This window comes from Patiria miniata, unplaced genomic scaffold, assembly GCF_015706575.1.
Source record: "Patiria miniata isolate m_02_andy unplaced genomic scaffold, ASM1570657v1 HiC_scaffold_5, whole genome shotgun sequence".
Classification (NCBI taxonomy): Eukaryota; Metazoa; Echinodermata; class Asteroidea; order Valvatida; family Asterinidae; genus Patiria; species Patiria miniata.
In genome coordinates, this window is record NW_024037072.1 from 29,181,235 (window position 1) to 29,745,135 (window position 563,901).

General features: G+C 39.2%; 27 protein-coding genes, 2 long non-coding RNA genes and 1 other non-coding gene across 69 annotated transcripts; 16 read left to right on the forward strand and 14 right to left on the reverse strand.

Moving 5' to 3' along the window:
- The first annotated feature begins 1,317 nt into the window (after positions 1-1,317).
- Positions 1,318-2,449, forward strand: LOC119741076 (dynein light chain 2, cytoplasmic-like). The gene is made up of 2 exons (XM_038216730.1): positions 1,318-1,611; positions 1,826-2,449. Exon 2 carries the CDS (start codon positions 1,852-1,854, stop codon positions 2,122-2,124), a length of 273 nt encoding a protein of 90 aa, XP_038072658.1. The 5' UTR covers positions 1,318-1,611; positions 1,826-1,851; the 3' UTR covers positions 2,125-2,449.
- Positions 2,450-4,628: 2,179 nt separating this feature from the next.
- Positions 4,629-5,546, forward strand: LOC119741077 (dynein light chain 2, cytoplasmic-like). Its single transcript, XM_038216731.1, has one exon. The coding sequence runs from the start codon at positions 4,655-4,657 to the stop codon at positions 4,925-4,927; it is 273 nt and encodes a 90-aa protein (XP_038072659.1). The 5' UTR covers positions 4,629-4,654; the 3' UTR covers positions 4,928-5,546.
- Positions 5,547-11,669: 6,123 nt separating this feature from the next.
- Positions 11,670-68,641, forward strand: LOC119741079 (kinesin light chain-like). Of its 9 annotated transcripts, none has more exons than XM_038216733.1 (17): positions 11,670-12,046; positions 20,982-21,254; positions 25,731-25,961; positions 26,460-26,529; positions 31,528-31,762; positions 33,139-33,226; positions 33,723-33,824; positions 34,422-34,505; positions 34,943-35,182; positions 35,831-35,898; positions 37,149-37,263; positions 37,995-38,213; positions 49,065-49,180; positions 50,238-50,279; positions 60,600-60,651; positions 61,473-61,548; positions 61,997-68,641. In XM_038216733.1, exons 1-17 carry the CDS (start codon positions 12,044-12,046, stop codon positions 62,056-62,058), a joined length of 2,076 nt encoding a protein of 691 aa, XP_038072661.1. In that variant the 5' UTR covers positions 11,670-12,043; the 3' UTR covers positions 62,059-68,641. The 9 variants fall into 9 exon arrangements, with proteins under 9 accessions (XP_038072661.1, XP_038072667.1, XP_038072660.1 ...); XM_038216732.1 differs by having other exon boundaries at positions 11,671-12,046; positions 37,992-38,213; XM_038216734.1 differs by having other exon boundaries at positions 11,671-12,046; positions 37,992-38,186.
- A 1,883-nt stretch (positions 68,642-70,524) lies between these two features.
- LOC119741233 (muscle M-line assembly protein unc-89-like) lies at positions 70,525-102,538 on the forward strand. The gene is made up of 9 exons (XM_038216976.1): positions 70,525-70,663; positions 93,926-94,080; positions 94,562-94,638; positions 96,223-96,360; positions 97,606-97,683; positions 98,019-98,112; positions 98,622-98,704; positions 99,590-99,756; positions 100,850-102,538. Exons 1-9 carry the CDS (start codon positions 70,567-70,569, stop codon positions 102,154-102,156), a joined length of 2,196 nt encoding a protein of 731 aa, XP_038072904.1. The 5' UTR covers positions 70,525-70,566; the 3' UTR covers positions 102,157-102,538.
- A 2,920-nt stretch (positions 102,539-105,458) lies between these two features.
- On the forward strand, positions 105,459-116,494 carry LOC119740248 (cyclic AMP-dependent transcription factor ATF-3-like). The gene is made up of 4 exons (XM_038215497.1): positions 105,459-106,484; positions 113,362-113,712; positions 114,552-114,659; positions 115,836-116,494. Exons 2-4 carry the CDS (start codon positions 113,386-113,388, stop codon positions 116,001-116,003), a joined length of 603 nt encoding a protein of 200 aa, XP_038071425.1. The 5' UTR covers positions 105,459-106,484; positions 113,362-113,385; the 3' UTR covers positions 116,004-116,494.
- Positions 116,495-118,352: 1,858 nt separating this feature from the next.
- On the forward strand, positions 118,353-123,133 carry LOC119740283 (placenta-specific gene 8 protein-like). The gene is made up of 5 exons (XM_038215547.1): positions 118,353-118,635; positions 120,679-120,790; positions 120,971-121,034; positions 121,485-121,627; positions 122,182-123,133. Exons 2-5 carry the CDS (start codon positions 120,698-120,700, stop codon positions 122,278-122,280), a joined length of 399 nt encoding a protein of 132 aa, XP_038071475.1. The 5' UTR covers positions 118,353-118,635; positions 120,679-120,697; the 3' UTR covers positions 122,281-123,133.
- Positions 123,134-125,193: 2,060 nt separating this feature from the next.
- Positions 125,194-130,085, forward strand: LOC119741004 (placenta-specific gene 8 protein-like). The gene is made up of 5 exons (XM_038216559.1): positions 125,194-125,434; positions 127,827-127,941; positions 128,288-128,351; positions 129,181-129,320; positions 129,889-130,085. The coding sequence occupies exons 2-5, from the start codon at positions 127,846-127,848 to the stop codon at positions 129,985-129,987; spliced, it is 399 nt and encodes a 132-aa protein (XP_038072487.1). The 5' UTR covers positions 125,194-125,434; positions 127,827-127,845; the 3' UTR covers positions 129,988-130,085.
- A 2,108-nt stretch (positions 130,086-132,193) lies between these two features.
- Positions 132,194-136,906, reverse strand: LOC119741003. The gene is made up of 6 exons (XM_038216558.1): positions 136,195-136,906; positions 135,202-135,312; positions 134,082-134,231; positions 133,251-133,340; positions 132,836-132,970; positions 132,194-132,623 (listed from the first exon to the last, which is right to left on the reverse strand). The coding sequence occupies exons 1-6, from the start codon at positions 136,528-136,530 to the stop codon at positions 132,537-132,539; spliced, it is 909 nt and encodes a 302-aa protein (XP_038072486.1). The 5' UTR covers positions 136,531-136,906; the 3' UTR covers positions 132,194-132,536.
- Positions 136,907-139,197: 2,291 nt separating this feature from the next.
- Positions 139,198-184,909, forward strand: LOC119741027 (E3 ubiquitin-protein ligase HECTD1-like). 3 transcript variants are annotated; one of them, XM_038216597.1, is made up of 44 exons: positions 139,198-139,522; positions 143,433-143,600; positions 149,109-149,343; positions 152,046-152,273; positions 152,854-153,120; positions 153,638-153,696; positions 154,579-154,793; positions 155,480-155,553; positions 156,003-156,101; positions 156,424-156,547; positions 157,982-158,171; positions 158,900-159,035; positions 159,329-159,505; positions 160,061-160,289; positions 160,735-160,910; positions 161,170-161,334; positions 161,780-161,917; positions 162,053-162,199; positions 162,554-162,645; positions 163,083-163,194; positions 163,514-163,648; positions 164,431-164,570; positions 165,085-165,228; positions 165,893-166,072; positions 166,399-166,571; positions 166,794-166,976; positions 167,107-167,310; positions 167,670-167,891; positions 169,109-169,351; positions 170,404-170,690; positions 171,084-171,240; positions 171,916-172,004; positions 172,527-172,657; positions 173,029-173,089; positions 174,859-175,041; positions 176,509-176,707; positions 177,307-177,389; positions 177,923-178,050; positions 178,514-178,715; positions 180,500-180,637; positions 181,060-181,679; positions 182,081-182,253; positions 183,104-183,254; positions 183,720-184,909. In XM_038216597.1, exons 2-44 carry the CDS (start codon positions 143,461-143,463, stop codon positions 184,000-184,002), a joined length of 7,512 nt encoding a protein of 2,503 aa, XP_038072525.1. In that variant the 5' UTR covers positions 139,198-139,522; positions 143,433-143,460; the 3' UTR covers positions 184,003-184,909. The 3 variants fall into 3 exon arrangements, with proteins under 3 accessions (XP_038072525.1, XP_038072526.1, XP_038072527.1); XM_038216598.1 differs by having other exon boundaries at positions 166,803-166,976; XM_038216599.1 differs by lacking the exons at positions 139,198-139,522; positions 143,433-143,600; positions 149,109-149,343; ... (5 more) ...; positions 156,003-156,101; positions 156,424-156,547 and adding an exon at positions 156,756-156,811.
- Positions 184,910-185,737: 828 nt separating this feature from the next.
- On the reverse strand, positions 185,738-192,532 carry LOC119741029 (enolase-phosphatase E1-like). 6 transcript variants are annotated; one of them, XM_038216620.1, is made up of 7 exons: positions 192,459-192,532; positions 190,509-190,658; positions 189,879-189,980; positions 189,086-189,291; positions 188,316-188,448; positions 187,803-187,926; positions 185,738-187,222 (listed from the first exon to the last, which is right to left on the reverse strand). In XM_038216620.1, the coding sequence occupies exons 2-7, from the start codon at positions 190,632-190,634 to the stop codon at positions 187,059-187,061; spliced, it is 855 nt and encodes a 284-aa protein (XP_038072548.1). In that variant the 5' UTR covers positions 190,635-190,658; positions 192,459-192,532; the 3' UTR covers positions 185,738-187,058. The 6 variants fall into 6 exon arrangements, with proteins under 6 accessions (XP_038072548.1, XP_038072545.1, XP_038072543.1 ...); XM_038216617.1 differs by lacking the exon at positions 192,459-192,532 and adding an exon at positions 191,762-191,885; XM_038216615.1 differs by lacking the exon at positions 192,459-192,532 and adding an exon at positions 191,624-191,755.
- On the forward strand, positions 192,196-231,441 carry LOC119741028 (ribosome-binding protein 1-like). Of its 15 annotated transcripts, none has more exons than XM_038216603.1 (24): positions 192,196-192,327; positions 194,279-195,142; positions 199,888-200,033; positions 200,531-200,600; positions 200,868-201,025; positions 201,604-201,755; positions 201,861-202,011; positions 202,645-202,869; positions 204,423-204,527; positions 205,107-205,258; positions 205,783-205,894; positions 208,029-208,124; positions 208,276-208,308; positions 210,801-210,893; positions 211,384-211,464; positions 212,126-212,221; positions 212,460-212,552; positions 213,337-213,396; positions 214,209-214,424; positions 215,623-216,534; positions 219,480-219,647; positions 222,993-223,067; positions 224,073-224,125; positions 228,226-231,441. In XM_038216603.1, the coding sequence occupies exons 2-23, from the start codon at positions 194,305-194,307 to the stop codon at positions 224,118-224,120; spliced, it is 4,080 nt and encodes a 1,359-aa protein (XP_038072531.1). In that variant the 5' UTR covers positions 192,196-192,327; positions 194,279-194,304; the 3' UTR covers positions 224,121-224,125; positions 228,226-231,441. The 15 variants fall into 15 exon arrangements, with proteins under 15 accessions (XP_038072531.1, XP_038072530.1, XP_038072532.1 ...); XM_038216602.1 differs by having other exon boundaries at positions 224,073-224,121; XM_038216604.1 differs by having other exon boundaries at positions 222,996-223,067; positions 224,073-224,121.
- Positions 231,442-232,498: 1,057 nt separating this feature from the next.
- LOC119741456 lies at positions 232,499-261,577 on the forward strand. The gene is made up of 13 exons (XM_038217211.1): positions 232,499-233,205; positions 234,631-234,758; positions 239,112-239,203; positions 244,707-244,905; positions 245,488-245,646; positions 247,303-247,386; positions 247,844-247,978; positions 249,050-249,248; positions 252,201-253,034; positions 253,931-254,172; positions 254,830-254,976; positions 255,894-256,052; positions 258,749-261,577. Exons 1-13 carry the CDS (start codon positions 233,112-233,114, stop codon positions 259,271-259,273), a joined length of 2,997 nt encoding a protein of 998 aa, XP_038073139.1. The 5' UTR covers positions 232,499-233,111; the 3' UTR covers positions 259,274-261,577.
- Positions 261,578-264,182: 2,605 nt separating this feature from the next.
- LOC119741455 (titin homolog) lies at positions 264,183-300,911 on the reverse strand. Of its 2 annotated transcripts, XM_038217209.1 has the most exons (12): positions 300,762-300,911; positions 284,492-284,628; positions 280,244-280,271; positions 279,576-279,695; positions 278,857-279,071; positions 278,483-278,587; positions 277,905-277,970; positions 277,487-277,579; positions 276,368-276,493; positions 275,804-275,949; positions 269,541-275,075; positions 264,183-268,841 (listed from the first exon to the last, which is right to left on the reverse strand). In XM_038217209.1, exons 2-12 carry the CDS (start codon positions 284,543-284,545, stop codon positions 268,754-268,756), a joined length of 6,576 nt encoding a protein of 2,191 aa, XP_038073137.1. In that variant the 5' UTR covers positions 284,546-284,628; positions 300,762-300,911; the 3' UTR covers positions 264,183-268,753. The 2 variants fall into 2 exon arrangements, with proteins under 2 accessions (XP_038073137.1, XP_038073138.1); XM_038217210.1 differs by lacking the exons at positions 284,492-284,628; positions 300,762-300,911 and adding an exon at positions 284,380-284,442.
- A 2,838-nt stretch (positions 300,912-303,749) lies between these two features.
- On the forward strand, positions 303,750-312,000 carry LOC119741120 (multifunctional methyltransferase subunit TRM112-like protein). Its single transcript, XM_038216808.1, has 4 exons — positions 303,750-303,969; positions 307,413-307,514; positions 308,152-308,244; positions 309,790-312,000. Exons 1-4 carry the CDS (start codon positions 303,871-303,873, stop codon positions 309,889-309,891), a joined length of 396 nt encoding a protein of 131 aa, XP_038072736.1. The 5' UTR covers positions 303,750-303,870; the 3' UTR covers positions 309,892-312,000.
- Positions 312,001-313,128: 1,128 nt separating this feature from the next.
- Positions 313,129-319,506, reverse strand: LOC119741119 (activating transcription factor 3-like). The gene is made up of 3 exons (XM_038216807.1): positions 318,806-319,506; positions 316,915-317,022; positions 313,129-315,223 (listed from the first exon to the last, which is right to left on the reverse strand). The coding sequence occupies exons 1-3, from the start codon at positions 319,055-319,057 to the stop codon at positions 314,762-314,764; spliced, it is 822 nt and encodes a 273-aa protein (XP_038072735.1). The 5' UTR covers positions 319,058-319,506; the 3' UTR covers positions 313,129-314,761.
- Positions 319,507-327,041: 7,535 nt separating this feature from the next.
- On the reverse strand, positions 327,042-332,657 carry LOC119741451 (cyclic AMP-dependent transcription factor ATF-3-like). Of its 3 annotated transcripts, none has more exons than XM_038217203.1 (5): positions 332,592-332,657; positions 331,206-331,551; positions 329,737-329,909; positions 328,965-329,072; positions 327,042-328,208 (listed from the first exon to the last, which is right to left on the reverse strand). In XM_038217203.1, exons 2-5 carry the CDS (start codon positions 331,438-331,440, stop codon positions 328,068-328,070), a joined length of 657 nt encoding a protein of 218 aa, XP_038073131.1. In that variant the 5' UTR covers positions 331,441-331,551; positions 332,592-332,657; the 3' UTR covers positions 327,042-328,067. The 3 variants fall into 3 exon arrangements, with proteins under 3 accessions (XP_038073131.1, XP_038073132.1, XP_038073133.1); XM_038217204.1 differs by having other exon boundaries at positions 332,520-332,627; XM_038217205.1 differs by lacking the exon at positions 332,592-332,657 and adding an exon at positions 331,641-331,729.
- Positions 332,658-335,211: 2,554 nt separating this feature from the next.
- On the reverse strand, positions 335,212-342,375 carry LOC119741506 (cyclic AMP-dependent transcription factor ATF-3-like). 2 transcript variants are annotated; one of them, XM_038217284.1, is made up of 4 exons: positions 341,918-342,375; positions 337,937-338,237; positions 337,359-337,466; positions 335,212-336,756 (listed from the first exon to the last, which is right to left on the reverse strand). In XM_038217284.1, the coding sequence occupies exons 2-4, from the start codon at positions 338,201-338,203 to the stop codon at positions 336,577-336,579; spliced, it is 555 nt and encodes a 184-aa protein (XP_038073212.1). In that variant the 5' UTR covers positions 338,204-338,237; positions 341,918-342,375; the 3' UTR covers positions 335,212-336,576. The 2 variants fall into 2 exon arrangements, with proteins under 2 accessions (XP_038073212.1, XP_038073213.1); XM_038217285.1 differs by lacking the exon at positions 341,918-342,375 and adding an exon at positions 339,319-339,814.
- A 7,953-nt stretch (positions 342,376-350,328) lies between these two features.
- Positions 350,329-356,809, reverse strand: LOC119740819 (fos-related antigen 2-like). Of its 3 annotated transcripts, none has more exons than XM_038216256.1 (4): positions 356,436-356,809; positions 355,268-355,582; positions 353,155-353,262; positions 350,329-352,769 (listed from the first exon to the last, which is right to left on the reverse strand). In XM_038216256.1, the coding sequence occupies exons 1-4, from the start codon at positions 356,541-356,543 to the stop codon at positions 352,425-352,427; spliced, it is 876 nt and encodes a 291-aa protein (XP_038072184.1). In that variant the 5' UTR covers positions 356,544-356,809; the 3' UTR covers positions 350,329-352,424. The 3 variants fall into 3 exon arrangements, with proteins under 3 accessions (XP_038072184.1, XP_038072186.1, XP_038072185.1); XM_038216258.1 differs by lacking the exon at positions 356,436-356,809 and adding an exon at positions 355,992-356,276; XM_038216257.1 differs by lacking the exon at positions 356,436-356,809 and adding an exon at positions 355,757-355,983.
- A 2,256-nt stretch (positions 356,810-359,065) lies between these two features.
- On the forward strand, positions 359,066-364,991 carry LOC119740821. Its single transcript, XR_005272700.1, has 3 exons — positions 359,066-359,409; positions 362,427-362,569; positions 362,815-364,991. It is a non-coding gene; the product is annotated as an uncharacterized LOC119740821 (long non-coding RNA).
- A 17,430-nt stretch (positions 364,992-382,421) lies between these two features.
- Positions 382,422-385,120, forward strand: LOC119741566 (octopamine receptor-like). Its single transcript, XM_038217370.1, has one exon. It carries the CDS (start codon positions 383,039-383,041, stop codon positions 384,500-384,502), a length of 1,464 nt encoding a protein of 487 aa, XP_038073298.1. The 5' UTR covers positions 382,422-383,038; the 3' UTR covers positions 384,503-385,120.
- A 2,511-nt stretch (positions 385,121-387,631) lies between these two features.
- Positions 387,632-402,447, forward strand: LOC119741238 (NAD-dependent protein deacetylase sirtuin-2-like). 2 transcript variants are annotated; one of them, XM_038216981.1, is made up of 13 exons: positions 387,632-387,753; positions 389,947-390,060; positions 390,422-390,562; positions 391,890-391,931; positions 392,606-392,712; positions 393,328-393,453; positions 393,925-394,051; positions 394,862-394,977; positions 396,093-396,169; positions 397,548-397,599; positions 398,622-398,692; positions 400,051-400,117; positions 400,529-402,447. In XM_038216981.1, exons 1-13 carry the CDS (start codon positions 387,690-387,692, stop codon positions 400,685-400,687), a joined length of 1,263 nt encoding a protein of 420 aa, XP_038072909.1. In that variant the 5' UTR covers positions 387,632-387,689; the 3' UTR covers positions 400,688-402,447. The 2 variants fall into 2 exon arrangements, with proteins under 2 accessions (XP_038072909.1, XP_038072910.1); XM_038216982.1 differs by lacking the exon at positions 391,890-391,931.
- Trnaa-ggc lies at positions 393,703-393,775 on the forward strand. The gene has a single exon. It is a non-coding gene; the product is annotated as a tRNA-Ala (tRNA).
- A 2,481-nt stretch (positions 402,448-404,928) lies between the features above and the next one.
- LOC119741356 lies at positions 404,929-411,343 on the reverse strand. The gene is made up of 6 exons (XM_038217106.1): positions 411,085-411,343; positions 410,359-410,715; positions 409,770-409,921; positions 409,323-409,466; positions 408,233-408,439; positions 404,929-405,642 (listed from the first exon to the last, which is right to left on the reverse strand). The coding sequence occupies exons 1-6, from the start codon at positions 411,314-411,316 to the stop codon at positions 405,091-405,093; spliced, it is 1,644 nt and encodes a 547-aa protein (XP_038073034.1). The 5' UTR covers positions 411,317-411,343; the 3' UTR covers positions 404,929-405,090.
- An 18,767-nt stretch (positions 411,344-430,110) lies between these two features.
- Positions 430,111-482,186, forward strand: LOC119740397 (voltage-dependent calcium channel type A subunit alpha-1-like). 4 transcript variants are annotated; one of them, XM_038215683.1, is made up of 39 exons: positions 430,112-430,474; positions 435,943-436,048; positions 437,474-437,613; positions 441,287-441,414; positions 442,047-442,214; positions 443,646-443,851; positions 447,745-447,848; positions 448,241-448,413; positions 449,141-449,326; positions 451,244-451,356; positions 451,733-451,842; positions 453,139-453,270; positions 453,760-453,838; positions 454,610-454,727; positions 455,231-455,399; positions 456,476-456,552; positions 457,262-457,468; positions 458,645-458,732; positions 459,458-459,587; positions 460,061-460,233; positions 460,407-460,521; positions 460,970-461,130; positions 462,107-462,247; positions 462,988-463,189; positions 463,709-463,873; positions 464,736-464,846; positions 468,445-468,528; positions 469,551-469,553; positions 470,272-470,388; positions 470,950-471,015; positions 471,745-471,839; positions 472,525-472,693; positions 472,968-473,095; positions 474,685-474,781; positions 474,978-475,083; positions 476,181-476,285; positions 476,784-476,893; positions 478,529-478,642; positions 480,280-482,185. In XM_038215683.1, exons 1-39 carry the CDS (start codon positions 430,380-430,382, stop codon positions 480,292-480,294), a joined length of 4,806 nt encoding a protein of 1,601 aa, XP_038071611.1. In that variant the 5' UTR covers positions 430,112-430,379; the 3' UTR covers positions 480,295-482,185. The 4 variants fall into 4 exon arrangements, with proteins under 4 accessions (XP_038071613.1, XP_038071611.1, XP_038071612.1 ...); XM_038215684.1 differs by lacking the exon at positions 464,736-464,846 and adding an exon at positions 465,957-466,067; XM_038215685.1 differs by lacking the exon at positions 478,529-478,642 and having other exon boundaries at positions 430,111-430,474; positions 480,280-482,186.
- Positions 482,187-503,288: 21,102 nt separating this feature from the next.
- LOC119740385 (cationic amino acid transporter 4-like) lies at positions 503,289-505,490 on the reverse strand. The gene is made up of 3 exons (XM_038215660.1): positions 505,173-505,490; positions 504,084-504,192; positions 503,289-503,387 (listed from the first exon to the last, which is right to left on the reverse strand). The coding sequence occupies exons 1-3, from the start codon at positions 505,299-505,301 to the stop codon at positions 503,308-503,310; spliced, it is 318 nt and encodes a 105-aa protein (XP_038071588.1). The 5' UTR covers positions 505,302-505,490; the 3' UTR covers positions 503,289-503,307.
- A 274-nt stretch (positions 505,491-505,764) lies between these two features.
- On the reverse strand, positions 505,765-506,928 carry LOC119741357 (cationic amino acid transporter 4-like). The gene is made up of 2 exons (XM_038217107.1): positions 505,893-506,928; positions 505,765-505,782 (listed from the first exon to the last, which is right to left on the reverse strand). The coding sequence occupies exons 1-2, from the start codon at positions 506,856-506,858 to the stop codon at positions 505,765-505,767; spliced, it is 984 nt and encodes a 327-aa protein (XP_038073035.1). The 5' UTR covers positions 506,859-506,928.
- A 14,187-nt stretch (positions 506,929-521,115) lies between these two features.
- LOC119740671 lies at positions 521,116-523,066 on the reverse strand. The gene is made up of 3 exons (XR_005272695.1): positions 522,949-523,066; positions 521,874-521,982; positions 521,116-521,202 (listed from the first exon to the last, which is right to left on the reverse strand). It is a non-coding gene; the product is annotated as an uncharacterized LOC119740671 (long non-coding RNA).
- A 295-nt stretch (positions 523,067-523,361) lies between these two features.
- Positions 523,362-524,408, reverse strand: LOC119741358 (high affinity cationic amino acid transporter 1-like). Its single transcript, XM_038217108.1, has one exon. The coding sequence runs from the start codon at positions 524,406-524,408 to the stop codon at positions 523,362-523,364; it is 1,047 nt and encodes a 348-aa protein (XP_038073036.1).
- Positions 524,409-544,527: 20,119 nt separating this feature from the next.
- Positions 544,528-547,024, reverse strand: LOC119741908 (high affinity cationic amino acid transporter 1-like). The gene is made up of 3 exons (XM_038217853.1): positions 546,366-547,024; positions 545,287-545,395; positions 544,528-544,614 (listed from the first exon to the last, which is right to left on the reverse strand). Exons 1-3 carry the CDS (start codon positions 547,011-547,013, stop codon positions 544,535-544,537), a joined length of 837 nt encoding a protein of 278 aa, XP_038073781.1. The 5' UTR covers positions 547,014-547,024; the 3' UTR covers positions 544,528-544,534.
- A 9,868-nt stretch (positions 547,025-556,892) lies between these two features.
- Positions 556,893-560,410, reverse strand: LOC119741359 (cationic amino acid transporter 4-like). Its single transcript, XM_038217110.1, has 3 exons — positions 558,725-560,410; positions 557,646-557,754; positions 556,893-556,972 (listed from the first exon to the last, which is right to left on the reverse strand). Exons 1-3 carry the CDS (start codon positions 560,408-560,410, stop codon positions 556,893-556,895), a joined length of 1,875 nt encoding a protein of 624 aa, XP_038073038.1.
- Between the last annotated feature and the right edge of the window lie 3,491 nt (positions 560,411-563,901).

The following is a 563,901-nucleotide window of genomic DNA, read 5'->3' on the forward strand; positions in this document are numbered from 1 at the left end:
AACCATGTGGACAAATTTTGAGCGTCGAATGATATGCATTTCGACCCTTCGAGAATTTGAAACGGAGCCATGAGCAACTGACGGGAGTTGAAAATTTACAAAGCAGATAAGTTTTAAAGATTTTGCTACGTTATTTTGCTTTTTCAACCAAAAAAGGCCGCCGCATTTATATGAATGGGCATAAAAGCAGAGTGATGAATGACTCAGTCTTAACCATTATGGAGATCAATGGTCTTAACGGCCGTTTCAAACCTTGCAGGGTCGTCGTCGTGATGACTTGCAGGTCACAGGTCACGCGAAATCTAACTAAGTGAATATGTTAATCATTATGCATATTTTTAAATTACAGTGTATTGCTAATGGCGACCAATTTCAAGACAAGGATATTGGATCCGTGAGGATATTGAAATATATTGAAATGGAAAACAAATATATTTATGCTTAATAAAGTTGGTTTGTAAATTATGATTACTAAAATTATACACTGCCACAATTATGCCAACATTTTGACGTGGCTATATGAATTAAGGCAAATTGTAACCCATAGAATTTCGCAGAATAAAAGTACAACACATTTCACTGATTAAGAATCGAGATATATGCTGTGGATTCAGTTCTTGTGTACCTCCCCCCCCCCCCCGGAAATTTAAGTCGAAGTGGACCTCAAATTGTTCTTTTTTTTTAATTAGAGTCAAACAAACTAGAAACGCAATTTTTTTTAGATCCCGGATGGGATTGGGTGGGAGGAGTTTGAACTCTCCCCACATGCTTTAAGAAGAAAACAAAGAGTAAGGAATGATATATAGAAAAAGAAAGGTACAAAACTGTCTGTAAGGCACCGAAACACGGCCGTATACACTACATTATATAAATCAATGTACTTTTCATGAACAGCGCCCCGTCGATGCGTCAAAATAATAATGTCCTCATCTTAATTTCTCCACACACTAAAGATCTTCAGCTGTATCAGCGGGTACATTGACTTGTATACAACTTCTCAGGTGCAGCAACTATGCTTTTGTAAGTCGGTCGCTTTCGCCTAATATGCGGTTCTTATTAATTAGTGAACGTTTTTGAAAAATATTGATTTAAAAATAGGATAAAATGCCTTCGTGTGGTTGCAAGGGGTGAGCCAAACTAGACCAATCATGTTGAACAAAAATAAGATAAAGTTACCGTAAACACTCTACCGAAGCCTCCAATCAGTGTGTCGGAATACCAATAATCCACTCAATGCGCGGGAATTATTGATAAAAGGTATTGTGAAGAATTACAGTTGCCTACGGCAAGTTATGTGTAGGCCTATTATTGTATACCTTGCGAGCATCAATAGCACAACGCTTGTGAAAAGCCCAGACTTCTGTTGGGAAGCTGAGGTATGCGAGGTCGTTCCTGAGTAGCAACAAGTTACCGTAGATTGTTACCAAAGTTTAGCACCTCAACAGTTGAACTTACCATTGAACCTGTCCATTGACGCTTATTAGTGCGTAGTAAATGCAAGGTTATCTGCTATCAGCTGGGTAGACGTGATATTCCATTTCTTTGCCGATACCAAACACGACAAGTTGCTTCCAATACCGATTCGTCAGGAGAACAATTCATCGGAAAAAAGTAAGTGCATGCTGTAGACTGGTATGTGACATCTCTCGACGAACGCTGATGAATTGACCAATATTGCTAAAATATAGATGATTTAATTTGTTTAGACAACACCACGACTGACATCATAAGCAATCATTGTACAGCATTACTTTTATTTTCACTCGTTAAATCGTAAACATATACAGGTAGGTTTCTTATGAAATGTTATATTTTGTATTTTCAGGTCATCTGAACTAATATTCAGTCACTATGGCCGACTCCAGCAAAGCTGTTATCAAGAACGCAGACATGTCTGAAGACATGCAGCAGGACGCAACTAACTGCGCCGTGCAGGCCTTGGAAAAGTTCAACGTCGAAAAAGATATTGCAGCTTACGTCAAGAAGGAGTTTGACAAGAAATACAACCCAACCTGGCATTGCATTGTGGGTAGGAACTTCGGCAGCTACGTCACTCATGAGACCAAGCACTTCATTTACTTCTACTTGGGACAGACGGCTATACTGCTGTTCAAATCTGGCTAGTGATTGAACATGACTGTCACATGACTGTCACATGGACACTATTATACTCTTGGACTCTTACTCGGGTAGAGGGATGTACACCTTGCGTTAACGGATGCGTTTCATCCTTTGATGGGCTGCGGTTTCCAGACACTTTTGGTCACAGAGTATCTGCTATATGACAAAGATAATTAAATAATATTAGATCTGTTTAATATAGAATTTAACGACAAATAGACTCCATTAATTAATTGTACTACTAAACAACATAACATATTGTACTACGTGACAGTAACAGCTCAGTATTGTTTCTTGTGGGCATTCATAAATTGTAATGTACGAGTTTAACTAGACTTACGAACAAAATCATCTTTTGACTCCATCCCACCACAGCTCTGGCATTGGTTAAAAACAATCTGACCTGAATGAAATGATAAGGAATATTACTCTCACACAACTGGAAAAGTGTCAAAGATTTTTTAAAATACCCGATTTGGACGAACTTCGACAAAATGAGCAGTCTAAGTTGGATTTATAGTGACATTTTAATTCTTGTACACTTCTGTAAGTTTAGTACATTAAAGTTGTAAACTTTAAATCTTATTAAGTTTATGTCAAAGCGTTTCCATCCTAATAAACCATAATTATTAATAAATAAACAAAGAGCACGCACAGTTACACATTTTGTTATTCTGCTTATAATTAAACTATAAAATCAAAAAGTCTTTACGACGAACAACCGGTTGTTTTACATTTTGATAGTTTACGATCATTCAGCAAAAATCATTCGGTGATGTAAACCATACAGTAAAAATACAGACCTGTTGCTCCTCGGCGGACCACAGCATATTTTTACTTTTTGTTGCCCCTGGCCCATCTTTGTGTTTGTAATTTTTTCCCCAAATCCTTGTTCTTTCTCGCATATTCCCAATTTATCATTTTCGAGGGTGGGCGGGGAAACATTTGCCCACCCGCCCTGCAGACGCCCATTTTGTTAAATGTGTATTGAACAACTAATGGAAAATAATTGACTTGTGGCCTACACCGATATTTATTTATTTTTTTTCCTCTCTTTTTTTCTTGTCCGGGGGAAGCGGGGGGCATACTTTAGTGCAACTGCCTGCGTCTGTCATGCATATGAAGAACTAAGCACTTCTCTCGTAGTATTCATTATCCCCTAATAGTTCCATTTCTGTATGGTGCTGTAGTTCAGGTTCAACTATCAGGCTTGAAACCGGGTCACAGTTAAGTCACGATTATTCTCTTAGCATACAGGGACGCAACTCACTTACACAGGTTTCCAAGTCATTTCTGACAGTGTCACTGCATTCAGTATTGTGAATGGCGAGTGGGAGCAAGGTACCGTAGAAATGGCAGTCAGTCCACCAATCAGCGATTCCCAAATATATCTTTCTGCCTATCACAGCTTGTGACCTAAATATGATGTGTACTTTGTGAAATGACCTTCACATATATCAGTTTGCGTATGACAACAGCCAAAATTCCTTCCAACAAAAACTGTTTGTTCGGCGCACGGCCTATCCATGTATTGTGCAGCTCCACTCCTTTCTATTGTATACGTGCATTTCCAGCCAGGCACGACCAACTCAGTCTTGTGAACTAAATCTCAATAATTTACCGACAACCACGTCAACTATTGTCCAATAAGAAGTTCTGTTTACAATTCAACAACCAATCGCACCTGAGATTAGTTTTTGCTCACAGATGCATGACTACTGAATACAGACACGTCCCGGTCTGAATTCCAAAGTTTGCTGATTTCTTTTGGACGACTGCGTTGAAGAGTACACTTGCAAGAACAGCTGTGGACGAATCGGTAGATTTGGAAAGTTCAACTAAGTGAGGTAAGATAAATTCCACCTAAACCTTATTAGTGCAGTCCCTAAATGATGGGCGATGTTTTCAGTAACAGGGTCCTACTTGGCTTCCATTTGTATATATGCAGAGAAACATGATCATCAAACAGTGTTCAAGTTTGCTTGACGTGACTCTCTCTTCTGCGAGTAAACAAACTTACTCATGCTCTATGATGATGCGAAACTGGAACCGATAAAATGCCATTCATCCGGTGCTATAGTTGTGCTGCTTATGTAACTCAGCAGAATTGAGCAAAGTTGCTTTCAAAGATTAAGTCGTATCGAAATATTCCATGTGCCCTAAGGATCGTCGGTAATGTTGACAATGCCTGGTGATTGATAACACAAGAAATTTGTATTTTAATTAATGGATGTTATAATGAACGGATAAATAAATATAAATTATTACTTTCCCTCATGGGTAACGACGGTCGGACACATTATGCTTTCGTTTTGTCTTAGTAGGCCTACTTCTGGTGAGGTGGCTTTATATGAACCTTACAGGTGCAGGTGTTTTTCTAAACAACCATGAAGCAAGGAAAAACCGTGTAAAGGCAATCCTAAATCATTCACTTCCGCAACTCAACCATCCAGGTTAGATAAGATAATCAGCAATTTCCTGCTTTCTATCTTTTTTTTTCTCTCCAGTTTGTGTCAATCATCACTCGACAAAAATGGCTTCTGAAAAGAAGGCTGTCATTAAGAACGCGGACATGTCTGAGGACATGCAGCAAGATGGCATCGAGTGCGCTAAGCAAGCCATGGAGAAATTCAACATCGAAAAGGACATCGCTGCTTACGTAAAGAAGGAGTTTGACAAAAAATACAACCCAACCTGGCATTGCATTGTGGGTAGAAACTTCGGCAGCTACGTCACTCATGAGACTAAGCACTTCATCTATTTTTATCTGGATCAGGTCGCCATACTGCTCTTCAAGTCTGGCTAATGTGATGCACCACCGAAACGTTGACTTCAGCACAAACATTGACTTATAAACCCACCTCACCTCGGATCACTTTCATCAACGTTCAGAGTGATGTCATGCATCCTCAGTTTCAACCAGACACAACTCAATGCTGCCCTCGTCTCCCCTTTCCATGAGTTCACGATGCCATTTTTTTATATTGTGATAAGCATGTAACTATCACATTCGCATCAGAGACATAGAAAATGATCGTACAAATTAATGCTGAATTCAGCACTTCGGGTATAGACCAATACAAGCATGTTATCACTGTACAGTCAAGGAGGCCCCCTTCAATGGCGATACCATGGGTCGGTTGCTTTGTACTATAGCAGGCACAATGCCCCAATTAAAGGCGTGTAGTTACTCGGTCCGCAAATAATGGGGAATTTGTAAAGTAATTATTATGTGGATATGAATTCATGTGAGTGGTTATACAATAGATTTACGTTATAAGGGAACAGAAATCTGACAGTTGTACAATACTGATCTTTAGCTTTTCGTGTGTCCGGTTACGATTGTTATCATTAGGCCAAAAAAAAAGTCTCCGGTTTCTGGTATGGAGTTTGCCCAAAAAGTGGTGCGGCGACGCGCTTTTTTTTTTTTTTTTTACCAGATTTTTTTGCTTCAAATGTCGGCTGATGACTGCAAATGGTGCGCGACTAATCTTAGTGCAAATATATGGGAGTCCAGAGAGGCCACATAAAGCTTATTCTCGACCATAACCCTATCTAAAAATACGTTAGATTCCAGCAGCAGCAGGATTCCAGTCAAACCAGTGAGTTTGGCGGTTTTGAGACATCATCTTTCATTGAAAAAAAAAACGTTTTCATTTTGCCGACGCATACCAGAAACCAGAGACTGGGGGTTTTTTGGCCTTATTTCTCAAACATCTACATGTAAATGTTTTTATGGACTGATTCACTATTCTTACAGTATTCCTTGAAGTATTCAGCAAATCGTCTGGCCTGCACATTTTGCCGAAATAGGGTACGATGGGTTCTTGTAGGCACGTGTTCTTATAGCTCCATGCTTTTGTAGATATATAGGCATACTTATTGATGTAGAGGATGCTCAAGAAACGTCTTGGTTTTAACTGTGCAATATTTTGTTAATCAAGACGAGGACTTTTAGAAATCATGAAACCGTCTACTTCATTTCGTGGTGAATAAGATAAATAAAACTGCCAAATAAAATTATTGTAAATGAAATTGGCTGATATTTTAAAAATGTGCAACTCTTAACTCTATCTGATATACTGACAAATCCAATAGGTGAACATAGCAAAACAGTTGGTGGACTACCGGAAAAGGTCATGTGCAGTATAAAGTAGCTTGGTGAATTGAAAAAAATGAACAAGACTTGTGAGTGCTCACCTCTAATATGTTTTTCGATAAAACAGACTTAAGTTTCACTTAATGTTATGAGATAACTCATAGCATGCATAAAAATAATGTGTCCTCGTATGATTTTTGTTGGCAAAACAGGCTATCTTCAAGACAGCTATATCTGTATCTGTAGCATACCGCAAGCAAACTCCACTATGGGATATACGGTTGCAGGCGCGTATGTGTTGACTTAGTTTCGCTGTCTGGCACAAAAACCAAAGACACATGCATATCCTAACTCAAAGATAGATCGTGTTGCCATTAAAAACTTCAGTAAAATTTCAGAAAGAGAGATAGATTGTCTTCGAAACCATGCATCCTAGTGTCATTCATTCAGTAACGAAAAGAGCGCCGAGTTGGGCTATTTTGCCATCCGAGGGCCGCAGTATCAATGTCCATTATTACAGGTGCATTTCAAAGAAACGGAAAAAGTTGTTTCAACTTGGACCAAACCATTGGCCTTCGGGATTTGGCACACACAAAGAGAGGGCGCTATTTGGTTTGAGTATCATCAAAAACAAATAGCACCTTCCTACCGTACCGTAGCAACCATATCACACAAGGCTTATTCACAATTTTAGGACTGCTGAATGTAGGCTGATTTGACCATGGGTCTGAATATTCACGAAAGAGGCCTCGTTCGCACATTGGATTATATAATAACACCAATGGGACCAGAAATAGACTGGTTCCCGGTCCCTCTATTGTCCATCAGACTTCGAATGTAGGGACATGCAGGTGGCGGGCAATGAAGGGGTCCGCTCATAAGCCCGACGCCTCATAAGTCCAATGAGGCGTCGGACTTAGGAGGCGTCGGACTTAGGAGGCATAACATTTATTTATTCCGCCTCATAGGTCCGACGCCTCATAAGTCCGACGCCTCATAGCTCCGACGCCTCATAAGTCCGAAACAGCGTTTGTCCATTGTTGGACTTATGAGGCGTCAGACTTAATGAGGCTTCGGACCTATGAGGCGGATTATGCCTCTTAAGTCCGACGCCTCATAAGTCCGAAATTTCGGACTTATGAGGCGTCGGACCTATGAAGCGTCGGACTTATACGGCCCGCAATGAATCCTAAATACATTAGAAGGTTTTCCTTATAATGTATGCAATTATATGCAGGACTACCCTAGGTCTGATTCCCACCCCTGCAGTTTGTGTGGCGATGAGATTCGATTTTCGCTGAATTCAAAAGTGTCTCTGGCAACTATGAATAAAGAAAGAGACACTGCTCTTCAGTATGGCAATTTTGCCTGCTGGTTATGGTAAGAGTAAGTTTTACAGCTTACAGAGATGTAAGCATTATTTTCAAAAATCGTACACCCGCGGTACATACAGCGCATGCGCACAGGTGATCCAACCAATGACTGGAACTATATAGCTGGCTACCTGCGGTCCCCATAATTGTTATGGGGGTGAGGACCAGTCTAGATCAGAAAAGACCCAGTTTGAAAATATTTGCGGAAAGGGGGGGTGGTAATTAAGAGAAAACAAATGACTATAATACCTCGATACAAAAACCTTTTTGAAAAATCGCCGAACTTAACAAAGGCCCCTTGCGGGACTCGAACCCGCAATATTCGGTTATATCCAGTATGATATTAGAACACCGACGCCTTCTCCATTAGGCGCGATACGGAGCATTGCCAAATGACAATGGTTCGAAGGAAGTCCGATCCGGAAGGTTAAGTTAATTTCATTCATTGTTAATGTTTCTGGTAGTATCCTTGGGTATTAATGTGACGTATTCAGTCAAAAACAGACTGGCAAGCGGTCAAGAACAACATTTTTGTTTTGCCTAACTCTCTTCAATTAACCTATTTGAGATATGGCAGACACAAATATAAGGGCGCTGTTTGGTTTGGGTTATCTCTATTTTATTCCCCCCCCCCCCAAAAAAAATGAAACCAGACAACAGTTTACTGGCACCCGAACTTAATACTGGACAGAGAACAGTTTTACGACCAATCTGGGTCAGCCTCGTTCCCAGGTTGTTGAGCAGTATACGCTCCCCCACTATAGTCCTGTTCTCCCCCTCCCCCCCCCCCCTCTCTCTCTCTCTCTCTCACTCACTCTCGATCCCAGCTGCATATCCAAATGTTTTACATACGTAAATAAGGTAATAGGCTGGTGCCTGCCTGTGCTTTGCAAACATGATTTTCTTTTTCAAAGTTAAAATGTTACAATCTTCTACAGCCAATATGCAGTGTCACAATTCATATTAATATGAGCAAATTGGAAAGGAAAGGAAAGGATAATTTTTGAGATGTGGACGTAATAATTACAATGATCGTGAAAACACGTAATACACGTTGGAAATAACAGAACCGCAAGTACATTACCGTGCTAATTGCGGTATCGAATCAGGATACAGGAAGCAAGTTCCCATCCCAGGGCATATACTATTGGAAACGAGGTTGAAAATAAAGTAAGCCATGGGAACGAGGATCTAACCCGGTCGCTTCCTCAGCTCCGAATGTACAGCGGCTTTGAAACGTTTCTGCGGTGTTTTCAAACCTAATAACTTGTGATCAACAACATATAGAAGGGTCTGGACGATCGCAACCGGCCCCTCGAAGCGCCGCCCAATTCCAACGGAGGAAGCGACATGTCGTAAAACTGTTCTCTTCATATCCACTAAAGTTCGAGTCTAGTTGTCTTGTTTCCATTTAGGAAAGAATGTTGCATCCCGACGCAAATTGGTTTTTTTTTCAAAATAGGCATTCATTATCTCAATGAAGGTCAGTCTTGCAAAAATGTTGAAAAGACATAAATGTGGGACTGTGAAACATTTCCAATTTTGTTGCAATTTAATTTGAAAAATGCACTCGTCTCTTCATAGATTTTGAACAATCACAGACGTTGCGTCTTTCTTCAATCTTTTGTTTTTTATATCACCTAGATGTCTCAAAATCTCCATCAATCTTTTGTAAATACCCAGACAAATAGCGCCCTCTACGTATACCATATCTCAAATAACTTAATGACGACTACAGCCATCCTTCCAACAAAAACTGTTTGTTTGGTCATACTTTTTTTGTAATTTGGTTTACGGACTGAGTCTCTCCTTGGCCAAATTAGAGTCACAAAGGGAAACCAGTTACACCATTTTTGCCATGAAGTATCACAAACATAATTAAAAGGGTTATTAAAAGGTAAGCTGGTAGCGTTTGACTATTACAAGTATTTCATTTTATTTTTCTGTATCAGGGTTATGTTTGTTTATTTATTTATTATTTATGTTCGTTTATTTATTTATATATCGCGGGTTTTTTTCTTCATTTATTTATGTTTTAAATTAACTTGTTTGACTATTCTACTTTTCCGGTTGCATATCACTTATTATTATTTATTGTGTTATTGTTGATGTTGTTGTTGTTGCTTTTCTTGTTATTGGCTGGATTTTTTTAATGGAGTTTTTCTCGCCTGTAAACTGCCACAAGTATTTCATTTTATTTGTCACTTTCAGGGTTATATGTTTCTTTATTTATTTATTACTTATCTTTTAAATTATTTTGTTTACTGTTCCACTTTTCCGGTTGCTTATTTTTTGTTATTATTCATTTTGTTGTTGCGTTGTTTTGTTTCGGTTTGTTTTGTTTTGTTTTCCCCCATCTGCATGTTGTCATGTTTATATGCCAGCTATTCTTGCCTTTGAAAACTTGTAATTTTTGTCAATGTTTTTAACTCATAATCTTTTTAATCTAATGATCTTTTTAAAATTATTTTTAATGCAAGTCTTATTTTTTCATTACAATTTTGTATCTATGTTTTAATGTATTTTGTATGTTACCATTCAAGTTAGGATTGACAGGCTTTCGAGTCACAGTGTTTTATTATACTTGTGTCAATCCTGGCCAACTGGGATTGGGTTGTTTTTGTTTATTTTTGTTTATTTTGTGGATTGCTTGTTGTATTCTTGTAATTTGGCCGAATAAATAATAATAGATAATAATAAAAAGTGACCAAGTCAACAGAAAGTTGAGAATACGCCCTCTATTGGTCGGTTGAATTCATTCGACAGATACCACTTGTGATTCGATCCCAAATTCCAAATCGAACAACAGTAGAATCGATATTATTATCTATGCGTGAAATGTGGCATTGTACGATGATAAGTCTGTAACCAGTTTCGTATTATACATTATTAATCTCAAATAGTTAAACAAATAAGCAACACTTATAAAGACATAAGATCAATTGTTTTTCATGCATTTTGTTCCTTTCTAAAATAATTTACTGCTGAAAATCCAAAGAAGAATTTTAAAAACGTAACCTGCTGGTGAAGTTTTTCGGCTACTTTTTCGGAAAAACAATGAAAACCATGCACAACCTTTTGATCACGAAACATGATTTTTTTCAATATAGCAGTCCTCATTTCCAAAAATCAGTCAATTGTCTGGTCGTTGGAATCGTCTCCATGATCTCTGCTAAATCAGTCAATTGTCTGGTCGTTGGAATCGTCTCCATGATCTCTGCTAATATGACAGTAAGCCAGGCGAAATAATTTCACGAGGTGTTAATTAGGCCTGGCCACCAGTGCGATCTGGTGTGCGATCAGTGCGATGAACGGTAAGATTAAATAATTAATAAGGTACATGTAGAGGTAAAATGCAAATAAATATCCTATATGCCTTTAAAACAGCAACATTTTATAGGAGTAGTCATGACATTTAAATCAATCCCGAAATAACTGCTTACAACTTACTGCATGTGCTCTGCTCCCGTAAATTTATTTTCGATTTTATTATAATTAAGATTTGTTGGCATGTTATTTGTTTAAGTGAAAGAGATTTTTGGTCTTAAAATTAAAAGCTAGCGATATTCGAGATAAAACTCGATAGTCGATACGTGTATCATGTATGTTTATATTTTTTTAATTGTCGGGGAGGGGTGGAAACTGACCAAAATCATTGCACGGTCACCACATGATGGCATCGGAAAGACACATCCTTTTACACCCCAACATTTGATACAAAAGTTTCTTCTCACTTAAAGAATCATGCAAATGGGGAATGAGATGGGATTTTTTTTTTCATTTTCCAAGTTTTCGCCACCCCGAATATGAAAATAAAATTACATTTTTAGTTCAACGCCAAACCACAAACATTTCCAATTTTCAACATTTCACATGACTTAAAATGTTCAAAAGCCTTCAAGTGATCTCCCCCCCCCCCCCCCCCCCCGATGAGATTGAGGTTGCCCCCCCCCCCCCCCCCCCTACCCCCCACCACCACCCCACCCCCAACCAAGTTTTCATGAACTACTATCCTCGGGAATCCAAATACTTCGACTTAAAAAATCGAAATGTCGGTATCGTTAAAATTCGCCATCTTACAGTACGCATCGCACGTCAATATGATAATGTACACACGTATTGCTACTTAACTTCGTCATAAAAAAAAAATGTGGCACCATTTTCCTAGTATTCGTGTTTAATTTCAGGAAGTATATTCATGGGAATTAACCGGAATTGACAGCAGTACTTTTCTATAATTTTTCAAAGATTGTTCGGGGTGTTCTTCCTATTTTGAAAGGTTCAGAATCATCATTCACACTCACACAGTCGATCGTCCGACCACGACTAGACTACGTTCGCGCATCCGTGACGTGACCATCAACCGCCCTGCCTAGCCTGGGCGCGAGCGGCGAATGGACTGTTGCCGGCTTGTCAGGTACGAAACGGTACACAATGGAGTCCTCTAACCATGGTATTGTACATGTAACAAGGCATATTTTGAGCCTCAAATTCACATCATTCGTTTAACGCAGTGGCTATTGTTACGGCGGGTGTCGGACGCTTCGCCCCATTTCCACGTCGCCCCATGTCACTTCGCCCCTAACCACTTCGCCCCATCCCCACTTCACCCCATCTCCACTTCGCCCAATCCCCGTTTCGCCCCATCCCCGCTTCGCCCCATCCCCGCTTCGCCCCATCCCCACTTCGCCCCATCCCCACTTCGCCCCATCCCCACTTCTTCCCATGGATGTAGATTGGTTCCTCCAACTCCAAGAGTGAAATTAGGATGTCAAAGGTATTGTCGTTCTCAGATAAGTGGGAGACGGGTTGGTATAGCCGGGTTGGGAACAAAGTTGGATCTTTTACTTCAAGCTTTTTTTCTCGGTAGGGGAGAGTGAAAGCTTGAGAGGTTGGTTATGAATTGTTCGTTTGGCATGTTTGGTGGGCTAATTCTTTCCGTTGGTTAGCAATTAGTGAATCTGTTGGAATTGTTTTTTAAGCCAATAAAATAATAATGATTTTTTTTTTTTACATGTAACGGCTGGGGCGAAGTGGGGATGGGGCGAAGCGGGGATGGGGCGAAGTGGGGATGGGGCGAAGTGGGAATGGGGCGAAGTGGGAATGGGGCGAAGTGGGAATGGGGTGAAGTGGGGATGGGGCGATGTGGGAATGGGGCGAAGTGGTTAGGGGCGAAGTGACATGGGGCGACGTGGAAATGGGGCGAAGTGTCCGACATTCGTTACGGCAGCCGTAACGCATTTCCCATTTTCTATCGTTACGGTAGACTGCAACTTTTATAAAAACATGACAAGAAAATATAAAATTAGAAGGAAAAAAGTGAATTTGAACGTTATGAAATTCGGACTTTATTTCCCTTTTAAAAAAAATCCTCCAAAGCCTCAGGTTAGAAAAGGAAAAAAAAATTCGAGTGCAAAACTGAGATTTGAACCCGCAACCTCGCGGTGCAAAATCCTACCCTCTATCGAACGAGCTGTCGCACTGCTCGCTAAAACGTGGGGAAACAAATAATTATATACCTGCGTGCGTATCAAAAAAGTATTGTAGAGGGCACTAAACAACGACTGCCGTAACGATAGCCACTTCGTTCGTTTAAATGTTAGCATTAAGACCTTGAACTTAAACTTACAATCAATTGAATGACTTAAGATTACTACAATACTAGTGATTGCCGGCGGCAATCCCTATCAACTGAGGGCACTGTACTCTCTAAGAATGATAGGGCTGAATTATAGGCGATCGTGAGTGTAGGGCCCGGTTCCTATAAAGGAACAAAATCCACTTTTAATTATTGGAGTAATTGCAGAATACCTGTTGGCGGCTACGCGGATATAGAGTGGGAGTCCCCTTGAATATGCTTGAGAACGAAGCAACACAAAACTCAAAAGGAATGGGAGTTGCTGAACCAAACCAACCACCCTGTTGGTGGCTATGCAGATACGGATCAGGAATGTAGTGGAGCATGACGCATAGTACATACGGTGACTGCTCTTTGTTCCGACACCCCTATGTTCTGACACCCCTATGTTCTGACACCCCTATGTTCCGACAACCCGCACATAAGACTGTGTACTCCCGGTTAGGGTTAGGGTTAGGGTTAGGAATAGGAATATGTGCAGTCGGAACATACGGGTGTCACCTTACATACATGTACACGTAGCGCTGAGAAGGTTTATTGAGGGCAATCAACCGTGACTCCGTAGCCAGCTACGAGGTGGATAGATTGAGTGGCGGGGTATTCTGCAATTGTGCCAAATTATTGCATCAACCAAACTAGTTGGCGACATTCTCAATAAACAGGTATAGATAGAGGGCAGGGTTTTGATTTTTTGAGAGAAATTTTGGGGTAAAATGGCGATCACCGCGCGATGTACCGTGAGCACGCACGGCGCGCTGAATCGCAAGGCACAAACCGTGCAGAAAAATCGTGATTTCTGCCCCAAGAATCTGTTCAAATTGCAAAAGGGGTGTCATTAGAATTGAGAAAAGTCTGCTATTGATTGTAAAGGTGATTTTTGAGCAATAAAAAACATTTTGACTCTAATTTGATCAAAACAAAACAGGGGCCCTACACTTCGCTGAATTATAAGAGCTATTAAATTACCACCAACGGTTGTGTAGCGCCTGTGGCCTAGTGGATAAGCAACAGATCTCATGAGCAGGATGATCCAGGTGCGACCTGCCGGCAAAATTTTTAAGGTTTTTTTTCCCCATCCCCCCAAAATAAGAATATTCTTCTTTTATTATTTTAACATGTCTCAAACATTTTTTTTGCAGAGTATACATGTACGTTTTCTTTTTCAGATTTGTGGCTCTGGAGGATTTTTTTAAAGGGAAATAAAGTCCGAAATTGTAAAATGGTCTGATTCCCATCAAGTGAATACGAAGTTACAATGATAATGTTGGCATGGAACCAGTCTAAAATTTGTCACCGGAAAATGTCTTAAGGACAAAAAAACAGTAACTGCGCATGTTCAGTGCATATCCGGCAAGCTAACGTTTACTAAAGGTTTGCCGTCTCCGGCTAAATATCCACTGCCATAATAATATTAATAAACCTTTCATTTCATCTTATTTTCCTGTATAGGCCTAGTCCGAGTAACTTGGACCCAACTTATTGCCTTTTTAACATGCGGACATGGTCTGGCGATAGTAGGGTCCAAGCTAAACCGCATCAGTCGGTCGACACAATATTGTCCTTGACCCAAAAACCTAACATTGCCCAACAAAAACATCAGAGTTCATCAATGATTAAGATGGTTGTACTGAAGTTTACTTACATTGTACGATCCGGATTAAAAGTGAAATTTCCCGTTCAATGCCAAGAGCTCCCCTCGCGATCGTGAACATGTTAAATTTCCGACTCGTGTTAATGCTTGAACGATGCGATGTGGTCATCATGCCCGGCGTACATTCGATGGTCTCCGTATTCCCGAGTGTGATTCCGTTACCGAGCGCGATGCATCGATTATGATAATGAGAAGACTGGAGCACGTTTGTAAACACAAGTGCATTTCGAACAGTAAAAGGGAGTCGGGAACTGGTTTCGGCCTATAAAAGCTGCCGTAGTTGCTGACTCCCTATTATCATTCAAATCGACCGTGACCTGCGTCGATAAACAAGTCCGCGTGCAGATCGTATACCCAGCATGTGTGGGGCCGCACATGGAGTTTGTTTATCGACAGCAGGTCACTGTCGTGTCCCCTGCGCATCGCGTACATATTTGTATGTACGTGCATATCGTGCAATACGTTGGATCACAGCCATAAACGTTATTGAATGATCGCTGTGATCTGTGCTATTATGGTTGAATTTTCACGGATTAATTTGCAACCCAAAAAAATAACTGTGAGTATCATTGATGCCCCATTACTTAGTCTTTGACATGTGGACATGCCAGTAGGTGCTTTCAAAGGTATTTTTTTGTCAAGTATTTTGCGTGATTTTTGGCTACTTTTGTGGCAAACTTTGGAAATTGCAATATTAAGAATTTGTCCTTGGGACAAATGGGATGCTAGTACGACAGGCTAACATCCCAAATGTCAAAAAAAAAGGGGTTCTAGCGCCCCAGTTAGTGGGACTGTTTCCTGTAATACATTGGGGGCCTATGTTGCATTTTGATTTATGTAACAGGTTTTTTGATGTACCGGTATTAGTGTTTTAATGAAATTGTGTTGCTAATGGAATATGATTATCCATATTTCTAAGAAGCAAACATAAAGAATCATATTGACATTTGCACTGCATCATGGGAATGGATGACAAACAACAAGCAATGTAGTTTATATTACAAACTTATGGGGGTATGAGACCAGTCAAACTTTAAAATATTTGTTCTTCATTATTTTTCCAGATTAAGTGATCATCGATAAACGTATAAAGTGTAAATGCATCATTTTGTAATCAATTCAGTTCTTCAACTTAAGCAATAAAAATAAGAAATAATTTTACATTAATTTCAGGATACCATTCATCAGGCCTTGTGTGATTGGTCAGTGTCGGGATGTGAGCTTGGCATCTTGATTCTGATTGATTGGTCATCATGAGAAGGCTCAAGATATTAAGTAATGAAACTGGTCTCTTAGTCTTAAATTAAAAAAAAGGGATTTCCCGAATTTGTTCTTCATTCTAATAAAAGGCTTTAAAAAGTTTTTTCACAATTTGTTACCATTGCAAGAATGTGTGAATTCTGTGAAAAAAAATAATCTTTAAATTCTTGATATGAAATGAGGAGGAATCAAATAAAACTTTTAATCGGTACTCGGCCCTGTAGATTTGTGCACAAATTGCCTGGTTCGTTGTCATCCAATCCCAAGATGCATTGCAAATATCAAAAAGTTTATTATACATGTACCGGTACTGTATGTACGACTAACTAGCATGTCTATTACATGTACACGTGCATGCTCTTTTGGGTGTGGCACAGAATGTCATGAATGTTGCAACTCATTATTATTATTATTATTATTTCTACAAAATATCCCAAAATTTGGAGTATAATATTTTTTGTTGGTTTCTAGCTCATGTCAAAGTTGGCATATGTATTGCAAAATGTGATACATTGTATCCCTATACATAGTATGTACACATTTCAGGGGAAAAAAATCCTGATTTAAGTCCACTAGTACACTGCAGGGACAAAACATTCCCCCTTTAAACATGTTAAATCCACCAGTACACTGGATAAGGGTATCACATTTTGCAACAAACATGCCAACTTTTAGATGAGCTAGAAACCAAACAAAAAATATTATACTCCCAATTATTTGACATACCGGTACGTGCTCCACGAGTAGGGTCTGTGGTAGCTGACCCGTAAGCCTACTGACCCGGGTGAGCCCCGAGAATGACGTCAGAGCTAATTGAATAGCACCGGGCTATAAACCTGAGTCAATTCGAGTGAGCTACTTGGATGTACCCAATGAGAAATTCATTCCACATTAAAGAATTAGAAAACAAAATTTCCAAAAAATATAAGTAGTATCATGAGTAGATTGAAGTAGATTCTTCCTTCAAGCATTCTGTGTACTCTATACTGTTCATTAGTTCTCTCTTACCTCTTTTATTGTAACATTATTTGGGCCAACACTTACAAGTCAAATCTTGTTAAATTGATCAAATTGTATAAACTACAGAAGAGGGCGATTCGTACAGTATGTACAATGTACATGTACATGTAAGGTGCACTTTAATGAACACACCACTCCTTTATTCATGTTATTTAGGAAACACAAGATTTTGTCTTTTACGAATTCATATTCAACAAGATGTTTAAATAGTTTGTAAATAACCAACTTCCTGAATCGTTACTAAACCTTTGCCATTAAATAATAGATCCATACATTACTACAAAATGTATAATACTACCGGTAGGTTCTCAACTTCTCATCCAAATGTACAGGACTCGAGTCAGAACAAGCCCTCAACAAACCATTTCTCTGGACCAAAAAACTAGAACTATACATGTACATGTAACTATTCACCCTCTTTACTACATGTATGTACATGTAGTAATACATTCAAATATACATGTACACTAAAAGCATTCCTACTTAACTCTCAGAATACCTGATTTATTATAAAGTTGGCTTTAATAGCCACTATTGATATGTTGTTTATTGTCTTGTTTACTTTGTTTAACTGTTATATATTTAATTTTTGTTTTATATAAATTCTATAATTAGTGTTGTTTGTCTTGTTTTGTCTTGTATTGTTGGGCACATCCACGTCCACCACAATCGTCGGCTTTTTAGGATGGGCACATCCACTACAAGCGTCGGCTTTTAAAGATGATGCCTCCACAGAGTGGAAATAAATGTTTTATTGAATTGAATTAAACATTATTTCATGTGTAACGGAGACACCAAATTTGGTGTCCCCGTTACACGTGAAATCACTGTCTTTTTGTCATAGATCTGCATGATTTCATAAAGTAATTGGTATGATTGCATACCGTACTAAAAGAAATCCAGAAATTTTGAATGAAATACAATGTACTTGAGATACATATCTGGTACATGTACATAAAAATTACTGGTTTCACTTGTTTACATTAGGGGACACCAACCTCTCAATTTATGGAAATAATCACTATTTTGTGCAATACATATATACGTCCATCTGCAAGTGTCTGAATTTTATAGAATAATAAGTGTCAATTATTAGCGTACTAAATTGATAGAATTCAGAAAGTTTCAAAGGAAGCTAACAGATACGGTACATGTATGGGACGAAAAGATATTTTGCTGCATACTGTAACCAGTAATTGACATTTGGGGGATACCATGTTGTATCCCCCAGCAGTGGTTGTTTTAAGTGAGTTTTTATCGTCATAGCAACATGAACTTATGGCATAAATTGTGTGTTGTGGATACTGCATTTACCCTTCTAAGAATGTAACACAAATAAATTACATCAGTAACTTACTAGGGCTGTGTCCAATAGACCAAATATCCAAATACTCAATCCATGGGATCTTCGAATAGCATTTTACCAAAGTAAAATATTCAAAAAATGGGAGTCGCCTCGAGTAGATAACGAAAAACATCGATAACTTGTATAAGTTGAGGGGTTTTATTGTTCAGCGGATGCCATATTTTTATGGACAGCAACTTCACACGCATGATATGAGAATGTCCGTAATAAATAGTAGCCCTAATTTGCATCTTTAAATATCAGCTAATCAGTGGAATATTGAAATCCTCAAATATTCGCTCAAATCCAAGATCCAATAATTAATTACTATATTAAAATTGCACAGCACTGTACATGTACCGGTACACATGTAACTTACATGTAGAATTCTATAATTAAATATCTGTAATTTTAGAATAACAAATTTATGAACTTTGGGTATGACAGTTAAGATATTTTAATGTGTGTTATTCCTTTCTTTATTATTATTAATGCTTTTATTTTCCAATTTATTTTCATTCATGTATTCATCTATTTGTTTTTATTAAAGGCGATTAAAACCTTATGTCATTTGGATTACACTTTTCATTTCTTCAGTTCGACATTGCACATGTACTTGTAAATGAATCAACAGAAATACACTGTTCAGTAAAAACATTTTTTTTGTAAAAATATAATTTGGAACAAGTACATGTGTTTCTCTTTAACAAATACTCATTTAATAATTTTGAAACCATTGATATTTTGAACACCACAGTAGCCCTCTAGAGGCCCCACTGATTACAACAAAATGACATCATCTTATGTTGTAGAGTCTGACAGACATTCACAATCCGCATACTTACACAGTCAGACACTGAGTAATATTTTAAGCAAAAAGGCCACAAGGCAGAGCCACCGACGAATCAGAAAATAGGTGACGTCATGTGAGGGCAAGAGAATTTTTTTTCTTCCTGCCCGGCCCAGAGGGTTAAAATCAGCACTGAGGCAGGCACACAGTAGAGCAGTGGTGATCTTATGCATGCATCGTTGTAGACGAAACGCTAAGTGATGAGGATGATGATGATGTGATGCTCAACCTAAATGCAAGGGAGTGGTGAGGCAGATGGGTTGATCTACGGTGCATGAAAATTGGACTATAGTGTGTGCTTATGTGTAGTGTGTGTGTGTCGCTGCTAAACAGGTAGGCTAGGTGGTTGTTGGTATAAATACAGGAAGAATAACGCATCAAAATGTTAACAGCTGTGGCTTGAGTGGCACAAATCTACATGCATAATGTACACTATCCATGTTGCAGTTTTTTGTTGGGAGTGTCCGTTACATGTTAAAGTGTATACCTGTATACATGTACATGTAATGTTCTGTGAAAATTATTTCAAAACAAGTTTTTTGTAGCAGATGTACATGTACAATGTACCACTAGGCCATCAGCCTCGGTCCAAAATTTTGGCCAATGGTATCAAATGAGGGGAATAATCGTCATAGCGATTTTTGGCAAGGTATACACCTCCAGAGTTGGAAAATATGTGATTTTGGGTGGTTTTTTGGGGGGTGTTATCACCCTTTTTTTCAAAATGTCCATCAAAATGCTTGTTACCACTCTGGGGGCGGTATACCTTGCGCATGCGCACTATAATCATTTATGCCCTGATTTGATACTGACCAAACCCCCAGGCTGATGGCCTACACGTAAAATAGGCCTACTGTACATTGTATGCATCACTTGTTTGTGCAATTCAGCCGCAAGGCTGCAAGACATTGGATTTTTTTTAATAAACCAGAATAATAATAATAGTAATGTATACATGTATGCATAAACATGTACATGTATCATGTATGCAAGACCTCGGCCTACGTGATGTACAAACATGTACATGTACATGTACATGTATGGTACCTGTACACTGTATTAGACAATCCTGTATATGTACAGGTACCGGTATAGACATGTTTGAGCAGGCAATGAATTACTTTTTCAGGGCATTTTGTCTCATTCTTGATTAAACAAGCGCGGTCAGATCTCAGAAGCTGCGGGCCAACGAATTCGTGATCATGCATGAGTCACATGATTGTGTAATTGTGTAATTCTGGATGGAGTAGCGTTTTGATTAAAAAAAAATCAGGTTTTTTTTTACTCAAGTGGCTCAATGATGACCTTTGAACCCAGTTTGGTCATGTGACATGTTGGGGCTGAGCTACCGATATTTTTGACAAAGTTTGGTTGAAATCGGTCAAAATATGTAGGAGCAATAGACAATGTCAACGCTTGTTACTAACTAACGGACTCATGGAGAGACGTTGATTTGTTGAGCTGCTATCTCGCAGCTAAAAAAAAAAAGTTTGTAACTTTGTATTCAGTGAGCAGATCGTTGCATGGATGCACGCACATGTTCGAGTGCATAATTTTGAACATCAAACATACATTTCCTCGCATTAACGTTTGAATTGCTTGATTTTCTCATCCCTGTTGACAGACTGAGATAAAAGCCATCCCCTCTGCCACCATGTCGTCATCCTCATCAGGCCAGACCCAGGCCCTGAACCAAGAAGCCATCAGTAGTGGTACAAAGGAAGTAATCAAGGGATTAGAACAACTCAAAAATGAACACAATGACATCCTGAATAGCCTGTATCAGTCCCTCAAGGTAGTCAAGAAGGACCATGGAGACTCCAATCTTGTGGAAGAGAAGACAGGAATTATTGAGAAGTCACTGGAGAGCTTGGAGCTGGGTCTTGGAGAGGCAAAGGTTGGTGTCTTCAATTGCATTTCCTCCTAAACAAACCCTAAATACTTCAGTAAACGATTTCATTTACATGTAGATTGTTGAATAGTGAACTGCTATGCATTTTTTAATGTTGTTTAAAAGAAATACAGTATTGTAATCTGTAAAAAAAACTTAACACAACATTAAAATTTTGTTTGTGATGGGATTCATTGGAAGTCCGCTTAAGTCTCTTAAACCATCACAAATTGGCATTATTTAAACTGATGCAGGATTTGAGGCATTGTGTCCAGTTCAAGTTTTGTACAAAGAATGTGCAATCTTTCCCATTGTTCAACAACCTACATGTATGTAAGCGATACATTGTAAAAAAAAAAAAAAAAAACTCACAATATGTCAGTCTGTTGCCCATGGATTTGCCCTCGGCCATAATGTCCTTTAAATTGTGAAAAGAAATTAAAAAATGAAAGTGATAGTGGGGTGCTGTGGTCCAATGGTTACGGTGTTCGACTTGTGTGCCGTGATACTGGTACATGTATGGGTTCGAATCCTGATGGGGAACATGGTGCTTGTGCACTTGGGCAAGGTACTTTACATCCAGGTGTAGTAAATGGGTACCTGAAACATGTAGGAAGAAATTCCTTCAATGCTTGAGTGTTGTAATGGCAGCCGTGCTAAAGCCAGGGTAATACTAGAGCACCAGGAGCATCACTTTGTGATGGATATGAGCGCCATACAAGAAGCCAATATTATTACTATAGAAAATTAATAAACATGTACACTATGTTTTGATTAAGGTTTCAATAGTTCAATTAACCTCTCCGCTTTCCCCTTGTTCCCTTAAAACCATTGATTTTTTTTATGGTACAAATTTCAAAGGACAAATACTTGTACAATGTATGTACCGGTACACACCCAACTTCTAATTTCTCTATAAATAACATGTCGACCCAGTACTGTACAGTACATGTTCATGTATGATTTTCATTGCAAAAAAAGCCAATTGACTGTTGCACCATTTCAGAATGTTTATATGACGGTGAAATGAGTCACAATCCAAGTACACTTGAGAGTGAGGGATGACAAACTACTTGCATGTACTTGTGATTCAACACTTTGTGAAAAAAAAACAAGTTTGAAGTCTCAAGAGTAGTGCATGTACATACATACACATGTGTAGGTATACATGTACAATGTACATACATGTACATGTACATGTACAGTATGCAATCGTATGTCAAGTCAGGATCATATGAAATGTCACATTGTCAGAAGACAAAATATGTTTTCTGTTGTATTTTATTTTTAGCTAATGATTATGTAAATATCAGTGTATATTCCCTCCCCCCCCCCCCAAAAAAGAGATGATACGGTACATGTTCGGATGCTTGCTATGCATTTAAGTACATGTACACATACATGTACATGTATGCATTTCCCACTGTCCAGATAATACCGGTAGATGTATGTACATTTGTACGTCATCTGGCCAGTGTGTCGAGATTTTCATAACTGGCGATTAATAATGGAAATCACAATGCAACATTGTGTTGGTTGTCATATTATTGATCATGTTGATTAGACCCAGGTCTTTGTTGACCTACAAATTACAATGCATGTACAATATAATACATGTACATGTACATGTGCATGTACTACCATACATCCATGACATTGTACGTGTTATGGAAGGTATACAAATTATTCATGGATACTGTACAGTATGTACGTGTACATTTACTGTACAGTAAAATGCGTCTTATTGCGTAAAATTATGCGTACAATTTTTCCAAGCATTGCTTTTTTCATTTATCAAAAACCTGTATGTATACATACTGTACAATGTTATACATGTACGTACATGTACCAGTATTCCAACCTGGCAGTTGAACTGTGTGAAGAATACATTGAGATTTATTTATTTATTTCTTATTTCAACTGGGTGGCCCATTCAGTGGAATCCACTGGTCTCCCATATGAGTCCCAGCATACATAAAAAGGCAATAAACATAACAAACAATCAAAAAAGTCATCAAACATACCCCGGTACATGTACATGTATGAAATATCAAACATATGAAATAAGGACCCTCCTAAGGCAATTACCAGAAGCATTAATATGAATTTACATAAAAGATCGTGTTCAAATTTGCATTTTCAAAGATACATAATGTTGCAGGTGTTTGTAAATAAATACCGGTACTGTACAAGCACAAATGTACATGTATGTGCATTCTATCAGTAGAATAGGCCTGCAGCTAGCATTCTAACATGTCTAAAGCCAAAAACCTCAAACGTCCCATTAAAAGGAAGTACATGTATAAGTAGGACAAGCACAATGGTGGACCAATTTGGGAAAAGAATGTCAAGACAAGTGTTCTGAAGGTGAATGTAATTGTACAATGTAATTACTGTGATGAAGAGCAAAATTCAATTAATCATTGTCTCCTACTGTAACTGACCAACTTTCCTTCTTTTCAATCAATTTCAATTCTTTCAAAATTGAAAAACATCTCTCTCTTTTTTTTTTTTAGTTAATTGTTTGGGGTTTTTTTTTTCGTTTTGAGATTCAGTGTAGGATGTTACCAGGGATCCAAACTGAACAATCTCTGGAGACATACACATGAAGCCATATGGAGACACGGGCAATTTTATTCAATTATCGTACATGTATGTACAGTACATGTATCATACTCTGTACATGTACGGTTCATGTACATCCACCTCTGTACAATAAGCAGTCACTTTTACCATGTCCTCAATATTTACATAAACATCAATGTAATGCATGTACATGTACATGTATGTTAGTGTACATGTAGGCCTATAATTATGTCATTGTACATGTATGTGTACATGTTCCATAAATATAGGTTTTCCCACTTTTATCACGCGAATTCCCTATATCGATACTTTAAGTTCGTCCCCGAACATCGCCAAGCTCAATTCTCAATTTGAATTTCAAAAAGCCACCACTAGATTTCATTTAAGGTTCAGTATAATTCAAATTGTTAGCATTCCGATTCGTCCAAATCTTTGAAATTCGTCTCGTGAAGCAATCGGCGTTGAATTGAAAAAGCAAATTCGTTTTTTGTCATTCGTTTTAATGTTCTTGTCGTTACATTTCGTCTCTGGTGACTTAAAACGTTACGATTAAAAATGTGCCTAATCTTTGGACTTGTTTGTGCATTAATTAAATTTCAATTTTTAACAAATATTTCCTTATCAATGAAAGTATAGCTGTAAATTTTGAGTTTTCTTTGACAATAAACATTAAAATCAGAAATTGAACTTTCACAATATGCTCTTTGCTTAGCATATGGAAATTAAGCATTAAGATCAAACTCCTTCGTAATGTTGCTCTTTGATATACATATGTATATGAATAAAACAACAGAAATAAGGTTTGTCTATCAAAGAACAGCATTAAGAAGGTCTTTGAACTTAATGCTTAGTGCCCATGTCATTTCAGTGCAAATTGTGAAATGTCAATTTTTACTCGAATGTTAATTGTGAAACACAGAAATAAAAATTCATGTCTTACAGCTAACTACTTTTATATAAGGAAATATACATGTATGTTGACTTATCATTGTTTTAATTCGCATAATTCTTCAAATAAGTCTAAACATTGGGCGCATCGTATACGATTTAAGTCACCAGGGACGAAATGTAATGACAACAACATGAAAACGATTGACAAAAAACGAATTTGCTTTGTCAATTCAATGCCGATGGCTTCATGAGACGAACTTCAAAGATTTTGGACGAATCGGAATGCTAACAATTTGAATTATACTGAACCTTAAATGAAATCTAGTGGTGGCTTTCTGAAATTCAAATTGAGAAGTGAGCTTGGCGATGTTCGGGGACGAAATTAAAGTATCAATATAAGGAATTTGTGTGATAAAAGTGTTAAAATAGTTGGGAAAACCTATACTAGGAAGTAGGATGTACTGGTACATGTACATTGTGTACAATAACATGTATAACATGTTGATGTTTAACTTGCTCTAAAAAAATTGGCACAAACATGCTTTAACTCCACATAATTGCATGACTGATATTGCCACTTACATGAAGATGACTTTTGCGCGTGTATGTCCATGTACATGTACATGTACATTATAATCAGGCAAGCAATTATTCCTTGGATCTGCTGCTGTCCTCGTGTTTTACTTCTCATGAATTCATTACAAATTGATTTGTACAAAGTCTTGTGTGGTTTGGAGTTTCCTCATTTTTTTCTAAATTCCCAGTTGCCTGATTATTATGTGTATACATACATCTAGGTATGACATGTATGAATACTATTAAAATGTTTAACTTTAAGATTAAATTCTTAGAATAAATTTGTTAAAATCATTACAAATAAAAAGTTATCAATATTAGGTTTTGTCTTTGACTGACGTATAAACACTGCATACTCAGTGTGTTACCTCCCTTAATCATGTTAATAATGAAAGTTGTACAATTTTATTGTATTTTCTTTTGTTTCAGGTGATGATGGCTCTAGGCCACCACCTGAACATGGTGGAAGCTGAGAAACAGAAGTTACGAGCCCAGGTCAGACGATTGGTGCAAGAGAATGCATGGCTGAGAGATGAGCTAGCGGCTACACAGCAGAAACTACAGACTAGTGAACAGAACTTGGCAGAGCTAGAGGAGAAATATAAACATTTGGAGTATATGAATTCCATCAAGAAGTATGATGAGGATCGGACACCAGATGTGAGTGATTGACATTGCCTATACATGTACACATGTAGATGATTGTTCTTTTACCCCTAACCGCCCTGAATCCTTCAAAATCCTCTTTGCCAAAGTGAAGGAATTTGGAGGATTTAGGTTACATGTCACAAGTGTGTTACTGATTTTGTAGGATGCACTTTGTCAAATTCTTGGGCAGGACTTTGTGTTGTTTTTGCTCAGTCATGCATACATACATGTACAATGTACAGGCCTATATTATGCTAGAAATCCTCCATGCTGCTCCAGGAATTCACTGGCCAAGCCTCAACATACCGGTATTGACTGCAGGAGTTTGCAGGATTCAGGCAGTGGTCACCCCTCCACAGACCATATTAAAGAAAAAATGGATGATCACATGAATGACCACCATTTTGACCCCTGGGCCATCATACCGTAGGCACTTCACCAATTTGTCACAATCTTGTTATAGTATAATTGGCTGTGTATTGCAAAGTGTGAGTTTTTTTCTTTGAACAGACTGAAGAAACTGCAGAGCCGTTAGATTTGGGCTTCCCAGAAGACGACGAAGATCAACAACAACCAGAAGGTGAGAATTAGACATCTCATGCACCGGTACCCAAAAGAAATCTCTAGAGCTGGTTTCCTTTGTATTTTGATTGTGTAACCTGATCTACATGTACATGTACACATGCATACGTACATGTACATGTATGCATTATCTTGTCACCTTTTTCCTTCCAAATCTGCAAAACGTCACAAAAATCTGCCATGGCATGTTGATCATGCAGAGAAGAAGATCCTGACACAAACCAGCAAATAATTAAATTCTAAACAAATGTAAAACTCCCTACCTGTATACATGTATCTATGTATAAATGTATTTAAGAGACAGAGAGATGAATCTTTGGCTCAACAATTGGAAAGTACACGTCATATGAGAGTTAATAAACATGTAGGCATAACCAAAAGCTTTCAAATAATAAATTGAAAATGCAGGCTTGTCAAAATATACCATGTACATGTACATGTAGCTCATTAACTGAAGATTGAAGCAAAAGATGGGAAGTGCTGATTTTACATATACATGTAATTCACTTGAGCTTGGAAACTGAAACAAACTGGCGGACATGAGAGTGCAATCCTTTGAGATGTCTGCGCTTTATTCTGCTGATTGTTAGCACTACCCTGTTATCATGTCGGTTTGCACCCTCTCTGTATACGCACTGAGATCCATTTTATTCATTAGGGTGGCATTTAGGTGCGTTGCTGTGAGTCATGGATATTGTAATGTACAGACTTGTATGCTAGCCGTCGCCTCTCCAGTAACATTAGCATTTGGAGACACTGTCTTGAAAGCGAGTCCTGTTTATGAGTCTGGCAAAGGAGAGGCCCACATGGATGTGGGTGGCAGCAATATCAAATCAAATGAAGCTGAAAAAAAATATATATTTTCTAAGTACTAGAGCAATGTACATGTACATGTATACATATGCATGTATACATGTGCATGTACAGTGTATGTGTTGTGCATGTACATGTGTGTGAGTACAGTGTATGTTGTTCGTATTTTGTCGTGTCATACAATGAAAGAATGAACATTTGAGCACTATGTGTTCATATAGGCTACTTGTTGCTTTCTTTTCTCTTAAAGTTATAAACAACCTTCATCCTCTAGCAAGCTTTTGGTCCAAAGGTTTTCTTTCGTAGTGTGAAAGTGCATCCATGGGCATTAATGTTTTGCCCTTCACCGATGTATAAACTCTGTATACTCAGTGTGTTATCTCTCGAGTGAAAGTTGGAAAAAATAACTCGAGTGGGACTCACTTTCTAGCGCAGACGTCTTACTACTCGACCACCGAGCTTGCAAGATCAGTTGGCTGGTTTGAATCTGATGCACTTGTACATTTAGCAGTGGGTACTGTAATTAAACTATTCGTAAGATGGAATTTGCGATGGGGTGATGTAAAGCAATATTAGGTTTTGCCCTTCACTAACGTATAAACACTGTATTATTTATACTCAGTGTGTTACCTCCCGAGTGAAAGTTGGAAAAAATCACTCGAGTGGGACTCAAACCCAGACCTCCTGCTTTCTAGTGCAGACGTCTTACCACGCGACCATCAAGCTTGCGGGATCGGTTGGCTGGTTCGAATCTGATGTCATTTACTGCAATTAAACTATTCATAAGATGGAATTTGCCGCGGGGTGATGTAAATCAATATTAGGTTTTGCCCTTCATTTGATTTGATTTGATTTGAAATTGACAAATTTGCAGAATCAAAAGGGGACACATTTCCATTTTGTCAGTTTGCTTTAGTTTATGTAAAGGATCATACAGTATGTTGACAATTGTTGACCGGAGCATAGTGAACTTGGCATTCCTTCTGCATAATGTGCAAAGTCCCTACAATCGACAATACTAAAAATTGTGTCTAAACTTGATTGACAACCACTCTGACGCGCCCAGGGTCCATTGTAAAGCCCTTAAAAGGATATGTGCTTCCAGGCACTGGCTGCAAACATTGATACAAGGTTGGATGGGGTCTCTGCATCTGCTCCATAATTGATTGAATTGCCTGTACCTGTACAATGCTGTAATGACAATGTCTGCTTTGAGACAGGTGTTACATGTACACTACCGGTACCAGTACAGTACCGGTACCAGTACATCACAAACATTTTAACAACTCAGTCTCCATACATGCCATATTTTGAAATGAATCTCATCGTACCCCTCTAATATGCCCCTGACATGAATTTTAATTAAACATGTACATTTGTGCTGAAGTACGGGTAGTAGAAGTTCATTGCATGCTATCCATTTTAAGTACTTTATAAATGGCCACTGTACAGACACAGGTACCAGTAAGATGTCAAGTTAAGCAGCTGAATAACTTTCTTTTAAAGGGAATATACATCATTTGCTTTTGCTGTAATTTTCAGAAATGGATGGAATTGGGGGTTGGAAATATAAAGCAAATATAGTTACACTGACTTTTTGGAGGTTTTGGGTTCGAAAATGCTATAAAAACCAAGAAAAACGATCATTTTCCTGTAGTCTGGTTCCCTGACTCCATATAAGAAGAAACAGAGCAGTTTACATACATTGGGGAATTGTAAGGTCAGGGAACCAGTCAAGCTGGCTCTTACCCGTTCATAGGTTTGTAATCGATTGCAAACAAGTGCAATGGTCAATTGGGTCCAGTATTTGAAAAAAAAGCCAGTTGTTTCCAACGCTGATCGGCCGATCAGCGTTGGAAATTGATACAAAAATACCACTTTTCTTGAAAATGACAGTATACCAGGTGCCATAATTTTACAGGATGCTTTATACTGTCATTTACCAACATCCTATTAAGGTATTTCGCAAAAACTTGGTAGTTTTATTTTTAGATGTTTGCAAATGTTGTATATTCCCTTTAAACACAGACAAAATGTATTTGTTCCATCATATTTCCAGGCTGTATAGAATCATTTTATGTTGTTTGTTTTTTTAAATACAAATGAGTTCCTTAGTATATTCTCATTGTAAGTGTAGAAGACAAAGTGTATTTTTTTCCCAGAAATGTTGCATGTTTATGCCTTATTTGTTCATGAACATACATGTACATCATGGAGGACTTGTGCACGGTAGCATGACTTACCTACCGGTACATGTACCGATAATGATTAAGGCATTCCCTATAAAGTCGGCATCATGTACATTTGTATTCGGAAGTCAAAACTAAATATCATGAAGAGGCAAGGACTTGATGACAGTTTACAGAACAATCTAATTTTTGCTGAAACATCATATCATTCCACGTACATGTACATTTGTAGGCATACATGTACATGTACATTGTACAAAATGTAGTTTGCTGACTGCATAGTTAATCACTGTGAACACAAGAGCCACTGAAATGGAGACTAATCCCATTAACTTGTGCACAGCGAACATTGTCAAGTATCCTGTGGCAAGTCATGGGCCTCTCAATGGAATTCAATTTACACTTGACTGGATGACATGTTGTGATGCATGGAGATATTAACCATCATTGATCTTATGGCGTCAGACATGAGGCCAGTGATTCAGCGTACTACCGGTAACTACCGGGTACGTGTATTATGTGAACAGGAAAAATTGAAACAGCCAGTGCTCTGGATTGGCAAGCCAAGGTTTTGGAGTTCAATGCACATTCTTCGGGGCTGTTATGTACCGGTACATTGTACAATGTAGATGTACCGGTACATGTACCGGTACATGTACATTGTACATGTACATGTACATGTACATGTACACGAGTACATGCATGGTACATTTACTTATTCAAATGTCATGAATATTGAGGAAATTGACCTACATGTACATGTACATTAACATGTACATGAAAGGGTGAAAGATGCCCTGTTTATGCATTTCTTTAGTAGCCCTGTCATGCCCGTTGGACACAATTAAATGTGTCATGATCAGGTCAGGTACAACATGGAGCATGCTTGCTCCCATATTCCCTTCTCCATCATGGGTACAAGCAAGGTACATGTAGGCTGAACTTGAGTGGTTGTGTTATAAATTATAAGCTTATAGCCACCTTCTAAAACATCAAGATTGCGTCGACTCGCCTCCGGGTGACGTCTAAACACACTAATCCGTTGTGCCTTTTGTGCTGGCATTTACTAACTTACGGAGACATGAACACAATAGGGAACAAAAGATTGTATACGTCTCCAGAAGAACATTTCTATAGATGAATACGTCTCCACAAGAATTTCACGAAATAGATATATGGATTTTACTCAAAAACTAGGAATTTCCAAGGTAGGTTGATCAGTCGCAAATGGAAGAGTTTTAGAAAAGGGATATTTAGTCCAAATTTCAGCCCAGGAAATTAATTGTGGTTAAAATAAGAGCATTTTGAAACTTCAATTTCACACTCGAAAACTTTACTACACGAGAACAAAGAAATGTCTCCACAGGAATACAAATTCCAGAATACATGTACACACACACACACACACAAAGTTCATGAAGTCTGCGGAGGCGGACCATGTGTTGATCTTGAAGTGACCATTGTGCACGGTCTATTGTTCGACAATTTACAATGTACCGTGTACGCTCCAGTGCACACCTCGGAGTATTGAAATATATGAGGTTTCGGCAAAAATATCTTACAAATACTGTTGAAATGACTCTTGCGATTCATTATTTGTGGAATTTGGCCATACATATCAGAAGTTAGCTGGAAAATTGTGCCTTTTGCGAAAATCAAAAGTGGTTAAAGGAGTGGCTGAAAGATGTACATAATACATGTATCGGTATGTATGCATGGCTAAATATTTGGGTTAGATTTGGAAGATTCATGTATGTACATGTACAATGTATTTCAACAGTAAATCATACATTTTTCATCAGTGAAAACGTCTCTTAAAGAAAAGCAATAACAAAGATTTATTAGATTCAGCAGCCCAAGGATTATATATGTGGTCTTTTGTTTAATTACATTTTTCTTCAGAACAGTATCCACGTTGTCAAGCTTTATGTAGCCTTAAGAAGTCTATTTAATATTTTCTTGATTTAAACATGTCTCCCTGTTACCTTATTCAGATCAATACCCACAGCAGCAAGCAAGCCCAGGTGCTGCAGCAGCAGCTGCAGGTGGCTATGAGATCCCAGCCAGACTGCGCACTCTACATAACCTAGTCATCCAGTATGCATCACAAGGACGGTATGAGGTGGCTGTACCACTCTGTAAACAAGCCTTGGAAGATCTAGAGAAGACATCAGGACATGATCATCCTGATGTAGCCACCATGCTTAACATATTGGCACTAGTCTACAGGTAGGCCATAGAGTTACTGTCATCATCCTGATGTAGCCACCATGCTTAACATATTGGCACTAGTCTACAGGTAGGCCATAGAGTTTCTGTCATCATCCTGATGTAGCCACCATGCTTAACATATTGGCACTAGTCTACAGGTAGGCCATAGAGTTACTGTCATCATCCTGATGTAGCCACCATGCTAAACATATTGGCACTAGTCTACAGGTACATGTAGGCCATAGAGTTACTGTCATCATCCTGATGTAGCCACCATGCTTAACATATTGGCACTAGTCTACAGGTAGGCCATAGAGTTACTGTCATCATCCTGATGTAGCCACCATGCTTAACATATTGGCACTAGTCTACAGGTACATGTAGGCCATAGAGTTTCTGTCATCATCCTGATGTAGCCACCATGCTTAACATATTGGCACTAGTCTACAGGTACATGTAGGCCATAGAGTTACTGTCATCATCCTGATGTAGCCACCATGCTTAACATATTGGCACTAGTCTACAGGTAGGCCATAGAGTTACTGTCATCATCCTGATGTAGCCACCATGCTTAACATATTGGCACTAGTCTACAGGTACATGTAGGCCATAGAGTTACTGTCATCATCCTGATGTAGCCACCATGCTTAACATATTGGCACTAGTCTACAGGTAGGTCATAGAGTTTCTGTCATCATCCTGATGTAGCCACCATGCTTAACATATTGGCACTAGTCTACAGGTACATTGTACATGTAGGCCAAAGAGTTACTGTCATCATCCTGATGTAGCCACCATGCTTAACATATTGGCACTAGTCTACAGGTAGGCCATAGAGTTACTGTCATCATCCTGATGTAGCCACCATGCTTAACATACTGGCACTAGTCTACATGTAGGCCATAGACTTTCTGTCAGGGCTATACATGTGCTGAAACTACTCCTGTCATGTGACAGAATAAACATCAAAAGAGTCCGTGCACTAACACTAGGTGGCGCTTTTTTACCACTTCTGACAGTTCCAGTGTGCGCACTGGATCATGCAGGTATTTGCCTGGGCTCAATATGCAAGACATGATTTTGTTCTTAATCTGCACAACCAGTTGCTTCTGCACATGAGTGTTAGGTGCTGATGGAAATACAGTAGAATGTCCAATCCAGTGGTCTCCCTCAACTTTCTCTCTCTCTCTCTGTAAACTTGTATGTTGTTGGAACTAATATGCTGTTGGAACCTGGAAATGAAAGTGTTGTCAAGTAGGTTAGTAAGAAATGCAACACACAGATCTCTCATCCTTTATCATGTCTATAGTAACATGCAAAAAGCCAAAATCAAGAGTACCGGTAGTTAACATATCAAAAGACAAACAAAACAATATTTTGTTCTTCTGTGACAGAGATCAGAATAAGTACAAGGAGGCTGGCAATCTATTACATGATGCCCTTGCCATCAGAGAAAAGACCCTCGGACCAGATCATCCTGCTGTAAGTACATCCTTTCTAGTTTATACACTTCATTGAATCATATTGTACAACTCTTTGCCCATGTTTAGATCAAAATTGTGACCCAACTAAAACAAAAGAGTTGGAAGTTGTCAAAGCTACCGTACTATTTAGTAATTTAGCATCTTGCAAATAGATTCAATCAGCACAGACAATTAACATTGTCACTCAGTCATGCCAACTGGTATATAGTATTAGTATTCAAGTGTGAGTACAAGTACTGCATGTTCAACAGTGTGTCTGTCACATAAGTTTTGTGTGCTTACGTGTATGAAGATGTCATCTGAATAATTCATAGCATAATGAACATTGCAATATGCTGTCCTTAGTGCATATAAAAAAACAAATAAGTGTAAACATCCTGAAGACTAATTTCATGAGTGTCAGTCTCATTTTGATGTTTTCGAAGGGTAGACCAATATATCGTGGTTGAATTAAAGAGATTCATGTACCGGTATGTTTAATTGGTTTATGGCAGGTTGCAGCTACATTAAACAACCTGGCTGTTCTCTATGGCAAGAGAGCCAAGTACAAGGAAGCTGAACCACTCTGTAAGAGAGCTCTGGAAATCAGAGAAAAGGTCAGTTAAATTATCAAACTAAATCAAGAAAGCTATAAAATGGGCATTGTTTCATTACATTCTTCAAACTATGGAGTAAGTAGTCTTTTGGTTCGTTTTTTTGGTCTTTTTTTTAAGAAATGTGCATTTTTGCCTGGCACCGTTCACATTTTAGTTTGAAATTGAGGATTGAATGTTTTCATGTCAATGAATATATATGTGTAATAATAATTGTAACAATTGTATAAATCAGAGATGGACAGTTAATATTTTCCCATTAAGTTAATGGGAAAAATTAGCATTTTAAAGTCTATTGCCCCTAAACAACCGGAATGACAATTACAATGTACGGTATAGAAAGTCAGTAGGGACTTATTTAAGTAAGCAGATGAAATCAAAAGAGTAAACTATCCCCAAGAAAGCCAATCACATGCCCTGGCAGCACTGTCTTGGAGTATCTGTTGCAAGCTTAATTTGAGCAAAGTCAAGTCACAGACGTTCTCTAAGGGAATTCTGCAACTTGGTATTCAGTTAGTCTCCCCATCTCTTTGCCCTTGGGAATCCCGTTCTCATGCACGGTCGATCTTTATTGCCTTGTTTTTTTCCTCTGTGGTCTAGGTGTTGGGAACAGGTCATCCAGATGTTGCTAAGCAACTGAATAATCTTGCCTTGCTGTGCCAGAATCAAGGCAAATATGAGGAGGTAGGTTTCCCTACGGATGACGAGATTGAGGCTAAATGTCACAGGGTTAGCTTTGCATGATTAATGTTTTCTGTAGTTTTTGAAATAAACTATGGAAAGATGACTTTCGCCTGAAAATATTGAAACCTGAAAAGGCAGAATGTGTAAGCTTTAGAAGTGGGCAGGGTTTATTCAAACTAAAGTATGTATGCTGTGATAAGACAAAACACGAACTTTGTTCCATGAGGATTCATGCAGAATTTGCTACACAAAAAACTCATAAGTTAAATTTGTAACTTGTACATGAGGTAGAATAGACTAGTGAACCATGCAAACAAGTTGACTGAAACCATTCAATTTGAGTTCACATTTAAATTAGTTACTGGTGTGAACTTAATGGGTTTTGATTAAATAAAAATTTAACTTTCAGTAAATATTATGGTCATTTTTTTCTTTAGGTTGAATGGTACTACAAGCGTGCCCTTGAAATCTACGAAACCAAACTTGGACCCGATGACCCCAATGTGGCCAAGACCAAGAACAACCTAGCCTCTGCCTACCTGAAACAAGGCAAATACAAGGCTGCGGAAACCCTGTACAAACAGGTTCTGACTAGGGCACATGAGAGAGAGTTTGGAGGGACTGATGATAAGGATATCAAGCCGATATGGATGCAAGCCGAAGAGAGACAAGAGAAGGTAAGATGCAGCCTAGGTTAACCTGAGGGCATGTTACCCCCCCCCCCCCCTCCCCTTCCCTGTATTTGAAACACATGAGAGAGACTTTGGAGTGACAGACGATAAAGTTACCGGTACCAAGTCGATATGGATCCAAGCTGAAGAGAGACAAGAGAAGCTTAGATGTAAGTGGTGAACAAAATATACCCGAGTGGTGAAGGTGCTTGGGTGTTTTCCCACCACCTGCAAACCCCTGCCTTTGCCCCTCCCTGTGCCCCTGTCCCTGCCCCACCCCTGCCCCTGCCCCACCCCTGCCCCTGTCATACCCCCTCCATCAGGAGTGCTTGAAGAGAGACTTTGGAGGGAAAGACAATAAAGATACCAAACCGATATGCATGCATGCTGAAGAGAGACATGATAAGGTTAGATTCTAGGGGTGAGCAGAGTACTTGAGAGGTTGAAGGGGGCTTGTTACCTTGCCCAAACCCCCTGTGCCACCCCATCCATTATATAAATGTGGTTTTTACTTTCACACCTACTCATGTTTATCACTGTTCCAACAGAGACATCCTGTTTTTTTTCACCAGTTATTTGTCATATCGTTGTAATTGTCACTGTGTGATTTGAAGTGACTGTATCTTTTTTTTTTATTCTGCAATATGTTCACAGGGTAAATTCAAAGACAATGCTCCTTACGGTGAATATGGTGGATGGCATAAAGCAGCCAAAGTTGACAGGTACATTGTATATGCTCTCTCTCTCTGTATATGTCTTGATGTCTTATAGGTCTCCTCAAATGATTTCATTCCCTATAGACCAGCCACGTGCATCGGCATTTTGAGCGTCAACTTGCATAACGCGCATCGGCTGCATAGTATTTTGAACACGTTTCAAGCAACAATGAAATACGTTATCTATGAAATATGTTATCTATAAGGGTACAGAACATCTCATGGCGTGAGCACAAGACCAAAGAACAGATTTACGGAGATATTCCACCTATCTCTGCTATTGTTGCTCAACGTAGAGTACAGATTGCTGGCCACTGCTATCGTGCTGAAGACCAGGTCATATCCGATGTAATATGTTGGAGACTTCCATGCCCTAATAGAGGACAAAGACCTTTCAACTACATTGATGTGATTGGCAGAGACACGCAACATGAAATTGAGGACCTTCCATACGTATTGAGGGATAAAGACACCTGGCATAGCATTGCCACTGCTAGATTCCATCTTATAATAGATGATGATGATGATGATGAAACTCTAGCATATTACTAAGGGAATAAATGTGTGCTCCGGAGGTTTTTATCACTCTGTTTAATACCACTTAGAGTCTGGGTGCTGATAATTACCCGAGCCGGAGGCGAGGGTAATTATCAGCACCCAGACTCTAAGTGGTATTAAACAGAGTGATAAATACCGACGGAGTACATATTTATTCCCATTCATAAATACCTTTTCGGTAAAAAAAATCATATAATTCGTTCAAAACATCCCGATTTTGTTCAACAAATTCACTTTATGCTTTTTGAAACATCCCTCCTGCAAAATAATGGAGTGTTCAGCTGGCGAGTAAGATGAAAACAACCCTTTTATGGAGATTGACGCGCGCGTATCATGTTCTACGCGATGTCGCGCAGAACGCACCTGGCGCGTTGCGTTTTGAATTTAGAACTTTAAAATTCTAACTCCCTGGTAGTGTTGCGCATGCCTACGTGAGGATTGTGAACGTTCAACCAATGAAACGATAAGAGGCACTGGATTTTTAGGAGTCCACATTTTATTGTGACACTGGAAAAGTGTTTAAGACCAGCTAGCCATGTCTTTATCATCCGTTTAATACCGGCCACGTGACGGGCTCTCGACCAATAGGAATGGCTAAACTGTCTGAGGTATTTATGAATGGTACATCAAAAAACAGGTGGCCCTTATAATGTTACCAGTACTGATTGTAGACAATATTTGTGTTTTTCATATTACAGTAGTAGCCCAACAGTGACAACAACCCTGAAGAACCTTGGAGCCCTCTATAGACGACAAGGCAAATATGAGGCAGCTGAAATCTTGGAGGAATGCGCCATGAGGTCACGAAAGAATGTGAGTTGTGTGACTGTCCGGTGCATCGATTTATAAACAGACTGACATTACCAATACCAATAGTTTTGTTGCAAAGAGTAGAAATTTGTCAGGAAGATGAGGCAAGATTAGAAGTGAGAATTTGCTCACTTCATGGGTACCAAATTACTCATCACTTTTGAAATCTTTGAATATCATGCTACCGACTTAACTATCACCAATAACCTCCCTTGTGCTTTGAACAATGGCTGTTACTTTGCACTGTTGGAAAGATCTACGTGTAGATTTGATGATTGTCTTGTACATGTACAAGTACCTACCGGTAGTTGGCTTTGTTTGCTGTAGGGAAAAATTGGGTCACATTTACATGTATCCTCATCATAATGCACATTCCCAGAATATCCCAGATAGGGGACCTGAAAGCATAAAACATTACCAAGAGCATCTTGGCAGTGTTGTGGTCAAGGCACTTGTCACTGATCACAAGTCATCCAGTCCCAAGTCAACTCACAAACTATTCCAATGAATTATGACATAGGCATTTCTTTGTTAAGTTCATCCCCAATATCCTCTGACTGCACTGGTGACTTCCTTGTAACTTGACTTTTGATTACAATTGGTCAGTCACAAGTACCTCAACTAGAACACTGCAACTGGGTATTGCACAGTATGAGAGCAGTGATGGTCTTTGTCCATAGGCTGAGTTGATCAGTGCAACTAACAATTCTTCTAATTGTTGTTATGTCCAGCAGACAATGGATGCCGTCAAAGAATCTCGGGTCCGAGAACTCCTCAATAAAGACCTGTCCACGGACGTCCCACGTCATGAAGCAAGCTTACGTTCAGAACGTAAGCATGATCACAGACGCAGCAGTAGCGGTCCCGGCTCTAGGAGAGAGAGTTCTGATAGCGTGTCCTATGAGAAACATGACGGGACGGAGGAAGTGAGTATTGGTGCCATGTGGAGTGGGGTAAGTACTGCAGTATTCGTTTGACCACACACTGGCAACTACTCTTCTGTCACAAAGCACAATCAAAATCAAATTGACTCGGTTGGTTTCTTACCCAAACTATCCGTGTGGTTGCAAAGCTTCCAACTTTCAAAGCTGTTTGAAATTCTCATTTGGGCAATAAAAGGTGTTTGGGTTCTTGAAAGGTGGGTGTTTTCCGGTTAGTGTTTGAGCTGAGTTTTGCTGTTGGTTGAGCATGATTGGAGTTACCGCAAAATATTGGGTTATTGAGCAGCTGTCTTCAAGTTTTTATTTGTTTTATATTCTAGTTCTAATAGTTTTGTTATCCGCAATATAATTTAAAGTAACTCAAATAAGCTAATACTCTAATAAGCTAATTTTTAATTTAATTCACTAATATAAGAGTCTTTGCTAATTCATCAAGCTAAGGCACTTAAAAGTGTTCAATATCCTTAACTTACACTGTGTGAACAGTGATGAGAAAAGGACTAATCATAGTCATTCTAATAATCAAATTACAAACATTGTTATACAAGTACGTAAATGTATCGTGACTGTTGTCATGACGAGACAAGTTTCATGCAGTCATTGAATTCAAATTTGTCTCCTCATGAAAGCTGTGATGATATTTCCATTTAATATGAACATGGACACTTTTGTGTTTGAGTAGTACATGATTGTTGTGTTGATATGCACTCTAAATTATACAAACAAAAGATTAGTACAATTATTCAAGATTAAAGACTATGATCTAATGAAATAGACTCAACTACCTACATGTAAGATAGAAACTATACCCAAATAATTACGTGTATCTGGGCACTTTAGTTTAAAACTTTGATAAATAATTCCATATCTAAACAAACCAATTATTAACAGCTTTGCTTGCTAAAAGGGTTTCTGCTACTTGTTAGTTTCATTCAAAATCAAAATTCTGTATATAAAAGCTTGCTTTCTTTTTGATGTGTTGGTGTGCTGTTCAGGTTGGCATGTGTAGAGTGTGCGCTTAATTTGTTTTAATACATGTAGACCTGTCACTTTCTCAAATCACATTCATGTTGTCATTGCATTTTGTTGCTACCTCACATAGGAGTACATCATTTTGGTTTTGTCAAGGAAGCACATTTAAACTCATGTAAAGAAACTTGCTGAGGTTAACACATTTTATGGTGTGTGTAGTGTACCGGTACATGTAATCCAAATTTATGTGGAAAAAATATTGAGAAATTATGCCACCTTACAATGAATTACTGGTACATGTACATGTACCCAGTACATGTACCACTAAATTTGAATATGTGCATACCCAATACGTGTACATGATTCTGTTCACCTACATGTACATGCATAACTAACAAACGCTGCTAACACAAGCACTTCTCACATCCATGCACTGCTTACATGTACATGTATAAATCATTTCTAGTAATCTTCCAGTGGCTTCTCTATCATTAACAACCATTCAGGGCCAATCCATGAGTAAATAGTCCACACATGTCTTTCTCATACCTGTACACGTAGTTGTATGGCCCTTCCAGTTGGTAACAATTGACCCGTCAATTTCTTTTGTCCTCTGAGGCATGTACATATTTGTTGTTTCTGTATTTCCAGCGCCTTCCTTATTAGAACACATTTGAAGATTCTCCATCTCCAGGTTCTGTGGGGATGCCCAAAATATCTGGAATGTGTTCTTCAGTTTTACATGTATTTAAAAAACAATGATCCTGACCTCTCAGCATCTATATTGATAAGAACATGTTTCAGAACAGAATTTTAACAAGAAATGAGTTAATTTCAACAACAAAAATTACAAACTGTACATGTGCATAGTACATATGTAAATGTGTACAGTACTTACCGGTAGTCTTGAACAAAGTACAGAAATGTACTTTTTAATTGTACATCACAGCTGAAACAACAGCTTGAAAATATTATTTTTTTTCCCTGTTTCCTAATTCTTGACTCAGAAAAAGAGTATCAAACCTATTTCATTGTGTTATACCCTGCCTGTTCTGTTTTTTTTTTTTTTTTCATTTATTGACAATCATCGCATGCAGCTCTAACATTATCCACCATGCGCTCATGTCTTGTATAACATCATTCATTTAACATGTACTTATACATGTACATGCGCCTAGCTACAGCACTTAACAGTTGCCAGATACAGTAACAGTTGCCAAATTTATGTTTGGAAAAATCATCACTTGTCATTTGGATCTTACTGAAATGTAAAATAGCATTGATATTTAGAATTTAATACAGTAATTTTTCACAAAGAGATTTTGTTATTTTCTTTGTAAAGGAAAGCTTTGCTGGAGATCTACACTGTGCATCTTAGAATAGAATGTATCATTTTTGGATTTTGAATTGAATTTATTCTTGTTTGATTCTGCAATGCCATCAAATTTTGATCTACGTGTAACCGTGAGAAATGTTTGACAGACTAATTAACAGTGTAAATGGTTGGATTATGTCTTTTTTTCAATAAGGTTTTATTTAATGATCTGTACCTTATAGAAAATGTCATTATTCAAATCAAACCTTGATCGGTCCGTGAGCAGTAGAGTAAACAATAATTCTGGAAAACCCACCTTGAGAGAGCTACATTTGGGCTCAAATGATTATAAATGATAATTATTTTGTAGGTTTATGTCCAATCAATTTACAAAAAAAAATTGTTTGAAAAATAAGTTTGTTCTCCAACCGATTGCTTGTTCATGTAATGCCATTGCCATGATTGCTGGTCAAACATTGCTGCAGTACATTTACCACTTACATTTTATTGAGTGTTCTTGTTTATTATCAGAATATCCCCTAATAAATGTATTTTATTATAAATTGTTCATGTACATGTACATGCAATATATATTTTTTACATCCCAACAATTTACTTTGGCAGAAGTCACACATCTTTGCAGTCACACCTCATAAATAGTATAATAGAAGAGGATTTATTTGGTAACAAATTTGGGTCATTCCATGCCAACTCAACAAATGGTGCACACCATCACCTCTTGGATTTTTTTCTTTTTTGGTGTACTGAAAGATACTTAGGAGAAATGCAAATTCTGAAAATTTGGGGTCTCTACGACTTTTCGTTCTTGCGCAACAGCATTTTGAAATTTGAGGTGGGCGGGGCCAAAAGTGCGTCGCGTCACGAAATTCAATGTTTAAAGGGCCATATATTTAAAACTATACCCCCCAGACATTTCAAACTTGGTAATCTGGGCTATTTTTTGCTGTAGATTTCAAATATTTAAACAGAAAGAAAGTAGCTTGTTTCATTTTTAAGTTAGAGGGGCCCCAAAATGGCCCAAAACTCATCTGGACCAATGTTCGGGGGGGTGTAAGTCAAAAATTGAAAATATTTTTTTCACCAAATTTTTTGCCTGTAATAGCCCCCAATTGAAACTACTTTCATGTAAAATCTTACACTTATATTAACTTCATTGAATGAGATATAGCCCTTGCAAAAAGCAAATTGTTTATTTTTACGATAACTTGACCCCCCCAAAAACCAACGTCAGACATTCCGCACCAAATTTTGCTTCACATATGTTTGAGGTTGGTCCTTAGTGAAGTCCTCTGAAAAGTTTCATGTTGGTGTCTAAATGTCTTCAGTGGATAGCTGGGCATTATAATGAGTCTATCTTACGATGCTGGTTCCTTAACATACAAGTACACATGTATAGAATAACAGCAGTCGGTACATAAAGAATAAGTTGGGTATGAAACTTAGCTTACATTTGTACATGTAGACTTTTGATCAGTTGATATAATTGTTTACAGTTTCACAGGTGAAATTATGCATTCCTTGTGATGTAGTTTTGATGAAGTTGAATGAGTTGCATGATGGTTGGCTCACTAAGTTTGTATTGCCTTCCACCGCTATGTAGAAGTTCTGGTGTTGGTACGCAACACAACACATCAACAAATGGAATGTTACATTTATCCTCTCTTTGTGGCCAATAGAGAGTATTTGTTGATTCCGTCCTGTACATGAAGCAGACATACACATCCTCATGAAGTTGTGATACATCTTCTACAATAGCGATGTGCCAAACATCATCATAGACCACACAAACATATTTTCCTGGGTTGAGGTCAGCTGCTACAATTGGTGCATGATGAGTTTCCTGCATGAACTAGGTTTCCCCTTATCCATAATGAAAACTAAAATCAATCAGGTTAAAACCATAGACCCTCTACTCAAACTGAATCACTTCTCTTTGGTTCAGGTTAGTGCTATACTATGCTGTGCAAGTGAGAACTGGTTAATTACTACATACATTACATGCATGCTGTGTGATGAGCACATGGAAAGAATAAGACTCTCAAGTCATTTAACCTAATTTGCATATAATGCACACGTAGGTCTACAAGCAACTGTTTATTGAGCAGGAAATGGGTAGTCTTGACCCAAGTATTTCAACAGTCGGGGGATTTTGTTGTGCTGGTTCCGTAAAATACAAGTACATGTACATGTACATGTATGTTACGGAACCTGCAGCATCATAAGATATAGACTCTTTAAAAAGCCCAGCTATCCACTGAAGACATTTAGACACCAACATGAAACTTTTCAGAGGACTTCACTAAGGACCAACCTCAAACATATGTGAAGCAAAATTTGGTGCGGAATGTCTGACGTTGGTTTTTGGGGGGGTCAAGTTATCGTAAAAATAAACAATTTGCTTTTTGCAAGGGCTATATCTCATTCAATGAAGTTAATATAAGTGTAAGATTTTACATGAAAGTAGTTTCAATTGGGGGCTATTACAGGCAAAAAATTTGGTGAAAAAAATATTTTCAATTTTTGACTTACACCCCCCCGAACATTGGTCCAGATGAGTTTTGGGCCATTTTGGGGCCCCTCTAACTTAAAAATGAAACAAGCTACTTTCTTTCTGTTTAAATATTTGAAATCTACAGCAAAAAATAGCCCAGATTACCAAGTTTGAAATGTCTGGGGGGTATAGTTTTAAATATATGGCCCTTTAAACATTGAATTTCGTGACGCGACGCACTTTTGGCCCCGCCCACCTCAAATTTCAAAATGCTGTTGCGCAAGAACGAAAAGTCGTAGAGACCCCAAATTTTCAGAATTTGCATTTCTCCTAAGTATCTTTCAGTACACCAAAAAAGAAAAAAATCCAAGAGGTGATGGTGTGCACCATTTGTTGAGTTGGCATGGAATGACCCACTTGACATGTTGCTTGTGTCGCATTGACCTTCCTGTTGAAACTATAAAAAAAAAACTAACAGAACAAAGAGTATTTCTGGCGATCTTTTAACATTCACAACAAGCACAATCTTGTACATATGTATGTTAATCAAACAACTTAACTCAACAACATTAATAATCATGTGTATTCTGCAGTCATGCGCCACAGAGTCTAACTCCTCAGATTATTTTCATTTTTAATAATCCCACTTTCCAAACATGCATCTTCTGTGATAGGCCTAAACCTTTCAAATCACAAAACAATCTAACATTGCTGACTCAAGCCCTCACTTTCTCAGTGTCATGTTCACTTTGTTGAATGAAGAATTTCACAGGAATCTACATTTAATTTTCTTATGAACTGCAAATATTTTTTGTGTAGTTTTTAAGGAGTTTGAATAGACCTGTGTAGTTTTTTGTTGTAACTGTCATTTCAAATGAAGGATGGAAAGAAACAAATCTTTCGTTCAATGTTCTGCAAAAGTTGAAACTCTTTTTAAACACCATTTTTTTTCTTCTAACGACCATTCATTTCAACCAAAAATACTGTATAACAAATATTTTGTTTTCAGGTAATAATCCCTTCACCAACTTTATTTTATTTTTCAGTATTATTTTATAAACTTGTATGCATCAAAGCATCTTTCATCCTGTCTAGTGTTGTTTCTGTTAATTTTGTTAGTTTCTGGATAGTGTGTTCTTTATCTTTGTGTTTATTTGTGAGAAGCCAATATCTGCTGTCTACAATTCAAATTGCCTGTGTGTCCTGTCTGCAATGATATATTGTAGTTGTTGAGCCTCGTACATATATCCCGTACATATGTATCAAGCAATTGGCTGATACTTCCGGTATGTATTTCATCCGAGGCATCATCAGCAGGAAGACAGCGTCTAAACCACCCATCAAACACAGCCTTCATTTTGCGTCCCTCTGTATCCCGGCTGGTTTTTTTATTTTGGTTCCGAATATTTGAGTATTGTTTTTTGTATTGCAGATGACTGGAACTTCTAGTATTTATTTGTTCCATTTCTTTTATTAATTTCCCTTGCTTCCCTTTTCCATTGTCCTGAGATTCATGTTGTGCCATCTTTCATTATTTCCCCCCCCCCCCCCCCCAGCGGCGATTCTACAAGACTTTCTATTATTAAACATGAGTCGTATGAGTGAGTTATTATAATGTATGCACGCTGGATCAATATCAGTGCATAATGTGTTCTGTTAGGCTGTGCCTGCTGAACTTGTCATGCAACCTGAATGTAACGGCAGAATTATTCAAATGACTTCAAGGGCCTTCCATCATTTCCATAGAAGACAATAATGATCAAATGTTGACATTCTGTCATATTCAATGATTTACACAAAAATGCCTGTTCCTGGGTGTATTCTTGAATAGATTGTGAAAGTCAACATATTTTCTATTTAAATTCAAAGGATATTCAAAGTCATTGTCATTTTAGCAAAAGAGATGAAATACATGTAAGAGATGCATCTCATCTACAGCATCTAATGTTACGGAAGAATTTTAATAATTCTGTCACATTTTGTTAGTTGGATAATGCCAGACATGCATGCTACTGATAAAGGAGAGAAATATACTGAGCTATGACAATTTGTTCGTTTAAATTTGGTTTAAAACATAAGATTTGAATGAAGGATGTGACCTTGCATTTAATTTTGTGAAGGTTTAGCAATGATTGGCATGATTGACTTGATAAATGATCAATGATTGACATAATAAATACATTTTAGCACTGACAGTCATTGAAGAAGAGAAAACTTAACCTCCCTTTATCTTCCCATGTACAAATGTAGCACACTCACCCCAGTAATTCAGTGTTGGTGTAAAAGTACCCGGTACCGGTACCTTGCCGGAAAAAAAATACTGGAGACTAAACAGCAAAATCAAATATTTTATTACAGGCCTACATGTACATAGTACACCAGTACATGTTCTTGAAAGTGTTCAGAGCAGCATTATATGTAGGGGCATGAGGCATGCAAGGCTGTTTTTGGTCATATGCACATACAGGATCCTTTGTTGATGTGTTTATTGTACGTATGCACTTGGACATGTACAATGCACTTGATAGTTGAAATGAGTGGCATTTTGCGTGACATGGCATTTTGCATGATACATAATGTGAAAGATTGAGAAAAGTGATAACAATTAAGTTTGCGCCATTATCAAAGTTTTCACTTGATCCAGCATTTTTCTGGAATTTCAGAATCACATTTTTAAATCCAAAGAGAGGTGTTAATGCATGGCCAGATTTAGCTAGCAAGAAGCATGTTCAAGTTTCACACTTTAATAGAGAGTTTGTCGGTAAGCATGAAGATAGAGTGATCATATCATTGGTAAATGTCCCGCAACCAATGTCCGTTCTTCTTTGTGTTATTTAACATGGTTAAGGTGTTTTCAGTATTAACAAGTACATGTACATGTATGTTTATTCTGAACATGCACAAGGAACATCATGGTACATGTGTATAGGGTTCAAATTCTTGTTGGCCTTTTTTTTTTGCAGACTTTGCAGAAAATCCTTTGTTTTTGTTCAGATGTTTTTGTTCTTCTTCCTCCTTGATCTTCTATCCCAAATTCTACGTTCTTTGTATGTACCAGTACATGTTTCATTTTCTTTGCCACTTTGGACAATAAACAGATTTCAATCTTGATGAAATTTGGCATACCGTACATGTACACTAGGACCCCCATAGTAAAGTCGTGCATGGACAAAAAAAAAGTCACATCACGATGACGTCATAAGTCATGTACATGTACATGTATGTCATCTTAAGGGTGCATTTTTCAATGGCCTACCGGTACATACATGTACACATGGACATGTATCTAGAGAACTACATTGTGCAATGTACAAGGCCCATTGGGTTGAAAAAAACATAGTCAGGGAAGTGTTATAAATGAAATTTGAGGTGACATCATGATGACATCATCATACATGTCATATGATATGGATTTTTTGAAGTTTTGAAGATTATCACCATATGTCATGAACGATCATGCTACATTCAAAATTCTTTTGTATTAGGTTTGGTAGGTCATAAATAAATGCACAAAATTTCGAAAAATGTGTGATGTCATCAATCGTGACATCATCAAAAATGTGATTTGTTTTTTGAAAAACATTAAGGGAAGGTCCGATTGTTATGAAACTTGGTGGGTCGGTACATGTACAATGTAGATATTGATAATAGTATGCAAAATCCAAAGTGTCCGAAAATCCGAAAATGTTGACATACATATGTAATGATGACGTCAATCAATTTTTTTTTTTTTTAATTTCATATATTTTCTAATTGCAAAATTTGACATGAAATGCAATCATTTGACTTCAACATCGGCATAATAATAAGACCCTAAACTATTGGTCCTAAACAAGTGAAATCATGATGACATCATAATTGGACATGTGAGGTAATCTGAAAGTTTTGATTTTTCTTCACTGTGTTTTTAATAATTTAGAAATGAAAGAAATGAGATAAAGCCTTGACATGAAAATCTTCCTTAATATCAAATATCCTCAATAAACAGCCATTGTTTGCCCACTGCATATGGTTACTGAGTTCAGTCTTCTACAAAAGGGTTTTCTTCATATACATGTAGTTTAGTTGGGAATGCTTAAATTTAAATATGGAATGGTTGTGAGAATTATTCAATCAAAGAAATTTACTTCTTTTGTGGAATGACACACATTTTATGTTACTTGAATTTTCAAAGCTTTTTGAAGGTCTGTGGACATACATGTACATGGATGCACCTACAAAATGTACATGTACAAGTAGCATTAGTGTTTGCTTTATGCAGCACGTTTCCTAAAAGCTTTTTGACGAAATTGTTTTCCTTTTTCCATGATGTGATACATGTAAGTATGTACAAATGTATGTATACATGTAGCTCTCTGGTTCATGTCCATAATCATCAAGTCATCTTGTACTTTAGATCTGTTCCAACTTGTAACATGTGAACACAAAATATTCCAAGTATCGAGGAAGGACTAGGGCAGAAAAACATTGCTTGTTCATTTCCATCTTGATGTGCATTCATATGTGTTGTTTACAATGTTGGAATGATGATCCCATTGCTGTGATTGCTGTCTTCCTGAAATCATTTTGACAACTGTTGTATTTAAAGGTACAACTTACTGTACATGTACATACTTTTTGAAATGAGCCTCAACGAAGCCTTGGTATGGGTGTATTTGTATTGGACACGGCATCGTAAGATGGTTCATTTAAGCATTTCATATTTTTTTGTTTGAATAAGGAAAATTGATGTGCAATGAGGGCAAATCCTCCCTTCAGTCACTTTTCTTTCTTCATCCAAAAGTTGACTTCAAAAAGTCAGTTTTGCTTTGTAATTTATGTACATTGTAGCCTTTTTTTTTCAATAAGAAGGTAACCGTGGAGTCTGTTGCTTTTCTGCTCTTTAACCCTAACCATTCCAACTCCATCAAAATCCATCCCCCCATTTTGGTGGATTTTGGAGGACTTGGTCCAGAAGGCCTTGGTCCAGAAGGACTTGGTCCAGAGTATGATGGAGTATGATGGAATTGGGCCTAATGGCCTGAAGCAGTGCTAGGGGTATCCAATTGATTTTGCCTTGCTTCCTGTACTGCTATTGTGATACTACTAGTGAAAGCCATGTGTAGGATTGAATGGCAATTCCATTATGTCACAGTGATTGATGGATTTTGATGGACTTGGTCCAGTTCCTAGTAAAAGACGCTAGGGAGTTAGGGTAATAATCACATTGTCTATCAATCTTCGGTCGTACATGTAAGCCAGGTTATCTGGCAGCATCACAACAAGTAATCACACCTCCAATCTGGTTGGATTCACTCTTCCTGCAATTTTGTTCTACATACATGTATCTGCGAATGTTTAGCTAATTTGAACATGTACCAGTACATTGGCTTGAAAGGAGACCTACATGTTCGTGTACTGTAAATGACAACCGATGTACATGTATTGGCCCAAGATCAATTAAAGGATCTAAAGTCAAGTAAATATTGTTTTTTATTTATGGAGTTCAAAGTATACATTTTTTTTGTCAGAAGTTCATGTTTGCCATTCGCATACAAACCAAGAAACCAAGATTTGCAATGTTGTATGTGTTTCAAAGATTTCATTTTTCAAAAGAGTTTTACTGTTTAAACAGAAATAGAGTTTTTAACTTCAATGAAAATAGTCCAATGCATGTACATTGAAAAGGGGGCATCAAAATGCATCAAAGAGTTGCATGCATGGATTACAAGAAGCCTGAATGCATCAGAAGAAAATGCATAAAATGTAAACCCTGCAAGTTTCTTTATCATTCAGATTTCATTGTCTGTCAGATTTTGTTAAATACTTCTCTCCGTTTCTTTTACAGCGTGCACTGCATGTCAATGGTATGCTTCAAATTGCACCCATGCTAAACCATATCACTCTTCTTATTTCACTTGATTTGAATCATATCCACAATATCTCCCATTCTGCTCTCAGTTTTACCTCAAATAACCAACTCAGTCTGACCTCTCATTCTTTCCTTTAGTTTTTGGATGGAATGTGTCTTGTATTTCTTTATCCTTGTTGATTTGTTAAATTCCCCCCCTCCAAATAACTTCAGAGCGAGAATGGGCTGAAACGTAGCGGTTCGCTATCCAAGCTGAGGGCATCTGTCCGTCGCAGTAGCACCAGACTCCTGAACAAATTGAAGGGTCGTGAATCGGACGATGAAGGCGGGTGCGTATCGACTGATGATCATTCTCAACCTATTAACCCAAGTTATTATAGGCATAGTTTCCCACCAGTCAAAGCATTGCTTAAGACTTACAATCTGTTTGGGATGGGAGAAATGTAGAATGCAACCCACTAGCACTGATTTGCTGGGGGAAATTGAACTTAACAAACGGAAATACGTATTCATGTTAGTAACTGCAAAAAATAAATTGGCAGTAGATTTGACTCTAAGCAATCAGCCAGCCTGGCCTGTGGGATTTGGTACATTACATGACTGGCTACTGGCCAGTTTGTATTTGTGAAGTCCCAAATCATTGACACTGAGACAATGGCAACACTCAAAGGGGCAGTTGGGCATCTGAAGACTTCATTGTATGCTTATTGAACATGCATACATGTACCATAACTTCCCACTGCCAGGACAAAGTGTTAACAACCTTGCAAACAATTCCTGCGCAAAATTGAAATCAATGTAATTCTGTATAGGAAACCTAAATAGTGCAGTGACTTGTGTATTTGAACGGAATGTAGTATGCATCGCATAAACAAGACTTTCTTGTGTGCTTTCTCCAGTAGATAGAAAATTAACAATTGTGCTTCAGAAGCTAAGTCACAGTGTAGCTCTAAATATCCCCAAATGTGTCCTTTTCAGCTGCTGACTGTAAACATTTGATTAGCTATGCAATTGTTCGTAAATTGCCTGTTTTTTTTAAAACGGCAAAAGATATCTCATTAATCTTTTTTACTCATTTTGAGACAACTTTTATGATGTTTAAGATTAAGTATGCTGCAGCCACTTACATGTATGGTGGTATATTGTCACAAGTTTGCATTTTCTCCTAGCAAATTATTTTTTGTCCCGGTTATATTTTTCTGGCATGACGCCATCTTTGTACAGTGTGCATTCCCTAAGTGAACCTTAATGCAGCCTTTATTTATTTGATAAAATAATGAAATCACAGTCATGTGGTAATCCTACATTATAGTAGAACTGAAAAGTTGAAATACATTTTACTGAGCTATTTCATGCTTGTCTTAACTTTTGTTGCACGACCCAAAGGTCCGACATTTTTGATGATTTTGTGGATATGGTGAAATCGGGGTGAGTGCTTTGATGTGACGGACATTGTAACCAATGAATGACAGTCGTGATTGTCCTTGATTGTGGAGTCAGTCATTTGAAATTATGTAACATTCACAGAAATGGTATTGCAGAACATGGAAGAAACTAAGAGCCAAAACTGTATTTTTCATCTCTCTGATATCACTTCTTTCCAAACAAGATGTTTGGGATTCCCTCCTGTTAAAGAAGCGTTTGTAGGTTTCCAATACCGGTAGTACATTTTTCTTGGTTGAAAAATCGTTCTGGCAACTTCTGGGTGTCTTACAATGTAGGAATGGTTTATCATAAGGTATACATACATGCTTGGGAGGTGTTAAACACTATGTTTCAGACTGGTTGGAGTGTGGATGCTGATAATTACCCCAGCCAAATTATCAGCATCCACACTCCAACCAGTCTTAAACATAGTGTTTAATACCAACCAGGCACATATTTGTTCTTATAAATACCTTTTTGGTCAAAAAATCTAAAGTTTTCGGTCTGAAAGTCATACATGTCAAAAGTTAAAAATTGCCACGATTTTGATCAATAAGTTTACTTCATGTTTTCAAAATACCCCTCTAGCTAAATAATGGAGTGTCCAGCTCGCAAGTAAGACGTAAACATCTCCTTTTGTGTAGATTGGCATGCATGCCACACGCAATGCGCGATGTCATGCAGGTGCAACTGTGACAAGTGCGTTGTGAATTTAGGACCGTGGTAGTATTGCCCATGCCAGGATTGTGAACGTTCAACCAATAACAAGATCAAAGGCACTGGATTTCAGAGGACTCCAAATTTCATATGACACTGGAAAAATGTTTAAGAACAGCCAGCCATGTCTTTATCATCCCTTTAAGACCGGCCATGTGACCGGCTCTCGACCAATCGGAATAGGTCAACTGTCTTAAGCCCTGTCCGCACTGGACTTTTTTTGGTCAAACTAACCGAGACTATGGGTACTTTTCCCATTTTAAGTCCAGTGCGGACAGCCTAGGACGTTTTCCTCTCAGTTACTTTTCCTGAGTCCAGCGGTTACTTTTACTGGCCAACTGCTGCCCAGGAAAACTTCCCACGCGCCCAGGAAAACTGACCGAGTCGCTTTTCCCGAGACGATTAGTCCAGTGCGGACAGTGCGAGTCGGTAAAAGCGGCTCAGGAAAGCGTACATCCGGCCCAAGCGCCCTGTTATGCATACAGAGACCGCACGAACCTGCACGTGCAGTGGCCGAACATTTTGTAGAAACACGCTGCGGTGTATTATCAAGTCCGAGCGGTAAAATCTCGTTAAAATATATATTTCAACGGACAAATACATACACAGAGAAGAGAGATCACATTCTGAGAATTAATTTGCGGAAATTCTCTTTCTCCACCGATGTATTGTTATTTTCTACGATCCAAATTCGTCCTGATACGCTACTGTAGTCATGCACGGAACATCATGGTCCGGTACCGTACGTAGGCCGTAGTCACTGGTTCCTGGCCCACATCATAGCTTCGATTCTGTAAGCATGCGATGGGAACCAACGAATACTGATGGCACTGCTGCCGCACGGAACATCGTACAGCGGCATGGCTTCGACGACGTGCATCACAAATGCGTCAGAATTATATGCCCTTTCGTCAAGATTTAGCGTGTCAAGATGAAATAATATCGTGTAAACGATTATGTTATGCATGCAAATGGCGTGTGTAATATTACTGAGCGTATCGGTGGCTGAAAATGTGATCGGCAATTTGTTTTCTGCGTACGGTGAGTCATTATACTGACACTGTGACAGCTCGGTTACTTCTCCCACGCGGTCGGGGTAAAATTTCCCGTGTCGAAAGTCCAAGTGCGGACAGTGGTCACATTTGACCATTTTTCATTTTACCATCGTCTCGGTAAAACCTTCAAAAAAAAAAGTCCAGTGCGGACACGGCTTTAGGTATTTATGAGTAAGAGATAAATAGTTTCAACTTTCAAGAAGTTCAGAAATTAGTCTTTTTATCCTTCCCTCTAATACCAAATTGGCTACATTTTGTATATTTACCTGAATTTATGAGTTTTCTTAAAAGGAGTCATTTAGGCATTTACAGTAAAGGGTTTTTGTTTAAATCTTGCTCAGCTTTCCTGAGACTTGTTGGCTTTCTTCCATGTTCTGTCTCTCTGCTACATGTACATGTACCTTTATATGTACTAGTTTGTGATCAGTGCTACATGTACATGTTTCCCTTGTCATTTCAAACATTTGCAGAAGATCATTTCACAGCACATATCAATCTTTATAGGATTTTTCAGGCCTCAACCAGACCAATTACACATATCGCATCGTGTGTATACACATGTACATACATGTTTGACATATTCTTGTTTTAGTTTTGAAATTTGTTCCATTGTTTTAGATTTAGAACCATTGTGTAAATGTGTTTCTACATGTATATCACACTCATCTGTCCATATTTGTTATAGATATTTTTTTGTAATGGCACAGTGCACTTTTCAGCATTCCAGAGTTATCCTTTTTCGTTGTTGTTTTTTTATTTATTCATTTATAATTAACATGTGTTTTTCATTTGTTTACATTCAGTGAATTCCAGTTGTCCTGTTATCAATTTTGCCTGCCCCAGTTTAGTACTTCAGGTTCTCAGATCTTCAGTTACCATTTTTTTTCTATTTTATTTAAAGAATAATCCAAGTAAGGTAAACAACATAATGTTCCTACCAAGATTCATCCAGAAGCCTTGATGTCACAGTTACTGAGTTTTAAACTGTTTATAAAGGCATGCGATTGTGTACAGTTTGTACATTGACTCTCCTGTGTGAAGTGTTGCTTATGGTGCAAGCAAACCATGATGTTACCAGCAGAACATTTATTCTACATTTTTATTTGATTGTTAATATAAAATGAGGCAAGATGTAAGGACCCAAAATGTAGATATTTGATGAAAAGATTTTTTTTTTCAAGCATCACCTTTTTTTTGTTTGGGGTAGGCTAACCAGAAGCGTAAAGAGCTCTGTGAATCCATTGTTATTGCTGTATGGTACCTACATGTGTACATGTATCTATGGATGTCTCATAGCATACATAACAGTAACTTACATGTAGGTTAATTGTTGTTGAAAGTTTAAATTTAAGTTTCTATTAAACTACCGGTCATTTATCGCAAATCAGCCCAGCAACATAGGTGGAAGCATTTCCAGACATCTTTCAAAAGTCGTACTTGACATCAATAACGAAATAGAAATAGTATAATTTTTGAGTCATGCTCGCATTTTTCTTGGATTTCTTCATTCCCAGTCGCACCGTTTCTTTTCCTAAGGATATTGTTGCATACTATGGCCTAGATGTACATGTACATACATATTTATGTACATTTACAACTAATGCTTTGTTCCACTGTAGAAGTATGAGATTGACGCATCAATTCAAGTCTAAGTTAAGCTTGGTAAATTAGAGGATACGATAATTTGCTTAATTGGTTCCAATTTGATTAAATTAGATGTGAAATTCCACTAGACAATAGGGCTATTAGCTTAAACATGTTACCGTCCAGAAATATCTTTAGCCGGAGTACTGAAACAGAGTCTTAACTAGCCTGTGGGCATTTTCACTAGCCCGCATGTTTTTTGGCTATTATAAGAGTGTCTCATAAACAACAATGTGCATACATGTACATGTAAAACATGTATTCTGAGGCAAATCTTGTCAGTGTTTTTAATAAACAGATCTAATAATTTAACCCTAAACAGTTAATATCATTAGGCACAAATTGATACAGGTTTGTTTTTCAATTTTAATGATTTATTTCTTACTGTCCTTTCATCTTTGCCGTATATCCCAATAATTTTTGACTCGCCAGCCAGGCTATTTAAGGAATAGTTTGACTAGCCCACTGCTGTTTAGACTAGCATTTGGCTATCGGGCTACCACTAAAGTCAAACCCTGCCAGTAGACATTTCTAAACTGATACATCGTGTTTACTTGATTGTTTAAAGTAAGAATTATACAAGAACATTCTTTGCATTATTACTGAAAGGTACATGAAATAATGAGATATTTCGAATCTCTTCGATCACGTAGTGAAATATTGAGTCTCTTGGTCAGATAGTGAAATATTGAAGTTGGTTGATAACACAGTAAAATATTGAATTTCTTAGGTTATATAGTGACATATTAAATCTCTTCATGCATATTGAATTTCTTGGATCCTATTATACAAATATTGAATGCTTCGAGTGGTGTAAAATTAGCCGAGGTGATCCATGGACATTCGCCTCGGGAGAATAGAATGCTCCATGGCTCACCAATGGAGGCTTAAAGTTTACTTCACCACAAGATGAAGCATTCAATACTTTTTTTTGTTACACTTCGCCCACAGATTCTACTTGATTTTAATATTTCAAGTTATTTACATCTGAACACAATTAAAATAAACTTCAATTTCAATACAAAATTGGTGGGAAATGTATTTCTCTCTTCCAAACCACCCGTTCACGAAATGTTTGAACCCAACTCTGTGGTGGCCTCTCTTGAGAACAATACGCGCAACGTTCAACGCACATACCAGCATGCATTTGCACACAAATACCGCGCCATGGGTATAGTACTTTGGTTACTAATGGTATAGTACTTTGGTTGCTACGGGTATAGAACATTTGGCCATGCACTGAAAGATAGCAGAAATAGAAAGTACCATGTGACTCGCTCTCGGCCAATCAAGACACAGAATCTGCGGGTGAGGTGTTATAAAGTGAAATATTGAATCACTTGGATCATATAGTGAAATATTGAATCTCTTTGGTCGTATGATGAAATATTGAATCTCTTTGGGCGTATGATGAAATATTGAATCTCTTGGTTCATATATATAGTAAAATATTGAATCTCTTTGTCAATATAGTTAAATGTTGAATCCTTGGATAAACTGTGCAATATGGAAACCCCCGATTCATATAGGAAAACGTTGAAACTCTGGGATCATCTAAACTGAGGTGTGATGCAGACTGCTGCCCAGATAACCCCCTGGATTGACTCCTACATTCCAACTATCTTGGTTTCTTATATGTGCATGGTTTGTTCTAACCCAATGCCTGTGTTGCATGAAATCGTGAAAGTGTATGTGCTTGGCATTCTGCATAATTAACCAAATGCTGCCCAATCCCACCCCCCCCCCCCCCCCCTTATGTAGATCCCATTGATTATTTCAAATTATTTTTTACTTGTTCATTTAATACTTCGGTCTCTTTAGGTTTGGATTTAAACCCTTATCTTCTTTTTGACAAGCTGGGGTTGGGGTAGATCGTCCCTACACGTGTAGTAATCAACAGCTATGTGATATCATTTTAGAGTGAGAAAGCAATGTTATCAGTTCAGTTAATGGTATACAAAATGTAAATGGTAATCCTCAAAAGTTATAAGGTTGTCATTAGATGTATGGGCTACACAAGCTAACAATCTAAGGACATGAAGGACACATATGTCTGGTATTGTGGGAAAGTCATTAGGACATTGATAATGTTGCACATTCTAGAACAGCCAGATCATTTCATTCAAAATGTGGGAAGTACATGTACATGTATATTTCCTAACAGTATGTTTCCTAAGGATCACGTCAATTTCTGGCACATCTCCGAAAATCAGAAAGTTAGGTCCTCGGTAACAAAACAGTAAAATGTTTACATGTAATTAAGTCTTTGAAGCACCAACTTTTTTTTCTTCATACAACAGTGCTCAGAAAACATATGTGGAATTCCTGATCATTGTTCACAATTATACGTCATATCAAGGATATTTCCCAAGTTTGCAATACATGAGATACAATTCACAGCTGAAAATGTCAACCCAGAATTTTTTTAAATTTCAGACAAGGAATTTAAGGAAACCATTTTGTTTATCAATTATCGCTCTCTGAATTTTAACGTGTGAGCATGGTCTATTGTTGGTTCATTTGTTCATTACACGTTTATTCAAAATGGGAGTAATGTAGGGCATATTAGTGAAAACAAGAGACAAATAGTGTTTTTACTTGGTAAAACGTACTCTTCCTTTAAGTTAAAGCACAATCCAGTCATTGGCGATAAAGTAAAATGTTTATAAATATTGAAAAAATCAAATCAGGATTAAGGTCTTGAGCCCAGTACCCCACTGCATGATTTCATGTGGCATGCCAATGTCTTGCTAGCAGCACCCATCAAACCTTACGTGACATCAGCACCATCCATACACTATATCTAGACTTCTCAAAACCCCAATCTTAAAGAAAACTTTAACAACCCAAAAAATATATATATTATAAAATGAGTGCAATGGTCAAGGACAGAAAATAGTGGATTCTTGGTTTTTGTATAGTCTGAGGCAAATTTAACCTTTAAAGTAGGGCTGTCCATTTTCAAATAATGTATTATTCGATTCCACGAAAGATGAGTGTTTTGCAGTCAGTATTTTATTACTGTAAAGGGGCTTTAACCTAAAAGGATGTGAACGATGAACTGCCGTGGACAAAAACAGTTACTATTGACAAAAAGTGGCACCTGACAATAAAGCACCACAACTTTATGATAAAATAACTTCAGAGTCGTGTGTGTATGTTTGTAGCTTTTTTGTTTTTGAATATTCAAACCAGCGAAAAGCTATTGAATATTCGTTTGATGATCAAATATTTGAGTATTCGGTATGTTTGGGACAGCCCTACTTTGAAATTGAAGATTGAGGATCAGGATATAGAAAATCACTGTCTAAGAGGCAATATTGACATGTTAAAACAAACTTTTTACCTCATGGTCAGCTGTCTTTTAAGTTTTTTACATAGCTCTCAATTTTATTAAAATCTCATCGACTGCAGAAGTAGATACAGCAACAGGACTCCTGGCAAACCTCCGAAATTATTCAACTGATTTATAACTGTTAAAGATTTTCACAAAGCGAGGGTCTCTCTCTATTTGTTCTTAGCTGAAGCTGATTAGTTTTCCTAGGGAAGCAAAATTATCATACCGGTACATGTACTTTGATATCCTAAATGTTTCTTTTTTTGTCTCTTGTCCTACTTGTTCATCCCATTTCACGTAATCCCTGGCCCAGTTTGCGTAGAAGTAACTGCATAGAGGTTTCTAGAAGTCTCTCCGTTCCTATAGAGGTACTAGTATCACCCTGTGTGTCACTTCTAGTATTACCCTATGTGTCACATAGTGCCTGATCCTCTGTGCTGCAAGCTGGCCATCATTTTTGATACCTCTGGAATGTACTGACAAAAAGTGCACTGAGGGGGATGTTGCTAAAACACAGAAATTGCTCATATTCATCATCACAAAAATTGTAAAACTTTGTTATGTGTTCTATATTGACTGAGTTGTGTTGGGAAAATTGTTAAGGAATAGTTGGAAAAATTAGCACATTAGTTGGGTGCCCTTATATTGGAGTATAAAAAAAGAGTACTCAACACTTCTATGGGCACATGTGAGTGTTCAAAGGGGTTTACCCCCAACATCATACTCCCTCTCCACCCCTCCCCCCCCCCCAAAAAAAAATTATTAATCTCAAAACTGAGAAGTATGTGAATTTTGGAAATTCGCCAAAATTCCCCCCCCCCCCAAAAAAAAAAAAAAAAATGATCCTTAGCAATTAGAAATTATTAAGGTAGCTTTTTAACTGCATATATTCCCTAAAAGCAGTGCTTTGTTTGTTTTGTTGTGGATTAGAAAGATTAAAACACAGAAAGCTTAATGACATCCCAATTTGTTGGTTAAGTGCTTTACGGAATAGCACTTCTTTTGGCAAGTTACCCCGGTATGAAACTGATGAATGAGAATGTGCAAATATTCTACAAAGAGCAACTTAATTATTCGTGAGCAATTTCTGCAATTAGCCATTATCCTTCACCATATGATTAATGTGTTTACAATGGTTTTGTGAATGCATGTGTATTTTTTTTCCATACTCAGTGTATTCATCATATTGTAAATGTTTCATCAACTTGTACAATTTACTTATTTGTTTTGAGTTGATACAAAACATTTGTAAACGTGAATTTAAAAATGTAATATTGGAACAAGTCAAACTTCAGCATTAAAATGTCCAACTTGTAATTTGGACAACAAACATAATCGCTTAAAAAAAATTCAAAAATGAAAGATGAATCATTTAACAAGAAAGCACAACTGATAGATAAAAATGTTATATCAAGGTGACTTAGTTATGTGATTTTCTGATTAAGATTCCATTTGATTAGCAATACTAGAAGTAAATTGGATCATTCGTGATTTAATGGCTTCAATCAGGCAGAAATCCCCACCTCTCAATACTAAGTTTAGTTCAGTTTTTGTTCACAGGAGCATGGTTTTTGACATTAGTAATGTGATTGATTGGAGGTTTTATACGATGGATTGTTAATGTATGATTTATCTGTCAGGATGTAATCAGCAGAAGTGCCCCATTTTATAAGTTTACACCTTCTGATGTGTCTATCTTTATCCTCCAAACCTGAGGTTGTTCGAGGATGTATGTGTGGGAAATATTTAACAGCTGTAGCATTTCACACAGACAAAAATATAGTTGGAAAGAAAAAAATAGCTCAGTTACTTAAGTGGTGAATCATGGACTAACTAGGAATTCAGAATGATTGCATCATGTGTCTTAAAGCATGAATTGAAATTTGAAAACAGCCTACAAAACTATTTATAAGATTGTTCTAGAAAAGGAATTTTTAAAAAATTAGTCTGGCTGATTTTATGTACTGGTAGTTCAAGTTTTGACTCTTATTTGGAGTATTCCAATGATATGCATTCTTATGTTGTTCGATTTTGTATCTCTTAAATGTAATGCATTAATTTTTCTGCCCATATTTGTTCTCCCCTTAAACAATGTTATTTTTAAAGGGACTATACAGCATTTGCAAATAAAACTACCAAATTATCACGAAATACCTTACTGGACTGTTAGTGAATGACAGTCTCAAGCATCCTGTAAAGTCATGGCACCTCATGTGCTGTAATTTTCAAGAAAAGTGGTAATTTTGTATCAATTTGCAACACTGGTTGGCCAAAAACTGGCTTTTTCAAATACTGCTCCCAATTGATCATATTTTGTTAGTCCGCATTTTCTTTCCAATCGATTGCATACGTGAACGGGTGCAAGCCAGCTAGACCAATTCCCTGACCTTACAATTCCCCAATGTCTATAAATTGCTTCAACTCATTTTAAGTGGGGTCAGAGAACCAGACTACAAGAACATGATTGTTTTTCTTGGCTTTTCCAGCATCTACGAACCAAAACGCCAAACAAGTCAGTGTAACAATATTTGCTATAAAATACTAACCTCCCAAATCCATCTATTCTGAAAATTACAGCAAAAGCAAATGATGTATATTCCCTTTAAGGGAAAAGATCACTGTATTGCAATGCATGTCGATATATTTTTTGAGTTGATGTTTCATTGCAATGTGTATAATTTTGATATATTTTCAAGTACATTATATGTTCATGTGTTAACATTTCTTTGAATTTAATTCTTACTTTTTTGGCATTTTAATTATTTTATTCACAATACATGGGATGACAGATCATTGCAAACAGCCTTTCCTCAACATATTGCCATGGGAAGCTTAACAAATGAAATATAATCACTCTTGTCTCTTAATTCTGCATATTGCTTATGGTCATAATCCAGTTTAACTTCAGCTTTTTGTAGGCAATCAACTTTGGCAGCTTAAACTCTGTTACTTTTCTGGCCATACATTTTTCCTTGTTAAGCAAATGAACTTCAAAAGTTCTTTTACCCGGTATACCAGAAAACATATTTTTTATAACAACTTTTCACACTCTTTATTGATATTTGCCAAATGAAAGTAGTTTTTTCTAAATGCACGGAAATGTGCAATGAGGGCCCTTTCATTGGGCTGTTGAGACAATTTGTTAAGCTCAGAAAACAAAATTATCAAGCAACAGTCACGAGCCAGACTGTTATAGCATGCATTCCCCTGAATTGTTCTGTTGTGATTAGATGAAATCACTAAGCAATCTGCTTAGCAGCTTTCCATGACTTGATGCCAGGCCTCCTGTTGCGCCAGTAGCCAATATGAGGAAATGATAAATTGATAAGCATACATGTAGCCAATAATTCATTGTGTAAGGACTAGTTTGAAGAGCAAAAACCCAACATTGAATTTACATCACCCAATGCAAAAATTCCATCTTACAAATAAGTGATCAAGACAAGTTGTTTTTCAGTGATATTAATTGTCTTGCATGTCTATAATATTATTGTAACCACTAACGATTGATCTCATTTTGTGTCTAATTGTAATTGTCTTGTTCCCTGCCTTCCTTTCCTTGCCTTACAGCATGAAACGAGCTAGCTCCATGTCAGTCCTCACCAGTCGGGCAAATGATGATGTAAGTAGAACCCAGAACCGCCCAAAACATTAAGACGCCAATAGATATGCCTACTAAGCACTCACAAAGTTACATCTCTCACTACAGTGAAAGCTGGGTAATATGTCACAGTGAGTATGTATGGGAATACATTTTCGTCTTCACATCTGCCCAGCAGTTTCTCTGACAATAAATATACAAATATTTGATAAAAGTATGTTATGCTGGAAAAATTTGAGGAAAATAATTCAAATGTTTGAAGTATGATTCTTTTGAAGGTCATGGAATTTAATGTACATGTAACTTATATTTTGGTGTGGTGTTTAGGTCCAAAGTCTTTATGGGTACTGTTATTTAATATTTTCCAATTTTCCATTAGCTAGAATTGCTTAACGAAACATAAAATGTACAAATGTCATCCAGAAGGAAGGTTTCATTTATCATCAGTTGAACCTTAATAAAGCTTGGTTAGTGTAAACAGATGGTAATGAAATGCCCCCTCTCCCCCCCCCCCCCCCTTCAATAAAAAAAAATTTTTTTTTAGTCCTTTGGAATATACAGCTACCATAGTGGGTAGTTTTAACAGCAGGTCCTGCACAGAGAGAAGCTTTTAATGGTACAATATATAAGCATCTTTAACTTCAAAATTACCCCTTTTTGCCCTCTGTGGCTAAACAATTACTGCGAAGTGTCTTGCTCAGGAACACAAGCATGCAGAAGCCATGATTTGAATAGCGCAGCCTTGGGTGCATGAGGATCTTATGTTAACACTCTTTGATCTCAGCACTTGTCTCTCCCTTGTTTTAAATGAGTTGCTTGTCTTTCTGTTTGAATCCACTCAGGCCAGCTCTCCAATACAACTCAGCCAGCGTGGGCGAGTGGGAAGCCATGATAATCTCTCCAGTCGACGGCAGACAGGTAACTACTGATGACCAACCAACACTCCTCCAACTTCTGTAATATAAACAAACCCTTCCCCGCTATGTCATTGTGTCGATGGTCACCACATTTCTCCTGTGTATTTTTCCAAAAAAAGATGTAAATGTCAAGTGTTCTATTTGCATTGAAGTGTAAAGTGCAGTCTTATGAATTGTACAGAATAGAAATGAATCGTCCTGGTGGTAATGTTCAATGGAAACATGGTATGGTTGCATTGAGCACTTCAAAGAATCCAGTTTTAAATAAACATCATGAACAATAAAAAGCAAACTGCTACCCAGAATACATGTATGTAGGATGATGATGGCTTCACTTTCATCAAGTTAGCAACAGCGACTCAGAAGAGACAGTCCACTTTTCTTCCATATTTGTGTTTTTCTGTTGAATGCTTTTGTTTTTGTTTTGCCATTTTGTTTTTGTTTTGTAGATTTACTAAGTATTGAAATAAAAGGAGTAGAGGAACAAGGAGAAGAGCCTCCAGTAATATGACAGGTTGAGGGCATTCAATTATATTTGGCTCCATGTTGCAAATAAAGAAGGGAATATTCTGGGGTCTTATTGGGACTAAAAGTCTGGCTTTAAAAAAAACAACTTGCAGCCAAATATAGGCTAACTTTTATAGCCGTTATTTTTAAGCATCATCTGAAAACGAGTAGTTGTCATAGATTGATGCTTAAATACCTGCTTAAAAATCTGTGCTTGCCGGAACAAGAAAAAAAAGCTTGTTTGCACACTTACATACTAATTTAAATGCTCGCTGAAAATTAGTACCGTTTCTAACATTCAGTAAGTAAACAAAACTGCTTTGTAGCACTGATCATGTCTTCTCAGAGACAAGTCAGACAATGCAGTTGCTGAGAAACAATTTTAAAAACCTGATTTTGGCTTTAAGAAATTACTCAAGTTTTTCACATACCTTGGGGTTTGCATGAATGCATGGTTGACTCATAAGTCTTTCATATGTGGAAAGGCTTGATGAGTTTTTTTGGCCAAAGAATATTCCCTACTAACACTCTCTTCAACTTTACATGTGCACATTAGGGGACATTATTCATGATTCATACTTACATTGTACATGTAGAATGTGGTGATTGACTTAGTTATGCTTTCTCTTCACGGACAAATCAAAGTGCATCTTCACCCAATTGACTAATATTTCGTAATGCTTTGCTGAAAGACTGTTACAGAAGAAGCTTTCCTTTACAAATGGTGGCTTGTTGAAAACCAATCAAACAGCAATCAGTAACATGGTACCATGGCTTCTCCATGTTCTTTAACGTGTATTACACAACACACGGGACCTAGGGCTTTACATCTCATCCAAAGGAAGAATCAATAATGGTACACTGCCTTGCTCAAGAGCACAAGCACCATGTTCCAACGGTCAGGATTCGAACCCATGTACCACGGCACACAAGTCGAACACTGTAACATTGGACCACAGCACCCCACATGTATGTATAACATATATATTTGAAGCTATACAACTTGTTTCGGCCTATAAACGTTTTACTCTAAGAAATGTTCAAATGATCTACATTTGTACCCATGAATCAAAACATCAACCCTCAATATTGGGTCAATATTGGTCAAGTGACCCATTGGTGTGTTAAAAGTATACCAGGGGAAGTGGAAGGAAACTTTGACCTTTTTTGACCTTTTAAACAGCAGGAGGATTTAAGGATTATTTGGGAAGGAGAGTATAACCAATGCAACTACATGTATATACTCCACACACGCCAAACTTTCACTGATCATCAATGCACTCGAGATATTTATAATGAATAAGTGACAACCAACTCAACGCATCAAATGCTCAACCTTCTTCACTTTCATGCCAACTCCACCCTGACCCCACCATTAACTTGGGGCATATTATCACCAAATGAAGGCCAATAGGCCATGGAGTCTTTACACTCCATTTTAAGGCAACCTGTTTGCAATCTGTCAACCAAACTTGTTTGATGTCATCTTGGACTCATACATTGTACCATGTTTTCCATTGCATTGCCATTGAGGTCATCCTCAACATCATGTATATATAGTAAGAAATCCCATCCAAAAAATGGTGTAGTCATGTGAATTGTGGGCTTTACATTTTGGGGCTTTTTAGAGGGAATCGCAGGGTTTTTCCACGCTTGAAATACTAAATGCATTGCTTCGTTAACGTTTAGCTTGATAACTGTAAAAGGAATTGAAATTACATGTATAACTAAGGTTAGTCCAACAAACGTGTGTGTGTAAATAATGCCTAATTGACTTCAAAACTAAACAGACAAATAAATATATTATCATGTTACAAAATTTAGAAAAGAATTGAAGAAGGTCTTCATCTATTTTAGTTCCACTTTTCTTTTTTCACTGTATCTTCTTGACATTATTTGAGGAAAAGTCAAAATGCACAGATTGGGAAAATGAAATTTATTTCAGGATAAAGTAATGTATTAACAGATTTTCACGTTTGTGTGGAAAGGGATTTTTGCCAGTTTTGCTGAGAACCAGTGAAGGTACGGTATAATACCCAATGTTTAAAAAGATGGTTTTGTGGGAAAATATGTGAAAATCCTGATATAAAATTAAAGTTCTTCTTTGACTTAATCTTTAAAAAAAAAAAGTGAAAAAAGGCTAAGGACAAGTAGCCATTCAGCACTACATAATTTTTGTTTTCTTTGTCAAATTGTAGTACCAGTAATTTTGTCGCCGTACAAATTTCACCAAAGAACAAGCTTAATGTTTTTTCCCAGATGATGTATTTATAACCATGCACCGTAAGATAAACAATTTTTGGTTTTTTTGGTTTGTTTTTTTGTTATTTCTGTCGGTAATACAAATATTTTTCATTCGGTAGTGGTTTAAAACCAATTGATATTTTGTCAGAATTAACCATTAATTTAATTAACTTGGAAATGAACATCAGAATTGTTTTTTCTCTGAGATCTGAGTCTGGTACCTGTAAGCGTGTTATGCTAAATCCCATTCATTTCAGTGAGAGAGACTGGCACATCAGTACCCAACTGGTGAATTCTTGTATAATTGTAATAGTTTAAAAGTATATATATAAACACTATATAGTTAGCTGTAAATGTGTAAGTAATGTATGCTGGAGTTGCGTACATAAATTCTGTGCAACCGTTATTTTTGCATTTGCATATTGGTAGATTCAAACAGTGAGCACATTCTTTGATGAGGATTTGTTATGCTAGAGACCTAACTCACTTGGTGTTTGTCAGGTACATGTAACTGTCTGAATCTCCAAAAATCCAACGCTGTACGAAACCGCAAACCAACTGCATTTTCTAACTGCTTATACAAAACTACTGACTTCAAGAAGCATTCAGTTGCTGGAACATACATTCCAAAATCTGTTAAAATAAAGCAGGGATGTGTTCCACACTGCAAATATTGGCAATGTTTTCAAGAGTGGAAGGTACTAGTTTTTGGTGCTGGGGATTGGGGGGTTGTAAGGGTTTGATTCTTGCTAAAGAATGCACAAATTGCATCAAAAGGATGTTGACAATCATTTCTTACAAACTATCCTGGTTTAGCTAAGGTTTGGTGGCAATCTCATCAAATCAAGTACATTCACCTGCAAAGAGTGGCCAAGTTGAAGAAGTCTTGAAAGGGCATGTATGTGGAATGGATGTGTGGCTTTATGACCACCTGTCTATAGTGTGGTACATGTAATCTGTTTGTTGTAGCCACCTGTTCATTCATCATTTGACTAGAACAATAATTCATTAGTAATTTCTCAGAGTGTGGATTTGACAAAATGTGATATCAACTAACTAAATAAAATTTGATGGTGGCTCTTTACTGCAATATAAACGATTTGGGATAACAGTGATTATTGTTCTTCAAGTTTGTCATATGTCTTTAGAAAATTGAAGCTGTGAATGACTAAAATGCAATTTGTGTTGATCCATCATTGCAAGGTAATGGTGCATCCCTAAAAGTGGACAGAAAATGTGATGGTTCCTGGATTTGTCTATGAACAGAGTATGTCCAGTTCAGGTTTGGTAGAACTGAATGCACTAGTGTCTGTGATCAGAAGTTGACCAACCATTTCTGGAATATTATATGAGCTGTCAATCAAAATGTTTGTGTCCAAACTGTCCATGCTTTATATATTGTACATAAAGCTGTGCCTTTAATTGTGGATGATTTGTAGGTAATTGAGACTTAGGATTAATTATCAAGGTTTCCTGTTAGGTGTTACAAAATGATAAGTGTCCTGTCTCAATCGTTGGACCAGTTAACTCCTCATAAACATCTGGTTGAAACAAGTACATGTACATGTTTGAGTGTTGGCTTATTTAGGACTTGATGGTACGGAACCTCTTCTGGGAAGACTTGAACTGAATAACATCAGTAATTAAATTTAAAATGAACTTTTTATGTATTTCATTAAAAGTCCTTATATTACTCAGATGTTACTCTTCAATGCTGTCACACATATTGCATGAAAACAGGTTGCTCGTAGAAACCTTTTGATTTAGTATTCAATGCTAGAACAACGTAAATTGGAATATGAAATGGAACTGTATTGTAACCTTCAAATATCTTCAAAACTTTTCAAAGTGATAAACTGAGATATGTATTTGCATATGTCGGGGTTTATCCTAAGAAATGCTGGAGAAAAATGGCTTGCAAAACAAATTCCTTTGAAAGGCTTTTTGTTGATACTGTTCAGTTTTAGAGCGAGCTTATCAAAAAAACCCAGAAGAACATCAGCAATGTTTTTGAGACCATTTGAAAAAAAACTTAAAATTCTGCAACCCTCAAATTCAATGCTTTTGTATATGACTGTGACAGTATAGCAATAGAATTCCGTTCATTGTGTTGATTTTTGAACGAACCTTGAGCAATACTTGTAAGTGTAATGTCATTCATTATTATGATGTTTGACTTTACAGTAGACGTTAAATGTTTATTTCATTGAATCAAACTACCTGTGTATTTTTGAGTTATGGTGTTGGAACTCCCTACCTTAACTCGTGTACCCTACGTGTATCAAATGCAATATAATCCTGGTAGATAACATCATAGCTGTTTAGACAGGTGAAGTAGACATGTCATTCAGTTGTAGGTTTTACAGTCCTTGTACAAAATTTGCATGCTACATCTGTAGGCAAACCTGCCTATAGTGGCCACCTTCTTAAAAGGTCACCTAGCCGGAATTGATGTTTCCAGCGATTAAATAGTGCAAAGTGTGGATGGTGTATCCCTACTGTAGTCATTTATGTGGCCTCTGTATGCAGGTTTGACTTTTTTATTCAGTGTTTTTGAAACAATAACAAAAGCAACGATACACCATTGGTTAATAACTCTGCATGTTTTGATGAAAAGAGTAGACTGCTCAATTATAAAAAATATATCTGTGGGGTTGCCACTTTTAAAAACAAGTTCTGCACTTGTAACATAAACAACATCAAATACTGACAATCCAAGATTGTGAAGAGTGAGGCCCAGTCAAGATGAAAAATTGTTGGAAGGATGATAAGACTTGAACAATGGTGTATTGTAAGGGTGGATCCATTGTGCAGGAGGGACACTAAAAACATTTGGAGGTATGTCTAGCCCCCATCCAGCACATTGGGTTCACCCTGAGCTATTTGGTTTAGACTAAAAACTTAATACCACTTGAGCAATAATTTCATATTGGCAGGATTTTTTTTTTAGTGAAAATGTTCAAATGATGTTGCTATTTTGTTGCAGTTGTCTTAGTTCTGGTTTCTGGACCACACTATTAATTTAAGATTATTGGCATGAATTTGTCACTTTTGTGTCATAAGATATTTTTCAAATTGAATCCCATTTCTGAGTTTAAAAATGTGTTCGCCTCTGTGCAGTAAAAAAAAAAGTCTTCTTTTTTAAACTGAACCAACAAAAAGATTTTAAAATGCTCATAAATATGTTGCATGATTGCTAAACTGTTTTAAGTTCTTATAATGAATTAAGAAACAATATTGAAATAAGTAATACGAAACTCAACATCGCATTTTGTTATTGCACGTTATGAGTGTTACATAACAGGTAATAAACTTCAATGATTTTGTTCTTTGACTTGGACAGACTACATTTGAACACTGTTTCTCTGGTACTTAATGGATTGCAATATTGGTGACGAAACGAGTGACGTAAAGATGTAAACTCAAACATGTACATGTACTTGAGGTACTTAAGTGGGCATATGCTTGGTTTGGATGTGCTTAAAGGGGCTGAGCCTTTAAAATTCCCAAAACAACACATTCCGAGGTACCAAATCGGTATAGTAATGGTAGTGCTCAAAATGTAGTTTTAACTAGCGCTAAGTGTATAATCAATTTGTACCGTGTCACTATTGGAAAAAAAATATGGCATGGGATATTGCTAATAATGCTTAACAATTGAAGTAAATATGCACTTAGAAAAACATGTAGAAGTTAGCATTAGTGTGAAAAAGAGACAAATTGGATAAATATCTTAATATCAGAAATCAGATTTATATCTTTAGACATAACATCCCCTGGCATACCAAAATGTCACGAGGTTTTATTTGAAAGTAAAAACCAAAATGAACAGGAATGTCCACTTGACATAGTATTCATGATTGTATTTACAGCATTATTAAGTTCCATCCACAAAGACTACTGTATATCGTCTTATTAATGAGTTACTTCAAACTAACCAGTTATTTTAGAAAGATCTTTGGAGAAGACAATGTTTTTCTGTTCAGGCAGATGCTAACAAGTCAATGTAATTGACTCTGTATAAATTAGTGATGTAGATTCCAAGCCCAATTGAAGCTAAGATGTGAACTTTACTATTGCATAGTCACTTAATATTAAAGAAGCGTTAATTATCAAATGCAGAGTAAATATTGTAGTTGGAAAAGTCCATAAAATGCTGCTGCTTTAAGTAATGGACGCTCAGATAATGGAATTCATCAATTTACAATTTCATGGGTCTAGAAGTTGATGGAAAAGCTTAAGACCAAAGATGTAATGGTTGGGAGTTGTCTTTATCAGTGGGCAGTGTGACAGTGTTATTATTTCAATGTGGAATTAAAATAAACGTGTACATGTATAAGGGGTATAAGTTCCATTGTGTGTAATTTTTTATGTTCGGAGTTCCATTGATTAAATTTTAAATGTTAGTGTGGCCAACGCCAACAGCACCCCGCCTACTAAAGGTTTAACACCCTCCCCCCCCCCTCCCTCTTTGCGTTTTTAAATTCTGATGGTAAAGCTGAGTTGATAACTGGTACCCAGCCTGGTTATCAGTGCCGTGTGACTTCAGTACAGATTCATCTACAATCTTTCCCAATGCACCCCCCCCCATCCCTTTCAGCTGCTGACTAATGTTACACTAGCAAAATGAGACCAAATGATGAATGGAATGCTTGATAAATTTGTTCTTGAATTTCTTTAGAATGCAGGAGAAATCTCTTTCAAAATTTCCGGGGGGGGGGGCATTCCCACAGATCCCCCGGCAGGAGGTTAGACTCAATTTGCCCCCCCCCCCCAAAAAAAGTGTTTTATATCAACCCCCCTGTTTCCTGGAAGCCTGATCAGCTCTTGTATCAGGAAACTGGCTGCAATGATGCCGTGACCATTTTATGTAAATTAGACGAAAATGGTAAAGTCCATTGACCTGTGTGGTTAGACACTAACTAACCAACCAACCAACACACACACACATGCAAGTGTGTATAATTTGCCATCGGGGACCCCCTATTGTCCCTCTTCTGTTTGTACTTTTTAGGAAGACCTAAGACCTCCCATATGTCTTGTACACCGTCCGAATCCAAATTGGGGACCTCTCGGAAATTAGGGACCCTATTTGTCCTCTATTGTGCAACGTCCCCTATTGAATGCAGAAGCAAACTCACAAACTAACGCCGGTGAAAACATACCCTCCTTGGCGGAGGTAATTAGCGATGCTTGATCACTGGCGCCGCAGAACGTAACAGAGCAGTGAAATTCGTGAACCCGCCAAAAACATGGCCTTATGTGTTTCTCAGTAAATATGCCGCTCAGTATGATTGAAATGTTAAATTACAACGGAAGAAGAAATTCTAAATTTCATGTCAGTGAAAAAGATCGCCGTCATCGTTACCAAAACGTCAATACTGGTTACTGGCAAAGCTGACCTTCAAGTCTGGAAGAAATTGTTCGAAAACTTCTGCAAATCTATGTATTTATATCAATTTCCAGGAATTTCTCCAAGTTGTTATTTCACGAGTAGTTGAACAATTATATCATCAATTATTCCGAAATTCAACTGTTGTTACAGACGCTAGTGTTACACCTTGACCTATCTGCAAGAAAAATTTCGACGAGGATTTTCCGACCAAATCCATGGCATGGTTTTCAGCGCCGTATTTAGGCGCTACGGTTGACCGATTCAGTCGGCCCGGCAACACAGTGACGAAGGCGTGGATCTCGGCATCGACCAATAAGCCGGCAAAAAGGGTGATATACCAATTAATAACTCGTGAAGGATGCTTTTCTCCAAATTTTTACTACACACCATATATGGATAGGAACATTTTTAATATTCGTGAGGCTTGGAAAGTTGACATATTGCAAACGCCATGTGTTACAACTTTCAAAACTGCACGTAGCCTGGCCTTTTTTTTCAATTTCAACGAAAAGTACTTAAACGGAGAGGCTGGATAGTGTTTAATCAAAATTTCGGGAACAAATCCTCTGATTGTCTTAAATCACAGAATGGCCATTCTTAAGTTTCGCTAATTGCGGTAATTGTGATACCAAGTTCATGAAAATAGGACATAACTTCGTCATGAAATGTCCATTTTCCAACACAGGTATGCCTAAATGTTAACTTTTCCCACGGTCTAACTGAACATTTCACGCGCAGCGTGCACGTCACTGTGCGGTAGTGGACGAATGGTGGCGCTATTTAATATAGCTGCCGTGATAAGATTTAGATCCCAGACTTCCAGAGATGTTATTGCACGTGAAATTGAATCGGTGGCAGACTAAACTTGGACAGATGAAAGACAAGATGGCAGCTTCCATGTGGAACGACACTCGAGTTTCGCCACCGCCCATTGCAAGTTGTTCTTACGATTGTTACGAAATTGAGGAAGGTAGTACACAAGATACATGTTTTATTACACGCTGTAGATCATATTTACGGCTCTACTATAGCTCTACTGAGTGAAGCGTTGAACTTATAGCTCTACTGAGCTGAGTGGAGCGTTGAACTACTCCTACTCTAGCCTAGCTGGAGTTACCCACCCCTGAGTTTTATCATTGGGTTGTCATCTAGGGCTGGAGCGCATTTTTCTCAAAACTTGTAGTATTTGCAAAAAAAAATTGGAAAATGTTCAATTTTGACCCCGTTACACACTAATTGCAACTGCAACTCACCCCAAACTTGCCTGGAATAACCATTACACAGGTCCTTGAAGTAAAAAACGATCCACGATGAAGATTCAGCCTACAATTGCAGTGAAAACAGGAGGAATAACCGCTAACTTGACAACCTTGCTGGATTGGCCAGGACCGCCATTGGTTTGTGCACAAAAAAAATTGTGTACAATGAATGGCGGTCGATTAACAGGCACAGAGAGCGATCGCTGTCAACTACTCGTTTTTGCCGGCTGCGCTGGCTGTTGGCGCCTGACGTCACGCGGAAGCGTAACACCCGATGACTGTTTCATGCACTAGTATAAGGTTAACCACTCGCATCACAGCTTTGGTACTGGAACCGCAACCAATAGTGCATGAAACAGTCATCGGGTAATACGCTTCCGCGTGACGTCAGGCGCCAACAGCCAGCGCAGCCGGCAAAACGAGTAGTTGACAGCGATCGCTCTCTGTGCCTGTTAATCGACCGCCATTCATTGTACACAATTTTTTTTGTGCACAAACCAATAGCGGTCCTGGCCAATCCAGCAAGGTTGTCAAGTTAGCGGTTATTCCTCCTGTTTTCACTGCAATTGTAGGCTGAATCTTCATCGTGGATCGTTTTTTACTTCAAGGACCTGTGTAATGGTTATTCCAGGCAAGTTTGGGGTGAGTTGCAGTTGCAATTAGTGTGTAACGGGGACAAAATTGAACATTTTCCAATTTTTTTTTGCAAATACTACAAGTTTTGAGAAAAATGCGCTCCAGCCCTAGATGACAACCCAATGATAAAACTCAGGGCTGGGTAACTCCAGCTAACTCTAGCCCTAGCTTGAGTGACTCCAGCTGACATGCTCATATTCATTCACATGTAGCGCTGGAGGAAGGCCTGTGCGTTTCCATGTGGTAGCAAGAGACCCTAAAAAAATGGCCTCTCCAAAAATTGTTCATTTTCACCTCTAATATCCCACCCCAGAGTTCACTCACATACCTCATAATTTCAGCAGTCATTTACGAAGCCTAATGATCGATTTGAAACAAGACCAACAAAAAAAAAGTGAAAAATCTTGACGATTTCGGTGGCTTGTCCGTAAAAATACGCCTGTTCCAACGGCTGTATTCCATTTAGTAGTAAGGGAGGCGGGGGTGCTGGACTTTGTCATAGGTCTGTGGGTAGTACAGGGCCATTAATGAGAAGTCAGGGTACCAGACTTTGTCATAGGTCTGTGGGTAGTACAGGGCCAATGGGAAATCCCCCGATCTCAAGAAAAAAAAAAATAAAAAAAATAAATCTAACGGAGAGAGAGTGAGAGAAAGAAAAAAATTAGCTCCTCTACCTGTAAAAGGTGAGGAGCTGTTTTTTAATATAAAAATGGAGAGTAATATGTTTAGACCGACGAGTATTTGAAAAATTAATAAAAAATAATATCGGTTTTTATTAAATATATCAATGAGTGAAAACCTGGAGCTATCTAATAAAACAGATAAGTGCGATCATCATATAATCATCGAGAATGGTTTTTTAGTTTGTGAAACGTGCGGTGAAATAGTTTCGCGTTACTTTGATTTTTCGGCAGAAAATGCGCAAGAAGATCGTATCAATTGGTCAACTTTAAAGAGAAACAAAAGCAAAACTGTGGAGAAACTTATTTTGTCGGTGTGCCCAGAGCAAGGCTCAGAAGATGTTCAAGAAACAATCAATAAATATAACGAGCTCGTTAATTACAAAACATTGAGGGGAAATGGTTGCGTCAAACGGTCGTTAATAGCGGCGTGTTATCATCACGTCGTTGGATTAGACAAAGAACGAGTTAGAGATTTATTTAAAGTGACTCAAAATCAATTTAATAAGGCACTAAAGAGATACGATGACCACTACAATAAAGGCGGGGCCGAGGGCGTAGCCCTAAGAGGTGAAATAGAGGTATAACTCGGTGGATCGCTTTCATAATGTTTATTTACCGAGAATTTGAACTTGTAAGTTTTTCGATAAGAGATTTTTTTTCTTTTGCCAGCCGTTCGTCTACCCGTTTTTTAACTTCTTTTTCAAAGTCTGTATCGTTTTTAATTTTTTGAAGCTTTGTGCTGGTCTTTGTTCTGATTTTTTGCTTAAGCTCGTTAAATTTTGCGAGCTCTCTCGTAATCAGTAAGAACTCTTCGTGCGATATATCTCCGTCGTTGATGGCTTGAGACACGTATTCTTCAATAGTGTTAAGTTTGGAGTCCGCTAATATTTTAATCTGGTCGTGCTTTTTTAGCTTGGTGGATAATCGCCTAGACGCGATTCTAAGCAGAATATCTACACCAAAAGCGCCTATAAACGTTCCTTCTAGCACCAATCCAACGGGGGCTGATATAACACCCAAGAGAGCGGGAATACCGACAGCCCCCGCTATAGCCCCCAATCCTTCTAATCCTATCTCTACGTAATTAATAGTGTCGATCACTCTCTTTATTTTTTTATAAGTGTGCTCTCGGTGGTCTCTCTCTTTTAAGATTAAAGATCGAATCTCTTCAATCTTTTTTAGTCTGTATACTTTTGTTTCTTCGTTACTATTTAATCGGAGTACATCTCCAGAAATATCGGGGTATAACGCCTTACCATCTACACTCATGTTTTTAATATAAAAAGATTTTAAAATTAAAAGATCTCCAACTCTATCATGATACTCACACCCTTGTTGTTGATGATCTGTCCTTTTTCACCTATGATTGAAAATGTCAGTTTGTCGATTATACCGTTTTTAAGTTTTTTGAAATCCTCGACTCTATCAGGCTCGGGTTCGCGCGTACCCACGGGTACGATTTTTAAGATGTCAGACGGACGACCATCAAAAAAGTTTTCACTCGTACTTAATTGCGGGCAGCGAATAAACAAAAATTTAAACGGATGAATGTCGTAAGACCCCACATATACCACATTGGGTATCAGTCTTCCTTTGGGTAAATTGAGTAATCGAGAGACTTCTCTGTTTAAGCGCAATTTGAGATTGACGTCGGTTACCACCAACGTCACCTTTTTAGATTCTCTAAATATTTGAAAACTTACCCCGGGTATATAATTTAAAATGAAATCGAACCAATCGACGTCGTACCACCCAGGTGGGATGGTGACTGAACCGGTGACTCCGGCTGGTAACGGCGCTAAAAGACTCGGAGAAATAAAATCTAAATTATCACCAGACACGACAAGACTCCCACGTATTGTTATCCCAGCATGTCTAATTACTCTCGCTCTAGGTTCGCTTATTATACCTTGGATATATTCTAGCGCTATCTTTTTACCTTCATTGATGAAGTCTATTCTTTCAAATAAAGTTGTTATTAAAAATATAATCGTATTGCGTTGTACGTCGGTTAGTGTTCTTTCTTGACTTTTAACGTGTAATTTTATTTGTCTTTCAGATATTTGTTTTTTTTCTTTTTCGATCGATTCTAAAGCAGAGTCTAGTCTATCTTCTTCATACGCTTCTATAAGATCGTTTATAACTCTATTGAAAGTATTTTCGTCTCTAATTAAAAAGTCGTAGGGGTACTCGGGTACCAATTGCGCAATAAAATCTCTATCTGTTCTTACTTCTAGATCTGGGTTAACCCGTTCGTAACTTCTACTAGTATCACCAAGTCTTTCAGCGGGTCTCCCATCTATTTGCGTATACCAATCAATCTCCGTGGCGCTGGAAATATTAAAATATCCGGGGTTAAACATTACTCTTTTTACGCGTACAGATTTTTGACCGTTTAAATTATCTACAACGTCTTCTAATTTAAACGTCTGCTCATTTTGAAACAAGTGAAACGAATGCATTTATTTTAAAGTCTTTTTATATTAAAACTGAAACAAAACAATGGCTGCTTTTATGTCGTTAAAAAAGCAGATACAATCGATAGCTGATCAGGTAACGCAACAAGTAAATCAAAATGTAGCCAAACGACAAGCTATCACCCCAGCGCTTGTACTAGACAGTCCGTATCTCACTGGCGAATTCGAGATTACGGTCAACGCGTCTAACACGTTTTTAACCCCGTTTCCCGACTTAATCTCGGACTATAAAATATCTCGCCTCAATACCAACGATGCTGTACTTCGTTGGAAAATAGACCCCATGTCTTTTTATCAAAATCAGTTAAACTTTGCGATCTATTGCGCTACAACGGGCTGTGGTGTTGGAATCGATATTTTAAACTCGAACAACCGTTACGTTAAAGCCTTATTTAATTTTCATCTATACTTTACGGTGAGAAGGATATTAAACGACATGGCCGTAGCAATACCGGGAGAAGACTCGTTTGACGCTCTCAGCAACACCTATGATCGTGGAGCATTTACCAACATCTGTCGGACGTTTGCCATCGATCAAAATAAGTCTTTTAAACAGACGAGAGATCAAAAGACTTATGGCTTAGGTCGGCTTTTTCTTTGGAACGAAAAAACAAAATCGTTTTTACTCTTGCCGTTAGACTATGATAAAAACACGACCACACTCGACGATTTTATCAACCCCACGGGTGATAAAAATTGGGGTTTAGACGATCAAAAAAAACACGATGCTTTTTTTAAGCATTGGAAGGGTTATCTCGAACAAGACGACATCGTCAAAATGGCTTGGTTAGATTTTATACCCGACACGAGTTCGTTCACCTCCGCGGGAATCATAAAGATCAACGAATCGATCAGATCTTACGTGTACGCTTTACTCGGTGCGCAGGCTCAAACAAGAACGAGTGTCTTAACACCAGGCACTGGATTAGACGCTCAGAGACAATTTAACGTCATCGTTGAAGATATCATCAATGCAGTAGACGATATGGAAACGAGTATCGATCAATTTCAAGACTCGCTGCAGTATGCCAGAACGCCTTTAAATTTTGTCGTGAAACCTGGGTTGTATTTAATTCCATCGGATATGAACTTGAGGATTGGAACGCATGAAGGTTATAACAACAATCTTCAAATCGCTACCCAGAGTATGAAAACTGGTTTGGTGCCAGATTTAAACTCACAACCTCAGCCGGACGACTCTTTTGATGACACCGATGACGTCGCGCCACCAACACCCCTAGAGCCTATGACCGATGTTGTATCACCAGCACCAACACCAACACCAACACCAACACCAACACTAACACCAACACCAGCACTCACACCAGCACCAACACTAACACCAGCACCAACAGTTTTAACCCAACCCACGAAACTACAAACTCACCAAGACGAAAAATTATCGTTGACGGTAGGAATATTAGCTATCGTTGGCATGGGTATTTTAGCTTATGAGGCAACGCGATAAGTCACACTCTAATCTCACAACACAAAAAAAAAGCCTTACCAGCACAAAGTTGGTAAGGCTTATTTTTTTGTTTAAACTTGATTACAACTACCATCGTTTTTGCAGGTACGCAAACACCAAGGCTCCCACACCCAAAAACAAAGCCCACACGTGTTCGGCCAACCACGATACGGACTTACTCAGCGCGTTAAATAGCCAACTCAGTATGCTACCTATGATGCCCGGCAGAGCACCCAACGCGCTCACTCCGAGTTTTTGAAGAGCAGATGCAAAATTAGCGAGTTGTTTTGAAATCCACTCTTTAATACCGCCTTTTGGTGGTGTTGGTGTTGGTGTTGGTGTTGGCGATGGTGCGGGTGGGGCACCCGCGCCTCTCACGCTAGCGACGATGCTACTCACTATCGTGCTGATGGCTAAACTCAAAGCGGCTAAAATACTCACTACGGTCACACCTTGTTCTCTAAACAGAGTTCTAATCTTTTCTGCCAGAGTCGTGTCGTCGCCTAAAATTTTATTAATCGTTTCTTTGATTCTAGCGATCTGACTTTTGAGCCCTCGTTCGTTGGTTTTTGCGGCTTCTAATCTGGCGGATCTTTCAACGTTCAAGTCGCTCAATTTATCGTTTAACTCTCGTCGACCCTCTTCGCTGTGAGATTCGTCGAGTTCTTGTCTCGTGGCTGCAATCTCTTGGTCTAGTTCTGTGAGACGCGATAAATTAAGTTCTAGATTACCTCTCAACGTCTGAAGAGTTTTGTCTAAACCCTGGAGTTCTCTGTAATTTAACCCTTCCGTTTTAGCGTCGGTGTCGCGTTGTAAATCGTCTATAATCTCGGTTATCTCATCTGTGGCTCTGGGTAGTTCTGTCATGGGGATATTCTCAGTTTGTACTTGTTCGAGCGGGTTACGTTTATAATCTTTAAAACCCAATCCTTTTCTAATGAAATCTCTACCTGGAAGATCTAACGCTTTTGCATTACTCTCTATACTCTTTAGACTCAAGAATTTTGTGGGGTTTCTTTTATCCGTTAACCTTACTAAGGCTTTATCAGTTGCTTGGAAAAATAAACCGTCTTTATTACCGACAAAATTTTCGTATCGCGGAGCTAATGGTCCGTCACCTCTGTTAAATTTTTTGTAAAACTCATCGACGCGATCACTTGTGACCATGCTTCTTCCTTGATCTAAAACGTCATCTATGTCGGTAGTGAGGATTGGTGGTGCAGGAGTATCAAAAGTATCCTCCCAATCCAGATTGGTCTCTGCTACATCATCATCATCGTCGTAATCATCTTCATCGTAATCGTAATCATCAACGGGGTCAAAGTCAAATCCTCCCTCAGCCATTTATTTAATAAACCTATTTAAATTATGCCGTTTTCATTATACTGCCCGGTAGTATACCCTGGGCCACCAACCAATTTTGCGTGGCCAGAGCTCCACTTATAATACCCGTCAATTTACCCGCATCTTCTACGCTCAGTTTGCTCAAATCCGGCGCTTTCATTTTGAGTAGTTTATTTCCTACCATGGCGTATCCCATCACCAGACCCGATATGACGGCTCCGTGATAAATCGTATTAGCTATTCCGTTGGTGTCAAAGTTACTCATCGTTTTTAATATAACAATTTTTAAATTGCTGGTTTAGCTACAGACCTAAAAGGTCTGATCTATTCCATGTCTAGCGTTTTGGGGGCGATGGGTGTAGTGGGTTGCGTGACTACCGGCACTGGCTGTACTACCGGCGCAGTTGTCTTTCTTGTTAGTACCAGCAGCCCCACTCCTATTATGGACGCTATTGCACCCCACATGGCCCAAGAGTTGTAGTCTGGTGAGCTCGTATTATCATCTGATGTTACGTTCATTTTTGCTAATTTTAATTTCATCTGTCTATTGTGCTCGGCTAAAGCTTTACCCTGCTGTATTCGTTTAGGATTTTTAGTCTTGGTCACTCTCGTTACCGTCGGTGACGACGTTGTTTTTATCGGTTGGGGCGTCTCTGTCTCTGCTGGTTGAGCTGTGATCGGTGCTTGTTGATCTTCCATTTATTATATTAGGTTTATTAAATTTCAAATGTTTTGTTGTGATTATCGTAGCAACTAGGGGTGATATTAAAGTTCCGTACTTGTAACAAACGTCGCTCAACATACCAGCCATACTCGCGCTTATAATAGGATCGGAACTCAAGTCGTTGGTGAGTTCTTCTTCAGAATCTATAGTGACGTTATATCCTAAAACTTGTACGGGTGTAACCACAGCTAACACTCTCGAAAATAGACTTAAAGTGTATTTACCAACAGTTTGAACAATTTCATTTCCAAATTTAGTTTCGTACAGATGATATAATTTGTCGAGTTCTTTGCTGTCAAGAGCTTCGATTTGTTTAACGGTGTATTCCTTTCCCAAGTACTTTCTAGAGTTTCCGGCTGCTATGACACCGCACAAACGATCTTTATGTTCTGCGTTGTGATCTTGTTCGTTCGTTAAAGTCAGTTTTAGGTCCTCCATTTAATTAGAAACGAATTTAATTTTGTTGTGGCTGTTGCAACTTTGTTACAAAGGCAAAGGTACTCGTAGGTGTAAAACGATAGATTAAGCGATATGACGATAATAGCCAAAAACTGCAAATACTCGAATATTGCTATCATTTACTAACAGCAAAATGTATTTTGTTGACGTTTGTTGATTAGCAAATTGTAATGGTTGTGTAGCTTGTTGAATAGGTTGCTGTAAACAACTCAATAGTTAGCTGTCAACAATTCAATAGTTAGTTGTAAACAATTCAATAGTTAGTTGTAATCAACTCAATAGTTAGCTGTAATCAACTCAATAGTTAGTTGTAAACAACTCAATAGTTAGTTGTCAACAACTCAATAGTTAGTTGTCAACAACTCAATAGTTAAGTTATTAACCTACTCAAGTAGCTCGTAACTAACTGGAGGTTCGGTGTATACGACCAATTTACTATATTTCACATCTCTCAAACGTCGTTTTATATAATCTCGTTCTTCAATGGGTACGACGTCATTTTCGTCTAACGCTTGATCAAACGATGTTTTATCTTTACAGTAAAATAACGCTAACCATGCCGTGTTTTCTCTATAATCTTTTAAAACGCTGTTGTACTTTTGGGTCAGTAACCAACAGCTGTGATTTACGTGTCTTCCGCTAAACGCCATCTTGCTTAGCGCGCACGTCTTTTTACGATATTTAATCTCTTGATCCGAAGAGCAATCGTCCACGATAAACAGCGTGGCAACACCTTCGAATATTTTACTGTAAAAATCGATCGCTTCGTTGAGCGTCATCTTGTACAATTCCGGATCGCAGAGGTATACCTCGGGATCTGCTTGAATCCACTTTCTTTCGATGTACGTTTTGTTTTTAAATATGGTAGGGCAAATGATGACTATAACTTCAAATACGTTTTTATAGTCTGACTCTAACAGATCCAAAATCCATTTGGTTTTACCCGAATTTGTTTTGCCGACGATTAAAGCGCAATGCGGTTGTGTCATTTTAACTTAACAGAGATTTAAAATTTCCGTCTTCCAAGCTCAATTGAGCATCCATGACCAAAAAGACGTACATCGTGAGGTCACCTTGACTTTCGGCTTCTCTGTTAAATTGAACGTTGATGCCTCCTCCGTCTCCGAGTTTCCTACCGGATCCGTGAGCGGAATTGTCGTCGTTACTTCTAAAATCGAGCCACAGACCGTACTTGTTTTTTAGATAGTCTCCGAGGTCACAACCCGTCAAATTTAAGTCTTTAGCTACTCCGCGCCCGCTTTCGGTATCGCTGTCTCCAAAGAACTTGCTAATTTCATTCCAGTGTTGATATTGAAACATGCCTTGACTGTAGAGTTGATTGGGTTTACCTTCTACAGTCACCGATGTTTTGGTTAGTTTTGGATTATAAAATCGCTGCGGGCTTTTCTCCGTGGGATCTTTAAACAAAAACAAAATACCCTTGAGACTCCTGATGGGTTGATTGACGCTGACATTCCAAAGTGTGTCCGATTTGTTGACAGATCTAACTTCTAGCGAGTGGATTTTATCAAACAGATATTGCATTAACCCCTTGTGTTTATTTCTGATGGTGATGGCTAGGTCTCTGTTGGTCACCACTTCGTATTCGAGAGACAAGTCTGAGATACTGTACATCGCCGCCGTATCTGAACTGTTGACTACTTTATCGTGATCGTTAAACTTTATCTCATACGTCAGAGGTTGTTTTAAACCGCTGGGGTAAAAAGGGTGATGCGAAGTCAGTATGTCAATGTCTAGGGGAATACAATATCTGTTACCATAGCCATCCGCGATAGCCTGATCTTTACCGTTGTTGGCGCCCGCGTTAGCATCATTTGCCCCCGTTCTTAGTTTAGACACGTTTTCTTTTTCTATGCCCGAGTACGCCATGTTTCGAGTTGCCGAGCTGTTGATCCAATTGTCTTTAAAGTTGTGATACACGTCGGCGTTACGATAACTTATAATTTCGTGACCTTGAAGCCTGACGCTGATTTCACTGACTAAATTTCTGGCCAAATTGCTAAAAATGGTTCTATTGTCGTCGCTTCCACCGTCGAGTTCTAAACTAAAAGCTAATTTACAAGTGCCGGGTACGATCACGTCGTCTACGCCCAATTGAGGAAACTTAACTCTCAGCGTTTGCCCCGCCGATATACTACTAGGATTGTGGGTAATGACCACCTCTTTTCTCTCACCCTTGATAGATCTGGGTATTTTTAATAGCCTGCTGGGATTGAGCTTTTTTCCGTACGCATTCATTTTATTTATACGAGTTTTAAATTTAAAGATATCTGTAAGCCAAGAAGCCCACCAATAGCGTTCCTCCCGCGATAAACGCCAGTTCTTTTTCTATTTGTTGGTCGCTAGGCTCGTAAAAATCTTCGAGTTTGGGTTCGCGGGGTAACTCGACGTTTTCTCCGGTCATTTCGTTGTAGTAACGCAACGCTTGGTCTACGTTGGAAAATGTTTCTTTAGAGGCATTTTGTTTTCTGATACGTTCGTTGAGAAAATCGAGTCGTTTTGTTCGTTCTCGTTGCCACTGATATTTGGCGGCCGAGAGTTGTTCTGTCGCTAAATCGTGTCTCTTACGCTCTTCGCTGCCATCATCCCTTAGACTTGAAAATAAAAAGTTTGAACCCGAAAAAGCTAAGGCGTTTATGATCGCACCTCCAACCATCATAGCAACAGCTGACGCCATCTATTTAATGTATAAAGCCTTTTAAAATTATTATTATAGTAAATGATGGATAAACTTCAAAAACTGTATTATAGCCCGAGCGGTTATTGGAGAGGTGAAAGCGCCGTCGACCATTTACACGATAAAACAAAAATCGATAAAAAGGTAATCAGAGATTGGCTTAAAAAACAAGCGATCTGGCAAATTTATCTACCGGGTCCCGCGTATGTACCCAGGCCTACGAGTACTTCGCGAGAGTTTGAAACACCAAACGACTTTCACCAAATGGATGTGCTATACCTACCCTGGGATAAAGTAAAACGCAAGACTTATAAATACGCTTTGACGGTTGTCGACGTTGCAAGTCGATACCACGAAGCAGAACCTTTGGTTTCTAAAACGGCGGATTCTACCCAGGATGCTATCGTCAAGATTTACGCGAGATCGCCTTTGAGTTACCCTAAAACGTTGAGAGTAGATGCCGGTACCGAATTTAAAGGTGCATTTAAAAAATGGATGGCTTCAAAAAACGTCGAGATTATCGTAGGTAAACCAGGAAACCACCGATCGCAGGGTATCGTAGAAAGATTTAACCGAACGCTAGCCGAGAGACTGTTTGGTCATCAGTACGCTCAAGAAATGTTAAATCCCGAGAGTAGAAACACGCAATGGGTCGAGCGATTACCCAGCGTGATCAAAGCTATAAACGATGAAACGACGAGATTAATAGCTAAAGCGCCGTCAGAGGCGGTTAAACTAGAACAGGTCTGGCAATCGCCGGCTAACCCCGTTAAAACAAAAGAGCAACAATTACCGCAAGACGCAATGGTTAGATATTTATATTACCCGGGTGAGCAAGAGGGTGGAACCTCGAGAAGAGCCACGGATCCCATTTGGAGCATAGACATCTTTAACGTGGAAAAAAGAACGAGTCAATTTAAAATGATTAACGGTAAAAAAGTCACGACGGGTCCTACTCTTTATTACCTTCAAAACGGTCCAAAAAGGAGTTTTGTGAGACAAGAGCTTCAAGTCGTACCTGAGGACACGCAATTACCGCCTAATTAATATCTAGATTACGGTGACCATAAGCGAGCGTGTGTATTCCATCCGGTAAAATGTACCTCTTGGTATCCAACGGACTCAACGACAGTTTATTTTGAGATATGGTGTAAAGGATGTGATTTTCCGATCTAATGTGAGTCATCGTTTCTGTTTTAGATTTATTTTTAAAGATGCAGTCGTAGTAGTGCCGGTGTTTTAATTTTTTGTCAGTGACCGATTTTGTGACCCCCTTGGCTTTTTTAAGAGTGATGTCATCCGCTAAAATCGAATACATTTTAGGTCTTACGCAAACGGCTTCTTGAATGACCTTACCTCCAAACTCGTCTTTAAATTTACCGATCACTTTCTTATTGGTTGGATTGTACAAAGGATGATCTGTTGGGTAATTTGAAAAGTCGTAGTGTTGCCCGTGAGATTGTATGTCTTCGTATATGTCATCCGTGTAAACGACAATCAACAGACTGTCCGTATCAGTATACATCAACCTGATTTGATCTCCGTACTTGTCTTTCAATCGGTTGTAATAAAAATCGTACATCAGCGTCTTTGAGAGATCTAAGATACTCACTCCGCAGTAAATGGGTTTGTTTAACACGGTTGTCGTTTTATATGTTTCAACAAACGACAGGTCACATTCTGGAAACGGCGTTGTCGTTTTATACCTCGGTTTTTGAATTATTTTTTTGTATTTTTCTTGATCGCTCTCGTTATTATCTCTCAGTAGGTAACCATCTATTCGATTTCTAACGTTTTCCATCGTCTTACCAAACACGCTGTTATTCATCAGTTTAAAAAAGTCTTTCTCAAAATCAGAGGTTGCTTTGGTTCGGAGTTGCGTGTTTTTATCGATGTAAGATTTCATCCAAGGCGCTTGTTTAAATTTTAACACGCGATGCACCTTTTTAAATTTCAAACCTAGATTGAGGTATGACTGCAACGTAACGTAGTGCAACACGTATTTTTGTTTTGGATTAAGCGTACACGTTAATTTTTGTACGTCGCTACTAGGTTCGGTATCTAATAATTCGTTTTGATAATCAGACATCCACTCTTGGGGTATGATGATGTTTTCTGGTGCTAGGGGAAAATCGTTATGCTTGGTGTGTAGATCGTTCGGGTAATCGAGGTCTACTTCAAAGCAATAACCGGTGTTTGACGTTTTCTTCAGCGTTAATATTCTTTCTTCGGTAAACGGTTTCGAGGGTGTCCATTTAAAATCGCTGTACGGTAGATATTGACTCATAGCCCAACCGTACAGATTGTTGGCATCCAGATAAGCGATATAACTAGAGGGTTTGTTTGAATCGTAGTCATCGAGATATTGATTATTGGCTTTGTGATGTCTCATTCCACCCACGCTCGATATGCCTCCTCGTTTTGCCTTTTCAAAAAATAAATGTTTGTCTACGTCTTGCAATAGTTCGAGTTTAACTTCCGAGTGTTTTAATAGAGCATCCCACGACAATCCGGGTGCGGTAAAATAATTGGCTGGATCTAGCCCGTAGTTTGTAATACACGTTCTTCTAAAGTTTTCAAATACGCCTGCAAGTAATAACGTATCGGTGGTCACGTACAAGTCGTGATATTCTCCTAGATTTTGTATATTAAACTCGTTCCACACGCGTTGAGCTCTGTCGTAGTCTTGTTGCGATATATGTTCGTCTTTTAGTCTGCTGTAAAACTTGCCGATGGGTGGTAGGCTGGTCTCTTGAAACTTATCAAACGAGTTCATATATTCGTAGGGATAAATTCCTTTTTGTAATAGCAAGTCAGGATGTTTAAAATGCTTTTTGAGTAGCTGAAACGACTCTTTTGGACAAGCTTTCACTAATTTATCCAACGATGATGCCATAAAACTAAACGAGTCTAAAAATCGTAGATTTCCTATCGAAAACGAAATATACTTTTCTGAATTTTTAGCGATCACTTGTATTTCTGTTTGGCTATCGTATTCTGAAATACTCTGCATGATTAAATGTGCGTCGTAATTTTGTAAATTGTGAAAAAAGACTGGTATCGGTGTACAACCGGGTTTAATTTGTAGTTTGAGGTTACAATAAGCGTGTGATGCACCCCTATATTTACCAGTGACGTGACAGTGATCTCTCACCTTTCTAAATTTATTAATGTTCTTGTTACAGTCGAGACATTTAGACTCGGTAAATCCCTTACTATTTTTGTACTGATATTCTTTCTTTTGTTTTATCGTTTTGGGTTCTCTGGGGTTCTGGCACTGACAGTTGCTCGAATAATTGGTATAAATTGGTTTTTCGCAAATCCAACACGTGTTTGTTTTATCGTGATGGTCTTTAGCTCGCTCGTTAAATTTCATGGTTTGGGGTTTTTCAAATAGGCAATTAATATCGCTTTGTAATTGTAACAACGTCGTTATAAATCTAGTTGAAGCGTCTTTGCCTCTATAAGTCTCTTGATATACATTTTTACCGTCACATCGGACGACAACTAGCGAATAACCGCTAGCTTTGTGAACGTTAATCTTTTTTGTGTTTGTCTCTTTATCTGTGGATGTTGTTGTTTGTAATATGGATTCAAAGTCGGCATAAATGACAAATGGTGCTTTTTGTTTGTGCCTATAGTTTTTAAATTCTAATATCGGTACGTCTCTCTCTTCACTTGGTTGCCCGTCTATGTATTTTGGTTTACCCAGAGGAAATACAATCTTTGATGGATGTGTATCTATACCCTTACAATCGGCGATATGTTTGTCTAATTTGTTTTGATTGGTAAAATGACAAAGACATCTTCGACAAAAATATTTCTTACATTTATGTTTCGTAACGTCGTATATCAACCTCGTAAAATCTTTTATCCAACAATAGTGATGCTTGTCACCTTTAGAAATCAAAAGCAGATCGATCTCTTTTGCCCCGTAGTTTTTAGACACATATAATGGATATATCTCACCCTCATAACCGTATACGTTTATCGATAAATTATTTTGTCTTTCTATCTTGGGTATCTGATCGACCGGTGTTGGAAAGTCAACACCTTTAAAACTGAGTCCGTCGTCTTTGGTGTATACAACAGGTTCTTCTTTATGAATTTTATAATTAGGATTATTTCTTATTTGATTTTGTACTTTATCCGTATACAACTCAAGAGCAGCTCTCAAACACCATCTCAAACACTCATCGTCTTTGTTTTTGATGTTGATCATCGCCTTCTTAATTTTAAGATATTCGGGTAGGTCTATGTAGGAACTACCTCTCGCTGGATTATATCTGTTGATGTTGATGTATAACGCCATTATCTTTTTTAAAACCCAACCCGATCCTTGATTCGTATACCTTTCATCCTTTTTGAATAGCTCTTCGATCTCTTCTTTTAAAGCCTGTTTTATTTGACTTTGATTTAAAACGGCTTTTTGCTTGCTATAATGAATAGCTTCGATCGTTTCGATCGTACCATCCGGTTTGGTTTTTTCGTATTTTATTTTGATTGTGAGCTCCATTTTTAAACCTCTCAGCTCTCTCAATTCAGACTTGATTTTATTGACTATTTGTTCCTTGTGCGAATCAAAAAACTTGATTAAATCGTGGTTATAAAGTCTGGGGTTTAATTCCCAGTTTCTGTAGTAATTTCTAAACCTTCTCGTTTCTCTAAAAGCTGACTCTGTAAAGTATTCGGGTTGTCTATATGTTTTAATCGCCGAGATTAAATCTTTTTTCAAAACTCGTCCTTTATAACCCGTCGGTACGTATTCTAGATTGTGTTCGTCTACAATCTGTTTGAGCTCATGTAGTGTCTTTTTCCTCAAGTTTTTAAATTTACTTTCATAATGTTTTATCCCCTCGATGTAAACTTTACGAGTAAGAGAAACATTTTCATTGTGCGGTATATTATACCGCTGTACGTAATCACGCAGCGTGGCTTTGTTCCATTTAGAATATCCTTTGACGGTTGGTCTAAACATATTACTCTCCATTTTATTATAGGAAATATAATATTTTTTCTTCATTTTTTTTGAGGTTAGACTTTTAGATTTATAAATAATTAGACTCCCCTCATTTTAGCGACGACAGATTTTTCTCTCTCACTCTCTCTCCGTTAGATTTATTTTTTTTATTTTTTTTTTTCTTGAGATCGGGGGATTTCCCATTGGCCCTGTACTACCCACAGACCTATGACAAAGTCTGGTACCCTGACTTCTCATTAATGGCCCTGTACTACCCACAGACCTATGACAAAGTCCAGCACCCCCGCCTCCCTTACTACTCATTTTGTTTTGCTAATTATATTAATGTATGCATCACGTGATGATGACATCAAAAAATCGGCGCGCGCGATGTATGTGGGTACCACACCGCTTTCAGGCGCCGCAAGTGAGTTCAATTTTCGTCTGGTGCGTTGTCGCGGAAAGCAAGACAACGAGAATGCTCTCCACGGCAACGCACCAAACGAAAATTGAACTCACTTGCGGCGCCTGAAAGCGGTGTGGTACCCAAATACATCGTGCGCGCCGATTTTTTTTATGTCATCACGTGATGCATACATTAATATAATTAGCAAAACAAAATGGAAGACAGCCGTTGGAACAGGCGTATTTTTACGGACAAGCCACCGAAATCGTCAAGATTTTTCACTTTTTTTTTGTTGGTCTTGTTTCAAATCGATCATTAGGCTTCGTAAATAACTGCTGAATGTATGAGGTATGTGGGTGAACTCTGGGGTGGGATATTAGAGGTGAAAATGAACAATTTTTGGGAGAGGCCATTTTTTTAGGGTCTCTTGCTACCACATGGAAACGCACAGGCCTTCCTCCAGCGCTACATGTGAATGAATATGAGCATGTCAGCTGGAGTCACTCAAGCTACTCTAGCCCCATTATGTGGCCTATTTACTGGACTGCCTCCTTAAACATAGGCCACACATCCACATGTACAAAAACGTGTCGCACTTTGCCAAATTTTGATTTTCACATTTAGGCTTAGTTTGTAGGATTTTTTGGCTTTAGAAGCATATTCACCCTCTTTATACTTATAGGCTAGTCAGAAAGTGCTGCCTTTTTCAAATGTCTAATTTTTGTGAAATTTCATGTTGAAATTTTGATACGCAAACGTGTAAAAATGAATCTGGAAATTTCACGAAAAATATACATCTGAAAAAGGCAGCACTTTCTGATTAGCCTATAATAAAAAAAAGAGGGTGAGTATGCTTCTAAAGCAAAAAAACCTACAAACTAAGCCTAAATGCGAAAATCAAAATTTGGCAAAGTGCGACACGTTTTTGTACATGTGGATGTGTGGCCTATGTTTACGGAGGCAGTCCAGTAAATAGGCCACATTTTGGGGGCTACTCCTACTCTAGCTCTACTGAGTGGAGCTTTGAATTACGGGTACCCCTCCATACAAACACTCCACCGATTTGCCATACTTTGGTGACGGCGTCACAGTAGCATAGTCACAAACCCAAAAAAACGGTAAAGAGAATACAAATGAGAGAGACAGTTACCCTGGATTGATCTACACATTCATGACATTCCATCAGACCCCTTACATTGTTCCCAAACAGCGAAAATTTTGAAGAAAAACAGCAAAATAGTCTGAAAACTTACAGCTCAATGTGTTCGCCGTGAGGCTCAATCCTTGCACCGGTTTGCCGAATGAGGGCGTCTGACGTGACGTCACCGTCGTTGCTCGATCGAAGAAAAACAAGTCGCGCTTTATCAACGACTGTTTCGTGTAATAATACGTGCTTCGATCCGCGCCGTACGACAGTATGGGCTTTGAACACACGCAAGGTGGAGACGGCTGAAACGTATTTAAATAACAATGGGATTTTCATTTGTCAGTATTAGCATGGAGGAAGGAATTAGTAGTTCTTTGATACAAGTTTCATGTGGGTATCTGTCGTCATTAATTTGTTTTTAATTTAGAACCTGTACGCTTCAGCCGTCTCCACCTTGCGTGTGTTCAAAGCCCATACTGTCGTACGGCGCGGATCGGCATGCTGTTGTGTATTTTTGAACCTAGCGAAATCGATCCGACATACATAATTCCGTACGGATGTTGAGTACTCACCTAGAAATCTAAATTTGCCCGTCCGATTGTTCAGGCTGTGTAATTTCGACGAAATTTGCCATCAATAAAGACCCATACGAACGTGTAGAAATTAGATTTTAACCCGACAAGCGACCCTGACAAATGACCCCGGACGAGTCGCTTGGACAGATTGACGGCTGTTTCATGTCGCAACCCCGAAAAAAAAACCATCTCGTGTACGTGAACGTGTGCGCACACGCACGAGGGCGCACGTGCGCCCGCGTGCGGTGCGGTGAGAGAGGAAAGGACTTGAAACTTGTCTAAAACGATGTCTCTTTTAGCTGCGACAGTAAACAGCCGTCGAATCATACGAAACAGGACGGTACAATAAAACATAATGCGCATGCGTCAGTTGGGAGAAAATGGCAGCTAGCAGGGCTAGCTTCATGAACCTTCATGAACCGGGGCCAGAATTTTCCTCAAATTTCGTCAAATACAAGTTTTGACGTACAAACAGATTTCAAGACAGCTTCATATGTGAGTACTTATTACATGGGCAAAGTAACGTCCAGTGTGTGTAACGGAGGGAGTCAGAGGGACAATTTCGCCAGGTTCGAAAAATACACAACAGCGTGGCGTAGTTTACAAGCCACGTTCACGGGTCTAACTCACGTTATGTGCACCAAACAAACATCGGTGGATTCTGTCGGTTGTTCGGCAAAAATGATGAAAAATATGCCCTTTCCGCACTGAGCCAACCTGACACTTGAAACGTGCACGCGCGCAGAATGATCGCAGTCATTTTCGGTTTGATCGCTCGGAGAGCGCCGCGGGGGTACGGTACGAGCTGAACGATAATATGCGCATGCGTACAAGTGCAAGTACGTACCCCCCACAGCGTGCTCCGAGCGATCGAACCGAAAATGACTGCGATCATTCTGCGCGCATGCACGTTTCAAGTGTCAGGTTGGCTCAGTGCGGAAAGGGCATATTTTTCATCATTTTTGACGAAAAACCGACAGAATCCACCGATGTTTGTTTGGTGCACATAACGTGAGTATGTCATGAGGTATTGTACGGAGTTTACGGGCAAACTGTGCAGCGGTTCTGTGGGAAATAGCTTGGTTGTGATGGACGTTTTTGTACTTAGTTGGTGTTTTGTAGAGGCAAACAGTTTTGCGGGGTAAGCTGCCTATGAGGCTCCACTACGTGGAGCCTCATAGTTCTAGGAGTAGCGTTGAACTACGCGGTACCCTCCGTACAAACGCTCCACCGATTTGGCATACTTTGGTGACAGGTACACGGTCGTCATGGCGGTATGCATTTTGTGCATACCCTCGCGAGGACAAAAGGCCCCAAAAAACTCATAAAGAGAATACAAATGAGAAAGACAGTAACCCTGGATAGATCCACACATTCATGACATTCCATTAGTCCCATAAATGTGACTGAAATACTGGACTACCTCCGTATTATAAGTCACAAAGCCACGTACAGCCTGTGCGCGGAGCGTCCCGTTGCTAGGGGGAGCCGAAAATTAATTAAAGATCGAAATTATTTTGTGAGTAGAAAATCAACCCAGCTATATAGTATGACTGCTAAATAGCACAAAATCGTTAAATTCGGTACCTTCAGAGGTCTAGTTATCCAAAAATCATGGTAATTCGGCAAAGACGGTTTTTGACAAGCATGGCGTCTCCAGACTGTTTCCCGGCCACCCTAATAATAGTCAAGAGGCTAAAGGGGTCAAGGAACCAGACGAAAGCTTTAATCATCTACTGAGTGTGCGTCAATTTTGGCAAAGCGCACCGTGGCTGTTACCTGTCATTCCAAAATCTTTGGCGCTCTGTAAAGTGCCCGGATGCAATACGCGACCGCGGATGAAGAGCGCACACAAGAGGGCGCGCTTCACTGCAGCGTGCTATGACATTCCATAAGACCCCTTAAATTGTTCCAAAACAAACGGTAATTTTGAAAAAAGAACAAAATAGTCTGAACTTACCGCTCACAATAAAATGTGTCTGCCGAGTTGTACAGTCCATCTCACTGATATGACTGATGCATAATTCATCGCGCGTGCGTGTGACGTCACTATTGAAGAAAAACAAGTTGCGCTTACTCAACGACTGTTTCATGTAGTCATATGTGCCCCGCGCCGTCTGACAGTGTGGGTTTTTGGCACGGGACACATATCAGTACACGAAACAGTCATTGATTTAATAAGCGCGACTTGTTTTTATTCAATAGTGACGTCACACACGCGCGCGATGAATTATGCATCAGTCATGTCAGTGAAATGGACTGTACAACTCGGCAGACACATTTAATTGTGAGCGGTAAGTTCAGACTATTTTGTTCTTTTTTCAAAATTACCGGTTGTTTGGAACAATTTAAGGGGTCTTATGGAATGTCATGAATGTGTGGATCTATCCAGGGTTTACTGTCTTTCTCATTTGTATTCTCTTTACCAGTTTTTTGGGGGCCTTTTGTCCTCACGAGGGTATGCACAAAATGCAGACAGTGTACATGTCACCAAAGTATGCTAAATCGATGGAGCATTAGTACGAAGGGCACCGTAGTTCAACGCTCTACTCAGTAGAGCTAGCGCTACTAGTGAGGTTTGCAGTAACACCATTTGGAAAAATCTCTTTTGCGAAGAAGTGTGGTTCTGAACAGAACCTGTTGGTTGTGAAGCTCGGCGTTCCCATCAGTATGCTGTGTCCCCTTAAGATAATCAAAGCATACTGATTGGAGCATCAAGTTTCACAACCAGCCAGTTCTTTTCAGAACCACACTTCATCTCATTAGAAAGAGATTATTCCACATGGTGTTGCCACAAACCTCACCAATATGCAGAACATACATGTAGTTTAGAGCGAACTGTCTGATGTGTGAACTTTAATACCACATATGTGTAATTTACTCAAATGTCAAATAACAATGTAAGACATTGAATACAAAGATAAAATAAAACAAAACACAATCCAAATTTACTGTTCTCATAAATACAACTGCAATGCAACAGTCTGTTCTTTTGTTGGCATTTAAATTGTACATTGTGGAGTGCTATGGTCTCGTGGTTAAGGGCACTGATTCATGGTCTGTGGGTAAAGCTGCAGGTTGTGGGTTCGAGTCCTGGCGGGGTCATGGTGCGTGTGCCCTTGGGCATGGCACTTTGTCACTCATTGCTTCTCTCCACCCAGGAGTAAATGGGTACCTGTGAGGGCAGTGATGGTTATTGTGATTGAATTAGCTTCCTTGCGCCTAACAGGCAGCATCGAGCTGTAAACTCCCCAGGGAGCTGAGATGGTATATGGAATGTTTAATTGGCCCTGGGGCAATTCCACGGTAACGGAAGGACGTTTTCACTCATTAAACAAAATTTCAAATGTGTGTATCACAGACACTGTTCATAGTTACAGCAAACAAATGTCACAATTGTATTGCTATAATGCTACCTTCAATTTCCACACTTTTGGGGGGCATGAATGCCTCCCGTTTATGAATTATGAATATTAATGAGGTCGATAACGGAAGGACGGTAAAACGGACAAGGGTTTTCCAACTTACTCGCATTTTGCGTAAACTCTGTGAATTTTATGGGGCAATTATATTTTAAAGGTAGGAAATGGAATCCCTGAAGCAATATCTATACTATACCGCCTTTCATTTGACTTTAAGCGTTTCGGTAATATAATTACAACGTTTTAAGCAGATTATAATTTGGTAACGGAAGGACGGTAACGGAAGGACAAAAGGTTTACTCAATTATGGCATGAACAAAATGTGAATTTACACTAATTATACAAGTGAAACAAATTGCTGAAATGTGTAACTGAATGTGAAATCAACAATATGCAGACCTGGCATAAATAATTATACCCAAGAAACTATTGAGATAAAGATAGAAGCCTGCTAATTAATGATAACAAAAGAAAAACGAAAACAACCCAAAACACATAATTCACAAACACAGGACTACTACAGAAATAGACTTCAAACCCATCACCTCAATCCTTAAAAGTTTAAATACACAGTATTTGAACTCTTTGAGTATATTGGTTACATGTTCACCAACAACTTTTAATAATAATACGGGTAGGTTCAAAGGTTTACCTAAAGGGTGCAGGGGGTGGGGGGGGGGGGGGGGGCGACCAGCCTACATGTACATTTACATGTAAGGTAAAAACATCTACCGGTAGAACTGATGGCTTCAGTTAGGTGTTGCTTTTAATTGAACTCTAAAATCAATGTTTGAAATCAAATTACAATGATTTAGAGTAGTAACAATTAATTTATAAACATCCAAACTGAAATTGTTAACTTCGGCATAATTTGTCAAAGATTGCACCTCACATGTCTTACACATGTAAATTGAATGAAAGTGCCCCAAAGTAGCGGTACTTTCTGCCATCTCATTTTGGACTTAATTTGCTTCTGGAATGGCTTCACAGAATTCGTATCTTTCTCTATTGTCCATGAATGCTGATGGCAGCAACTTTATGATTTGATTTTCTGCAACAACTCCATATATGTACAAGTACTGGTACATCGGCATATATGTACATGTAGATTGAACATGTTGTACATGCCTGTGCCTTCCTTTGTAATAAACACCTTGCCCTGCTTATCCCGCTTTTGTGAAGGTGGGTCACATGAATGTCCTTTCAATGCTCATTATACATGCATGTATTTGCAGTGATTTTCAATTTTCAAACATGAGCGCAAATGTCGTAACATTTGATAAAAATACAATTTGTCCTTCCGTTACCGTCCTTCCGTTACCAATTTGGTAACGGAAGGACGTGATTTAATTAATTGTAATTAAAAAACGAGAAGTACAGAAGTGTCAGTTATAATGTCATATTGAAGGCCTACCTAAACTTGCTTTGCACAATAACTTTCAATGCATTCATACTGCAAGTTTTAAAAATAAATTAGAAATATGTATTTTTTCGGTAACGGAAGGACATTTTCGAAGGCTGAAATATTAGAAGTCACTGAAGCGAAACAAATTACGCAAAATGTTGAAAACAAGTTTTAGTCGGTTTTTCAAGACCAATACTTTCTCATGACAGAAACTGATGGCATTAGTACATATTTTCGTGTGTCTATTGGTAGAATACTTTCATATCACTATTAATCACATTTTTAGGATTAAAACAGGATTATTACATAATCCTATTTTTTGGTACCGAAATGTATAAAAAATAAAATTCCGACTTCAAATCTTGAAAATATAGACTTTTAGCTTTCATTTGATGCCAAATTTGTTTAAGTCACATGTATTTGAATTTTTTGGTGTCATGTCCACTTTGGTGTGGAATTGCCCCCAATGATTAGGGGTAATAATAATGTAAAGCGCTTTGATCTTAGTTAAAAGCGCTATATAAGAACCTGTTATTATTATTAATTGACGTAATTTCCCTTGATTGTAGTTGATGTCTACAATTTGAAATTGGCCCTTCAAGTAATACAGACCTCACATACAACAGGACTGGGTCTATCCAGTGAGCAGTACACACTGAGCCGATTGCTGTATAAAGCAAATAATCAACAACGACATTGGAGGTGGTACCAGATGCTGAAAAAGGTAATGAGCTCTATAAGCATGTTATGTATGTGGCTTAAATTGTCAAGTAACTGAGCTGACATGAGTAAGTGACTGAGTCGCTGACAGATTGAGTCACTCAGTACAAATAATGATCTAAACTGAGACTGTCTGATCTAGATCGATAGCCAAGTCTAGTCTTGTTTTCAACTAATGTGCAAAATCCTGCTTAATCATTGCATGACAGGTTGAATCTTTGCACATGTTTGGGAGAAATGGTTCTGAGGCATCCTGTCCACAGAACCATTGGTTTGGCAACAAATTCTGTACATGGAGCCAGTACAGTTCAAGATAAAGGGCTGTTTATAACCATGTACATATATACACCAAAAGCAAATGTTGTACATTCCCTTTAATTACATGTAATTCATTGAATTCTGGAAAAGAGGGCTTGAATCTGTTGTTCAATGTGTTCTAAGGAAACTGTAATTTACTATGATGTTATTTTCTTCAACTTTTTTAGATCCAAAAGGGTCTGAGAAGACTTCAAGCAAACAACCCAGTTAAATTCATGGAAGATGCCATTGGTTGTTGCCAAATGTAAGTTCAGTAAAGCATTTTTGGCTTCATGACTGACTGATTCTGATGAATTCACCAAGATCTTAACACAAGACCATTAAAGCTGTGGGCTCTGCTGAACGCAGAAGAGTTTACACTTTACAATTCATCTTTAGATTCTGTTGAGTTCGCCTGATCATCACCTGGAGAAAACCAGAGAGATGTAGGTCAATGCTATACACATATTGAGTGGCTGAGAGTGAAATGGGAAGAATATTATCGCTCAGTAAAATCTGGACTTTTCCATTTCACGAGGCTAAGCCGAGTGAACTGGAAAAGTCCAGATTTTACTGAGCGATAATATTCCTCCTATTTCACAGTTTAAAGCCACTCGATATTTGTTCTATATAACTGACTTATAGATCTTTGTCATTTGATATATTTGAACTTTTTTTTCATTACAAAATTGTTGGGAAATGTATTTCTCTCTTCCAAACCACCCCTTCATGAAAATGTTTGAACCCGAAGCTGTAGCGCTGGCTCTTTGGAACAATACGCACTGGCGCAATACTGAATGCGCACACCAGCATGCATTTACACACAAATACCGCGTCTTGGAACAAGAATGATCCTAATTGTTCAATAGTATTTCCCATTCCCCATGGGCAAATGGGACTTTTTGAGCCTAGGCGTGAATGGGAGCAATAATGAATGTCACGTGATGTGAGCTCCACCAATCAACATGATCAAATGACAAGGATCTGTATGTTGGTTATATAAAAAGTAATGTTGATTGTCTTTGAAATATTGGCCATATTATAAATAGGCCTTCTTTCAAACTAATCCCTACATGTATGCATTGTTGAATCTGTAACTTTCTAACAGTCCTTAAAGTGCATTGAATAATTTAAGTGTCCATACAATACTTTTTAAAATTCAATGATTTGCTTTGTCTCCATCCATCTGGACACAAAACAAGCAAGTTTTCATTTCAGTTAGATCAAGAAAGCAACTTCATAAAAAATTACTGAGCATACTTAATATTTAGGAAAATTTTCAGTGTATAAAATGACAATAAATAGCTTGGTCCTTGAATCTGGAGGGCGGTAACGTACATGTAAAGCAACATGACAGGGAAGGATGTTTCAGTGTAGGAAGAAGGGGGTGGGGGATGGGGGTAATTTTCAAGACTACATGTAGGTACTTCTTATTAACTGACACTTCCACAATACGAAATTAAATTGGCAACTGAAAATTTGTAAGGGGCAAGCAAGCAGCATGTTGCCCCTGGTACAATTCTTGACCATAAGCAGGAGACTGGCAAACAAGCAGCATGTTGCCCCTGGTACAATTCTTGACCATAAGCAGGAGACTGGCAAGCAAGCAGCATGTTGCCCCTGGTACAATTCTTGACCATAAGCAGGAGACTGGCAAGCAAGCAGCATGTTGCCCCTGGTACAATTCTTGACCATAAGCAGGAGACTGGCAAGCAAGCAGCATGTTGCCCCTGGTTCAATTCCACTGACATCTGCCAACAGTGAAATGAACTACAAGCAGCACAACACTAACTTTACTACAACACATTCTAGCTTCATTGTTTTCTTCTCTTTACTCCACACATTGCAGTAATCGTAACCAGACAGGCTGTGGGTCTATCACAATCCACCTACCAGCTTGTCAAATGCTGGAGTATATCTTAGTGAAGTTGATGGTCCAGGCAAAGCTGTGTGCGTACATCCTCAATATGGCTGAAAAAGTCTATGTGTATCCTTTTTACAACTCCTAAACTTTGCCTTCATCTTACATGTATGTCATCCCCAAGCTATATGTACAGGTAGGTTGTTCTGTACAGGATAATAATTGATCGGAACAAAATCAGATGCATTCCCTTTAAAACGTCATCAAATTTCGTAGTTTAGTTGAGCATTTGATAGACTTGAAATAAGAATGGCCTGAGATCAACAGTTGCAATGTGTGTTCTTCTGTAAACTTTGTTGTAAGGGATTTTATGAGACTCACTTTGGACATGTACGAAAGCCGATTGAGGGCGGTGTCTTGAAACTATTGACGTGTATGTAGTATTGTTTACAGTTAAAGGTAAAGCACATCATTTGCAGCTATCCAAAAAGTAACTGACCGAATTACTGTTGAAAGCTTACTTGGTTTAAAGATAGTCATGGCACTAAACTCCCTGTGAAATTATTCTTTCTGGCATGCTGTCATTTTGAAGGAAAAAAAATAAAGGAAGGTCATTTCCAAAGATGTTTCTTAAGATACATTTTTGGAAATTTTTGTTAGTAGTTCGTTTTTAATTTGGCGAAGCTGTGAATGGGTGTGCGCAAGCATTGACACGACGCACACACGTGCGCAGTTGGTACCGGTATACATTGTACAATGTAATTCATCGGTTCAGTGCATGACAGCGCGTAGCTGCAATCCGCTGAATGAGAACGTGTCCCAGATGCGGATTCCGGGCACAATTCAAAACATGACTCAGCAACTTTTGAATTGAAATTGCGAACCTAGAATAGTGTTTTCTCAGAATAGCATTCACTGAGCTAAAACTTCTTCAGGTTACATGTAGTTGTTAAGCACCCTTCTTTAGATTTTGAGCACTTTTGTTGCTTCAAATGAACATACAAACGTAATGCTCAAATTACAAATGATGTATTCTACCTTTAAGCTGAGCATAAGACCAGTTTCATTTAAATACATACAAAACTGGAAATTGTATTGTGTGTCCTCTGCAAACATTTGTGTAGTAGGAACACACCCAAGCATCAATGGACAATGTAAAATGTCATTATTTCACTTTAATGTTCACACTTTCATCTCTCGAGGATGGTGTATTTAGACCATATATTGGAGATCTCTTCAACGTACTCGCGTGAAACAAATTATGAAACACACACCGTACGAAGGACATACTTTTACCAATAAAGATGAGGCAATGATGAAATGTCTAGTTTATTGGCAACACAGTATTATTGACTTAATAGAATGACACAGATTTGTTGTTCAGAACATAACATCGGGACAGTTCCTGGCACACAACACAATCTATGCAAGTATTGTAAGCCGAATCTGGTAAGTTGATCAATAATCTAAGAATTGTATGAAATTGGACAACTAAGGTTGCATAATTAAGGTTAAGGTTTATTGTACTGAAACTTAAACAGAACATTTTGACAAAACAGGCATACTTCCAGTTGTTGGAGTGAGACCTGTCATTCACTTCCATATCCTCTTACATGTACATGTGTCTATGTGTTTTTGCATCTGTTGTGCCCACTGTTCTTAAATGTCGAAACCAATTCAAGATCTACTTTTGCTAAATTGTGACGAATGTAAGATTGTTTTGACTCTAATCTTACCCTCTGCATCAGTCTTGGATCAATCTTAGTTCACCTGTTGCCTTTCAGGGTCATGATGCGTGCAATGCTCAGGGACATCCTACCCTGGTATTCAACTCTTAGGCCCTGGGCAGACAGGCTCAAAGCAACATCCATGCAGTGGGTGAGTACATGTAGTGATGAACCATCCACCAATTTGGATCTACTCTGAAGGGTACTTTTGATATTTGTTGAGACACTCCATGGATTGTGATGTTCTTAAGCTTGTTGGTAACAGAAAATTGGGGGATTTGTTTACACCTCTTAAACCAGTTTTTGTTGTTAGTTGTAGCCATTAGGAAAATCTATTATTTCTAGTGCCCCTAACTTGAATCATATTTTTTTTCCAGTTGACTCTATTGACTTCATATGTGTAATGGAAGTCTTGGTATGAATGATTTTGTTTGGCATGTGCAGCCTTTTTTGGGGTACAAAATAAGTTTAAACCGCTGATTGTTCTATTGTTCATCCTGTGTTACTTGAATTAGGACCATTTTCTTCTAGTGGTGAAATCCCCCTTTACCAATACCTCATCCAATCCAATTTCATTGCCTGGTCTTCATCAGATAACTTCTTGCCCTTTAGATTTAATCGTTTCATTTAATAACCAAAGAATTTGTGTTTGTTTTCAAGATGTCAGCTGGTGAGGTCCTTCCACAGAGTCTGTATGATTGGCTGAGACCAGACTACGACCCTTACAAATATGCTAATGCAATGTAAGTACATTGTATGGTAGGCTAGTAGTAGAAATACAGGCTGAGTCAAAAAAAGCGGAACCCAAACCCAAAAAAATATCTTTCATATTGAAAAAATTTGTAGCGCATATACCGGTAATAATGACTGGAAAGCCAATTTCATAAACTACTTTCAGATGAAAAAAATTATGAAATTGCTCAATCTGTTCAAAGAATATCACCATTTAAATGCAATGACCCTAAAACCTGTTTTGTCCTAAACAAGCAGTTTAGTGTGTATTCTGATTGTTTGGAACAACAAAGAAAATGACACATAATACTTGTTTCAACAACTGTCATCAACTGTAGTACACAATATCATTATTAACAACCCTGGTTAGGCAAACAAAATGATTTATAAAATCAACTTTTTTTAAAAAGAGGAGCCTTCAAAAGGACTTTGTTGAATATTTTGTACTTTGAAACTTTTTTTCGCTGGTGATGTTTGAAGACAATTGTGACGATGATTCTTGAAATCGCACTTTTGGACGAAAGAGGTTTTAGGGTCATTGTGTTTAAGTGGTGATTTTCTGTGAACAAATTGAGCAATTTCAGTAATTTTCATCTAAAAAACTTATGAAATTGGCTTTCCAGTCATTGTTATGTTTGGTGCTACATCTTTTTTTTTAATATGAAATATAATTGGGGTTTGGGTTCCGCTTTTTTTGACACACCCTATATATGCAAGAATGCAAACAACTAAATACCAGAAAAGGCATACATGTTGTGACTGTTTCCACAGTGTTGCAAACGAAGAATTTAACCTTTTTTGGGCTCTTTAAAGGAAAAATTAAAGCAATGTGAAATTAACATTAGACTAGTAATATGTTTGGTTTTTTACTTTTTCTTTTCCACTTAATTTTATAGAGACCAGACTTCCAAGAAGACAAGCTCCAGCCTGCTAGACAACATGTTTCCTGCAGCTAACCTAGCAACACCTGAAGCAGCCATATCAGCATCATCCATAGACCGAGATCTCCATGGCAAAGATGTTGCCATGGCACCAAGTCTAGCGCCCTCTATGGATCTAGGAGGTAAGATTGTATGAAAGCATCAGGATTATTGTGGTTTGTTAAGGTCTTTAATCCTATTCCCTCAGGTGTGTGAAAAAAAATTAAATTAAAATTTGATGATTCATGACTGTTATGGCTAAAGGAGAACTTGATAACATTCTTTTTGCGACATCTTTTAAAAGTTTTGGTTTGGCATTAACAAGTTTCATTTTTTAATTCAATATTGGACTTAGTCCTCCTTTCATATGCACTGTGTACTCAGTGCTGTCCGAGGGATTGGAAGAATGGGACTCGAACCCACGACGTCCTATGTACTATTGCAGGCATCTTACTTTTTGACAGCTGAGCCTGGCTTGCTGGTTTGAACTTGATAATGCAGCAGATAGTGCATTCAATCACAATTCATAAATACCTCAGACAGTTTAGCCATTCCTATTGGTCGAGAGCCCGTCACGTGGCCGGTATTAAACGGATGATAAAGACATGGCTAGCTGGTCTTAAACACTTTTCCAGTGTCACAATAAAATGTGGACTCCTAAATATCCAGTGCCTCTTATCGTTTCATTGGTTGAACGTCCACAATCCTCACGTAGGCATGCGCAACACTACCAGGGAGTTAGAATTTTATAGTTCTAAATTCAAAACGCAACGCGCCAGGTGCGTTCTGCGCGACATCGCGTAGAACATGATACGCGCGCGTCAATCTCCATAAAAGGGTTGTTTTCATCTTACTCGCCAGCTGAACACTCCATTATTTTGCAGGAGGGATGTTTCAAAAAGCATAAATTGAATTTGTTGAACAAAATCGGGATGTTTTGAACGAATTATATTATTTTTTTTTTACCGAAAAGGTATTTATGAATGGGAATAAATATGTACTCCGTCGGTATTTATCACTCTGTTTAATACCACTTAGAGTCTGGGTGCTGATAATTACCCTCGCCTCCGGCTCGGGTAATTATCAGCACCCAGACTCTAAGTGGTATTAAACAGAGTGATAAAAACCTCCGAAGCACACATTTATTCCCTTAGTAATATTCATATGTAAGTCATCTTATAAACAGTTTATCTCCAACCCTCATAATCACAATTATATCTTGCTTTTGCATTTCAGAGCCGATTACAGCTAGGGAGCTGTCTGAAAACAGGAAAAGGAAGCAGACAGACTCAGATTACCTTCAAGAACCAGCAACAAAGAAGTCACGATGCGAGATTGAAAGCTGGACTCCAGAAGATCCGACTATGAGAATAGCAAGTGGAACCACCATTGTCCAGCCAGAAACTTGCATGAAGGAGTCGAGATTCTCCCATGAGATAGAACATAGTGAAGATGTTGACTTGGGACAAATGAAAAACAAGAAGCAATCCAAAGGAATCTTGAGGCATTTGAAACAACGTCTGAAAGGAGAAGAGAAACGGACTGAGCTGGCAAGTGATTCAGAAAGTAGAACTAACAAAGTGGCCGGTTCAAGCAATAGAGAGCCAGAGGGGAGACGAACAACTTGGAGGAAAAACCTGAAGAAGAGTCTGAAGAAGACATTTGAAAAGCTGACTAAGAATCCTTCGGCTAACAATGACAAGACAAATCCAGACTTAGAACTGTCGATGGATGAACTGAATCCAGTAGGTGAAGAGCAGAGATCTGCAGCTTCTGTAGGGTGGTCAGAGGTTGGCCATGGTAGGAAGAAACTGAAAGGCACACGGAAAGTTACCAAGGAAGCATTGGCAACTGACAGCAAGGATAGTGCATGCAAAGGACAAGTTGAAGGGATGCATAAAGATCAAATGGATAAAGCAGAAGGATTTCAAAGTCGCTTGAAACTGCCAAAGAAATCTAAGGAGAGACAGGAGATAGAAGACAGACAACATGAAGCAAAAGACCCGATTGTCTCATCAGTAGCTCATGATATGGAAAACCCATTCACTTTGACATTTTGTCCGCCTGAAACTAGTCAATCCAAAACCAGCAAGAAACTCAAAAAGAAAGCCAAAGACAAGAAGAAATCCAAGAAATTATCAAGTAGTAGTGAGGACAGACATCCCCAGATTTGTGAAGAGATGAGCAATCGAATAAGCAATATAACTGAGGAATTTGTAAAACATAACAAACGGAAACAGCATAACGATGAGAGAGAATCGAAGAACAGAAACTCGCAAGAAAAGCCTGTTGAGAAATTTCTCCCCACTTCTCCATCACAGGCACCACATCAGGACCAAATAAAGACCAAAAAGAAGGCAGTTAAAAGAAAAAGAGAAGTGACAGAAAGTGGTGTCAGCTTGAAAGGGATTTTCAAGAAATCAAAGAAACATCAATCGGAGTCGTCGCTAGTTTGTGATCTCGGCCAGATAACAAGAAGAGAACCTGTAAAATCTAACAACCAGGAATCAGATATTGACAACATCTTTGCTCTGTTAGAATAAAAAGAGAATGTCCAAGCAGAGCGGTTGGTTTCGTGTGAGAGGTTAAAAGCAGTGTTTGGAAAACTTTATTTGTCACATTATGGTTACAATTCAATCAATTTTTTTTTACTTGATTCAAAGTCGGAAGGATCTGGATTATAAAATCAAAATGCCTGATTGAAGCAAACTCGATTGATTTTGTGGAGTTATTAATCAAATGTCATTAAATCACCCAAAAAATATGGGAAGATGATCCAATGGCCCATCCCTCCGGTAAAAGTGTTGGGGGTGGGGGAATTTACGCCCATGGATCTAGTAGGGTTTGGGTCAAGAGAAGTCGTTGTGAAGTTTTAGCATCCTGTCGAAAAAATTATGAAATAAATGTAAACTTATGCAAAAAAAACATTGCCACTTGGTAGTTTATGCGTCACATACCGGTACATTAAAGCGATTACTGTACCGTATATGAACATGAGGCACATAACCTGCACCCCTCCAATTACTCTGGTCTGACCTTTTTGGTAATTGTCTTTTGACTGTGTTGGTAATCTCAGCTGAAAGGTTTGAGGGAGGGGTGAACATTTTCACGGGTTGCGCTTCCCCCAAAGTATCCACTGGGCTAAAACGTCAACTTTTCAATCCACCACACAAGGGATAATGAAATAGGAATACGGAATTTGAAATAATAGAATTGTAAGGTTGGACAAACAAATCGACTGAAGCGGGACTTCAACCTCTGGAATCACTTTTTAAACAATCCGCATAAACAGGTGACCAAAAAATATTGTAATGAAACTCTTCAAGACATGTAGAACTAACGTGAGAGTAGACTGCACAGCATGTAAAGCTTACGCATTCCCTCAAGAGCAAACGTTAACGTTTGCATTTGGGCGTTCTGTGTTGATCACTATAATTTATCATGTACATGTATTTCTATTTTTTTATACTTCCAAAGTTGCTTAATCAGAGTTTTTTGTATCATTATCGCTACCAACAATACACCCTCGATTCAGTCCAACAAAACACTCAAAGAAAACCGCCTTACCTCGGCCCGTTGCCATAACAAAACCCTCCCATATCACAGGAGCCACCCACCTTCACATCTGTTTCTCTTGTTTATGTCATGTTTTTATACATGCTTTTTGCATCCAGTGCGTGAGTCACTTACATTCCAGTCTGTCATTGCTTTTGTGGGTACATCTCCGGAAGCAATCGTGTCCTCGGTACATCCTGTAGCTAGAAACCTTGTGGTAGTTCAGGCCATGGTGGTTCATACTTGATTGAAAACAAATCAAAACTGGCAGAATTTGGCGGGAAGTTGCGTCAGTTGATTCATCAGGCTATTTATGCGGTTTTGATGACCTTAACGCGTGCCAATCCCCTGCAAAGGTCCGACTTTGTTTTTACTTTTTTAATCAATTAAAAATTGGTGGATAGAGCCTAGTAGAGTCAACTATAGGCTTATTTCTTTGCATTGTTAGCCTCTTTAAAGAGCTTCTGCATTCAGCAGCCATCATTGAGAAGATGACTGCATTGCAAAGGAATTTCCCCTCATGCAGCTTATGCAGTGTCTTGAGGCTAGTATTGTCTCATGGGGTAATGAACGGGGGGGGGGACTATGACTTTGGCAAGATTGAAACTTCGTTGTCCAATGACTTCGTTCTTCCCTCCCTACTTCCTCGGCCGAACTTCATAGGGATGGGTGCGGGAGTGGGGCTGACGAGAAAACCCGATTGTAACCTAGGATACTGTAACCCTCATGGGTCCGACGCCTCACAAGTCCGAAATTTCGGACTTAAGGCGTCGGACCTAATTCCGCCTCATAGGTCCGACGGCGACGCCGCATAAGTCCGAAACAGCATTTGTCCATTGTCGGACTTATGAGGCGTCGGACTTATAAGGCGTCGGACCTATGAGGCGTCGGACTTATGATACGTCCCCATCCTAGTGGGGCAGATAGGGGAACTAGTTGGGAGAATAAGCCTTCGATGATACAAACATGGCATTTAGAACGCTGTCAGAGTATGTCTAAAGAAAGATATTTGGCTATATAGGCCATCGCAGATTTGTCCTTTGAAAAAGTATAGGTAGAATAACTAGCAATTTTCGAAATTGTCAAAATGGCTGCCATTGCTTGTTGTTCTACCTATATTTTTCAAAGGACAATGGCCCTATAGCCAAATATCTTTGTCTTGACATACTTCGACTGTGTGCCAAATTCCTTGCTTGTATCGTCAAAGGCACAGTCCCGTCACCTATCTGTCGTAGCCGCGCCCGTAGGCCTACTTTAGCTGTATAGTTATGGATGTTGATTGTGTCGAAACCATCCACACGAGACGGCAGGGCAGGCCTGGTACAGGAATCCTGATGATGTGTCATCCCCCGAAAAGGTATCAAGTGGCTGTACCGAAAAAGAGGCCTGTGTAACTTCCATCTCGAAAACCTGCTGGTAGTTCTCTTCAAAGGCGCTATTTCAAGTAGGCTCTACCTATACACAGAACTATTAAGACAATCTTCCATCACGTGATGGGGTACGGATTTGCGCATGTGCGAGGTTTATTAAAGGCCATACCAATGACTCATCGTCAAGATTATTAGGCCTATATTCTTATCTCCTCATAAATAATTGTAATTGAAAATCACAGAAGAAACATGGAAACATTATTTAACCCTGTAAAAATTCAGATAACGGTGAGATAAAGTTAAACGTTCAGTGGTTAAATGCTGCATTTCCGTCAACATGGAGTAAGTTCGGACAAGGACCATCGACTAGTGGGTTGTGACGTAACGTATGCCTGCGGCCCTGCGCACTAGTAGCAACGCGCAATTTTAGTCAAACGCTGGTCAAAAGTCATGGCACCCCGTTTTTGCTTGTGCTTTGTGATGTGCGCAGCTATTGGTGACCAGCGACAAACGTGCACCAGGCGTTGGTTCCAAATAGTCGACTAGACCATCCTTCGTTGAGCGAAGTTAGTCGAACTAGTTCACGTCCGGACTTGCTCATAGTACTTGCAACCCTCTCGCCCTACCAACGCTTACCGGACTTCAGCCAGCGGCGGCGGAACGGTTTTCGAACGGGGGGGGGGGGGGGGGGGCATCACCAAAAAGGGGCACTTGCTCAGTAAAAGGCATCTTCCGTCGGGGCAGCAGCGTATCCAGCATTTTTTTTGGGGGGGGGGCACATCCGTGCCGAAATGTCGACACGTTTTTTTTCCGTAAAATTTCGTAAAATTACGGCATGAACATCAGTCCGCGAAGTCCAGGTTAGCCTGTCTCCGTAAAGGTACACGAGGCTCGTCTGGCTGTTCTCGGCAGCTAAGCTTAGGCTGCCGCCGCGTCCCCTCCCTTCTTTGGTGCTTGCCTTTCAGGTTATGGATGGGCAGGGAATGGAGGTGTGGTGGCTCATTGAGTTGAATTCTGAGTCCGATCAACACTACATACGTGCGTGGTTTCTTTTAACCCTCTGTTTTTATGGGTGTTGATTGGAGTAAACGTCAAGTCGACAAGACTGTTCCAAAAAGACAAGATCTTCAGGTGTCAATTTGAATACGAGTCTTTATTAAAGCAGAGGCTAGTTTAGATGTTGAATAACGGACTTCAAAATTCTATCAATTTTACTAGAGTCGAAATTTCTTATCGAACCTTATTTGTAGGAGGCCCTGGGCCGTAGATTCAGGATTGTGTAGGATGAGCCGAATGTGATATTGCACTGACCAAAAACAAATGGTTCGTGTACATTATAGTTCATTTGCACAAATTTGTATATAAAGGGAGTATTGCAAACAGTGTGCCAGCAACCGTACGCTATTCACGTGACTGTCAGCGCGTGACGCGCCTATCTCGATCAATCAGGCCGGGGTTCAATGCCTGGCCTAAGTTCGTCATAATTCGCTGCATTATCTTTGCCAAGTCATGTGAACATTTGCAATCTGAACTGTGCCATAAACGGCTCATCCTTTTGTTGAATGCGGTTTATTTTGGGGATTCCGTTTGGCTGTTAGAATCATTAGAATCGTATTGGTCACCACACCACAACAAGGGAATCCTCATTCGGAAGTATTACTCATCTAGCTCAGAGGACTATCCCAAAAACAAAAAACCTCTGACTCATCAAAGAATCTGCGTAATAAAAGTACAGTGTGGACTACTATATTTCTACCACGTGCCAAACCCATAGTGCCGGGCGTTTCCTGACTTCCGCTCATATTCCTGGGGCTAATATATAAAGGCCGACCGGGACTGAACCCCGGTAGAGTTGTTGTCTTTCTGCTGGTAGACCTTCACTGCATGGTGATTGAATTGTTCCCGATATAAAGCAGCCGTAGTTGAGCAGTCATTTTCTTTAATCGGTGAGTTCGATTTATGTTATTCAAATGAATTGTTCGGTAATCTTAGGGATATCCTCATATTGTTTGAATTATTTCATGTAATCAAATTTACTTTCCTTAGTTTTGGCAACGATATTAGGCCTACCCAGGATATCCTACTTTTGACCAGGTGCTGGAAATCGAATGGTTTCTTGTGCGTTTGTTGGCTGTCCGAGTTCAAATTTCAACAACTACTTGGAACTTATCCTTTTTGAAAAAAAAATGTCGAAGTCTATTTTCAGAATGTTCATTGTTTGGCGTCACGGTGGTAAAGTTCAATGAACATCATAGTTTCAAATGTTGATTTCTCAATATCTGTCCAAGTGTCCATGCATGCCGTGCGTGTGTTTGTTATTTCGACGTTATAAAACAAGCCTTGAACATAATGGATTTTTCTGATATTTCTAACTTTTATGAGAGCCTCACTAGAAATGTATAAAAAGAACTTGCGGCAAAAGTAACAGCTTAACGACTTGAACATTGACTAACGACCATTCAATATTAGCATGCACAATCTTTCTCAAGATATGTGTTCGTTGATGCATTTTCATTCCTTATTTTAAATCCTTCCGTCTTTGGGATAGAGTCCGCATAAGCGCCTCTGAGATTCTCGAAAATATGACATAAATGAGACATTGAATTAATCGCATTGAAATTATTAATAATAAAAGCAACGGAGCCACTTACTTTTTATTTTTTGACACAGGTCCACTTTTCCGAACCCTGTAAAGTTCCGAACAGAGACAGGTTTCATTTCCCATAATCCATTTTCATTATCAGGGATTATATAGGCCTATATGTAACGTTGATTTCGTTACCGTGGATGTCATTCATAACATCGTCTCCTTTTGTTTCCCACTTCGTTCGCAATTACTAAATCGGTGGGATTTTTTTCGATTGATGCCGTCATCTATAATATAAACACGCTTCGTTTGGTCTAGATATATATTAGAATTCTTTCGGCTTCGTATAAATTATTTTGATCAATATCAATAGGCCTACGTCAGATACGTTTTGTGTGACGAGATCACGGCAATGTCTCACTTTTCAATTATTTCGTTTAACTCGGTTCTTTATAAACAAGGAGGTATCATATGTTTGATTCTTATTTGGATCAAATAACTAAAAGAAGTCTCGGTTTTAACTCTATTTCTCTTTCAAATGAATGAGATAATGACGATCGTGTTTCATCTGTTTATTTTTTGTGTGCTAATTTGAAAATTGCTTCAGACAAAGGCTTTTGTCCAAATAATGAATTAAAATGGATAATGCTTAGTTTGCTGACTGGCGAAAGGGAACGACAGGCGAAATCCCTTAACAAAAACTTGCTTAAACGAAATCAAATGAATTTCATGATAATTTTGATATAAATCTGCATGTGGTACATTATTATGGGGTTACAAGGGTGTTGTCACTAGGTATAGAGTTTAAATAAATTCTTTTATTCTATCACCAAAAACAGTTTTATGAAAAAACTATTACTCTATGAGAAATTAAACAACATCAGATGCAAAAACATAGTTCAAGAAATATAACCAGAGATGTTACATGTAAATATGATGAATTATACACATGCATAATAAATATACAACCCATGCTCCTTAACATATTTGTCTGTTTTGGACGTGTTCGTAACAACTCTCTGAAAACATGCTTTTATTTGGGGTTTGCTTCCGCGCCCATAACGCACACAATTATATTCTTGATTTACTGTTGGGTCACAAATAGTTCAAAAGTTAAATAATTATTTATTTTAGACCTTGGATGATTTTCTTGTTCGGTATCCATAATTAAAACGCGAATAACGTTTGTATTAGCTAGAAAGATAGCAACTTTAAAACAAAATATTTTTGAAGTGAAACTCAAAAATAAGAGAGCAACTTTAATGAACTCCATATAATGTTGGTAGTCGAAGATTCGATAAACCTTTTTTTTTCCAGTAAAATTTACCGATCATTTAGTAACTGGGATATGAAACCTACTTTGACCAACACACATCCTTTGGCATATGCGGCCGATACATTTCACCAGACAGTCATTTTAATGAAATCCTCTCAGTAATGCTGATTCAAACCGTTTTATGCAGGAGCACTTAAGGTCTACTCAATGCATGTAGAGTTGATGGGAGTATAACCAAAAGTTGAACGTATTTTAGATATTTAGTCTAAAGTTGCTTATATTTGATATTTGTTTATTTCCTTCATCAATGAAACTAAAATAATAATGTTTTGTTTTGTTTTTTACAAATGATAACATTTCGCTTTCGTCGTTCTTTTTTGAAATTATTGATGTGATCCCCCAAAAAGTTAAGCAATGAAACTGATGGTTTTGGTTTCATTCTGCTCCATTCAGATCATAATTTTGTGATTAATTTTGAGCCCGTCCAGTCAGGGTATAGTGTTCAACCACAACGGGATACATTACATTGTAGAGTAACAATTTTTCTAGAGGGGGCAATGCACATTTTCCCCAAAAAATCCCTGTACTTTTCCAGCATATTCTCGATTTATCATTTCTCGAGGGTGGGCAGGGACATTTGCCCCCCCCCCCAACCCATTAAATTGCTGAGTTGCATTTTGAAAGTCAAAGGAAATGGTACCCTTCTGGCATCTTTGGCTGGCACAAGATAATGCCCCACCACACAGACACATTAATGCGAGGAATCGTATAGGGGAACTTTTGGGGGACATCATGCCGTGATAGAATGGCCTCCCAAGATATCAAGAGAAAGCCTACTGCCCAAGCAGCCTAATAAATGATAAAACCATAAAATGGTCATTGAGTTAATAGATTTATCATCATATCTGTTTGTTTGTGGGTTACCTTTTGGGCTGTTGGGACACCATGTACAGAGGCCACACGGTGTTAACACACTGTTTTGACTTGAATTAAGAATCTTGCTCACCTTTTGATCCACGACAGGCACACAACTCGGCCGATTCATGCGCCAAAAAGAAAAAGTTCGACTCCAATTTGCCTTTGAAAACCTAATCTATTGGCAGGAATGAACTCAATAGATTTCGTTGCACATTGCTATTGTTTTTGTTATTTTTTACTCCATATTTCCGGAGGATGGTTTTGCGGTTGGGCATACACGGCGGGTACAGACCTCGATCGGTATAGCCACCCCCCCCCCCCCCCCCCCCCCCGGTTATGCCTCTAACGGGAGATGGACATTCGTTGGCAGAATAATGCTAGTGACAAGTTGGTTGGTGTGGTTCTATATTAAAATTGAAGCCGTTGTGTTAGATTTGGCTGACCCCAATCCCAGCTACATACCTTGACCGTGCACATAATTATTGTACATTAAAAATGCTGTTCGTGCTATTTGCGGGTTCATCCCCCAAAAACCGGACATTACAATTAACCTATAAAAGTTAATATAGACATGGACTAAAAAACATCGGCCAACGTTAACAGTAATATGGAATAATTAACTGACAATAATTCAGTTCTTGCAGGGTTGTTCCCGCCCCCCCCCCTTCTCAAATCGATTATGTGGGGTCGGGAACCAGCCTCGTATGGCAGATCTGGTGCGCAAAAGTAACCCAATATAAAAGCCTTTTTCAGAGGGTCGTAGACGCCCAAAATTGAAACAAATTCACGGAAAGTAAGGTTATAGGATCATTTTATTGGCAACCATTAAAGGGTTGGATTCGTTATCAATTACAACATCTAAAAGTGACAAAATACATCATATAAACTTTTAAACAAAACTTAATTAACTTATACGAATAAAATTGAAACTATAAGGTTGGTATTAGTAAAACGTTCATATTTAAATATGGCCAGTTATATTACAAGGTAAAATGGATTCTTGACAGTCAAAACTATTAAAATAAGTCATAATAGTATACAGTCAAAATTATGTTTAAAAATATACTTAATTTACGCCGGGTAAACAACAACATGACAAGCATTAACCGTTCAAAATTCAACAAGGACGAACAAACAAACAATCACAAACAAACAGAAAACAAACAAAAAAAGCAACTGACAAACAACCAAAACAGGAAAGAGAAATCAAACAAACAAACCAAACAAACATTCAGACACCTCAACAAAGAAACAGACAGACTAAGGAAGCCAACAAAGAAACACACCTTCATGGTCAGAGATCAGTCACACACTAAGCAAGTCACACGCTATAAGTAATCTTAGAATTACCAAACATGTAAACATGTTACTAGAAACAGGTGCAAGAACATTTTACCATTATAAAAAAGTGGGAGGTACACTGAAAATCATACATTAAAAACCCATTAAAACCTAACACTATTCGTATGTCCTGTGCCTTTTGAGTGCAGTTCATTCAGTTTTCCTAAACGTTTTGTGTGTCGATGTGTCATGTACCTTTTCAACCTGGCCTCACTGTTCCGTTTTTAGGGCCAAGGTAGGACATATATTTCCGGGTTTACAGTGTATTAGTATAACTGTTAACAGGTGGATATGTTACCTATCAAACCACTTGTCTTTTTAGTGCAATATCAAACTTTCGATTTCCTTCATCCAGCATTTCCAAGGTAGCTCAACGTTGTCACAATGGATAATTATCATGCATTTAAACTTTACTGTCTTAGCACCTTCATAGTTACGTTAAATCATGAGCATTGTCTTTGCAAGAGTATAAGTAATGGTAAGTTGAAAATAAAACAATCGGACTGAGCATTTTTGAATTATAGTACGGATCGTTAAATTGAAAAGTTGTATTGTTAGATTGTAAAATGTTACCTTAGCTAATATCCGACGGATATAATTCACGTTTATAACGTTGTGTTTTCTAAGCGTTTAACAAAAAAACTTACAACGCATTTTCGTTAGATAGCAATATCAGGACATTGATTGCAATGTCAGGAAATTAAAAAAAAAAGTCTGGGGGGGGGGGGAGCCTAGAATGAATCTGAGCATTCTAATGGTTTCAGCACTTTTCGTATACATCGCATTTTCTTTTCCCGTTAATCAAGAACACAAAAATTGGGCTGTGCGAGGTGAAAGCTGGACATTAAAAAAAAAGCTCTCACTTTCGAGAAAAGCAATTAAAAACATGTGCCAGGTTTGTTTCATCCTCAGTGATTACATTTCCCAACCCTGGATCTGGTTCAAAGTTTAAAAGCACTTTCTATTAAATAACGGCCGGGTCCGACTCACTACGCGATTTGTGGTTTAAAACGAACTTAGTCATTGACAAACCTTATTGTGCTTATTTAATTACGGAAATATTGTTTGTGTTTATTATGAAATGTATGACTAAATTGTGTGGATATGTCCTTCTCTGAATTGAAACTTGATGTTTGTGTCATGCAAAAAAACCAACCCAGAATCATCACTATAAACAAACATATTTGTTTGGTTTTGTATTCGCTTACATACAAGGCTTATTATCTATTTTTTACGCGACGTGTCAAATTTAATGCTCAAATGTGACATGATCTGGAGGGTGTTTTTCTGTAACAATTGCCATGGATTTTGAGTCAAATTCATTAACTTAATAAGGTACTTTGTCTAGAAAACTTAAAAGTTCATTTGCAACATAGGATTTGCACGATTTAATGACTTTCTGTTGCAAACTGATGCACAAAATGTGACCTCGCCTATGTGATTGCGTGGGTTTCAAATCTAAACACGCCCTTCCAATCTCAGTCGCTTTCGCCCATGCATCGCTGATGAAAAAAATAGGTTTCTGTTTGTTAACTATTGTGCGAGAACGCATGCGAAGTACAATATTGACCTGATTATTCAGTTCAGGATGATTTAAGGTGACCTATACTTAAAGGGAAAATACAACATTTGCAAACATCAAAAATAAAACTACCAAATCATTTTGAAAAACCTTGCTGGACTGTTAGTGAATGACAGTGTAAAGCATCCTGTAAAATCATGGCACCTGGTATACTGTCATTTTCAAGAAAAGTGGTATTTTTGTATCAATTTCCAACGCTGATCGGCCGATCAGCGTTGGAAAAACTTGCTTTTTTTCCAATACTGGCCCAAATTGACCATCGCACTTGTTTTCAATCGATTACAAACCTATGAACGGGTACGAGCCAGCTAGACTGGTTCCCTGACCTTACAATTCCACAATGTATATAAACTGCTCTGTTTCTTCTTATATGGAGTCAGGGAACCAGACTACAGAAAAATGATGTTTTTCTTGGTTTTTATATCATTTTCGAACCCAAAACCTCAAAAAAGTCAGTGTAACTATATTTGCTATATATTTCCAACCCCCCAATTCCATCTACTTCTGAAAATTACAGCAAAAGCAAATGATGTATATTCCCTTTAATGATTTTCGAAAAATAAAAATAGTTGGGAAGGAAATCGGTCTCTATACCCTGGCATAAAGATTGGAGTGCAATTAAGGCATGGTTTTCATTAAATATTGCTAAAAGTATGGCGAAAATGGTTAAACATGTGCAAGTGAGCATGTTCTTTCTTCTCTCTTCCCAAGTTGATTATATAGTTGCATTCCGATACCAATTTCAGGTCAAAGATGCTCAAAGATGGGCCCATAATTGGGGCCTATTTTAAATTTTAAAATGCGATCAAATCGTCAAGAAAGTAAAATTGCATGAGTATACCTTATTTAGAAAACAACAGCATGTCTGGATTTATCATTATGTTAGTGGGTTCACAATCATTGGCATGGACGTACTAAAAGAAAATACACCAATAGAAAATCGACGAGTTTTTTCTTGCATTAAAGATCATGTGCAGCTGATTTTATAAGTGACCGACCGTTACTCGATTCTGGATCAACGCGGGATCTGAAGGCTTATGTTAGGACTGAGATCGTCTATGATTAGAACATCACGATCTTATCTTGTCTTTAACTCACCATTTTTGCTTCGCCATGCAGAAAGTAAAGCACATTTCAGTCTCCATGGATACGGGAACCAGTCTGGAGCCAATCATCATGCCTGGTGTTGACGAAGCTTGGAATCAAGCCAACTATGAGATAACAGCAAACACCATCGCTGCAGCAGCAGCAGCTGCAGCAGTCACTACTACTACTACATCAGCAACAATGACAACTGAAGGGTTCGAACCACCGACCAGTCCATCATATCTTACGGGACTTGAGACGGACGAAGATTTACTAAACCACACCATGCTGAGAGAGGAACTACGAGTTAACATCATGCAGAGACGGTTACAGAAAGGACTGGGTGCTGTGCAACTTGAGTGGAGATTTGCAAAGAAAGATAAGGTCTGTAAAACCGACCATGCTAACTCTTCACTCCATGTTAGCTTGCCCTTTTTAAGCATTTTATTGGATTGTACGTCCGTATGCAGCCGTGTCCCTTTAGTTTAAAATGATCTGTCAAGTATTTTGGATTATGTAAAATATTTGCATTTAATGTTGGAATGAAACAAATTCGAATACCTAAATGAAAGTTTCCGAGGATGGGATCGGGGTGATTGGGGCAACAGCCCAACCTTATCCCAATTGAACCACCTTTGGCCAATAACTGAGGCCGTGTCCGTTTGGCGGGTGCAGCCACTTCTTATAGACCCGTTGTGTTATTTCCAGCCGTAGCCAAGTAATTCGGACGCGGCCTGATAAATCAAAATGGATCAGACAGCATGGTGACAGTGCCGAATAAGGAAAGATTGAATGATCTAACATATTCCAGAAACCAGACACCAGACCAATATGGCCGCATCTTTATATGTTGTCGACTTGGCGAGTTGTAGTTACAGTAGCGGATCTAGGCAACCCCCCCCCCCCCCCCCCCCCCCGTTCAGCCGCTTAGTAATGTTATGAGACTATAGACCTAGTTAAATTGGGCCACAATATATTAAATAGAGTGTAACATTTCCTAAATTTATTCTCAAATTGTTTTAGAATGCAGAAAATATTCCCGAGGGCAATTCCCCAGCCCCACTAGCAAGGCATGCCATCGGCACGCCTTTTACTCAATTCAACTCAATTTACACCCCCCCCCTTCATATCAATCCTCCTGTTTCCTGAAAGCTATAGATCCACCCTGACAGTTGTAGTGATTTTATGACATTTTAAGGACTTTTTGTTGACCTTGTTTACAGCTCACACCAGAAGAAGAAGGCAAGAGGAGACTTCGACGAGAGAGGAACCGTGTCGCTGCCTCAAGATGCCGAGAGAGACGGCGAGAAAAGACATACGTTCTGGTTACGGTGAGTAGAAAGTCATACTCATTCTTTGGACTTGGAAGATGAAGTTGACCTCTGGTCAGATTCATTGTCGTTATCTTTTTGTGATAGATGCTTGATAGAAATGAAAATCGTCTATTTTTGGTGGCTTGCAATGTAGCTCAGGTATAGGAGGTTGATTCATCAGCATTCACTGAGTAAAAACAGTACTCTATTTGCAACCAGTTCGAGTTATGAAAGTGTCCAGTTTTTAAAAGAACAGCGCGTAACGAAACGTCGCGCTTTTAGGATGAGGGAAAATGTCGCGTATACAGTACACCCGCCGGGGAACATGTAAATGTGATATATTTGGAATCATTTCTCACTGAAGTTCCCCGCACACACCTTAACAAGATCTTTATGTTGTTATTGCAAGCATTCCTGCGGGCGCTTGGCGGCGCTTTCAGGCGCTTTCAGGCGCTGCTGTTCAGAGCACTGCGACAATTCTCAAAATAATGTTAGACAGTTGGACAGAAAAATAATTATATCCGTGCGAGAATCTGTTCATTCAATTATCGCCTGTGTACTGACATTGCGCCCAAATTTAAGACCTCCGTACTACTCATACAGCGCTAGCTGTACGGTTGCTAAAGGGCCCATGCAAGGTGGTTTTAATGCAGTGAAAATACACCTTTGTGTCCCACTTAACCTTATTTGCATTTTTTTTTGGCCATTGTAATGGGGATTTTGGTTTTTATGGTAACACGAATCTGCAATATCACGAGCAACAGTGCGACGTCATTACAGCTATTTCAGCACCAAAACTATATTTTTGCCGTCGTAAATTTTCTGTTCTTTTGTGATTAGTTGTTGCAGTATGGCAGTAGTGAGTAGAATTTTCTCAGAAATGTTTTCAAGAAGCAAATTTTAGGTTCACAATAATTGAACAGGAAACCACTGAACAGTGTCTTCCTGAAATGACATCACAGCAACAGCGCCCTCAGTTTTCCGGAAAAGCATGATTTTTGTTATGTTTAAAGAAGTGCACTTTTCAATACAAATTAACCAAAAGTGATGGCAAATAGTTTTCATGCATTTTAAGAGGAGTGTAGAAAGTTGCACAAAATATCTTCCTAAGAAAGATTAATTTCCATGGACCCTTTGAACTTCTACTATGAATTGAAACCAATAATTGAATCCCCTGTTGGTATTGATCTGCAGGAAACCGATGAACTGGAAGCTAACAACCAAGAACTAATGGCAGAGATTCAAGAACTTGAGACTGAGAGACAGGAATTGATGTCTATCCTAGCGGTGCATCAACAAACATGTGGCTGTAGTCCACCTGTCGTTACTCCAAGCATAGAGGAACTTCATATTGACCCGTGACTGGAACCAATCAACTTAGAACTATTAGCGGGGAACATTACTCAGACAATGGACTAGAGAGGTTCATACAAATAAACACGGATCTGGGAGAGATGCTGGAGATTTGCTATGAAATTGCTCTGTAGATTCCTTAAATCGTAAAAGTAGATAAACTTGTGCTAGCCATCCACAATTTATCGCGAATTGGAAACGGTCACAGCCTTATCTGAACTCCGGAACCAGTGAATTGGGCCCAAGAAAAATCGGGGAACTGTTTTAGTGAAGTAATCTTACTGCAGTTGCTTTAGTGAACCACTAGACTAGACCTGCTCGCTTCTAATTGATCCTCTAAAAACTGTCCCTACTAGTTTTGGGTCATATAACGGACACTGATGTGGAGTGGGGGCGCTATGCAGGAAGGCGAGTGGATGGCAATCGGTGATACGTGTTTCCGTCGCATGAGTGTAAATCTCGGGGGTGGGATATATACCCCCCCCCCCCTTTAGACCGGGGGTGGGCCATTGAATCATCCCCCTACTTTTTCGTGATGAGAAAAAAAATGCGGATTTTGAGGTATTTTTCGAACATCCCAACATCCAAAATGTATTCAATAGCACTGAAAAGTGGGAAAACAAAGTTCAAAAACTTTTAAAATGCGCTATTTTGATGTAAGCGCGAGTATACATGTTGATATATTTCCTGAAGAGCGCCCCTAGTGTAATGTGGTGTCCAGCACCAGCCCCCCCCCCTTCGAATTTCCACACGGGCGGGCAATTTTTAGATTTTGGTCATCCCCCATCCCACTAACTCGCCGGCAGAGATTTACGCCACTGTTCCGTCGAATACTTTTGACATGTGTACACAGGGAAGCGCGAGCGAATTTGAACAAATACAATATAATGGATCCGGTTCCCTTCGCTACACATTCTTAGTAACAAACATGCATATGATGTTCCAGAAACTATATTCTATGTATCATAAATTACATTGTAGACTTAATTGGAGGGACGGGAACCAGGTTAAAAGTGAGAGCACTTCTGAGCTGGTTCGCATGTGCGAGGTGTATATGCTCCGTATCATTCGCAATGATGTTTCATATTAATTTTCAAACGATGAGGGGGTACCTAGCTACCTCTGAACGCGGCCTGTACAATGAGGAAAATCAAGTCTTTACGGACACGAAATTGCTATAAACTCTTGCCTTGTCACATTGGCCACATTTTTAAGAATATTCAATTCTCTCGTCACGTGTATTTGTGCGGAATATCAACTCATTGAGTCGAAATGCATCAGTGGCTCTGCACACAGGATCAATAGGACACATTCACGAGGACCAGCGGATTTCTAACGTCTCTTCAACAAATCACTAATGATGTACTTTGTTAGCGATCCGCTGTACAATTGTAATACATTTTGGAACGAAACAAACAATTACATGTACCTTTCTTTGAAAATTTAAGGCCTTTACTACATGTATTTCTTGCACGCTGTTGCTCTACTCTATGTATATTTTGTGCAAATTTCAAGACATGTATACTTGTACTTCGTGAATAAAAGTGATTTTAATACATGTACTTCGTTTTCGGTTTTTCTTTTGGTACACTTTCTAAAACCATGCCCCCAAGCGGATATCCGTGGTCCCCCTCCCTTTTCCCGGGTCCCCCCCCCCCCCCCGTGCCTCGGCCCATTGCATTTAGCGTCCCCTTGGAAAATGGATGCCCCCCCCCCCCTTCCGTATCAGCTTTTATCAATTTCAGAAAAGTTATGCTTAAAAAAGGATCACTTTCGGTTTGAATTGCACCCTTCAGGGCTCTAAAACGCGTTTCACACGAAAATATGACAGTTGGACTTGGAATGATCAATGAGACTGAGGTGAAATATGTGCGCACTGCTATAGCCTACTTTGGAAAAAAATGCCGATTTTGGCAATTTTCGCCCGAAGGGATTTTAGGGTAGAAAAGTTTGGACCTAAAAACCGAATCGTTGCAGTGCTAGCCTTGATTCCAATCGTTGCAGTGCTAGCCTTGATTCCAATCACAAATATTTCTTGTTGAGGCTTCAAACACGTGTGCTATCGTTATCGGTACGGTGCACCCGTTATTTCCCACAATAAAATGTCACATGCGGATTTGCTGCTACCAGGGACTTTGAAAATAGGTTTGTAAACAATTAGAAAAAGAAAAAAGTTTTGACGATTTCAAGACAAAAGTATAGCTTTAACGTTGGTGTATGGAGTTTTCCCTTTGTCACGTGATTAAAATCTATACCGCTGAATATAGATCAACCATATTCAAATGAGTTATAAAAATTTCCCATGAAACGGTCGAGCACAATCGATTCTATGCATAATCCGGGCTACTGCCATCGAACTTGAAGCAACACCTTACCAAGGGCATGTACACAATGGATATGTCGATAGTGACCCCATTACCATATCAATGTGTGCACCATGGTTGGCTGAACATTGTGAAAACATCACTCATAAAGGAGATTGTGTATAACTTTTTTACGATTGGCTCCGTCGTTCAGGTATCAGGTAGACGTATATTCAGGACATTGTAGTTTTGCACACAGTGTCAGAGTAGGGCGTGTCTCCGTACTTGAAGCGCTGCTCAGATTCAAGAGATTTTTTATCATCATCTATCGATATCGAGTAAGTAACATCATTCCTTAATTTCACTACAAGTAAACGTCTGTCTGGAATGTTCTGTCAACGCGACAGAGGGGCAGGCTGTGGCGTGTACCCCCGGAAGGCTGGGAAAAGTTGTTCTGAGTCTGGAGTTGCTGCCAATAATTATTCAATGTGTACACACGCACAAAATGTTATATGTTGATGTTCTATGCACATTTGGCGTTGTTCGCAATCTTTTTACAATGTGAGCCTATTATGAACCGTTGAGCCTATTGATAACCGATTTTGGAGATAAATACTGCATTTCAAAATCTGATCATTTAGCCTAATATAGCTAAGGAACATTTGCAATTACCCGGAAATGTACCTACCGATTTAACGAGAAAATCCTTGAAGTGAAGATAGACCTGCTCCACCTGAAATAGTATCACTCGGAAGAAAACAATCACTAAAGGTGGCTTAAGAACGGTTTTAACCTACGTAGCACCGGAATGCAGTTTTATGAGACCTGCAGGACATATTTGTTTTCTCTGTTTTCTCAATATATATATAGTATGCACTGAGCTGAAACCCTCAACAACTTAGTTGTTATGCAAGTTAAAATTTCGAGGAATTTTTGTTGTTTCAAACCAAAAAAAAAAAATAGTAATAAATCATCCTATGTACATTTAACGATTGTAACTCAGGACACCCAGTGAGATGAGAAATATGATGGGCAGACCTTATAGTTTGATAACGTGAGACACACGCTACATGAGTGAAGATCGAACTTGCTTCCGTGAAGGGGCGCACTAAGCCTTTGCAGTAATTCAATCATATGAACACATTTTCATGAAATTATCCGACCACCTGTGATTCAAAAGTTGCTTTGACCATCCGACAAAATTTTGCCAACTATATCCACAATTTTAAGAATTTTATAAGACGAGATTCCTGCATTGCGAATTTCCATCGTTAGAAGGCATGCTAACAAATTTAACCATCAGTTTATTGGTGAAGAAAATGTAGCAATGAGTAGGCCTAAATCGTTTAAAAAAAAAAAAAAGCAGTTTTAAACTTGCAAATTCCCCCAAAAGTGATACAATAAATTAGGTTTCCAATGAAACAATAACTTAATTTGAGTAGTTCACTAAAAGAGCTTTGCTCACTCGATCATCACAGCTAACCAGAACCCCCCTACAAATCTGAATACATGTATAGATGCCATTGCTAAACCGGCTGGGGCGCACCTTTGCGAGGAGCGATCGAGGTCGTGTTCACACGTTTCCTTTTGACACGGTTCGCCGATAATGTCCCCATTCCCATGGGGCCGTCTGCGCGTGCCTATACCAGGCCGAGCGCGGGAGAGGCTCACAGTGCGTCCTTGACATTTGACACAGCGACAATATTTCACAATGTGTTGGCATTCGTTGTTCAGTTGTTAGGTCTACATTCTACTTGAACGTGAACACATAAAAGGGGCCAATAAGTCAACACTGGGACAGGGCAACACAAAAATGTGAGACTTTATGGGCCAAACTAGTGATCACGAGAGGGCGGTGTTCAACTTAACAGCAAGAGCGTTTGAATTACGTAGCAATCAGATATGGTGCAAGATTAATAAATGACGCGTTGACATAATATGCATCTTGTTTTTGGATGGAAGTTGCATCCTTTCAATGCCCATTTCTTTAGGAATGACGCGGTGAGCACATAATTCGATCTTCTGATGGTTTGAGTAGGTCGGCTCATATATTATATTCAGAAATTTAGCCCCGCCGCGCTGAAATAGAATAGAATGATCTTTATCATGCTACCACCATTTCAGTCATGTTCCCTGTATCCAATAACAGTACTGAATGATAATGTTTTGCGCAAAAAGGAATCAGACTATTTTCCGAAGTTCCAGCCTCGCTTTGGTTACGTTGATTTGAATGGGGGAAAATCAAGTTGGCCGCATCATGATGATACATGTAATGGTCTATTGAAGTAAACTTACCTTCTGTCGTACTACAAAAAAAACGCCATAAAGAGAGATAGCATTAAATAATGTAATTCATACAACATTGTCCTTTTGTATTATAGAATTTGAACGGAAGTCATCATGGAAAGTGGCACCGTAACGGAGACTACTCGCACTACAACGGTGGTGTCTACACAGCCTATGGTGGGAGAAAGCCGAACAGTAATCGTCCGCGTAAGAAATTAGTTCTTGGGAATATGTTTGAGTACCCAGGTTTATACATACATTCAAAGCTCCCACACCAAGTCGCTGAGAAATATGTTTTAATACAAAATGTTACGTTTGCTTTATCAATTCCTCTGTGTTTAATTGCCTGTTTAATTGCATGGTATATTTCTCATATTTGGTATGTAGGGCCACACTACTGAACATGATTGGTCCAGCGGATTGTGTGAATGCACCAAAGACAAGAAAGCATGTGAGTATATTCTGACTCAACCTCCTCTCAGAGCGTTTGAATTTTAAAGAACATGAGACACATTCCACATCATAAGTATGTTGGGATATATATTGCAGTGGTGGCGAAAAAAACGCATTTGAATGGTTGGTTTATTTAGACATGCATCTTGTATATTGAATGGGTTACCGTATGGGTTATATCGTATTTCATTTTGTATTACTTATTTATCTTTTTATTTGTGTATTCATTTTAATTCCTGTATTATAACATTGTGGCAATGTTAATTTCGAGGACAAATTAAGCACTGTGTGTACGCAAAAAAAAGCAAAAAGGAACCGTCGATTTTTGAAATTGCCGTGTTTATAAAAATCACTAAAACAAAATTGTACGTGATAAGCACTATCCAACACCCTGAAGAAAACTCATTTCTCTGGCCTTATTTAACTACTCCCTTTTTTTCTTTGTCAGGTCTATTGGCTTTCTGCTGCATGCCGTGTTTCGATTGCTATGTGGCATCTCGATTGAAGGAATTCATATGCCTTCCTCTTTTTATCCCCTGCGGCGGTGACATTGCTATGCGTACCAAGCTTCGCATCCAGGAAAACATTCGTGTAAGGAAACTCTCCAATTTGCCCTCAAATAATATATAGGCATCACTGAGGTTTATCACTTATCAGCCGTGTTAGTCTGTTAGATACAGTGACATGTATATGTAGAGACGGTAGCACTTTAAAGACTAACTAAACTGAAATTATGGCATAAGCTTTTCGTAGCTACAGCTTCACAGCTACCGGTACACAGCTACCGGTACTTCATCAGATGCAATGATGAAGTAGCTTTAGCTACGAAAGCTTAAGCCATAATTTAGCCTTAGTTAGTCTTTAAAATGCTATCGTCTCTAGCTTATCAGGGGGCACACTTTCACAACAGGAACCCTTTACTCCCAACCCAGCTCGGTCTGGCATCTTGTAGAACTTTCTGCTTTGATACATGATTTTGTGATTGGTGCATGTAAATTTATTAAGTTAGTTAGTTACCGAGCCGAAGCCAGGGATCCAGTACACAATCTCTATTTCTAACTTAACGCATGGTATACTATCGCCTCATTTGCATGAATAGTCTTAAGTCAGAAGGTAATATTTGTTGATTTGTTTTGTTGAAACAGGGATCTATCTGTGACGACTGCTTGAAGCTGACGTTCTGCCCATGTTGTGTTTTGGCCCAAATGAACAGCGAGCTAGATCACATCGAGCACAAGATCTAGTCACAGCCTGCCACAATACCGACTGACAACTGGCTGTCTCTGAGTGTCAACCTTGCATAATTGGTATATCACATACACGCGACTCACATCTTGTATGTCTTCGCTGGACGCTACGACTATGGCTATGAATAGTTGACCTTTTGTCAGATTTGAATAGAAAAATGCCGAAAGTTTAAAATGATTTCAATATGTGCATCGCCCTATCATACTCTTGCCTTTTTAAGCTGCCGCTTTTTTCTGTAGAATTATTTTTGTAATCATATTAAGCCTAGGCCTACTACATATTGCCTACATTATTTGCTTGTTTTAATTAGGTTATAGTGTTTGAAAGAGACACAGAGGGCTACCTAGGCCATAAGCCTGGGGGTTTGGGCGGTATCAAATGAGGGGAATAATGCTCATTGTGATTTTCTGCAATTAGCTTTGCACCGATGTAGTTTGAAAATATAGCATTGCAGCGGTGGCAGCATGTTTCCACATACTAATCCGGTAACAAGCATATTGACGGCCATTTTGAAGAAAAACAAAATTAAAAGTGATAACACCAAAAACTAACTGCCACCGCTCACACTTTGCTCCTTTTGATCATTTGATACTGGTGGCCCAATTTTCGGACTGAAGCTGATAGCCTAACCTCATGTACTGCTACTCATATAAACTATGTGTTTTTTTAGTTTGGATATACATGTTTGGATATACATGCATTGTAACTATGATGGCATATATACGTTTGGGTACCGCGATATCTGTTGGTCGATGTAGTGTTTAGCTCGACTGATCATGCAAAACAGTAGACAACTCTCCTCGGTTATTCGTAAACTATTAGAGACTAATTTGACATTTATACTGAAAAGAGTATATTTTGATGAACAGTTTAGTAGTAGCTCAACTCGCAAAAATGGAAACCCACATTTCAAACGCTACAGTATTACTACGCCCCTTTGCACATCACTAACCTGTGCATTGTTGATTTGGACTGAAGTTACCGGCAGGCGCGGTTCTAGAGCCAATATTTCAGGAAGGCTTGCTGAAATGTAGACCGGTTATTTTCTCCGGACACTTAGGACTCCGAATATCAATAGGTGGTGGTGATTGGGGGGGGGGGGGGGGGGGGGGGGGGGGGGGAGGGGGGGGGGGGCTCGTGCCATATTTTCAATGGGGAGCGCTGATAAAATCCTACAATCAGGCACACTATATTAACTAAAAGTGTACAAATGCACCCTCCTCACGACTATTCATTTAGGGGGAGACCGTTCACATGTACGTCACATTCTTACATTTTGCTAGTGCATTTTTTTTATGGATTTTTTTTTTGGGGGGGGGATCCCCCCAGCCCCCCCCCCCCCCCCAGCCCCCCCCCCCCCCCCCCCCCCCTAGAACCGCCACTGGTTACCGGTCATGTCCCAGAGACTCAGTGACGCGGAGTACTCGACTAAACACGGAAGCGTTTCCAAGGTGATGAGTGGGTGGATTTCAGAAATTTGAACAGTTCCAGCTATCGCCGTCTCATTGTTCAATTCAGTCAGGGGGTCGTTTTGATGCGCAAAATGTAGACTTGTTTATTTGTACATTTTTCAAAATAAGATGTTCGCAGCAAATATAGTTTTAGTGTTGTTTGTTTTTTGTTTTTGATAACGAGTTTGTCTTCGCTTTAAATGCATTAAGATTCATTAGAGTGTTCAGCAGTACCGCGTTTTTGCGATTCGTAATACCTAAATCCACTTGCCTCTAAGTTGCTCAAATTTCACTTTTGTACGATAACATCACTTGTGCTGTGTTGTTTAAGTTCGCCAATAAAGTTAAGATTGCATAGAAATAAAAAAAATGAAATTGAACAGTTTACTTCTATCAAACTTGAGTTGAACAAATTGAACTTTGGTTCAGGTTTGAAATCTGCACTTTTGTACGGTCCCTTCTGATGCTCAGTTGGTGGGACGCCAACTTTTTATTAAGAGGCAGATTTTATCACGTTCATAATGTAGTTCTTTGTTCAAATAATTCATAACGTGAGTTAACTGTGAATAAAAACGAAGAAAAAAAAACCTCTTTTAGTGCACCTGTTTTTCATTTGTTATTGAAAATAAAGTAGGTAGAAAACGCAAATGTATAACAATAAGATGGCTCAACGTCCGTTTATAAAATATCACAATATTCGTTTTATCAGTACATGTATCTTTCAGTGACGAGAGCGTGCATTAGTGCTTCCCCTAGGCGATGGCTTCGCGAGCAAGGTTCTATTCAATCCGAAGTGTAGATTTATCTGGGATTTTAGACTGCGTATAAAGTTTGCAGCAGCATTTTTTTCTAATTCTACTAGATAAGTTGTTGTAAATAGAAACCTTTTTGTGTGACGCGAGGGTAAATAACATGCTTCATTTATAAAAACTGATCGATTCAATCGTTTTCAATGATTGGTACAATATATAAGTGCATGATGGATGCATCAATTTTCTTTTTGGTCACAAAAGTTATCTCTGTTTTATTGCCATTTATGGCATTATTTAAAACTTGAGGCGAGTTATAAATGCCGGTGTCGGAAGTTCCCTTGTTTATATTGATCTCTCGTATTTTCGTACAGATCTAGAATTCCATCATTGAGTTGACAAAGTTCGTGTCAGCAGTATAAACCATAAACTGAGCAGGATTACTTGGTATTTGAACTTCAAATACTGAGTAATCCTGTTCAGTTTATTATACGTTTATCCTATCTATGAGCATTAGGCCTACCGTACATTGTATGATGTCTATCTTTCATGTTATGATATGATATACACGTACTATAAAACACGAGCCCAAACCCGAGTGTATGTAGGCCTACAGTAAATTCCCGCGTGCCGTCAAGCTTGTAGTAATACCTTACCAAGGACATGTACACATGTCGATAGTGACCCCTATTACCATATCAATAATCTTCATCATGGTTGGCTGCTCCGTGTGAAAACCATCACTCGTAGGTTTGTGCAGAACTTTAACGGCTTGGCCTTACCTTGTTGTGACATAGAATAAATCCCAGACACTGTATGATTTGACAAGGTGCATTAATACACACAGTGCCATAGTATATACATGTAGTAGGGCGTGTCTATACCGTTGGTAGTTCTGTTGCTGGGATCTGGTCGAGCCCTGATTCTCCGATTACTTTCTTCGTTACTCGGTACGTACAACTACTACAATTCCTTTAGCACATATATACATGTACATGTACATGCATACCTAGGCCTATATGCCTTGTTCTTGTCATGTTCCTGTACATGTACACTGTCAACACGAGAAACGGCCTGCAGGACCTTGTGTGTGTGTGTCTTAAGTCAGTGTGTCAAGCTATATCCTTCCTCCATGGTTGAGCATTCTAGCATCGAGCAAGGCCTCTGTACAGTCAACGAACGTTTATAGAAGTTACACAAAATAATAACCTAAATACATGGGTGATTGTGAAGGCGTTTTGTACCGAAGTACATGTAGATAGATATGGGAATCTTTCCAATATGTGTAGTCACTTATACTGAAATTTGTATCACTGTGGAGACATTTCTTTGTTCCCGTGTAGTAAAGTTTTCGAGTTTGAAAGTGAAGTTTCAAAATGCTCTTATTTTAACAGAATTAATTTCCTTGGCTGAAATTCGGACTTAATATCCCTTTTCTAAAACTCTTCCATTAGCGACTGATCAACCCACCTTGGAAATTCCTAGTTTTTGAGTAAAATCCATAATTTCGTGAAAATTGAAAATTGGCTTGTGAAGATGTATTCATCTATAGAAATTGCCCTTTGGAGACGTATACAATCTTTTGTTCCCTAATGTGTGCACGTCTCCAGAGGGCACGGTGTATCAGATCAGTAATTCACATCAAAATTAATTCTCCTGTCCAAGGGCGGATCCAGGGGGGGGGGGCCAAAGGGGGCCATGCCCCCCCCCCAAAAAGGAAACCAATTTTTTTTTTATGTGACGTCGCAATAAAGGCAGGCAATGAGTACACCACCATCTTTTCCTCAAAAAAACATTGGTAAAAGTGGTCAGAAATTGCCTCAGATCGCACCACAGAGCATCTAGAATCCAAAAACCCCACGCCGTAATTTTTTGACCCACTTTTGGGGGGACCAAAAATGTTTTTGGCCCCCCAAAAATTGTCTTCTGGATCCGCCCTTGCTCCTGTCCACGGTGCTCTGTTCATGCTTATTGGTGAACACGATAGCCTAGGGTGTGGAGGAACTGAGAAAGGAATGGACGGGGTTTTTTTCCAATTGAAAAAAAAAATTGTCGATATCTGAAGCCTGGATCTCAACATTATGGGTACAAGACGAATCCGGGCATGTGCATGTTGCCTGTACGCACAAGAGGTCACCTTCAATGGCGAAAGTATTGTGCAAGCTATTACCAAATACCCCGTGACGGATTATCTGAACAATAATTGCACGATGCTTTCACCATTGAAGGGGGAAGGGGGGGGGGGGGCTTCGTGAAAAAAAAATAGACACAGAGCCCGGATTGTTGGTCTACGTGCATAAATTTTATGGTGACATTGGATAGTCGTAGCTGAAATTTACATGACATTTGAGTGTTCCTTGCTCTATGATTGAGCTAATGTCATTATTTTGGATATAAATTAGGGAAATTAGTGCAAGACTAATAAAGCTTAATAGAGGGGGGGGGGGGCTTCAGCTACCTCGAATCCCCATAGCTGATTAAAGCATGATTGAAGGGTTAACTTTATTTATTTTGATTTTAATTGTATTATTTCAATTAAAAATGATTTTAACTTTGCTCGGAGTGCATTATGCTTCGATTAATCTTGTTCAAAAGCTTGATTGATTGCAATCGAAAGTCTGATTATCTAAATAAAGATCTAACCTAGTACAAAGACGAAGGCTATATCTTTATTGCTAAAAATAAAATGCAAAAACTTTCAATGCGCACGTGCATTTCTGCATGCATTCAGTTTTTGTGACACCGCGACTGCACTGCGTTATGCTAGAGGCGCACCTGCTTAATGCCCAGTTGGCAAACGCGGCCTTGGCACTTGACACTTGAACACTGGGCTTTGCCATTCATTACTCTGCGCCTCTGTTTACTACTCCACATACCAACAGCCATCTGTGTCCGACGTTTCAATCCACATGTACACACGCACGAAAAGAGCAGGCTACTAATTTTGGTTAGCTTTATGAATGCAACCAATGCCCGCTTAACTGTGTCGCGTTTATGTATCCAGTAAGTGGGGTGGGATAGTGAACTGGTACCCCAGCGAATTCTCTTTTTATGATAATTTAAAGCGCCATCATCCCGAACGAAATGAACATACATCTGCTCTGGTTTACCCGTGACGGTAGCTTCTACAAATACCTTGATCACTTACCACTTTTTTCAGGAAAATTATTCTTACCCGCACTTCCTAACGCCCTGAACCGGGTTTTGACCACAACTTACTCAAACGCGAGTTAAAAGTAATGGACACCTTTTTCAAAAGAAAAATAATCCGATATGAAGTGCCAAAATGCTGTAGACTGCGGGTATTACATGGAGTTTGATTTCTAATGCTTTTTCCCCCAGTTTTTGAAGACAAATTGCCATGGATGAGAGTAGCAATGTCACAAGGACCACGACCACCACAACGGTGGTGTCTACACAGCCTATGGTGGGAGAAAGCCGAACGGTCGTCGTCCGCGTAAGAAAAGAGTTCTTAAATTGTGGTGATCGGTTTTGATCCATTGGAAACCCAAATTTATAAAAAGTCTATCCTCGCGTCTTCCCTAGCTGCTTTTCAATTACGTTTGTTTGATTTCAAGGGTTTTTTTCACGTTTTTGGAGTGGGACAGATTCGGAAAAAAGCTATCGTAACAATATGAATCCAGTGACAGGTTATTTTAAAAACATTCCTCGAACCTTAATTCTTTGCTTTGAAACTTTACAGGACTTTTCTCCAGTTTCGCAATTATCTTTCACTTTTCAAACAATTTCGCTCCCTCCTTTCGCAAGCCTTATCATCCTATTTTGCACAATTTAATATGCAGAACCAGATGACTGAACACGATTGGTCAAGCGGATTGTGTGAATGCACCAAAGACATAAAAACATGTAAGTTTAAATAAATTAAGCATGACCTCTCAGATTTCAAAGTACATATTCAGAATACTGGTAATTGTTGAGCAAGCAAACGACAACATAATTATGATTGTTTGCTAGCGTAGCGAAACAAGGCTGGGAGCGATAAAGTTGGAAATGTAGAACCATGAAGGTTCCGCAATTATGTCTTCATTTTGATAGATGTACTTCCATTATGATATTCATTGGCGACATCATTTAAGGAATCCCAAAATGACACTGAAGGCTAGCTATCAAAAGCGTTCAAAACTTTCAATGCAACCCTAAAACATTGCCTTAAAAAAAGATCAAGGATTTTTATGTTTTGGGTATGAGATAAAAGCTGAAAGCTTTTTCTATTAAATACTGAACAAATCATGAAAATAGCACTTTGGGTTGCTGAGAAAATGTAAATTATGTAAAAGTAGTCATTTTTTCATCCTGTACACAAAAATTAGCATTGTGCATGTCTTAATCCTTACAAACAACACGGCACATACTGTGACAAGAGTACAAATGAATTTGATGGAAATACCTTTTATTTTCCACCTAAACAGGTATTTCATCCTTTTAAGTCCTATTTTAAGCCCTTTCAGCATCATAAATATGTCAAACTACAAAGAAATTGCACAAATGAAGGATAATTGCATAGGCTTACAGTGTTTCACTGCTCGAAGTACTTGTGTACAGAATGGGAAAAAAATGACTACTTCAATCAACCCAAAGTGCTATTTTCATGATTTTTTTTCAGTATTTGAAAGAAAAACCTTTCAGCTTTAAACTTTGCATTACCCATGAAGTTACTGCTCTACTCCTCTTGCAGGTCTATTGGCCTTCTTCTGCCTGCCATGCTTCGATTGTTACTTGGCGTCTCGGTTGAAGGAGTTCTGTTGCATTCCCCTCTGCGTGCCTTGTGGAGAGATTGCTATGCGCACCAAGATTCGCACTCAGGAGAATATTCACGTAAGGAATCTGCGAGATTTGTCGATAGTACATGTACATGTATACCAACAAATTAGGAGGATACACATGTATATTTTGTAATCAAATCATAGAATTAGTAATAGCTCCATGCTCAAATTAGCTATCGCCTTTAGAACGTTTTCATTCATAAACATTTCACTGTACTAAAGGGATAATAAAACCTCTTGGAGCGGAAAGCCTACCACTGTTGATCGTTAAATCGAGTTTACATGTATTGCAATTCAGTAAATACATGTACATGTAAGGGATTCTGCCGTGTCTAATTCAATTCACTGCAGTCGACAAAAAACGGCAGAGGTGCGGCTTTTGCTTCAAACGTTGAATTTCTGCCGTGTTTGTCTAATTCAAGTAATGTCAATTTTTGGGCCATCATTTGAATTAGACACGGCAGAAGTTCGACGTTTGAGGCGGGCCTAAGACCTTTGGCCTATGGATGGGGCTGAGCTATATTCTTAATTTTGAAATCAAGACAATATGCTGTCACCTTATTCGTAGAATAGTTTCGTAGAATGACTGAACTGTCAGTTTTACTTCTTGTAATCAACAGGGATCTATCTGCGACGATTGCTTGAAGCTGACGTTCTGCCCATGTTGTGTTTTGGCCCAGATGAGCAGGGAGCTAGACCACATTGAGCACAAGATCTAGGCAACCGGCTTGCCGCCGATGATAAACCAACAACCTGAATGTCAACCTTGCTGGTTGTCATGTGACTTTTGGCATGTATGCCATTGGTGCCAAAAGTTAAGAAAGCCTTCAATTATTGCATCGCGCTATATATACTATTACTCTTGCCTTATTACTTACTGATAACTTACTTTATGATATCGTTACCACTATAGCTTTCCGTGCATATACTGCACTGTAAAAAGTTGGGCAAAATGGGTTGATAATTCGACCAATGCTGGTCGAATTATCAACTGCCTACACTCTTGGGCAAATTCTTTCCCAATAGTTTGATAGTTTTTACCCAATTCAACCCAATATGAGGTCATTTCATACCAATGCTGGGTAAATTACTTTGCCCAACAGTGTTTTTATCCAAAATGTTTGTCATTTTATTTCACTGTATTTTTGTTGCCATTAAAAAACTGCGTTTTAGTCCATTTGTTTGTACACGTAGGCTTTGATTACTGATGAGCAAGTGCGGTTTGGTTTTGCTATTTCGAGTGTTGGCATAGATCTCTGGAACGACATAGGAATACATGATGTACAAGGACACCATTTGAGCACGATCTCGCATGTAAACCTATTGTAGCAAGAAAGAGGGAAAAGAGTTTAAATGAAAATGCATTTTATAATTTGGCCAATTCTTTCGATATACATGCGCGTGTAATCGATGCATAGAATATTTTAATGTACAGAATGTAGTTACATTGCTTTTATTACAACTTTGGCCTATAAGGTTGCAAATTGTTTTGTACTTTTCAGTGTCATATGTATTTTGTTAAGACTAGACGGTTGGTTTGCAATGTAATACAGTGTAGTGATTTCAGAATCATGCATATCCTAAGATAATAGCAGGTTCTAGATCCCTGGCCCATTCTAAACAGACTGTATGATATGCGCGAGTTTTTACGTGTTTTTTACGGGGTGTTACTTTTTGCTTATGGAATACATGTATTAAGGGTGCAATCCGAATAACAGCAATCCCATCTTTCTTTATTCCCATAAAACTGTTGCCCGACATGTTCAAGCCATTGTAAGACAAATTCGAAATCTGAGTCGTGTTTACATCATGTGTATAAAATAACTTAAATGTTGCACTGGATGTACATGTATGCATGTGCAGCCCATAGAGCTATATTAATTTAATATAGTTCTAGGATACAGCCAGAAATTGATAAAGTGCCTGTGGGGTTTACCGTGTGGTTTTATAAGGGAAAGCATATCGTAAAATTATGGAGAAAAAAATATAGAGGCTTCATCGGACGTGGTCTAAATCTTCAATTATTTTATTTTTCAATACAAATAAAATCTTTTCATATTTTGCTTTTGAAAAAAATGACTTGAGTTCATTACGTGTTTTTACTAACGAATGAAAGTACACGTACAGGACTAGTCCTGCTATCTCTATTACATGTAGGCCTACATGTAGTTGGCTAACATTATTTATTGAAGGTCCATAACTTTATCGAAGGTCCTCGAAAAACCTCGAAAATTATAAACCAAACATTTGTGCCAGGTCGAGCAATGTACATAATAACAATTTGTTACATATGCATATTTAGTAAGTCATGTACATGTTTAACTATTTACAAATTTATGCTGCTTGGAATGGAACCGTTGTGCATATCAAAGTTTCTAAAGAAAACGTGCACGCGTGGAAACACTGCAGTCTGTACAGGAACATATTGGCTCTTGTCGGTCGAGTTTAAATGAAAACGAGTTCAAAAGAGAGCACCATCTATATAATAGTTCCATCTTTGCGTTCCTACAACTTTGGAAACATTACAAAGGTAGATTACTCCTTAGTCATAGCATTTCAAGAAAGCTCCTTGTAAACAATCACGAATTTGAGGTTGACGAACGGCTAGATGGTTGGATTTCTTTTTGGGGGGGGGGGGGGTCCGCTCATAAGTCCGACTCCTCATATGCATAAGTCTGACAAAATCGCATCCCCAACCAAATAAAGGCCCATAAATCCAGCGCCTCATAGGTCCCACACCCCATAGGTCCGACAATTACATTTACTTTTATTTCTGTCCATAAATTCGACGCCTCATAAGTCCGACATCCATTATTAATTACAAACATTGCGTAAAATGTCAGAATGTTAGCGCCTCTAATAGTGTTAGCGATTACACATTGACATTAAGGGATGCACCAGACACCCCCTTCCCCCCCCCCCCCCCCCCCTCCTCCCCCCAATTTACGCCCGTAGCGTCGACCCGGCCCTTGCCCCAAAAACTGTTTCGCCTCGTTTTTCCGACGTCGGATTTATGAGGCGTCGGACTTATGAGGCGTCGGACCTATGAGGCGTTGGACTTATGCCAAATGCCAAATTTTTACTACATTTAAAGCAGCCTGTATGCGAGTGTTCACATACCACGTGACACGTAGTCACCTGATCGTCCATTCTTGTTATTATATCAAAACTAAACGGCATTTTAAACACTTCGGCTCAACCACAGAGTCTGAACTTCCTGCACCCGACCACAGGCGGCACACTTCTACGGAACACGCCATGATGAGGCCTACTGGATGACACACACTGTGCTTTTATTTTGCTCAAGTGTTGTCGGCAAGTTCGTCTTTTTGTTTTGATGTAACCGGTCAATTACCTGAAATTAAAACAAAATCCACCCCAGTTATATATATGGAGAGCGAAATATACGCTATCAATTAATTCAGTGGGAATGTAGACCAATTCACCCGTAATTCCAACATTGCTTTATGCAGTGCATTGAACCGCCCCATAAACAAACAAGGTTTTCGTAATAACAATACATGTACTAATTCTTATTGCTTTGAATAAGTTCTATTAACTACTCACCGCCAAGCATTCCATGAAATCCAGATCACTGGACTGATCATTATCGATCTGTTTCACGATATCTCGCACTTGCTGTTTAGTGAACAGTAAACTGCTGGACTCTAATATCGCTTCTAGTTCATCGGCGTCAATGGTCTAAAAAAAAAACCAATAAAACAGGAAACAAACAAACTATTAATTTTGTGTATTCCACTTGCAAGCAATCCACTAATAAATTATTCAAGTGGTTACAATTACAACTCTGGATTTCAGAGCAAAGAATTACTCGAAAAAGATTCAACATTTTATATATGGAAGGACAATATTAATAACGTCTCCAAAATAAAGAGCAGAAATTAGATGTATGTGATAGGAGCATCCATGATAAATTACATATTGGATCAATCATGATATTTGTTCTCCCACTCTTATATACCCCATCTTTGTTGACATCAGCTTCAACGAATTTCTTCTCTGCGGCAAGTAAAACGGACAACTTTAAATGTGGATATGTCGATGCAATTTCCTGCATTGGAATAAAATATGCAAACAATACGAGTTATCAGATTTTACATCGTTCATGCTATTAAACAAAATTTACTTATATGCGTGTATACATAAAACTCTCTGATTTACATATAAAAATAGCATTTTTGTATAAACACAAAAAAATCTAAGATAAGGCCAAAAAAAAAAAGTCTCCGGTTTCTGGTATGGAGCTTGTCCAAAAAGTGGTGCGGCGATGCGGCTTTTTTTTTTTTTTAACCGACTTTTTTGACTGATGACTGCAAATGGTGCCCGACTAAACTTAGTGCAAATATATGGGAGTCCAGAGAGGCCACATAAAGCTTATTCTCGATCATAACCCCATCTAAAAACACGTTGAAATTGCGCAGCAACAGAATTCCAGTCAAACCAGTGAGTTTGGCGGTTTTGAGACATCATCTTTCATTGAAAAAAAACTTTTTCATTTTGCCGACGCGCATGGCTACGGCGACGCGCGCGCATACCAGAAACCGGAGACTTTGTTAAAGAATATTGTACATTGTGTGTCAAAATTATGTTATCAAAGACGTAACATTTATAGAAAACGGACTCAATTCTCGTAAAAGCAGGGTGCATGCATCATCTGCTGGACAGTTATGTAGCTTTTGTGGACGTGAAAACCACTGTACATGACTTGGGCCTATAGGCCCTACATGCAAAACGTTTGTTCTTTCCTTCAAAAACAAATACATTGTAGGCCTACTGCGATTTTGTGACTAACCTCATAATACTTGTATGTATCTTTGAGATGTGCTTCTTTGGTCGCTTCTGATGCTGAGGTGACTTCTATCGTGGGAGGTTTGCCAGCCTTTCTTGGTTTCTGTCTTGAGTTGGCGTGTTTGGCAGTCTTCGGTCGAACTTTCCTCCCACCCTGAATCCAAAATGATTCCAAAATTTGAATGACGATAACAAGTTACCAAAAAACAAGAAAGGTATTGTTTAACAAACATGTTGAAATGTCACATTGACAGAAATGTACAATGTGAGTCAAAAAAAAGCGGAACCTAAACCCCCAAAATTATAATTCATATTTAAAAATTGCTCAATCCGTTCAAAGAATATCTCCATTTAAACATGCACAATGACCCTAAAACCTCTTTCGTCCAAAAATGTGATTTCATTTTCACAGTCCTTTTGAAGGCCCGTCTTAAAAAAACCAGGGTTGTTAATAAAGATGTACAGTACTACTGTTGTTGAAAATATATTCTGTGTCATTTTCTTTGTTGTTCCAAACAGTCAGAATACACACTAAATCATGGGTGTTTTTTTGGACAAAACAGGTTTTAGGTTCATTGCGTTTAAATGGTGAATCTTATTTGAACGGATTGAGCAATTTGAGTATTTTTTTCATCTAAAACTAGCTTATGAAATTGGCTTTCCATGCAGTCATTATTATGTTTGGTGCTACATATGTTTTAAATAAGAAATATATTTTTTGAGGTTTGGGTTCCGCTTTTTTTTGTCTCACCCTGTATGGACATGTACATCTTAACATGTACGTCTACCCGTGGACCTTAGACCACCAGGATGCAATATCAATGTAGGTGGAATTTGTGAATTACATGTAGATATAGATCTAGGCTGTGGATATAAAAACACTTATTTGCAATGTGCAGTCGATTCTATCAAAAGTCCCTACAAGTCAGTCATAAATTTAGTCTTTCAGTCCCAATTCAAGTCAGGAGCTATTCAAATGAATTATGACAAAGGCAACCCTTTGTTTTAGTTCATTTGTTAATTGACTATAGTGAGTTACTTGTGGTGGTTTGCAAACATTTGCTGGTCATAACTCCTGATGACTATTTTATGACTACAAATGTATTGGGTGTATTTTTGTTTACCTTGGGCGTAGAGACTGGCGTGCCAGTAGGGCTGGTAGATTGCGACTGTGCATTGACCGATAACTTCCTAGCGTCTTTATCAGCTTTCTTCAATGTCTTTAACTCCGAAAGCTGGGGGAAACAAAAGTTGAACGATGGAAAATCATCAAAATAAACAAATTGAGGGGTAGGAAACAGCAAAGATCAATCCTCGTGCGCTTAAGTATAAATTAAACTAGGAATTAATACATATTTATTTGATACATATTTTTTAGAAACAAATTATACATCCAAAACGCCGATGATACTGGGGAAATAATAGTTTAATAAAAAGTATATTAGCAATGCGATGTTGTCGGTGATAATAAAGTCGGTAATAACGACTCCAACCAACTAAAAGATTGTTGTTGCTAAGCCCTGCTATCATCTTTGAGTGTTTCAATGCAATGGCTACGTGACCTTTGTAACTTCATTGACCTAGGACAAATTATAGATGTGAGTGCAATGAGCAGAAACAGATTTAGACGAGCAATTTCACTGGATTTTTCCATCGATTTGTTGTGATCATGCGTCTCTGGTCTAGACGAGGCTCAGGGAGTCTATGTCAGAAATGCCACACCATTGAAACAAAAAAAGAAATGTGGACTGCAAAAACATGTGTGGTGCATTCTGAACGTTCTATAGCAAATGTGTGAAGAAAAAAACAGAACGATTAAACAAAAATAAACAACGCCACTAAAATGTAATAATGTGTTTACCATTTGTCGTTAAACTGGACTCACCCATGCAGTATACGTTTCAAATTATTGTATTAATGCTGGAACACCAGGTTTGAAAATTCCTTTTAGTGGTGTAGAATGGGCGTGTCATTTATTATGTGCCACAAAAGCACAAGGGGTTAAAATACAACCTCAAACAGATCCGTATCACACACATTGTCTGGATGTAATTTGTTCAGATTGGCTTCTTGTTTCAGCGGGTATAGATTCGACATCAGGTTGCTTACAAACATACCTCTTTTTCTAATTTGTCGACTTGCTGAAGGAGTTCAAAATGCCTTGCTTTTGTGCTGTTGAGTTCCTTTTCTTTCCCTTCCAGGGATGCTTTCAGAGCCTCTCTGTCTTTGAGTAAGAGGACAAACTCCGAGGTTTTCTGTGAGCGGGTGGGATCCGTAACCCCGTCGGGCTGGGCACCGTTGACTTCTGCCGTGTCCGTCATGCCGTATCGTCCGTAACAAAAATCCCGGATATACTTAAATTTCTTCCAACAGTTAATGAGATTCCTCTGAAGATATGTGTATTCTTTCTCTGTTGTGAAGTAAGACACAAGTTGAATAGGCCTACTGTACATGCAAGCCCTCTTGGTATTTCCGTCCCCGATGTTCTGTTTTGAGGTCAACAATTCACTCGAGTATCTTTGAGAGTTCAGTTCGGTTTGTGGTTCTCTTTACAAACCATCGCCAATCGCCGATACAAAATGGACGTGAATCACTCTTCTTTGAAGTTTGGTGACGACAACAATCAATAGTCCGACCAGAAATGAAAAATCACCGACTACAGAATGTTTACTGTTGCAGTTAGATAGTCCCGCATGCCTGGTATTATGCAGTTGCTATAGCCCTACTCCCGTTGCCACCAACTTATCAATAAGGGGACAGTATTTTCGGACTCAATCTGCACAAAGCTGTTATTCACAGGCTTTTCTTCTGTGTGCAATGACCAAAGAGTTTACCGGATCTGATTGACATAACAATAGGACGAGAGTGCAGAGTTTACATAGTGGTGAATAGGCGGTAATCTTCCGTATCGACTATTGCCCTTTATTGTACTACGTCATCAGCTGAAGGCAAACACTATTCAAGCAATGTTGATTTTAGAGGTTATGGTTGTGCAGTTCAAAGGCAAGGGATCAGACCGCTGGTCTACGTGTACATGATAGTTTGTCGCTGCTAAAAAAAACAAGTGTTTTTTCCCCTTCAAATACAATGTGGGCCTATACAGATTTTAAAATGTCCACAACAAATGAGAAAATCCTGTAAGTTTTACGACTTAAAAGAAAATAATGATAAAATAAAACATTTCTCAAAATTTTCTGAAAGAAAAAAAAAAATTCCCTCGTATTTCAACAAACATAATCAAATAGTCACAATCTCACAAATTAGAAAAGTCGTCTCGTTAAGAAATTGACGAAAGTCCTGAAATGTCGTCCTGAAATGGACTTAAAATGGAGTACCAAAAAAGGATCAAGCTATATGTAACCAAAAACGATGATACCAAGATCAGCAACGTTTACTATGTGAAATTGTTTGAATTTTCCCTTTTCGTTTCCGATATTATACATGTATTATATTTACTTTGATTCTTTCTTACAGCTGCTCAAGTTAGTCCTATTTTTTCCCAACATTAATTTTCATACCGTACTTTGAACTGACTCTCCGTGTACTTCAATAAAAAGTTGCACTTTTCTCTCTTCACGAAATTTCAGCATGTAGCTTTTTACAAGAAGCATCTTTCCCATATTTTCGGCGCACAGCCTTGGATGTTTTGGCGCCTCTACTCACCATAACATTTTTGTCAGGTACTTTTTCGAAGTTTGCAACTGAAGTAATTATTCAACATCATTAGAAATGTCATTGTCGTCGTTGGATATTTTCAAATCTGGCCTTTGCAACCAATATTGTTTAGAATGATTGATTCACACCAAGCCCGTCTCAAGTTGCGGTGATGATTGTGTCCAAGCCATATTGATTACCGACTAAACGATCGACTGTTTCTGTATCTGTATGGCTACGTTGCAGAAACCTATTCAGGCATTAACGCAACGGAGTGTACTCAAGGTGCTGGGAGTTATGTCTATCATAGGTTTTCTGGCCAATTTCCTGAAACGTTCATTCATTTCTGAAAATCGGTCATTCGTTTTCCTCTTAATTTGAATGCACGCCTTTAATTCCATTTCAATTCAACGAAAGTTCAATCGTTTTCATTGCCTGGCATTCAGTTTTGAAACAGACGGCCAATTACGTTACCTGTGCATTCATTTACGCAAGCATACCTTTTCGCGCAGAGTTTGGAAGACAATTTCGTGAATGTGCAATCAAAAGTACGTTTTTTCTCATTCAAAATAGCAGATTGCATTACAGAACATTGGACTAAAAGTGAAATAGAATAGTCAATGTTTGAAATATCCCTCTCAAAGCGAAAAAGAAGTATTGTAAACGAATATGAATGAACATAAACGAAAGGTGCTGCTTAATCATTTAATTGATTGAACTAAAATGGAATCGAATTCTCTGGCAGCGAAGATGAAACGCGTGTTCAGAACGATTCTCAGATTCAGACGAAAATGAATGACTGATTTTCAAAAGTGAATGAACATTTTAGGAAATTGGCAAAATATTGGGAAACCTATATTACAGACAGGTGAATGAAGTACGACCCATATAGCAAAGGTGCTGCGGCGCATATTGCAGCCACTGCCAGAAACACAGGGGCGAACCCCTTCTCTTAACGATTAGTGTTACTGGTTTCTTTTAACGTGCATAATACAACACACGGGACCTACGGCTTTACATCCCATCCGAAGGAGGAAGCAATAATGGTAAAGTGCCTTGCTCAAGAGCACAAGCATGTTCCCCGTTAGGATTCGAACTCAGTGATGTACAAATATACCACGGTACACGAGTCGAACACCATAACCATAAACCACACCCCGTTTGTTTATTAAATGTATAGTCCATCATTTGTAATTCTAAACTCAACCCACCAAAGTGGGGATCGCAACCGATTTCTCTTGTTTGAGCCTTTTCGTTACGTATCAAAGATACGTCCAGTTTTGTTATTAACAAAAATTGTGTGGGAATCGTCAGGCGTCCTCGGCCTCTAGTCCCGGGCCGAAGTCCGATTATCATTTATTGTTGTTACAGCGCCCTCATTTTTTCTGTAAATTAATAAACTTGAGGGCGCCCTTAATGACCACAGTTTGCTGAACGCCCGGCGACTTGCACGAGTCTATCAATTAAAAACACTAAATCATTCATGCGATTTTTGCGTGCAGACAAGGAAGAGACAACAGAAAAGTGACCACGTCGCAAACAAAAACACTTCTCTTTTGGGCAATATTATCATTATTCTGAACATAAAAATTGTAAAATAACGCGGCTATGCTATGACTTGACGTGAACAAGTCGTCAGTTAGTGTCTGTTGGACCCCAGTGGTCGATAAAGACGACATTTTGGCGGTGTGTTTTGGTCACCAAGCGAGTGTTGCCTAGCCGTCTAGTCGGCGTGTCCACTGCGTGGCATTTGGATGAACAACAGAAGTCATCGCTTCCAAACTTCACAAGGTGATACCAAAATGGGTCTTTGTTTGTCACATTTTCGTCATGCCTTTGTAGTTGGGAATTCGTCATTGGCGTGGTATTGCTTTGATAAACTCTTTGTTTGAATTTTGGGCTTGTTTATTATTCTGTTTTCCCTGTCTGCCTGTCTGGTTTTACTTTCTTCCTCGAAACTTTTTGTTACATTTTCATGATTTTTGTGGCTCTTTCCTTGTTTATCTTACATCACGTGTTGATGTCGTGCATCATTCATAAAGGATTTATCATGCTTGTATTTTTTTCTTTAAAGCCAGAGTCCATCATTTGCAGCTATCCAAAAAGTAACTGGCATAATTATTGTTGAAAAACTAAGCTTGGTTGAAAGATAGTAAGCATGGTAAGGGGACTAAACTTTCTGTGAAATTATTCTTTCTGGCAAGCTGTCATTTTGAAGAAATCAACAAAAGAAGGCCTTTCCAACGGTGCGTCCTAAGAAGCACCGTTGGAAATTTCTGTTAGTAGTTTGTTTTTTTATTCGTTGACACGACGCACACGCGCGCGCGGTTGCTATAATTCGTTGGATCACTGTGCGACATCGCGTAGCTGCAATTTGGCTCAGTGAGAACGTGTCTCGGACGCTGAATTCAGGCCCAATTCAAAACATGATTCAGCAACTTTTGATTTGAAATCGAGATCCTAGAATGTTGTTTTTCTTGAAATATAGGCCTACAGCTGAAGCTGAGCTGAAACTTCATCAGGTTAGTTGTTCAGCACCCTTCTTTAGATTTTTAGCACTTTTGTTGCTTCAAACGAACAAAATGCACAAATTACAAATGATGGACTATACCTTTAACTCGGTGATTTCCTGAATGTACTGCTGGCTGTCGTAACGTTGTTACTGCAGCCATAGGCCTAACACAATTTTGGAAAAAATGCTGCAACCTGACGCCACTTCCGCGATTGTGTACATGTACAAAGTCTATGGGGCATCAAGCCTAGGCCTATTTCCTAACAAAATTGAAATATTTGTCAGTCCCAGATTCATGTCTTATCATCATTTTTACAATAAATGACCTTCATTGAGATGATATATGAAGGAAATAAGTGGCGTCATGTTCCAACATTTTTACTACGGGCACGGCATTGCAAAAACACCCCGGCATTGCAAATCTATTAAAAATGTAGTAGTAATAACCTGTCACGCCCATTCGAGCAGGGTACTTCGGTAGCCCATTTGTATCAACTGATTTTCGGTTTGTTTGGTGCGGCGGGGGGTACGGTACAAGTGAAATGATAGTACATGTATGCGCATGCGTACAAGTGCAAGTACCGTACCCCTGCGACGTGCGCGTAGCAAACCAAAAATCATCGATCGATCGTATCTGTGGCACATTTCAAGTGTTAGGTTGGCTCAGTGCGGAAAGGGCATATTTTTCATCATTTTGGCCTAAAAATTGACAGAATCCATCGATGTTTGTTAGGCGCAACTTATTTGAGTATGTCAAGAGATGAGATATAGCACAGAGTTTAGGCCAAAAAAAAGAATAGTTCTGCTTCCGGTTACCTGACCGACCCTATTTTTAGGCTGCGACCCTAAAATTTTTATCGGCAATTAAAAAGAAAAAAGAAAATTGAAAGATTAAATAAATAAAAATAAAATTTTGTTGTCTTTTCTGTCTTCACAAAATACCTCTCAACAACCCTTTTGCATAAAAAATTCTTGTATTTATTTGTTTTCTTACTTACATTCGCTTTTTTTCAAATGAAACCTCCGTTATTTTTACAAATTCGCTTCGCGATATAGCTACTTCGCAATGCGATGTCACGGCGACTATAATCACGTGGCTACGACTGGTTCCCGCCGCGCCGCGCAGGGGCCAATTTCGAAGACATGATGAAAATGCGGTAACCAGTCCATAGCTATGCGACCGATAGCACGCTAGCAGTGCAGGCCACTGTCAACTGGTCGGATTCGACATCGTAAAAATGCCAAGAAAACACCGATGGAGAAAGAACATTTTTGCAAGTTAATTTACAGAATTGATCTAGCTTGTCTGTGTATGTATTTTCTGTGTTCAAGAGTTCATTTTGAGATCGCACTAGTCGTATTTGGAGTGATACACGCCGCGTGTTTCCCAAAATTTTTGACCTTAAAAACAGGTCTGTCGGCCCATGGTGGGCCGCTCGCCACACACGCACGCATCACACACCTCGGAGTTTTGGCCAGCTCCCCGCGTCTTGACTAGCGTTGTGCATATGGTGCGAACGACCTGAATTTTCCATTATTTTCCGAAATTATCGAACGTAAATATATTTTCAATAATTAAAGGTGGTTTTTATTCACTCTTTGTTGCCATTTCGTGTATAGCTTTCGTAGTGCAATGGAAATAGTTCAGGCTAAAAACTTCGCATATAATTGAATACCCCATTAAATCTGCATAACAAAAATGGCAAAAAAAAAAAAAATCCGACCGACCGACCCTATTTTTGAAAGGCATGTAATCGGAAGCAGAACTATTTTTTTTTTGGCCTTAGGGGCAAACTCAGACAGGGCTCTGGAGTGCTCTGAAACATGCAAAACTAAATCAGGCCCACTTTACTCACACTTTAGCCAGCAAATTTCTCCAAAAATTCCACTGGGGCAAAGAAAAGGTCCTCAGTATTTCACCAACCAAGTTTGCAGACTCAATTCAATTTTTAAAGGAGACTTTTCTTCAATATTTTGCACATGAAAGGGAAGTCAAATGATTTCAAAATGGGGCTAAATACTAGACTGGTACATGTCCAACCATGGTCCAACTATTTGAAAAGACTGACCTCTTCACTCAGTGTCAATAGTCTGGTAGCTTGACTATAGAGAAATGTCTAGTTAATTGAGACCAGTTCCCACTTCATGCCACATGTTTCTTAAATTCTAGTTGGCATGGTTGATTGATGCAGTACTGAAGCTGTGTTGGACTGGTTGTTTTAGGTGCCAGTCTATTTTCTTGTTTTGCATGTTTTCAATACTTTAAGTTTTGGGAGTCTCATACACAGTATTGAGAGTCCCAAATTTTCGGACTAGGGCAAACTGTGCAGTGGTTCTGTGGGAAATATCTGTGTTTTGATGGATGTTTTTGTACTTGGTGTTTTGTAGAAGCAAACAATTTTGCGGGTTCTCTGTCTATGAGGCTCCGCACTGCAGAGCATCATCGTTCTAGGAGTAAGGATGCACCATTCTTTCCATTCAAAGTCTAACGTACATTGTACAATGTAGGTCCTCTGGAGTGGCTATGAATAGTGGGATTGAGTTGTGAAGGGGCAAAAGAGGGCGTTTTTTTCCATTGTAAAGACATCCTCCAAGGGGATGAATCAGTACTTAACAGCGTATATTAAACAGGAAAGATAAAAAAAACGAGGTCCAATTTATGTCCCCCGGAGTGGCTACGCGGATACGCAGATTTGAAGTGTGAGTGAGAAGGTTTACTGAGGGCAGTCATCCATGACTTCGTTAATTGAGGGCACTCAAGCACGACTATAGCTGGCTCTGACGTGGAGAGATCAAGTGGCGGGGTATTCTGCACAATTCTATGCTGTCATGTGAACTCTAAAACTTTAAAATAAGTAAACTTGTTGCATGTTCGCGGAAACATTTTCAAGACACAATTTTGAAGTAACAGAACTTCAAATTGAGCAGAATAATTTGTAGGAAATATTTGCGCTACGTGTATTAATGGATTCATAAAGGCAAGCACACATTTTCTTTAACCCTCCTATGGAAACATGCATTGTCAGCCTTGTTTATTACTTGGGTCAAGAGGTACTAGGTGAGGAAGAAAATTTTGACCGATTGTGACCTCTTAAATTTAGTTGGACAAAATGTACACATGCATCTATAGGCCTATCACTTATGAACAAATTCTTACACCCGCTGTATGTATTTCTATTTTGCAAACAGGTGAATAATTGGATGGGAGTAGTCCAAGATGGCGGACGTAGATCCAGAGACATTACTAGAATGGCTTCAGATGGGCCAAGGAGAGGAGCGAGATATGCAACTCATTGCCTTAGAACAGCTCTGTATGCTATTGCTCATGTCTGACAATGTGGACCGATGCTTCGAAAGGTGAATAGTTTTTTTCTTTTTCTTCTTAATTATTAGGCCTACTGGCAGTGAAACTAGTTTCCTTTAAAGAGTGCATTTGGAGCTTGATTTATTACACATAGACATCAACTACACTCATAAATTAAGAGATTTCTTTTGAAAAATTGCTTCTGGGTTCAGAAGATTTTGCTATCACATGCATTTACAAAAACAAAGACATTTGCACAGTCATAGAAGTGGAAATGATAAACATTGCCATAATCAGGAAGAAGGCTAAGTAAACAAAGGAAGTGGGTCATTATGGAAACACTAGTGCAGAACGTACCCTTAATGTTCATAAATTGTATCCAGAAATATTGTATTCAAGCAAGTACAGAACATACTTTTAAAGAGACATGTACTTACAAGTTTATAAACATGTGCAGCATAGTTTAAAGTGCACACTCTAGGCCTAGTGATGGATTTTGGCAGACTTGGTCCAGTACCTATAATAAAAGACATTAGGGAGTTAGGGTTAAAGGGGTAGCCTACATTTTTTTGTTAAGTTTCTGATTGAACTGTTACAGTACATGTAGTTGCAGAAATGGCCTTTTCAAAAATATTTTAAACGTGAAATTATGGCTAATACTCTGCATGGAATGTGGCTGTTTACAAAAATGTGGTGTTTGAAAAGAGTAAAAACCACTCAACTTGTGCGAATAACATTAATTATTAAGTGTACATCACAGACGTTTTTTGTCATCTTCTTGGGACATGAGCTTACATGATTCGACTATTCTCTTGTGTAAAAAAAACGATTGGGATATATTTGATGTACCGGTAGTATGTGTATTTTTTACTGTGTTGTGTGTACTACAAAGTGACATTTCACCCCTCCAGGGAATGTGCCCACTTGGCACATGGCAAGTACAGGAGGGGGACTTGTGCTTTTTCTTGATACATTGTATATCTGGCCAAGGGGAGTTCTCGGAACGTCGCAATTATAACCATTGGCCTACAAGATGTCCTCAAGAGATATCTGTAGAGGAAATGTTAGTGTGCGTACCTGTCTACCTGAGGAGACTACTAGACAATCCGACCATCTGCACAGTACAATTCAATAATGCTAATTCATATTTTGGGGGTGACTGCTCTATGTTCCGACACCCCTATATTCCGACTGCTCAACTTTTGCGTACATATGTTCTGATAAACCTTTATTCTGACACACTTATGTCCCAACATCCCTACATGCCCCATGTTCTGACAACCTGCACAAAATATTGTGTTGGCCTGTTTAAAATGGTGTGTTGAGGGCTGTCAGAGAACAGCCTACCGTACAGTTCATGTACGTGTACGTTTGTAGGGGTGCGGAAACATAGAGGTGTCGTTCACAAGTTCACAGGGATGTTGGTAGGGGTAGGCTGAGTAGTCAGAACATACCGTAGCGTAGGGGTGTCCAAACATTGGACTGTGTAACCATTTTGGGCATGGTTACAGTGACTCATGGAGTATCACACATTTAGCATGGCCATGTACTAGTAGGAAGACAAAGGTTAAATCTTGTCAGCACAACACATACACATGTTTGTGTTTACTTGACCAACGCACTACATTGCCACTACCACTGAAAACGAAACCTTGGCCAGAAGTCCATGAATGATCTCACTCAGGAAGTATATACAGTGTACTACACAAATCAGTATCACCAGGTAGTACATGTTGTTATTGTTAACAATTTAGTAAAATATTTTTGTGTTCCAGTTCAAGGAAAGTACCAGTGCTGTGTATGTTCACTGAACCACAAACAGATCAAAAGCAAACATAACAATGCAGGCAATAATTATTGAGCAAAATCCGCTTACAAATGATGTACGTTTTGTGTTGCAGTTACATGTAGATGTCAGCGCCAGACTCTAAAATTTGGGGGGACAATGGGGGGGGGGGGGGGGGGGCAAGGAACAAAAATGGGGGGGGGGGGGCAGGTAAAATAGAATCATAAGCCTGTGTGCGCGCAGCCCATTGTCATCATTAGAGCAACTTAGAAGTGTAGTCATTTTTATGAATGAGAAATTTGTATGAAACCGCAGAATTGTGTTTACAAAGGTAACAAATATGTAATAAACTTCATAACAAAGACATGACTGTCACTACAGTATCTACGGCTATATAAATATGCATGTATGGCATGTTTTGTACATGTACACGTATGCATACCAAAGTACCAATGTTCTTAGGCAGGGAGCCATGCTTAGTTGGCAAAACAGTGTCCACATTTTATGAATCTTAACAGCGAAGTAAAAAACATACTTATCTATTTGTTGATAAAGAGTTGGGAGAACACTGGGGCGGGGGAACTGGGGGGCAAGAAAAAAACTATCCCCTCCCCTGTCCTGCCACTACCTGCCCCTCTACACTGTATGTAGGTTAACAGACAGGCTGTAAGTCTCCAACCGTACAAATTGTAGTCATACTTAATGTGCGTACTGGTAATCCTTTGTTGTAGCTCCATGATAGTACGTTGTACATTATGACAAAATTGTGGTTCAGTGTACACAATACGTTCCATGTACATGTACATGTACGTGAGGTCATTATAAACCATACTGCACATACAGCTGTTTGATGTACAATGTACATGTGCATACATGTATGTACCGGTATAGTGTGCTGCAGTAATATAGTGCTGCAGTAATAATTCGCAAGATAACATGGGCAATTACACATTGTACTTTCTACATATTAAACAAACATGTTCCCCCTTCCATTATTATTTTCAACTTTGCTTAGATATATGAAAATAAAATTTACACTGTACATGATGAATATAATATTTTTATATTATTTTACAGTAGGCCCTACATAATCATGTCTCTATTAGTGAATAATGTAGAGGAAATGACACATTACCACAACATTTAGCAAGGTGCCTATTTACATGTTCTGTATTTAATCTAGATTCATACTTGGTGGGGTCAGGGAACCGATCCTAAATAGTCCCAATTCCTTTCTATTTTTAGCTTGACCTACCTGAGCAGTTGTCACGTGACCATGATGACATGAGAATGCATTCTTGTAACTCACGTTGGCCTGCAGTCAATACGCAGTTGAAGTCTGCCAGTACACACATCATGCACGTTGACCATAGATGAGGAGTTTGTAAAGGAATACATTGTGATTAATAACATCGTCACACAATACATATAGGCCCTATATTCTTATCAAGATTTGAAACAAACATTGTCTAACCATGTACATGTACCGGTATATAGGCCTACCAAAGTTAATAGAAAATTCAGCCTAGCTACACATTAAGGTTCAAGCCCAGCTCGGCCAATTTCTTTGTTCAACTTTGAAAAAAATACAAATCCATGTAGGTTTCTTTGAATTTGAGGTTGTTTTATCCATTGAAGTAGGCCTATGAACTATTCAATGGCAACCTTTGGGTAGTTCTTCTGATTACCGGTACATGCATTTCAAAATAGGGACGGTCGGTGGGGAAAAGTTTTATTTTGCCAATAGATTTGTTTTGTGCTGATTGAATGGAATAATCAATCATATGTTATGGGTCTGAATTAATTTCATTTGCACTACGAAAGCTATCGAAAGTGACCCTCAAATGTGATAAAAAGCTTGCCTTAATTAATTAATATTAAAAACCAGCTACCGGTAGGGGCCTAGCCAGTCGCTGACTGTGCGCTTTGAAACATGGAGGAAAGCGCATTATAAATGTTGTAAGTAGTTATAGTTATAATGGCCAGAGCCGAACCTGGGTGTTTTAAAAGTAATGAAGTTTAAAACCAGCCAAGCACATTTATTATTCCCTTAAATCTTCTACTTACCCGGTATGTACATTATTTGTACAATGTATCATGTCAGTCTGAGTGCTAGCTTATCAGTACATTACATACATCAGACCTGTATTTTGCGTACACAACCTGCACTGTACATCATGTACCTGTCATGTACATGTACATGTACTACTACAGTGTAACGGTACATGTATGTAAAATACACATACGGTACATGTACATGTACGGTATAGGAACAAAATTGTACACTTACTACACTCTTTTCACCTGTTACCTAGTATATATTAACCAATAAAAAAATAAACCAAGTCTGTATCCCCTAGACCTGTATGTTTATGAATCACAAACATGTTGTATTCCAATCAATGTCTCATCTCACCCTCTCTCCTTCATTCTACAGTGACATAGGTCTACATGTACATGTATATATCCAGCACAGATTCCGTACATGCCTAGCGGGCATATGTGACATTTGGGTGTGCACTTTGCCAACCCTACGTGAACCATTTATATTTGACTGAAAATATTTTATGAAAACAGACTCCTACAGTTTGTGCGAGCTATGCACGCTACACATAGACACCTCAAGCAAAATACACAAACAAAATGTATACGTATCGGTAGTAAATGTACACGAGTATATTGTGTACAACATGCAGTGCATTATAAATGTGTAGGCCATAATAATTCATTGTAACTTGAATTTCTCAACTGTCTCAGAAATCAAAATAAGAGACCTGTACACATGTATAGTATAGGCCTATGTAATGTAAGACTTGAACTTGAGGCTTCTATGCAACAAAACTCTTTTCACAATAAATTGTCTAAATTACAATTTTCATCTGTACATGTACATGTACGTGTGACACTCAGAAAATGAGGCCGAATAAAAGAAGAAGGACAACGGCATCTGCAATTTTATCTGTGATTTTATTCTGTAACGGAAGAGATGAGAACATCCATACTGGCAGTCAGTTGACTTGTCTCTGACGAAGCGGATTGTCAATAATTTACATAGCATTTAAATTAGGCCCCTATATAACATCAATACAAGAATATTTATAAACATGGACAATGATCTCGACGATCACATCAAAAAATAAAAAATGGTTGACAACATCTTCGACATTTGTCTCCAATAAATAAATTAAATATATAAAGGAAATGCTTTGACATCCTCTCTCAATATGTTCTAAAGGAAATAATATAATGAAGTCTAAGCTTCACGTGTGCACAGAAATAAAACAATTGGGGCAAAATCCATTTTCTGCATGTGCCGGCCGCCATCTTGCGGACGCACTAACGTCATAAAAAATAACACTTAAATCACACATTATGAACAAAATACAGAAAACAGGAAGGACATAACTTCTGTGTCCTTTTCAATTACCATTTTGTGGAAAATATTTACAGGTAGAGAAGGAATTATGCCTAACCCTGCTATATCGGCACTTAGTCAAAATTTGTTTATAAATACAAACGGTGATAAGTTTTTACGGCATAAAAGACAACTTTCTCAAAACCTGATATCAAACTTACACACACAAATATTGTTGGTAGCCTGAATATGTGCATGCAAGTATTACAATTTTCTGATTAAGTAATGAGTAAGACCTCATTACAGAATCTTAACCCATATACTTTCATGTACATGCACAAGGTGCACCTATTCCCAAGGTATGAATTTGGAGACATAAACCTCACTGCTGTTTCAATCATTTCTTGTCTTTCCTCTTAGTTGCCCACCAAGGACCTTTTTACCAGCCCTCTGCCGTATCTTCCTTGATGAGCATGCTCCTGACAATGTCTTGGAAGTCACAGCCCGTGCAATCACCTACTACCTGGATGTCTCGGCAGAATGTACCAGGCGTATCGTAGCTGTAGATGGGGCAATCAAGGCTTTGTGTAATCGACTCGTAGTGGTGGAACTATCCTCTAGGACAAGTAAAGACCTTGCTGAACAATGTATCAAGGTATGTTGTGTGGAGTTTGGATTGGTTGCTTTGTATATAGGCTTCATGCATGACCTACAGAGGGCAGTGTAGCGCTGTGTAGTGCGCTTACATTGCATCAGGCCCATTTTCATCTATTAAAATAGGTAACAGAAGAGCACTAACAAATCAGAGAAAATAGGTCAATACATGTATTGTGCAAATTACAACAAATTGTACCAAGGATACTGCTCAAGTAGCTCCTCAGTATTTATACATCTGAGTTGCATTGTAGGATTGATTCTTAACTGCAAATTGCCTGCTGGCACCCAGGCGTAGACCATAGTACGTACCAGTATACGTACGTGCAAGCGCAAACCATTGGGCATTTGTCCTGCCCACAGAGCTCTCACGAGTACCGGTAGTTACGAAGTCGCCATTTATTGTTCATGCCCAGAATTCAATTGGGTTATGCACAACTGAATTTTCTTTGACATGCTCATACACTGAAGAATGGTGTAACGGTACATAGACATACCGTATGTGCTGTAAAATTGCCGTAGAAATTTTTTGTGGAAAAATTCTTAGAAAACACATGTATTCTACACAGATGATTTCAAGGTTCGGTTTGGAAAGATTTTCTTTCAATTGCCAACAATTATGCACAAGCTGTCAGAAAATATCTGAGTTTGAGTCTCCAGATGTTGCAACACTCAGTCCTATTGAGCCTCAATCAGAATTGACATGATGCTATTACGTGTACATGACCTACGTTGTACTATACATGTACCGGTAACTAAAAATGAAACTTGAGTATTTGAGTCATCACTCGTTAGTCACGTACATTGTACATGTACACATGTATATGTACCGGTACATGTTTTGTAGCAAGTGTTATGTTTGTTACATGTACTATAAATCTGCACCATGTAGGCCCCTACCGGTATGTATACGGTACATGTTGACCCATCAAGGCAGTGTGCAATGTACACTGTACATAAATGTTCATGTACATGTTCCAAGTAGAATTTCACAATGTCACAAAACAACTACATGTACAGATAATGCTGAATACAGGAAACCAATTCCTGAATCTCTCCTATTTGATGCATCCCATTACTGTACAATGCAATATATAACACAAGTATTGTACAACACAATGTACACACCACTCTGTGCCAAGTGTTAAGTCTTTGCTGTATCCAGGAAGTGTGGATGCTTAAAATATTTCTGCAACAACTATCATGATGCAAACGTGTATGCTTGTAGTTTGTGAATAAAAACCAGTACATGTACATTGTGTACAACATGTATCTGCAGGATTCCACGTAGGCCTACTACAGTACTAGTAAAAATAACTAGGCTACATAATCATTTACGTTTGTATAAATATGTACATACCGGGTACACATGTACATCTATTCCTGGATGTGATCCATGATGTTTGCATACATGTTCAATGTATACATACATGTGTGTACACACAGAGCACGATTTCCCATATGCCATATTATTTCTGCTATTTTGAACACTTGCCAATTGATCACATGCCAAAATAGTTCTGCACATTTTCCAGAAACATGTACCGATACATGTACAGGACTTCCTGTGTTACTGTTATTACATGTTCAAGCTAAAATAATGTGTTTTCCCTCTCTTACTTGCTCAATGCCATTAATCGTGTTAATTTTAATTTACATGTGTACAATCGTACATATATTTTGTGGTTTTTTTTTATACATGTAAATACATGTATTACGTAAAACGTAAAATTATTTAATCAACCCTAACTCCTGGGGCTCTTTTACTAGAAAGTATCCTGAATCCGCCAAAATCCACCAATTTTGTCATGCAAAAAATGCTGGTGTCCTTAGAGTCCATCAGAATCCCCCAGTGTAGATACTGGAGGTATCCTGAATCCGCCAAAGTCCACCAGCAATATTGACAGTGCTTAATTGATTGCACACAGATTGTGACATTCTCCCATCAAGAGGTTTAATGGATACGTCCATGCTTACAAACAAAATAGCAGCTCAGTCAAGATTCCATTGTGCCGCACACAAAGACGATGCTTAAGATTATTTCAATAAGACAGTAAAGGATTGCACTTGTATGTTGGTACCGGTACATGTACATGTAGTTGTATACATAATAGCACTGTACATTTATCATGTTTATGAGCTGCTCAATAACATACAGCTTAAATTTCACATTATACCTTTTTGATGTATGAAACTTGGTTTTTTAGTATCGTCTGGCTTCGTTTATATAAAATATTAAGAAGTACATGTTCATGTAAATGTACCGCTATAATTGCTCAGTATGCATTTGGCAATCTAAATGTATTAAACATGCTGATGTACAACACACCCATACATGGCTTGGGTAGGCCTATGAGCAGAGGCGTTCATGTAGATAAAATGCACGTGCCATAATGACAGCATAGCGAGAATGACATACGGTACATTTATTGTGACAATTAAAGATCACATCCTACAAATGTACAGTACCTATCTAAATAAATGTACCGAAAATTTGAATGCATTTTTATACAGTTCATACTGTGAACCGGTTTATGTACAAAATACAAATACCGGTATTTATGCAGAAATAACTACATGTATAAGAATAATTTTTTTAGAATATCTCCCAGTAACCTTAACTTCAAATCAAGATTGACATGACAACCTACATGTGTATTTATAAATGAAATGTTGTCTTTTTTATCGGTTCTGTGCTCACAGGTCTTGGAGTTGATGTGTACCCGAGAGTCAGGCTCTATCTTTGAAGCAGGTGGTCTTCACTGTGTCTTGTCCTTCATACGTGATAATGGTAGTCAAGTACACAAGGACACGCTACACTCAGCTATGGCAGTGGTGTCTAGACTGTGTGGTAAGATGGAACCTAGTGACTCCTCACTGGAGACGTGTGTGGAATCACTGTCTACATTGCTCAAACACGAAGATTCTCATGTAAGTCTACTTCCCTTGAGCACCTTTACTAGAAAGTATCTTGAATCCGCTCAAAATCCACCATTTTGTCATGCAAAAAAACGGTGGTGTCCTGACTCCTGAGTCCATCAGAATCCACCAGTGAGTCCATCAATATTCACCAGTGTAGTACATTAACCTTGTACACACCAAACTATAGCCTAGGAGTTAAACTGTTGAGATCCTGAATCCGTTAAAGTCCCCCAACTGCTCAAAATGGAGGTATCCTGAATCCATCAAAATCCCCCAACTTTTTCAATTTGAAGGTATCCTCAATCCACTGAAATCGTCCAAAACAGGGGTGTGCATTTTGATGGATTCAGGTACGTTATTAAAAGTTAAAGTTGCATCTTTGTAAAGTTAGTTGTGAAGATTTATAAAAAGGAAATTGTAACTGACAAAGAAAAAAGGGAATGTAGAATAGAAGAAGGGAAAGGGTGTGTAGATTACAGACAGAACATTTTATGTCAATGAACAATTGAATGGATACTTTCTTGTTTGTACACAATTTTTATATTATAAAGAATTGCATGGTACTTTTCTGTCTCAATCATGTCCACAGGTCGCTGATGGTTCCCTGCGCTGTTTTGCGTCATTAGCCGATCGTTTCACTCGGCGGGGAGTTGACCCCCTCCCATTGGCTAAACATGGCCTATCAGAAGAGTTACTACAACGATTAGCTAATTGTGGTATGACTGCTGCCATGGCAACGGGTACCAAGGCAGCAGGCGCCACAGGAACGACTCCAGATTCTAAAGGAAATCCTAACATCTCAACGGTCATTAGTCTACTGTCTACACTGTGCAGGGGGTCTCCTAGTGTCACACATGTAAGCCTGTGATTTGCACTACAAAACAAGAGTGCAGAGATTGATCAAGAAACGAAAAAATAATACAGTTATCAAAGACAGTGCTAGAGGGTTGCTATCCACTCAATTTAATTTCTTCTTTTGTCAATGGGATAAGTAAATATAATTTCAAAATCAATTGGATAATTTCAGTTATGCAACAAAGTTAGATGGGTTACAGAAAAAGTTGTATAACGGTACATGATGGTCATTATTTTTGAATAGTTTCTCTCTATTGTGAACTGAAATCTTACAATTCATTTTCAAATCTACATACATGTATTAGCTGTCGGCAACAAAGGTGCCTGAATTAAGAATCTCTTTGACCTTTAACATGTTGTACATTGTGCATGTACCGGTACATTACATTTCAATGGAAATTGTGCATGATCCTGAAATGCTTAACTGTTTATACAAACGTGGTCATCCAGTCAACTCGTGCCTTTTCCTTTAGTTAATATTAAAGGAAGTTTTGATTTCCCTGTTGATTTCTGGTCAGGATTTACTGCGATCTGAGCTACCTGGTGCCATTGAGAAGGCATTGCAAGGCGATGAGAGGTAGGATTGCAGAACCGTCTCGGTGGATTTAGAATCCTGAGACAAATTATCATACAAATACATTGGACATATCCCAACCATTCTTCATTGGCTTGGTAGAATTTCCATGAATTACTATTTGGAATGAAAATGACACGTATGTTGAAACATGTATCAACAGTTGTCAGTGGGTTTTTTCCCTAACAAAGTTCAGTGTATCTAGTACACTTTCATTTCTGTAAATATGAGGATGTTACATGACATCATTGCTTTTGTACATCATAACATCATAACAGGCTTGGGTTTGGGACTAGTAGTTTGTGGAATTTCCTTGATTACAGAAATCCCATTCATAATTTATACAACTCGGATATCAAGTCTATGTCCGTCCATCATAACCAAAAGCTGCATTCCAAGTTTCACATGTGGAAACACAAAACTAAAAAATACAGCTTTGCTTCTGGGAAATATTGCTTGCAGTTAACTGTTCATGTGTTCATGCTCCATTAGAAGTAGAACACTTCTTAAAAATATTCATGAATTAATTCCACAAAAATCATGCTCCCCTTTACAATAGATGGCATAAGTTGTTGACTTGATTATACACCCATTAAACATCATCATGAATTTATTGATTGTACTATGTCGTACTATGTATGTCAACAACACTTGCATTTTGCATGTAAAAACAATTTGCTAAGATGACTACCTAAAATCCAAACTTTAAGGCAAAATAGTCAATTTCACTGGCACATCATTCAAATGAAAGGTCTCATTGCCCCCTTTAATTTGATACCACATTTGAGGTTATGATGCTTGTAATTTTGAAGATTTTAATAAATGTTCCATTTTCAGGAATGTCCACATTCTCATGGAATTGCCTAAATGTTTTTGTTTCTTCAGATGTGTATTGGACACTATGCGTCTAGTAGATCTTCTCTTAGTGTTGTTATTTGAGGGACGTACTGCCCTACCCAAATCCAACATCGGTACGACAGCTCGTACAATGAGTGGTCTACGTCGTCTGGATAGCGCTGGTGAACGGTCACATCGTCATCTGATTGACTGTATACGTAGCAAGGATACCGATGCACTCATAGATGCTATAGATACTGGAGGTAGGAAATCTTGTTGATCCATTGTCTTATCAGTAAGAAAATATACATTTAATGAAAGGGATACATCTCTTGAGTACAGATATTAAAATGTATCTGGTAAAACAAGAAAACCAATATGAAAAAAAAATGTATTGGGTTGCCTTTTAGAAATCCTTCAGCAATATTCTATGCTGCCATCAAATGTGTTCTTACACTTTTTGTACGTTTGTGGGTAGTATATAGAAAGTGATTCTTTTACAGAACCTTGGTAATTTGTGGCCTTTCATAGCTGCAACTTTTCGTCAATCATACTAAAAAATCTCATAAGTACATTTATTTTATATTGTCAACAGGAGTTGATGATGGTTCCTTTCAATTTAAAGGTCACAATTCATAACATGGGTCCTCATAACGCAGGTCCTCATCTTTGGAACAAACTACCCCTCGGCATTCGCAATATCTCATCGCTTTCTGAATTTAAAGTTGCCCTGAAGACCTATTTGTTTCAGACCACTCAGAATATTCTTGTTTAGTTAAATTTAATTGTTTTGTTATTTCTGATTTGATATAATTTTTTTTTGCGCCATGAGCATCATTTATGGTGGATAATGGCGCGGTATAAATTTCCGTTATTTTTATTATGAAAGAACCTTTCTCTTTTTAAACTTTGAAGCAGGCAGTCAGTAATTGTTTGTTTTTTATTGTAGTTGAGGTCAACTATATGGATGATGTCGGCCAAACACTGCTGAACTGGGCCTCTGCTTTTGGAACCCAAGAAATGGTAAACACATTCTCACATGCTTTAACCATAACTCCCTAAGCATCAACACAGATATCTAAAATGCTAACACTGCAAACAATCTAATTTATATGTTTTTGTGCTTAAGAAATTGGAATGATAAGATAATGAAACTCTAGATGAATCCAGGCATGGGATCACTGTACACACGGGAGGCGAGGCCCCCTTCACTGGCCAAACCATTGTGCAAACTGTTGTGCCAAATCCATTGCCCTATGGCAGTACAAGGCCGTCACCGTTACAGGAGACCTTCATAATGGAATGGACAGTGTACTTGGATTGGTCTATAGAATCACAAGAAGGCTGACGTCCGAGTACTGCACAAGAAAATAATGACTGCAAGATAAGAATTAACTCCACAGAATTGTATGTATTCCTACAGTCATAAGATGTATAATCCTTGATTCATTTGAAATATTATTTGTAAATAGGTTGAGTTTTTGTGTGAGCGAGGAGCAGATGTGAATCGAGGTCAAAGGTCATCATCATTGCACTATGCTGCCTGCTTTGGTAGACCGCAGGTTGCAAAGGTATGCTTAGCATCAAAAAGAATATTTCATCCGTAAAGTAATAAATATGGTTAAATAGCCAAAATAAAACGGAATTGGTGATACAAGTATTAGGATTTGATCGAATCTTATAGATTGTAAAGAAGATTATAAATATTGCTTTAGAAAACCCAAAAAATGAAGGTAAATGAAACCTTGAAAACTTTTAACATGGTTTTTAAGATCAGTCATGATTTTTAGCATATTTTGGAAAAAGCAGAAACTTTATCAATATTTGTGAAATCTTTTAATTTATGGAAAGGATCTCTATTACAAGTTTTGTATCCATATTGTTTAATATCAGACACTTCTAAGGCATGGTGCCAACCCTGACCTACGTGATGAAGACGGTAAAACACCACTAGACAAGGCAAGAGAGAGGAATGATGAAGGTCACCGGGAGGTCATGCAGATCCTCCAATCACCAGGTGAGTTTGTGGTCATGTGACACATTACAAATATGCATTACCCATGACAAATATCACCATGAGGTCATGCAGATCCTCCAATCACCAAGTGAGTTTGTGGTCATGTGACCAATTACAAATATACATTACCCATGACCAAGGTCACCATGAGGTCATGCAGATCCTCCAATCACCAGGTGAGTTTGTGGTCATGTGACCAATTACAAATATACAGTATCCATGACCAAGGTCACCATGAGGTCATGCAGATCCTCCAATCACCAGGTGAGTTTGTGGTCATGTGACTAATTACATATATGCATTACCCATGACCAAGGTCACCATGAGGTCATGCAGATCCAATCACCGGGTGAGTTTGTGGTCATGTGACAAATTACAAATATGCACGGATGATGGTCGTCATTAGGTCATGCAGATATTGAAATCAACATTACCGTAATTTCCTGCGGATAAGACGCGCGGCGGATAAGGCGCAGGTCCCTAAAATCACCCAAAAAAAATTCAAACGCCAACAGATAAGGCGCACCGCCGCATAAGACGCATGTTTGACCGCACACAGAAGAACACCAGGCGTCACCCGGTGTCGGTACATCGCCACAAAGGGGCCATTGTGTTGCCTTAGAACGATCACACTATTCGGAGGATGAATTAAACCGTAACCACATTGGCTGGTCACATGTAGAGCCATGAAGAAAAGACCAATGTAAATTGATACCGACCTTCATCCATTCAGCCAACGCGCGCTGTGCATGCTTGCTTGCGGTTTCCGATCCTTGCCTTCCTTGGCCTTTTGTTAATGCAGTGTGGCCCAATCAGCGGCCAGAAACGATGGTCCACGCGCTGTCTGAAGATATTGCAACACGCACGCTGGATCAGATTCGTAGACTTGCCCAGTCCCTCCGAGCCAGATGTTGCGCCCTCTACCGGTGACTAACGGCCACAAAGAAAAACGTTTGTATGACGGCATTGTTGGAACGAAAGCACGATCACTATTAAAAGGGGGATCAACGCATTGCGGCATTGTTCGAATGAAAGCACGATCATGGGGGATCAACACATCGCGGCATTGTTGGAATGAAAATACGGTCACAATGTCTGGAGAGTTGAGCCTTGGTTGACCGCATTATTGATTGCGGCATTGAAAGAATTCTTCACACAAAGACCGTCACTTTGAACTCAAGCGACACCAGATAAGGCGCACCTGTAGATAAGGCGCAGCGATGTTTTTGTGGTCTAGAAAGTCAGATAAGACGCGTCTTATCCGCAGGAAATTACGGTATAGATTGTCATGTGACTTATTACAAGTATGCATTGACCAAAGAACATCACACACCACTTTGGAGAAAAACAAAAGACTCTGGGAATGCAACTGGAGGTTGTTAGATTTGGAAAGTGAAGAGAAAGCATCTGTCTCATTTCTGTCTGTCTTTACAGGTGAATGGATGGTACCTGTTACTCCGACAGCAGATGCTGCAGTCTCGAGCCCAGAGGAGGCCACCAAACCAGAAGGAGAGCTGGACTTTGCTGAACCTAAAGGTGATCCAGAGATGGCACCCATCTACCTCCGCAAGCTACTACCAATCTTTGCTCAGGTCTACAATAACACCATGATGCCTTCTATAAGGTATGGATACATTGCCCTCACTGTTGACTGTTAAATGTCCCTTGAACCTAATAGTCTTATGTCTGGATGTGATCTTATTGTTTTATTCAAGTAACATTTTAGTCACTGTACCGCCCGAAACTGCCCTGCTTATTACTCATTGTAGCGCCCCAAACTGCCCCAGCACTCTATTCTTGGGTGAATAAACACAATGTAATACAATGTAGTACAGGTGCTAATGTGTTAAAACTCAAAATGTAACAGTTATCTCATAAAGTTTGAATTACAAACTTCAACTTACAAGTCATTGTTGCGCAAATCATTCCCCCAAGAGTCCTGCTGAACCAAAAGTATGAGAGGAGCAACCCTAGTCCCACCTGATAGATCTTGGTTTCAGACAGACATTCTTATTGTGTTATTTTCCATTGACTAGACTCTGGAGTCGTTCCAAATGACTCCAGCAGTCAATGTTTCAAATACTAAAGTTTTCAATTCTGGCAACACCAGTCTGAGACAGATGATATACTTCCACCATAAATTGGGCATTTATTTCCTATCCAATTTCTTTGCCTTTACAAACTTTGGTGTTTGTTATTCGTTTGTGATCTCTAGGAAAGCGAGTCTAGCTCTTATACGTAAGATGATCCACTACACTCCATGTTCACTACTCAGTGAACAGTGCATTGGAGAGTCAGCTGGACACTCATTTCTCATCTAATTGCATTGATTTTGTTCTTTGTCATCCCTAGGAAAGCGAGTCTAGCTCTTATACGTAAGATGATCCACTACACCCCATGTTCACTACTCAGTGAGGTGTGCATTGGGGAGGCAGTTAGCTTCACTCAGGTCCTAGTGGAAGTCTTGGCTGCTGTACTGGATCATGAGGTAAATCAAGCTTTGCACTGTTAGACATTTTTGGCCTGGTTTGGCACAAGACAAGTTGCAAAATGTGCAAAACTTTTTTACCCTAAGTTACTCGATGCAAATAAAATTTAGAATCATTTACACAACCCCCATACTGGTATCTATCCGCATTTCTAGTTTCTAATATCAGTCAAACTGGTCTCTGGTCTGCCAAGCAACATCTTTTGCTGGTACTGAGATCTTACCATTCCTTAGGAGACATATCTTTCTGTATCATGCATTACAAGTGCACGTGGTTATTTGTATCCCATTAGGATGATGATGACGGGCACCTGACTGCTCTACAGATCATTCAGGACATCATGCGTAAAGGACAGGATCTATTCCTGGATCACTTCGCTAGGCTTGGTATCTTCAGTAAAGTGTCATCATTGGCTGGTCCACCTGAGGTGATTGAAGAGGAAGGACCACTCCCTCATGACAAGAAGCAGGTAAGTCAGTGGGATAACTATGCTTTATTACGCCCTCATTGGTCAGAAAGTATAACAGTAAATACATCGAAGGACACTTTGCTGCCATGCACCCACTCTAAGTCAATGGATTAGTAAACCAATATTCACTGCTTTGAGTGGTGGAGTAAAACTAGCCTCCTGAGGTGATCCATGGAGCGTTCTGTTTTCCCGAGGCGAAGCCGAGGGATATGAAACGTTCCATGGATCACAGAGGAACGTAATTTTACTACACCACGAGTTAAAGCCGTCGTATTTAATTCTGTTTTAGCCTCTGAAGAAGAACTTGCTAAGTTCGCAACGTCAGGCCACATTAATTTTAAGATTTATATATTTCAGGTCCATCCAGTCAGTAAGCAGTTTGCAGCAGTTTTACTTTTTTTCGCATTTAATTTATAACGCCTCATCCACAGATTCTGTTTGATTTTGAGAGGTAACTGATTAATTTAACAAAATCCAATTAACATGTACTTCTATTTTAATTTGAGTCCTCCTGATATGATCCAATATAATGGTTTGGCCTTGTATTGTTCTCAGGAGTCGGGAGACCAAGAATTAGAAGATGCTAAAGAGATAGTTGCCGGTCGTCCCTATCACTGGAAGGATTGGTGTATGGCTAGAGGAAGAGATTGTTTATATATATGGAGCGACGCTGCTGCATTGGAGCTATCTAACGGTAGCAATGGCTGGTTCAGGTTTATTCTGGATGGTAAACTGGCTACTATGTACTCCAGTGGGAGCCCTGAGGGCGGCTGTGATAGCTCAGGTAGGATAGGTACCCAACGTCTGCCTTCCCCTTCCAACATTCCCCCCCCCCCCCTCAATTCAGAGGTCTCACACACTGATTGCTTTGAGTAGTTGCCCTCACACCTTTTCTCCAATGTCTTGCAATTTGACTTCTCCTCACATAATATTGGACTGGATAAAATCTGACTTGAATTTCCTTCCCATAATTCTTTTCTTTTTGGGAAGCTGAATTGGATGTTGATGAGAGTGGATAGTGTTAGATTCAAATCAAGATAATGATCAACACCCTCTTTAAAAGGTTGATTTTTTTTTCACCTCCATTAGTGCCTTACACTGAGGAATTACATATCACAAAAGAATTACTACATCACTAGTTTGATGGTTGACGTAAAGAACTGTGCAAAGAAAAGAGATGTTTTGCGTTTGAAACGGGATGCAATTTTTTTCTGATATGTATATTTCAGAGAGTCGTGGAGAGTTTTTGGAGAAGCTACAGCGAGCCAGAAGCCAGGTGAGAGCTGGTACATGCAGTCAGCCCATCCTGAGCAGTGTTGGGCCTACTAAGCTAGTAGTCGGCAACTGGGCCTTGCAGTGTAAGAAAGATGGTGAAGTGATCGTACACAACTCAGATGGACAACAGGTAAGAGATTAGAAATGTTGATAGAAAGGCCAAATTCATTCTAGATTTAATACAGTAATTTCAGAGTCGCGAGAAAGCGTAGCACTAATTGGACACACACCACAAACTGAGAGCAACACAACTGGCCTGTTCAGCCATATTACATTAAGTCATCAAGAAAATGAAAACAAACAAATCAGAGGATTTGTAGTAAGAGATTTATAACAGACAAACTACAGTGTAGACCCCAGTTTATCTGAAGAATCTTGTTCGTGACTAGGCAACCGTACTGCGTGAGGATCTGGCTGGGTTTGTATTTGAGTCCAACCGTGGCACTAAACACACCTTCACTGCTGAGACGTCTCTAGGACCTGAATTCTCTACAAGCTGGACTGGCAAACGAGGCAAGAGATTACGCTCCAAGGTGGAACAAGTCAAACAAAAGGTCAGTGGTAAAAGCCACAAATCTTATTGTCTTTATGCCTAAGCTCTGGAATTTTATTAGTTGTTGAAGCTATTATTTAAATACATTTATTTTAGGCTTGTGGTTTGTCAACAAGAAACACAAGTGGAGACATCTATGGAATATTATCATCAAGCAAACTTGAATCCTCGATGCTGAGTGGTTGATCCATGGCAACAAACTGTGCTACATTATCCAATATATCACGGTCCTTACTGCACTCTGCATATCACGCTATTCCAAGATGTGCACGCCATTCCTACTGCTCACGCAGATAACCGCTAATAAGTGTGTGTACAGTGTGCTTGTTCCAAGTTTACAGTGTGTCAAGTTTGCTTGAAGATAAATTCATTATCCCACCAGCGCAAGTGTAACTTCATGTTTTGTAACTTCATATTTTGATTTCTTTTCCGCCATGACCTTTTAGGTTAAGAATCTAGCTCGTGAGTTGTATGATTGTCATTTCAAAGCAGCGGAGTCCCATCCTCGTGACATTGTAGCCAAGCTTCACTCCATCGTCCAGCAGATAGAACAAGCCTGTGAGATGCATGGAGACTTATCTAAGGTTAGAACCGTCAATGTGGACATCATACAAACCTAACCCTCTATCCATAGATTACTAGAAGCATTGTTGTAGTTGACTTCATAGTACAAGTCCATCACAAGTAATTCTTCTGTGTTTTCTTTTTCTTGAACCCAGCCAACAGAAGGAGAACACAGCTGGTCTGAGCTACTGAAGACTACTCTAGAATCCCTGACTCTCCTGTTGAAGGATGAGAACAACATCTCCGCCTATGAGCTTCATAGCAGTGGTTTGGTGCAAGCCTTGCTGTACTGTCTTAATAATGTAAGTTATACCTGGCATTCAGCTGAGCACAGAAACCCTGCTAAACAGAAATAATGTGCTTAATTGAAAAAAACTTACCAGGCTCAGTGAAATGTAGGTTATATCGTTGGTGACAGGTTCTGATATAATTTAAGTTTAGCACAAATCTTCAAAGTACACTCCATGAAATGTGGCCCACGATAGCATCATAATGCTGTAGCATTTGTTTTGTTTTTCTAATGAAGCGTATGTGGCATGAATGGGCTGTGCTGGCAATAGCATTGTTAAAGTAATACTTAGGAGATGTTTTGTTATATTTCAAAGGATTTCACTATTGCAATTTGAAAGTACCTGATTACTCTTTCTTTGCTTCAGGGTTTTGAGCATGTTGCATGTCATGACAGACATCTAAGGGAAAGGATTAGCCTGTTCAAAGCGGCGTTCCGAGACACCACTGATGACCAAGGGTAGGTTGAGTGTTCCTGTCCTAAGCATTGCAACAGGTGTTTGTTCACCTACAACTTCCAGATTCAAGACAAATCCAAAGAGTTGGAATATAATTCACAGTCTTGAGTTTTCTAATTTTCTCTCTTACTTGGTACACCTTGTGCTGGTAAACTTAGTAGACTGATGTAAATCCTTCCAAACGTTTTCAACATTCAAGAATCATCAAGTCTTGTGTGAAGTAAGTGTTTGGGGTCTTACCTTCCGCTTATGGATTTTGAAGGATTAAAGATTAAAGTCAAAGCACCCGACTAGGAAATTATTTTAGTGTATTTTCTCAGAAAAGTATCCCCATAATTCCTATCACCAACACTTTGTAGGCAATTTGGTGAAACCCGTCTTACAAATGATATCTTACATCACATATCATCATTCCATGTGTTTTCTTGTCCCAACACAGCATGGTGACTCCTGCAGTCATGTTGGTGCGTAAGCTGGTTGCTGTCCTTGAATCTATTGAGAGACTTCCAATGTTTCTGTATGATACGCCAGGATCCAGCTATGGATTACAGGTACATGGCTCAATAAAAGTCTAGAACAAGCTTGTTGAAATTACATAACACACACAAGATTTGAAAAGTTCTACAATTTCAAATAATAAAACCATCTCCTCTTAACAAACACAGTCAGGCAATCTATAATAGATCTTTGTCTCAAGCAACAGTCAATTACCTATTAGTCAAGAAAATTGAAAACATTAAATATTTTGTTTAAAGACAATACGTAACAGAGAAATAAAAGTAGTGTCTAGGTGTATAATTTTTCAAAGAAAATTGATCAGTCACGTCCATATATGACACAGCTTCATCATTTTGTTGTTTCTTCATGCAGGTGTTGACAAGGAGGTTAAGATTTCGTCTAGAGAGGGCATCTGGGGAAACCTCCTTGATTGATCGCACCGGTCGTACACTCAAGATGGAACCACTTACTACTGTAGCAAGCCTTGAGAGATATCTCCTGAAAATGGTACATCAAATGAGTCATGTGTTGTACAATCGCCTGATGGCTTCTTGAAAAACTACTCCTAGCAATAAACAAATGGCTAAAATGCTTCATCAGGGACAGAAATTTAGCAAGCGAACCCATTGCTCTAGGGAAAACAAAATTATTTGGCAAGATATATTTGTAAGGGTGTTAAATAAGAATTAAGGGTTTGCATGGTGGACATGATCAATGAATGGGAGTTGGGTGTAAGGGTGTTTACTCTTGAGATTACATGTGAGTAGCTTAAAATTTATAGCTCTGCTTTTTAATAAAGTAAGTAAAGAATCGTTATTAATTATAGTAAGAAATTCTACGCTAATAATTTGCGGATTTTACCAGTGAGCAGAAAAGTAGACTTTTCTTGCTGTGTAAATAGACAAATCTGGCGTCAGCCATTTTCTGCCGTGGCAAAAGGCTTGCGCGATCGCACTCAGGTAGAGGGCACGCGCTTCGGGCTCCTTTGACCAATAGGAATACCAAAATGCGTGTGTACCTCATCTTTAAGAACCCTTGCAGCATGCGCGCAAGCGTGACACCACTGCAGTAAAAGCTTCTGATTCTGGTCGCCGGATTCCACTGTACCAGCACTAAGTATTCTGTCCTTTCATGATAAGCACATATCTTCTGTGATAACACTGTAAGCACAGAATAATGATCATGTAAGTGCGATATTCTGCAGTTTAAAGTGCGATTTACATGGAATTGGGCTTTATTTGTACTATTTAACCTGATATTGTCCTCTCTTTATGTTTGTCTTACCTCAGGTTGCTAAGCAGTGGTATGATTACGAGCGTTCCAGCTTTGCCTTTGTCAAGAGAATGAAAGAAGGCTCCTCAGTCACCTTCAGACACACTCATGACTTTGATGAGAATGGAATCATCTACTGGGTTGGCACCAATGCAAAGTAATTCATTCATGATTTCTTGCTCTGTGATCTTTATGCATTCTGTCAGACTAGGCACATCAGTGCGCAGTGAGCTGCAGGGCTTAGGATTATAGTCTGGAATCAAGACTAGGACAAGTTTTTTAATGTAGCACTTTGTAGAGACCAGCTTGCAATTGATTAAGTCATGTCAAATTGTGAGTTTTGTCTCCCCAGTGGTGGAAGTTATTAAACTTGGTGGGTAGCGTTATTAAACTAGGATCAGTATCTCCAGTTTCTGTGAAAGATTTATTCTCTATTTTGATTTTGGCCCAGAAAAACCATTTGGGCAGTAGAGTTAGCAGTCATTAACCCTCAGCCGAGAGGTTCGAGGGGTATTGTATTGTCTGTGATTGTTTAGTTGTGGGTGAGATTCAAAGTGAAGCTTTCTCTGACTGTCCGTATGATGATGACATTTTTCCCTGTTCCTGTAATTTCCCCTACATGTATTTCCCTTTGACTGATGCCAATGTTAATCTGTTGTTATCCCATTCAGAACTGGCTATGAGTGGGTCAACCCAGCCCAGTACGGCCTGGTAGTAGTCAACTGTTCAGAGGGACGTACCTTACCTTACGGACGACTGGAAGACATTCTGAGTCGAGACACTTCTGCCTTGAATTGTCACACCAATGATGATAAGTGAGTACCACACTGTTTGCCTTGGGCATTCTCTGTACGGATTCACAAGAGCTCACAAATGCTTTGGTCTTTGCTTATAATGCATGTCTGTGTTGACATGCATGTGGTTGTGCGTGTTGACATGGGAAGGCCCTGGGTAACATCAGAGTATATTCAGGGTCCAATCGTTGGACAAAACTCACCTATTTTTCCTTCTGGTGAAGTTTGCTTCTTAACGTTCATCCCAAAGCTGCCCAATGATGGTTTTGTGCAACCGAAATTTAAGAGGCAAATGTCACCAAAAGGAGAAAGGGGGATTTGTAATTTATGAGAAAAAAAGTGAATTCTTAGGGTAGTGAACCCGTATGCAGAACATCAGGCTGAATGATTTTGATATTTTTGTACGTATGTATGTATGTATGTAGTTATTGCCAAGGCACTGAGTTTGGTCCAGTGACTGGCCATAGACTGGGGCTAGGTTTATTCTAGCACAAAAAAAAGTGCAGACGAAAATAATTAAAAGATCAAGTTCATGTATCTGAGGAAAATGAGGTGATTTCCATGAGGTCATTATAAATCAGCTTTTGAAATACAATGTATGTCATGTGAACAGTTTCTCAACCACTAAATGTTCACAATTGAACACCATGATATAACTTCTATCCATTTGTTTGTTATCCAAAAGGAAAGCCTGGTTTTCCATTGACCTTGGGTTATGGGTCGTCCCTTCAGCTTACACTCTCCGTCATGCTAGAGGCTACGGCAGATCAGCGCTCAGAAACTGGCTGTTTCAAGTCTCTAAGGATAATCAGAATTGGTTGACATTGATGACTCATGCTGATGATAGCTCGCTCAATGAGCCGGGGTAAGCAGTTTGTGTTTCAGGAAAAATCGCAGAACACTTTGAATATTCCACTTTGATTACTACCCATCCCAATATTGAATATGCACCCTTTCTACTGGGAGGAGTTCCCAACACATTATTTTCATGTTTGATCTGGGCCATTAGTTGACTACTAATTGAATTGTGATGTAAATTATGCATGTGCACTAATAGCGACGTGTTCCATATTTCCCACACTCCCATCATTTAACTAAGGCCATATCCACAACGAGCATCCCAATTTAAACAGTAGTTCTAGAGAACAGATTTGGATTAACATTGTATTTTTGTTCACTTGATGGTGTCAGTTCGACTGCGACATGGCCAGTAGAACCCTCCAAAGATGAGAAGCAAGGATGGCGTTACGTCCGCTTACAACAGACAGGCAAGAACGCTAGCGGACAGACACACTACTTATCACTGTCTGGCTTTGAGCTGTACGGAACGGTGACTGGGGCTGTAGAGGAATCACTAGGAAGTAGTAAGTACCTTCATTATTAAAGCTACTTCTTGGATCTAAGTTTGTATCACTGAGTATCCAATGAATTTATGGTTAGGAAGAATACTATCTGTCAGACACACCTCCAGTCATAGCTGGCTTTGAGTCGGTCAGTCAATTGCTCATTGAAGAGAACATTTTGTCTTAGAAGTTTGCTTCACTTGGTTTTAATGATGATTTCATTTCATTGTTTACCCAACGCTGGTATGGCAGGCAAGGCTGCTAAGGAGACAGAAGCCAGCCTACGTAAGCAGCGTCGTCTAATGCGCTCTCAAGTCCTACGTCAGATGGTCAGTGGCATCGGTAGGGGGCGGGGCATGGACTGGAAATGGAGGGAGCAGGAGACTCAGTTACTGGAGGGAGTGATGCTGGCTGAACACAGAGAAGGTGAGGAACTAGACTTGATGTAAAGTACTCAAGAGTGTTAGGCTCAGATTGGCTGTGGCTGAATTATTTGGGTATTCCTTTCTTTTTTTAAACACAATAATGTACCACTTGAATGCTTGTGTTTTCTTAGCATTGTCAGCCGCTAGTAGCAAGCAAGCCAGTGCAGCCAGCCATTCACGTTCAGGAGATAAGACACCAACAGATAAAGGATCTATAGTAGGTGCTACTGGGGGTAGTGGAGGGGTGTCAGGAACAAGCCTTGTCAGCAGGAAGAGTAACTCTACACCAAGTCTGAATGAATCCATGCCAGGGACTAACAAGACAACTTCTAAAGGTAGGCCCTTCATAGATACAACCAAACTTTGGCTCTAGCAAGTTGTGAATAAGTGCTCTATTCTTCTCATGTTATCTTGGTCTGACAAAACTTCTTATTAATATCTAGGGTTCATAAAAAGGAAGGAAAACGGAATATAAAACCAGCTTTATATAACATTGTGACTGCAAGCACACTACAACTGACCATAGTAAAATACCAGTTGAAAGAAACTATTTCATAAAAGTCGTGGACAAGTCTCAGATTTTGGTTTTCTTGAAAGGGGAAAAGTATTGATTACTTATGGTTAAAAAAAGGTAAAGACTTCTGAAAATATCCAAAGATAGCAAATCTACAATATTATTGTCTGTCTGGATCAGATCGGGATCATGCCTCCACCTCTGACCTGACCGCCAATATCACCATGACAACCTCTATGGTAGAGAGCGCCCTCATGTCCATGCGAGGCAGTCGTCTGAGCGGTGCTGAAGACATTGCTGAGAGTCCAGAGCTGGTTGCTGAGATGGAACAAGCTGCTACGGCAACCATGGAATGTAACGCAGCCAATAAGCTGCAGCCCCCTCCACCCCCACCTGCAACAGGTCAGACTCTACTCTGCTATCCATTCGGGACTTTCTCCCACAAAATGACAATTGCAGAAATAGGTTGGAGTCTCATGCTAGTAGTCTTGTGAATTTTGTCTCGCAAGCTGTGATTACATAGTGCTTATGGAATGACGTCGGTGAAGGGCAAAACCCAAACTAGAAAAATTAGATAATGAGAATTAATATCATTAGGTAAAGGAGTTGTATCATTTGAAATGTGAGAGAAATCTGGGAATTTAAAAGAGTTTAATGAAGGGCATTGAGTACTTGAAACGATTGAGTAGCAATTCTTACCAACTTGACTTATATTTTATGGGAGCAGGTCACATCTCTTTCTCATTAATGGACCAGTATCTAATTGCAAATTTTATATTCTCACATTGTTTATGTTACATGTATGTATATATTTTTTAAATTTATTTATACTGTTATCCAAAGTCAATGCATTATTGAGTGAAACTTCATGTATTTGGAGAGTTCAAAGAATCAACAATGAAAATTGTGACATTTCATGGAAAGTTTGAAACCTAGTGCAGAGCTAACTGAGTTGGCTTGAAAGCTCTGCTTAGACTAGCATGGCGTTGTTGCTTGCCACCACTGATACCTCACAAACGCTGACCCCAAATGTAAAAGAAAGTCTTGCATATGAAGATTGCTAGCAATTCTTGCTGGAATTGTTGCCAGAGTTTGGAGTGAAGGTGCATGTCATGTTGTGCATGTTCATCTGTTTGCTCTTAGCACATGTTAGATTCAGAAGTTCTTAACCTTTGATGTATACAAAGTCTTCCAATCATTTGTCTGGTATGTGCACAGTTTCCCCCTGGGAGAATGTGCTTTGAAAACATTAACTATGGCTGCATTTCTAACTCATCTACTGTAAGTTTACAAATCTTACCTGAACAATGGTTTCTTGTAATAAAGTCGAAAGTTGATCAGTTACATGACAGCTTTTCAAGAAAGGTGACAGTCATTTACAAACATTGGCTGTCCACTGATTTCTGTCGCTGAATGCTATCTTGAGTAATGGGCAACATTGTCAGGTGTATTTCAAACCAAATGAAACCAGAACTTCTGCTTTTACTAGTAAGCAACAAACGCACCCATTGTGAAGCTAATGTTACCATTTGAATGCACTTCAAACCCAACAAGCAAGCAATGTGATCCTGATGCTATTTCCCGGTCCTATTCCTATTCCCCCATTCCACATTGCTTAGGTACCCCAGCCTCCACCACTAGCTCACCTAACAGCACTAGTAGCAGCACATCTAGCAGCATGAGTGTTAGTGTACCCAACCTATCTAGTACGCGTGATGTTGTGGCTGGCTTGATGGAATCGTTCCCAGCATTGATGCGTCGTAGTGGTAGCGGTGGTAGTGGTAATACCGTGCTGTCAGGCAGAGGAACTAACTTTGCTTCCAGCTTTGTAAGGTTTCCTCTCTCATCTGGACTCTCTAGCAGTGAGTTGGGCTTTCAGGCTATTGTGTTTATTTATTCCAACGCTATTCAGCTCTTCTTGGCAGGTTAACCAGAAAGCAATGCACATCTGTTTTTCTGAAGAACTTTTCCTTGTCAAATTGATCAGTGAAAATGTCCTAGTTTATGCTAATGAGAGAAAAAAATAAGGTTTATGGATAGAAGTTTTAGACATAAATAATTCACAATGAAATATCAAATAAAATGAAAATGTTAGATTATTTCTAAATTTTGGCATTGTTTTTCTCCAGAAGAAGTCATACGATATGCATTATATAGACCTATCCCTGTTTAATCATTTCCATGTAAGGATTTCCACCTATCCCTGACATGAAGCAAATGAATTGAGCTGTCTGCATGTCTCGATTGCTGCGTACTTGTTGGCACATGCATGTCAAGATTTAGAAATCATAATGCAAACTTATACATCTGAGAGGATTGACAAGAAAATTTACTGATCCCTTTGTTACTTTGGTTGACACCACTGTGCTAGAGAAAGTGTTTGAGATGGGATAATTTCAAAGAAATAGCCGCTGTAGACAAAGTCTGCAGTAACTAAGTTGACATGAATTTGATATGTTATTAAAATCAGATTTAAGACAAATAATGCTTCTGTTGTGAGCACGGCAGCATTGTAGAATTTCAGTGTAAGGCAATTGATTAAAGTAACTTTTAGTTGTGAGCAAGATATGATACACACTGAAGCGAAGTTTGTTATCAATCAGATTTTAACATCTTTAACATCGGTAATGTAGTTGAAGTACTTGTGATGACTCACAATTCTTAAAAAGTCAATTACAAGTCATTCAGTCCCAATTCAGTCTGTTATCAATCAGGTAGCCTCTTTAACATCAGTAATGTAGTTGAGGTACTTACAAGCAATTTGTATTCTTTTTGTTATTGTTCATCCCCCGTTACTTGTGACTGCACTTGTGAATGACCTTGTGATTTACTTATGACCGGACTTGTGATGTTTGCATTATCCACCACTACAACACTGTCTCACATCACTTGTACCTCTTTGATCCACCCTTAGGTAATTTCCTTAGCAGCGCTCAGAGTGCTCCCAACCTGCCAGCCACCACGTCTCTAGCCAACACAACCAGTAGCACTACGGCAGCTACTGTTGCCTCCACCTTCAGCTCAGTCCTAGCATCCAGTATGACCTCCAACTCTAGCGAGAGTGATAATGAGTTCCTTGAGAATTGCCGAGCTAGCTCCTTATTGGCTGAGCTGGAGGATGAAGAGTTCTGTCCTGAGCCTGAGGAGCTGGATGATGAAAATGAAGATGACAGTGAAGGGGATGACTATGAGGATTGCACGGTAGGTGGCAATCACATGTCCTGAAAGGCTTACAAATCCTCACATATCATCACAAGGCATCACAATACAATCACAAGTCAAAACAACAAGCTTAAAACTTCTCATAAGTCACTACAGGTCAACAAAAGTCAATCACAATTCATCGTAAGTCAATTATAAGATAGCCAGTCTCAAGTCTAGTCACAAGCTAAATGTCAAGTAAAATGTACTGAAAAGTCAACTGTACTGTGCTTATGTTTGACTCAGTTGATATGATCGACGCACCACTTGACCACTGCACCACTTGAAGATCAAGATCATTTTAGTAAACTAGACATTTTCTTGTAAGAAAAGTGTCAAAACATGATAAAAAACGCAAATTCTTAAGATGGAGGCACTCTTTGTCTTTGTTAGGAGGAGGAAGACTATGATCCACGAGGCAGCAGAAGACGTACCTGGGATGATGAACATGTCCTTAAGAGACAATTCTCAGCCCTGGTGCCAGCATTTGACCCTCGGCCAGGAAGGACCAATGTCCAGCAAACGACTGACCTTGAAATCCCACCTCCAGGTATGTGCCCTGTATGTTAAGATCATTGGAAAAGGAACAAAGTATGGACTCTATGCATGAACAATAAATGGCACTTTGCCAGCACTCATACGATCTCCAGTGAGAGGGACATCGCATGCGCACACTTGTGCAGGTGCGTATTGCGTAAAGTACGCAAGATTCATTTATTGTGAATGTGCACAAAGCCGTAGTGTCTTCAGAGGAGCATTATTAATGTGTCTATGACCCCTCCCAGTGGTCTGTCCCAACTCTCTGTTTGCAATCATTGAGAGGACCCTTGTGCACAGAGTCTATAACCACAACATTAAAAGACCAAAATGTGATTTGAAGCTTTTCACGATTGAGAATAGAAATTGGAAAAAGCTTTCACAAAAATGACAGTAATACCATGTGGAAGGACCGACGCGTGGAGAAGTGTGTTTCTAATAAGAAATCAGTAGGCATTATATTAACGTATAGGCCAGTGTGCTCGGACTCTGATAAAAAAAAAACAGACCTACAGTTTTTTTGAGTTAGTCATTTCACATGGTGCATCTGTAAATGTCCCAAATAAGTAACCTTTTTACAAACTTCTTTGACACAAACATCAATAGTTTTTATCTTTGAAAAAATTGGTTTGGAACCATAGCTTGTAAGTCCTTGAAATCATAGTTTGTTTCTGTTTCTACTTGACAGGTTCTCCAGACACCTCCTTCAGAGACGAAGGCGATTCTACTCATTGTCCTCATCTAGCTCTCTTCATCAGAGGACCAGGACTGCCTGGGGTAAGCCAACTCCCAATTCAGAAGCTTATTAGATTTGAAGGTGTACATGAGGAGGTTCAGCTGTAAGTGGATGTTTACAGTGACACAGTGCAGCATTCACTCACAGTGAGTAATGTTCAGTTCTGAGAAGAACCCATGTACACTCAACGTTCCGAAAAGTGTGCGCTGTTCATTACAGGCTTTCATCCCAGCTAAATTGTTTGTTGTGCTTTAACTCCAACCATGCTGAAACTGCACTTAAATGAACTAAACAATGCAGGACAGAAGTTGTCTTGTTTTACCTCTCAGTTACTGTGAGTTGCAGAACTTGTTACAGTTCAATTACTGTTGGATTCTGCAGGCTGCTGTTAAAGTACAGGTTGAGATACAGTTTCAGATTTCTTGTTCATATTGAAACCAAATTTGATTAAATCAAATGAGAAATGAGAACTTTGATGAAGTGAGAAACTGCCATCTGAAAGTCAATTTGAAGTCATCGATACATATCCCAATTTGAATTTGTATAATCAATTTCATGTACAGATTCCAGAGACTGAGGTATTTTGTGAGGATCCTAACTCTACAGTCTTCAAGTACATCCAGATGCTATACCAACACACGCCGGCTGGTACTAAACAGGATAAACTCAGACGTATATGGGAACCTACCTATACGTGAGTGCTTAGGGATCTTGGTTAGATGCAGTCTTGGTACCAGTCAAATGTAAAAAGACTAGATCTGACTGGAAACAAATGTTGATATAATTGGTGTCATAAGCAAAGTCTTATCTTACAATTGTTTGATTAAAGCTTGTTTTGATTTAATTACACAAAAAGAAGAAGAAACACTCAGTCAGCATCAGTTGTTTCTCTTTCAACCTGTTTTCCAGGTTGAACAATATTACAGAGGAATCAACCAAAAAGATCATTCTTGTGGTTAGTGAGACATGTTTTTAGTTTTGTTTCACTTAGATTTCAAGATATAATTTTAGAAATACAAAAGAATAGCTTAGTACTAATTGTCATTTGTTCATTATTTGGAACAGGGTTGTTTACCGAGAGCTGAGACCAGAGGACGCATCCATGTCACTCACCCAGAACACAGAGGTAAGTCTGGCCCCATCAAATCAATCTTGATATCATCCCATGTATAGGGATATGCATCCATGTCACTCACCCAGAACACAGAGGTAAGTCTGGCCCCATCAAATCAATCTTGATATCATCCCATGTATAGGGAGATGCATCCATGTCACTCACCCAGAACACAGAGGTAAGTCTGGCCCCATCAAATCAATCTTGATATCATCCCATGTATAGGGAGATGCATCCATGTCACTCACCCAGAACACAGAGGTAAGTCTGGCCCCATCAAATCAATCTTGATATTATCCCATGTATAGGGAGATGCATCCATGTCACTCACCCAGAACACAGAGGTAAGTCTGGCCCCATCAAATCAATCTTGATATCATTCCATGTATAGGGAGATACATCCATGTCACTCACCCAGAACACAGAGGTAAGTCTGGCCCCATCAAATCAATCTTGATATCATCCCATGTATAGGGAGATGCATCCATGTCACTCACCCAGAACACAGAGGTAAGTCCGGCCCCATCAAATCAATCTTGATATCATCCCATGTATAGGGAGATGCATCCATGTCACTCACCCAGAACACAGAGGTAAGTCTGGCCCCATCAAATCAATCTTGATATCATTCCATGTATAGGGAGATGCATCCATGTCACTCACCCAGAACACATAGGTAAGTCTGGCCCCATCAAATCAATCTTGATATCATCCCATGTATAGGGATATGCATCCATGTCACTCACCCAGAACACAGAGGTAAGTCTGGCCCCATCAAATCAATCTTGATATCATCCCATGTATAGGGAGATGCATCCATGTCACTCACCCAGAACACAGAGGTAAGTCCGGCCCCATCAAATCAATCTTGATATCATCCCATGTATAGGGAGATGCATCCATGTCACTCACCCAGAACACATAGGTAAGTCTGGCCCCATCAAATCAATCTTGATATCATCCCATGTATAGGGAGATGCATCCATGTCACTCACCCAGAACACAGAGGTAAGTCTGGCCCCATCAAATCAATTTTGATATCTTCCCATGTATAGGGATATGCATCCATGTCACTCACCCAGAACACAGAGGTAAGTCCGGCCCCATCAAATCAATTTTGATATCTTCCCATGTATAGGGAGATGCATCCATGTCACTCACCCAGAACACAGAGGTAAGTCTGGCCCCATCAAATCAATCTTGATATCATCCCATGTATAGGGAGATGCATCCATGTCACTCACCCAGAACACAGAGGTAAGTCTGGCCCCATCAAATCAATCTTGATATCATCCCATGTATAGGGAGATGCATCCATGTCACTCACCCAGAACACAGAGGTAAGTCTGGCCCCATCAAATCAATTTTGATATCTTCCCATGTATAGGGAGATTTACAGTCTCTTTTCATGAGGTTGGAAATGTGTAGGTGTTAGAGGGTTTAAACCAATTTTTAATACAATATATAATATCTTCCAAATGAACATGTCTGCATGCTATTGTTATTGTCCTTACACATGCATTCCAAATCTCTAGGTATATAGCACTTCTTATTGTGTGCATATCAGTGATAAACACATCCTCCATCATGTGCACAAAGTCCTTAGACACTACGTCACTTTGTAGCGCACCCGGAAAGTTATCAGTAGACCTTTAAATTGCCTTCAGAAAAATATGCTTATACTATAGTCATGGTTAAGCACAAGAGCTGTGTGTTTATCAAATGTTGCAAATCTTTACAATGGCAAACAATTTCATGTTGAAAATGTTACTCTTTTGCAGGGTCGATGGTCCATCCCATTTGTGGAGCGGCATCTAGGCTCAGATCAGCTCCCTAAGACTGAGCTGATCTCCTACTTACAGCTCAACGGAGATGCTAACTTCTTAAGACGTTGGAAACTGTCTGGAGCAGCTAAGAATATTCGCAAGACAAGGAATTGCTCTCAGCTTATAGCTGCATACAAGGTAGGAGCTAGGAGTCAATGGCTAGAATGTCAAACATCTTATACTAAGAATATAGCTTCATTTTCACGAGTCAAGATTGATAATATTTTGACCTAGATTGGAGACCTGAGTTATAAAACGAGAGCAGGCATTAACCTCTGAGCTTCTGTGATTTCATCGGTTGCTGTGTATCATGATAATGATTCTTGTTGTCTGATTGGCCTATTTCACTTCGTAGCATAACCACAATCACAAGCATCGCCTCTCGTGTTTTTGAAAAATATATGTAAATAATGTTGACATCATGTCAGAGTTCATCAGAGATCAAAACCCCAGTCTTGCATCAAAACAGTCACAAATTATTTTCTTTCAAATTGTGTTTAACAGTTTTATTTTCTAGCCTTCTGATAAACCACAAAAGCAAAACTGACTTGCAACATTTATGTATTTATATAATTATAAAATTGAATAAAGAAATTGACTGGAGCGGGGTTTGAACCTGCGATCTCTACAACCCTCCCGGCACTTACCAACTCAGCTGTGCATCCCCATATTGGCAAAACCCCAGTTGGTCAATGTCTTTGTTCAAAGTTCTTAGTCAGAAGCCATAAACCCGTACAGTTGATCACCTTTATAACAAGGTCCTTGGTACTTTACAAATTACCTTGTTATAACAGGTACCTTGTATTAACAGTAATGGAAAACAAAGAAAAACAAAGACTTGGGACCTAAAAGTTTGCTTGTTATAAGCAGTATGTTGTATTAAAGATATAGTCCATCATTTGTAATTTGTGCATTTTGTTCGTTTGAAGCAACAAAAGTGTTCAAAATCTAATGAAGGATACTGCACAACTAACCTGATGAAGTTTCAGCTCAGCTTCAGCTGTATATTCAGAGAAAAACAGCATTCTACGATCTCAATTTCAAATCAAAAGTTGCTGAATCATGTTTTGAATTGTTTTGAATTGCAGCTATACGCGAAGTCGCGCACTGATCCGACGAATTATAGCAACCGTGTGCGTTGTGCCAATGCTTGCGTGCTGTGCCGAATAACAAAACGAACTACTAATTTAAACTTTCCTACGGTGCGTCTTAAGACGCACCGTTGGAAAGGCCTTCTTTCGTTGATTACTTCAAAATGATAGCTTGCCAGAAAGATTAATTTCACAGGGAGTTTAGTCCACTTACTATCTTTCAACCAAGTATGTTTTTCAACAATAATACGCCAGTTACTTTTTCGGATGGCTGCAAATGATGGACTATAGCTTATTCGTGCTCTTCTTATCAGGGTCCAGCTGTATATATGCCATGTAGCCAGGGATCATGCCCAAACTCATGATGCCATCAACATGAGCAATGCTGCAAACCCAGGAAATAGCAAATCGGGATCACTCAGAGAGGATACAGCTTTTTACATCACAAACCATTTTATATCGCAATCATTGAATTATCTTGAAGTAACCTGTAAATCATCCCTTTCCTCCACAGGAGTTTGTTCATCTAGGTCTAGCCAAACCAGCACACCAGCGTAGTAGACACGGATCCAGTCATCTCCTATGTGATACTGATTGTGGTGGACCTTCATCCAATCCATTTGATCCTTCAGCTTCTACCGTCAGTGATGTATTACAGCTACTTAGGATACTGTATACAGTAGCTAGTGATGTCAGCAGTATCAGTCTACGAGGTAAGCATATTGTAGATGGTTTGTGTTTGCTGGTTGCAAAGTTGGCTGGTTTGCTCATAGTTTGCTCAGCTGACCTAGTTTGGCCATCTGGTTGGCTGGTTGTTGACTTGCTAATCTGATGGAGAATTGATTGGAAACCAGCTATTTGAGCTTGTTCTTGAAATATATCAGCGTAAAATTGATTACCCCTTGAGCAAAGACATTGTCAAATGGGAACCTGCCAACATAGGGCTGGATAGCTCAGTTGGTAGAGCACTGGAATGGCAATCCGGAGATTTATAGATTCAAACGCCACACTAGTCAATTTCTTTGTTCAACTATTAAACAAATACAGTCAAATGTAATGAGAAGCTTTACTGACAGACATTTCAAGTGGATGATCAGTTTGCATGAATTATTTGGGTATCTAATTATCGTATGTATTTGGTACAGTTATTATAAAGCCATTAGGGCAACCGTACAATGTATATTAAACAGGAATTGATAACCAAAGTATTATGGTTCTTTCAAACTATCATGTGAATATGTCCGAAACTTGTCATAAAAATGTACCCATTTTTGACTGGTTCAGTCTTTCACACATTTGTCTTTGTTTGCAGGTGGTGACTTTCACTATTACAATGTCCCACTTGATGAGTTCTGCAGTAAAAAGATAACAAATAAACTGGTGCAACAGGTCCAGGTAAGCTTTGGTAGATCCAATGGAGAAACTTGAGGCATGTTAATGTCAGAAACGTGAACCATGTTTTGTTAGATCTTCCTAAGGTGACTGTATATCTCCAGAATGAGAAATATATATTATTAATCTGAAGCCAGCCAAATACAACAGATTGCTACATGTGTATCGATCCTAGAGACCTTGCATTGGTCATCAACAGCAGCAGCATCAACTGCCAATTCTCAGACAATAGGAGTTAAATGTTATCCCATTGACCAATGCAACTGTTGAACCCTGCACTGGCCAGCATGCTCACACTTGGCAGGTGTTTGGCCTTGCGATGGTTGACCTGTGGGATCTCGTTACACTAGCAAGGATTCGCCCGTTGGAAAGTGTTGTATGTTTCTTCCTTGACAAGGCTTTCTAGCCAAAATACTTCAAACAGTTTAGGATAATGACTGGACAAAAGACTTCAAAATCATTTGAAACATAACTGACTCAGATACTAAACTTTTGACAGTATTTTTTATACATTTTCATTTGATTGATTGTTACAGGACCCACTGGTGCTAGCTAGTCTATCCTTACCCAGCTGGTGTGGTAAACTCACCAAACGATGCCCCATGCTGTTCCCATTTGAGACCAGACATCTGTTCTTCTCATGCACAGCGTTTGGTGTCTCCAGGTAAGAATAGTTGCCTTCAAGTCAAGTTACAAAAGCTGCTGCTTTGAAAAGTCAGGACTGAAAAGGTAGGGAAGCCAGTTTAGGGAAACCAGACATTTTACAGGTAGAAGTAAACGCAACCTGCATACCAATAGACTGATACATTAAGCTCCGCCCCCATGATGTTTGGACCAATCACAGCTTTGATCAATGTCCAACAAAGTCCAACAAAGTGTGACATGTTTGCCTTTGCTTTTGATGCAAATCTGTTGTTACCCATGTCAGCAGTGAATGAGACCTAATGGATAAGTCAGTTGGAATGACTGTCTTACATCAGTTTGAAATATTAGGAAGGTTTAATGTTTTGAGCCCACTGACAGAGCCCACATGGCAAAGGAAAAACATTTATAAAAAAAAAAAGTGGAGAGAAAGAGTTTACGTAATAAACCCCAGAAACTAAAGTGTCATTTTTGTTCCTTGACAGAGCTATTGCTTGGCTTCAGGAGAAACGTGATGCCAACACTGAACGAGTACGCACACCAAGCACTAGACGGGATGATCAACATGAATTCAGAGTAGGCAGATTAAAGCATGAACGAGTCAAGGTACCACGCAATGAGAAGCAGTTACTGGAATGGGCTGTCAATGTCATGAGACTTCACAGCAGGAGAAAGTCTATCTTAGAGGTTAGTACTAATCAGTTGGATCATCTTTGCTTTTCAAAGTGAAAAGGATATCTGACTGTTCACCTCAAAATGATATATTTTAATTTCTGGATTCTACAGAGCAAGAACTTTCTAATGGTATTTAAAGGGGCACTAGGTCCTGAAATCCCCGAAAATTTCATGTTTTCGATTGTTTACTTAGCCTATTTCAAACATCTGGTTGAAAGGAAACCAACTTAATGTCTTACTGTTCCCGAGAAAAGACGAAAAAAACCCTGCTTGTTTACATCAGACACGACGGAGTACGAATACATTTTTCATGTCGTTCTCATTGTACGATATACACGTTGTGTGTCTTGGGAACAGAGGTGACCAATCACCAATGCAAAAAAAAAGTGGTTTCTTCAACGTCCGCAAAAGGCGAACACTTTGCGAATGAAATCACAACTAGCATCCAAACAGCTGTATTTATGGGATCGCTAAGTGGACCCCGAAATTCGTTCTCGCACGTATAATACAGGAATAACACAAAAACGCCCAGTTTTGAAAGGATAGTTGTGTGGATGTTTATATCCTACTTTTAAACGTTTTTTTCAGATAAACATCATCTCATTCAAAGCACGTTTTGTAGCCCAATTGGGCTGTTCCAGGACCCAATGTCCCTTTATAGACCACCAACTAAATTAAAAGTAATTTTTGAGAAACTAGCATTAACAAATCCTGCTGTTGTATTACACAGGCATGCAACTCTTCCTCTGATCCGCTGATTTCCTCCTTTTTACTTCTCTTGAATGCCATTACAAATGGAAAAACACTGTACAAAGTCTTGTGTACTTTGGAATTCCTCGTTTTTTTTCTAAATTCCCAGTTGCATGCCAGATAACAGTGAATGAACTGTCAATTGATGAAACAGGATGAAAATTGGTTTTAAAGAAGTTTGATTGAACATAAATCAATTGGGAAAAACAGGACTTACAGATGGACAAAAACGATAATTTCTGACTTCATACTCATTTCGTGGTGACAGGTCACATATGTACTCCTGTTTCGTGGTGACAGGTCACATATGTACTCCTGTTTCATTGTGACAGGTCACATATGTCATGTATGTACTCCTGTTTCATTGTGACAGGTCACATATGTACTCCTGTTTCATTGTGACAGGTCACATACCCGGTATGTACTCCTGTTGGGTTTTGAACAGGCTTAACTTTATGGATCTGCCAATCAAAGATTGTGTGAAAACAGACATTTTTGGCTGAGCTTGAGCAGGTCACCATTCAGACTTGGATTATTAAGGGTGCTTTTGGAGATCTAAAGGTGAATGGACAGAGTCGTTATTCATTATCCTCACCACTCTGTTCATCCATGCTCAGATTTCCAAAGACACTAGTTGAAATTGCGATGATAATGTCCATGTACAGCCCCAAATTCCAAACCACCCTACCTGTCATTCCCTGTACAGCCCTCAACCACCCTACCACAGCTCCAAACCATGTATGGTTGTATGGATTTAGGTGGTATTGGCTCAAGACCCAAATCTGTTCTATTTGTTTACCTAAGGCTAAGAACAAATTCATAATAAAGGCAAATGCAATTGCAAAGCAAATATGATGACAAGAAACGTGTGCTGCCAATTCTTCAGAGTTGAAATGTGTTCAACCTGTGCAAATTCACAGTGTGAATACCTGCCTCGACATCCCAGACTTGCATTGGAGTTTGCTTTTGCACCGAGTATGAACCGGTCTAACATTTGTCTATGGATTCCTGCAATATTTGATGCCTTTTGTTTTGCTTGTCTTCAGGTTGAGTTCATGGGTGAGGAGGGTACTGGTCTAGGCCCTACTCTAGAGTTCTATGCTCTAGTAGCTGCTGAGTTACAACGTAAGAGTCTTGGCATGTGGCTGTGTGATGATGAGTTTCCTGATGATATGGCAAGAGAGGTCAGTACAACAAATTGATTCTTCTAGGTAATCGTCTTTAAGCGAAAAAAGTTGAATAGTTATTTTAATAGAGCAAATAATGAAACTGGAATAAGTTATACGGAATAAAACATTATTTCTTTACAGTTGTGGAATTAGCAAAAGTAAATGAAGTAAACAGTAAATGAAAAGATATTTAAGTTTTATGAAGAACACAAAATACGATAGTGTTAGTGTATAAAACACGAGGTAAAAGTTGATTGAAATGTTTTTGGTTACTTAAGTGAGTGCTATAATATACCGTTTTTCTGAAATATTTCCCCTTTTGAAGTAGTACTTCACATAGTTGCACATGTTTAACATTGGTTGATAAGGCATATGTAGCAATGCCTTGTGTGTTGTACTGATGATTCTATATCAATGTTTGGATTTCTTTTGTACAGGTTGACATTGGTGAAGGCGTGAAGCCACGAGGTTTCTACATCCAACGTACCTGTGGTCTCTTCCCAGCTCCATTAGTCCAGGATAGCGAAGACATCGATCGTGTTATCCAACTCTTCCGTTTTCTTGGTACTTTCCTAGCCAAGTGCCTGCAGGATACTCGCATTGTAGATTTCCCTTTCTCCCGTCCCTTCCTCAAGCTCATGTGTATGGGGGAGGCAGGTAATGGTGTCCGGCCAGCCTTCACTACACCAGAATCCTCAGTCCGAGACTCGGAGCTGTCCAATGACACCCAGTCAGAAGCTTCCTTAGATGATGTCCATGATTTGATCTCTGAGTTATCCATTGATGAGTATGAATCTAAAGCAGAGTTGATCATGGGTGACCCACCTAAGCCTCGTACCCCGGCCTGGTTTGCTGGCTTACTGACCCTGGATGATCTGGAAATAGTAGCTCCTCATCGAGCTCACTTCCTACGTCAGCTTAAAGTCTTGGTGGATCGGAAGCGACAGATCTTGAAGGATAAGTCTAAGAGTGAAGAGGAGAGGAATAATGAGATTCAGATGCTGACCCTGGAGGAGGAATCGAAGCTTGGACCTCCTGTGAGACTTGAGGACTTGGGGTGAGTATGAAACAAATATCAAACCTTCGCTCAATCTAGACACACTGCAAAGTTCTTGCAGACATCTGATTGTCAGACTCTGTGCATGACCAGTAGATGCTTACTACTGAGAGCTCCATAGGAGCTCACACTGTGTGTACACACTAGTTCAGGCACATAAGGTATGAAGTACACATGTGCACCAGCCCATATCTTCACATGAGTACCTGGTTGATGGAGGCAATGTGGACAAGTACCTCCTAACTTGTGCATAGAGTCTACAGTCAAAAGGGTGCCATCTAGTGGTTATGCCAAGAATGTCCATTGCAGTCTAGACATAGGCTACAAGGTCCTAATCACCTCAAATGTACCATCCCCTAACATTGGAATCCCTCATTCCCTTTCCTCTGGTATTCCTGTAGATTGACATTCCAGTTTAGCCCATCGTCCAGCATCTATGGCTACTCAGCCTATGATCTCAAACCAGGAGGCAGTGAAGAACTCTTGACGCTAGACAATGCTGAGGAATACATTGAGTTAGTGACTGACTTCTGTCTACACACCGGGATAGGAAAACAGATTGAAGCATTTAAAGGTAAGATCCAAGGCGCAAACCTCGCCCACCACAGGACACTATAACAAACACCCAACCCACATTGATAGCATACATCAAGGACTTTCCATAGTCCGTTCTGATGCCGTCTTTTGTCTGTAATATTTGTGCTACTTCTATCCTTATTTTATCACTTTTCAACTGGAGACAGATTGCCAGCCAGGGCCCTAGTTTCCTGGTTCTTTCTCCTATAGCCGTTAATGTTATTGAATGTGGATATTGATGCCCATTGAAAGTTAGTACAAAGAATAATGACAGTGAATCTTGGAGGATTGATATGGAGAGAGTTAAATGTAAAGAGTTCAAGGTTGTAGCAGCAATTTGTCACCTTGTCACCTTAGTGTCAGGCCGTATCCGAATCACTCGGCTACGGCTAGCAATAACACACAGGTCTATGGAAAGTGGCTGTAGCCGCTAATCACTCGGCTACGGCTAGCAATAACACACAGGTCTATGGAAAGTGGCTGTAGCCGCTAATCACTCGGCTACGGCTAGCAATAACACACAGGTCTATGGAGAGTGGCTGTAGCCGCTAATCACTCGGCTACGGCTAGCAATAACACACAGGTCTATGGAAAGTGGCTGTAGCCGCTAATCACTCGGCTACGGCTAGCAATAACACACAGGCCTATGGAAAGTGGCTGTAGCCGCTAATCACTCGGCTACGGCTAGCAATAACACACAGACCTATGGAAAGTGGCTGTAGCCGCTAGCCAGTGGCTCCCATATATGTGCGAGTTATTCCTGGCCATGGCCTAGTGATTCAGATACGGCCTCAGACTGTGATAGGTCATTTGCTGACTCTGTCATTGTCTCTTATATCATCTTGCAGAGGGTTTTGATGATGTCTTTCCTATGGAGAAACTACACAGCTTCACTCCATCCGAGCTGCAGACGATGATGTGCGGTGACCAGGCACCGATGTGGACCAGGGATGACATCTTGAACTACACGGATCCTAAACTGGGATACACTAGAGAAAGGTAAACACCAAACAGTGGCTAGTCAAATGCGCATCTGTGATCAGGGAAGAAGGATTGAATAACTTGAAATTACAAAAAGGTTTTTGGGTGTGCCACATTCTTAATGAGAGATGTACTTTTAAGTTTGACATTACTCATAATTTATGATGGGAATATTGAGTGTTTGAAATAAGATGCTTGCACTTACCAGTTAACAAGTAGTATTTGTGTTGAGAAGTAATAAAAGATTGTAATTAATACAAAATATGATATTATATGGTAAAAAAAAACATGATGGAATAGAAACTTCAAACCAGAAGACTGCTGAACTTACAAAAAGCTATAAAAAAAAAGAGTTGATTTCTTGTAGAATGTACTAGAATAAAGTGATGTTTATTAAAGTGTTTTATGTTACCATCACTGAACAGAATCAATTTCAAATGTGTATTTCCTCCCCTTATTCCCTTCCATTCCATCAACCAACAGTCCCGGATTCCAGCGTTTTGTCAACGTGATGGCTTCTCTTACACCCGATGAGCGTAAAGCCTTCTTACAGTTCACTACAGGCTGTTCATCCCTACCTCCTGGTGGCTTGGCTAACCTGCACCCACGCCTGACCATCGTACGGAAAGTGGATGCTAACGACAGCACTTATCCATCCGTCAATACCTGTGTTCATTACCTCAAGCTGCCTGAGTACTCAACTGAGGAGATTCTTAGAGAGAGATTACTCGGGGCTACTCATGAGAAGGGATTCCATCTCAACTGAGTCAAACACTCGGTGATTGTGAGCATTACTGTATGAGATAACTCAGATGAGCTTACTCAAGAGAAGGGGTTCCATCTGAACTGAAACAAGTATTCGGTGTTTGTGAGTATTACTCACTGAGGCAACACTGAGTTTCAGGATAAACTTGGATAAGTCACTCAGTGTTCAGTGTTTCTTTTGAGTAAATACAAAGTATCACAAGCCATTAGTTAGTTTTTGGTACTATCAATTTTTACTCTAACATACCCCAAATCCACCCAAATCTGACACATGGATTTCTGTATCAGAATGCCTGGATTTTAAGAATGTACAGCTCAGCCACTTTAGATCCTGATGTCCTGATTTTGTTGAACTGCAAAGAAACTGTAATTGGTTTTTTTTCTCAATGTTTGGTTTGGAGGAAGTAGGAAGCTATCTTTGCTAGGGAGTTAATTCTCACTCAAAAAGTAAGAGGTGACTAAGAGTATTAACATGATTTTCGTGGTCGATGAGTTTATTATTTTTTTTTTAGTTGACGAGTTTTAGGGTTGATAACTCCACATCAAGTGTTGTTGGATAATGGATTACGTAATCAACTGTTTTTATTGTATTATTGAAATCTCTATGTTTAGTGCCTGAGTAACTGCTATGTATCTACACAATATGATGTTACAGTGACAGAGATGTTTTAGTGCCTGTTTTTGTTTGTCCCTGAGTCACATGCAGTAATTTAGGCTGCAGAGACCTGTAAGTCCAAGCATAAAGCCTGTATGGCTGTATTTAACACTAATACAAGAGAAGAGGAAAGTGATTTCAAACTCATTTTTTGTTTACATTGTCCCCATTCTTTCCACGAAATTTCAACCCCATTAGGTCCACATATTGTTTTTGTTCTATCGTTTACAAATAAAGTTTGCATAACAGAGAACTTTTTTTGACTATTTTATTGAAAAAAAGTACAGTGATGTTAGGATTAATATTGAAAAGATAATGAAAAACTTTGATTTTCACCTTGTTGTTAAGCCGAGTGGTCAAAACAACGGCCCTGATTCGTTTGTGTGTATGTAAGCCCGTTGGTCCAATAGTTCCTCCAACAAGTGTGATGCGATCAAGCTACGAGTCGTTTGTCAGGAATTTGCATTTGGAGATTCAGGCCAAAATAGGGCCACTTCATCACATCTCTTGGTGTTCCGACTTTCATAATTTTTGAACTAAAGATGGTATCAGCATGCGGTTTTCACAGCAGTAATGCTGAGATTGTGCTCTTCTCAAATCTGTAATAATAAAAAAATTGACCGGGGTCGACAAACGACTCATTTAGCTTGATCGCATCACAAATTATGATTTTTCTGTTTTCGTACAAAACATTTACATATCTGTATTGCACATGTTTCCCCTAGCACCAAACGTCTTGTATGCATTGCTCAATATTGTTCAAGCAGGCAGAAAAAATAAGTTTTGTTTAATCCATTCATTTCTATTTTTAATTTTCTTTTTGAAAGCAAATATTTGCATCAACTTTTTTCTTCAGATTTTAGTAAGATACAACAGGGTGATGCTCACACCATTATTATAATCAAACAATGCTACAAACCAAGTACATGTACAACTAATTCACTTTTAGTTTAGTGTTTCGTTTAGTGCTCATCTTTCCTCGTCATTTTTTTTGTAACCAAGGATTCACTTTTTAACTTTCCTCCTAAAGTTGACGACATTTTGAAGTATTTACTTCCCATCTTTCCCTTTGCATCATTGATTTGAAAGATAAAAAATTAACCAAAAATAAATACTTGACACTGCATACCTGATTCAAACATGTCATTTAGCTTGTTTCCTTTATTTGCATTTAATTATGAGCAAAAATTTTGAAAATTGTCATTGAAATTTCACAAATTGTACAGTTGTATGTGTTGAATGCGGCCGTCGCTGCAGTGTGAGAGCAGAATCATGCGTATGAAAGGAGATGTGTTTGCTTGGTTAAATTCAAGGTTGATTTGTTCAAAAACAAAGAAGAAACTAATTTTGTATACAGAACCGAGTCGGTAATTTTACGAACTAGTTGGTTTATTTGCTGTGTTACTATTACTTCATATTTGTGTATGAATCACTTGGATTGTAGTACAATAAACCTTTGGGTCTGTATCTACTGTTAACATCGTCCTGTGAGTGGAGTTTGTGTAATAACTTATCAACTTAAGGGTAAAAATGTTTTTGTGTGTGCACAGTTCACTATTACATCTTGGCAGACATCTCCTGCAAAAAAAATCTAAGCATAATTCATCTCAAGATCTACACAAGCAGTGAAGATATCAGATGCCATGTACACTGTCCCTTTTTAGTTTCATTTTCCTATGTAACACATTCCTCCAATGTTAACACAATCTTCAATAAAGCACTATGCACATTAGTCCATGTACCACCTGAAACCACCCTGCCTATTTCTTTATTGTAACACCTGAAACTGCCACATAACTCCATGATTTTATGCATTCTTCAGGAAAATAAATACACCATAATACAATTTAGAACAAGTTCTCTTCATAAGATGATTCATTAAGTTTTGAACCAGCCAACCGATTCCACAAGTTGGCAAGTAGTAAGACGTCTGTAACAGAAAGCAGGGGGTCATGGCTTTGAGTCTCACCAAGTGATTTTTTCTCTCAATTTCACCTGGAGGTAGCACACCAAGTATATAGTGTTTATATGTTGGTGAAGGGTAAAACCTAATAAAATTGATAGTACAAGTTCTAATGGGTTACATACCTTGCATGTTCCAGCAGTTCAGTTAAAGAGGCATTGAATGAACTTAAATGGTTAAAAATTAAACATTGGTAAGACATAATGTGGCAAAAGAAAAACATTACAGTAAATCTAATTACATTACATTTCAACTTATATTATCATTAAGACAGAAATTTCAGAACCCATGATACTGAAGATTTTCCTGTAACTACAACAAATCAGAGTGTACCGTAAAACGACGCCCACATTTCAATATCTTTATCAATAAAAAATATAAAAAAAACTCTTAGCTTTCAGATAAGAGTTTGATCTAAAGGGGAAAAAATCCCTGAATTTCATTGTTTCTGTATTTTTTCCAGTGGTTCTCCGTCATCCGGTAAGAGTTCACTGAATGATTTGATTTGTTGGTATGACTTCGTCTCATCTTCTGTCAGGGGTGCGTTTCCATCTCGCACAACAATCGCTGTCTTCAGACCAGCTTGACTTGCTGGTAGTGCCTCTAATTATGCAAAAACAAACAATGTCAATAAAGACAAATATTTATTCATTGTGATGCATCATAAAAACAGAACTTCTGCCTTTTCGATATTTTTATATCTCGAAAAGTACATTTTTTTTGTTATTTGGAGACAAAATTGTCAGAACTTCCTTCATCTGAGATAGAATGTCTAATAAAAAGTATTCACAAAGGCAATAAATATGCCACATTATGCGTATCTAGCAGTTATTACTTTGTCACAAGCAAATCTAGCATATTTATTACTGAAATGAATCGCAACATTTTGACTGGTACAATGTCTTTACAATGCATTTGATTGAGCATGAAAGTTTGTTTCCTGTCCCATTATTATATCAATTAAATAAAAGATACCTTTTTGAGACTTTGGTTACAGAGCTCGTATCAGGAGCTTGCGACACCATCACGGTGTCTTTATCAACTAGTGTTGTTGAGGCCCTCACGTGACCCGTCACGTGACCAAGTTTGGTCACACGAATGCATTTGATATTCTTGTCTTTGGTTACCATTATGGAGTGACAAAGGAGAGTAAACCACACTAGAATATAGTACAAAGAAATACCTCTGGTGACATCTGTTAGGAACAGAATTTGTCCAGGTTCACTTCCAACCTCAGCCGCTATTTTCAGGTAACTTTCCTTCTCCACCTTTGATCCAATCTTGGTGTCAAAATATCCCGAGAAAAGCTGCGAAATTTCAAAAGAAATACAGGTAAATGTGGCAGACTTTTACAGGCATGGTTTGTTGTTAACGTCTGGCTGAACTAAACAATAAACTACAGGAAGTATAGTTACAATGTCAGAGAAGAATCTATTGAAGATGTTACTACGGTACATGTATATTATTATTTTGTATTTAATAAGTCATCCATCATAAAACCCAGAGAAGGCCACACAATGTGATGGTTGCACAGAGAGGACAAAGCTAGAAATCAGAAGCTCAGAAAAGTGGCGGGGAAGCAGGATACGGGGAAGCAGTACACAAATGTCAAGCCACTGTTGAACACTGAAGTCTCATTATTTAACTGTCATCACAAAATGGCCTTGATGTTGGTTCTACTTTGACGTTGACATACCTCCAGCAGGCTCCCATTGTCAGTGTGGCCAAACAGTAGTTTCTGTGCCTCCACACTCCCTGATGAATAAATGTAGACCTTCTTACCGTCTGATATCCACTGTTTGATGGCAGGTAGCACATCACTGTAAACTCTAACAAACAAACAAAATCACAACTCAAAACATATGTCAAGAACACTACATAGAAGCTTGCTAATCAGACGGGCAGGTAGTCATTAGGGCTGGAAGAAAACTACAAAACTTCTCAAAGTTTCCAATAACAGAGACAGCCAATGGATACTGTTTAAATAAAAGTCACCTATGTCAAGGCTGAAAACCACTCACAGTAAAGGGCTACAAAATATATATGAACAAAGACGGACACAGGATTGCTTGCGATCGTATCCCAAAGTACACGTGAGCGGTGTGGTAGAGGTACGAGCTATGAGTGCGGTGCAAGAACAAGGGAGGCCTTTTTTTTACCACTATTGAGAGCCCATTAGGCAGGCCTCTCCAAGTGTGCGTACTGTTTCGCGCTCGTACAGCGTGAGGCGTCTTAGCGTGAGCGTCAGGTGTCATCAGCAATGCATTTGAATACCTCCCAGTGGTCTCCCCCATCTTTCCCTTTCTTACCGTTGAATGGGGAACTTGTGCAGCATCAAGGGACTCATAAACATATCATGTTCAATCGAAAACCACTCAGTTAAGGATGGGGTGATCAGTGCGGTTGCAAATATATCTCTACTACCACAGTAATGAAAAGCAGTAAGGATGCATACTATGGACTTACTGTGCAACAAGTGTCTTGTCCTTGTATCCTGACCTCCACATATGACCTTGTAGCTGTTTGAGTGCTGTCACCTTCCTGTCAGCAGCCATCAGCCATCGGATGCTCTGCATCACTGCTTCCTTCACTGACATCTTAGATGATGAGGAATCACCTTGGATGTCTTCTGGGATGGTGACTACACCTTCAAGGTCCTTGTCAAGATTGGCCTGCAGCACATATTCATATCAGTGTTGTAGTTGAGTCCATCACAAGTTCATCACAAGTAAGTTGACATGAGTGTGGATGACTTATGATGGGCTTGTGATGGTCTTGTGATAGTCTTGAGATGGGCTTGTGATGGTCTTGTGATGGGCGTGTGATGGTCTTTTGTGATCACAAGTCCGGTCACAAGTAAGTTGACATGAGTGTGGATAACTTATGATGGACTTGTGATGGTCTTGAAGACTTGTGATGGTCTTGTGATGGGCTTGTGATGGTCTTGTGATGGGCTTGTGATGGTCTTGTGTGATCACAAGTCAGGTCACAAGTTGACATGAGTGTGGCTGACTTATGATGGTCTTGTGATGGTCTTGTGATGGACTTGTGATGGTCTTGTAATGGTCTTGTGATGGACTTGTGATGGTCTTGTGATGGGCTTGTGATGGTCTTGTGATGGTCTTGCTGGGATTTGTAAGGCTGGTGAGGACTTGTGACGTATTTGCATTAATTCAGAAACATTTCAACTTGTGTACAAAATTCTTGACAGGTTGTATCATGAAATATCATTGCAAGTAATGTGTTTGCTTGAGCTTACCTGGTCCCTCAATGCTCTGACGTCATCCTGACATTTTTTTTCCTCCCAATGATCATCTAAATAGTCCTCCAGATGCTCGGTGACATACGGAAACAAAACATCCTATCAAAAAAGGGAATAAACAGAAAAATTAATTGAATCCAATGAAAGATTTGATTCATACTGGTGGGTGTATTTGAATGAAAACAAAGGACTACTTTCTATAAAGGAGGTTAAGAAAGTGTTTCACTTGCCGAACACTGGCTCAATGTGCCACAAACAAAAACAATGCCAAACAATTAACAAAAGAAGTCAGGGTAAGATGGTATTTAGCTTTCAACTCTTTAACAAATGCAGTAGGCCTTCCTGGCTACAGATTGCATTAACATGAGTATTTAGTTAGCTTCCATTCAACCGTACATTATAAATAAAAGTGACAAGCAAACTGTGACAATGTATAGATTTCTTGGTCAATGTTTATCCCTGTGGCCTAAATTGTGTTTTGATTAACTCTGCCTGGCAATCGTATATTGCCAAAGTTCTTAATGTGTCCTTCAATATGACACTTTGCAGCTATTTCTCCAAAGTCAAGTGCAATGGTAACTGAACCTATTAACACTCCAATATGAAGAAGCACATGGTCATTGTTACCTTGACAAAAGTTATTGGGGTTGTTGTTCCCTCAATATCTAGTACGATGACTTCAATTCCTTGCAGTAGATCCAGCCAATTGACTGGATGTTTACTGGTGTTTTTGTCTGAATCTTGCGACATCATCGAGTCACTGCCAGATTGACAGTCCTGGAACATGGATTGAGCAACACATTCTTAACATGTGTATGCCACATGCAAACGGTGTAGGGGTGATTGACAAGTACGCATATCAAGAGAAGTATAGGCCTACACCCTTTTAAACTTACGGGGAAAAATGGAAAATGCACATTAAAAATACACAAACTAAACAAGGCGTCAGCATGCAAACATATAGGCCTTCTTCTTCTAGCCCTATACACGATGGCCCCGCACTGTAAACTCAGTGCGAGTACATAGCATTGCCGGGCTAGCCTATTTCATGCATACAATCATGACAATACAAGTTCTCTCCGTGCTCAGCTAGTGTTTGTTAATTAGTATGGAGGAAATTGTATTTTTCCAGGATTAATGCAGGTTTTGCCTGCCTGTTTATGAATATCATGTTTATCATTTAGGCCTAAAAATGCCATGTATGTACTTCCACCATTAGTACTACTACTACTAAGTACTGAAAAGCAAAGCATGGATATGCATGGTGGTGGTGGTGGGCTGGGGCCAGTGGGGGGGGGGGGGTCTTCACCCTACTCCCCCCCCCCCCATTCGTGCCCATATCATATGGCATTTATATGGCCCTAACCAGATCACCGGCAACATGCACACAACCGACATTTCTGTGTTTTATATTTTTAAATATAGGGCCTATACTTATTACTAGTACATGTATTACTATTAGTACCCACAATACTTCTGAATATTGTCCACAATTTCTTTCCTTCCCGGATAAAAAGAACATTTTATAAACATCCATGATCCTAGACCTCAAAAAGGCCAAGTTGTAAATTATATAATGCTGCATGGTTGCTGCCTTGCTAGCTGCATGAACGTGTGTACTTAATCTGTACGCACTGAGCCTCCGGCTCCGTCATGTCCGTTCCTTTTCCAACCATTAATTAATGTGGCGCCCAGTTATCGGACAACCAAACTGCTTGAAATTATGGCGCCTGCTTGCTTACATCATGCATGGAGCTATTTATAGCTCCATGCTTTAACATCATAGCACGAGGTCGGTAAGTTTTTAGTTTATTGCCCCTTTTATAAAACACTCGGCCCTTCTTTTGCTTTCCAATATTGCAATGCATCAGAGAACTCACAAGAAACGAATGCGAGAATTTAACACGTGCTTTTCAAGCACTTCCACTTTTTTCGACTGTGATAGCATGGTGCTATTTAGGTTGCGAAACTTCAATGTAAAGATTGCGCACAAAGGTCTAGTATCCGGCCTTCTGTCAATTTAATAGGAATTGCACGTTTACGGCGCCGAGATTAAATGCCAAGTTGGCAATTGGCTGTGCAATTCACTACTGGTACTCCCTTTTAGTAAATATTCTAATAAAAATATCTGAATAACAAACAATTTTAAATCCATGTAAATTTATTTATTAATATTAAATTTGTAAAAATTTTAAAGCACTAAAAAAAATTTGTAAAGCATTGCAACATTTTCTTGGTTTCATCAACTTAATTTGAACACACGGAAATGTAAGAATACTTCTTGTAAGACCAAAAGTCGCCATGTTGGTAGCCACTGACCAATCACAGTACGTATTTCCCGCTCATGCATATCGTATGTAGGCGTGTAATTTTCCTTTAGGTTGCCGTCGTTGGAATTTGGATTGTGAAAAGATCGTCAAAAACACTTAAGTCTCTGGTTTGTGAGGTAGGTTAAAATTGGATTTGTCGAATTTCCATGCTTTTCCCAAAAAAGACGATTACAACAATGTGCAACAAATGGGACTGAAGACTGATTGGTTTAAGGCGCAAAAAATATCGCCAAAATCACTAACTTACTTCAGCTGTACTGCGCGCTCATCATGAGCTCTAGCTAGCTGTTGTTGGCACAGCTTGCATCGGTGCATGCAGTGATCCCTCACTCCTCGTCATTAATGGTCATGGAGGAATGTTTGAAAGTGTTGTGCAAGGCCGTTCACGCTTCATCGAATATGTCATTTAAATGCCGATTTTTTGCTGAAAAAAAAGCCTAAGCATAAACTTTAAAGCATGCATAATTTATTGCCATAAACTTGATAAATGTATCATTGTATGCCATCTAGTCTACTTCATGATTTTTTAATAATTTAAATTGTAATTTAAATTTAAATTTCATGTTTATACGTTTCTTTTGTTGTGCGTTTCAACCACTTTTGTGTAATTTTTGTTTGGTTTTGTATCACTGTTTGTTATTCTTTGTCATGTTTGTTGAGGTCGAATAAATAATAATAATAATAATAATAATAAATCATAATCATAAGATAGTGGATATTTTGCCGGAGGTAATGACGGCAAACTAACGATTACTAAAGGTTTGCCGGCGGCAATCCATATCAACAGAGGGCGCTGTACTCTTTAAAATAGGGCTGAATTATAAGATGTATTAAATTCCCACCAAAAGTTGTGTAGCACGTTTGGTGTAATGGTTAAGCAAAGGCTTAGCCTCTAGTAAGCGGGATGACTCGCGTACGATTCCGACCGCACCACATTTTTAAGTTTTTTTTTCTCATCCCCAAATAAATAAGAATATTCTTCTTTTATTATTTTAACATGTCTCAAACATTTTTTGCAGAGTATTACATACACTGCCTAATCATAAAGCAATAATGTAGGGTCGCTCACCCATCATTGGTTGCCTAAGGATTTAAGTTGGCAAAAACCTGGGCATTGGACTTTTTAAAAATAGCATCGGTTAAAGATTCCCATGTCATGCATGTATCTGGCCATCACTTGCTCTTCTAAAACTCCTTCCTTGCCTTCTCTTGCAGCAGCTAGAGAAGTTTACCATGAGTTTCATGACCCTTTTGAAAATGAGGAAACCAAGATGTTTTAAAATTTAAGAGTAGGATACACATGATGTAGCCTAAAATCTACAAAATCTATTTAAAACTTGATTTATTTTTAACCCTAACCGCCCTGAATCCTCCAAAATCCTTTTTGCAAATTGGAGGAATTTGCAGGATTGAGGTTACATGTCAAAAGTGGGTTGCTGATTTCGGAGTACGCACTGTGTCAAGGTCTTGGGCCGGACCTTGTGTTGTTTATGCTCAGCCGTGCATAAATTTAGTCCTTGATTATACTTGACATCCTCCGCACTGCTCCAGGATGTCACTGCCTCTGCCTCAGCCTATTGACAGTCGTAGCCGGAGGATTTTGCAGGATTCAGGCAGTGGTCACCCCTCCATGGACCATATTCAAGAAATAGCGGAGGAATTTGCAGGATTGAGGTTATATGCTATTTTTCCATGAGGCCAATTGGAGGATTTTGCAGGATTGAGGCTACATCCTAGCAAAAAGGCCTAGGGAGTTAGGGTTAATCAACGCATAGGGCCTACACGGCTACAAGAAAGGAAAGATTCCCATATCTGGCCATCAGTAATTTTTCTCTTAAATGACCTATCACTATCAGCCATCAGAAAGTGATAATATGTCCTAAAAAGTAAAATTTAGCAGGGACAAATTTTGAATTTTTACTGAGAAAACACTTCGAAATTTTCAGACCAGTCCCATAGGGTTTGTGCAAAGGGTGACAAGTGATGGCCAGATATGGAAATCTTTCCACAGAAAATAATAGTGCTTAACTGCATAATGTTGTGTTTTTCATTCTTTGTTTCTGATAGATTAAGTGGTGAAGTCCAGATCAACCATGATTGCTGTGGATTTGTATGAGCCCCAGGTCTTAGCCCTGGTGGTGTTTGCTAGTTTCATCGGCTTGTCTGCCTTAGTGTATATCATCTCCATCTTCACCATGAAGGAGAAGACATATGAGGAGGCCATTGCAGAGCAGCGAGCTCGCCTTGACAAGGAGCAGCAGCAACATCGAGATCAGCGGCAGAAACGTCGTCAAGCCTTTCCTCGTAAGAAGAAAGATAAAGTGAATGACATTGACCAACCATCACCTCCCCCATCACCTCCATCACCACCCGTGGAGGAGGAAATCAAGCCGATAGTTGAGCAACCAATCGCTGCTGCTCCCCCTCCTGCTCCTCAACCTAAGACCAAATCTCCTAAGCAAGGGAAACAACCCAAAGTACCACAGCAGCAGCAGCAGCAAGAGCAACAACAGCAGCAGCAACAAAAGCAGCAACCGCCCAAGGCGAAAGAAGCTGCTAAAGAAACCTCAGCTCCTTCCAAGGAAGCACCTTCCAAGAAGACCCCCAAAGAGGCTCCTGTGAAAGAAGCACCCATCCAGAAGGCTGCGTCAGCAACTACCAAATCTGCTCCTCCTCCAGCCAAGACCCAGACCTCTCCCAAACCAACCCAGAAGTCTAGCCAGAAGCCCCAGAAACAGAAGCCAGTTGAGGAGAAACTGCAGAAGAAAGAAGCCCCAATAGTGGCCCAGAAGGCTCCAGAGGCCCAAGCTGCACCCCAACAACCCAAGAAGGAGGCTGGTGCTACCCAGAGTTCCCCAGTGAAGAGCAAGAAAGGGGCCAAGGCTGGGGCACCATCGGGGGAGAAAGCAGCAGGACCAGCAGGGGATACAGGTAAGATGAAATCGGTTGGATCACTTCAAGTAATACTAATAGTATTGAGGATTAGCTACTTGTCCAGGGGTGATTCTGTGTTTATCGTTCAGGTGAGTCCCTCAACTGTCAATAGTACCGGGGTAGTTTGAAAATCAGCTCCTTGAGTGTTGTGTTTGTTGTTCGTGTGACTGTTTGTATGTATGTGGTACACATACACATGATACACATACAAATTCCATACATAACTAATTCCACATACATTGTAACATTCATTTTTATATGAAACATCGTGTGATAAATTCCACATAGTAATGAGATACAAATTTTGAATTACTTGTGGCCCATGCATTATGGTCATTATGAAAACGTCCAAATATCAAAAGGATAATAAAACAAAAATTTGAAAATTGTCGGAAGAAAAAAATAATGCATAGGCCTATATGCTGAAAAGCATGGGTAAAGCAACTTCACTAGTTGTACACCATGTACACATGAAACATGTTCCCTTTTACATATTGATTTGAAATTCTCTTTATGATTACTACATTTTGTACACTGTTTATTTTTCGTGTTCAGTTACAGGTATCCCTAACACTCTTGATTTAACCACCCATGGCCACAGAAGTAATTGATTGCATTCACACAAAAGATAAACGAGGCAACGTGACCCTGTTTATTCCTCCCACATTGTGCGATCTTAGTGCACCATATGTTACGGTTGTCTGAGCTTTGGTGTCAAACCCCGCTACACATAATTTACGTGAATTGTAAAATGACTGATGGTAAATAATGTATTCAAGGCTAGTGCAATCAGTACGGTACACTGCAGAACACAGTACATTGTGCATTACACAATGTTATTTCGCTCCTGTAAATTTCTATCATTATGTACTGTAATCATCTTCAAGTAAGAATGATATGTTCTCAAATGAAATGTATAAAGCGAAGAAAATTGTTCATGATGCACACAAACATATAATCCTACATGTACATGTAAGTGCAATATTAATTATTATGCCTTTGCTCAAAATATAAAATAATATGACGTACATGTATTGTAAAATTCATGAGTTACAGGTATTTGATAATAACAAGTTTATGGTCCAGCATACTCCAGGAATAATTTATATTTTTTTCTGTGCGTCACGAAAAGTTGTGATGTATCGTCTGTTTGTGCGAACAACAGTTTGTGCGAACAACAACGGTACGCCACTTCGTTGTGGGACCAATGATGTACACATGATGCACCGTACATTTGTATCCACTTACATACACACGGGTACATTTGTACATGGATGTACATGCATGTAAGTGGATGTAAATAATTTTTCACATCCTACATGCTTTGCCAAGAAACTGTGGTCTGTGTCACAGTTGGTAAAAATAATGCATCCATGTTGTACAAACACAACCAGCCATGATGTTGAAATTGATCACAGTATGTGGTCTGTGCAATGTACATACATGTACATGTACATGGCTAACTGTTCTACTACAGAAACCTGTGACCCAAAGGTCACACACTTCCTGTTAAGCCAGAATATTTTACCACCCATATTTAAAGGGGTTGCATGTTCTTGAAGGAGACAATTTCAATAGTTTTCTATTCCAGAATTTACGTTTTAGCTGTTCACAGTGTTTAACATTTTGGTTTGGGTGCTTCACATAATTTATGAATTTACAAAAATGTACATTTGATTGTTGCAGTGGGCAATTGTGAGAGTCACCATGTCAACACTTCTTTAGGTACTTGCTGTCACCATTATGTACCCCAGTGTGTTGTGTATTGATAATGTCAGAACCATTTACATGTAAGCCATATTGTTCATTATTCTTGAAAGGTCCAAAGTGTACATGATGTACATACATGTATGTTCATAAAAAATGTACTGTACACAATACCGGTACATGTACTGCACATGAACAGTTTGAGTACATCATTGCACAGACCTGTACATTTGTACCTGTACACTATACATGTATGTACCGGCACTTTTATAGTTGAACCTGTACAGTATGGATGTTGCCTGTTAAAAAAACAATAGATCAGCGCCGGAATTACGTACACAATTAGCCTTTCCTGTCTACACTTGGTAAAGAAACCTGAACCAGTACAATGTACCGGTACTTGTATGTAACCACACAGTCCAAAGCCAACGGCCTGTCTCTCATGCAGGAAGAGAGTATTAACGTTATCCTTTCTGTTTTGGTTTCCTTTAATATTTTCCTTTTCTTTGCATTTCATTCCGTTTTGTTTGGTATATTATGGGTGTGGGTTTTTGTTTTTGTTTGCTACTTTTCATGTTTTGTGTTTGATTTTTATTCAGAATATTTGTTCACCTCCCTATCCACAACAGTTTCAATTCTGCCAATTTATATACATGTCCTTGTGTTAAAAACTTTCATGCAAGGAATTTTCTTTCAAGTGTGCCATACAAAAGATACATTTTGTAGGTACATGTACATGTAGGTTTCGGTTCCGCTACAGTGTCCCATAAAGGCTTCCTTGTATGGTACGTGTACATGGAGGCCATACCGGTATTACAGCCTTGATACCATTATGAAAGGGTCAAATGCAGCAGGTTCTTTACAGAATTCAGCCTCCCACAATTCCTATTAAAAAGGTTGAATGGTTCAAGGCTCGGCAGACTTTTTAGAAAATTCGCATCAGAAATGAATAGAAATTTTGGCTGTGGGTGAAATTTACTATGATGTATAGATGCACAGTTCTGTTCTGTATTGGAATATAGTTAAGTACATGTGCAGCGTGTGCATTGAATTGCTACAACAAACATGTAGATGTACTTTACCTCTCATGGTTAAAAGCAGTAAAAATGCGTGAATTTAAATTACAATTAACATTCACTGATAACACATTTATCTGTACTTAATCTTTGGCTCTTGAAAGCTTTCCTCAAACCTCATCTCCAACCTCATCTCCCCTAGCATGCCTAGACTACAGCATGTACGGTGGGTGTTGCCCTTACCGCATCAATGGCTTTCTTAATACAGTGTAGGCCTACAATACATTGTAAATCTCTGTCCTCATGGGGTTGCCCATTATTACAATCTTTCCTTTCAAAATGTTTAGAAACTGTCACACAATGCAAACATATTGGACAGCACTAGAGTTGACATGTACGCCGAAGTACCAATACAGTGTGAATTGCGATTTTGTTAAATATCAACCTGTATGGTCAATTTTTGTCATGTTACAACCATACTCTGAAAAACGACTTGCATGATTGGCCATGCAGTTACATACATATGTACTACATGTACATACATGCTGTACATTATTCAGTACTTAGGGTGCGCCTTTATTTTGTTAACCATGTTCTCATTGTCATAAGTCCGTTTCTGTTCTAATGTACCGGTATGTCATGTACATGACTATATGTACAGGCCTGAGACCTGCTTATAAATTCAAGTACACCTAAAGCCGTGTCCGCACTGGACTTTTTTTTTGGAAGGTTTTACCGAGACGATGGTAAAATGAGAAATGGTCAAATGTGACCACTGTCCGCACTTAGACTTTCGACACGGGAAAATTTACCCAGACCGCGTGGGAGAAGTAACCGAGCTGTCACAGTGTCAGTAAAATGACTCACCGTACACAGAAAACAAATTGCCGATCACATTTTCAGCCGCCGATACGCACGCCATTTGCATGCACAACATAATCGTTTACACGATATTATTTCATCTTGACATGCTAAATCTTGACGAAAAGGCATATAATTCTGACGCATTTGTGATGCACGTCGTCGAAGCCATGCCGCTGTACGATGTTCCGTGCGGCAGCAGTGCCATCAGTATTCGTTGGTTCCCATCGCATGCTTACAGAATCAAAGCTATGATGTGGGCCAGGAACCAGTGACTACGGCCTACGTACGGTACCGGACCATGATGTTCCGTGCATGACTACAGTAGCGTATCAGGACGAATTTGGATCGTAGAAAATAACATACATCGATAGAGAAAGAGAATTTCCGCAAATTAATTCTCAGAACTCGATCTCTCTTCTCTGTGTATGTATTTGTCCGTTGAAATATATATTTTAACGAGATTTTACCGCTCGAACTTGATGATACACCGCAGCGTGTTTCTACAAAATGTTTGGCCACTGCACGCGGCAGGTTCGTGTGGTCTCCTGTATGCATAACAGGGCGCTCGGGCCGGATGTACGCTTTCCTGAGCAGCTTTTACCGACTCCCACTGTCCGCACTGGACTTATCGTCTCGGGAAAAGTGACCTGGTCAGTTTTCCTGGGTGCGTGGGAAGTTTTCCTGGGCAGCAGTTGGCCAGTAAAAGTAACCGCTGGACTCGGGAAAAGTAACCGAGAGGAAAATGTCCTAGGCTGTCCGCACTGGACTTAAAATGGGAAAAGTACCCATAGTCTCGGTTAGTTTGACCAAAAAAAGTCCAGTGCGGACAGGGCTTAAGCACTTTCAATTATCTGATTAGCATAAATAGTCATGAAAGGAATCTTTGAGTTAAAATGTCTTCCTTTTTGTCTAAAAAAATTTCTTTACAGTGTGCACTTGTTCCTGTAGTATTATATTTATTTATATCATGAAATCATTTATGATTACTAGTTTTAAAATGAGACAATAATTTTTTTTATGTTTATAAAGTTACACCGATATTCTTAAGAATTGTTACCATTTTTGAAACCATTGTATGGGCAGATCCTTCAAGGATGTTATCAGAAAATATTTTTTTGTAATTTTTCTCTCTCGCTAATTTGCAACTACATGTAGCTGTGGACACTGGAGCCCTGAAGGCCAAGAATCTTAGCGCCATGCTCAAGACAGCAACTCTGTCCAATAAGGAAGTTCAGCAACTTGTGGAAGTGTTGCTCAACAAGAATGGTGGATCCGCTGCAACATCGGAAAACTGGGTCAAGGTGGGTGTCTGGTGGCTACGTTAGTTGTCTTCACTTGACATGTGGGATGTGTCATTAGAAAATTACCAGCGAAAATACAAATGTAGTCGTAGAAATTTCAGTTTGAAAAACACATCTTGTGTTTATTAAAATTAAAGTAGGCATTTGGTTTGTACTCATTTATAATTTAGCATGAAAGGCACTTTTTTAGAGTAAAGTTTTAGAGTAACTCAAAAAATCATTAATTAAGGACAAAAGAAGTTGTTGCAAAAGAAATAATTACCTTGTACTATTTGCACATGGCAAAAAGGTTTACTACCAACTACTGTTTGATGTTTGGAATGTCTAAATTTATGGCAAAGTTAAATTTATGACGTAAGATTTTGACATGTGAATGGTACATTGGTACAAAAAGAAAGCAGCCTCCCCTAATTAATACTAGGGTGTGACTTAATTACGGAGGTTGAAATGAGAGCCAAGATCTTGTAGATAACAACTGGGATGGTGTTTGTTTGCAGGCCAACCAACGTGATCCAGTCCAAGCCATGAAAAAACAACTGCAGGAGAAGGAACAAGCCTTGCACAATGGTAAGCAGTAGTCTCATGTCCAGCAAGTAATTTTGGCTTTCATATTTTCAAATAATTTGAACCTTTCTTCAGTCAATCATACATGTTGATTCAAGGGACATGTGCGTAACAACATGTACACTTGCATGTCAGACTTTTGCCAGACATATGCAGGCATGGCTGTGATTGGGCAAAACATTAACTACTGGATCATTTGTCACTATAATACATCTAATTAGCTGTTTGACTTTCATGGTTACTTTTCCTGTCTCATTGGTAATTTCTTAGAGATGCTGCTAGCCCAGTCCTCATCTCAGAAGGTGAAGGAACTACGCGCTGAACTGACCCAAGAAAAAAGCCGAAGGATCCAAGTAGAGTCTCGCTACAAAGAGACGGTGCATAACCATAGCCGTGAATGTGATGCACTCAGAGCTAGAATGCAACAGGTCAGGCATTGTTTATCTCATAACACGTGTACTCAATTTCAGTTTTGAGTTGTAAACAAGTCACACATGTCAGTGGGCCTGACATTATGATCCTAGCAGAATCTTTTTCAAAAGCTAAGAAAAACATGGATTGAAAGATACATAAATATGTATGAACAGAAGAAATTAGAGGATTTTCTTTTTACGCTGACTGACCCACCAGTGTACCAATGTCAAATATGTTCATTTTTATTAATCAGGACTTGCATTTAAAGCTAAGCTACTATTTTACTTTTGGATTTATGTCCTAATTAATTGAAATGTAAGGAGTTTACCACAGTGTTGGATTTTTTTGTATTCAGGAAGTTTTCGAACAATAGTTTGCAAGGAGGTAGGATTGAGAGACAACTGTTCTATTCTTGGCAGACATGCAAGAAAAAGCCAAGAAATCTGCAGAAAAGGAGTTTCCTCTCTCCTGCATATTATGTTCTGTATATCAGAGCAAATGCCTACATTTCAGATGATGCCAACTTGTGATTAAGAGATAATTCCTGTTTACATTCAAAGTAATTGGATGATGTTGACATGATTGCTTTCAGAACCATGATGCTCATACCCGTGACACCCAGAATCTTCAGGCTCACATCAAGCAAGTAGAAGCCAGGAATGATAACACAGGGGTAGAGGCATTGAATCAACTCCGTGATGAGAACACTCAACTCAAGGCAGAAGCAGGACGAAATGCACAACAGTAAGTCAACAATTATTAATAAGCATTTACATAGACTCAGAGTTGTTTCATTACAAGCTATGAGATTGGAGGTTTACTTGAATGCATCTTTGTTGAACCTCTTAGCTTCCAGAATGAAATCCAGAAGATAAAGAACCAAATGTCCGCCAATGAGGGTCGCGTCAGACAGGGTGATGATCAACGACGTAGCCTGGAATCCAAACTCACTCAGTATGAACAGCGGATCAAGGTGTATGAAGCAGGCCAGGCTGGACAGGTACGTGTATGGTAGACAGGCTATCACCTGCTTTTAGTTTTCCCAGTCATTCAAAAGCAACATGGTTTTTGTGATTTAATGAGCATGATTTAGAAGTAATACATTATTTTATCCAACTAGATGCTGTGTTGTCATTTAAATGATCTATTTTGAATTTGGATGGTTTCGTATGCCCAGTTTTGCTTGTCATGAACACACTATAAGATTTGAAAGGGCCCCCTAACTTGTAAGAGATTTTAAAAGCTTAGATAAAACCCAACTGTTTTCCATTTGAACTTGATGTACAACTACCCCCTCAATAGTAACAAAGGAAGTGGGAGACCACTTGGAGGACATTTTGAATGCATTGCATGCAATGCTTGATGCTCATGCAGAACACTGGGGTATGTGCTAATTCAGAATTAGAAATTAGTTGTGCATGCTTTGGGTCATACGTGCCCGAACCAGTACCACCTGCGGCCCTCCCACTGGGCTTTTGGAAAAGAGCCCATAGAAAAATGTAAATCCCAAGTTAAAGAAATTACACCAATTTCCAACAAAACGATCTTCAGAAGCCTGAGAATATAATCGAAAAGAACCTTTGTCCTTCACTTAACTTACTCAATAATTGTTATTCCAATACTTCTCCTTCAGCGTGAGAATGAAACAGCTCTCTCCAAACGTCTTAGCGAGGTCTCTGAGGAGCTACGTAAGGCAGAAGCTCGTCTCCAGACATCATCCAGAGAGGGAGAGAAGACGTTGGAACGTCTGCAAGCTTTGATGAAGGAGAACGATACTGTCAAGAAACAACTGCAGGAGGTGTATCGTCTGGATAGTGAGAAAAGTACACAGATGTCAGCTATGGAAACCAGACTCAGGGTCAGTAACTTATACCATACCATGCTAGAGTACCTCCCCCTACCATCCCATCACACCCCCCCCCCCCCATCACCCCAGCCCATCCCCTCCCTCTATTGTCTTGATAGTGTGAAGAGTACTCAGATGTCAGCTCTGGAAACCAGACTCAGGGTCAGTAACTTGTACCATTCACCTTCTAGAGAACCTCCCCCTACCATCCATCCATCCCATCATACCCCCCCCCCCCATCACCCCAGCCCATCCCCTCCCTCTATTGTCTTGATAGTGTGAAGAGTACTCAGATGTCAGCTCTGGAAACCAGACTCAGGGTCAGTAACTTGTACCATTCACCTACTAGAGAACCTCCCCCTACCATCCATCCATCCCATCACACTCCCTCCCCCCCCCATCACCCCAGCCCATCCCCTCCCTCTATTGTCTTGATAGTGTGAAGAGTACTCAGATGTCAGCTCTGGAAACCAGACTCAGGGTCAGTAACTTGTACCATTCACCTACTAGAGAACCTCCCCCTGTCATGCACCCCATCACCCCCAGCCCATCCCCTCCCCCTATTGTCTTGATAGTGTGAAGAGTACACAGATGTCAGCTATGGAAACTAGACTCAGGGTCAGTAACTTATACCATTCACCTGCTACAGACTCTTCTTGTATCATCATCCATCCCATCCTCCTCCCCCCCCCCCCCCCCCCCCCCCCCCCGCCTCCCACCTATTGTCTTATAGAAGAATACACAAATTTCAGCCATTGAAACCAGACTCTCGGTCACTGACTCCAAATATTTTATTTCCATGTCTATTTTTTCTGATGAAGTTTTGAGATGTGCATTTGACCCTTCTAGTGGGAAATCAACATGGTCAATATTCAGAGCAATGTCAAATCCATTAATATCCTGCAGGTCAGTTTCAGATGAAGGGATATGAAGTGTTAAAGTAACTGTGTCACACAGAGAGTCACTGCACAAAGTACAGCAGTGTGGAGAGTGGTGGATCATGACCGAAACTGCCTGCTTGCCCCGAGCTTAACCACAAACATGACAAAAGAATTGTGCAGGAATTTGAAGTGTTATCCATACTCCACAAAAGATTACCTCAAAGGAATTTGAAGTGTGGGTGCTACATGTAAGTCTATGGGCAAAAGTGGTTTTGCAACACTTACAAGACTGTGATGTGAAAAAGACTAGGGAGGTTGATATTGGGTTTGCTCTTCACCAACATGTAAAACAAGAGTCAGTCAAAGGAAAAAAACAAATATGGAATTTTATTGACGTCATTGCAAACAAAAATTTATTGCCAAAACCATTGGAGATATTTATTATTTATACCACAATGATGGTGTACTGGTCTTGCCTTGCAAATTGGCTTAAATTGTTCAACATTTCTTTTACAAAAATGCTCTTCTGAGAACACAGTGGAATGCTTCTGTTCTTTCATGTTACAACCGGAACATAAAAGAATATGACAGGTGTTTGTGTATCATATGATGTGCTATCTGCCCATCATGAGACAGAATGTAAAAGTTTGGCGTATAATACTCATCTATCCATTCTGTTTTTAGGATCATGAGAAGCAAAAGATGAACCTTGAGGGCGCTGTTAATGATTCCAAGGCCAAGTTGTCTGAGCAGGAGAGAGCATGCACCCAGAAGGATAAGGAAATGACGGTGAGTGACTGTACTGTCAACCATCCAAACGTTTTGATACAAGCATATTGCACTGGAGATAGGGCAAAAAGCTTTGTTTCCACCCAACTATATCAACAGGGTTCAGTGTGCAACCTTACCTTTGTAGTTAGTAACAAACAGACAAAACTCCGGGAATGAATGTGTAATCACAGCTATTTAAGACTAAGCTACTCATTTGGTTTGTTCTGTTTGATGCAATATTTAAAACAAAGGCACATTTTATAGGCATGAAAGGTTTGCTATTTAAAATAGGATTTCCTTTTTTGTTTACTTTCATTTCCTATTATTTTCACCAACTTCAGTATTCTGTACGGTAAACATTTCACCATCGGGGATCAGCAAGACACATTTTCTCCAACATTTTTCTGAGGGTCAAATATCAGGCCTGAATTTAAAATCTGACATTGAATAAACAGGATACAAATTAAAGTATTGTTCTTGTTCTAAAGCTAATTTTATTTGCAACGGAAATTTGATTTATAAGCCTTTGCTCCATCATTGTATGTATACTTGTATGACAGATATTGTTCCTCTTCTTTTTCCCTTCATCACTTGCAGAACCTAAGAGATGCCAAGGCCTCACTGGAGACTCAGCTTCAAACCAAGATGAAGGAACTAGCTCAGGCAGCTGAGGCCATGAAACCCAACGGTGACATGGGTAGTGATGAACCTAAGGAAGATGTCGTCTTGAAGAAGGAGCATGAAAACATGTAGGTCATGTAGGTCTAAGAAAAGAATGCCCTGTGTCAGGATTACTTGGTTTGGCATATGGAAGGCTCGTTAACTCACTCACTCGTCGACAAAGACAGCATTGGTCCATCACGCTGATCTCCTGTGCCCAGGTCTTACAGCTATGGAAGAAGCTGAATCCAATTCCCATAGATGCTTGTGTTATTGCTAGGCGTAGCCAAGTAATTTGGACATATTTCCCTGTAATTAACAAAACCACGTGTTGACCTCGTGACGATGGAAAGAGCACAGCGTGCAAACCATCAAGTCACACAACGATTAACATGGTTCTATCACCAACTTTATGCTTACATCATATGTTTGTAATTGTTTGGTGATATTTCAACTTTTTGGAAGCAAGGTAAATGTAGCTTGAATCGGTATCATAACCCCCCCCCCCAAAAAAGCTCAAATCATTTGGGAGGGGGGGGGGGGGGGGTAAGCTTCCAGTGAGGATGTACCTATCTTGATTCATCTATGAATCTGGGTTTTGTTTCCTTCCCAGCATGAATGAGAAAGAAAAGGCCTTGGCTTCGCTACAGGGTGAAATCTCATCCAGAGACGAGGAATTGGAGACACTCAAGCAACAATTAGAGCAGCAGAAACAACGAAATAATGTAAGTAGCTACATGTACATTCAAAGAAATATAGAAACAAGACAATTTGACTCAAACTTACTGGGTGAAGAACAGTTTCATGACCTATGTGGGTCACTTCCTCAGATCTGAATGGGCAGCTTGAAAGGACGGGTGATTGAAGAGGTGTTGCGATCGTCCTTTTTGCTCTGTTAATCACCGTAACGTAGCATAGGAGAATTTTGATTGCTCAAGCAGTGCCTATTTCAAGCATCAGTCCTTTCCTGCCGCCCATTCGGAGCCGAGGAAGTGACCCAGATAGGTCATGAAACTGTTCTCCACCGAGTAAGTTCGAGTCCAGTTGTCTTGTTTCAGTATTTTGTGGAATTTACATCACCGGGATGTCTCAAGATCTCCATCAAGTTATTGAAAGTAGCTACAATTGAATTTCAATCAACGTTTAAACCCGGGTCAAATTCAGGAAGAATTTGGTGGGTCTGCTGGACTCGTCTTTTCATACAGGTACTGTCATAAAAGTTCATCTTTGGCTTTTGTGAAGAAGTCGTTTTGTCTTCATGGTTGCTGTATGTTAAAGGGTGCATCAGAGAAGAATCCAACACATTGCAGTATGTTGAAATGCATAGCTTTTGTGGGATCATATTCATTGGAAGTTCTTTGTCATGGTTGCTTTAAGGGTGCGGTGTGTTCTTAAAGAGAGTTTTAAAGAATGCATCAGGGGGAAATAATTTCTGTTGTTTAAACAGAGAAAATCTCTTTTCCAATTCAGTTTGAATTCTCAAAGCAAAATTGTTGGAGAATTTGGTGGTTTATTTCAAAGGTGTAATAAATGTATTTGGTGAACTCATAAAATGTGTGTGCCAAGTGAAGCAGCAACTTCATATCATTTGATTGTTATTATCCTCCTGATAGTTTGTGGGTTTTTTTACTTCGCAAAGTATTTGCTAACACATGTAATCTGCTTAGCAGGTTATGAGAATCATGGATTTGGTGTTTGGTTTCATAAGTAAATTACGCCTGCAGACAGACTTTCATTCTTAAAAGAAATGGTTCTTGCTTTCGGATGCTTTTTTATTTGGCAATGTTTTGCCTGTTATCGCCGGTTATTAAGTACTTATACACTATCCTGACCTGTATAGAAAGTAGAGAGGTACATGTACAGACAGGTAGCCTGGTAACTCACACAACAGTTCTGTATTCAACACAGCCAAATCAAAAGACTATCTGTTCTATACATGAAGCTGATGGATTTGATCAGATTCAGGAGGGATTTGTTCTGTTGCAGTTTTGGATTCTGTTGTATAAAAACTGCAAAATGATTGCTGTAATATGTTGTTGCTGATTTCTGGTTCTGCTCGTTTAACCTTACTGTCTTAAATGTGTCGTTATTGTCTGTTTAGTCCTTGATTGCAGATCACAATGCACTCTACCCTTCCTTGATAACAGCTGCCTTTAGCATTAACAAACAGGATTGTTTTGTTGGTATAACTAACATTGAGCCTAACCCTAATGCCATAGTAATGGGTACATGTTCCCAAAGCCACAAACAACGTTTTTAATTGGGACTACATGTATGCATGTAGGATATTGTAATGAAACATCCAAATTGCATATATGTACATGTTCATGATGTACATCAGATACATGGATTTCCCAGACGGTTTTGCACAAAATGTTGAGGAAATAATAAAATACAGATTCTTGCTGAAAAGTTCAACAATTATGAAGCACAATCAGTACATCTACAGTGTATTTGACAAAAGCAATTGCAAGTTTAGATTAATTATTTGAGAAAGAATGATGATCATTTGTTTATTCTGCCCTTAGTACTTTCAAACCAAATGCATCCAGTAAAATGTGCTTATAACTTTAAAACCCTTCATTGTTTTAAAGGGTCCACACAATACCATTATGATTCTGTCATTGTGATGCAAATCTTGAAAGGTTTGAAATGAACTCCATTGTACATGTAGATGTCTTTTAGTGATTTCATGTTTTGGTTTCTGCACCAAACACTTCACCACGGTAATGCTTCTTGGGTACCAGACAAAAGGAGAGCAAATCACATAAAAAGCAAACGAGCACAATTTTTTTTTTTTTAGTTTCATCATATTCCTGTCTGAAACGATGCATTTTATGTATCCATCCAAACGAGCAGAAACTTCAGGAGAAAAATTGGAAGGCCATGGAAGCCCTCACGGCGGCCGAAAAAACAAGCCAGGACAAAGTGGCCCAGGCGTTGGAGAAAGAGAAGGTTAGATGATATCTCATGTAACAAGACTGTCTGTGGCATGCTGTACCTTGCCTCAATGCTAAATGTACTCAAATGCTTGCTACCAAAACAAAGCTCTAAGCAAAGTCATATCAGTTTATATTTTTGTTTTGTATTTGTTTTATTTTGAAAGAGTCTTCAAGAAGTTGCTCTTTGGAGCCTCGAGGTAACGCTCAGGTCATTTTTTTAAGGTTGTTAGGGATCTACTAATTCCAACATGGTCACATGGTTCATGGAAATGTGTTTTCTTCGGTAGACTTTGGGTTAATTACAAAATACAGACTTCCCAATTATTAGTGCTGCACCATAATTTACACCATAAAATACTAGTTCAACTAAGTTTGTCAAATGTGGTAGTTGGTCATTTTTCTAATTTGTTTTATCCTGTAGTTGTTTTATTTTCTGAATAATGTTTTTGTTTACATTACATTTGTTTTTTTTCTTCAGAATAACCTATTAATTAAAAAACACCAAACGTGCATTCATTTCCTGAGTCAATTTCCTGTAGTTTTATGCCAAAAAAATCTTATTACATTGTTGTTCACCTTCCTAATCAAGAAAAGTTAAGAAAACACCAGCTTATTTTCAGCTTCCATCTTTTGTAAGCACACGATCAATAAAATAATGCTACCTATACCGGTACATGGATGATGGAACTGCATAGCATCTCCATTTCACAGTTCCAGAACCAGTTACATATTAAATTGAAATGTGCTACACGTATGATGCGTAAATTGATGTAACGTGATTTTGCTCTGATTATTTTTTTAGCATGTGCTTGTCTATCATTCTGCATGATTCAAACTTCTGGGTTTTTTTTAATGCTAATTGTAACAATACTAATTGCGCAAATGTTTTATTTTTGCTCATTTGTGTCTTGTCTAACCCTGACTAAAAGTCCCTTTTCTTTGCTTGGTCTGTTATTTTAATCACTATCCTGTGCAAGGATAATCTGAACAAGCGAAAGAAGATTGACAGATACAATTACTATATGATTGGTGAATAAGGGAATCTGGAACCTTCAAAATAGATCCCCACTATCATATTGGGGTGCCAGAGAATTAAGAATTCAGGGCTTTAAAGGTTTGAGCACACATCTACAGTGTACCTGCAGATTCAGTAACCAGGCATGCAAATTTTCTCGGATCACCTGATTTCGTTGTTAGCTGTGGGAAAGCAGCTCTACAAGTACTCATGTCTCTCCATTGGTTGGTTGGTTGGTTAGTAACAAACTTCACCGAATGCCTTGTTTGGCAATCAATCACCTTGTCCCTGAGGCCCTCGCAACAACATGTGCTTCAGGTCTCCACTGACCAGAGCTACCAATTTATGCAGTCAGGGAAACTTGGGTCACGAGGTCACTCATTTCGCATTGGGGCTAGCACTGTACTGCTCACAAATTGGGTATTCCACATGCTGTAAAACACTTCATGCACCAACTGACGTTCAACAAAGTAATCTGAATCTTTTCAATTGACAGTCATGACCACGTGAGTAGTTGTGCATTATAAGAACAGACTTTTACATCATGTACATGACTTATAGGCTACAGCAGGTCTACATTTGGGCTGCAGCTTCCGAGATCATTTCGAGCTTGTTCACTTCACAATTTTGCCAATAAAAAACACTGTATAAAGTCTTGTATAAAGTCTTGTATAAAGTCTTGCATAAAGTCTTGTATAAAGTCTTGTAAAGCTTTGAATTTCCTCTTTTTTCTTGCTTCCCAATTGCAAGCCTGAGTAATAGATAGAGAAATCATTTGTTGCATTGACGATACATGTACATGTATTCTATATAATTCCAAAATACAACTGTTTTCTAACTTGCTTTCCTTAACTGATCTACATGTATGTATGTTGTTGTCTGTCATTTTGCGCATTGTTTTGTTTTATGTTTCAAGAAATCTCATCTAAACAGTGTTATGGGTTGATAACTCTTTTGTCAAATTGTCTGAGTATGCTGTTTATTCTTTTGATTTTAAGTTTGATTGAGAACTCTTAATTAAACTCTAAATTAAAACCCTTGCATTTCTTGTAAAATTTTGTATAGTTTTAAAATGAAAATTTCTTTTCCCCCTTTTTGTGTTATCTCATGACAAGTCTCAAAAAGTGGCTTGCACTGTAACATTCCAAGCAGAGTATTTGTGTAAAAAAGAACCTACATTATAAAACATTCTAATGGATATGATATTCAGTCAGCATCACAGATACAAGTACCGGTAGTTGTTTGTCCATTGCCTACATCAATAGGAAAATTGACATCATAGGAATGATGTCAATATTAGTGTCTCTGCAGTAAGCTAGAATTTTGTTTTCCGAATTTGGTAAACTTCTGTAACCAAATTCACATCAAGGGTAATCGCTAAAGTAAAGCTAATCAATCCTTGGTACATGTACATGTTGAATAACCATTACCATGCATTAAGTAAGGAATATCAGCTTGTGTGCACACATGCTACATGTATGTACTTGTACTTTATAAGTGCAGAATTTTCTGGCAACTTTTTTCAAGTCGGTTATGTTGGATGCAGAAACTGTTCAAGAAAAATACAAAAAATGTATCTGCAATTTCAGTAGCACGCCATGATACTTCTTTGAGCTTGTAGCCTTGTGATGGATGACAATATACACCTTTCTTGTTTTTACTTGTCTTAACTAGGAGGAGCTGGATGCTAGTTTATACAAGGAGAAGGAATCATCCAAGGGTTTGCTGATGAGGATATTCCCAGACATTAACGTGGATTCTAGTCTTGTAAGTATTCATTTCACATCTTGGCGTAGTATCATAGACATGATTAGCAAATTTATGTGCTGTACAAAAAACAAGTCCTCAACTAGTCGTAAGCAATGTACATGGAAGACGTTTTGGCCGGTAAAGTATATCTCAACTATAAGCCGTTGTGTGTCTTCAAATGCTGCAGAAACTTCACCCCTAAAAATATCAGATTTGTTCCATTTGAAATTGTTTCTCAAGCCCACCTTGTGATACGCAGTCCTGATCACAGTGCAGTAACTTTATAGTATTTCCACATCAGGAATGTTTGCTTTCAGCCACCAATTTCAACTAGGAAAACTGATTAAGTCTGTTGTGCCTTTACAGAATCTTATGATAGAACACAAAGGACCACGGATCGTGTGCAATTTGGAAGTGTCCGAGAACATTATGCAAATTGAAGTGGATAGTCAACCAATCATAAGTCTTTGTCATTGGGAAATCATTCTACTCATGACTTTCTTTTCAGGGCTATGAAGACTGGCTGTCCACATTTGAGAAGAATGCCTTGAATTATCTTGCCGTACAAAAAGCTTCCTCAGGACTAGAGGTAAAAGGGGAATATTGTTCTTTTCTTCCAGAGTATATGCTTTCAATTCATTCATATCTAGAAATGTCTTACTAAGTGACTAATCATCAAAGTGTTTGATAATATAAAACTGTCAAGTGTTTATAATGTGTTCATATAATCAGTGGCAGTGTCTTTTTATAACCAGCACCTGCTTAACAGATGAGATTGCTTTGAAACAGTTGCAGATGATTGCCTTGAATCGGAACCATTGTAGGTCTTGTAAAACTGTTACAGTACCCGGTAGTAATGACAGTTACTCGGTGAACATTATCATAAATCTGGAATAACATGACAAAACACCGCAAACTGCGATACACCAGAAATCAAGTTCACTTAAAAGTTATAATTTTCACCTTTCAGATCCATCTGTATTTCTGTGTTCTACAAATTGCTGTGATAAACAAACTTTAAATGTGCATGGATACCAAGAACATCTGTTCTTCCTTTTGTGTTGAAGATTTCAAGTGAAGAAAGGTCCTTAGTGTGAAATATGGCGTAACGGTAACACAGTGAGACTCAGCTTGCTTGCACATTGTGGATTTGTGCATTGGCATTCAGATCAAATATTGCCTTGCGTAAAACCTTTAAGATTTACACTTTGAGTCATAGTTTTGATAGTTTTGTTTATTTCTTGTTCTAGGTCGCTGAGTTGTCTTCCACCATGTCCAGTTTGGAAGAAGAAAAGAAACAGTTAGCCAACCAATGTCAACATTACAAGTCTGTGCTCAGTGATACGGTGAGCAAATACAACACTTTGCAATTGGCTGACAAAAATGGAGGGTCTGGTTCCAGCAAATCACAAGAAAATGTGTATAATTGTAAAATTGTTCAGATGTAGTACTATGTGAGTTTGGAGTAGATGGAATGATTCTATTTGTTTGTATTTAATATCAGTCAGAATAATAGGAGTAACCATACATACATGTACATTACTTGTGAATATTTCTATTTGTACCTATTGATGGCATCCACAGGAAGGAATCTTAAATAAACTGCAAAGCAGCGTAGAATCTGAGGAGAAGAAATGGCAGGATAAGATGTCAATAAAGGACACAGCCTTGGCACAGGTAGGTCAAAGGTCAATGTCAAGGAGGTTAACAATCGGTGAGGTCATTGCAAACGTGAAAGGAATGTATGAATTGAAAGAAAGAATGGAACATTCGCTGAAGTCCAACAAAATATTCATTAGTGGGGGTGCAAAATGTCTTTTATTACCAAAGATTAGCTGCATCACTTTCATTTGTGATTGACTTACACATTATTAGCAGCAACACAGTAGTAATACGTGAAGGTACCGTTAAGGAGACACGTTATCGTACTTTCTTCGCACGATGGGAGACATCGGTCATTAGGGAGCCATTTTCTGTCTCCTTAATGTCACATCCCCCCCTTTAGAGGCAAAATTTTGCTGTTGCAATTAGATTATGTTTGTTGCTCGTTGTCTAATTAGTAAACATACCGCAATTTGTGGGACAAGGGAATATTGGGTTAGGGCACATTGAAGTTTGAAAAATTTTGTGCACAAGTCTATGGGAATGTCTCCCAAACGACCTATTTCCCGTAATTATAATAATTGTAATAATAATGACAATTTTTGCCAAAAATGGTACCTTAGGGAAGCATTCCAAGAGACCTGTGCACAAACAATAACCTTCCCACAACCCCATTTGTAAATGCTCTCCCGCACTCCCCATTAATATACTATTCTCAAGCTAGACTAAAATATCTCTCTAATGACCAATTTCTCCCTGATGTAAAACAAATGACTAGAAGTGTCTATCTAAGGAACCATCTGTTAATATAACAATACTATAATACTAACAATATTTGTTCATGTTATTACAATGACAGGCTAAAAAAGAGATGGCATCACTACAGGACCAAACAAAGCAGTTAGACCAACTCAAACAGGTGTGATTTCCTTGTGAATACTCTGTGTAGATATATACCCTACAAATAATTCATATCCATTCATTTTTGGGAAAAACTTGTCATACTGGGCCACCACTTATATTCTGTAATATGACCTGAAAAGTACCGAAAGTTGCAAATCTGATGAAGAAACACTGTTTAAGGAGTGCAAAAATTCTTTGATAATACTTTAGAATGTTCTGTCATGGCCCATAGACTTTGTGCAGGAGCTCTGAGTGGTGGCCCAGTATGGATTTTTTTCCCATTTTTGATCATGTGAATTGATTTTAGCACAGTAATGTATAAAGTGCTCCAACGGACTCACAAATGTATCACTTTTTTAAGCACAAAAAAGTAGAGGGCACTATGAATTTAATAAGAGAATTTGGTGGTGTTTTGTTTTTTCTTTCTGAAGCCCAATCAGTGCCGAGTACAATTTAGAAAGACTAAGTCAGTTCGGTATTTCAAATGTGCACAGCTTTTTCAACTGGGTCACAGGTCATTCGGGATAATCCAATGCTCATCAAAGGTGCATGAAGGCGTAACAGACGTTTGCATGATGCTCGTGCGTTAATTACAAGCAGAATGGGCATTTGCGTAACATCGTGTCAGCAATTGATATCATAACCTGTACATCTGGCTTAACTACTGTTTCTTTTTCATGAAGCGTTATTTTAAAATTGACATACAACCCATTTCAAACTTGTAATAGTCTGAGCATTAATAATGAATCTATATCAAGTTCTTTACGAAGTACAAAACCTCAAAATGTACTGAACTCCTAAAAACTCCCCCGTCTATTGATATTCTAGGCATCTGAGGACAATAAGAGATTGACCAATGAGCTAGGAGCAGCTCGGACCAGCCTGAGTCAGATGGAGAAGGAACGTTCGGCCTCAGCAGCTGAGTATGAGTCTACTTGCCGTGAGTTGAAGGATGTCCAGAATCAACTCCGACAATTGATGGAGGAATTGAATACAGCCAATCAGAGGGCAGAGAATAGCGTAGATGTTGCAGAAATGCAGAAGGTATACAAAAGTCATTGAGTCTGTCCATAAGCATGTGGAATATTACATGGTTGGATGATAGACATTTGTTTTAAAGAGGTTGTGGAATGCTCGAAGACATTTCCGTCATTTGTTCGGGTATATGTAGCTTAAGGTGTGATGAAATAAAAACGACTATTGTGTCTGTCATGAAATGACTACAAAAGGTACTTTTGAGAGCTGTATTCAGGTCCTGTTTCGACCCGAACGTGCAGTTTGTGTAAAAGTCGTCGTTGGGGGCAGCAAACAAAACAGTAAATCGTGACGTAATAAACAGGACTCGTTCATACTACGCTGCATCGGGAGTCCTGTTTATTACGTCACGATTTACTATGTTTTGTTTGCTGCCCCCACAAATTGCACGTTCGGGTCGAAACAGGACCTGAAAAACGGCTCTCAAAAGTACCTTTTGTACTCATTTCATGACAGACACAATGGTCGTTTTTATTTCATCACACCTTAGGCTACATATAACCGAAAAATGACGGAAATGTCATCGAGCATTCCACAACCTCTTTAATGCAACTTCTTGCTACTTTTATTTGTGATCTTTCACTCCAGAAAGAGTGCTGAGGCAGCCTTTTCATGGGGACAGATCTTTTTTTTTTATGAATCTTGTTGCATTGAAAATGATTCCTCCAACAATCTGCATGCCTGTGGTTTGAATCAAAAACGAATATATTACATTTTTAGCATCGATTTAATTTTGATGGGACTATGAATGTTTTCTTCACACTTTTTGCATATTAACATGCATATGTGTATAGTAACTGCTTTTGACAACAATCGATTACTTCTAAAATCTCCCAACCCATCATTCCCAGCTCAGTTTACCTTGCAGTCATAGTTTGTCAATTTGTTGTTCAAATGTTCTTGTAGGGTTGCAATTGTGCAGATAAATTTCAGGAAATTTTAGAAATATGAGAATTGTAGTCGATGAGAAATGATAAGATTTTTACAAGGGTGATCATCAGAATGAGATGGTACTTGTGTCCTCATTTTAGTGAAACTTTACAGAGACAAATCGTGATTTGTATTTATTTAATAATTTCTCACAATTTAATACCGGTGCCTTGATTCGTGTGCCGTTCCAACAAATTTTGCACTGCTCTAATATTTTTGCAACCCTACATTCCTACATGTACATGTATGTCATGATTTAGTCATCCTTGAATGCTAGGTGAAAGCCACCTTAGCCGCTGAACAAGAAAAGAGTCAGAAACTATCGGCTGATCTCGAGGAGGCTAACCGCACCAAGGACCAACTCCGCAAAGCTTCCACTTCCAGCCAGGACATCTTACAGCAAGAACTGCAGACACAACGTTCCTCCTCCCAACAACTCAAGACAGAACTAGCCAGTACCAAGCAGGATCTAGAATCAGCCTCCCAGAAGCTAGCCCAGTCTTCAGCCCAGCTCCAGACCTCCCAGCAGGGACTAGTTCAGTCTCGGTCTGAGATGGAAGAGCTCAAGCGAAGCAACTCCAGGCTTGAGGAAAACGCAGAAGCTGCTGCTAAGGCAAAGCAAGAGACTGAGCAGAGCCTGGCTGCTCTCAAAAACGACCTGGTGGCCGCAATGAGAGGGAAACAGGAAACTGAGCAGAACCTTGCATCTCTGAGAGAGGAGCTGGATGCTGCCACAAAGAAGAAAGAAGAAAATGAACAGAGTCTTGCATCTCTGAGAGAGGAGCTGGATGCTACCACAAAGAAGAAAGAAGAAAATGAACAGAGTCTTGCATCTCTGAGAGAGGAGCTGGATGCTGCCACAAAGAAGAAAGAAGAAAATGAACAGAGCCTTGCATCTCTGAGAGAGGAGCTGGATGCTGCCACAAAGAAGAAAGAAGAAAATGAACAGAGTCTTGCATCTCTGAGAGAGGAGCTGGATGCTGCCACAAAGAAGAAAGAAGAAAATGAACAGAGTCTTGCGTCTCTGAGAGAGGAGCGGGATGATGCCACAAAGAAGAAAGAAGAAACTGAAGAGAGTCTTGCTACTCTGAGAGAGGAACTAGAGGCATCCAAGATGGCCCCACAGGAAGCCTCAGAGGCTTCCAAGAGACTCCAAGAGAGTGAAGAATCCACCAAGACTCTCCAGAAAGTACGAGCCTTATCCTATCAATATTGCTTTTTTTTTTTTCCGCAAACTGGAAGATGATAACATCACCTTGGCTCACAAGCTTTGATTCGATCGCAATAGACTTCATTCTAACCCCCAACCCATCTACTAACATGTCACGATAAATTTCTCACAATCTTTTCTGTCTTATAGCCCATTCTATTCAATGTCTACCTAGACTTCAAATGAAATCATGAAAGAGACTGATCTCTGAAAGAATCAAAGCTTCTGCCTTTCAGATCTTTTTCCAGTCAACGGATAAGTCAGTGTGTATCATCCGCTTTGCCATGAGCAAAAGTTATAGACGTTGCACATCTGCACCAAAATTCCTGTCTTTGCGCGCTTCACTCACTGTGTTTCTTTTCCATGCTATTCTTTTTCTGTTCTATGCTTTTTAGTTTGTTATAATCTTCTTTGACTTGCCACTTTCATTTGTTATTTCATGACCACATTCATGTGTATAGCAGTGTGAAAATAAGTTGCCCAAAAAAGGCAAATCCTCTGTACTTTTCAAAGTTTTATCACCGCTTACCATTGCTGGAGTAGTGTGTGCAAGGGCAGCTTCCAAAGCAAAATGTTGTGTTTATGGTGTACATTGTACATCAAGAACATAGAACCAAAGTATGCCTGAAGAGGATAGGTCCTTGACTGACTTGCAGTTCTCAGTAGGACATGTGGATAATGACACACCAAGTGAGAGGAGTTACAAAAAAAGATATAGTATTTAAAGCCCTCAGTAAAACAATTGAGAGTACTGATGTATACTATAGGTTAACCTGTATATGTGCTTGTCGTGTGAAAAGCTGAAGTACATGCATTAATGGGCGAGTAAGTGTTGGTTGTGATTGAAATCCGTTCTGTCAGAGAAAGAAGTACATGTAGTTGACTGGACAGACTCAGAATGCAGCTAACAGTTCTAAAGCAAGCAAGTTTTGCTGACTTGAACAAAATAGTAGTGTGAACATTCTTTGCTCAATTGGCAGAAATGTAGTGCTTATCTGATGTCTGTGTTTCTCCATTCCTTTTTTGCTTGATCATAGAGAATCCATTGTTGCGTTATTTTAAAGCCAAACAAGTATCAGTCTTTATTGTGCTTGCTACTTCTCATGGTCGCCATTGAATGCAAGTGTTTTGTGGGCAAAGCGGTGCTAAGAAAAAGGCCCATGCATGCCATTTTACAATTGTGATTGGCTTCAGTACATTATGAGATGTATTTACCAGCTGTTGTATTACAAAACACTACATTCAAATTGACCAATCACAGTTTTAGTCCTGATTTGGGAATGAAATGACGTCACGATTTAGTAAAGTCGATTGCGATTAGCTGAGGCGCGAGATCACTTAAATCTGCATGCTTTGACATATCAGACATTATACAGAGACTTGGCTCCGTGGATATATTGGGTGATACTCAGACTAGCAAGCATGCTGGGATAGTAAAACGTTTCCGATTCTTTGAGAATAATTCCTAGTGGAAACAAGCAGTTCCAGAACTGTTGCTAGTGGAACTGGCTGTTTTCAATTTAACCTGCAGATGGATTGCCAAATGCAAACTAGGTTTCCTTGGACACTCTGTGTAGGAAGACAGCGTGATTCCAAAACTGAACCAGTAGTGTTCTCAGCAGGACATGCCAAGCATTTGGTGCTTCTTTACACAGGCCAGGGGGTGGAATATTTACCTCACAAACACCAAACAACTTTATAACATTTCTAACATTAATCATTTTGGATTCTTAATTCCTACTTTGTCATATCTTACAAACATGTAACTTGTTGTATGTAGAGGAGAAAACTGCAAGAACATTCTGTTAAGCATGATGCCTTTATAACAAGTACATGTATGACAAGCACATTGCATGCAATTCTGCAGTATGCTAGTCTCACAGCACCATGTTGAATGTGTGAATCTTGTAGTTTTCATGAAAGTGCTTGTCACTGATTTCTATTTTCTTTCACCATGGAATCTATACCACAGTTTACCTAGCTGTTATTTGCATGTTTTTTTTTGGTTGGCATTGGTTCTTTTAATCCGCCATCATATTTTTACTTTCATTTGCTAATTGATTTCCTGTTAAAAATATTTTTGAATAGTGCTCATGCTTAAGAAATGTGATCATTTCATCATGAATTATTCTTGGTAATAGTAAGAAATTATCTTGTATCAATGTAAGTATTAAGTGTAAATCCTTCTCTGAAAACAATAAGAATTTAATGTCATTTTAACTTAAACTAATGGAAAGGCTGTGTGAAAACCTCATTGGTGTTTGTGAATTTAAAAAAGATCGACGTTAGTAGCCATAATGATTACTGTGGAGATAAACTATTAAATCAGCAGTCATCAGGGGAAGCCCTGTTCAGTACCCAAAAAAATGGGTTTTTTAGCCTTCAAATAGAGGTTTTCATATGGCTTATTCCAAATTAACATAATTTGTTTTTTAATATTGGACATATTGGACAAGTTTGACTGATATTATGACCGTTAATTCTTCAATTAATCCAGTTTTGAAGTAATGTACATGTAGTTATCATAACCATGTCAATACACTGAGCAGGTAGTTGGTGCACAACAGCAAATCTGATTTCATGACAAAAGTGCAAAAAGTCATCATTGGTTTCTCTTGAGAAGTGTTCTTTACAGAATAGTTAATTGCTTGTGATTTCAGATTTGCAATGCCACACTAACCACTGAAGTTACTTGATAAGATACTGGATACATGATGGACCAGACATCTCATAAGAAAACAATTTCAAATTGCCAATTCTTTTCCACTTGTGACAACACAAAATTATTATTTAATGCAGAAATCTATAGATATACATGTATTGGTTAATTTCAATTTAACTGCAGTTCCACACATAATCTACTTGTAATCTTAATCCTAATCTCTTTATAATCCCCTCCTCCCATTAACCCCCTCTCTCCCCAGGAGATTAACACCTTAAAAGAAAGCCTCCAGAAGGAGAAAGGATTAACCAAGGACCTAGGCACAGCAGCAGCCAAACTGCAGGCTATGCTCAAGAAGACACAGACTGTATTGGCTGCAGAGAAACAGACCGTTGCTGAACTCAAAGCTAAAGCTGGCATAACACCGGAGGTGTGTACAATTAGTTTCTTTATTTCTGGTAATGAAACCAAGGATTCTACCCCAAAAAACACCTGTGGCTTGCAAGCCAGAGGAAATCCTTGATGACGAGATGATAAAAACGTTCAGTTTTCAAAAATTGTGGTTGGAAAACCACGGCCACAGAGATAGAAGACAAGAAAAGGACTTGACACAATTCCAACCTAACACAAGAGGTTAACAATAAACTAAATTGTAATGTTTAAATAGCTTTCCATCATCAAAAATCGCAAAGCGTTTTACAATTATTCCCCCGTTCATCAGTCCACAAGACCACGCGACAGCCGATATCAGCACACATTCCGTCCTCTACCCTCACAGGTACCCATTCATACTCCTGGGTGGAGAGAGGCAATTGTAATAAAGTGTCTTGCCCAAGGGCACAAACACCATGTTCCATGGTTTTACTCACTCTTACCCACCAAACCATTATCACACAGACATGACAGATGATAACAGAAACAATCGTTGAGCACAGAAATATTCTTGTTCAGTTCTGAGAAAATGTATTGAAAAGGCATCTTGCAGTACCAACCATAAATGGATATGTTTAAAAAGAACATAAACAGATGTACCGGTATACACATTTTTATGCTCAATGCATGGAATTTTCCAACTATTTGTAAGACTAAGATTTGTCAATGAGTTTTCAACATTTGTTTGTACACTAGAGGTAGTCTTGTAATGTCAAAAAGAAATCCCAAATACAACATGTGAGTGAAATATAGAGATTTATACTTGAAACAGATTCAATCCAATTATGTGTGATAATGTGAAGCATCAATAAGATTGGTGCCAAATATCCTAGCACACCTTCATGACTATGGTGACCTGGATAATTAACGTTATTAACACGTAATTGTCCAGTGCTTCATGTCATGGACTTACGAAACGGAGAATATTGCCTAGTAAATGTATTAGAAATAACCTGCGCGAGGTATGCAAACCAGTCACAATTGGTATAAATCCTATGAAATGTTAGCGCTGGTACTATTTGATAACTCTTATAAGCTAAAACCTTTCTGTGCTCAGCAATTGTTGTGCTCGACAGTTCCCCACAAATGACATTGACACAAATGACACAAGGACTAATGACATTGAAACCAGGCATACTTGCAACCCTTTCCTCATGCATGATATTAGAATAGCCATTTGTTGTGAAAAGTTGTGCAAAATTCAAACAATCTTCAAATACTTTCATTCCCAAAAAAGCAAGTTCTGAATACCAACATACATGTGGAACTTTGCCTGGTTTGAGCCAAAAGGGTCTTTATGTAATTTTTAATACGGACTTACCTGTATCCTAATATTGCACCTAATATGCATGAAACAAGTAGCATTATATTGGTTTGGAATGCCCTGTCAAATCTCTTCCCCAACTAAAATTTAATCCACATGTTAACTTCCACAGTGCATGCAATCCTTTACTTCTGCACTCTCAGATCATAGTAATGTTAATTACGGGTGCATGACCAACACTACTTTTTGTAACAAAAATGTCAAGTAAACTACAGCAAAGTGTTGTGTAAAGGAGAACAGATGGCTTGGGGAAAAAAGGTTTTTAATGACACTCCACCGCTCTCAAGAAGTGATGGAGGAAATAAGTCGCAGACTTTGGTAAGATTAGACAGAATTCAACATCTGTAAATGAAAATATTGTAGACCCAAGCTAACTCATGCATGAGATTTGGCAGCAGAGTTTGAAAGAAGCACCTTTTTAGCGAAAAAATAAATAAATAAAAAGCAAGCTTTCATTTGCAGAGCTATTAGGTAAGATAACTAAACTGTTGGGTTGAAGATTCTGTCAAGAAAGATTTATATTGTGAGCATTGAAGTTGTAATTCCTTTGAAATATGACAAGGTGAAATCAACTTTCAGCTGAATATGAACAGCTTTGTTTGGATGACTTCATTCCATGGTAATAAGTGGCAGGTGCTAATTGAATGAGGAGCAGTGTTGAGACAATGATTGACAAGTTAAATCATAACATGTTGCAGTTCAAAAGTTTAACTTTGTTTCCCTTACTAAATCTGAAAATGTATCCTGAAATCGAACAAATTACTTACATTCTTATACCAAAGCCTAAGCCTGTTATAATCATAGCAACATTCGGAAATGTAAGCTTTTTTTTTCTTCTGTACTTTCAGGAGATGTCACAGCGTTTCATTCTGTGTTATGCAAAATCTATCTATCGCCAAACTAAATGCTGTGGCATATACATTAACAGTCATTAGAAATTGTGGTTTTTGTTTTGGTGTTGTGCTTTTTCCTATTTGTTGTTATTGTTTGTCTGACCAGCCATCCTCCCCCAAAAAGATTTAAAAGAGTGTTATGTCACAGAAAACCATAGAAATCTTACACTTATCTCAAGGATACCTAATTGATATACCCAATATGTACGTACAAATACCGGCACCGGTATGTATCTATTATTGAAAGTAAACATTATGATTGCTAAATGAGTATAGTGTTAACTCATTTTACAAAAACATGTAGATCTGTACTTAGCAATATTGCACAATCATTATTTCCAATGTTGATTTTGTTTTCTGTTGTCCTAGGTAGAGGGTAGCTAAAACAAATGCACACGTGGCTGCATCATGCATGGTTGACTTTGGCTGCACACAAACAATGCATGTTGGGTTTCTGGTGATGCAGACACATTGGCTTATTTTGCCAGAGTTGACTGTGCAGAGCTGCTGAAGAAAGATATTAGTCGAAAAGTTGTTTCGAAAAATAAAATCAACACCAGTGGCTGAGAAGAGTCGTAAAAAGTTATGCAGTAGTAAAAGACTACACGTACACTTGTACAGTACATTGACTCCCTTTTATTGGATACAAATGCCAATTTTGTAGACGCCTTTCATTAGAGTTTCCCAAACTGCGGCTTTGTTTCCTCTAAAACAATTTAAGAACCTTCAATACTGGAACCAAATTAATACATGCTTTCAACAACAACTGGCTTTCAACAACAGCTGGCCTCATATGTCCAGAAAATGGACCCAATATTGAGCCTGTGTCTCTGATGTCACTGACCTCAATTCATTAACCTGAAGCTGTAGCCAAAGCTGCAGATGAAGACATTGTTTGGAAAATGCCCCCATGACTTCACACCCACTCAGCAGCTCTGCAAACTGGTCCCTCGTGTTTTCTCAGAAGCCTAATATTTACCTGGGTACCAGTGGATTGTGGCATGTCGGTGACTGGGTGCATAAAAAAATTGGGGAAGCTGTGATGAGTTCCCTAACCTCACTGGTTTACATTCTTCTCTGTTGCCTGTATCCCCCCTCCTTGTTTTTTTCTCCATCCAATGAACAGCAGGCAGAGATAAATAGCTCGCTGACCGACAGTCAAGTTGAACTTCAACTCTTAGATGCTGCTGATGATGAGGAGGTATAACACACCTGCTTCCCAAGCACACCTGTTTTATTTGCTTCTTTTCTTTGCTCTGATGTGAAAACAAAGAATGCCTGAGAAGTGCAGTGGTTTTGAATAGAAGAAAGCATTGAATTGTGCATGGATTTATTGTTTGAGCCCAGAGAAGTTTCAGTAGAGAAGCATGAGAAATTTCAATCAAGAAGAAGTTGTATGCATTCTGCATGAGTATGAATCTTCTTGAACCTTACATGCAGTTTGCCCAATCTCAATTTGTGGCATACACAAGTGAACCGAACACATACATACCGGTATTTGACTTGACACATTCTTTGAATGTGTAGTCATTATTGACATTTTTAATGTTGTTTTGGCAGAGACAGAAATTGGCCACTGAGCTGCCACATTGGATTCAAGACAAAATGATAAATCCAAGCATTCATAAAGCCATTCCAAATATCCATCATCATTGCTCTTGCATGGACTTCTCAGGCATTCCTATGCTTTGTTTTACCCCACTGTAGCTTTAACCATTCATTCTGCTGTCGGACTAACCACATTTACACAAATGTAGATAGAGAAATCCTTCAAGTTAGAGAGTCTGATAGTGTGATCCCACAGGATCTTTCTCCAAGGCATGTGTACACGTGTAGATAGATTAGTTTCTCCTTGGTGACAAAAGCTACTTTGGTGCCCTTCCATAAAAATAGAAAATTAGGGGGGGGGGGAAGGGAAGTACGGGTAAAATGAATAAAAATAAACTTATTTGCAGCTTTAAAGTTTGGAAATGGATCAAAGGGGTCTATGTCAATTGCATTTTGCCATGATCTGAGTCCTATAACGGGGGTCATTCAGGGAGATGTCATTCAAACTTTAGAAATCACTCAATGTTTTCCAAGCCTTAGTAAGGCAAATATTATTGAAATACGTATAGATGGTATTTCAGTGTATTCATTTCAGTTAAACCAATGATCCAAACATATACATTGCTGCCTACCGTTGTCTAACTTCTTTTTGTTTCAGAATGGTTCGTGGTGTATTCTAGATCAGAGCGGTGATGATATCATGTAGTGTAGGTGCATGGCCATTAGCTTTAGTGTTTCATTGACCCTTTTTGTTTTCTTTTTATGCAGCTTGCATCTGTTTGTATGCACAGTTACTGTTTTTAGATCACAGTGTCGCTGTTGAATTTAAGCTTACACCGCACTGCTGTTGCCTTGTTGGTTCTCACCAAATTTTGTTGATTGTTTGTTACTTCAGTTTTTTTTTGGCTTTGTGTTTTTCATGTCATGAAACATGAAATATTTGGCAATGAAACCCAAAATGACCTGCACATACCATGAACAGTCAGGATCGATCTGTACTCGTTTCTCGTATTTAGAAGAAATCCTAGTTTAAAAGGGTCGTATCTCTTTGTTTTCATTCAGGAAATGTAACAAAGTTACCCTACTTGATTTTTCTGCACTTATTACGATAGAATGTCTTACAACCATTTTCTTAGCACACGCTACACGCACATTAGCTTCACATTAGTTAATGGGGTTAACATGACACCTAATGTTTTCCAGTTCAGGACTTTTAAGTACAAAACCAGCAACAATTCCAGGGTTTCGAACCAAGCCCATCATTTGAAATCAATTTCAGAACTGTCAAACATCTGGAAAAAAACCCAAATGTAACATCGTTCAATGAAATATGGATGAAATTTTGGACTAGATCCATATCTGCCATGGTTCATGAATGGTTCATTTTTATCCTATGAAGGGTACTGATTCACTGGTAACCAGTTCTTCAGTGTTACCGGTACATGTGAGTGTACTCGGGGGTATATATAGCCTTGGTCAAGGCGTTAGTTGTTATTCATCCCGGCCGTAGCGCGGTAAACGATATCCTCGCTAGCGCTATGCATGCGGTGCTAAGTACAGCGCGAACAGCGACCTCACGCGGCCATCAATTCTATGCAAATCAGTTGGACCCAATCTAGCGCCTTGGTTTAATCGTCGGCAAAAGCTTATGTTTTCCTTTATTTTGCGCTGGATTTCTAGCGCACGACCTCGTATGCAAATACAGATAAGTGTAGGCGGGGCTAATATGTGGAGTGTCCAATCACACCTTGGTAAATCCGGACGTCATCAAATTATTTGCAGCTATTCGCCTTTTGCGGACATGACAGGAACCACAGTTTCTGTGCATTGGTGCCGTGTGCAGAGACACACAACGTGTACGTGTATGGATTATGTACGGTGCCACGTTTCACTATGCAAGTTTCCACGCAACGATCGACCAATAAGAAAACGACATTTAAGGTCAGCTAAGGCTATTAACATAATGAGCACCACCCCCAAAACCTCACATGGACGATTGAACCAAGGCGCTAGATTGGGCCCAACTGATTTGCATAAAAATAGTGGTCGCCTGAGGTCGCTGTTCGCGCTGTATTTTTGATGCACTGCATGCATAGACATATGACTGCATGCATAGCGCTAGCGAAGATATCGTTTACCGCGTTACGGCCGGATGAATAACAACTAGCGCCTTGACCAAGGCTAGGGTATATACCTCAAGGTAATATCAGACCATTTGCATTTAACCAATACAGAAGACACACTCGTATGGTGGAGTTTTTACTTGGAAGTCACTTTGTACCACTCAAAAGATTAATTATATGTTTTAACACTGGAAACGGTTATCTTTTAATTAAATAATACAAGTGTTTCCTGATAATTGAGAAATTCCCTAAATACCAAATAACATGTAAAGAGGCACATTGGTCATTAAAGTCTAGAGCTTAACCAAAATAAATTAATACCATTTTGGTATTAAACAGTAACTTTGAAAAATCGGTTCCATTCCAGTCTTGTGGAATTTCATGTTTCTTTGATTGTAAGGCACTGTGCCCTGTTAATTAAGATTGAATTACCTTTTGTAAGGACACTAATGACATCTGAGTTTTATTACCTTTTTTGTTTTTGGTTGTGTATGTTTTTCAGGTTTTTTTTCTTCTTTTGATGTCATTTTGAACAGAAATACATGTACTACAGACAAAGAAAGTACTTACATATCCTTGAATCCAATGACCACTGGCCTCGATTCTTAAAGGGAATATACAACATTTGCAAACATCAAAAAACAAAACTACCAAATTATTATGAAATACCTTACTGGACTGTTAGTGAATGACAGTCTTAAGCTTCCTGTAAAATCTTGGCACCTGGTGTGCTGTCAGTTTCAAGAAAAGTGGTAGTTTGTATCAATTTCCAACGCTGGTCACCAATTTCCCATATTTAGGTAGTCTGCATTTTTGTTTGTAATCGATTACATACCAATGAACGCATACAACCCAGCTACCAGTAGACTGGTTCCCTGACCTTACAATTTCCAATGTCTGTAAGCGGGGTCAGGGAACCAGACTACAGGAACATGATTGTTTTTCATGGTTTTCCAGCATTTACAAGCACAAAACCTCAAACAAGTTAGTGTAACTATAATTGCTATAAAATACTAAACCCCCAAATCCAACCATTTCTGAAAATTACAGCAAAAGCAAATGTTGTATACATTCCCTTTAACTCGAAAAACCAATTCCCATTAAATTCCAATTAAATGAAATTTTAAGACTTTACATGAGACTTGGATGTAACTGTGGTAGTTAATGTCCCTCTTCATATGATTCAAAGTCATTAGGAAAAATATGCCAAGACGTCAATAAAATGTGATGAAAAAGGGATAAACACAAGCACATTATACATTTTAATGAATTGGGATTTCGCCCTTCACCAGTGTTTTTTTAATTAAAACTATATACTTGGTATTTTCCAACTATTTGTTTGGTTTGTTTTGTTTTTACATGTATATTAAATTTACATCTCCAACCACAAATTTCATCCAAGAATATTTCAATTTTCCTCTCTTTTTTTTTTTGTGGGGGGGGGGGTTGTTTTGGGGGTCCAAATATTACCACTAAACTACTAAAGACATGTTGTTATCTCATCTTGACATTTGTGTTAATTTCCATCTAATTAAGGTTGTTAAAGGTCAGTGGATCATTTGCAGCTATCCAAAAAGTTACCAACGAAATTATTGTTAAAAAGCTTACTTGGTTTAGATATAGTATTAACACTAAACTCCCTGTGAAATTATTCCTTCTGGCATGCAGTCATTTTGAAGCAAACAATAAAGAAGGCTATTTCCAGAGATGCGTCAAGTGATGCTTTTTTGGAAATTTCCGTTAGTAGTTGATAGTTGGTTCGTAATTCGGCAAATCCGTGAATAGGTGCGTGCAAGTGTTGGTATGACGCATACGCGCGCAAGATTGCTATTATTCATCAGTTCTGTGCATGACATCACGTAACTGCAATCAGCTGAACGAGAATGTGTCTCAGACGCTTATTTCGGGTGCAATTCAAAACATGATTTGGCAACGTTTGAATTGAAACCGAGATCCTAGAATATTGTTTCCTCGGAATATACAGCATCCACAAAGCTAAAATTTCATCAGATTAATTGTTAAGTACCTATCTTTAGATATTAAGCACTTTTGTTGCTTCAAACAAAAAAAGTACAAATAACAAATGATCTACCTTTCATTCAGTGTTTATGAGTTAATGTATCAAAAGTGAAGTTATTTGTGTACTAAGACTTTCACTTTAGATGTTATGGTACACATTGGCATATAATTTGCATTTGCATTCCCCTACAGCTGTTATAGACTGACATAGTTATTAACTCCTTTTGATTTATGCATGCAGTTCACTATGTTTGTATGTAGTATTAGATTATGCTACACACTCACATATAACCTCACTCCTCCACCATACCCTTAGGCTCTGCCCCTGCATGCCTATTTAATACTCAAAAACAGTTGTCACAGTAAAAGTACAAACAAACAACTTATGCACAGTCACGAGAAGAGTTTATAGGTGAACGACGCTAACTGAATCAATTTTAGCATATCATTGATTGGTAACTGTTCAAAATCCAGTACTTCATTTAATGCTCGGATTAAAAGAAAGTTGGTTTTATTTCTGGAGGTTCAGAAAAAGGAATACAGGTAAGCTGTGAAAAAAGCTAAATGTTGCAGGCGTTAGCTGTGGGGAAGAAACAAGGACTTGCAGGTGTGAAGTTTTCAGTAGATAAATTATTGCCTCTTTTCTGCTATTTGTCCTCCTTTCCTCAGGGTGCCAGTGCCAAACCTGCTGTTAAACCCGCAGACCCAACCGATGGTTCATCAGTGTAGCATCAGGCAACAACGTGACATCATCACAAGGCCTTCCATTAAAATGTAACCAAAAAAATAATAATATCCCTGCATGCGTTGCAGATGCTCAGAGGGCGTTCTTTGTTATTGTAATCTTGTAACAATGAATGCAGGAATTATTCATTCATGCGTATGGAACAATACAAAACCACGGCCCTCTAACTCCACCTCAACGCATCAGCTCCATTGTTGTACATGTATTTTAATTATTTTGTTGGGCTAGTCAAAGTAGATAGTTGTGTAGCTTACAAATACGTGCATGGTAAGATGGTGTCCCATGTTTACATCTAAAGCGCCCTCTAGTGATATGGAGACAGGTCAGGCAGACAACTTAAATAAGCCAATTGAGATTTGTTGTCTAACAGTCAAATTATTACACAAAACTTAAATCTTCTAAGTGCTTAAATTACCTGTAAATATTTAAAATACAAATACTGCTCAATTTTAGCTAACAATTCAATTAATCCGCCCAATAGTTTTAACAACTGTAGTTCTTTCGTAGAATTCCATTCCAACATCGAATGAGGGCGCTGTTGATGTAGTAAAAAAAAAAAAAAGTAGGTCGGGGGTGGGCATACAGAGTTTTATTTGTAAAGATGTAAAGCAAGCTGCATTAAACTTAATCCTAAGAGATCTCAAGCCAGAGATGTGATATTTAAAATTGGGCAAAACAAATAAATTTCTCCTGTCGACTATTGATAGTTAATTGTATTTTTCCTTGTCATGTAAACATTTGATTGATTTTTGATTTACTGGAACAGACAAATGAAATGAAAGTTCATCGTGTCGGTATGAAGTGAAAGGCTTAGATTGTTTGCCAGAAAATGGCTGTGGGTTATTTGACTTTTTTTTGAGGACAGAATAAAGTGGTAAGGCATTTGATTCAAAAAAGTATAAATAATAAATTGCAGCATCAATTGTAGAAAAATTATTTAGTCCAATGTGTGTGCAAGGTTTATTTACCGTGGTAAATTATGCAATTGGATTTTATTTCATAGCTATAGTGCCTCTCTGCCTATTCCATTATACACAGATTCACCTTTTTTTCTTTTGCTTCAAAGTAAATACTTGACATTGCATTAAGAATGACATTGCTGACCCCAATTTAGATTCTGACATGTCATTGATTGCTGCATGTATAAGCATACTTGTATACAGGTGAATACATACAGATGATTGCATTATCCAGGGTGTACTTCTTATGTAATTTCCAAAGACAGGAATCAGTGAAGCACCTATATTTAGGACGAGGAAGATATTCTGGATAATCTGATATTTTTAGTAGTCCGTTGAGATTGATAATTAAAAGAAATGGCCAATGTTCACCAACTACTCATTTTCAACAGATCGACAAATCTGAAATATTTCAAAACTTGAGAAGTTGTATCCTCTCGTTCTCTGAAGCTGATCAACATCTTTTTGGTTTTCCTTTTTTTTTCCTAGGCTGAGTACTTAATACTTTGAGTTGTTTTTTCCTTGAATGGGTACCTGTCAAACTTCAATTCTTGTGGTTTATATGTACGTGTCTCGTTCAAGTAAAGCTTAACTAAATTGCTCCAACATGCGTAGGGAGTTGCAGTATTTGTTATTGTAATATCAGCACTGCAATGTAAGCTCAATACCAGCTCTGAATTTGACATCAATGATGTTTGTATAAATGCTCATTTATTAATCAACATTCCAGTCTAACGAAAAATGGATCGACTTATTAATCAAATGTTTCCAATCTGTTGTTGCTCAGTGGATCTAAAACATTAACAAGATTAGGTTGCGGGCTTATAATTTAAGGAATTGTTACAATTTTAGTCCCCCAAAATTCCCTTTTTGGGGGGGGGGGATTTTGTTAATTTACTTTTTTAACTGCATTTAGTAATCAAAGTGGTTAACTATTTTTCTCACCAAAACAAGAAAAGAAATATTACAGAATTTGCCTTTTGTGTTCATTTAGTTACATGTAAGTCAGTAGTTTTTCCCATCTTCTTTATGTCTGTTTGCTTTCTTTTCCTTCTGCATATATGCTTACATAATATTAAAATAATATGTTTAAGCTGATTAACCTGGGTCCAGAATAATATAAAAGGGGGATGTTTTGTCATTATTGTAATCAGTTATAAATTTGAGTAATCATTTATAAAAAACAGGGTAATGGCATACAAAAGTGGTGGTGTTATTTCTTTATTCTTATTTCTGTGATTAACTGACATTTAATAATATGATGTGTAATCTGCAATGTATTTACAGATAAATACATACAGTGGAATTCAGGTTTATGCAGGAATTTACAACGTAAGATCTACTAACTTGCTTTGAATGGTGTCCAGCTGAGATCATCTGTGTTAAATCTAGCAGTTATGTGGGCATAAAACGTCTTGACAGTATTGAATGTCAAACTTTATTGCCAGATGTAGGAAAATGAACACATTTGAAGTACTGACGCTGGATTCTTAACTTGGTTTTTGTGAAACGATTCTGGGTTTTTTCTCCATTTGTCACATGGAAATTTATCTTGTAACATTGCTATCAATTTTGTGCTCTGCTGCTGTGAAAAAGGAATGGGGGAGATTCGTTTTTGCTAATGCATATTGGTTCAGAAACGCAACATTTATGTACTGTGTGCCCGATATCTCGACTACCCTTGTATGTCATCAGCGGAGACATTGGAAGTAAAGTAAAACACAGGGCATTCGGTCCTCAAGAAATTCAATATGTCAAAACTGATTTTGGGCGATACCACCATGTACCATAACAAGTTTTTGTGATGTATTGTCAAAAGGTTTGTATTTTTCCATTGGTCCATGTCCACTAGCCTTAGATTATCCCGCGAAACAAATTGACTGCATGTACATGTACCAATGGTTTCCTTAAAGCAACTCGGCAAAGTTTAAAGCCTACATTTAAAGACCAAGTGAATAATGATAAAATAAATTTAAAAATTAAAGACGTTTGTTCTTTGGTGGTTGCAGTGACAAGAGGTAAGGAACATGATGTTTGAGACCAACTACATACCGTAATTTATGTTCTCAGTATCGTCAATTCCCTATTCACATGTCGTTGGATGTTCATTCTAACAACTGTCAATTATCGGCATATTATGTAATGGTGAATTAAAGTTGTCACGACCAACTGATAAGACGAGGCTGCAGTATTTTGAGTCTTTTTTGTCAGTGTAGATCTGATTATAATGGATTCATACGATTAAGTTGTCAGAAGAAATGTTCAAATTATGTCATTAGCTTCTAAACAAAATCCAGTCTCAAAATTGCCCCAATGGTTCAACATTAATTTGAGTGTTATCATCATTGGTAAATTGCTTCAATTGTTCAGTGGACTGTGATATCGGTCAACATTTTGAATCGAAGATTGCAGAATGATGAAACGAGGTTTCACTGTTGCATAATTTGTTTTTCTTGTCTCTTTTCCCCAAAGTCCGATTGCTGGAGAGAGCGAGAGGTTGGGGTCATGTGCTGGATGTCTGGGAATGAAAAAGGAAAACTACATGTATGTCCTTACAGTACACGAAAAATCGTGGTTCGTTTCCCAAGGCCTTTTGGTCTTTGCGTGTATTTACTGAAGCACATGATGCACATCCCCAGGCACCGGCCCACCCTTTGAAAAAAATCAAACGCTCACCACTTGTTTCATCATGGAGCTATAGCTCCATGGTTTCATGTAGCTCCATGTTTATACATGTACGCCTTCCCGTTGATCACAAACTTAACAGGCGAACTATTAATTATGTGGTTAGCCCTAAGTTCGCTCGTCAAGCAGTTAAAAAAAATCGTTTGCTTTTACCCTTCCTGTGAATTTCAGTAAGTTGTTTCCTATTCTGCATGCATGTTTTTGGTATAAAAAATAATGATACGCACTTGCGTCATTATGTTAATGGTTTTTTTTAAAAATATCATTTCTGCCATTTTGTTGATAATAGGAACAGAGCTGTGCATAATATCAGTACGTCATCATTTTGTGTATTTTCTGATTTATACGTTAAATAGTTCACCGTTCGCATTCAAACGGTTTACGAAATCAATCGCATGTACTATATACAAGGCATTCAAGGAACTATCATGTCGATCCGGGACCAGGTGCGGTATCGCCCAAATCAATGTTGTCGTTGTTCTGAGGAATGAGGATTTATACAAATAACTGAATGTATGCAGGCGCATGACGTCACACTTGCTATCGCAGTACGTTACGTAACGTATTTACATGTACATATTGTCCTGTGATTATACGGGGGATTTCCCGCCTCAGCCCTCTGCCAGCAATTTATCCTGTTTCGGTTCCTAAAAAGTCATAAATCGATTAAAACAAAGCAAAACACTTTGAGGAAGAGATGGATAGATTGTCTTAAACATGTAAAAAAAAAAATATTTGCACAAGTAATCCCGCCAACCATTTCCTTCTTAAATTTGGGGAATCTATGGTCTCATGTTTTGGCTATTTTATGCATAATGTCATGCATCAGCCGTCGGATACACACCATTTTGCCGTACCCGGAAATGTGGACTTCTCTGCAGCAGCGCAGCGGTCCAGTGGCATGGTATGCCCAAAACTAAAAGTTGTGTAGAGTTCACCGTTACCAGTCCGGGAGATCACTACTGAAGGAGGACATCATTGCGCTAGTTGATTCGACAGAAAAAATGCAGAGATAACCAAAAACAACACGTCATTGTGGTAAATACGTGTCAATACGGACAGCATTAACTACGATACTAACTACACAGATCAACGATTCTGTGAGTAGCAGAAGAAGCGAACTGAGCGACTTGTGTGGTTGATAGAGGAACGGTCGAGTATCGATCATGGCGATCAGTGCACAAAGGTTACGGGAGCTGCCTGGCAATGACAGGTGTGCCGACTGCCAAGATTGTGATTGTCCAGAATGCGGCTTCCCTGGTAAGATTGTTTCTACTCAGTCTAAAGCCTTGTACTACTACTTGGGAAAAGGGAAAAGAAAAGAAAGACGTCAATGTTTCTTTTACGGCTTTCAGAAAATCCCAATAAAGACTCTGCAGAGTTTATGGTGTAAATTGTGATTGGAAATTGTTAAGGCATCTACTAGATCATAGATGCCTTAACAATTTCCAATCACAATTTACACAATAGGCATAAGGCCTCTTAATGCTGAACTTCACGAGGTACACTGTACCACTTACTTTAATTTCAAAAAGAATAATGGACCTCTATTGGGGAAACATCTGCCTAGTTTTTTTCTGAATATTTGAACTTGAAATTTGTTTTCATTCAAAAATTAAATTTCTAGTATTGTTTACTGTGAAGTGTAACTTCCGCTCAATAAAATGAGTTGTACGTATGTGGAATCAGGTAACAAATTTGGAATTCGTATAATTTCTGACTTCTTAAAATTGTATGGCTTTTGTTCATTTATTATTAACAATGCAGCTTGCTTCGCAAGCTGAATGCTTATAATTCAAATGACTAATAATTTTTAGTTTACTTCCTTTTAGTTTTACCCTTGCACGGTAAAAGGTTTTATACTCGGCGAAAGCTCAAGCATGTCAATTGGCATCCATGCGCGTAGCTATACTATCCCACACGTTCGTCTAAATACTCACTGAACATTTACCTTAGCCTGCTGCAAGGGGTTCCAGTTATTTATAGATCCAGTCAGCTGACTGCCATATTAGGGATAATTATGCAAAATGTGAAAGGTCAGAGCTATGCAAATTTCACTTGGTTAACTTTTAGCCAATGAAATTTGTGGGCTTCACATTGGGTTGCTGGGCTTTTGGCAGGCGGAATTTTACATGCTCTCTGTCACAGCCAATCGAAGAGTCAACAGATTTAATTCTCTGTTCGGCAATTGTTCACCCACCACCACCCCACTTAACTCCGCCACATATTGAAGTTAATCCAAGCGCTCGCAAGTGTCACGAAGCTATATTAATTGAGGTTTATGTCTCAGTCTGATGTGCTGACCAATAGATTCCAAGTTCTCATTGATTCCAATGCTAAGGCCAAAAAAAAATAGTTCTGCTTCCGGTTTCCTTATTTTTATATGGGAAAAATGAAAGAAAAAACACCCAAAACCATCAATTTCTACCTTTTGCCCTTGACTTAACGCGCAGACGCCTCCATACATGTATGTGATATCGTACACACACAAAATTGATCCCCCCCCAAAAAAAAATCTCTACCTACCGGGTACCTACCCTATTTTCAAATGCCATGTAATCGGAAGCAGAACTTTTTTTTTGGCCTAATAAAGCGCTTGCAAGTGTCATGGGGCTATTTAGTTTATGGCTGTTGTACTCATAAAGATTACAAATAGGGCCTAACCCTCGATATTGTACCTCATAGATCCAGTATGGGCCAATGAGGAGCTAGGAATTCTGGTCTGTGAAGAATGTATGGATCTTCACTATATGCTGAACAAAGCATCATTCAAGTCTATCCTGTGCCAAGATTGGACTGAAGACAGCTACAAGGTAGACAGCAATTTAAAAGTTCTTTTAACATCCTCTGTAATTTGCAAATTGTTCAAATTATTCTCCCAAACTTTAGTTTCACTTTCCATGCTTTTTTTAATAGAAGCTCCCGATTCAATGGAATGCTCTTGTTACTATGACACCAAGCCCCATGTAGGCATTCTGATTGGCTGGATCAAAGTGCAGATTCTATCAATTAAAATTCTTCGAAGTTGGGTTTTCCTGGTTCTGTGGGGTAGTAAAGGTTATGACAGGTGCAAATAATAGGCCAAGTAAAAAAAATAAACCGCTTCCTTTTTTCCTGGCCTCATCGTTTTCTTTTTGTTTTACTTTTTTTCTTTAATTCACACATTTTCCACGTATATCATCAATATTATTGTCTTTTTAGGTGTTTCCAACAAAATTGTATGGTAGCTACCGTATGTAGAGTGGGTTATAGCTCTTTCGGACACGATTTTCTTATTGTATGAGCAAAATCAATGGTCGAGAAAATCAAAGAATCCATCTGGCAACTTCTAAAATCTGCCATCTTTAAAAAAAAAAAAAAAAACCTCCTTCAGTTTTTCAAAAATACCGGACAAGAAACTACTTATTTCTTTACTCGGTCTTAAAGTCTGTATCATTTTAAAGAAACGTGGATTTATTTTATAAAGATCAAATGTCCAATGATGTTACAAATGACTCACCTGTATCAGACTGCAGCAATGAACATTAGGCCAAACAAAATTATGGTTCTGCTTCCGATTACATGGCATTTGAAAATAAGGTAGGTAGGTAGGAATTTTTTTATAGCTTTTTTTTTGGTGTTCATCATGTAGGTGTCTGCACATGAAGTCAAGGGTAAAAGGTAGTAATTGATGTTTATATTTGAATGTCTTTTTTCTCATTCCCCCCCCCCCCCCCAAAAAACAACATTAGAGTCGGGCTGTCAAAAAAGGTTGGTAGGGTAACCGGAAGCAGAAGTATTTGGCCCGGGGGGGGGGGGGGTCCTTTTCAATTGTCCCAAGAAATGGCGATTTATATAGTATTTTAGTACGCAAGTTAAAACTTCAAGGACAAATGATTGAAATCAGTTTTCTTCAAAGTAATCACTAGTGAGTTCATGCATATATAGATGATAGTTTCTTTCTCTCTCTCTCTGTTCATTAATGATTGTGTTGATTGAACTTGATTGTAATATTTGTTGGGAGAAAAGCAAGTTTTTCTATGACAAGGCTTTTGCAGAAATAGAGCTGGTTATTTCAAAATGAGACATTTCATGCAGTTGTATTAATGATAAATGAGTAGCAAATGATTCATTCAAACAGGAAGACTGATGAAAAGCAGTACTTGTCCCGCTTTGAACAAAAACCCAAAACCTGTTAAGGAAATGTTGGTTGTTTCCCTGTGTGGGACGTTTTCTTTGAATTGGTGACCTGGTTCAAATAAGTCCAGTCTGAAACAGGACAGGGGATTACCTGCGCTGTACCATGACATATCATGATGTCACTGTGTGCAACCAGACACTCTGGACTTTCCATGAAGTGCTTATTTTTTATCTGAATGCGTGCGTAAACTGACCAAACTACCGGGCTATTTCCAGAAAACAGTTCATTTCCAGTTTGTTTGTTTTCAACTCGTTCACTGATCTCTTGTTTTACTGTTTTCCTCTTTTGAAAATATTTATTGGGTCCGTCTGTCTGCTACATGTTCATGGTGTTTCTGGCCATGTTTGTGCTTGCATGATTTTGTCTTCTGAGGCAAAGGATTGGTCGGTGCTGATGTAGAATTCAGTCCACTAATTAAAGACACACTTTTCATTCTCATGTACCAGTACTTTCTATAAATAATCACCTGAACACTGTTTAAAAAGTCATATTCAAGTTTAAAAGGCACCCTTTTTTTAAATTTCAAAAAGTTTTTTTAAGTTGAATCACATAAACATAGATTTCTGGATGAGGTCGTGACATTATTGAAATTTGCCTCTTTTTTCAATTTATTTCATTTTCATTGAGCCTATTTTTAGTTCTTTCAACACTACCAGTTTGAAAGACCTGCAGTCTCATATTACAGTCATTTTCCCAAAAGTTCAACAAAAACCTGTGATATATTTTAAGCTGCGCTTCATCAATTGTGCTCTTGTTGTACAAGGTAGTCAAATGAATACAAAATATACACAATGGCTACTGATTACTGTACATAAAACATGTTTTTTACTCTTTTGCAACCTTTTTTTGGGGAAAATTTGTAACAAGTGTCGGCCCCCTCCCCTAAAAGGCAGACCAAGCAAGCCAAAAAATAAATAATAATTGTAATCAGAAAAAAAATTAAATTGGCTGGAATTTTGATTCAGGTTCAAATTAGCTTAGTATCCAAAAAACAAGACATTATTTATGGTGACTTCTTTCTGTCCCAGACTTATAGTATTTTTTATCAGTGGTTAAAGGGAAGATACAGCCTTTGCAAACATCAAAAAACGAAATGATCAAATTATCACAAAATGGAAGTTAGGGAATGACATTCTAAAGCATCCTGTAAAATCGTGGCTCCTGGTGTGCTGACATTTTCAAGAAAAATGGCATTTTTCCAACGCTGGTCGGTCGACCAGCGTTGGAGAAAACTGGCTTTTTTTCAAAAACCGCTCTTAAATTTTCATAATTAGTTTCTCCGCATTTTCTATGCAATTGATTACACACCTGTGAAGGGGTACAAGATTAGTTGCCGGACTGATTTTCTGACCTTACAATTCCCTAAAGTTGACAAACTGCTCCGTTTCATCTTAAGTGGGGTCAGGGAACCAGACTCCAAGAACATGATGTTTTTCTTCGTTTTTTTCCCAGCATTCTCAAGCCCAAAACATGAAACATGTCAGTTTAACAATATTTCCTAAAACATTCTAATCCCCCAAATCCATTTACTACTGAAAATTGCAGCAAGAGCAAACATTCCCTTTAAGGATTCATGTGAAATGATATTTATTTAACCTTTCCTTAGTGAAAAAAAAGAACGGTACCTCTTAAATAATATATCAGTAAAAAAAAGTGATTTCGAAGTGTTTTTACCGTTTTTCTTCATGGTTGCCATAGTAAATATAAAGTACAACAGTATGTGATGTTTTCACATTGTCTGCAAACCTAGACACAAGTGCACAATAAATAACAAGAGCAACCCTTGCTCAGTCAGCTTTGACCTTTGCTCCGTATTGCTCTCTGGTAGGAAATGTATTCTCCCTCTTTTATTCTCTGCGTTGAATGGGGCACTCATGTGAATCCCTGGCATTGGAACACTGTTCAACTTGGCTCTATAATCACAGTCCACAGTCTACATGGTCTAGTAGTACATTGTGTAGTTGTTTACATTCAGTGTGGAACATGTCACCCTAACAAACCAAAGTAAATTCTTGAGGATCCAAAATTCAAATTGCACTTTATGCCAGACAGTTCTAGACACACAGTTGAAGATCATTAATCCTTCCTAAAGTTTGCTTTTAAGTTTGGGAGTGATTTACTGTACCGGTAACTTCAAAAAGAGCATTCAAAAAGAATATTTAATTCAACTTTTTGGATTTGATTTAAATTATAAATTGTACCAGATAGGGCCATAAAATTGAGCTCATATTTGGATCCATGCACTTCTTAAAAGGGGGGGGGGGGTCAAGTTCAGTATTGTTGTGGACCGGATGAAACATAAACACTGCTGACCCTATAATGACCAGTGGGGGGGGGGGGGTGTGCCAAGCCCACAATCTAGCAGATGCCAAATAAACAATGGGGCTGCACGTGCCAAATATTTTAAAACAATTCAAATTTCTGAACATGTGATTATAGTAGTTTTCAGATTCATATAAGTTTGAAAATGCAACTGGTCTTAAGAAGTTGAAGAAAAAAGTCCAGTGAGAGCTTTATAAGTTCCATGAGGAATATTAGCTCAAATTTGCAACTTATTTTGCTCAAGTTTGGCAACATCTGCCCCCTTCCCCCCCCCCCCCCCATACACTTAGGAAATTGCTTTGGTGAAGAGTAAGTTGAGATGCCTAATTGAGATCATGGAATGACTAGCCTGCCAGTCAGCGGTAACAAAAAACTGAAATCATGTTCTTGTATCATGCTATTTAAAACATGATGTACTTAATTCAAGTTAATAACCATATAAACCTCAAGCAAGTCAACTAGAAAATTAGTAGGTTTAGATTGATCAGAACTGCTGAATCCCCTTTGTTTATTTACATGTAACTAGACAGGTCCCTTTGGACAATAAATGTATGATGTTCCTTACAGTGTGTAAGCCTGTTTTTTACAATCCTCCATTTTTTGTAAGGTACGGATCTTACAAAAAGTTTTGATAATTTCAGCTTGTTTTTTTGTTTTCTTGCAGAAAATGGCATCAAAAAACAACCGTGCCTCTAACGAATACTATGAGAAACACCTATGTCCTGCCTACAAGAAACCCACACGATGCTTCAATGTGTAAGAATTGCTCAATTTAAGTTTTAGCAAAATCTAGCATTTCAAAAAAAAAGGTAAATTGTTATGATTTACGTAAAGTATACCGGTACATGTACCTGACAATGATTGCCGGAAGTAAATGCGTATTGTATATCTGTACAGTGTACTATGTACGTGGGTTGGTTGTCCTTTTAAAAGGGTTAAATGTATTCCCTACGGCGGGGTAAGTCCCCTATCCCCACCTGCACATTGTGTCAATGAATGGACAGGCGTATGACTAATTAAAGAAACTCCATTCACAATGATGTCCATTCAGATTCTGTCATTATTGGGGCTTGGATTTTATTTTGGACTGAGGATATTTCTGTCTGGATTCAGAAGATACGGTATAGTGTACAAACCAGGAAATAAATTCAACTTGACGACCATTTTGTTGTCGAATTATTTTTGAGAGACAAGCAAAACACCATCTAAAGCCAAAGAAAACGTTCTCAAAGTGCAACGCAACAATGCAACATGACAAAAGTGCCAACATACACATGTAGCACAGCCCCAAAGGACAATGTGACTTTTGTTTCCTGTGAAAAGTCAAGTGCTTCCTGTTATCAGACCTTCTCTGTCCTTCGTTTCCAACTTGAAATTGCCGTATTGACAGTCCAGGATCATTAAAAATACAGAAAACGAAAAAACAGTCACATGTTTTACATAATGACCTCGATGGACTGAGTTATGTGCTAGCACAGTCTGAAGAGATAGTGAAACTCAAACAGTCTGCCAATTAATTTCCTCAATCGTTTGAAACAGTCCACAACACAATATAAATTGAATTATTGATATGTAAACAGGGGTGTTACTAGGGTAAAGCTTCTTTTTTTGAGGGGGGGGGGGGCACTGAGGGAAACTTAAAAAGTCGAGTCTCGTTAATACAAACTCAGCCGGACCTAGCCAACATGTTTGTTATATCAGAATTGTGTAATAAGTAGAGTACCGGTGTAGTGCCATCAACATAAGTGGGCCCTTTTAGTTTAAATCATAATTTAACCAAGTAATTTTTCATGTGGTTGAAACTTTTAAGTGATTAGCTATTGATCTACAATAGATCCACTGAACATTTCACTTTTAGGATCTGCAGTGAACCACTAAATTAACTATGTGTCCTTTCTAGATGGTTAATCACAATACATGTACATTGTAAGTCAAACACAGCACACCCAAGCCACTTTGACAAACAATAAACTATGACATATCATTCCTTTGTCTCAGATCATCTCCTAGCCTACTTGTGATCTGACTTGTGATTTGGTTGTGATTGAATAATACCGTAATTACCTGGTGATTGACTTACATGATACATCACAGTAATTGACTTGTGACTGTGTTGTGAATGACTTGATCAGTGAAAACTGATTAGGATCTCTTCAACTGTTGTGATACCTTTAGCTGCTCAAGACTTTTTGTTTAGAGTAATTCCATTGGTAATTTGCTGGTTGTTTCTACAATGTACAAAGTCTTGAAAGAAATAATTTATAAAAAATGTGAATAGTTTTTTGTTGGTCTTCCAATGGTAACATAAGATCAATGCACTTTAAATGCATGATTCGAAAATCCCGGTGCCCTGAAATGTGCCCTCTGTACCCCTTTTTTATTGTCACTACTTCCACATTGTAAAAATATACTTGCTGACATCATCATACACTGTATTATCCTGTGAGAAATGATTGGTTGGGAGACGTGTGTACATGCATGACGTAAAACACCTCGACAAAGAAAGGATTGGATACATTGTATACAAAATTGTGCACAATTCTGGTGCATGCTGCAACATAATCATTTTTGTCAATTCATGTCCTGTTTGAGAGGACTTTTTTTACCACTTTGTATGCCGCGCGGTAGGACAGGACACAGTGCGTGCGCATACTGTATGTGCATCTGTAGGGTGAAATACACACAAGCCATCTGCAGCAGTCTCCTCAACTCTCCCTTTCTTACCAATGAGGGGTACTGCTGCACAGAGCCCATTGTACTTTTGCTGTTTTAGCTTTTTATATCCCATCCCTCCTTCCCTACCCCGTCCACTGACCAGTTATGATCACCGTAGTCTCCTCATTTTCATCTATAATCATGACAATGTAGTAATGACAATCTCATGCAAAATTAGTTTTGATGCGATCCTTTATTCAAAAGTCAATACAGAAAAGTAGCTCATCCGAATTATTCATCCCCATAAGCCAAATTGGACCCTTTGTGACTGTGCATTTTAATCTTCTATTTTTCATCAATCATCATTATCTACAAAAAAACAAGTCCCGAATAGGAAATGATGGACCTGTGGTGGACATCAGTTTCCTGTTCTGTGACTTCCTGGCAACAACGCTGTATTGTTTCAAAACTAAGTAACAATGTGAGCATGGTCATACCGGTTAGTTTTATCCAATCTAGTGGATCAAAGGTTCTAAACTATTGAGCAGCCTTTAAACATTTGGGTTTTTTTTTTCTTGACAAGTCTCCAGGCCACAACTTTTCTGTCAAACGAGAAAATGCATGAACTTCAAAATTGGTACCGGTATTAACATCAATCCTGATACCGTGGCATGCATACAAGTGTGTCGTCATGATGACGTCATCAAATTACAAGCGATTTTTGTTAAAAAAGTTACTGTTTTGTTTCAATCATAACTCATGAACAAAACAAAGAATCATGTTCACACCTTATGATCCAATTCATCATGCCTTGATGAACATTTCATGTACTTGAAGTTGCTTCACCTTTACTTCTGGGGTTAGTAGAAGGTCAAAGTTAGGTGAATTCAAAATGTCGAAAGAAGTATGAATGTGAAAACAAACGGAATTTCTTCCAAACGGTACCAGGGATGACTATGAAACTAAACATGCAACCTTGTCTAAAAATGTGACAACAATTTTGATGTGATCATGACGTCATCACATACATGTTTTCAAATACAAGCGATTTAAGGTCAAACCTGACATGATACTTTATATCTCTTGAACTGAATTGATACTGAGGTTCATTTTTAGTGAGATATTAGTAGAAATTGTCTTGGGCAACATTTCTAATGCCCGGGCACAAAATGCCGCTTGACCTTTACTTCCGGGGTTACCGAATGTGCAATGATTAACTAATGTAACTTGTAAACGGAGGCATTTTACTACAGTAATACTAATTCAAGAAATGTTTAGTGAGAAATGGTAAAATCAAAAATGTTACAATGACGTCATCACCTTCGAATGGACGCCCTCTGGCGGCATGTCCAGGAAAGTAGATTTTTGATTTTCTTAAATGTAACGCCTGTTTGTCAAAATTTTACCACATTGCCTTTAGATTTGTCTGGACAACAAATTACTTCACGTAATTTCATAAAGATAACATGATCAGACCGGAAGTTATTTAAGGGAGACTTTGTAAATTATCAATATTTTACATTTTTAAATTATAATCTATCATTTGGTACTTACTGGGGATTATTGTTGCCAAAATAAAGCTCATTATTGACGATGGGCAACTGTGACATCATCAAACCGGAAGTCACATGTTGGTGCAATTAATGCATTCCTGTTATTTTCATATTTCCTGAATTTCTTTTTACTTTATGCAGCATAACTTGTCTGAATTCGTTATGCACAATTTAAACTGGTGACGTTATCAAAGACAAAAGCAAACCTCTAGTTTGATGTATTTTTTTCTGCCTTCAAAATATAAGTAGCCCTTTTGCTAAGCGTTTTCAATATTTACATGTAGCCCAAGTCAAATGTCAAAATACAAAATCAAGTACATTTGGCATTTTCCTTATAAAAAAAAACTTTTTTTTTCTTTTGCCACCCAATTTACATCAATCACTATTCCATTGATATTTTGTTTCACTGCAAATCTTCTGAGTTGGCGGCAATGAAATTCCCATATCATATGTAAGGTCAATTACCTGATTGGTTGGCATGCATACAGAGAAGAGCATTTGGCATTTTGTAAAGAAAAACAGGAACAAAGACCAGGATATACAGTGCCAACTATTTCAATAAGATAGACACAATGTTATAAAAATAAAAACACGTAGCTTCAGTGGAACAAAACCGAAACCAACTCCAAAACCACAGCTTAAGAGGGTGGTCTGCATGTAAAATGTTAATTTCCCATTAGGCCTATCAACTACATTATCAAAGTTACAATGTATGTCTGCACAAAGCTTTGGGCCAGGTATTGCATGGTTGCACATGTACATGTATTTTTGTATGCTACCTGTAAATGGTTAGTTCACAATGAATGACAGTTGAAACCCCTGGTCCTAGAATGCAGTACATGCATTGCAAGAACACATGCTGTGATTGGGTGTGGCATGCATTGGTGACATAAAAACCAGTTACACCTTCATTCTTGACATCTCCATATGACTGTCACTCACTTGATATAGTTGAGTGTTGTCACAGGACTCAGCTTTCAAAAGGAACAGCCATTGCACCATATGTTGTCAAGCTACCAGTACATGTACGTATGTGCCGGTATTTATAAAATACTGCAGTTGATACAGTGATTACAAATTATCTAATACATTTGTTTTGACAAGGACACATATGAATCAATTACAATTGAATACAAAGATCACTTCCAAGTTAAACTACCAGTGATCTACATCTAAGCAGCATCAACCAAATATTGGGGTACATCCCCGGCCCCCTTGCAAGTCTAATAACAAAAAAAACCTGCTTTTATGACTGATATTAAACCTAGTATAAGCCAGACCCTGCCCAAAGTCATAACCAAAACAAAAATCACCTGTTCATAGTGATTTTTGTTATTCTACTATTGAAATGTACACTGTAGACAAATACAACTTTTATTTGCGAGGCTCTAGCGTCGGCCACAAAACATGTACCGCCGTTATTTTTATGCCATTTTAAAGTTTGGAATCTTAACTTTATCCCTGGGGAGTATTGGTTTGATATTTAAAAGAGTTTTACAATAATTTGTGTTCAAAAAATGCATGTTGAAAACAAACTCAATCGATGATGCGGTACATGTATCAGATGCAAACTCAAGTCACACTTTGAGCGCGCTTTTTGAATAGGTTCATACTTGCATGTGAATTTCAAAAGAGAATCAGAATAACAGAAAAACAAAGAACAATTTGTGAATTTATTTAAGGTGTAGTCTACCGGTACATGGATCGAAAAGAATAGGAAACACATATAGAAAGTAAAAGGCAATGAGATCGTCACATCATGAACATGATGATTGTATTTCCATATTAGAAAAAATGAGTTGAGTTTGTTTTTGACATGCCTTTATTTGAACATGAATTATTTCAAAACCCTTTTGAAAATCAAACCAATACTTACCAGGGATAAAGTTCAGATTCCAAGCTTTAAAATGATATAAAAAATAATGGCGGTATGTGATTCCGTGGCGATGCTAGAGCCTCGCAAAAAAATGTTGCGGGTATTTTGGGACGAGCTGTACTGGGGCCTTAAAGGATTTGTTTTAATGTTTATTTCCACATTTTTGTGTTTACAGGGAATTCCGTAGACAGTGGATAATGTCCAAGTATCCCCATAAGGAGTTTGTGTCTGCAGACGATCAGCCCAAGTACATGCAAGGCCAGAAGTCAGGCTATTTGTGGAAGCTGGGCCGAGATAGTCAAGTCTTCCAAAGACGATGGTTTGTCTTAGATCCTAGCGAGAAAGGCACTCTTCGATACTACACGGATGCAAACGTAAGTAGATGCACACTTTGTTGTTAATTGTTAAACTTATTGAAGCCATTTTAGAGAGTGTATTTTTTAATTTTTTTAATCATTAATGCTTATCCAAGTGAAGTTAATTGCCCTCCAAGGCCCCATGTAGACATAACGTAGACGTCTATTGTCTTAATTGGACGCAATTGGAGGAGTTTGTTTTAAAGATATCCTGTCCATGCTCTTCAGCGAATTCAATGGGTTTTTTTTTAACTCATATGCATGTTTCATTGCAATAAAAAAAAAATTATACTCTTTATTGTTTAAATTTTGGCCTCTGCAACCCTCTGCAAAAGGCTATTATTTTTGGTTATATACTGATAAGTAGACTGGTTCCTTTTCCCTTCATTCTTAATTCTGATAGGGAGGTTGGAACCAGTCTTCCCTACAGTTAAGAAATGAATCATCGTTTGGCCAGAAATAATTCGAAATATATGAAAAGTGATTATTCCGTAACTAAATTGGCCAATTGTTCCATTAAATGTCTATTCCCCCCTTATACACATCACTGTCTTTGAATAAATGTACCAATTCCTTTATTTTTGTTTTTTTGTTTTTCAGGAACAGTCACTGCGAGGCGAGATATCCCTCTTCAAGATGAACTTGGTCCTTGCCTCATCGGAGAAGATTGGTCATCCTAATGGCTTACAGATTGTCTATCCTGACAAGAAAGGACAGAATAACACACGGATGATCTATCTCTATGCTGAACTAGCAAAGGTACATGTCATTCATATCACTGAGTCTGTCAGAGGGTGATCTCTTATGAGCTCCGTGGGTAATCCAAAGAGGGGGCTTTTGACTGCTTTTGAGAGCACAGTGGATTTGACACACCGCATGCACATACTGGTTCACGGGATCGATGTACCAAGTATGCACATCTCATTTATTCTGAATGTACACTTAGCCATAGCGTCTTTGTATGTTCATCTGGCATTGTCGGCAATATGTTTGAATGTCTCTCCCAGAGATGATCCCCAACTCTCCATTTACATACAAAATATCACCCCAATCCTCACCACCTTTGTTTGTTTTTGACGTTAGTTTGTTCACATATTAATCTTGTCTGAATTAAACCATCAGAGCAATTGTGGGTCATTCTATACATTTGGGTTCCAAAGTGTGACATTTTTCCAGTCCCGATACCCCCGTGTACTTTGTATGTTGCCATTCAAGTAATTTATTATGAATGACTTCAAACAACTCTTTTTATTTGTCGGGTACATGTACAATGTAGGTAGTTTGCTATTCATAATCACTCTTGGAGGATGGCTGCATTAAAGAGTGCATCAGAATTATAAAATCTTTTATGTCAGATATAACAGGGACAGGGAAACAGTGAACCCAAATAATAATTTAGAATGACCCAAAGTTACATGTAGATGAGTGTATAGCAATGTGATCTGATGTCAAAGTACATTCAATTCAGTCAGTTGGATCAGCCTGATTATTATTTCTAACATCCATACAGTTCATCACAGGCCTTATTTGTTCAAATTTAAAAGGCATTGCCCAAAGTGAAAAGTGCCATGGTTTCCTATCCCCCCAATTGTTAGTAACAATAAATCTTTCATAATACATAAAGGTATGTACGCCAACACTACAGTCAGTCTTGAGGCTCTCTGGAACTTCTATTGACCAACGTTTCAATGATAGGATTTACTAATCCAGTTATTAAAAAAGTCTCAAGACAGATGAAATAGCTACATTCAATAACGAATTTGACCATGACAAATATTTGGAGGGACAGCCATCAGACTGATAACCTTGTAGATTAGCACAAAATAAAACTGGTCAGACATGAGGGAACTACACAGAACCACATCCTGGGGCAATAGTCATTGAGAGTGGTGCATAAATTTGCTTCACACAAAAAAGTCTGTCAGTCTGAAATATTTGCTTACGGTGGGTTGTTGGCAGATTATTGATTCTGTGTAGTAAGAATGCAAATCCACATTAGTTAAATGTTAATGGTGAAATTCTTACGCTACATTTGAATATTTAGCCAACACTAGCATTCAAAACATCAAACGACCTAACTTCAAAGTGTTTGACACCAGAGCTTTAGTTGTCAGTCATTGGAAAATATAGAAATAAAATGTGCAAAATATGTGACCAAGTACTCAGGTTTTTCAATTATACTTTTGAAATTAAATAAGTTTACATGTAAAATGTGGTTGTAATTAAAACTGGAGGGCATATCGCATAAATGTATGTGAGGTGCACACAATGATTATTCAAAACATTGAATAAATTTACTAATGAATATTCATATTCCCCTCTAGGATATATTGGAAAGATTCCACATTGCGATGCCTCAAATATTCATTTATTATTCATATGATTATAAACTAATGAACATTCATATCTCCCCAGGATATGGTGGAATGGTTCCAAGCAGTGAGATGCCTCAAATACTTCATTCAGAAAAGGAAGAGCGTAGAGACTGATGAGAATATAGTGAGTAAATATTCTAATGTATGCAAATTACTCATAATTTATGTACGATATAGCCTTCAATGAGGAGCAATTTTCATCACCAAAGCATCACGTTAGTATTTAAATTGACATGAATTTCTTTTCCAATTTACCCAATTAAAAAAAAAAAATTCTTTGATAGTTTGTATTTTTATTTAATTATGACTGGTCCTTGCCCCTTTCTCTAAAAAATGACATAGTCAAAATACCTTCATGAATATTAATAAGGTTCTTAATTTATTTTTTTCAATTAGACCCCTACCTTAATTATCGCCTTACTTGTTTCACCCCAGTTACTTTCACCACCATAAACAAATTTCTTTGTGAATATATTTAAGGACCAAGTAAATCTTTTTATCAGTTTTCACCCTTTCTTCTTCTGCATCCCCATTACTAAATTTCACCACGTCTGTTATTTTTCTTCTTACTCTTTGGACAGATTTCTCGTATTCTGAAGTATGACATTCTGAAGGAGGGATACCTGTTCAAGACGGGATCTAAAGGCAAGGAAGCCTTCCGCAAACGTTGGATTGTCTTGGACAAGTTGTGTCTCATGTACTTCAAGGACCCATTGGTATGTCAGCTTCCCGCTGCTAAATCTCTGCAGATTGTTTTGAAATCATTTTGTTTTTAAATTTTCAAGTTTTTTGTAAAGAATACTCAAAATTCAAGTGTATTTGAAAAAGTTAATTGCTTTTGCATCACATCTTACAAGTGAGAATCGTTTTGTTTTAATCAGCTGAATAATAATGTTTCAAAAAGCTGAAATTTGTAAGGCTTGCCCTTAATTGAATCTTGTAAATGCACCCAGAAGTGCACTCAGTCATGAATGCACCAAAGGCCACAGCAGTAAAGTGATCAAGAGAAGTATCAGTAGAGGACTTATAATTAACCATGATTAATTATTAGCCATGATTCATAAATACCTAAGACATTTTATCCACGTCTATTGGTTGAGAGCCTGTCACGTGGCCAGTCTTAAACGGATGATAAAGACATGGCTAGCTGGTCTTAAACATTTTTCCAGCGTCACATGAAATTTGGACTTCCAGTACCTTTTGAAATCCAGTACCTTTTACCGTTGTACCGGTTGAACATTCACAATCCTCACGTAGGCGTGTCCAATACCACCAGTGAGTCTGTATTTCCTAGTCCTAAATTCACAACATACCATCAAGCTGCATTCTGCAACGCGCGCGCCAATCTCCATAAAAGGAGTTGTTTACACTCCCTTATATAGCTAGAGGGGTGTTTCGAAAACATGAAGTGAAATGGTTGAACAAAATTGTTGGAAATTATTAATTCTTAACTTGTTTTGACTTTTGGACCAAAAAGTGTTTGATTTTTGGTCGAAGAGGTGTTTATGAATGGGAATAAATATATGTGCTTGGTTGGTATTAAACACTATGTTTAAAAACTGGTTGGAGTCTGGATGCTGATAATGACCCTCACCTTCGGCTCGGGTGATTATCAGCATCCAGACTCCAACTGGTCTTAAACAGAGTGTTTTAATACCTCCCAAGCACACATTCTTTCTTGCCGTTCCCTTTCTTGGCGTTGAGGGGGTACTTGTGCACGGAGCCCATAATGGTATAATACCACTCTAATCTAATGTGTGGTGTTTTGTTGCTGGATTTCTTGGCAGGATGCCAATCCCAAAGGCACCATTCCCATGAAGGGTGGTTACTCCCTCATCCTGAGTGGACAGCTAGACCCAGAGCACCAAGGATTCCATTTCTATCTCAAGACCCCCGGCAGAATCTATCACTTCATTGCTGAGAGTGACCATGAGCGGAAAGCATGGTTCAATGCCATACATGCTGCATGCAACAGGGCAAGTGGAGGTAAGGATATGGACAGAGGGTTAGGGGTGGTGAGTGGGGAGGGGGTGGGGGAGAGGCTACGGAGAGAGGGGGTGGAGGTGAGGATATGGACAGAGGGTTAGGGGTGGCGAGTGGGGAGGGGGCGGGGGAGAGGCTACGGAGAGAGGGGGTGGAGGTGAGGATATGGACAGAGGGTTAGGGGTGGTGAATGGGGAGGGGGCGGGGGAGAGGCTACGGAGAGGGGGGGTGGAGGTGAGGATATGGACAGAGGGTTAGAGGTGGCGAGTGGGGAGGGGGCGGGGGAGAGTCTATGGAGAGAGGGGGTGGAGGTGAGGATATCGACAGAGGGTTAGAGGTGGTGAGTGGGGAGGGGGCGGGGGAGAGGCTACGGAGAGAGGGGGTGGAGGTGAGGATATGGACAGAGGGTTAGAGGTGGCGAGTGGGGAGGGGGCGGGGGAGAGGCTACGGAGAGAGGGGGTGGAGGTGAGGATATCGATAGAGGGTTAGAGGTGGCGAGTGGGGAGGGGGCGGGGGAGAGGCTACGGAGAGAGGGGGTGGAGGTGAGGATATGGACAGAGGGTTAGAGGTGGCGAGTGGGGAGGGGGCGGGGGAGAGGCTACGGAGAGAGGGGGTGGAGGTGAGGATATCGATAGAGGGTTAGAGGTGGCAAGTGGGGAGGGGGCGGGGGAGAGGCTACGGAGAGAGGGGGTGGAGGTGAGGATATGGACAGAGGGTTAGAGGTGGCGAGTGGGGAGGGGCGGGGGAGAGGCTACGGAGAGAGGGGGTGGAGGTGAGGATATCGATAGAGGGTTAGAGGTGGCGAGTGGGGAGGGGGCGGGGGAGAGGCTACGGAGAGAGGGGGTGGAGGTGAGGATATGGACAGAGGGTTAGAGGTGGCGAGTGGGGAGGGGGCGGGGGAGAGGCTACGGAGAGAGGGGGTGGAGGTGAGGATATCGATAGAGGGTTAGAGGTGGCGAGTGGGGAGGGGGCGGGGGAGAGGCTACGGAGAGAGGGGGTGGAGGTGAGGATATCGACAGAGGGTTAGAGGTGGTGAGTGGGGAGGGGGCGGGGGAGAGGCTACGGAGAGAGGGGGTGGAGGTGAGGATATGGACAGAGGGTTAGAGGTGGCGAGTGGGGAGGGGGCGGGGGAGAGGCTACGGAGAGAGGGGGTGGAGGTGAGGATATCGATAGAGGGTTAGAGGTGGCGAGTGGGGAGGGGGCGGGGGAGAGGCTACGGAGAGAGGGGGTGGAGGTAAGGATATCGACAGAGGGTTAGGGATGGCGAGTGGGGAGGGGGTGGGGGAGAGGCTACGGAGAGAGGGGGTGGAGGTGAGGATATGGACAGAGGGTTAGAGGTGGCGAGTGGGGAGGGGGCGGGGGAGAGGCTACGGAGAGAGGGGGTGGAGGTGAGGATATCGACAGAGGGTTAGAGGTGGTGAGTGGGGAGGGGGCGGGGGAGAGGCTACGGAGAGAGGGGGTGGAGGTGAGGATATCGACAGAGGGTTAGAGGTGGTGAGTGGGGAGGGGGCGGGGGAGAGGCTACGGAGAGAGGGGGTGGAGGTAAGGATGTCGACAGAGGGTTAGAGGTGGTGAGTGGGGAGGGGGCGGGGGAGAGGCTACGGAGAGAGGGGGTGGAGGTGAGGATATCGACAGAGGGTTAGAGGTGGTGAGTGGGGAGGGGGCGGGGGAGAGGCTACGGAGAGAGGGGGTGGAGGTGAGGATATGGACAGAGGGTTAGAGGTGGCGAGTGGGGAGGGGGCGGGGGAGAGGCTACGGAGAGAGGGGTGGAGGTGAGGATATCGATAGAGGGTTAGAGGTGGCGAGTGGGGAGGGGGCGGGGGAGAGGCTACGGAGAGAGGGGGTGGAGGTAAGGATATCGACAGAGGGTTAGGGGTGGCGAGTGGGGAGGGGGTGGGGGAGAGGCTACGGAGAGAGGGGGTGGAGGTGAGGATATGGACAGAGGGTTAGAGGTGGCGAGTGGGGAGGGGATGGAGGAGAGGCTACGGAGAGAGGGGGTGGAGGTGAGGATATGGACAGAGGGTTAGAGGTGGCGAGTGGGGAGGGGGTGGGGGAGAGGCTACGGAGAGAGGGGGTGGAGGTGAGGATATCGACAGAGGGTTAGAGGTGGTGAGTGGGGAGGGGGCGGGGGAGAGGCTACGGAGAGAGGGGGTGGAGGTAAGGATGTCGACAGAGGGTTAGAGGTGGTGAGTGGGGAGGGGGCGGGGGAGAGGCTACGGAGAGAGGGGGTGGAGGTAAGGATATCGATAGAGGGTTAGAGGTGGCGAGTGGGGAGGGGGCGGGGGAGAGTCTATGGAGAGAGGGGGTGGAGGTAAGGATATTGACAGAGGGTTAGGGGTGGTGAGTGGGGAGGGGGTGGGGGAGAGGCTACGGAGAGAGGGGGTGGAGGTAAGGATATCGATAGAGGGTTAGAGGTGGCGAGTGGGGAGGGGGCGGGGGAGAGGCTACGGAGAGAGGGGGTGGAGGTAAGGATATTGACAGAGGGTTAGGGGTGGTGAGTGGGGAGGGGGTGGGGGAGAGGCTACGGAGAGAGGGGGTGGAGATGAGGATATCGACAGAGGGTTAGGGGTGGCGAGTGGGGAGGGGGTGGGGGAGAGGCTACGGAGAGAGGGGGTGGAGGTGAGGGTATCGATAGAGGGTTAGGGATGATGAGTGGGGAGGGGGCGGGGGAGAGTCTACGGAGAGAGGGGGTGGAGGTGAGGATATCGACAGAGGGTTAGGGGTGGGGAGGGGGTGGGGAGAGGGTACGGAGAGACGGGGTAGGGGAGGTGGTAGAAGGAAGGGTCAAGGAAAGGCATGGGGATACTTGATTCAACCTGTGAAGAATGTGTGAGGAAACAGTGCATAACTAAGTGACTTGCACTCACATTGTACTGTTGTGTACAACAAAATGTACAATATAACTGTTTTCCATCACATTGAAACTAATTAAAAATGTGTTTGCTTGCTCTACAGTTATTTCCCATAAAGGAGGCCCCAAACTTGTGAATGAAAAATGGGTGACAAAATCCTCCCCTGCACAGCCCACTGCATCAACATCTAAGCCAAAAGTATGCCCACCCACTGAAGCTACTGTATCCTCATCAACTCCTGGAGACAGTATCTCAAATATCAGCAAGTCAGTCAAGACATCTCCCATAGCTGCTGGAGCAACCGGAGGAACCTCAGGAGAAGACAGTCCTGAGCTTGATGGTAGTTTTGAGATTCTGTCCGCGCCATTTGCTGGTATCAGGCCAAGCACAAAACCACGCCCACAACACACTTTGCCCGCTCATCACAAGCGTGGCGGTGGGCGTGGTGCCGGGGGGCAGGGACGTTACAATCAAGCAGAGCTCAAACATCAACCAGCTGTTGAGATCCCTGAAGACAACTACATAGAGTTTACTACTGAGGAAGGCGAGCCTCTAGATGAAGAAGACACAGAAGAAAGCTCTGATGAAGATGAGGAGTCTCCTTATGTTGAGCTGGATGGAGAGAAGGTTGTCATGATGCAGAAGGTGGATATGATCGGGATGACTACCAAGCAGCTCTCTACACATCTTAAGGTGCCACGGAAGGCCTTGCCGCAGTCTTCAAGCTGCACTATGTGTGTTAGCTTAGTCTGGGACACGCTGCCTAATCTACCAGAGTCAGAAGCTTGCGTCTTGGTGTCACCCATCGTCAGTTGCTGTAGCATGCCTAGGAATGTCACACTTCTGCAACCATTTCAGCTGGAGATCCAACATAGTGCTATCCTGAAGGATGTTGATAACTGCACACCGAATATCTGGCATCTCAACAAAGAACCTGGTAGGTTTATACTCAGTCTCTTGAAGTAATCGAAATGATAGTAAGTTACTAATGGAGCATCTCAACAAAGAACCTGGTAGGTTTATACTCAGTCTCTTGAAGTCATCTAAATGATTGTAAGTTACTAATGGAGCATCTCAACAAAGAACCTGGTAGGTTTATACTCAGTCTCTTGAAGTAATCGAAATGATTGTGAGTTACTAATGGAGCATCTCAACAAAGAACCTGGTAGGTTTATACTCAGTCTCTTAAAGTCATCTAAATGATTGTGAGTTACTAATTGAGCATCTCAACAAAGAACCTGGTAGGTTTATACTCAGTCTCTTGAAGTAATCGAAATGATTGTGAGTTACTAATGGAGCATCTCAACAAAGAACCTGGTAGGTTTAAACTCAGTCTCTTAAAGTCATCTAAATGATTGTGAGTTACTAATTGAGCATCTCAACAAAGAACCTGGTAGGTTTATACTCAGTCTCTTGAAGTAATCGAAATGATTGTGAGTTACTAATTGAGCACTTGTCATTGATCAAACTAGCTCATACAGCAGATTGATTGATCAGTAAGTTTCTGTTTAGTAATATTAGTTGGGTTTTTTCCCTCCAGATTTGAAAACGAAATTTTTCTTCCTTGCTTTCTATCATAACACTTGGCCCAGAAGAGGAAAAAGGAAGTGCTACAATAAATAATCATGCAACGCAGAATATACTAGAAGTAACCTCAAACAAAATCATCTGTAAAAAAAATTATAAAGGTCACTTTCGGATTAAACATTGCTATTTTTTACCTAAGACTTTGCCTCAACTTTCTCAAATCATCATTTTTATTTGTTAACAAAATGGTACTCTTCATTTTGTAGAATAATTCGAAGTATATGTATTTATCTCCTGACCCTGTAGGCAAGTTCTTCAAGTGGGAGAAGGTAGACCAGACTAGTTTCAGCGTTGCTTGTAGAGCATCTCATCGTCACTTTGTCATCGAGACAGCCAAGACTGGCTGCTTCGCTGTCATGGTTCCCACAGACAGTGTGAGCGGCAAGATCATCCGATGTATGACCTACATCTCCTCAGAGCAAAGTGATGATCATCTGGTTGCTAGGGTCTACTTCTTTGGTGACAATGGAAGTGATGACGTCCTTCATGTAAGTCAAGCCTGAAATTTCACAGATGCCATGCAATGTTGTAGTCAAGTCATCTAGTCACTGGATAAGTCCTAGGCTCATCATATGAACTGTAATATTGCCATTTTCTTTGTACATTCCCTCTTACTTGTGACCTGACTTGTGAATGAAGTTGTGATTTACTTGTAACAGACTTGTGATGGACTTGTGATGGACTTGTGATTGACTTGTAATGTACATTGTACTTGTATCGGACTTGTTACGTACTTGTGACGGACTTGTGACGGACTTGTGATGGACTTGATATGGACTTGTGATGGACTTGTTACGTACTTGTGACGGACTTGTGATGGACTTGTGATGGACTTGTGACCAGACTTGGGATTGACTTGTGATCGACTGTTTCTAAAAAAACCTTCAGAATCATTGAGTTCAATTAAGCATCAATTATGAATAACCATCAAACTAAATGTTGCAAGCATATATGTCATGGAGGAACAAACTTATGGCAGATGATTGCCTCAGTACAGGTGCATTTTCGTCAGTCCAGTTCAGCTGAATATGAGCCTTAAGTGTGTATTTTATGAATGTTGCTACAATGTATGTGTTTGCAAATATATTGTTGTACATTTGACCCAATGTGGCTGTGTAGTAATTATGAGTCTGCATTCCTTGCAGGAGATTCAGCGACGTGAGAACACTTACCGCGGTCGACTGTGCGATATCTCTGGATCTTTCTTCTTATCCAACACCAGTGACAATGTCTTGATGAATATGACTAATCTTGAAGGAATGGAGAGGTACCTTGGAGGCAATGAACCAATGGTATGAGAATCCAAATACTCAAAAAGGGGATCGATATCGTTCCTCAAACCAGATAGAAACAAAATTATCTAATGAGGAGGTCTCTAATACATTATTGTCATACACAGGAAGTGTCCAAAAAAGCTTTACAGCTTTGTTTTGAAAATCAAATGGGTCATCCGTGACCACTGAAATGCAACTCTGATATTAATGCAAAGCTTAAACTACAACCACTTTAACAGCTTTCAAGTTTGTAAGTTTTACATATACCTGGTATATTCGTCTTACATCCGGTTTTCAGATGCCAGCCTTTACTTTGGTTAGGATCACATTTCTTTATCCAATCAGCGTCAAGTAATTGCACTCTGCACAGAATTGCCAAACTTACTTCATAAAACATTGCTAGTCTTTGTATATTTGTGAGGCATTCAGGAAAAATGAGACTGGGCAGACGTCGAAATGAAGATTTGCAGATATTAGGAAAGAGAATAAAATTCTCCTTACAATACTGTTTGTTGCACTTCAATTGGACATTCTGTTGACAAGTTATGACTTTTTAAAGTTCGCATTTATTGACATGTAAAAAAGTACTAAAAAAAATACTGAGAAAAATGCCGTTAAAGTTTAAAGTTTTGTATTAGTGAAAATGAAAGATGCCGATTGTTTGTCCTTAAAAAGTTTTTTTTCCCCACAATTTTTATGCTATTTCTTTAAAAAGGTGTAGTGGACATACCGTATCAAAGATTACAAATATCAATAAATCTGAAAATCGACAACAAATTGCCCCTATTTGGTCTTTTGCATTTTTCTCCACTACTGCCTGTGCCAAGTTCCGTCTCATTTTACCAGAACGCCTCACATTTATTTGTTGGCAATTGTTCATCAACTATAGTTACATTGTTATCTTTGTCCCAATCATTGTTATTTTTTTCCGCCAGCCAATCACAACAGAGGAGCTGTATCACAAGCAGCTTGTGTGTTACATGGTCGAAATCATCAAGAAGGAACCAGTAGGTCAATGCACTATCAACGTGTGGCAGGAAAACACAGCGCTAGAACAGCGACCTGTTCACATGAACCTGCAATTCTCCAATGAGGTAAAAAATATATGAACAGGGTTCAAACCAATATGTATGTCTATAAACTTGATTTGAATATCATTACAACTGCATGTGGTGCATTCTTGTTATTTTATTTCATTGCCTAATGCCACAAGCATGCATGGTGTCCTATCATACATTACTGTTTCAGTAATTCTCCATGTGATAGAAAGTCATTATTATCACCCTAAACTTTGAATCATTCACTGAAGTGTAATGTCTACACATGCTTCAGGAAAAGGAATTCTATCATGCATTTCTTTCACTTGTTTTGATGGCAGCATGACACCACTGAAACCTGGACTGCCTTATTACTTAGAAAACTGTGGGTGTGTTTACTAACTTAGACTATATTGTTCATTTCATTCCATCCTACCAATTACTCTATACCAATGTAATATGGCTGGTCAGTGAATTGTGTCCCGTAATTTGATTCAATCCAGGCTTGGAATTTGTTAAAAATCTGGGCTTTTCTCTCTAAGACTTTGTTGGTGCTGAGCCAAGAAAGACAGTTTTTGTCAACACTAATCACTAATCAGATTATCAGTGCGTGTAGATACATAGGGTTTTTATCTTCTATAAATTTCAAAAGAAAAAGGGCCGTTCACAGAGCGTAACCCTGGATGGAAGGCCATCAGACGACTTGTTCAGATCCAAAACCTCATCCCGTCTTGGCAGAGTGTAAGTGTATGATCCCCTCATTATCAAGCCGTAATTGCCGGCAATCCCTACCCTGCCCTGCTGATCTGGAGTATAAACCTGTGCTGCTGTGGTGTCAACAACAACATGCCATTAACTGATGTTTGTCTCCATCAATGTTGTTTGTTTCTAGGTTGTTGCAAGCCTAATTGATGTAGCAGTACATCGTGTTCAACTGTCTGTCGTAATCGCACTTGTGCCAGCTAACATTGTTTAAATACACCACATGGGATGGCCCTAAGAAAGGAACACTTTTCTAAATAACACAAATAATATTGAGATGTTTGCAGCAATAGCAACAAATCCAAGGGGCCATAGCACTCATGAAAAAAATGGGCAGAATATATCTTCCTCCCCCACAATTTTTGTAAAAAAGTAACAAATTTGCTGATGATTATTTGATGGAACTCTTCATGGTAGAATTGTCTGGAATCAGGCTATCAGGGAGTCAGTTTGGCACAGTGTGACCAGGGTTCACATCCCCCCAGGCCCACATGTGGATTGTGCTTTTAGTGTGTGCTGATTGTCTGATTGTGGGTGTTCCCTGGAATATCTTTCAGGGTTGTTTCCTTCCTTTCTTACACTTTAACTTTTGGAATCAAGTCTGTCAGAAGTTCATCGCAAGTCCCATCACAAGTAAATCACAAGTTTCTCTACAAGTCTAGTGACATTTAACAGGGGACAATCACAAAGAATGTCTTTGTCATAGTTCATGTGGCTAGTCTGTGACTTGACTCAGGACTGGATGATTGTGATGGACTTGTGAAGGCTTTTGATGAACTTAACTGCAACACTTTCCACAACTTTCTTCATCTTTTCCCTCTATAGGTACTATCCTTCGTGCTTCTGAGCTCCATTGCCAATATGCACTTATAAACTTATCCGAAACGTGCATTTGGTTTCTTCGCTAAAACAAATTAAAGTAAAACAACCTGCCAACATTCAAAGACATATATGAATGCTGATTGAAGTTGACTTTAAAAATACAAATTGATCTAATTTGGTTTGTTTGGTTGGTTTTATACACAACAAGGTATACTTCGGTAGATCAATGAGACCTGACAAACTTTGAGTAATAGGTTTACTATAACCGCATAAAGGGAATCTGTGAAAATACAGCTACCTATGGACAGTAATCTACACAATTAATGTAGTAATATCATTTGAGAATTTTCTGTACATCCCTGTTTATACTACAAAGTGGCTTTTGTCTATGATGTTTATATGTGTGTCAGTGGTTTCAGTTGCTTGTGCATTCAGATTGCTAGGGCAGCAGTTGTTCTGTTTCTCCTCTGTAGAATTAGATCCACACAAGCAGGTGTCAAGAATTCATTCATTCTCCAGCTTGTTTTCTTGCTTCACTCACCAGGAATCTTAACCTGACGGACATTGTTGCTGTCGGTCAGATGACTTTCTTTTTTATAAAGCAATATTACCTACTGCTCTCTTCAGTCTTCACAGAATACAACTTGCTATTCTCTTCACGGAAGATAACTTTCGTGTTCTCTTCACATAACTTGCTGCTCTCTGCATTAAGGGTGCTGCCTCTGCATTGTCTGTTGTAAATTTATCAGGTTTTACTAAATAATGCTTCTATGTGTCAATCTGTTTTTAAAAATAAAATAAGAACTACTTGTGGACAACAGAAACAGGGGTATAATCCGAAATTGCCATTATAACATTGCCTGCACTGCTGTTTTTTCCCTTTCTTTTGTACATCCCCCCTTACATCGATTTCATCAGATAGGCATTCCAGAGACACACTGAACAATAGTACGAGGACCGATTCACATGGACCCAAATAAATTGCGTTTTAGGAAGGCAAACTTAGTATATTCATTTTCTTTGAGTAGATTCTTGATTTGTGTTAAATGACTGTACAACAGTTGATGTTTTTATGTAGTTGCTCCAAACTGTGACAATTAAGCATCAAACTTATCAAGACTTAATAGTGAACTGATTTTAATTTTGTTGGTGTGTGTTTTTTTTCTCAGGCAAAGTACCCGGTGATTGCCCCGGTTCCATTCCTCCACACCCACATGCCACCACCAACAACCATCCCCGTCAGATGTCATCAAGCTGTCTCTAGAGTCTCCTCAGCTCCTCTGACTCAGAAAGCCTCCCCATCTCTTGTTGCTGATAGACCTAGAGATGCACCCCATGCACGCTCTGTGCCGAGTCGTAGCCGAGCTGCTGATGCCCTCCTACTCAAGGCATCAGATGGCAGCTTGCAGCATAACATGCTCCCGTTTGCCATCAAGCGAGATCTGTTTCTCTTGTTGGACCCCAAGCTACCTTCTGGCAACGATTGGCGTATGTTGGCCAGCCAGCTGGGTCTAGATGCAATGATCTACTACTTTGATATGCAGATCAATCCAACCATGGAGGTACTCAAAGCCTTTGAGATCATGAATCGTCCTCTGAGTGAGTTGGAGGAACAACTGAGACTTCTTGGCAGGGATGATGCAGCGGATGTGGTCAAGATGCACTTAGAGAAAACTGGAAAGGTGAAAAAATAGAACCTTAGACATCCTTGAACGTAATTAGAAGTCATTACTGATGCGATCTGCTGCGATATAGTGTCGTACACGTTCTTTGATTTGAGATCCACTTGTATTTTGGGCAACCGTATTAGTGGAAGGAACATTGAGAACACAGATATGACTTGCAAAACATGAGCCACTGATGACACTGCAATAATGGCTTCTAATTAAGGTCCCTGGGTCAGGTACTAAAACTCCACGACAACAACACTATGTCACGGTGTAGCATTGTAAAAGTTGACCTCATATATATTGAACCACGTCAACTTTAATTAGTTAATATTCCATGTCATCAGGAAAAAATACATACTATCTACATCTCCCTGCCTTTTTAACTCCCTTAGTTCTTAATTTGCATGCATCAAGACTCAAAACTCCTTAAACTTAGAAAGTTTAGTGGAAAGTAGAACAGAAAGTAAAATGTTTTGTAACTTTTGAATAATAGTGCAAAATTACTGATTCTGTACAGTGTACCCCTCTAAACATGTTGTGCATTTCTGTGCACTGTGTATTTTATTTATGTGTGGAAACATATATACTCAGATATTTTCATTTTATTCACATTGTAAAAGCAGTTTTTATAGCCATATTGTATTGATAAAGACAACTCCTTAACATGTTGGAATGTTTTGATCAGTTCTAATGGCTTCCGTGGAAAAGGGAAATGAGCGGTATGAAAATTATAGGCTGATCATTTGTATAGTAGTCAGATATTAAATGTTATATTTAAAACAAAATGGAAAACTCTTATTGTGGTATTGGGGAAAATCACAGAGAACATATTATTATAAATAAATGTGTAAGTTGGGATGAGGTAGGATTGGGGAAGGGTGAAACTTATTATGGGAGAGCATTTCAATGTGCTCAGAACTTCCTTATATAAACTTTTAACGGCAAAAAAAGTTTGGAATTATGATATTGCCAACTGCTGATGTACAGTCTAAATAAATCATGCCTCAACAAGTTTGTTTTTTTATTGTAATTTTCTAAAATAGACTCTTGCCTTGCAGTAATAGCTGAATTTAAAACAGAAAGGAATGTTAGTTGGTGTGTTCGTTAAAATGTTTGTGATATGTGCAAAGCAGCTTGCCGGTTGTAATGTTGCCTGTAGACCAATGCCAGTACATTGTACATTCATGGATGCCTCCTTCATTGCAGAAGTATTGAGCAGCATATTGTACAAAGCAACCACCCCATGATGGATTATCTGAACAATAGCTAGCACAATACGTACGCCATTGAAGGGGGCCATTGAAGGGGGCCTCGGTGCTGAATGATAGTGTTCTGGGACAAGTGTATAAACTTAACCAGTGAACCACAGATCATTGCAGTCTGTTTGCAGATGAGAAACTGGTTCTGGCAAAAAAAATGAAGTTTTTGAAGTGATTTTTTGATGACATTTTATAAGTTGTTGTTCTTGTTATTGTGTGGGACTTTCGGTTCTTAAGATGAAATTTGGATATTGGTAAGGGTAAAAACTACGCACTAATTGTTCTTTTTTAGAATTTGAATGCATCAAAGGCCTTGTAAAGTTAAGTAAAAAAGTTATAGTTTTGATTTGTCCAATTTCACATGGCCAGACATGTGAAAACACACTTAGCAGCTTTGAACTCATTTTCAATACAGGAGTTTTTCATGGCTATGGCCAAAAGTAACCATAAAATGCAGCAGCATGCTTTGTAGGGAATTTAAGGCCTTGTATCATAGATTGCTGTATATTTTTTACTGTACTTATTTTGATACTATATTTTGAAAAGAAAATGGTGTAGTTATGAATATATATATATTTTTATGCCAAACAATAGTGTGTCAATTTTGTTTTAAAAAATAAATTTAAAAAAATTATCGGTACTAAAGCACGAGGTAATTTTATTAAAACTTAGAACAGTTTGCTGTTTTTATAGTAAATATAAACTTGTAAATATTTATCTTTTTTACTCTCATTTTACAGAATGACTAATTGGAAAGTTTAAACTGTTTGAGATATAACAATGCAAATCTTTTGGTTAATTTGGTGAAAGTACTCGCTTAGAAATGTATGTGAATATTTGACATGATTTTAAAAAGAGTTTTTGTACACACTAACTTTTTTTCTTGATTTTATGATACTCAGAATGATATTCTGGAAGCAAAATTTAAGGGACTCTTGCAAACATACCTGTTTTGATTTCATTTGTTACCGATTCTGTTGATTTGTTTTCAGCGCTTTGTAACCTTCGGCAAAGGTGCTTTATAAATTCCTTATATTATTATTATTAAAATACTTCTCAAACTTTTGCAGATTGATGTTTTGTTTGTCGTTTGCTAAACTGATTAGCGGTGAGTGGTTACAGTAATGCAGCTGCAACACGGAAACTCTTGCCCGGTGAATGGCAAGAAGAATGCAGCTGAGAACATGAAGAGTTTGGCTGGTAGAATCTCTTTATGCCCAGGCAGTTGTACGCTTAGTAGCTATCAAATCAGCTTAAGATCATAGGCTTATTCAGTCAACTAAATTAGAAGCCATTACCGCTGTGAATGTTCCACACATTCTTAAAGGCTCATGCATTTTGTTTGTTTCCAATAATAACTCCACTCATAATCCAACGTAGAATGTTCCAAACCTAACCTGTTGAAGATTCAGCTCAGTAGATATTACACTTTGGATCAATCACAAAACATGATTTCATCAACGGCACGTTGTTTTGCTCCAAAAATCAGTAAATAGGCTGATTGTTGGAAATCACCTACATTTTTTGATTTCTGCTAAATGACAGCAAGCCAGACGGAATTTTACACATAGTTTAGTACCAGTATGATCTTTAATCCAAATACATGCAATCTTTTTGATAATCTTTTTGGGATAAATGCAAATGATCTTCTTGTATTTGGGTAACCCTTCTGGTCAAAGTTGCATTGAGTGTGTGCATACCACCTGCGTGCAAGCGATTTTGTTATTAGTATTTATATAAATCATGGTTCCGCCTCACTAATGGCTGCTGGTCACCAAATTTAGACAAAGATTCAAGACGTCACATTTTGAGTGGCATTCAGCACATGCCTACGCATCAATCATTTATGCATGTCAATCAGTTTTTCACTCACTTCGTTAATTTGATGTAACAAGACACAGTGATTATATCTAAAGGCTTGCCAATTTTTCGTTAGATGAAATTGCATGTTTCTTGTATGTAAATCAATCACATACATGTACTGTATGTGTCTTACCAACAATTTAGTGAAGTACAGTCTGAATTTAACAAAGGAATTAACACATACATAATATTACCATTGTAATCAGTTTGCATAATGTTCATATATTGCCATACATTTCCCCTTTTTGTTTATCTGGATGCATTGATTTTCGCTTACAACTTTATGTTGTTTGAGGAAACAAACTTAGACAATGAACAAACATAAGATTTATTTTCTTATTTTAATTATGTGAGAACAAGTTTGCGAAAATTATGTTACAATCCAAGATAATCCAGAATTAGGTTTCCTGCAAAACAAGAATCCTGCAACACACTTCGTGTATTTTTTATATTGTGTACCGGTAACCTTGGTAAATGTGGTTAAAGTTCAAATTATCCCAGGATTGATTTGTGTAATTATTGAAGATAGATTCCTTGCACAGAGCGCCCTCGCAGAGGGCAGTTTTCCTTATTTAAATTCAGTGGCAATCAAAGTACACAGTGTCTACTCTTGCGTATGACAGAGGAACAAACACCTGCCCTCAATGTGATGTCACATGCAAGCAGTCTTTTAATTTTTGAAGAACTATTATAGTATATTATGCAGATACAAATACAGGCTTTTAAGGATGTTTGAAAATGATTTCTTAATTGATGAGCTTTTACCTTTATCTTTCCAGCAAACGGTTAGAATGTTTTTCCAGTTTTGCAAGAAAACGGCAATTTGTATAGAAAAATGTCTACAAGTGTATATGTGAGCAGTATGACAAAGTACATTTACTGTTGTAGGGGCTTGTACATGTATGTAAGGTGATTGCAATTCATAAAGTATCATTTTTGAAGGAATAAATAACAAATAAAATGGCAAAAGTAGAGTCAGATGTGTATTTTTAATTTTTGGTTTCTATACATGTAGTTTAAAATCTTAAATCGCTTCGTCCACAGTTTTCCTTCCTCATATTAGAATCATGTGATTCAATCGTTTTAATTTGTGATTAAAGCTCACGGGGATAAAGATATACTTGGCAATATAGCACAATTGCATATTGATATTAGGTTTAGTCCTTCACCGACGTGTAAACACTACAAAATGTATGCTCAGTGTGTTACCTCCCAAGTGAAAGTTGGAAAAAAATTAATTTACGTAGGTGAAGGGCAAAACCCTAATATCAATTTACATCACCCCGACGCAAATTCCATCTTATAAATAGTCCATCACATTCGAACCAGCCACCTGATCTGGAGTATACAGTGTTTATAGGTCGGTGAAGGGCAAAACCTAATATTGATTCACATCACCCCGACGCAAATTCCATCTTATGAATAGTTTAATTGCGGTACCCGCCGCTAAATGTATATTAGATTCAAACCAACCACCCGATCCCGCAAGCTTGGTGGTCGAGTGGTAAGACGTCTGCACTAGAAAGCAGGAGATCATGGGTTCGAGTCCAACCCGAGTGATTTTTTCCAACTTTCACTCGGGAAGTAACACACTGAGTATACAGTGTTTATACATCGGTGAAGGGCAATACCTAATTTGATTTACATCACCCCGACGCAAATTCCATCTTATGAATAGCACAATTGCACTTTCTGACAATGACTCAAAAGTCATTTTACCCTTTTTATGGGGGGGGGGTAATACTGAATTCAAATTCAAGTCTTTGCCAATTAACTTAATTAAGCAATGTCCCGTTCAGAAGCACGTTCCATTGATTTGCCATTGGAGATGCACTCAAGTCATTTATCTCATTTTAACACGTAAACATTCACAAAAACAAAACAGACCCAAAAAAAAGGCATTACAAACATTTTTTTTTCTAATGTGTTCACCATTTTATAAAAAATTCTATAAATGGTATTGGCAAATATCTTAATATAGAACAATATTAGTAAAAATGCTGCTCGCTTTGTTAAAACCACTTTTTTCTTTTAATAAATACATTTTATACTACAAGACACGAAATCAATAAATTATAACTTCAAATGTTTGGGAATTTAAAGGGTTTCTTGCGTAAGTTCAATTCACAAATAAATATGAAACCATACATACATGATACAGATCAGTGACCTTCAAGATATATGCAAGTTGCCAAAGATTTTACATTTGAAATGCAAATATTGTTTACATTTAAAATTGAAATAATATCCAGTCAAACTTAGTTCCCCAATCAAGGAGCTTATTTCTTGCACTTTCTTGCCTCAATATCCAGAAAATATCCTTGAGATCAAAGCAAGAAATGTTACACAAGAAAATCTGTCAGGAAAAAAACTCATACCCTGTAATGTTAAGGTATTCCTTTGTGAACAGAAATCCTTCTGGTAATTTTCAAATGATCTTGAAAAGAACTGTATGAAGGTTACCACTGTCACAAATTGGACTGTGATAAACATCTGATCATAATGAGTTTATGATTATTCAAGTCTTTTTACAAGAAGCACCAAGTCTGATGCAATGAGCACTGGCAGAGAACTCAAGACTTGGGTTTAGGAATATGTATCCAAATCTGATCAAAAAGTAACACAAACAAGTCTTGCAGAGAAAAAGTCCTGCATAATCTACATCACGTCTCCAGGTCACAGCAACAGCTTGTAAAGCAATGAGAAACACAAACAAAACGCACCCACACTAATGCCAAATGAACAAAATTTCCAATCAAGTTTGAAATCATCCCACATTCCTGTTATAAAACAAACATGCGTGCATTCAATTCCTCGTATATCATTACATATACATAGAAAACTATCTCACAATTGCATACAATTCTATACACTGTTCCTTCATTAATACAATATACTCTTATTACAAGACTAACTCAGTTTATTTTCCAAAATCCATACTCTCAAGCAAGGGTTCGCCTTGCCTTTATTTCTTTAAATACAAATGCAACGACAAAGCTGAGTTTAAAAACATGCAGAAAATATACTCAGAGGTTAAACGCTATGCTGAAAAAATGACAGTGCAAAATAGATTTTACTCTGACCAACTATGTATAGTTTTATAAACACCTACTCCAAACAGAATAGAGAAGTGGTTTTTGTTCAATATAATTTCTCAGTGAATGGTTGATTTTTGTTTTTAAGGCGATTAACTTTTGACAATTGTCAGAAGCTGATAAAGGGATCGAAGCATTGATCAGGGATTATGAGAATGAAGAGTTATTTGCCTTTCTTTATTAGCATTATTTCCTCTTAATCTGAAGTGTTTTGCTTCAACTGAATTTGATGCTGTTTGCGATAACTCTTCCAATTTAACTGTAACCATTTATGGTGAGATGGAGAACTCTTAATGAGAATGACAAGACATTTATAAAACATTCTGTAGCAGTTGCATAGATAGTGCAAACATCAAGAATCTGAAGTCATGTTTTAATTCTATATGAATTGTTTTTTGTCGATTTGTTTTCAGTCTTGAAACAATCCAAATTGAGCTGAGATTACAGTTATTGCTTAATGCTCAAGACAACACTCCGCACTGTACAAATAAATATGTAGATAAACTTATGTAGTGTACAGCTTCTAACCTGTCCACTGAAAAGTTTAAAAGTCAAAATAGAAAATAAAGCTAACCCTTGAAATTGAAACCCAGTGTACATGATCCACCTAGGGGTGAACATGGCCATAGGTTGGTGAGGTGTATAGAAAGTTGGATGATATGTATGTAGTCTTGACAGCTAATGTGATCATAATCTCTACGCAGGAAGTCAAGTCGGTTCCAAGCCAACATCTCATGAGCCAGTGTTCATCTCAGGTTTGCCTGCTATGAAAGGAAAGGGAATATTTCTGTTTGCCCAGATGGGATGCCAGTCCATTTCAGGTTACTCTCTGGCCATTACCAGTATCCATTAAACTCTTGAGTGGAGAGAGGCAAGTGGGGGTACAATGTCTTACCCATGGATACAACACATGAGACAATAGCAGGGTTCGAACCCCTGACACTCTGATCATGAGTCACAAACCCTACTCACAAGGCCACACTTCCAAAGGGGGTGACATATATGTAATATTACTGAAGTTACAAGAACGTCATGCTGCTGCCCTCCATCTATTTTAATACAAGATTGTAAAATTGTGTAGTAAAAAAGGTAAAGATCCCATAGCCATTACTGGCCGTAGGGGCAGTGGGATGTTAGAGGTCCACTGTGTCTTGGGCGCGGTATATGAGTGGCGGGGCCCAGTCCTCTCCTCTCGCCGTCTTACCTTCCCTGAACGAATCAGGTACCCATTTTACTGTTGGGTCGTCAGAGATAGTTTTCCAGTTTTTGGTCCGAATGGGATTTGAACCGCCAACCTTCCAATCTGTAGCTCCACACTCTAACCACTCGGCTACGAGGCCCTTTTCATTAACAATGCAATATTATTTTTGCAAAGATGTGTTTTGCAAACCAAACAAAGAACCCTCTGCCCTTATCCACTGTCTGGTTTAACATATTTACTCTATAACTAGTAAGTACCGGTAGATGGTAAGTTGAAAGCATTTCCTCTTTTATACCTTGTAATCTAAACGAAAAAAAACCACAACAAATATTTGAATATTCTCGCTAGCTTAGCGGGCCCTGTAGTCTATACAAGACCTGATGGCTTCAGCAAAAATTGGATTTCCAATTAGCTTCACCCTAAATGGCAAGAACACTGAAGTAATTCTTGTTCACTTATGCTGCCTGAGTGTAGTTTGATGACAGAACATGCATACATGTACATGTATGCACTCCAGATATTGCTGCAGAAGCAGACTTGAGCAGATGATAGATGTTCTAAGCTGACAAGAAATCTTGACAAAACAATATGGACGGTCAATACGCACGCACAGCATGCTGAAGAGGGACTGTAGAGAAAATCAGCATCTGTGAATTTAACAAACGACTCTCGCATAACGCCTCACCATGCAAGCACATTACTGTACATGTTACAATACCGATGGGACTCAACACAATATTTTCACATCAGACCAAATTCACAGCTGGCTAAAGTCCCAACTAAGTATCTTCCTTTTGGTATCTTATAAGTATCTGCACGTTCATCTTTATACAATTTTTTGTTAAAATGTTTTTGATCTAGGTCACATTTGGCGTACTTCCCTGTAGGCTGTTTCTCAACATGGCACACATACAGCATGGACGAATCCAATAGTCATTACTTTCTGGCTCAACTTATTCTGTACTTAAATAAATATTAGTGGCACTGTACATGAACATTTCAGCGCCACACAAACAACACATCTTTTTTTGTCTAATTTCAAACTTTTTCTGATTTTTAAGTTTTTAACTTAAAATGTGAGAACTTCTTCCAATTTGTAGCTGAGGTTAAATTTGTCAAACCGCTAAAACCAAATCAACAATGTGGTGTAAGCAAATCAACAATGTGATGTAACCAAATCAACGATGTGGTGTTACCAAATCAATGATGTGGTGTTACCAAATCAATGATGTGGTGTTACCAAATCAACGATGTGGTGTTACCAAATCAACGATGTGGTGTTACCAAATCAATGATGTGGTGTTACCAAATCACTGATGTGGTGTTACCAAATCGAAGATGTGGTGTTACCCAATCAACAATGTGGTGTTACCACATCGACGATGTGGTCTTACCAAATCAACGATGTGGTGTTACCAAATCAACGGTGTGGTGTTACCCAATCAACGATGTGGTGTTACCACATCGACGATGTGGTCTTACCAAATCAACGATGTGGTGTTACCAAATCGACGATGTGGTGTTACCACATCGACGATGTGGTGTTACCACATCGACGATGTGGTGTTACCACATCGACGATGTGGTGTTACCAAATCAACGATGTGGTGTTATCAAGTCGACGGTGTGGTGTCCCCACATGGGTACTGTGGGCTCTGTACACAAGGACCCTCTCAAGGGTTACAAACGGAGAGTTAGGCAGAACTTTAGAATGCATTGCCGCCATACACCTGGCGCCCTGATTTATAGGGACCATGAGATACATGTATGGTACACGTAAGGGATGTATGCAGCTCGGAAAAAATGTGCTTATTTAATGACCATTTTGTGTAGTTATATCATCTGGCACACTATGGCTAAACTGAATCTCACATAAAAAGGTTAAGATGTAGGTTTGGTGATAACCACACAAAATGGTGATATGGCCTGCTAGTTTTTCCAAGATGAATACATACATGTATCCTATACACATACCATGTCTGCCCAAGGAACCCTCGTGCGTGGTCACATAGCACAATCTACTGGTCATTGCACTTGAGACTGTCCAACATGCATCTACATCTACATGGCATCAAGGATGAGAAGCCTACTGCAAATTGTCAAAAGGGTCTCTCTCATCACCAGTGTCAGGTAAGGAAGCTACATCAGACGGTACAACGCGATAACGTCTTCGTCTGAAAGAGAGACACACAGACAAGTTCATACATACATTGTACATTTAAAAGGCACATACAGTAGGATCATTTGTTTTTAGTGCATTTCTCATTTGAAGCAACAAAATTGCTCAAAATCTTGAAGAAGGTGCATAGCAATTTCGTTTGAAATTTCAGCTCAGTGCATACTGTACATTTAAAAAAAAATTAAAATATGTTTGCACAATTTTGGGGCCTTGTAACATTGCAAACATACATAAAACACTGTGCCTGGTCGCGGATTCCGCAACCAGGCCCATAGCCGGTTTTAAACATGCATGTACTTGTTTCAAACCGGCCAAGGTTATTCCCTTGTTTATGTGGTGCAATACATAATGCAACAAAATCCATTGTTGCAATTTGTGGCATTCAGCATGATTCTCATGTCAGCTATGAAGGATTACATTGCTGATAAGCAGAGTGTGTACAGAAAACCAGAAGGGGTTAGGGTTAAAGGCAGTGGACAACATACGCATTTGTTGTAAGTTTATGATGGATGTGGGGGCTAGTCATTTATAACAGATATCACGCCACTGTTATATGTAATGTTTTTTTGTCCAATGATGCAAAACAATTTAGAAAAATGCTTCCAAGCTATTTTATTTTTTATAAATTGTTGCAAATGTTGTCCACTGCCTTTAAATGACAGTATTTGATGTGTGATGTAGCAGGTGTACTCACCTTCCAGCAAAGACAGCCTTCTCTGGAGGCCTCATGGGTGGCTTGGGCTGGATGTTCCCCTGTGAGCTGCCAGTTCCTGATGAGGATTGACTGTCCTCTATCAATCCCTTCCTGACTGCTAAAACTGGTTTATCACCAAATACATCACGAGGAGTGTCACTTGGTGTGTCCCTTGGGGTTACCACTGGTGAAGCATCCTCAGGGAGAGATACTGATGTAGTCGTTGCAGCACCATCTGTATCACGAGGCGATGGTTGGATGTGCCTCTTTTGTCTATCTCTATGGCGTGACGCACGCTCCTCTTGATGAATTCTGTGTCTGTCTGAGTGACCTTGAGCAGCTGAGGCTCTGCCACCTGCCTTTGCCTCAGTGTCCTGGCTCTTGGACTTGTGGCTTCTGGATGAGGAGTGGGACATCTCAGGGTTGTTTTGAGAAGCAATATGCAAGCTGCTCGGTGCTGCAGCTGCACCTAAACGTTCCTGAATTGACGGCTTTCCTCCCTGATGGGAGTGATGCGTTGGACTAACATTCCTGGGTGAGGTAGGAGGTAATCCTGACTGTGAGTTTCCGCTGTGCGGTCCTTGGCTTCGTGTACTGGCCAGTTTCTCCCGACGTCGTCGCTGTCGTGGAGTCAGCGCCTCCCAGGCAAGTCTGGATTGAGAGAAGGAACTTTCACTTGGTTGTCCATCCTCTAACCTGCCATGAGATGCGAGAGAGTCTGTAAAACTTTCCTCATCCACAGATGAAATGTGTTCACCGGAGGAGCTTGATTTCATTCGTCGTCGCTTCCTCTTTTCCGGGTCACCATGTAAGTAACTCATTAGATGAGCTTCCTCAGCTGCTTTGAGTGCTGCCAAGCGATCACTTGCTTTGTGGAGTGAAGATGAGCTGCTTCGTCTCTGAGGATTAACAAAGACATCTGCTTGGTCGTCATCTTTTGCATCTTCCATGGCTTGAATCTGATTTGCCTGCTTCCTAGCAAAAGCAGCCCGGAGAGAGGCAAAATCAGGATCGGTTTTGTGACGCAGGCGACGCAATGCCAGCGGAGAGAGACCAGCTTTGGGGCTTGTAGGAGAACCTGCTCTGTCAATTTCCCCCAAATCTAAGTCAGAATCCAAGGTACTAGCTCTACTAACCCCGTCAACATTTAGGTCTTTGTTGAAGCTGACCGTTCTTGACCTAGATAGAGGACTCAGGCCATCTTCATGTCCTTGCCGGGCAGGCTCCTTGAAACTTCCCATTTTCTGTTCACCCTCCTGTCTCCCCTTTGCCTTCTTTGCAATTTGCTCATCTGATAAACTCTTGACAATTTTCTGATAGCCTTGTCTAGAATGAGCCAAGAGTCCTTCTTTCAGTCTTGTCAGTGCATTTTCTGTTGCAGCATCTGCCATTTTCTTGGCACCGTTTTTGGCTTGGTCCTCTCTTGCTTGATCTTCATCCTCAGAAAATAGCAGGGGTGTCCTTGGAGATTCTCTGGGTGAAGATAAAGGAGGAGGACTGGTACATTGGTGTAAGGTTAGGTCCGTAGGTCTGTTTCCTGTAACGTCACCGTTAATGGAAGGCTCGTATACTCTTACTTCTGGTAAGACATTAGGATTAGACCCTTTTTGCTGCTCAGCTATCACAGTACTGCTTGCGGCTTCAACTTGCTGTGTCGTTTGATTATCCAACGATGCCTTAGCAGAGTTCATCACAGCTGTTTTAGGTGTGGAAGTGGAGACAGACTCCTGGGCTTTTTCAGCACGTGACAAAACTGTTGGAGTGGCAGGACCAGCTTGACTGTCCTTCAGAGTTGAAGTACAGGAGCCGTTGCTGTTCCATTCGGTAGAGTTGGAACTTGCTATGGACACCTTCCTCACATCATTCACAATTTTGTTTTCATATTTATCACCTTTCTGTGCATTTCCAACATCATTTAAAGGTGTGTCTGTGCCACTGACTGGTTTTGATGGTATTGCACCTGCTCCTTTTGACGGAGGTAATCTTGATTCCTCAACTGATTTTGCACTTCCAATTGTTTTTGGTGATGCTGGTGTGCCTGCCTTATCCTGGAATTCTGTCTTAGTGTAAATCACATTCCCTGTAAGTTGTTTCTTGATGATAGGCTTCTTGGTAAAGACCATTAGATTAGGTGCTTTCATTGTAGCCCTGGCAACGTTTGAGTCTTTGTTTGTGTGGGATCCTGCAATTATAGGATCTGTTTGTTTGATTGGAAGCTCAGTCTTCGCTGGTTCCTCCTTCCTGACAGAGGCACTCATGTCAAGGAAGAAGCTAGGCTCCTGCTGCTGAGTAGCACACTCTGAGATATCAGCGTTCATGACACAATCCTCTTGAGATAAGCTCTCCATGATTGCAAATGTACATGAAGGCTCAACACTCACGACCTTGATTTCTGGCTCTCGGATTGGTTCTTTACTGGTTGAGGGTGGTGGTGATTGAACAGTCACTTTAAACTCCTGGTTTTTTCTGAGCTGTATCGATTGCACATTCTCAGACTGGAAGCTGGAGTCGTCTATGGCATCCGATGTTGGATTTGATGCTTTCCGTTGACGTCCTTTGTTCTTTGAGGATCGCTGCTGGTTGTCTTCTACGCTGGTTCCTGTCGTCCTATTTGGAGATTTTTCTAGCCGCAATCGGTTACCAAGCTTGTTTTGCAGCAATATTTTAGGCACTGCAGGAAGCTTACGGGTCTTGCCCAAGGAGCCTTTCCTCTGGAGGGGACTCCCTGATGGCTGCCCGCTGGTGGGACTTTCCTGTTTCATGACAGGTGTCGCACTTGTTCCCTCAGCAGCAGGTACTTCCTTCTTTGGTGTCGGAATACTAGGGAGTTGGCGAGCTCGAACAGGCCCTCGGCCTTTTCGCTCACTCCTCCCAGAGCCACCAGACACTGTTTCACTCTCATCTGTTTTTGGTGTAGCAGACCTGGCATTTTCTGAACTTCTGTGGCCTGACCTACCCTTCCTTTTATGCTCCTTGTCCTCACCAGGACTTACTTTTACTCTGACAGCTGTGTTTGTCCTTGTACCTTTAGGTGAAGTTTGTGTCTCAGCAGCTGGTTTTATTGCCAGGTTTTCAGATTTTCCAGTGCAGTGGTCGGTCTGAATTTTGACCGTGCCGTCAAACCCATTCAGAATGTTCTCCATTTCCTCTCTGTCCATGGATGGTGATTTGATTGGAGCCTCCTTGGAGGAATGCTCTATAGAAGATATGCTCCTTTCATGGATCTCGTGTTCCTCCATTTGTTTCTCTCCCTCAACTGCCCATCCATCCCGTACAGGTTTCACTGCTGTACCATCCTCTTCCAGGGAGAAGGGTGTCAGTGGCCCAGAATCCAGATTATCACTTTCAAGCCTGAGTCTCTGTTGGAGGTTTTGTCTATCTTTGTCATCAGGGAGCTCCAGATCTAGCTTCCCATCCCTTAAGGTTGCTGACCCAGTGATAACATCACTCTGGTTTCCGAAGGCTTTGTTGGGCTTTGGAGAAGCATTTGCTTCCTCTCTTGCAGATAGTCTTGCTGCCCGGAGCTCTTCCTGCAAGCTCTTCTCATTCCTTCCGTTCTTCAAAGCTTGCTTCTCCACCGAATTCTCTTTAGGGATGGCAACAGTTTTGGATTCCTCTTTTGGCGGTTCTGGCTCGTCCCATGAAAATGCTCCAAGAAGCTGCTCCATGGCTGCCCGGGCAGGTGTTGCTGGACCCTTGTCAATTGACAGACTGGGACTTGAGGCACTTATTGCTTTATCGTGGTTTTTCACTAATTCTCCCGTATTCTTTACTGGGACATCAGCTACCTTCTCTTTCTGTTCGGCAAGGTTCTGCAAGTCAACATGCTCCGTTATTTTATCAATATCCAATGGAATATTCAAGACCACATCATCCAGGTCTGCTCTCTTCTGGATGGTGGTGTTCTCTTCAGTGGGCTCATGGGCAAGATTAGGTAATGGTTCATTGATGAACAGTTCTTCTTGAGGAACTGGGACTGGTTCCTCTTCTGCCTTGGTTGTTTGCTCGGTGCTGTCCTTTTCTACAGACTCAACTGGCTTTGCCTGCAGCTCAGGCTTTGGCTTCTTCACAGGCTGAACAATCTGTTCCTTGGGCTCAGGGAGTTTAGTAGGTTTATCAGAGTCTGCAGGAACATTAAACCTCTCTGTGCTCTGTTGTTGTACAGGCTCCTTGCTTTTTGCAAGAGCTTCAGTGATGGGTCCCTGAGGAATTTGCAAGCCTGTTTGTGTATCTTCAGTCACTTCTAAATTAGCTAAGGCTGCTTTTGTCACTTGTTTGTCCCTCTTTTCAGTTTCAACCCTTACATGGCAAGCACCAGCTTGTTTGTGTGAAACAGCAACAGGTTTTTTGCCCGTTTGTCTGTCATGACTTTGAGCACCAATAGTTACTGCCACTGGCTTAAGGAGTTCCTGAGGGGGTGTGGTTGGCCGACCTGGACTTGCAGACTTCCGAGGGATAGCAATTTGTTCTGGATTCTGTTCAACTCCAGCGTGCTCAGTGCTGACTTTAATGATCGGTGGGTTCTCAATACCAATCCGCATTTCCCTTGGTACCACCGCCGCAAATACCTGTGGTTCTTTTGCAGCATGATCGGGGTGACTTGGTCTTGGTATTCTAGTCACACTCTCAGGAGACCTTGTTAACTTGTCCTTGTCTACTTCGTCCAAGGAGCCGTCATGCTGAAAGGCATCCCCGGAGTCTGTCTCAGGAACGCTTTTGCTTCTGTCCCTTTCGGTTTCTTGAAGCCTAGTAATGGCAGACGGACGGAGTTCATTTGCACTTGACTTTGGGCGATTCAGGTTATCCTGCTTTTGCATAGTTGCTCCAACGAGCGGTGGGGTACTGGTCCTCCACGGTGGAGGCTTAGTGTCCTTGATACAAGGGATAGTCTTCATGGTTAGTTTGCCCTCGGCACCGCACTGCGCCTCGGGCGGCAATTGCACTTGTTGGACAGGCTCAGCAAATGAGCGAACGGGGAGCAGCTTGCTGTTGAGACCAGGTACAAGGTTCTCCTCCAGAAGTGAAGGATCTCGTTCACTGACTCCAAAGCCTTCCCTGAAGGTACTGACCTCGCCCTCCAATATAGCATGACTGTCATGAGTCCTAAGCCTCTTAGGCTTCTGTCGTCGATGCAGCATGCGACGTCGTTTACTCATGGCTCGTTTGCACTTCTTATGCACGTCTCGTTTCTCGTTCTCCTTATTGTCCAAGACTACCTCACCCTCTTGTGGTTCTCTACCTTCCACTCTGGATCCACCTTCCTGTTCAGGTGAGTCTCCTTCTCTCTCTGATCCTGCAATCTCATTCTCTTCAGCATTCTCATTTGCTTCTCCATCTTCCTCCTCTTCTTCTTCTTCTTCATCTTCCTCATCAATCTCCTTCTCCGCGTCTCTCTTCTCTTGACTCTCATCTACTTTCTCTGGAGCATCCGCAGCGTTGATGCGCTGCACTTCCACTTGGGCCTCCTTCATGTTGTCATGGAAGCTTATGTTTTCTTCTAATACTATGTCTGTGTTTGCTGGTGGGACATCAGGACTGAAAAAAAAAAAAAGACAAAACGAAAAATATTAAGCACCATAAATTAATGCATTAAAGCTCAAAATCTTTGAATATATTTGCGCAAGTATTATAATGTTCTTTCTAACCACAAAATGATGTTTAAATCACTGAAAAATGGTTTATGATATTTTTCACAAGCACATTTCGGAAGTGTACCCTCTCACAGATAGCTCTTTCGCCTTCAAAGGCTTGATTACCAAGTGGAAATCAATTGGACCAACAACGAAACAGCATCCCAATGCATGCAACAACTCATATCGCCATGTACTTAGCGTGTGCGCAAACTACGCTCTAGTGATGCGCACTTGCTTGTGGCTCCATCTTCAAACTTGAAGGCCAATGGGGACAAAGATTTCTGTTGCAGCCCCCCTCCTATAGAACAGTCTACCAATATTAAAGATCACAACCTGACGTTGACTCTATTAAAACTTGTCTCAAAACGTACCTCTTTATTCAAGCTTATTATTATTTATCTTAGAACCCAGCGCAGTTAACAGGTTTATCCAGATACCAGCGTTTTAGAATTTGTTATTATTATTATTTATTCAATGGTAAAATTCGGATCTGTTTGATAGTTTCCTTGTATAATGCTCAGTGAGAAACTTAGTTTTAACTATAAGAATTTAAACCTCTGTACTGCTCCATCACGCTGAATTTGTAATAACCATTTTGCTCTATAAACAGAAAAGTTGTTTGTGACTTACACTCCTTGTTTGGGTTCCTTAGCTGGGCTGAGTGACGCTGTGGTGGTGGTCTGTGAACCATCAGCATAGATCTTCTCCCAGTCATAGGGGTCGGTCTCCTTGATACCTTTCCTGTTCATGCAACGGTCTAGCAAGGAGTGTAGGAACTGCGGGCAAGAATAGAAATATTCATCAGTTAGAGGAGCAGTAATGGGATTGTGACAGTTGACTGGACCAAATCAAAGTATTTGCAGTAACACTAATAGGTAGCAAAGTTGTAATGAAATCCATCACGTTAGGTCACGGACACAACTTGGCAACAGACACCATTTGGGAACAGACACTGATCGGGAACAAACACTAATCGGGAATGGACACTAATCAGGAACAGACATGGAACAGCCTGGTTAATACAGCCTGGATAGAATACAATGGTAATTCAGGAGAAACTGAGTTCAGAGAGATTTATCAAGGGAACTCAGCTTGTTCCCACTGAGAAATCCTCATGTTCCAAAAAAATGAATTCCACAAGGAAGTGAACACATATGAGTTTTGAGAAGCTCTCTTTACACAATGAACCAATACCTTGTAGTCAGGCTTGTCTTGATACTGTAGACCCTGTATGTGTTCCAGAAACTGCTTGAATTCTGACGGCATGTGCTTCAACATGGATCGATGATCATGCTTCTCTTTCATTAAGCCTACTTGCTCCTGTAACAGGAAAAGGACAAAAGTCATCAAAGTTTTCATTTTTTTAAATTTGTTGTGGCCTTTGAATGCATTGTATTTTACTGATCCCAGAGAGGGCCAGCTTATAGTCCACTTTGTAATAATAACAATCATAATAATACCAAGTATTTATATGGCGCTCTACAAAGATCACAGCGCCTCACAATAAACAGCAAACAGATACAGAAAATTACAAAGAAATTATATACCAAAAAACAGCAACAACTTAATCATACATTGGGAAATGTTTTGAGTAGGTGCTTGAAGATAGCAGGAAAAGCCGTTTCCCTGATATCAACTGGCAGTTGATTCCACAATTTTAGGGCAACAACAAAGAATGAAATATCACCATCCTTCTTGTTGGAATGAGGAACAACCAGCCGGGTGACATCAGAAGATGATTTTGTACATGACAAACTGACTGACTGACTGACTGCCCTTGGTGAATCAGCCTGATTGTTAGCTGTTAAAGAGAGCCAGGCAGTGGTTTTTGTATAAGATTCCCCAGTAATAGGCTCAATCCTGCCCACTATGTACACCAGGCATGCCAGATGCATGAAAAGACTTGCAGTGAACAGCCATTGTGAATCAAATTGAACAGAATGTTGTGTGGTTTGGGACCAGCTTTACTCAGCTTGCCTCGTCTTCTATTAACCGGTATCCAGTTGCTAGTTATAGTCAAACAAATAAACTTAGTGTCTTATAAAGAATTGTTTGTTTGTTTTATTTCCCCAAATCTGTCGCTTACATGTAGTTGCAAGACATTCAACAAACATTCAAATCCCACTTCATACAATGGCATATGTGTGTCTCCATCAAACTCTTTCCACAAAACAGAATCAACCAAGCAATGTTTGACACTGAAGGAGAAATAATCAACAGATATTGTGCGTAATTTCTCTTTCAATCATGTCATAATAAACCAAAACAATCAGAATTATAGAAGTGAATATCAAACCAGAAACTAGATGTTACCTTATCTTTGATCTTCCTCCATGGTAGTTGTCCAATGACAAATTCCACCACCATGTAAAAGAGAGACCACAAATCATCATGTCTACCCATCTCCTGTTAGCAAAAACAAACACTGTATAAGTGCTCATGCAGATGACATAGAACAACAGGCTACAAACAAATTATAGAAAAAGCTTTGAAAACAAATTTGGAGAAAACAAGACCTGCATTTCATTTTTACCCTTGATTCCACCAAAACAGATCAAGGGAAATATATGTCACTACCCCCCCCCCCCCTTAACTTATATTTCAAATCAAGGAAAACCATTCATAATGCTTTCATTCAATGTAAAATGTAAGGTATTTGTTCTGCAGGTATTTGTTCTTTACATAATTGAGAGCAACTTTAGTTTGATATACATGTATATGTTTTTCTTACCTTGTTCTTGTGTGCATTGACCGATGCATATCGGACTGTACCTCTGAAACCAGCTACAGGTCTTGGCTGTGGGAGTAGACAGACACATTCACATCAAACATGATGGGAAAAAGACAAATGGTACTGAATTCCTGAATTTCTATGAATGTAGGCCAGGAAGAGCTTTTATAACAAATTATCATTCAAGAATCATTTAATACCAGAAAACTGTCCTATATTCACAGTGAAGTTCTGTAGATTTACTTATGAAGGTTTGTTTAATAGCCAAAGGTATTGTCATATTTTCTTGACCTTATTTCATGGAGACAAAAGTTTAGTAGTGAAGTGATAAATATTTCGGGGGGGGGGGGGGGGGGGGGGGGTTGCATCATGGAAGACTGGGATAACATTTCGTGTTCAAGACCTGCAAGTTTAATATGAACTGTACCAAGTCACGTTTTGGACCCTTTTCGACTTTATGCCATTAATTTAATTTACAGAATCATGGGGGAGGCTGACACCCCCCCCCCCCCCCACGGCACTCACATCCCGTCACTTTACAACTGCTAGAGTTCAATAATATAGATACATGTACTTACTGTTCTGACTTGGCCCTGTGAGTTAGTGTACTGCCTGGAGAGACCAAAATCCAACATGTAGACCTTCCTACAATTACTGGAGAGACGGCCCATGGCAAAGTTGGACTGTAGATGACAAGAAGGAAAAGAAATACATGTACATGTAAGATACGTGTGTAAGATTTGATGACAGATGAAATAGTTTTCTTGCTCAGTAGCCATTTTGTTTTTGTTTGTTTTTTCCTGAACAATTTGAAATATTTTACTGCAACCAACAATTGGCAATGGGACACTTTACTGAATAAGTTGAGGCAACTAAACTAACTTATGGAAATACTTTCATTTTTTCTGTGAGGTCAAATTCAATTTAAAAAGTTTCAGACTTGTGTACTCACTGGTTTGATGTCTCTATGTAGAAAGCCCACATCATGTATACTCTCAATGCCTTCCAGTATTTGCACACCTAGACGTAGCGTAGTAGTCATGCTAAAGGTCCCTCTAGGTTGACTACGACGTAACTCAGCCAGATTGGAGCCTTGTAGTGACATGACTACATAGTTGAACTGATCATTACGTCCACAGCCAATGAATTTACACACATGGTCCTTGCCTGAAATCAAAAACAAAATATTATCCATGCTTGCCCTAAAAAAACAGGGTTTTTTCTCCTGGGGAGCTATCAAATAATTACAGCAAATTTGAATGTTTAAATCTTCACAAAATTTCAAACTTCTCCTGAATTAAAAAAAAGTCTTATTTGGCTGTAAAACCAGTTCACAAGATTTTGAATACTGGGCTTTGCCCTTCGCCAATGTATTTACTCAGTGCTGTCCGATGGCTTGCGAGAAATAATTCACAAACTACCGGTAGGACTCAGGTAGGACTCGAACCAACGACTTCCTGCTTACTAGTACAGACCTCTGAGCAAGGCAAAACCCAATATCAAATTTACAATTTAAATGATTCAAAATTAAATCAAAATTGCACTAGTTTATTTCTTTTCAAACCAGAATGAACTGATAACTACATGTAAATCCAATTTGAGGTTATTCATGTAGTCAATGTATTCTATGCCTAAGAGGAAGGAATACTGGACTGAGCAACTGTTGTCTACCTTGCAACTTCTTGAGGACAGCCACTTCCATCTTCAAGACTTGTTTTGGCTGAAGGGCTGACTCCAGCTTGAGAGCCACTGCCTCCTCAAGAACTTGATCCTGAGCTTCGTAGATTTCACCTTGGGGAGAAGCGAAGGAAAGATATGAACATTTGAATAACAATGTCAATGAATATACTCAGGTTATTTTTGGATATTAGCCAAAACTAAATGAGAAAATGTAATATCAATGAATCTGACACTGTGACTGTAATATGATCCAGCAAGTGTTGAATTATGAGACCACTGTACACTGTGGTGATGGCATAAAAAAGGTATTAAACTTGAACCAATGTTCATTTACCGGTACAAATATTGTCTACATTTTATGCCAAAATCTTGAAGAAATCGAGAAAATACAATCATGCAAACATCCGTATTTGATGATTTAAAATAATATTTGTATTTGAAATTCCTAAGAGTGAATTTTTATTAAATGTACACATTTGCAAATTACTGATTTCTATCGTAACACATATTTCATCACACAGTACGGTACCTGAACACAACAACTTGTTAGTGTGGAGGGCTGCATTACCAGTGGGTCTTGCATTACCAGCCAACTCAATACATGTATGCACACAAATTACTGCAAGCAATTAATGTACTGAATTTATAACGGAACTCACCGAATCCACCACCACCCACTTTTCTGGTCTGAAATAAAAATTAAAAAACCAAATATTAAAACTCATCAGTGAATTATCAACTTGATTTTCATCCCTTTGGATTTGGATAAAACAAACTTACTATGGACAATGTTAAAAAAAATTAACAAGACAACTGATGACCTTTCCAGTGATGAGTACAATGTAGCAGCATCAATCAATTTCTCGCAAGCATGACAGTATTTATGGCCGTGTTATTCAAAGTAAAAAGAAAACAGACAAAGAAAAGTACTTGGATCTATTTGTCTGTACAATTTAGTATACATGAACAAAGAACTTACATGTATAACAAACTGAAGGTTGGCTCATGAAAGCAAAAGCAACAAACTGAAGCAAAACTCATGGAAGCAAAAGCTAAAGGAACTTTCCATGACATCATCAATAGTAGGTAATGCACCAGTACATGTACAAAAGTCGTTCCAACAAATTTCCCGTATTAATAAATGTACAAGAATGCTGTGGTATAAATTACCAGTTTTTTTGGGCAATTTCACGTGAAAGTGGACATGGCTGAAAAGTGGAACATTTACAAAACATCGTGAGAACTTCAAGAATCACAAGCTCAAATATGCTATCAAATTAAAGGGAACAGCAAAACCTTTTATTTGAATGGTGTGCCAGTGAGTTGGAATGTGGTAAAAAAAAAACAATCCAAAAATTATTTTGGGGCTAAATGTTTGGATTTTAGGTAGTCCTTTTGGCATCTTGTTTTCACATGCAAGTGTTGTGACTTTTTGTTTTTAAGGCACACAGAATGGTTCATAGTTGATTTTAGTACAAAAGTGTATAGAAAAGCTGTCATTTTGTACACACTTGTATGAGTAAAACTTTGGTCATTCCGTAACAGTCACTCCATAATGCTTAACTGGTTGACATTTTTTTTCTCATGTTTTGCATACGTACATGTACATGTACCGGTACGGAACATGTACATGTACTCAGTACATGTACATGTACCGGTACATGTGCATGTACATGTACATATTTTTTACCAATCTTCAAATGAATGGTACCGGGGGTAGCAATGCTACAGGAATACAGAAAGACTATGACTATGCTCAAAATATGATTGCTTTTTGATATGCACAAAGTTTGAGTGATTTGTTTGAGTGATGTGGCCTAAACTCACGTTCATACTGGTATTGTGTCACTCCGTAACAGCAATAAAGAAAATCATATTTCATAAGTATGATTCTTCAGGGTTGGAAATTTTAAAGTTATAGAGATTGAGTAGCAGTAGTTGTCATAATGTACCATTTGTTTGTTGACAAATATTAAACTGTTTATAAACTGTACTATAGTTACCCAGTGAACATGTTATTCCTAAAGAATACTTGAATGGCAAATTACAAAGCATCAAAGTACATGTACATGTACATACCCCCGGTACATGTACGTGTACATGTACATGTAAACATGGCAGGAAGAATGAACCCCAAATGTATAGAATGACCCAAATGTAAACATACAAAAAGAGTAAAATTTCTGTCAAAGTCACATGCTTGTGAAAAAAAAAAGTACTTTTGAAAGTACCCAGTGAAATTGGTGGCCAAATGTAGCTTTATATTTGGGCATCAAATCATCAGAAGAAACCATAACTGTGTGTCAGTTTTTATGAGTACATCCTTGACAGTAATTTGGTTTCCAGATCTGACATAATGGAGAATCATTTGCTTGTACCAGTAAAAAAAAACAATGGAATTCTGCTCATAAAAATGTTCATTCTACATGTACATGTAAGCTGTTATGCAACATTTTTATGACCTTGTTTATCCAATTATTTTTATCTTTACAACAGGCCCCACAAAACATCAGACCAGCCAAGGTTTACCATTGTGTTTACATGTCACCAACATTTATACAGCGTACAGATATAAATTCTCCTCGTATATTACCATTACACGTAGCATAGTCATAAGGCATTCATACGTTGTGCACATGTATATTTGCAGTGCCTTGGATGCTAAACTATGCCAAAGATTTCACCCTAAATGCTATCAAAGGTTGGCAACTTGATTTGCAGCCAAAGGGATCAACTCAGATGTACATGTATGAGAATCGATGTTGATGATTTTTGTTTTGTTTTGTGTGTGCGTTTTGTTTTTTCTGAAAACAGGCAGTTCAATACAGGGCGAGTAAAAAAAAAACCCCAAATGTCCGGACTATTGTTTTATTGAAGTTCTGCATGTAGCACTTTCAAAATCTAGGACATGAAAGCCCACTTCAAAAGCTTTCTTTTAGTACCTTTTCAATTTTGCTGAAAGAACACTGAACTTTTTTGTGATCTGTGGACAGAACCTTAAAATGGTGGTTGTGTTTAAAATTCCGTAACTTGAATTTGAATTATTCTTGTACTAAAAGAAAGCTTATGAATGGGGCTTTCAAATCGTTGATTTTGAAAGTGCTACATGCAGAACTTCAATAAAACAATGGTCCCAACATTTGGGTTTCCTTCTTTTTTTTTACTCACCCTGTACATTGTACATACATACACATACTATGTACATACATGTAAGTCAAATTGAGTAGTCATGGTAGTGACTGAAAATGAACCATTTGCTCTTTTAAATTTCCATAACCAACCAGTACTGTTCCTACTGTAGACAAATTCATTTGACCCTAATGATGTAAACATACATGTAACCTACCCGGTATGTATGATCTCTCAAAATTCCTGGTTTTAATAGTTCAACATACCGGTACTCCGCCGGTACATATGTACACAAGACTGTGCAAGCATGGCAAGTGAAGACAATATCGTTCCCAAGCATTTAGCTGATTTCTTGAAAATAATAAGGATACATGTACATGTGTACAACCAGTTGAAATCTTATGTAAACTGAAATCTGTTGTTTCTGACGAGATTAAAAAAAAAACTGAATGTAAATGTACGGAATCTGTTCAGATGAGGCTGTCAGTTCTATCTACAATGTACATGTATGGATACAATGTACCGTACCAAAACAAAAAGGACACATTTGATATTTACAAATGTAAGTGTGCACTACGCACTTGCATGTGGTTCCTGAGTTTTTGAAAGCCATATCAGTCCTATGGAGTTTTAAGGTGGCCAAAAACATGGTGGAGGTGCTAGAAAGACACAATTTCCCTAATTAACAATACTGGTAGAAAACTTCTTCATAAAATTGTCTAAAACAGGGCAGGTCCTAGCTGGTCTTAATGGTGTGGGGTATGTGGGCGTGCTCAGGCATTCAAACCGTGGACGAAAAATGCCTGAGAACAATTTAGAGAACGTCTGCGATTGGGGTCGTGTACAAAACATATGGGAGTCTTCCTAAAAAGTTGAAGTACAAACAAAAGAGGGACAATAGGACGTCCACGATCGATGGTGTGAATACGCCCGTGTGTGTATGAGTATGTAAACACCGGCAATCTCGGCCCAAAGGACAAAAGGGTTAGCCTCACAAACAATACGTCCAAAATTGACCGATAGTCCAAGATTGAAATTCATGTACAAAACCAATGAGAGCTGTTGCTGAAAAGTTAAGAGTTTAAACAAAGGAAGAGGATTAGGGACAATTGGGGGTCCATGATTGCCGGTGTTTGCAAAGATGTGAGTTTGTTTCTGCATTCAATAGGGGACGTTGAACAATACAGGACAATAGGTTACCCAATTCCTGAGAGGTCCCCAATTTGGAATCGTGTACAAAACATATGGGAGGTCTTCCTAAAAAGTACAAACAATAGCGGGACAATAGGCGGTCCCCGATTGCAGGCAATTACACACTTGCATTTGTTGATGGTGTAAATCAGGGACACACACAAGCAACATCATCGGTGAATTGAGGTCAGAAACCGAATCGAGGACTCCTCAATTGGAAAATGTGTACAAAACTGTTGCAAAAAAGTCAAAGTACAAACAAAGGAAAAGGGAAGAGGAACAAAAGAAAATCCTTGATTTACACCATAAACAAATGTGCTAGGGTGTACCGGTATGTGTGTGGGCAATTGGTGAAGGAAACACATCTGAGCATGGGTGTATGGCAGATACCACACTAAAATTAATTAATTGTTTGCTTTTTTTTCTAGGGGGATCCCGGGAATTTTAGAAATATGGGTCTAGTACCCTGACTCACCACTTTCCAGCGGTCCTTGACAATGGCCCTTCAATGGACCAGGTCCTCGGACATTGCTGCTACATGTACTCCTACATGTCACAATGACTATGGGTCTAGTACCCTGACTCACCACTTTCCAGCGGTCCTTGACAATGGCCCCTGGATGGACCAGGTCCTCGGACATTGCTGCTACTCCTACTCCTACTATGTCTTGATGACTATGGACACATGAGTTGACTTGGGTTGTCTTCACTATCCTCTACCATCCTGAAGAAAAACAATCAGAAAACAATCGATAAATAAATCATGAAGTACAAGTGATGATAATGTCTTTTGCTATTTCCGATCTCATAGAATGTCGTAAGCAATTCAATTGCCTATTTCTCAGCTTGGTGTAGGACTGCAATGCCCCCATCCATTCCAGGCAGGTGAGTGGACAGTCCTCCACTATGTGGTGCATCGTTAGAGGCTCAACGCAATAACAGAGTACAAGAAAATGCAAAAGTATGAGATAATCTTGTGAACATTTTGTGTTTAAACTGTAAAGAGGTTTCACCTCACCCACTTCCGGGGGAAGGCAGCTTCGCTGCCTGTCGAAAGACTCGCACAGTTCACAGGCGAGACACCCCGCTTTGCGAGCAATTGCATGCTTCGGGCGCAATCAACTCATGAACACAAATATACACACATGCACATGTACGTACACATGTACATTATACACCCTTTGAACTTGACAGGGTTGTTGTTTCTGCATGTTAAAAAAAACTCAAAGTTTTGGTTTTCATTTTACAGAGTGTACATACTTTTATGTACATGTACATTGTAAATTATGTACACAATGTACACGGTACCAGTACATGCTGCAGCATGAAGAACCAGATCACTCAGAAATCCAATCATCAGACAAGAGGTTAGTTTGTCCCATCCATATGAATGGGATGCTGAAATGTATAAATCTTCAGCTCCCAGATTGATAAGATGCTCTTGGTATAAATTCAGAGTAGAACTAGAAGATCTCAGCTAGGTAACCAATGTACGTGTACATGTAGCACAGGTGGAGCAAGGGTTGATGCAAGAACAGGGGTCGGGGGAGGGAGGTCGGTCACACGATCACAGTTCACATCACAGACATTTCAGTTAATCAAGTACATCTTCCAAGAACTACACCTACAGAATGCAGTTCCTAGATATCCAAATAACTTACAATCAAGGACAGAGCTGAGATTTGATGCGCTTGTTTGCGTGTCTGCAAACCATCTGCTTCACACTGACCCGCAACTGCACTCTAGGAACCTCTGAAGTTTTTAATTAAATCCGCAAGTCTCCCAATCCTTTTGTGTCAAATCAACAGGGAACAATGCTCAGTCAGAACCTTGAACAATGATGTACCGGTAGATTCCAAGGATGTTTCTAAGAGAGATTCTCATCAGCTGCACATCAGTACATCAACCTCTGAACTGGATCCAAGATTTCATCAGAATTCTTTCCTCAACAACCCAGTAAGATAATCATTTGATGTACATGTACATATTGTCCCATTTTTACTCCTGATTATTCATTAATTCCGCTGTAAATTTCCACTACTCGCTCCTTATTTCCACGGCTACTCTAGACAGCAACAGAAGTGGATTCCGCGACAAAGCGAAGACAGTGAATTAGCTTGAGAATGAAGAATGCAGACGTACATACGTAGCATCGCTGTCTGGAAATCCCAAGACAAATAACGAGGCCTCTAGCATTGGAATACCTCATCTCTGATGGAATATACACAGCTTTATGGGCAATAGGGATAAAACATGAACGGTCGGTACTGTGGCAATAGAAAACAGAAGTGAAACTACCGGTACATGTACAGTTGTATGCTTGAAATAATCATGGTTTCCGGTGACAGTGATTGCCAATTGACATACAACAATGTACATGTACATGTAATAGAATGTTCATGTATAGGCCTACATGTACATGTATGTACGATACATTCATGTTCAATGTACCGGTATCTGTATGCAGTAATAACAACACGTTATTCAAATTTTGTGAATCAACCAAATTGATGTAATGATACATGTATTTACCACACAGTGTAAACTTGAATCATTCTGACTCTACAATGGGCTCCATGCGCCAATCAAAGAGGGCGCCCTTTTGCCTAGCAACGATGTCCCATTTAGCTGGTTGACACGCACCATTCCTTGTGTGTGACCAATGTACACCAGCAGATTTGTACTATGTACATATGCAGATTTGTACTATGTACACACAATGGTACATGGTACAGCCGCGTGCGCGGCAAAATAATATTGCAGTCAGGCAAGATGGCGTCGGTAGGTCACCCCCAACTCAACCTCGTCCCCAGTGCTTACTTTATTTCCAACCGCGTTTCCAATAGTAAACCCTGGATAGGAAACTTTCTTCCTGTATCCTGATTGGATACCGCTATTGGCTAGTAATGGATTTTTATCGTGTACTTGGTGCTATATATTCACAACGTGCAGTACGTGTTTTCGCGATCATTCGTCCACGCCTTCTCGAAAATACTAATTTCCTTTCCAATTTGCTCATATTAATATGAAATATGATACTGCATGTTGTCTTGATAAGATCTTAACAGTTTGATTTCAAAAATCGTGTTTTCGTAACTCACGCCGTGCTCACGCTGCTACGAATTGACTCTGTTTCTACCCCAGACACCGCATACAAAAACAAACGCTAATGTGTAACGCATATCCAGGCACCAGACTGTTCCTCATTTGCATACGTGTGCAAAAATCTTGCACATGCAAATGATCCAATACCAGGGTGAGAGAGCAGGTAGTGGTGGGCGCGTACTGCTCGACACCCTGGGGACGAGGTTGCCCCCAACTGTGCTTTCTTTGCCTGTGAGGGGGTACTTGTGAACGGAGCGGATAGGCCTACGGTAGTGTTCTGTATTTTACAATACATTAATTAAAAGAAGCAAAATTGAAGCATTTTACATGTAAATTCAGCCTCAACATGAGGTCACATTTTAATTTCAGCCTCTATGGATTTAAGTATGACATGTGTACACGCATTGTACATGAACACGTATCGGTCAGGTGGAACGTACACGTATGGGTCAGGACACTCAGCATGCTCAGGTGGAACACGTATCAGTAAGGTGCCTTTCATCAAGTCATTTTTCTCACATTTGTTACAATTAAATGTACATGAATGTAGATTTAAAAAAAAAGCACTGACTCATGCACAACCATCTTATAACATACATACAAGTAGGCCTACATACTCGGAAAACTGATTGTTTTTCTATTAAGCCCTATAACTTGGGTATCAGTCAAAAAACTAACTTTCCCACACAGTGATCAGATTTTCCATAGAAGTGTCCTTGATTGACTGGAAAGACTTGTTTTGCCTGTCAGAGAGTGAAGCTCCAAGGCTGCTGTGTGTATACACAACTCCTCAGAGTGGACAGCAAGGCTTTCCTTTAACCTCTTCATGAAGTTCAGTTGAGATGGCATCCAGCCAACATTCTTGAGATGTTAATAAGGAGGCAGCGCTGAGATGCTCTAGCATATAGAGGGATTCCTGAGAAATAGAAAGCCTGGCACTTGACTTCATCACACACAAACCTTCAGGCTTCTATCGCGAAGGACAGACCCAACAGGCTAGGTCTATCGAAAATCAAGACCCAGTTCAAGTGAGGTTTAAAGGGAATATACATCATTTGCTTTTGCTGTAATTTTCATAAATGGATGGAATTGGGGGGTTGGAAATATATAGCAAATATAGTTACACTGACTTTTTTGAGGTTTTGTGTTTGAAAATGCTATAAAAACCAAGAAAAACGATCATTTTCCTGTAGTCTGGTTCCCTGACTCCATATAAGAAGAAACAGAGCCTTTAACATACATTGGGGAATTGTAAGGTCAGGGAACCAGTCTAGCTGGCTCGTACCCGTTCATAGGTTTGTAATCGATTGCAAACAAGTGTGATGGTCAATTGGGGCCAGTATTTGAAAAAAAGCCAGTTGTTTCCAACGCTGATCGGCCGATCAGCGTTGGAAATTGATACAAAAATACCACTTTTCTTGAAAATGACAGTATACCAGGTGCCATGATTTTACAGGATGCTTTACACTGTCATTCACTAACAGTCCAGCAAGGTATTTCAAAATGATTTGGTAGTTTTATTTTTTGATGTTTGCAAATGTTGTATTTTCCCTTTAATGACGCCACCAAAATAAAAGGACGTCAATTTGTTTAGGATAGAAAATGAAGGGCAATTCACTACCTAACTAATTTGTTTTGTATGCTGTGTGTAAATATGCACATCTGAACACCACATGTAGGATGTATACATACAAAACTTACCATGCTTGTAATCCAAGAGACTGGCAAACTACAATGTAATACATTGACACGCACATAGCATGTGTACACGAGGCCCTCAGAAGAATTCCAATATGTATTTTCATAACCTTACAAGTTATTTCACAAATTCAATTTCAATAAACCATATCTCAAAAATAGTTGTACGTATGTAAGCATCCCAAGTTCTTCCAATATTGCTCCTAAGGCATAAATGGCCCGTCTCATACATGTATACATGTGGATACACTATACTGAAGATAAAATTGAGTGTTGTACTGTGTGTTGTTGCATCGAAGCAAGCCGAGATTCAAATACGTACATGTATTAACTACATGTACGGTCTTCAACACACGCACCCTCCGAAGAATTTAATGTTTATTTCAAGAGGAAATCACAATGATGAAGCCAAAGGCAACATCACTTTGTCAGTGCCAGTACATGTTCATGCAGGCAATGCTTACTGCAATTTCTAAAGTGCACTTCAGAATTCACGTACATGTACAATTCATACTGTATGCTCTTCTCTAGCACAAGTACATGTACATGTTAATTAAAGGGAATAGAACATCGAAAAATAAAACTACCAAGTTTTTACGAAATACCTTACTAGGATGTTGGTAAATGACAATCTAAAGCATCCTGTAAAATTATGGCACCTGGTGTGAAGTCATTTTCAAGAAAATGGTATTTTTGTATACATTTCCAACGATGGTCGGCCGACCACGGTTGGAAAAACCTAACTATTTTTCAACTACTGCTCCAACTTTACACTTTTTTCAGTCCAAATTTTGTTACATGTTCATGTAATTATTGGTTACATGTTCATGAACAGGTGCAGGCCAGCTAGACTGGTTCCTTTACCTTACAATTTTCCGACATCTATAAATTGATCCATTTTATCTTTAGTGGAGTCAAGGAACCAGACTACTTGAACATTTTCGTTTTTCTTGGTTTTTCCAGCATTTTCGTTTTTCGAACACAAAACTTCAAACATGTCAGTGTAACAATATTTGATTTATTATGTGGGCAATTCTTTGGTAACGGAATTACGGAATTTTGTCACTTTGTCAAAGATTATTCTTTCCCAAGAAAATATGTTCTATGCTAGGCAACTAATCTAAACATGGAAAGGGAGCCAAGACCCAATAGAATTGATTGACCGCTGAAAAAAAAAAAATCCCACAAGATTACCCTTTAAGGGGCGGAGCTTAATATCGGTAACGGAATTACGGACGGAGGACAAGCATATTTGAGTTCTTGCATAAATTATTAAAACTCTCTGAAGTTTTGAAATTTTAAAATTGGACACTACCTGTCATTTGTAGAGTTCAGGGTTGTTGTTAACTACAATGCAGAACAAAGTTGAAAAAATAATCACTCTTTTCATAATTTGCATTTTAATCACGGTAACGGAATTACGCCTGGGCGGTAACGGAATTACGCCATAGGTTTACATGTAATAGGTAAATGCAATACATTAACATTGAATTCAACATAAGCTCATCACAATACAAATTTTAGAAGTTTATAAAATGGCACAAGGGGAATGCTAAATGAAAATTAGCAGATCAAAATATAAATGTAGGCCTAAACATGTCTGGGCTTCATTTTTTAGGACAAAGGTCAAGGTCAGTGGCTGCATTGCTGGTTAGCAATGTATTATTTTTTTTTACCGAAAATCAAATTTTACTATGAACAATTGTATTATGGTACTGGTATTTCACTAGTTTATTGTGGAAAATACAATAAAACTGTACTGGGTGGCATCTCTGAGCAAGGGAAGATGTTAAGTTATGCCAAGTAGAAGTACAAGTACAGTCTGGTACTCAACTTTCATATACTTGGTGTGGAATATATTTTCTGTGGGTACCAGACAATGGCTTCGGCAACACATATTTAAAGGGATGTACATCATTGGCTTTTGCTGTAATTTTCAGAAATGAACTATTTGAGGGGTTAGTAAATTAGATCAAATATTGTTACACTGACATGTTTGAAGTTTTGCGTTTGAAAATGCTGGAAAAACCAAGAAAAACAAAACTGTTCAAGTAGTCTGGTTCCTTGACTCCACTAAAGGTAAAATGGATCAATTTATAGATGCCAGAAAATTGGAGGGTAAGGGAACCAGACTAGCTGACCTGCACCCATTCATGAACATGTAACAAATAGCAAACAAAATTTGGACTGGAAAGAGTGTAAAGTTGGAGCAAAAGTTGAAAAATACTTAGGTTTTTCCAACGGTGGTCGGCCGACCACTGTTGGAAATGTATACAAAAATATCATTTTCTTGAAAATGACTTCACACCAGGTGCCATAATTTTACAGGATGCTTTAGACTGTCATTTACCAACATCCTAGTAAGGTATTTCATAAAAACTTGGTAGTTTTATTTTCTGATGTTTGCAAATGTTGTACATGTATATTCCCTTTAAGCATCCAAACAACTATTTTTTAGCATTTTTTAAATAGTAAAAAAGAAAAAGTAAAAGTAAAAACTATTAGTGGAACACCTGATATTTGTAATTGTATAGGCCTAATAGCAAATTAAAGAGGGAACTAATTTAACAAGTAATTTAGTATTTAAAGTTATTGTCCAAATTACATACATGTACATAATCTGGAGGAAGTTTGCATACTTTGTGCATGCGTAATTCCGTTACCGTAATTCCGTTACCGTTTCGTAATTCCGTTACCACTTGGAAAAATGCCAAGAAATTACTATTTTAAAGTTTTTATTTTTCATTTATGTTTATAGTAGGGTCTTTTCTCAACATACATGATTTGAAGAAAAAAAACAAGAAAATGTGTGAAATAAGTAACTTTTGCCATTTTTTCGGTAACGGAATTACGTGCTAATTTTGACATTTTTAAATGAAGGCCTATACTATATATATATATATATTTTTATTTTTAGATTTTTTTGTAATGACCCTGAGTAATGTTAGTAACTTGTAACATCATAAAATAAATCAAATTTTTTCCCTATAATTCAGAAAGTAATACATACACACAATTTTCTTTTTTTACCAAATCTGAACGTTTTTAATCATAAATTGCAAAAATCACTGTTTTTACCAGAAATATGTATTTTTTTTCAATTTCGTTTTTTGAACTGAATTCCCCATTTAATTGAGGTCTGGAAAAAGTACAAAAAAGGTTTAATATGTACATATTTATTTTTGACATTTTTTGCTCTCCCATGGAGAATTGCCCATATACCGGTACTAACCCCTCACATAGTTCATTTCTGAAAAATACAGCAAAAGCCACTGATGTATACATTCCCTTTAACGCTTTGAAATTACATAGAGGCGCAAGCATCATGGGTGATCTATTGAGAGTTTCACATAAATTAAACAAAGGTAAAAGAACGATTGGCCATATCCACAAGCCCTTTACATTCATGTGGTGCATGTATGGACTTGTGGTGCTGCAGAAACAAATGAAAAATGCACAATGAACAATTGAAATATTCCCCATGATACTGCAAGTCATCAACATTTTATGTGATACATGTAGCTATTTTGGTAATTAGATACCGGTAATAATAGTTTTTCCCATTTAAAGGGAATGTACATCATTGGCTTTTGCTGTAATTTTCAGAAATGAACTATTTGAGGGGTTGGTATAATAGATCAAATATTGTTTAACTGACATGTTTAAAGTTATGTGTTCGAAAATGCTTGAAAAACCAAGAAAAACAAAACTGTTTAAGTAGTCTGGTTCCCTGACTCCACTAAAGATAAAATGGATCAATTTATAGATGTCGGAAAATTGTAAGGTAAGGGAACCAGTCTAGCTAGCCTGCACCCGTTCTTGAACATGTAACCAATAGCAAAGAAAATTTGGACTGAAAAAAATGGTTAATTTGGAGCAGTAGTTGAAATATAGTTAGGTTTTTCCAACGATGGTCGGCCGACCAGCATTGGAAATGTATACAAAAATACCATTTTCTTGAAAATGACTGTCATTTACCAACATCCTAGTAAGGTATTTCATTAAAACTTGGTAGTTTTATTTTTCGATGTTTGCAAATGTTGTATATTCCCTTTAATATCACATGAACAAGATGAACAATTGATTTTGGAAAATGTGTTAAAATTTGAAAGGTTAAAAACAGTTTTTTGTGCTTATTACTGTAAAAAGAAATGTCAAAGACAAAAGCTGTCACCCGGATAAACAGATGCCCACTGATTTGAATGCGTACGTGCAGTGGGTGAAAGGAACCAATTAAATTGCTGGCATTAACAATCGTGACAGGCCTGTGACATGTGTGACATGTGTACATTGAGACATGATGATGTCATGAAATATATCAGGCCATGGATGCTCCACATGCTAAATGCCACAAGGATTAGGCTGAAGTTTATATGAAACACACACACACTACAATTACTACCATTATGCGGTATACATGTTCCTTGCTCTATCATGTCTATGGTTACATGATATTGTACAAAGTAATCAAATTTGTTCTGATAATAAATGTCAGTGCTAAATTGTGTTTACCTTGGAACAAAGGTGTACAATTATTTCTGATAACATGTAATAGCAATGAAAACATACTCAAACCAAACATGACCTTGATTGTTTTGATTCACAATGATAAAATGTATACATTTGGATTAGATAAACATGTCTAGCACTGCATTTCGGCAGAACAAAAAGAATACTTCTTGTACCGGTACAAGGTACCAGTCCAACCCCCCCCACCTACAGTGGGGAGTGTCCTTGGGCAAGCCAGTTTATCCCCACTTGCCTCTCTCCACCCAGGAGTATGCATACATGTACATGTACATGGGCACGGGCACCAGCATTAGCTGGGGAGTGACCTGCAATGGACTGGCATCCCATCCAATGAGAATAGAAATATTCTCACTTTCTCAGTCGAGTCATGTCACTGAAACTGGAGATAAATGCCAGCCTGATGGGCCATATTGGCTCCTGACATACATGTACCGGTATTTTATTTTCTTGCTACAAAGTACAAGTACAAGTACACAGACGCTTTAGCCAGAGGCATCAAAAAGGCATCAACCTTTGGAACTTTGATTTACATCCTCTCAATTCAAGACAAATACTGGGTAGCCACCTTATTTTAACTCCAAACGCTTGGAGTGTACACCGGTACAATGTATGACAAGTAGAGTATGGTACACATGTGTACGTGTGTATGGAATACTGTATGGCACAGAACAATGGGAAGAGAAGTGTTTAGGTAACATTATCATCTGGTAATCTTGAACACTTGATGCTGATTGGTCGATCTTATAGCAACAGCTGTGTGATGTTCCATACAACAAGATTTGTTTTGTAAGATACATGTACATGCATGTATAGTGCTCTTTTATTTTGCATACTTTTTATCTTTCATTCAATAAAAATAGTAATTACTTGATATACACATGTAAGGCTCAACTATACAACTTTTTGTACTTGAAAAATACATAAACTGATAAAGAAAAATCGTGTACATTTGTACATGTACTGTACTACATACCTGTACTATTGTACATAAAAAGTATAGTAGTATTTAAAAAAAAAACTTGCACATGTCCAAAACAAACTTTGTCTTAGAAGAAACGTTCTTTGTTTGGACCTGACCGGTTCATCTCATAACATAAGACCTTGACAGAGACACTCAGAAGATATACTACATGTACATGCAAGATGTTGTCCAGTCAGGAGGACCCCAGAGCGCAGGCCCACCACAGACTCTATAGACTGCCATCCAATGTCTGCCTGCTGTGTTATGCCTTGCCTTATATGGCTGGGTCACTGCTGTGCTGTGACATCTGATATAGTCATCCACTCGTTCCGCTAGCACACATGTGCACAGATGATGGAGAGATGGAGAGATGAAATACATCTGCGCATGCTCCTTCTAGCTTATAAGCATTCATAATGAGTAAATGCACAGGTCTATATGTACGGTATCATGTACAGTAGCCTACATTGTACATGAATCATGTGCAAGAACATGTAACGATGTAAACCAATGTGACCCATGACAAGACATTCCTTAACATTTTGCTACCCAGACAAATAAAGACAAAATAAACATACAAGGTGCAAACAATACTTTAAATTGTTTACTGTTTTTAGAACTCAATACATTGTACATGTACATGTGTAGAAATAAATTACTTTATTTTTCCTCAAGCATCAATGGAGTACCGCACGTGTACAGTACGTGTGCATGGTGTGCCTACTGTACCCAGCAATATTGAAATATCTACCGGTACTAAAAAAAAACAACCTGAAAGCCAGAGTGAATGTTTCTATTCACTTGGACTGTAGTGTTAGTCTTATGTTTTATATGACTTTTGATAAAATTCAAACCTAAGGTGATACTACCGGTATGTATCAGTATTGGGCCAATACAGTCAATAAGCCCCTGTACTGATGACGTCACACTTTATTTACCTACATGTAGGTGCGCTTTCCTATGGTGCTCAGTGGACCGTGGGCCCCCATTGGCTCCATACCGGTAGGAAAGTGCACATGTATGTAAACAAAGTGTGACGTCATCAGTACAGAGGCTTATTACATTGTAGATGGAGACTTGTTTATCTGTTACATCATGTCTTGGACATGGATACCAGTACAATTTCATTGGTCTAAAAGGATCACGTCTTCCTACAAAAATGACTGTTTACCCACACCGCGCTGCATATAAATTACCTTGCCTATGGACAAATACCAGTATATAGGGTGGGTCATTCCATAATGGGTCCAAAGTGTGACATACATACATGTCTGGATGCAAAATATTTTATTTAACCTGTGCAGTTTAAATTTGTAGGACTGGTTGATCTTAGTACTTTAAACATACATTTTTCATTTTCCAACTTGATTTTCTTCTTATAAATGATAAAAAACATGGTAAAACCAAGTAACAGGGACACCCAATGTTGGTGCCCAGCCCATGTAAACCTGTGAAGTGTTCTCTTCCAACTTCTCTGAAGCACAAGTGCACTGCACTTGATAACAATTAACATTAAACTGGTAAAGGACAAAACCAACTACATGTAGTAACACTTATCCATTGTGATCGTCGTCTAGCTGTCACTGTTATCACTTACTTGCTCCATCCAGTCAAATCCTTTGAGGCTGGTAAAAACACAACTTCACAAACGTTAATCCTTACCTGTAGGTACACCAAACTAAACATCTGAAAAATTTCAAACATTTACAATCACATCCTAATCCCTTAACTGCACACACAGTACTTACGATTCTAAGGACACACAATGTGTGAAACAGTTTCCATAAGAGACAGTATTTACACTCAAACCAGACGAGCAGCCGTCTAATAATACTACGTGTACTCTCAAGAAACTTGATGACTTCAGACTAAAACCCAAGACACCAACTGTCTACTCTCAGACATCTTAGACTAAGGCTCTGATGACTACCACACTGGCTGGCAACTTTTGGCTCCAGGAAAAGGATAAAGTTTGAAGTTCAAGGAGATTACTGGCGCATTATTAAAACCATCTTCACTACTAGGAAAGATGAGTGAATGACCTCTTCACATTACATACAATGACATGTAGGTTTACGTACGAGCAGCAGAAGGTGTAGGGGATCTGTGTCCGAGATGTCACTCATTTAAATGGCATTCATTGTAATGATTACACAGCATAGAGTTCTTAAGTGATCCAAGTTATGTTCACAATTTGTCATTGCCTCCGTTACCGAGAACATCTCCAAGGATAAATAGGTCATTCACCTCCCTCACCTTGGTTTGAAGATGACGCAGGATTCATATTCCTTGTATATGGTTTGAAGATGACGCAGGATTCATATTCCTTGTACCTATTCAATCTGGTATAAATTGGGTGTTTCTCATTTCTGTTTCAAACCACATGACGCAGCATGTCGGGGTTTTGGTACACAAAATGTACCTGCAAACTTGAAACATACTTACACTGTACAGTGTACTGGTACATGTATACATGTACATGTACAGGAATGATACGCTCAGGAGGCAGCCAACTTCTCCACCAATCATGCCTATCAGCTACTGGTCAGGCTGTACAGTGTTTTACAATTTATGTTTAATTTTGTGACTTGGAATTTAAAAGGGACATGTACATTGGCAACTTTAACCGTAATATCACAAACTAGACTAATTCACTTCACACAATCAACCCCACCCCTAAAAAAAGTCAAATATTATTTAATATTATCTAAAAACACTATTAAAAAGGTGCTGTTAAAATGGTTGAATTCTCTGAGAAAAACAAATCTCATCACAAAGGGTACCAATTTTTGTCTCACTACATCATACATGTACATGTACCAAGAAAAAGTTTGCAGGGAGTCAGACAATAACATATTTTTTATAGCAAGAATTATTTCTTTGAATAAGAAATGTAAGAAAATCATTTTTAGCAGTGAATAAATTGATTATTTTCTTTACAAAACTCCCAACATCAGCAGTCAAAATTTTGCATATAGTCCGAAAATTTTGGACTCTCAAAGTATGAGAGTCCCAAAACAAGATGGTAAAAAAATGCAAAACAAGAAACTAGACTGGCACATGAAACAACCAGTCCAACACCCCTTTAGTACTGCATGCAATCAACTGACAGTGTCAAAGAAACATCTAGTACCTAGTCTCTATTTCTACAGTACATCAATTTCAAAATGTTGGACATATATGTAGGCCCCCTATAGTCTAGTCTTAGGCTTCAAATTGAAATTGGCTTTTCTCTCAGGTGCAAAATATTGAAGAAGTCTCGTAGTTACAAATTTAATTGAGACCTCATACTTGCTGGTGAAATACAATGTACTGAGGACCTTGTCTTTGCCTATTGAAAATTTCGGAGAATTTTGTTGTGTAAAGAGTGAGTTAAGTTGCCCTGACTTTGTTTTGCATGTTTTTCTGCACTCGAGGTCCCACTCTGACGTGTAGCAGGTACATGTAAAATGTACATTGCACGTAAAGTATACAAACTGAAAAAAACATACAAAAAGTACATATTCGTGTACAAATGCACAGAAAATATGTACTACACAATGCATGTATACCGGTACATGTACGGTATGGTCCTTGAAAATATGTCCAAAACCAATTTCTACATTATAATTTCCAATAATATTCCATGAGGCATCATTGTTCAGGAAGGGCCCAAATGAACCCTAGTATGAGATGATGATTGATAAGTGATTACCCATATGCTTCACTGTGGTGAACTGAAACAGGAAGCAAATTGTCAGGAAGCTTGTGTGTTGAATCATTCCACACTCATCATTGCTGGTCTTTTTCTACTGGTAAGAAACCATGTGTACATGTACATGTACACTGTATGATTTACAGTACATGTACATGTATACAGGTAATGTATACAGTGCTTATTTGGTGTACATGTACATGTACATTGTAATGTAAGATGGCCATACACTGTACATTGTTGCTATACTAAAATCATACCAAGCACATTAATGTTTAACTATACATTTTACATGTAACTCATTTGCAAATTGTGCAATACATGTAGTTTATTTGGAATAGAATTTGAGAGGCAAGGGTTAACAGTCCTAATATTCAACATTTTGCACTTTTTACAGATTTTAGTTTGTATGAAAATTACATACAGTTATATTAATTTTAGGAATCTGTAGTAAAACAAATTTAAAGATCTTGTATGATATGTATGTCATTGTTATAGTCAAAAGAGTCTTGGAAGATTACATGGAGACATAACGTAGAATTAATTACGTTTAATACGTGTACACAAAATAATGTAAGCAAAAACAAGCACTAGGCCCTACATGTACATCCAAAAAGAAAGAAAGTGTGACTCAGTCAGGCCATGGGGAAACAATTGTGTTTTCTATTGTAAAACTCTGAAGAAATAAAAAGCTGAAATATTTCAATGATTTCAAACACATAAAGTGACTCTCCCTGCTGGTATCATCACCAAATGGGAAAGAATGGAGGCCCATCCAGACGCCACTTCAGTGGTTGTGTACAAAGTCTATGGAGAGGCAAGAACATTTTTTAAGTATTTCCAAACAAAATTGGAAATGTTTCTCAGTCTCAGATTCATGTCTCTTCAAGAAAAAAGTGGTGTCAGGTTGCAACATTCTTTCCGCCACATCAAATATTTATCATGTTTAGCCTAAAGGCTGAGGCTTAGCCGTAGCGCATGTTAAGCCTTACAGCCTCAGGCTCGGACCTTTACATGTCTTTTCGTTCTCCTACATTGTACATGTATATCAATTATCATGTACACGTATGTATATGGAACGTGGTCCTAAAGTACTACACGATTACTCCTTTTGAATTTAATTAAGCACATGCTCCATGGTTAAAATAGGCCCTATAGAGAGTTTGTTTTGTCATGTTTGCACCCACAATACAATAATATTAATAGGTTAAAACAAAACATGCACGAATACTGAATAACGTTAGGCATGCTAACCATGCTAACCAAATGTTAAACAGACCTACATGATCATGTAGACCGAGTAACTAAACTAGGACTCTACGAATTGCCTTTTTTTAACATATGGACAATCCCCATAAATGTGGCCAATTTACTGGACTACCTCGGTAAATAAAGGCCACACTTCCACCATGTACGAAAAACATGTCAAACTTTCATGACTTTGTCAAATTTTGATTTTCACATTTAGGCTTAGGCCTAGTTTGTGGTTTATTTTTGCTTTAGAAGCATACTCACCCTCTTTATAGGCTAATCAGAAAGTGCTGCCTTTTTCAGATGTCTATTTTTCGTGAAATTTCCAGATTCGTTTGCACACGTTTGCGTATCAAAATTTCAACATGAAATTTCACGAAAATTGGACATCTGAAAAAGGCAGCACTTTCTGATTAGCCTAAAGAGGGAGAGAATGCTTCTAAAGCAAAAATAAACTAGGCCTACAAACTACATGTAAGCCTTAATGTGAAAATCAAATTTTGACAAAGTTCGTCATGTTTTTGTACATGGTAGAAGTGTGGCCTTTATTTACGGAGGTAGTCCAGTAAATTGGCCACATTTATGGGGCTACATATGGACATGGTACTATATCGCCCGACCATGTCCAATGTCCAAATGTAAAAAGGCGATATTCGTAGACAGTACTTCATGTACTTACAGTAGAGTCCTAGTAGTCCGAGTAACTTGGACCTAACTTATCGCCTTTTTTAACATTTGGACATGGTCTGGCGATAGTAAGGTCCAAGCTAGCCCCACTAGTGTGGCCGTCGGTATGCTGCGCTGAACCTCTGAGTTCAGCGCAGCATACCGCGGCCACACTAGTGGGGCTAGGTCCAAGCTAATACCGCAACCTGGACAACATCATCCTGTCACTGTCCCAAAAACCAACATTTTCCAACAAAAAACATCAGATTTCACCTTCAAAACGGCCTCCAAATTACTAGATATGCCACCTGAGGTACAAGTAGACAACGATGATTAAGATGGTTGTACTGAAGTTTACTTACGATCCAGAAAAAAGTGAAATTTCCGTTCATTTCGGAGAGCTCCCCTCGCGATCTTGAACACGTTAAATTTCCGATCGTGTTTAATGTTTGAACGACGCGATTTCTTCTTCATGCCCAGCGTTCAAGATCGCAAGGGGAGCTCTCCGAAATGAACGGAAAATTTCACTTTTTTCCGGATCGTAAGTAAACTTCAGTACAACCATCTTAATCATCGATGTCTACTTGTACCTCAGGTGGCATATCTAGTAATTTGGAGGCCGTTTTGAAGGTGAAATCTGATGTTTTTTGTTGGAAAATGTTGGTTTTTGGGACGGTGTTGTCCAGCTCGCGGTATTAGCTTGGACCCTACTATCGCCAGACCATGTCCAAATGTTAAAAAAGGCGATAAGTTGGGTCCAAGTTACTCGGACTAGAGTCCTAGTTACTCGGACCATGACCACTCGGACTAAACAGACCCACCACTGGCACTAACACTAACAATTGACTAAAATAAAATTTAGAAGGATGATTGGAATGTCACATTCTCACAAAACCGCCAATTATATTCACAAAAACAATATAAATTCTTTGAAGGAAATACCGAAACTCACCTGCCTAACAAAGGCGATCTGGTAGAGACGAAAGGACTGTGTAAACGTTCCAAAAATATCCACAGCAAAAAACATAAACATGCTCCATCTTGACTCGAAGTGTGTTTCTGTCGCATAAAAAGTGCATTGAATTATTGTACACAGAGTACTGCACTGCAGCACTTTTCTGATGCATCGCTAGAAAGAAGTGTAGGGCGCCACCACTGATTATTTGTCCGGCCGCCGTATGTTTGATTTACGAGTTAAAAAAAAAAACACTGTCCGACGCATCAGATCGGACTGAACAAAGCAATTAAACTAAACAAAGCATTATCAAATTATCTCTGCGATTTCTTTTCCAAATTTGCTACTTCACAGAAGTTCACGGGGGTCAGATGTGTTTATGCGAATTTCCCGCGTGTATACCCTCCTTCAAATGCTCAAATCTAGAAGACTAGGCCTCTTTTTTTATAGCACAAAATAGCTCCTAAAATGTTACCTGTACAGCTTGGATCATGGGGAGGATCTCACCAGGGCGCCCCCTCCCCCCCCCCCCCCCCAAAAAAAAGAAACCCATTTGTATTTATGTCCTCTATGAAATAAAATAAAACCTTTGGCATTTCCCTGGTAAGCTATCAGCTATACCCCGTAGGCTACCATAATGTTACTATTTCAATGTGGAAATAGAGCACGATGACTATATTTAATTAATCCCCTTCTCCTTTTTGAAACTAATCGAGCCCTCTTGCCCCTCCCCGTGTGTAAATTTAGATTAAAATAAAATTTCCAAAGACCTTACGCTTCAATTAGCCATCTTAGAAGGCAATGTCTTTGTTTTGCTGGGACAATGCATTAAAAGACGTCTTCTATACTCAATGGCCGCCACGTATAACGTTTGCGTGGCCGGGGATTAGCTCAAAAAAAAATGATAGAGCCTAGCGCTCGATAGGCGAGAGGTATATCCGGGATTTATATCCGGATCTTCCACACACACAAATGTTTGTCATCACTTTTTCCTTTCTAATTGTTCAAAATTTCAAGAAACAAATCAAAAATTGAAATAAAAACGTTCCAATATGTTGGGGATTAGCTCAAATGGTAGAGCGTTCATTTTGTATGCGAGAAGTTGGTAGGTATCGAAATCAAAACCCGGATCTTCCAACTTTTTCCTCAGTTTTTGCTGGTATAATTACTCTTTGGTATTTTTCCTTCTTTGAGTATAAAAAGGGCCCAATATGTTAGGTGAGTAGCTCAAATTGGTAGAGTGCTCGCTGACCGCCTAGCATGCGCTGTATCGGAGTTATACCGTGCATGGATATGATCGACACCCGGGTCCAAATTAATCCAAAACAATTAAATCGATTTCTGCATGCATGGAGAGAAAAAACAGGACTCCTTATGAAATATTACCTAAATTTGTGCGCGGTGGTACAAGGGCGGATCCAGTGGGGCCAACGGGGGCCATGCCCCCCCCCCAGATTATGACCAGAGATAACCAAGGATAAGGAGAGATGGTTATTTAAAATAATTGAATAATTGAATAATTGGATTCATAGTCATTGTATATTTGTAATGAAATTAATTTCTATTCTTCTGTTTTCTGTTATTGCAGACTGCTGAAGAATGACTGTCGTTTTGTAGTTTTTGTTTTTTTGAAGTAATACAATTTTGATCAATTAAGTGGAATTACCCCCGTGTCACTTTCAAATCTTCTGCGTAACCTTCCCAGCTCGGTTACAAACCGAACCCGTTTTTTTAAAGTGAAGTCGCAATAAAGGCAGGCACTGCGTACACCACCATCTTTTCCTCAAAAAGATTAGGTTAAAGTGGTCAGAAATTGCCTCAGATCGCGCCACAGAGAGCATCTAAATCCAAACATGTTTCGGGGCCCCAAACTCCACGCCGTATTGTTTGGGGCCCACTTTTGGGGAGACCACAATTTTTTTGGCCCTCAAAAACATTGTGTTCTGGATCCGCCCCTGCGTGCTAGCGAGCTCGCTTGGTTTGAGGAACTGCATTGAACTTGGCACTGATGTGGATCCAGGAATATTTGCCGGGGGGGGGGGGGTGTTGTGTTTCATCAGCAAATCATTGCTGAAATGTAGACAGGGCTCTTTGTCCGGACACTTGGCCCCGTAAAATTAATAGGGGGTGGGGTGGGGTGGGGGGGGGGGGGGACTCGTACCATACTTTCAATGGGGGCGCAGTTCAAATCCGACGATTTTTAACACTATTACACATAGGCCTAGTGTATAGTGACCGGCTCAAGTGACCAATTAGGCTGCAAATTAGAGACTAGACGTTTTAGAGTGAAATTCACTCTCATTTTAGATTGAAATAGTCTGAAAAAAGAACCACTTCAGTCGAAGCTCGTGTGAAAACTGGAACATAACTTTGAACAAGTTCACTCTAAAACGTCTAGTCCCTAGTTTCCGACCGGGGAGTGAATCTCAGTCACTCGAATGGAGTGAGTTTCGCTCTTTAGAGTAGCTGGCTAGTGTCAGCGTTTGGCATCGGCGGACATTATTACCAGTACAATATTTTTGGGTGTCACGGCAGGGCCGGGGGGGGGGGGGGTTCGCATTATTTTGAACATATGAATAATTTTAGGCCTATATGGAAGAAATGTTTGACAGACTTTTGGGCCAAGACTGGTTTTTTTACCCCCCCCCCCCCCTTGGAAATTCAGGATTTTTTTATGAATGTGTGGATTTTTGGGGGGGGATTCTTTTGTGTATTTTGTTATTTTTTTTACTTAAATTTCTTTATTTTTAATAAACCGTAGCGGGTAATATACCCGGCGGCCCTGCAAATAGCATGGTTTCAACAGGAATAGACAGATACCCCTACTACACGCTTGATAAATTCATATCGATTTGGCTAAAGGAACCAGACACTCTGTTCGACTTTATGTCTGGTAGTCAGACGTCTTTCCTCAATTATCTGTGTTTCTCCTTGTATCACAGGCCCGGCTGTGCGAGGGGGTCTGTCTAAAAACGTGCTATCGCGTACGTACAAAAATGACGTACATGCTGACATGTAGGACGTACGGGTTGAACTGCAGAACTGGAACTGAAGATTCGCAATAATTTGCATTTTTGTGAAACAGTAACAGTAAATCTGATAATTTATGCGGTTATCATTACTGAGAAAGATGAAGCTTCTGACACATAACATGTTGACGTCTCACGTCAAAGGGGTGAAGAATGGATACCCATTAAAAATTGAGGTGAGATTCCGGCGTGATGACTTCTTTCATCTTTGGCCATGATGTTGGCAGGCATGGCTTGGTGACGACTGACGAGTTTTTTTGGTACAACTATAGAATGCAGGGCCACTTTACTCTACATCCGCGCCTCCGTACGGCTGCGTGGAGGCGTGGAACCGCAGTCGACCTACCTCTGAAAATCGATCGTGGAGTCGTGGAGCCGCAGAGAATTGCGCCCTCTATCGGTGCGCGTCTCTGCGACTCCGCGACTCCGCGCCTCCACCACTGAGAGACAGTGCCCCGTCGCCCTCCCCCCCCCCCTTCCTAATTTGCGCGCCCAATTAAAGCGACTCTGCGACTCCGCGACTCCGCGACTCCAGACAGTGCCCCGTCGCCCTCCCCCCCCCCTTCCTAATTGGCCCGCCCAATTAAAGTGACTCTGCGACTCCCCGACTCCGCGCCTCCGCGACTCCAGACAGTGCCCCGTCGCCCTCCCCCCCTTCCTAATTGGCCCGCCCAATTAAAGTGACTCTGCGACTCCCCGACTCCGCGCCTCCGCGACTCCAGACAGTGCCCCGTCGCCCTCCCCCCCCCTTCCTAATTGGCCTGCCCAATTAAAGTGACTCTGCGACTCCCCGACTCCGCGCCTCCGCGACTCCAGACAGTGCCCCGTCGCCCTCCCCCCCCTTCCTAATTGGCCCGCCCAATTAAAGTGACTCTGCGACTCCCCGACTCCGCGCCTCCGCGACTCCAGACAGTGCCCCGTCGCCCTCCCCCCCTTCCTAATTGGCCCGCCCATTTAAAATGGATATGGATGCTTCGTTCTCAAAAAGATTCCGCCGAGAATTGCGCCCTCTATCGGTGCGCGTCTCTGCGACTCCGCGACTCCGCGCCTCCGCCACTGCGGCCACTTCAGTGCCCCGCGTCTCCGCGATTCTGCGACTCCAAGACTCCGCGCCTCCGCCGCTCCAGACAGTGCCCCCAACACATTTACAAGCACGTCCTCCCTTCCGATCCTTCATGAGAAGCTTTGAAGACAAGTGCAGTGCATTCCTTCGCTGTACTTAGCACTTTTTTGCAGGTTTGCATATTATTCAATCCACGCCTCCAGGCAAAATAAAAAACCTTGCTTCGGCGTGGCCCTGCATTCTATAGTTGCTCCGTTTTTTTGCTGCATGTTCCATTCTGTAAAACAGTTTTTATCACTCTAAATTACGTCTTTATCATTAAGCAATCTTTCTCCCTCCCAGTTTTCAAGACTTTTAACAGTATTCTAAACAAAATGATCGGCTTTCTAACCTGACATGCCTGATGTGATAATGTACTCCTAGAACTATGAGGCTCCGCGTGAGCGGAGCCTCATAGATCAAGAAGCCCGCAAAATCGCCTGCAGCACAAAACACTAATAAAGTACAAAAACGTCCATCAAAATGCAGCCATTTCACACAGAACCGCTGCACAGTTTGCCCCTATACTCCGTACTTTACCTCTTGACATACTCACGTATCTTGTGCGGAACTAACATGGGTGGATTCTGTCGGTTTTTAGGCCAAAATGATGAAAAATATGCCCTTTCCGCACTGAGCCAACCTGACACTTGAAACGTGCACGCATATGATCGAGCGATGATTTTCGGTTCGCTCGGAGCGCGCCGCGGGGGGTACGGTACATGCACTTGTACGCATGCACATACTATCATTTCGCTTGTACCGTACCCCCCGCGGCGCGCTCCGAGTGAACCGAAAATCATTGCTCGATCATGTGCGTGCACGTTTCAAGTGTCAGGTTGGCTCAGTGCGGAAAGGGCATATTTTTCATCATTTTGGCCTAAAAACCGACATAATCCAACCATGTTAGTTCCGCACAAGATACGTGAGTATGTCAAGAGGTAAAGTACGGAGTATAGGGGCAAACTGTGCAGCGGTTCTGTGTGAAATGGCTGCATTTTGATGGACGTTTTTGTACTTTATTAGTGTTTTGTGCTGCAGGCAATTTTGCGGGCTTCTTGATCTATGAGGCTCCGCTCACGCGGAGCCTCATAGTGCTAGGAGTAGTGATAATGTATGTTTTTCGAAACAACTGTTGCAACCTGACGCCACAGTTTTTTCTTCATTTCTCTCTAAAGGTCATTCATTGCAAAAATTATGATAAGGCATGAGTCCGGGACTGAGAAATATTTCAAATTTTGTTAGGAAATATTACAAAATTTTCTTGACTCTCCATACACTTTGTACACAATCGCGGAAGTGGCGTCAGGTTGCAACATTTTCCCCCTTTTTTCTTCTTCAATTTGTTGCTGCGAGAATCAACACAGTTTTGTTTGTCACATTTAACCGGAGTTACAATGTACCTCAGCCCTATATTTTATCTTTGTGTTGTCCTATAGGATAACCAATAGGGCGGAGGTAACTCCAGCTACGTCACATTATTGAGCAGACACTATTTCCATCTCAATTTCATGTTGCGTTTTACTGTCAATGTCGTTGTTGTACCATAATTTCCGATTAAATTTATACCTTTCCTTATTCCATGACATTCCTGTTGCGTATTAATTTTGTTTTTAATCATCGTCAGCTATTTTTATCCACTGTTTTTATATTTAGTTGATCAGCTATGAAATGTATAGTGTTTAGCGACTCGCTTTGCGGGTGGAAAGCAGACATTTGTACTATGTGGAAAAAAACACATAAAAAGGTTTTTATTTCCAGAGGAAATTTTGAGTTTTGTTGATGCTTGCTAATGCTCGTCAGCACTAAAACAAATAGGGAAATTATGGGATTGATATGGGTCGGGAACCAATCTAACATCAAAGTAAGTACATGTAGTAACTGTAAGCAGTAAGTGAGCGCCAAAACAGGAAATGGTGGGAATAGTTAAGGCCAAGTAACAACAAAATTCTCATCTGGGCTTTTTGAAAAAAGGAAGAGGCCCATTTTGTTTCTCCCAAAGATGGCAGATTTTCCAAAAGGCGGATGGATTCTTCCATTTTCTTAAGTCTTTTTCTGATATTTTTGTGTCCAAAGAAGCTGTCACCCTTTCTACCAGAGTTTGAGCCTGCAAACATAGCTACAATTTTGATGGAAACAAATAAAAAGAACTTTATTTTGCAACTGCAAACAAATAAAAATAAAAAGAACTATATTTTGCAAATGTATGAATTATAAAAAAAAAGAGAGGAGGCGGGCGGATAATGGGAAGCAGACGGGGGATGAGAAACTGATTTTTTTTTACTTGGCCTAAAATTTAGGGGCTGTGGCTGTTGCTTGTCCTGATTAATAAATGCAAATGTACCCTGCTAGCACCCATCAATAATTGTACAGTAGAATTTGAAACATTTTGAACGTACAAGTATGTACATGTAAGCACATGTAAGCACAGGTGCAGTGTGCTTACATGTACAATGTACATACTTGTACCTTCAAAATATTTCGTTTGCAGTTTCAAATAGTATTTGTTTCTTGCAGGTGGAAAACATGAATATAACTGAAGTTGAGTTCAATCCAGAATTTATCTCCAGAATGATTCCTCGTTTAGAGTGGAAAGCCCTCTATGGAGCTGCACAGATGGTAACTACAAACAGTGCATAGACTTGAATTCTCCCATTTTTCATCATTGGTCCTTGTAGTTCATTAGAAAGAAGATTATTTATCACTGTCTGAACAGTTTTGAAAACGAACTAACATTGTATTGTCTGCAAAATATATATGAGTTGAACCTCTTCTCAATATGGTCAGAAATTGTGTTCAATACTTTTGCCCAAACCTTTTACCAAGTGACACATGCATGTGATGTGGCTGCAAAGTGGAATGGGCTTTCATTAGTAGGTAACAGCGCCCTCTATACTTCCTGAACAAGGTCAATAATAGCATTGCCTTTATTTTAGAGCACAGTGGTGCAATGGTTATGGTGTTTGACTAGTGTGATGGTACATGGGTTGGAACCATGGTGTTTGTCTCCTTGGGCAGGACGCTTTACCACAATTGCCTCTCTCCACCCATGAGTATGGTTACCTATGATCTTGTTGATCTTGAGTCAATGTAGAAGAAATGGTCTCATGGGATTATAATTTTGAAAGGCTAAAGACTTTGCTATAAAACGTTATTAAGCAACACATTATTATAATATGAAGTGACAAGTTAATATTTCACATAATAATTAATATACCCAGTAAGTAAACAGGTGGAACAATCCTACTTTTTTCAGCTGGATGTGGTAGGCAACCTTCCTACTGAGCCAGTGACAGACTATGAAACAAATGAAGAATTCCTGAAAGCTGCACACAGAGTCATGCTGGAGGTGAAAATACTGGTTATTGGGGTTCATTGTCTGAATTTATCTTTTCATTAATTAATTAATTCATTTATTCAATCTGGTTTATTAAGTGAAAACCACCACCAAAGCCTAAAGGCAAGTGGCGGAAGTTTGCAATAAAACTGAATCGAAGTAAAGCACCGTCGATATTAGAATTTTCAATAATTTTATCCCACGTAAAAGTTAAAGACCATAAAGATGACACTTTGATTAAAGAAAAATACCTAATGTTAAGTCCCTGTTTTCCACAGCTTTCTCTGGAGCGTATTGCTCAAACTTTTTAAAACAAATTTTAACATTGACAGTTTGTCCAGAAGGGGTGATTTCTTTTGAGGTTTTACATTGGGGAGACCGTGAATTCCAGCGAACGTAGAGCACAAAGCGACGCAGCTTGGCATTTCCCAATGTTTTTATTTTCAGTCACATGCACAAGTTGTCGCCTAGTTTTATTTCATTATGCAGCAAACGTTAACACAAAGTAAAAGTACAAACTGGAGATTTATTTTGACGATAATCTGACGCATTTTCTACATTTTTAATAATATCCCTCAAGATTGAAAATTTTGATATTTCAATATTGAAAAATGGCTATCATCGATATCGATATCAAAATATCATCAAATAATTTAGTAATATCCATATATCGACGGTGCTTAATAAAAGGCCAAAATTTAAAGAATTATATTTATGCAAAATAGTTGAGACGAAAAACCAGCTTATTGATATACAGTTCATTTTGACTCTGCATACGGTCTGAATGTACTATATTATATCAATTTGTAAATCTCCTTATTTACAAATTTAAGTTTTAAATTCAAATTTACAGTACAAAAGTAGTTGAACTAGTATTCACTGTCCATCACAGAATTTTATTTCTTGAAAGTAGTCCTCCACCTTTAAATTAATTTATTCCAAGTGCCAAGAGTATAAAGCCACTGATTTCCTGTCTGCTCTGTGTTAGATTTTGAAGGGGTTGTGATCTTTCCTAGCAAATCTATCTTGATGGTTAGCTAACCAAATGAAGTAATGAAACTTACATCATCAGGTTATCTTACTTGCTGTTGTTTTTGAAACTGTCACTGTTGAAGAATATTTTAGGTTGTGAAATTTCTTTTGCCATACCTCAGCATACATTCTTTTGTTTTCTAATAGGATCATATGCTTTTCATGCATTTTATTAGTTTCAAATTACGACACCACTCAAAATCTAAAGGATATTCAAAATGTAAGCAAAATCATACGATTTTGCATATATAAATCATTATTTCCAACGATCGGTCATTTGACAGATCGTTGGAAATCACCTACATTTCTTGATTTCTTCTAAATGACAGCAAACCAGACGGAATAATTTCACGGGGTGTTTAGTACCAATATGATATTTAATTCAAGTAAAAGTTTTGATCATAATTTGGTAGGTTACTTAGGATTATTGATCCTATATGTACATGTATGCCTTTAAGATATTACTGGCTACAGAATAAGCTTCATCTGGACTGATTTTATTGGATCTTGTTCTCTTTGTAACAGGTGGAAGTGTTAGATGGCTTCTTGGTATGCCCCGAATCCGGCCGCAAGTTCCCCATCAAAAATGGAATCCCCAACATGCTGCTTAATGAGGATGAAGTCTGACAAAACAAGGAGAAACCAGTTCTTTAGACTTGTCTCAAAACTGAAGCCATTCAGCAAATTGTTGTCAAATGCTATCTCCTGTCAACAAGGAAAGTCTGCCGCGAACTTTGAGTAAAATCTCATTCTTTGGATGACAAGTCATCCTTGATGACAACTTTGGATGACAACTCAGACTTGATGTCAATGCACACGGATGGATTGTACATTACAGAACACAGGGCTGAGATGTGCAACATGTTTATATGTAAATAGGTTGTAAAGTACACCGCCTGAGCTTGTGCAGTCCGCTTCAGACTCCATTACCTAATACACCTGTTGAATTTCAAAATGGAAAACATGAGCACATTATTGAGGTGAAGTCCTATACTTCCCCTGTGTTTGCCTTGGTACCTCCATGCAATGTTCCCTAATGTACAATAGTTTTCTTGTCCTCTTGTCCCCCCTTGTCAAAGGCAAACAGCCTTGCCTTTTTAAAAGTGAAATGTCCTGCTGGCCTGGGAGACATTGTCTAGTTATGTGAGGATTTATGAAGCATTCAAAGAATGGCTCAAGTAAAGTCGCCCAACCTTTTTTTAAGTAGCTAGAAGTTGCATTGTTTCAACTTGCAGTTCTGAGTTTTGCTGTGAATATTCATTCACCTGTACTGTACGCTACATACAAGAACATTGATCGCCATGCATATTCCCCAACCCACCCCACTCCCCAACCACATACACAAATACCCACACTCAAAATCTGAATAAAAAGATAATTTTGATACATCATCAGTCTTTTTTACGTGTGTGATAATTGCTATCTGCGGTCGTGGAAATTAGAGCACATTTTCTTTGTCTTTATACATGTATGTCCCATAACTAAAACTTCATGTAGTTTACATGTTCTCTGGTACTTTGGTTTTTGTTTACGAAAGTCATAAACTAAACTCGAGAAGGTTTCGTCAACACAAAACACAAAATAAAAAGTTATTTTCAATTTCATAATTTTTCCCAAACGTTGGTTAAATTTTTCGTGCAGGGATAATTCAAAGCTTTAGTTTCCAAATAGTCGGATTAAATACTGAAATTTTAAACAAATGAATAGTTTTGGAATTTACCAAGAAGTCCAAGTGATATTGTTTGCAAAAGCTGGTTTCGTATCTGATTTTAAAAAGATCGATTTTCGGTGGTCAATTGACCTAAACTGTTTTACCGTTTCAGAAGAACTGTTAAAGGGAGACAGAACTGTTAAAGGACCAATGCAATGTGATATTTACAATACAATCCCTGAAACTGCACCTGTGTGTCCCACTTAACTATATTTTCAATTTTCGTTTTACCATTTTGAAGGGTAGTTTGGTGCCTTTTTGGTTCTGATGCTAAAGCAAATTTCCATTTTCATGAGCAAACGTGTGCTGTCATTTCAGGTAGAAGCCTCTATGTTGCAGCTACTTCAGCACCAAACGTTACCAGAATGTGGGATATTTTGCAGTCGTGAAATTTTTTTCTTTGGTGATTCGTTGTAGTATACGAGTACATGGCATTAAGCAATGAGCAAACTTTTCTCAAATGTTTCCAATGTGCACATTTTTTTAACAAAATACCCTAAACTGAACAGTGTCTTCCTGGAATGACATTACAGCAACAACACCCTCAGTTGTCAGGAAAAGGATGGAAAATATTAAAGGTTTAAAGAAGTGCACTTTTCAATAAAATTAATTTAAAAAGGATGTCAGGTAGTTTTCATACATCATTAACAGGAGTAGAAAGTTTCACAAAATGTGTTCATAAGAAGCATTCATTCCATGGACCTTTTAAACTAAGGGAGTAGTTACTGAAGTAACTTAAATAATGTTTATTATATTTTGCATAAGTTATTTATTTTAAATTATGAAAATGAATTAAACTGCTGCAAACTGCATACTGACTGGATTATACAAATCAACCAAATTAGCTGGCCTGACGTTTCGATCTTAAGACCTGCTTCAGCGGTACAAGATTAATTTAGATATTAATTATTTTGGTTTGTGGGTAAAGGCGAATCGTACATAATCGCATTGAATTGCAGGTGCTTCATCGGCCACTCGGCTTGAAAGGTAACGTTTATTAAATGGACAACCATAAGTCAAAGGAATTGATCTGTGCTCCCTTTGGTAGCTTTTCATTTGGTATTGATATGTACCTTTCATGTGAAACGAAAAGTTGAGAAGGAAACCGAATTCTTGTTTCTAATATCCTGTGGAGATTCCCGCTGCCCTGGAATTATCTGGTCACCAGAAAACCGCAATCCAAACAATCTCATCCGAGCCCACAAGATTCAGGCCCCGTGTCCGGTGCCTACCTGCGAGCGATCCATAGTAAGAACGGGTTACTAGCTGAACTACGAGGGATACTCGGAGTATTCTCGCAGAAGGGGAAGGGTGGGGGAAGACGTTAACCCCCTCCCGCCCCTCTATCTTCTAGATCTCAATAGTCATGGGAGTAAGGCATCAACCAAGGATATTGTAATTTTTCAAATGAAACTAATTTCATAGTTGACCGTGTTCATGATTGTTCTACAATTAATGTTTAAACATGCATGGAGGACTTTGGGTGAAGCATTAATTACACCCCTATCCCCCTCCCCCAAAGGAACGTAGAAATAGAAATAATCCAAAAAAAAATGTGAGATTATACGGCCAATTTAGCCAATAATAATGTCTATACAGCCAATGAAAAGTTGGGATGAATTTTGGGAATTAACCGTACAGTGCATGATGTCTGAACAGTACTGTAATAGGTAATCTTTGACAAATTTCAAAACACCGTCAATTGCGGTAAAAAAAATTTGTTCCTCTGGTTTTCAATTTTACTCTGCGCTATAAAATATGAAACACCTAAAATTATCATTTGAGCGGTCTTGAATCGACCAAACGCATATTATCACAGTCCATCTCGAGCACCTGGAATCGAAGTGGGAGTGGCGTACGTTGTGGTCTGGGGCGGGGGGGGGCTCAAACTCCCACCCCAAATTCTACATTGGTCACTTTTAGCTGTCCACTTAATCTTAATTATTATCAAATATTTAAGTGCATTCACTAGCTCATAGATTCAGTCCATGCCTTGCACGCACTTTTAGATTTCTTGCAGTTGCAGCACTGATGATACACACTTTAGTAAAGTGCTCTCTATATTTTTTACGAAAAGATCCATTTTTTTTGTATAACTGACAATTCTTCACACCAGGCGCGCAAAGGCACAAACTATATAATAACAGCATTACTGTATTAAAGGTGGAATAGAGATATATTTATTCATTTTATCTTTCTATACATAATATTCATACACAATATTGTGACATAATGCTTAATACACCTGATATACTTATTCCAAAGTTATACAAGCTGGGAATAATTTGCGTATAGGCCCACTGGCTTTCATAATTTAGAGTTTTCAATTAAAATGATATTTGTTTTGGTTTCACACCAAGGAATTCGAGAAAAAAAGGAAAAGTGCATTTGAGGAAATTTTAAAACATAGATTAATTGTTCCGGCTGGTGTTCTTTAAATAGAAATGTACGCTTCCTCTTCAACATTCCAATTCTTAATAGGATGTTCCGAAGAGGAAAGTATTCAAATCTGTAATACTTTCTGTTTTAATTCAACCCGACATTCTTTACAATTGATAATACCTGTCGGAAATACACAGAGCACTTCCAAATTTAAAACCAACCCACATCCGCAAAGGCTTGCTCCACATTCTAGATTTAGTGGAATGTGGGGTTTTTGCTTATTCTTTGGTTTATTTTAGAACTGGGTAATCCCTAGATTACAGAAGTAACTAGGTGTTTTGTTTTCATACCTCGTTGGCAATATCTATGGACATTAAGATGGAACCAGTTTTAGCTTAGTTTTTAGCTAAACTCGAGGCCAGGACTCAGAACAAAATAAATTGCGTAAAATGGACAACACGTCATCAAGTATTATATGAGCAATCCTCAATGGAAAACCGTGTATGCATCTTGAAAATCAAAAAGTTATAAATACTATCAACAGAAGTCTTCAGAAGAACAAAAGGGAAGCATGGTCCTTTGTGTACACAATGGAATGCAAACAAACTTGTTTTTTCATACAAATTATGCAATTCGTATATGAAATCAATTCTATTCTAATGTCTAGACAAATGGCGGAGTTCCGTCAATAGGACAGGTCTACAAATCAATTTTCAAGTCGATCGTTAAAGATGTGTTCCCGTGCCATTTGCAAGTTTCACCTTGAAAAATAGATTTGTTGTATGATTGTTTTTTTCCTTACAATATAATGAGACATCGAACGAAAAAAAATCGACCGAAGTTTAGTGATGAATTAATTCTTAAAAAATGTATTATTGGCTGCCAGAGAATATGTCGGCTCTCGCGGGGCGGGTTACGGTTGTGGGCAAAATGAAACCATGGTTAGAGGGCTGCAGCCGCTTGCAATCTGAATAAAGTTTCGTTAGAACAAAACATACAAATTGAAAAATCGTTAGGAGAAAGAGAAATCCATTCTTATTTTTAAGAGCACGGGCATGCAACTTTAGATTAATCCCCATAGGCTATATGATTAATTTTCAGCACAACTTGCCATTTTGAAAATAAGCCATATTTATATACGGTGGGCAATATCGAGAAGAGTTTTCGTTCACTTTTAACTTCCAAAGAATGAATCTATCCTACTAGAAATTTTGAAGAAAAACTCTAGTTTTAGATCGAAAAAGCTCGAAAAACAATCACTTCAGTGGAAATTCTAGTAACTCGATCTTTTTGATGGAAATACTGTTCCTCAGTTCCATAATTTTCTCTCGAACAGAGTGAATTATTACAATTTGGAAATAAGAGACTAAATGTGATTCGTTGAAAATGATAAGCGTGTAGTTCTTAACAAAACTGGTTTGAAACTAGTGGATATGTTGACGGTTGGCCCTCCACAGACCTCTGGTTCAATGGCAGCGCTTGTTGATGGCTTTGTAGTTGATGTTGTTGATATTGAGAGTCATATCGTTGATTTGGTTGACAATGGGATTGCTGATGAAGTTGACAGTGTGGTTGTGGATGGCAGTGAACCTGACTGATCTGCTGTTGTTGAAGTAGTTGATGTTGCTGATATTGTTGTGAATAAGGCTGATGTTGATGAGCGTGTCGATGGGATGGCAATTGTTGCTGATCATCAACTTGATGTAGTGGTGGATTGTGTCGTTGTTGGGTGGGTGGGGGTCGTCTTTGAAGCGCACACTTCGGCAAGTGATGTCTGAGTGTTTCTTCCAGTTTTCGCTTCTCCTTTTCCAACTGAGCGATGTCTTCCATCAATTTATCATTCTGGCCCTCAAGATTATCGGATTCCTATCAGAGGAAAGTTATTGTTTATTATATGAGTGAGTAGGCTTAGGAAAAAACATATTTTACTAAAGAAAAATTGAAAGGAAAAGTAATATGATTTGTAAATTCAATATGTTAATTCATGTATACTTTATTGTTTTTAAATTGGGACAATAAATTTCCCTTCAAAGTTTTAATAAAGACTCATGAATTGAATTTTATCGTAACTTATTGTTCAAAACCAAAACACACTTTTCCTTCACTCGTTGCCTATAAAGCAAGGCAGTATGATTGTGAGTCAGTGTCAACCATTCTTATTATCCCAACTTCAATTTATTATAAATTAGTTCCTGGAGAACAAAGTTCGCCTGAATTTGTTTTATTCCTTCATTGTGTACAAACACAACCTATTTCCCACAGTGACATGCCTATCTCGGTCCACTTCAGCAGCACGATTTCCTTGTCATGAGGATAAACGTCAAGGGGGAAATTCCGGGCATTTATCCGGGGTCCGGGTACGGGTTAACCTGACAGCGGTCAAATTCTTTGATAAGTCGTCAGGTGATCATGAAGTTCCGAAATAAGGGGAGTTCCAAGGCCAAACCTGGCACTCCCCCAGGACAGTGACAATAGAACATGGTATTAAACCGACCGCCATTCAAAGACTAAAAATGACACGGTTTGTCGTTAACGGAGCACAGTTTTTATGGACAGAGGAAATCTTGATCGCAGATTCGGTACCGGTATACAAGATCTGTCTGTAATTCAAATGGGTTGTCTGACATAGAACTACCCCCGGTGTTCGTGAAATGGAGAAGCGATAATAGGAATAAAGCTTTACTTAGCGCATACTTTATGAAAATGTCCAACCTAAGCAACATAATTATGATAACACAGCCCCATTCAAGTTCAATATTCTGGTTTTCTGAAACAATTTTGTGCTTAAAAAAAATTCAGATGTTCAGCCATCAGAAGCATTGCAACAATTACTATGCATGGACATAATACACTTTAAAATATGTACTTTCTTTTAAATTACCACATTTCACGCTATTTCTAAACAAAATTTGGTCAACGAAATTTCCAATTCACAGTGCCGAAATGTTTCAAATCATAGCTTAAGACAAACTGGATTTCTTCCCAAAGCCGGTATTTTGTACAATGCATTTACAATGTGCTTAAATTGAGTATTAGTTGCGTCTATTTATGGAGATTTGGACATTTACATGTAAACTTTCAAATATTTCATAGTGTAGTATTCTAAGCTATAATGTTTGTATGAGAGTAGTTTCGAGCTTTTCCACTTCGTTTCCACACCCCGCATGCAAGTCATTGATAAATTTATGAAGTTTACATTTAAACCATTTGAAATATAATTAAAAACATTTTCCCATTAAATATTTAAAGATTTCTGGTTTTGTTAACATTGAACGAATTCCACTGTACTGAGCTTATGTTTACAATGTGGACTGTCAGACGAAAAAAAGAGAACTTTCTAATAATAATGTAGCCGTGGGGACATTAGAACTGTATATTGAGATAATAATAGCTTTAAAACATACCGAAAATCATAATATTGATTTAAAGTAGACGAGCAAAAACTAAAAAGACTTCTTGCAAGATTTCCCAGACATTTTTTAACACCTGCCATAAATGCTCGATCAATCAATTACAGGATTTTAAACCGAGGTGGATGAATGTTGTCTCATACCGACCTGAACCAGTCCAGCAGCCCGCTGCCTCCGCCTGTCCCTGCACCGTGCAGCGGCCAAACGGTTTCGCTCTCTACGTTGCTGGATTCGCATCTCATCGTCTGGGGACAACTTCAAAGAAAAGGACAGAAATATTAAAGAAAACATCATTAATAAAAGTCCCCAAAATGGATTCCATGCTCACTAATTACTCTCATCAATATCAGCATGTCAACTTAGTTCGTTATTGGATTTTCTCTGGTTTTAAACAGTTTATCGAATGATCTTTTTTTGCGTTGCTCTTTTAATTTTGACTAAAAACTTAGGATCCTCCGCTTGAAAACCATATCTCTACTTCTTATTGTAAGTTAAGACACATTTTACAAGGCAAGAAGACCTTCATAATGCAAAGCGTGGAGGGGCGAATACACCGCAAAATATCAAGTTTCATAAAACCAGCAAATAAGAAGTAAAATCAAAGAAGATGGAATAAACGAATAAGAGTTGTACAAGTAAAGCAAGAGGTTTTTTTAATCAAATAAAGGGATTTCTTGATATCGAGGCACGTTCGATATATTTGCTCTTTTTCTTGCTAACGTTTTGGATAGAGATGGTAAATTTTTCAAGCTTTACGAAGAGTAAAGTATCGTTGAAAAAAAAAAAAGAGAACAAGAAAAATGTTGAGGAAATAACACAGAAATGAATTAAATCAAAGTAACTGCATACAATAGGCAACTCATGTATAAGCCTGAGAATCTTGCGGGAAAAAAAAACAATTTAAAGAAGGAATAGGTCTTCAAAGAAACAGTACGTATTGAATTCTTGCAGTGTTTAGGTTAAAACGTTCTAAGGACGCAGAGTCGCAGACCCTTCCGACTGAAGAAAAGCAACCGTCGTGCGCTTTGGATCACGGTAGGTGAGTCTGATATGTTACGGTGCCAACATCATGTCATCCTGGCTATGTAATGAATGTTGTCTTTAAATTTGAAACATAATTCTGAACGAAATTTCTGAACGTGTGTGCTATGGCTTATCAGGTTCATATTAAAATTGTATTTACTTTGCGGTTGATGGTTTATTGTTAATCCACATACAATAATGGCAGGATTGCAATCGATTGCATGAAGTGTAAACATATTCAGAAAAGTACAGTTAGGCCTATAGAACAATGACATGCATTTGTCTTTGATCTATTAAATAACATTTACTGTGCCATAAAACGGAACAAAACCTCTCTAAGAATGTGAAATGTGAATCCACAAGCAAGGGGAGCAGTGGCGCACCCAAGGGGGGGGGACCCCCCCCCAATAGGTTGTCATTTTTAAAAAAAAATTTGGGGTAATTTTTTTTTTTAGTCCAAAGATTTGACCTTGTTGATATTTATGCGGCCTATATTGGAGTAGTATAATAGGGGTGTAAGTGGCCCCACCAACGTCAAAAATAGTCCGCCCCCGAAAAAAACCTTTTTTTCTGCGGCCAAAAATTTTGGGCAACATTTAACAACAAAAATTGAACTTCTAGAAAAATTGAAAAACTAAAATTGTGAGTCCCCCCCCCGCCAAATTCTGGGTGCACCACTGAAGGGGAGTCAGGTTAACATAGTGGTACATCCATTGCTTGCCATCTCAATTCCCAATTCTCAATTCCAGACAACGTGTAGACTGGGTTTATGTCTGATTCCATGGGTTTGCCCCCGACTATTCTTCTAGGGCTTTCTTCCCACCTTAAGAAACTATGCATTTCGTCGTGGGTTTCTGCAGAAGTGCGAACTACAGTGCATGCTATGGGTGCTTTTGAGGAAACCCTGGTTTCATTAACAGAAATAAAATAATAAACTTAATAAAACCATATCACTTCGCCTCGCATGTTCAGCAATAACTCGGAAAGGTAAAATCAAAGATGACAGCGTACTTACTGTGTTACTAGACCCAGCTTCATCCCCTTCGCTTCCCCCTCCATCCTGACCGTCAAGTGGCCCTATTTCCCTCCGATCATCTCCCGTATCCCCTTGGATATCATCTCCCTCTCCAAACTCCGTGTAGTGGATTTTGTCCTCGCGATCAGTAGCAGCTTTCTCCCCCGTGATAGCGCGTCTATCCTCGGTCATCTTTAACCCGTAACCACCTGTTGGTTGTCTCGCAGCCGTCAATGCGAAAACTGACAGCATAGTCCCCGCGCTGAAAATCTCCAGTCAATATAGCACAGGTACGCAAGATGAAATTTAAAAACTGCGAATGAATCTGCTGGTTCAGTCCGACTGTTTACATAGAAACAAACAAGGGAAGAAATCAGGAATGAAACAGATGATCAAGCGCTCTGTCACCCACTGCTGTCACCAAGTTTCAACAGGATTTCAAGCAAGTCCTGGTCGGGTTGTTGAGTTGGTTTTACTTTGAAGTTTTTGTAAAAGTTGACTACCCGCTCACCCCGAATCGCTGAACCAAACACTTCACAACGACCATTATGGAACTTGGTTTAGACACCTTTGTGTTTTTTTCATGAATACTTGTGAAAAGCAGCATAAAAAGGAGTTGTTTCGGCACCAAGGCTCCGTATTTTAATACCTCACTCCACGTTTGTTATATACAAAAGACGACCGCATTCTGGTGACTCCAATCGTTGTAATTTTGCAAAGTGATTTCCCTATATGACAAGGAATTCCCACTTAATAGTTCGAGGGCCGCACAGGGGAAGGAAGTAACCTTTGGTAAATTGTGTTTAATTCCTTGTATGGTTGTTGGAAAACTTTGAGCGTTGAAATGTTTGGAGTTACAGTTTGCAAATGAAAATGAAATGGGTCTGAATTTGGAACTATAATTAGTCCCTGCTGTCTTTGGTTAGTTATTGTGCATGAGGGAACGTAAAAGTATTCATGCAAAATGAAGTGGTTTTCAAGTTATCCTTGATTCCCGTAAAAGTTTACTGTTCAAGTTGAAATAAGGGTTGAGAAGCGACTGGGCTGAGCGGCTATAACGAGAGGACAAGTGACCAATCCAAAATGGTAAGGAACCAGAGTATTCTTGTGTTTTCTGCACAGCCACAATAAAGAAACTGTGGAATAGTTTCCAATAAACGAAATTTGTTAGACGATACAAAATACCAGGATAATAAAAGCGAAGCAGCTACAATCAGGCCCCTACAGGGTGAGTAAAAAAAACCCGGATTTTAGGATCATTGTTTAAATGGGGAGATTCTTTGAACGGATTGAGCAATTTCAGGATTTTTTTTTTCATCTACAAGTAGTTTACAAAATTGGCTTGCCAGTCATTATTATGTTTGGTGCTATTCTTTTTTTAATATGAAATATATATATATTTTTTTTGGGGGGGGGGGGTTGAGTTCCGCTTTTTATGACTCACCTCTGTATGTTGTGGTTTATTATGAATGCTATAAAAAGATGATTTGTAATTCCCATAAAGCATATGACAAATAATATATGAATACAAAGAATTCTTGATGTGTTAAAAGACAAAGTAATCAGATTATAAATGAAAATAGTAAAAGCTTTCTAAATATCCCTTTCGCCAAAAATAATAATAAGAGAAAAAAGTATAATGAATAAATCAAATCAAGCCTTCCGAAACTGACGCTGATTACGGATTATAAACATATTAATTAATGTTATTTGATAAATTAATCGCATATTAAATGTTTTTGAAATGGATTTAGGATCTCGTCATAATTGTGAGGATTGGGGCGCAACATCGATGACTCTGCAAAAGTGTCTTTTTTATTTAAAAAAATGGTACGATACGAAGTGACGCACCATTTTGCAGCGTCTGATATTAAAAGTTGACCATGACATGTGATGTGACCAGAGGCGCGGCCTATGTGCGCACCTGTGTTTCCGGAACTTTTAGTGCGACAATTATTTCCAAGTTTGTTTCCGCTTTGCAGGCCCTATGTCTATTATTGATTTCAATTTTCTAGCCCCGTTTCCGTATCACGAGCCTATGTGCCGAATCACACAAAGTTGACGAATCACAACTACATATTTGTGTGGTCGAAAGGCAAGTTGAAATTCCCTATTTCATTATACAAAGTGGAATAAAATGATTCATTTAATTTCGGGTGCAAATTTTATGAATAGTCCAAAATCCTCAAGATGGTATTTCATTGCTAAAAAAAGGAATATAAATATTTGGTTCCAATGGATTATTTAAGAGACACAATGTAATCGTTGTGATCGTTTTCGAATAACCGAGCTTGTGCGGACCAAGTTAAAACGAGTAAGGTGAATTATATAAATTAAATAACATTTGTTATATTGTGTAAATTTGACTGAATTAAGGAATGTTTAATTAAATGACATGTTGGACACATTGCAAACCTTGACACAGTATAACATACAAAGCCCCCCAAAAGACATTGCTTTGTCTGTCTGGTTCATATAAATTTCTGTAAACATTGCAGCATATTAAGCTCACACCTTTTCCCCCCGATTTTGGTGGTACAGGCTGCCGATATGAGAGCTCCTCTAGCGCTCAATGATGTTTATTGCCTATCCATCCAACTTGCTTTTGTGCGAACATAGTATTGTAGCTTAAAAACAAGCAGAATGCAAATGTTCCACTGAGCTTTTTGTCAATCGACCATTACTGACAGTAGGCAGATGACACCCCCCCTCCCTTTCGGCAAAACCAACGCAATGATGACATGCAAATGTGATTGGATTTGTGAAGTTAAATCATTTAATTCTAATACCCATCCCCCAGGTTTAATCGTGCTTTTCACGTTGATCAGGCACTGTTTCTTAATTCAATGTTGGTTTTTGCCAAGGTAAATGCTAGTCGGTTTGATTACTGAAACTGTAAGAAAGAGGAGAAATGGCACAATTTCTTGATTATTTTATCTTTAACCCCGAAGTGCACAATAATCCACCTGCAATGGTGTAGCATAATATTTAGTATTGTACCTGAACCTAATTTGGAATAACTCGCATGCCTTACCTTGATAGGTGAAATTCAACAGCCTCAACTTGCTGCTGGTTAGGTTTAGAGTGTTCGCATTTCATTAAAGTTTGCTTCAACTTGGAATCAGAGGCTAAACTGGATAGAAAATTCGCTCAAACTTCAAAAACCGTCTTTCTGAAATCCCTGAACTCGAATGAAAGCTGTTTCAATAACTGACTGCTATCAATAACATTCTTGTGTGTTTACCTCATGCACTACTGAACTCTAGGCATAGTCACGTGACATTGTTTACTCGCCATAGATATGAACTAACGTTTGAAAAAGACATTGAATAAGTTTCCGGGAACGAAAGGGTATTTGTGAAAAAAATCGTAGAGTTTTAACAGCGAGCGGTTCCACATTGAGTGGGTGACTGTTCGTGCCTATATACACACTTATTTTTTTGTATCATGATGGATCGTACGGCTATATTCTACACACGCGCTCAAACTTCAAACACGAAAAGAATTAAAGCCGAACAAAAGAAAAAAGGTTTCACTCGCGATTTCGATGAATTGTACTAGTTGCCTCGGTATTATGGCGGTGGAAATTGAAAGTTGACGGCAGGAAATGACGGGCATGTGATTGTTATACCCAATATGACGATTACCTATTCCATTCGTATCTACTATAGGCTATGGAGTATTTTTTACCTGAGAGGAGAGGGGCATAGGGACTTCCTGTCCATTCTTCTTAGCTGTTACTGAACCAACTACGGTTCCATATTGCTTATTATTATTATTGTTGTTGGTTTATTGAAATTGAACTTGTAGCCAATGGCTAAATTGCATCAATTATTACAATAAAAAACAACATATAAACATTAAAAGACAGGGTAAAATTCCATAATAAAATTGAAATACTTCCTCATAAAAATAAACATGTTATACACATACACAAGACACCACAAGTTACTTACAACAATAAAATATATTAAGAAAAATACAGAGCAAACAACGCTACACAATATCAAAACTCGACCAGAAGTATATATCTAAAAGAAACACCCCCTTAGAAAAGTGAATGGTTGCTCAAATACAACTTAATAAAAACAATAACCGAAATTGCACTTTGGAATACATGTATGACTAATTAGTGTAGGTGGTTCCTGCTTTGAAAACAAGACAACATTTAACAACAAATGTATCAATTACCAGAACCAGCCCCCCAAAATATGTATGCACACACCAATACGTTGAAAACACAGGCCCCCCCCCCCCTAATAAAAATTTTTAAAAATGTGGATACTTACTACATTAATTAAAAACATTACTTACTACACTTAAAAACATTAAGCTAAAAACTCTGAGATACATGTACATGCCGCACTGTTACTATTACTATTGATGGTGAGCAGGCATAGATGTCTTATTGACCAAATTATTTTGCATTTAAGAGGCCAATTAAATAAGGAATAGTACTGTTTGCATATCTGTTGGTCTTACACTTCACTCTAGAGATCTGTTGGCTGTCTCTCAAGTTATATTGCACCTGATCGCCCCGCTGTTTAGGAAGCCAATCTTTGAAACTGACAGATTTTCTTAATTCAGTGGCAAATTTGAGCCATATGTCTTTCCTAAGTTGATGAAGGGTGCATAAATGCATTTTGTTAAGAGCCTCTTGATATGACGTGTAACTAGAACCCAAAATAATTCTGAGGGCACGTTTCTGAACTCTTTCCTTACTCACAGAGTGGAAGCTATAGTTAGGTCGATGCCACTGAAATCATCGACAGCAATGTTTCTTGCTCTTAGACCACTCAAGTCTTCCCTTGTTGAACTTTTATGTCTTTCATACACACCTTTATTTATCAGTTTTATTCGCCATTATAACAATATTTAAGTTGACTGGATAATGTAGATCTATTTCAAAGGTACCGTTTTAAAATTTAGAGGGGAATTATCCAAATGCACACTCAAGGTCAAAAAGTAAGGGGCTAATTCTCCCATACCCCGAGATTTACGCCCATGCAAACAAGAATGTTCCAACTCCAACCTGTTGATGTTTCAGCTGAGTGGACTGGATATGACACTTCTTGAGAAAACAGTGAAAAACCATGCACAACCTTTTGATTGTCGACAGCACTCTTTATTTCAAAAAATTGTCTATTAGCAAATTGTTGGAAATCACTTGCATTTTTATTGATTTCTTTTGAATGACAGCAAGCCAGAGAAAAAGTATCAGTATACGATCTTAAATACAAGTAAGCCTTTGGGTCAGAATTCAGGAGGTTTCTTTCGGGATAAACACGAATGATTATGCCTCTTAAAGCGAGACATGATCTGAGGTATTTTTCCAGCTAGATAATTGATTTATCTATACAGACCTGGGAATTTCGGCATATTGACCAATGTGAATTTGAATGTGTTTTCGTTTAAAAACGGAGCAATTATTTGGATCCTTTCGTCTCTTGAAACTCATGAAGAGGGTTGCACAGTTGAAACGAATGGAAGAATGCCCTCAGTCTTGATGTACATCTTCACGAACCTCTCTGTAGTTTCATTTGTATTATAAACCATGACACATACATACACTTTCTCTGTTTACTTCTTTTGAATGAAAAGAATCAACAGTTTTCGGCTTCGTGACAATTCTGTAAATGATCATCGCCTGAGTGGGGAAGTATCCATTTCGTTGGAAAAGGGGGATCTTGGCTATCAAGTGGGGAAAATGACAAGGTAATGATATAAATAGGGACCTGAATGTGAGCGGGAAGGACACCTTCCGCCTTTCTTACCACGAAGGAAGGGGAAATACAAATAAGGAACAACGTACCGCCGGACATTGCCGGGAAAACGATGAGAAAGTCGCATGTAGTGTGTACAGGAAATAATCGGAATAGTGACTGTCATTAACGTCTATAAATAGCCACACGGGAGAGCTACAGGTGCACCAAAAGGGAGAGGGAGGGGCCAATGGCGATCGATCGTTTCTGAAAGGGGGGGGGGTTAAAAGTACAAGGATTTAGTAGCCGGTTAAAAACCGAAAAAGAAATAGCCACAAGTTCGTGGGAAATCCCATTTTTAAGTAAATAATCAAGAAAGGTAGGAAGCACCTATGGTCCTTTTTAGCGGACTCTTGACAAGGGAAGTGAGGCTAGGAAAGTGATATGAGATCTGTGAAAGGTCTCGTACAACAAGTGAGTGTGTGAGATTTAGGCATGGATAAATTTCAATTCCTATAAAATACGGCAACTCTCTTTTTTGACTATGAAAAGGCTTTTGACACAGTAGATTGGGACTTTCTATTCAAAACGCTTATAAAGTTCAATTTTGAAGATTAAACTTGATTCAAACAGTGTACACAAATTTTCAAAGTACCATAATTAACAATGGCCAAATTATTGGTAACATTGAATATAAAAGAATCTAAGTTAAGAAACTCTAATTACAAATTTCTACACCGTATACTACCAACTAAAAACTTATTATATAAATGGAAAATTGTAAATAATCCGTTGTGTTGTTTATGTAACAAGATTGATGATTACGATCATCGTTTTGTGACATGTCTACATACATTACAATTTTGGAATGAATTTGTTCAGTATTACCAAGCGATAACAAAACACTGTTTTAAATTGCTAAAAATGTTTAATTCAGTGACTAGCTTTGACTTCGATTTTGAAATAAATTTGATTACAACAATAGCAATGTATTCCATATTTATATTAAGATTAAAGACATATCAAGACAATACGACACTTTTATTCGAGAACTTTATCGAGAGATAAACTACAGAATAAAAGCAAAAGTTCTGGAAACAGAATCTGTAATATTTTATGTTAATTAATGTAATATAATGTAAATAAGTAATTAAGTAATCAATACGTATGTTGTTCAAAAAATGTAAGCAATGTTACGAGAAATAAAAAGCGATAGACGCAATAAATGATGAAACAAATTCAATTCCTGTGAAGAGTGACATGAATTGCAAGGGAAGCAACACAGCGTCGGTTGGCCATGGTTGGAGGGAGTTGGTGAGGCACTCATTATTGACAAGACGAAAGGCCATGTGCTCTTTGCAACTTTTTCACATTGCACAATTTTTTCAACTTCACAATTCTCAAGCCACAGTATATAGATAATAGCATAATTAATAAGTGTATAATAAGGTGAGCAATATTTAATACAAATGCATAACAATGGTGAAATTGAGGCATATCTCGGTATTAAGCGGTTAATGGCTGGGGATGCCATACGAGACAAGACAAGACAGACGAACGGACGGGACAGACAGAAGGAAAAATAAGGGAATATACTCATATTCATCAATATATTCATCTGTCAACTGAAGCTTGTGGGAAGTGATTTCAACTATCCAGATAGAGACCATGTCCCTGTTCTTCAGATGCTGGGTTAGTTTTCTATATGCTTTTCCATATCCTTGCATTTTTGAAAGTTTTTGCTGAAACTTTCCAGATTAATTATAAGCAGCACTGGTGTTTCAGGAAAATATATTTTGTTGCTCCCTTCAACTGAGTTTAGCCCTGCGACCGGTCTTCCTTTTGCCTTTTTACTTTTTTTAGGGAAACGAGAGCGTCAATTCATCACAGCCCCTACCAGTACCAGTACAAATATATGTTTCTGTCGGAATACGATTTGATAAAAGTGGACAGCTTAACATTGACCTAGGCCTAGGTCGAATTTGGGATTGGTCATTCGACTATACCTCTAGTGACAGGCTTCTGTCCTTCGATTTGTAAGCGGATGGTAGTATTGACTATGGCAAGGGCATTCAATGTCCTCGATCGCAGCTCGTTAGTCTGTTTCTTTACATTCTTGGAGTAATGTTGGCGTAGCGGTACTTTCCTCGCCTTCCACCGCTGTGACCCGGGTTCGAATCCCGCCTGGGCCAATATGTGGATCGGGTTTTCAGTCCCTACCTGATCTCGTGGCTTTTCCTTCCATCTCTAAAACTGTAATTTCTTCTCATTGTCTTCTCTCTACAGGTTTCTTCAGGCTTTCGAGCTACAGTGCTTAAAGGTACTTTTGAGGAATCCTTGGTTTCATTACCAGAAAGAAATAAAATAAATAAATTAATTAATTAAATGCTCCATTTCCTTTTTGGGGAAACCATTATATTAAGCCTGAAACCTTCGACAGTTTCATTTTTTTAGGGACAAAGCAAATTGAGGTTTTCCTGATTTAACCTCATAAGACAACACATTGTATTACAAAATAACTTTGCAAGTCACACTTCAAACATCAATGCACATTTAACATTACTTTGATATTATATTTAAATATAGTAATTGAGTTTTGTTTAGAAAATGCAATAAATAAAATAAATACCGTAGTAAACAGGTTAACAAGAAAAAGAACTATCGAATGAAAATATTATATTAATACATCCCGCAAAGATATTTTTTAACGCATGTTGAAGTAAATAGATCGATATTTTCGTTAGTGTGAAAATAAATAAGAAAATGTACTTATATGTTAATGTTAAATTCGTGTTACAGGCACTTTTTTCAGTGAATTAAAAAAAAAAGGTCATTCTGCAGATATTTGAAAGATTACAGAATCAAATCTTTGAAAGGTCGATATTTTTATGGAATTTTTTCCAGTTGTTCTTGTCTTTTTCTGTTTTTTTTTTTTTTACTTTACCCAAAAACACAGACTTGAAAATGAAGATTCGGGTATTTTTACTTTTAATTACCCCTCCAAAAAAGACTTGAAAACGAAGATCCGCCTCAATCGAAACTTCTTCAATCGGAAATAGAAAAACTATAAAATTCCTAGCCTTAATTGATACAATAATGAACACCATCTTTTTTCCATCTTCATATTTCACCTTCAGTCACATACAAGTAGCCCTGAAATACTAAGTTGGAATGCAAGTTTGACCAACTCATATGCAACTTTATATAAGCTTCACTTATTATATATTAACTTACAAAAGAGACAAAATTTAATATATATTTCAGAGAAACTATATAAACAGAGGAGTAGTTTTCTGGATGCTAAAGCAAGCCAAGCGTTGTCTACTGACACTGCAAGTTGAAAGTTCACGTTTATTGCTATCACTATCTCCCCTTGGGAAAAAACGTCGTCATGCAAAGCCGACAGCTAGCTGAAAATATCCACCAGTTCAAGCGAAGAGCGCCCTCATGCGGATATGCTTTAATCCATCCATAAGAATGACGTCATCAGTGGCGTTTGTTGTCCATCAAATCGTCCATCGTTTCCGTTGTGTATTGACAGTTGACGCGTCACGAGGTCATCACGTGCCTCTCAGCCCATTATTACGATGACACACCCGGAAGTGATCTTCTACCATCTTTTCCAACTGTTGTTTTTCCTGGAGTAGCTGTTCCTTCTGTTGCATCAACTCATTACGTCTGGATTCAAGGCTATTCATTGACTGTTATTGAGGACGAAAATAAAAAGCGCTTGTTAACAATTTAAAGTAATTTTGTTATTGTGTCTACTATTTCTTTTTGTCTCCTGAATGTGTTTAGTGCAACATGTAACAAACAATGAATGTAAATGTCTGACATTTAAACCTCAGAGGACGGATTTTATAACTAATTTCTCCCGTGAAATGTTATTGATCATCACCAACATCGCCAGTGGAATATCAATAACCGAACCCAAGAGAACGAAGTTGGCAAAACAATTATTAAAAACATGCTCTTATATTTAGATACACCAATGGAAATGGTTGCAGGGAGATACATTCGTTTTATTCAATGAGGTCAAGACAAGTCCTATCAGAGAGTTTGATGCTGACCAGTCCTTGAATTTCTTTCTTAGATTTTACCCAAAATGAGGGCGCTATGATAGCCTGTTTGATTCTGTTGCCTGATCCCAACTCTTTCCACAGAATCTATAATCAATTCAATTTCAATTCAATTTCTGGTTTCGTTTATGAGATAGAAAGCACCACCAAATAAATAGTCAAAGACTTAAATAATTTGGTTTTACAAAAAAATACAAAAAAGTTACAAATACAAAACATTAAAAAAAGCAATCCACAATTCAAATTAAGTTCAAATTAAAATTCAGTCAATACATTTTTCGTGCGCACGCAGAAGTGTAAACTTCTGTCACAAGTTATGCAAATTTTATCCAATAGGAACATGCGAGCGTTGTTGATAGGTATCGATAATATCCCTACCTGTTCCAGTTCTTCCATTCTCGTGCGTCTTTTAGCTCGACATTTGGCCGCAGCTTCGCGGTTTCTCATCTTCCGATCCTCTCTCTTCTCAAGTTCCTCTGGTGTCAGCTGCAAGATGTTCAATGAAAGACAATGGGGAAAAAACAGATACATGTATTAACAAAGAAAACACACGTGTTTCTTGAATAGTTTGCACATGACATTTGCAATGGCAAGAGTGCAATATCCCTGGAAGCGTCCTCTATTGGTGGCGCACTACCAACAGATTTGAGAGAAAAGACTTGTGCGTGGGATAGTATGATGCGACGTGACTCAGACCATAATGATTTCATAATTATTGAACGTTTTTCGTCATCGCAAACCAGGACAAAGAACACATCAAATACACATAAAAATGCAAAGTCTGTTTAAAAATAATCAAAAACAATGTCAGACTTGTGATGCAAGACTTGTTAAACGATACCTTACTTTGTGAAAACCAGTCTCAGCACCCCATTATTTTTTTTCTGAATTACGGTCTATTCTCAATCGTCCGTCTCCGTCTCAATAAAAGTTTGCCCCTCCCAGTTTTTTAATCTTCCCACACGCACCTTATCATGCATTAGGCTTCTGTGAGGAGGGCTCTTATGTTGGTTTGAGTAAATAAGAAAGTGTTAAAGGTAACCAAATAACGCCCTCCTATTTGGACAACCATCTCCGATGGCTCGTTGAATCCTTCCCGGCTACATCACAATTTTCTCGGGGGGGGGGGGGGGGGTTCATGCATCCATACCTGGTCCTCTCGATATCGTTTCTTGTCATAGTCCTCCAGGGCCCAATCCAGCATTCCTCTCTGCCATCGTCGCTTCTGGATGCTATTCCTCAACTCCTCCTTGATCAAAGGATGCAGATCGAAGTCACTATCTGACTTCTCTGACTCGGTACTCATTGACCTGCTGAATGAACCTGTAGAATGGACAACAGATGAGACAATGAAGGGACGTTGGTGAATAGTACTTTGATTGCGCGCGCGCATGGGACACATTTTAACTAATGACTGAAAGGTGCCGCGATGGATATTTGGAATAACACGGTGTTCCCGAGTGGTCATGGAAGGTACCTTTGGGAACAAGCGGCGAGTTCTATGGCTGTCACATCTTCACAAGCTGTTCACAAGATGGCGTTGCTGTAATGCAGAAAGTCTGTCCTAAATTGAATCTATACGGTTTGCAAACATCTGGAGCGTTGCGGAACCGGAGGGGGCGGGGCGGGGTGCGCGGGTAGGGGTTTTGACCGCATTTGACTGCGTGTCGCAACTGTGCTTAGCGCTAGTTATTTCACACGTAAGTGTTGTACAGACATGGATTTCAACCAATGTTGTAATCACATCCATCGCAAATCAAGTCCTCACATGTCTTTTACAAGTCATCCAGTGAACTCAATGCTATTCAAATTAACTGTGGCAAAGGGTATTGCTTTGTTATTGTTCATCTTCCGTTACTTGTGATCACATTGACTTGTGACCGGATCTGTGGTGAACTCGATTGCATGCGATCATAACAAATATTTCAGTTATGAACCCGATTACCGAGAAATTTAAATTGAGTATAAACCTTAAAACGCTAATGCAGTCACCAAACAACCGAACACCATACAGCAATGAGTTACACGTATCTAAATGGTCTGAGGTTCGAATCCTCCCCTTATCGGCTCTGCATCTCACATCCAGACTCGCGTTGCTCAGACTTGGCGACAACGGTCACCTGAAGTGACACTGCGTTTATTGCGTACCGGGTACCTTATGACAATAAAATATCACAAAAGCGACTGATCTGCATAAAAGGGGTGTTAATAACCAACCCAGAAAATTGATTGCGCAACACTCGGATCCGTTATTTTATAGTGGTTAAGCTATGAGTATACATGATATTCTATTGTAAATGGAAACTCATTTTCCTGTTACTCTATGTGTAGCTACATGGAATAACAGCGCACCGCTAATTCCGTGCGGCGAAACCCTACCCGGGTAACACCGCCACCAAAATATCACACACGCGAGACTATATAGTGGAATAACCGCTGGCTCATGATCAATTACTGAAATATTACATTTTTCCTCTGAGCGTCACATAGAATGAATGTACCAGAAATGTTCCCTGTAGGGACCCCTAAACCTGAATGCAACTCAAAACCGTGAAATTTGCAGTTGACCATCATTATTTGGAAATGTCTGTAGGCTTAAAATGTAAACAAACTTCTTACTGTAAAGTCCGATGTCGTTTGACTGTAGCGGTTGTAAACAAGCGGCGGCTTTCCTCGTTTGAAATCCAGGGTTCAGATTCGGCTGTTTCCCATCATCATCTTCATTACCGAACTCCCCAGACCCAGGCAGGTATCTTGAAACAATCGCCGCTCCTCGGATCGCTTGATTCTCGTCTGAGACTGCCGGAAGGCTCCGGCGGGAACCAGACGGAAGCTTCGTTGTCGATGATGACATTTTGAATGAGTTCACTCGAGAAAAATTCCCTTCAATGATGAGGCACCCTTGCAAAATACGGCTGCGCTGTTCCACGTTGTAGTTCACTGTATTTGTAGACTTTGATTGTTACTGTATAAAAAAAAAAACCAGATAAAAACAAAAAGAACAATGAAACACGATTAGAACTTTGCACTTTGGCACACAATCTCGTTACTCACCACAGTCAAAAGCGATTATAAACGGAAAATGGAAAATTCCCAAACTGCAACGTCATCATTATCGACATCAGCTGATTTGTCTGTTTACGTGTCTCGTCCAACGTTTACAAAACGTTTCTTGTTACAATGCATTGTGGAAGGTTCTAGAAAGATGTTCTTTAAAATGTCTCCTTGCCGCACAAAACGGGGAATTCTCGATTTATATCATAGATGGAAATCAGCAATTAAATATTTCTCCACGTTGGGGGAGAGAGGGGATTGTTTAGTAATGAAATGTTGCGACATGACCAGGGGTATTCCCCTAGCCCCCTGGATCGCGTCCAATCTTCTTCGTAAGTGGCAAGCGCACGCACCACTGATTCCTAGCGCCCATTGGCTGCCACGCCTTCCGGTTGCAATGGTTCCAATGCTACTCCGTGTGGGCGTGGTTTAAGTTGAAATGACGTCACACTTACGAATCGGTAAAAAATGTACTTGCATAAGGGAAAGCTTTAAAAGTATGTGCGCTGGGGGTTTTTTGGTCCATGGGAACGTTTGAGGAAATACATCAAGAAAATAAGAATCTTAATAAGACGGTGCGCATGCGTACGTCAACAAGTGGAAATGAGCATCACATACACCACCAAGGAAAAAAATAACCTTTTCAAAAAAACATTAACGAAGTGGCGTATCCAGGTGGGAAATGACGGGATTTTCCTCCTGAAATGTAGGCCTGTTTTTTTTCCCCGTCACTGTGTGGGAGGAGGTGCTATACCGACTTAAAATTGTTGGCCCTTCATTTCCTGGGGCGGTCCTCCGACCCCCACCCTCACTTCCCCCTCCCCCTCCCAGTTAGATACGCCACTGCATTAACACTTGCACGCAGTCTTCACATCTTACGCTACGCAGCCTGTAATTGATATACAAGTACGATACTGCAGGTGCATGCGGTTCGGTACGCGTTAAACTGACCTAGACTCGACCCTCACTCGGTGAACGAGAGAACTGAACCCAGTCACTCACAGAGTGCCTTTTAAATACATTTAGCGCATTGTTCAGAAATAGACGCGGTTCCAACCGGCTCACTGCACCCAAACACTTGGCATCAAGCTATTCAATGCAAACAATAATACGGGCCTACGCGTGTTCTGTATGATTTATTCATGACTCATCACTTTTTATAGGCGTGCGCTGTTGTCTACCTGTGACGTGTCACTGCAGGGGCGGAGCTTAGTACACAAACCACTTGTCATTCGTATTGCACAACATGACGAAATCTCAATATTCAGATTTGATGGGAGGCAGGCTGGGTGAGTTTTTTTTTCCATAACTGTAAAAAATAATTTCCTGTTATTTTCCTGTTCACTATTTCTAACAGGATGCCTCTCTAACGCACCATCCAAATATATTTTCCACTGTTTTTAATAAGCCTACTACATGTACATGACTATTTTGTATATTAATAAAAACCGCATATTATATTCAACATAGGCCAATGTTCTTCAAGCTGTCTTTTTTGTACGCCGAGCTAACCTTGCCAACTAACTCAAAATTGTTTTTCTTCATTTTTAAAGATTTTTTGTTGATGTTTCTACACATAATGAATAATGAAAGGTTTGCGGAAACACCATGTGCGAATAATTCTCAACTAAGAGAATGGTTCTGAAAAGAACCAGAGGTATAAACTCGACGTTCCGGTCAGTATGCTCTGACCGTCTTCAGGAGAGTGCCTAAACTCTAAGAAAGTTTGTTTCTACACGCTCTGCATGAATACTATTTCGAAAGTACAGTGACGATTTAGGTGACAATCAAAATACAAAACTTTGTTGCTTGTTTCAAAAATACAAATCTAACCAAAAGTCAATTCAACAAATAACAATTTTCGTCTTTTTTCGCAACTTCTAAAACTAAAATCAATTCACATTAATAGAAGCGGAAAGTCCTACTCCAAGTCGCAACAACTTGCGATTATAGTCACATTTATCAGCAGAATGATCGGCAGCAAGTTCCGATTTGCCGCAGTAAAATCGAGTGTCCTTTGGACTGAAATTATCTACGACAGTCGGAATGCACTTGGAGTCTGCGACACTTGATCTTAAAGCTTGAATAGACTCCACTACTGTGATGACGTCATCGGTAGTTTTCCTTTAATTCCCCCCAGGTGTAATTTCCGCGGCGTTTCGTCAGAAGTACCGGGAGATGAAGATAGAGTATTCATTGTTAGTGAGCTGTCACGAACTACGTACCTGGCCGCATGGGCAGACATGATTATGCCTGAGTCGACGTACGGGACCGTCCCTGATGACCGCCACAATTCTGATGTACATGTACTGGTTCTTGGAGCGGGCTTTCACTTAGATTATTTGCTGAATTGAATTGACGCAGATTTATTATTTCAACTTGGCTGAAGGTAGCTGAATATCTGAACAATGGCATGGAACAAGGGACACCTGTCGTGATTGTTAGCTGGGTTCCTGGATAGAGGCCCATCCCGGATAACTAATTCATAAAAGAAAACTCCAATCGACGATATATACTCCAGGTACTGGTTAGGCTAAAAATAAAAAGTAATTTCATAATTTGGGGATGTGAGCCCCAGTGAAAGAGCTAACTGACGCAAATTGTTTTTCCCCATTAAACAAAGCGCAAATGACAATCTTTAAATACTCTCCCTGGAACAATTATTTGTGGGTAATCTTTTTTGGAAATTGTCACGGTGTTATAGCTGCTTGACAGTTGGCATATAACTTAAAGGAATATAGGCCCATCGCAATTATCCCAAAAGAAAACTCCCGAATTATTATCAAAAAGCTACTTGGATTCAATTTCGTACTGGTTCTAACACCCTGTGAAGTTACTGCCTCTGGCTTGCTGTCATTTAGAAGAAATCAAGAAATGTAGGTGATTTCCAACGATCAGTCATTTGACTGATGTTTTCGAAATAAAGAGTGCTAGGGACGAAATCGTATTTCTTGATCAGAATTGTGCATAGTTTTGTCACTGTTTTCTCGAAAAGAAAAATATCCTCTGAGCGGAAGTTTCAACAGGTTAGGTTTTGAACATTCTGCTTTGGAGTGTGAATGGTGTTATTATTGGAAAGGAACAAATGCATGCAAAGCAAATGATCGTATATGCCTGCATAAGCGTATTCACCGCGTCCGCGCAGAGTTGAATTTTTGCGTAAATTCTGCCTCATCAGAAGTAAGCGTATACAGTTTGCGGCGTTCATTGTCTACGATCTCCGTGAAATGCAAGGCGGTTGTGTTATGGAAATTGGGACCAGTGATTTAGCCTTATGGTCTCTCTTCCTAGTTGACGAAGGATAGAAAGTCATTTTCCCCCTTTATTTCGGGAATTAACTTCTGAAAGCCGGTATAGGCTTAGCACTGAAGATTAATAGCAATAAGACGATTCTAAGATGAATGGCGGGATGAGAAAATCATCCTTGGGAGAATCTGACTTGCCTTGACAAAGTTCATGAACTTCTCTTAGGATTTTCGAAAACTAATCGAGAGACTAATGCCAACTTCATGCAGGCTTCATGAAATTTTACAGAAACAATAAATAATATAAAACATTCACACTGCAGAAGTATCGTTTTGAATAAAAGATTTAGTTTAATAAATACAAACACAGTACCGAATACTCTTGAAACAAACTGGCCATTACAAAATTACCAAACATTTTCCAACAAACACTTTTTTATCGAGTGCTACAAGTTAAATAATTACAAAATGCGAACTAGACTATACACCCTAGAAAAAAACTCCCATAATATCGTTTTATGCTCAGAGAGTTTGCAAATACAGAATAGGCCATAACAAGTGATGCCAAGACCTGAAGCAAGAATAAAATAACCTTTCAACTCTTATTTTCAAAAGTCTCTAAAATAACTGATTTTCTGACAGGTTTACTTAACTCTGTTATTTTGAAAAACGATTTAAAGGCTTCCAAATAAAGTGATTAAAATGTTGGTAAGATTTAGGCAGTAGACCTTTAGCTCCTTAATTGCCCGAACACATCAGCGCTTGCTAAACTATAATCTTATACGTCAAAAGCATAATTTCACTTAACAGATTCGTCATAAAATTCCTAAGCAACGCAACAACAGAGGAGAACAGAGCAAAACGACGAGGTTGTATACAATTACAATAATGGTTCAACTCTACAACTTGCATAATTTAAGATCAATGTTACAAAATATTTACATTTTAACAATAATGATGATCACACTACTGCCAAGAAAGCTAATCCTCAATTTCCGTTTCTGATTTACTATGTTTCCTGTCTTTGTCTGACCGATTTGCATATCCAATATATATACAATATATAGTTAGCACTAAGTTGGCTTCAAGACGCCTTCCTGTTTGTTTGATTATTTATAGTACTGGCCATGAAACTTAACCCGAGAGGCCTTAAAATGGTCGTTTCACACTTGCCAATGTTCAAATTTTAAATCAAGTCTCGTACATTGACAGCCGGCCCTGTTTGAAGGTGTTTAGTAAAAGCGTGCATATAGGAAATGCATGCCACGAGATAAGACTTTCACTATCAACAATCAAATTAAGTCCAATAGGATTTTGGTCATGCAAGAATATTAGAAGCAGAATTTTCCGTCATAATACACGAAACACCAAAGTACAGTTACTTATAAAATGTTGTGTACAGTTTCTTATAGAAAGTTAAAACCCGAGTAACTAGTATAGAGTACATTATTAAATAATTTTGTTTCCGTAAATATTCACAAAAATATCATATCACGTCCGTCTGTTCTACCTCATTTTTAGAAAATAAGTAATATAGTAACCCGCACTCGAATCGAATAATGTCACAACCAGAGTTACTTTATTTCTGAAAATAATCTGTGTTAGTATATTGCATAGGCCTATCTCGATATAGTAAAACGAAATGGCAAAGTTAACGCCATTTGTCATGCGCGAACAAGACGATAGTGATGTCATCTGACCGAATACGCTACATTGTGAATGTTGTGCGCAGCATCCGGGCTACTGCCTGTCGCCATGATGCAAGATGGCCGATGGGAGTTGATCAGCTCAAGCAACGTTCTCTTTTCGTTCTGCAGCTTTTCAATCTCTGTACGGAGTCTGTCGTTTCTAGACTGCAACTGATCGGACTCCTGAAATGATAAACAATAACGATCCAAACATTCAGATTCACTGATAATTTGCTGCCATTTTGTGGAATGAATACCTCATAATATTTCTGATATTCTTGAGACAAACGACAACTCTAGTCTATTGCACTTGCAGGCATTGAAGGCGATTATGAAGAAAAGTTGGCGTTTATTTTGTGTAAAAAGGTTTTGTCAGCCTAAATCTTACATCTTAATAATTCTGGTTTCCTCTGGTTCTTTTAATTTTTCGAACCACACAAACTAAAAAAAGAGATCCATGTCACGTGGTGCAAAGCAAATTCATATAAGACGCACGAATTAAAGGCAGGTTTTCATCACACCGTTGAAAAATATCCTAGTAAAGTATCTGTATCATTTTCTAAAATGTTCTGTTGACTTTAAAGAATAATTCATAGCAGGCATAAAAATAGTCCAAAATACAGTTTGATCAGTTTCTAAAGAAATTTCAATGTGGGAGAATCTATTCCCCAACAATCGCTGTGCAGTTACCGTAATTTAATAACTTTAATCTGGGTCATGAATAATTTTGAGGTATAAATCTCTGTGAATCAGTGATATGAGAACGATAAAATAAAGATATTTACCACAGACAATTCCTCGCTTTCATACTTTCTCTTCTGTCGGCACTTAGCCGCTGCGATACGGTTCCGATCCCGACGCAATTGCCGCTTCTCCTCCTCTTCCTTCGTCAGCTGAAACAAACATTTAATAAAAACGACACGTTAAATTTCTGTGTTTGAAATAGCCACGGACGTGCAAGATAGCTTTAATAAAAACTTTCGAATCTATGACATGATGCTCTAGATGCACAGACGTCATTCTGACCAACAGGCTGCAGCTATAGGGGTTATTCCTGAGTTCCGAGTTCCTACGAAAGAATGGCCTATTTGTCCCAAATTTTAATGATATATTTTAGACAACTATATCCACTGCAAATCTTCTGAGAAGGGTTACTCAGTGGCTTTTTGCCTGGAAACAGTTTCACCAATATAGTAGGCAAGCATGCATTTTTATTTTTACGAGCAACAAGCTCATTGAAACAATCAGATAAACGCACAGAAGATGCGAACAAACGACATGCATTTAGACTAAAAAGACTATAGACTTCTCCATAAACAAACAAAAGGTTTCAAAGTTTTGAGAATGGCTTTGTTGAGTTTACCTTATACTGAGGTTTGGGCGGATCGTCGTAAGACAAATCGTCCGATTTGCCACTGTTGATTCGTCGATTCCGGATCGTAGTCCGTAATTCTTCCTTGATGAGCGGCGACAAGTCAAAGTCAGTCTCGAAGACGTTATAATCTCCTCCTGCCGAGTCACTGGATGATGCGGGGGACCCTACAGAACCCCTTCCCGTTGCCATGACAAAAGATGTGTCTCTTCGTAAGGTGTTTTGACCAGTAGATATGTCGCCAGCGCCAATGAGCATCGTGTGTACGTCTTGATGTTAACACCAGTGTTTTCTAAAATAAGAACACAAAAAATACAATATTTTGTCAATGGAGTATGAATAGCTTCCAGTTAAACTGTTTAGCAACTTCCCCAACTTCCGGTCGGAAAAAGCACAAATGTTGGATTAAATATTTTCGAGAAAACAGTGAGATTTTTGGTTATAAAAAGAGACCAATGTCGCAGGAACCCGGTTTTACGTTTATTGCTCAACATTTGACAGTGAAATGTTGACAAAGTTTATGTAGCGGTGGACTCACAGTCGTAATATGTGCAGTGCTATTTTCAACTCTTGCTTTTCAAGGCTCAAGTCAAGTTTAATTATCAGTTGAAATCCCATGTGACATATTCTATCCTCACAATAATTGCTAAATTTAAGCAACAACAATATGAACGCAACGTGTACAGAGCACGGGCATCATAAGCGTCTAGCTTCAGATTGAGTCGAGATGAAAACCAAGCAATAATGGTACATTTTTTATCTCATTTTGTATTAAGAGGTGGCAGTTTATCTGACGTGAGTCAAAATGTTAACCACCTTTCTAAGCAAAGAGAAAACATTAACAACGAAACACCAAGCCCCCCCCCAAAAAAAAAGGAATAGAAAAAAAGCAAATATTCTGCATGTCGTCGTAGGGTTGAATAAATAAATTAAGAAGATCACTTGTGTAAAATTATGTCACGAAAACGAAACTGAGGGGAATACAATAAAAAGCAAACAAAACTCACGAGATCGTTACGCGATTAGCACATTTTCAGAAAATGATCAGGTGAGATTGATCTTTGTCCTACTTACATAATGCAACTATCACGGCAAGTCAAAGAGTGCAATATTTTGAAAGAAACTACCGGTATCACAAGGTCGTTTTGAACAATAAATATCAATGGTAGTTTTCTGGGTTCTTTATGTCTTACAAATGAAGTTTCAAATATTAATGATATAAGATTTTTACAACTTACAACAAAATAATTTCGTGCGGCGGTAATTTTAGTGAAATGTAAGGCGTAAAATAAGCCTGTCACAGTCCATAGTATCAAATTAACTTAAAAGTGTTTTAAAAAATGACAAATTTGTAATCCCCTCAATGCACTTACCCCATTATGCTTCATGTGGTTTTTGTTGATCAGAAACATAGTTTGATTGCGAATCTTCATTGAGATGACAGTGCGTACACACCTACTCAGTACCCCAACACCGAACGTGAACTGAACACACGTACATTGTACTTACCGCTTTTATACAACTAGCAGTTCGTGTGGCAACATTGGTCACGCGTTTCATCATACGAGGATAGCAAATTTGATTTGAACGTGTAGTTGGTGTTTCGTGCACTTTTAAGGAGAAAAAGTTACCTAAGATATTGACAATAGAATTATTGTGGTTGTTTATCAATAAACAAAACATACCCTGCATTACTTTCCATTAAAAAAACTCTTTTTGTTGGTTTCAAGAGGCGATTTTTCTCTTTTGAACGCGACATTTGCATAAAGTTGCATCAGCCAAAAAAATGGTTCTGGAAATTTCCACTGAACTTGTAGCACTAAGGTCGTAAGTAGCTACAATAGAACATCCAGATGTAAGTCAATATGGTAAAATGAATGGAAATTTGGCGAGGTGTTTAAATCTATAAAGTTAAAATCTATTAAATCTAAAGTTGATGTAAATCGCCATGGAAATTTCCATTTTATTTCAAGAGCTCGAAAGAGTCTTGCGGAATTAAATTTATCACTAAATGTCACTTTCTGAATATTTTTAAAATAACCTTTCTGAAAGTGAAATTTTTCATGCAGCTTATAAAATTTATGTTTTAAACTGAAAATACAAATATTTTTATGACAGGTAAAATAGCCGGCTATATAAGGTTTTAAAAGGTGGGTGAAAAAAGTCCGAGTAGAAAATCTAATGGAGACGTCACAATGTTTACCTACTTCACTGCACTTGTTGGCCTTGGTTTGTATGTATTTATTAATTACCATAATCGATGACATTTTTCATTATTTCTTTGTTTCTTTTCCAACATTTGGGAAATCAATCATTTAAACTTTCTATATTAATTCATCCTCCATTCCCTCATAAACACAATTGCAGTGATTAACTGCTTTGATGAATTCGTTGGGCAATTTAGAGAGTCTTCAAGGAGAGTCAACAAGACAGAAGAATACAGGCAAAAATGTCGTGACAATTGGAAGAAATTCCTCTCTTAGCAATGATGCATGCATGCTACAAAGCACTATTTTGTATGTTAAACAGATCTGTTTGTGTTCAACAGGGGTCTTGGTTATATCTTGAAGACGATCAGGGGACGTTCAATTTTTTAAGCCTTTGAGGAAAGCCCCAGCTTCCTTCGGAGGAGGTAAATCAAGTCAATCCCAAGTCAAAGGAGGGGAAGTCCTCTTTTGGGGCGTCACTTGGACCCATGTTGAGCGTAGAGGGTTCTCGGGAGGATTGGGGCGGTTTTCGGCGGCCCGGGGGGGGGGGGGATTAAATCCGCCGGTGTCAGTCACAATCTACTCAACTCTGACAATGTTTCTTTTGTCATTTTTCACCCCGTTACTTGTGAACCAATAATTTGTGGCGCAATTATTGACTCGATCACATAATGTTAATTTCACCAATTATGAGTTTTAAAACTTGTTTGTGTTTGAATGTTGCAATTCATGCAACCCTCACCCTGCAAAACCATTGTGGCATTCGCTGTCCATCTTTAATACTTAATATCTGATGTCTATTTTCCATTGCAAGTATCTTACCGCTGAGTGAGACATCACTGCACACACATGAACATTTAAGATTGAAGAAAGATTATCTCATGCATATTATTATTATTATTATTATTATTATTATTATATAAAGTTGCACAAAAATTATCTCATGCATATAAGTTGCGGGGAAAAAAATAATAGAAATCCAATCCCTAAAAATCACGTGACCATTCCTGCATGGCTACAAAGGCAATACAAGATTATAATATGAAATTTTAAGTTTAAATAACACAGGAAAGCCAAATATTAATCCACTGTTGCAGCTCAATGAAAGTGCACATTTCAAAGCACGTCAAGTAACCAGAGGGATTAGGCGTAACCTAAGCATGAATCATCAAAGAAAGAAATAACAACAAAGTTAACAAAATATTTATAGCGAAAAGTGAATAACTCTGGAGTATTGAAGTTAGTACAGAGACCATGGTCTTTAAGCAATGAACCAAGAATATTTAATATGAAATTTATGAAAAGAAATTTTGAAATGTTTTTGCCCCCCCCCTCCCCATTTTCTTTTTAAAACAAAAGTAAAAACAAAATGTTTTTTTTTCAAACAAGAGTGGTGATTAGCCATCCCAACACGGCAATGCCTCCTCCGGGATATACATGTATACTAGTTATAACTTTATCCGCCCACATAGTCAGCTTTTATCCACAACAAAAAAGAGCAACACCTTTAAACAAACGCGGCAAATAAAGAACAACAAAACGATTTGTGATATAATACAGGTACTTAAACAATAACAAAATTGCAGTTGTACAGCCATGATGTTTTGATTTATCTTGAGATATTAAAAAAAAAATCATTGAGTTATGCAGTGAACACATTTCCCTCCAAATTGTAATGTTTTTAAAATACCGTCCCTCGAAACTCCACCAGGTATGATTTCTTGTTACAGTCGTAAAAAATAAAATATGATGCATATATACTTACCAAGCAAGCAAACCAGTTTCGTGTTAGGCCTATTAACTCCGTCAACCTCTGCTGGCCCAAGTTCATTCACCAGCCCCAGAGTCCCAGTCAACGGCGGGTTGTTTGTAAACAAACTGTGTTTGTAAACAAAGCGTCTCGTTGCCTTGCTACAGTTCCTTGGATTTCTGAGATGGTCCAGATGACAAGAAGACAGAAGAGACAACTTATTCCTCTATCTTGTACCCAGATACACAGATCCGTTAAATTGATGTCCGTGACGGGTGATGTTTACTCAGATCATATGGCGATTGCAGAGGTTTGGGGAATTTTTTAATGCACAATACCTTGAAACCCGCAAACCAATCAGAGAAGAACGCATAATTTGGGAAATTCCAAAACAGTTCAAATTTCGGGCAAGTCCGGGCCAGTCTTTAAACCCCAGCTGATAAGTCACCCCACCACAATGCATTGCGCCATGCGAGTTCAATTGTAATGTCTTTTAACGCTTGCGACAGAGCTTAATATAGACCATGACGTCATTGATACTAGGCTGACTGCCAATTTTGCAGACGTGGCGTATCTTGTTGTTCTTTGCACATCAATAGAGTCACATGATGAATATTAATGAGTCACCCACAAAAGTGTAAACATCTCCGGTGCCTATGCAAACAATAAAGAAATCAACCCTCGAGGCGTGCATAATGTAAAAATAAACGTTTCAATAACAAAACTATAAAAAAAACCACCAGAACAATAATATTAATCACACAGCAACAATAGCAAACGAAAATTGGACATGTAGCTAAAGTATGCCCCGTATATCGTCCATATAATAATAAAAACTAACACGTTTATTTAAGTTTTTTTTTATTTTAATAATTTCATAATGAAACTGTGAATATAAGTATTACTGACGGATATAAAAGCTTTGTTATTGACAGATGGGTGACATTGTCATGCAAATTCAGTGGCGAACAAACTACAGTGTATTTATAAGTTTTTGTTCACCGTCATGATGCCGTGGAGGGCGCTGTTACTCGTACTTTTACGTTGAAAAAAATAGTAGTAAATAAATAAAACTCGCAAAAAGGCATGAAATAGCTGTGAGAGAAAACGTTTACAGTAGTTTAGCTGAAGTTCTTTTTGTCTTGCCCTTTAGCTTGACGATGACGCATCGTTGGGCTTTTGAGACTGAGAGGAAAAACAGAATGATTCACATTCAATTTTGCTGACTAGCGCGCAGTAATGGCCGCTTTATATACCCCGCGTAGCTAGCCGCCTTTCACTGCTAAAAATAGTATCACAATATATATGACGTCATCGCTCGTTTCGTGATGAACAGACTCGCCACCAGTCCTACTCAAGTTCTGACATTCGCGCCAGGCCTCGTTGAGCCTGAGATTTGACTGGTACTTTTAACTATGCAGTCATTGTCACCTTAATAAGCGTGTGGAAACCAGCACAATTAGACTGGCTCGCTGTCCTTTACCATTCTGCTTCAAACTTTAATGCGTTTAACGTTTGCGGTAAATTTTGCCAAATATGTAGGCCCTACTGAGTCCGACTAAAACTTCATTTACATAGTCGGTAACGTGCAGTCAAAATAATGAGGGCGCTACAACATGCATGCAGTCACAGTAAAAAGTCGGAGTCTCGCATGCGCTGTTGAACAGTGGCGTACATTTGCTCTTGTCGGCGAGTGGGGGGCTGGACACCACATTATACTAAGGACGCTCTTCAGGATAAAGATGTATATCAATATGTTTACTCGCGCTTACATTTTTCAAGCTTTTGTACCTTGTTTCACTTACCAGTGCCATTAAATACATTTTAGTTGTTGGGACGTTCGGAAAATTCCTCAAAATCTGCATTTTTTCCCTCATTACAAAAAAGTGTGTGTGTGTGTGTGGGGGGGGGGGGGGGGGGGGGGGAATGATTCAATAGCCCACCCCCCTCCCCGTGAAAAAGTGGGGGATATATACCCCCCCCCCCCGGGATTACGCCCCTGGTGTTGATGTCGAAGATGTTCCAAGGGGAGGAGGGTTGGTGTGAGTCATCGCTCCAAATTCTTTTTAGATCTATACAAAAGTGAGTGATGAGGCGTTCAAATTGTGATCCCAAAAGTTTGCTCATTGGAAACATTTTGTGAGAAAAGTTTGCTTATTGGCTTTACTGACACAACAACGAATCACCACAGAAAAGAACACTTTCGACATCAAAATATCCAACATTCTGGTTACTTTCGGTGCTGAAATAGTTGTAAGGGCATTGAGGTTTCTACCTGAAATGACATATCTCTTTTACTCATGAATATGGGGATTTGCGTTAGTATAAAAAACAAAAAGGCATGCACCAAAATACCCTTGAAAAAAAATTTGGTTCACAAAATCAAATTGCACGGCCGGCCCTTTAGAATGAGTAAATAATTGACTTCGTTCAGTTGAAGGGTTGGGTTGGGTTGGGTTGGTGTGACATCCCAACCAACCGTCTTGGATCCGTCCTGCAAGAACTTGGAATTCACGGTACTCCGACATCTGTTGAACTGATCAAGTTGAACTGCTCAAAATCATTCAAGTAGGGTACAAATCGAATTGTACTTTAACTACTTTCCCAGTAGCATTAAAGGTTGTGATATTGCCTGCACGTTTGGCGAGGACCGTCCTAGTTCAAAGTTGAGTTCCCTTACCTTTTCCAAGAGCTATGACTTGAAATTCATGCTTTTGAAGGGTTTGCAGAATATGTGTGGGAATATCCCATTCATGTATACAAAAGTACTCGATGGGTGATGAGTTTATATCGGGCTTCATATAGACCAATAAATGACTATATTTGACTATGGTGGCGTGACGAGATTGATTGTGGAAACACTTTGTTCAGTTAGATTTGTTTTCACAATTGAACCCAACCAACGGATAACCATGCTAAACCGACTTATGTGTATTTGCGAAAACTGGGGAGTATATTAGATTAATCTACTTCCTTGATTTTATTTCAGTTTAATTGATCTCTCATCATGGATGTGAGATCAATGATATGGACGGCTGCAACCAAGTGCCAACTGTAATTTGTAAAGGGCGACCTCTACATTTTAAGGACGCTATTAAATGTCGTCGACTTTACGCCTGTAGTGTTGGGTGTTTTGAGTTATACACAGCAAAGAAGACAGCATAGCAGGGTCATGAAATCTTTCACTGAGCAGCTAAAAAATAATAAATGAAATCCAGTGCTCAACATGCTTTCAGCGTTCTAATTTTTCTTTTTTCTTCATAGTACAGAAAAGATATACCATTGTACATGTACTCCAATAATAATTTCGAAAGAAGAAAGTGATATAAAAATGCCGATATCAGGCGCGGTTCTAGAACCAATATTGGGGGGGGGGGGGGGGGGGGGGCTAGCAGGGTGGATCCAGAATTTTTTTCAGGGAGGCGTGCTGAAATGTAGACCGGTTATTTTCTCCGGACACTTAGGCCTCCGAAAATCAATAGGTGTGTGTGTTGGGGGGGGGGGGGGGGGGGGGCTCATGCAATATTTTCAATGGGGAGCGCCAATAAAATCCTAAAATCATTCACACTATATTAACTACAAATGCACCCTTGTCACGACTATTTCTTTAGGGGGAGACCGTTCGCATGTACATCACAATCCTTCTTTTTGATAAGGCCAAAAAAAAAAGTCTCCGGTTTCTGGTATGGAGCTTGTCCAAAAAGTGGTGCGGCTTCGCGGCTGTTTTTTTTTTTTTTACCCGACTTTTTTGCTTCAAATTTGCTTCAAATGTCGGCTGATGACTGCCAATGGTGCCCGACTAAACTTAGTGCAAATATATGGGAGTCCAGAGAGGCCCCATAAAGCTTATTCCCGATCATAACCCCATCTAAAAACACGTTGAAATTGCGCAGCAGCAGAATTCCAGTCAAACCAGTGAGTTTGGCGGTTTTGAGACATCATCTTTCATTGAAAAAAAAACTTTTTCATTTTGCCGACGCGCATGGCTACGGCGACGCGCGCGCATACCAGAAACCGGAGACTTTTTTTGTTTGGCCTAATGCAATTTTTTTTTAAAGGAATTTATTTTGGGGGGGCTAGGCAAAATTTGGGGGGGGGGGGGGCTAAAGCCCCCCTAGCCCCCCCGTAGAACCGCGCCTGGCCGATATAACTTTTAACATTGATGTGTGCATTGACAGTGTCATAACTCGAGACTAATGAAACAATGCCACAGTAACAAACAGCGTCTAGAGTGTACATGTAAACATGTAATTATCTAGAAATATATAAACAGCGTTCCTCAAACTGAGCCTGCAGCATGGGCCTTATTCACGAGTTGGCCATTTTTGTCGAGTTCCCTGAATGTATTTCATTAATTGTTAACTGTTAAATGGGATGGCGCCAGACTATTTATGCATGCAGGCACAATACAGCCTTGTTTTACTGTCTTTTAAAAAAAAAAATATGCATGGCTTTAAACATTCGGGAATGTTTAATTACAAATTTTAAATTATTCATTGAAGCAGATTGGAATTTATTATAAATCAACTTGCTTTCATTTCTCTTCGCAAGTTTGAAAAATTAAGATTTTACCTAACTTTCAATTCAATATGGCCGACTCGTGAATAAGGCCCATACATCTCCATCTCGATATATCGATATAGGGCGTTCAAAGTCAGTCAGTGTTATTGGACTTTGATTAGCAGTTGATCGAATGTACTTAAGTTTGCAATCGGTATATATCCATGAATCGCATGAGAATTATTTTTCCAACTATAGGCCTACATGGACGGTGAGTCAAAAAGAAAGTGACCGCATTAGAATAAATATTAAATACAAATATGCGGCTCGCACTACTTCATAAAAATAACATAGTGATAAAGTACAGTAGTACATGTTATTGACTAGTAACTTTGAAAAATTGACTTAATTTGCTATTTCCATGTTATTATTATTGTAATAAAAACATCACAAAATTCACTTGTCCATCGCTAATAATTAACCGTCCTACGAACTGATGAATAGCCGTTTAATACAGTGAAGCATAAATGCAGTTTTCCCACCTCCATGAATGAACGAAAACTTGCAAAGGAAAACAGACAAAAATCGCAATCAATATTTTAGGGAAAAAAGGGTGGACCGTGTTCCTCTTACTCAAAACACAAAATCTGAGTCAAAATAATGTTTCAGTCTTGACGCAAATGATTAAAATCCCATTTGTATTTGCGTGTGTGTGGGCCTAATCTGTACTTCTCACTCGGCTCAATAGCTTCCAATGGCATTCCAAATGGAGAGCTATAATGGATTATGTTAGTAAAACCTGCATAACTTTTGGTAGCATGGAAAAATTTCAACTGTAGTTTTTTTCAGATGAGTGAACTAACATGGATTGGAATGAAATATGTCTTTGAAGTCATACTTCATTCTTTTATTAAATTTGACTGCTATTTAAGAAAAAGAAATCAGTAATCCAGGTCGCTTTCTTTTTGACTCATCCTGTAGTTGGGACGGTCCTCAGTAACTGCTTTTTCGGGGCAGTCTCATCAATAGTTGGTGAATCCCTAACTATTGTTGGGACGATCCTAACTGTGGTTGGGATCGTTCCAGCTATAGTTGGGGACGATGCCATGGTTGGGGCGTGACAATACCATAAGAGGGTGTAAATCAAAACACATTCTTTTTAACGAACATTTTGAAAGGGATATGACTTAATTCTACGGTTTTTACCTTGCTTTGCGTCGATCGTAAAGTGAAGATGCTTTTTCACAGTTTTTTTTTCTTCAAAAAAATATGAAATCTAGTCCCACATATATCTGAAATCTGGACGGGCTATTTTTTTTTCAAAGACATGCTTCAGATTTATTTCATTGTTGTTCCTTGAAATTGTTCCTTGAAAATGGTGTCCATAACCTGGGTGAACGTTTTATTGGATTGCGCGATTCACGACCACTCCGCAATAACGGAACAGCGCCACCTACATGTATTGTTGATTGTGGAAAGACCTTATCACTACTTATAAAGTGCAAAGGATATTGATTGACGAGTTGATGGCCAGCGTACACGTATACATATATACGAGCACAAATATACCCGCGGTTAGCCATTTCCGGCAATCTTTTGTTCCGCCGAGGAATGTTGGAGAAATGTGTGGTGGATGCTCAATATTTTCGAGATATTCTACGGTGGGCAAAATGTTGTTAATATCTACGCTTAATTTGGGTGAAAAAGAATACACAGTGCAGAAAACAAATGATAAAGACGTGTGGAGCTTTTTACTATTTTTTGTTGGGGGGGGGGGTGCGTTTGCTCCCGGCTCAACCCCCACCCCCTTGGCCCACGAGGGGCCTGCCAGTCACCTATCAAACACTGTACTCTAAAACACAGTGTAAATTTTTTGTTGAGTAAAGTTGTTGGGTAAAATAATTGAGTAAATGTTTAAGCAATTATTTATTTAAACCCCCAAAACACAAGCACAACCAGTCCCAAAATAGTACATGGGATTGCTTCTCCTCATGCCCGAAAATTGGAATTCAAGACACCAAGTTACACTATGACTTATTTAGTCAATTCTTATTTAATAGCCTAGTCAACAAGCACATGTGCTAGGACATTTGCATTTATTAATGTAGCCTACACGTATGTATCTATAGTTGTTCACGGCTTCAAATACTCTTTCTTTAACAATATTCACCAACGGTTTTAGTGTTCTCACGGTACGTTGAAGTTGCAGCTTGATGATTTTGAAATAATTCGAAATAATTTTTGTATCCGAAACAGTATCAAATTTCTGACGAGTAGGCTTATATATACACGTCTATTTGACGTATCCTTACAAAATCAAGTTCCTCCTGTCGTTATTCATTAATTTAAAACATCTGTTATACATTTTATGGATAAATACCTGTTTTTGCCATGTCCATCATAGACGTTTATAATTTTGTTGTCATGCTCATTACGTATTAATTGTTTTCTCAGCTACAGTCATCATCTGTTTTCATTATCATTTCTGTCTTGTTATACTTCGCGATATGTAAGTTGTCGTTGCTAAGCACTTCGTTTATTTAGTTCTTTTCTTTCCTTATCTTTTGTTTTTATCAATAACATTTTTAATCCGGAAACTTTCGTTCAGTATTCCTTCAGTGATGTTTCTTTGGCACATTCTTCCCCGGAATTAGTGAATGCTGTGAGTGTTGATATTTTAGGTAATTGGTTGCTATCTTTCTTTGTGACACTTCATGCAATTTATTACAGGAAGATGTTTATAGTTATTTAGGCCTAACTGTTTAAAATTCATTTTTGACAAACGGAAAATCAGCGTATGCCTGCAAGGTTTTTTTAGGTTGAAAGTAGGGCGGCTGGGGCCTATATGTATAAACCTATAATAAAATGAAAATAACTATTTTTTTCCCCTAGTTTCAACTCCGAAAAGTCCTTGACTTTCCAGCAAAAAAAATATGACGAAATGCGCATTTATGATCAATTAATCTTCTCTATGTGTGCACCTACTTCCTACACCCGCTCCCACTTTTTCCGGGAAGTGAAAGTGAAATCGGTGACAGGTGCCGCTTAGCATCAAGCGGTGCTGGGGCAAGCAGACCATAGACACCCGCCTACACCCAGCGGACGGCTGCCGGTGCGCCCAGCCGAGCCCAAGGCCACATAAAGCTGCCCGTGCCCCCTAATTTCCCGTGAACGCCCACTCACAAAACTCACCCCGACAGTGAACACCGGTTGTGGACACGCCCCCGTGACACTATATTGTTTAAAGTTAATGACCTCCAAACCGTGAAATAATATCACAAGGGGGCGTCGTTTAAAAATCCAATGTGTGTGCATTCCATAAACATGTGTCACGTGTGTTGCATGGCTACTTAAATAAAAAATAACAAAAGGGTAAATTAAAAAACCCACATATTTATCAAAATCACAAATTTTATTTTGTATTTTTCAGAGTTCCATACTTTCATATTACATGTATTTTGAACAATGAACAATATAAATTATTATTTTTCTGTATTTATTCTTGTTTCTCAACAACCCTCAATAAATATACCTTTGCCATTATTCAACATAATTGGACTTGATTACCCCCAAATTCCCAAAAGTGACGTCATACTCCGCATTGGGGTTTAGTAACACGAAGTAACAATAGATATTGGTACACGCTGACACGTGAATATTTGAATGTACGGTTTCCAAACTGTGACGTCATACTCCGCATTTGGATATATGGCAATTATTACCTATTGGTTACCCATTGTCACGTGAAGTTTTTAATTGTTCGGTTTCACGGTCAAACTTACATCATCCGAGGAAATGTGTTTTCTTCCGTAGTGGGCAAATAAAGTTTAGAACGATGACCCGCCCGGAGCGATTGTAGAATTCGAAGAAATTCGGATTACAGAATATCAGCAGGAACTAACGAAATAACACATTCCAAGCATACGTTTTAGTATCCGCAAATTGTCACGGGGTTTTATTTCACAATCTGAAGTCACTAAATCTCATCCTAGCACACAATATCCTATTACACAGAACTTGTACATGTACATGTACATCACAAACGTATAAACTAGACACAGACATTATACACGTATGAATTCGCATCTCATAGCATCGCTACTTATGACAAACGCTTTTCAACATGATGTACATGTGGTAGGTATTATGCATTACAGCAGACCCTTTTGTTAAAATGTTTTTACATGTTTTGATACAGTGAATTAATACAAGATATCATGGCAGTGATAGAAAAACATGAATGTTAAAATCACACAATGCATAGCCTCATTTATATTTTAAAAGACATTAACACATGGACATTCTGAATCGTACGCAACACGTTCACAGTTGTACATTTTTATTTCCAGAAATTACTATTTTACGACCACGTCACAGTTTAATACATTCTTGCTATACATCAAACTCTATGGTCAACAGAGAAATGAAACTTGGACCGAAGCAAAAGCAAATCTCCAAACATAAACCATGATTAATGTACAGAATGATACTGTGTATGTTTTATGTGGTTATTTACAAAATAAATAAATAAATAAATATCTTTGATGGAGCAGCGCAGCATCGCTTCGACGCTGTTTGCTTTCTTTGTCTCGTTAAAAATAATTTATAAATAAAAAGCTAAGCTGTCATAATATGAACATACTAATAATTAAAACAAAACTTCACGTTTACACCACATGAAAAACAATAACACTGGCAGTGTTCCGATATTTAAAAAATTCCATCGTCGTTTAAAATCTTCAAAACTGGAAAATTACCAAATACGGCGATACAGTATTAATACGTTAAGAACTACTCCCCTTTCGAAGAGCCCTTCGACGATTTACATGAAAAATAAGGCAAATCCGCTGGTTTTTATTTCAGTTTTCTGTATTCATCATTCCTCAAAAACTTCCAATAAGATGGCATGAATGCATATACAACAGTTTACTGATACAGTTGAAGTAGGTTCGGAAAACAAAATCCAAAACAGCAGTCGATGACTCAACAAAAGCTTGGAAAGGTCAAATTAATTAGCGAGGTATTAGATCATCTTTCCCAGGTCTACAAAAACGACACTTGCTTTCAAATAAACTTTTTTTCTGCGATGAGTAATAAACTGACTCACTCCTCCCGAGCAAGGCCCCTCATTCAAAGTCAGTATTTAAATGCGTGGGCGGAAGCCTAGAAGCTAGACTTCTTTAGGTAACAAACTTCAATGAGCACCGTTCTTTGTATACGATTCCAAACAATGTTATCTGAGTAGCGCAAGTAAAAGTCATATACGGCGTTATGCGAATTCATGCAATCTTCAAATTATCCACACATTACTTAGTGTAATGCCCTCATTTAAAAACTATAACTTCATAATTATTGGCATCATTGGCATGTGCAATTTTAATTATAATAATTTGGAGGAAAACAGCTTTAAATATTCTACCGCCAACAAAAGTATTATTGCACTTTGATTAATTATTACACATTATCTTAGTCGAGTGAGACTACACTGAAATCGTCAGATGTTGGAATGAATAGTGGTGAATGCAATTTAGCTCCACTCTCTGTAACATTCATGATCAATTAGTGAATAGCATGGAAACCTATTTTGATTACCAGAAATCTTCTGAAGGTCTGCGTTCTGTTAAGGTTTGTGTTAGCGGACTAGTTTGGAATACAAATTGTAATCTTTTGGAATCTTCAGAATAAAAAGATGGCGATTGAGGGAGAAGCGATATTTCTGTGTGCTTCAATGCTTTTACAATTACAATCATCATTCATATTAGAGTAATTAATATCATCAGGATTACGATTTCTGTTGAACACTTTTTTTTCCTTTGGAGCAGGCAATATAGTTTCAGTTCATTTTTTTCTTGAATACATTTTGGCTTTTGAAGTTTCTAGAAAGGTGGTTTGATCAAATTGAGCAGCAACTATGCAAAGAGCAGGGTGTTAAATAGATCATTTGCCATTGCCTGCTGGTCAAGTCTTAATAGCGTCTTACATCATAGCGTCTTACATCATCAAAGTTTCTTCATTGTTTGTCTCAAAGTTGAATGAGAGTCCTATTGGATTCCGGGCTGGACATATCACTGCTGCCGCTCTCTGATTTGATCGCCTCCCTCCCGCAGCTCATAATGTTATCTCCCGCGTCGCCATTTTGAACCGTGTAATTGAAGATGCTGGTGGGCGTGACCACTTCGGTTGTAGGGGTATCCAGAGTGCTGGTGGATGTAGCGGTGGAGGTGGTGCCTGTCTGTTTGTTGGCTTTGTTCTGCCGACACATTGCCTTGTGTGCCTCCAGGATAAACTCAAGCTGCTCCTTCTGCTGATGGAGCTTGGTGATTTCTTGCTCCAATGTGGCGTTCTGCTCCTCCCAATCTTCAGTTTCCTGTAACAAATAATGACAAAGACAATTAAAAATGCGTCCAAGTAGCTGCAATTTGGATATGACTTTAGTTCTTAAAATGAAATGATCCTGATGTATTGACGTAGTGTGACTCAAGAAGAAAGATTTTCCCATCAATGTATTACATCATTCAGTTGGCAAACCAAATGCTGACTAATCACAAATTACTGGAAATAGGCCAATCGGAATGATGCCAAATGTCCTCAGGACAACCTGATTTTCTCATTTCATTTTTACAGCACTACCTTTGTGTATGCTTTTTCAATGTCCTTGAATTTTGTCAGAACAGATTCTGTCAATGAGTATGATATTTGTCGAAACATGATTTGTCTATAAATTGTACTATTTGTAGATAATTTCAGCTTACCCCAATGAGAGTGTTGGTGTGGTCCACACGCCTCTGGCGACACTTGGCCGCAGCAAGCTTGTTTCTCTCCCGGCGGACTCGCCTTTTGTCTCTCTCCTCAACTGGCAACTACAGGCAAAAAAAACGGGACAAAGAAATTAATTATGCATTCTGGCCAAATCCAGCATACACAAGACACCAATACAGTACTCAGATATGCATTAGAGCGGTGTTATATATCACAATCCATTTTATTTAACGAGTTCGTGTTTAAACAGCTTAATACTTGGGACTAAAGCCATAATCAATTCCGTAGGCCCAGTCGTTTATAATTAAAAACAATCATCTGTTTATTTTTCCCCTTCTCCATTTATACAGTGTGATCATGTGTACAGCTTAAATGTCCTTGAAAATGCCCGACATTTGTCGAAGGTGAACAAACAGGTTTCTCATTTCTTTGACTTGAATGACCTGTCTGTTTCATCATGCTACGAAACACTTCATTACGTGTGATACTGAAATCCAAGATGGCCGCACGCTGTGGTATGCAATAGCAGACATGCTGCGCTGATCGCTGCAGTGCAGGCATTTTCTCTGTATAGTAAGTGCATGTTATGTTGTGCACACGTACATGTACATTGTACATGTACGTACGTCTGTTCTGTCAATAATGCTATGCATAACAAGCCACGTACTGGTGACCTTGGGCTCCGAAGCATAATTACTGCAACAATTTAGCAAACGTCTGCACCAAGGCGAATAGTAATACCACACAGCAAAAGGCGACCAGTACTTTTACGTCTTTCGAGTAAACCATGTTGACGTACAAATTCAGCGTCACAATGCCACAAGGCGTGTTTACAAGAGTGTACCAGCACAATGCTTTGGAAAATATTGGCCCTGATCAAACAATGCTAAACTAAAGGGTGAAGGATCGATTGTGATCGACCCTCGCCACAGTACAGAACATTCACGGCTTCAAACCAGCCCTTGTCCATTGGGTTCGCCCTACACAATCTGCATGATCTAACAAAGGCTTTGGTAAGCAGCTTAGGGCTGTTTTTACAGAGGTCAATTTGGACACAAGGCCTCCTGTTGTTGCGTTCGGCCATTGCTGAAGTAACATCCAATATTTTGGTCTAACATGAAGGCCCTGGCTACTGAGCAACTACCTTGCTTGATACTCGCAAGAAAAATGATTCAAAGTTGACTCTTTCAAGTTCGTGACTGGCTGGTTTTACTTTCCCGACATCCAGTCACCAGTTTTAATCGAGTATTTCCGCACAAATTAAAGTCATTACATGTTCTTGAAAGGCTAAATCCTGCCCAACCCCTTATATCGTATATCTCTATTTTAAGGTGAGACAGCCAAGTCATAAATCCTGGCCAAATTACCCTGGATGTACTGATGATTCATAGTTCCAACCCCCCCCCCCCCAATCTTGAATTTTGTCAAAATTCTGTTTTGACAAAGGAACAAAATTGTGAAGTAATCAAGTTAGTGATAATAACAACGCGTTCATAATTTTGAAATCGAAAAAGAAAAATTGGAGCATCAGTGTGGTATCGTTGACTGAAAAAAAAGACAAGAATGTTTCCAAGAAAAGACCGAACTGGGATGATATTTAGGAGGACAAAAGTTCAATGTCCGGTAGGTAGAATGTCTGAATGGCGAATACCCTATCAACTTCCTATCAGGTTAACCTGCCGCCCACGTAAGGGGCTATTGAGTCTATTGTTCATGTACCGCCCTCTAATCACTTCCGGCCTTTCAATGAGATTCACGGAAAGACAACTCTCGCCAATTTCCGGGAAGTGAATCGCGAGTTTCCAGTCGTTACAAAAGTTCGGTATGGAATGGAATCCTCAAGCCATCACGGGAAATCAACCCGGACGGAATGTCAAAATCCGCAAGGAACCTGACCAAAAAACAGGTCCGATTGCTGGTTTCAAATTATAAATTTTAACTTCCGAGTGCAATCAGATGTGGGCTAATAGTACAGTGTAGACTAATTATAATAAAATGGATTGTGATATTTTAAGATTTGTGTAAATCAAGATGAACTTATTTACAGAGTTATTATTGAAATTAATTATGATATCTTTAACATTTGCTTCTTTAAGAACTACTTACCTCTTCATCTCTAATTCTTCTCCTAGATGTTGAAGGAGACATCCTCAAGAGTTCGGAGGAGACTCTCCCGTGGTGCAAGCCGCGAGATCCGTGTCTGCCGGTGATGGGCCCGTGGGAGTTGGTAGACACCGAGGGAGGAACAAAGTTTCCGCCGTGGATGTTGTTGTTGAGGTGGGGCAGCCATCCACTCGTCAAAGATGTCGGTGTGATGACAGATGTTGGGATGGCGTGTTGATGTGTGCTCATGGGGTGAGCGCTGGTCATAGGAGGAGCATAACTTGAGATGTCCATGATGTCTTCTGAGGCAGTGTAGTCCTAAAGGAGGAAAGAAAACAAAAGACAAAATCAACAAAAATGCATTTTCATAAAATTTGGTATTAAAAATTCAAATAAGTTCAAATCAAGTTAATTCACCATCACTCCATTCAGTAAAGAAGCTAGGTTCGGTATAAGCCTAACACACTAACAGGTATGGCATCGTTAACTTACCGCTTCAACCTTTACAATTTTTGCCGTTGTTGGATACATAATCGACTGTCACTCGCCAATACAATTAAGTATTGAAACAAAAAGTGAAACTTGCCAACAAGTGAAATTCCTTTTCAATCAATCAACTTGACCGCAACTACAGTAATTGACAGTTATTAACTTGAGTGGTTGTCCCTACGTGAAATCAACTCGGTGGAGTTCTAGAGTTTGAATGAAGTCAAGTTAAGTTACCAACATTAAAAGCAGTGAGTATAGTCCCACCTCCCCGTCCGGCCTCAACTACAAATTAGCTTAATCCTGAACCGGGAGGGGCCCCTCATCCGCCCGGAAAAGGGGAGCTTAATATCCCCGCATGACTTTGACTAAACCTCGGTTCAGATTTTTGGCCGCGTGAGTTGCGCAAAAGAACAGTCACATGACCCATATTTTGGCAAGAGGATGGGTTACCACACGCCGGAACCCAAACAGCATCCCTAACTTTTCCAGAAATCTCTTCAGCAAGGACGGGTCGACGACCCGGGTTAATACACTCAATGTCCTCATGGGGGAGAATGAGCCCCCAACGACTAGTCATCAGCTATAAAAAGAAGCATGATGCACGCTTGTAAATTCACCGCAAGACCCTGGACACATCTGAATCATACTGGATGAGAAAACAGACCAAGAGGGCGATACATACCTCTCCATCTGCAGGAATGGCTCCCGTTGACATCGTGGTCAATACATCGTTCAGGTTCTTCATCAGCGTTGTCACTTCTTTGGATGGCATCGTAACGTTAGGGTACATGCCAAGTGGCCGAATGTACAACCAGTATCGAGCTCTGTCAACGACGGTCAAATCAGGTGCACAAGTCTCCAAATATTCCGCACTTCTGTGGGAGATTCACTCTGTAGGATGAACAATAATGTCTCTTCAGTGTCTGTTATATTCGTTGGACTTCGGAAGAGTTCGTTCGGTTTCGGATAATACTCGCGTTTGTCTCTCAGGGTTTCCTCGAGCGATGAGTCACAGCCGATGCTATTGGGATAGTCCCAAAACCTCGGTGTATTATATAGATATCCAACCATGTAGCTTGCATATCCAGCGCGCTGAACGGCTATATTTAGAACGTGATGTAAAGTCATGAATATTCATATCAGTGACCTGCAGTGACAAGTGGCGCTGCGCGCAGTGAGCCGAGGTCAGGTCACAATATTTCCGTTTTACATGTACTATACTTCCCCTTTGCGTGCATATCCCATTTCCTTCGCAAATACTGTTATCGATTTAACACTTATCAATATCTTAGAACCAAAAAGTATGAAGAAAACGCGATTTATAACATTTTCATTGAGTTAATCTTGCAACGTTTGTGCAGCATTAGTTTCTAGACCTTTCCAAAAGCTATTGAATATTCATTTCTTGTTGCCCAGCGACAGAATATTTACATAAGTAAATACAACCTCGTGCGTCACAGAGGTATTTACTATTCATTTGCAGCGTTCCGCTAGTGCGAAACGCTCTGACGTCAAACCGTTCAACCAATCAGTATCACTGTTGATAAATGGTTGCTAGCAAACACGCACTGTGGTATGCACAGTACAATATGCATGTGCATACATGTTAATTTTCTACCCGGCTTTGGACGGACAAAATAGCAAGGTCGCGCAATTATAATGAAGTGATTATCTTTTGTTTAGTTCTTCAATCAGATCGTTTTTTCGTTTTCACCACATTTATTGATTTTTTTTCTTCTAGAAAATGTTCACTGTGTTTGTATAATTCAACAGATAATTAAGTTTCGAGTTGATTCGAGAAATAATTGGAAATAATGGTTATTATTCTAAATATTTTAAAATTAAATTCATTGAATGGATTATAAAATCAAACTTCGTGTCACATCGTATTGTTATTTGCAAAATTAAATATTCTTTGCACATGATATTTTACTAAACCATTAAAAAAAATGAAATCATCCTAAGGATTATTCTTCCTCGACCTAATAATTTATTCATTCAGTTCGTCAGACCACCGTGTGATCTTGCGCGTTCGCTTCGTCAAATTATCATAATTCACATCGGAATATTAACAAGACGCTCCTTATACTCTTTATGTAAGGTACTAAATTTAGATTTCTTGGTAGAATTACATCGGCCGCCAGAATTAGCCAGCTACCTGCTTAATGGAATAAATTATGCTGCGTCGGGGTAGGTATAAAAGACCATGCAGTCTACACGACGTTATTTCGGGTAAAGGTTAAATAGTAAAATCCTGCAGCAGATGAAACGGAACACATAAAGATACAAATATACATAAACAATATCATATTTCAAGAATGAAATTCATGAATGAATTGTTATCGCAAATTATTCAACATAAATGTCAGACATATGTTGGCCATGTTTACATCTGAGTATTAGTCTGTCATTGCTTGTGGTAATTACGAATGCTAAACTGTTTTCATTTTATGCTCCGTTACAAACATGTTTAAATAAACACTGCTCTATATATCATTTAGAAGATGCTTGACTATTTTTGTATGGCATGTAGTCTAATAATTCTATTAATTTATCGGCGATGGTTAAAATATATTTATCGCCTGTTCATGACTCGTTAAAGGTTAAAATATATTTATCGCCAGTTCATGACTCGTTTTCGATATTTGTTTCTTTATTTTTCATCTTCAAAATTATTTTGCTTAATTCCTTCGCGCACCAAGTTTCATATGTCATTTTTTTTCTCAAAAAGAGCCTCAACTGAAAGAAACTGAAGTAGGGTCTACCATGTAAAAGAATAAGTTCATAATATGTAATTTGATATTTTTCAATTTTTGCATTCCTTCCAAAAATAATGTCATCGAGTTTCGAAAAATGATTTTAAATTTGAAGTTTGCTAAGCACAAAAAGACTTCAGCACAAGCAGGCTTATATAATGTATATACATCACATTATATTATACTTTATGTTGGGGGCTCAGTTTTTAAATTTGCTGAGAATTTATTTTCTGTTTTGCCTTTGGTCATATGTCCTTAAAATACTGGTTCCAAAAATCCAACAAAATCGGGATTACCCACATGTTGGCATGTTAATTATTATTAATGCCAATGATATGAATTCGTCAGCAAACAATATACAACTGGTAATACCCTTGCTAGAATAGCATTATTAGGGTTCGAGTCAGACATTTTTATCCATTGACCCTCCTGTGTATGGCAGGGCGTGTGCCCATTCAAGTGGATGGACCGTATAACAATTATGCTTTATTAGAGGTTATATTCTATCCACAGATCGATACACAAACTTAACGGTGGTATGTGCCTGTGGGTTTCCCGGTGTAGACACAACAAAAACTATTTGACAATAAAGATGCGTCATGAAAACCGCAAGTTCTGGGATATACCTATAATCATGACTCAACACTAAATGCAATACTCGCGGAACAACAATGCACAGTAATTTGTACACAATGTGAAGTGCATGACCACAGTTGTGTGTATGGTAGATATGAGTGTACTATATCTAATCAGTTGTATTCGGATCGTACACAGCTGTGGTAAATCGGCCGAAGGCGGTACACGCCTACTGGGGCGTGTTGCAGTAACGCCCATGCCAAATCACCCGCACGCTTTATGTTCAAACACAATACCATAGGACCACACGGCAGGCTTATTGGGGTGAGTTGGATCATTTTGACAGGTTAATAATAATTGTGATTTGCTTGACGAGTATAGGAGGAAATACCTGACATTCCAGGCATATCAAACATACCTAGATGACTTAAGAGGATTTGTAATTAGCGTTCTATTCTAACAATTAAACCGCCCCTGTTTGATATTATTTACTCGCACCTTCTTTCCAAATATTTTCCAAATATTTGCTTCGTCACGTTTCTTAGTACTTTTGTTGTTGAGCAGCGGCGGGTGTGTTCTGTGCAGGGACGATGCTTTGCATGTATACATATCACGACCTCTTGACTCGAGTTTGTCATGCTAATAGAAAGATGATGAAATCAACTCTAGGCTGTTTCAAAATATAATATTAAAGAAACAAGTTCAAACCTCGGTAGCAGATACATTGATTTTATTTTAGGAAGTATGTGTTGTCCTTTCCCCTGTTTCTTCTGCTGTCAAGTGGTTATTTAATCACTTCAAAGACAGAAATGTTCACCCACATAGGCAAATATATGTCCCGCTTGTATGTTCAGATTTCACCTCCAAATTCGGTTGCCCCTCCCCCCTCCCTTCCGTAAATACTGGATCCGCCACTAAACCTCAAACAGTGGTCAGATTAGAAGTGGTCCATTTCGGACCTATACATGGAAACATAAATAATTCCACTTGACCCCACCCCCTTACCGGAGGGTAACCTAGAGTAGTCAAGTCGGCAAACCAGCGTAGACACGCGGCAAAGTTGAATGTATACCTGCAACCACTCTGGCCTATACCGTTTGTCCACACGATGTACATGTATGTGCATGGGTGTGTGTACGAGGTATGAGGGTAGGCATTACATAAACCAGGTAGAGTCAACGTTGTGTAGACTTGGGCAAGTCCACACAGTGTTTCCCCATTTCTGGAAAACAGGTTTAGAGGAATTTTTGGGTTAGGTTTATCTGTGGCAGAATGAAGAGAACCACTAAAGGGAATCATAGAAAAAAAAATCGGGTTGAAAGAGTTTTCACAGTTTGAGAAAAATGAGGTTTTTTTTCACTGGTTTTTCTTAACTACACGAAAGCACGAAAACTTGTGAGGAAATTGAATTAATAGAGGCAAAAGACAAAATTCTAGACTTCCAGCAAAAAAATAAAAAAGAATTTATTTAAACAATAACTTCAAGACTTAAGGGGAAATAAAGATCAAAATAACCTAAAACAAGAAACTTCAAAAATGAAACCTTAAAAATAAATTAAAACCAGAAACTCCAAACCGACCAAAACTAAGACCAGGAAAACCAACACTAAAAAACAAGTTAAAAACCAGCAATATTTGACCAAGACTGAAACCTACAAACCAATTATCTGTTAAAAAACTAATAATAAAACACTCTGGCGTCAATTACTCTAGTAGATCACATACTCATAGGGCATGTACACCAAAGATGAAGCAGAAAGAGAGGAAGCTCAATGTACAACTCTCTTCTCTACGGCTGGTCTGCTAACTGAAGGGCTACTTGGAAAAGGCATGGTCTTGAGGAAGATAATTAAGTGACAAGGGTAATATTTACATTCAATGTTACAGGGGCCACAGGTAAAAATTTAGCTGGACACACTATCAGAAAAGTGAAGGGCATATCTAACAAGAAAGGCTGGATTTGTTCAGTGACCTATACACGTACTTAAAACACACACACAAATACATTGAAAATTGCAAGTGAAACTTGGCCCTGCCACACTTAGTACGATTTGTAATCCAAGTAAGCTTTAAAAAAAAATTAATTCAACAGGCTACTTTTGGGACAAATGCGAATGATCCTATATTCCTTTAGCGGATAATTACGACGAATGTTCACTAGTTCAACCTACCTTATAAGTACGGTATAGTGGATTCTGCATGTGTCGCGATGAGTGGATGGGGTACCGTGGTAATCCTTTATTCAGTTGCACTTGTTGCTATAACCATCTAGTTCGCTTTCGACATATCCACCTGTTACGTGTGTATTGTAATTCTTGATGTGCTCTTTATCTCTCGACAACAGTTCTGAAACTCGCTTCTTTTATCCACAGTGAATTCTGTTCCGCTAATGTCAAAGTATATTTTTGTCCTCTGACTTAAATTTCACTTCGGCTCATAAGTTTCAGAGAAATCCCCGCGGTAAAATACGGAAGTACCGTTAATAATTATGCTTTACACGATTACCCTTTACCTGGTTGGGCATCGAACCTTAAGCTGATTCACTTTCACTTCCGCCTTATTTTGTGTCGAATTAGAAATTTGTTACAAAAATAGGGCCTACTGGAAAATATTTAAAGTGTCCATGCAATGAAGTTTTTCTTAGGAACATATTTTGTACAACTTTCTATTCCTCTCGAATGTATGAAAACTATTTGACATCACTATTTGATTAATTTTATTGAAAGGGGCACTTTTTTTACGGACATTTGAAATGATGTTGCAGTGATGTCATTGAGGAAGACGCTGTTCAATTTATGGTTTTTCTTTTATAATTGTGAACCCCAAAATGTGCGAATTAAAAAGAATTTCGAGAAACATTTGCTCAATGGCTTACTGCCATGTACTGACACAGCAACGAATTACAAAAGGAAACACTACACTTTTATTATTATGAATATGGACATTGACATTGGCATAAAACCAAAAAGTTACGAAATTACCCTTGAAAATGGCAAAATAAAAAATGGAAAAAAGGCTTAAATGAGACAAAAAGTGCGTTTTCAAGGATTGCATGAACAAATACATTTATGTGGCCCTTTAATGAAACAGGTGCAACCTTGGGTGTTCAATATCAGATTTCGGAGTGGTAAATTACGTATCGTATGTACGAGATCGTTTTACACAGGGGAGAAGAAGAAAAAAGAAAATCCTTTATACCTGAATAAATAAAATGTTTATTATGATAATTCAAAGTCGAATAAAACAAGACATGGCAAAGCTCGTAAATGTGGTCACAGAACGCATACATTGTGTTTAATTGATAAGAGTGGCTATTGACTGGAAGTCTTTTTATGCAACAGGTGTACACAGTGAGCCGGATTGAGCCCATTATGGAGTCATCCTTTACGATAGCACTGCCCAGCTCTTTTAGCCACCAACCAGGCTAAGTCACTTATGACGGACAAAGAGGACAATAGCTAGCCTCTCCGAGACCAGCTAACAAGTAATGCCCATAGACCTGAATAATTAAAACCAATCTATAGGTATTAATCTTTCCCTTACAATTAGACAACATTCAGAACAGTAGGGCCTAGTGGCCAGAAGTAACAACTGTAGGCTGTCGTAATGTGATTATGTAAAGAATCCTTCATACCTCCATTATGGAGCCTTGGGGGATCTGTTTCTGAAGTTGTTTTATTTTACTATTTATCGCCATTTTTAATTCAATTTTCAATATTTACGTTTCAGAAGACAGGTGACTTTGCCAGAGGTGAATAAGACCCCCTCCCTTAACTACGCCCCCTTCACGGATTCTGGTTGACAGTCTGTTCCTTTGGTGTGGTATATTCTAGTATGATTACATGAGCCGTATAAGGAAACGCGCGTGTTTCGTATTCATTCGTAAGCTCAGATTGCATCCGCCGTGTAGAGCCGGAAGAAATAACACGAGTGAAGTGAAAGGCACGAAAGGAGGAAAATGACAATCGCTTGACGTCGCTTGTTCAAGGTCGTAAAGCGTTTCAGTATGACAAAGATTACGTCACAGTCACATGTTTCAGATGTGATTCGTTTTTTTTTGCGGGGGTTTTGATTTATTTGAAATGGCTGCCAAAAATACGTCAGGTGGATTCACTGAGATAGAAAATGCCAAAAAAACCCAGTTAATTTAATGAATTTATCTTTTGAGTACTTAAACTATCCCATTGATCGAATCCATAGCTATGCAGGTCTAGATTTCTCGTGGTTGTAACATTGATAGCACTTTTGAAGAAAAAAAACAACTGTAGAAAAAAAACCACTGTAACACCAGACTGACTACAGGCAAGTGCATACATTTGAACTGTTAATTGTTAGTTCTTTTAACTTAAACAACCTTTACGGGTCAACTGTTTATTGTGAAGCGGAAAACAAAGAAGTTGAAATTTGTATTGTTAAGAGTATGCATAATACCATTGCATTAATCACAATGCTTGCACTTTATGTATTGTTAGTTGCTAGTTAAACAATAGTTTTTGTAAACTGTCGTAATATCAGATTCAATTTCGATTTCGTGCGTTCAAGGAATTGCCGTGTCATGTTCCATTATTCAATGCCGAAAGGTCACTTTACCTTGCGGCTTAGTATTACGTATTACGCCCTTCATAACAATAGCAAAAGAAAGCAAAAGTACTCATGAGGACAAATGAAGTTCTGCTTCTATAAAACAAATGTCAATGTATAATTATTAATATTACATAACATTCTGTTCGCTTCCTTCTGCTGTCCATATCACTCATGATTATTCTTAGTTAACTTTCGTTTGTACTGTTGGCGCAGAGCCACATTTCAACTTCGTCCCAAAAGCGAAGAGACATCCGTACCCTGCAGATGAAACAATACTCGGGGAAGGATCCATATTTCTTCTTGTTCCACTGAGCTCGGTTTGATACGTTTGTGAGTTCGAATCAGTTGTAAAACAGTACCATCAAGGACAACGTCAGAAGACCATATTTTCTTCATTCATTCATTTTTACTGGCTCCAGAGGGCCGACTTACAACCTTGTTGGCGCATAACTCGCTGACTGACTGACTGAATCACTGACTAACAGACTGTCACTTGTAAAAGAGTATCCGAAAGAGAGATGTGATCAACAAAATAATGGCTAAAGGAATTAAAGTGTCCACGATTTCACTAGAGATAGGGGCACATAATACGCACAGACATGCATTACGTGAGAAAAAAAAGTCACATTGATTTTCGCGGCTTTGTTTTACATTGACTTTTATGAAGTTGTGGGGTTTCATTCTAGCGTACCACTTCAAGGTATACTTGGAACCTGCACTGATAACCCAGTCACTCGGTTTACAATAACTATAATTTATACTCAAGAGGACATTCACACACTACGACAAAAAAATGCATCACCACCCTCTACAAGACATACATTCGTCCACACCTTGAATATTGTATCCAAGCATGGAGCCCAAGTCTCAAGAAAGATGTGACGGTGTTAGAAAAGGTACAGCGTAGGGCAACCAAGATCATCCCAAGCTTGAAAAACAAAACTTATACAGAGAGATTTGAGTTGAACCATACAGTTGGAAGCAAGAAGACAACGAGGTGACTTGATCGAGGTGCATAAGATCGTAAATGGCTTGGAAGGCATTGAGGAGAGCAAGCTCTTCCAGATACACGACAACCCATTCCAAGTCAGAGGACACAACCTAAAGCTCTACAAACCAGGATTAAAGAAAGGGTTGAACTGCAGAAAAAAAACCTTCTTTTCCAGCCGAGTTATTTCCGGAATGGAACAACCTGCCATCACATGTGGTGAATGCAGCCTCAACCAACCTGTTTAAGAACCAACTTGATGCCTTGGAAAATTTTGGATATGGGGTCATAAAGACTTAGCCTATTCAATTCCATCAACCTAAGTCAGCAAGTAACTAAGCATGGAGGAAGGAATTCCTTCCTCCAATTCCTTCCTCCATGAACTAAGTAACTCACTTTCTAATGATTAGTATTTTGCTTTAAAATTGAGCACTCATTTCAGGTTTGTTTTTATTGGGGCTTCGCGGGGGAGCTACCAAAGCCGTACAAACAGCGATATTACCTGAGAAAAGATGTTCAGATGTTCAGATTTAAAGGATTCCCGTTCGCATCATATCCAACCCTTGCTGGTAAGCCTGAAATGTAATATTTTATTCATCGTCTTCTTCTGGCAGGTGTATTTATGGAAAAGTATGAAAAATATTTTAGCAGAAACTCCGTCAAATTAGGTGGTTTGGATTTGTGTACCCACCGACTACTTATGCATACAAGCAGTGGCGTAGCCACGGATGCTTGTGCATTGTGAACTTTTAAAAAATTACATTGATCTACATGAGCCTATGAAATTTCAGAGCTGAAAATTCGGCTACGCCACTGCATACAAGCTAGGATACTTGTACATAATGGTAAACATGAACTAGCTATGCAAGCACGACATAGTTTAATGTGATCCTGTACAAACGCGTATTTGTAACAGATTTGCTTATCGTCCCGTGACAGTTTTGCGTAGTTTCCGTTTTATTGTTGTTACTTGATATGCTAGGCGTCTTATTTTGACGTCACATGATACGTCATTGCACGACCCAACAGTTTACTTTGTTTCACATAAAAAGACTGGAGTTCCTCAAGTGCCGTGCCGCTGCGAAGTTTACTGGTCTGTATATGGGATATCGCGTCCCTGGTGCCGCATTTACGTCAGTAGCTAATCTTTTATTCGACCGAACAAAAGATTTGTATTATCACGCTAGGCAAACACCTTTATCAAACTTCGTTTTTTGATATGGTATAAAGTTTTACGCGCCGATGGCTATGAATATACCAGCCCCAGGTCTGCCATGCCGTATGAAAAAGGCCTACGTGAGTGGTTGAATAGAGTCCAAAGTGATTGTCAACTAAGTTGTTATCGTCACAACTGCATGGAGATTGATCTTTACCGGTACCGTCTGCTATATAAAGAGATTGCACAATATGCTATATTTAATAACAAAATATGACGAGATGAAGAACTTTCAAGAACAAATTACTGTATAGGAATAACATACTGCAAAAATTAACACTGAAAATCTGTCTCCATGCACTAAATGTGTGCTAAGACATTTTTAAAAACTAGCGGATGTAACGAACAATTTTTTTTACCTTCAAGTTTTTAGTGATGTTAAATCGAGCTAAATTGGTAATTGAGTGTTGCCATGGTACCGTTGTATTCTTAAATATAAATATATATATCACTTATCAGATTGGTAATCTTTTAGCAGATATATTTTATTGCAAATTTGCAATAAAATAGTGAACAATAAGTAGCAGACCAAAACACATCAATTATATGAAATAGTTTTATCTTTATGACAGGCTTAGAATTGTTGCTATGGTTTGCTGTTCAGAGCATTATGGAATAGAAAAGTTTATACCTTGTAACCTTGGCAACACTAATGACGCAATTGTTATAGAGGAAAACCTTAGCCAAAGATATACAGCAATTATCATTGGGCAAGATATTATATTCATCACGCAAAGGTTTGTTGGCCGCCGTGGAGACTTTGCCACCCATATGTGCAGAAAATCAAAGCCCTGCATGCTCTGCGGTCACACACAACGGTGCATTGACCTTCACAGCCCCACTGCGTAAACCGGACTATACATAAACAGCAGATCGATCCTCAGAACAAAAGCGACATCTGATTTGACAAGAAAAGTGCCCTTGTTCTTCTCAACCAATCAAAACGGTTGTTATATGAATGGAAAGCTTATTGTGTTATCTTTCAGAAACCGTGCGAGGTAATTGTATGCGACCGGGTTCACACTTGTGCTGTTCGAAGAAGTAAACCCGCACCCTCAAAAATCGGGGAAATGTTCCGTGACCTCCATAGAAAACGCGAAATTTTCACTGAGTTGCCCGTTTTCCAATGGAAAAGTGCACATAATCATTCACCTTTAATCATTAAGAAATTTTATTCATGTGAAAGAGGAAAATCTGTATTTTGTGATGCGATGCGAGGAAGTAAGTTTAACCAACTTACTTTCCGCATATTAACGAAAGTTTGCTCAGAGCGCCTAGACATGAGCCAGTCTTCCCACGTAAACAGAGCTCCACTAGGGCGAGTGAGCAAATGCTCCCTGGTTCTCCATATAGTTCACGTGACCTTTATATAACTTTTGATATTTTGTGTGAAATTGAAGTTGATTGGGTATAAAATGCCATTGAACAGAACGTCTTACTCAGAATTTGTATTGTGTAAGGAATTTTCGCTTTAACAAGTCCTTTTCTCCTTATTTGGGAAAATTTCGTACAGCATAAGTTCACCTATACAACTGGTCCTGGTCATTATATTAAAACAATATTGACGTATAACACGGTCACGCGGATGGCGAATTGTGACGAAAACTTGGAATACAAGTTCTGCAACAAAACGCTTCATAAAAAAAAACATTCGAGTAAGTTTCAGGTGAGGAGACAAAACAGTAAAGACAAAAAGTGTTATTTTGTTTACTTTTTTTTGTACTTTTCAAAAACAGAAAAATTTGGATGTTTTATGTAGTCTAATTGTCTTTGTAAATATGATTTTCCATATATGTGTAAATGTTTGAATGTATGTGTTGATGTTGTATTTTGAAGCTGGACGATGTGAATAAATGGAGTCTTATAACTCCACTTAACTTCAGCAAACACAAGACGAAGAGTACACGTCTAAATGAATAGCTCACAGGGCACGCACGACTGACCGTACTCCAAAGTGCTACCGCGTGATGATAGTGACAAGACCTATTTTTAGAATATGAAGTCATTGAGTCGCAAGACAAGTTCCATTCATGACGACTATGACCATCGGTGACACGTGAGCTTCTTTCGTCACACCTTTTGTGATAAAATGGAACAGCCCTCCTCGGACGATTCGGTATCAGATTTTGATGCAGATAACATTAGCTTATGCGTCGTGTGACGATGTTATTATATTTAGGGCACATTGCCAATGGAAAAGTCGTTCAAAGTCCACAGTTTGAACAATAGATCGAGCTGAAAAGGTTGAAAGTTCTGGTGCATAGTTGATTCTTTATCACTGTCTATTAATAAACTGAATGAAATACTGACACCAAATAAGGTCAAAGGGACGCGACAAAGAATTAATCTTACTGATCTTTTCTTAAAATGGTCAACCCCCCCCCCCCCAAAAAAGAAAGAAAATGGTGTCACTCAGGTTTGCTTGAAAGCTTGGGTATGGTTACGAGTTTATTTCATATGGGAGGTCTTCCTAAAAAGTTAAAAACCCCAAAAGATGGACAATAGGTGCCCGATTGCAGGAAAATACACACTTGTCTGCGTGTGTGAATTTTATCGGTTCACGTTTACTCAGTCATCACCATGATGAACGATTTGCAAATTGATACCCAGTCACATATCATCATCTTTAATTTTCTGATTTCGACAAACAACAAAAGTACCTATCAAAGGACTAAATTACCAGCAAATGAAGGAATTATTTACATGAAAGCGGCAGAAAGAAACTCATTATTATTAACAGTGTAAACGGAAAAACATTTTATTAAAGAAAAAAAAATCTGAGATGTTTTCTTTACCGAAATGAGGGAAGGGGTTTTATGGGGATAGATATTACGTTATTTTAAAAACAGAATTCTCTATAACGAGAAATTCCATACTTCCCCTTAGCCAAAGTTCACGGATGCGTAAGCAGACCCTTTCTTTGGTTGGGGTGAGCGTTTATGTTTGCTTTTCAAATTCAATTATGACTTAACCCTAAAGGGGCCGGGTTATTTTGACCATCTCTCAGCCGGGGGGGGGGGGGGGGCGGATTCCGCCCCCCCCTAAGATCTCGGCCATCGAGTAACGAAAAATTTTGAAACTCGGCACATGCATAGAGCAACTCTTCCTAAACATATACCCAAGAAATTTCATGACTATAGGTCAAAGGGTTTTGGAATTATGGCTAATTAATTATTCATATGTACGAATGGAAATTCTGCTCTGTGTACACGACGTATATGTGAAAATTCAGTTTTCACGGCGCGTAGCGCCGGAAAATTTTTCGCTACACAGCAACCCGTGGTCCGATTTTTATGTTTTTGGTATCAAAAGATGCGCAAAGCTCGAGGCTAAAAAGTCATAACAGCTCGGGTCGCGAAAATTTTTTTTTAGAGGCTATCACGGAAAATGTTGAGGGGGGGGGGGGGGGCCGGCCCCCTTAGGGTTAAAGACACGGACAAGCATTTTCCAGATTAGTCTTTGTGCCTTAAAGTTATGCAAATGTGCCGGAATTCCTGAGGTTATTCAGCGGCAGTCAGTATCATCATTACCGACACAATATAGTTCTCACCCTCAATTATTATTTCTGTCCCACCTAATTTTGTCGAAACTAACATAGTTTGAAAATTGCCATGTAATAAGCATTTTCCATTCCTCTTATTATACACAGTGCTAAAAGAAAACAATATGAATATATGGGCACAAATACTGGAGTTTATTTTTAACTACATATATTCTGGTTCAAGTTCGAGGACAGCAGGTTGTGTATTCGTCAAATAAAAAGTCATCAGGTGTATAAAACTGACGGACGTTCCAGACAATGCGCCCTTACAACTTATGCCATTCATCGAATCATGACGTTTCAATTTGGTCAAGGTCACATGAACAATGCACAATCAATATCAATACCAAAGTTACTGTTTGTATAGAAAATTCCGGAAATTAATTGAAGAGCAAGTTTGAATAGAAAATAACTTCCGGACTTTTCAGAAAGAAAAGGCTCTAAAATGACTAGACGTTTTCACTTCAAAACAGACGCAATTTTCTATTTGATCATTCGGATTTCAAAAACAAAACTGGACACTGTTAAGGCCCAGCTTTAAGGGAGTGTTTGGAATATTTCGGTTTAGAATGTTTAGAGTCCGGTCATCATTTCGTATTCTTGCATCATCGTCCGTTATTTAAAAAGATACTGTCCGTCCCAAGTATTTCGAGGTGGCAGGATTGCGCTTGTATATGTGTTGGATATTGATATTGAAGTCAACAATAAAGATTTGCTGTTCAGTTGTGTTGTCGAGTTTAAATCCGAAAAATAGAATTATAAAATTGTTCCCTTTAGAATGATGCATTGAACCGCAAAGAAAATTTAAGGCATAATAATTTCAAATTTGGAATTATTTGCGGCCCGACAATATTTCAGTTCTGGCAGGGTACCGGTATAGCTGGTTCCTGTCCTCTATCAGAATCAATAATGTATGAGGATCGAGAATTTGGGGAGTCAGGTTGGCGTAGCGGTACTTTCCTCGCCTTCCACCGCTGTGACCCGGGTTCGAATCCCGCCTGGGCCAATATGTGGATTGGGTTTTCAGTCCCTGCCTGATTCCGTGGGTTTTCCCAAGAATATTCTTCTGGGCTTTTCCTCCCACCTCTAAAAACTGTAACTTCTTCTCATTGTCTTCTCTCCACAGGTTTCTGCAGGCTTGCAAGCTACAGTGCCTAGGGCGCTTTTGAGGAATCCTTGGTTTCATTACCAGAAATGATTAATAATAATAATAATAATAATAATAAATAAAAGAACAGTCCCAACCCCAATATATACACACACTGGACTGTGCTACAGGGTCGTTCAAATTCAATTCATTTGGAAAATTCAGGTATTCACGAATATTTATTCCTGTCGCATAAATGCCGGTTTTAGGGATGAAATGTAGGTTGTTGATTTATTGTACTTTTTGTTTTTGCGGGTAATGTTTAAAAAAAACCCTGAAAATTGATGTTTCAGAGTATTTTTATTTTAAGTTAGTAAAATGTATTGAGACCGAAAGCAAAAGAAGGAACTTACACTATGTTTAACAGTGAAGGGTCATTCTTTAAATATTGTCAAGCGAATCAAACAGCTCAAACCGATTTGTTACTCACAAATTGAGAAGAAAATGAAAGTAGAAATAAACCCTACCTTGATCGAAGTGAAGTCAACAATTATCGGCAATCAAAACACATCGAGGGAAAGTTCTCTACCCTACTCTATACAACTCTAACCCAGGGCAAATGGCAAATTTAGAGTCTTCCGATTTAGAAGCAATTGAGTTGTTCCTCAGTCGTACTTTGCCAACTTATTTTACCTCAACCTGGAAGTGACTTTCAGATTTTCTTATTAATGCGGCTGTACGTCCTGTCTGCCAGACCGAGTCGCTGAGCATACCGGAGCCCGTCATTAAAAGCCAAATTACCCGCTACCGTTTGCCCGTCTCCCGGCGACATGAGTTGCAATTTGCGTTGAATGATGAAACGGCTTTGCGACGATTTACTTGAGTCATACAAAAACCCTTAAACTTTGCACAATAATAGCAGTCAACGATATTCTTTCGTTCAGTTTTACCAGCAAAAATGACCTTTATTAAGTTGAACTCAACTGAGTAATATCACAAAAATGAGGAAGCGAATGAATGCGATCTTTCTTTACGTAAATCGAACAAAGTTGAACAATCTCATATAGACTAATATTAAAGGATCAAGTTACGTTATTTGCTTAGTCAACCACTGTTTCCTGGAATGTTTCATTTGAAGATTCTCATTTCTCATTAAATTGGAAAACTTAGTGGTAAAAAATAGCATGGTTGGTGATTGGATATAGATTATCACTGATTTGTAATAACTACCAACAGAGATAACTACCAACATTTTCTATAGTGCTATAATGTTTTTCGCTAATATTCAGAGAGGAGTTTGGGTTCAGTTTTTTTTAAATTGCATTTAATTATGAATGTCATTTGCATTTATTCGTGTAGCAACATTTAATTATGGGCGATTTTGGAAAACAATTGGTGGGGGGGGGGGGGGGGCAGTGCTATTAAATATTTGTCAACTGAGAACATTTGAGGTTTCGGGGAAAATATTATGCTCGAAGAAAATTCTTACTGTTCGACATTACTGGCTGGCTATAGCTTAACAAGAAGACAACAATCGATGCCGTCGGTCAAAATGTTTGTACGTTAGATACAAAGATACATTTTACCTGATTTTTTTAACCTGCATTCAGTGAGACTGAAAAATAAGTCAAGCGTTTACTTCAGCATTATACGTACGCATCGACTTCCACACGGAAGCTGAGGAATGGTGTGCCGGTCATGACGTCACAGCTCTCTGTCAAAATGTCATTGTCAAAGGCGAACCTCAATGTCACGTGTTCAAATCTACAACTGGTTCTCGCTGACACCGATTCTTATGTCGGAAACACCTATATCTCTTTACCCCCCAAAACCCGGTTACTTCCAATTAAGGGCATAGAATTGGTGTCCGTTTGTGACGTATGCAACATGCCACCTCAATCAGCTGATGTAACGCCAAAATGGATACGATATCGGCAGAAAAGGGAAGGAAAGACAGGTTACGTCATCGGCCACGTGATATCCGTCGGTGGAGGACCAGACCGTACATGTCGGTGCTAGTCGTATCTTGTGTCTCTTGTGTCAAGGTTCTTAAGCTTAAGAAAATTGGAATTGAATATGTAACTGCAAACTATAGGCTCACATTTATTTGCTAGTACGTGTATAGGCCCTATAAAAGTTTCGATAGCACATTAATATACACCATGGTCTTAGAACAGTATGGGCATGCATTAATAATAATAATAATAATAATAATAACACGATTTATAGCGCGCATTTTCGCAAGTAACAATATGCTATCCGCTTTGAGTCGCCTAATAATCGTATTTCAATTGTCAATGGCTTCAGTGTCAATTTGAAATTCCTCTACAGACAACATTGATTTAAGCATCACGCGACCAAACTTAAAAACAGTGATGTAAAATAACTCTTGGTCTTGCATCTCACCCAACACGGCATCAAATCTAGTTTTTCTTCTCAATATGCATTAATAACATCAATTTGATAAAGGGGGCTGACAGTAAAAGTTCGACTTTTGTATTTATTTGTTGGATGCGTTCGATGTTCAGGTTGACTCTGAAGTGCGCGAGCTATTCTCCCACCAACAGTCACCCTCCCTCCTTTCTCCTCAAAATGAATGCTCAACGTCCCGCCCAACGTCAGTCTAAACACCAACGTTTGTAACATTTTGGTAAGCGTGGGAAGTGGCTTCAGCGTGTGTAATTCCAAGCCGTAGACAACTAACTCGGACGCGGCTACAATAATGTTTTCCAACATTATACTGTAAGCAGCGTAATTTCCATTATCACGCCACACATTTGCGGTTTAATCACGTCGACCTGCCCGTAAAACGGACAAAATGTGCGTTTTTCCGGACAGACCTGAATCCCAGGGTTGAAGTAATATAGCTGGCTGTGACGTCATCATGATAGTCAGATCCTGCCGGAATCAACAGCAATGTACGGGACCACAGACACGGTCAAAAGGGCACCGGACATCATACCGGAAAAATTCAGAGCAAAGTGTGTTGGTACAACATCCGCCAACCTTGTAAGTGAAAGTTCGACAGACAGTGGTAACTAAACTGTAAGCTTTATGCAATGGTCAGTACATATATAACAGTTTGACTTTGTAATGGCATTGAGGCGTCTTACTTTTATTCAAAGATTGAAGAAAAAGAATGTAGGCCGCTGACCGCTCAACTGAGTGCTAAATAGCGCTGTCGGAGAGCGCCCCCAAGCACTAATGATGAACCAGGTTTTCCAACAAGTAATAAAAGTATCATCCCTGTACCCAGAGCTACCATGCGGTATTTCAATGCCATTCTTTTAGGAGGAAAAGATGAGTAACTATCTTGGGATGAGGTTGTCATCCTCTGTCAACGAACGTTCAACCACAAGCAGTTTGCTTTTTTAATTGTTTCCCTTATGTTCTTTGTCCTTTTTAAAGGAGGATTTCCTGATGCTTTCTGTCGTTATGAATATATTCTTTACACTCCCCGTCGATGTTTGGCTGTGCAGGCAGAATGACACGATTTCATTTGCACTACTGCCGTTTGGTTCAACAACCAAGATACGTTTTCATGGTTGGTGAAATAACTTTAGTCAAATATTCTCTGACAAAGCTTTATCCTCTATAGTCACTCCATCTTGCTTGCTTCAAAGTTGAGAAAAATTGTACAAACACGGCATTCGAAGCCCCATACGCCTCTATCGCGAGAAACATGAAATCAAAATAGACGATGCAATATAAACTCCAAAATGAAGGAACAATTCTAATACAACGTAAGCCGGCGATTCCTCGCTTATTTCTGTAACAGAATATCATTGTTTTCAAGCCCCCCACCAACCCACCCTCCTACTACGGAAAAAACGCCCTTCCGGTTTCATGAACAAGTTGTTTGCATGACAACCCAGCCTAACACTTAAAATTCCAAAATAGACCAGACATCGTCACTTGAAACTATGGCAACGAAACTTCAAATTGAACAATGAACTATAAAAGCCAATGTTGTTTATTTTCAGGGCCAAGTGTACACTAAAAGTACAATGAGTATTGCTAAATTTAACTCGGAAAATTGTCATTCTTGTCCAAGCGTACTTCACTGGAACAGTTTCTGTTTCTATATCCCATACTCAAGTGCACATTGTTTCTTTCCGGCTTAAAAAAAAACTGTCAGTCTGATGAAGTAGGCATACACAATTGTGTTTATTACATTTTGTCGACACCTCACCTGATCATTGGAATATAATGATTCCAAGTTTCCGTCCGTTCATACCCTTGACCGAACCATTTCTTGTGACGAAGCAAAACCCGTCATACTGACCTCCTCAATGCTATGTATAGCTCTCCTTAGTATAGCCATTCGCCTAAAGGTGTTTCTTGGTTTTGAATTGGTTGTACTTCTAGCCTTCGGGTCCTGTCTATAAAGATATTAAAACCAACTGGTTGGGGACGCATTAAATAAGGGCTTTGGAGTGAAGTTTTCAACAGAATGCAACAGAACTTGCATGAGAGAGAATATCTTTCACACCAGTTACTGTCCTAACAATGTACCTTTTCTGCACAATTCGAAAACTATCATTTTTTTTACTTCGAAAACCATATTATTCTTCTCAAATTTTGATCGATGCCCCAACGACACAAAAAAGTAATAGTTTCCCAACATATTCGACTTGAAAGTTGTGTTTCGAGCCGATCGTCCATTGTCCTTCTCGTTAGGTTTAATGTTCATTGCAAAGTCAATCTTCAACCAAACGCGAACTGAAACGCGCATATGGGATATGGCGGCTTAAATCATAAAATAAATAATAAAGATAATGTTGACAGCTAAGAAGTCAAATCCTTAGGAGATTTCCCAAATGCCCCCTGGAATACTTGAAATCTATGATGATTTTTCTCCTTCATTCTAAGACAATTCCAGACAGAATTTGGCATTCCATTTATTATTTTGACCCCATTTCACTATTTCCCAACATAAGTCAGCCGGCCGAACGGGCGGGGCGGGGGGGGGGCTCTAGATTCGCTACTGGTACTACGTGAGATATTAAATGTTTCATTTTGTGGATACTTTTTTTGTTTAAAGCTATAACAATTGCTTAAAATCTTAAGGTGCACAACAAAGTGATACAGCTCCGGATGATACTACGTACATTTTGAGAAAACAGTGAAAACGTATGCACGATTTTTTTTAGTGTCTCGTAACCGGATTCCGTTGCTAAAACACTTGCCCGTGGGGACACACAAAAACACCATTCAATTATCGTTTTCTTTCCGCCATGGATATCATTTCAGGTGGAATTAATTTCACATGGTATGGTGCCATCTTTATGATCCTTATCTTGACTCTGAGCGAGGTTTTTCTCCCTAAATCGGTAAATTTGTTTCCGGTTTATTCAATACCAATATTGCTCCTTAGCGTGCCTTTAAAGCACGCCCAATAGGGCTTACGTGTATTGTTTATGCACGTATAATGTGACATCACACTTTCGATTTCGGAATGAACAAAGCCACAATCTGGGTGAAAGCCCACCAACTTCCACCCACTGGCCCAGTTAACTTGCAGTTTGACCCTGGCCATGAATGATACACGCAAACCAGAACATGCTGACAGTGAAATCCGGAACGCTGCAGTCACTGAATGAACTAGAGCATTTTGATGACGTCACGTTCGTATACATGAACGTACCAGTTTTCCTTTCCTGTGTTTTTCCAGCTGTGACCAAAACCACGACACGTGACGTTTTGGGGGTTAGCTTTGGCGAAACTACTATTGCATTAGTCTGCATGGTTCCCAGACCAAAAGATTCTGACTATTCCTAATGAATCTTAGGTCAGGCAGCCTCCGTGGCTAAAAATAAACATGACGACATTGATGGCCCTTTTTCAAAGCTCGGCTTCGTTTCCGATTTCGCTTTATCACTTTTAGCTTTTAATGTTCGATCTGATCAAATTTTTAAGTAAATCACTTGCTTCGTAATATCATACAGTTATGATAATAATGAGTTATGATATTCTGTAAGATAACATTGACTAATGTTGATCTGGAATCTTCAAAATTAGGCACCCAAATAGCACTGTTAGCAGGCGGAGACGAATGAAGACTGAGTTTTGGAAAATTTCAGTAACGGTTGTCAAATTCAAAATTGTGCATGACGCAGCAAAAAGTTCGCCCATACGATCCGAGTATATTTGATGCACAAAATCGTCGTTGAATTTCAAGTTTTCCCAATTAAAGCAATGAATATTAATTATCAACTCATTTAAAAATAAAATTAACTAAGCAATTAGCAGTTAATTAAACCTATATTATATTCGGAAATACTCGGGCGCTATCCGATTGTCGACGCAACGAATTAGGCAAACTTCGGAAATGTTCGGAAAAAGGAGGAATTCCTCCCGTTTTAGTCACGTGACGTAAATTGTAATACAATGTATTACTGGAGGCTACCGGACCTAAGGCCGTGTCCGAAACGGGCTTCCAGAGCTACGGCTACGTCTATTGTCAGCGCGTCCCCGTGTATTTTCAATGGGCGCAGACCTAGACCTAGCTCTAGACAGTTGATTCGGATGCAGCCTTAGATTCATCGGGAATAGTCAGAATCTTTTGGTCTGGGAACCAGACTACTATTGCATTACATCATGACATAGGCCTAATGGCAAACTTTGATGTTAGAACTGAACCACTGAACTTTCCATCCTATATCGTGTTTCTAAGTTGAACTTTATTACACATTTTAACAATACTGATTGTTGAAAATTGTCGACTTGAAACATCTTTTTAGTAAATGTCACAGATTCGATCAGTTTGTTTTAATTAAGATTAAGTGTCAGTTTACGTTAGAAACATTTTCCACCACCTAAGATATCGAGGTAGCGGTATGCATGGAGATTGTTAGAAAAGTTTGCATTCTAAATAATACTGGAATCATCCTTAGCTGCAAATATAGATTGTTTATCATACAACAAACACACTAATTGGCAAGTTGACACATGACTAGCTCTAGTATCTTTTATTATCCCCTTCATTCTCCGTATGCGCCGGGTTGGAATCCCATCACTATCGGACTTTCAATTCCTGCCTTATTTAATCGTCTCTTCCATTATTATTACGGGTTTTGATCTCATAAGATGCCATTCCTTCGTCGCTTATCTACATATTTCTGCAGCTGTGCGAGGAACAGTGTCATAAATTGGCGCTGCATTTGAGGAGTCATTAATTGGTGTCTTCAAAAAATAAATCATGATGAATATAAAATGACATTCAGAAGTTAGAGAAACTCGGTATCCCGTGTAATCTAAAGCATGGTAAAAAAGAAATTCATGAATTACTGTGTTTGTCTCAAGTTTACCATACCAATTTCCAATCAGCAGCCTTTGATTTGTATAACGAATCATTCCAGGCAGAACCCTCAATGTTACAGCTATATTTCGGCACAAACAGTTGCTAGAATACTGGATATTTTGCTGTTTTTCCGTTTGGTACGTGTTTCGTTGTTTTGGAAGTACATAGCAGTAAGCTAACGAACACAAGCCTTTCTCACAATTTTTTTGAATGAGTAAATTTTCAGTGTAACAGTTTGAAAAGAAAACCCCTAAAGTAACTGAACAGTGTCTTCCTGAAATGACATCACAGCAACACCCCCGGTTGTCAGGAAATTAATTGAAAACTGTAAAAGTTTAAAGATGTGCCTCTTTAAACAAATGCTTAATCAATAAGGGATGTCAAATAGTTTTCATCTATTTGAGAGTAGTAGAAAGTTGCAAAAACAGTCTCCCTATAAGAAAAATTCAATGCACGAATCCTTTAAAGCAATCCCGCAATACGTGCATGATGCACGTAGTGTGACATCACACTATCGATTTCTGAATGAACAAGCCACAATCTGGGTGAAAGGCTGAAAGCCCACAACAAACTTTCACCCACTGGCCCAGTTAACTTCCAGTTTGACCCTGGCCATGCCAAGAACGAAGCGCGTAAAGCTGGCATGAGCCTAGCTCTATGATACAAGCGTGCGTTGAAATCCGGTGTCACGGTCTCACTTCTCCGGCGTGCTAGCTTCTCCGAAAGGGAAATTTCGCTTCAACACGCATGCACAAAATTGCGCAGTGGTGTACATTTTCGTCAACTTTATATGTGTGCTGAGTTCTTCGGGGTTGTACTGGTGCACGTAATATCATAGGATATTTGTATGCATGGTTACAGGGTACCAGTCGAATCCAGAATTTTAGTGGCGCGCACAACTCCCAATAACCAAAAAAGACTTGAAATGCACATTTATTTTGAGCAACGCATGGTTGCAAAAATAAAGACAAAATGGACCACGAACGAGCAAGGAGCACGGACCAAGGAGTAATATTCCTCCATGAACACACACACACATGCATGACGCTGGGAACACAGTCAGAATGCTTGAAAGACCCATGGGGGAAGTGTTACATAACACATTCTTGGATGTCCCTCACTGTGTTATTAATAGGCTTGGTAATACAGCCCAAGGAAAAGTAAGCACAGCGGACACATCAGCATGTATCGTGCTCATGTAACGTGCACTGTAACGTGCTCAACTGTCCGCCGAATCCATCCGGAGAAGCCAGCACGCCGGAGAAGTGAGACCGCGACACCGGAATAGACTGGTTCGCTGCCAGTGCCACTGAATGAACGACTGCACTTTCATGACGTACGTACGCCGTTTCCTGTACCAGTGTTTTTCCACTGCTGTGACCAAAGCCACTTGTCTGCACGGTGACGTCTAATGGAAAAGTGGAACAGGTAACCGGGGTAGCTGAAATGGAAATCTCCCGTACATTTCGAAGCTCACAGTTCCGATGAAGTCCACTCCTGTCATTACGAACGTATTTTGGATTAGCTTTGGTGAAACTACTCCAATGTATCATGACATAATGGAAAAGGTTTGGTTTTCATCAAGAAACCGTGCCAGTCAACTGTAATTACATCCAACAATATGATCGCCGTTCAGTTACTTTGGTGAAAGTTTAGCTTTGGTGAAACTACTCCAATGTATCATGACATAATGGAAAAGGTTTGGTTTTCATCAAGAAACCGTGCCAGTCAACTGTAATTACATCCAACAATATGATCGCCGTTCAGTTACTTTCTTCGAACTTTATTACACTTTTAACAATATTTATTGTTGAAGTAATTGTTGACTTTAAACAGGCTTAAATATCACAGTTTCAGTGAATTTTTGTACGTGTACATTAGTAACATTTTTCCAGGGAATGGACATTGTTGGAATATTTTGCAGTTGTATGAACCGTAAGCTGAACATATAGATTTTCCATTGTAACAAATACATTGGCAAGTTCGCTTCCCGTATGTATTTGTAACGCCTTCGTCCTCTATGTGCGGGATTGGAATCCCGTATTGGGCTTTCAATTCCTGCCACATTTCTTCAGTGGCTTCTAGAGTATTTTAGTAATCACGGATTTAGTCTCGTAAAGCCCGCCGCACACGAGAGCTACGTGCTCAGCAAGAAGTCATTCGAGGCCGTTTGCTCAGCACGTAGCTCACAAAATATTCCCGTGTGCGGTGACTTTTGTTGTTGTTGAGTGTTCTGCCTCGCGAGGCCGTGAGGAAATATCTATTTTGATTGATTTCTTTCGACTCGCGAGGCGAAAAACTCAACGTATGGGGTCAAGGAGGGAGTGTTGAGCTAAAAAGACTAACTAGCCAATGACAACACGTACTCTGTACAAGTGATTTAAAGATATTTTGGCAAATCTTCTAACGCCTGCTTAGTGCTATAGCTAGCCAGTGGCGTAGCCATGGGGGAGGGGGGGGGGGCGTGGGGGGCGACAGCTTGTCGCCTTGTCGCCCCCCTGTCGCCCCCCTCCCCACTGAGATTTTGAGTTTCTAAAAAAATTATCATTGATCTACATGACGCCCCCCCCCCCATGAAATGTTCCAGCTCCCCCAGCGCCCCCCCCCCCCCGAAAAATTCCTGGCTACGCCACTGGCTATAGCTGGCGGTTGTCCCCATTTTTTTAAATCACGCGACCGACAAACAAGAATAATGGCCTTTCATTGGCAAGTTAATCTTTTTAGCTCAGCACTAAACCGCACACGGTGAGTTTTTTCGCCTCGCGAGTCGAAAGAAATCAGTCAGGATAGATATTTGCCTCACGGCCTGTGTGGCAGAAAAGTCATTGCACACCATGGGGATATTTGTGAGCTACAGGGTGAGTCAAAAAAAAAAGCGGAACCCGAACCCCCGAAAATATATTACATATTTAAAAAAAAAAATGTAGCACCTTTTATAACAATGACTGGAAAGCCAGTTTCACAAACTACTTTTAGATGAAAAAATTACTGAAATTGCTTAATCCGTTCAAAGAATATCATTATTTAAACGCAATGACCCTAAAACCTGTTTCGTAAAAAAAAGCAATTTATTGTGTATTCTTACTGTTTGGAACAACAAAGAAAATAACACAGAATACTTGTTTCAACAACTGTCAACAACTGTAGTACACAATAACTTTATTAACTACCCTGGTTAGGCAAACAATATACTTTTTTTAACTGGTGATGTTTGAAGACAATTGTGACGGCGATTCTTGAAATCGCATTTTCAAAAGGACTTAGTTGAAATTTTTTACTTTTAAACTGAGGTTTATCACTGGTGATGTTTGAAGACAATAGTGACGACGATTCTTGAAATCGCATTTTTGGACGAAAGAGGTTTTAGGGTCATTGTGTTTAAATGGTGATATTCTTTAAACGGATTGAGCAATCTCAGTACTTTTTTCCATCTAAAAGTAGCTTATGAAATTGGCTTTCCAGTCATTATTATTTTGGTGCTACATATTTTTTTAAAATATGAAACATAATGTTTGGGGTTTGGGTTCCGCTTTTTTAAATCACCCTGTACGTGCTGAGCAAACGGCCTCGAATGACTGTTTGCTTAGCACGTTGCAGGCTTTCATTCCTTCGTTGTTTCCGCTCTTTTCCTCAGCTGTGCGAGGAACAGTGTCATTGGCGCTGCATTTGAGCACTGACCATTCACGTATGGTCCGTGATTTGAGGAACATTGGTATCGTCAAAAATGATGGATCATCGATGGCTTGCGAGGGAGATGCCCAACGATTTTATATACAGAAGATTAAAGACAAAAAAGGGGTCTCCACTCCTCCGATTAATAAAAAAAGTGGTGGGGGCATGGCCCTAATCCCCCCTCCCGGATCAGCCAATGTGCTCCTTTGGTTTTCGTTAATTTCATTTCTTTACAAACTATTCTGTCAAACTTTTCAGGTTACAATTAGTACAGTTAAGACATGTTATCCGAATCGCCACAAAATATTCCAGACTATCCAATCCGTATTAAAAGGTTATTTTAAACTTATTTGTCCAAAATACTGCAAGTTTTGTGTTCATCATTGAATTTTGTCCAATATATCACAGATTACACCGGATCACATACATTGCAGCGAAGTTAATTAGGATAGGGAAATGGATCCGAGCGGTGTCCATCAAGTGCGCCCTCTTGCTTTCGATCGGGCATTTTGCTATCTAGAGTCTATCTAAAACGGTGACAGAAAAGTTGATTTGTTGTGCATGTTAAAATCGATTTTCGTTGCTGAATTCGTCAAATAATGTTAAAGAAAGAAACTTTTAAGTCGACTAAAACAATGATCACGTTAATTTAAAGGTGGAAAGGGGAACCGTCAAAAATATATGTAAACTATCTTTGTATGAAATTAAATAGACTTTACGCATAGAGATTTATGTAATAACTAAAAAATGTTTTATTGTGGTTGAAGCGAGTTTTGAGCAACGAATAACCTAGAACTTGGTAGTTAAACTCGATGCCTGTTACTGTTCACCACTTCTAGAACCAATACATGTACAGTTGCACGCACGACGTGTGTGGACTTTGTGGACTTTGTTTACGAAACTATAGACCGTTGGCAAGGCGCTGAATGGCATAGGCTGTTTTCCTTTTATCTCGGGATTAGGGTTACACGCAACAAGGTGTGGAGTATGTTTGCTAGCTCCGATAGTAATGATCACTGCAGTGATGATCCATGCATAGGGTCATGTATTGCAGTCGAATAACTATGCACTGTGACCTTCGTTTCGGTAAAAGATTCTCAGAGATTCCTTGACTGGCATTGCCTAAAATACGAGACACACAGAGGACAGAGGATGTTTACGAAGGAGCTCGAATCTTTGAGATGCTTCGGAAAGATTTAGACTGCCAAGAAACTGCCAGATCTGTCCCGTTTCTGAACCAGGAAATTTGACTGGACTCTTGGACGTATGCATTGATTTCATGAGTCAATCGTCACCACCACCAGTGTAAAGTATCTGATGACTTTATGAACCCATTATACGATGATAATGTATAAACCTTCAAGGCAGCTCCAGAAATACACATCGGAGGTGGAAACAAGTGGACTGTTTTTTGTCATCAGTGTCACCTTTACAGACTCGTTGTCCTCTGGATAGAGAATTAAAGGTGTCTCACAGTCGGAACATTAATTAAATTGAAATTCTTAGGTTTATCTGTGCAAGTCTGATTGAACAGCATCATCCAGCTTTTAAAGTGAGCAGTCATGAACGACACTGACAACTCAACAGCTGTGACGGACTACTTCACCGACTATGGCACTTCGTCGCCAGTTATGGACTACGACAATGTCACGAGCTACAATGACACCAGCTCCAATGACACAACTACCAATGCGCCTACAACTGACTCCTCCGCTGCTCTCAATGTAGGGCTGGGAAGCTTGTCGAGTATCATCACAGTGACTACCCTTGTGGCCAATTCCTTAGTGGTGGCCCTGTTTGCCCGCTTCCCTAGCTTAAGGAGTCCCGGTCCTGCTTATCTCATACTGAACATCACCATAGCAAACTTGATCGTGGCTGTGACTGCCTTGATCCCCAACACGGTAGCTTTCTTCACAGGTGGATGGCTCTTGAGCGACCCCGTGTGCCAACTCAGCGCATATCTCTCCTGTTTCGCCTTTCACCTGACCGTCCACACACTTGGTGTAACCTTCTTTGAGAGATACCTCAAGGTCTGCCGGCCCTTGAAGCACCTCGAGATCTTTACTCCGACTGTGACTCTAATTCTGATCGGTGGACTGTGGTTCTTTGCCGTCGTGTTGTCTCTCTTCCCTTTAGTGGGGTGGGGTGAGTACGCCTATCTACCAATTCAACGCCAATGTTGGATCAGTGCCGCTGGATGGCAAGGACACCTGACACACATGGGCTTCACCTTGGTCATGACGTTACTCCTTCCCTTCCTGACTTCCATCGTTTTTCTGATTGCCGTGGTGAGGTTCGCTGCTAAGCAACGTAAAGTCAGCGCACTTGATGTGCTTGGAGACCAAGAGAAATCGGGCATCCAGGAGACGTATGGACGGAAAATGAAGAGAAAGGAACGAGAACTGAAACGTGCCATCAGAGAAAGGAAACTGAAGAAAGTGAAGAAAAAGAAAAAGAAGGTTAAAAAGGGCAAGAAGAGCAAAAAAGACAACAAAGATAAACAATCATCGTCTTCGTCTTCATCGTCTTCTTCATCATCATCGTCTTCGTCTTCATCATCATCATCTTCTTCGGATGAAGACGAGCGTCCTTCTTACACGAAGTACAAAGAAGCAAAGAAGAAGCAGAAAGTTGAGCGATATCGGGCAAACGAAGCCGCCTTGGTCCGTACTCTGTCCTGGATCTTGCTGCTTCTTTTCATAGCCTGGGTTCCTTACATGGTCGCTAAATGTTTGGAGACTCTAGAGCCGACAAATGACATTTCCCCACCAGACGAGTTGTTGATTGTTGCAGCTTTCTTGACGTATGCTACATACGCACTCACTCCCATCATACTGCTAGTGGACTACAGAAAATACCGCAAGACACTTCCAGCCCTCTTTTCCGGCAAGAAGTTAAAAGTGGAGGAGGACCACGCCCCTAATGTGGGACTCGATGTTGAAGGGGGCGAGATGGACTCTGGTATAGAACTGGCAAATGCCAGAAATTTAGCGGAGGGGTCCAAAACTAGCGTCAAATCAAATTAGTGGCAAATCAAAATAAGTAAGATATGGGGAGGTTGAGGGCGCGATACAAAGATTGATTACTGCTGATACCCTTACCTCAAATGCTTAGTACTCTCCAAAGTGTCCAAGACTTTTTGAGCAATTCTTATTTCTTCAAAGATCGATCATCCCTAAAAGTATTCCTGAAGCCCATCGCTATTTTGAAAAAGGATCCCTCCACCCAAATGCAAATTAAGGGACACTTTCGGGTCCTGGTTTATCGAAGATTTCCCCAAAAAATCCAATTCTGGTTCGAAGCTAGGACACTTGCTAGAAATCCTCATTATGTAGATGCAAGGGGCTCAAAACAAAATATGAATACATTGTAGATATGAACATAAACCTTTATTTGGTCAGCGTACATTTGAGGCCCATAGCAATGCTTGCAAGCTTCATGGACTTACAGTTGACTACAACAACTTGCTAATGTGTACAGTTTCTCATGGTTTTGACTTTGTTTAGAAATGTATGGTTTCTGCTTATCAAGCCGCAAAATTAGATGTTCCTGCAGAAAGGAAAATTCATTTAAAGATATTAATGGCACTCGTTTAATAAACGATGTGTCACTGATGGGCCGTGAAACCTTACGATTGTCATTTTAACATGTTATCTTTTATTCAATATTATGATGAGCTGCAGATAGACGAATTATGCCCGGTCTTTTCATGAGGTATAGACAAAGTTCTTGGACATTACCTTATGCACAAAATATACACTCCATTGGGAAGGGAAATTCATTAATGCGGTTCAGTTTTGTTTACATTTTATTCGGGACATTTTAGCCCAAGTTTTATTTAAAAGATTTAAAGTTTCCTTAATTACTTTATTATAGTTTTACTCAGAAACAACAATATACGTTGTACACGTACAAAGATTGAAGTAAAGACCGTCCGTGTAAGATGTCGAGAAAAATATGAAATTCCACCTACCAGTGTCAAAATATACACTCCATTGGGAAGGGAAATTCATTAATGCGGTTCAGTTTTGTTTACATTTTATTCGGGACATTTTAGCCCAAGTTTTATTTAAAAGATTTAAAGTTTCCTTAATTACTTTATTATAGTTTTACTCAGAAACAACAATATACGTTGTACACGTACAAAGATTGAAGTAAAGACCGTCCGTGTAAGATGTCGAGAAAAATATGAAATTCCACCTACCAGTGTCAAAATATACACTCCATTGGGAAGGGAAATTCATTAATGCGGTTCAGTTTTGTTTACATTTTATTCGGGACATTTTAGCCCAAGTTTTATTTAAAAGATTTAAAGTTTCCTTAATTACTTTATTATAGTTTTACTCAGAAACAACAATATACGTTGTACACGTACAAAGATTGAAGTAAAGACCGTCCGTGTAAGATGTCGAGAAAAATATGAAATTCCACCTACCAGTGTCATAGATTTCAAAAATATTGTTATATTATTTTTCTTCCGTTATATTCGGATAATATCCTCCCTCAGCATATCATCTGTGTTAATGAAAATCTGCATTTTGATTTCAATTAAGCGGAAGAATTATTTTAGTTCACTGCAAAATTTGAGGGCGTCTCCAGTTTCCTTTTTTTCCCCTGGGTTGAGCCGTAGGATCATTCCCCAGCTTTTTGTACAGACTCAAAATTCCGCTGTCCACCAGTCTACATGATCACACAATGAATACATGTAAAATCTAAGCAGTAGTAAACAGGGGGACAAAAGAAGGGACTAGACCATGTTTACGAAAGCGCTTGTATTATAATGTCGGCTTTTTACGAAGCCTTATTGAAGAATTTCGAGATCAAACTAAAAGACAATTCATATCAGAATTGCGGCCAACACAAAGTACAAAACTCAGTTTTAAATAAGGGGCTATAATAATAGAGTGATGGATGAGAAGTAGAATATCCAGGTTTGAGGTCCGGGGGAGGCAAAACTTATCATTTTTTTTATGTTTCACATCAACACCCTGCCTAATGAGCCTATACATCAGTTATCTAACATTGTGCGCTGGTCTTTACTCAGGCGGCCGAAGGACCATCTGCTTGTCTGTTTTCCTGTTCAAGCAGATGGTCACTTTATTTTCGCCGCTGCAAAATCTGCTTTTTGGGTTATAGCAGAAAAGCAGAAAACAGACGAGTCGAAAACATTTGATTTGATGATCCTCGAGCAAGAGAAGAGCAGATGTCCACTTTTCGTCCGCCAGGAGGAAAAGTAAAATGTGCTTTCGGGGAGCAAAATTTCAGGGGGAAACACAGAACAGTAGGTTTGATTAACAAATAAATTCTGCTTTTCTGGTAGCAAAAATGTTCAGTCTGCTGTTTTGCTATTCTGACAGCAAAAAGGCAGATGGCAACTTTTCGTCCTTAATACGGGGAGGCAGCCTCGCCGCCTGTCGCCTGCTTCGCAAGCGAGACTCTCGCATATACTGTATACTTTTACTTCTCAATACGGCTCTGAATGTGATGATAGTTTTTAGGATAAATATTCGTATCCAATGCCCCCAAGGGAGAAAAACCACCGAAGACTGGCCTGACTACATGGGCATGTTTTCCCGGTAAATAACAATAAAAACAAGTTATATTAAAATAAGAAAAAATAGTGTTTATTTCATGAAGTTTTGCCTGCTCCCGCCATTTTCGCACACACTATAATCGCAGTCACATCCTTAATAAAACTATATGTACTATTGTCTGAAAATTTGGAAATAGAATTGAGAGTTTCATTCATGGGCCCTTGATTTGAACATTCTGTCAACAGCTGCGTAAAATTACATAGACTGTACTGTTTAAGTGTGGAGCTTTGGCTGTATAAACTCTTTGTGATTTGGTATTAATTTTAAGAAAAGAAGTGAGTTTTAAAAATATTATAGAGACATTTTAATCAAAGTTAACAATGGCACAGTGAATATAATGACTTCATGGATTTGGGGTTTGTATGAAGCGCTTTTGGTGGTGTCTGTTCATAAGGTTTTTGGCAACAAAAATCGCCGCTTTATATCAACATTGCAAAATCATGGCTAAAATGGCTCGTAAAATCACGTAACTCCACAATGTCTGTATATGTCTCTGTAATAATATTAAAACTTGGTACTTTTCTAATAATTAATACCAAATCACATCATTGAGTTTTTAAGCCAAAGTTAAACGTAGAGGGCGCCCTTTCGTAAACAAGGTTGGATTTTTTTCCTCCACATGCCAGTGTTAATTCCCATTGATGAAAGCGGTCGTAGTTTGGTAATCAAAATGTCATCTGAAGGTATTTCTGAGCTCATAATTAATTTTCTTCTTGGGTTAAAATGATGTGAGAGTGAAAATCATGTGACAGTGTGTAAGACTAAAAATGAACCTATTCGTAGAGAAATAAATAGGCAAACCAGGAATGCGCAGCAAGCAAGCAAGTTGTATCCGGGTGATACGTGATTGGACCGCGGGTCAGTTCGCTCGCGTGTTGACCCATGTTCCCGAACCCGGATATGGTGGCGATGCCGGTTTAACCTACCATGCCCACTCCTAGATAGTTCTAGAGTAGGTTTAACCGTCTCAGTTTTATATCGAGTGTGCTGCTGCTGGTCATTTGGGTAATTCAGTGGATTCAAGCACAATGTTCATGGCATTAACCCCATACATTTGGCTCAAAAATACCGGATTTCCTCGTATTGTTGATGTACCGTAACGTGGCGCGGCCCCCAACGCGGCGCACTTTGATTTTTCGCCTGTAGCGCCTACCTATACTAGAGCAAAAGTTTTATCTGAAATTTCACAGAAAGTGAAATTTCATCAAGTTCTAAACACTCCTGTTCATAAATCGCGAGTTTATTTACCCGTAATGAAGTTAGAAGAACAATTTATTTTGGCGTGATTTTCCGATTTTATTTTCAAGTGCAAAGTGAACCCTTTGAAAATGCCACAAAAATTATAAAAATAATTTTCTGACAAATATCTGGCTGGGTATGTAAGTAGAGATAATAATTATCAAGTTTGCAGAAATTCTTAAATGTTAATTTGGAATTTTCCGAGATTTATTCAAGTGCGCCACGTTAGGGAACACTCCGCCAATTTGTGCCCAATTTCCGGATGCCACCGTTTTTGAATTTCAGATTAAATTGTATGAAACCGAAATTGTTCACAGAGGTTATAGTGCAAGCATTAATAAGGTAAAAGTACTAGTATTTTAATGCATGAATTTGAGGTTTGTCAACAAAGGTTTGGCAACACTACACGAGGAAAGTCGGGTAAGCTTCGAAGTGCGCCACGTTAGGAAACACAACTATAGTTCATCATACAACATGCACTAAAAATTATAGTCCCATAAATGTGACGGTAATACTGGACTACCTCCGTAGGTTAATACGGAGGTAGTCCAGTAATACCGTCACATTTATGGGACTATAAAAATTACTGCAAAATGGCCATCGAGTATCGTTACGACAGCCATAACACAATCTTTAAGTGCTATCGTTGTGGCATTGCAAAGCACGTACCATGCAAATCTAACAAAATTTATAACTGCCCTTTCAAGCAAAGCGCTTTGGCAGTGCGATTGGTCATGTTGGTTTTAGGTCCTGGGATCAAATCCCCGCTATATAGTTTCATTTACTTTTATGTTTTTAATCAAATCCCACTTTATATTAAAGTAAATTTCATTTTCTTCTTCGTAATCCGTGGCTTTGGAATTGGATGATCTTTTGTTAAAAATGGGAAGTAAAGTCCGAGAACCATTCGGTTGATAGTCTGGTTCCAAGAAACACTGATCCTGACGCTGAATATTGTCAGATCAGGGAACCAGATGGTCGACTGCCGTAGCGATAGCCACTGCGTTCCTTAAAAGTTGTTTCCTGAACTTGAAATCTAAACTTTTTTTCACCTGATAATCACCACCATTGGAAGATACTTACCTTGTTAATAACCAGGACAAAATTGAGTTCTGTACCTCAACATGTCTAAATATTCTGCAATATTTGGGTAAAATTAGCAGAGAGTTTGTCCAAATTGACTGCAGTATTTTTCTCGAGGTCTTGGGTCATGCAGCTTTTGACCTGATTTGTCCTGGTTGTCCATGCACAGACAGCACATGCTCAGTTATCCACTGGGCTGGACTAAAGGGTGGAGAGGGCGGATTAGGGATGTCAGAAATATGCCTTCTGTATCCTTCTGTTGCTTTTGTGTCCAAATTAAAGGAGCCTTCTACTAGATTTTGAACTTGCGTACATAGCTAAAATTGTACTGGAAAGTGGAAACAAATAAAAAGACAAATAGATTGTTCATAGATGCGATGTGAAACTCGGGGATTTGGAAATAAAAACGAGGCCGGCAGCAAAAAGGAAGCAGGCGGGGACGAAAAACTGGTGTATTTTTTTTCCTGGCCCAAGCTACATTGATGTAGAGCAAGTGTATTCTATACTACATTGTAAACTGACATTTATGATTGATATATTGATGTGAATTTCAGGATCAAAGGATCAAGCTAGTGGTTCTGATGGAAGTGGAGGGGGAGGAGCTAGCAAAGGAAAGGTGGGAGGCTCCTCTAGTGATGGGGAACAGCAACACTCAGGCTTCAACCCAAGTATGTGTCGATGTGTTTGATACGATGAAAATATAAAATCCTTGACAAATATCGTGGTTTCTGTAAAGTGAAGGTTAATGGATTTAGATGATACATTATTAGCTCCTTCAGTATGGAATCATACAATCTTAATTTGGCATACAAAAGCAATGTGCTTCGATGTTCCAGCTGATATATCCACTCACCGTAGTAAGCTGTAGGCCATATAGTTTCATCTAAGTAAGCTTGAGAATTTTTCTTCTACGTTCTTGAACAGTTAAGACGAATGGTTTGCATGGTTTAATCCACGAAGGGGAACCAATATGAGAATGACCATGAGGGTCACATATTTCTGATTGTATCTTGTGCTTACCCTTTACAGTGGAGACTTTGGAGCAGCTGATGCGTCTACTTCGTCCCTGGCAACAAGCAGATGAAGATGAAGAGGCGGCAGCTAAGCCAGAACAGCTCCTTGAAGATGTCACACTAGAGGGTGTGGTCAAATACATGCAGAGTAATAAATGTGAGTTGACTGGGGAGGGTGTGGTCAAATACATGCAGAGTGATAAATGTGAGTTGACTGCGGAGGGTGTGGTCAAATACATGCAGAGTGATAAATGTGAATTGACTGGGGAGGGTGTGGTCAAATACATGCAGAATGATAAATGTGAGTTGACTGCGGAGGGTGTGGTCAAATACATGCACAGTGATAAATGTGAGTTGACTGGGGAGGGTGTGGTCAAATACATGCAGAGTGATAAATGTGAGTTGACTGCGGAGGGTGTGGTCAAATACATGCAGAATGATAAATGTGAGTTGACTGGGGAGGGTGTGGTCAAATACATGCACAGTGATAAATGTGAGTTGACTGGGGAGGGTGTGGTCAAATACATGCAGAGTGATAAATGTGAGTTGACTGCGGAGGGTGTGGTCAAATACATGCAGAATGATAAATGTGAGTTGACTGCGGAGGGTGTGGTCAAATACATGCATAGTGATAAATGTGAGTTGATTGTGGAGGGTGTGGTCAAATACATGCAGAGTGATAAATGTGAGTTGACTGGGGAGGGTGTGGTCAAATACATGCAGAGTGATAAATGTGAGTTGACTGGGGAGGGTGTGGTCAAATACATGCAGAGTGATAAATGTGAGTTGACTAGGGAGGGTGTGGTCAAATACATGCAGAGTGATAAATGTGAGTTGATTGTGGAGGGTGTGGTCAAATACATGCAGAGTGATAAATGTGAGTTGACTGCGGAGGGTGTGGTCAAATACATGCAGAGTGATAAATGTGAGTTGACTGCGGAGGGTGTGGTCAAATACATGCAGAGTGATAAATGTGAGTTGACTGGGAGGGTGTGGTCAATTATGCAGAGTGATGAGTTGACTGGGGAGGGTGTGGTCAATTATGCAGAGTGATAAATGTGAGTTGATTGGGGAGGGTGTGGTCAATTATGCAGAGTGATAAGTGTGAATCGACTGGGAGGGTGTGGTCAAATACGTGCAGAGTGATGAGTTGACTGGGGAAGGTGTGGTCAACTACATGAGGAGTGATAAATGTGAGTTGACTAGGGAGGGTGTGGTCAAATACATGCAGAGTGATAAGTGTGAATCGACTGGGAGGGTGTGGTCAAATACGTGCAGAGTGATGAGTTGACTGGGGAGGGTGTGGTCAAATACATGCAGAGTGATAAATGTAAGTTGATTTGGGAAGGGCCTGGTCGATTATGCTGATTGCTGATGGTAACAGTGAATTATATGAATCTCTCATATTTTTTGCTTTTACAGTATTAGAGATTTTCATGAGACATTGTAAGTGATTACATAATTGTAACTGTTCTGACTTTCAGGCAAGAACATCATCGTGATGACAGGGGCAGGCATCTCAACATGTGAGTGTCTTTGTCATTTTGAATCAAAGTAAGTTTAGACCAATGTGTACTTCATGATGGGTATAGGAAGTCAAAGTTATTGTGACATTTGGAGTTTTTTCCAATTTGCAGTGGAACAACTTGCAATGTCGTCACAAGTTTGCATTTGTGATGATATGTCTTCCACATCCTGTAAAAACCACTAAAAGTGATGGCGAATTTAAAAGTGTAGAGGGTTAGGATAGGGTTGTAAAGGAAAACATGCATCAAAATAATTAATTTTTGGCAACAAACTGGATCAAATTCATTTAATGTCGTCCTTAATTTTATTTATTCAAATGAACATCAAAGGGAAACCGACAGGTCAGTGAATTATAACAATTGAAAAGTTGAACAAAGAAATTGACATGAGTGGGGCTTGAACCTGCTACCTCCGGATAACCATTTCGGTGCTCTACCAACTGAGCTATCCAGTCCTATGTTGGTGGTTCCCCAATGACTAACATAGGGTGGATAGCTCAGTTGGTAGAGCACCGGAACCATTATCCGGTGGTCGCAGGTTCAAGCCCCACTCCTGTCAATTTCTTTGTTCAACTTTTCTACCTTCATTTTGGTTGTTGTGTAATTATTGCCCATTTTCCAGCAACTAAATAAAGTGCCATTGTACTTGGCCTTTTTTCTTTGCTTTACACTAGCGGCCGGTATTCCAGACTTTAGATCTCCAGGGACAGGTCTCTATGACAACTTGGAAAAATACAACCTACCAGAGCCCATGGCAATATTTGATATTCACTACTTCATGGTAAGTGATGGCTATGGTGCATTACCATGGGAGTGTTGTTGGTTTCTTTTAATGATATCATTTATGTCTAAATGATCTTGGTTGCTCTGGAACACTTGGAAAATATCACATTTCAGTTCCGCTCAGGCTTGTACTTCATATAAAATTCGCCTTTTTTATGTTACTGGACTGTATTGTGCAGGACCGGTGTTTTACAAGTACAAAAACGTAGTTGCAGTATGTCTTTAAAACTTTCTTTGAAAAGGTCAAGGTCAAAAATCCATGTGTCTGTTTTCGATGTACGTATTGCGATATGAGTTTACTAGTTGAGTATCCGTGATGCACACTCTGTAAATCCATGTGTATGTATTTCTCTGAACACTTGACAGATGTAAAAGCTCAAACAGAGAGCACGCAGTAGCTTTTTAGAGTAGAAAAATCAACTCTCAATTGAATTTGGATAAGCTTTGGTAAATTATACATTTGACAAAATAAACATTGACAAGATTTAAATTCTCAATAAGAATTTAACTTCTCTATAAAAAAAAGAAAAAGGCACAAACATACTTTTGAATTCAAATTGAGAATATACAGCTTTGTAAAGTTTATATTTTTTGTGCTTATTATTCTTGATAGGAGAGGCCGGAACCATTCTTTTATCTGGCCAAGGAGCTGTATCCTGGCAAATTCAGACCAACTCCATCTCATTATTTCATCAGACTTCTCGCTGACAAGAAGATACTTCTCAGGAATTACACACAGGTATCTGTCTTTTAATGGGACTTTGTTTCAACAAATTGTTACATATTTTTTAAATATTTTTTTTCGTAATAAAAAGCGGTGTCCTCTATGTGTGATCCCTTTGCTTTTTCCGGGGTTTGCAGCTTTGCTTATGTTGCTAGCATCATGACTTTGGGCGTGATCCCTGGCTACATGGAGTATACAGGTTTGTGGCTTCTGACTAGCGCCCCTTGAACAAAGACATTGACAAATGGGGATCCGCCAACATAGGGCTGGATAGCTCAGTCGGTAGAGCACCGGAACGGCAATCCAGAGGTTGCAGGTTCAAATCCTGCTCCAGTCAATTTCCTTTGTTCAAGTTTAAAATCAAAATCAAAATATGTATTGTGTAAAGTGGTGTTGTCTGTGCTATTCAACAAATTTCAAGTTGTTTATAATTATGCATTTTTTACTGCTTTATATTAACCAAACAACCCCCTCATTCCTGCGTAGAACATAGACACCTTGGAGAGAATCGCCGGTGTGCCTGGTGACTTGATGGTGGAGGCACATGGAACATTCCATACAGGACACTGCATTGGGAAGTGTGGCAAAGAATATACGCAACAATGGATGAAAGGTGGGTTGCACACAGTCTCTAACAATTAACAATTTTACTGCTTTTGTTTGTATGTCTTTGCAGAGTTTAAATGTTTAGAGATATGTAACGAGGAAAAGTGCTGCAAATTGTTCTTTTTCTTAGGGGTTGACATCTGTATCATTATTCTCTTTGTCGGCATTTATAGAGCCAAAGTCGGCAAATGAACTACCATGGGCGTTTCTAGAGGAGTGGGCCAAAGGGGGGGGGGTTTGATGTCACACCCCCATGAATTGTTGTCAGTAGAATTAATGTCCTGCATCAGCAAAATTGTGTGTCCGTATTATGCTGCAACAAAAAGCATCACCTATTGTCTGATAGTGTCCAAGATCATCTACTTTTGAACAGCGCCTCCATTAGTTAGATGTGTCTACTGTCCAGCCCCTCCCACCTTTCTCCTCCCACGCCCCTTTCTCTCCCCATTTCCCTCGTCCGTTTTCCCTGCATTAGTCTGCAAAGCATCATTTGATGATGTGCCAGTGTACTCCAGAGGAGGTTTCTGCACACTATAGGAGGAGGATGGATTTGGCAATAGATGATTATGTCTCAAACAGTTTGAGCCAGGACTGACCGAACTGAGCTTGATTGACTTACAATTCCTTTTGGACTCATGGAACAGGCGATGCTGACTTGGAAAAATTGACTGGACGGCAAAAGTGAGGCAGTTGAAGTCATGACATCAACACAAAAGCTTCATGCAAACTCATTCACACTTGTGTTTAGTCTTGTGACGTAAGTGATGTGGATTTTCTGACCGTGCTTACAGTCATTTCATTCCTCCTTTTGTTATAGATGAGATATTTGCAGACAGACTCCCCAAGTGCACTGAATGTGAGGGATTAGTCAAGCCTGATATAGTCTTTTTTGGAGAGAGTTTGCCGATGAGGTTTTCCAAACTCGTCATGGAGGTAGGAATTTCAAAAACAGACCTTCTATAATTCTGATTTCAAAGCTCAGAAGGCCGTAGAATTTTAAAAACTAATGGAATACTGGTTCAGCTATTGACTTTTGTGCTTGCAATAAAGAGAACTGAGCTTATGCCTAAACACAGTCCAAATGATTAAACTAGAGAAGCATAAAACCTGAACTGCAGCCCAAGTGCGAAAATGTTTCCCTACACCAGCAAGCAGAAGGCATGCCGGTAGATTATTGCAAATTTCTGTATTTGAGGCATGGAAGTTAACGCTGATGGTAAAATGTGACATTCTCCTTAGTGTGTTTCTTAACCCTAACCCCCTAGGCCCTTGTTGCTTACAACCATCCTCAATCCTCCAAAATCCTCCAAAATTTTTCAACTCCGCCTAAATTTTTCAAAATTGTCAGACAGTCCTGCCTCAAAATGCATTCATCCTCAATCCTCCAAAATCCTCCTCATCCCAAAACTTTGCACTCGTGTTTAAATGAAGGATAACCAACGCCAAATCCTTCAAAATCATCAGACAGTCCTGCCTCAAAATGCATTCATCCTCAATCCTCCAAAATCCTCTTGTGCTTCATTCACCATTCATCCTCAATCCTCCAAAATCCTCATGTGCTTCAATCACCATTCATCCTCAATCCTCCAGAATCCTCATTTGATTCAATCACCATTCATCCTCAATCCTCTAGAATCCTCCAAAACCGCCAGGAGGATTTTGGAGGAGTGAGGTGGGTTAGGGTTTTAAGGGACATTTCCTCAATCAGCTGATTTCCTCTTCATTTAATTCCTATGTCTGCCATTAAAAGTTGACAAACAATGTTCAAAGGGTTCTGAAGTTTTGGAATTTCTTCTTTTTTTGTGTGTGTGACTTTACACTTGCATGCCTGTTTCACGTGTAAATTGGCCTTTAGGGTTAGACAATGGAAAATAATTTACTTTAAAATGTATTATTTTAAACAATTTATTTTTGCTTCATACTTGCTTTAATTAGTTCAACTAGAGACATATCATGCGATTCAGAATTGAGTTTTCCTGACAAGAAAACTCATCACATCAAAGAAAAAAAATAAACTCATAAATGTTAATGACCCTTTCTCACTGCAGGATTTTCCCAAGTGTGATCTGCTGATTGTCATGGGAACCTCATTAGTCGTGCATCCCTTCGCTTCGTTGATTGAAAGGTAAAATGAAAATAAAGGAATTTGTACACGTGTAGAATTTGGCTCAAGTCTAAAGCCTTTTCACACTGACCCGTATTGAACACGGGTAAACAAAGCATACCGTTTATACTTACACACAAGGGTCAGCTGTAGATTTGAGATTTTCTACGCAGGTAGAGCCTCTCATCCCTGGTCCTGACCAGGGTGGATTGTGCCTTTATAGAGTGCTGGACCCGTGTCAAAGCCATGTTGGAGTCTTGCTCTCAAAGGGGTTCCTGAAATCTCCATGTTGGACCCGGGTCCAACACATCAATGTGAAAGGCCCTTAGAAAGCTTTGATGTCGTGCTTGATGGATATTTGTTACTGGGAGATGTATAATGACTGATGATGATGATGTTGTATGCTATGGCAATCTCGTTGTATTGTTCGTAAGCCAGTGTCTCGCTGGGTCCTCGGCCAATGAAGGGCTGCGATGCCACCAGTAAGGCGAGAGAGTGGGCAGTCATTGATCATATGGCGCATCGTCTGGGGTTCGCCACAGTCACAAAGCGGATATGAGATGTAACCCCACTTATATAGGCTGCTGCGGCATGGCCCTGTGTCAGTTAGGCACCGGTTCAGGAGACACCATTGACCGCGGGGAAGGTCCATTCCCCGTAGCTGGATGGTGGATCGGTGACCAGGAACTTGTTTTGGACGTCAGTGTGGTCTCACCATCGGATGCGTAATGGGTCTTCTGCAGTCACTGTGCTGTCCGGGACATTGGACCATATTGGCTTTCTAGACTTGAGTCTAGGCCTTGGGTGGAAGTCCAGGTCACTGAGGAGAGGGAGTTCAGGGTTGGATCTGGTCTTGTGGAGCAGCCATGATGTAGCAACCTCTCTTCGGATGTCTGGAGGGGCGATGTTGAATAATGACATAGTTGATAAGCCTGTGAGGAATTAATGAGTCAGAGGTTTTATTTGCCATCTGTCAGCAATCCTTTTTTAAGCATACTCAGAACAATGTTGGTCTTCTGGTTACAAAATTTGAATCAACCTATCATCAACATCATCTGTCATCCTTAGACGGAATGGCAGTAGCAGCATTGACACAGTTGTGTCAAGTAGCCTTATTCTTCATGAGCTGCTAGATTTCAATCATGTTAAGAGCATTGTCATTGAAGATGGTGTCAGGGTAGCAAAGTTGTCTACCATGATTTGGGTGCCCTTCAGGCGGTGACTACGGGATATTTGCTGATCTGTAGTTCTTACACAATGACTGTTCCGTGAGGTCTTTTAAAAATTTCAACCCAGTAGTGACAGTATGCTGAAGGTATATTGATAGTGTGTATTTCCTTTATTGGCATTATATTATTACTAAGGCCATTGTGCTTTTATGTTTGTTTTTTTCTTTAAGGGTTCCAGTCACAACTCCTAGATTACTGATCAACAAGGAAAAGGCCGGGGAGGTATGTATCAAGGCCATTATTTCTGAACGAACTTGACGTCCAAACTACTTGCCTTCTAAAATGCTGAGTATTTAGATCCTTTGCATTGCGTCCATGTTTGAGGTGTGCGCTTTTGTTCAACAGGGATACGCATGAGTGAGCTTCTTATAGACTTGTACATTCATTGTTAATGAATTAATTTAAAACAAAAAAATACCCCCAAAATGGCTGTTAAGTGCAAAGGCTCTATACCTCATGTCAAAATTTGAATACTGTGAATTAAGATTCACGAAAGTTGAGATAGTTACAGTGTACAATCAAAGACAGTAAGATGAGCATGTGAAACACGTCCAAAACTTCTTTACAAGTATGGCAGCTAGAGAGTGTCTCAAGAAACGTCTTTAACCTAGTCTCTGTATATTTTCATATCATCTCAAATTCATAAGTCATGCCACCAGACTATAGTCGTTGTTATTTTAAGAAGTCCAGCATGTGCCTTTCTGGTTTTACGCTTCAAATTTAAATCAATTGGTTTCATTCAATTGGAATAAACTTTGTGGCTGAATTTCTTTTACTTAACCTTTGCCTTATGCAAATTCATGATAATTTTGTTGTCCAAAGAGTGAATTATGTTAGCGTGATTTGTTACAAATAATCTTCATGTGAAGTCTCGGAGTATTTCCTTTGTGCATGACAAGAAGGGCAACTTTCTTTGGAAGCTTATGAGAGCTCCTAGTTGAGGACAGTGAGCAGTGGGCATAACAACACCAGTGCGTACAAGTGTCCCACTGTGATGTCAGTGGTCCTCCGTGCATGTAGTCCATAGCCTGGCTGCTCCGTAATAAGTGCTTAGAATCTGGTGCTCAATACTTTGTTGATGCCCTGGAATTATAAACTACATTTACACATGGGCGTTTCCCCACTTTGGAAATGTTTTAAACCATTGACACATCTAATAAACTAATCTGAGCCATCAGGGAAACTTCAAATATCTTTCTGAATTGACCTGACATCTTTTGGTTTGTATTTGTTTCTTTTCCCAGGGTATTCCAAGGCTTCGTCAACTGGGTATGGATGCTGGTGGCTTTGACTTTGAATCTAAAGACAAATACAGGTAACCAAAATATGATATATATGCAGAAAATTAAAGCTGAAACCTGCTGCAGATGCATGCAGCCAAGCCAACAAAATCACATTCTCAATTGGGACTTGTAAGGAGGAAATCTCAGATCTCTGAATGTTTGGGAGGACTGCTGTTTTAAATTGGAGCACCGGCTGTTGCCACATGGACACTGCCTATAGGAACACAAGGTGTCCGTGTTCTTGTCAAGTTCATTACAATTCCTCACAATCCACAAGTCCATCCCAATCTGTTACAAGTTCACAGACATGAATCACGTACAAGTCGCCCAATCAAAAGTCAACTGTTACAAAGACATTCCTTTGTTATTGTTGATCCTCTGTTAACTGTGACCAGACTCATGAATTGACTTGGGATAGACTTTGTGACTGGACATCTGAAGGACCTGACTATGACACTGCCAGGAATTGTTAAAAGGGACATGCATGTAGCTATGGATGAATGTGTACACCTACCATAGAGCTATACTAAATTACTAGAGCGCTAACTCCTCATTCTTGCATGCGGAGACGTTTTGAAGCCGCTCTGGGCGCAGACATTTTGAATTCATGTGTGTGCTTGTAGAACACAATCAAAATAGATGGATTGAATTTTAAAAGTGTACTCTAAACGCAATGCTCCAGTAGAACATATGAATACAAATTAAGCGCGTCACGACGGTTAAAAAAATGTCACAGCAAAAAGCATCTGCAGCGGATACGCGTGCGCATTGCGCTGTTTGCGTAGAGCAAAATGAAACGCTAATTTACTGATCATGCATTGCGTTTTTTGGCGTATCGGCTTCGGTAACGCACCTGTATGGAATACAAATGCAGATATGCAAATAACCGTACAAAAGCCGTACAAAATTTTTAGGTCTCCATAGGTTTGTGCACAAACATGGATGCGCCCAGCAGGCATCACTTTGTACACGAGTCAGCACTCTAGTAATTTAATATAGCTGTTTCCAGATTTGAACCAATTCCTCATCAAAAGGGAAGATACAATTACCTGCATTTTCCATACAAGATTCACTTGACAGACCATGCTTTGAGAGTTTGCATCATTTGTCTTTGTTCAATGGGACACTGGAGAGTGTGCCAAATTTACATTTGATTGTTGATAGCTGAACTTCGTGCTGGTTCTTCAAATAAAAAGCAATGGAAAGTCACCGTAGATACCAATTTTACTGTGATAATATATTTTTATTTTTTTTACTTTGACGGTTCAAATTTTACAGCTCCGATTCATGTTTTCTTTTATGAAATATCCTGGGGTTTTTGGTTAAATGAAGAGCACCACTTAATATGACATGATTGACTATGATCTTCTTTATGTTTTGCCATGTCTAGAGATGTAGCTTATCTTGGTACATGTGATGATGGATGTTATAAGCTGGCTGAGATGTTAGGATGGAAGGTAAGATTCAAGATATCTATCTAAGACATTAATTCACTGCCTCACTTGCTATGCACAGGGAGAATAACCTTTTCCACTAGATGATTGCACACACCCATCTGTACATATGGGGTACTTTAGACCAAAACCTCCCCCTTTTGTTTTCTCCTTTGTTTTCATTGAAATCGCAAATGCCAAAGCTTTCCACTTTTGTGGTACTGAGATTTCTGAAGACTGATTTGCAATTGAGGGATCACGTTGTTCCTAGTGTTGCTCTAGTAGTCCAAATACTGTACAGCTTGTCCCAAAGTCTTTTATTGTTCATTTACTTCATTTAGTTGCAAAAGTTTTAATGTGGAAGGAGTGATCCTGCACTATGTTGTTGTCATACATTGATTTTTTTTTTGTTTCTCTAAAACTGATTTAACACAGGATGACTTGGATAAGTTGATAAAATCTGGCCACGAACAAATTGATGGACAAAGTGCGGCATCACAACCCTCCAAAAAGCCTAGCGAAGGTGAGACTGATCAAGCAGAACCCTCAACCAAGGCGGAGTCTCCTTCAAAAGCAGAGGCTGCCAGCAAGTAGGTACCCAGCGATGAAGCAATGGAATATTTTGAGTGGCATATCAACCTTATATGACAAGCCTTTTTTGAGCATATGGGACAAAAATCAGATAAGCATTGTTAAGTTGTAATGTTCTCTTAAGATTTAAAGTAAAACGGGTTCAGGTTTAGCTTATTTTGTCAAAAACTAAATACCAGTGAACTTTATCAAAAAATAACAACTGCCGACTGCTTTAAAGCGGGACATGGAATTTTTAACATCCGAGGGGTACTTGTACCAAGGATGTTACAGATGCAATGCGCTACACCCAAACAGTCAACAGTTGTTGTTATATCATGTCTTTATTTTCCACTTGTCTTTCTTATCAAGCAACAAACCCCTTGCATCTAATGTCGCATCCAAGCGCAGGTGTTTTTCCTCTGTGATATGCATGGATACACACGTTGTACTTTTATTGTCACTGAATGTAAATGATATTGTTTCTCAGTTAGGAAGTACATGCAAGAGGTCTTTGTTGTGACTGCCAGTATGATGCGAGGATCACAATAGTTCCTCACATATTTGATATGAAGAGTAAGGCCAGAAGTCATTAAAAAATGTATCAAGGGCTATCTTTGGTAAGAACTTGAGGTGATTGTTTCCAGTGAATTTACAGTAACAGAGACACGATATGACAATCACCTGACCTATGACTTTTAACTTTATATGCAGCTAGCTGTGCATGTAAAGCTTCCAGATGGCCCCCGTTATATAATCCTGTTACTTAGGCTCTTTACTCTATTTCTAAAATTGTTTGGGAGCTTTGATTAGTCAAATGTTCTGTAACAAGTACAGATTTAGCATGATAGCTATGCAGAGGTTTCTGGAACTGGCCTAAAACTTGCAACCCAAAAATGGTGTTAACAAGGATTTTATTTATTAAGTGTGTGGAATAAGATTCACAGGGGAGTTACGAAATGTAACAAATATTGAATTTAATAACAACATATGATTTCACTGATCTTGGCAAGACACAATCAAGTCAAAAGTATTCGAACAATGATGCAGCATGTATGATATATATTTTACTTTTTCTAACTGCTTAATATATAACAACTATTAAATTGATAATCACCTATGACTTTTAACTTTATATGCAGCTAGCTGTGCATGTAAAGTTATTACTTAGGCTCTTTACTCTATGATTTCACTGATCTTGGCAAATTTCCATTTACTCAGCACACATTTCTGTTTAGAAAAGGTTAAATCAAGTCTTGTGATACATAGTTCAGTACATTTTCTTTTACTTGACATCATATATATTTTGTTACTAGTCTGAACATTAGAAATCCAAAACCTTAGAAATCAGCGATTTTATGTTTCACGTTTTTGGAAAGGATTAGAGCACAACAAGGATTTTTGTTAAATTATTTTTAAAAGGATTTTGAAGGAAAATGGTTAGGGATTCTTGTGACATTATTTGTTATTGCCATATATAATGTGGTTTGTAATAAATTGGACAGTAACTCTGATTAAGAACAATTATTAGGAATTAAAAAAATAGTGCAATGCAGTATAATTTTTAGAATAACAACTTATGAAGTGAGAATTTAATTTATGAATATGTTATCAGCAACCTGGTTGTAATATTGAGATTATTATTCTTTTTATGTATATTCATAAACAATAACCTTTTGCCAAGTTCATAAAAGGGCACCTTCATGCAGGAATTCCATGCCTGATGTCTTAAATTTACAGGTGGTAGATTAAATTACAAAGAATAAAATTTGATATTTATACAATCTGCTTGGCAATGTCAAAATTGTGTTCAAACAGACACACAGACTTGGATGGATGTGAATGATTCACATTTTCCTGTCAGATCCAAAGCACACGGCATCTTAAAGATGATACCCTGTGCTCTTAACAAATTTCAATGTGTATGTTTTGTTTTAACGAAAGAAAACCCCTACTTACGCGATTTTTGCTCTCTGCAACGCTCTGATAACGAATTTCCATTTTGCGCATACATGAATCCGCCCTGCCAGAGCCGAATTATTGTCGGGCCACAAATAATTCAAATTTTGTAATGATGTCTCATTCAAAAGTGAATAACTTTTATATAGCTAGGAAGATAGCACAGGGAATGCATCTTTAAAGTTTATAAGTCTTAACAGGACCCCTTTCGGCTTGTTGTTATAAAGTTAAAATAATTACGGGAAAGAATGACGATGCCACATAGACTGAGGTCAACTTTTTCTATTTGTTTTTTTTTAGCCATGTTAAAATAAAGACAAGGAAAATATATGGGCAACGAAGGTAAATTTAGAATCAATAAAAACATTAATTAAACAGAAAAGGAGAGCATAATATTAATAAAAACCACATGGATATTGCAAAGGCGAGTTGTAATTGGCTTCAAAACAAACAAAATCTGTAAATTTTCTAGTACTTGATAACCCCTACTAACCAATACAAATGGACAGATAACACTAAAAAATGAATGTGAAAATGTAAATCAAGAATATGGAAAAAAACATATATTTATACAGTAATTGATTGAAAAGCAATAAGAATATTACCCTTTAATTAAATTAAATCAACACCAGAGCTCAATACACCCCCCCCCTACACCCCGCGAGGGAAGTTCTCCTGCCAATACCAATAAATAATGACGGCACTACAATAACAGAATTGTAATAGTAAATTCGTAACAATCACACCAACTTTAACTTTGTAAAAGAAGCATACATAGGCATATCATTGTGTTAATTGTGCATATACTGCCAATACAAACAATAACCACGGCAAACCGTATGAATTAGTAACAATCAAACCTAACTATAAAAGAAGCATTCACAGACATTGTGTACAATGCGCATATACACGGCAGGCGGAAACAGGGTGACCCCAAAATGTTGTGCAAGCAGATATCGTTAAATTTAATGTTCCTAACATGAGTATTTCATTTTGGTGGAGCATATTAATTGTTGTGTATAATCAGTGAAAATGTCATGGAAACCCATTCATGCAACCAGAGCCGTAACAGATTATAAAAGGATGTGTGCTTTTCAACAATTCCAATTGGAATTACACATTGCATTGGAATCGCTCAACCGGCACCCCACAATGGGTCTTTTCATTAAATGTGTAAATCACATTGGAACTGGTGAACAACACATTACCATCTGTAATCTGTTGTATCTCTTGTTTGCATGAATGGATTTTCATCAAATTTTTGCTGCGATTATACAAAGGAGTACAAACAATATACTCCATCAACATGAAATGCTTATGTTGGATACTTTTTTTTATAGAAATGTAAAGATGTCTGTTTGCACAACTTTTTGGGGTCACCCTCTATAGTAACCTAAGGCACTGCAGTATCTGTAAGCTGTCATAGAAATTAGCAACTGCAGTAACTTAAGCATAAAAGTAGAAATAGTATTCACAAACATTTCCTCGTATACATGTGCCTACAACATACAGTGGTTCTGAAATATGAAACCGCAATCTACGGAACTGCAATAATTGAAAGCTGTATAGTTGTACCAACTACACTCACAAGAAATACATAACAAGGCACTGCAATTGCAATGAAAATGTAAGTCGTAATGGAAATTCAAAATTGTCACACAAATTAAACTTAGAGGAAATGAAATATTATTTATAGGCGTGCATATTTTGTTGAAAATATATAGGCCCACATGTAAACAGCAGGTCAACTGGGAAATACACCTTCCACTGTGCATCCGAGGGCAGGGTACACTGCTCCCTCCTCCAAAAAAAATATATAATAATAAAATAATAAGCATCTTTAAAAAATTAACTTCGCAAGCCAGGGCAGTCTTACGCCCTATAAGAAGCCATGGGCAAACCAAGTCCGAATCTTTAATATTTGAACACTCATCGTCAGCCTATCAGATCTCTGCATAGACTTTGTGATGATTTCCTATTCAGGTCTGGAATGATTCAGGTCTGAAATTTACAGGGTCGACTTTTTAGCCAATAGGTGCCGGAGAGCATTTACAGAACGCCACAGCGCGCTGTCATTTTATCTGGTATGTGGTCAATTCTTTTGTAAAAAGCGATCTGATTGGTCAGAAATTATGCCAGTCCATAGTTGGAAGTGTTCATAAATATTTAATCCGCGAGGTCAATATATAGGAACGATGACTGTGGACTTTGTTACGTAATGTACATGAATAGGCTAGTTTCAAAGGCACATGTTATATCCAAATGATGTCAAAATTGGGGATAAAATGACCTGTTTACATGAAGATTGTAGTTTTTGGATAGGAATATAATTTTTTTTTATAGATCGAATTTTCTTTCAATGGTTTTGTTTATTCATTGGTTTCAATTGCTCCTTATTGATGCTGCATTTTCAGCCGACCATCTTGGATTAGCGTCATGAGTACTAGGCCCTAGAACGTACAACCCACCTACTTGCGACCAAGAGCAAATCTAATTTGGTCAGTTTTGTGTTTCATTTCCTCCTCCGAAGGGCAATCGATTATGTCGGCAAATTCATTGACAAACTTACTGCCATATTGAGACGGGATTTTCTTGTAGTTTTCGGCGGAAAAGATCTGTTTCTGTAGAGTACAGGGGACCTGAATGACGCTGAACAAAGCATCGGAACTCCTCATATCTGACCTAACACTCGGGCCCGCGCCCGTCATTGATTCTGAGTGCGATGCCTCCATTTCTGACAACTTCAAAATCTCCGTCTGCTCCACGCTCTCCAGAACGGCTTCAATGCCTCTTCCCACTCTTATCCCAGCAATATCCATCCACTTACGTTGTATCAATGCAACAACCACTTTTAAACTAAAAAATGCGCTTTGAAGCTGTAAGCAAGCGTCAATGTCTCTGTGCCACTGCGTTGCAATCATTATATAGTTATAAATTGAGATGATGCCGCAGAAGATAGCAACAATGAAACAGATGAGCGCTGCTACACCAGAGAAGACAGACCCAGCATCCACTGCGGCCTGTTAAATAAAAATAATTATCATCACTAGCTGAGACAAATTCACAAAATCTATGAATATCGCGACACCAAAAAGAAACCAATCCCCATACTGCACTTTATAATTATGACGTGCTTAATTCACACGTCACAATCATGCTTGTGGAAAGTGAAGGGGTTGGTTTTATATAATCTTAAGTTCAGGGGACATCCCCATGGGCGTCGCCAAATAATAAGAATTAAAGTAACGGGTTCTTATATAGTGCTTTTAACTAAGATCAAAGCGCTTTTTACATCATTATTACCCCTGCTGTTCATTGGGCCAATTAAATATTCCAAATACCATCTCAGCTCCCTGGGGAGTATAAAGCTCGATGCTGCCATTTCGGCGCAAAGCAGCTACAATCGACCACAATACTCTGCCCTTACAGGTACCCATTTACTCCTGGGTGGAGAGAAGCAATGAGTGACAAAGTGCCTTGCCCAAGGGCACACGCACCATGACCCAGTAGCGTATCCAGGTTTGAATGTCGGAGGGGGGGGGGGGGACAACCGCACATCCGCGCCGAAATGCAGACAGGCTCCGCAATGGATTCCAACCCTATTTCAAGTGCCCATACCATCGATTGTCACATTTTGTCTTTTCATCACAAAGCAAAAAACGTACACCACATTTTGCACACAATCGGCCTGCCGTTAGGCCTGCGAAATCGTGGTCTTATTTGGTCTTAAAAGTAATAAGGAGTCGCAGATTTCGGGGATTTTGATTCCCACCTTTGGGGGGGGGGGGGAGGCTTTTGTTCACTTACAAAGCACTTACCAAGTAAGTAGATGCAGGTGTGAGATCACAAATGTTTAGATATACAAAGATAAAAGCGAAGGAAAGACATGCGAAGTGGATTCCGACGCCCTATGAGAGAAAAAAAACCATAAATCCGTAGTAACACACTATGATTGAGGTCCTTGATAATTGAATCTATAAACTCCAGACCTTTTGTCTTTTTTACCCTTCAAAAACGTCTGATAAACATCAGAACATCTTCATAAGGTATAAAACCTCTAAGAAAAATAAATGTGGTTTAAACAAGTTTCTGACTTTGAAGGCGTAATACGACGGAATATGTTGAATTGTAGACTACTGCATGCAATGGTAACATGAGAGACGGATCATACACACAAGGATCAAAGAGGCACTAGGTTATGAAGTCCCCCAAAACTTCATGTTTTGGATTTACTTATCCTATTTCAAACATCTGGTTGAAAAGAAACCAACCTAACGTCTTACCGTTCCGAAAAAAATACGAAAACTAGAAATTGCGTTTGTGGACAAACACAAGCTGTTTCGGATGTTTGAAATACTCTGTGCACGTGATGAACAACTACTGACGTCACTACAAATGTCGTCTATAACAGCATATTATACGTACATGTCAAGTTTCAACCAAATGGAACATATATATTTCTGTAGCTATAGGCTTGAAAAAAATGCCCCTTTAAGGGATGTCACATGACATTTGATGATGACATTACTTGAATTTTCATCTATAACACAACTCAGTATGGGTACCAATCAAGTTTCCACCCAATCGTACTTGTACTTCAAAAGTTACAGCGATTTGCAAAATGCACATTTAAGATGCCGTCACGTGACACATGACGTCATCGTCACAAAATTATCAGGGACCATCTTCGGTTGACGAGTGATAACTACATAACAATGTTAACGCCGAAAACAATATCTTTAGCTTTGAAATGAACTATGAAATGTCGCTTTTGTTTCATCGGTTCGGGACCACGTCTCAAATTTTGTTTAACGAAAGCCTAATTATCAAACGAAATTTGGGTAAACGGTGTTCTCCTCGAAATTTGACGTTTATTTCTCGGGTAAATACTTCACCTATGACGACAAAAACTGCACAATACCATCTGTTATATCCTGAAGTATTTTTTTTTTTAACAATTTTGGAACAATTATATCTTACATAAGAAGTAGTTTTGCTTACAGTTTTATGAATATTTCCGTTTTGGATGTCTTTGCAAAAAATGGCACACCTGGAAAATTCGCGATTAACATTCCCGTTATCCGGATGGAATATTGACTCTACACATTTTTATGTTTTATATTGTCCTGGCCACGTGGTAAACACACCCGGGGCCATCTATCGCCAGATCCTAGTATGGACCATAGTACGTCCTTCAGAGGGGGTGTCAGTCTTGTGATCCTACTGGAGGGGTTGAAAATTGGCGGGAAATCCCTGTGTGCTTGTGCACATTTACATAGGCTTATGTACAAATGCACTATAAACATTGGGATTATTTCGATCACCCCTGTGACCAAAATGGAATGTCAAATGGGGTTATGTCTGTGGTTTTAACGGCTGTTTGGGGCCTGAGAGATACTCCAGACATGCCAGAGGTTAATCGGGGGTGAATGGGCTGGTTGTGAGGGTCGGGTGGCTCAAATTACATGGTGTAGAGGCGATATTCCATACAGTCACTGGATAGTAAACATTAAAGGTGCTCGCTCCAGCAAGTGTTTTAAGGCAAGTCCGCTCGGTGCATTTTGTACTAGAGCTCAAAACAGTCGTTTAATCCTGGTGTGTAGGATCCGTGCATGAGAAGACATTTACCTTGAGTAGCCTCGTTAAGCTAAACGATGAAGCCACGTTTGATTTGGCAGACTGAGAAACCGTGACAACACCATCATTAACTTTATCATTTCCCGGTGAACATGTCTTGATCAACATGGCAACACCAATAAGAATCACGATGATTGCTCCCAATGCGTAAGCGAGGATCGACTGGACATCCTGGAAATCCTGTTGAGAGAGCTAGAGACAAAGACTATGAGGAGTGGCAGGTCTTTGACCACAGTGATTGTTATCGCTTTTGCCTCTCCTATGCCCATCTTGTATGTGACGAAATAGAATTGGCATGAATAAATAATAATAATAATAATAATAATAACATCATCAAACATTATTTTCTTGTTTGATAACGTTTACGTTCCCAAAAGCTAGAGATAAACATTAACCAAAACAATGATAATACCGAAGACATAAAGCCTGCATGCCAAATTTTGGGAAAACGAAGGAGAAATGAAATTGAGACCCGAAATATAATAGAGCAACAATTTGTTCCCCTTTTTTTTTTTTTTCGTTCTTTCTTCTTTAGTTATTGCTTTGCTTTTATATATTTTCTGTTGTTTTTCCCTGTTTCCTTTTACAGCTGTTTCAGGTCTCTATAATGTCACTGCATTCAACTGATTTTAAAGGATTTTCGAGTTGCTCGTTCATGCAACAAAAAATTAACGTCAAAAAGTAAAGAGCATAAAATGGGTTATACATCGAAATACATGGACCAAGAAAACACTAATAAAAAGACTATCCACTAAATTGGCCTCTTACGCAAAAACAACTATAAAACCTTGCTATTTTCTAGTAACTCTCCTAAAATCGCTCGTATATTAGAATTGTTTCTATCAACTATTTCAGAAAAAAAATCCTATTTTATTAGAAACTATACCAATAACGTTTGTGGAACAATTTGTGGAACACAACGTATGTCAACCGGAAATTTTGAGAACTATATTCCTTTTGTTTCTTCAGAAGACAAAACTAAAACCAACGCGGAAAAACACTCGTGAATACACGTTGTTCCGATATAGGCTTTAGGAAAAAATTAAACAGAGACTTAACATACTTCTTCACAACGTGAAACCACATGTACCACAGTGGTATTCAATATGGTGAGAGTAATGACATTGCTGCTGTCGGAACGCATGAAGTTCAAGATGGCAATGGTCACCAGGATAGCAACCATGACAGCGAAAAATACAAGTGCCACCTGCACATGGATGGAAAAAGAGGATTCATTTAAGCTAGCTGCTGTACCGGATTTCGTTTTCCCTTGTTGTTTAGCATTTCCTTTGTCCTTTGACTAGTACGATAGTATTTCTATGTTAGAGGTTATTGCCATTTTGGTTGCGAACTTGGTTGCCTTTGATTTTTTTTCGCCATTTTTTATATTCACATCGCTAAGCTAGATTTTTCTTTTAAAGATATTAACAAGTTAACACACACTAGCCCTTTCAGTCAACTCTAAGCTTGATGATAGGAAGTATGCACGCCGTTTTCACAATAAACCTACCTCAGCTAGTCTTTTCTGTACTTTAGACTGTGTGTAATCACGAGCCAAACCACGAAGCATCTGTACTGTGGACGTACGCTGTCGAACATATTCACTTGCCGCCTTTTCTAAAAAGTTCAGGTGATCATCAAGGAGTCCCACAGAGTAAAATCCTAGGAACATCACAACAATAAAAGTCAACGGCGTTATAAAAAAAGAACGAGGATGACGACACCATAATGAGAAGAATAACAAAATTTGATTGAAATATATAGGCCTAGGCCTACTGAGAGCACAATGTGGTTAAAATGGTAATGTTACCCCATTGTTTGTATGGGGAAACTGTTGTGCAAATTGTATTTTTTTAAATAATAAAATGAAGAATTGCCTTTTGTATTCAAGATTTGAAATTGACCCAAAATTTTGGTTTTTCACTGGCATGTACACCAGCGAACCTCTCGCAAAATTCAAACCGGAAACAAACCGGTGATTTACCATATGAGTTATCTAGAGCTATGTCGTTTCGACGGAAATTCAAAAAGAAAATGTTACCGGTACTTGATGAGTAGCCTACATGGTAATACATGTATTTGGTTTACAAATGTCTTACCTTTTTCATTGATCTTTCCAGACCTTGCAAAGAACTTACAGCCATTCTTGAAGTCACGTTCTGATATTGTCACCTTTTCGATCGGTAAATCTTCCTGGAGACGCTGTTTCAGTTTCCCGGTGGAGAACATCTTCCAGAACTTCTTAAGACCTTCAAGACTTGTAAACCGCCAAACTACCCTCACGCATCCATCCCCTACAAATGTCGTCTCTGCATCACATTCCCGTAAGATGTCTTTCAACGACGTCATTCCAGGCTCATTTTCTTTCAGCATTTTTTTAATATTTTCCTGCAGTTTCCTTGTCTCTTCTTCGTCCCTCTTTCCTTCTTTAATTACGTAAAATTTCGCCGGCAAGTCTACTAAAATAAAAGAACAATACACTTTGACGTGAAAGTCTTCCGCGGTATTCGAGCGTTGATTTTGAGGGAAAACCTTAGCTTCAAAAAAACATATTCTTGGCTTCCAAACTATGCAAATGGTAAGATATACAATGTAAGCTTTAACAATGCGAACTGACAAAGTATTTAGACATTCCTCTGTAGATGTGAACAGTATATCGATATATTCTGAGCGGATTCCCCCAAATCCATTCTTTAATTACCATCCATTTATCGAGACAAACAAATACCATAAAATTAAGGATTATGTTTAAACCATTCAGGGGAAATTATGGATTATGTTTATACCATTCAGGGCATGGAGACATAGTGATATTTTATACTTACCATAATTAAACTTGTTTCCGACACTGATTCCATACGTAACAGGACTATTGACGTAATAATGATGATTGACGACAACAGGTGTAGGAGACTGTAGGCCTACTTCCTTTGATTCCTTCTGTTTCTCAGGAGTAGTGTCACTCCGATGCAAAACATTTTTTTGCCGACGCCTTGTATCTCGTCTTCGGATTTTTCGATTGGTTGCATCAATCTTTTGCTCTGTATTTTGGTTCATAAAAGATACAATTTATATGCAGCCGCAACTGGGGAAATGGTTAAAGGGGTACTGCGTCCTGAAAAGCGCCCAATTGAGCTACAATACGCGCTTTTCACGATATGATTTTATTTGGAAAGAATATTCAAAAGTAGGAAATATACGTCCACATAACCTAATAAAACGTCCACATAATACTTTAAAAAATGGCATTTTGTGTTATTCTTGAGAAAACCAATTTTGGAGGCCAACATTTCAATTTGACTCTCAAAAATCGAGCTGTCGAGTTGGGTGAAAGTCATGATTCCAGTCACATAGTAATATATGTTCCCTTTGAAAAAGTTTTACTAAAATGTGTTTGTGTTCATCCATTCGGTACATTATGAGCTAATTTCGTGAGCGTATCGTATAAAGAAACCCCTATGCGTGAATGGTACACTCCACGCATGCGTAGTATGTAGATCTCAAACAAGATGGCGGCCAATACTAAACCGAAAAAACCCGTCGTAGATTTCGAGCTGGAAACCACTTTTTAAGTAATTTTAACTTTAATTGATATGCAGAAGATGTTCATTATTGCCTTTTCTACCATATAAAGCTGTTTTTATTGTTCAAAAGTCTATACAAAATTTGTTGACGCTCATTTACGACCATTAAAACTTGTTGACGCTTGTTGACGCTTGTTGACGCGCTTTAGTAGGACCGGCTAATTCACATTAAAAAACAACCAGCTATTGTTTAGATAAATTGCCGCAGTTTTGTCAGTCTATAAACCGTATACCCGACCGCTCGGGCCGCGCTGCGGTACCGGTACATCGCATGCAGTGTTGGGAAGTGCGGCAGAGACTCGGACAATAAACGGTCGTGTATTCATACACTCAACCAAAAAAGAAAATCCCCCTTCCAATAAATTTTGCTCAACTCTAAAACTACTGAGCACCTCTCGCTCAAATAACGACAAATCTGTACAGAAGTTCATCAGCAATCCAGCCATAGTCTTTATTTGGCACAAAACGGTGATAATGTGTACGAACTTATGAAATATGACAAATATGATACTGAAAACAGTTGCACTGTTACAAAAGTGCAACTTTTTTCGGTACCACTAGTCGTAAATTGCATAATTTTGTACAAATTATCACTGTTTTCGGCAAAACAAAGAGTATGACTGGATTGCTACGGAATTTCTGTACCGATCAGTCGTAATTTTAGCAAGATTTGCCAAGCACTTTTTGACAAAAAGTTAGACAAAAAAGTATAGGGGGGGGGGACTTTCTTTTTTGGTTGAGTGTATATTTTGTGTACTGTCATGTGCTGAAAGTTCGAGTTTGAAAATCTAGTTTCAAACTGCTCCTATTTTAACCGGAATTAATTTTCTGGGCTGAAATTCGGACTTAGTATCCCATGCATAAAATACTTCAATTTGGGACCCGCGATCAACACACCTAATTGGAAATTGCTAGTTTTTAGGTAACATCCATTTCGTGATAACCTTGTGTATTCACCTATTGAAATTGCCCTGTGGAGATGTATACAATCTTTGGTTCCCTATTAGACACATGTCTCCCGTGTATGTCATTCAGATCAAATTCCTCGTCCAAGAGGGGATCTAGTATATATGCCTATGCCAGAAAATGTCCGCCGCGCCAGTAAGTAAACAACATGTTTTTTGTTTTCCCAGGAACGGTGCGACATTTGGTTAGTTAACCCTTTCAACTAGACCTTTGAAATAGGATTAATAAACAATCTAAAACATACAATTTTCAGCGATTTCGGGACATGTGATGATGTTCCCTTTAACATGTGTAGATAATAATTTATCAATCGAAAGTTTCATCTAAGTTTGATCTAACACTTACCTGATTTTCTCTTCAACTTTAACTCCGATTCCATCTTTAAATGTTGAGACTGCTCCAAAGACTACTGTACTTGTTCTGCAATTGCAGCAGAAATAATGCATATCATTTAGGGAGCTAGTATATTATTTTGGCTTTCACACAACAGAAATTACGCACTAATGATTGTTGTCGAGTCCTACACCAGAAACCTGAAACCATATTCCTTGTGTACAAGCATTATATTCACGAACAATAGATGTCCACATAAATCAGGTAGCAGCGACGTTGTGTGGACTTGCCCACGTCCACACAAGGTTTTCCCCGGTCTTGAAAACAGGTTAAGAGGCATTTTTAGGTTAGGTTTATCTGTGGCAAAATGAAGAGAAACACTAAAGGGAATCATAGAAAACAAATTGGGTTGAAAGAGTTTTCACAGTTTGAGTAAAACGAGTTTTTTCCCTGTTTTTGTTCTTAACTACACGAAAACAAAGGAATGTCCACACTAGACAAACGTGTGTGTGTGTGTGGGGGTGTTGTTGGTTTGTTAGTAGAGTTTTTCTAGAACCGCAGATCGAGTGTGATTTTGCCTTAAATAAACCAATAGCGCTCTTTGTCCTCATTGTTTTGGGGGGTTTTGTTTGGCGACGAGAGGACCAGGTATCCAGATTTGCATGGCTCACGCTACAGTACCATCAATCGCACCTTCATCCAGCAGCGCAACCAGGATGAGAATCCTAGGGGGGGGGGGGGGGGGGGGGAGTGGCGGGGGGGGGGAATGTTACAGTGTGGTGGGGTGCCCAATTTCATCCGTGCTGAATCTTGGTTTTGTTCACCGGCCGGAGACCCGGCCTCCATTAAATTAAATACTGTTCAAAACCGACATCATGGTCAATGTTAGACAATAAAGGTGGCGCTATTCCACTTATACGGGACGTAACAATACTCAATCGATCTCGAAAAACGGAGTTCTGGTGTATAGGACTGTGATTTTCTCCGGTGGCCAAATTTCCAGTGGGGGGGGGGGGGGGGGGGGAACGGGGGGGGGGGGAGAGACGATCCACCGCTACGCCGCTGCCTGCAACATATTCTCATACATTGCCCTTCACATTTCGCCGTTACTCAAGCATGTCAAATCAAAGCGCATGAAACTTTAACTTTCGTAAAGCGGATATCCACAACCTTCAGATGACCCAACAGTGCTACCCTGGTTCTTACTGCACTAGAGGGCAGTGAAGGCGACATCAGACTGTTACGAAGCTGCTTCGCTCTTCCACGACCTTGTTGAATCCGCCATCATAGATGTTCTTCGACCACGCCGCCCCCTCCATGGTTTGACGGAGAAGTAAAACAGGCTTTAAAAACCAAGGAAAGGGCTTTTAGGACCTAACGTGCCAATCCCTCCCCTGAGAACATTCATGCTCTCAAGTTGGCATGATCGTCTTTCAAACAACTGGGAAGGAAGAAGTATGGAGAATATTTGCAGACATTAAGTGAGGACTTAGAGAAGAACCCAAAACGATTTTGGAGCTTTGTGAAGACAAGATCTCGCCAGCATACACTGCCACCAATTCCTCATAAATGAAACAAACGGTAGACACGAATTCAGCCAGTAAAGCAGCACTTTTGATGGAACATTTCCAAAGCATCTGCCTCACATCTTCCCAGGACAACAATATCTTATCAGACACTCAACCAGCGTGTTTGAACTCCATGCCACCCATTTATATAGACAGTATGTACTACCATAGAGCGTGAACTTATGGACATCGGCACTTTCAAAGCTTGTGGCCCAGACAATCTACCCGGATTTGTTTGAAGTCGTGCTTCCGTCTTGTGTAGCCCACTGTCTTATCCTTTTCAAAGATCTCAACACGGAGGACAGATTCCTTCGTGCTGGAAACTTGCTAACATTGTTGCCTTCTAAGGGTTTTGGGGGTTGGTTTTCATATTCCTCGTTCATATCAGAACTCTCTATACCATATTGGGAAATAGGTACTGAAAACAAATTATCCGAAATTTTAGGGCCAGTTTGTTTTCATGGCGGGGGGGGGGGGGGGGAGGCACTTTATGCTAGTGGAGGAACATTTATGGCCGCTAGAGGGGCAATTGGGTAAATATTGGGGCAAGTGCCTCCAGCTCTTCCCCCCTCCGGTTTCGCCGCCCCTGCCTGTAAATGGCGGGTCTCCGCTGTTGGTAAATAAATAAATAAAATAAATAAATAAAATCACCAGGGAGTCGAGTCCAGTGCTTATGATCACAACTTACTTCCGGGACCCATACACAAAAAGGCCTACACTAATAATGACTACAGTATTATAAACTTTGTGATTGCGTCATAATGTTCACGTAGGCCATTGGCACGCCTCGTATAATGAAATCATAGTAAATGACGAATTTTTCTCTACAGCAACAGGCATATTGCCGGTGAAGAAGTATTACCTTCAAACCGTTTGTCCCTCGCCTGCAGAGAATCCACCCTTTCTTGTCAGTGAGAATTACATACAACTCGGGAAATCCCCAAGCTGTGCAATGCAACATTCACGTACGGGTCACGCGACTATTTCAGGCTGAAACAGCCTGAAAGTTCACCCCCCTGATGGCGCACTTCTGGAACCTTGAATAGGAAAATTATTAACGTGCAAATAATTCTAAAAACAAAATTCGGTACATTGATTTCTTAAGATAATCGCCATCGAAAAAGGGCCTTTTTTTAAATTTATGAACACCGAACAATCGCAAAAATTGACCTCTAACTTCCGAAAATCTAAAATAAAAGTGGATTGTAGCAATGGTGCACTTTTCGCTCGTACCCCCCGCCCTGCAAACAGGACGCTGGGATACTCTGATGAGCTTCACAGAATCTTGTGAAGGAAATGACATATGACCTATGTATAAAGCATCTGGCTGCAGCTGTTCAAGACTGCATTTAGACAATGTGCTCAAATGCTATCCGAAACTTCCTATAGAATTGCACATATTCCATACCGGATGTGATTTCTGTTTCAATGCGGACCCTGTGGACAGCATTTTGAGCGTCGCATAATACAATCCGACCGTTCGTGATTCGAAACGGAGCCTGAGCGAGTAACGGGAATTGTAAATTTACAACACAGATAAGTTGTACAGAATTTCCTACATTATTACGCTTTTTCAACGAGAAAAAACATCTCTAAACTGGAATAAAAGAGTAATGAATCAGTCTTAACGGCCGTTTCAAACCATGCAGAGTAATGACCTTGTGACGCGCAGGTCACTGGTCACGCAAAATCCAACCAATCAGAGCGCGAATTCGTCAGAGTATCCCAGCGTCCTGTTTGCAGGGCGGGGGGTACGAGCGAATGGTGCACTTATACAAAGATGAAAACTTATGAAATGATTTTGTTGCAGTGATGTGTGAGAACTGAAACTTAAATAGGAGACTTAAAAGTAGAAATAGAATATTGAGTATACTTGAAGGACTCATGAGCATTTACACACACAAAAAATAATGAAAAAAGGAAGAAGAGGGGCTTTTTATTATTTTTTTTTCAAGATGGCCACCATTTTAAAATTTCCTGCAACCGTTGGTGTTTCCACTGTTCAAAGACACTTGAAAGACAAGTTGTACAAGAGAACTGAACATACAGTGTCATTTAGAGTGGTATTGGTATTGGTATTTATTTTCCGAAGAATTTGTGGACTTTTCCGGTGTTTTTTTTTTTAATGGATTTTTTACGGAGCTTTTAAAGGGACATAGGTGAAAAAAAAAATTAAAAAATCATCGTAAGAATGAAAAAAATCTGCGTTCGAACGAAAAAAATCTGCGTTCGAACGAAAAAAATCTGCGTTCGAACGAAAAAAATCTGCGTTCGAACGAAAAAAATCTGCGTTCGAACGAAAAAAATCTGCGTTCGAACGAAAAAAAATCTGCGTTCGAACGAAAAAAATCTGCGTTCGAACGAAAAAAATCTGCGTTCGAACGAAAAAAATCTGCGTTCGAACGAAAAAAATCTGCGTTCGAACGAAAAAAATCTGCGTTCGAACAAAAAAAATCTGCGTTCGAACGAAAAAAATCTGCGTTCGAACGAATCTGGAGACGTGACTGAGTGCTAGCTAGCGTGCCTCCACGTCGTCAACAATGGCGTCTGTGTCTCCGGCCGGCAGCCCAAGTACGCAGATTTTTTTCGTTCGAACGCAGATTTTTTTCGTTCGAACGCAGATTTTTTTTCGTTCGAACGCAGATTTTTTTCGTTCGAACGCAGATTTTTTTCGTGCGAACGCAGATTTTTTTCGTTCGAACGCAGATTTTTTTCGTGCGAACGCAGATTTTCTTCGTTCGAACGCAGATTTTTTTCGTTCGAACGCAGATTTTTTTCGTTCGAACGCAGATTTTTTTCATTCTTACGATGATTTTTTAATTTTTTTTTTTCACCTATGTCCCTTTAAAAGCTCCGTAATTTTTCAAAAATAAAAAAAAATAAAGAAATCCAGGCGGCCTCCAAAAAGGAAGCGGGCGGGGACGAGAAACATATGGTTTGTTTTTTACCTCGCCTCAAGAAGCTGCATTCAAGCCAGCCCGACTAAATTTAGAACCCATCGGCTGTAGGTAGGTAAATCTTGGCGTCGTCTCAGCTTCGTTCTCACGCAAGTACGCAATGTTAAAAAAACAAACGTGAACGAACAAAGAGACCGAGAACGAAAATGTCGTAATAGGTCGTGCCAAAAATTGCCTGTCACTTCCAAAAATCTAAAATACATAAGGACTATTGCAACTTTACACTGAGATGCATACCCCTAAGACGGTGTACGTATAGATGGGAATTTCTGAAATTTGTGGCGGTCATTAGGTGGAAACTGAAAATGAAATAGAAGACCAAGATGTCTTTCAAGTTTTCAAGTAGTGTGGATAAACTAAAACGACTCATTAGATTTTCAGAAAAAAAATAAAAACTTGACCGTTTAATATAGACTTGCACCCATGACCTGCTTAAGCCAACCCCACAAAATATAGTACCCATCGGAGCAAAACCTTTGCAAAGTTATACACTTTCGTTCTCACGCAAGTAGGCGATATGAAAACAAACGTGCACCGAATAATGAGACCTGGAAACGAAAATGCCGGATGTGAAAGGTCGTAAATAAAATTCGTTTTTACCCATCGTCAAGTGATTTCTCATCATTTTTTTCATGAGGAATACCAAGATAAAATTCCAACATGAATGTTTCTTGGGGTGATTACGGTTAGAAATCTTCCTGTAATAAGCTCGATCGATCTCGGAAGCTGCATGCCAACGAATGGAGTCTCCTTATGCACAGGCGTAGCCAGGAATTTGGAACGGGGGGGGGGGGCAAGTCCGACCGGCCTTTACAAACCCCAACCAGGGGCGGAACCAGGATGGTCCAAAGGAAGGGGGGCGTGAAATGTAACAAGCAGCAAATGGTAAAGACAAGTTGTGGCGCCTACGCTGAACGCCAAAGAGAGAGAGGGGGGGGGGGTGATTAAAACTAATGCGAGCGCGTGGCGCGAAGCCGTAATGGCGTAGGGTCCGTGCCCCGACGAATTTGGATTCTAGATGTTCTGTGGTGCGATCTCAGGCAGTATCGGACAACTTTAACAATTTTTTTAAAGCAAAAGATCATCATTTAAACGTTCAGTTTAATTCAAACTGTAGTAGGCTACAAGATATATTCGGAGACGAAAAAAAGTGGGAGAAGAAGACACATTGGCCTTTCACTTGACTTTTCACATATTATTTGAAAATTTTTATTAGATTTTTTATAATTTCCATTTACATCTGGGTTTTTTTTATATACACTCTGTATGTAATACTTCTTTAACTGCTTGAAAATATAATATTTATTATGCTGACAATGTATAGGCCTATTTGGAAATTGGTTTGCAAATTTCCATTTACTCAGCTCATATTTCTGTTTAGTCTTGTGCAGGCGCGGATCCGGGAAGGGGGTTTAATAGACCATGGCAAAAGCCATATGGTCTGTAACATTTGAGCAGATCGGCGCTGATTAATTATGCAAGACAACCGCATCTTGACCTCTAGATTTTGACCTGCAGCGGTTGACCTGCAGCTTTTGAAGTGACAAAATCCCCAGCCCTCGGGCAAAATTTAAGTGACAATCCCCGACCATGCCTTGACAAATACATGGGGCGCACTAGTGATTGCCTTTCCATGCAGTACGCCAATGTTAACAATGTAATTTGAGTGACCAAAATCCCCACCCTGGGGCATGAAAAACGTGACCGAATCCCGACATCGGACCTGGGGCAACGCGGGGGGGGGGGGGGGGGAATCGGGTGGGGGAAACATTTGACAGGCGCATAATGAAGTGTTAATGATGGTCGGAATTGAACAGCGCCCCCATTGAAAGAATAGTATGACCCCCCCCCCTTCCCTATCGATTATACGGAGGCCAAGTGTCCGGAGAAAATAACCTGTCTACATTTCGCAATTGATTTGCTGATGAAAACCCCCCCCCCCCCCCGTAAAAAACCTTCAAGTTTCATTCGTAACAAATCTTCTAAACATGGCATCTTATAGTTAGGCAGATTGGTGCTCAATGTGATGGGAATTGTTCATTTGATGACAAAAGCATGAAATTTGGCACACAGTCAGAGTATGTCATGGAGAAGATATTTGGTTATAATGGCCATCGCAAATTTGTCCTTTGAAAAAGTATATCATAGAATAATAACATAAAACGTCCGCAATTTTGAAAAATTCATTATCCTATGATATTTGCTCAAAGGACAAATCTGCGATGGCCCTTTAGCTATATATCTTTCCCATAACATACTCTGACTGTGTTCAAATTTCATGCCTTTATCAACAAACTGAATAATTTTATCACCAATTTGCTGCATCATTATAGGTATAGCTGAAGCAACGTCGTGAATCTGCACGGATTTCGAAGTGAAATTTCCTTAGCTCCACTTTAAACCAGTTCCAAACTGGTGAAGATTTAAAATCAAAGGTTTTTCAGCATCTAATATTAAGGCAGAGGGATGACGTTTGTCTGGACCACAATGAACGTGGAGCCCTTATACATACTACACCTACAACTTTGCCCCGATATTCTCGGGTGGGGGGGGGGGGGGGGGGGGAGAGATAGACGGAGAAATTAGGTTGCACCCCCCCCCCTAAATTGTGCTTCTGCGGGTGGATCTAGTTGATATGAGGGGCAGGGGCGGATCAGGAATTTGTGCGGGGGGGGGGGCGTGGGGTTCATCAGCAAATCCGATGCTGAAATGTAGACGGTTTTTTTTTTGTCTGGACAACAGTAAAATAATAGGAGGGGGTTAATTAATTAACCCTATCCAGTCAAACTCCAACACCGTGTTTTATGGAGCTCCATAACACGGTGTTGGAGTTTGGCTGGATGGACGTTATGGTTAATTAATGTGTGAAGAGTATAGGGAATTATGTGTACCCATGGAATGTACTCGTGCTCGTACTAGTCCGTGGCTAGTCCATTTTTTATTGTACAGTTTAATGGCACATGGTGCTTTTTTGCAAGGATGAAAAAGGTTCTTTTAGTAACGAGATTGCTCATGAATGTAACACACGAAGGTGAACCATTAATTAAGGGGCCATTCAAATTTTTCGATCTTTTTAAATTTCGATTTTGTTTTCCGCCCACCCACCCACCCCGATTTTTGATCTTAAAATTTGATTTTCCATTCAATACAAAAACAACCGTGTCCAGATCAGTGACGGCGGAGTTCAGCTGCAGTCCGTATACAGTACCTTACACGGCCCACTGGCATTCCATTCCCGTTTAGGTAGGTAGGGAGTCCAGTGGTTTGGGCCATATTATCTGTAACCACGCAAAATTAACGTGCGTAATCATAAACATCAACATGACTCTAAAAATACAAAAAGTATCCTATTTCGTAAAAAAAAACATTACAACTGTAATGTCAACATTACAACTGTAGTACACAATATCTTTGTTAACAAACCTGCTCAGGCAAACAATATGATTGATAAAATCCACTTTTTTTTAAAAGACGAGCCTTCAAAAGGACTTTGTTGAATATTTTTAACTTTAAAACTGAAGTTTTATCGCTGGTGATGTTTAAAGGCAAATTGTGACGACGATTCTTGACATCGCATGTTTGGACAAAAGAGGTTTTAGGGTCATTGTGTTTAAATTGTGATATACGTTGAAAAGATTGAGCAATTTAAGTATCAAAAAAGTATGAAATTGGCTTCCAGTCATTAAATTTGGTGCTACATACTTTTTTCAAATATGAAATACATTTTTGAGTTTTTTTGTTAACCTTTTGTTAACCTTTCAGTCTGATCCTTTGGACCAGTTAAATTTCTTTTCGTGTTCTGTTGTTGTTCTTTAATTTGTTTGTCTATGTTTAACTGTTTATCCCGAAAAATACATGTAAATGTCAAAGTAAATGATCCCTGCACCACGTTGTTCCAATTACGTTCCCAAATGGCTTGCAGCCTATTTTGAGGTATGACGGACAAAATAATTGAGAGGGCGCTGTTTGGTTTGGTTTGGGTAAAAACTTTAGCCAAATCAAACAGCGCCCTCCTATTTGGACTGCCATACCACAAATAATGTTGTGCGTGGCTCGGTCTGCCAAAACACCCGTACAACTTGCATATGGAAATGTACTACAAACGAGGGATGTTGTGACCAACGCCAGGCGAATGCTTAAGGTATGTAGACTTCCTACTTTATTTTAAAAGACATGCTAAAATAAAATTGGTTCTTTTATGTTCCGGTTTTTTTGTGTAATTTGTTTACAAAATTACTGTACTATTCGATATTGCATGTGGGTAAATTTAATATGTAAATATATACAACTTATTGTAGTGGAAATTTTGGACATATTGTAAATAATGTTTGCTGCAAATGATCTCTTTTTGAGCGAGGTCGGTCTTATCCAATAATTGGAATTATGACCTCCCGGTAGTTAAACTTTTTTTCTGGAGTACAATACATGTATTTTTTTCGGAAAGATTCCCATATCTGACTATGACTAATTGTTCCTTCAGTGACCTATCAGCCATCAGAAAGCCTACTATGTCCTAAAAAGCCAAGTTTAGAGGGACATTTTCAGATCAATCTCATAGGTTTTGTGCACAGGGTGTCAATAGCGATTGCCAGATATGGGAATCTTTCCTTTTTCCCATTATTTCCAACATTTTGTTGGCTTGTATATCTATTAATCATAATTCAAATTCAATCATTGTTTTTTTTTTTTTTACAAATCACTGAACAGAATCAAATTGTACAGTCATCGAATCCTTAGACATGTCATGACAAAAAACCCACTCAGTCTAGTGAACATCTTATGAGACAACGCCACATAATAAATTTATTCAACTGTATATTCGGATATACCTGATTATACAACAGTATACATGGTGGTAAAAAAACCGCAGCGTCATATTTCACTATTCATGAACCCACACTATTGATATATAAGAATAGGAAATTTTGTTGGAAGAAAAAATGACACCAAGAACTGCCGATTCGGGTCAGTTGTCTAGATTCCAGCGCCATTTTTTTGTGAACCAATCTAGTCAGGGCTCCAATGAGGATCTCATTGGAACCCCTAAACTTTGGTTCACAAAAATGGCGCAGGCTGCGTTATTATGATGCCTCACGAATTGGTGTACTGATGGAAAGGCCTCGAATTCATAAACCATTATGCCAATAAAAAAGGTGTTTTTTGCAGGTACATGCGGGTCGTTTCGGCTCCACTCATCCGTTCGTTATAGGCACAATGCGGGTGAAAAACCGACGGCCTTCGCTTCTTGAGTGCGGCGGGTCTGTACGAGCTGAAAATCCGTGTTGAAATTTGTTTGACAATGGCATTTGCCATCCGTGCAATTCACCCTTTTCACAGGATTATCCTTCTCTTCGCCCCCCCCCCCCCCAAAAAAAATCTGTGGGGAAGAGTGGACTCGTTATTAGGAGGGAGTGATTCGCCCTTGATTTGTTTGTCTGGGGCAGTTCACACTTTTGTTTCTTAACATTTTAAAATAGGCCTATCTAGACAAACTATTCAAGTGCTGGGAAGAACCGTTACTAGTGCGATTCGTAGTCATTTCTTCAATCTTCCTACTAGTCTTGATTTCGACGACTTCGTCGATCCCCTGTTTTTCTAATGGAATCGGCTTTTATACACTAACAGAATAATATCATGTTTTCATGGCGGTCTGTGTACCCCACCGGTGCACAATCAGCACAATCTGACATGACAATGCAGTGTTTATAGCCTTCGAGAAAGTGTAAAAATAATATCGACAGTGTAAAAGTTCTGACGTGCGTTTGTGACAAAAACCTCCGCAAAAGGCAGTAAACGCCACGCATTTGTAATGCTTTTTTTTTAAATAGTCGCATAATAATAGTAGGGCCGGTAGTAGGTACGGACTGGGACCTATCCAGTACAGAATAGTGAAGGGGGAGGGGGGATGCTGGTGAAAAATGGCTTTAAATGGAAAAGGCAATCTTTACAAAATATTCTTTTGGGGGGGGGGGGAAGGTACCCCTCTACCCCTCCCTCCCCGGCTGCGTCTATTATGGGTGGCTAGTGCGTAAAAGTTTCCCACCCCTTCCCCGGGCTGCCCCACCCAAGACGTGGTGATTGTCACTTTTGAAGTGACAAAATCCCCACCCCTCGGGCAAAATTTAAGTGACAATCCCGACCATGCCCCAACATACATACGTGGGGCGCACTAGTTTGCCTTCCATGTAGTACGCCAACGATAACATTATAATAAAATAATAATAAATTGAGCATTTATAAAGCGCTTTTAACAAAGATCAAAGCGCTGTACAAAACTACAAATCTACAAATAAACAAGGCAAAAACAAAACAAACAACTTAATTTAAGAATAACTCAAGGGAACCAGGGGATAATGAGAGGTAAAGATGAAGGTGAATTGATTTAAAGAAACAGATGTGTTTTGAGCGAATTCTGTTCCACTCCCTGGGGCCAGCAATCGAGAAAGCTTTGTCACTTGTGGTTTTAGTGTTAATAGGAACATGTAATCGGGAAGTGTCTGTTGAAGACCTAAGCCCCGCCCTACCTGATTGATACAAAGAGAGTAAATCGGTCAGGTAGGAAGGAGCCAGACAGTGTTGTGTTTTGTAAACGTATAGAATTAATATGAAAAGAATACGTGATTCAATCGGCAGCCAATGTAATTGATGCAGGAGCGGTGAGGCCTCAGTTGAGCGGCTTACACAGAGAATGAGTCTGGCTGCACGGTTCTGAAGTTTTTGTAACCTGTTTCTGTCTCCTGGATACGGAGCTCTGGAAGTGCCATCCGACTTGTTCAGATACTGACTTATTTTATCTCAGGATGACGACATAATACAGGCAAGATGACGACATCCTGAGATGATTCATTAGGGAATGGCGACATTCTGAAAATAGGATGCAATATCCTGATATAATCTATTATGGCATGACAACATCCTAAAAGTAGGATGACGACATCCTGAGATAAATTATTAGGGGATGACGACATCCTAAAATGAGGAAGACGACATCCTGAGATAGTTTATCAGGGGATGACGACATCCTGAAAATAGGACGACGACATCCTCATATAATTTATTATGGGATGACGACATTCTGAAAGTAGGATGACAACATCCCTAGATAGTTTGTTATGGGATGACGCCATCCTGGAAGCAGGGTGACGACATCATGACATCATTTATCATAGGGTGTATTGAAGCCATCTTCAAAACGCACAGGTGGACGTGCGGCTTGTAAACAATTTACCCTATCGCTGTATATACATGGTATTTATTTGAAGATGAGAGGTCATGATGTCTGTGCGTTTCCAAGATGGATTCAATGCACCCCGTAATATCTCAGGATGTCCCCATCCTACTTTCAGGATGTCAGCGTCATATCATAATAAATTATCTCGGGATGTCGTCATTCTATTTTTAGGATGTCGTCATCCCATAATAAATTATCTCAGGATGTCGTCATCGTATTTTCAGGATGTCGTCATCCCATAATAAATTATCTTAGGATGTCGTCATCCTATTTTCAGGATGTCGTCATCCCATCATAAATTATCTCGGGATGTCGTCATCCTATTTTCAGGATGTCGTCATCCCATCATAAATTATCTCGGGATGTCGTCATCCCCTAATAAACTATCTCAGGATGTCATCATGCCAGAAGACATTGTCTTAAGATGTTGTCATCCTATTATCGGGATGTCGTCATGCCATATTAAATTATGACGATATGTCGTCATCCTACTTTGAGGATGTCGTCATCCCCCAACAAATTATCTCAGGATGTCGTCATCTTTCCTGTATTTTGTCGTCATCCGGAGATAAAATATGTCAGTATCTAAACAAATCAGATGGCACTTCCAGAGCTCCGTACCTGGACTTATGCCGTATAAAAGAGAATTGCAGTAGTCAAGGCGAGATGTGATTAGCGAACGTACTGCATGGTGACAAGTGTTCTGATCGATGAACCTCCGAATACGACTTATATTGCGTAGATGAAAGTTGACAGATCTGCATATTGTTGTGACATGTTGTGACATAGATATAGTAGAGTCAAAAACCACACCAAGGTTTTGATGAAAGGTGAAGGTTTGATAGTGGTAGATCCTACTTGAAGTGTCAGGTCAGAGAGAGGATTGATGCTATGGGGAGAAGCGGCAATAAAAAAAATCTGTTTTATCATCACTAAGCTGAAGTTTGTTTGCACACATCCAGAATTTGATGTCAGTGATACATGCTGATAGTTTGTCAAGAGCTATTTTAGAATCTCCAGAGATTGAGGGATTAAAACTGGTATAAATCTGTGTATCATCAGCATAAATGTGGTAGTTCAGATAATGATTCTCAATGATGTCAGAAACTGGTTTGGTGTAGAAAGTAAAGAGTGTAGGCCCAACAACTGAACCCTGGGGAACGCCAAAATCTACAGGCTGTTCATCCGAAAGCACCCCAGCAACACGTACGCGATTTCGGTGTCCTCCAAGGTAGCTGTGGAACTAATTCAGAGCTAACCCATGGAGACCAAAAGATGTTTCAAGTCTCGCTATTAACAGATTGTGGTAGATGGTGTCAAAAGTGGACGAAAGATCTAACATGACAAGTAGAACCGCCATCTTGTTGTCGATGGCTCGCATAATGTCATTTTTCACCCGCAATAAACCTGTCTCAGTACTGTGGTTGCTCTTATAGGCAGATTGAAAAGGTTGATGTAGGGAATTGTCGTTGACATGGTTATTGACACGATTTAATACAATTATCTCCATGAGTTTGGATAAAAAAGGAACATTGGATACTGGACGGTAATTATTTAGCTCGTCTACATCCAGATTAGGTTTTTTGAGTATGGGGGTGACAATAGCCTGAGACAAGTCATGCGGGAAGGTACCTGTGGAAAAGGAAGAGTTAATTATATGTTTTATGAATGGCGCAAGAACATGGACATTTGCTTTAAGCAGCCAAGTAGGCATTGAATCAAGAGAACAGGATTTGTTAGAGGAACCAGTGATGAATTTGATAATTTCCTGTTCATCAACACATTCAAATTCAGAGAGTGGGTGTGTGATATCATTAGAAACATGGCCAGGAATGGTATGCATGGGGACTGATTGAATGATACTATCAAGGCCACGTCTGATCTGAACAACTTTATCACTGAAAAACAGGGCAAAGCGATCACAAATAATCTTCTTAGAATGACCAGTAGTGAAAGGGAATATACAACATTTGCAAACATCGAAAAATAAAACTACCAAGTTTTTGCGAAATTCCTTAATAGGATGTTGGTAAATGACAGTCTAAAGCATCCTGTAAAATGATGGCACCTGGTATACTGTCATTTTCAAGAAAAGTGGTATTTTTGTATCTATTTCCAACGCTGATCGGCCGATCAGCGTTGGAAACAACTGGCTTTTTTTCAAATACTGGCCCCAATTGACCATTGCACTTGTTTGCAATCGATTACAAACCTATGAACGGGTACGAGCCAGCTAGACTGGTTCCCTGACCTTACAATTCCCCAATGTATGTAAACTGCTCTGTTTCTTCTTATATGGAGTCAGGGAACCAGACTACAGGAAAATGATCGTTTTTCTTGGTTTTTATAGCATTTTCGATCCCAAAACCTCCAAAAAGTCAGTGTAACTATATTTGCTTTATATTTCCAACCCCCCAATTCCATCCATTTCTGAAAATTACAGCAAAAGCAAATGATGTATATTCCCTTGAACTTAGTGGAACTATTGTTAAGGAGTTTTTGGATGGTCCGGTAGATATCTTTGACATTGCAAGTGGTTAGTTTATCTTTAAAGTATGATGCCTTGGCTGACTGGATAAGTTCGGAGAGCAATGACAGTTGCGCCAAGTAGGCATCGCGATCACTGTCAAGTGTGCTTTTCCGCCACCTTCGCTCCAGTCGACGCCTGACGCCCCTTGCTCCATGGATGTTGCGGTTGTACCAGGGGGATCTTTGCCATACAGCACGGTCGAGTTGTCTGACGGGGCAATGCTCGTGAAGGATCTGTCGAATAGTTTCATTATAGAAATGAAACTGATCATCGACATTGCTAAGTGCAAGTAGAGGCTCGAGTTTCTCCTTGAAATCGCAGGAAAGCGCGTCGGTATCAATATTCCTAAAGTTACGCATTTCGGAGTGTATCATCTGTGCATCCGGTTTAGTACGGTTAAGTTGAAAGTGCACTGCATGATGATCGGACATCAGGTTCTCGTGCACAGAACAGTTTTGGACCAACTTGTCTTCCAGACGACCAATGACCAGGTCCAACATGTGGCCATATTTATGGGTGGGGCCTGACACAAATTGGTGAAGGTCTGCACTGGCCAGTGTAGCGAGGAATTTTGAAGACTCAGATTTTGTTGGCTCATCAATATGGACGTTGAAATCGCCAAGCATGAGAAGCTTGCCAGGAATTATGGCAATTTCATTAACAAAGTAACATTGTAATTTTGAGTGACCAAAATCCCCACCCTGGGGCATGAAACGTGATCAAATCCTGACATCGAACCTGGGTCAGCGTGGGGGGGGGGGGGGGGGGGAGGGGGGGGACATTTTGATAGGCGCATCACGCACTGTGAGAGCTTGGACCAGAAGAGTTTTGCGTTTGTTCTCTCCTGTGCCACTAGACTAGAATTCAAGCGGGATTGGCCGGACATTAGCCGCCCCGTATCATACCGTACCACCAGCACTGGCGCAGTACGTACCGTCCAGGGGTTAAGCGCGAAACTGCTCTTTTTTTGGTTAAGATTTGTTGTCCTTTTTTTATTGCTTTCCTGTATAGTTGCGGAAAAGCTTTTTATACCTGATTTTTTTTCTTTCCCCTTCTTTTTGTTCCCTCAAAATCCTATAGACATTGTACACGTCTTTTCCGGCCTTCATCTTTGTATACAACGTTTAAAGTCAGCATAGACGTAGTACTTATAGTCAAGTCCCCAAGAGTGACGTCATGATGGCGTCATCGCCTGATATTTTATTTATTTTCTGGGGTAGTTTTTACGTTCTACTCTACCCCTAAAGTGCAATCAGATTGACTTTAAACTAGGCACAGACAAAGAACCCAAGGTAAAGTTGGCTCTAGTCAAGTGATGTCATGATGACGTCATCAATTGTCTTATGAAGTCATGTTAAAGGTGTTTATTTTGATCTAGGGAAATGCAAGTCCGATTAGGTTGGAACTTGATTGTATGTAGACAGGGGCGTGTTACAGACAAAAATTGGGTGACGTCGTGATTACGAGTCTCGATAAGTTATAATTAGTCCCATACCTGGAGAACTACAAGAAAAGTTAAATAGGTCATGGAACTATGTTCAAATTATAAAAAGTATCAACTCATGAAAAAAAAATATAATGCGAAGATCTGGTTCTAGTTTCTTTTTCTTGTTGGGTACCCGATCCCAAAGAATGTGTACATGTTTGATTCCGGCCTACACATTTGACATAAAACAAAGTCATATCCCAACGAAACTTAGGCAAAGACCTTATATGTAAAACCTATACAGAGTGAGTAAAAAAAAACCGAAACCGAAATGTTGGGATCATTGTTTTAGTGAAGTTCTGCATGTAGCACTTCCAAAATCTAGGATATAAAAGCCCACTTCATAAGCGTTCTTTTAGTACACGAATCATTCAAATCACTTACGTACTTTTTAAATTACGGCATTTTAAACACAACCACCGTTTTAAGGTTCTATCCACGGATCACAAAAAAAGTTCAGTGTTCTTTTAGCAAAACGAAAACAAATTACATGGGGATTTGTGTAAATTGTTTATCGTTTTGCTGAAAGAACGCACACCTTTTTTTGTGAACCGTGGACAGAAATTTTAAAACGGTGGTTGTGTTTCAAATTCCGTAACTTAAAAAGTACATGAGTGATTTGAATTATTCTTGTACAAAAAAGAAAGCTTATGAATTAGGCTTTCAAGTCCTAGATTTTGAAAGTGCTACATGCAGAACTTCAGTAAAACAATAGTCCCGACATTTGGGTTTCACCCTGTATGTAGAAGATGGACGTGATAATGACGTCACCATGGGTCACGTGACGTAGGTCGGATTGGGTTGAAAGTTGGTATGGTAGCTCGGGACGTGATTTGAGGTGACGTCATGATGACGTCACCCTGTGATTTATGGTGTACCGAAGTGAATACGTCGCGCGCACAATAATATGTGTGTAAACACGCGCGTGTACTCCATTCGTTTGCACTACTTCCCGGTTCTAAAAGTCGTCACACTTCGGTACTCTATTATGGCTTGTTTTTTTATTGTTTGCACCTACCAAAAGAAGCATAAATAACATATCAATAGACGTCGCGCAGTTGATGGTGGGAAGTCTGTGTATGTGTGGATTGTTGGGCTGTGGATCATACAAAAATAGAACACTATACTGCCGTGTTGAGCACATCGCGAGAAAACCCTGTGTGGATTTACTATAGACTGAAACATATTGACACCTCTATGCCGCAGCAGCATAAGCACATTTTGAAGTCTGCTCATGGCACCATCAGCACGATGTGATGTATTACCCAAGATGACAGAATACAACTTTAGGTAACTCTTATCGTCCCATTCGTCACTTTGATACCCACAGAATGGCTGCCCTCTCCTCGGGACCGTTCTCCACCGATGCTTGGGTATTGCCGGCTATGACGGTGATGGCACATTGCCTGCACACACCGGGGCAGGTAAGGGGAGCTCTGCGAAGAAGCACGATGGACCCACCGGCATGTTTCTATCAGTCATGGGAAGCAATAGATCCTTGTTCATCTTCAGTGAGCAGAACTTCATCAGACGATATGCCAAGTGGTTGACAGATTGGCCATATCCTTTTGATTGCAATTGATAATCTAATTCTCAATGCTTGTTCTTTCAGCAAAACGAAACTTGAACAGTTCAAACATCCCTATGTGATTTGTTTTCGTTTTTCTGAAAGAACACTGAACTTTTTGTGATCCGTGGACAGAACCTTAAAACGGCGGTTGTGTTTAAAACTCCGTAACTTGAAAAGTACATGAGTGATTTGACTGATTCTTGTACTAAAAGAAAGCTTATGAATTGGGCTTTTATATCCTAGATTTTGAAAGTGCTACATGCAGAACTTCACTAAACAGGCATTGAGTTTTTTTTTTTTTTACTCATCCTGTATATCTTGAGAATGTTTGCAGAGTTAATAAAGCGGTACAGAAATATTCCTTAACGATTTGTGTGATCACATTTCGATATGAATTGTCTGCCCCTTTTTCACATTTGAAGTGTCCATTATAAAAAAAAAATGCTTTCTTGGTCTCCAGTCAGATGTCTATTAAAGAGGCTTACGCCACTTGAAGACGATGACGCCTGTGCTTTTGAATATCAAAATTCTCTCAAGAGCATCTTAATTGAAACTGCAGAAAAATTGTGCTATGCAGTGTGGTATTCTACATTAAAGGAGCAGGGTATACTACGGACGTAGTAGAAATTACATTGCAGTTTTAAAAAGTTAACCTCAACTGAAGGTGCAGCAGCGATTGAGAGTTTGATTTTCACTTCATAATTACACATTTATTTATGTTTCTTCCAAAGTTATGAAACATCTGACAATGAATTTCCCCAATTGTTGAAAATATCAGTCTGTCTTGTTAATCAATGTCGACAGAAAGAAATTATATATCACCCATGAATAAATGTAAAAAAAAAATCACTTGTTTTAATAGCCATTTTCTCAGCAACCCAAAGTGCTGTTTTCATTACTCTTTCAATGTTTAAAGGACAAAGCTCCAAGCTTTAATCTGATACCAAACATTTTTAAAAATTAACACATTACGTTTTTGTAAAAAGGCAAACGTTTCAGGGTTGCATATTTTGGGTCACCCTCTATATACATAATGTTGACATGTAAGATTCAGTATAGCAAGCGTGCAGCATTGCTATCTATACAAAACTACTGCACGAATGTCAATACAAAAAGTCTGTTCATGCTCCAAAATATGTTATTTTGTTAATATAAATATAACATATATTTGCCAGCAACTTTGCAGAATTTCAAACATATGTTCTGAGTCCGGATGCGAACAGTGACTTGTGTGCACCGGGCCCGGGTTAGCAGTCCGGCGCTGTTTGGTAACTCAATCTGGTTGATGATCTCACGTAATTTAATTTCATGGACACCAGTAACCAAATACGTGTAGTGTATAATATATTCAACATGTTCTGAATACACGTAGAAAAGTAATACTAGACAGCCAACAAAGCAATAATAGTTCAAAGCTCCATTTTTGGAGTCGGTTTTGAAAACTGACATCACTTTGTGTCCTAGCTTTGTGTCCTATGTTTGAAAAATAGTTCGAAGTTTGTAAAAGTTGAAGAGCAATCAATCATGGGTTACTTCTGTCCTAGTTGCTACCTGAAAAATGGCCACACGTCGTAAAAGGAAAAAAAAATATTGAATGAGATGTATTACTTGTATGCGATAATATTGATTGAAAAACTACGAATTGAAAGGCAAAACCTTCAGGTGAATCGTTTCTTTTCTGCTGCAGCGCAGAAGTTGCCTTTTTTCCGCACACGTAAGGTTAAGACGCGTCGGCGCGCAATAAGTATACACATAAGACGTTCTGATCAGACCCCTAGTGTAATGTGGTGTGAAACCCCCCCCCCCCCGATGCTTTTCAAAATTTCATGGCCGGATATTTGTTGGAATTAGGTCAACCCCCCCCCCCCCACTCACCGGCAAAGATTTACGTCACTGCAACATTAAAAAGTTATTTTGAGGTTTGATGTACAAGTTTGAAGATCATAAAAAAAGATAATTTTGAAGTTATTCATTCATAACAATGTACAGCATGTCTCATAAAATGTAGCAGTCAAACAACTTTTTGTCGGAGGAAACTAAATCTGTTTTTTTTTTGTGTGTGTTCAAAAAAATACCATGAGACGATAGTGTTAAGCGCTTGACGGGTTCTTTTGTTCTGTGTGATTTGGACCTCTTGTTTAAATAGTTATACATTCTTGGTATGTGAATGCCTTTCTTTAGATACCAGATAATCTGAAAAGTGGCCCAACTTGGAATTTCAGTTCTTTCATTAATTAGCTGCATCTCTGGACTGGGGTGCCCAAATGATCAGTTGGGATAAAGAATGTGTAGAGTATTTCTTATAACCGCAGACTCTATAGATAAGTTTTGCACACACTAAAAGAGAGTGCTGGTAATTTTTGATGTTTGTGAATCGACTGCTTAATTATTTATTGACACACGCCGTATAAGTATGCAACGGTCTAGATAGATGACAAAAAGATATAGTTAGCCATGCAAGATTGTAAAATGGTGCTGCATTCTTGTTGTCATTTCCCTTACATTGTCCAAACCAATATAAGTAATTACTGGCGAGGCCTGTACGCAAAAGCATTCACTGGAGATTGATCATCTTTGCATCTGACTTCGAATATTTAGAATGTACTGACATTCCTAACGTGTGACAGCATACAAATCTTTGAACCTGACTTCTCAGACCAACGATATCGTCACCTTTAAATACAAAAGTCCTTCAAACGTAATTCCTTGTTTTAGATTTGTAATTACACTTACTATGTAAGTGGTTTTCTGACTAAATTAATAACAAGCTCTTATTTAAACTCTAAAATAACGTTTCAGATATTGCGGCAAGTAGGCCTATATCTTCAAGACACTTTCAGAGATGTCAAGAAGTATTTCATTTACTGTTGACATACTGCAGTGAGTATAGACGCATGTTTCTTTCTGTACGTTCTTAATTCTACAGGTTGCAAATGAAACAGGTTGTCCCCAAAACGTTCCAGAGCTCAAAAAAACAAGCCGACAAACGTTTTTAAAAGATACTAATTAGTTACAAAGACAGAAGGATGAATTATTGAGAAAAAGTACTATATTTCCATGCAAAGATGACATGAACTGTTGGCAGGGAGGGAATTATGTTCATAGATTTATTTATAGTAATATTTTGGACCCTAATTAGCGATTTAGTGAATAATGTTGTGAGACAATAAAAAGGAAATGTTTCTTTAAAGTATAGGAGGAAAAGCTCATCGAGTCGATTCTGAAGTAAAACAAGTGCGAGTGAAAAATGCGACGCTGATGGCACATATGGAACACCATACTTTTGGTCAATTTTGGGGACATTAAATTTTCCCTCTTCTTGATACCGTCCAACCACTACGTGACTATAACATTACTTCACATATTTTGCCTCCATTTACAAACTTTTCATAAACATCTTTCCGAATTGTTACAAACATTTTTTTGTTTAATTATCGTATTAAAAATATTTGGTTTGCTTTTTTTGTTGTTGAAAATTCAATTTTGGTAGTTATATTTTATGGCAACTGAAGCGGCTTATTTTGGTCATTTTCAGGTACAGACATAATGCAATATAGTCGCGCATGCGCATCGATTGAAAGAAAACCCGTGTTCCCGAAAACTTTCGTCAAGAGTGCATTTACTGACGACGGCATGGTATTTAGTAAATTAATCAATTATTTTTGGTCAACAATTTTGGTCAATTTTTGGGGACAGACAGACAGACAGACAGACAGACAGACCGACAAAGTGACATGTCGAAGCTCCTGCCAGAGCTTTAAAATACTATACCCTTTCCAAAAAACAAAATCTAAGAATCCAAACGATACGATCATTAAGGCGCACCAAGTGAATTCGATCCGTATAGTCACATAAAATCACAAATACTGTGCCAACTTCCTAATTGACTTTGTTAGAATAAATGGGGAAATAGTTATTGGCCTAAAGAATAAAATATAACACTTGTGATATTTTGTGGGATATGCGTACAATAGTCCTGGCATACCATTGTGTTCATGTTGGAGGTAAATTGTTTTCATCTGAAATGCCGGTAAACTATTTATACATAATGCAGATAATGTTGCTGGTAGACTTAAACGTGCATCTATAACAAATATACGTCACGCACATCGAGGTCGTTTCATGTTTCCATGAATATGTTCATCATGCGGAAGGCATTTACCGATCTTTTTTTTTTATTGTAGCTGTTTATTAAAGAATTGATTATTAACTCCAAATAGGCCTAGATATATAGTTAACTCTTACCACCCTGAATCCATCAAACTCCATACCTTTTTTCTGGAGTTTTCAGGCGGATTCAGGATACCTTCATATTGAAAACGGGATTTTGATGGATTGAGGATTGTAAGCCTAGCGGTACTGTAGGATTTTGATGGATTCAGGATACCTCCATACTGAGCAGTCATCAACACCAAATTTGTTGTGCATGACACAATAGGTGGATTTTGGCGGATTCAGGATACTTTCTAGTAAAGATACCCATGAATGGGTTAGGGTGAATGAAAATGTTGAAATTATATGCCTGGCGTTAGTCAAATACATTTATTCTTCAAAGACTGGCGTGTTTATCCCCATATTTAGTGCATGTGTGTCCATGTTGTTAATATTTGTTTGCGTGCATATGCTGACACACTCATAGTTGTTTGTTGTCATTGGGTAATTCATGCTCGTTTGTCACTTTTGTATTCTATATTCACTTTAAAACATTGACTCAAGAATTGGAACTATAAAGATATCAAGGCTATAATGTTGCTAGTACCAATGTATTGGCTATATCTCTAGGAAGGGAATTTGGAACAGACGGTCCATCACTTTGACAAAATCCAGTTATTTTCACTCAAAAAGCTCCGTGCAAGTAATAATTATCTGCCCGTCTGCTTTTGGTAACTTTATGTTGACAGGAGTGTATTTGTGACCCCTTTGTCAATAAACGGTTTGAGCACATATAGAGACGCCGTCACAACAAACATTGCAATTAGTGAAATTTTGATTCAATAATTCGTTCGAGTTTCTAGATAGGGCTACCAAAAAGTGCTGTGGCCAATATCGGGAAATTGAGAACCAGAAAATATGACACAACACTGTTTTGTGCTTACAGAAATTTACGAAATACATGAAACGAAATTTTGGCTAATAAAGCATACCATTTATGTATTTTGCGGAATTCAGTGCTCAGCTTCACCATGACATTATGTTAGCCCATGTTGTGTAACAGTGTCTGTGTTTACAGCAGAGGCGTAGCTGGGGGGGGGGGGGGGGGCAAGTGTTCTGAAAACATCTTTGGCGTCTAGAAAATGTCTTCCCTTCACAATTCCCGGTAACTTGTTTATTATATTGCCATTTTGTTTATTTATTTTATAGCATCTTTCTGTAAAACGATTTCACCAGGGTATTGGTGATTTTCAGTTTACTTTTTTTTTTTTACATTCCATTGAATTCCTTAACCTTATTCCTTCACTCCATTCGAGTATCTAATCCTTGCTACCATCATAGCAAATTGTGTTGTCCTGGCTCTAGAAGTCCATCTACCAAAGGAAGACAAGACGCCCATGTATATGGAACTGGTGAGTGTTGACATAACTCTTATGCTCCAACTTGAGGGAGCTGTTGGATATGACTACCGTGTTTCAAGGGCCAATGAAATGTATATTTTATGCGATCCTTGAAAATGCATCTTTGTGTCCCATTTAACCTTTTTTCAATGTTCATTTTATCGTTTTCGAGGTTTTTTTTTTTTTTTTTGGCTAATGCGAATTCCCATATTCATGAGCAAAAGTGTGACCTCATATCAGGCTGAACCTCATGTAGCAGGTTGCTAGAATTTTGGATATTGCGCTGTCTTAAATGTTCTTTTCTGTAATGTTTTAATGAGCAAACTTTTGGGTTCACAATTTCAACAGGAAAACACTTAATATCAACAGTGCCTTCCAGACATCATGGCAACAGCGCCGGCCATCAGTTGTCAGGAAAAGCATGGACAATTTTTAAATGTTTAAAGAAGTGCACATTTTAATAAAATAAGCCAATAAGGGATGTCAATTAGTTTTTCAGAAAGTAGTACAAAGGTTCCTAAAAAGTATTCACTTTATTGGCCTTTTAAAACAAAAAACGGTGCTTTGAAATGTTCACCCGAACACGTATTGCACATTGTTCAAGTCTTACTTGTCAGTAACTTTGGTCCCAGTGTCTGCTTTCAACCTCGAGAGCAGCCATTGGTAACGTGTATAGAACGTTGTAGTTGTAGAACTATAATTCATAAATCATAAATTGATTGTAAATTTAATTTTTAATGCAAAATCATTTCTTTCTCTAATAATAAAGCCGAAATACAAAAAAAATATGGTTAAACAAATTAAGATTTCCTTTTTATTGGAATTGATAATAATTCCTCCATGCATTTATCACTTGCAAAATGTATTTAAAAAACAGAATTTCTAAAAGTGGCCCAGGTAAGCTTGGGGGCCAACAACTTTTTTTCGTGAAACTATAAGGATAACTGAATTACCTAAGGCTCACTTGGGAAACTGGATAAAATTATATGATTGCTTTTACATTTTGTTCGTAACAAATTGCAACTTGTCTGTTTTTATTCGTGGTGCCCTTTAAAGTTCTCTAACCATAGTTGTTTTACGGGGAGAAGATCAAGGGCGGATCCAGGGGGGGGGGGGCAAAGGGGAAAATGCCCCCCCCCCAAAAAAAACGAAACCAATTTGTTTTTATTTTTTTATGTGACATTGCAATAAAGGCAGGCAATGAGTACACAACCATTTTTTCCTCAAAAAAAAAAAATTGGTTAAAGTGGTCAGAAATTGCCTCAGATCGCACCACAGAGCATCTAGAATCCAAATAATTTTTTGACCCACTTTTTGGGGGGACCAAAATTGTTTTGGCCCCCCAAAAAAATTGTGTTCTGGATCCGCCCTTGGAGAAGATACCACATCCATGTAGGTCTACATCATATGTTTGCGTCTTGTATTGTCCGCCTACAGGAGAAGACGGAGATTTACTTCCTTGCCATTTTTGGCCTGGAAGCAGCCATCAAAATCACGGCTCTAGGTCTGGTACTACACAAAAACTCCTATCTCCGCAGTGGATGGAACTTTATGGATTTTGTAGTCGTAGTTACTGGGTAAGTTTTTGTTATTGTTTCATGTAACTACTAACTTATAAAAAAATTTAGATTTTAATTTTTATTGGGTTTAGGCCTAATGCGTAGATTTCCGTGTTTGTTTTATTTGATAACAAAATTTGCAACGTTTCCTATGCATATGAATTCCTTTAAGATTGATTTTAATTGTAGAATTTTGATTAAATATTGATAATTGTTATCCTTTTCTTTATTTCATTTTGCCGGATGTCACCGCCCTGTTTCTGGGGGGGTGGGGGGGGGGGGGGGGGGGGGGGGGGGGGCTGCAGGGATGCCTGCCCCCCCCCCAATTTCCCAGGCCAACAAAAGTGACCCTCTCGCAGTCAGAAATGTGCCTCTTTGAAATGAAAACAAAACATGCCCCTCAACGCATACATGAAAGCATGATGATCGCACTTAACAATTGTCTCCTCTCTTGCAATGCAAAAGTGCCCCTCAAAAACACAAATACCCTCGCGCATTAACAAGATTGTGAACCTTCTCGAGATGGAAAATATCCCTCGAAAGCACAAACACCCCTCTTGCAATAATGAAACTGTGCCCCTCGAGCTCTAGATGGGAAATTGGCCATCAAAAACAAAAGTGCTCCTCTCACGATAACTTATAGAGATGGATACTGCCCCTCGTAAGCAGTGGCGTCACCAGACTTTTCAGTCTGGGGGGGGGGGGGGGGGGGGGGGGGCACAGGGGGGGGGCACCAGCATTTGATGGGGGGGGGGCACTTAGGTGGATACGGATCGCCGTCCTGGGGGAGGGGTCTAAGGGGAGGGGGTGCCCCCCTCCCCTTTGGAAAATTTTCGCATACGGAGGATGGGCTAGATGCAAAATGGTGCCACATTTGATGCTAAATTCGATCTGAAGATATCTCCAAAAATTGCTATTTTTGAGGTAATGATTTTAACAACGCGCAGAATTTTGCAGAGGATAGGGGGGCACCAGCATTTGATGGGGGGGGGGGGGCACTCGGGGGGGCACTAGGTTTTCCAGGGGGGGCACGTGCCCCCCTGGCCCCCCCCCCCCCTCGGCGACGCCACTGCTCGTAAGCATGATAGTGCCCCGCTCGCAACATTATTATAATTATTATTGATGATTACAATGACCACATGTATATTCCATTTTGGCCAAAGCACACATTTTTTGTGTGTATGTATGTATATATATGCATAGGGTTCCCATGTTGACAATTAGCTCTATCCTCTTTTGGGCTCCTGTACGGTTTTCACTCCCCGGCCTGTTAAACAATATATTTGATGTACATGTACATGTATTTATTTGTGAACACTGGTGGAAATAAATGAACTGAACTGAACTGAACTGAACATTAAAACTGTGCCCCTCTCAACACGGAAAACTGACCTTTAAAAAAATAATAGTGCTCTTCACGCGAATAAAATGTCACTGAACTGGCCACAAAAGCAACAGTGCCCCTCTCACGAAAAAAAATGGTCCCTTTGCACAGGCTTACTAGTCAAATTCAAAGGCGGACCCAGATAGGTTACCGCCAGGGTGTGCTGGAGGCTGTCTCAAGAGAAAAAAAGAATTTATTTGAGAGCAACACTGCTATATTGAGACTATTTCAGAAACATACACTGTATTATTTTGAGTAAGGGAATTAAGATTTATACAATTTTTAACGCAAACATTTATAAAAGTGTATGTCAATGTTGACAGTAAATTTTGTTCCGTGTAACATGTATTCCTTGCAATGTGAACGAAAATAGTTTCACAACTTCCTCCTCTTTCACATTGACGGATAGGAAGGTGGCTTTTTTCTGAGCGAGTGCCCCTTTTTGGTTCCCCGCCCCTCCCCCTTTTGAAAGGCCTTCCGTCGCCGCTGCTCATCCAAGGAACATTCAATATAACTGGGGGGGGGGGGAGCAGTCGTATAACAAGCAGGAAACAGAACAAAGATTGAAAATACGAGAAATACAACTGAATGAACTCTTTCCATGCATGAGTACTAAAACAATTTTAGATGAAAAGTTTGTGCAGTTTATACGTTACTTATTTTAGTGGATTTTCAGTAATCTAGTGTTGCACCCCTTTTGAAAAAAATGGGAATGTCCAATAGCAAAATTCGAGGTCAAAATGTCAAAACACTACATGTGGAGCGGAGCTAGCTAGCTAGCTCGAGAGACACGCGTGCCGAGACAGCTGCGGAGTATGTGTGGCGATCGAGTGATCATTTCGGAAATTTTTTAGTCCCCAAAATGTTCCGACAATTTCACACTGGGCTTTGTCAAAACATGAATGGTGATATGGTGAGGAATACTATTCTAGAAATTCCATGCGTTGTATATTAAAATTAAATTGGGTCATTTCCAGAAATTCCATTACGAGACGTGTTAACTTGCCCGAATGCCTCTGTGTACGTGTGCGGCCAGAGGCATTAACCAGTTGCGCAATTTGCATTTTCTTTTAAAAAGCCAAGGGCAAGGCTAATACTAGTAATAGTTTAGCCATCTGTTACCCGAATCAATATAATGGCGATCGTGAAGTGTAGGGCCCCTGTTTTCTTTTGATCAAATTAGAGTCAAAAATATTTTTTATTGCTCAAAAAATCACCTTTAGTTTACAATCAAAAGCAGACTTTTCTCAATTCTAATGACAATCATTTTGCAATTCTGAACAGTTTCTTGGGGTAGAAATCATGATTTTCCTCAAGTTTGTGCCTTGCGATTCAGAGCGCCGTGCGTGCTCACGGTACATCGCGCGGTGATCGCCATCTTCATTTTCGGGTTGCATGTTGTCGCCGCGCTGTCATCGTCATTTTACCCCCAAATTTCCCTCAAATTTTCAAAAATAAAACCTTGCCCTGTGTTTATAGCTCCATGCTATGACATACCTGTTTATAGAGAATGCTGCCAACTAGTTTGGTACATGTAGGTCTTCCCTAAAGTGGAGTTTGTTCCCTTATAGGAATCGGGCCCTACACTACACGATCGCCAATATAATAATCTCAACAAATTCAACTGTTGTGTTCATGCTGTTGCTTAGTATTCGCAAACATTATGGGCTTTGGTAACATTAAAAAAAAAGAATTTTAGGATAGGCCTAAAATTTATACCAAACAATATTCTAATGGGTATGACACTGTTCTCAACGCAATGGCGTTTGTTTTGGCAACTGTTTTGGGCCGGCCAATTCGCCAAAATATTGTTCAAATGGGACTTTTGATTTACACTCATTTTCATTTACATTTTCATCGCATGTTTTACCCTTCCTGTTCTAAAGTTTTTAAAATGCCGCATCCCCACCTGCCATTGCCAACTCCTCAGAGTTACCCCAACTGGCAGAAAGATTGCAGTTTTATAGCAGTAACCAGGAATTGGGGAAATAATGTCGCAACCTGACGCCACTTCAGCGGTTGTGTACAAATTCAAAAACTGATGCATAGAATGTGAATACGATCCAGGCAAGGATTTGAGGAAATCCTGACAACTCAATCAAACTTGTGCACCAATTGGGATTCAAACTAGGATCACCAAATATGCAAGGCATTCAGGCAAGGAAACTTTAATTCCCTCCAAGCTGAAATCTTTGTGCAAGTAATGAGACAGCAGCCGTAACAAAGTGATCCTCCATCCTTAACTTACTCCCCAAACCAACAACCTGATCCTTGCCACTGTCTTCCCATTACATGGTGTCCCTGCAGGTTTATCACCTTCATAGGGGATTTGATAGAGGAAGGATCAGGCGACGGCAGTTCTGGGGCTCCAGACCTCCGCACCCTTCGAGCTATAAGAGTGCTTCGACCCCTGAAATTAGTATCAGGCATTCCAAGTAAGCTGAATTGTTTTCCTTTGCATGAAACAATTGAGCTCAACCAATTCCGGTACCCTGGATACTCCTGGGGCTGGCTGCATGGCCAGAGTGGTTTGGTCATGGACACAACATGTCGTCAGCGTTTTATTGAAGGGACAAATGGGCCAGGGGGTGTTCAACAGTGCTTTTGAGAAAAACGGGTTGAAGTTGCCCACTTTTTGAAATAAAGATCTCGCCTATTTTTTGAGCACATGCCGACTAATTTTTGATACAGATAGTCAGGATAGTGAGCCGAGATCTTAAACTTTAAAGATGTACCAATTACAGTACAATAGAACAATTAATTGTGGACTAATTAATTTCCATAGAGATTTGTCTTTTGTAAAAACTCCAAATCCCACACCCCTGTTATTTTGGCAAATTGCCAATATCCATTGACAATAGCCTTGGCACGAATTGAACTCTTTGTGAAAAATTAAATTCTACACGTGCATTGTTTTTGCCTCATAGAGTTTGTGATAGAGTTAGAATTTGTCTCCTCTTGAATGTTATCCAACTATGCTGACTTTTTTTCTGGTAGCTCTTTACAATATTTTCATTCATCCTATTCCCATTCATTTGATTCCAATGTTTGTTTCCGTCTGTGACAGGTTTGCAAGTCGTCCTCAAAGCTCTGCTGAAAGCCATGGCTCCTCTCCTGCAAATCGGCCTGCTGATCTTGTTTGTCATTGTCATCTTCGCCATCATTGGGATGGAGTTTTTCCAGGGAAAATTCCACAAAACCTGCTTCGAAACGGATGAATTTGGTAACAACACAGGTAAATATAAAACAGTGACTTGCCCCCTCACTACTTAAACTTTTTGATGAAATTATTTTATAATAAATTTTAAACAAAATCTCTGCATGTATGCAAAAATGCTTTTCTTGATAAAAGTGGGATACCTGGTAAAATGCCGTGTGACCCACTATCTGTTGGAGTGCTTTGGCCTTGTGGTCTGGAGCATTGAACCTGGGTCTATCTGCAAGTAATTCTGCAGGGTTGTGGGTTCGATTCCCACCTAGGACTGTGGTGCATGTGCCCTTGGGCAAGGCACTTTGTCACTCATTGCTTCTCCCCACCCTGTGAGGGCAGATATGGTTATTGTGATTGATTTTAGCTGCTTTGCATTCATCAAACAGACATAGTTCTAGATTTTTTCTATTTTGGTTACTTTCAGACTCATGTCTAAGGCTAGTCCAAAAATTTGGGACTCTCAGTACTGTGTATGAGAGTCCCAAAACCTAAGGTACTGAAAACATGCAATACAAGAAAATAGACTGACATCTGAAGCATCCAGTCAAACAACTCTTCAGTACTGCATCAATCAACTGTCAGCTGACTGTACCAAAAGAGATATCGAGCATGATAAGCTTGATTTGCATGAAACAAGTGTGAAATGATGCGAGGTTGAACGCGGGGTTGAAAAATAAAAAACTAAACCCGGGGCGGCACTGGGTTCGCCCAGGGTTGAGTTCAACCCGGGTTGAGAGGCTCTAGTTTGAAGAGGGCAAGTACAAGTCAGATTTGGTTGTTACTGGACTGTTACTGGACTATTTACTAGACTGGGATGTATTACAGATGAATTGATAAGTGACGTCATGATGACTTCGTCACATGTTGTATATCTGCAGAACTAAAGGTAGGTCCACTTTGGTTACATTGTGGTATATGTACATGTACATGTACATGTATGTTTAAATCCGGGATGTGTCATAAAAGAAAATTGAAGTGACATCTATGATCACATCATCACATTACATGTGTACATCCTATATCTACAAAACTATTCGGTCCTTACATGATCTGCATGTTTCTACTGCACATGCACAATATGTTTTATCAGTCTATAACATGAGATAGAAATGCATTATTACAAAACAGCCATATGTTTCTCCACATCTAGTTTAGTTATTATAAATGATTATTCTCAGATTTATTGCACATAATTTGCTTAATGATATTTTCAACTTTGCTTTTCAATGAGAATTGGGCTAAAGTCTCAACGGAGACTCATCCATTGTAGTAATTTGTTTCGATTGAAATATAAAAACCTCTAGCAACAACACAGGCCAATAGGCATACATGGCGTTTCCATTCTCGCATAGCTTATTCTGCATCCTTGCCCTTCAGCATCATCTGCCATTTTTCCCCCCATTTTTTTCTTCATTTTTAAAATGAATTGATTTCCTTTGTTCTTGTGGAAACTAGGAGTCATATCCATGGCAAATGGGGATCCCCAAGTGTGCGCAGATACCAGTAACACTGCCGGTTACCACTGTCCTAATAACACCATTTGTTCTGAGTATTGGGAAGGTCCCAACTTTGGCATCACCAACTTTGACAACATGCTCTTTGCAATGCTGACGGTATTCCAGTGTATTACCCTGGAAGGCTGGACCAACATCATGTACTATGTAAGTAACAAATATTTGCCCTGTTCATATTTACATCGACCTAAATACAGACTGCATGCATATTAATTGGTATGTGTCGTAAGCCATATGGCAGCCAAAGAATGCGGTCTGTCACTTACCATGAGCTGTGTTACTACCACTGGACAAAGGCCGCTGTGCAGTCATGCTTGTAAGCCAGTGCAAGGGGTTAACACCCCCTAACAGCTCGCCCCATGCCCCCCCCCCCCATTGACTTGATCCGAGGTCATGAAGACACCAATTTCATGGCAGTTCTCTGACTGTTAAAATGGTTGTTTTTATTTCATTATGGCGTTGCCAAATTTACCAAAATAATTTCATCCGCCAAATTCCTTTGCAGCATTTTTCCAATCAAATGAAAAAAATATTTAGAAAACACCAGAGCTGCCAACTATTACAAATTTTTCGTAATTATTACAAATTTTTGTTAGATTGACAAAAATACGAATTGCCTCTAAAAAATTACGAATTTCTCATTTTCTACCTAACGGAAAAAAAAAAACTTGTTAAGTATCGTTTTTGTGAATATACGTGGTACCGACCTGTGCAATGTTGTAATGGGTAACAACAGGAACCAGTTACGTGTGAGACTCGCATTTTAAGTTGGTACCCAGAAGATTGCCATGTGAGTCCGAAGTGTTCATCATGTTCATTGTATTCACGAAACATTTTTCGAACATTATGTGACATCATCATGACTTCAAAGACAACAAAAAAGGGCCAATTCTTAGTGACAAGTACTGTATTGAAAGGAATTTGAGTTTATCACAACGTCCAGAAAAGATAAATCAGCATGCGTTTGCAAGGTATGTTGGCGGGATATTTGTATCGCGTACGGTGTGCCTAAATATGTGTAAAAACATACAAACTCGAAACTCAACATTGATAGCATGCATCTCAGAAAAATATGTGCACATGTTATTATTGTCATTATTTATTTGACTTCAAACAAATACAGACAGTAAAACAAAATGAGGGCATAATTAAAAAAAAATTAATAATTTTTTTTTCTAATTAATTTTTTTTTCTTTAATTATCCTATGTTTTACAGTAAATTATTAATCACAACAAGAAGGGTATGCATGAGTATGTATGTGTACGTGTAAACCATATGTACCTGTACCTATATGTTGGTGAAGCTGGTACATACACTGTTAATGTATGCGCAGTTGAAAATGACACCACTGGTTGATTATTAATTTGGATTTTGAAAAGTTGGCAGCTAGGAAATACCAGTAGATAGCTGATGTTGCTAATATTCACAAAGCTCATTGTTCATGCAAATCCATGATCAGTGGACCATTTAACTTAAGTCACGTACAGTAGATGCACATAAATTCCAATCGTGAGTGCTTGCACATGCATGCACACACACACTCTGACTGGCATACATGTGCGATTTATACAAAAAAGAAATATATTTCATATAAAAAAATTATGCAGCACCAAAATTATTTATGACTTGGAAGCCCATTTACTTTTAAGTGAGAAACTAATTTCAATTGCCCTACACGTCCAAATCATATCACTGTTTAAACGGAGTAACCAAAAAATCAGTTTCGTCCTAAAAAAGCAATTTATTGTGTGTTCTAACTTGTTTGGAACAACAAGGAAAATGACACAGAATACTTATTGCTTCAACAACTGTAGTGAGTTACAAAATATCTTTATTTAAAATCCACTTGTTGTTTTAAAGACGGGCCTTCAAAAGGACTTTGTTGAATGTAATTAACTTTTAAACTTAGGTTTTATCACCAGTGTTGTAGTCGAGACCGGATAGTCCGAGACCGAGACCTGAAGTTGCGAGACCGAGACCGAGACCAACCCATTCAAGGCGGACCGAGACCGAAATGGTCCGAGACCGAGACCGAGACCGCGGATAATAAATAACAATAATCTAAATAAAAAAAACAAGACACTAATTACAGCTGAACAGTCTGTCCTTGAGATGATGATGTTGATGGGGATGTGAAGGAAGTGATTGAAAGCAGGAATCACTTGTACCTGCTTAATTGTGTCATGCGAGTGCTCTTCATTTTTGCTTCATACCATAAATTACAACATGGCAACAGAATTTGTTATTGTCCAGTCAATTAAAAAAAAAGGGAAACAACCTTATTTAAAGAAGGGGAAAACCTAATTTGATGAACTCCATATATTGTTGCCACTTTTTAAAAACATATTTTTTAAAATTAATATTGTTTAACTACTATAAAGTGTCAATCTGATGAAGAAACTCTAACTTTATAGGAGTACGGCAATTTGTACTAGTTTTTTGCGATGTTGAAACTTGCCATAAGTAAAAAGTTAAAGGTGGATGTTTCATCTGTTATAGGAACTAAACTAAACTGTTGCAGAACCCTAAACTCCACAGCCCTTGGTTTCAGCAATGACTACTAACGGATATTTCAAAGCAGCTTTAATTTTACATTGGACCTCCTTGTAAACCTGATTCAAAAAAAATTTGGAGCAAGAAAATATTGATTTATTTTTTAAAATTTCAGTCATGGAATATAGACTTGTACATGTAGACCCAAAAATTGAGAGGTGGTCGCCAGAGAGGCCTGGCTTAGGCTGAAATGTAATTTCCATTTTATTTGTGTATAATGTCAATACCATTACATATACTATAGAAGATCGATGAACCATATTTGCCTGATCTATCTGTTAATCTGCCCGCCGTCATCATCACCATTAGCCTATTTGAGAATATGGCCGACACAATAGAAGGGCGCTGTCACAAACTGAATGTGGTGGGCGAGATGTACATTTAGGATTCATGGCTGCATGCGCACGCCTATTTGTGTTTTGTACCAGCGTATCACCCGCATCGGCTACTATGCCGGGCGATAATACTTGAATATTTTAGTAATTTACAAGTACAACATATTGCCAATATTTCAATCGTTTATTGTGATGGCCGTAAACAGCATTTAGCGATTAACCCTAACCCCCTAGGCCCTTGTTGCTTACAACCATCCTCAATCCTCCAAAATCCTCCAACTCCGCCTAAATTTTTCAAAATTGTCAGACAATCCTGCCTCAAAATGCATTCATCCTCAATCCTCCAAAATCCTCCTCATCCCAAAACTTTGCACTCGTGTTTAAATGAAGGATAACCAACGCCAAATCCTTCAAAATCCTCAGACAGTCCTGCCTCAAAATGCATTCATCCTCAATCCTCCAAAATCCTCTTGTGCTTCATTCACCATTCATCCTCAATCCTCCAAAATCCTCATGTGCTTCAATCACCATTCATCCTCAATCCTCCAGAATCCTCATTTGATTCAATCACCATTCATCCTCAATCCTCTAGAATCCTCCAAAACCGCCAGGAGGATTTTGGAGGAGTGAGGTGGGTTAGGGTTAATGGAACAAAAGTCTTCTTGACTCATGCAAGCGCAATTGACATTTAGAAAGGAGACAAGGCAGGCAATAAAACTCTATTTTTGTGTGACTATGGCAGTAGCTCAATTTGTGTTTATCACAGATGAAAAGATGAATACATGGCAAGTCAAAAATAAAGTGACAGTATGATAAAAAAGAAATGGCACCCTCCATTTTGTAAAAAAAAAATATAATTGGGATAAAGAACATATTATTGAGTAGTAACTCTGAAAATTTCACGTAATTTGCATTCTCTATTTCCAAGTCGTGCCTATTTTAATAAAGAGATCACAAAATTCAGTTGTCCACCACTAATAGCAATTTAACGGTCTACGAATTGATGAATATCCATTAATAAATATAATGAAAAAAAAAAAAGGTTTTCCCGCCTCCACGAATAAAGTAAAAATTGAAAAGGAAAACCTTATATCGATTGAACTGACCGTCACGTACCCTTTGTGATTTTTTCCTCCATTGATTTTTGACAGTGTAACAATTCCGAAGGGCCGTATTTTGTCTGGCTGTACTTCATACCTCTCATCGTCATAGGTGCGTTCTTCATGTTGAACCTCGTTCTTGGTGTCTTGAGTGGGTGAGTAGCAGTATTTTCATTATTAAAGATCCGTTTTGTCTCACCAGATGTACCCGCTACATGTAGGCCTGTGCTTTTAATTAAAGTGCATATATATATCAGGCATGAGGTTTTTTTCAGACTTTTGTCTGAAATGTAACTTTTGAATCTGTAGAAATATATTAACAGTATAGAAAGAAATGTGACATTAATCCAAGTGCAATTGCATTTCTTTCAGATGTAAGCACTGCATTGTTGAGATTTCAACTCTTAATATCCGCAGAGATCTCACTCACTTAACATCCAAGTTTGTTTGCCTTGGCGGTTGTAAAAACTAATTGTTATTTAGGTCTTCTTGTGTAAATTCCATCTTCTTCTCAAACAAATTCAAATGGACCATTTTCCATTCGCAGAGAGTTTGCAAAAGAAAGAGAGCGCGTAGAAAACAGACGAGAGTTTCTGAAACGCCGGCGGCAACAGCAACAAGAGGAGGAACTGGACGGTTACTTAGAATGGATATGCAAAGCAGAAGAGGTCATGTTGAATGACAATACGACCTCCAAGGAAGAAAAACCAATAATAGAAGGTCAGTTTCAAAGGTCATTGTTTAGAATTCAAAGGTTAAAGGTCAAGTCTGAATTCTTCCTGATTTTTACTTTAAGAGTTTAATAAAAGGAAGTAGGTTGATTTGTGTTTACACAATTCCGGTAATGAATCTGTTTCATGCAGAGCATTTAATTTTTGAAATTGCAATCTTCGCTGTGTCCCCATTTTGACCTTTTTTCTATCAGTGAGATATTGCCGTTATTTTATGATGCACATTCAATTATTTGGATATCATAGCAATAACATAAATGTTGAGGGTAATATATGATCCAGTACCTGGCTTTCATGCAGCATGGTTATTTTCATCGTTTGGGTGGACTGCTTGATTTTGAGTTGGACGTCTGTGGTTCGAATCCCCCAGTAGCAAAAAATCCTCTAAAAAACATTTTGAAGCAGGTGATACTTTCTTTAGTGACCGAGATTTTTAGGAATCCAGATGTGGAAAAAACAGAAAGATGTTAATTACCAGGTAGGTTTGTAGAGGGATGTTTTTCATTTGGATGTCCGCGGTTCAGCTGCTGCAACTTTTAAGTTCAAACAACAACATGCAAAATCGCTTCCTTACTTGACCTTATTCCTAAGAGAAAAATAACAATCTCCATACTTTTCCACTGTTCACTGGTTCCCAGCCCCTCATCATCACGTGCATAATCTAACCCGTAGTTAAGCCAAACTTACCGCTTCCCATCCCATATATATCATATCAGTGAAGATCAAGAAGCAGAAGAGATGCCTCTGGCTTCGTCACCGAGAGAAGAAGTTACGATTCTTTGTGCGTCACATGGTCAAAACGCAGGCATTTTATTGGCTGGTCATCGTGCTGGTGTTCCTCAACACTGTCTGTGTCGCTATTGAGCATTACGGGCAGCCAGAGTGGCTCACACAGTTTCTCAGTAAGTATACAATGTAACTGCCTTTTTTGGCACATTTATCTGATTTCCAATATAAGTGATCTAATTTTGAAACAGTTTCATACATGTAACATCAAACAAACGTTACAGACAACAAATATTGACATGAAAGAAGGTTTCTACCCCTACTTCTCAGGCAGTATTCTTTTCATTTCATTTCCAAATGAAATGGTCAAAAGGTCAAAGGTCAAGGTCAGCATGGTGAGATAAAGGTAAATGGTTTCCGGATGATAACTCGAGTTAGAAATGAGATTTTGGTGTCTAACTTTGATAGGGGGTTGCCCTTGGGTGTAGGCAAGTTGGGATTGGTTTTGGGGTCAAAAGGTCAAAGGTCAAGGTCACCGTGGTGAGTTAAATGTAAATGGTTTCCGGATGATAACTTGAGTTAGAAATGAGATTTTGGTGTCTAACTTTGGAAGAGGGTTGCCCTTGGGAGAAGGCAAGTTGGGATTGGTTTTGGGGTCAAAAGGTCAAAGGTCAAGGTCAGCATGGTGAGATAAAGGTAAATGGTTTCCGGATGATAACTCGAGTTAGAAATGAGATTTTGGTGTCTAACTTTGATAGGGGGTTGCCCTTGGGTGTAGGCAAGTTGGGATTGGTTTTGGGGTCAAAAGGTCAAAGGTCAAGGTCACCGTGGTGAGTTAAATGTAAATGGTTTCAGGATGATAACTTGAGTTAGAAATGAGATTTTGGTGTCTAACTTTGGTAGAGGGTTGCCCTTGGGAGTAGGCAAGTTGGGATTGGTTTTGGGGTCAAAAGGTCAAAGGTCAAGGTCACCATTGTGAGTTAAAGGTAAATGGTTTCCGGATGATAACTTGAGTTACAAATGCGATTTTGGTGTCTAACTTTGGAAGAGGGTTCCCCTTGGGAGAAGGCAAGTTGGGATTGGTTTTGGGGTCAAAAGGTCAAAGGTCAAGGTCAGCATGGTGATTTAAAGGTAAATGGTTTCCTGATGATAACTTGAGTTAGAAATGAGATTTTGGTGTCTGACTGAGGTAGGGCTTTGCCCTTGGGTACAGGCAAGTTGGGATTGGTTTTGGGGTCAAAAGGTCAAAGGTCAAGGTCACCGTGGTGAGTTCAATGTAAATGGTTCCGAATGCTAACTTGAGTTAGAAATGAAATGTTGGTGTCTAACTTCGGTAGGGGGTTTCCCATTGGTACAGGCATGTTGGGACTGGTTCTGGGGTCAAAGGCCAAAGGTCAAGGTCACCACGTTGAGTTAAAGGTTAATGGTTTCCTGATGATAACTTGACTCTGGCTGAGGGGTTTCAACAGCAACGCTGTTATTTTTGTTTTTTAAAGTGGCCTTTTTTTAATGTCATGCGAATTTTGGCAATTGTGCTGCCATGAACAGCGCCATTTTTGCTGTTGGTGATCATCCGGTTTGAACAGTGCCCCATAGGGAGATGGTGTCCAGACACACCCCCCCCCCCCACCCTGTCTTTTTTAATTTACTGATCGGTGAACAAATCCTGTATACCTTTCAGCAGGGATTGGTGAGTGTCTTGTTTCGAATACCCCCCCCCCCCTCCCCAGTGAAAGTGATCTTGCTACGGTATGCTGAGGGCGCGTACATTTCACTGGCTGACAATGTGCCGTTGATTGATTTAAATTAAGAACTAGGTGTCTACCACAGAAGCAAGGATTGAGGCGAACATTTATAGTGAATTCTTTGATGATAACCAGCCAAGAGTAATGGACCAATCAGATCACAATTTTTAGTCAGGTGATCCACAAGCACTGTGAGAAAATGTACCCAACCCAATAGCCTGCAGGGTCCATTCATGACCTTGCTAGTTCACATAGACTTTTATCATTTCAAGAGCCGTGATGACCACATACTCAGTAAATTGTTTTGTAGAGTTTTCAAGAGTTTACCAAATCTGTTCACATCCACAGCCCATGCAGACTATATCTTCTTAGGAATCTTCATCATAGAGATGGCCATCAAGATGTATGGCCTAAGCCTATCGGGCTACTTCCGATCTGCCTTCAACAAGTTTGACTGTCTGGTGAGTTATCCTGTCGCTCTGGGTCCGATACTTGAGTTACTTCCTGGCCAATCTTATAGCAGTATCACTCCTCATAATCACCATAATTGTTGTCAAAGATTGATGAGAGGTATCAGATTGATGAAAGATATCGTCTGTTGCCAGCTTCGCAGTATTGAGACGACTGGGCCACCGGTCACCTGCTTTGTGAGCGAACAACTCAGGAACAAACACAGATACATGTACTTACACACACATCCACCTTTTACAATTGATAGTATAGTAGCGATAAATTCATCCTGTAGTTACCATTCTCACTGGTACCTCATCATCATCATAATCATCATTTAGTAGTTAATCTCATATTTTGTTGTACCTGTTGCCTTCTGTTCTGTAGGTTATCCTGGCTAGTTTGTTTGAGATCATCTATACTAGGTTTCAGAGTGGTTCATTTGGTTTCAGCGTCCTTCGAGCCCTGCGCCTTCTTAGAATATTCAAAGTAACAAGGTAAATCAACAGACTTGTCTTGCGTCATATTCATACATTCACTCAGCATAGTATAGTTTGTATTGGAAAGAGTCACTGTGTTCTTGATATGATTTTCTTTGAGTGTCAAACCCAGCAGACGAAATAAATGTCAGACAAATTGGGTCGTTTTCCGAATGTTTTTCAAAAAATGGGACGTTGTCAAGTCAAAATATGTACTAATTTGACTGTTGTGCATGTTACAGTTGGAAGTGATTGTATAAGTCGTTAGTTCTTGCCGTTTTGTGTCTAATTTTTACCGCTGTCAACAAAACATTTCGTCAGCTCACATTTTCTTGCATTTTGATAATTTGTGTTTTCAGTCCAATACAAAAGGGTCCTTCTCGTGACTGACGTTATGCCATACCCAAGGATTTGAGAATGAACAATACAGTTGACAGTTGATATATTACTTGTGATGTCATTTTATAGTCCTCCTTTTTGCATGGTAACATGAAAGGGGTAAAAGTCTCAACCGCAAAGCAACATTTGCGCAGTGAAATCATAAAAAAGCCTTATAAAAAATGTAAGCCCTCAATAGTCACTTTACACCCGGGGTTTGTCATTCTCTTTCAGTTGTCTGCTCTTCAAAAAAAAGACTTGCATCCCAAGAATTCTATTAAAAAACACATCACAGTCTCCCTCAACTTTCAAGGAATACAACACAAACATGATAGATTGATACACTCATGAATTGACAAACCACCAAACACTGGTTCCTCAATGATTATGCAAGGCCTGCAAACTCCTTGGCATTGATTTGTGAATGGTGCACCCCTTCCCCTGTACATGAATGCATACCCTTAGATGTACCCCACTACCTACCCCTCCTGAAATTAAGTCCCATTGAAATCCTTTGCATACATGTACACCGTCCCTGTTCGGCTCGTTTGCTCCATCCATAGGCTATGATCCATTTAAACCAGCCCCTCTCAATTGTTGCTTATCCCACAAGCTTCTTACCTGTCTTGGGAAATTACTTAAATTTCTATGCCCAACATATTCTAATCCTAGTACATAGTAGACCTGCTACTGCCCCATCCTTCCCAAAACAGGGTTTGATCTTAGAGTGCTGCAAAGCACATACTGTTGAGCAGCTTGCTCAAAGTAACAAGTTGCCAAAAAATTTGCCCTGTGACGTACGTCCTTTCTTACTGTATAGGTTTGGTTTCTGAGTAGAGCTTTCTGCTAAGCCCACATAGCTTTTTGGGGATAGAGGTTGAGCTGTTTACCTACCGACCGGTTATTTTTGTCTTTGTACTGCTGCTTCCTCCCCAGATACTGGTCTTCGATGCGCTACTTGATCCTCTCCTTGGTGCAGAGTATTCGCTCCATTGTCAGTCTGGTGTTCTTGCTCTTCTTATTCATCGTCATATTTGCCTTGCTCGGCATGCAGCTATTTGGTGGCTCGTAAGTATGGCAGGACACCGGTTGACGGCGCGTAGCTGGACTTGGGGACATCTTGGTCCAATCTCCAGGACTTCTAACATAAACCCCAGAAACTCAGTAGTTTTTAATCACATAGCAAACATCTTTCAGCACATGCAAGTATTTGATATATTGGTAACTGTTTTTTATGTTAAAAAGTCCAGAATCTTGGCCAGCGAAAAGCAAAGAGAAACGATCAATGATTGGAGTACACATCACCAAAACACAAACCAACAAAAATTGATTCATTCAAGTTTTGAAATGTAAAACCAATGAAGTGCATTTGTCTTTCTCATGCAACTCTAGAATTATGCGACCATGAAAAATGTCTTTGAAAATTGCCCGACATTCATAAGTTGTTTTTTTTGGAAAAATAAAAACAAAAACAATCAGCCAAAAATACTGATGTATATTTTTGCTTTATATTTTCTTCCATTAATAGTGCTTTCGTCGTTTTGTTTTCTTCTCTAGTTTTAACTATGACCCTACCAGCCCCAAACCTTCCAACAATTTTGACATCTTTCCAATCGCACTCATGACGGTGTTTCAGGTGAGCTCAACTTGTGGATACGTGCTTGTTGATACCAACTTGTTGCTACAAGCAGAATGCAATGTGGCTATACTGAATTGATCAAATGATAGGTTTTGCCCTTCACCGACGTTTAAACACTGTGTGCTCAGTGTGTTACCTCCTGAGTGAAAGCAGTTGTCTTACCATTCGACCACCGAGCTAACGGGATCGGTTGGCTGGTTCGAATCTGATGTGTTTTTTCCAACTTTCACTCGGGAGGTTACATACTGAATATACAGTGTTTAAACGTCAGTGAAGGGCAAAACCTATAATTTGATTTGTATCACCCCGATGTAAAATACCATCTTATTATACTGAGTAGGTTCAAACCCCGCGTCAGCTTTCAGCTTTTATTGGTGATCACTTGAATAGCATTCAATTGGTGCTAGGATGACGTTCAACTTATCTACCTGTTTCAATATGTTATTTGGATAGATCGTTTTAAAAGCAATTGAATGGTTTTAGGTTCCAATCCAACATGTGTTCTTATAAGTTTGTTCCTTGTGAATGCTCAGCACTTGACTCAGCACTTGAACAACAAGCCAGTGGTTAGAGGTTCGGATCCACATGTTTTCATACTTTGGTTTTCCATTGAGCACTGACTTGTCTAATAATCAATTGGAATTAAGCTTCAAATTTGGCAGGAACTTACTGTGCCTACTATTGTAATGGTAAAGCACTTGACTAGCAGTCCGGTGGTTTATGGTTCGAATCCCGCTGATGTATTTTTTTTATTGTTTTGTTTTATAGATCTTGTCAGGAGAGGATTGGAACGTGGTGATGTGGTATGGGATACAATCTCAGGGAGGCGTGTCAATGGGCATGATCTACAGTCTCTACTTCGTCATTCTGACGTTATTTGGCAACTGTATCCTTGGACGTTAATTATTTCAAACAAGGCCCGGAGCTACTTTTCCAGTCCTGGCTGACTGAAAATTCCTGCTGAAAAAACATTGTCATTGTTTACAAAGGCCACAAGCAAGAAGCATGGCAAAAAGCATGCAAACTTCAGTCACAGTATTTGTTAATTACAAGTTAATTACAAGACAGCGATAGAAATCTCCACACAACTCGCAATATAAATGGAATTGAAAGTGTTTAAAGTTACCTTTGTTTGCCACTTACAAGTTACTGTGACTCGCCTATGCTTCAGGAAGATTGTGTTTAGGGACATGCAAACATATAGAGGGTGCTATATTACAAGAGTTTGCGAAGGATACTTCACTGTTAACATGCACTGCTCACCTTGTATCAAATCTACGTATACCAGTATGCACAAAGCAAGATGGCTCCCAACTGTCCTTCAATATCGGCACTCTTTCTTGTTATCAAAGTTGAGGGTTAAATGTTCCTTAACCTGATTACACTCAGACACCCTCTTGAATATCTTCCTTGCTATCGCTGTGGATAACGTGGCTAATGCCCAAGAGATGACCAAACTGGATCAGGAGGATGAAGAGGAGGCTCAAGCACTGAGAGATGCCGAGCAGAGAGAACTACAGACTCATCGTAACTCACTGCAGCCTGGACAGGAAGCGATGTAAGGAGGCGGTTAGAATGAACCCCATGAATACATGCCGTGAATCCTCTTATACCAGAAAACCTGAGTAAAGAGCTGATATTCGGGCTTTTGCACAATCCCAAACCAGGATTTCAAGCCTCTCTTATCTCCAGCTGTCATCTCCTCACTCTTCTGGAGGGAGTTTGGATGAATGCTTAACACCAGCAGGGAAAAGCAATATGTCTTGATGACTAAACAACTTGTGGGGATTATGTCTTTCTTGCAGATTTTCATAAAATTAATGGTCAATGTAATTACTGTTTTTGTCAAGTAATGAAACCATCTATTTATATTGATACCTATAAAACAGGAGGTCGTGGGTTCGAGTCCCACCCGAGTGATTTTTTTGCAACTTTTGCTCGGGAGGTAATACACCAAGTATGCAGTGTTTATACATTGGTGAAGGGGAAAACCCCATATTGAAACCATCTATTATTTGAACTGTTGAACATGAATGGTGCATAAACAACAGAAAACTTGAATGTGGGACTGTACCTAGGTCTATGTCCATACACATGCAGAGTTATACATGGTGTATGTGTGACAGAGCTAGAGACGCTGTGTTAACCTGCTCTCTCTCTCGTTGGACTTGAGTTAATCTGTGTGATAAAATAACCTACAGTCAATACATGAAACAGCCGTCAATGCACGATGGACTCGTGATATCACAGAACTTTCTTGCCAGTGGAACTAACAACTTGATTGCGACCTGAGCCGAAGTCTACTCATAGCCCACATGTTCTGTGCACATGGCTGCAGAACATTATTAGAGCAGAATGATCAGTTTCAGGGGCTAAGGGACATAAAATAATGGAAACATTGGACGACAGTGAGACTTACGGCTGATCATCTTTTTCTTTGTGAGATCAATTGCAGCACGCATAATGCAAACACACATCCCTATCTCACCACAGCATGGACAGAGAACAACGGATAGGTCAGGTCTTATGGAATTAAGGGGCAGCTAGGGTTATCTGATTGAAGAGGTGGGGTTACGAGGAAAAAGGGGATGTGTCTTATAACAATGTTCAACTATTTTAATTTATTCTCTCCAGAGAGGGAAGTGCAGCCATCAATATGAACGATGCCAAAGGGATAAATGGAGACTACAAAGTTGAGAATGGTGACCCAGGTAGGTTAAAGGTCAAGTGTCAATGGTAAATCATAAAGTGACCATCTCTCCAAGTGATTGTAAATGGAGAACACCATGCAGATAATTACTATATGGAACCTTAACCTTGAAAGTCCACAGGCAAATACTTAATCAGTGGATAAAATTGAGTGAGAATAGAGGTCAAATGATGGACAATTTTAGGAATGATGGTCATCTTAAAATCATTTAAATACTGCTGACGTGGGCTGGTCGTAGTAAGACTTTTCAAAAAGTATGAGCAACAACTGTTAGTTCATTTCATTTCGCAAACGCTAAGAAAACTGCTTAAAATGGTAAAAAGAAACTCCCAACAATTATTTTTTTCTTATAATTATAAAAGCTGTCCTGGCCAAAAGGCCGAATTGCACGTCAGTGTACAATTCATCTCGAAATTCTGGTTCCCTATGCTTATTAATTCATTTTTGAATCACACACTCAAAAATGTCCACGCTAAAGTGACTTCTCAAATGTAAACTGCTTAAAATCTTAAAATGATACCCCAAAACCCCATGCAACCGGTGCACATGTACATTACAATATTTGTGACTGTTATTTACCTTGTTGGCTGTTTTTGTCTTGTTTTATCCATGATTTTTCTATTTGTTTTATTCGTGCTTATGCTACTACAACCACTACCCATTTGACCTTTGAACTGTTGAACCCATGAACGACCCCTGACCTCAAGCAGAGATCATAGTGACTGTGGTGGACCCTCCTGGATCCCGCTGGCGCCGCTGGTTTACCTATCTGCATGTGCATGGTATCCCATGGCCGTGCCCCGCTGTGGGACCGGTGAATTGTCCCGGTGTGGATGCCGTCTGTAACTCCACCTGCTGGTCTGCTTGTCCCTGCTCACGACCCCCCTGCTGTGGTAGACGGGAGAACAAAGATGAAGGCAAGACTGGTTTCATAGATTCAATCAAAGAAATCAAATAAGAGTGTCAAGAAGCTGCCAATATGTCTGGTTGATGTTGAGCAAAGTGGCCTTTAAAATGGCCTTTGCAACCTGGCCTGTGACCTCAATGCATGAACACTACGAAATCTTTGGCGGGACATTATTGCGTGCACGTGCTAGTTCATGTGCATGTGGCACAAAGTTTGTATGAATACATTTGTTTCTAAATGCAAAAACAGGTATCATCCTGGAAAGAATGACAGGCGTCGATTGCAATGCACTCCTAGGTCTATCTTGTAATACCAAGTAAGGGATTACTTGTGCATGGAGTCTGCTAGTTCACTGCTCCCACTCATGTGTGAAAACATGGTGAAAATAGTGCGGGTACCAATGATATAAGCATTCACACTGTACGTACAAAAGTCAGTGTGTTTGTGATATCCCACAGGGAGTGTGCCATGACTTTTTATGAACTTAACGTATGATCATTAAAAAAAAAAAATACAGCATTCAAGACAGAAAGAAAAATAACAATAACTTGTATGGTTTAACTCTTTCTAGCGCTTGGCTGTATAACAAGTTCAGTGTCTGGTCGGAGCTATGTTAGTTTTGTCTGTGAAAATAGTTCATCTTATGCCATTTTGCTTTTAGAAGAGCATGTAAAAAGGAATGCTAAGTATAAAATGACATTGTGCTGTCCTAGTTCCTATACCTAATAAGTAATGATTGTGCAGAGGTACAGAATATAGTGAACATTATTTATCTGGTTAAAATTAGGTCATCACATTTTAGTCTCTCAGAATTCTCAAGTTATGTTGATGATCATTAGTCAATTATGTTGATGACGATTGAAGTAAATGAACTGTACCACTTATAACTACAATATTTTTCTGGACAAACAGCTAGAACTTGTTATGATAAAACACATTGGGGTAAATGTAACATTGATAACGCGAGCAATCTAAACAAGCTTGAGGATTGAACAGTTAAGATATCTTCATCAGTAGGCAGGAGGTTGTGGAATCGCATGTCGCCAAAGCCATCAATCGTTTACTCACAAGTGCTGGCAATACTGTATCCAGTTGATATAAATTACACCCTAGATGGAAATGTCCCATTCAATCAGGGATTGATTGATCTGCAGTTATCTTAGTTTAACTTGGCTTTGCATTTCAGAAGCTCAAGACACTCAAGGAGACGATGAGTTTGGACCCAAGGAGATGGTTCCTTACAGTTCCCTCTTCATCTTCAGTACCACCAACCCGTAAGTATCCCATCATATTAACTGGTACCCAACGCCCTATCCTACAACCCTGGTGACTTAAAATTTGGTGTTTAAAATTACGTAACTTGAAAAGTACAGGAGTGATTTGAATGATTCTTGTACTAAAAGAAAGCATATGAATTGGGCTTTCATATTCTAGATTTTGAAAGTGCTACATGCAGAATTTCCCTAAAACAGTGGTCCCAATATTTGGGTTTTGTTTGTTTTGTTTGTGAACTTTTGCTCATTTTCTGAATGCTGTGCGATAAATCTGCATTTTGACTACTTAGTCGTCAATGCAGGCTGGTTATGACAGTAATGAGCTTGGCAATGGTGTCTCTCTTTAAACCTTTCATTCATGTGCATAAAGTTGCACGGCTTTCTGCCCTTGTGTCAATGTTTCATAATAATAATAATTAAGAGAGTGGTGGGTTGCAACGAACCCACAAGATCACTATAGCTGCGAGTTTCCATTGAAACTTTTTCTTGTCAGCTGAAAAAAATAATGAATTAGTTACAGAGATCTATGTGATGTATGCAGTACCAAAACGTCCTGTCCCATTGGGAAAGATATCCCTCTGACAAAAGAAAGTGTGAAAATGAGGACATTAGCTCTTTCATTCCTGGACTATAAGTAGTGGTACTTAAACCTTGAAATTTGCGAGTTTCTTAACATAAATTGATAGCAAGTTCTTCTGATATTATTCTCTCTTTGTTTCCCTTAGCATGCGACGGTTCTGCCACTACATTGTCAACCTTCGCTACTTTGACTTCCTCATCATGGTTGCCATTGCTCTGAGTAGCATCACACTAGCTATGGAAGACCCCATTCATTCAGAGAGTACCTACAATACGGTATGCCCCCTCCCTCCCCAGACGCTATGCTCCACCCCAACTCCCATCACCCACTACACTCCCCAACCCCCATCACCCCAAAAGTTTCAGATATAAAATAACAAATAAAAAAGTGGATCAATGCTATGGTGCTGTTGATCAGACAGACCACAAAGAAAGAATTGTTTGAATGTCTTTTCAGTCATGTGGTTAACTCAATCAGGTTTGTGACTAAAGACTTACCGGTACTTCCACTGTTCAAATATGCGATGCGTTCAAGCTTAAATGAGTGGGTTTTCACAGCAGTAATGCTGGTCTTTTCAAGTCTGTTAAAAAAAAATTACCAGGGTCGACAAACGACTCATTTAGCTTGATCGCATCACATATAAAAAAGGGGGTTATTTAAAAGGTCTGACAAAACTTTAGGAAAAGAACAGATTTCCAAAGGGTTTTGATTTTTCAGATTTTTGAAGATGTTCTTGTCTTTCTTGAAGGTTCTGGAGTATTTTGACTACATCTTCACCACTATCTTCGCCATTGAGATGATACTCAAGATCACCAATATGGGATTGCTGTTCCATAAAGGATCTTACTGCCGAGATGTCTGGAACATTCTAGATGCTGTTGTCGTCATCTGTGCAGTGATCGCTATCAGTGTTGAGCTGTCGTAAGTAGCAAAGCTCCGTGGAACAGTTTTGAACTGTCTTTTGTTTAAACCAGACCAATTTATGATATTTATCCCCTTAATTAGTAAACCTTTAGTACTGTACCAAAAAGTGGTGGTCTGTAACTATATATTTTCAAATAATGGATTAAACTGTCTGATTATTTTTTTTATAGGCAACGAAGTGGAGATAACTCGAGTGCTAGCCAAAACCTGAACACCATCAAAGCGCTCAGAGTGTTTCGAGTGCTACGACCCCTCAAAACTATCAAGAGAGTTCCCAAACTCAAGGTGAGCGCAAGCTGTAACCAGACCATCACAGATCTTCCAAGATCCAGAGTGGGTTTGGTGGATTTTGTAGGATTGAGGAAGGTAGTGCCAAGCAGGTTTCGCTGACTGTGTTGGTACAAAACACTGTGCCACAGGTTAATCCTACAAAGTAGAAGCAGAAATTGTGATGAGGGTTATTTCATATACAGTGTTGCATTCTCAGGTACTTTTAACATTCTAGAAATCTCCATTTTTTTAAAATAGCTATAGGCAAATGAATCTGTCTTGTAATTGTTGAGGATCTATTTACAGACCAAAATCTCACTCTAATATACTACCTCTAATTGCCTATCTGTAGTTGTGTGCTATGATATACAGTACACATAGTTGTCAAAGCCAAGTATACATTGCTTCAATCAGAAATATCTTGATGAGTCGGTTGTTAATACCCTGCGTTGCCTCCCACTAGGCCGTGTTTGACTGCGTGGTGAACTCCGTCAAGAACGTCACCAACATTGCCATCGTCTACGCTCTCTTCATGTTCATCTTTGCTGTGATTGGTGTTCAGCTCTACAAGGGTCGTTTCTTCCACTGTACAGATCCCTCCAAGCACACCGAGTTAGAGTGCAAGTAAGCCAATAATCTTAAAAAACCCACAAACAAACAAACAAGAGCCACGCTAGTAAAGACTGTCCAAGAGCGCACAAAATCCATCAAACTGATTCAGAATGGCTGTTCCCCTGAAAGTCTTGTCATGCCTGTGGCTAACGAGGTGGATTTAGCCCATTTAGTGCGTTATGTCAAAGCTTGCGCACACCAGTAAAAACGAATTGCTAACGGAAGTTTTCCAAAATGCGTCTTTAGACGCGTCTTTGGAAATGACCTTCCTGGAGTGTTTTCTTCAAAATGACAGCATGCCAGAAAGAATAATTTCACATGAGTTAGGTGCCATGACTATCTTGAAACCAAGCTTTTCAACTATAATTTTGGGCATTGGTTTTGCATGGAATGGATCGGCGCTAGTAAACTATTTGTGCATTCAGCTTAAAAATGGAAAAAAGAACGCCCTCTGATGAGACATCGGCAAGCATTAAGGTCTATTCTGGTGCAATATATCCCTTACTTTTTTATTTTGAAATTGAAAGTGAATTAAGTATTGAGTTGAAATTGATCCAATAGCATTAGTCTGTTTTACACAGAAACTTGAAGGAAGACAATTGTTAATCATTTAACAAGTGTACTGAAGAGAACAAAAAGATTCCTGACGCAAAATTCAAAGTTTGGTGCCTGAAATCCTACCAAGTCTTTACCAGAATTTTTATTTCAGTTAATTATAACAAATTACTATTCGGAAGTTTCATTAACATTTTAAACTCATTATTTTTTTGGGGTGGGGGTGGAGGTAGGGGTTAAGGGTAGGGGTAGGAATTATGAACTTATCAAATGCTGATTATTAAACAAATTACTACCAAGTCTTTACCAGAATTTTAACAAATTACTATTTGTAAATTTCATTAGCATTTAAACTCAAGTTTTTTGGGGTGGGGTTAGGAGGTAAGGGTAGGGGTAGGAATTATTAAAGCATGGTTGTTTTTGTTTTTCCCAGGGGTAACTTTTTCGTCTACAGCGGTGACCTGATTGCAGAAATTCAGCCCAGACAGTGGGAGCTGTATTCATTCCATTATGATAACGTCTTTTCAGCGTTACTCACTTTGTTCGTTGTCTCCACCGGAGATGGATGGCCTGAGTAAGTATGAATATATTACAAAAATAATGTGAAGCCATCAGGCCGGTGTCTAGTGCCAGATTCCTTGGCATGAAACCACCGAGAACATTTCAGTTCCTTCCGCCAATCTTTCACAGCTTTTTCCCTAGCTATCGGTGTCATGATATGTGGACTCCTGATGTCTTTTACCTCATATGGACTCTAACCATCACGCATGCCCTGTCACTTTCCTAATTAACTTCACTTATAGACATGCGCAATACAATCAATGAGTCGGAATTTTGTAAGTCCAAATTTTACAATACACCAGTACCCATATACACTATCGTGTGGAGACTCAAGAGAGGCAAGTAGAAGAAATGGCATGCCCATGGACACAACGTATGACCAGCAGCAGGATTCAAATCCCTGACCTGACCATCATTCACAAACCTTTAATTGATTACTGAGTCACTGACTGACTGACTCCCTGACTGACTCCCTGACTCCCCCCCCCCCCCCCGACTCCCCGACCGACTGACTCCCCCACTGACTAATGACTGACTGAGTCACTGATTGACTTAGTCACTTAGTGTCAATAACATCTTTGGACATCCAAGTCCAGCTTGACTAAGGCAAACCAAGACTTGTCAAAACACCTTGCCAAAATTCTTCCCTCTTTTGGTGTTACATTTACCTGATATGTTTAGTACAAACCTAGCACTGAAACAGACAAAGAACAAACAGCTGAGTAATTCTCCCTATTCCTGTTTCTATCCTAGTGTCTTACAGCACTCCATTGATGCGACAGAAGAAGGCCGAGGCCCTGAGCCCTACAACAATCTCTCCATGGCTCTCTACTATGTGGTCTACTTCATCATCTTCCCTTTCTTCTACCTGAACATCTTTGTTGCGCTGATCATCATCACCTTTCAGGAGCAAGGAGAACAAGATGTCCAGAATGGAGACATTGACAAGAATCAGGTACATCTAATATCCCTCCTCTTCCCCCCCCCCCCCCCTGTAAAAAGTCAGATCATAATTACTGGGCTGCATTACATAGACAGCTTTTAGATAATATTGCAATCTGCCCCTCGTATGATTTTTTTCAATTCAGTATTGTAATTTCTTTCTGATTTTAAGTGGTCACGACAGGTGTACCGTATGAGACAGAGTAGTGAGTTCTAAGCCCCCCCCCCCTTTCCTTGCCAGTCCCCATGAGCTCTGTGCGGCAACAAGAGAGGGTGCTTTGTGCCACTCTTGTGAGCCATGTGGATGAGACACACCATGTGAATGGGACACACCATGTGAACAGGATGGTTAGCATTTTTTCTGAATGTGCACAAAGCCATATAGCGTCTTTGCTTTGAACATCAGGCGTGGCTCTCTCGCGGTCTCCCCCAACTCCCCCTTTGTTACCGTTGAGGGGGGTACTTGTGCACGAAGCCCATATTGTGCCAAGACTGTCCCATATTACATCTAACGCTTTTGTTGTTTCCATAGAAACAATGCATGGAGTTCTGTATTCAGGCCAAGCCCACAGACGGTTTTGTTCCTGTCGACAAGAACTCCATCAAGTACAAAGTCTGGAAACTGGTGGTGTCTCGACCGTTTGAATATTTCATCATGCTTCTCATTGCTCTGAATACCATCGCACTGATGATGAAGGTACTCCATTCTGATCCAAACAGACGAAGGGAAAACAGCCAAACAGACAGACTAGAAACCAAATGACAGACAGACAGACACACTGACTGACTCACAGCTTCAAGGCTGTAAGTTCGAAACTTGACCCTCAAACATTTTGCTTTGCTCAACAATAGTCCTGGAATGTGTGAAAGTTTACAGAGATAAACAATAATTCAAGACAACTTTAACGATCCGTCGACCCTGAAAAATGAAAAAAAATGTTGCAAACTTCTTACTGACTGGATTGACCTGAAATATACAAACCACAATGTTGTGAGGGTCTGACAAATAAGATCAAGACAGGAGCTTTCTCAAAGAGGCTAAGTTAGATTTATTGAAAGCAAATGAAATTATAACTCAAGCTGTGAAGCTTTAGACAAGTCGATTGTTTTCCAATCAGGAGAAAGGGGGCTCATGTCGAGAAACAGCGGACACTTTCATTGAAATGAAACAACACTAAGTTATGACAGTGCATAGAAATGACCCGACTGTTAAAATGATAATACTATCAGAGCTATATGGAATAATTGGAGCATTCAACTGTTGTGTGAAGTGACATAAAGATAGCCAGGTTGATGCTAGCATTAGAAAACAATTGCAAAACTTGCTTGACAACAAGCAGGAGTCATGCGTGTACATCAAGTCGCATATGTATTCAGATTGGTCTAGAAAATCCCATTCTTTAATTATTTATTGCAGAAACATGCACAACTTGATTCTCCGTTCATTGCTTAGTCCAAAATGGCTTGAAAAGACTCTCCATAAATTCAATATGGCTCTGACGTCGTCATGCTAATCCTGAGTGTGTGTATTATACCTCATGTCTTGTGCGTGTATGTAGACCTATAAAGCAACGGATACCTACACAGACACTCTGAAGTACTTGAATATAGCATTCACTGTTATGTTCACCATTGAGGCAATCCTCAAGCTTATCGGCTTTGGGCCGAGGGTAAGAGAAAATGACCGCATCGTTATCATCCATCAACATCCAAACGTCTTCTCCTCAAAGACGTGTCACCATCTTGAGTTTGACACACGCCTCTCAATTCCGCTGGCTTTTCTGTTTTTCAGTTTTTGGTGGTATACAGGGTGGTGCAAAGAGAAGGAAAGCCACTTTTGACAGCAATTTTAACCTACTCGTTGAACATATTTCAAAATTTCAATTTAATGGTATTAAAATATTGATCTTTAAACATAAGTGACCAAAAATATGATTGCAAATGCATATTTTGTCTCTGAGATGTGATAGTTTTGTTTGTCCATGGACGGCTATATTCCATCTGCTTGACTGAGCTCCGGAGCTTGATTTGAAAACCAAAAACACTACACTAGACTTACACATGTACAACAGTGATTTTGGTGACTTGTATTCAAATTAGAATAATAACACTATTCCTGTGATTTTTAAAAAGATTTGTTCCACAATGTGTGGTTAAAGAGCTATACTTCACTACATTATAAAACAAAAGCAGTTCAAATACGTTAAGTAGGTACATGTAGGTTAAAATTCCTGTCAATAGTGGGTTTCCTTCTGTTTGCACCTCCCTGTATTTCATGGCATGCTGCAAGGTTTGGTGTTTTTTGGTATCATTAGGAGGAGCATGTAAAAGGAGTGTTTTTCAAAATTTACATCATCTGTGAAATGCACCCAAAAAAAGTGCTAAAACAATCGATAAGTGAAACAAAAATATAAAAATGTAACTAAAATTATCACTAATTTTTTCATCATTGTTTTGAGAAGTTACTTTTGTGCAAATAATTTGAATGTGAACAATGTTGGTATTTTCCTACAGCTTGTCATTCAGTTAAATTCACTGTAAATTTGTCTAAGAGAAACCTCCTTTTACAGTCCTATGCATGCATTGGATTCTTTTTCATACCAAAAAAATGGCATTTGGTTGATTTTTTCTCTCCCACATTTCTTTGAATCCCCTAATTCCTTCCTTTTCTTTCCCTGTCAAACCAAATCCCTGGTATCCATGCATTCCCCTCTTTTTGCCTCCCTATTGCTCCTCCTCTTTCTCTATCTCCACCTCTTGATTTTCTTTCATCATCTTAGAAATACAAATCCTCCCAGGAGTACGTTGATACCTTAAACTACCTCAATATCGCCTTCACGGTTCTCTTCTCGATCGAAGCCATCTTAAAGCTTATTGGCCTGGGACCGAAGGTACAAGTATTCTTATCATTCTCTCCTCCTTAGTTTCCCGTCATTTGGGCTCTACATTGTCAGTTGAGGGCGCTATAACTAGTATTATACTCATTTGTGGACTTGAACTTGAATCATCTTGACTCCCTATCCAGTGCTTCATAAATTTATGGTCACACACTATGGTAAAGCAAGACGTGTGCATGGCATATGCCATAAACTTGATTATACAGGGTGGTCCACAAAACAGCATACCTTAAGACTCAAACCACTGTACCAATGGATGGAAAATCCTTGTAGAAGAATGATGATACCAAGATCTCCCCATTGGGTCCAGTAGTTTTTGCCTTTTTTGTGAATCACACTTCTTTGATGTAGGTATTATTATATACCAATCCCTCTATCAATTATAATGTAAGTCAAATTCCCGGGCATGGAAATTCACCGGACAAAAATGACCCCCACCTTGCTTCACAAAATAGGTTCTAGAACAAAGACTACTGGACCGAATTGGGCGATCTAGATTTCATTTTTCTTCTAAAAAGATTATCCGTGCATTGGTACATGTGGTTTGAGTCTCAGGGTAGTGGAAGTATGCCATTCATTTTTTTTTTCCATCGTGTATAACATATGCTCAACAGTCTTTACCATCACTAAAAAGTAATGATGTTATAAAAAAGAAAGAAATGTTACAGAGTTTTGAGTTTTCATAAGATTGTGTATCTCTCTAGTATACCCTGACATCACCCTCCACTGGTAATGCATATGAGCGATAGTAGAGCTTGGGTCTATGCTTACATTGAGATGCAGTTTTATCCACCCAAATTGAACACTGTCGTACAGCCAAGCAGTTCTACAAGATAAGAGCTAAAACCTGTGGGTCTAATACAAACAGAAGTCGTATTTTTATGAAGAAAAAGTGGTGGATATGTAGCTCTAGCTAAATCTACTGTTGACTGTAACAAGTTCTGATCAGATTTGAGTATCAGAAGTGACGAAAGTTGTTATTTTTGCTAATCTTGATCAAATTGGCTTGAACAAATGCTGGTTATTTAAGTTAACTATGAATGACCACCAGGATTTCTCCAGGCCACCTTTTTCTTCTTTACATCAAAATGTGTCATGGTGGTTGGCTGATTTTCATACTAAGTTGTTTGCGGTAGCACCATGGGACAAATCTCTTTTGTGAGTATGTGTGGTTCTGAAAAGAATCGGAGGGTACTCAACGTTTCGGACAGTGTGCTCTGCCCGTCATCCAGAGACTGCTCTGACTGAAAAGAACCGGAGGGTACTCTCTTATCTTACTATTATCCTTTCAGTATGCAAACCTTCAAATCTCATCTGCATACCATGCATGTTTTCTTTAAAATTTGAAAATCCACATAAAAATGCAGGAAGCAGCATTTTTCCATTGTTTGAAAGTACCTTATGCCATTTAGTTTATATTTATATTATTTGTAGCATGAAATTTGTGACCAGTTAGCTAAAAAAAAAAAAGAGTGAGTGTTGGCAGTGACGCCATGTGGCAGAAAAGTTTTTGAGAAGATGTGGGGTACTGAGAAGAATTGGTTGCTTGTGAAACTCAACGTTCCGATCAGTATATGCTCTGATCGTCTTCAGGAGATATATCTTCAGCGGCTCTCTCCTGAAGACGATTGGAGCATGATCTGAACGTCGAGTCTACAACCAGCCGGTTCTTTTGAGAACCGCACATCTTCTCAAAAGAGTTTCTGCCACACGGTGTTACTGCAAATCGCCATGCAAAGTTTCAAATTTTACTTAAGTAAAAGAACGGGGCCGTATCATAAGTCCGACGCCTCATAGGTCCGACGCCTCATAGTCGGAGCTATGAGGCGTCGGACTTATGAGGCGTCGGACCTATGAGGCGGAATAATTAAATGGTATGCCTCATAAGTCCGACACCTCATAAGTCCGAATTTGAGGCGTCGGACCTATGAGGCTTCGGACTTATGAGCGGACCCCAAAAGAACACTGTTACTTGTTTTTTCTGCATATGTCTTAGTTTAGGTATTTTTTATCATTTAAATGTCTCGCCAACACCCCAAACATTTTTCTGTTCCACACTTCAGATGAGTGAAATTCAGAAATGTACTTCATCTGCCAACTTTATCCTACCTCATTTCTTTAGAGTTACCCATATCATCCACCTCTAAACCTCCACAAATTGTCCCCAAAACAGATATTTCTGTGATTCATTATGATTTTGTTAGTAAACTGATAAGATATTTTTGTTTCATCCAAAGACCCGTTGGCATTGTCGTTTCATTATCTTTTATCCACACATTTAGTTTGTGTCCCTCATATTTTTGTTGGTATTTTGAGAGATGTCAAAATTTGTATTTTATTAACAAGACTCTCAAACCCAACTTTCACTTAGAATTACTTCCGGGTGTCTTGGAACGTATTTGACTTCATCACCGTGGTCGGAAGCATCGCAGATGCAATCATCTCAGAAGTTGGCGTAAGTTACTTTCCACTTTGGCATGTCCCAAAAAGAAGGATTAATCCGAAAACCCCAAACCTAAACCCCTTTAGCATCAAGCTGCGCTTGTATTTGTAAAATTGAAAAATCTTTGAAAGATAAAAACAAGTATCCTAAGAACGTTACATTAAATACTATTCTTTGGCATGTGTGGCAATAACGTAGTTTTGTACTTCCTAATACCTACATCTTTCAATAATTAAAATGGTACTATTTCAAGTGATCAAACCTTAAATCTTTGCATGACTATATAACTAAATTTCAAAGAAGAAATGACAGTCGGAAATGAAAAAATATTTTAGCAAAAATCAAATGATCAAACAGAGAGTTGAGTTGACAATCTTTTCACATTGTGTAAGTATCTCTGTGTGAAGCACAAACATTTGGGAAAAAGATGAGAAAGTTGTTTAAGTTAAGTTCCCAGAGTGTCGGATCCAGGGGCACCAGGAAATGAAACAAACACCGCCTTCCACCCCAATCACCCCCCACCTCTTGAAAAATAAACCGCCAATCTCAATGAAAGGAGTTGTTTACATCTTACTCGCCAGCTGGTCTGTAATAATAATTTAATAATAATAATACAAAGTATTTATATAGTGCTTTACAAAGAACAAAGCGCTTAACACACATCCACGGCAAAGAATAACAGGCAAGAATTATTTAGCTATAGGGGTGTTACTAAAAAAAAACACACTGAACTTTTTGAAAATAAATTGGTTTTGTTTTAGCCGAAAAGTTTTGATGAATGGGAATAAATATGTGCTTGGTCAGTATTAATCACTCTGTTTAAGACCGCTTAGAGTCTGGGTGCTGATAATTACCCTCGCCTCCGGCTCGGGTAATTATCAGCACCCAGACTCTAAGCGGTATTAAACAGAGTAAGTGAAACCTCCCGAGCACACATTTATTCCCTTATTTATGAGTGATTACCCCTCATTCCAGTGCATGCTCATATATTGTTTTTATGTTGTTTTTTGTTTCTGATTTTCCCCCCTTTGTAGGCTGTAAGTATGGCGTGAATTCCATCCATTCATCCTCTTGTTGAAAAGTCAGACCCTCCTCAAATTTTGTCCCCCTTCTACTGGGGGGATGGGGTGCCGTCAACCATCCACACACATCCCCTTCCACACCCATACAGCAAACCAACCAACCAACCAACCAACCAACCAACCAACCAACCAACCAACCAACCAACCAACCCCCTTGGCTTCCATCTAGACCCGGTGTTACCTTTGCTTCATGTCCGCTGCTAACGACAGGCAGATAAAGTCTGTAGTTTCAGTCAACCCGGTTTTGATTACAGTTTTTTCTCATCAAATTAACATTTTTCATTATGATCTTATCAATAATGTCTTGGTTTGCATTTTGGTCTGTAGTTTATCAGTTGAAATATCACCTTTTAATGTGTTTTTACTGAACCGCAGATTCATTGGGATGAATAAAAGAAAATGTGCACAGTTAATAACCTCAATTAAAAAGACCAGCTTTTGCTCAAACCCATTTACACTTCCAAGATGCTTTTGAGATCAAGATAATTAATTCAGCCAATGTTCTTATTTTCTGTTCTACATAAGTCTTTCAAAGGGATCAAAATTTATTAAAAGTCCAACCTGATGGACTGGCTAAGATATTACAAGAATAAGTTGCGTACATTTGACGCAAATTTTGGAAGCAGACAGATGTACTTGGATTTGTTTTATTTGTTTTCCTTTTCCACGTCAGGATACTTTCATCAATCTCAGTGTTTTGAGGCTGTTTCGCGCAGCTCGGTTGATCAAACTTCTTCGTCAGGGGTCCTCCATTCGAATCCTTCTCTGGACATTCGTTCAGTCTTTCAAGGTAGGATGGCAGTTGCTTATCAAAGATTTAGATTGTGCACCCAGAATTCACACTTGACAGAAAAATGGTTCAGAAGTGCGCTCTGTTGCACTCCTGACACAAGAGGGCCTCGTAGTAACCATTCAACAGATGGAAGACAGGAATTCTAAATATCATCAAGATACCAAATGTATGAATATACACCAGACTGACTTATTTCCCTGTCGACATCCAAGAGTTGCGTCAGTACTCTGAAGATTTAAACCAAATCGGACCTTGCAAAAAGTAATGAATGAACTAAGGATTCCTCAAAAAGTGCCCTAGGCAATGTAGCTCGCAAAACTGAAAAATCTGTAGAGAGAATACATGTGAGAAGAAATGACAGTTTTAGAGGTGGGAGGAAACCCCTGAAGAATTTCCTGGGGAAACCCACGGAATCAGGTAGGGACTGAAAACCCAATCCACATGTGACCAGGGCAGCTATCGAACCCAAGCCATAGATGTGAAAGGCGAGAAAATTGCTAATCTACCTATGTTTCTAACTAGTAGAACACATCTTACATCTCTTCTTTGTCCTCATAGTCTCTACCGTGGGTCTGTCTGCTGACTTTCATGCTGTTCTTCATCTATGCAATCATAGGCATGCAGGTAGGTCCCTCCTCACTGTCCCGTGTTTGTTCATTCACAATGTTTTACCCGAAACTGTCCTAAGAAGGTTGTTACATACCATAATTAAAATGATGGAACTCGGTGATGTATGACCGGAGGAATGCATCCAAGATATCAATGGAAAGCTTACAGCCCGTATGATAAATGCATAAATTATGGTAAATAAGTTCACAGCGTGTTCTTATTATCCCTTTGTTCATGGGTAATCTTTTTTATTGGGGGAGGATACCCTGTAGAGCCAATATTACCCCCGAATCATTGATGTTTGGGATATCCGCTGTATTTTGAATCGATTGGTTTAGAATGACAATTTTCAAGGAGTTTTCCTGGATTATTTGAAGAGCACCTTGAAATTGGCTTCAAAGTCGGATTCAAACTTTCTCCCCCTAAAAAGTTGAATTTTAAGGCAGTCCAGTATTTGTAAAGGATTTATTGTTAATTCATATCTACAAATGAAAACAAAACATCTTTAAGGATTCCTGAAATGAAATTTACACTGGAGCATATGTGTAGCAAATTTTGGATCCTCTGAAATGTGTAAAAACTATGAGACGTCTCCTTTCGGTTCAAATGTTTGCAAAGTGCACTTTTCAAAACATTAAAAATGTTTCTTTTATTTTTGAACTTCTGTCTCCAATGCGTTAATGTGTATGATGGTGTCCCCTTGGGTATCTGTCTGGGGGTCCGTTACTCTCTCCCTCTCTACAGGTGTTTGGCAACATAGACACTACCGAAGTTACCAGCGAGATTAATCGACATAACAACTTCAGCAACTTTTTGATGTCCCTGATTTTACTCTTCAGGTGAGATGGGATAGTGTCTTGCATGGTGTGGGGTTTTTGGTTTGCATCATCACGCTATGAATTAGCCTGGAATATTGCAGTTGAAATTTCAAAGTAGTTTATCAGTCCACCTGGAGTCTGTTTTCTTTTAAAACTGCATGATACCGCCCTTATTTTGTTTTACGTTTTCAAAACTTTTTGAGTGGAGATTGGTCGACTGTTTGCTGAATATCTGATGGCTGTTTACTGTACGTTGAAGAAATACATACAATAGTCCCCGTGTTGTGCTATAAATACACCTATGACGCTTCACACTTAAGGAAGTGTTTTGTGCAATGAATTGCAGGTCGCATCTTGGATGGGAGGCGCATTAGAGATATGACGCGTCGCTGTGCTGCGATGCATCGTAATAAGTTGTGAAGAGTTTCGTGAATTCGGGTTGCAGGGCCCAGTGGCAGAAAAGCAGAAAATATTGCCGAGAACCAGTCATGAGCAATATACATTGAGTGACAGTTTGGCTGGTAAACCGTGCTTTCTAAACACATACGTGTTTTGTGTGTACAAATTCCAATGCTTAGTAGCTCCAAAATATTTGCTCTATACTACAGCCTTAGATTTGCTGTTGACCTAACATGATAATTTTGACATAACAGGTTATTATTAAATTAAGTAACCCTCTAAACAATCTTGATTGATTGATTGACAGGTGTGCAACAGGTGACAGTTGGCAGGGTATCATGTTCGCCTGTGTGCAGGGTAGTAAATGTCATCCAGAGAGTCTTCCTCCTGACGCACCCGAGGACAAGATAAACGGATGTGGCTCTGCCTTTTCCTATGCCTACTTTGTCTCCTTCATATTCCTCTGCTCTTTCCTCGTAAGTAGTCCAAAGATGAGGGTTATGACCAGTACATCACACGTCCAGTCTCAAGTAAATCACAAGTTAGTTTACATGTCCTGTCACAAATAGCATGGGATGCAAATGAACAAAGGAATGTCTTCGCTCAGAATAGCTTGTGATTGACTAGTGATGCACAGTAGGCCCAAATGGAGCATGGAAAATACTGATGTCCTTATTTGTTACATGTTTGTCCCAAAATGGAGTCATTTCAGAATGATAAGTTCTCACCCGCCTTTTGTCTGGTTTGTAGATGCTGAATCTCTTCGTGGCCGTCATCATGGATAACTTCGACTATTTGACTCGCGACGCTTCGATCCTGGGTGCGCATCATCTGGACGAGTATGTGCGTGTCTGGGGAGAGTTGGAACCCTCGGGAACGTGAGTATTAACTACTCAATGCTGAGTGAGTCTCAGCATGTAGGCCGATTTGATTGTGGTGAAATATAACATAATAAACTGTCAATTGTGCCCACAAAATTGCAGCCATTATGAGGCTGGCATTTCAGAGTTGTGTCAAGCTATATGGTATCAGGAGCATCTCATATCGTCCCAGATAGGTTTGCCATTGTCCATTGATGAGACTCTGCAGTGGTTTTTTTAATGACTTCAACAGTTGATTATTCGTTGCAGTTACTAGGGCTGCTCCATACTCAGGCGTGTTTGACCCAGGCACAGTTCTAGAGCCTATATTTTAGGGGGGCTAGCAGGGATGGATCAATAAATCTTTGTAGGGAGGCGTGCTGAAATGAGGACCCGTTATTTTCTCCGGACACTTAGGCCTCCGAAAATCAATGGGGGGGGGGGGGGGGAGGGGAGGCTTTGTATCATATTTTCAACAGGGAGCGCTGATAAAATCATACAATTATATGCACACTATATTACATAATAGTGTACAAATTATAATATGTGGCACTGGAGTGTTTGGCAGTAAAAATATTATATGACTGTAAAGGACCCGAACCTGTTAAAGGAATGTGAACAATGACCCACAGTCCACAAAAAAGGTGACAGTCAACAAAAAGTAGCACTTTACTTTACAATTAATAACATCACATGCAGTCGTGTTTTTTAAATATGCATATTTTTTTTTCTCATATTAAAGGGAATATACATCATTTGCTTTTGCTGTAATTTTCAGAAATGGATGGAATAGGGGGGTTGGAAATATAAAGCAAATATAGTTACACTGACTTTTTGGAGGTTTTGGGTTCGAAAATGCTATAAAAACCAAGAAAAACGATCATTTTCCTGTAGTCTGGTTCCCTGACTCCATATAAGAAGAAACAGAGCAGTTTACATACATTGGGGAATTGTAAGGTCAGGGAACCAGTCTAGCTGGCTCGTACCCGTTCATAGGTTTGTAATCGATTGCAAACAAGTGTAATGGTCAATTGGGGCCAGTATTTGAAAAAAAGCCAGTTGTTTCCAACGCTGATCGGCTGATCAGCGTTGGAAATTGATACAAAAATACCACTTTTCTTGAAAATGACAGTATACCAGGTGCCATAATTTTACAGGATGCTTTAGACTGTCATTTACCAACATCCTGTTAAGGTATTTCGCAAAAACTTGGTAGTTTTATTTTCGATGTTTGCAAATGTTGTATATTCCCTTTAAAACTGGAAAAAAGCTTTTGGTGATCGTATATTCTAGTATGTGGTATATTCCAGACACCCCTAGAAGTTGCTTAGAAATCCATCCTAACAAGTACTTGATTCAAATTTAGTTTGGCTCCAAATTTACTTTTCTTGACTCGAGAACACCAGTTTTGAAACGATTATAAGGTAGCTCAGTAGATAGAGCACCAAAAAGGTAGTCTGGAAGGGACGGTTCGAATCCAACTTCAGTAAATTTATACTTCCTTGTAAGATGGCATCCAGCCATGAGACATTGACTCTCTTGTCAATTGGATTTTTTGTAGTAACTCTTGCTATTGTCATTTTATGTTATGGATTTGTATGTTTCAGTGGTCGTCTGCAATACAGAGACATGTATGAAATGCTGCGGAATATGGAACCTCCAGTTGGGTTCGGTCGGAATTGCCCCTACAGAATCTCGTACAAGGTAAACAATCTTTTTATCTCATCCATTTATTATCTGATAAATAGTTGAGTCAAACTTCGTTTCCCCCTCTTGATAAACTTGAACATATTTATGCATATTTTTCATATACTTTCCAGTCACTGATATCAGTCTTAAACAGAAATCTTGGAAATTCCCTTCGAGAGTGTGACTTTTTTCCTTCTTTCTTTACCGTCAGCGTCTGATACGAATGAACATGCCCGTCGCTAAAGATAAAACGGTGCATTTTACCACCACTCTGATGGCACTGATACGCACAGCTCTAGACATCAAGATAGGAAAAGGTAGGTGGATATTTCATGTTACCAACAATCAAACATAGTCCTGCCTCCCTGCAGTGGATTTTGATGAGTGGAAAAACCTTGGTCGACTGGTAAACAAATATTATATAATTATAAGTGCAGCGGTAAGAATAATTTCATGAAGCGAAAGATGGAATGTTCCATTCCACGAGGAGAAGCCGACTGGAATGGAACATTCCATCTGTCACCAAATGAAATTGTTATTTCCATTGCACGAATGGGAAACATCCATTATTTGTTTTATACAACACCTAAATAAATCCTTTTCAGCCGCCAAAAGTGTGACCGTGCAATTCACTTCCATTTGCCTTGGAGTGGAGCTTCTATTTTTGCCGTGCAGCCGCGCCGTGCGTTAGGACGTATAATTCAGTTTCAGAAGATGGGGAAAAAATTACGGGTAACAGTGGTTGAATCACGGGCTGATTTAACCACGGTGAAGCCAGGCTGTGATTCAGCACTGCCATCTGGCCTGAAATTTGGTCAACGGGTACTCTGAAGTACGCAGTTATTTTTATTATTGCGGAAAGGAGCCCTGCTGATTTCCTTTGCCCTCGTGCGCATGGGACAAAAGCTGTTTTTACAATTTTTATTCCGTGCCCCCAAAAAGCAAATTTAGGCTGGAAACTAATGCCTATATTGGCGATGTAAGGGGTTTCCATAGGGAAAAAGCGACAAATCTAGACAAATTGAGAGAAAATGACCCTAACATTTGGACCTCTGTACATTTTCAGTGGACTGCTTTCACTTCCTGCCGCTAGGCCTATTTTTACGCATGCATGCATAATTATGAATTTGTTAGTAAAAAGGTCCACATGACTAGACTAGCCTGACTATAGTTGATTAGCATATTGGTTTGGGCCAACTATGGTTAACCAAAGTTCCCACTGCTTTATTTAGGTTGGACTTTTGTTGATAGTTGAACATGCCTCATCAGGAGTGGTTACCCATAACATGTCAGGGTTTTGTTTATTTGAAATTTGCTCCCAGTTCATGTTTACGTAAAGTCTAAAGTAATGTCTTCATATTTTGAAAGCATGTTTGTGTAATTGTCTTGTGGTCCGTTACACGTTTTTTTTTAGTTGCCGACAGAGATCGTCATGATCGTGAGCTGAGGGAGGCTGTCAAGAACTTCTGGCCCATGTTGAACACTGAAAAGCTAGATTTGCTGGTCCCTCCAGACAGTGGTAAGAGAACAATATCTGTACGGGTGTTAAAATCAAATCTTCCGCTTTGTAGTTTAAAAAAGAGTCCTTTTCAGACTTTTATAAGATGGAATTTTCGTAGGAGATATGTAAATTATATTTTCGTTTTTGCCCTTCACCGACTTTATTTTACAAACACAGTATACTCAGTGTTGTCTGAGGGCTTGCGGGAAATAAAACGCCCAGTTTTAAAATTGTATCACACATTCTAGTCGCATTTTGGCATAGTTCGTAACAATTTGTGTCATGTATAGAGAAAAACAATTGAATATTAAAATTACAACTTGTCTAAGGAATTTTAGTTAACGTATTTGAGTATTAAACATTACAAAAAACGTATAAACTGCAAAGAAATGGGAAACATCGTCTTTCTACACCTCGGGGGAAATCCCAACTGTACATTTCAAAACGTCTCCTAAACAAGCCTAGGAAAGATGGGTTTTCAGCTTTTTTTTAATTTCCCCTCTTTTTCATTGATAGAGGTAATCGGAGAGAAACTGACCGTTGGTAAGATTTACTCCGCCCTACTGATCTATGAGACGTGGAGAGAATACAAGGCGAAGCTACAGAGAGACGGTCACGCTAGAACGGTAAGAGAAACAAAGATAGAAAAAAAGGCTGCCAGAAGACAATAATTACAACTTTAGCAACAACAGCAACAACAACAAAATGACCAACAGTAACAACATCACCACAGCATAAGCAACACTTCCAATAAAAGCAACGGCAAAAACGTACAGCGCTTATACATGTACAACAAACTACAACAAACTACAACATCAGCAGATTAATAATAATTTAGATATTTGTTTGTCAATCCCCACTCTGTGGTCCCCAGTCTTATGCCTTGAAGATTGGGATCTATTTTCAACCCCAGAAACAAAATCTTATTACGATTTGTCCCAATTGTGTGATTAGAACTAAATTTCCTTCTTTTTAGACTTGTAAAATGATTTTTTTTCAAGTTTCTTTTGCTTTTCATGACTTTACTCCCACATCAAGCTAATGGAAGTTATAGTAAATATTTTGATATCTGCTTAGAATCACACAAGTTTGGCACAGATTTCGTCCAGCACAACCCGACCAAATTCTTTCCCGGACTTATACTGACACCTGCTGTGTTACTGCTGTGCTTCACAGCATTTCTTATAAACAAAGAAAGCGTAGTTCTTTGTAAGAACATTCCTACAATCTTGATGCAGATTAGTCTGTGTTTGTGGACGTCTTGGACACTTTGTGGGTTATTTATTTTGTGGAGGGCTTATCGATTAGGGACTTCAACTAAAACTCCCATGTTATTTCAGTTTTTCTCAGTAACTTTAAACTTTGAATTTCATCTAAAACCCTGATATTGAAACATTCAAAGACCAACAACACAAAATGTCTTCATGGAAAAAAGGGCGCCGTACATTTTTATGTCGCCTGAATGAAGTTTTTGGAGACACTTACTAGTCCTAAATTCTGTATGACTGTTTGTATGTTAAAGTTTCTACAAAAATGTGTAAATGCTACATGCTCTCATGGATCTTGATGAAACTTGGATGGAGTAGTCCTTGGGTGGGGTTCATCACAACTCTTCCCAAATTGGCGTTAAAAGGTCATCCACGGGTTATTTGAAGTCGTCGTTTAAAAATGAACGACAGAATTGCTTTGTGAAGTCTGAGAAACAAACATTTTGTTACAGCTGCCATGCTCTCTAAATTTTTTGTTTCAAATTAATACATGTGTTTGCAATGTTGTTATGACAAAGTGCAAACAATCTGACTTTTTCCCTCTATTTTTACACAAAGCTAAACAAAAGTGTGATTTATGTGCTCGGTCAGTATTAAACACTATGTATAAGACTGGTTGGAGTCTGGATGCTGATAATTAGCCTCGGCGAAAATACCTTTTCCGGTCAAAAAATCAAAACTTCTCGGTCCAAAAGTCAAAACAAGATTTTGTTCAACAGTTTTATTTTCTGTTTTTCGAAATACCCTTCTAGCTACTTAATTGAGTGTCCAGCTTGTGGCATTCCCTAATTCTTGCTGACAATTCCCTTAAAAAATAATTAAAATAATTAAGAAATTTGCTTTCATGCAATTCCATATTTACAGGGTCCAGCAGCTTCCAGGTTTACAAACCGAGGTTAAATGTGTCAGCTCAAACAAAATATTAATGTGTAAAATTAAACCATGCTGAATTTTTTCTCTTTTGTTTTGACATTTAAAAAAAAAAAATGACAGCTTCGATACCAGAAGCGAATGGAGTACCTTCGGAAATTCCGAGGCAGTGGCGAAGTGTTAACCTTACAGGTCCCTACTGCGGATGGTAAACATCTTAGACAGAGAGTTCACGAGGTATTTGTCTAGCCGAAACCTCCATGCTTAAAAGTCGCTCATTAACTCACAATGTCTCACTCTGGAGAACATAACCTTTCTGATGCCTCGCTCTTTCTTGATGATTTGCGCACACTTGTGCAGGGAAAACTGATACACATGTACTAACAATAAATATTCTTTATTAGAAAGAAGTCCTAAACTTGCGTACTAACAATCATTAAAATGCACATTAATATAAGCTTAAAACCATTGCTTTGTACCAGATAGATTAGTTTATATAATTGTAGACCAGGAGAGTACAATAGCCAATTAATTTTACTTTGCTGAAGTTCAGTCTCATACAATTTACATTTTTTATTATGAATTATCTGTGAATAAATGTAAAGTATTTGTAGAACTTGCATACTCCAGAGCCAATTTGGAAACACTTCTACAAAGGTGTCGTTTTACAGAACTCTGTGTCTCTGTTTCCTTGGTAGAGGGAAATCTTTCTCCTCATCTGTCATATTTTTCTTTTTATCACAGGTGGCAGTTTCTTTCATCATTTCATCTGGCTGTCCTAATTTTATTATTTCTTTTCATCTGCATTCTGCACGCAAATCATCATAAAATCTTAATACACCACTCACTTGTTTTCATATCTCAAGCAACCTTTTAGAGAAATAAATTTGATCACAAATTTCAGAATTGGAAAAATAGAGCCCAATTTTGTGGCATTGTTACGGGAGGGATATTTTGTGTAAGAATTTGTTTGCATTATATTGAAGCAAGAAACAGCACAATAAAGCATTTGAATGAAGCATGCATATTGTTATCGCAAAATCTGTACTGTTACATGTTTTGCAAATCATTAAATACTGCCATGAAAGTGGCTACAAAATTTGCAACTTAAAAACTTTTTCTTTGGATATTCACAAATAATGCTTCAATTATTTAATTTTATGAAAAACAAGTTTATTTTATAAGAAATACAGGTACTTGTGGACACGGTAACAAGTTCAATTGCAAAAAAAACCTGACGATAGATTAGAATCAGCTTATGGTTTACAACTAATGAATGTACACGAACAAATACAAGTTGTACTTATTCCTGGTCAAACATGTAGCTGTATTTTTAACTGAAAGATCCAATTTCTTACTCAGTTTCTTTCCACATTTTTCTCTTGAAATGTTCATGCTTTGTCATTCTAGCTACTGGCAGAGGGCATCACAAACCAGCATCTAACATCAGATCACACCTGCACCACAATGGGATCTTCCATTAACATTTATAATTATTATGATTCGGGTCGTACCATTTTGCCCAGTGAGGGATGGAAAGGTTTATGCTCGTATATATTGTAAAAAGGAAAGATGTGTTTACTTTAAGACCAAAATGTTTAATTTTATGAAACTGATATTCACTGTTAGCTGCATTTGTTGATCTTCGGTGGCTAAAATATGTCTTTCCCCCCCCCCCCCCATTTTTGACCAAACAACAACTTTCACAATCTGTTGTCATAAACCTTTCCTTGCCATGACCTAAGGGCTTCCGATTTTGGGAATTTGTCAATTTTGTGTGTTTTTGAATAATTTTTTATTGTGAAGTTGCTTTTGTGTGTGTCTTTTAGTGTTTTTTGTTTGTTTAATGAGCACGGGTGTGTGTTTTTCCCCAGGAAACCTGTGTGTAACGTCAGGTGAAGGCTTGGTCAACCATCTTGCCTCTTCTTCCACCCAACCTGCATGCTCCCTCTGATGGCCTGATCAATAAAGAGTTGTCTCAAACTCCCTTGCAATTCCGTTGTCTTTTCAACATCTGCAAATATTGAAAAGTGTTTTAAAACGCTCAATTTGCAGTCAATTGCAAATTATTTTAGTTTTTTTTTTTTTGGCAAATGGTGATTATATTAGTTTTTAAATACAGATTACAAAGTGTTTCTAAGGCTGTTTATTCTTTGTTACACATTGAATAAGACATCCATATTGCCATATTGATGCGTTGCTATATAGATTTCTATGGAAACCATGAAGATACCTGGAACCTGCCGTTATGACAGTTAATAACCTGCTTGGCCTTTGCAAGTTTATTTTGAGAAAGATATGCACAATCAAATTTCGTTTCCTAATTCCTAGTTCCAATTTCCCATCCCGCAATGAAACACCTCCTTATCCTCCATTGTATCTCCATCCATTCTCCAGCCATGTCCCTCCTCATCATTGGTCCAACCTACCTTAGCGTAGGTCCTCCCTTCTGTGGCCTCCTTCCCTTCCATGCATGGCCCCACCCTTCCTTAGCCAATCCTGGTTCCACCCATTTCTGGCCCACTCTTCCTTTGACCCACAGTGACTTGGCCAAACCCATCCCGGTCCACCTATTCACCAGCCCATCTTTCCCTATCCCAACCCAACCCTTCCTCCACCCCTCCCTCACCATTTAACCCTTCCCCACCCTTCTGTGGCCTTGCCCTTCCATAGCACCACCCTACCTTAGCCCCATAGTTGATCCCCCCATTCCATCCCCACCCATGTGTAGCCCGGTCAATTTTCTTTGCTACACTCCACTCTTCCTTGGCCGAATTGATCTCTTTGTCATCTAATTGGCAGAATTGATCTCCTGTCATGCTATCCTTGTAATCTTTCTACTGCAGTCATTTCCCCTTTACCTCAGCAGGATCAATCCTCGATTATTGTGACTTGCCTGAGTTTCGTGTTTGTTCACCAAAACACTTAGCAAACAATGAGTTCTTCTTATGATTGATGAATTCTTCTTATGGTGGATTTAATCGTAAGCTGACATGGAAACATTTGTTTTTTCTCAAGGCATCAAGCATAACAATTTCCAATTTGCCGTGATACGCATAGCAGTCGGAAGCTGGAATAGTCATATGATTTGCAGGAACTCACTTCATTGGTGGATGAGCTGAGATTTGAATATATGTATTCAAATTTGATGGTTTGTGGTTATGGTTTAGGTTCATCTTAAAGTCTTGTTCTCCGAACAGGTTTGGGTTGGTTTTTCCAAGGTTACCTCAATACCATTTTCCTTTTTTTGCAGGGCATCACATGTCGGTGACCTTTGACCCTTTCAATGGTACCATGGTTACCCACTGATTTCAGATTATTTGTAGTGGTGATTGGAGGGGAATTAGTATGAACACAAACATTGGAATGATTCTGAAGTCGATGAAGTTATGAAATCGGTTGCACAAGTTTTTTTTACACATGTATATTTTCCATGGAGAGGTGTATAAAGTCATAATTTTATGTTTTGTATCCAAATCGATTATTATTGTATTATAAGACGGATATTGCTTGATGGCAATCCTAAAAAGAAAAAAAATTGTTTTATTTGTTCATAACTATCCAACTCTTTTGTTGCTTTTTAGTTTTAGTTTTATTCTTTTCATAATGCAATGTTTGATGATAATGCTAACTATGAGTCATGGAAATCATCGTGAAATATGTGTATTATATCGGGTGTATTATGCAATGTCTTTCAGTTTGCAGGGGCGGATCCGGGAATTTTCGCGGGGGGGGGGGTTCATCGGCCAAAAAATATCTGAAATGCAGACAGGGTTTTTTTTCTCCGGACACTTTGCCTCCGAAAATCAATAGGTGTTTTTTTTTCGTACATGTACATATCTCCTCTAACCAAGCTGGCTGTGTCCGTATTTTGTGCAAAGGCGGACATTATTACCACTACAAAATGTTTGGGTGTCGGGGGGGGGGGTTCCGCATTCCCCCCCCCCCCGAATTTCTATGGAACAACATTTTTTTTGACGAGCTGTTGTTTTTTTTACCCCCCCGGATCCGCGCCTGGTTTGTGTCAATTTTGCTATTGTGTGGTTTTATTTTGTATACACGTTGGGTGTATGATATTTCAGTGTTTCCTGCATTTGAAGTAGTTTTGTAAATCCAGTACTGTTGAAATACCTTCTTTTTTTATTTTTAAATAGCAACAGAACATAACTGGTGTGGAATTTATTACTGTTTTTCCCATTAATTCAAAATAAGAAGTATAGATTTGTGTTGCTTACTCAGAAACAAAATCAGAAATCCATGAAAACAATAAAGAGTAGGAAAATAACTTACAACTGGTTATATATTTTGTATTCATAATTTTAAAACCCCCATAATTTTAGGTCTTTGGTAGGTAACTGTACAGAAATCTTTGGATAATAAAACTGGGTTTTATGGAAGCATTTTAAGATATGCTGTAATCCTATATTTCTTCCTTTTTTTCTACCATTTAATGCTTCTTTCGTGAAGCATTAAAAGATCACGACGTCTTCCAAGAAAGATTTGAGAAAGTTATGCAGTAACACTTTATGTTTACTTTCATATGGGGATTAGACAGGACATAGTGATAGTCAAATGTACTGTTATTGTTTTCAGCGCAAGAAAAGAAAGTCCACGCTCATTGGAGGAGTCACAATTTTGAATCTGATCGTCTCATGACAACAGAATTTATATAGACCTTTGGGGAATGTTGTTAGCTACCTTTTGGTACCCCGTTTGCTACCAACACCAGTGGCGCAGCAAGGTCAAATTTGACTACAGATTTCTCCCTCGTAACAACAAGACGATAAGCCTATAGCTGCTCCCACACACAATTCTATTCAGTTGAATCGGTAAAGAAGTATAACAATTCCAGTCCTGAGCCAAGATTACCTTTGATGATGAATCCTTTGTTTTTATTGGAACCCGATGCGGTATTTTGCTCCTATATCGCTCACGGTTTCTGACTAACCGTCTTGTCAGTTCTATTTGCTCCGTACGCGTATTGACCGTCTTTTTCATGAATTACGTTCCTTGTTTGCTTGGTTAGTTTATGTGGTTTATTGTCCAATTGACAGATGCAACGTAATATTCATAGAAAATTGAGAACAGATCTCAAATGGGTAAAAAGAGTTAGATAAATTGTATGGCTTGTTGCATGCCAATTGTCATTTGGCGTATGTTTTTATTATCTTCCATGCCAATGCACGTGCGTTTTTGCCTGTGTTTTAATTTATTTCTGCGTGTGAACCGCGTACAGGTTCACCAAAAGAGCACCAATTGAAGGGAGCCAAAAAATAGTTACATGTAACTGAATATTTAATAAATACCATAAAAATCCATCAGAAACATAAAGGCGCCGAAAAGCTCACTATATTGCCCGACGATATATCCAAATAGCTAATAAACCTCAATAGTGGCGCCATGGGCTGCACCATTTACGATATAGCCAGGGGCGGTGGAACCGGGGGGGGGGGGGGGGGGCTGGGGAAGGGGGTCACTTGCCCTCAGATTTAGCCAAGTGCTGACTAAAATGTGCCCCTTCGAGCATAAATGTGCCCCCTCCCGATGAAAACAAAACTGGCCCTAAAATTTCGGATAATTCCCACAGACGTTAATAGTCACGAGAAAAAAAAACCAGACGTAGAGCCATCGCAAACACCCTTTTTGTGGCGTGGCAGCCATAGTAAAATGGGGGGGGGGGGGGTAGTCATGATGCCCCTATGAAAAAAAGGTGTGCCTTCCTTTTATAAACGGATTAAACTCCACACAGACAATATATTCATGAAAGTCTTTCTTTTTTCGAATGTGAAGCCATCACCAACTTACCCTTTTAGAGGCGTGGTATCCATTTTTAAAAAAATAGGGGGGGGGGGGGTACTCAATATGGCCACCGTGGAAAATTTCCACCTCAGATAAACTCCACCTCAGATAGCTCTTCTAATGTGTTGGAGTAAGGCCACCTTTATAGTTGGAAGTGACTGTTGGCAAACCCTTTTTGCTTACATTATGCATTCTTGCCTCATGTACATGTATATTAACCCAGTTACTGGTTCTGTCGTCTGTAGAACTGAATTATTTTTAACCTCTCAACTGCAGCAATTTCTGAATTGGGGTATAAACTGTGGTACCTCAGTTAGTCTTGGAAAGACTGGTGTTACTTTCAAATACATTGTGTGTTTCCCATGCCTTTTTTTCTGACAGACCCAAAGGCATATGCAATGTCGCAACCTGTATAAAGTATAAAATGTTGTCAGGGCTACTGAATTTTTTTATTGGATTTGGTTGGGGTAAAACACTCATCAGAGATATTGATCATTTTAGTGAACAGATTCGTTGAATGTGAAGTCATAGTGGACGTGACCACAGAGTACATCGTGCTGTGACCCAATCTGCTGTCAATGCGGCGCAACGTGGGTAAGGGTAGGTTGATTTTGCACCCCCCCCCCCTCACCAGGAGAAAAAGCGAACAGATAAAGAGAAAAAAGAAAGAATGGACTGAAAGTCAGTATGTTACTTCACATTTAACGTATATTGAAGACTATTGAAATGGCCATAAAATGTGATTATAAATTGTTTTAAGCAGCGCCCCAAGCGTCATATGCCCCCCCCCTTACAAGGATTTCCTTAGCCCTTAAATAGAGGTTGGGGCTGCCATTGTGTGCTGTGTATTTGTGATTATGAAATCACTCTGGAATTTAGATGTGCATGATAATATTGGTGCATGTACACACGTTGAACCCTTTAACTGGTTTGCCTACCGGTACTTTCCCATGCTCTTTGGTGTAAGTCATAGTGTCACCAAATAATATCACATAGGTTATGGGCCAATCAACATTATAAGAAATCAACCACAAAATATACAAATTGTGGGCACAGTGAGTAGGCCCCTCACGCCTCTAAAAAGATGAGTTTGCTGTGGCTCCACATCTGAATTTATTTTCTTTCACCAAGTTTGTGTGAATTTTACTCATTTATGAAAGGTAGGCACAAGTTTCGATGGTGGGAAAATGATTAGTAGCCCCCCCCCCATTTTTTTAAATGGATGCCACGCCTCTAAAAGGGTAAGTTTGTGATGGCTTCACATTCAAAAGAAAGATTTTCATGAATATATTGTCTGTGTGGAGTTTAATCCGTTTATAAAAGGGAGGCACACCTTATTTATAGGGGCATCATGAGTAACCCCCCCCCCCATTTTACTATGGCTGCCACGCCCCTAAAAGGGTGTGTTTGCGATGGCTCCACGTCTGAATTTTTTTTTCTCGTGAATATTAGCGTCTGTGGGAACTAGCTTCATTCGTGTATGAGATGTGGGCGCATTTTCCCATGGTGGGCATAATGAGAACCCCGCCCCTTTTTTCAATATGGCTGCCACGCCCCTAAAAGGGTGTGTTTGCGATGGCTCCACATCTGGAATTTTTTTTCTCACAAATGTCAATGGCTGTGGAAAAGTTCCATTTCTCTACGAATGTGGGAACAATGGTTCCATGGTGGGCATAACGAAAACCTCGCCCCCTTCCTTTTTCTAATATGGTTGCCACGCCCCTAAAAGGGTGTGTTCGAGATGGCTCCACATCTGGATTTTTTTCCCCTCATGAATGTAAACGTCTGTGGGACGTTTTATTCGTTCATGAAATATGAGCACAATTTTTCCCAAGGTAGGCATAATATTTACCCCTTTTTTTTAATGGCTGCCACGCCCCCCAAAAGGTACTTTTGTGGTGGCTCCGAATCTGGTAAAGTATATATATATAATTATGTCTTTGTGAAGTTTCCTGCTTTTGTGACAAGTGAGAACAACCGTTTTCACTGCAGGCATGATGAGTCCTGCCCCCCCCTTTTTTTTAAATTGATGCCAGGCCCCTAAAGGGTGAATTTGCGATATGAACATCTGTGCCAAGTTTCACGCTTTTATGCAAAAGTGCACAATTCATCGATATTTTGTCAGATATCCGCTGGACTATTAATGTTGCCAAATTTATTTAAAAAAGAATTGTAATAGTCGCATCAATCACTCTTTGGATAAGAAAGTAATTAATTAGTTCAAAATTAAAATATTAAAAAATAGCAAGAATTCCAATGATTACGTCATTCGCGTCATTTCAAAATTAGTGTGTTGATCAAGTACGTCCTAAGTCACTTGCCAAATGGATTTGAAGTTCTATTATATATGTCGTTATGACCTCAACTTTAAAATGGTGTCACGCGAAAAAGGATGAATTTATAATAATATGTTTTCATAGACACCCTTCACGTGGGGTTTGTGTCTGTGTTTGCATTGAGGCAGCACAGGGTCGCTTCTGGATATTATCCAAATTAAATCTCAACAGTCCAGACTGGGGTATAGTCTTCATATCAGGTGGATGATAGACAGGAGTGACTCAGATTCCTCTAGCAGCTATAACCCTTACATCTATACTTCTCTCCATTCGGCCCCTCTACGCATAAACCATCTATGCATAAACACATACTTTTTAATGATCAGAATGAAAAGACGACAAGGCGTTGACAAATTTTGATCGACATACGGATTTTTGGTTGTCATCGATTTGTCTACGCCTTCGGGACGTCAACTGGGAAAATTACTACTGAAGGTTAGTAAGAACTTTGTACGTACCTGTATTCAAGGAAAGCGTTCGCGCTTAGGTTACAGGACAACCGAAGTCCGCGATTTTAGAGCCAACGCAAGACTTGAAGATGCACGCATTCGATAAAAAGATGCTTAGGGCCTATATGTTATGATCGGTCGGTTGTGCAGCTATGTGGTAGAGACACCTCTCTTCATGGGTGATATAGCTTGGGCGCATGCGCGAAATATGGCTGCTGTTATGTGAACTTATTTTTTTGCGCGCCTGTGAAGGTCAATTTTTCCCCAATGGGTTTCGTTTAAAAATTGTTTTATAAAAGTGCGCATGTAGTATTGAATATTAATACAGTAAATGAAATTTTAAGAGCTATTTCAGCTTCAAAATCTGGAAAATGTCGATGAGAAATGACGTATTTATAAGGTGTCATTTGTATTATTCAACTATTCTTTAAAAAAGAATACCAGTCGAATTTACTTCATATTGCAATTTTCCCAACAACAAGGTATACAAATGCATGTGTATAGTCGATGAACTAATAAAGCCTGTAGTCTGGGCTTTAAACTTGCAAGTTCAGCATATTGTGTGAAAGTTAAAACTTGTAAATGTTGAGCTAGTTTTTGCTCCCATTCCGAGTGTTCAGTTTGATAATGGGACTGTAATGAATCTTATTTTGTATTTTGTGTAAAAAGTGTACTGTTGTAGTTGGAGAGCCTCTGGATAAGCTACTTTTTATTTTATTTTGATTAGCTTTGTAGGCAATCCTCCAGGCCTGCATATTGTACAGTTAATTATTTCTTTTATCTAAGTTTCTTGTATCTTTGCCCCTTGTAGTTTGTCAGTTTGTCCATTTCCTTTGTTGTGATTTGTAGTTTTACTGTAATGAATTTCAATATTGTACATTTAAATGTTAATTAAATGTTTCCTGAAATGTTATTTGATAAATAAATGCATAACTAAGAGAAATATTTTTAAAATGGATAATATTAACTATTGAACACCATTCCATTTTAAATTACATTTTTTTACAAAATAAACCGATCAATGCATTTCAAGTCATACAATGTAACAATGCGTTACATTTTATGACTTCCAATTTTAGTTATTCTACATTGCCGGGCCGTCGTCTGCTACATAGAAAGTTCGTCGTCTGCAGGAAGCCGTACAACGCATGCGCATCTGCTTTTGGGGGGGGGGGGGGTAATACATGTTGAATCAAGAGATTATCTTTACCCAAATGCCAAGCTGCCCAAAAAATTAAGACACAACTCAACTTTTGCAGACCCACATTCAAGATCACAAAACTGTGCAAAAAAATATTCGGAAAAAAATAGGATTACACAAATATTTGGGAAGAATTCTAGTCCTTAATTCTTTGACAATCGCACCTAAGCTTATGAGGAGCACGCAAATAAATGCACTGCACAATTTCAACGTTCTGAATAACTGGTGACACAAAACAACTAAATGCAGAAATTCCTTAAATCGATTAGGTTCAGGAGTGTTTTGTTAAGATGTGGAAAAAAAATAAATAACTTACTGTTGTTTACCCTGAATCACTGCACAACTGAGTCCACCAATATTGAATGATAATTCAGATTTTACAAACTGAACGCAAAAATAGCACCACAAATAGTGGTCACAGAAAACAGTATATAAACATACAAACCTTTCCTATATTAATTTGCTTAAAACTAAAAGTGAAAGAAAACTACTACCGGTACCAACATAAAAGACAAACATTTGATAAGAAACCCAACACCTCCCTAAAATACGGCAGTATTAGGTACAAACTGGCAAAACAGGTAAGTTTAGTAAGGAATGAAAAGGATGTAAACTAGATTTATGTTTGCGGACAAACACATGGCTGTTTCGGCATTTTGGTATTGCATGTTTACCATATGTCATGTTATAGACTGATTCATGCAGCAGAGTGTATTTCTGAAGATAGCACACTGTTATGCAACATCAATATTTTGTCATTCATAAATACCTCAGACAGTTTAGCTATTCCTATTGGTCGAGAGCCCGTCACGTGGCCGGTCTTAAACGGATGATAAAGACATGGCTAGCTGGTCGTAAACACTTTTCAGTGTCAAATAAAATGTGGACTCCTAAAAATCCAGTGCCTCTTACCGTTTTATTGGTTGAACGTTCACAACCTCACGTAGGCATGCGCAACACTACAAATGGAATCCAACAAAGCACGATCGTCTTTGCAGCGACCATTTCCCTGCAGAGTGCTTCAGGGTGGAATGGGGGGGGGGGGGGACACGTCTGCGTGTCGATGCCGCACCGTCAATCTTTGAAGACTACCCGACTCATTTGAAGCCTGTAAGTATTACAATGAGCCTTGGGGCCAGGATAGGTTATCGATAATTACTGTCATGTATTTAAAGGCCTATAATGTGCTTAATTTGTTTGATTTCGTAGAAAGACTACAGTCTCGTGTATGGACTTCAGCACGAGAGAGAAAAGCTGCCAACGGCAAGGAAAGAACCGACCCAAGCCCCCGTCGAAGATATTGCTTCAGTGCATGGCTGTGTCGGCAAATCAAACATCAGCGATAGAGCATGCATACAGTCTACCACCAGAAATGGATCTACCCTCGGCAGTAGCAGGAAGGCTTGAACAGGAAAACAGACAACTCCGGCAGGAAAATCGACGATCATGTCGAAAAAAATCTTATCCGTCTTATCCGTCAGAGAGTTGGCAAAAGGCCGGAAAGAGGAGCAACTTGTTTACTCCAGAGACGGCCGAATAGATGGAAAGACAGTTTCCTATTCTGCAATTGGAAGTCACTTTGCTGGAGCTGGGAAAATGCGCCTTGCTCAACGAATCACAATCATAGTGAACAGATGAAGAAGTTTGCACTGCTTGACCAAAGCGTACATCTTCGTCAGAAAGAAGATTGCACTGCCGACTGTGCGTACAGTGAGGAGATAGCTGGCCACGCATGCATAACTGGGCCTCGTGCGTGGACCAAAGCTAAAATTTAACAAGTTTCGGTTAGTATTTCGTTATCGTCTTATTGTTGCTCCTCAGGAATTGAAAGATTTAATAGCCTTCTGTTTGCGTTCATGCATATGAGGAAGATATATCGGATTACTTATTCTGGTTCATAAATTTATGGGAAGCAATACTCACCTGCTGGTGGATGCATAGGCTAGACCTTCACATAAATATTCGGATGGTGACAACCAAATTTATTTTTTCATAGGCAATGATATTCTTGACATCTTGATTAATGGATGATATGGATATGGAACTGCCATTTCATCAGATTATTTATTAGCTAACGAGTAAGTTTTCATTGTATATAAATTGTTTATTACTTAAAAGTTATTTAAGTATTAGTTTGTTCAGAACTCACAACAGATGGCCAGACTTATTTTTGTAGTCATCCATTCCTTTCAAATGTAATGTTTCTATTGAGGTTAGCAGGATTAATTGATGGCCCATTGAACATCATCTGTCAGGTGACATGGATACCATCTGTAAATAAAGCTATTATTATTAAAGCAACGCAATATTTCGAGTGCCCGCTTTTATCGTTGCTCGTTTACAAAATGATTTTCTGTTATTTCATTTTGATGTTGGTAAAATTAAAAGTTTATGTTTTGTCTGATAGGCAAGTAACGGTTGATTTTTATTGCATATTTAAAAAAAGAGGGGAAAATCTCATGAAACTGATTGACATTTAACTACGCTTTCTGACATTTGCCTGTGTTAAAGATATAAGAACACAATGTGGCTACTTTTCGGTACAAATTAGTATTCTTGGCTGAAAATCAATTACCTTCAACACAGTCGCCAATTTGGCCCCAAATAAGACACAGAGGCAAACTCATGTGTAACATTTCAAAAGAATATGAAATGTCACATTGTCAAAAATCGTAGTTAAAAATGTCAACCTGTTCTTAAGAACTTCAACGCAAAGCTGAATACAGGTGGGGGTGTTGGCGATATTTTTCCGTCCATCATTCAGCAGCTGCCCTTTGCGCGTGGCGCTATACACGTGACTTTGCAGCGCGTCCATGAAGAACCCAGAAGTTTTGTGCACAGTGAATGGCGCGTTCGAACGCGCGTCCGATCTAGTTATTTTAAGTTCTATATCTATGGTCAGAATTGTATAGTTCTAAATTCAAAACGAAACGCCCCGGGTCCGTTCTGCGCAACATCGCGCAGAACATTCTACGCGCGCGTCAATCTCCATAAAAGGGTTTTTTACATCAAACTCACCAGCTGAATACTTCAATATTTTGCTAGAGGAATATTTAAAAAAACATGAAGTGAACTTGTTGAACAAAATTGGGATAATTTGAACGAATTATTTGATATTTTTTTACCGAAAAGGTATTTATGAATGGGAATAAATATGTGCTCGGTCGGTATTTATCACTCTGTTTAAGACCGCTTAGAGTCTGGGTGCTGATAATTACCCGAGCCTCCGGCTCGGGTAATTATCAGCACCCAGACTCTAAGCGGTCTTAAACAGAGTGATAAAAACCTCTCGAGCACACATTTATTCCCTTATTAACAAAAGGTATTTCAATATGTGGGACTTACATGTACAGGGTGTGACAGATGAAAGGAAACCCAAATGGCAGGAACCATCTTTGTAATGACGTTCTGCATGTAATTCTTTCAAAATCTAGGATAGGAATTAAAGCCCAATTAATACGCTTTCTTTTAGTGCAAGCATCATTCAAGTCACTTTTGTACTTTTCAAGTTACGACATTTTAAACGCAAACACCGTTTTAAAGTTCTGTCCACAAATCACAAAAAAAAGTAAGTAGTGTTCTTTCAGCAAAACGAAACAATTCACATTCATCCCTATGTTAATTGTTTTCGTTTTGCAAAAAAAAAAAAAGGAACACGTGTGATCCGTGGACAGAACTTTAAAACGGTGGTTGTGTTTAAAATTCCGTAATTTGAAAAGTACATGAGTGATTTAAATGATTATTGTACTAAAAGAAAGCTCATTAATTAGGCTTTCGTATCCTATATATCCTCGAAAGGGCTACAGAACGTCATTACAGATACGTCATTACAGAAGGGGTTTCTTTTTTTGTACTTACCCTGTATCCTATACATGTAGTTATGTAGATATAGGCCTTTGAAAATGTCCCTTTAATATGACGTCACATGACTTATAACATCATCAGCTGACGTTTGGGAAAATAAATCCGGTTGTTTAAAATTTGGATCCAGCTTGTCACAGACTCTCTTAATAAAGATTGTGTAGTGTGTAGTGTATGCAGACTACAGTAATCTATTTATAGCGCAACCAGTGTATGACGTCATTTTTTTGATTGGATGTACACTCTAGTACGTGTGTACTCTAGTGCGTTATGGCATGACATGGAACGTGAATACAATACGAAGCGACCAGAAAAGTATCCCTAATCTCTCTGTCTCTCGAATGACTTTTCCTTGGGTTGTTGCGGAAAAGACAAGTCTTTAAGTGTCTTATATGCCGTGAAACTAATGCTGCTCAACAAAATAGCCTTGCGTTTGACAGCGTTTGCCTCTGTCACTGCAATGTCCACAGCAATGAAATATTGATCAAGTCTCTCCAAATATGTATCAATATCACCATACAAATGGAACTTGACACAGGTGCCGCTGCATCAATCATGAGCCAGTCAGACTACCACAAATATTTGGGGCACATTCCAATGAAACCGGTGAATCGTGTCCTACACGCTTACGCGGTGCCCAATTGCGAATTTTGGGCCAACTGGTTGTCGAGGTTCAGTACGGCGACCAGAAAGCAACGTTACCGCTAATCCTCGTCCACGCAGACAAGTACGCACCACCCTTGTTGGACAGGGAGTGGTTGACAGTTCTCAAGCTGGACTGGCCTAATCTGTTTTCTCAGGGTCAATACGGTGTGAAATTTGACCCAATCGCTGAGCTGAAAAGTGAATATCAGGACATTTTTCGGCCTGAGTTAGGCACAGTACGTGGAGTTAAGGCAACACTGCACGTCAAGGAAGACGCTATTCCAGTTTTCCACAAGGCTCGCACAGTGCCATTGGCTCTTCGCCCCGCAGTCGACAAGGAACTTGCAAAAATGGAGCAAGAGGCAATCCTTTACCCAGTTGATTTCAGCGAGTGGGCGACATCCCTGGTGTGTGTACCCAAAGCAGATGGTACGGTACGCCTGTGTGGGGATTACAAAAACACTGTAAACAAATCAATCCACACCGATCAGTACCCATACCAACTTCGGAAGAAGTATTCAGCAAGCTAGCCGGTGGGGAGAAATTCTCCAAAATCGACTTGAAATGCGCATATCAGCAAATGTTGCTCGACGACAAATCCCAAGAATACGTCACGATTAACACGCACAAGGGACTGTATTGGTATACACGCTTACCATTCGGTATATCATCGAGTCCTGCAATCTGGCAAAGATTCATCGAACAAGTACTAGCAGGTCTGGACAGCACATGCGCAATCATGGATGATGTGCTTGTTACAGGCAAGACGGATGAGGAACATCTCCGCAATGTAAAGAACGTTTTCCAGAGATTCCGGAAATACGGTCTCAGGTTGAATACCGAAAAGAGTCGGTTCATGCAGGAGAGCGTAATCTACATGGGACGTCGCATTTCTGCAAAAGGGATTCAGCCAACCGACGACAAGGTTGACGCGATACGCAACGCTCCAGTTCCACAGAATATCACGGAGCTTCGCTCATGGTTGGGGATGGTCAACTTCCAAGCGCAGTTCCTTCCCAACCTGTCGACCATGGCCCATCCGTTAAACGAACTGATCGGGGATTGTCCTTGGCAGTGGACGGATGAATGTACCAGGGCATTTGAGGCGGTGAAGGACGCCATCAGTTCAGACAAACTTCTCGCTCACTACGACCCAGCACTCCCTCTGGAGCTTGCAACGGACGCATCACCATATGGACTTGGAGCAGTCATGCTGCATGTGTACGCTGACGGCTCCAGACATCCTATAGCATATGCTTCACGCTCACTCAATAAACATGAGAAGGGCTACGCGCAACTGGACAAGGAGGCCCTGGCAATCATGTTCGGTTTCAAACGCTTCCGCACATATCTCTACGGAAGGAAATTTACCATACGGACTGATCACAAGCCATTGGAGCGAATCCTTGGTCCCAAGACGTCGATTCCAACCCTTGCAGCACAACGTCTTCAGCGATGGGCTGTAATGTTGTCTGCATTTGACTACGACTTGCAGTTCATTCCATCTTCGCAGAATGTGCTCGCGGACGCGCTCTCACGTCTCCCATTACCCACAATGGAGGAGGACGATGAAGACTCTATCTACAACATCGAGGACAAACGCCTCGATAGCCTACCAGTAACAAGTAAGGAGATCTCACACGCTACAAGAACTGATCCTGTGCTTTCGCGCGTGTTAGAGTTCACTAAAAGTTGATGGCCAGCAGAGGTAAGGGACGAACGCCTCAAACCTTTCTTCAGTCGCAGACACGAACTATCGTTACATGATGCTCATCCAGGAATTGTCAGGATGAAAGAAATTGCACGAAGCTACGTTTGGTGGCCTAACATCGATCGCGACATCGAACAGACTGTTCGTCTCTGTGCTAGCTGTCAACAGACTAGACACCTACCAGCTGTGGCACCCCTAATGCCATGGGTGTGGCCTAGCTCTTCGTGGCACAGAATTCACATCGATTTCGCGCAGAAAGACGGTCACGATTTCCTGATCGTCATTGACGCATACGCAAATGGCCAGAGATCTTCCACATGAGTAGCACCACTGCGAATGCAACCATCACGGTGCTGCGAGACTTATTCAGCAGGTATGGCATCCCCTACCAACTTGTCAGTGACAATGGACTGCAATTCACAAGTGAGGAGTTCCAACGGTTCCTCAAGGTGAATGGCGTGAAACACGTGAGAGTTGCACCATACCACGCCGCAAGTAATGGTGCAGCAGAACGAATGGTTCAATCTTTCAAACGCGCTCTCAGCTCAAGCAAATCGAGTGGTCGGAGTTTGCAACAACGCATCGACAGTTTCCTGTTGATATATCGCACTACGACACATGCAACAACCGGTCGTACTCCTGCGAGTTTGTTCCTAGGACGCGTACTCGTTTGTCCTTGCTACGCCCGGACGTTGAACGCAAAGTGGTCAACATGCAGAACAATTAAAAGTTGCACCACGACAAACAGACCCAACTCCGCGAGTTCTATGCGGGAGAGGATGTGTTGGTTAAGGATTTCCGCCGAAAAGAGAATAGGTGGCTGGCCACAGTCGCGGAGCGCACAGCCCCAAAGTCTTATGTGGTGATTTTGCAGAAATGGTCGAGTGTGGGAAAGACACGTGGATCAGATGAGAAGAGCAGAACGGTCTACAACCAGTCATTCTCAGAACTCAAGGAATGGGATGCACACCTCAGCTCATCAAGATACTGATATGTCTGACCTAGCATCCATTCCGGTGTTTATCCCTACCGCTGAGATAGCTCCAATCGTTGGCTCGCAAATTCCTCAGACAGAACTTACACACGCGCCACCCTCAAACATCACGTCGCTCGTCAAGGGTCAGCAATCCCCCAGACAGACTCATTGAGACTATGGAATAACCTAACTGTTGTTCGCAGAGGCCTGCATGAGAGTGAAAATGTGCATGTACTGCACTTTGAGTTGTTAAAGTTGTTTTAATTTGTTTGAGCAAGTTTTTAGAGTTGCAGTTCCAAAACAAAAAAGGTTGCAGTTGAAATTGTACGGTATTGGAATGTCATGGGTTAAAAAAAAACTAACAAACAAACAAGCAAGAAGGAATCCTAAGGGAAGTTCCGTTTATTCAAATTAAGGGCAGGCAGTGAAAAAAGCCATTGCTACCTTGTCTAGGGACTTAGATTTAATTATGAAAAAAAAAGGATTTTCTTTGTTTTTGAACCTTGGTTTTCTTGCAATAAGTGTTTGTAGGATTAGCATTTTTTTGTGAGGTGTGACATTGCTTTATAGACAGTATTTTTAGTCAAGGGCATTTTCACAGAGTTGAAAAATGATATTTTTTTGTACGGCTTCCATATTAAGGGGGAGAGGATGGAGTGTATGCCAACCTCGTCCCCAGTGCTTACTTTATTTCCAACCGCGTTTCCAATAGTAAATCCGGGATAGGAAACTTTCTTCCTGTATCCTGATTGGATACCGCAATTGGCTAGTAATGGATTTTTATCGTGTACTTGGTGCTATATATTCACAACGTGCAGTACGTGTTCTCGCGATCATTCGTCCACGCCTTCTCGAAAATACTAATTTCCTTTCCAATTTGCTCACAGTTTGATTTCAAAAATCGTGTTTTCGTAACTCACGCCGTGCTCGCGCTGCTACGAATTGACTCTGTTTTTCCCCAGACACCGCATACAAAAAACAAACGCTAATGTGTAACGCATATCCAGGCACCAGACTGTTCCTCATTTGCATACGTGTGCAAAAATCTTGCACATGCAAATGATCCAATACCAGGGTGAGAGAGCAGGTAGTGGTGGGCGCGTACTGCTCGACACCCTGGGGACGAGGTTGAGTGTATGCAGACTACAGTAATCTATTTATAGCGCAACCAGTGTATGACGTCATTTTTGTAATTGGATGTACATGTACACTCTAGTACGTGTGTACTCTAGTGTGTTATGGCATGACATGGAACGTGAATACAATACGAAGCAACCAGAAAGGTATAAATCTCTGTCTCTCATTAATCGGGTATTAATAAATACCTTGGAGAGTTGATGGTTTCTGATTGGAGACTCGATCACGTGGCCGTTCATTAACGGTGATAATGGACCGGCTTCAAAGATCAAGCGAATAAATGGCCCCTGAACCAGCATTGATCAAGCCCCGTCGCGTTCAGCCCCATGCAAGCCAATGGTTGGTCAAAATATAGTAACAGTCCTGCGGTAACTTTTAACAATTGAGCACTGCACATGCGCTCAACCCCCATCGCGTGAGACTGACGCGCGCGTACGCAACACAGTTGCTAGGGATGCGTGCGTACCGCGTGCGCGCGCGTAAGGAAGTTTCGAAACGACATCGTACAGCAGTGCAGTATATACTGAGAATGTTTACGACGAAAGCGTAGATCTACGATTTATTTTCTTTGAAACACTTCACCCACCGACATATTTACCTTTTCTTAACCAAGCATCTTTGTAATTCCAGACACAAGGAATGTTTAAACGAGATTTCAGCTTCCTCCATCAGGTAAAGATAGTGTGACAAAAATCAGCTTTTCCTTTAAATAATCTTTCCGTACTAGAGAATAGTCTGGTTTCCTTAACATGAATCTCGTACGACAGAATAGAAATGAAACTTGTTGATTTTAGGCCATTTTCAGCCCTCAAATACAACTTTATTCACCTACTAGACTTACCAAATATTCGTAGTATTTATAGAATAATTCCATAATGATGTGAAGAAGCCATAAACTTTGCATTATACTGTTGTTTCTTTCCGGTACTTATGCAAGTTTTATAACGTTCAAGGCATTTGACGTATGTGCACAGTGTTATTGAATGCACCCATTGTTTGTGTGTTATTGACTTTTGCACACAGGTTAATGATGTACTTAATTAATGCAGAGATTTCATCATCAGGGTTGGTGACTCGTTTTGCATACGTGATACGCGCTACGCGCACTTTTAGCCTATTGGAACGCGCGTGCTCACTGCGCCCCAGATTCAGCCCTGCCGAAAGTGCATAAAAGGCGAGCTGGAACAGCAATCGAGCGCTCTGTTCGCCTCCAGAACAAGCCCTGTGAGAAGAACCAAGAAGAAGAGGAATAAGAAAAAGGAACAAGCAAGAGGGAACAAGCAAGAAGATGAAGAAGCAAGAGGAATTGAAGAAGTAGCCAGAGGAAGAAGATAAGAAGAGACAAAGCATGAAGAAGAATAATACCGATGTCCACACTGAAAAGGAAGCAACGTACAACGGAGAGCGACAGCCTATGCATTATGCGCCTTGTAGTGTGTGTACATATCCGCGCACAAAGAATGCTTAATTAGACTTGCTATCAGTCCAATTTGCGCACTGTGTTTAAGCGGCGGCAATTAGAATGTGCGTATGCAAACTAAAGTGACCCAATCTGATGAAGTGTTTAATTATTATAATTTGATGGTGATTGATTAAAACAAACAAGAAGTTTGATATCTTTTTAAGTATTCTGCCTGAGAATAAAGGTTTAGGGCAAGACTTTAGGCCAGACTCTTAGGCAAGACTTTAGGGTCAGACTTTATAGGGAAAGACTTAAGAGCCAGACTTTAGGCCTATAGGACAGACTCAAATTATATTGCCTCCTCCACCCCAGCCTTCCCTTTTCTTTTGCGTTTGCGAGCCAAGTTATAGTCCAACCCCTCCCCTTACCCTTCCCCTATCCATAAAGTCATCGAGGCCTTGAAGAAAGCTACGCTACCAGACGAACTCCACTTGGGTCAGGTTGACGTCCTGAGGTTGTGACGGCGCCCTCAACGCTGGTCCCGGTCAAGCACTAGCTCAGACATACATCACCGAATTTCTCCTGGTTATTAAGGGAGCGTCTCATAAGTCGGGAACGTTCGCGGTCCAATGGAACGTTCCGTAGGAACGCCAGGCGTTCCAATGGGAACGTGCCGCATTCCCAATGGAACGCGGGTGCGTTCCACGCAATGAATGGAACGCACCGATCTGCGGTCCAGCTGGAACGGGGAGGGAACACCGTGTTCCCGGCGGAACGCTCCACAGATGGGTATTCGCGCTTGGGTATACGTACGTGAGTACGTCCGTGCAGCAGGACCCGGAGTCAGAGTTTATGCTCAAACGCAGATTTTTGTCTGACAAAAATTATATCGTCAATAGTAAGCTCCGCTTTTATCCTTTTTTTTATTTCGTAAAAGCATAGCATAGTACCAAGCCAAAACATTCAGGCCCTCAAGTACATTTTATCAGCTGGGCTGTTTTTGAGATGAAGACTATAATTCTTGTTTGAAAATGATTTGTTTTTAATTCAAAATCCCTCACTCCTTCTACGCTATTTTTGTCGGGTAATTTCAGTAAACCTATCACGTAGTGTTCAAGACAATTTTTGTCCTTGCATGCATTCTACAAACATGCGCCCTGTATCAATTGTAAACGAGAAAACACAATCACCGTAGCCATGTAAAAGTTCAGGGCGAAATTTCACCGATGAACTTCACATCTGCCGTAACAATAGCCACTGCGTTTCGTAATCGATTATAATATTTAACAGAAATTCACTTAACATATTTCGAAATCCCCTCACCCCTCCTCTATCTACGACTTTTTGAGGAGATTCCCTTCATCTAGTACGCATTATCAAAGTATTATTTAAAGAAATATTGTTCTTGTGCAACATACTTTGACGTGAATACATACTCACCACAGCGTAGCGATTGCATGTGATGGTAGGTTCGGGGCTACCGACATTTCACCACAGAAACGATATTTACATCATTAGATTTACCAAGATTCCATCCGCATTAACGCTCACTCGTACCTTGTGTCGAACTTTTTACCCAAACCATCACAGAAATTTCACAATCACGTCCAAATATTACATATAAATCCTCAAAAACAGGCAAAACCTACCGTTCAGTGACGAACGGTTTGCCGGAGATCGCGACGCCATTTTTCCTGACGCAAAATGGGCTAATATTCGAAACTGGGCCATGGTATACGCGATTTGCTGGGAACGTTCCGCTGGAACGCGCAATAGAACGCGTGTGCCCGACCGTTCCGCTGGACCGTTCTCGCAAAGGGATTTCGCCGTTCCAACGGAACGGTCCCGTGTTCCCAGTGGAACGCCGGGGCGTTCCAGTTTGGGAACACGCCGTTCCAATGAGAACATTCCGAGCGTTCCAACTTATGAGACGCTCCCTAATCCCGGCGGGTTTTTAGGGATTCGTTGTACCCCTGGGTATATCGAGCCCCGGATTCCCGTTACAATATGAAAACATTGTTGTAATTTGTTTCGCTACGGCAGCAGTTTCTGTTGAGTTTACGTCGTTATAGCTGTTATAGCTGTTAAGCTAAAATATGGCCCATGAACATGAACACAAACAAGTCTGGAAATATCGCCGGAAAAAGTCACAAAATTGGAGCATTTTAACTGTTTATTTCGTTATAAAGGTATGGGGAAAACAGTGTGAGGAGCCGGTCTTCACTGCGTGATAATGACCGGGTGTGGGGGTGACCGCTGTTAATGGACCGAGACGAAGTCGAGGTCCATTATTAATTGACGCACGAACACAACACGTGTTCATAGCATACGTGTTCATGGTTCCTCGCCACTGTATGTAGGTGCTTTCTATCGTCCCCCTACATCGGATGTGGAGTACATAAAAAATCTGGATTCTGCCCTCAGAAAAATCCCTCGTAATGCATCAATTTGGTTACTGGGGGATTTTAATCTCCCTGATGTGAACTGGGATCAGTATAAATTCAACCCTGGAGGGTCTTACGCTGGACAGAGTAAAACCATGATTGACATTGCCCTTGACAACAACTTGAGTCAACAAGTAAAACAACCTTCCAGACTTCATAACATATTGGACTTGTGCTTCACTAACTGCCCTTCCTTTGTATAGAGTACCAATGTCATCCCAGGTGTAAGCGACCATGAAGCGGTTGTAGTTAACATACTAGTTAAACCAAAATTAGTTCGCCCAGCAAGAAGGAAGATACTGCTGTATGCCAAGGCCAATCATGCTGCTTTTGCCGACTGTATTAAGGATTTCGACAAAAAAATTACACCCGACTACGTGGCTCAGAAGGATGTTAATCAACAGCAAATTTATTCCATCCAAAATGACATCAACCAAGTGGAAACTGTTAAAAAAACATCGTAGAACGACTGACCGCAAATTCGGAAAGCCAAGAAAGAATACATCCATGATGTCATCGGCTGTAGTCTCCAAAGCAACAACACAAAACCATTCTGGAATTTCATCAAAGCCCAAAGGCAGCAGATGTTTGGAATCTCCACATTGACTGATTCATCTGGTGCCACTGTGATCTCTCCGATTGACAAGGCTAATGTGCTGAATGAACAGTTTAGTTCAGTTTTCACAAACGAAAACCTGGACAGTTTCCCTACATTACCAGACTTGGACATACCCGACATGCCAGAAATTCAAACACATTCAATTGGGGTAGAGAAATTACTGAAAGATCTGAAACCAAGCAAAGCACCAGGACCTGATGCCATACCTCCTAGAATCTTGAAAGAGTGCGCCTCTGCTTTTGCACCAGTTTATTCTAAGATCTTCCAAAAATCATTGGATACTGGATGTTTACCTAAAGCTTAGCTTGAAGCAAACGTCACGCCACTTTACAAGAAAGGTGATAGCAAAAATCCTGGTAATTACAGACCTGTGTCGTTGACGTCTATTCCTGACGGATGCCCAACATGGTTTTCGCAGAGGTCCCTCTTGTGACACCCAGTTAGCTGCTGTGACCCACGACATGGCTGGAATTCTTAACAATAAGAGTCAAGCTGACTTAATTGTAATGGATTTTAAAGAAAGCATTTGACTCGGTGCCTCACCAACGTCTTTTGAGGAAACTCCACAACATCGGCATCAGGAACAATGCTCTGGAATGGATTGACTCATTTCTCACTCAACGTTACCAGCAAGTTGTTTTTGAGGGCACTTCTTCAAACAAGTCGAAGGTCATTTCTGGGGTTCCACAGGGGACAGTGCTGGGTCCTCTCCTGTTTTTAGTATACATTAACGATCTGCCACAGAACATCAAATCGCATGTGAGACTCTTTGCAGATGACTGTGTCATGTACCGGGAAATAAAAACTGCAGCAGACCCTTGCATTCTCCAACAGGACATCAACACACTTGAAAAATGGGGAAAAGATTGGCACATGTCATTCAATGCCTCCAAGTGTCACACCATGAAGATCACCCACAAGAAGAACTCAGTCGACTCCAGTTATCACATGGGTAATACCAAACTACTAGAGGTTAAACACCATCCCTACCTGGGGGTTGAATTTAGTAATGATCTCAAGTGGTCCACTCACATTGATCAGATCATCTCTAAAGCCAATCGTATGCTCGGGCTACTCAAGAGAAACATCCACCACTGCAACAGTAATACCAAGTCCATTGCGTATCAGACACTAGTCAGACCAAGGCTAGAATATTGTTCCGCCTTTTGGGATCCTCATCATGCGTCGGATAAAAAGAATTAGAAAGCATTCAACACAGAGCAGCTAGATTTGTTATGCAAGACTACAGCAGGGAGTCAAGCATCTCAGCAATGTTTAATAAACTCAAATGGGACACTCTTCAAGATCGACGGACCAAAGTTCGATTAGTCACACTCTACAAAGAAACCCATTGGCTTACACCGAGTAATATGGAAGATTATCTGAACATCGTCAACTCATCAAGGGGGGTTTCTACTAGACAGACCGGACCTTTCTCATATAGAGTCATCACCACAAATAAGGACTACTTTCGTTACTCAATGTACCCAAAGACCATCCTAGAATGGAATCAACTTCACCCTAACATCCGCTCTTCACCTGACATTAAGACTTTCAAACTGGCACTGGACAACATCAACATTCAAGACCTGGCTTCCAAAACCCAATCAAGAATTTAGTTGCTGCACACCTGACCCTGACCAACGTACGTCGACAACCTTCTAGGTGTTTGTACGTTTATGGAACAGAAACAGAAACAACACAGTGAACGCATTCGGTGGAGTTTAGATATTGACTGAGCTTACATGTTGGGATTCGCAGAATATGTAAATGAGCCTTCTATATGAAAGCCAGGAACTAATTCATGTACCTAATATCGGTGAGAACATTTAAAATGTTTGTCAGAGGGAACAATATTTGATAGATGAGCTCTTTACGAAATTGGCCTGTGGCATGCATGGGATGGAGTCACGCTGATGAGGCTTGTAGACGTCTTGTGTCTGGAGTCGATTTTGGGCGTAGGGAGGCCGCTTATGGTAAGTACGTCTGGATTCAAACCAAATGCCAATTAACTACGTGGATCTGGTGAGCACAGAGATCTGCTATACGCAGCAATGACTTGCTACACGAAACGTTATACAAGCCAAAAGAGTAATTCAGTGAATATTTTCGCAATAATGACCGTGTTCTTAGAAAAACAGATTTTCAGAAAATGTCATGAAATGAATACAGTATCATAATTATTATGACTTGTTCTCATGTAATTGTGCTTGGAAGCCACATGATATTGGATCCAGAAATCATCAGCCAATGAGAAAATGAAACATCATTGATCAGTCAACACAAAGAAACATTTCATTGGCAATGACGTCACTGCCTTCGTCACTGATCATTCAGGTGAACATCTTGTCGTGTGGCCTCCACGCTGTGCTTCATGCCGTACGTAAAGTACACGATGAGTCCTGTCAGGAGAAAACAGACAAGTCGATTCAGAAAAGAAATGAAGTGTGAATTTAACCATGTATTAAGGACATTTCAACTGGTGGGGATTTGTGTGAAATCTTATGTTAATACCTAAATAATCATTTGTGAGTGCGTCACTAATTTAAGTTCTTTCACTGCAAGAACCAAAACAAAATATATAGGGTGACAACCTTGAGCAGAATCCATCTTGATGAAATAGTACACGTCGATAGCGGACATATTGGATTCACAGAATCATTTAACATATGTTGGTCTTCTTTGACTTACTGAACACGTGGCTACACGCCATATTAATCGGTCGCCATTGTAATCAAGAATACGTCGCTAAACGTTTCGTCAGAAACAGTTATAACTAATTTCATGACGATTGTGGGTACAGGTTGGTTTGTTTTGGGGTGGGCGGTCGTCTATAAAAAAATTTGGGGTGGGCGGTCGTCTATAAAAGGTTCTTTGTTTCTGACGGAAATGTAATGATCTGTTAATGTTCTGACATGTTATGATCTTTTGTGAAGCTTTTCGCCTTGGATTAATTTAACATAGCTCAAAATACATTCGAACAAGGAGCAATAGCATCTCAGCGGGAAAAAAAGCTGCACATGCCTTTGAGTCTTGTGCGAATTTTTCCCTTCCCGCTTACATCCTGCATGGGCAGCCTATAATGTGATATTATTTACCTAAACACAACCAAACGACGACTCCTACATAGACCAAGGAATTAAAGTGTAGCAACAGAATGACAGCAGCAAGCAAAGCAATCAGCGGTAGCAAGGGCATCAGTGGTACCTGTATCAACAAAAAAAGTCCAGAATATTTGGGTTATTTTTATTTCAAAACTCAAAGTACTGCGCATTCGCCAATTCGAAATTAATAGTACGTTTAACCATTTAGTTTGTTATGACCAACAAAATCACAGGAATTAGAAACTTGGAAATGCTGAAAATGTTGCGCTAATAGAATAAATAACTGATTTAGAGTGCGACCGGTGCTCAGGGTGTTCAGGGGGCGCAGGTTCAGGTCCCGCTTACGACAATTTTTTTATTATACAACATAGACGTAAAATGATTATATCTGTCTTTGACTTTATCAAAATATTGCAAACGGCCCATCAGGGAGACACAATTTGCTTTAAAAAAGTTGTACATAAGGAAGACAAGATATATTAGGGAGACATGTTAATGCTTTCCTGTCAGATGGATGCACCCCTGTATTAAAATTCCAACAGACACCATTGCTAAACGCCCATACTTCAAAATTGTTTTACAAATACTAAGAACTCTCACATGTATTTAAGTTGCACAGAAAAATAATGATCAACATGTCATCTTTCATTTTCTTTTCATTTTTTGGTGGGTTGACCATTGCCTTTTCGAGAAATTAGCGCCACTTTCGAGCACAATTGCATCCAAAATGCTCAAAATTGAAAGCCCTAAGTCCGGGCTAGAGGTTCATTGCCATCTCTTCAATTCCAAAATTTTATGGCTCTCAAAACTCTCTAATATAGAATATTTTGAGGGTATCACTTTTTATTCATGAGCTTGGTGGAGGGGTTGAGGCCTATTAACAGGTGTGCATCCAAATGTTCGGTTGATGGATAGGCCGGTTATTTAATATGAGAAAAGGCTTGCAGATATGGATTTTTCCCATGGCTTCTCTGTAAAACAACATGGTAAAATAAAGAATCGCTTCTGTTCGTGTATGTTTCAATATGCCGAAGGTAAATGGCTTTTTGTTACTAAATTATTTTATTTGTTTTGAAATCTTACTTTGAATGGGAGGTCATCGGTGTATTGCGGTAGAAGTAACAGTGGACAGCACGAGACGAGAGTTAAAGCGCTGCTTACGACTATCCCGAGTATTAGACCTGGGTCATGGACTCGCAACAAGTCGTCCATGTTGAAGGTCAACAACGCTAGGAGAAGGAACTCAAAGATGAGGTGAAAGCAGAGTGAAAGAATCACGGATCTGGTTGTATGTTCTCTGATCCATCGAAGAATGATGGCACAGCCCTTGTGAATCCAAGATGGACGCTTTTGTAGCTCGTTTGTAGCGTTGGTTTCAGCAGTGTCAGTTTCTGGCTTAGGTTTAAGCAATCCCTTCAAATCTGTTGTAGTATTCTTGCGTCCATGAGCCTCGTTGGCACCCTCCTTGAAATCACCCTTGTCTACGCCGCCCAGTTCTACGTACCCGCCACTCCGGTTAGGGGGTCTGTAACGCAAGATAGTCACCGCAAATATTATAATGACGGTCTCAAGTGTATATAGCATGGAGCCGGTCTGTATTAAAATCTTGATGTCAATTAATACGGCAAAAACAACAGAAATACATGTGCTAAGAAGGTTAGCTAGCAAGGGAGTCTTAGTTCTCTCGTTGGTCCTGGAGAGCACAGAAGGAAGAAGTCCATCTCTTGACATGGGATATATGAAACGAGTCATAGCGTAGGATAGGTTTAGAGCACCTCCCGTTATGCTGCATAACGCACCTACTGCTACGATGTACTTCATCCAACGTAGACCATCAAGATCATTAAACGCTGCCTCAAACGGGGTTTTAAGATCGATGTTACTGTATTCTGTTAATACAGTGACTGAGAGGACTCCAGTCATGTAGACTAAGATACTGATTCCAAGAGCAGACAGAAGTCCTATCAAGAGATCCTTGGATTGGTCTTTTGCTTCCTCAGCTGCTAGGGCGATAGATTCGATCCCAGCATAACCTGCGTAAGCAATGATTGCACTTCCTACAATCTCATCAAATCCAACTCCCCTTGGTGCAAACCCATGCTCTGTTACGAGGGAGAAATCTGCATGAATCATGGCCACAATGAAAACCAACATCAGAGTCAGTAAAGTGGTTATCATGAATAAATTGTTAGCTTTGGAGAATACATTGGTACCTAAAGAAATAATACCACCAGACACAAGGATCAGCAATCCAGCGATAAAATCGGGATGGGTACCAAGAAGAGGTGCATTCCATTCCTGACCTCCAAGGACAAACTGGACGGTAGCATTTCCAATGGAGCCGCCTAAAGCATCGTCTAAATAGGCGCTCCATACCTGTCCTATGGAAGCAAGCGCAACGATTCGTGCTGCCACACTACTCCACCCAGTTAAGAACGCTATCATCTCTCCAAGTGTCGCATAGGCGTACAGGTAAGACGCTCCCGTTCCAGGTAGCTGTAAGGCACACTCTATGTAACACAGGCCAGACAGTGAAGCCAACATACCCGAGAGGAAGAAAACCAATAGAGCAGCCGGACCCGCCACTACTCCAGAAACTTGTCCCGGTAAAAGAAAACTACCAGATCCTATCATACTTCCGACACCAAGTAAAGTCAGGTCGACTACACCAAGGCATCGATGTAGAGGTGTTGGGATTGCGTCCCTCTGCACAGGTTTTCTTCGAGTTGAGGAGCTGAACATTTCTCTGAAGCACTGGAAAAGACCCATAGTTGATGGACAGTATACCACGTCGGTTTTGAGCAATTAACCTGTTGTCAAAAAAATAACAGTGAATTTGAACATTATCGACATTTATAAATAACAACAAGACGATAAGCCTATAGCTGCTCCCACACACAATTCTATTCAGTTGAATCAGAAAAGAAAAATAACAATTCCAGTCCTGAGCCAGGATTACCTTTGATGATGAACCCCTTGTTTTTATTGGAACCCGATGCGGTATTTTGCTCCTATATCGCTCACGTTTTTTGACTAATTAACTCTTGTCAGTTCTATGTGCTCCGTATGCGTAGTGACCGTCTTTTTCATGCATACATACATACATACATAGGCCTATAGGCATTTTTATAGCGCCCCACAAAGATTGGAGCGCTTTACAAAAGCTGACAAAATAATTAAAGATTCAAACAAAAAAATGCATTGATACAGATACAAAAAAACTATACAAGCAAAAAAATATATGGCATGATTAAACAAATAAATTGGTTTTGAGTCTATTTTTGAAGAGCTGAAGTGTGTTGGCTTCAGTGGCGTAGCCAGGAATTTTTCAGTAGGGGGGGGCGCTGGGGGGGGCTGGAACATTTCATGGGGGGCGTCAAGCAGGGGCGTCAATCGCATCTCGAAAGTGGGGGGGACATACCTTGATCATAACTGATGCAAGCGCGAAGCGCAAATCCCTTACTGCGTGGGGTTCGGGGCCCGCTTAAGGGCCCCGAAAAAATTGGATTCTAGATGTTCTGTGGTGTGATTTGAAGCAATTTCTGACTACTTTCCTCCATGCTTTAACTAATATTTTCTTGGCAAAAGATAATTATTTGAACATCGTTTTCGAGGTTGGAGACATTGAATCAGCTATCGGTATTCTGAGCTTATTGGCGTGGGGTTCGGGGCCCGCTAAAGGGCCCCGAAAATTTTTGGATTCTAAATGCTCTGTGGTGCTATCTGAGGCAATTTCTGACCACTTTAACCAATATTTTCTAAGCAAAAGATACATTGTGGTACATAATAGGGCCCATGGCGTCATGTAGATCAATGATAATTATTTTAGAAACTCAAAATCTCTGGTGGGGCGACAAGGTTTCAGGGGGCGACCCCCCCCCCCCCCCCACGCCCCCCGGTGGCTACGCCACTGGTTGGCTTCCCGGATGTTACGGGGTAGGGAATTCCACAACCGGGGAGCAGCGGCTTGAAAGGCACGATCTCCAGTACGCGACTTAGTTTGGGGGTTATGGAGACGTGTTTTGTCAAATGATGAGCGGGTGGCATAGACAGATGTGTTGAAAGAGATGAGTTCTTGGAGATATGAAGGTGCCATAGAGTTGATACACTTGTATACAATGACAAGAAGTTTGAAATGTATGCGTTCTTATTTTGGTAGCCAATGAAGGCGACGTAACAACGGTGCGCTCGGATGGTCACGAGCAACAAGAAAAATTAGTCTGGCAGCCCTGTTTTGTAGCCTTTGCAGACGAGTTAAGTCACCTTCATTGGCACCGTAAAGCAACGCATTTCCATAGTCAATCCGGGAGAAGATTAGCGACTGAACAGCCATTTTACATGTCTCTTGGTTCATGAAACGTTGAATGCGTGATAAGTTCCAGAGATGAAAACTGACACATTTAACGATGGAAGAAACTTGGTCACTCATGCTCAATGGAGGATCGATGACAACGCCCAAGTTACGCAACGATTTAGATGGTTTAATCGTAACATCGCCAAGTAGTGGAGCTGCTAAGCGAAAAATCGTGCACTTTGTGGTAAAAGCATGAAATTTGGCATGTGGGGTCAAAATGGGCTAAAAATCGTTTTAAGCTCGGGACCCATCCTGGATCTTGCCCATTTTGGGGGCGGAGCTTGATTTTTCAAAAAAGGGGGTGCAAAAAATACAAACTCATGAAAACTGTATTTAACATCAAATTTCCTTGTTTTTTTACGCTTTGAAATAAACTTAAACATGAAATAAGACATTCTAGCATTCTAACACCTGTTAATTTTCCACCCATTTTGTGGGCGTGGTCTAAATGGTAAATGAGGCGGTATATATTAGCAGTTTGGTTTTAATATGGAAAACATCATTCAGTTTGGTGGTAAAATTCTGAAAATTGGCATGTCCAATTGAAATGGGCGAACATAATTTTTAGAGGTGAACGCATCTTGGATCTTGCCCATTTGGGGGGCGGAGCTTGATTTTTCAAAAAGGGGAGTGCAAAAAAAGAAACCTCAGAAAACTGTATTTTACATTCACTTTGTAAATTCTAACATTCTAACGTGTTATTTTCATCATTTTGCGGGCGTGGCCTAAATATGTAAAGAGGCGGTACATTAGAGCAGCTTGATTCAAACGAGGGAAAATAGGGTAAGTTTGGTAAAATTTGGATGAATGGTTTTTAAATTAAAAATAGTCTCACTTTCTTGGACGTGCTAGGGAGTGCCCTTTCAGGCATTTTTATGCCCCGCGGCGAAGCCGAAGGGGCATACTGTTTCCGCCTTTTCCTTCCGTGGGTGGGTGGGTGTGGGTGTGTGTGTGTGTCCGGACAAATCTTGTCAGCGCGATAACTTGAGAAATACTTAAACATATGAACTTCAAATTTGGTTCGTGTATTGTTCTTGGTAATCCTAAGAAGTCTATTGCATTTGGGACCGAAAGGTCAAGGGTCAATGTCACAGTGGCTGAAACAATAGAAATTTTGTCAGCGCGATAACTTGAGAAATGCTTTACATATGAACTTCAAATTTGGTTTGTGGATTGTCCTTGGCAATCCTAAGAAGCCTTTGCATTTGGGGCCAAAAGGTCAAGGGTCAAGGTCACAGTGGCTAAAACAACAGAAATTTTGTCAGCGTGATAACTTGAGATATACTTTACATATGAACTTCAAATTTGGTTTGTAGATTGTCCTTGGCAATCCTAAGAAGCCTTTTGCATTTGGGGCCAAAAGGTCAAGGGTCAAGGTCACAGTGGCTAAACCAAAAGAAATTTTGTCAGCGCGATAACTTGAGAAATACTTTACATGTGAACTTCACATTTGATTTGTGGATCGTTCTTGGTCATAGGTCTATCGCTTTGGGGTCGAAAGGTCAAGGGACAAGGTCACAGTGGCTAAAACAATAGAAATCTTGTATTTATTCTGAGATCATAGGGTTTAGGGATTAATTCATATAAAACCTACACGAACGTGTTTGCTTAATTTTCATTCATACAGATGCGAGTAAAAGCTTCAAAATTGGAAGTACCAGTAAAAGCAAATGCCATGTTTTATTCATACGAACACTGTATCATTTGTACTTTATGGACTTTGTTAATATTAATTTTTCGCGATTAACATATAATAAATGCTGTAGCTTTTGCACAGAATTATTTGCTTTATAATTTCAAGGTTGCCCCAACCCAGCCTTGTGAATGACAAGTGCATATTTGAAATCTGAAGCATTTACTCCTTTATATTCATACGAAACGTACAGATGGGAGTAATGCAAATGCCAGTTTTTATTCATACGAACTACCGTATGGTATTATTTGTACTTTTTCGCGCTTTTATATTTTCAAGCTAGCCCCAACCCAACCTTGAAATATGACAAGTAAATATTTAAAATTTGTAGCATTTACTCCTTTTTATTCATAAGAAACGAAGTAAACGCTTATAGTGTAGCAAAAGCTTAAAGGTAAAAGTAATTATTTTCAGAATTTAGCAAACAGTTTTTAGTATAAGTGTTTGCTTAATTTTCATTCACACAGATGCGAGTAAATGCTTCAAAATGGTAGCAAAAACAAATGCCATGTTTTATTCATACGAACATGGTATCATTTGTACTTGATGCCATGTTTTAAAATCGGACAGATCCGCAAATTCCTCGACCCGCACACCACAGAAAAGCTTGCTCATGCATTTATTACTTGTCGCCTAGATTTTTGCAACAGTTTACTTCAAGGGCTACCAGACTCACAAATCGCCAAACTCCAACGCATCCAAAACTCAGCTGCAAGACTAGTCACCCTCTCGAAGCCCCATCAACCCATATCACCTATTCTCCGTAATCTGCACTGGCTCCCAGTCAAGAGGAGGATAATCTACAAAACCCTTCTCCTAACATACCAATGTCTCCATCGTCTCGCCCCTACTTACCTCCAGCAATTAATCCATAAATATGAACCCCGTAGAAATCTTCGATCAAGCTCACAATCCCTGCTCGCCTGCTCCTCAACATCGACAAGGTCATACGGTCAGCGAGCGTTTTCATCTGCAGCCCCAACCCTCTGGAACAAACTACCCAATCACATCAAGGAAGCCCCAACCCTGGACGTTTTCAAAGCTAATCTTAAAACCCATCTGTTCACTGCAAATGAAATATAATGTTAGTGTTTTCCTCTGTTAATTGTTCAGCGCATTGGGACCCCGTGTAAAATGCGCTTTATAAGAATGGTTTATTATTATTATTATTATTATTATTATTGATGAACTTTAATAAATGCAGTAATTTTTGCGCAGAAGTATTTTACTTTATAATTTCAAGGTTGCCCCAACCCAGCCTTGTTAATGACAAGTGCATATTTGAAATCTGAAGCATTTACTCCTTTATATTCATACGAAACGAAGTAAACGATAAATAATTTTTTTCTGTTAATAAAACCAAGGATCCTCAAAAGTGCATGCCCCGGGCACTGTAGCTCGCAAACCCCGAAAAAAAAAAACGTAGAGAGAAGACAATGAGAAGAAATTACAGTTTTAGAGGTGGGAGGAAAACCCCAGAAGAATAGTCTGGGGAAAACCCACGGAATCAGGTAGGGACTGAAAACCCTATCCACATGTAGACCATGGGTGCCGATGCACAGCACATTGTGCACGTAAACGGCATTGCGTTCGTCGCGTTTGATGCGCTTTTTTTGTATCTGTCCTCCAGTACGTGACCCTCCCCGGTGCCGCTTTCCGTTTCGGTTATGATATTTTTATTTTCTGCAAACTTATAAACATGTAAAGCTTTACATTTTGCAGGCCATTTACTCAAGAGCAAATGGTTTTTAGTAAAAGTGTTTGCTTAATTTTCATTCATACTGATGCGAGTAAATGCTTCGAAAGTGGTAGAAAAAGCAAATGCCATGCTTTATTCATACAAACATATGGTATCATTTGTACTTTATGAACTTTAATAAATGCAGTAGTTTTTGCGCAGAATTATTTTGCTTTATAATTTCAAGGTTGCCCCAACCCAGCCTTGTAAATGACAAGTGCATATTTGAAATCTGAAGCATTTACTCCTTTTTATTCATACAAAACGAAGAAAACGATTATTAGGCCAAAAAAAGGCTCTGGTTTCTGGTATGCGCGCGCGTCGCCATAGCCATGCGCGTCGGCAATGTAAGATGATGTCTTTCAATGTAAGATGATGTCTCAAACCACCAAACTCACTGGTTCGACTGGAATCCTGCTGCTGCACAATTTTAACGTGTTATTTCTCATAAAGTTATTTCTCATGTCTAAGTTTATTTCAAGCATGAAGAACAAAGGAAAATGGATGTTAAATACAGTTTTTCTGAGTTTTTTTTATTTTTTGCACTCCCCTTTTTGAAAAATCAAGCTCCGCCCCCCAAAATTGTGCAAGATCCAAGATGTGTTCACCTCTTAAAATTATTTTCAGCCCATTTTAACTAGACCTGCCAATTTTCAGGATTTTACTACCAAACCGAATAATGTTTTCTATATTAGAACCAAACTGCTAATATATACCGCCTCTTTTGTACATTTAGGCCACGCCCACAAAATGGGTGGAAATTAACTGGTGTTTGAAAGCTAGAATGTTATATTTTATGTTTAAGTTTATTTCAAACCATAGAAAAACAAGGAAAATGGATGTTAAATACAGTTTTCATGAGTTTGCATTGTTTGCACCCCCTTTTAAAAACAATCAAGCTCCGCCCCCAAAATGGGCAAGATCCAGGATGGGTCCCGATCTTAAAATGAATTCTAGCCCAAATGATATAAAGAGTTCTGATATGAAGGAGGAATATAAAAACCAAGCCACAAATCCCTTACCATGCGCCCTGAAAATGGGCACACAATGCGTAGTTTGCATAATGGTACCCCCCCCCCCCCCACTAGTTGATTTTACGGAGGCCAAGTGTCCGGTGCAAAAAACGTGTCGACATTTCAGCACGGATGAAGCAAGTGCCCCTTTTTGGTGACCCCCCCCCCCCCCCCCCAGTTTGAAAACCGTTCCGCCGCCGATGCATATAGCCGTTGTTTACTACCATACGGCCACAATACGGCAGTTATGAATAAACATTTGGTACCAGTGTATCATATCCGCCTAGGGTCCATCCACGTCATCAAGGCGCCTTTGCACATTATGTATTTTGAAGGATATTTTCATGCAAATAATTAGAATCATGTCCGTTCATGAATTCAATGTATTCCAGATTACAAACTTCATAATCTAATATTAGAACCACAAATAATGATGACTATAGTTCGTCGTGTGCCCAACAGAAGGGCATATGTGCATATTTCCTCATGCAATAGTGTGTAATGACCAAAATGTTCCCAGCAAAAGAACATATGCAGAAAACTGCCTTCATATATGCATATATAAGGGCATATGTGCATATTCCCTTATGCAATATAATGACCAAAATGTTCCCGGCAAAAGGGCATATGCAGAAATTTAAACATTTGATTCAAAATGCGCGCAGAGGAACAATGAAACCTTTCGACGCAATTTTCTTGAAAATGATTTTTGCGTCAGAACGTTAATATGCCCTTCTGTCGGGCACCCGACGAGTTCATAATTAATTAATTAATGACGAGATAGTCCATATGTATCAGTATATACAGCGAGAAGGCATCGGTAGCTATACAGATAGTACGTCATAATTTGTTATACATTGCCCATCTCTTAATGTTGCCAAATTTAAAAAAAAAAAATAAAGAATTGTAATATTCGCATCAATCGCTCTTTGGATAAAAAAGTAATTAATGAGTTCAAAATTAAAATATTAAAAAATAGCAAGAATTCCCATGATTACGTCATTCACGTCATTTCAAAATTAGTATGTTGATCAAGTACGTCCTAAGTCACTTGGCAAATGGATTCAAAGTTCTATTATATATGTCGTTATGACCTCAACTTTAAAATGGTGTCACGCAAAAGGATGAATTTATTATAATATGTTTTCATAGACACCCTTTACATGGGGTTTGTGTCTGTGTTTGCATTGAGGCAGCACAGGGTCGCTTCTGGATATTATCCAAATTAAATTTTAACAGTCCAGACGGGGGTACAGTCTTCATATCAGGTGGATGATAGACACGAGTGACTCAGATTCCTCTAGCAGCTATAACCCTTACATCTATACTTCTCTCTATTCGGCCCCTCTACGCATAAACCATCTATGCATAAATACATACTTTTTAATGATCAGAATGAAAAGACGACAAGGCGTTGACAACTTTTGATCGACATACGGATTTTTGGTTGTCATCGATTTGTCTACGCCTTCGGGACGTCAACTGGGAAAATTACTACTGAAGGTTAGAAAGAACTTCGTACGTACCTGTATTCAAGGAAAGCGTTCGCGCTTAGGTCACAGGACAACCGAAGTCCGCGATTTTAGAGCCAACACAAGACTTGAAGATGCACGCATTCGATAAAAAGATGCTTAGGCCAGTATGTTATGATCGGTCGGTTGTGCAGCTATGTGGTAGATGTACCTCTCTTCATGGGTGATATAGCTTGGGCGCATGCGCGAAGTATGGGTGCTGTAATGTGAACTTATTTTTCCCCAAAGGTTTCGTTTAAAAATTGTTTGATAAAAGTGCGCATGTAGTATTGAATATTAATACAGTAAATGAAATTTTAAGAGCTATTTCACTTATCAGAAGCTTCACAATCTGGAAAATATCGATGAGAAATGACGTTTTTATAAGGTTTCATTTGTAGTATTCAACTATCTTTAAAAAAGAATACCAGTCGAATTTACTTCATATTGCAATCTTCCCAACAACAAGGAATACAAATGCATGTGTATAGTCGATGAACAAATAAAGCCTGTAGTCTGGGCTTTAAACTTGCAATTTCAGCATATTGTGTGAAAGTTAAAACTTGTAAATGTTGAGCTAGTTTTTGCTTCCATTCCGAGTGTACAGTTTGATAATGGGAATGTAGTGCATCTTATTTTGTACTTTGTGTAAAAAGTGTACTGTTGTAGTTGGAGAGCCTCTGGATAAGCTACTATTTATTTTATTTTGATTAGCTTTGTAGGCAATCGTCCAGGCCTGCAAATTGTACAGTTAATTATTTCTTGTATTTAAGTTTCTTGTATCTTTGCCCTTTGTAGTTTGTCATTTTGTCCATTTCCTTTGTTGTGATTTGTAGTTTTATTGTAATGAATTTCAATATTGTACATTTAAATGTAAATGTAATGTTTCCTGAAATGTTATCTGATAAATGAATAAATAACTAAGAGAAATATTTTCAAAATGGATAATATTAACTATTGAACACCATTCCATTTTAAATTACATTTTTTTACAAAATAAATCGATCAATGCATTTCAAGTTAAAAAATGTAACAATGCATTACATTTTATGACTTCCAATTTTAGTTCGTCTACATTGCCGGGCCGTAGTCTGCTACATAAAAAGTTCATCGTCTGCAGGAAGCCGTACAACGCATGCGCATCTGCTTTTTTTGGGGGGGGGGGGGTTTAATACATGTTGAATCAAGAGATTATCTTTACCCAAACGCCAAGCTGCCCAAAAAATAAGACACAACTCAACTTTTGCAGACCCACATTCAAGATCACACCACTGTGAAAAAAATGTTCGGAACAAAATAGGATTACACAAATATTAGGGAAGAATTGTAGTCCTTAATTCTTTAACAATCGCACCTAAACTTAGGAGGAGCACGCAAATAAATGCACTGCACAATATCAACGTTCTGAATAACCAGTGACACAAAACAACTAAATGCAAAAAATTCCTTTAATCGTTTAGCTTAAGGGTTGTTTTGTTAAGATGTGGGGAAAAAATAACTAACTAATTGTTTACCCTGAATCACTGCACAACTGAGTCCAATATTAAATGATAATTCAGATTTTACAAACTGAACGCAAAAATAACACCACAAATAGTGGTCACAGAAAACAGTATATAAACATACAAACCTTTCCTATATTAATTTGCTTAAAACTAAACGTGAAAGAAAACTACTACCGTCATTAAAAGACAAACATTTGATAAGAAACCCCAAACCTCTCTAAAATACGGCAGTATTAGCAGTGGCTTAGCCGGGGGGGGGGGGGGGGGGCGTGGGGGGGGGGGGCGACCCCCCAGTCGCCCCCCCCCCCCCCACTGAGATGTTGAGTTTCTAAAAAAATTATCATTGATCTACATGACGCCCCCCCCCCCTTGAAATGTTCGAGCCCCCCCCCCCCCCCCCCCCCCCCCCCCCCACTGAAAAATTCCTGGCTACGCCACTGGCCCCGGTTGACCATGCACACCATGGCTCGAACTGTAGTGTAATCCGGTACACTCGCTGGCCCCGTCCAGCTGTTGCTTCCCCGTCACTGTAGCGGTCCGCTCCCGCTTCAGTCCGGCCGTCTCTGCGAAGCGATAGCTCGCACCGTGCCCACTTGGTTCAGCTAGAATCTTTGGCTTACTTGGTTCCCCCACTGAGACTCCGACACCGGTGTTGAAACCAAGGAAAAGCCTGACATTGGAGGAATCCCCACAAAGTTAAATAAACCAGTAAAGTCACTGTGTGAAAGCTCTGTTTTCCGCCAAATTCGTTATCATAGATAATAATGTTGATTCTAATATAAAGTTAATGAACTAATAGGGAATGCAACAATAATTTCAGGAATGAATTGCAGGGCAGCTCCGTCGCACAGCCTTTAACGTGTCACCACTTGAAACTTAGAACTGATAGACCATGGATTACAAGATACGAGAACTGTTCGATTGCCTCATTGATGTTCTCCGAAGTCACCGTGTTAAAATTAGAAAAAAGTTTTAACTATGGAAGGTTGTGAATCTGTTCTTTCAAAACTGAGGGAGGAATTATTGCAGTCATATTTATTTTATCGTCAATGTATAATTGTGTCTTTTTTCATTTTGTTCCCGGGTATTTTCTTGTGTTTCTGTAGTGTGTGTATTTAATGTGAGTGTAGACCTATGTATATCAACTAGGTTGTTTGTCACCCCGACGCAAGGTTCCATCTTAAAATAGGTTGTTTGTTTTTATGGTTTGCATTTTTCTCTCCGTGGAGAATGGGATTGCTTTTGTTTCTCATTCCCGTTATTGAGTCTGGTTGTTTGTTTTGTTTGTTTGTTTGTTGGGGTGTTTGTTTGTTTGTTTGTTTGTTGGGTTGTAAGAGTATTTATTTATTAGTTCGTTTTTATATTTTTGTATCTGTCTGGTTTGTGTAATGTTTCACTCTATGATTTTTTTGCTGAGTCTTGTCTCATCTCCCCGTCTTGTCTCGTCTCGTCATGTCTCGTCTTGTCTCGTCTCGTGTGGTTTCATATGATTTGTACAATTTACTTTTCAATAGTACTTTAATTGTTATGAATGGAATTTTAAATCTGTTTTATTGGCAGGGGTTTGGATAATCGTCTGATGACAATTGTTTCTTTTTTACTTTTATATATCCGTGGCAGCCTGTCCAACTTTTAGCTTTTATTTTATGTTTTAAGATTTAAAATAAAATAATTGAATCAAATAAATCAAATAAAGTTTCTTCAAGTCTTTATTACGCTGGAGATTTCCCGATCGCAGTACGTATGAGAGGCAGCCCAAATAGGCGCGACCTAATCCGGCCAAATTACGATTTGTATACTAGTTTATCTGTAATAATAAAGAATTTTGACCCCTGCACTTGAGGGTCTGTATTTGTAGAAGGCGATGGGGTGATCATCGTTGGAGGGAAAAAGTCACCCAAAAGTCATAGGTCAACCCCCCCCCCCAAAAAAAAAATTCCACCTGTGAGGGTTCAGAGTATGTTCCCCGATTTGTTTAAATTGGGGTATTTATCTTTGGTGCCTATGGGAATTTATGTATTGGTGTGCACCCTTAAACGGAGTGCTGTAAATTCAGGGATCGCATCAACAACTGCTTTTGACTCACACAGTCATGTTTGTGTACCATACTTTCCCACACATAAATTATGTTGAAAATAACATCTTCATGGATTCCCAGCACAACTCCTCACAATAAGCCCAGTGTTAACAATATTTCTCGTTGTGGGTCTGAAAATGAAAATTGTCGGTTTGTGTATTATGAATTACGATCAAGTGAAATTATTTATGCAGTATTTTGCCCATTTCCCTCAAAATTGCATATTGTAATATTGTACATTTTTATCAATTTGCTAGAATATGTGATACCTCACCAACAAGTATCTTTTAACGAAATTCAATCAGAATATTTATCATGTTTTTAATTTTTTTTAGTTGTTTTGTTACTTGTTGGTGTCCCTGCCACACTGTACGATGGTGTAGCCGTGCGTTATGCACGTCACAGTGGTTTAAAACCATATGTGACCCAGACATCAGTATATTACAGGACAATAAACGGTCAAATGTCCTATTAATACATCAAGCGTGTTTAAATACCATCTCAGGGTACAGAAAACTAGGCAGGGAATTATCTAAAAACCTAACTCACCAAAATTGTAAAAAATTGGAGCTTAACTTCAAAGAGGGCGCTACTTATCAATGGCGTCCTCTTGCGACGAGTTTTGCATTAATGTTTATTACAGGCCCGTCGCTTCTCACCGTACCGGCACGGAAGCCAAACATGCTTTTGTTGTTGTTAATTTTGGATTAACTGTGCTAAATAAAAATTGAACCAGCTTGCAAATGCAAGATTTCACGGTAATTATTATTATTTTTTTTAGATGATATATTTCCTGTGATAAGGCCATTTATTTGCAAAATGTTATGATTAATCCTACTACTATTTTTTGTTGTATTTTTACCGGCCGAAAATGGTGCTCTTAAGTGGTGCAGCCGGTATTTGTTCCTTCTAGCTAAGAGAAAACCTGTAATTCTTGAGTTTTATTTGTAAAACAGATAAAATCATATATTGGGCCACTTCTCTCACAAATATCGCGCCCGTTCTTCTGATGCTGGTGTGGTCCCACTTCATCTAGAGGATTAATTCCTGGGCGATCAAGCTCAGCTTTGGGAACCTCAGCTTGAGCCCCCTCCTGACATAATTGTCAAATTCATAGCCTCCGCAACAGTAATTGATAAAAAGTTGAGCATCTTTTCTTCAGACGGCTCCGTTTTTCAAAAATTAAAAACTGTTCATTAAAGAAAATGTGCTACGGTTTATGAGAGAGTATAGCTGCGGCGGTGATTAAATTCGGCTCATATCTAATTCTCCCTGAGTTTTCTTAATCGCTTGGAAATGTTTAGTTAAATATGTAACCTTCTCCTGTGTCGGTTGAAGTCTATTATAAGTTCTTATGTAATCCGGCCTTTGGTACTGTTATCTCCAGGACAATTGTGTGTACGGTAACCCGACGTACCGAGATTTTTAAAGACGAAATTGCCGACCTCAAACTTGTTAGTGCCATATTTGGCAACTATGATGTGCGTTATTAGTTTAATTAAACAAATGAACAGGTTAATCCCTTATTTGCTGCCCTCAAGATTTTACGATTTAATGATCTTTATTACCTAAATTTAGGTAAATTCATGTATAAATATTCAAATAATTTACTCCCATATTGTTTCAACAATTTCTTTACTTTCACCTTGAATATTCATTCATATAATACTAGAAGCGTTTCAAAGCAAAACCTTTACGTTTATTCCAGTAGAACGTCAATGTTGAAAACGGCCTTGTCCACCGGCGCATTGACCTTTGGAACAGGCTGAGTGATTCAGTTAAATTATCGTTAACTTTATCTACATTCATCAAAAAAATGAAAACTCAATTGCTTAACTCTTATAATGTCTGATGAATAATTATTTTTACTCCTGTTTGTTTTGTTTGTTTTGTTATGTTCCTGTTTTGTCCCTGCGTTTTTGTCCCTATTCGCAACTTGTATGGTAAAAGTAGGTATTGTCCACAGGATGCTTCACTCTATACCTAACGTTGTTCCAGTATGTATGTTGTTGATTTATGATAACTGTTGGTTTGAATTCATTTTATATCCAATTATAATACATTAATTTTGTGTATTAATGAACAACGTTGAATAAATGTCCAGCAAAAAAAAATTGAATTGAATTAAACATAGTACCATTGAAGGCACCTAAAAGTAAACAAAACAGCATATAAGACCGACAGACGAACATAAAATGTTACAAAATAAACATATTTGTCTGGATATTTTTTAGGGCGTTACCGGCAAGTTAACACAAACTTGGTGTCAAACAGATCATGGGAATTACTTTTCTTTGACTTTACATACAAGTTTACATAAACTTTAACTGTATGACCTGCAGTGGCGTAGCCACAGGGGAGCGTGGGGGGGTTGGGGGGGGGGGGCGACAGCCCCCCATGAAACCTTGTCGCCCCCCCCCCCAGTCGCCCCCCCCCCCCCACTGAGATTTTGAGTTTCTAGAAAAAATATAATTGATCTACACATGACGCCCCCCCCCATGAAATGTTCCAGCCCCCCCCCCCCCCCCCCCCAAGTGCTGGACTATGTGTGCCAAGTGTAAAGGCAGTCGAATGTATGATTCGCCGAATATGTCAATGAGCCTTCTATATGAAAGCCAGGAACTAATTCATGTACCTAATATCGGTGAGAACATTTAAAATGTCTGTCAGAGGGAACAATATTTGATAGATGAGCTCTTTACGAAATTGGCCTATGGCATGCATGGGATGGAGTCACGCTGATGAGGCTTGTAGACGTCTTGTGTCTGGAGTCGATTTTGGGCGTAGGGATCCTCTTATGGTAAGTACGTCTGGATTCAAACCAAATGCCAATTAACTACGTGGATCTGGTGAGCACTGAAATCTGCTATACGCAGCAATGACTTGCTACACGAAACGTTATACAAGCCTAAAAAGTCATTCAATGGATATATTCGCAATTATGACCGTGTTCTTAGAAAACAGATTTTCAGAAAATGTCATGAAATGAATACAGCATCATTATTATGACTAGTTCTCATGTAATTCTGCTTGGAAGCCACATGAAATTGGATCCAGAAATCATCAGCCAATGAGAAAATGAAACGTCATTGATCAGCCAACACAAAGAAACATTTCATTGGCAATGACATCACTGCCTTCGTCACTGATCATTCAGGTGAACATCTTGTCGTGTGGCCTCCACGCTGTGCTTCATGCCGTACGTAAAGTACACGATGAGTCCTGTCAGGAGAAAACAGACAAGTCGATTCAGAAAACAAATGAAGTGCGAATTTAACCACGTATTAAGGACATTTCAACTGGTGGGGATTTGTACGAAATCTTATGTTAATACCTAAATAATCATTTGTGAGTGCGTCACTAATTTAAGTTCTTTCACTGCAAGAACCAAAACAAAATATATAGGGTGACAACCTTGAGCAGAACTTCCATCTTGATGAAATAGTACACGTCGATAGCGGACATATGGGATTCACAGAATCATTTAACATATGTTGGTCTTCTTTGACTTACTGAACACGTGGCTACACGCGATATTAATCGGTCGCCATTGTAATCAAGAATACGTCGCTAAACGTTTCGTCAGAAACAGTTACTAAAACTAATTTCATGACGATTGTGGGTACAGGTTGGTTTGTTTTGGGGTGGGCGGTCGTCCATATTTTCTTTGTTTCTGACGGAAATGTAATGATCTGTCAATGTTCTGACATGTTATGATCTTTTGTGAAGCTTTTCGCCTTGGATTAATTTAACATAGCTCAAAATACATTCGAACAAGGAGCAATAGCATCTCAGCGGGAAAAAAATAGCTGCACATGCCTTCGAGTCTTGTGCGTATTTTCCCCTTCCCGCTTATATCCTGCATGGGCAGCATATAATGTGATATTATTTACCTAAACACAACCAAACGACGACTCCTACATAGACCAAGGAATTAAAGTGTAGCAACAGAATGACAGCAGCAAGCAAAGCAATCAGCGGTAGCAAGGGCATCAGTGGTACCTGTATCAACAAAAAGTCCAGAATATTTGGGTTATTTTTTTTCAAAACTCAAAGTACTGCGCATTCGCCAATTCGAAATTAATAGTACGTTTAACCATTTAGTTTGTTATGACCAACAAAATCACAGGAATTAAAAACTTGGAAATGCTGAAAATGTTGCGCTAATCGAATAAATAACTGATTTAGAGTGCGACTGGTGCTCAGGGTGTTCAGGGGGCGCAGGTTCAGGTCCCGCTTACGACAATTTTTTTTATTGAACAACATAGACGTAAAATGATTATATCTGTCTTTGAATTCATCAAAATATCGCAAACGGCCCATCAGGGAGACACAATTTGCTTTAAAAAAAGTTGTACATAAGGAAGACAAGATATATTAGGGAGACATTTTAATGCTTTCCTGTCAGATGTATTAAAATTTCAACAGACACCATTGCTAAACGCCCATACTTCAAAATTGTTTTACAAATACTAAGAACTCTCACATGTATTTAAGTTGCACAGAAAAAAATGATCAACATGTCATATTTCAGTTTCTTTTCATTTTTTGGTGGGTTGACCATTGCCTTTTCGAGAAATTAGCGCCACTTTCGAACACAATTGCATCAAAAATGCTCAGAATTGAAAGCCCTAAGTCCGGGCTAGAGGTTCATTGCCATCTCTTCAATTCCCCAATTTTATGGCTCTCAGAACTCTTTAATATAAAACATTTTGAGGTATAACTTTTTATTCATGAGCTTGGCGGAGGGGTTGAGGCCTATTAACAGGTGTGCACCCAAATGTTCGGTTGATGGATAGGCCGGTTATTTAATATGAGAAAAGGCTTGCAGATATGGATTTTTCCCCATGGCTTCTTTGTATAACAACATGGTAAAATAAAGAATCGCTTCTGTTCGTGTATGTTTCAATATGCCGAAGGTAAATGGCTTTTTGTTACTAAATTATTTTATTTGTTTTGAAATCTTACTTTGAATGGGAGGTCATCGGTGTATTGCGGTAGAAGTAACAGTGGACAGCACGAGACGAGAGTTAAAGCGCTGCTTACGACTATCCCGAGTATTAGACCTGGGTCATGGACTCGCAACAAGTCGTCCATTTTGAAGGTCAACAAGGCTACGAGAAGGAACTCAAAGATGAGGTGAAAACAGAGTGAAAGAATCACGGATCTGGTTGTATGTTCTCTGATCCATCGAAGAATGATGGCACAGCCCTTGTGAATCCAAGATGGACGCTTTGGTAGCTCGTTTGTAGCGTTGGTTTCAGCAGTGTCAGTTTCTGGCTTAGGTTTAAGCAATCCCTTCAAATCTGTTGTAGTATTCTTGCGTCCATGAGCCTCGTTGGCACCCTCCTTGAAATCACCGTTGTCTACGCCGCCCAATTCTACGTACCCGCCACTCCGGTTAGGGGTCTGTAACGCAAGATAGTCACCGCAAATATTATAATGACGGTCTCAAGTGTATATAGCATGGAGCCGGTCTGTATTAAAATCTTGATGTCAATTAATACGGCAAAAACAACAGAAATACATGTGCCAAGAAGGTTAGCTAGCAAGGGAGTCTTAGTTCTCTCGTTGGTCCTGGAGAGCACAGAAGGAAGAAGTCCATCTCTTGACATGGGATATATGAAACGAGTCATAGCGTAGGACATGTTTAGAGCACCTCCCGTTATGCTGCATAACGCACCTACTGCTACGATGTACTTCATCCAACGTAGACCATCAAGATCATTAAACGCTGCCTCAAACGGGGTTTTAAGATCGATGTTACTGTATTCTGTTAATACAGTGACTGAGAGGACTCCAGTCATGTAGACTAAGATACTGATTCCAAGAGCAGACAGAAGTCCTATCAAGAGATCCTTGGATTGGTCTTTTGCTTCCTCAGCTGCTAGGGCGATAGATTCGATCCCAGCATAACCTGCGTAAGCATTGATTGCACTTCCTACAATCTCATCAAATCCAACTCCCCTTGGTGCAAACCCATGCTCTGTTACGAGGGAGAAATCTGCATGAATCATGGCCACAATGAAAACCAACATCAGAGTCAGTAAAGTGGTTATCATGAATAAATTGTTAGCTTTGGAGAATACATTGGTACCTAAAGAAATAATACCACCAGACACAAGGATCAGCAATCCAGCGATAAAATCGGGATGGGTACCAAGAAGAGGTGCATTCCATTCCTGACCTCCAAGGACAAACTGGACGGTAGCATTTCCAATGGAGCCGCCTAAAGCATCGTCTAAATAGGCGCTCCATACCTGTCCTATGGAAGCAAGCGCAACGATTCGTGCTGCCACACTACTCCACCCAGTTAAGAACGCTATCATCTCTCCAAGTGTCGCATAGGCGTACAGGTAAGACGCTCCCGTTCCAGGTAGCTGTAAGGCACACTCTATGTAACACAGGCCAGACAGTGAAGCCAACATACCCGAGAGGAAGAAAACCAATAGAGCAGCCGGACCCGCGACTACTCCAGAAACTTGTCCTGGTAAAAGAAAACTACCAGATCCTATCATACTTCCGACACCAAGTAAAGTCAGGTCGACTACACCAAGGCATCGATGTAGAGGTGTTGGAATTGCGTCCCTCTGCACATGTTTTCTTCGAGTTGAGGAGCTGAACATTTTTCTGAAGCACTGGAAAAGACCCATAGTTGATGGACAGTATACCACGTCGGTTTTGAGCAATTAACCTGTTGTCAAAAAAATAACAGTGAATTTGAACATTATCGACATTTATAAATAACAACAAGACGATAAGCCTATAGCTGCTCCCACACACAATTCTATTCAGTTGAATCAGAAAAGAAAAATAACAATTCCAGTCCTGAGCCAGATTACCTTTGATGATGAACCCCTTGTTTTTATTGGAACCCGATGCGGTATTTTGCTCCTATATCGCTCACGTTTTTTGACTAATTAACTCTTGTCAGTTCTATGTGCTCCGTATGCGTAGTGACCGTCTTTTTCATGCATACATACATACATACATAGGCCTATAGGCATTTTTATAGCGCCCCACAAAGATTGGAGCGCTTTACAAAAGCTGACAAAATAATTAAAGATTCAAACAAAAAAATGCATTGATACAGATACAAAAAAACTATACAAGCAAAAAAATATATGGCATGATTAAACAAATAAATTGGTTTTGAGTCTATTTTTGAAGAGCTGAAGTGTGTTGGCTTCAGTGGCGTAGCCAGGAATTTTTCAGTAGGGGGGGGGGGGCGCTGGGGGGGGGGCTGGAACATTTCATGGGGGGGGCGTCAAGCAGGGGCGTCAATCGCTTCTCGAAAGTGGGGGGGGACATACCTTGATCATAACTGATGCAAGCGCGAAGCGCAAAGCCCTTACTGCGTGGGGTTCGGGGCCCGCTTAAGGGCCCCGAAAAAATTTGAATTCTAGATGTTCTGTGGTGTGATTTGAAGCAATTTCTGACTACTTTCCTCCATGCTTTAACTAATATTTTCTTGGCAAAAGATAATTATTTGAACATCGTTTTCGAGGTTGGAGACATTGAATCAGCTATCGGTATTCTGAGCTTATTGGCGTGGGGTTCGGGGCCCGCTAAAGGGCCCCGAAAAATTTTGGATTCTAAATGCTCTGTGGTGCTATCTGAGGCAATTTCTGACCACTTTAACCAATATTTTCTAAGCAAAAGATACATTGTGGTACATAATAGGGCCCATGGCGTCATGTAGATCAATGATAATTATTTTAGAAACTCAAAATCTCTGGTGGGGCGACAAGGTTTCAGGGGGCGACCCCCCCCCCCACGCCCCCCGGTGGCTACGCCACTGGTTGGCTTCCCGGATGTTACGGGGTAGGGAATTCCACAACCGGGGAGCAGCGGCTTGAAAGGCACGATCTCCAGTACGCGACTTAGTTTGGGGGTTATGGAGACGTGTTTTGTCAAATGATGAGCGGGTGGCATAGACAGATGTGTTGAAAGAGATGAGTTCTTGGAGATATGAAGGTGCCATAGAGTTGATACACTTGTATACAATGACAAGAAGTTTGAAATGTATGCGTTCTTATTTTGGTAGCCAATGAAGGCGACGTAACAACGGTGCGCTCGGATGGTCACGAGCAACAAGAAAAATTAGTCTGGCAGCCCTGTTTTGTAGCCTTTGCAGACGAGTTAAGTCACCTTCATTGGCACCGTAAAGCAACGCATTTCCATAGTCAATCCGGGAGAAGATTAGCGACTGAACAGCCATTTTACATGTCTCTTGGTTCATGAAACGTTGAATGCGTGATAAGTTCCAGAGATGAAAACTGACACATTTAACGATGGAAGAAACTTGGTCACTCATGCTCAATGGAGGATCGATGACAACGCCCAAGTTACGCAACGATTTAGATGGTTTAATCGTAACATCGCCAAGTAGTGGAGCTGCTAAGCGAAAAATCGTGCACTTTGTGGTAAAAGCATGAAATTTGGCATGTGGGGTCAAAATGGGCTAAAAATCGTTTTAAGCTCGGGACCCATCCTGGATCTTGCCCATTTTGGGGGCGGAGCTTGATTTTTCAAAAAAGGGGGTGCAAAAAATACAAACTCATAAAAACTGTATTTAACATCAAATTTCCTTGTTTTTTTACGCTTTGAAATAAACTTAAACATGAAATAAGACATTCTAGCATTCTAACACCTGTTAATTTTCCACCCATTTTGTGGGCGTGGTCTAAATGGTAAATGAGGCGGTATATATTAGCAGTTTGGTTCTAATATGGAAAACATCATTCAGTTTGGTGGTAAAATTCTGAAAATTGGCATGTCCAATTGAAATGGGCGAACATAATTTTTAGAGGTGAACGCATCTTGGATCTTGCCCATTTGGGGGGCGGAGCTTGATTTTTCAAAAAGGGGAGTGCAAAAAAAAGAAACCTCAGAAAACTGTATTTTACATTCACTTTGTAAATTCTAACATTCTAACGTGTTATTTTCATCATTTTGCGGGCGTGGCCTAAATATGTAAAGAGGCGGTACATTAGAGCAGCTTGATTCAAACGAGGAAAATAGGGTAAGTTTGGTAAAATTTGGATGAATGGTTTTTAAATTAAAAATAGTCTCACTTTCTTGGACGTGCTAGGGGGTGCCCTTTCAGGCATTTTTATGCCCCGCGGCGAAGCCGAAGGGGCATACTGTTTCCGCCTTTTCCTTCCGTGGGTGGGTGGGTGTGGGTGTGTGTGTGTGTCCGGACAAATCTTGTCAGCGCGATAACTTGAGAAATACTTAAACATATGAACTTCAAATTTGGTTCGTGTATTGTTCTTGGTAATCCTAAGAAGTCTATTGCATTTGGGACCGAAAGGTCAAGGGTCAATGTCACAGTGGCTGAAACAATAGAAATTTTGTCAGCGCGATAACTTGAGAAATGCTTTACATATGAACTTCAAATTTGGTTTGTGGATTGTCCTTGGCAATCCTAAGAAGCCTTTGCATTTGGGGCCAAAAGGTCAAGGGTCAAGGTCACAGTGGCTAAAACAACAGAAATTTTGTCAGCGTGATAACTTGAGATATACTTTACATATGAACTTCAAATTTGGTTTGTAGATTGTCCTTGGCAATCCTTAGAAGCCTTTTGCATTTGGGGCCAAAAGGTCAAGGGTCAAGGTCACAGTGGCTAAAACAAAAGAAATTTTGTCAGCGCGATAACTTGAGAATACTTTACATGTGAACTTCACATTTGATTTGTGGATCGTTCTTGGTCATAGGCCTATCGCATTGGGGTCGAAAGGTCAAGGGACAAGGTCACAGTGGCTAAAACAATAGAAATCTTGTATTTATTCTGAGATCATAGGGTTTAGGGATTAATTCATATAAAACCTACACGAACGTGTTTGCTTAATTTTCATTCATACAGATGCGAGTAAAAGCTTCAAAATTGGAAGTACCAGTAAAAGCAAATGCCATGTTTTATTCATACGAACACTGTATCATTTGTACTTTATGGACTTTGTTAATATTAATTTTTCGCGATTAACATATAATAAATGCTGTAGCTTTTGCACAGAATTATTTGCTTTATAATTTCAAGGTTGCCCCAACCCAGCCTTGTGAATGACAAGTGCATATTTGAAATCTGAAGCATTTACTCCTTTATATTCATACGAAACGTACAGATGGGAGTAATGCAAATGCCAGTTTTTATTCATACGAACTACCATATGGTATTATTTGTACTTTTTCGCGATTAACATTAATAAATGCAGTAATTTTTGCGCATAATTATGTGCTTTTATATTTTCAAGCTAGCCCCAACCCAACCTTGAAATATGACAAGTAAATATTTAAAATTTGTAGCATTTACTCCTTTTTATTCATAAGAAACGAAGTAAACGCTTATAGTGTAGCAAAAGCTTAAAGGTAAAGTAATTATTTTCAGAATTTAGCAAACAGTTTTTAGTATAAGTGTTTGCTTAATTTTCATTCACACAGATGCGAGTAAATGCTTCAAAATGGTAGCAAAAACAAATGCCATGTTTTATTCATACGAACATGGTATCATTTGTACTTGATGAACTTTAATAAATGCAGTAATTTTTGCGCAGAAGTATTTTACTTTATAATTTCAAGGTTGCCCCAACCCAGCCTTGTTAATGACAAGTGCATATTTGAAATCTGAAGCATTTACTCCTTTATATTCATACGAAACGAAGTTAACGATAAATATTTTTTTTTCTGTTAATAAAACCAAGGATCCTCAAAAGTGCATGCCCCGGGCACTGTAGCTCGCAAACCCCGAAAAAAAACACGTAGAGAGAAGACAATGAGAAGAAATTACAGTTTTAGAGGTGGGAGGAAAACCCCAGAAGAATAGTCTGGGGAAAACCCACGGAATCGGGTAGGGACTGAAAACCCAATCCACATGTAGACCATGGGTGCCGATGCACAGCACATTGTACACGTAAACGGCATTGCGTTCGTCGCGTTTGATGCGCTTTTTTTGTATCTGTCCTCCAGTACGTGACCCTCCCCGGTGCCGCTTTCCGTTTCGGTTATGATATTTTTATTTTCTGCAAACTTATAAACATGTAAAGCTTTACATTTTGCAGGCCATTTACTCAAGAGCAAATGGTTTTTAGTAAAAGTGTTTGCTTAATTTTCATTCATACTGATGCGAGTAAATGCTTCGAAAGTGGTAGAAAAAGCAAATGCCATGCTTTATTCATACAAACATATGGTATCATTTGTACTTTATGAACTTTAATAAATGCAGTAGTTTTTGCGCAGAATTATTTTGCTTTATAATTTCAAGGTTGCCCCAACCCAGCCTTGTAAATGACAAGTGCATATTTGAAATCTGAAGCATTTACTCCTTTTTATTCATACAAAACGAAGAAAACGATTATTAGGCCAAAAAAAGGCTCTGGTTTCTGGTATGCGCGCGCGTCGCCATAGCCATGCGCGTCAGCAATGTAAGATGATGTCTTTCAATGTAAGATGATGTCTCAAACCACCAAACTCACTGGTTCGACTGGAATCCTGCTGCTGCACAATTTTAACGTGTTATTTCTCATAAAGTTATTTCTCATGTCTAAGTTTATTTCAAGCATGAAGAACAAAGGAAAATGGATGTTAAATACAGTTTTTTTCTGAGTTTTTTTTATTTTTTGCACTCCCCTTTTTGAAAAATCAAGCTCCGCCCCCCAAATTGTGCAAGATCCAAGATGTGTTCACCTCTTAAAATTATTTTCAGCCCATTTTAACTAGACCTGCCAATTTTCAGGATTTTACTACCAAACCGAATAATGTTTTCTATATTAGAACCAAACTGCTAATATATACCGCCTCTTTTGTACATTTAGGCCACGCCCACAAAATGGGTGGAAATTAACTGGTGTTTGAAAGCTAGAATGTTATATTTTATGTTTAAGTTTATTTCAAACCATAGAAAAACAAGGAAAATGGATGTTAAATACAGTTTTCATGAGTTTGCATTGTTTGCACCCCCTTTTAAAAACAATCAAGCTCCGCCCCCAAAATGGGCAAGATCCAGGATGGGTCCCGATCTTAAAATGAATTCTAGCCCAAATGATATAAAGAGTTCTGATATGAAGGAGGAATATAAAAACCAAGCCACAAATCCCTTACCATGCGCCCTGAAAATGGGCACACAATGCGTAGTTTGCATAATGGTACCCCCCCCCCCCCCCCCCCCCCCCACTAGTTGATTTTACGGAGGCCAAGTGTCCGGTGCAAAAAACGTGTCGACATTTCAGCACGGATGAAGCAAGTGCCCCTTTTTGGTGACACCCCCCCCACCCCCCCCCCCCCCAGTTTGAAAACCGTTCCGCCGCCGATGCATATAGCCGTTGTTTACTACCATACGGCCACAATACGGCAGTTATGAATAAACATTTGGTACCAGTGTATCATATCCGCCTAGGGTCCATCCACGTCATCAAGGCGCCTTTGCACATTATGTATTTTGAAGGATATTTTCATGCAAATAATTAGAATCATGTCCGTTCATGAATTCAATGTATTCCAGATTACAAACTTCATAATCTAATGTTAGAACCACAAATAATGATGACTATAGTTCGTCGTGTGCCCAACAGAAGGGCATATGTGCATATTTCCTCATGCAATAGTGTGTAATGACCAAATGTTCCCAGCAAAAGAACATATGCAGAAAACTGCCTTCATATATGCATATATAAGGGCATATGTGCATATTCCCTTATGCAATATAATGACCAAAATGTTCCCGGCAAAAGGGCATATGCAGAAATTTAAACATTTGATTCAAAATGCGCGCAGAGGAACAATGAAACCTTTCGACGCAATTTTCTTGAAAATGATTTTTGCGTCAGAACGTTAATATGCCCTTCTGTCGGGCACCCGACGAGTTCATAATTAATTAATTAATGACGAGATAGTCCATATGTATCAGTATATACAGCGAGAATGCATCGGTAGCTATACAGATAGTACGTCATAATTTGTTATACATTGCCCATCTCTTAATGTTGCCAAATTTTAACCAAAAAAATAAAGAATTGTAATATTCGCATCAATCGCTCTTTGGATAAAAAAGTAATTAATGAGTTCAAAATTAAAATATTAAAAAATAGCAAGAATTCCCATGATTACGTCATTCACGTCATTTCAAAATGAGTATGTTGATCAAGTACGTCCTAAGTCACTTGGCAAATGCATTCAAAGTTCTATTATATATGTCGTTATGACCTCAACTTTAAAATGGTGTCACGCAAAAGGATGAATTTATTATAATATGTTTTCATAGACACCCTTTACATGGGGTTTGTGTCTGTGTTTGCATTGAGGCAGCACAGGGTCGCTTCTGGATATTATCCAAATTAAATTTTAACAGTCCAGACGGGGTACAGTCTTCATATCAGGTGGATGATACACCGCGTTCCCACTTGATTTGGAAAAGGTGGATCAAGATCCGGCATTTTGGTGTGATCGTTATCTTACCTTTTTTTTTCGTACGGAAATGTTGGGTCCGAAAGGTCACTGAGTTCGGAATTACGCGCGCTCTGTGGGAGTGCCATTGTTGCATGGTTGCATGCTAGGCCAGGATGGGTCAGTTTTCAAACAGCACTATCAGAATTCACAGACAAAAATTACGCGAATTCACCAACATAAATCACGGATCCGTAGAGGATCCGTGCGTGCATAAATTAAAAGGTGAAATCCAACAGAGCCGCTCACGTGTGACATCACGGCAGAAACCAATGCATCGATAAGGGATTCCCTGGTTCTGAAGCTTCTCATTGGTTAGAAACGGTCACATGATGTACTACGACATCATTTTCCAATTTTCTATAATCAATACTTCAGATTTGTCACTTCCGTACGTACCGCGTTATCGGCACTATTCTCATCGCATACTCGTAAGCTTTTCAATGATTCTGTGCCAAAGTGAAGTCTTTTGGTGAGTGCGGACTCAGAGTCATTTATGGATGGAAAAAATAAGTAAAATTTCAGGAATAAAAAAGGTTTAGTAATGGACGAACACGCAACAAAAAAAAAGGCCTATACATGTAGTGTAGTTTTAGGATACCACGTGCGCTTTTGCATGCGCGGTGCTAGCCCGTAGTTCAGCGGTTGTTTATTGTGCATGTTGTAAACGCTGGAAATGTTCACATGAGCTACACGCCTGGAAACGTGTTTCTTCGTTCATGAGACCGCAACATTTTCGCGCCACTCGTGCACCGGGCGGATGTTAACAGGTCAAATTGCCGGATCAGATCCACCTTTTGCGTTCCCATCTGATCGTGATCCGGCAATTGCCGGATCTGATCCACCAATTGGGGGATCTGTATCCTGGTCCAGAGGTGGATCAGAAAAGGTGGATCTGATCCTGATCCACCTTATAACGGTTAGCGTTCCCACTACACACAATTGCCGGATCTGATCCACCAATTGGGGGATCTGATCCGGCAATTTGGAAAAAGGTGGATCAGATCCCCCAATTGGTGGATCAAGTGGGAACGGGGTCATAGACACGAGTGACTCAGATTCCTCTAGCAGCTATAACCCTTACATCTATACTTCTCTCTATTCGGCCCCTCTACGCATAAACCATCTATGCATAAAAACATACTTTTTAATGATCAGAATGAAAAGACGACAAGGCGTTGACAAATTTTGATCGACATACGGATTTTTGGTTGTCATCGATTTGTCTACGCCTTCGGGACGTCAACTGGGAAAATTACTACTGAAGGTTAGAAAGAACTTCGTACGTACCTGTTTTCAAGGAAAGCGTTCGCGCTTAGGTCACAGGACAACCGAAGTCCGCGATTTTAGAGCCAACGCAAGACTTGAAGATGCACGCATTCGATAAAAAGATGCTTAGGCCAGTATGTTATGATCGGTCGGTGGGTGATATAGCTTGGGCGCATGCGCGAAGTATGGGTGCTGTAATGTGAACTTATTGTTTTGCGCGCCCGTGAAGGTCAATTTTTCCCCAAAGGTTTCGTTTAAAAATTGTTTGATAAAAGTGCGCATGTAGTATTGAATATTAATACAGTAAATGAAATTTTAAGAGCTATTTCACTTATCAGAAGCTTCACAATCTGGAAAATATCGATGAGAAATGACGTTTTTATAAGGTTTCATTTGTAGTATTCAACTATCTTTAAAAAAGAATACCAGTCGAATTTACTTCATATTGCAATCTTCCCAACAACAAGGAATACAAATGCATGTGTATAGTCGATGAACAAATAAAGCCTGTAGTCTGGGCTTTAAACTTGCAATTTCAGCATATTGTGTGAAAGTTAAAACTTGTAAATGTTGAGCTAGTTTTTGCTTCCATTCCGAGTGTACAGTTTGATAATGGGAATGTAGTGCATCTTATTTTGTACTTTGTGTAAAAAGTGTACTGTTGTAGTTGGAGAGCCTCTGGATAAGCTACTATTTATTTTATTTTGATTAGCTTTGTAGGCAATCGTCCAGGCCTGCAAATTGTACAGTTAATTATTTCTTGTACTTAAGTTTCTTGTATCTTTGCCCTTTGTAGTTTGTCATTTTGTCCATTTCCTTTGTTGTGATTTGTAGTTTTATTGTAATGAATTTCAATATTGTACATTTAAATGTAAATGTAATGTTTCCTGAAATGTTATCTGATAAATGAATAAATAACTAAGAGAAATATTTTCAAAATGGATAATATTAACTATTGAACACTATTCCATTTTAAATTACATTTTTTTACAAAATAAACCAATCAATGCATTTCAAGTTAAAAAATGTAACAATGCATTACATTTTATGACTTCCAATTTTAGTTCGTCTACATTGCCGGGCCGTAGTCTGCTACATAAAAAGTTCATCGTCTGCAGGAAGCCGTACAACGCATGCGCATCTGCTTTTTTTGGGGGGGGGGGGGTTAATACATGTTGAATCAAGAGATTATCTTTACCCAAACGCCAAGCTGCCCAAAAAATAAGACACAACTCAACTTTTGCAGACCCACATTCAAGATCACACCACTGTGAAAAAAATGTTCGGAACAAAATAGGATTACACAAATATTAGGGAAGAATTGTAGTCCTTAATTCTTTAACAATCGCACCTAAACTTAGGAGGAGCACGCAAATAAATGCACTGCACAATATCAACGTTCTGAATAACCAGTGACACAAAACAACTAAATGCAAAAAAAACCTTTAATCGTTTAGCTTAAGGGTTGTTTTGTTAAGATGTGGGGAAAAATAACTAACTAACTGTTTACCCTGAATCACTGCACAACTGAGTCCAATATTAAATGATAATTCAGATTTTACAAACTGAACGCAAAAATAACACCACAAATAGTGGTCACAGAAAACAGTATATAAACATACAAACCTTTCCTATATTAATTTGCTTAAAACTAAACGTGAAAGAAAACTACTACCGTCATTAAAAGACAAACATTTGATAAGAAACCCAAAACCTCTCTAAAATACGGCAGTATTAGCAGTGGCTTAGCGGGGGGGGAGGGGGGTGGGGGTGGGGGCGTTGGGGGGGGGGGGGGGCGACCCCCCAGTCGCCCCCCCCCCCCCACTGAGATGTTGAGTTTCTAAAAAAATTATCATTGATCTACATGACGCCCCCCCCCCCCCTGAAATGTTCGAGCCCCCCCCCCCCCCCCCCCCCACTGAAAAATTCCTGGCTACGCCACTGGCCCCGGTTGACCATGCACACCATGGCTCGAACTGTAGTGTAATCCGGTACACTCGCTGGCCCCGTCCAGCTGTTGCTTCCCCGTCACTGTGGCGGTCCGCTCCCGCTTCAGTCCGGCCGTCTCTGCGAAGCGATAGCTCGCACCGTGCCCACTTGGTTCAGCTAGAATCTTTGGCTTACTTGGTTCCCCCAGTGAGACTCCGACACCGGTGTTGAAACCAAGGAAAAGCCTGACGTTGGAGGAATCCCCACAAAGTTAAATAAACCAGTAAAGTCACTGTGTGAAAGCTCTGTTTCCCGCCAAATTCGTTATCATAGATAATAATGTTGATTCTAATATAAAGTTAATGAACTAATAGGGAATGCAACAATAATTTCAGGAATGAATTGCAGGGCAGCTCCGTCGCACAGCCTTTAACGTGTCACCACTTGAAACTTAGAACTGATAGACCATGGATTACAAGATACGAGAACTGTTCGATTGCCTCATTGATGTTCTCCGAAGTCACCGTGTTAAAATTAGAAAAAAGTTTTAACTATGGAAGGTTGTGAATCTGTTCTTTCAAAACTGAGGGAGGAATTATTGCAGTCATATTTATTTTATCGTCAATGTATAATTGTGTCTTGTTTCATTTTGTTCCCGGGTATTTTCTTGTGTTTCTGTAGTGTGTGTATTTAATGTGAGTGTAGACCTATGTATATCAACTAGGTTGTTTGTCACCCCGACGCAAGGTTCCATCTTAAAATAGGTTGTTTGTTTTTATGGTTTGCATTTTTCTCTCCGTGGAGAATGGGATTGCTTTTGTTTCTCATTCCCGTTATTGAGTCTGGTTGTTTGTTTTGTTTGTTTGTTTGTTTGTTGGGGTGTTTGTTTGTTTGTTTGTTTGTTTGTTTGTTTGTTTGTTTGTTTGTTTGTTTGTTTTGAAGGTGGTGTGATATTGGGCTCTCGTAAAACGTAAGTTTTTCACTGTTTTAAGACCAAGGTTGGTCTAAAATTGTATACCGTTGTAATTGTAGGCTGTTGTAGACTCTATTGGTCCTACTTTGGTGGTTTTACGTTGTACCATTTTCAGATATTTTGAGTTTATTTCTTTCTTACCTTCGGGTACTCTTTAACGTTAGATAGCTAGGCTGGCCACCATGGCTAGTCGGGCTGTTGCACGTTCCAGTGTTCGGGTTCAGTCGAGCGATCAGTTGGCTGGCCCTTCAAAAACCATACCTACCGTGGGTAACGCCGATCCTTTCAGGAACATAACTCGAAACAATGGAATAGCTTTTAAAGCCGAAGACAATGTCTCAGTCCAGTCATATGTAAATGCTCTATCCGTCTCAGGTATGGACCCCAATGAAATGGTCTCAGCCTCTCGCATATCGAATGGGCGTGTGGCCGTCTATCTGAAGTCCAGAGGGGCGGTCGACGACGCTGTTTCGTTTGGGTTAGAATATAAGGACTCATTTATCCCAGTCACTCCTTTGGTTCAACCAACAGAGAGATTGGTGCTATCTAATGTGTACCCAGAACTGCCTAACGCAATCCTTGTCAAAAATTTGTCGAGTTTCTGTAAATTAGTATCACCGATCAAACCGATACCCCTAGGGATAAAAGACAAAGATCTGTCTCATGTAATGTCTTTTAGACGCCAAGTTCATGCCATCATTGAAACCAATGTCACTATCCCAGATCACATGAACATCACCTACTCGGGAGTCAACTACAGGGTTTTCATTTCCAACGACTCTGTTAAATGTTTCAACTGCGGAGAAAATGGTCATATAAGTAAACACTGTAAGAAAACCAAAACATCTGAAGTGCCTGCACCAGCAACTACTACTGAGCACTCCAACCCTTTAAACCCGCCTCCAGTATTCATGCATGGAAAGAAATCTGATCTAAAACATCTACATAAAAACAATAGACATGCTACAAATGATACAGGTGTCCAAAGCAAATCATCAGTCACCACAGATGAGCCGACCGAGACGGAAGCTTCACAGAAGTCACCTGTATTTGCAGCTCGACCTTCAATGAAACATCCAGAACGATCTGAGAACAAAAAAGATAATCTAGCAGATACATCTAAACATAACACAACTCCAAAACATTCTAAGCAAAGTACATCCTCAACAATCAAAATGACTCCCTAATCTGGGGCTCACCCCCAGCACCAACTAGGGAAACTTCCCCTCTCTTTGCTGAGGTGGTGGCAAAAAGAAAACACAAAACACCTAAAGCAAAGGAGGATATCTCAATCTCTCTCGTGACACTCAAATCTCCCTCTCCACAACGAAAAATGAGAAAACAAAGAAATATCGTTCAAATGGAAACAGAGGAAAACATTACCCAAGTTCTAGACAACACTCAACTTTCTGTAGAGACATCACCGATTCTACACAGCACTCAAATGTCTGTAGAGTCACCACAAATAAATCCATATCAACAGGATACAGAGAGTGACCAGGAATCTGTATCTTCTGGTTTGAGTCAACTTGCCCAAGATGAAGATGGCCCAGGGGACCTGCACCTGTCAAAAGGGCCATTAAACAATGCAGAGGTAGTCGCCTTTCTCAAATGTGTCAAATCACGCCGAAAACCACTTGAGGTTGCCAGAAAATTTACTCATAACATCCCCGGTCTCATCAAACAACTGAAACCGCTTCGCAACAGCCCTTTGTTAAAGAAGAACATGCAGCAGAGGGTTCGTAAGCCGATCAGGAATCTTGACCCAACCGATCCTATTCATCTTCTTCCGTGATGATTCTATCTCATCTTCACTTTATCTGCATGACACTCTCCCTAGCAACGCTAAATACAGGAGGGTGTTCGATGCCCATCAAAAATAATTCTATTCGTGTGTATCTAGACAGCACCCTTGGAAACCCAGATATTGTTCTTTTACAGGAAATAAATGATCTCAGAGAGGAAGATTTATGTTGGCAAACTTGGCCTTATAAAGTCTCTTGCTCCACTGGAATTACCCGTGGGTCTGGTGTCGCTACTCTCATTAAGAAAAATCCAATTTTCAACATCTTACAATCTTGCACGATATCTGCTGGTTACGTTCATTATGTCAAACTTGATGTTCGCTCAACCACTTATCATATTTACAATATTTTGATTTCTCAAGACGATGGTGTTGCTATGAACTGTCTGAAAGCAACTGAGGACCATTGTTCCTCACAAGATAATGGAGTAGTCATCTTTGGTGGCGACTTCAATTGTACTCATAACCCTCTTTTAGACCGTTTTTCACAAAATATTGAAAGGAGACACAAACTTGCCTCCGCTCTGGAAGATGTCATTAACACTTTTTCCTTGTGCGATGTTTGGCGTAGAAATAATCCCAACTTGTCGAAATTTACTTGGTTTAGATATAACACTGGTCAAGTAAGAAATATCTCTAAAGCTAGACTCGACCGAATATATTTTCCTGTTCATCTTTTGTCTTCTGTTGTCTCCTGTGACATTCAACCTTGTTCCCTCTCTGATCATAGTGCTGTTGTTTTCAAAATAACATCTCCTGAACTCAGAAAAAAAGGGAGTGTCTATTGGCACTTCAACAATTCCTTGCTTCAGGATGAATTGTACAAAGCTATTTTCAAGCAATTTTGGAAAAATTGGCGAACTGAAAAAACTAACTTTTTCAACATCAGCACTTGGTGGGATGTAGGGAAGACCCACATTAAAACTATTTCTCAAATGTATGGTGTTAAGGTTGCCCGTGAAAAACGAGACAAAATTAGCTCTCTACAAAAATGTATTGATGATTTACAGTCTTCGCCTGATCTCACCCCGGATACTCAAAGAATTCTTCGTGAACAAAGAGATGCCCTGAATGAGTGTTACAAACATGAAGCCAAAGGTGCTCTTATTAGATCACTATTTCAACTTACGACCGAGATCGATACATGTTCCACCTTCTTTTTTAACTTAGAGAAGTCTAATTCCACTGCCAAAATAATCTCTAAAATTCGCCTCTCCTCTGGCAACGTTTCCGATAATCCCAGTGAAATAAAATCCCACATTAGGAATTTTTATAAAAACCTGTATTGTGAGGCTGAGACTGATCCGAATAGTTTAGAACCCTTGGTTAAGAATTTGCCCACACTCAGTGAAAGTGACGCTGACGAGTGTGATAATCCCATAACAATAGATGAGATGGATAATGCAGTGAAACAGTTGAACAACAATAAGTCGCCTGGCTTGGACGGGTTGACCGCTGAATTCTATCAGACCTTTTGGAATATTATTAAAGACGACCTTATGTCAGTTCTTAATGAATCTGTCTCTACTGGGCGTCTACCAATCTCCTGCCGAAGGGGAGTTATTACCCTTCTTCCCAAAACAGGCGATTTGTTAGAAATTGCAAATTGGCGTCCTGTTTCTTTACTTACCACAGATTATAAAATCTTTGCTAAAATCATGGCAAATCGACTTAAAAATGTCATTAATGATATCGTTCATCCTGATCAAAGTTATACTGTTCCGGGTCGCTCCATTTATGACAATGTTATATTGATTAAAGATATTCTTATGTACGCCAATTCTCACGATGTTCCTCTTGCGGTGTTAAACTTGGATCAAAAAAAGGCATTTGATAATGTGGATCATAATTATCTGTTTAAAGTTATGAAAGCCATGGGCTTTGGAGAAAAGTTCATTTCTTATGTTAAGTTATTATATAACGATTCGCAAAGTCTTCTGAAAGTGTGTGGCTCCCTGACCGCTCCATTCCCTTTTAAAAAGGGAATCAGGCAAGGATGTCCACTCTCTGGTTTACTGTATTCCTTAGCCATAGAACCATTTCTTCACACGATTAGATGTAATTCTAGTCAATTTGGTTTTAAAATACCAGATAGTGAAACTACCGTAATTACTTCAGCTTACGCTGATGATGTCTCAATTTTTGTCACCTGTGATAAAGCGTTCAATATTATTAGAGATATTTATAAATGTTACAGTCGCTCTTCTGCTGCAAGTTTGAATCAAACAAAATCCCAAGGTTTGTGGGTTGGTTCATGGGTAAATAGAACCGACAGACCTCTGGACTTTAAGTGGAATAATAAAGGCCTCAAGCTCCTCGGAGTTCACATGGGAAACTCGCACAGTTGTTTTCAACAAAACTGGCAAATTTGTCGTGACAAATTACAGAAAGTCCTAGCCCGTTGGAAAGGCTTATCGAGGCTGCTTTCGTTCAGGGGCAGAGCCCTAGCAGCAAATCAGCTTGCGACTTCCAAACTACTTCATGTTCTTGCTGTTCTCTCCCCACCTCAAGATATTCTGAGTGAACTCCAGAGGAACTTGGTTAATTTTATTTGGTCTGATGGACGACATTGGCTAAAGGAGACAATTTTGTACCAATCCCCTGAAAAAGGTGGTTTGGGCCTAACCTGTCTTCAGTCACGAATACTCACCTTTCGTTACACCTTCTTACAAAGATTTTTCAAGAATTCGCCTCATCCTGCTTTCTCGTTAATGAGCTATTTCCTACGCCAATATTGTAAGCTGAATTTTGACGCTCAGATTTTTCTCATTAATCTCGATGCCAAGTTTTTCGTCCATCTACCCACATTTTACAGTAACGTTTTGCAAGCCTGGAATCTTTCGAGAGCCCAAATTATCATACCACCTGATTATATTCAGTTTGTGTTGAATTTACCATTAAACTCTGTTTATTTAGTTAAATTTGCCGGTATTGATAACCAGCTCCTTTGGCCTCGTCTTCGCGTGCGTGGAATTCGCACAGTCGCGGACCTACTAGACCTCTCATCCGGGAAGTGGAAAGGACTGGAAGCTCTCCATTCCGACAACTCTATACGAAGGTACTCAAGCAGAACTCTTCATTCGGAACTCATGGATGCGAGAGAACTCCTCATACGTGTCTTTCCGAAATTCTTCAACCGCTCCAGATACCGTCTCTCCACACGTAACCTACAGAACATTCCAGCCTTCTTGGAACTTCCTCTCGCTATCCATTTCCCTCCAGACGTTGATGCTTCAAGTGCATCCTCAAAATTCATCTATAAAACTCTCAACGCAGAACTCAACTCTTTGAAGAATCCAATTCAAACTTACTGGCACAAACATAACATCATTCCGGAGAATCGAAGGATTCAATGGAAGGAGATATATCATCTTCCATCTTCGAAGAAGGAGGGCGATATTCAATTTAGACTACTACACAACATTTTACCCAGTTTACCGGTTCTCCAACATATAAATCCGGACATTTCGCCGCTTTGTCAGTGGTGCGGTGAAAGAGGAACAATTCTACACTTATTCATCCAATGTCGCGCTATCCAGCAAGCACTCAACTTTCTCAACTGCCTTCTGAGCCGTCTGTTCCCGGACCTCATCCAAGATTTTGATCTCTACTGGTGTCTGCTTCCTCACGGGAGAGGACGGCCAAAGGAGATGGTCAATCTGGCAAATTACTTCATTATCAGCCTGAAAGCTACCATATACTACCTCTACTTACGTTCGTCCTCTACCGATCTCCTCACTGTGTGGAAACATCGAATGAAAAGTAAAATATTGATCGATTTTCACTATTTCTCAGCCAAAAACAACACTAGCTTGTTTCAATACAAATGGGATCACAACAACGCATTGTTCACTATGATTAACCAAAAATTAATCTGGCTGATATGAAACTTTTTTGATACTGATTTTTTTTTCTTTTGAAACATGGTGATTTCCGCTACTTCCCTGCGGGGATGAAAGTGGTTAACAAATAGCTTTTGATTTTCGGGTTTCTTTTGTTTTGTATGATTTTTTTTTGATTGTTTGTTCGGTGAATTCAACAATATTTGTTCAATGAAGTTTGCATTCATCCATGAATGCTGTGAATTACTACGTTCCAATTTTTTTTAGTTTATTCTTTGTATATACATACTTTGTTTAATCCTTTTGAACCATGTTTAATTTTAGGTGGACTTGGTTTGTGATTTGATTTGAATTAAAGGTTCAATTGGAAAAGTGAAAAAAGTGTTTGTTTGTTTGTTCGTTTGTTGGGCTGTAAGAGTATTTATTTATTAGTTCGTTTTTATATTTTTGTATCTGTCTGGTTTGTCTAATGTTTCACTCTATGATTTTTTTGCTGAGTCTTGTCTCATCTCCCCGTCTTGTCTCGTCTCGTCATGTCTCGTCTTGTCTCGTCTCGTGTGGTTTCATATGATTTGTACAATTTACTTTTCAATAGTACTTTAATTGTTATGAATGGAATTTTAAATCTGTTTTATTGGCAGGGGTTTGGATAATCGTCTGATGACAATAGTTTTTCTTTTACTTTTACATATCCGTGGCAGCCTGTCCAACTTTTAGCTTTTATTTTATGTTTTAAGATTTAAAATAAAATAATTGAATCAAATAAATCAAATAAAGTTTCTTCAAGTCTTTATTACGCTGGAGATTTCCCGATCGCAGTACGTATGAGAGGCAGCCCAAATAGGCGCGACCTAATCCGGCCAAATTACGATTTGTATACTAGTTTATCTGTAATAATAAAGAATTTTGACCCCTGCACTTGAGGGGCTGTATTTGTAGAAGGCGATGGGGTGATCATCGTTGGAGGGAAAAAATCACCCAGAAGTCATAGGTCATCCCCCCTATAGAACTAAAAAAAAAAAATTGGACCCAATTCTGGGTCTTGAACCACTGTGGCGCCGGTACGTGGATTGTTTACTTTCGTTTTGACGGGGACTTTACTGAATAAGCCTTTTCAGAGTTCCAACTGCGCGCATTCGTAACCTGTGACAACGCTCATTGTTTGTCTGAAATGCCCACAATGCACAAACAGCCTTTTTGTAAAGTCAGTGGCACGATGATGTCAAAGGCCATTTTGAGACAATGCGTGTTGTCACAGGCTATGAATGCGCAGTTTGAACTCTGCGTGACTGTACATAGAAATTTCTTTGAATAACAGTCGAATCGTTCATTCACGTGCACTAGGGGGCAGTGGTTCAAGGATATCTATGTCGACTTGCAGCAAGTGTGCAAGAACGCGACCTGAATGCTTTTATGTGTTCACAATACAACGACGCTGTTTAGTTATTTCACTGTGTGACACAGTGAGACATTTTGGAATCATAATGGCGTCAGCGATACTTGCTGGGGATCACTTGCGTACGACTTTCTGTACTTTGGTACTGTTATCTCCAGGACAATTGTGTGTACGGTAACCCGACGTACCGAGATTTTTAACGACGAAATTGCCGACCTCAAACTTGTTAGTGCCATATTTGGCAACTATGATGTGCGTTATTAGTTTAATTAAACAAATGAACAGGTTAATCCCTTATTTGCTGCCCTCAAGATTTTACGATTTAATGATCTTTATTACCTAAATTTAGGTAAATTCATGTATAAATATTCAAATAATTTACTCCCATATTGTTTCAACAATTTCTTTACTTTCACCTCGAATATTCATTCATATAATACTAGAAGCGTTTCAAAGCAAAACCTTTACGTTTATTCCAGTAGAACGTCAATGTTGAAAAACGGCCTTGTCCACCGGGGCATTGACCTTTGGAACAGGCTGAGTGGTTCAGTTAAATTATCGTTAACTTTATCTACATTCATCAAAAAAATGAAAACTCAATTGCTTAACTCTTATAATGTCTGATGAATAATTATTTTTACTCCTGTTTTTTTTGTTTGTTTTGTTATGTTCCTGTTTTGTCCCTGCGTTTTTGTCCCTATTCGCAACTTGTATGGTAAAAGTAGGTATTTGTCCACAGGATGTTTCACTCTATACCTAACGTTGTTCCAGTATGTATGTTGTTGATTTATGATAACTGTTGGTTTGAATTCATTTTATATCCAATTATAATACATTAATTTTGTGTATTAATGAACAACGTTGAATAAATGTCCAGCAAAAAAAAATTGAATTGAATTAAACATAGTACCATTGAAGGCACCTAAAAGTAAACAAAACAGCATATAAGACCGACAGACGAACATAAAATGTTACAAAATAAACATATTTGTCTGGATATTTTTTAGGGCGTTACCGGCAAGTTAACACAAACTTGGTGTGAAACAGATCATGGGAATTACTTTTCTTTGACTTTACATACACGTTTACATAAACTTTAACTGTATGACCTGCAGTGGCGTAGCCACAGGGGAGCGTGGGGGGGGGGGGGGGCGACAGCCCCCCATGAAACCTTGTCGCCCCCCAGTCGCCCCCCCCCCCCCCCACTGAGATTTTGAGTTTCTAGCAAAAAATATAATTGATCTACACATGACGCCCCCCCCCATGAAATGTTCCAGCCCCCCCCCCCCCAAGTGCTGGACTACGTGTGCCAAGTGTAAAGGCAGTCGAATGTATGATTCGCAGAATATGTAAATGAGCCTTCTATATGAAAGCCAGGAACTAATTCATGTACCTAATATCGGTGAGAACATTTAAAATGTCTGTCAGAGGGAACAATATTTGATAGATGAGCTCTTTACGAAATTGGCCTATGGCATGCATGGAATGGAGTCACGCTGATGAGGCTTGTAGACGTCTTGTGTCTGGAGTCGATTTTGGGCGTAGGGATCCTCTTATGGTAAGTATGTCTGGATTCAAACCAAATGCCAATTAACTACGTGGATCTGGTGAGCACTGAAATCTGCTATACGCAGCAATGACTTGCTACACGAAACGTTATACGAGCCTAAAAAGTCATTCAATGAATATTTTCGCAATTATGACCGTGTTCTTAGAAAAACAGATTTTCAGAAAATTTCATGAAATGAATACAGCATCATTATTATGACTAGTTCTCATGTAATTCTGCTTGGAAGCCACATGAAATTGGATCCAGAAAACATCAGCCAATGAGAAAATGAAACGTCATTGATCAGCCAACACAAAGAAACATTTCATTGGCAATGACATCACTGCCTTCGTCACTGATCATTCAGGTGAACATCTTGTCGTGTGGCCTCCACGCTGTGCTTCATGCCGTACGTAAAGTACACGATGAGTCCTGTCAGGAGAAAACAGACAAGTCGATTCAGAAAACAAATGAAGTGCGAATTTAACCACGTATTAAGGACATTTCAACTGGTGGGGATTTGTACGAAATCTTATGCTAATACCTAAATAATCATTTGTGAGTGCGTCACTAATTTAAGTTCTTTCACTGCAAGAACCAAAACAAAATATATAGGGTGACAACCTTGAGCAGAACTTCCATCTTGATGAAATAGTACACGTCGATAGCGGACATATTGGATTCACAGAATCATTTAACATATGTTGGTCTTCTTTGACTTACTGAACACGTGGCTACACGCGATATTAATCGGTCGCCATTGTAATCAAGAATACGTCGCTAAACGTTTCGTCAGAAACAGTTACTAAAACTAATTTCATGACGATTGTGGGTACAGGTTGGTTTGTTTTGGGGTGGGCGGTCGTCCATATTTTCTTTGTTTCTGACGGAAATGTAATGATCTGTCAATGTTCTGACATGTTATGATCTTTTGTGAAGCTTTTCGCCTTGGATTAATTTAACATAGCTCAAAATACATTCGAACAAGGAGCAATAGCATCTCAGCGGGAAAAAAACTAGCTGCACATGCCTTCGAGTCTTGTGCGTATTTTCCCCTTCCCGCTTATATCCTGCATGGGCAGCACATAATGTGATATTATTTACCTAAACACAACCAAACGACGACTCCTACATAGACCAAGGAATTAAAGTGTAGCAACAGAATGACAGCAGCAAGCAAAGCAATCAGCGGTAGCAAGGGCATCAGTGGTACCTGTATCAACAAAAAGTCCAGAATATTTGGGTTATTTTTATTTCAAAACTCAAAGTACTGCGCATTCGCCAATTCGAAATTAATAGTACGTTTAACCATTTAGTTTGTTATGACCAACAAAATCACAGGAATTAGAAACTTGGAAATGCTGAAAATGTTGCGCTAATCGAATAAATAACTGATTTAGAGTGCGACCGGTGCTCAGGGTGTTCAGGGGGCGCAGGTTCAGGTCCCGCTTACGACAATTTTTTTTATTGAACAACATAAACGTAAAATGATTATATCTGTCTTTGAATTCATCAAAATATCGCAAACGGCCCATCAGGGAAACACAATTTGCTTCAAAAAAAAGTTGTACATAAGGAAGACAAGATATATTAGGGAGACATTTTAATGCTTTCCTGTCAGATGTATTAAAATTTCAACAGACACCATTGCTAAACGCCCATACTTCAAAATTGTTTTACAAATACTAAGAACTCTCACATGTATTTAAGTTGCACAGAAAAAAAATGATCAACATGTCATATTTCAGTTTCTTTTCATTTTTTGGTGGGTTGACCATTGCCTTTTCGAGAAATTAGCGCCACTTTCGAACACAATTGCATCAAAAATGCTCAGAATTGAAAGCCCTAAGTCCGGGCTAGAGGTTCATTGCCATCTCTTCAATTCCCCAATTTTATGGCTCTCAGAACTCTTTAATATGAAACATTTTGAGGGTATAACTTTTTATTCATGAGCTTGGCGGAGGGGTTGAGGCCTATTAACAGGTGTGCACCCAAATGTTCGGTTGATGGATCGGCCGGTTATTTAATATGAGAAAAGGCTTGCAGATATGGATTTTTCCCCATGGCTTCTTTGTATAACAACATGGTAAAATAAAGAATCGCTTCTGTTCGTGTATGTTTCAATATGCCGAACGTAAATGGCTTTTTGTTACTAAATTATTTTATTTGTTTTGAAATCTTACTTTGAATGGGAGGTCATCGGTGTATTGCGGTAGAAGTAACAGTGGACAGCACGAGACGAGAGTTAAAGCGCTGCTTACGACTATCCCGAGTATTAGACCTGGGTCATGGACTCGCAACAAGTCGTCCATTTTGAAGGTCAACAAGGCTACGAGAAGGAACTCAAAGATGAGGTGAAAGCAGAGTGAAAGAATCACGGATCTGGTTGTATGTTCTCTGATCCATCGAAGAATGATGGCACAGCCCTTGTGAATCCAAGATGGACGCTTTGGTAGCTCGTTTGTAGCGTTGGTTTCAGCAGTGTCAGTTTCTGGCTTAGGTTTAAGCAATCCCTTTAAATCTGTTGTAGTATTCTTGCGTCCATGAGCCTCGTTGGCACCCTCCTTGAAATCACCCTTGTCTACGCCGCCCAATTCTACGTACCCGCCACTCCGGTTAGGGGGTCTGTAACGCAAGATAGTCACCGCAAATATTATAATGACGGTCTCAAGTGTATATAGCATGGAGCCGGTCTGTATTAAAATCTTGATGTCAATTAATACGGCAAAAACAACAGAAATACATGTGCCAAGAAGGTTAGCTAGCAAGGGAGTCTTAGTTCTCTCGTTGGTCCTGGAGAGCACAGAAGGAAGAAGTCCATCTCTTGACATGGGATATATGAAACGAGTCATAGCGTAGGACATGTTTAGAGCACCTCCCGTTATGCTGCATAACGCACCTACTGCTACGATGTACTTCATCCAACGTAGACCATCAAGATCATTAAACGCTGCCTCAAACGGGGTTTTAAGATCGATGTTACTGTATTCTGTTAATACAGTGACTGAGAGGACTCCAGTCATGTAGACTAAGATACTGATTCCAAGAGCAGACAGAAGTCCTATCAAGAGATCCTTGGATTGGTCTTTTGCTTCCTCAGCTGCTAGGGCGATAGATTCGATCCCAGCATAACCTGCGTAAGCAATGATTGCACTTCCTACAATCTCATCAAATCCAACTCCCCTTGGTGCAAACCCATGCTCTGTTACGAGGGAGAAATCTGCATGAATCATGGCCACAATGAAAACCAACATCAGAGTCAGTAAAGTGGTTATCATGAATAAATTGTTAGCTTTGGAGAATACATTGGTACCTAAAGAAATAATACCACCAGACACAAGGATCAGCAATCCAGCGATAAAATCGGGATGGGTACCAAGAAGAGGTGCATTCCATTCCTGACCTCCAAGGACAAACTGGACGGTAGCATTTCCAATGGAGCCGCCTAAAGCATCGTCTAAATAGGCGCTCCATACCTGTCCTATGAAAGCAAGCGCAACGATTCGTGCTGCCACACTACTCCACCCAGTTAGGAACGCTATCATCTCTCCAAGTGTCGCATAGGCGTACAGGTAAGACGCTCCCGTTCCAGGTAGCTGTAAGGCACACTCTATGTAACACAGGCCAGACAGTGAAGCCAACATACCCGAGAGGAAGAAAACCAATAGAGCAGCCGGACTTGCGACTACTCCAGAAACTTGTCCCGGTAAAAGAAAACTACCAGATCCTATCATACTTCCGACACCAAGTAAAGTCAGGTCGACTACACCAAGGCATCGATGTAGAGGTGTTGGGATTGCGTCCCTCTGCACAGGTTTTCTTCGAGTTGAGGAGCTGAACATTTCTCTGAAGCACTGGAAAAGACCCATAGTTGATGGACAGTATACCACGTTAACCTGTTGTCAAAAATTAACCTGTTGTCAAAAAAATAACAGTGAATTTGAACATTATCGACATTTATAAATAACAACAAGACGATAAGCCTATAGCTGCTCCCACACACAATTCTATTCAGTTGAATCAGAAAAGAAGTATAACAATTCCAGTCCTGAGCCAAGATTACCTTTGATGATGAACCCCTTGTTTTTATTGGAACCCGATGCGGTATTTTGCTCCTATATCGCTCACGGTTTTTGACTAACTCTTGTCAGTTCTATGTACTCCGTACGCGTAGTGACCGTCTTTTTCATTATAATTACGTTCCTTGCTTGCTTGGTTAGTTTATGTGGTTTATTGCCCAATTGACAGATGCAACGTAATATCATTCATAGAAAATTGAGAACAGATCTCAAATGGGTAAAAAGATTTAGATAAATTGTATGGCTTGTTGCATGCCAATTGTCATTTGGCGTATGTTTTTATTATCTTCCATGCCAATGCACGTGCGTTTTTGCCTGTGTTTTAATTTGTTTCTGCGTGTGAACCGCGTACAGGTTCACCAAAAGAGCTCCAATTGAAGAGAGCCATAAGATAGTTACCTGTAACTGAATATTTACTAAATACCATAAAAATCCATCAGAAACATAAAGGCGCCGAAAACAAAACTGGCCCTAAAATTTCGGATAATTTGTTTTCAGTAACCATTTTCCAAAATGATATAAAGAGTTCTGATATGAAGGAGGAATATGATAACCAAGCCCCAAAACCCTTACAATGCGCCCTGAAAATGGCACATAATGCTTAGTTTGCATAATGGTACCCCCCCCCCCCCCCCCTCCCCCCCACTAGTTGATTTTACGGAGGCCAAGTGTCCGGTGCAAAAAACGTGTCGACATTTCAGCACGGATGAAGCAAGAGCCCCCTTTTTGGTGATCCCCCCCCCCCCCAGTTTGAAAACCGTTCCGCCGCCGATGCATATATCTATTGTTTACTACCATACGGCCACAATACGGCAGTTGTGAATAAACATTTGGTACCAGTGTATCATATCTGCCTAGGGTCCATCCACGTCATATGCCTGTTAAATTTACCTGTAGTGTTTGCTGTAACCCCGTGAAAAACAACCAAAATAGTATTTATTGTGATTGTTGTACTCTTTGGACTCACCTGAAATGTACTAGTCTCGATCTTATTGATCACTTTAATTTAGCCCAGGATGATGGAAATTGGTTTTGTCCCCAGTGTCTCAGCACTGCCCTCCCATTCAATTGGCTTGATTCTCATGAATTTGATTCAGTGATCACTGACTTGAATTCAAGTACAAATTATTCAATGAGCTTTGAGACCTTGATCGACCTTGATCTTGATTCACTTGAATTACCAATCGATGAAGATCCGGACAACCCTATTATCAGAAATTCGTGCTATTATTCACTTGATAATTTTATTAGACATTTTAATCATGACCCTACAGATAATTTCTCACTTTTGCATCTAAATATTCGAAGTTTAACTAAACACATTGATCAACTTAAGACTTTTCTCCATCCCTTAAATCATAATTTTTCTGTCATTGGATTGACTGAAACCTGGTTAAACGAAAGATCATGTATGAATCAATGTAATATACCTGGTTATTCGTTAATATGCAAAAACAGAGATGCTAGGATTGGTGGTGGGGTTGCAATGTACTTATCCACAGATTTACACTATATTCCCAGATCGGATTTGAATGATATAGGTAATGATTCTTTTGAATGTATATTTGCTGAGATTATTACTTCATGCAATACCAAGAACATAAGTATTGGAGTTGTTTACAAAGCCCCGAATGCCAACGCTGAAAATGTCTTAACATGTTCTCAAACCTTATTTAACCAACTTACTAATGCAAATAAACACTGTTTTATTACCGGTGACTTTAATTTAAATTTACTTAGTTCAGACAACAGTAGACAACCGCAAGAATTTCTGGATATAATTTACTCTTCTTCTTACTTACCATTAATCCACAAACCCACTAGGGTAACAACCACATCTGCCACACTCATTGACAACATCTTTTCAAACATCTTACCCCAACCAAAATCTGGAATTATTATCACTGATTTGTCTGATCATTTTCCAATATTTACATCTTTTCCATTTAAACTAAAACGCTTTAACCCCCAGCATATAACGACTCGTGATTATTCAAGTGAAAATCTCGCTAACTTTAAACATGAACTTTCCTCATGTGATTGGAGTTTAGTTTTAAATGCCAGGGAAGCGAATTCAGCCTTCAACAATTCTATAGATATATTTAATGGTGGTTTAGACAAACATATAACTTCTAAACCGTATAAATCTAAATCATCTAAATTAACTCCTAAGTGGATCACTGTCAGTTTATGCAAATCAATTTGCCACAAGAATAAGCTTTATCGTAGATACATTGCCAGTCCCTCCAATTTTAATCGTTCCAGGTACGTACGCTATAAGAATATACTTACTAACGTTCTTCGTATTGCTAAGCACAACTATTATAATAAACGGTTTCAAAAAGTTAAAGGTAATATTAAAAACACATGGAAAATTATCAATAGTGTAATTCATAATAAGCAGCAATCTAAAATAAATACCATTCATATTAATGGTGCTAACGTCAATAATCCTCAGTTTATTGCCGACCACTTTAACAATTACTTCATAAATATCGGGAAAAACCTTTCTAGTGTAATTAATTCTAGTGGCCTGAACTTTACTGATTACTTATCAAATCCAAACTCTAACTCTATTTTTTTATCTCCTGTTACAGAAGAAGAAATAGTTGATATTGTAAGTAATTTGCCCAACAAAACAAGTGCCGGCTTTGATCTAATTAGCAGTACATTGATTAAACAAGTGATTCTGGCAATCTCCTGTCCTCTGACCTTCATTATCAACTTTTCTATTTCAACTGGTGTTGTGCCTGAGAAAATGAAGATTGCTAGAATCACTCCCATTTTTAAAAGTGGCAATCCCACAATGGCAAGTAATTATCGACCAATTTCAGTTCTTTCTTCATTTTCTAAGATTATAGAACGTGTTGTTTATAAACGTACCATAGAATTCTTTGACAAACACTGTATAATTTCGGATAATCAATATGGATTTCGAGCACAACATTCCACTACACATGCTATTATTAAATTAATTGACAAAATAACAACTGGTTTAGACGCATCCTTTGCTACTATTGGTATCTTCCTGGACCTGTCCAAGGCCTTCGACACAGTTGATCATGACATCCTTTTATCTAAACTGGAACATTATGGAATCAGAGGAGTTGCCTTGGACTGGTTCAGGAGTTATCTTTCTAACCGTCAGCAATTTGTATCTATCAGTGGAACCCAGTCTACTTATTGTGAAATATCTTGTGGAGTCCCACAGGGTTCTATTTTGGGTCCCCTTTTATTCTCTATATACATTAATGGTTTTGATAAACCCTCAGATGTATTTTCTTTTATTCTTTTTGCTGATGATAGTAATTTATTCTATAGCCACAATGATGTAAATGTACTTTTTGATACGACTAATTATGAGTTGAAAAAAGTATCTGCCTGGATCAAAGCAAACAAGTTGCCTCTTAATATTAAAAAAAAACAACTATATGTTATTCAATAATAGGAAGTACTGTCAGCCGTTTCCAATCCGTATTGATGATACTAATATTATAAAAACGGATTGTTTTAAAGTTCCTAGGTTTGTATATTGATGACACTCTTTCTTGGAACAAACATATTAATCACATTTCTACTGTTATTTCTAGAAACATTGGTATTATATCCAAGCTAAAATGTACTTTTCCCCAATATATCTTAATAATGTTGTATAATACCCTTATTGTCCCTAATATTACATATGGAATTCTTGCATGGGGCAATAGTGGTACTGGTCAAATTAATAGAATCCTCAAATTACAGAAAAAAGTATTACGTATCATTAACAACGTTGACTTTCATGAGCATAGTAATCCACTTTTTTATAATTGCAATACTCTAAAAGTTCATGACATTTACTCTCTTCAGCTGGGCTCCTTCATGCATCAACTTAACACTAACAGTTTACTCAATTCGATTTGTTCTATGTTTTCAAAAAATTATGATACGCACCTTTATTTTACAAGACAGTTCAATGAATTTCATCGGTCTCACGCACGTACTGCAATCTCTAGGGCAACTGTAAAACATGAGGGTCCCAAGCTGTGGAGCTCGGTTGATTTTTCCCTAAAAAATATCTCCAGTCTCTCGCTCTTTAAGCACAAATACAAAAATAAATTATTGGAAAAATATTTAAGTACTTAATTGTTTGTTTGTTTTTTTGGTTTTCTTCAGGGGGTTGCAGCTGCATGTTATTCGAATATTCATGTCTGGTGTTGTGTCCTTATGTTTAGTTTGTGTGTGTAACTTGTAATATTTTTGTATGATTGTAACTGGGGATCTCTACTCGACAAGCATTGCTTTTTAGGGATCCCCATCCACATATTTTGTATACATTTAACTCTGGTCTTTTTTTTATGTGGAAAATAAAGTGAATTGAATTGAATTGAATTGAATCAAGGCGCCTTTGCACATTATGTTTTTTGAAGGATATTTTCATGCCGATAACTAGAATCATGTCCGTTCATGAATTTAATGTGTTCCAGATTATAAACTTCATAATCTAAAGTTAGAACCAAAAATAATGATGACTATATGTTCATAAGTAATTAATTAAGAACGAAATGATAGTCCATATGTATCAGTATATACAGCGAGAATGCATCGGTAGCCATACAGATAGTACGTCATAGTTTGTTATACATTGCCCATATCTTAATGTTGCCAAATTTATCAAGAAAAGAATTGTAATATTCGCATCAATCGCTCTTTGGGTAAGAAAGTAATTAATTAGTTCAAAATTAAAATATTAAAAAATAGCAAGAATTCCCATGATTACGTCATTCACGTAATTTCAAAATTAGTATGTTGAACAAGTACGTCCTAAGTCACTTGCCAAATGGATTTGAAGTTCTATTATGTATGTCGTTATGACCTCAACTTTAAAATGGTGTCACGCGAAAAAGGATGAATTTATAATAATATGTTTTTATAGACACCCTTCACATGGGGTTTGTGTCTGTGTTTGCATTGAGGCAGCACAGGGTCGCTTCTGGATATTATCCAAATTAAATCTCAACAGTCCAGACTGGGGTATAGTCTTCATATCAGGTGGATGATAGACAGGAGTGACTCAGATTCCTCTAGCAGCTATAACCCTTACATCTATACTTCTCTTCATGGTAGAAACATAACAAATTCGGCCCCTCTACGCATAAACCATCTATGCATAAACACATACTTTTTAATGATCAGAATGAAAAGACGACAAGGCGTTGACAAATTTTGATCGACATACGGATTTTTGGTTGTCATCGATTTGTCTACGCCTTCGGGACGTCAACTGGGAAAATTACTACTGAAGGTTAGTAAGAACTTTGTACGTACCTGTATTCAAGGAAAGCGTTCGCGCTTAGGTCACAGGACAACCGAAGTCCGCGATTTTAGAGAAAGGCCAACGCAAGACTTGAAGATGCACGCATTCGATAAAAAGATGCTTAGGGCCTATATGTTATGATCAGTCGTTTGTGCAGCTATGTGGTAGAGACACCTCTCTACATGGGTGATATAGCTTGGGCGCATGCGCGAAATATGGCTGCTGTAATGTGAACTTATTTTTTTGCGCGCCTGTGAAGGTCAATTTTTCCGCAATTGTTTCGTTTAAAAATTGTTTGATAAAAGTGCGCATGTAGTATTGAATATTAATACAGTAAATGAAATTTTAAGAGCTATTTCAGCTTCAAAATCTGGAAAATGTCGATGAGAAATGACGTATTTATAAGGTGTCATTTGTATTATTCAACTATTCTTTAAAAAAGAATACCAGTCGAATTTACTTCATATTGCAATCTTCCCAACAACAAGGTATACAAATGCATGTGTATAGTCGATGAACTAATAAAACCTGTAGTCTGGGCTTTAAACTTGCAAGTTCAGCATATTGTGTGAAAGTTAAAACTTGTAAATGTTGAGCTAGTTTTTGCTCCCATTCCGAGTCTACAGTTTGATTATGGGACTGGAATGAATCTTATTTTGTATTTTGTGTAAAAAGTGTACTGTTGTAGTTGGAGAGCCTCTGGATAAGCTACTTTTTATTTTATTTTGATTTGCTTTGTAGGCAGTCCTCCAGGCCTGCATATTGTACAGTTAATTATTTCTTGTATTTAAGTTTCTTGTATCTTTGCCTTTTGTAGTTTGTCATTTTGTCCATTTCCTTTGATGTGATTTGTAGTTTTATTGTAATGAATTTCAATATTGTACATTTAAATGTTATTTTGATGTTTCCTGAAATGTTATCTGATAAATAAATGCATAACTAAGAGAAATATTTTCAAAATGGATAATATTAACTATTGAACACCATTCCATTTTAAATTACATTTTTTAAACAAAATAAACCGATCAATGCATTTCAAGTCATAAAATGTAACAATGCGTTACATTTTATGACTTCTATTTTTAGTTCGTCTACATCGCCGGGTCGTCGTCTGCTACATAAAAAGTTCATCATTGTCTGCAGGAAGCCGTACAACGCATGCGCATTTGCTTTTAAGGTGTGGGGGGGGGGATTAATGCCCGTTGAGTCAACAGAACATCTTTACCCAAACGCCAAGCTTTTGCAGACCCACATTCAAGATCACACCACTGTGAAAAAAATGTTCGGAACAAAATAGGATTACACAAATATTTGGAAAGAATTCTAGTCCTTAATTCTTTTGACAATCGCACCTAAGCTTAGGAGGAGCACGCAAATTAATGCACTGCACAATATCAACGATCTGAATAACCGGTGACACAAAACAACTAAATGCAGAAATTCCTTAAATCGATTAGGTTCAGGAGTGTTTTGTTAAGATGTGGAAAAATAATAAATAACTTACTGTTGTTTACCCTGAATCACTGCACAACTGAGTCCACCAATATTCAATAATAATTCAAATTTTACAAACTGAACGCAAAAATAACACCACAAATAGGGGTCACAGAAAAGAGTATATAAACATACAAACCTTTCCTATATTAATTTGCTTAAAACTAAACGTGAAAGAAAACTACTACCATCATTAAAAGACAAACATTTGATAAGAAACCCAACACCTTTGTATTAGGTACAAACTGGCAAAACAGGTAAGTTTAGTAAGGAATGAAAAGAATGTAAACTAGATTTATGTTTGTGGACAAACACATGGCTGTTTCGGCATTTTGGTATTGCATGTTTACCATATGTCATGTTATAGACTGATTCTTGCAGCAGAGTGTATTTCTGAAGATAGCACACTGTTATGCAACATCAATATTTTGTCATTGACAAAAGGCATTTCAATATGTGGGACTTACATGTACAGGGTGTGACAAATGAAAGGAAACTCAAATGGCAGGAACCATCTTTGTAATGAAGTTCTGCATGTAGCTCTTTCAAAATCTAGGATAGTAAAGCGCAATTAATACGCTTTCTTTTAGTGCAAGTATCATTCAAGTCACTTTTGTACTTTTCAAGTTACGAAATTTTAAACACAAACACCGTTTTAAAGTTCTGTCCACAAATAACAAAAAAGGTAAGTAGTGTTCTTTCAGCAAAACGAAACAATTCACATTCATGCTTATGTTAATTGTTTTCGTTTTGCAAAAGAAGGAACACGTGTGATCCGTGGACAGAACTTTAAAACGGTGGTTGTGTTTAAAATTCCGTAATTTGAAAAGTACATGAGTGATTTAAATGATTATTGTACTAAAAGAAAGCTCATTAATTGGGCTTTTTCATCCTAGATATCCTCGAAAGGGCTATATGCAGAACGTCAATACAGAAGGGGTTTCTTTTTTTGGACTCACCCTGTATCCTATACATGTAGTTCTGTAGATATAGGCCTTTGAAAATGTCCCTTTAATGTGACGTCACATGACTTATAACATCATCATGACGTCATCATGACATCACTTCAGTTTTAATCTATAACACCTCCCGGTTTAGGTACACGACCAAGTTTCAACCCAATCGGACCTGTAGTTCTGTAGTATAGCTGATGTTTGGGAAATAAATCCGATTGTTTAAAATTTTGGATCCAGCTTGTCACAGACTCTCTTAATAAAGATTGTGCAGTGAACGCATTTCGGTGGAGTTTAGATATTGACTGAGCTTACATGTCGGGATTCGCAGAATATGTAAATGAGCCTTCTATATGAAAGCCAGGAACTAATTCATGTACCTAATATCGGTGAGAACATTTAAAATGTCTGTCAGAGGGAACAATATTTGATAGATGAGCTCTTTGCGAAATTGGTCTATGGCATGCATGGGATGGAGTCACGCTGATGAGGCTTGTAGACGTCTTGTGTCTGGAGTCGATTTTAGGCGTAGGGATCCTCTTATGGTAAGTACGTCTGGATTCAAACCAAATGCCAATTAACTACGTGGATCTGCTGGGCACAGAAATCTGCTATACGCAGCAATGACTTGCTACACGAAACGTTATACAAGCCTAAAAAGTCATTCAATGAATATTTCCGCAATAATGACCGTGTTCTTAGAAAAACAGATTTTCAGAAAATGTCATGAAATGAATACAGCATCATTATTTTGACTTGGTCTCATGTAATTCTGCTTGGAAGCCACATGAAATCGGATCCAGAAATCATCAGCTAATGAGAAAATGAAACGTCATTGATCAGTCAACACAAAGAAACATTTCATTGGCAATGACGTCACTGCCTTCGTCACTGATCATTCAGGTGAACATCTTGTCGTGTGGCCTCCACGCTTTGCTTCATGCCGTACGTAAAGTACACGATGAGTCCTGTAAGAAGAAAACAGACAAGTCGATTCAGAAAAGAAATGAAGTGCGAATTTAACCATGTATTAAGGACATTTCAACTGGTGGGGATTTGTACGAAATCTTATGTTAATACCTAAATAATCATTTGTGAGTGCGTCACTAATTTAAGTTCTTTCACTGCAAGAACCCAAACAAAATATATAGGGTGACAACCTTGAGCAGAACTTCCATCTTGATGAAATAGTACACGTCGATAGCGGACATATTGGATTCACAGAATCATTTAACATATGTTGGTCTTCTTTGACTTAGGCTGAACACGTGGCTACACGCCATATTAATCGGTCGCCATTGTAATCAAGAATACGTCGCTAAACGTTTCGTCAGAAACAGTTACTAAAACTAATTTCATGACGATTGTGGGTACAGGTTGGTTTGTTTTGGGGTGGGCGGTCGTCTATATTTTCTTTGTTTCTGACGGAAATGTAATGATCTGTCAATGTTCTGACGATGTTATGATCTTTTGTGAAGCTTTTCGCCTTGGATTAATTTAACATAGCTCAAAATACATTCGAACAAGGAGCAATAGCATCTCAGCGGGAAAAAAAATAGCTGCACATGCCTTCGAGTCTTGTGCGTATTTTCCCCTTCCCGCTTATATCCTGCATGGGCAGCATAATGTGATATTATTTACCTAAACACAACCAAACGACGACTCCTACATAGACCAAGGAATTAAAGTGTAGCAACAGAATGACAGCAGCAAGCAAAGCAATCAGCGGTAGAAAGGGCATAAGTGGTACCTGTATCAACAAAAAGTCCAGAATATTTGGGTTATTTTTATTTCAAAACTCAAAGTAGTGCGCATTCGCCAATTCGAAATTAATAGTACGTTTAACCATTTAGTTTGTTATGACCAACAAAATCACAGGAATTAAAAACTTGGAAATGCTGAAAATGTTGCGCTAATCGAATAAATAACTGATTTAGAGTGCGACCGGTGCTCAGGGTGTTCAGGGGGCGCAGGTTCAGGTCCCGCTTACGACAATTTTTTTATTGAACAACATCAACGTAAAATGATTATATCTGTCTTTGAATTCATCAAAATATCGCAAACGGCCCATCAGGGAGACACAATTTGCTTTAAAAAAGTTGTACATAAGGAAGACAAGATATATTAGGGAGACATGTTAATGCTTTCCTGTCAGATGGATGCACCAAAATTCCAACAGACACCATTGCTAAACGCCCATACTTCAAAATTGTTTTACAAATACTAAGAACTCTCACATGTATTTAAGTTGCACAGAAAAATAATGATCAACATGTCATCTTTCATTTTCTTTTCATTTTTTGGTGGGTTGACCATTGCCTTTTCGAGAAATTAGCGCCACTTTCGAGCACAATTGCATCAAAAATGCTCAGAATTGAAAGCCCTAAGTCCGGGCTAGAGGTTCATTGCCATCTCTTCAATTCCAAAATGTTATGGCTCTCAAAACTCTCTAATATAGAATATTTTGAGGGAATAAATTTTTATTCATGAGCTTGGTGGAGGGGTTGAGGCCTATTAACAGGTGTGCACCCAAATGTTCGGTTGATGGATAGGCCGGTTATTTAATATGAGAAAAGGCTTGCAGATATGGATTTTTTCCCATGGCTTCTCTGTATAACAACATGGTAAAATAAAGAATCGCTTCTGTTCGTGTATGTTTCAATATGCCGAAGGTAAATGGCTTTTTGTTACTAAATTATTTAATTTTTTTGAAATCTTACTTTGAATGGGAGGTCATCGGTGTATTGCGGTAGAAGTAACAGTGGACAGCACGAGACGAGAGTTAAAGCGCTGCTTACGACTATCCCGAGTATTAGACCTGGGTCATGGACTCGCAACAAGTCGTCCATTCTGAAGGTCAACAAGGCTACGAGAAGGAACTCAAAGATGAGGTGAAAGCAGAGTGAAAGAATCACGGATCTGGTTGTATGTTCTCTGATCCATCGAAGAATGATGGCACAGCCCTTGTGAATCCAAGATGGACGCTTTGGTAGCTCGTTTGTAGCGTTGGTTTCAGCAGTGTCAGTTTCTGGCTTAGGTTTAAGCAATCCATTCAAATCTGATGTAGTATTCTTGCGTCCATGAGCCTCGTTGGCACCCTCCTTGAAATCAGCCTTGTCTACGCCGCCCAATTCTACGTACCCGTCACTCCGGTTAGGGGGTCTGTAACGCAAGATAGTCACCGCAAATATTATAATGACGGTCTCAAGTGTATATAGCATGGAGTTGGTCTGTATTAAAATCTTGATGTCAATTAATACGGCAAAAACAACACAAATACAAGTGCCAAGAAGGTTAGCTAGCAAGGGAGTCTTAGTTCTCTCGTTGGTCCTGGAGAGCACAGAAGGAAGAAGTCCATCTCTTGACATGGGATATATGAAACGAGTCATAGCGTAGGATAGGTTTAGAGCACCTCCCGTTATGCTGCATAACGCACCTACTGCTACGATGTACTTCATCCAACGTAGACCATCAAGATCATTAAACGCTGCCTCAAACGGGGTTTTAAGATCGATGTTGCTGTATTCTGTTAATACAGTGACTGAGAGGACTCCAGTCATGTAGACTAAGATACTGATTCCAAGAGCAGACACAAGTCCTATCAAGAGATCCTTGGATTGGTCTTTTGCTTCCTCAGCTGCTAGGGCGATAGCTTCGATCCCAGCATAACCTGCGTAAGCAAGGATTGCACTTCCTACAATATCATCAAATCCAACTCCCCTTGGTGCAAACCCATGCTCTGTTACGAGGGAGAAATCTGCATGAATCATGGCCACAATGAAAACCAACATCAGAGTCAGTAAAGTGGTTATCATGAATAAATTGTTAGCTTTGGAGAATACATTGGTACCTAAAGAAATAATACCACCAGACACAAGGATCAGCAATCCAGCGATAAAATCGGGATGGGTACCAAGAAGAGGTGCATTCCATTCCTGACCTCCAAGGACAAACTGGACGGTAGCATTTCCAATGGAGCCGCCTAAAGCATCGTCTAAATAGGCGCTCCATACCTGTCCTATGAAAGCAAGCGCAACGATTCGTGCTGCCATACCACTCCACCCAGTTAAGAACGCTATCATCTCTCCAAGTGTCGCATAGGCGTACAGGTAAGACGCTCCCGTTCCAGGTAGCTGTAAGGCACACTCTATATAACACAGGCCAGACAGTGAAGCCAACATACCCGAGAGGAAGAAAACCAATAGAGCAGCCGGACCAGCCACTACTCCAGAAACTTGTCCCGGTAAAAGAAAACTACCAGATCCTATCATACTTCCGACACCAAGTAGAGTCAGGTCGACTACACCAAGGCATCGATGTAGAGGTGTTGGGATTGCATCCCTCTGCACAGGTTTTCTTCGAGTTGAGGAGCTGAACATTTCTCTGAAGCACTGGACAAGACCCATAGTTGATGGACAGTATACCACGTCGGTTTCGAGCAATTAACCTGTTGTCAAAAAAATAACAGTGAATTTGAACATTATCGATATTTATAAATAACAACAAGACGATAAGCCTATAGCTGCTCCCACACACAATTCTATTCAGTTGAATCAGAAAAGAAGTATAACAATTCCAGTCCTGAGCCAAGATTACCTTTGATGATGAACCCTTTGTTTTTATTGGAACCCGATGCGGTATTTTGCTTTTATATCGTTCACTGTTTTTGACTAACTCTTGTCAGTTCTATTTGCTCCGTACGCGTAGTGACCGTCTTTTTCATTATAATTACGTACCTTGATTGCTTGGTTAGTTTATGTGGTTTATTGCCCAATTGACAGATGCCTGCAACGTAATATCATTCACAGAAAATTGAGAACAGATCTCAATTGGGTAAAAAGAGTTAGATAAATTGTATGGCTTGTTGCATGCCAATTGTCATTTGGCGTATGTTTTTATTATCTTCCATGCCAATGCATGTGCGTTTTTGCCTGTGTTTTAATTTATTTCTGCGTGTGAACCGCATACAGGTTCACCAAAAGAGCTCCAATTGAAGGGAGCCAAAAAATAGTTACATGTAACTGAATATTTACTAAATACCATAAAAATCCATCAGAAACATAAAGGCGTCGAAAAGCTCACTATATTGCCCGACGATATATCCAAATAACTAATAAACCTCGACAGTGGCGCTGTACATGCCTATTGATGGGCCCTTCTCAAGTTCACTTTAAAGCCCCCGAGCTTTCACGTTTATTTGGCGGACAGGACCAGGCCTATTGAAGTTTCCAACGCTTCAATAGTTCTCCAAAGAATAAACACAAGTTCACACACTGTTCAATCGATCGGCCCTCATTTCTTACAGTTTATGAGAAGCTCCTCTTCTATCCCAATAGCTCCAAAACGCACAAAAATATCCATAAACTCAAGCTAAAAAGATGTCAAAAGGTGTCAAAAAGGTTGAACAAACTTTAGTCCTCCGCACTCCCCTTAATTGTACAAGCTCCTGTGGTACGATGACCTCTCTTTCAAACAAAACTTAATTATTAAACAACAATATACTGGTATGTTTGTTTTGCTAACAACAATAAACAACATGGCTAACATGCGTAACTTCTGGGCTTAACTTTTACAATGCAGGTTCACAAACAAGTCTGCAAAAACTCTTAAACAACATTTCCTCCTAAGATTCAGAACTTACTTACAATATCCTGGTGATAACCTTTCATCTAGACCAATGGCAAATCTGCATGAAACATACATTGTCCATCTTACTCTTCTGACATAAGTCGAAGTCGAATTTGTCTGGCTTTTTTTACAAATCCAAACTCAATACAAAATGTACATGTAGTTACATTAGGCAAAAAAAAAAGTCTCCGGTTTCTGGTATGGAGCTTGCCCAAAAAGTGGTGCGGCGACGCGGCTTTTTTTTTTTGATGACTGCAAATGGTTGATGACTGCAAATGGTGCCCGACTAAACTTAGTTCAAATATTATGGGAGACCAGAGAGGCCACATAAAGCTTATTCTCGACCATAGCCAATCTAAAAACACGTTAAAATTGTGCGGAAGCAGGATTCCAGTCAATCCAGTGAGTTTGGCGGTTTTGAGTAATCATCTTTCATTGAAAAAAAACCTTTTTCATTTTGCCGACGCGCATGGCTACGGCGACGCGCGCGCATACCAGAAACCGGAGACTTTTGTGTTTGGCCTTATACACTGTACTGGTAACCACCAAGGGCGGATCCAGAACACAATTTTGGGGGGGGCCAAAAAAAAATTTGGTCCCCCCAAAAAGTGGGTCTAAAAAATTACGGCGTGGGGTTCGGGGCCCGCTAGGGCCCCGAAAAATTTTTGGATTCTAGATGCTCTGTGGTGCGATCTGAGGCAATTTCTGACCACTTTAACCAATTTTTTTTGAGGAAAAGATGGTGGTGTACTCAATGCCTGCCTTTATTGCGATGTCACATTAAAAAAAAAAAAATGGTTTCGTTTTGGGGGGGGCCATGGCCCCCTTTGGCCCCCCCCTGGATCCGCCCTTGGTAACCACTGAACATATTCTGAGAGAATAGTTAATTTTGACATCATCTGCATTTCACAGGCTAACAAAGATACAAAAAAAGTGACAACTGATTATTACAAAAGGAGTCCTAAAATTCTCTGCATTTCTATTAAACTACAGGGAACTGAAATTGAATACACTTAATCCAATAAACCAAATTTTGATACTCAACCTACTTAATTGCAACTTGCAATATATAGGCTACAACTATGAGTCTGAAACATTCACTTCCACAATCCCTAAAAAAGAACTAACCTAAATTGCATGTATATGCATTTGCATAACCTCCATTTGTACTAGACACTGTATAACTTAACACTGTAAGAATATCACACTAAAGGAAAATTGCTCATGGTCGAGAATTACATGTACTGGACAAATCCATGCGTATTCTGTGTAGTAAGCACAATTAATACCGAATCTTTAGTTTACACTTGTTCAAACTGAAATCCCATGAAGAATCGGCTTATTTGTGTACATTGTATACTAGCAAACAATTCCACTGTACAATTAATCCTGTTAGAAGTACATGTAGATTCAAATACTTTAACAGTCCACATCTCATACTCAACTTGTACATTTTATGGCAATGTTGCAAGAAATAAATACACTTGACATCTGGCAAAACTGAGCTTCCGAATTATTAGACTGGTCACCTGAACAATCTTTAGCTTTAACCTCACACATACTCCCAACTGTTTTGAGTCAAATTGTATAACCAATGTATTGAATCTCAATATGAACACTCATTAAGGCCCAAAAAAACAGTTCCGGAATTGATGCGGCGACGCGGCTTTATTTTTTTTTGGTGGCTTTTTTGTTTTCAAGCTTGAATTGTACAGACAAGGTGGGTACCATTTTGCTTTTGTGTGTCCTCATTATACATTGGTGTCCTCCATAATTTGCCTTGGTGCCCTTTATCATTTGCCTTGGTGCAATTTCCCCATTCGTTGGTGCTCCTGTTGTAGCTTCCGTGTTAATTTGAAAGAAAAAAAAGGTTGACGCGCATGGTTAAAATCGACGCGCGCGCTGACCAGAGACCGATTACTTTTTTTCGGCCTAACATTCAGTTTCTAACTTACATATTTCAAATCAATCAATACAAGAGCCTTGTTCTCAATTAATGGCTTGTGATCATACAAACATTTTTACATGTGTAAAAGCTGAGCACAAAAAGTATACTTAACACAATGATTCATCTTTATATTACAAATAAGCTGAAAGTGTCACTGACTAAAGAGTTTTTTGAAGTTCCACTCCAAGTATTGCTCAAGGGTCTGCTTCCAAAATCAAGCACAACTTGGTGATCGGCCTCCTGTAGACATTCATTCTGGTCTTCACCTCCACGCTTCGAACGAATCCATCCTTGTCTGGCATAGTGCGTACCACTCTCCCA

Bases quoted from the DNA above. Each gene is read 5' to 3' on its own strand.
- LOC119741076 (XM_038216730.1), top strand. From the start codon at position 1,852: ATGGCCGACTCCAGCAAAGCTGTTATCAAGAACGCAGACATGTCTGAA.
- LOC119741077 (XM_038216731.1), top strand. From the start codon at position 4,655: ATGGCTTCTGAAAAGAAGGCTGTCATTAAGAACGCGGACATGTCTGAG.
- LOC119741079 (XM_038216732.1), top strand. The intron at 38,214-49,064 runs GTAAGTACTGCA...AAATAACTTCAG, and splicing joins TTGGTGCCATGTGGAGTGGG to AGCGAGAATGGGCTGAAACG. The intron at 60,652-61,472 runs GTAAGTAGAACC...GAATCCACTCAG, and splicing joins CCAGTCGGGCAAATGATGAT to GCCAGCTCTCCAATACAACT.
- LOC119741233 (XM_038216976.1), top strand. From the start codon at position 70,567: ATGAAAGACAAGATGGCAGCTTCCATGTGGAACGACACTCGAGTTTCG. The intron at 94,081-94,561 runs GTAATGAGCTCT...CAACTTTTTTAG, and splicing joins GGTACCAGATGCTGAAAAAG to ATCCAAAAGGGTCTGAGAAG. The intron at 94,639-96,222 runs GTAAGTTCAGTA...CACACATTGCAG, and splicing joins GCCATTGGTTGTTGCCAAAT to TAATCGTAACCAGACAGGCT.
- LOC119740248 (XM_038215497.1), top strand. From the start codon at position 113,386: ATGGATACGGGAACCAGTCTGGAGCCAATCATCATGCCTGGTGTTGAC. The intron at 113,713-114,551 runs GTCTGTAAAACC...CCTTGTTTACAG, and splicing joins GATTTGCAAAGAAAGATAAG to CTCACACCAGAAGAAGAAGG. The intron at 114,660-115,835 runs GTGAGTAGAAAG...ATTGATCTGCAG, and splicing joins AGACATACGTTCTGGTTACG to GAAACCGATGAACTGGAAGC.
- LOC119740283 (XM_038215547.1), top strand. From the start codon at position 120,698: ATGGAAAGTGGCACCGTAACGGAGACTACTCGCACTACAACGGTGGTG. The intron at 120,791-120,970 runs GTAAGAAATTAG...TTTGGTATGTAG, and splicing joins GCCGAACAGTAATCGTCCGC to GGCCACACTACTGAACATGA. The intron at 121,035-121,484 runs GTGAGTATATTC...TTTCTTTGTCAG, and splicing joins CACCAAAGACAAGAAAGCAT to GTCTATTGGCTTTCTGCTGC.
- LOC119741004 (XM_038216559.1), top strand. From the start codon at position 127,846: ATGGATGAGAGTAGCAATGTCACAAGGACCACGACCACCACAACGGTG. The intron at 127,942-128,287 runs GTAAGAAAAGAG...TTTAATATGCAG, and splicing joins GCCGAACGGTCGTCGTCCGC to AACCAGATGACTGAACACGA. The intron at 128,352-129,180 runs GTAAGTTTAAAT...CTCCTCTTGCAG, and splicing joins CACCAAAGACATAAAAACAT to GTCTATTGGCCTTCTTCTGC.
- LOC119741003 (XM_038216558.1), bottom strand. From the start codon at position 136,530: ATGTACAGTAGGCCTATTCAACTTGTGTCTTACTTCACAACAGAGAAA. The intron at 133,341-134,081 runs GTTAGTCACAAA...ATTCCAATGCAG, and splicing joins ATACATACAAGTATTATGAG to GAAATTGCATCGACATATCC. The intron at 132,624-132,835 runs GTGAGTAGTTAA...TTTTAATTTCAG, and splicing joins ATTTCATGGAATGCTTGGCG to GTAATTGACCGGTTACATCA.
- LOC119741027 (XM_038216597.1), top strand. From the start codon at position 143,461: ATGGCGGACGTAGATCCAGAGACATTACTAGAATGGCTTCAGATGGGC. The intron at 143,601-149,108 runs GTGAATAGTTTT...CTTTCCTCTTAG, and splicing joins GTGGACCGATGCTTCGAAAG to TTGCCCACCAAGGACCTTTT. The intron at 173,090-174,858 runs GTAAGTCTGGCC...ACTCTTTTGCAG, and splicing joins CACTCACCCAGAACACAGAG to GGTCGATGGTCCATCCCATT.
- LOC119741029 (XM_038216615.1), bottom strand. From the start codon at position 191,749: ATGCATTGCAATATTGGAAAGCAAAAGAAGGGCCGAGTGTTTTATAAA. The intron at 190,659-191,623 runs GTAAGCAAGCAG...TCCATGTTCCAG, and splicing joins TAAATAGCTCCATGCATGAT to GACTGTCAATCTGGCAGTGA. The intron at 187,223-187,802 runs GTATTTCTTTGT...TTGCATAATTAG, and splicing joins CCTAACAGATGTCACCAGAG to AGGCACTACCAGCAAGTCAA.
- LOC119741028 (XM_038216600.1), top strand. From the start codon at position 194,305: ATGATTGCTGTGGATTTGTATGAGCCCCAGGTCTTAGCCCTGGTGGTG. The intron at 204,528-205,106 runs GTGAGTGACTGT...CATCACTTGCAG, and splicing joins AGAAGGATAAGGAAATGACG to AACCTAAGAGATGCCAAGGC. The intron at 219,648-222,992 runs GTGTGTACAATT...TCCAATGAACAG, and splicing joins AAGCTGGCATAACACCGGAG to CAGGCAGAGATAAATAGCTC.
- LOC119741456 (XM_038217211.1), top strand. From the start codon at position 233,112: ATGGCGATCAGTGCACAAAGGTTACGGGAGCTGCCTGGCAATGACAGG. The intron at 244,906-245,487 runs GTAAGTAGATGC...TTTGTTTTTCAG, and splicing joins GATACTACACGGATGCAAAC to GAACAGTCACTGCGAGGCGA. The intron at 253,035-253,930 runs GTAGGTTTATAC...CTGACCCTGTAG, and splicing joins GCATCTCAACAAAGAACCTG to GCAAGTTCTTCAAGTGGGAG.
- LOC119741455 (XM_038217209.1), bottom strand. From the start codon at position 284,545: ATGTCCGAGGACCTGGTCCATCCAGGGGCCATTGTCAAGGACCGCTGG. The intron at 279,696-280,243 runs GTGAGTTCCGTT...CTTCTCCCCAAG, and splicing joins AGTGGGTGGTGGTGGATTCG to GTGAAATCTACGAAGCTCAG. The intron at 276,494-277,486 runs GTAACATCTAGT...TTCCTGTTACAG, and splicing joins GGAGGAAGATCAAAGATAAG to GAGCAAGTAGGCTTAATGAA.
- LOC119741120 (XM_038216808.1), top strand. From the start codon at position 303,871: ATGCGGTTATCATTACTGAGAAAGATGAAGCTTCTGACACATAACATG. The intron at 307,515-308,151 runs GTAACTACAAAC...TACTTTTTTCAG, and splicing joins TCTATGGAGCTGCACAGATG to CTGGATGTGGTAGGCAACCT. The intron at 308,245-309,789 runs GTGAAAATACTG...TCTTTGTAACAG, and splicing joins CACACAGAGTCATGCTGGAG to GTGGAAGTGTTAGATGGCTT.
- LOC119741119 (XM_038216807.1), bottom strand. From the start codon at position 319,057: ATGCTGTCAGTTTTCGCATTGACGGCTGCGAGACAACCAACAGGTGGT. The intron at 317,023-318,805 runs GTAAGTACGCTG...TTTTCTTTGAAG, and splicing joins AAGCTGGGTCTAGTAACACA to TTGTCCCCAGACGATGAGAT. The intron at 315,224-316,914 runs GTCGGTATGAGA...TTCCTCTGATAG, and splicing joins GGGCTGCTGGACTGGTTCAG to GAATCCGATAATCTTGAGGG.
- LOC119741451 (XM_038217203.1), bottom strand. From the start codon at position 331,440: ATGTCATCATCGACAACGAAGCTTCCGTCTGGTTCCCGCCGGAGCCTT. The intron at 329,073-329,736 runs GTATGGATGCAT...AACATCTTGCAG, and splicing joins AACGATATCGAGAGGACCAG to CTGACACCAGAGGAACTTGA. The intron at 328,209-328,964 runs GTAGGGATATTA...CCTCAATAACAG, and splicing joins GAATGGAAGAACTGGAACAG to TCAATGAATAGCCTTGAATC.
- LOC119741506 (XM_038217284.1), bottom strand. From the start codon at position 338,203: ATGCTCATTGGCGCTGGCGACATATCTACTGGTCAAAACACCTTACGA. The intron at 337,467-337,936 runs GTAAACTCAACA...TGTTTGTTTCAG, and splicing joins CGCCCAAACCTCAGTATAAG to CTGACGAAGGAAGAGGAGGA. The intron at 336,757-337,358 runs GTAAATATCTTT...TTATCATTTCAG, and splicing joins AAAGCGAGGAATTGTCTGTG to GAGTCCGATCAGTTGCAGTC.
- LOC119740819 (XM_038216256.1), bottom strand. From the start codon at position 356,543: ATGTACCCTAACGTTACGATGCCATCCAAAGAAGTGACAACGCTGATG. The intron at 355,583-356,435 runs GTATGTATCGCC...TTCCTCCTTTAG, and splicing joins CCATTCCTGCAGATGGAGAG to GACTACACTGCCTCAGAAGA. The intron at 353,263-355,267 runs GTAAGTAGTTCT...TTTTGCCTGTAG, and splicing joins GAAGAATTAGAGATGAAGAG to TTGCCAGTTGAGGAGAGAGA.
- LOC119741566 (XM_038217370.1), top strand. From the start codon at position 383,039: ATGAACGACACTGACAACTCAACAGCTGTGACGGACTACTTCACCGAC.
- LOC119741238 (XM_038216981.1), top strand. From the start codon at position 387,690: ATGCCAGTGTTAATTCCCATTGATGAAAGCGGTCGTAGTTTGGTAATC. The intron at 393,454-393,924 runs GTATCTGTCTTT...ATTCCTGCGTAG, and splicing joins TTCTCAGGAATTACACACAG to AACATAGACACCTTGGAGAG. The intron at 396,170-397,547 runs GTAAAATGAAAA...TTTTTCTTTAAG, and splicing joins TTCGCTTCGTTGATTGAAAG to GGTTCCAGTCACAACTCCTA.
- LOC119741356 (XM_038217106.1), bottom strand. From the start codon at position 411,316: ATGAACCAAAATACAGAGCAAAAGATTGATGCAACCAATCGAAAAATC. The intron at 410,716-411,084 runs GTAAGTATAAAA...TTATTTTAGTAG, and splicing joins CGGAAACAAGTTTAATTATG to ACTTGCCGGCGAAATTTTAC. The intron at 409,922-410,358 runs GTAAGACATTTG...TGATGTTCCTAG, and splicing joins TGGAAAGATCAATGAAAAAG to GATTTTACTCTGTGGGACTC.
- LOC119740397 (XM_038215683.1), top strand. From the start codon at position 430,380: ATGTTTCTATCAGTCATGGGAAGCAATAGATCCTTGTTCATCTTCAGT. The intron at 451,357-451,732 runs GTGAGTTATCCT...TCTGTTCTGTAG, and splicing joins TCAACAAGTTTGACTGTCTG to GTTATCCTGGCTAGTTTGTT. The intron at 471,840-472,524 runs GTGAGATGGGAT...ATTGATTGACAG, and splicing joins TCCCTGATTTTACTCTTCAG to GTGTGCAACAGGTGACAGTT.
- LOC119740385 (XM_038215660.1), bottom strand. From the start codon at position 505,301: ATGGACGACTTGTTGCGAGTCCATGACCCAGGTCTAATACTCGGGATA. The intron at 504,193-505,172 runs GTAAGATTTCAA...TTGTTGATACAG, and splicing joins CCGATGACCTCCCATTCAAA to GTACCACTGATGCCCTTGCT. The intron at 503,388-504,083 runs GTAAATAATATC...TTCTCCTGACAG, and splicing joins CGTCGTTTGGTTGTGTTTAG to GACTCATCGTGTACTTTACG.
- LOC119741357 (XM_038217107.1), bottom strand. From the start codon at position 506,858: ATGGGTCTTTTCCAGTGCTTCAGAGAAATGTTCAGCTCCTCAACTCGA.
- LOC119741358 (XM_038217108.1), bottom strand. From the start codon at position 524,408: ATGTTGGCTTCACTGTCTGGCCTGTGTTACATAGAGTGTGCCTTACAG.
- LOC119741908 (XM_038217853.1), bottom strand. From the start codon at position 547,013: ATGTCAAGAGATGGACTTCTTCCTTCTGTGCTCTCCAGGACCAACGAG. The intron at 545,396-546,365 runs GTAAGATTTCAA...TTGTTGATACAG, and splicing joins CCGATGACCTCCCATTCAAA to GTACCACTGATGCCCTTGCT. The intron at 544,615-545,286 runs GTAAATAATATC...TTCTCCTGACAG, and splicing joins CGTCGTTTGGTTGTGTTTAG to GACTCATCGTGTACTTTACG.
- LOC119741359 (XM_038217110.1), bottom strand. From the start codon at position 560,410: ATGGGTCTTGTCCAGTGCTTCAGAGAAATGTTCAGCTCCTCAACTCGA. The intron at 557,755-558,724 runs GTAAGATTTCAA...TTGTTGATACAG, and splicing joins CCGATGACCTCCCATTCAAA to GTACCACTTATGCCCTTTCT. The intron at 556,973-557,645 runs GTAAATAATATC...TTCTTCTTACAG, and splicing joins CGTCGTTTGGTTGTGTTTAG to GACTCATCGTGTACTTTACG.